The sequence below is a fragment of the Schistocerca serialis genome, chromosome 1 (assembly GCF_023864345.2).
Source record: "Schistocerca serialis cubense isolate TAMUIC-IGC-003099 chromosome 1, iqSchSeri2.2, whole genome shotgun sequence".
NCBI classification, from domain to species: Eukaryota; Metazoa; Arthropoda; class Insecta; order Orthoptera; family Acrididae; genus Schistocerca; species Schistocerca serialis.
In genome coordinates, this window is record NC_064638.1 from 1,270,441,993 (window position 1) to 1,271,018,708 (window position 576,716).

The window sequence follows — 576,716 nt, forward strand, 5'->3', positions numbered from 1 at the left end:
TACACCCAAAAACATAAACAAAATGCTCCAGATTGTGCATTGTGCCAAAAAAGGGGAAGCTAATAAATTTGTTAGAAGAAATAGAAATTTTCAGAAAGTCAGCCAAATACACTTTTTAATGAGCAGACAGATACTAGAACAAAAAATTCCTCACATCAATCACATTTTGCTGATGACCCATCACAAATCATCTATACAACAAAATAAAATTAAAAATATAATTCTGCCTCACCACATTTTTAATATTTACTTTTATCATTTATTTTATTTTTATACTATTTTATTACTTGCTATTTTGTTTAAGTTTTTCTTGAATACACACATAAATGTACAGTCACAGTATCTGAAATTATTATTCCATTTATTCCACGCTTGGCTTTACTCTTTGATCAATATAATACCTTTGAAAATGTCATGCCATCAACTGGTCACACCAAAAGTACAGTATTTATGAACCAACATGAATGCCGGCCGGGATGGCCTAGCAGTTCTAATCGCTACAGTCTGGAACCGCGCAACCGCTACGGTCGCAGGTTCGAATCCTGCCTTGGGGATGTGTGTGATGTCCTTAGGTTTAAGTAGTTCTAAGTTATAGGGGACTGATGACCTCAGATGTTAAAGTCCCATAGTGCTCAGAGCCATTTGAACCAACCAACATGAATAGGAAACATTAATTTAAAGGCACTGTTATTTCGATATGTGTAAGGCACAGTTTTTAAGGCAGTTAAAAGTATTTAAAATAAGTCTTCACTCAGTTCATTACATTTATGTTAGTGGGGATGATGTTATATATTCTAATTTACACAGAACCACGAAATAACTTGAGATTCGCCTAGTATACTGAAAATAGTTATGAAGAAATAAAATTATTACAGTAAAAGCAGAAAAGTGGCCTTCATTTAAAAAAGATATAACTAGGGAGTCAGGACATTATACAAACTGGACACCTTATCCGTACATACTGAAGCAACATAGATTCTATGGAGAAGCAAGTAAAGTGGATAGCTGTTCGCAGGTGTCAGTTAATATCAGCAGGGAGAGTGGGTCTACCCCTACCATTTATTCGTTCTGTGCACCTGAGGATGCGTTCACTGTGGTACCGACAACAGTCCATGGTCAACGAGGTCGACAGCTTTATCACAGTGCGTCCAACCTCCTTCGTCAGTTTTCATTGGGCTCAAGGAGGTTACAATCTTCTACAACCTATATCTGTCTCGAACAGAGTGTGTAGACTGCTGTACACTCTTTCCTTGGTTATTGGAATAGTTAGACAAGTTTCACTAATATATGAGATGAAAAGAGAAATGTTCTACTACGCACTCGACATGATTCGTACTTACGTTGTAAAGCACTCAGTACGACTTCAAATAAATTCAGTAAAACAGACGAACGTCAATTAACTTTCAGTGACTTTCATTCAGGACACACATGGAAGGCAAACATAAACTCTAAAGTACCTACAGCACTTAAAAGTGGAAACACACAAACCATATTTCCAAATCATCTCATATAATAGCAACACCGCCCTACTTGCATAAAAACAAAAACAGGGAACAATGAGGCTATCTATCACAATGCAAAAAAGATCTACTACTGAAATTTCAAAGGTGAAAATGGACATGCGCCAACTTTCTCACTTGAACCCACAATTTTTTGGGGCTATGATCTATACCTAAAATTCTATATACAGATTTTGTCTGTGTTGCAGATGACAAGCTGCATTAGATATAAACTTGTAGCTGAAATGACTAGACAGCCACAGAACATGCATATACAGAATAAAGGGATAGTTCACTAAATTACTATGAAATTTGTTAAATTGTTTGAAACTTATGTTTTCCACATGGAGGTTTCAGCACATACCCCTGAATTATCTTTCTCATCCTCAGGATATCACAAACTCCTCTCCTGTGAACATAAAAACTACTCACAATCCATATTTTGAGTATGGGAACGTAGGCCGATTCGACCGAGGAAAACAAACGATACGAATTCTACTGACTCTCGCACAGAATCTCTACTTTAGGGCACTGAGATCGATTGCGCTAATACTGCGTACATATTGGTGTGCTAGTATGAAAAGATCAGTCGGCAGTCGGTTTTCGCCGATGTCATTCATCAGCATAATTCCTTGATATCAGTGCCACTGTGACCTTACTTGAGACCTACTGTATGGGCGCGTAGCCATACGCTTCTGGAACAGGCTATGAAAATTGTTCGTAATTCAGAATCATGTATTGTTTTTGGTAATATTGTTCATAAACTTGTATAGATAATTAATCCACGGTTTTTACCTCCTCTGTTCAATAATATCTACAAACGTTGGTCATTTAAACAAATTTAATGTACACTGAAAACTGAAGCTTCAAAGCTTAAATTTTAATAACGTAAATAGTTAAGTGCAAAACCAATGTACAGAAGTTTCTGTGTAGTTGTGTTAAGGTGACACGTATCACAAAATACGTGGGTATTTATAAGTTAACGTAGCTTTTACTGTTTGAAAGATAATTGAACCATTTTTTGCGCATGTTGTGAATATATTATTGTATGTAATCTGGACTCCTTCAATTTTTTTTGTCAAATACAGTTTAATTTGGTCAAGAACGTTTCTGGACATTTTAAAACATAAATTCACGTGAGGCAAATTTTCTCAAAGGTTACTTTACTTATCATTTTGAAAAGTGGTAGGTTATTCTTAGTAATTAGATAAACAAATCTGTGCACAGTGTTTTGATACCGGTCTTAGAACTCTCGCATCAGTATCTCAGATTTATGTGTATGACACATGCAAATCAAAGCACCGTTCGAACATGTCTTGATGGCCCAACGGTATCGACCGCCGCCGTGTCATCCTCAGTCCTTAGGCATCATCAGAGTGCATGTGGTTAGCACACTCCTCTCCTGGTCTGACCGTCCCCACCATCTTGTTGTCCAGTGTTGAAGTTTGCAGTAAGTTAGTAATTTGAGCGGCTGGTCACATTTTCACAGCACTTGTCACACAGAGATAGTGACACACTGCAGAGAGTGACAGGGACAGTCGAATCTTAATAACCAGTTGTGCTAATAATAAAATACTCATCTTTATTGTTGCTCTTCTTTGTTCTATGTCGTTGGCTCGATGTTCCTTTCCTTTCTGTGATTCTTCTTTCTATAATTGTCTAGAGGATGATCGGGTTACTACTTCAATAACAATGCGAAGTCTGGTGGACTTTCTGCAGAATTATACATATGCCGGGTGATCAAAAAGTCAGTATAAATTTGAAAACTTAATAGACCACGGAATAATGTAGATAGAGAGGTAAAAATCGACAAACATGCTTGGAATGACATGGGGTTTTATTAGAACCAAAGAAAAAGTATTGCTAGACTCGTGAAAGATCTCTTGCACGCGTCGTTTGGTGATGACCGTGTGATCAGCCGCCACTTTCGTCATGCTTGGCCTCCCACGTCCCAAGACCTCAGTCCGTGCGATTATTGGCTTTAGGGTTACCTGAAGTCGCAAGTGTATCGTGATCGACCGACATCTCTTGGGATGCCGAAAGACAACATCCGACGCCAATGCCTCGCCATAACTCCGGACATGCTTGACAGTGCTGTTCACAACATTATTCCTCGACTACTGTTGAGGAATGATGGTGGGCATGTTGAGCATTTCCTGTAAAGAACATCATCTTTGCTTTGTCTTACTTTGTTATGCTAATTACTGCTATTCTGATCAGATGAAGCGCCATCTGTTGGACATTTTTGAACGTTTGTATTTTTTTGGTTCTAATAAAACCCCATGTCATTCCAAGGATGTGTGTCAATTTGTACCTCTCTATCTAAATTATTCCGTGATTTATTCAGTTTTCAAATTTATACTGACTTTTTGATCACCCAGTGTTTTCAGTAATTTCATTTCACAATACAGATCAATGAAACACACAAAACACGTTAACCATCCTCGCTCTTCCAACTCGTGCAACCAACTGCCCAAAAGTATAAATATATACCTCTAACAACATGTCGCAATGAAATTGCTATCATATATCGATCTATTTATGCAAAATAATCTTTGGGACACACATTTCATAAAAAAATAGAATAATTGTCTATCTTTTTTGAGAAGTCCATAATAATCGATGTAATTGCATTAAGTATTTATAAACTTTGACATTTAAACATTTTAACATAGCTTTGTAGTAGTGGATCTTTGGTTTTTACGTGTTCACAGCGGAATTATTCACGTCATATAATCCAAGATCGGGTAGTACATATATCTCATCATAACCAGTTTTATTACACTGGCCATTGCCAGTTTTCGTGACCGGTGCCGCTACTCTTCAGTCAAGAAACGCCTCCCCAGCACTCGGCAGACCATGACTGTGACCCATCCAAGGTCTAGCCACGCCCGACAGTGCTTAACTTCGGTGATCTGACGGGAACCGGCCACTGCGGCTAGGCCGTTGGTGTTCTAAATAAGACGAAACTATTAAAACAGGCTCTTCTGATGTTCGAACTAAACCTGAATCGTAGAAAAATTTCTCACGAAACCCTGCAGCATACACATTATTAATGCATGTCTCCATGTTCAATTACTCACCTTTGACGGTTGTTGTATATTGCTATCTGTTATTTCATGATGAATCCCCAATACTTTGACATTGTTGCCCATGTGTAGCGCTTCCTCGATGAGAGTGAGTGCTTCGTGTTTAAAGATGTAGCTTCTCTACCAGTCAAAGATGTGTATGCTACATAGCAATTTTTATTTTAGAAAAATTCTAATAAATTTAATAGTAACGCACTTTGAAAAAATTTGTACCACAGGAGCCTGCGTTAAAGTCGTACAACCTCTAACCAAATTTCACATTTTTGTCAGCAGTGGTTCAGCACAAAATGTTCTTTATTTACTAAACGCAAGTTGTGGGACATGCAACTGCATCCAATCCTAGTCTCATAACGGTCACGATGCTTCCAGTCTTCGCATCACTGAACAGAAGACAAGTATCATATGAGGAAATTTCAACACTAGTTGAGGAGCCAAATGTTTTCCTTGAGCGTCTTTTCTAAATCAGGTTGTTAAAGCTTTCGTTCGGGTTTTATGTTCCACCGTCTGAAAATGTCTTTAAAAATCGTTATTTAAATACGCTCACAGCCTTTTATTCTCTACTGGTGTCTTGTCTGATGACAGGAAATAATAATATATCGCAAATAAGGAGAGAGTCTTGCAGGAAAGTGCGTGTCCAACTGCGCATTCGTTGAAACAAGATGCCTTTTACATCATTCGTAACGCGAATTAAACTCTGGAAACTCTGAAATATCTCATACAGTGCCTCTTTCAGTGCCAGGGGACCGCTGCTTCAGCACTACCTACGGCTACTTTTCGAAGGTACGATGTATAAAGAAGAACAACTTACCAGATCGAAATTTCGCAATTCTGTTAATAAAGATATTGTTTAGTGTTGTAATGATACCAGTATCGATACACGAGGAAAATGTTCCAGACACGAAAGGGCCTTAAAGGGTGGCATCAGGGGCGTCTATGAAATCATTCCTTGCCTTGAAGCTTTGGTTCCCAAACATTTCGCGGTAGAAAACGACAGTTTGCACTACGATGAGCAACATGAGGACGTTTTCCATACTCTTTGACACTGCTGACTCCCCCGGACGATTCGACCGTTTCTAACGACATTGTGAGCCAGCAGTCCCCCACTGAACATGATGTCATCCCCCTGGAGAGCAGCACGATTGCGATCTTTGCTCTCGCGCAAAGTGGAACCACTATGAGCTGTAAAAAACCATGGGACGAAATCTAACGTGATCTGAAGGTGCAAAGGGTATTTGTGCTTTTTCAGCCATCCTATTCGAGCCCTCCTGCTGTGACATGATCATGGCGGTGTGTGACATGACTGACACATACATGAATAAAAAGGCAAAGGGTTCCTCTGCAATAAGGCACCTGGCACCTTAAAGTGTATCGAGTGGTCGCCTACCTGCAGGCACCTAGTACTGCTTCCAAGATTTCCTCTGTAAGAGCATATTTTTAAACTTCGCAGTAAATGGAGGCGGTTGCCACCGAGCTTATTGCCTTAAAGGGGATTCTTAGAAAGATTCTTTGCCATTTTATTCACGCATGTGTCAATATCGCACCCCTCCGTGATCGCACCACAGGATGGCGTGAAGCAGGAGCTAAAAAACCGTAAGAACCCATTGCTGCTTCAAATCACATTCAAATTGCGCCGAATGGTTTTGAGCAGTACCTTGCAGTTACACTCAGTACTCCACAGCGGTCGCACTGCACTCCGAAGGGGTGACGTCAGGTTCACTGGGTCTGGTACCGTGCGCTGCGGAATTTGAATCCCCGCCAGACGTCATGGACGTCGAAGACCCCTAGAGGTCTCTGCACCACCGCGCCGTAAGCTGTGGCGGCGCGCGCCTCCTGCCCTGCATTTAGTGTGAGGGCGCCACAGTGGAACACGTGGTTCCAGCAGCCAATAGCGGCGCCCCCGATAGAGTATTTAAGAGCCTGCCTCTCGCTCAGCCAGCCCGTCGCTCCGCTATTTTTGTTTCCCTTGATCTCCACAACGCCTATGAGCGTCTCTGGCATCCCGGGCTCCTCTTCAAACTCCAGACCTATGCTCTCCCCATCAACTTCGTCCATCTCGTTGCTTCCTTCCTCTCCCATCGTCCCTCCTATGTGACTATCCACAATTCCAACTCCCATACCTTCTATCCCTCTGCCGGCATACCCCAAGGCTCTGTCCTTTCCCCCCTCGTCTATCTCCTGTACACTGCTGATATGCCCCAACCTCCACCACCTGTTCATCTTCTCCATTTTGCTGATGACACCGCCTTCCTAGCCCATTATCCTACCCTTCAATGGTCCTAACGTACCCTCCAAACCCACCTTGACCAATTCACCACTTGGTGCAACGAGTGGTTACTCCGTATCAACCCCTCCGAGACCCAGGAGATCATCATAGGCCGCACTTCTCGCTCCTTCCGTCTCCATGATTTCTACCTCACCATTTATGGCCGTCCTATCCACCTCGACAGCCACCTCATCTGGACTCCCCATCTCCTTACCATCGTAAACAAAGCCCACAACAGACTCCACCTCCTCAAAGTCCTGTCCAGCCACACGTGGGGTCTGTATCCTTCCACCAACCTTCACACCTACAAATTCTTGATCCACCCCATCCTCTGTTATGCGAGTGTAGCTTGGATTTCCGCCCCTCCCCGGTTCTATAAAGCCCTCCAAATCCTCGAATGCCATGCACTCCGCCTCACCTTCCGCATCCGCCTTCCATCCCCACGTGCATCCTCTATGACCTCATCCCCTTCTCTCACCTTTCCTTTTCCTTGAACACATCCGCACAATATGTATTATCTGCCGCCTTGATCCCCCACACCACCTGGTGTCTCCCTTCCTCTCCACTCCCAGCCCATTGCCCCATCTCCACACCCTCCACCTCCTTTCCAAACGCAACTTCCACCATCTACCCCTCTCGGATGATGAGCTTCACCCTGACATCTACCCTTCCTACCAACTCTAACCCCATCTTCCTGCCTCCTCCTCAGGGCTCCCTCTCCTCCCCCTCCCTTTTCCCGAGCGGCTTCCCACTCCTACTCCCCCCCTCTCTTGTGCTCCCTTTCAATGTCTCTGCCCTCCCTCCTGCCTTGTCTTCCCTCTTCACCTCCTGCCCCACCAGTGTCCTGCCTCTTCGTGTACCTGCTGACGTCCCTGCTCTCTTCATCCCGCCCTCTCCCCTGCTGTCCCTTGCTCTCCCCTCCTTTCCCATCCTCTCAGACCTCTCCTCGGCTGGTCCCACCTGGCAGTTTTATACTTCACCATGTGTGCTCCAAGTGGGTTTTAAGTGTGTTGTTCTGGACTGTTTTTAATACTGTGGCCAACTTTTAACCTGTGCACGTGCATTCAGTGTCTTCTTTGTGTTTTAAGAATCGCCAACTGTGGTTTTTAACTTTATGGTGACCTTTTTAATTGTCCCCCCCCCCATGAACGTCTCCCTGTCAATGTATTTTTACCTCCATTATCTCCCCTTACTCTGTTTTATGTTCCCCTTTTTTATCGCCTTATACATGTAGCATTTTATTCTTGTTTTAGTTGTCGTGTCACTTGGCTGAAGAGCGGCGGATTGTGCCGCTGACAGCCCTCCCCTGCCCATATGGGACAGGGGAATGAAATCACAATAAAGAAGAAAAAAAAAAGCTCAGCCAGCCAGTCTAAACTTGCTTACGTCTCTGGACAAATCGCCTCGCGCTAGACAGCTTACTTACTTTCTTGTTCTGTGCAGGAGTGGACGTGGTTGTTAGGTTTTCTTGTGACTCCGTTGTTTCGATCTTGTTGTTGTTCGTTCTGTCCTTTGTTGGTCATGTGCGTCCTCTCTCGTTGTGTTGTTGTTCGCGGGTCGCTCCGCGTATCCCGCCGCGCTTTCCGTCACTTCAACCCCGCGACCGTTCGGGTCGCCGTTACAACACTGGGGTTGCTGGTTCATGATGTCCTTAGAGAAGTGTGGAAGTGTCAGGGAGATGTCAGCAGTATCAAATATTATCAAGAACATTTTCCTGTTGCTCGTCATGCAGCAAACTGTAGTTTTCGACCACGAATGTGAGGATACAAACGTTCAAAGAAAGGGAGGATTTCATTGACGCGTTTTATGCCAACCCCTGAGGGTTTTTCGTGTGTATACTACGCATTGGTGTGTCTGAAACGTTTTCCTCTGTGACCCACAAAAAACCGCGTGATTTCAATGCGGGGTGTCGTGCTTCTGATCCACATCTAAGAGACGTCAATAGAAGGGATGAAATATAGGTAAGAGGGGCTGTGGCGACTTTCTCATCGTCTCCACGATGGTTTTGGACAGCACTGTGGTGAAATTTGGTACCAATGTGAGGTCGTTAGAAGTGAGATAACCTGCACGTCACCCCACTGTCCTAGTACTGTGTACTAGGTCAGTTGGACTCTGGACCCCATGGCGACTACACTTCATGGTAGTACTGCCTCTAATTGTTTAAATAATGACTGGTGCATGATTTCAACAACTGACGATTAGCAAGCGTGTTTGCAGAGTATTTAGATGGATTACTATCTTGACAATTTATGAGTTGTTTGGCTCTCTCGACATAAATGTATTGCATTATTTACGAGTTGTTGGCAGGTCTGTAAGCTTTGTACTGAAATTATTTCGGTAATTTACGAATTGTTTGCAGTGCGTTATTTTGGTAATTTAGGAGTAGTTTACAGGTCTGTAGGCTGTGTGACGTGATCCCAAGCATGTCAGAGCGTGTGTTTTGTATCAATGTAACAAATATACTATCTCTCAAAATCCATCCCTAAATATATTGTTCCAAAATAAATAAAGTACACTCCTCCCTCTCTGCATCAGCCCAGTGCAGGCTGAGTCATTTTCCCGCTAATCCCTTGGAAGACGTGGTGGTGGGATGACTTAGGTTAGTGGAGCTAGCCCAAGTGCCCTTTGTTTCCCACCATTTTCTTAGGTTAGTAGAGATAGCACAAGTGGCTTTCCTTTACCACCAAAATTCAAATTTCCCTCCAATCCCTAGGAGGAGGTGGCGGTCGGATGACTTAGGTTAGAATTTGTGCGTCGAGTGGGAGAAAATTGCGAGGTTTCGAAAAAGTGAGCCTCGAATTCTACTGCGCTACTCACCCGATCCTGGACTGCTGGCCATTCACGTGTTTTCTTGTCCCTGTTAATACACGTCGCTAAACCGAACATCGCACTAGGCTCTTCGGGACCTCTCTAGTGACAGAGGTACATAAAACTCCACTTGTTAAAAAAATGATTGTAACAAATAACAGACACGCATTTCCTGTTTACATTGCGCATCATATGAAACACGTGAGGAGTATTGTTTGCTTGGATTGTGTCTCTGTCAGCAAATTTGGAAGAAAAAAATAATGACAGTTACTTCTCGAATCGCCTCAGAAAATGCAAAGCTTATACATTTAACCCAGAAGTAAATTCCATAAAGAGCGGTCACATTAGATTATCATTAATTATTGATGGTATACTTTACAGAAGAACTTCACTGTGGTTGCCTCTGTCGCTTAAAGCAGAATTTGGCTCGTTTAACATCCCTCAAATGTCTTCATCACGATGGGATATTCCGGGACACGAGTCTTTGAAAAAGGAAACAAACTCAAGTTAAGACGTATCTAAACACGAAATAAAAACTAAATGGAGGAGTGCGGAAATGTAGCCCGCAGGATGAGAGGAAGATTGATCAAGGGAATGTTTAGGCGGATTTCAAGAGTAAGAAAAGACCGGAAAAACGTTCCTATAGAAAGGAACCGGGAGTGATGCATAAAATATCCAGGAGTGCCATGAATGTGTGTAGCGTGTATGCATGCTATATCTGCCGAAGCCAAGCTCTTTCTTGATCTAGAGGGAGTCTCGGGTCACTGCAGTGACCACAATTCGTGGATTTTCATTCAAGAACGGACCCGATGTCAAACAGTCGGTGAATCACTTAATGTGGGTGGATAAGTCAGAATTTTGAATTGGTCGTGTGGAATGAAATCGAGAATATTAATTAGGAGCATGGGCAAAGAGAATATGATAGAGGCTGCTACAAGAGTAACGTTCTAAAAAGCTTGACATGATATTAAGTGGAGATAATTCCACGAGAGCGGAATTATTCTACCTGCGCGGCGAGGCCGCGTGATTTGAGGCACTATGCGCGAATTTCAGGGCCCATCCCGCCGGAAGTTGGAGTCCTCCTTCGGGCATGGGTGTGTGTGTTGTTATTTTTTTTTTTATTTATTTATTGTTCCGTGGGACCACATTTAGGAGAAGTCTCCATGGTCATGGAACGAGTCAATACATGAAATTATAACACGATTGTGGAAACAGATAAAATGAAATATAAGAAACATATTCAGGCGACAAGTCGTTAGTTTAAATAAAGAAAAACAAGAATGTAACACTGGAATTTGCTTAATTTTTTAGCTCTTCCAGGAGCTCCTCGACAGAATAGAAGGAGTGAGCCATGAGGAAACTCTTCAGTTTAGACTTAAAAGTGTTTGGGCTACTGTTAAGATTTTTGAGTTCTTGTGGTAGATTATTGAAAATGGATGCAGCAGAATACTGCACTCCTTTCTGCACAAGAGTCAAGGAAGTGCATTCCACATGCAGATTTGATTTCTGCGTAGTATTAACTGAGTGAAAGCTGCTAACTCTTGGGAATAAGCTAATATTGCTAACAACAAACGACATTAAAAAAATACATACTGTGAGGGCAATGTCAAAAATTCCCAGACTATTGAATAGGGGTCGACAAGAGGTTTTCGAACTTACACCATACATAGCTCGAACAGCCCGTTTTTGAGCCAAAAATACCCTTTTTGAATCAGAAGAATTACCCCAAAAAATAATACCATATGACATAAGCGTATGAAAATATGCAAAGTATACTACTTTTCGTGTTGAAATGTCACTTATTTCAGATACTGTTCTAATGGTAAATAAAGCGGCATTTAGTTTCTGAACAAGATCCTGAACATGGGCTTTCTACAACAGCTTACTATCTATCCGTACGCCTAGGAACTTGAACTGTTCCGTCTCGCTTATAACATGCCCATTCTGTCTGATTAAAATGTCAGTTCTTGTTGAATTGTGGGTTAGAAACTGTAAAAACTGAGTCTTACTGTGATTTAGCATCAAATTATTTTCCACAAGCCACGAACTTATATCATGAACTACATTATTTGATAATGTTTCAATATTACACACAAGATCCTTCACTACCAAGGTGGTGTCATCAGCAAACAGAAATATTTTTGAATCACCTGTAATACTAGAAGGCATATCATTTACATAAATAAGAAACAGCAGTGGCCCCAGCACCGACCCTTGGGGAACGCCCCATTTAACAGTGCCCCATTGGGACTGAACATCATTACCACTCTCAATATTGCGGAGGATTACCTTCTGCTTTCTGTTCTTAAAGTAGGAGGCGAACCAATTGTAAGCTACTCCCCTTACTCCATAATGTTCCAACTTCTGCAGTAATATTTTGTGGTCAACACGGTCAAAAGCCTTCGTTAAATCAAAGAAAACACCTAACGTTCGCAACCTTTTATTTAATCCGTCCAAAACCTCACAGAGAAAAGAGACTATAGCATTTTCAGTTGTTAAGCCATTTCTAAAACCAAACTGTACATTTGACAGCAAATTATGTGAATTTAAATGCTGTAGTAACCTTGTATATACAACCCTCACGATAACTTTAGCAAACACCGATGGCATAGAAATAGGTCTATAATTGTCAACATTATCCCTGTCTCCCTTTTTATAAAGTGGCTTCACTACCGAGTACTTTAATCGGTCAGGAAACCGACCACTCCTAAAGGAAAAGTTACAGATATGGCTAAGTACTGAGCTAACATACGTGGAACAATACTTCAGTATTCTGCTAGATACCCCGTCATATCCATGAGAGTTCTTGGTCTTTAGTGATTTAATTATTAACTCAGTCTCCCTCTTGTCAGTATCATGGAGGAGCATTTCAGGTAACAGTCTCGGAACACTTTTTTCTAAGAGCGCTATATGATTCCCTGTTGGGACTAGGTTTCTATTTAGTTCACCTGCTATATTCAGAAAGTGATTATTAAGTACTGTACATATTTGCGACTTATCAGTAACACGGACATCCCCACTACGCACTGATTCTATATTCTCGAGCTGTCTCTGCAGACCAGCCACTTCCTTTACGACTGACCATATGGTTTTAATTTTATCCTGAGACTTAGCTATTCTATCTGCATACCACATACTTTTTGCCTTCCTAATAACTTTTTAAGCACCTTACAATACTGTTTGTAATGGGCTGCTGCATTTAGATTTTGACTGTTTCTAACGTTTGATATAATTGCCACTTTGTTCTACAAGATATTCTTATCCCTTTAGTCAGCCACCCAGGCTGCCTGTTTGTGCTAGTACCCTGTTTTGAACGTTCTAACGGAAAGCAACTTTCAAAGAGCACGAGAAAAGTCTTGAGGAAAGCGTTATATTTATCGTCTACTGTATCAGCACTATAAACATCTTGCCACTCTTGTTCCTTGATAAGGTTTACAAAAGTCTGTACAGCAACTGGATCAGCTTTCCTAAAAAGTTGGTAACTATATTTAACATGTGTTACAGCACAAAAATCTTTTAGACTTAAAATTTGTGCATCATGATCTGAAAGGCCATTCACCTTTTTGCTAACAGAATGCCCTTCTAATAATGACGAATGAACAAAATTATTGTCTATGATTGTTCTACTGTTCCCTTGCACTCTCGTTGGAAAGAATACGGTTTGCATAAGATTATATGAATTAAGGAGGTCTACCAGCATCCTTTTCCTTGCACTATCACTTATACAATTAATATTGAAGTCACCACATATAACTAACTTTTTGTATTTCCTACAAAGTGAACCAAGAACCTCCTCTAGCTTTAGCAAAAATGTTGTGAAATCGGAGTCTGGGGATCTATAAATAAACACAGTAAGAAGTTTAGCTCCACTAAATTTAACCACACCTGCACAACATTCAAACACCTTTTCAGTGCAGTACTTTGAAACCTCAATTGACTCAAATGGGATACCGTTTTTCACATACATGGCTACTCCCCCACACCGCAAAGAGCTCCTAGAAAAGCTGCCAGCCAACCTGTATCCTGGTAAAGGAAGCCTCTGAATTATCTCCTTATTTAAGAAGTGTTCAGATATACCAATAATTTCAGAGTCAACATCTATAAGCAGTTCACTAACTTTATCTCTAATACCTTGTATATTTTGATGAAATATACTAATTCCCTCGTTAATCGGATACCCAAGCTTTGTAGAAAGTGGTTTCTTTGTTAGAGAGACTTCCCTTAAGCAGGAATACCTATCAGCTGACTTCAATCTAAAAAAGGTACAGCTCTAACACCCACAACTACCGGAATTTTCCCATGAGTGATCCCACCACCCCCACCTATGCTGTCACCTATAAGTTTTGCCAACCTCCCCTTCCCATACCTGTTGAGGTGCAGGCCATGTCTAGTGAAACCCGTCCTACTGATAGACTCCACCGACACCACTGAAATGTGACTCATGCCTTCTGTCATCAGCGAACCCCCAAGTCTCATGTTATTATGCCTGACGGCTGTATTAAGATGAGGCCGATCGTGATGCTGAAACAGTTCCACGAAATGCACATTCGTGTTGCCAGTCTGAGTGGCTATCTTTTCCAGGTCACCATCTATGTCATACTCCCCATCCCTATCAATACTATTACCAGCCCCACCCACAATCACTACCTGATCCTCTTTAGTAAAATCCCTACATAACCCCCCAATGTTAACAGTCACCTGAGCCAACCCTGCATTAGGCTTCACAATGCTGGTGACCTGGTACTCACTCCCCAAAACTTCCTGCAACTGCTGGCCTACACCTCTACCATGAGAACTACCTAACAGCAGAACCTTCTTCTTTCTCTTAGACTTTGCAACTGTCCTAGCCACCGTAACTGCTGAGGTCTGCTGCATACTTCCTACATCTACAGCTACTAGAGATTCCTCTCCACTAGACTCTGACAGTTGGTCATATCTATTACAAACACCAATAGTAAAACTATCTGAAAATCTCCTTCTCCTAGCAGATCTCTTGCCAACAGCCAGCTCCCATTCCCCAACCCCCTTCTCCCTCCTCATCCTATCTAGCTCCTCCTGTGCGTTTTTCAACTGCACCTGAAGGGCACAGATCTTACGCTCCTGCTCCTCTATCAACTTACTCTTGCTACATAACCTGCAGTTCCAGGAGAGGATCTCACCAGAATGCCCACTGGCTTCCCCACTGCATTCCCCCCAGTGAAAATACTTCGAACAAGTCTCACACCGCAATCCACTACTCACGAACTTACGGCAAAGCCCACACTTCTCACTCATGGTAAACGTTTACAATTATTGAAACAAGAAAACAACTTTATCTAAGTTCCGCTACTACAATAAGAAGATGTTAAAAACTGACTACAATTATCACAAACTTGCTCTACAAGGGAAGTAACTACTATTATTGACAGTATTAATCAACAACAAATGAGAATATAACAAAATACTAACACAGAAAGAAAATCAAACGTCTAATGACAGTAACGAAACTGGAAGCAGTTCGCAAAAATTTCTTCTGAAGTTATTTCACCGGAAAACACCAAGAACACCGGTTGAAGACTACTAAAGTTCCTAAACAAACTACTCTACACAAACAATTAATTAGTACTTAGCTTTCGATGCGCCGCTACAGCTGCAATTGGTCAGCGCGGAATGTAAACACGGGTAAGAGGTTAAGTTGCTCGATACGAAACACTCACAAATATCAGTCCACAACACAAGAAATGCAGAGGTGAATGAAGAAACCACTAATAAGTCACTTATATAGTAAATATTATCACAAAAACAGTTAAAATATATATCTGAAACCTAAAAATAGATGAAAACTTAAAGAGCGATCTCACACGCAGTCACGCGCATAAGTTAGTTTAAGTAGTTTAACCTCAGCAGTTTGGTCCCTTAGGAATTCATAGACAGTTTTGAATTATTATTCAATTATTTACTACAGTCTGTTGAAGATGGCACGCCTCTAACCAACCTAGAACTAGCTGATGATCGGTGTAGAACATACTGAAAGAAATTGTACATGCTTAAAAATGGAAAACTTGGTCGTGAAAACATTCCAGCACAGAAGGAACTTAACATCTTAAAAGAAGTAGTCCGAAAAGCTGTAGCGAAACTGAAATATACCAAAGCACCTGCATCTGACCATTTTACTGTTGAAATTATCAGAGTATCTGGAGATATTCGTTTGGATATCATGTATGAAATATGAGCAGCATAAAACATGGATGGAGGACTGAACCACGTCGGTAGTGATTCCGTTTCATAAGAAAGGAAACGCACAGCGTTGTGAGAACTAAAGAACCATTTCATTGATTCCACTTACCACCACGATTTTTCTAAGTGCCATCCATGAACGTCTGAAAAATAAACATCATTTCCGTCCTTTTTATTGCTCATGAAAACCACACATTGCATGTTGCACCACCACACAGCGACACCTTCAGAGCTGGTGGTCCAGATTCCTGTACACAACAGTACCTCTAATACCTTGTAGCACGTCCTCTTGCATTGATGCATGCCTGTATTCATCATGGCATACTATCCACAAGTTCATCAAAGCACTGTTGGTCCAGACTGTCCCACTCCTCAACGGCGATTCAGCGTAGATACCTCAGAGTGGTTGGTGAGTTCTTCGCCCATAAACAGCCGGCTTCAATCTATCCCAGGCATGTTCGATAGGGTTCATGTCTGCCGAACATGCTGGCCACTCCAGTCGAGCGATGTCGTTATCCTGAAGGAAGATGTGGACGATGCGCGAATTGTCGTCACGAAGACGAATGCCTCGCCAATATGCTGCCGATATGGTTGCACTATCGGTCGGAGGATGACATTCACGTATCGTACCGGCATTACAGCGCCTTTCGTGGCCACCAGCGGCGTACGTCGGCCCCACATAATGCCACCCCAACACAGCAGGGAACCTCCGCCTTTCTGCACTCGCTGGACAATGTGTCTAAGGCGTTCAGCCTGACCGAGTTGCCTCCAAACACGTCACCGCCGATTGTCTGGTTGAAGGCATATGCGACACTCATCGGTGAAGAGAACGTGATACCAATCCTGAGCGGTGCATTCGGCATGTTGTTGGGCCCATCTGTAACGCGCTGCATGGTGCCGTGGTTGCAAAGATGGACCTCGCCATGGACGTCGGGAGTGAAATTGCGCATCATGCAGCCCATTCGCACAGTTTGAGTAGTAACACGACGTCTTGTGGCTGCACGAAAAGCATTATTCAACATGGAAGCGTTGCTGCCAGGGTTTCTCCGAGCCATAATCCGTAGGTGGCAGTCATCCACTGCATTAGTAGCCTTGGGTGGCCGGAGCGAGGCATGTCATCGACAGTTCCTTTCTCTCTGTATCTCCTTCATGTCCGAACAACACCACTTTGGTTTACTCCGAGACAGCTGGACACTTCCCTTGTTGAGAGCTCTTCCTGGCACAAAGTAAAAATGCGGACGCGATCGAACCTTGGTATTGACGGTCTAGGCATGGTTGAACTACAGACAACACGAGCCGTGTACCTCCTTCCTTGTGGACTGACTGGAACTGATCAGCTGTCGGACCCCCTCCGTCTAATATCCGCTGCTCATGCATTGTTGTTTACATCTTTGGGCGGATTTAGTGTCATCTCTGAAAAGTCAAAGGGACAGTGTCTGTGATACAATGTCCAGAGTCAACGTCTGTCTTCAGGAATTCTGGGAGGCAGGGTGATGCAAAACTTTTTGTGATGTCCGTATTTTTCTGTATTTAAGGCATGTGAAGTTCAGAACCCAAATATCAGCCCCACAAAGCAGTTCTATGCAACTCTCAAAAATTCTCCAGAAAATCGATTTTTAAATTGTTCGCTCTTCTTCAATTCTCTATGTCAGGTTAGATTTTTTGCTATGGTAGTCGGCTCTGTAGCAGCATGCTTGCGTGCCACGTCGACGACCTAGTTTCGATTCCTGGCTGTAACAAATTTTTAAAATAAGGATACATGTTCTACAAGTAATTCCGTGAAGCGTAAAATACATAAACATACAAAAAGTTAGGTTGCATCTATGTTTTTAAATAAAACTTTATGAATAACCTTTTATAAATGATAGATAATTGAGAATTTATATTTGCAGCGAAAATTGAGTTTCTATAGACAACATTTAAGTAGACATAAGGAGACGAGTACTTTAGTAAAAAATTACAATTACATTTGTGGTAGCTAGCATGTATTTACTGAATTTTACGTTTCAGTGAGCAGAGATATTCAAACTGAAGAGGAAGAAAACGAAATAGAATTATGACCAGAACGAGAACTGAAGCAGCGATTACCAATCTTGAACGCTGCTGATATATTTTTTTTTTTTCCTTTTTTACATATTTCACGCCGTATGGAATGGCCGCGTGGTTTCAGGTGCCATGTCACGGATTGCGTGGCCCCTCCCGCTGGAGGTTCGCGTCCTTCCTCGGGCGTGGGTGTGTGTGCTGTTCTTAGCATAAGTTAGTTTTGTTGTGTGTAAGTGTAGGGACCGATGACCTCAGCAGTTTGGTCCCTTAGGAATACACAAACACACACACACATACACTCCTGGAAATTGAAATAAGAACATCGTGAATTCGTTGTCCCAGGAAGGGGAAACTTTATTGACACATTCCTGGGGTCAGATACATCACATGATCACACTGACGGAACCACAGGCACATAGACACAGGCAACAGAGCATGCACAATGTCGGCACTAGTACAGTGTATATCCACCTTTCGCAGCAATGCAGGCTGCTATTCTCCCATGGAGACGATCGTAGAGATGCTGGATGTAGTCCTGTGGAACGGCTTGCCATGCCATTTCCACCTGGCGCCTCAGTTGGACCAGCGTTCGTGCTGGACGTGCAGACCGCGTGAGACGACGTTTCATCCAGTCCCAAACATGCTCAATGGGGGACAGATCCGGAGATCTTGCTGGCCGGGGTAGTTGACTTACACCTTCTAGAGCACGTTGGGTGGCACGGGATACATGCGGACGTGCATTGTCCTGTTGGAACAGCAAGTTCCCTTGCCGGTCTAGGAATGGTAGAACGATGGGTTCGATGACGGTTTGGATGTACCGTGCACTATTCAGTGTCCCCTCGACGATCACCAGTGGTGTACGGCCAGTGTAGGAGATCGCTCCCCACACCATGATGCCGGGTGTTGGCCCTGTGTGCCTCGGTCGCATGCAGTCCTGATTGTGGCGCTCACCTGCACGGCGCCAAACACGCATACGACCATCATTGGCACCAAGGCAGAAGCGACTCTCATCGCTGAAGACGACACGTGTCCATTCGTTCCTCCATTCACGCCTGTCGCGACACCACTGGAGGCGGGCTGCACGATGTTGGGGCGTGAGCGGAAGACGGCCTAACGGTGTGCGGGACCGTAGCCCATAGCCCAGCTTCATGGAGACGGTTGCGAATGGTCCTCGCCGATACCCCAGGAGCAACAGTGTCCCTAATTTGCTGGGAAGTGGCGGTGCGGTCCCCTACGGCACTGCGTAGGATCCTACGGTCTTGGCGTGCATCCGTGCGTCGCTGCGGTCCGGTCCCAGGTCGACGGGCACGTGCACCTTCCGCCGACCACTGGCGACAACATCGATGTACTGTGGAGACCTCACGCCCCACGTGTTGAGCAATTCGGTGGTAGGTCCACCCGGCCTCCCGCATGCCCACTATACGCCCTCGCTGAAAGTCCGTCAACTGCACATACGATTCACGTCCACGCTGTCGCGGCATGCTACCAGTGTTAAAGATTGCGATGGAGCTCCGTATGCCACGGCAAACTGGCTGACACTGACGGCGGCGGTGCACAAATGCTGCGCAGCTAGCGCCATTCGACGGCCAACACCGCGGTTCCTGGTGTGTCCGCTGTGCCGTGCGTGTGATCATTGCTTGTACAGCCCTCTCGCAGTGTCCGGAGCAAGTATGGTGGGTCTGACACACCGGTGTCAATGTGTTCTTTTTTCCATTTCCAGGAGTGTATTTCACGCTACAGGGAATTGCTTGTAATGCAGGCACCTTCATTTAAATTTGTAACACAAATGTTTCTAATAGTTTGCAACTCCATCAAATAAAACGGAAAATAAGAATCTAGAGCGCTATGGTCTGCACCGTGCCTTTTTTTCCCCCAAGTCGAGGGCCGCCTTATAGGCCTGCGTTAGCGAAACTTTTTTAAAAAATTGAATTGGGAGGAAAGCATAAAAAATTGTTTATTATCGAGGTATGGAGGCAAGAAACATACGAGCGTTCGTAGACAAGGTACTCTGATAGTAAAACTAAGAGGTGTGGCGCCATTGCCAAAGAGGGGAGAAGAGAAGGAGGGACAGGAACTGGGTAATACTTGCAGGTATCGTCCTGCTGAGCGCACGGGGCGTGGTGGCAGAGTGGGCAGGGATCAACATGAGAGGCCTAGCCACGGTGTCTCCGGCACCACCACCGGGCAGGAGAACACCAAAGAAGGGAGGAAGCCAAGGAGGTGGGGACAGCAGAACTGGGGGACTGACCTGATGAAGCGCATAAAAAAAATGGGAGCGAATAGAAATGTAACGTGTGGAGTCTCAGAGTCGTCAACAGAGAGGGGGGGGGGGGGGGCTGCCGACCGCTTGTTGAAGATACTCCAGGTGAGCGGAGGAAACAAAGATTCTGCAGAGGTAATTGGCGAAGAATGTTCGGTAGCGGGAGGTGTTCGATTTCATTGCGGGCAGTTTATAAGTACTGCCAGACGTCAAGGAGTGATTTATCGCCTTTGGTACACAAGTAAGTGATCGTCGATCCCTTGAGTCATCCAACAGCACGGTTTTTGGTGGCGGAGAAATGAGTGTCTTCAGAATGGTTGGAAGTCCACAGATCAATGGGGACCGAAATGCGAAGATAGCAGGTAACGAACTGTCGACCCAGTCCAGAGTTCTCCAGTGGCAACCCAAGTCAGGTGATAGGCATCATCGTGCACGAGGTGGACAATCCATTTGCGTGAAAATGTTGACCTGTGGCGAGTTCTCCAAATTGGACATGGTACCACGTTGCCAAGATGTCTGAGTAAAAGAACGTCTGATGGACATGACGCCAAATCCATGGGCCACCATGTCAGTGGATGGTTGAAAAAAAATGGTTCAAAAATGGTTCAAGTGGCTCTGAGCACTATGGGACTTAACATCTATGGTCATCAGTCCCCTAGAACTTAGAACTACTTAAACCTAACTAACCTAAGGACATCACACACGTCCATGCCCGAGGCAGGATTCGAACCTGCGACCGTAGCGGCCACGCGGTTTCAGACTGTAGCGCCTAGAACCACTCGGTCACTCCGGCCGGCTGGATGGTTGAGTTGGACACTGTTGCGAGATGTGGGACTCAGTAGTGGAGTCTAGACATCTTTGCTTCGAGGTGGACGCGTGCTTGGTAAGTGAGTGTGAGCATAGCTGTTGCCGCAGATGAATCCAGAAATGTGCACCAGGTAGGATGTGATGTGGCCTATCAGCATGGGCAGGGATATGGACTTGGGCATAAGAATGTCCAGCAGGCTGAGCGTGAGCGAGGCACCACCGTTCAACCGGTTGTGCATGGTGGCCGCGTAGAAAGCCGCAGCTTAGAGTCGAACATTGGCTAGGCCGAGGGCCCCCGCCCACTGGAAAGGATAAGCGATTCGTAAAGGACCTTAAGAAGTGTACCACCTGTAAGGATGTGTCCGAACGCAACCTGGAGGCTGCATCCAGTGGGAGCACCCATGCGAGTGGACCGTCTCTGACACCACACGTTTATTGAGGCAGTTGATGCATTGTAAAGAATCGAATCGACGGAGGCGATTTAGCCGCATCGTCTTTGGATAAGATGGAGGGTACGTCGGAATCTGATGGCGACGGAGCGGCGCGCGGTGATCCAAAGGTATCAGAAGTTCTGTTCACATGGGGAGGGCACGAAGTAGTCATGTTAGAGACCGTGTGCAATAGGTGTCGCTGCGGATTTAGCCACGTTCATTCTACAGCGAGCTGCAGTTCCACACTTTGAGATGAAAACGAGTACCTCGTGCATTTTGGTCTGCGGAGTAAGGCGAGGTGGTCGTCCGCATACGCACAACAACCAGAAGAGTGTTCTCACACCATGAGGCCAGAAAGGTGGGTCGTCAGGCTCCGGTATTATAGGCAGCCTTTCCTTAGGGACTGGCTTATGGTCACCACTTCCACAACAGGGCCATTGCCCTGAATCAGGGATTCGCCACTGCTGTTAGAGCCGTCGGATGACAGCAGGAAAAGGGGGAGGGGGCAGGAATCCCATTCGTGCCGTGATGGAGAATAGAAAACGACGCCGCACCTTGTCGAGTGGCTATCAAATTCAATGGCAATCACCGCTGCGCGGAGTCTGCACGCAGTTCGCAGTGCGCTTAAATCGTGACATTTCCCTGTGCCATTTATATATTAATAGCGCAACGCGGGTTGTCTGTTCCCAAGGATAGAATGGGAGTACCTTCTGGCAACAAGTCGCAAGGAGCCGTCCAAAAATTTATTATCTGCGCTAAGTAGAGTTAGGTGGCTGTAATGTGGATTGGTATAATAGCTGCCGTGACAAACGCTGGTCATACAACACGGTCGGTACTCAACAGGTCATGACACACTGGCGTCCACCGCGACGCCGTTAGCGCAAGGAAGACGAGATGAAGTTTTATCGGCAATTCGCTCCAGCCGACTTACTCACAGCACCGTTGTTTATTGTGTTGTGGACCTTGTCGCACATAACCCTCGTCAACTCGTCTGCCTCGTCGCAAGCGAGGGCGCGGGAGACATGTGGTAACACAACTCCTCAGCACGGGTGTCTGTGAGCTCCATCCCGTACATTGTGCGGTAGTGGTCTAAAAGGCACTGATGATTACGGCCTGCCAAGTGACGCGCCAGATGCACCCTGTGTAGGCATTCATTATGAGTTATTGTCGTCGTCCTTTCCCGTTAGAGGCAATATGGTGTATGTTGTGGTGTTCCTGTTCCACCGAATCCTGAAGTCTGTTCCTTGCCCCGACTCCTTGCAGTGTACAACGTCCCAGTAGCAGGAGTTGTGCCGTTGTGCCTTAATCCTGCTGAAATCGCTCTGGGTTTTGGGGGGTGGGCAGCTGGGCGTCTGAATCGCGGAGAAATGCGTAGAAACAGTTCGTAGAATGCTGGCGCCATGCAGCTATTTCCTTGCTGTATAGAATCAAGGTATGTCGAAAAGCAGGTCCGCCACACTCCAGCCACCAAGTCAAGATTGTGCGCTAATTAGCCAAGCGCCGTTCACAGATGGTCCATGTCATGGTAACGCTTTGAAAGCAGTCAGCATCGTAGATGTAGGGCATGTTTAACTTCCGCAGCACACGACTCCGACAGACTTCTCATTGCACGAGGATAATGTTGCAAATCCTCGCAGAGTGACATATTTGGTAAATTTGTCCAGGAGCGTCGCTATGGGAATCTTTCCAAACGCCAGGTATCAGTACACCATGGACGACAAGGCACAGTTATTCAAAAAATGGCTCTGAGCACTATGGGACTCAACATCTTAGGTCATAAGTCCCCTAGAACTTAGAACTACTTAAACCTAACTAACCTAAGGACGTCACACACACCCATGCCCGAGGCAGGAGTCGAACCTGCGACCGTAGCAGTCCCGCGGTTCCGGACTGCAGCTCCAGAACCGCTAGACCACCGCGGCCGGCGGCACAGTTATTGAGAGGTGTTGTAGTGGGGTGCTCTGTGTTCAGGGTGCAGGTTACAATTATAATCACATTCGAGCAAATAAAGGTCACAGCACCCCAGAAATAAAGGACCCATTTCTTCTGCTTAGAAGCGTCATCTGTTGTGTCCGCGGATGGATCCTGATGCGGGGTAAAGGGTAATGATATGCGTCCCCATGAGAGTGATCACCACGCCTCTGGCGGACGGAAGGTCAACTACCGGGATACCCTAGCGGGTGTCCGATATGGTTGCCAGGGGAAGCATAAGTGATGTAGTCAGCAATGTCCGGAAGTGTGGTCAAGTGCACTTCCCGTGGTAGCGCGATGTCGCCGTCTGAAGCCCATATCATCTCCTGCAGCAGTTGAATTTTCTCACCCGGGAGCTGCTGATGTTAGTATTAAATGTTTCTATTCGGTATGTTTGGAGGCGAGCCCCGCTGTGGATGGCGATCCCATGAGCGGGGGTGAGAAGGGACTAGCCATCGGCACGCCGCGTCGTGCACCACCTGGCGGTGTTGCCATCGGCGTAACCAGGGGCCCTATTCTGTGTCGTTCATACCGATCGGTGTAGTAGGTTTGTCTAGGTAGTGACGTCATTTTCGGTTACTTATCGAAATATCCTATTCAGTAAGCTTCTGAGACCTGTTACTGAACGGTCCTCCCACCGATTTTACGACAGTTGTACCGAGAGGTTTTGGATTTCGGTGTGGCCTTGTCGATCGGTGAGCTGTGGTTTATGTACACCTATAATTTGTTATTTTAAACATATTTAGCGGTTTTAGCTTTGGATTTTGTGATTGTGTTACTAAGGAATCACCAGAGGACGCATCCAGTTGCGAAGTGAGTTCGTAATAGACTATTTTCCTTTGTTAGAAATATGGTTAGGTTAGGTTGTTACTGTGAATGATTACAAAAAAAGACGTTTTCGGTCAATATTCTCTCAAAATACGTGTTATTTTTATGCAAATAAGAGTTTAAAGATCATTAAGTATCAAGATATCGGCTGTGCTTACGTATATTATATGAGTGTGAACTAACGTTACTAGTGACTTTGTGCACTTTTTCCCACAAATGGTTTAGTTAGTAATTATCGAAACGTGTTTACAACTTTCAAGTAACAATGGAAAGCCATCATGTGAAGCCTGATATTGGAAAGCTTCGAAAGCTTCACTCGTTTATGACTTAACACCGTTTGGCAACAAAGCCAGCCTACGTTCCTCTCCGATATAGTGCAAAAATTGAGCGTGACTCACACATTGTTTGGCGTGGTGAAGTGGTTGGCGCACAGGAATGCGAAATGAAAGGACACGGGTTTGTGCACGGATGGGTGTAAGTATTTTTTTTTTTTCCTCTTCATATATGCAACACGTTCTGAGACATTGTTATTCGTGTAAGTTAAGATTTTTCTGCAATATTCGTTATTACTTACATGTTTCTAGAAACATCCCCCAGGCTGTGGCTAAGCCATGTCTCCGCATATCCTTTCTTTCAGGAGTGCTAGTTCTGCAAGGTTCGCGGGAGAGCTTCTGTAAAGTTTGGAAGGTAGGAGACGAGGTAATGGCAGATGTAAGGCTGTGAGGACGGGACGTGAGTCGTGCTTGTGTAGCTCAGTTGGTAGAGCACTTGCCCGCGAAAGGGAAAGGTCCCGAGTTCGTGTCTCGGTCCGGCACACAGTTTTAATCTGCCAGGAAGTTTCCGAACGGTATCGCTTCCGAAATGCATACTGGATAACGCAGGGGCTCTTATTCGACTACTAGACCGTTCGGTGCTCTTGAGTACCGAAACGATCGGCACAGTGGTGGAAGATACAGAATAGACACCCAGGTCTCCGTCTGGGGAACTCCGTCCTCACCGTGTGGTTCGGGTCATCTTCCGACGTCGTCACTCCACACCACTGAGAATGCTGTTGTTGTGGCGTCAGTACGTTCCTCCATCTCCGTAGGAGCGGAGAACGTCTCGGCAACAGTCGTAATGGTGGAGTCCTTTGCTAGCTGGCAGAGTATACACCGGCGCCATTAGATCCGGCATCGCGTTGTCGTTATTCTTGTCGTCGTGTAGGTTCTCGGAGAACTCGTCAGGCCGGACAGCCTCAGAAGAATCAGGGGGATGGAGTCAGCTGTCTCGTTCCAACACCGTACGATGCCTCTTCTCACACCGTTATGCGAACGTTGTTTGCGTGTCCGTCCCTCTGTGTCGCAAGACGGGAGGGAGTAGCGGCGGTCCAGGATGAAGGCCGTCACATGGACGATGAGTGACGGCCCGTCCATATCGGTGGCCGGCAGGGTATCAGCAGTCACCACTGTTGACAGTGGCGTCAAAGTAGTGTCAGGTTGTGTTGGCGCGTCGACCACTGTGTTCTCCGTGGCAACTAGAAGGAACACTGGTACGCGATTCGGCTGGCGACGGTCGGCGGGCAGAGAAGAGGGAGCCGATGCGTAGGTGATCGGTAAAACTGTCGTCGTAGGCACCACGGCAGTGGTTGGCAAATGCGTGATGCACCGCTGAAGACACTCAGACCTGAGTTGGTTTTCTTTACCGCATCCGGAACAGATCTTGCGTGGCTGCCTTGTATAAAGACCGCTGATGTCTATATAAGATGGCACGTGCCAACGGAAGTCAGTAGTGACCTGTCGCACACCGTTAAGAAAGGGGTGCGTTTTGAAGTGCGCCCAGCGTTGGGCAGTATGACAACGTACAATGCCACATGGGCGAAAAGCCGCGATAACGTCTTTCACTGGGAGCTAGAATGGTAGTTCGAAAACTCGTTCGGTGCGAATGCCCAAGCCTCCGTGATCGACAGTGATGGTGTTGAAGTCGTCGGAGTGGCAGAAGTGTTGTCCATGTTTGGACCCACGAAGTATTCGTTCTAACGCCGCGTCATTAACTACTTTTACGGCCACCGTGATGCCAAAATGTTCGGCAATGGGATCTTAGCTTCATCGCTTTGTAAGCGTTCCGTTTCCAATGCATTTGGTCGGGTGTAATCATTAACGGCAGGTGAATCGTAGTGTGCGTTTTCGGAAACGGTTGGCCATGGCTCTAGTACACGTACTTGAATGCCGCTGAAAGTGAGCGGACACGTTGCGTAGGCGGAAACACACAACAGGTCTGCATTGCACGGCTGCTAAAGCCGGACTGTTTAGCCATGTGGTCTTTCCAAATGTGTACCTTAATTTACGGATTTAAGACTCTCGGATAAGTTCAAATTCGATTTTCTCCAGAATGTTTTAGAGTTTCGCGGAGAAGTTTTGTACTACTGGTATTTGAGCTCTGAAATTCGCGTAGCATAAATGCAAAAAATTACAAAAAGCCAATTGCCTTGTGATCTCATTGTTACTGTGTTGCCGAATCATCGAAACCGACGCCTTGTAGTGAACTAATCTCAAATATAACCACACTAGAGGGTCTCTTGCACTGAGGTCTTAATTTTATATACTCACCATTTTTTTTGTATCTGTTTTGTTTTGACAGAGTGACTTTATCATTTTGATGTACCACACATACAGGTATCTACTCATCATATGATTACATACTGTCCTGCACAGTTCCTGACAACATTTTATGTAGCCTACATTAGTGACTTAGGGAGATTTTAGACACCATGTATCACTGCTTGGATGTTTTCCATCTATAGTGGGCATTGTCTACCTTGTTATATTTATCATTTGTGGTTTTCAGATTAGTTATGCAGGACAAAATGTAGTGTGTCTTGTACCTCTTTCAACAGATTTGAAGATGTTCAAAATATAAAACAAATGGGTTAACATTGTAAAGACAAATGTGAGAGTAGACTTTAACAAAAAGTATTATATTTAACGGTGTGAACTGTGTGATTAAAAGAGATACAAATGAGAAGCGTTAACACACGCCTGTAGGTAATAGGAAAAGATAACTGACTGTCATGTGGAAAGGTTCAACAAAATTTTCATACATTACATGGGGAAGCATCCACAATGACAGCGACAATAGTGAAAATGGTATTGGGACAATAGTCAGGAGAGCGGGAGCCAACTGCGTCTGCTGGGGCTGCAATGCTCGTCAAACAAACAGAGACTCAACTGACTTACACTACTGGCCATGAAAATTGCTACACCACGAAGATGACGTGCTACAGACGCGAAACTTAACCGACAGGAAGAAGATGCTGTGATATGCAAATGATTAGCTTTTCAGACCTTTCACAAAAGGTTGGCGCCGGTGGCGACACCTACAACGTGCTAACATGAGGAAAGTTTCCAACCGATTTCTCATACACAAACAGCAGTTGACCGGCGTTGCCTGGTGAAACGTTGTTTTGATGCCTCGTGCAGGGAGGAGAAATGCGTACCATCACGTTTCCGGTTTTGATAGAGGTCGGATTGTAGCCTATAGCGATTGCGGTTTATCGTATCGCGACATTGCTGCTCGCGTTGGTCGAGATCCAATGACTGTTAGCAGAATATGGAATCGGTGGGTTCAGGAGGGTAATACGGAACGCCGTGCTGCATCCCAACGGCCTCGTATCACCAGCAGTCGAGATGACAGGCATCTTATCCGCACGGCTGTAACGGATCGTGCAGCCACGTCTCGATCCTTGAGTCAACAGACGGGGACGCTTGCAAGACAACAACCATCTGCACGAACAGTTCGACGACGTTTGCAGCAGCATGGACTATCAGCTCGGACACCATGGCTGCGGTTACCCTTGACGCTGCATGACAGACAGGAGCGCCTGCGATGGTATACCCAACGACGAACCTGGGTGCACGAACGGCAAAACGTCATTTTTTTGGATGAATCCAGGTTCTGTTTACAGCATCACGATGGTTGCATCCGTGTTTGGCGACATCGCGGTGAACGCACATTGGAAGTGTGTATTCGTAATCGCCATACTGGCGTATCACCCGGCGTGATGGTATGGGGTGTCATTGGTTACACGTCTCGATCACCTCTTGTTCGCATTGACGGCACTTTGAACAGTGGACGTTACATCTCACCGTGGCTCTACTCTTGTAGCACGTTGTAGGCGTCGCCACCGGCTCTATCCCTGCGAAACCCTACATTTCAGCAGGATAATGCACGACCGCATGTTGCAGGTCCTGTACGGGCCTTTCTGGATACAGAAAATGTTCGACTGCTGCCCTGACCAACACATTCTCCAGATCTCTCACCAACTGAAATCGTGTGGTCTATGGTGGCCAAGCAACTGTCTCGTCACAATACGCCGGATGAATTGTGGTATCGTGTTGGAGTTGCGTGGGCAGCTGTACCTGTACACGCCATCCAAGCTCTGTTTGACTCGATGCCCAAGCATATCAAGGCCGTTATTACGGCCAGAGGTGGTTGTTCTGGGTACTGATTTCTCAGGATCTATGCACCTAAATTGCGTGAAAATGTAATCACATGTCAGTTCTAGTATAATATATTTGTCCAATGAATACCCGTTTAACATTTGCATTTCTTCTTGATGTAGCAATTTTAATGGACAGTAATGTATTTTGATCTTTCTGAATTACTGAACGTAGAACATTCTTATACAGCTGAGTATTTGAATGGAACTGAGTAGTAATCCAACTAATTTTAATTAGAAACTGTGAAATGCTATTGGTAGACGGTCACATCTCATAACCCCCACCGTCCATTACGAGTAATTCCTGTCGAGTCTAATTAAATTTGTTTTGAAATTTAGGACAGAGTGGTGTTCAAAGTTTACAAACTAAAGATTGTAATCCGCACAGAAACGTTCCAAGCAGATGCATGCAGCACAGTGACTGATTCTGCATTGCTTCAAACGGAAGTCGGACAAAACTGCAACGGAACGCGGCACTACCTAACTCACTGACTTAAAGGGTCACTCCAGAGGCGCGGCGACGCTGCGGCTGCAGATGTGGAGCCTCCAAGCAGCGGCCGCCCATTTGCATGTGTGTCCCCCTTCCGGCCGACGCGCGCGGCCGCCCCCGCACTCACACACGCCGCCGCTTCCGGCCGGCGGACAATGCGCGCTAAAACCTGCGCGTCGCCGCGACGCCGCATCTGCAATGTAAAATGCGGCGCCCTTCTTTGTCCGGCCTTCCGCCGGCCGGCCGGGCCTTTCTGGGGAAGGGCGGCGGCGAGAGCGTTCTGGGCCGAAGTCAGACGCTGTCGGCTGCGCCACGGCGGGGGCGGGCCGGATATTTAGAGCCGCCGCCAGGAATTACTGTCCGCGAGGCGGCGCTTCCCCGCTATCAGCTACGCTGGTCATGAATACTCATGAGGACAGCGGCCAGTAGAAAAATGTAGCGGCGTGGCTCGGCGGGCTGTGCGAGCCACGGTGCTTGGCCGCCTCGGAAGCTCTACACAAACCATCGACAGACTGCCGCCGCGTCCGAAGGACGGTCGGCACATCTGCGGCTCCCCGAGCTTATTTCGTAAGAACGCTTCACCTGAAACAGATAACACACACGCGAGCTGAGCATTTCACAGCAGCCACAGTGGCTACCCTCGGCAAACCGAGACAATAAGATAAACGGAAAACTTAATAACGAACCTGATCTACTGTGTTAATAGCATTTATAAAATTCCACTACACGTTTCAGAATCGCAGTTCCAATATCAAGGCTTTCTACTGGATAGGAACTTGGATACACTCCACGAACGCTTCCCCAGATACCATACACAAAAGGAACGAAGTTCAGAAATATGCGTTCATGACGTCTTGACATCGCAGTGAAGGTTCTTACATAACAGCAGAACGCATAGAGAATGGAGTTGTGACTTCGAAACGTTCGTTGGCATTATATAAGTGCTACTAACCTTTTCCCTGCAGCTTTGCCTGTCTACATGTAAGTCGCATACAATGCACACATCTCTTGGTCCATCTCCTCCCCCTCCCCCTTTTGCCTCCCTGCCTGCCCACATGCACCTCCAACCTGTCAGCCCATCTCGTCTTTGCTCCCCTCTTGTCTTTGCTCCCCCCTTTCTGCCCACCTTCTCCACCCCTATCCCCCTGTCCATCCCCTCCTCCTCCCCTATGTACATTCCCTCTACCCCCTCTCTCTCTCTATCCATCTCCTCCTGCCCCCTCTCTCCATCTCCTCTTCTGTCCATCGCTCGGTACCCCTATCTGCAGAAGTAGCCCGGCAAGCATCTGCAAGAGGTAGATAAAGCAAGACGGTACCACTCTCACAGCATGCCCCTTATGCAGCACAACCTAATATGTCAAAGGCTTGGAAACCCTTTTTCTCCCGCAGCTTGTAGGTTGCTATGCAAAGCAGGGTAATAACCGATACTACTTTTGACACAACATGGCTGTTGTGCTGGTCAGCCTACGCGTCAGGGGCTGGCAAAACCATTTCTTGCCCCAGATGTGTATACTGCACTGTAAAGCTGGTAGATAAGCCAGGTCGATAGTATTCCCATACAACACACCCATCTGCCTGGCAGCCTATACAACAGGGGTTTCAGAAACATGCATCTCTATATACACTCCTGGAAATGGAAAAAAGAACACATTGACACCGGTGTGTCAGACCCACCATACTTGCTCCGGACACTGCGAGAGGGCTGTACAAGCAATGATCACACGCACGGCACAGCGGACACACCAGGAACCGCGGTGTTGGCCGTCGAATGGCGCTAGCTGCGCAGCATTTGTGCACCGCCGCCGTCAGTGTCAGCCAGTTTGCCGTGGCATACGGAGCTCCATCGCACTCTTTAACACTGGTAGCATGCCGCGACAGCGTGGACGTGAACCGTATGTGCAGTTGACGGACTTTGAGCGAGGGCGTATAGTGGGCATGCGGGAGGCCGGGTGGACGTACCGCCGAATTGCTCAACACGTGGGGCGTGAGGTCTCCACAGTACATCGATGTTGTCGCCAGTGGTCGGCGGAAGGTGCACGTGCCCGTCGACCTGGGACCGGACCGCAGCGCCGCACGGATGCACGCCAAGACCGTAGGATCCTACGCAGTGCCGTAGGGGACCGCACCGCCACTTCCCAGCAAATTAGGGACACTGTTGCTCCTGGGGTATCGGCGAGGACCATTCGCAACCGTCTCCATGAAGCTGGGCTACGGTCCCGCACACCGTTAGGCCGTCTTCCGCTCACGCCCCAACATCGTGCAGCCCGCCTCCAGTGGTGTCGCGACAGGCGTGAATGGAGGGACGGATGGAGACGTGTCGTCTTCAGCGATGAGAGTCGCTTCTGCCTTGGTGCCAATGATGGTCGTATGCGTGTTTGGCGCCGTGCAGGTGAGCGCCACAATCAGGACTGCATACGACCGAGGCACACAGGGCCAACACCCGGCATCATGGTGTGGGGAGCGAACTCCTACACTGGCCGTACACCACTGGTGATCGTCGAGGGGACACTGAATAGTGCACGGTACATCCAAACCGTCATCGAACCCATCGTTCTACCATTCCTAGACCGGCAAGGGAACTTGCTGTTCCAACAGGACAATGCACGTCCGCATGTATCCCGTGCCACCCAACGTGCTCTAGAAGGTGTAAGTCAACTACCCTGGCCAGCAAGATCTCCGGATCTGTCCCCAATTGAGCATGTTTGGGACTGGATGAAGCGTCGTCTCCCGCGGTCTCCACGTCCAGCACGAACGCTGGTCCAACTGAGGCGCCAGGTGGAAATGGCATGGCAAGCCGTTCCACAGGACTACATCCAGCATCTCTACGATCGTCTCCATGGGAGAATAGCAGCCTGCATTGCTGCGAAAGGTGGATATACACTGTACTAGTGCCGACATTGTGCATGCTCTGTTGCCTGTGTCTATGTGCCTGTGGTTCTGTCAGTGTGATCATGTGATGTATCTGACCCCACGAATGTGTCAATAAAGTTTCCCCTTCCTGGGACAATGAATTCACAGTGTTCTTATTTCAATTTCCAGGAGTGTATAACAGAGCTGGAGTGTTATAAACCCCCCCTTCTCCCCGCACCCCCCTTATGTTGGTCTTCTCAAGACAAGGAGTTTGTGTATCAGATTTGGACCAATTTGATCCAGATGCTTGGGAGAAACTCTTATACATAACATCATATTCTCAGGAGTATTATTATAATTCTCAGTCATATGTATATTCAAAGATTTTGGAACTTTCTGGAAATATCCAGTCCAAAAGATATTTTCCAGAATATTCAAAAGACATCTCAGCCCCTCACTGACACCCACTCAAAACATATGAAACGCTATTCATAAACACAATGTGTGAGAAAACGATTTATACCACCCACACTCACCCACTTCCACCCACTGTGGCCAAACTCCATTACTAACAGTAGGAGACCAAAGGCTACCTACCACCACAATTTTGAATGGGTGGCAGTGATTGGTCATGGAGAAAAGTGTGTCTTTATAAACACACACTTTCATTTACATACATACGTGGACTTTGTCGTTAAGTTTTCTATGCCATGCGTTCACATTAATCAAGCTGACCGTTTGCCATTTCCATAAACACTGAAACATGGATTTCAGATCACTTTATATGCTTGGACTGCCATTCAAGAGTAATACAGTTATAATTTCTAGAATGAATTTTCACTCTGCAGTCGGGTATGACCTGTTTTAAAAATTGCTGTCAGATAAGAATTGTGTGACGGACAGGGAACCAAACATGAAAACCTCACCTTCACAGGGAAGTGCACAAACGATTTGTCCAGAAACAACTCATCACACATCTTCGCAGCATCTGCCCATGAATGTCAGAGGTTCGCCGGCCGTTGTGGCCGAGCGGTTCTAGGCGCTGCAGTCGGAACCGCGCTGCTGCCACGGTCGCAGGTTCGAATCCTGCCTCGTGCATGGATGTCTTTCATGACCTTAGGTTACTTAGGTTTAAGTAGTTTCGAGTCTAGGGGACTGATGACCTCAGATGCCTTAGAGCCATTTGAACCATTTGTCAGAGGTTCGAGCCGCGACTAGTACACGGTTTTATTCTGCCAGGAAGTTTCATACTGACAATAATTCAGACGATGTGGTCTTGAATTTAACAATTCATCATTAGACATTATTGGTCTACACTACACATTAACGACAATTTATCTACCGTTTCTTAAATTTGGCTGTGTCTCGCTGTTCTGACGATTTTCGTAGCAGCAAAGTGTTCCAGTGTAGGAGGGACTCAACTAAAGAGTTATGAAAAATTTGATATGCATGTGCCACCTATGTAACTGGCCAGCTCCTATTCTTGTACTGCTAATCAAATTATTTAGTAACAACTTTTTTGCTGTCTTTTCCCACGCTAAAAGTATTTCCTGTAATAAAAGAGACTCACACTGCAACAGTACGCATATGTAGGTGAGCTACTTGACCACCTACAATTGCTGCAAGGTGAGACGAATTTGTTCTAAGGCTAAACGCTACCAGGCCCAGGTCTCAGGGCACACTGCGGCAGTTCTGGCTTCTGGCTAGGTGATCGGTATGAGGCAGACCAGGTACAAAGACGAGCAGCATTGCCCGAAACAAGGAAAACCCCGAAGCTGTGAATTTGGATGGCTTTGCTCTCATGGCTTTTATGCAGGAGATACTTCATAAACTGATGGGTGTATGAGAATCTTAAAGATTGCTAAGTTACAGCTCTTAGAGATTCGAAAATACTCACAGCCAAATATTAGAGCAAATCTGAATACATCTGGGATCTCAGAAAAATGAGGTACCTCTAATTACACTACAATACCACACTATCTTTAAAACTGCGGAGCTTCATATCAAACTACGAATAAATATTCTGACAATTAAGCTCTGAATAAACAACTTTTAAATATGTCATGCGATTTCAACAAACGATGTCTCAAATGACAGCATTAACTGTATCTGTCATCCCTGAAACCTACGTAACTGTATCTGTTGTATTAATTGGTTTATTACGTCTTATATATATATATTTTTCATTACACAAATGTTTGTCAGATCATCGTCTTCTCCACGTTTACACAGCTAATGAAAACAGCATGAGTACACTGCGTATTGTCGTATTTGTGTAGTTATTTAATGAACAGTTTGCTATTTTTTCAGTAACTTTATTTAAATGTTGGTGGCAAAGGCCTGTAAGAAGGCATGTGTTAATGGACACTACAATTGTAAAGAGAACTAAAGGACGGTTCTGTCAAGTATAAATAACGGTTTAAACAGTACTGAAGAACAATCTGCCGGCCGCTGTGGCCGAGCGGTTCTAGGCGATTCAGTCCGGAGCCGCGGTGCTGCTACGGTCGCAGGTTCTAATCCTGCCTCGGGCATGGATGTGTGTGGTGTCCTTAGGTTAGTTAGGTTTAAGTAGTTCTAAGTTCTAAGGGACTGATGACCTCAGATGTTAAGTCCCATAGTGCTCAGAGCCATTTGAACCATTCTGAAGAACAATCTGTTATTTATCATGAGCACACTTGGACAAGAATGCTAGCTTATTTATTTACGAACCAACTAATACTTATACTATTATAAATGATCTGAGTGTAATGGAATGTTTATGACATTTCTTTATTTAAATATTGTTGTAAAATATCAGTTTAGCTGGGGAAGTGGTCATCTTGAATCAAATCATATCTGTACAACTTAAGGACTATGTATTTTTGGTGGAGATGCCTTCAGCTAATGTAAAAGCAGATATAACAGAACACTATGGCAGTCAAGTGGAGACTGGGACTTTCGGAGTAAAGAGCTCAAAGGAGCGGTTCTGGACAATTCTACATGAGTTCTGGAAGGAGGCAGAGCTGCCTGTGGTAATGAGTGGTATTCGATCATAGAGATGACTGAGCCTGGATGGTGAAAAGGCGGTACCGTACTTTAACTTCTGAAGGGACTTTGTATTTCCGGAGGTCTGAATGTGCTCCCATTTATTCCACTTGTATCACGGAACCGAGGAGAGACATAGTATGAGCTATTATTCCTTGAATTATAATGCATCATGTTGAGATATGGTTTTGAGCCAGATAAAATTTCGTATCTTGTGGTACAAAATGGACTTCGGTTTTGCATATCACTGATGACCATTTAGTTTAGGGATTTTGCTACCATTCTTGTAACGCTGTCAGAGTAACTTTACTGCATTTGATAAGGGTATTTTCTGTATGTAATTTAAATGAATATCGTAGGACCACTTTCCGTTTATGTGTGATGTCATTTTCTGAATAAAAATATTCAGTATAACTCTTTGTTGTGTACATCAATTACAGACCTTAGAATGGAGCACCTTTCAAAAGATTATTCATTTACATTTTATTTTATATTTCTGTGTATTTTATTAATTAGCAATTCTAACCAGTGCATAGACTGTTTGACTGCAGAATCACTGCTAGAGGTTATTATTTGCAGGGAATCAGCTTCAGGGCATGAAAGGAGACTGCGTGGCTCAACACTATGACTAAATCGAGCTATTGATTTAAAACAGAGCCATGCATATCCCAAGTACCTAAAGTACGAGTGACTACAGGTAAAGATGCAAACGGTTTGCTCATATGGACTGCTGTTTGGGATGATCAACTACCCAGCAGTAAACGTTAGGCACCATCAGAACTGCGGTCCCGCTTGGGGTATGAGTCTAATCCCTTTAGAGTTACAACTGTAATTATAACAGTTTGCAATATTCTGCATTGCATGATAGGCAGTCTGCGTGGTGGCTCCGGGCATAAGATTCTGAAGAAGTGTCCGGGATTTTACAGCAGTTGCGTGCATGAGAATAGGTAGAGAAAGCCACGTGTAGGGGATTTCGTCACAGAACTTCAAGAAAGAAGAAGAAGACCAGGCAGAGGCGTGTGAAGTTTGGGTCTGCAGTAGAGATGGGCAAACTCGTTCATCCTTGGGAACTAGTTCACTGCTGATCGTTCTTTTTTGGGAACCGTTCATTTTTACTCGTTCACCGTTCATTTGTGCTTGGTATATGGTTCTTATGACAAACTGAAAACTAGTAGTTAGGTGGCTGAAGGATGGAGGGCAGCAAGAAGGGGCACTTGCCTCCCCCCTGGAGTATAGAGATTTAATCATTACAGAATTCTTACACACTTTTAGAAGTAATTTCTGTGATTCTGCATTACCTCTCGTTGAGCCAACCGTAGCCTTGTGCGGCTGATCGAAGGGAAATAATATAGGGTGGCGCACGGAAAATCGGCCCCGAGTGCAGACTGCTCGCCAATTACGGACGATGTGTTGCCCGTTACGAGCAGATACAACATACAGACAAACATGCAACAATTAGGAAGTGAAGAAATAACAAGCCAATGCAAGCAACAATTGTGAAACAATCGATGATGATGTGTAGAGAGCTGGAGAAGAGAACATGAAAATCTCACGCGACACGAATGGGCTATAGCTCATGCAGTCTTGTAAACCTGTTGGTGACTGTTTTCGCCGGCCACGGCGGCCAAGCGGTTGTAGGCCTTTCAGTCCGGAACCGCGCGACTGCTACGGTCGCAGGTTCGAATCCTGCCTTGGGCATGGATGTGTGTGATGTCCTTTGGTCAGTTAGGTTTAAGTAGTTCTGAGTTCTAGGGGACTGATGACTCAGATGTTAAGTCCCTTAGTGCTCAGATCCATTTGACTGTATCCCAACTTAATAGACCACAAGTGTCTTGTATAAAATTCTTCGTTTCGACTTCCACTACATAGCTATAGTACGTTGTAAACAATAATCGTTTACACCCTATATATGCTTCACGTTGTCTCTGAGTTCGTAGAGGAAGTAGAGACTTTATGGAAGCATAAAATAAAATGTGATTTTCTCATACTTGCGTCAAACGCTTAGTAAAAATTAGGTTTATATGCTGCATTATTAAAGCTAATGCAGAAAAAATAATAATGATAAAGTTCGCAGTAATAAAGTTTTTGATTTGAAAGCTCCTTCTGAACAAATGTTTTTGAGATAATAAATAAATACGATTTTATGGCATTCTATGTCGTTTCAAATGGAGAGGCACCGCTTTTCCTACAGAGCCAAAATGACCCACAACCCACCTTCTTGATTTTTTTTTTTTTTTTCAAAGCAACCAAACTAGCAGGCAATGCAAATTGTAAACAACCAAACTTAAAAATAATTAGCGCCTTCCTAAATGTAATGTTTTATATATGAAAGATACACGAAAATCGTTTTATATGAATTTTCTTACACTAAAAATTAAGCAAATTATTGAAAGTTAGATGCTAAATCAAGTCGATGAAACCAAAAAATATACGAATAACAAAAAAAACTTGCCTTGTTATAAGTATGTCTTCTGCTGTTCATCGATATAAAGAAGTGAGCTGATATGCCCTTTTGTTACCTGAAAATACGTACCTATTACATACAACGTAATTATTATGTTATTTACGTAACTATAAAATACTTTTTGATTACCGGTCGTGGACGCTGAATAGCCAGACCCAAGTGCAAGAACAGTTTGGAACACATGTAAAATAGGCGAGCGCAGTGAACGAAACGAACAACTGGATACTGAACTAACTAGGAGCAGTCGGCAGTGGAACTGAGACAGGTAGTCATGCGAAGAACGAGTGCGGCCGAGGGAGACCGAGACCGAGACGAGCACGCGACCGAGGCTGGAACGAGAACTGCCGAAGTGACCGCCGCGCCCGAAGTGAACTAGTGAACTATGAATCGATCGTTCCTCGTTCCCGGGAACTATAAGTAGACCCTCGCGACCGAAGTGAACTATGAACCGATCGTTCCTTGGAATTCGTTCCTCGGTCCTTTCGTTCATGTTGGTGAACCGTTCCGTTGGACCCGTTCGTTCGCGAACTACCCATCTGTAGTCTGCAGCGGCCAGCAGCAGCGGAGACTTGGACCACAGCACAGGGGCAGCGGCGGCCACAGTACAGCGGGACACTGCGGCGACTTCGAGTTCATCAGCATCGACACTTCGGGCAGCAGCAGGGATAGAATGAAAATGTGTGAACCTGCAGCGACATCATCAGCGATGGAGCTTCAAACGATTAAGCACTCACCCAGTGTGTGTGCTTCAGATAATGCGAGTGGGGCCAGTTAGTCCAAAATCTGAACGTGATGGCGTTAATAGAGCCAGGCAGGTAGTCCAAGATCAGCGAAAGGAGATGTAATTCCGGATAATTCAGTGCCATAGTTAAGGAAAATTCTGGTAAATTCGAACTCTAAAATGGGGGTGTTGGGTACAGAGATAGGTTCAATAAAAACAAAGGTAGCTGCAGTAGACACAAGTGTAGCAGAAATTACATCTGATGTAGGAGGCATGATTGATTCAAAAGCTATAAGAGCGGAAGTAGACATAATTTCTGAGGAGGTTCGCGCGGTTAAATCCAGAGTTGACACAATGGATAAAGATTTCTAGGACATGTTGGGAAAGATATATCACGAACTGAGTGCCGAAGTGAAAATTTGTGTGCAGAGGCAAAATGCGCTTGAGGACGTGACCAATAAGTCTATTAACAGTTTGTGAGGAAGAGTAGCAGAATGTGGAAAGGAGGTGCTTAACAACGGAGAACATTTTGAATCTCGATTAAATAAAGAATCTGTGTAGTATGAATAGCAGTCTGAAGATTGTTGTTGTTGTGGTCTTCAGTCCTGAGACTGGTTTGATGCAGCTCTCCATGCTACTCTATCCTGTGCAAGCTTCTTCATCTCCCAGTACCTACTGCAACCTACATCCTTCTGAATCTGCTTGGTGTATTCATCTCTTGGTCTCCCCCTACGATTTTTACCCTCCACGCTGCCCTCCAATACTAAATTGGTGATCTCTTGATGCCTCAGAACATGTCCTACCTACCGATCCCTTCTTCTAGTCTATTTGTGCCACAAACTCCTCTTCTCCCCAATTCTATTCAATACCTCCTCATTAGTTATGTGATCTCCGCATCTAATCTTCAGCATTCTTCTGTAGCACACATTTCGAAAGCTTCTATTCTCCTCCTGTCCGAACTATTTATCGTCCCTGTTTCACTTCCATACATGGCTACACTCCATACAAATACTTTCAGAAACGACTTCCTGACACTTAAATCTATACTCAATGTTAACAAATTTCTCTTATTCAGAAACACTTTCCTTGCCATTGCCAGTCTACATTTTATATCCTCTCTACTTCGACCATCATCAGTTATTTTGCTCCCCAAATAGCAAAACTCCTTTACTACTTTAAGTGTCTCATTTCCTAATCTAATACCCTCAGCATCACCCGACTTGATCGACTACATTCCATTATCCTCGTTTTGCTTTTATTGATGTTCATCTTATATCCTCCTTTCAAGACACTATCCATTCCATTCAACTGCTCTTCCAAGTCCTTTGCTGTCTCTGACAGAATTACAATGTCATCGGCGAACCTCAAAGTTTTTATTTCTGCTCCGTGGATTTTAATACCTACTCCGAATTTTTCTTTCGTTTCCTTCACTGCTTGCTCAATATACAGATTGAATAACATTGAGGAGAGGCTACAACCCTGTCTCACTCCCATCTCAACCACTGCTTCCCTTTCATGCCCCTCAACTCTTATAAGTGCCATTTGGTTTCTATACAAATTGTAAATAGCCTTTCGCTCCCTATATTTTACCCATGCCACCTTCAGAATTTGATAAGGAGTATTCCAGTCAACATTGTCATAAGCTTTCTCTAAGTCTACAAATGCTAGAAACCTAGGTTTGCTTTTCCTTAATCTTTCTTCTATGATAAGTCGTATGGTCAGTATTGCCTCACGTGTTCCAATATTTCTACGAAATCCAAACTGATCTTCCCCGAGGTCGGCTTCTACTAGTTTTTCCATTCGTCTGTAAAGAATTCGCGTTAGTATTTTGCAGCGTAACTTATTAAACTGATAGTTCGGTAATTTTCACATCTGTCAACACCTGCTTTCTTTAGGATTGGAATTATTATATTCTTTTTGAAGTCTGAGGGTATTTCACCTGTCTCATACATCTTGCTCACCAGATGGTAGAGTTTTGTCAGGACTGTCTCTCCCAAAGCCGTCAGTAGTTCTAATGGAATGTTGTCTACTCCCGTGGTCTTGTTTCGACTCAGGTCTTTCAGTGCTCTGTCAAACTCTTCACGCAGTATCGTATCCCCCATTTCATCTTCATATACATCCTCTTCCATTCCATAATATTGTCAGCAAGTACATCGCCCTTGTATAGACCCTCTATATACTCCTTCCACCTTTCTGCTTTTACTTCTTTGCTTAGAAATGGGTTTCCATCTGAGCTGTTAATATTCATACAAGTGGTTCTCTTTTCTCTAAAAGTCTGTTTAATTTTCCTGTAGGCAGTATCTATCTTACCCCTCTTGAGATAAGCCTCTACATCCTTACATTTATCCTCTAGCCATCTCTGCTTAGCCATTTTGCACTTCCTGTCGATCTCATTTTTGAGACATTTGTATTCCTTTTTGCCTGCTTCATTTACTGCATTTTTATATTTTCTCCTTTCATCAATTAAATTCAATATTTCTTCTGTTACCCAAGGATTTCTACTAGCCCTCGTCTTTTTACCTACTTGATCCTCTGCTGCCTTCACTACTTCATCCCCCAAAGCTACCCATTCTTCTTCTACTGTATTTCTTTCCCCCATTCCTGCCATTTGTTCCCTTACGCTCTCCCTGAATCTCTGTACAACCTCTGATTCTTTCAGTTTATCCAGGTCGCATCTCCTTAAATTCCCACCTTTTTGCAGTTTCTTGTTTTAATCTACAGTTCATAACCAATAGATTGTGGTCAGAGTCCACATCTGCCCCTGGAAATGTCTTACAATTTAAAACTTGGTTCATAAATCTCTGTCTTACCATTATATAATCTATCTGAAATCTGTCAGTATCTCCAGGCTTCTTCCATGTACACAATCTTCTTTTATGATTCTTGAACCAAGTGTTAGCTATGATTAATTTATGCTCTGTGCAAAATTCTATCAGGCGGCTTCCTTTTTCATTTCTTAGCCCCAATCCATATTCAACTACTACGTTTCCTTCTCTCCCTTTTCCTACTACTGAATTCCAGTCACCCATGACTATTATATTTTCTTCTCCCTTCACTACTTGAATAATTTCTTTCATTACGTCATACATTTCTTCAATTTCTTCGTCATCTGCAGAGCCAGTTGGCATATAAACTTGTACTACTGTAGTAGGCGTGGGCTTCGTGTCTATCTTGGCCACAATAATGCGTTCACTATGCTGTTTTGTGGTAGCTTACCCGCATTCCTATTTTTTTATTCATTATTAAACCTACTCCTGCATTACCCCTGTTTGACTTTGTATTTATAACCCCGTATTCGCCTGACCAAAAGTCTTGTTCCTCCTGCCACCGAACGTCACTAATTCCCACTGTATCTAACTTCAACCTATCCATTTCCCTTTTTAAATTTTCTAACCTACCTGCCCGATTAAGGGATCTGACATTCCACGCTGCCCTTCTTCAGGAACCACGCGTTTGTCTGGCCTCTCAACAGATACCCCTCCGTTGTGGTTGCACCTACGGTGTATCGCTGAGGGACGCAAGCCTCTCCACCAACGGCTAGGTCCATGGTTCAATGGGGGGGATTTAAAGATTAGCGGTAGAATTAAATTCTTTAGCAGTGTTTTAGACTACTACATTAGTTGGTGTTCAGTGGTTTAATTCAGGAATGACAAAGTGTTATGCAACTAATGGAAATTACAGTCCGGTTAATTTTCTTGCCGCTTTTAGAGATCATTTTGTGAGAGGAATGTCGGAAGAGCAAAGATTTAGTGCTTCATTTACTAAGTATGAAGTGTTACAGAATTTTTTCCTGAACAAATTCTGTTTGTTTCCAAACCAAACGTGACTTCAAAATAGTTCTTAAACAGAAGATGTTTCAAACACAGAAGTGGGTCCACGCAGGATTTTTGTATGTGTGGACCAGCTAAGATGGCGCATATACACTGAAGCGTCAAAGAAACTGGTATAGCCGTGCGTATTCAAATGCAGAGATGTGTAAACAGGCAGAATATTGGCGCAGTTGTTAACTCGGTAACTCTGTTACTGCTGCTACAATGGCAGGTTATCAAAATTTAAGTGAGTTTGAACGAGAGTTACAATCGGCGCGCGAGGGATGCGACACAGCATCTCTGCTGTAGCGATGAAGTCGGGATTTCCATTTTACGAGTATACCGTGAATATCAGGAAACAGGTAAGACGTCAAATCTCCGACATAGCTGCGTCTGGAAAAAGATACTGGAAGAACAGAACCAACGCGACGACTGAAGAGAATCGTCCAACGTGACAGAAGTGCAACTCTTCCGCAAATTACTGCATATTCAATGCTAGGCCATCAGCAAGTGACAGCGTGCGAACCATTCAACGAAACATCGTCGATATGGGCTCTCGGAGCCGAAGGCCCACTCCTGTAACCTTGATGACTGCACGACTCAAAGCTTTACGCCTCGCCTGGGCCCTTCAACACCGACATTGGACTGCTGATGACTGGAAACATGTTGCCTGGTCGGACGAGTCTCGTTTCAAATTCTATCGAGAGGATGGACGGTTACGGGTATGGAGACAACCTCATGAATCCATGGACCCTGAATGTCAGCAGTGGACTTTTCAAGCTGCTGAAGGCCCTGTAATGGTGTGGTACGTGTGCAGTTGGAGTGATATGGGACCCCTGATACGTCTAGATACGACACTGACAGGTGGCACGTACATCAGCATTCTGTCTGATCACCTGCCTTCATTCATGTCCATTGTGCATTCCGACGGACTTGGGCAATTCCAGCAGAACAATGCGACACCCCACACGTCCAGAACTGCTACAGAGTGGCTCTAGGAGTACGCTTCTGAGTTTAAACACTTCCGCTGGCCACCAGACTCCCCAGACATGAACATTACTGAGTATATCTGGGATGCCTTGCAACGTGCTGTTCAGAAGAGATCTCCACCCCCTCGTACTCTTACCAATTTATGGACAGCCCTGCATGATTCATGGTTTCAGTTCCCTCCGGCACTACTTCAGACGTTAGTCAAGTGCGTGCCACGTTGTCTTGCGGCAGTTCTTCGTGCGTGCAGGGGCCCTACACGATATAAGGCAGGTGTACCAATTTATTTGGCTCTTCAGTGTAAATCGTCCGCTGGGAGTGTTGGTGGAGATTAAAAAGCTCCAGAGTCGACTAACTGAATATTTACAATTGGGTCTCGTCCACAGTACGACTAATTACGTTGATCAGTTTTTAGATTTTATTGAGAAATTTGAACAGGCTTTGAAATTCAAACCGCATTATTGGAACAGTAGACAGGAAGATGCGTACCACATGGAAATAATCACCTTAATAGTTATCACCGTAATAATAATTTCCACAGGAAAAATGGAAACGTAAGCTTTCACAGTAAAAATCTAAATCGGCAATGAAGATTCGAGGGGCAGCAGCCTCACAAAATGCAACGCCAGAATACGAGGTCAGGAAATTAGAAATCGCAGCATCTCAGATACGGAGATCGCGAAAAACACCGGCGTTGAAAAGGACACGTTATTTTAAAAATTCTGCGGGTCTCGAAAATTCGGCAAAGAAGCCACACACGTTGGCGATGGAGTGAGAATAAAATGAGGAATAATTGTAAGTAGTGCAATAGCAAATAGGGTGCAAGGAAGGTTTAGAATATGTAGAGAAATTTGACGATAAGGATATGGGACTGAAAATTTTATTTTGTGATGGGGAAGTGAACGCTGGAATGAATGTATGTTTGTTGCAAGCTTCTGTGATCAAAAGAGAAGCGGAGATGGATCTGAATTTGGAGGAGGAGAAATGTGTGACGAATTCTAATGAGGCACTAGTCAGTGACAACAATTATAGTAATGTAGGTGAAGGTAATGTAGACGATTTCGTATCAGAGAAAGTTGATGAAGATGTCTCCGAAGGCGGCGAAGCTATAGTCTCGCCAGCTGGCGATGAATTTTGTGGTACATCGATGGAAGAATGTGAAGATATTTGTGAAGTCGGCGTAGCAGTAGTCTCGTCAGGTGGTGTTGAATTTTATTTTGTATCGGCGGATTCGATGTGGAACACCGATCGTGTGCCGAGTTTCTGATACTGGTGTGCTACGGCGTGGTCAAAGCAAAAGGTGTTACCAAGTAAGTGCAAAAGCGTTAAAAACTTGTGAAAAGATAAAGCTGACTCGGGACCTCATTTAAATGTACGTATTTATTTTGGCATATAATTAATATGCCGTAATTTAAAAAATTTAAACTGATAATACTGAGCCGTTGCGCCTGATTTCATTACCGACAACTTTTAGCTGGCGTCTCACCAGGGACGCGGATCGCTCCATTGTGCGGTTGTTGCCGCCTCGCCTAGTCTTCAACAGCGGCCGATGGAGTCGTGTCTAGAGAGAGAGAGAGAGAGAGAGAGAGGGAGACCTCTGCAGAGAGCGGTGCAGGCAGTTGGCTGATAGTTTTCGTGCAGTATGGAGCCAGCGGGCAACAATAGTGCTTGAATCAAAGGACACGCGGTGTGGATAGGCACGACGTCTTTTCCAGGACTTCGTCCATTCTTCATCGCCAGGACTGGGCAGAAGGCAAAGGTCTGATTCGTTTACGTTGAGTGCAACTAGTTGTTCAGCTGCGCGCACCGATTTCCGCTCCGCAAGCTGTTTGAACACGTATTTATATTTATGTTAATTGAGCCGTCATGCACGCCTTGTTTATTGGGCTCTGTCATTTTAGCTCCGTGTGTTTCTGGATTAACTTGTCTTAATCTGCTGGCCAGCGTTCTTTCTCGAAAAAGTTGCCAAGGTCAATGTTTCTGTGGTTATGTAATGTGCCCAGTTGTCACGCGTAGCTATATCAGTCTTATCTAGTTTTTCTTTAACCAAGGGAACCACTCATTGTAACATTTAATGTTTGTTTTCACGATGTTTTAGAAGTTGGTGGGCTCTCTGGTATTACTGTTATCCAGACTTTCTAAGCATATTGTGGACTCCAGCTAATGGTAAGACTCTAGTGAGTTGTTTTTTACAGTTCTTCCTGGAAGAAATTACAGCTCCATTTCTGCAGTTCTGTTAGCGAAGCTTATTTACCAGGACGTATCATCTTAGTGAAAACGCTCTATAAAAGCAATCATTGTTAAACCATAACTTTACTTACAGTATTATCCAGTCAGACACTTATCTTTGTTGTTTGTTAACAACAGTTACTAAGTTGCTGGGAGAGAGTTCCGTGTCGGCAGCGTCTCGGCGTGTAGTCCTGGCTTACTTGCCGCTGCGTGCACGGCTCTCGAACATTTCCTAGCGCGACTTGCAGTCTGTGCTCAGGCTGAGCATCTTACCTCATCTGACTTGCACTGAAAACGAAATTTTGTTGTCTGCCAAAAGGCCTCTGATTAACTGCCTTCGCATAGGAAATTTTTGCTTTTTAGACTTTAATATATATTGTATTCTTGTTCTAAGTTTTATTGTAAATTTTTTTGTATAAACCCTTTGGGTAATCCCCACGATATCTTTGTTGACATTTATCATTTGGGGGTCTGCATAATGTCTTTGGCTTCAATTCACCTGAAGAAATTTAACTAGAACGTTTTAATTATTTTAATTGGCTGGTTTATTTAAAATTGTTCAATTTAAAAATTTTAAAAACGCCAGTTGTGTTAAAGTCTTATTTCTTCGTTGTTTGAGGTTATTGTTATTGTAATGTAACGTCTGTCTCACTCAAATGGTTCAAATGGCTCTGAGCACTATGGGACTTAACATCTGAGGTCATCAGTCCCCTAGAACTTAGAACTACTTAAACCTAACTAACCTAAGGACACCACACACATCAATGCCTGAGGCAGCATTCGAACCTGCGACCGTAACGGTCGTGCGGTTCCAGACTGAAGCGCCTAGAACCGCTCGGTCACACCGGCCGGCCTGTCTCACTCAATATTTTGTGCACCTGTAATGGCAAATTAACTTCAATTTTTCTACCTTTCTTCAAAGGGGATCCGTTGTTAACAAAGAAAATATATAAAAATAGATGTTGTTGTCCATGGATAAACGACGTTAGTAATTCTCTATTTCAAACATGACATATCCTAGGTGGTATACGCTGTTTCATATACCGCCACAAAAATAATTACTCTGTTGTTCTGAGATGCTAGTTGGGTATTCTATTTGTTATGTTATGTATGTATTTATTATGTCACATTTGGTGTGTGCCACAGAAAGTGGAGGTATGTTTGTAGGCGAGCTACTCTGCCACCTGGTACTAAACCAAGTAAGACGAATTTGTTGTACGGGTGAACGCTAGCAAGCCCAGGTGTCAGGGCGTAATGCGGCTGTTCCGGCATCTGGCTAGGTGATAGGAACGAGCGTGTCCAGGTACAAAGACTAGCAGCGTCGCCAGAAATGGGGAAAATCCCGAAGCTGTCACTCGCGTGGCCTTTGTGCAGGAGTTGCTCCAAAAATGGCTGAGTATCAGACAATCTTAAGGATGGCTCAGTTACAGCTCTTTGAGATTCGATAATAACTCATAGTCAAATATTAGAGCACATCCGAATACATCTGCGATCTCAGGAAAATGAGGCACACCAGTTACAAAACCATATCTGGATATTTTTAAAACTACAGAACTACATATTTCATAGTGAATAAACATTTTCACAATGAACCTGTGATTTAACAACTTTTATATCTATTTCATTTATTGATTTATTACGTCTTTTATTACGTAAATGTGTGTCAGAACATCATATTCTCCACATTTACGTAGCTACTAAATGCAGAATGAATACCTCACATAATGCAGTACTTTTTTAGCTACTTAATGAACAGTTTACTATTTTACTAGTAAGTTTATTTAAATGTTGATTTCAAGTGCTATTAGAAATTGCATGTGTTAATGGATACTACAATTGAAAAGAGAACCAAAAGGCATTTCTGTCAAGAAAGCATAAATAACTGTTTAAACAGTACTTAACGACAACCTGTTGTCATTTGTCGTGAGCATACTCGGCTAAGAATGCTGGTTTATTTATTTATGAAACAACTAATATTTATTGTAAATGATCTGAAACGAATGTTTATGACATTTCTTTGTTTAAATATTGTTCTAATACATTAGTTCAGTCCAGGAAGTGGTCAGCGTGAATCAGATCATGTCTATAGAGCTTAAGGACGATGTATTTTTGGTGGGAATGGCCTTAGCCAAGAGAAAAGCAGACAGTAGCAGAACACTACGCGAGTCAAGTTGAGACAGGGACTTCTGGAGTGAAGAGCTCAAGGGAGCATTCTGGACACTTCTGTGCGAGTTCTGGAAGGAGGCAGACCTGCCTGCGCTAGTGAATGGTATTCAATCATGGAGATGATTGATTCTGGGCGGTGAACAGGCGCTACCATACTTTAACACCTGAAGGGATTTTATACTTCGAGCGGTCTCACTGAGCTCCAAAACAGGACCCTTGAGTTACTCCGCTTGTATCACTGAACTGAGGAGAGACAGTGTGTCAGTTACTATCCTTTGTATCACATGTGATAATATGTAAATCATCTTGTTGAGCTCTGAACTGTTTTGAGCCAGTGAATATTTCATATACTGTAATCAGAAAATGGACTTAGTTTTTGTGCATCATCGATGACTATTTAGTCTGTGGTTTTGATATAAACGTACTTTACAGCATTTGATAAGATTATTTTCCGTCTGTAATTTAACTGAATATCGTAGGATACCTTTCCGTTTATTTGAGATGTCATTTCGTAAATAAACATTATTCAGTATAATTCTCTGTCGCCTACAACGTTTACAGACATTAGAATAGAATCCGTTTTATTGAATTAATCATTTAACTTTTATTTTATATTTCTGTGTATTCTCTTAATTCGGAATCGTAGCCAATGCTTACATTTTTTGAAAAAAATGGTTCAAATCGCTCTGAGCACTATGGGACTTAACATCTGTGGTCATCAGTCCCCTAGAACTTAGAACTACTTAAACCTAACTAACCTAAGGACATCACAAACATCCATGCCCGAGGCAGGATTCGAACCATCGACCGTAGCAGTCCCGCGGCACATTTTTTTTTTTTTTTTTTTTTTTTTTTTTTTTTTTTTTTTTTTTTTTTTTTTTTTTTACTGCAGGCTCACAGGTACAGATTATTTGCAGCAGTAAACGTTAGGTACCTTCGAAACACTCACCAAAAATGTTTTTCATTTGAAGCATTCTCAGTAATCTTGAATATTGTTTGCTTATTGTATGTGATGTGTGGGCTTCAGGATAATGACTGGTTTCATGCAGCTCTCCATGTTAATTATCCTGTGAAACTTTCTCTAACTCTACATAATAACTATAATCTGCATCCACATCATCCTGTAATCAAGCCTTGCTCTCCATCTATATAACCTCTGCTCCACTCAGTTTCCTCCATAATCAAATTAACTATTTCTTCATACTTAAGAATGTGTCTCCGGAGCATTCTTTTAATTGTGTTGCTCCACAAAACTCTTTTCCTCCCCAATTTGAAACAGTATGTCTTTATGAGCTACCTGATCTATCAATTTAATTTTCAACGTTTATCTGTAACACCACATTTGAAAAAGACATTTTAACCTGTTAGTTCACAAATACCTGGATAATTCAATGTCTCGTCCAGTGGTCAGTTTGTACCGTCACTTCGCCTGTCTCTCTCTGTGCAAATATCAGCTTTCCTGCGGCCGCCCAGTAACATGTGCTGCTCCACTGCCCCACCATCTAGACACCATGACAGCACTTGGGGCACTCTTCCTTGATATCTCTGTTCGCCCTGGCTGGCAGATCTTCACTGTGAATCTGCAAGTGCAGAGATTCATGTGAGATGGTAACGGAGAAACTCGGAATCATCAGTTTCGATCAGTGACCGTTCCAAGTCCCACTCCCCCACACAGCCCTTTTCTGTAAGTAGGACTGTTCTACAGAGTAATTATGCGTACGATTGCTTATATTGCCCATTAACGGTTTTGTTGTTGTGGAATGTTCAGTTTCGGCTTACCGAGACTTTACGCATATAGATAAGAGCAAAATTGTCATTTCAGTCGATATGATAGCCTATATGTATTTTATATTACTGAGTGTATCATTTTACATTGTCTGTTCCCTAGGTATCTACAATACAATCTGGAAACACACTTTTATGTCTATGTATAATGATAGTAAACATGTGTTCGTATCACCTACTGACCGCGGTCTAGGGGTGGCGTCTTTGGCCAACAATCAGAAAGTCCTGGATACCGGTTTTCAGCTATTGCTTGGATTTAGAAATGAAAATCATAACCAATGATGACGAAAGGCGTCCGTTATGAGTCACCCTCGTTCTGCCAGCGGCCTTGTCAAAGAGGACGGAAGAGAAGACAGAGATTCGGGGGACCCTCTTTCCCACGAGGTGGGAAACTATGCGTAAAAGGCGGAAGAATCAGCAATAGTCAAAGGCATGAGGACCCAAAAGACAATGGAAACCACTGCGTTAAAGATATGCACTACCATTCAAAAGTGTTCAGTCACCTATCACAACTGTGGACTTGTCCTTAAAACAGACATTTAGTTTTTAATATTCTATCATACCCATATTTTGGGAATAAAACAAGTATAAAAACGAAAAAAATAAGCGCCTCTGTGCATTTGTGTCGTTGTTCGCGAAGATGGTCACTGATGAGTTTCCATGACAACACTTAAGACGGTTCCATTCGAATAGGCCACAGTCGTTGAGTCGTCTGTGTCGCAGTCAGTTGGCCTTAATTTACAGTACATGATATGCATCTAGTAGTACGTTTGCGTACCTGATCAGATTCGTACCATGTTACTTCTAATGGGATGTAAGCACGACTCTGGAATAGATCGGCAGGATGTAATGTAGCTGTGCACCAGAAAGGTTATTCTAGTAGAACAATAGCGACAATAGTACTCATAGCCCAATCTACAGTGGTGTACACACTGCAGTGGTTCAAGCAAACTGGTGGCAACGCATGTGTTTCACGATCTGGAAGGCACCGAGTAACGTCATACACTTCACATGTACACACAGTGAACATCAGAGGACTCGTACTGATGCAGCACATTTACGAGTGATACAAGGCGACATCTTTCATTATTTTGTGATTTTCAATGTAATAACGATTTTCACATAATTTCGTAGAATATTTTTATTGTTTCTGGGGTTCTAGGAGTGCTCTGCAGGATCTTCATAAGTGCACCGGAATCGATGCCCTGGGTAAAGGCGTTTTTTATGTAACTCCAGTTTATACCTTTATACAACGCTACTTACAGGGGAACCTCCCCATCGCACCCCCCTCAGATTTAGTTATAAGTTGGCACAGTGGATAGGCCTTGAAAAACTGAACACACGTCAATCGAGAAAACAGGAAGAAGTTCTGTGGAACTATGAAAAAATAAGCAAAATATACAAACTGAGTAGTCCATGTCCAAGATAGGCAACAACAAGGATAGTGCGCACACAGCAGCGCCGTGGTCCCGTGGTTAGCGTGAGCAGCTGCGGAGCGAAAGATCCTTGGTTCAAGTCTTCCCTCGCGTGAAAATTTTACTTTCTTTATTTTCGCAAAGTTGTGATCTGTCCGTTCGTTCATTGACGTCTCTGTTCACTGTAATAAGCTTAGTGTGTCTGTTTTGCGACAGCACCGCAAAACCGTGCGATTAGTAGACGAAAGGACGTGCCTCTCCAATGGGAACCGAAAAGATTTGATCGCAAGGTCATAGGTCAACCGATTCCTCCACAGGAAAACACGTCTTATACAGGGTGTTTCAAAAATGACCGGTATATTTGAAACTGCAATACAAACTAAACGAGCAGCGATAGAAATACACCGTTTGTTGCAATATGCTTGGGACAACAGTACATTTTCAGGCAGACAAACTTTCGAAATTACAGTAGTTACAATTGTCAACAACAGATGGCGCTGCGGTCTGGGAAACTCTATAGTACGATATTTTCCACATATCCACCATGCGTAGCAACAATATGGCGTCTGGAACCGCAAGACCGCTACGGTCGCAGGTTCGAATCCTGCCTCGGGCATGGATGTTTGTAATGTCCTTAGGTTAGTTAGGTTTAACTAGTTCTAAGTTCTAGGGGACTAATGACCTCAGCAGTTGAGTCCCATAGTGCTCAGAGCCATTTGAACCATTTGAACAATATGGCGTAGTCTCTGAATGAAATTACCCGAAACCTTTGACAACGTGTCTGGCGGAATGGCTTCACATGCAGATGAGATGTACTGCTTCAGCTGTTCAATTGTTTCTGGATTCTGGCGGTACACCTGGTCTTTCACGTGTCCCCACAGAAAGAAGTCACAGGGGTTCATGTCTGGCGAATAGGGAGGCCAATCCACGCCGCCTCCTGTATGTTTCGGATAGCCCAAAGCAATCACACGATCATCGAAATATTCATTCAGGAAATTAAAGACGTCGGCCGTGCGATGTGGCCGGGCACCATCTTGCATAAACCACGAGGTGTTCGCAGTGTCGTCTAAGGCAGTTTATACCGCCACAAATTCACGAAGAATGTCCAGATAGCGAGATGCAGTAATCGTTTCGGATCTGAAGAATGGGCCAGTTCTGTTTATTGACGAAGCCGTCCAGGTAAAAATAAGCTTCGTCAGTAAACCAAATGCTGCCCACATGCATATCGCCGTCATCAGTCCTGTGCACTATATCGTTAGCGAATGTCTCTCGTGCTGCAATTGTAACGGCGCTGAGGGGTTGCCGCGTTTGAATTTTGTATGGATAGAGGTGTAAACTCTGGCGCATGAGACGATACGTGGACGTTGGCGTCATTTGGACCGCAGCTGCAACACGGCGAACGGAAACCCGAGGCCGCTGTTGGATCACCTGCTGCACTAGCTGCGCGTTGCCCTCTGTGGTTGCTGTACGCGGTCGCCCTACCTTTCCAGCACGTTCATCCGTCACGTTCCCAGTTCGTTGAAATTTTTCAAACAGATCCTTTATTGTATCGCTTTTCGGTCCTTTGGTTACATTAAACCTCCATTGAAAACTTCGTCTTGTTGCAACAACACTGTGTTCTAGGCGGTGGAATTCCAACACCAGAAAAATCCTCTGTTCTAAGGAATAAACCATGTTGTCTACAGCACACTTGCACGTTGTGAACAGCACACGCTTACAGCAGAAAGACGACGTACAGAATGGCGCACCCACAGACTGCGTTGTCTTCTACACTCCTGGAAATTGAAATAAGCACACCGTGAATTCATTGTCCCAGGAAGGGGAAACTTTATTGACACATTCCTGGGGTCCGATACATCACATGATCACACTGACAGACCCACAGGCACATAGACACAGGCAACAGAGCATGCACAATGTCGGCACTAGTACAGTGTATATCCACCTTTCGCAGCAATGCAGGCTGCTATTCTCCCATGGAGACGATCGTAGAGATGCTGGATGTAGTCCTGTGGAACGGCTTGCCATGCCATTTCCACCTGGCGCCTCAGTTGGACCAGCGTTCGTGCTGGACGTGCAGACCGCGTGAGACGACGCTTCATCCAGTCCCAAACATGCTCAATGGGGGACAGATCCGGAGATCTTGCTGGCCAGGGTAGTTGACTTACACCTTCTAGAGCACGTTGGGTGGCACGGGATACATGCGGACGTGCATTGTCCTGTTGGAACAGCAAGTTCCCTTGCCGGTCTAGGAATGGTAGAACGATGGGTTCGATGACGGTTTGGATGTACCGTGCACTATTCAGTGTCCCCTCGACGATCACCAGTGGCGTACGGCCAGTGTAGGAGATCGCTCCCCACACCATGATGCCGGGTGTTGGCCCTGTGTGCCTCGGTCGTATGCAGTCCTGATTGTGGCGCTCACCTGCACGGCGCCAAACACGCATACGACCATCATTGGCACCAAGGCAGAAGCGACTCTCATCGCTGAAGACGACACGTCTCCATTCGTCCCTCCATTCACGCCTGTCGCGACACCACTGGAGGCGGGCTGCACGATGTTGGGGCGTGAGCGGAAGACGGCCTAACGGTGTGCGGGACCGTAGCCCAGCTTCATGGAGACGGTTGCGAATGGTCCTCGCCGATACCCCAGGAGCAACAGTGTCCCTAATTTGCTGGGAAGTGGCGGTGCGGTCCCCTACGGCACTGCGTAGGATCCTACGGTCTTGGCGTGAATCCGTGCGTCGCTGCGGTCCGGTCCCAGGTCGACGAGTACGTTCACCTTCCGCCGACCACTGGTGACAACATCGATGTACTGTGGAGACCTCACGCCCCACGTGTTGAGCAATTCGGCGGTACGTCCACCCGGCCTCCCGCATGCCCACTATACGCCCTCGCTCAAAGTCCGTCAACTGCACGTACGGTTCACGTCCACGCTGTCGCGGCATGCTACCAGTGTTAAAGACTGCGATGGAGCTCCGTATGCCACGGCAAACTGGCTGACACTGACGGCGGCGGTGCACAAATGCTGCGCAGCTAGCGCCATTCGACGGCCAACAACGCGGTTCCTGGTGTGTCCGCTGTGCCGTGCGTGTGATCATTGCTTGTACAGCCCTCTCGCAGTGTCCGGAGCAAGTATGGTGGGTCTGACACACCGGTGTCAATGTGTTCTTTTTTCCATTTCCAGGAGTGTATATCTTTCACATCACTTGCAGCGCCATCTGTTGTTGAAAATTGTAACTACTGTAATTTCGAAAGTTTGTCCGCCTGAAAATGTACTGTTGTCCCAAGCATATTGCAACAAACGGTGTATTTCTATCGCTGCTCGTTTAGTTTTTATTGCCGTTTCAAATATACCGGTCATTTTTTAAACACCCTGTATATTCTATACAACACTGGTGACGGCATGTGCATCACATGGCAGGAATATGTGTCGACCCACCCCACTTGTACACTTGGCGAATGGGTAAAAAGATTCTTCTACCTTGCGCGATTTAGGTTTTCTTGTGGATGTGATAATCACTCCCAAAAACGTGATGAAAACGTAAGAGTTTGTCACATAAACTGAAAATAAAAAATTAAATTTTCCCCCCAGGGAAGGCTTGAACCAAGGACCTTTCTTTTCTTAGCAGCTGACGCTAACCACGAGACCACGGGGCTTCTAAGTTTACTCTAGCCTTGTTGTTGTATATCTTCCACATGGACTAATCAGTTTGTATATTTTGCTTATTTTTTCATAGTTCCCCACAATTTTTTCCTGTTTTCTCGGTTAATTTGTGTTACTTTTCAAGGCCTATCCACTGTGCCAACTTATAACTAAATCTGAGAGGGGTGCGATGGGGAGGTTCCCTTGTTAGTAGAAATTCCGCGCATCGGCTACACTGGTATGATGCCGTCACAGGCAAAATAAATACTGCGCAACAAACGTGTACAGACATGGATTACACGTTGTGGGTTGGATTAAAATTTTCGCATTATTAGTCTCTTAGTTATTAGCGATTCAAATCTGACGGTCTTTTGTGACACAGGAAAGGTCGATCGACGACCGAATAGGCACGCTCGCGAAAAAAGAAGAAGGAAAGACAGTAGAAAACGCTGAAAACTGATTAGGACAGCAAACGTGACTGAATGAGCACTGCTTTTATAAAGGGTGAACATTAATAAAACCGACGTACTGCAGGGGCGGATTTCTGACTGCAAATGGCGGAAAAAAGAACCTGTGAACTTGTGTCCGGAAGTGGATATTTGCCACGGTAGATGGCGCTGACGAATGAAAGTTCCTCTGACGGCGTGCCGTGTCTTCCTTGTGCCTTGCAGGCTGTGGGGTTGTCGCAGCGTACTGTAAGCAGCAGATTGGTCCGGTATTCATATAGGAACAAGCCGAGATGGTGTTTGTGTACGGTCAAAAATGGTTCAAATGGCTCTGAGCACTATGGGACTCAACTGCTGAGGTCATTAGTCCCCTATAACTTAGAACTACTTAAACCTAACTAACCTAAGGACATCACAAACATCCATGCCCGAGGCAGGATTCGAACCTGTGACCGTAGCGGTCACGCGGGTGTACGGTGAAATAGATGGAAACGGTCGAAAGGCAGCACGGCTGTACCAAATCAAGTACCCTCACAGACACAACATTTCAAGCCGCTTTTTTTTCTTTTTTTTTTTGCGTTTGGGTGATGGTGGGTCCTTTCAGACAGACGAACGTGCAGGAAGGCGGGGACTGCGCGTACACCAGATTTGGAGGGCCGGGTTCTACAGGATATTGAGACGAACTCTAAGTACAAGCTCCAGGCAAGTTGCTCACCAACGTGCTGTAAACCAAAACACGATTATGTATATCCTGCATGACAATCGCCATTACCCCTATCACCTGCAATCCCATGAAGGCTACTTTGAACATCTGTTGCGACGTGGATGCGATGCAGCTCTGTACTGTGTGCCGCGACGATTTGTTGTCGTCGGACGCACAGTGTCCATTTACAGACACATTTACATCGGACATTTTTCCTCCATTTCCAGTCAGGAATCCGTGCCTGCAGTTTGTCAGTTTTATTAATGTCAGCCCTGTCTACCGCCTCATACGTCAGCTATGTGAGTACACTATGTGATCAAAAGCATCCGAGCAAACGGCTGAAAATAACTTACAAGTTCGTTGCGCCCTCCATCGGTAATGCTGATTCAAATGGTTCAAATGGCTCTGAGCACTATGGGACTTAACATCTGTGTTCATCGGTCCCCTAGAACTTAGAACTACTTAAACATAACTAACCTAAGGACATCACACACATCCATGCCCGAGGCAGGATTCGAACCTGCGACCGCAGCGGTCACGCGGTTCCAGACTGAAGCGCCTAGAACCGCACGGCCACACCGGCCGGCCGGTAATGCTGGAATTCAATATGGTGTTGGCACACCCTTAGCCTTGAAGAAACCTTCCACTCTCGCAGACATACGCTCAATCAGGTGCTGGAACGTTTCTTGGGGAACGGCGTTCCCCAAGGAAGTGTTATAGGCCCTCTATTGTTCCTGATCTACATTAACGATATAGGAGACAATCTGAATAGCCGTCGTAGATTTTTTGCAGATGATGCTGTCATTTACCGTCTTGCAAAATCATCAGATGACCAAAAGGAATTGCAAAACGATTTAGATAAAATATCTGTATGGTGCGAAAAGTGTCAATTGACCCTGAATAAAGTAAAGTGTCAAATTATTCACATGAGTTATAAAAGAATTCGGCCAAATCTCGATTACGCGATAAGTAACACAAAGCTGAAGGCTGTAAATTCAACTAAATACTTAGGGATTACAATTACAAGTAGCCTAAACTGGAACCACATAGATAATGTTGTGGGTACAGCAAACCAGACTGCGATTCATTGGTAGAACACTTAGAAGGTGCAACAGGTCTACTAAAGAGACTGCTTACACCACCCTTGTCCGCCCCATTCTGGAGTACTGCTGTGCGGTGTGGAATCCGCGTCAGATGGGACTGACGGATGACATCGAAACAGTACAAATTAGGGCAGCTCGTTTTGTATTATCGCGAAGTAGGGGAGATAGTGTCACACACATGATACATGAATTGGAGTGGCAGCCATTAAAACAAAGGCGTTTTGCGCTGCGACGGGATATTCTCATGAAATTACAGTCACCAATTTTCTCCTCGCTTTGCGAAAACATTCTGTTGGCACACAACTACATAGGGAGAAATCATCATCACGATAAAATAAGAGAAATCGGGGCTCGCACAGGAAAATTTAAGTGCTTGTTCTTCTCGTGCGCCGTTCGAGAGTGGAACGGTAGAGAGACGGCTTGAAGGTGGTTCATTGAACCCTCTGCCAGGCACTTTATTGTGAATAGCAGAGTAATCACGTGGACGTAGAGATTGCTGATATAGAGTACTTGGCAGTAGGTGGCACCACAATGCACCTCATATGGAAAACGTATGTTTTCGGGGGTGTCCGGATACTTTTGATCACATAGTATATATACAAGACATAGGCTTAACGAAATAATGAATACAAGATTAGGGCCATTTATAATTCCAGTGAAAAGAGTGGCCAAGTACATAGGGCTTTACATTCATTGCAAGATAACATGGTTACATTACATTAAATGTGATCCAAAATTGTGAAAGTGCCCAAATATTCTTCGCTCTGTGAGAGGCGTTTGTTGAACAGCAGACATACAGCGTGAATGAGTTACCCCTAACAATGAGTTTTATGCAATCCGCAACTCCTTCAAAAATCATTTGCGAGATTTTCATATTCTCTCGCTCGCTGTGCAAAAAATATTAGACCTACAGAAAAAATGAACAGGACTTTTTGTAAGAAAGGTAACGTAGTTAAATTTTGTACTGCGATGCGTTTTTGATAGTGGGCTTAGTTTTCGAGTTATTCGAGAAACACGAACAAAAGTGACCTTCAATTCCTCTTCCACCCCCACACTCATCCCTCACCAGTCAGGATTTTCAGTATGTTGTTCGTGGTAATCCCTCCGACCATTGCATGAAAATTTCCGACTACACGAACTTTTCCCAATATTAGAGCTTTTTTGGTCTTTATTCATTGGACTATTACACCACCAGCGCAACCAGCTATCTCATTAATATTGTTAATTGAAACATATCCGTGAGGCTAATGAACGAAAAATGGCTTTTGTAAATGTTATACTACATCTGATTATGTTGACAGTTCTTATAAGCACAGTAGTTTCGTAGTCAGAAGGCTTGACGAATAGAACGATGTAATTGTTTATTTTATGCTCTTAAAATTCGAAAACTGTCTGATAAAATTTACACAAACGTCTATTTTACAATTTGTAAGTCCTCGGCTAAGCCGGTAGTGTAATAACTCCAGTCCATGAAGAACAAAGGTCGAATGTAGGAAATAATTCGTTCAGACAACATTAAGATGGAATGCCACGAACAACATAGTAAAAGTCCTGACCGTTAGGAGCTGAACGTGGGATTGAAGTGCGTTTGGAGGTCACATTTGTACGTTTTTCTTTAATAACTTGAAAACTACGGCCTCTAGCGAAAACGAAACCCAGTACAAAATTTAACTAATGCAAATCTCGAGCGTGGTTTATGAAGGCCATCTATAACATTACGGGTTACTTAAAGCGACAGCGGTAGGGGCAGCTAAATCAGCTTGTATGTCGCGTTCCTATAAGACCTTTCATGGACTACGAATGCATCTGCTATGGTTCAGAAACACAAAATAGACTAGAGAAACTAGATAAGTGGAAGTGTAAAGACATTCGATGTTGTAATGGAGCATTCAAATCAACTAAAACTAATGTTTTGCTGGTGGAAGATAATTAAATGCCACTAGAACTACGCAGCAAATATATCACTGCCAACTTCCTGTTGAAGCATTTGCGTTTCTGTCACACTACAGTGAACTAACAAAACGTTTTGCAAACAGGTATTGGTTAACGAGAAACTACAGACGTTAGCGGATCTTTACTTCGATGCTTTGCCTTTGCGTGAATACTCTGGCACTTCACTAAATTTTAGGTATTTCAGCACATCCTTCGTGAAGTTGGGAGCTAAGGAGCGCCTTCCATTCATTCAAGGTACAGTGAATGAGAAAATTTTAACTGACAATCTGGCAGCATGGCCGTCCTCGAGACAAATTTACACAGATGGGTCTAAAGAAAAAAATGGGGTAGGAACTGCATTCCTAAATGGCACCAATAATCGAGGAGTTAAATTCAAGCTCCATGAAGTAACGTCTATACTCCCAGCAGAACTTGTAACGATTTTAGAGGGACACAGAAATGCAAGAGAACTTCAAGAAGAAGCAATCATTATTTTATCAGGTTCATGGTCAACATTGATGCTCTTAAAGTGCTATGATATGAACAGCACCGAAGATTATTCAGTACACTGCTTTATAGAAGAAGTTCAAGAGCTTTTCGGCCTAACTAAGACGACCATCATATTTCGATTGAAGAAACAGAGCGGAATAAAGGGAAATGAAGAAGTAGACACCATGACCAAGGAAGCTGCATACACTGATTCAGTAAAATATGATACAGCGTCACATGAGATAACTCTCAACTAAAAGGACTAGAAACAGGGCGCAATGGACCAAACACCTCCATCAGTCTCACGAAATTAAATGGCGAGATTATGCCGCAGTGGTATTTGATCCGTCGTCACATCCTGGATAGCAAAAATGTAGATACAGAAGAAACTTTGTACTAAGAATGCCACGCCTTCGACTTAGTCACGCAAGATTCTGGCAACATATCTACCGCCTCCCCGTCAACCATGGACCTTGCCTTTGGTGGGGAGGCTAGCATGCCAATGGAGGGGTATATGTGGGAGGCTATAAAAACTTGCTATTCCTGAAGAGGGCAGAAACCTTTTCAGTAGTTGCAGGGACAGCAGTCTGGATGACTGATCTGGCTTCGTAACATCAACCAAAACGGCCTTGCTGAGCCAGTACTGCGAACGGCTGAAAGCAAGGGGAAACTATGGTCATAATTTTTCCAGGGGGCATGCAGCTCTACTGCCTGGTTAAATGATTATGGCGTCCTCTTGGGTAAAATAAAAAAAATGGTTCAAATGGCTCTGAGCTCTATGGGATTTAACATCTGAGGTCATCAGTCCCCTAGAACTCAGAACTACTTAAATGTAACTAACCTAACGACATCATACACATCGATGCCCGAAGCAGGATTCGAACCTACGAACGTAGCAGTCGTTCGGTTCCGGACTGAAGCGCCTAGATTCGAATCTCCAGTCGGAAGGCCCCTCAGGAGTATGGCGTCCACGGGAGAAACAAAACTGGCGACACAATTTAGTAGTTATGATCTCTAGATTAAAACTGAAGACACTGGATAAGGACAGGAAACTAAGGAGGTGGGACCTGGACAAGTTGAAAGAACCAGAGATTGTTGAGAGTGAGAAAGAGAGTGTTAGGCAGTGATTGACAAGAACAGGGAAAGGAATACAGTGTAAGTCGAATGCGTAACTCTGAGAGATGAAATAGCGAAGGCAGCAAAGGATCAGTTCAGTGAAATGACAAGGCCTAGTAGTAATCCTTTGATAGTACAGGAAACATTGATTTCAACTGATGAAAAAAGAAAATATATATATAAAACTGCAGTAAATGAATCAGGCGAAAGGGAATACAAGCGTCTCAAAACTGAGATCGACAGGAAGTGCAAAATGCCTAAGCAGGAAAGGCTGGACGACAAATGTAAGGATTTAGAAGCACATATCACTAGGAGAAAGATAGACACCGCCTGCAGGAAGATTAAAAAGGTCTTAGGAGAAAAGAGAAGTAGCTATGAATCAAGACTCAGATGGAAACCAGTCGTAAAGAAAGAAGGCTAAGCTGAAAGGTGGATGGACTATATAGAGGGGCTATACAAGGGATATGTACTTGAGGGCAATATTATAGAAATGAAAGAGGAAATACATGCAGATGAGATGGTAGATTTGATACTGCGAGAATAATTTGACAGAGAACCGATAGAGCTAAGTCGAAACAATGCGCTGGGAATAGACGACCTTCTGGCAGAACAACTGATAGCTGTGGAGGGAATAATCACGACAAAACTCCTCCATCTAGCATGAAAGATATATGATACAGGCGAAAAACCCTCAGAATTCAAGAAAAATACAATATTTCCAGTTCTAAGGAAAGCAGGTGCTGACAGGTGTGAATATTACCGAATTATCAGTTTATTAAGTCATGATTGCAAATACTAACAAGAATTCATTACAGAAGAATGGATAAACTGGTACAAGCCGACCTCGTGGAAGATCAGTTTCGATTGTGGAGAGATGTAGGAATACGCGAGGCAATACTGAGCCTGCGAATTCTCTTAGAAGTCAGGTGGAAACCTTTGTATATAGCATTTTTAGACTTAGATAAAGCGTTTGACAGTGTTGACTGGTATACTGTCTTTGAAATTCTGAAGGTAACAGAGGTAAAATACAGGGAGCAAACGACTATTTACAACTTGCGCAGAAACCAGCCGGCAGTTCAAGAGTAGAGGGGTATGAAAAGGAATCTGTAAAGGAAACAAAAGAAAAATTTCGAGTGGGAATTTAAGCTCAGGGAGAGAAATAAAAGCTTTGAGTTGTTCCGATGACATTGTAGTTGTATCAAGGACAGCAAGAGACTTGGAAGAACAGTTGAACTGAATGGACAATGTCTTGATAGGTGGATATAAGATGAACATCAACGAAACCAAAACAAAGATAACGAAATGTAATCCAATTAAATCAGATGACACTGAGGGAATTAGTTTAGGAAACGAAATACTTAAACTAGTAGATGAGCTCTGCTATATGGGCAGCAAAATAAGAGACGATGGCCGAAGTAGAGAGTGTATAAAACGTAGATTGACAACGGCAAGAATAGAGTTTCTGAAGGAGATAAATTTGGTAACGTCGAATATAGATTTCTGTGTTAGGAAGTCTTACCTGAAAGTATTTGTATGGAGTATGAGTTGGTGTGGAAGTGAAACAAGCATGAGAAACAATTTAGACAAAAAAAGAATAGAAGCTTTTGAAATGTGGTGCTACGAAACAATGCTGAAGATAATGGTTATAAAGAATCCGCGTCGACTGCAAATAGAAACGGGATGTTGACCTAGGTTTCGGCGCGGATAACCATGGCTTCTTCGGAACACACTAAAACCACAAACTGCCTAAAGAGACATGGTCCATCATCAATACAGAACGCCCAAAAGGGGAAAAGACTCGCATAAAATGTAAAACAAACGGTACATGTGTACCATGTCAAAGCTGTACTTAGCTCAAACGTCAGAAGCTAGACTGTAAGTTTGGTTGACAGGATACATTTTGAAACATCAAGCGATCACGATTTTGGTACTAGAAGTGTGAGGGGTAAAAATCGTAGAGACCAAGAGGTTAATACAGTAAGCAGATTCAGAAGGACGTAGGTTAAATAGTTGTTCGGAGATGAAAAGGCTTTCACACGATAGAGTAGCACGGAGAGCTGCAGCAAACCAGTCTTTGGACTGATGCCCACAAAAACAGCATCTGCCGCTCAATATGATCACATTTTTCTCGTGTGAATGCGGCAATGAGGATGATGTTAGTCAAATTTTCTTCGGGTGTGACAGAATGTATTAAGAAACTACGAAACTTTCGCATCGCCTGATGTCCTTTTCCAATGCTTTACCAACAAGCATTATATCTCTTTTAGCGGTGGAAGACATAAAAGTATATAAACTCTTGTACAATTTCATGGCAGAGGGACAAATAATATAGGAAAAGATTTTTTTTATATAGTAAAGGAACATATCGTAAGTTTTTCCTTAGAACATTAACTTCATTTTAAATGGAGGTAACAGGTAACTATTCTTTAATGGTTAAGGCTGACACGCAATTAAATTTTTTGAAAAGAATATTTAGAGGGTGACTCTACGGATACTGTCATAAATCTGGTACGAAATATTAATAAAAACTGTCCTACTGTCGAACGGTGGTAGCACAGCTGCTGGACACACACAGACTTGTGAATCCAGCAGCGACGACAAGGATGACACTGTGGTATTGCTTCAGAGCTTGCTAGCCATCAAAAAACTGAGACGTTCAGAAGGAGAGGAGGAAACGAAATTGAACTTCATAGTCTGAGAGTGGGATTCCATAACCGACCCAAATTTTCAAAGAACTTAGCTGTAAGAGCCCATTTATCAGTATGCCGTTGCACACCGTCTAGTCTGGGTGCACGCACAGATTCAGACGGGAAGGTTGTCATAAAGCCACTGTATCCTCTCGCAGGCAAGCTGGCACACAGCTGTTGTAACTGGTTCTAGATGTCCTCGAAACAGATAATGGGACAATGTTAAGTCCTAAATGGTCCAACTATTCTATCGGGGACAGATATGAAGATCTTGCTGGCCACGTGAGTACCTGAGCATCGTGCAGACAGTTCCTAGAGACGAGTGCCAAGTGTGGACGAGCAGTTTTCTGTTGAAAAATGGCACAAAGTACTGTCGCTTTGAGATATAACACACGAGGACGCAGGATGCCAGTAAAAAACCATTGTGTGCTGTCAAAGTTTCCTCAGTCACCATCAGCCGTGACTTGAAGTCACACTCCACGGATTGCCAACTGTAATGCAGGGGTAACACAGCTGTGCCCTGTAACATTACTGGCCCTTACCAAACTGGCAATCGCCGATAGTGTTAACCTTCTGTGAAGAGTTCAGTCTGACAGTGACAGTACTTAATGGCAAGGAATCGGACTGTAATTTCGTAATCGCGAAGCAAGTGAACCAGTAGCAACAGCAAAACAAAAGGGTTTTGAACTTAATTCTACTAATACGTAAATAAACTGTAATTATATGTACATGCGTTAGCCAGCCTAATTAGGCAATGTGGTATCACGTTTTATGGCGAAGCGTAAATAAATTTCACCTAAGGAACTAACTTCACTCGATACACAAACTGATCTCTTCCAACATAGTTATTTTCAATAGTACACTAACGTGCCCTAGCAAAAAACACAAAAGCTAACTCTTATGCAGAACATAGAATGGCCAATAAATGCAGCAGTAGACACTGTCTCACAAAAACACTTGTTATTACCGAAAACTACTGTGCAGTATAGTGAAGGACATGTGAAATTACTAACAAACTCTGACTGTCGGCAGCGTCAACTACTACTATTTTAATTAACTATCTCAAAAAAGATCATAATTTTGAAACAGTACTGATTACTACGGGTTACAGAAATATGCACATGAAGTTACTCTTTACAAATGGGAAGTGGAGTTATTATTCATAAGAGAAGTTTTGGTGCAGCATAAATGACTATACTGGTTGCTACATTAGCTCAGGAGCCTTTCCTTTCATTTATCAAAGAAGTCAATTAGCTTATGGGAGCCCTTACACTGCTATAGTTTGAAAAACCATAATCAGTTGTAAATAGTAACACACAAAATTAAGAAAATTGGAAATATCTTTAGTAACAACTTGAAGTATAATGAATAATGCAAAATTAGTTCAGCAGTTAACAGGAGCTAGCAACTAGTCTCTCATTGAACTCAAAGTCAAACTGACTTTGTGAATGACTACACAACTTAATAAACTACTTTAAAACAACATATCCAAAGAAGCAAACAATTACAGGTTTACAAACCTGTTCAAAATGAAACAATACTGCTGTCTTTTTATTTTACTTACAGGCAGCTATAAGAACTTTATATTTTTGTTATTGATTATCGTAATGGCAGCTTCTTACTTAATGAAAAACTTTAGGTAACTTTAAGATGAAAAATTATATGGAGTAAACCATTTACAGAAAACTAACCAAACTTCACACACAACAAAGTTAATAAAACCTGCAAGATGTTTTACTGCCAAATTTGTCAGTTTAATAAAAACAAGATACTCGGAATTAACTCACTTGGAAATGACCCTCTCTAGGAATGTGACTGAGGATAATCACGGGTGTGCACACGTAAGTTAGAAGTCCCACAAAAGGTTATTATCAATACATAATATCTGGTCCATTGGATGTACATATTTAGATAACAATTCTGCTGAAGGCGGCGCTTGTGGCATATTACGGTGGCTACAAAACTGGCGGTAAAGCAACCATGGTTCTTGATGTTAGCCGCTTCCTGATACAACTCTTCTTGGCGTCGTAAATTTAACCAAACAGGGCCAATAAGAATACCATGGTCAATAGGCCACTTTACATTCCATCCGAGGCTAATTTGCATGCTCGCAAGCTGTTCTTGGTTCAATTTATACATCCAAATTAACGCCAGTAGCTGATCAAGGCTGTCGCGGACCACTCAGTATCACAGTCAAACTCGAACTTCTGATCTCCTCCTTCCTTCCCTTCCTAATTCCAGTCATTGTCCACAATAAGCAAGGTCTTTTATGGAAAATTTGAGAGGAGCGAAGATTACAATAAGCTTTCTGGTTTACTTAGCTTTTCGTCAAAGAGTTCGTTCCACTTCTTCTTCTCTGGGGTTTGATTCTTGCAGGTGAAATTCTCACATTTTAGGTCCCCATGGATGAATTGAGCTAAATAGTTTTAAAGTTTGTTGTTGCAGAATTATTGTTGTTACCTTAATATATTTTGGCACGTTTTAGTATATCATACAGTCTTTGAATTTTCACATTAAGAAAGACGAAATTACGTTGTTCGCTCAAAATACAAACATACGTCCGATCACATCAGAGGCATGCTTACTACTGCTTCGCTCTGCGGTAAAAATCATTTTCCAAAGGGTTTACAGTTTTTCTTGACAGATGATGTTCTACTAATCTCTGTTATTATTTCATAAATGATTCCAGAAAAATACATAGTAAACAGTACTAGACTGTGTAGTTAATAATAGAAATTCTAAGTGTGCCAAATAATTCGTAATTTCATATGTTTCTAAAATATAATTATAACTATACATTCAGACCTAGTACTTATAGACTGTAACATCCAAAGTAAATTAATTGCTTTTCATAAATTTTAGCTTGAAATATAAGATATTGTGTATAAAATTATATGAAAGTTTTGAGAAAAGCAGCTGAGATACTACTGACTTGTACAAAATTCGAAAAATGATACTGGTCTCGACAACTACTGTTGAGGAACAGTAATGCTAGTGGTGGATGACCCGTTACAAACTGCTACTCGCCACAAGGAAATCAAGCACCTTGCGCGTCAAGTCCAGCTTTTCCAGTCCCGTCAAACTACTTCCGTTGCGGCGGAACTTTACTACAGGTTTCACATTTAGCTTCCCTACTTATGGACCAGTAAAATGTACAGAGCTTTTACATACTGTTACATTCACAGAGTATTACATATAAAACCAGAGGTACAGTTGCTATACAATTTCTTAAAACGGCAAAATTATTAGCGCAGTTGTTACATATGTACACAACCAAAGATCTTGACTATGCAGACACACTATAGTACAAAGTCAGCAGACAACGTATACGGAATATACGTAAATCTATCCATTATTGGTGTTACAGCATCTCCTAGACAATGGAAGAATGGGGCCTCTCCCCATCTCACTGCCACGCTCACTAATGATGGTCATCTCGGGTAGTGGATAACGGATAGTCATCGCTGGACACGATGGAATATTGTTCATCAGCAGTTCATGCGAGTCAGTCACAGCTCCATTCCAAATGCAGTAGTCTGCGATGTGGTTTTAAAGGCAGCCTATGAATCGGACGTTAATTCCCTAGTATGGCTACTGCCAGTTTTTGAAAATGGTGCGGGATGATTCAGAATATTGCAGGAAATCCAGTACTTATGAAGGGGTTACCATGTGCTTGGTGAATACTACGCTAGTGATCTCTTGTGGTCGACTGGAATTTTGACGGGTATGCCTGGTCGAACTTTCCCATGCAGTCCAACATCGGACCACTGTCGAACCAGGCTGCACCACAGAACTGGACGTGGAACGATTCGACGAGCCGGCCAAATGGTCGCGCACAACAAGTACCCTTCCAAACTCTGTCACCTGCTGATAACACGTCTCACACAAGTAGGCGGAATCTTCCCGTTCTACACAGTGATCACTCAACATCTGATATTCCAGAATGAGATTTTCACTCTGCAGCGGAGTGTGCGCTGATATGAAACTTCCTGGTGGATTAAAACTGTGTGCCGGATCGAGACTCGAATTAGGACCTTTGCCTTCCGGGGAAGTGCTCTACCATCTTTACGGGCAGAAGTAAAGCCGTGAGGAAGGGATTTGAGTCGTGTTTGGGTAGGTCAGATGGTAGAGCACTTACCAGCGAAAGGCAAAGGTCTCGAGTTCGAGTCTCGGTCGGGCACACAGTTTTAATCTGCGAGGATGTTTCATATCAGCGCACACTCCGCTGCAGAGTGAAAATCTCATTCTGGAAACATCCGCCAGGCTGTGGCTACGCCATGTCTCCGCAATATCCTTTCTTCCAGGAATGCTAGTTCTGCAAGGTTCGCAGGAGAGCTTCTGTGAAGTTTGCAAAGTAGGAGACGAGATACTGGCAGAAGTAAAGCTGTGAGGAGGGGGCGTGAGTCGTGCTTCGGTAGCTCAGAGGGTAGAGCACTTGCACGCGAAAGTGTGCACACAGTTTTGATCTGCCAGGAAGTGTCTCAACATCTGATATTGCCCACGCCCCTTGTATACCCTACCAGATCTCTTAACAACGCTAAAGACGAGAAACACTAGTGCTGTCTGGTGGTCGTTCTAACTGTCAGAGAGAGTTGCAACTCTAATCATTTACATACACGCTGATGGCGTGTACGTGTATGAAGTTCCACTGGTATCCCACCGTGTGTTGTGAGCGAGTCACTCTTCTGTCAAGCAGTGTTTCATTCACATTTCCAACTCGAGATAGATTGTGAACGATTTGAAAAGCTTTGTAGGTGATTCTGAGTAGAGATATTTCCTTTTTTCATAGAAATACGGCGTTAAATAGCTGCACGCTTGACTTCAGAGAATAGAGATTCCTTCCAATTTGAGGGTGGAGTTTTTACATGGGTACAATTTACCTTTCAGCAGTAAAAGGTCGTGATACGGTAGCTACGGTGAGATTGTTGTTTACGGTAGCAATAGGGTAGACACGCAAACGAACCGGACGAGGACTGCCACACGAGGCACCGGAGTCGCTGCACTTGCGCCGGCGCTCACAATGCGGCCAGCGTCAGGGCACGGGTGCGGGCGGGGGCGGAGCGGGGGTGGAGACGCCCCCGGCGCTGCAGCGATCCATATTCATGACGGCAAACAGGCTTTATTAGCCTTTGTTCAGCCGACCGCAGGCAACGGGCGCCATTACGGCGGCCCACTTAGCCAGTCTTTCGCCGCCCTCAAAGGGACGCCTTTTATAATAGAGCGCAAAGTGCCCGTAATGTATACACGGAATCGCGAATCAAAACGCCGCGCGGCCCGCTACCCGGCGCACCCGCCGCCCGCTACTCGCTACTCGCCGCCCGCTACTCGCTACTCCCGCGGGGAGTTTTGCTGTGGGTCGTCTCGCCTCCGCCAGACCAGACCGGCTGGACGGCAGGAAATGACAGCCGTCGCCTGCCTCTTCGCTGCACGAATCCATTTTCCTTGGCGTTTATCCACATCAACATCTATACTTCTCACGCCACCTTACGGTGCGTGTCAGTATCGCTTCAGATAAACGCTGCGTGTAGTAAACTGGCTGTGGCTGAAATATGAAAGCTAACTGTTGTGTTGACTGTTGGTATACTCTGCTTGCAAGTACCATGCAGTAGAAACAATAGGCTCCCATATTTTCCTGCATATACGAGTACGTTACAGGTTACTGACAGCGATGAGGCAATATCTGCTGTAGAGATTACAAGTAGGAAATTCACTGTGACTGACTCGGCTCACCTACGTGGCAAGCACATGGCCACAGTAGAAGTGAAGGATGCACAGACCAAGCGGGCCGTAGTAAACTTACAGATGCAGTAATCTCATCCCATCATACCCTATGTATATAAACAAAGGGCAGTATCTTTATATGGACGAGGTGTGTGTCTCCTTGTAGCAACATATGCGAATGCTAAATTCTCTCTGTGGCACTGCAGGCACGAGGTGAGATGCTAGAGGACGCAATACAGGAACTAAACCTCATTGTTTTAAATCTAGAAGGTCAGCGGAGTGGATTCGAGGGACGAGTCGGTGTAGCCACTAACATAGATTTAAATTTAGTAAACTGCATGGCAGCAGGTAAAATTAATAGTTGGCAAGTGCTCCAGTACCTAATATCCAGTGACCATAAAGCACTTCTCATGGGGGGGAGGGGAGTGGCAACAATAGAGGCAGATAAGCAGAGTAAAGCATGAGTGAGTTAGTCATCAGGAACACGGATTGGGATGACTTAGTTGCCTACATTGCAGCATTTCCCATGGAATCGCTTCCGGTAAGTGCAGACTTGGGTGTGCAGTTACTGACTGAACTCTTGTAAAGGTCACAGGATATTTATATCCAAGCAGGCTACAGCGCCTTGAGGCCCAAAACTTTCCACGCTGAGAGAGAAGGTAAGATCAAAAAAAAGAGCAACGTGGTTTAAGGCGTACATTGCGCCCTCCGAGGCTCCATGAATACTGGGCAATTAAAATGCGCTACAAAATATTGCTTCACGAAACTAAAACTAGAATTTTACATATAGGGAAGACAATATAAGTTATTGACTGAAAAGATTAAAGTACCTACTGTCATGTCCACAATTCGTAAAGAGAATGGCTCAATGATGGCTGGATGGAGGGAGTCAGCAGAATATCTACTAAGCGCCTTACTATATGGTGATAAGACAAACACAGATACTGAAATACACGCACAACTTAAAAGTGAAGTAGATAACAAATACGACGGTCAGATTTTGATGATAATCTTCGCTCAAGAAGCAGCTAGAGTATAGTAGGGAAAGCATAAACGGCCAGCATCACAGAAGAACTGTACCTACCTGCATATTAATCGACTTGGCTAAATCTCAGGAGCGTCTACTCTGTGATCGGTTCCAGGAGCACTGAAAACAGTTGGGTCTAAACCGGTGTCAATATGGTTTCAGAAAAGGAAAGTCTATAGATGATGGGGGTCAGGAGAGCTCTTCGATTGCAGAAACTTCGACAACGAAGTGTGCAATCGCCCTCATGATTGACATCGCAGGCGCATTCGGTAATCTTTGGTGGCCTGCGATAGTCGCTCGCCTCAGAGATCTCAGGGTCCACAGATGACTGTATGAGAGATCTGCGCATTCTTGTAGTGGATGCAGCGGCTTGCAGCGCACAGCAACGTAATCATAAAAGATTACCAGGCGCTGTCCTCAAGGCTCTATAAATAGTCTACTGTGATGCGATCTTAGTATTCAAAAATGGCTCTAGGCTCTATGGGACTTAACATCGGAGGTCATCAGTCCCCTAGACTTAGAACTACTTACACCTAAGGACATCACACACATCCATGCCCGAGGCAGGATTCGAACCTGCGACCGCAGCAGATCTTAGTATTGCACCACCATTAAATCTGTTATACGGGCAGATGCGACTCAAGGCGTTGTTGCATACGGAGATCATATGCTAGTAGTAGTGTCTGCAGACTCCAGGGCAAGAATTGAGGAAAAGAAGAATGATGTGCTTGCGGATATGCAGCATTGCCGCAAGGACAGCAAACTGACTACAGCTGTTCATAAAACCACAAACCCACTTCTGAAGGGAAGACTTTCTCTTCCCAGAAATTCTACCCCGAGGCTTGATGTAATCCTTAAAAAACACGCATAATTCTGTACGAGAAAAGAAAATTTCTAGAACATGTAGAATCTGTTACTCATGGAGGGGCTCAACTTATGTATACATCTACACCTGCATCCACATGGATACGCTGCTTCCATTTAAGTGTCAGGCAGAGGGTTCATCGAACCATTTTCACAATTCTCTGTCATTCCAATCGCGTATAGCGTACGGAAAGAACAAAGACCTATATCTTTCCGTAGGAGCTCTTATTTCCCTGATTATATCGCGGTGATCGTTTCTCCCTATGTAGGTCGGTGTTAACAATATATTTTCGCATTCGGAGGACAAAGTTGGTGATTGTAATTTCGTGAGAAGGTTCCGTCACAACGAAAAACGCCTTTCTTTTAATGACGTCCAGCCCAAATCCATTATATTTCAGTGACACTCTCTCCCATATTTTGCGATAGTACAAAGCTTGCTGCCCTTCTTTTAACTTTTTCGATGTACTCCATCAGTCCTACACAGTAAGGATCCCACACCGCGCAGCAGTATTCTAAAAGAGGACGGACAAGCGTAGTGTAGGCAGTCTCCTTAGTAGATCCGTCACATTTTGTAAGTGTCCTACTAATAAAACGTAGTCTTTGGTTCGCCTTCCCCACAACATTTTCTATCCGTATAGGATTGCCGGTGCTGGTAGTGCTGACTACAAGTTACCGATGCATGACTTACGGTCACATCACGAAGCTATCTTCGACGCCATCGACTGGGCGCATCGCCTTCGACGAGGCAACCACAAAACAACTCTGCGACAAACTGAGCGGAGCGTATTTCTGAGGCTCGCCATTGTATTTCGCACTATGCCTGTCGAGGGCCACTGTGCAAGTTGATTGTAAAATTTATTGTGTTTTTGTACAATATACACTACGTGATTAAAATTACATGGACACCAGGCTGAAAATGACTCACAAGTTCGTGCCGTCCTCCATCGGTAATGCTGGAATTCAGTATATTGCTGGCCCACCCCTAGCCTTGATGACAGATTCCACTCGTGCAGGCATACGCTCAATCATGTGCTGGAAGGTTTCTTGGGGAATGGCAGCCCATTCTTCACGGGGTGCTGCACTGAGGAGAGGTATCGATGTCGGTCGGTGAGGCCTGGCATGCAGTCGGCGTTGCAAAACATCCCAAAGGTGTTCTATAGGATTCAGGTCAGGTCTCAGTGCACACTAGTCCATTACAGGGATGTTACTGTCGTGCAACCACTCCGCCACAGGCACTGCACTATGAGCAGGTGGTCGATCGTGTTGAAAGATGCAGTCGCCATCCACGAATGGCTCTTCAACACAGAGAAGCAAGTAGGTGCTTAAAACATCAATGTAGGCCTGTGCTGTGATAGTTCCACGCAAAACAGCAACAGGTGCAAGCCGCTCCATGAAAAATACGACCACACCAAAACACCAACGCCTCCGAATTTTACTATTGCCATTACACATGCTGGCAGATGACGTTCATCGGGCATTAGCCATTTCCACACCCTGCCAGTGGATCGCCACATTGTGTACCGTGATTCGTCACTCCCTACAACGCTTTTCCACTATTTAATCGTTCAATGTTTAAGCTCCTTACACCAAGCGAGATGTCGTTTGGCATTTTACCGGCGTCATGTGTGGTTTATGAGCAGCCGCTCGACCGTGAAATCCAAGTTTTCTCACATCACGCCTAACAGTCATAGTACTTGCAGTGGATCCTGATGCAGTTTGGAGTTCCTGTGTGATGGTCTGGATAGATGTCTGCCTATTACACATTACGAACATCTTCAACTGTCGGCGGTGTCTGTCAGTCAACAGACGAGGTCGGCCCGTACGCTTTTGTGCTGTACATGTCCCTTCACGTTTCCACTTCACTAACACATTGGGAACAGTGGACCTAGGGTATTTTAGGAGTGTGGAAATCTCGCATACAGACGTATGAGACAAGTGACACCCAATCAACTGAGCACATTCCAAGTCCATGAGTTCCGCGGAGCACCCCATCTGCTCTCTCACGATGTCTAATGACTACTGAGATCGCTGAATGGAGTACCTGGCAGTAGGTGGCAGCACAAAGCACCTAATATAAAAAAACGTATGTTTTCGGGGGTGTCCGGATACTTAGTGTATTGCATAATTTTCTTTAAGTCTTCAATTTTGCTATTTTTCGTAGGTATTTCCCTCTGTGGTTTGACTTCTCGATTAGGTAAAGACACTTCATTAGTGTTCTTACAGGTAAAGGTACGCAGGCTTTGAAAACCACCTGATCGTATGTACTCTCTTGTTTATACAATATCGTTGTCTTCATGAGAATACTCAAAGTAATCATATTTGGAAATACTAAATTGGGCACTTTCATTTCGTGGAAGGCATCTGGTTTAAAGAGCAAGTAGAACACCAAATGAGCAAGACGGTATCGGCCGTCATAATTGACCCTCGATTTTTTTCTCAACATTAGCCCGTTTTTCTTGTACCTAAAACCAAATAATAAGATATTTACGTCTAGATAATTAATGAGATTGAAATGAGCAATGATTATTGTTCCCAGTAGTAATGTGTTTTTTCACATTTTTTTTGTGTTTAGTCACAAATATTTACCATTAGGGGCAATCTACTATCTACCTACTACCCCATTCATTCGGGTAAACCACATAGCCATATCTACAGCTATACCAGTAAGTTTCTCAAAACTACAGCAGTACGTTTTACAGCAATTACCTCCTTACCACCGAGCGAGGTGGCGCAGTGGTTAGACACTGGACTCGCATTCGGGAGGACGACGGTTCAATCCCGCGTCCGGCCATCCTGATTTAGGTTTTCCGTGATTTCCCTAAATCACTCCAGGCAAATGCCTTGATGGTATAACACTCCCGTCTGCTCCTAATGTACCATAACCTCAATGCTAGAAACAGGTTGTGACATGAAACTATTTTGTAAAAGCAACTATGGCACAAAGCAACAGAGCAGTGTTACCCTCTGAGAGGAATTTTGTTGTGTTGACCGTGTTGTACCTAACTGAGGTGGCTTATCGGAAATGAAAGTCAGAATTACGTAAATATTCGAACGGTAACAAACAAGATTTTTGCCTATCTGCACTGTTTAACGTATAAAGAAAACGGTCGCCAGCCTAACTAGGCAAGAGAATGATTAACATTCTCGTTTAAGAAAGTATGTATAAGTAACTATAACGGACAAACACAACCTAGACTTGGCCACACGCGAGTGCAATGAACTCTGACACACATATGTTTTAAGATTGAAGCTAACAACTGGAGCAGCACAAACTATTTGCAAAATTATAAGAGATACCGAAACACCCTATTACTTTCAGGCTTACATAAAGTGAATGGTCTTTATAACATTACTATTAATATGCACTTCTAATACACAAGATACACAAACACTTAGCAAGCATGAGTATATAACGTTTCACAACTGCAGCTTTCTCACTTTTACTACAGCGAAACACAATACTGACCAAATTGCAATAAACTGACTCACCTTTTAGAATTTACTACAGACAACAATGTGATCATTTGTTTTATAAGCCTCAGTCTTAAGAACTTTTAATTTTGAAGTTAGCAACAGCACTTTAAATAGCAGTTTTAATAGGAAAATTATTTTCAGCAAATAACATTTACTTTAACTCACTCCTCACTCTCTTGCCACATTAACTTTAACTTTCTTTTTACTAACTTCAAGAGGCGTTAGTTAGCAAAACTCTAGGCTTTAATTTCTTTTAGTAAGGACACTCGGATATCACTTTAATTCAAACGGGGAGGAACCTGAGAGGTGTTACGATAAGAAGAAAAATCAAGGTAGGTACATAAATTCAGATATAAATTACCTTATATTTGAGCACAATAACACTTCCATTAAGCTGATCCTTCACTGTACATCATTATAGTATTACGTTGCAATGATTGCGCAATGTGGTGGCAACTGCATGTTGGTAGGTGGAATTGCAGGCAGAATTACTGGACTCGGTCATTTCTTGGTGGCGATGATAGATACAAATTCCAGAATAGTTCCAGCTATTTATCCATCCATCCGAGGCCTTGGAAAGAAGCAGGAAAAGCCTCTCTCGGAATCAGCACAATATGCATCTTTTACATGGCAGTGCACGGACTCGTAGCTCGTCTCCAACCGGTGGCTCGTCCCCGACTCGTAGCTTGTCCACGACTGACTATCAGTTCCACCTTTTCTACACCTAGGCCAACCACAATTTGCGCGCGTTACACAGTTCCGTTCCCGAGGGAAACCACACTACCTTTTACATACAAACTAACTAAGAACCCTAAGTGAGGATCAGCAGTTTACATAACAGCATCCAAATACATTAAATAAAACAGAACATTTGCACATATTGACGTTTCTACCAAAAATTATTCACACAAAATTACAATCACATACAGTAAGTTTTGTTCCCTCCAAATGGGACAAAGAATATAAATTGCAGATACACTACTTTGCACTGAACCAAAACATGACGTCAAAGTTTGTGCAAAGAAAGAAATATACAGTTTTATGTTACCGATTCAATCACACACATTTACAGAAGCTCAGCGATGTAACATTAAATGAAACAAAAGCAAAATAAATCAGTAGAGCATTAGAGCTATGGTGTTACAATGCTTCCTCCGAAAGGGCACGGCCGACTTCCTTCCCCATCCTTCCTAATCCGATGAGACCGATGACCACGCTGTCTGGTCTCCTTCCTCAAACCAACCAACCTCCTTACCTGCAAAGTGAAAGAGTTGACGTAGAACGGTGCTGCTGTCCTCCATGTTCAATGTTTTCTTTGCCTTGTAATATCAACTTCTTAATACACTGCTGGCCATTCAAATTGCTACACCACGAAGATGACTTGCTACAGACGCGAAATTTAACCGACAGGAACAAGATGTTGCGATATGCAAATGATTAGTTTTTCAGAGCATTGACACAAGGTTGGCACCGGTGGCGACACCTACAACGTGCTGGCATGAGGAAAGTTTCCAACCGATTTCTCATACACAAACATCAGTTGACCGGCATTGCCTGGTGAAACGTTGTTGTGATGCCTCGTGTAAGGAGGCGTAATGCGTACTATCACGTTTTCGACTTTGATAAGGATCGGATTGTAGCCTATTGCGATTACGATTTATCGTATCGCGACATTGCTGCTCGCGTTGGTCGAGATCCAATGACTGTTAGCAAAATATGGAATCTGTGGGTTCAGGAGGGTAATACGGAACGCCGAGCTGGATCCCAACGGCCTCGTATCACTAGCAGTCGAGATGACAGGCATCTTATTCGCATGGCTGTAACGGATCGCGCAGCCACGTCTCGATCCCTGAGTCAAGATATGGGGACGTTTGCAAGACAACAACCATCTGCACGAACAGTTCGACGACGTTTGCAGCAGCATGGACTATCAACTCGGAGACCATGGCTGCCGTTACCCTTGACGCGACATCACAGACAGGAGCGCCTGCGATGGTGTACTCGACGACGAACCTGGGTGCATGAATGGCAAAACGTCATTTTTTTTCGGATGAATCCAGGTTCTGTTTACAGCATCATGATGGTCGCATCCGTGTTTGACGACATCGCGGTGAACGTACATTGGAAGCGTGTATTCGTCATCGCCATACTGGCGTATCACCCGGCGTGATGGTAGGGGGTGCCATTGGTTACACGTCTCGGTCACCTCTTGTTCGCATTGACGGCACTTTGAACAGTGGATGTTACATTTCAGATGTCTTACGACCCGTGGCTCTACCCTTCATTCGATCCCTGCGAAACCCTACATTTCAGCAGGATAATGCACGACCGCATGTTGCAGGTCCTGTACGGGCCTTTCTGGATACAGAAAATGTTCGACTACGGCCCTGGCCTGTACATTCTCCAGATCTCTCACCAACTCAAAACGTCTGGTATCGTACTGAAGCTGCACCTGTACACGGCATCCAAGCTCCGTTTGACTCAATGCTCAGGCGTATCAAGGCCGTTATTACGGCCAGAGGTGGTTGTTCTGGGTACTGATTTCTCAGGATCTAAGCACCCAAATTGCGTGAAAATGTAATCACATGTCAGTTCTAGTGTAATATATTTGTCCATTGAATACCTGTTTATCATCTGCATTTCTTCTTGGTGTAGCAATTTTAATGGCCAGTAGTGTAACATTCCTTTCGTAGGCTAGTGAATTTGGTTTCCTGTTTCCTCATTTTAATGAATTGTCATTTAAATCGCAAGATTCACTCATCTTGTAATAATTACCGTAAGTTACTAACACTAACATAACATCCACTATTTACCAATAAATATAATACATACTACACAACAAACAAAGAAAAGCAGAAAGAACTAGCTGCAGTAAACAATTTACAGTGTTACTAACTCTTAAGTGTTGAAAGGAACCGAGTCACTGACTTACGTATCTTTTGTCAATCACTACATAAAAGACACTGATTGCAAGACGTAGAAAGGAAGCTTGACTGAGGCACGTTTTCACTGTCAAACTTCTGCAAACCCTCTTTTTTTTTACAATCGTTAGGATCACGTTAACAACTTAGGTTCCTCTTCTTCCTTTGTTGTTGTTTCCTATTTTGTAAACCCTTACATATGGCGAAAATGCTGTTATCTCAAAAAGTAAAAAATATTGTGTAGGTACCTTTTAGCAGTCACCCATACATATGTATAGTTATTCCTCAAACCTCAACTTATTCCAAGGCTGCTGGTAATATAAAACTTTGTGTTCTGCCGTACGGCAGGTCTTCCCATGAGGGAAACATCGTCAGAGGAGGTCCACCACATGAGCGTCTAGGGGAGTGATGGTGGTGGTTTCCCGTTGCCTTCCACTGGTGATGATGAAATGATAATGAGGACAACACAACACGCAGTCCCTCAGCGGAGAAAATCTCCGAGCCACCCAAAAACACAACCCGGGCTCCTTGACGTGACAGACTGCCGCGCTGACCACTCAGCTATCGGGGCGGACTGGTAATATAAGCTGTAACTGCAAGTCTTTTTTCTTGCGGAACAATGAAATACGAAAAAAAGCTACACAATCTGTTTGCAACTCCTACAGCTTTAGCACACTTACGTTCAGGTCCGTACTCCTCACACCAGCTAAATCGAAAATAGAAAATGTAGTACAATAAGGCAATAATATTTTCCCAACTTCTCGTAATGTAGTGATTCACCATTTTAGGCTAGTGAGTATGGTAAACGAACTAACATTAGCGATGATGTGAGTATGTCCAACACCATGCACACGTAATGCAGTTGCCGGCACCACTAAACGAGAATTATGTTATGCTCGATCCCTCTTCACTGTGTGAACCTCTCTGATTGACCCATTTCCAAGGAAGAGACGTGGCTTAAAAAGGGACAGCGAACTGTGATTGGAAGAGCTGATATGGCAGTAAAATGCAGGGCTCTAGCTTGGCTAAAGATTGCGTTGTCTTGGAATGTCTCTTACTGGTCTGTTTCCAAAAAACGGTATGCCTTAGGCAAGAGAAAAGGATGGGAACAGACACAGCTTATGAAGTTGGAAGAGGATAAGGGTGGGAAGGTGAGAGGAAAAGGCAAGGGGAGGAATGTTGCTTGGGAGGGGACTGTGGCTCAGAAGTGGGGTGAGACTTGATGCCATCATGCAACTGTCCTTACCCCTGCAAGATGGCAACCCAACTGTCTAAGTTCATACCCATCGCATTCCTCTCATGGCCTGAAATGCCCATAGCACCCCTCCTATGACACAGAATTCCCACTGCCGACCTACTACAGAGTACAAACACAGATTTAGCTAAATCAGAAACCATAATCAGTTTATGAAAAGCACTTGTGGTCATTTTACTCTTCCATTTGTTTCTTTTGGATCTTGAATCCAAGCCCTAGTTTATCGTTCTATTGTTTTCTTGTGTCTAGTCGGTGTCTTCAACTTATATAAACATAAAAAGTCACCAACTGTTTCTATGACCTCTTTTTGTTAATCAGTATTATTTTCTTTTATATGTGGTTAATTACACATTATTTTACTCTTATTACTGTTAATTTTCAATTTACTCTGTGAAGTATGTACATTCATTGTTGAACCTTGTCTGCACTAGGGACAAGGATTAGACTATAGTTCTATCACGAAATCTAAGATATTTGCTACATTGAAATATTACTTCTTCATTTTCTTAGTTTGAAACTCGGAAGATTTCTTCTAGGACCAGCTAAGCGTACTTTTGGTGAAACGGAATCTCCTTGCCTGGCTCGACGTTCAATCTTGGAATTCTGACGACCCTAAAGAGTCTAATGAGAGCCGTAGGACTTAGTTGTAGTCGTATGTTCTGCATTTCACTGACATAGGTTGCAGTAGTGCTGGCTTCACATGGGCTGTTATCACAGATTTCGTTTTTTCAAAACCATCCCAGACAAAGTGGTAACAACTAATAACCTTGCAGAATTTTCAAAGTACTAGTAACTTTTCACTGTTAAATCCTACAGGCTGTCATTTAACGAATTTTTCAAAATGCGAGAGATTGTAGAGGGTGATATTTTGAACACTTTTCTGCAAGGAGGCTATGGCTAAAAAAACCAAACAGAGTTTCTGCCTCACTGTGAAATGATGTTTCTTTTCTTGTTCTTTTTTACGCATTCAGTAAATTAAATACAACACAATTTACTCTGAAAAAATCCACTGATAATTAAAATCAAATTAAACAGTCAAATATGTATCTTCACAGCTTCGAAGAACCGAAATGCTTTTAATAAACAATCAAAGCTGAAAAGAGAAAATTATTGAATGCAACAATTTATTTAAAAACAGCACACGAAATGATGAAGGAGGTGGACCAGTTTGAATATTTGAGGGACGTGATATAACCAAATGGAAAAGACAAAGAAGCTAATAAAAATATAAATTAGGAACATGAAATTTACTTAGATCACGCAACACATTTACAACAGGAAATCAATATATAACAAAGCTAGTAACGTGATAACGCCAAATCCGCTATTTCCGTCGGAATGTGTACTGGAGGTGACACTGAGCCCTAGAAAGTAGGATATCAGAAACCAGACACACACACACACACACACACACACACACACACACACACACATACACACACAAACACACACACAGAGAGAGAGAGAGAGAGAGAGAGAGAGAGAGGGAGAGGGAGAGAGGCTAATGAACTAGCGGATGAAATTAGGATAAGTCTGATGAAATTTACTGCACACATCTAGAATGAGTGGCAGGTGATCGCCCAGAAGAATTTGGAAGTACAGCAAGTAACACAAGACGATCACAGTAGAAATGCAAAGAGCGTTCTGGGCCAAGACAGTATGCCCAAATGTTCCTTGGATATTGTCAGGTGGAAGCGAGGAGAGCTGTGGAGTTCATGTCGCTGCATGATGTGCCTCCACATACACATATATATTGCTCTTCGAGTCACAACGAACTAAAAGTGAAACGGCCATCAGCATGAACACCATAACCGCCATCTTCATGTCGAAGTTCGAGCTGTGACCTCTGATCCACCACCTTTGTTCTTGTAGTTCATTATGTTGTACTCCAAAGGGCGTCAAAATACCCGAATTTCGACCCTCTGAGCCCTGTTCCATGTTCTCATATTTCATTGTGTATACCGCAGAGCCGCCATCTTACTCTGCTAGACTGATCTCTTATCTCAACTCCACCATCTCTGTTTTTGTAGTGCGTTCTACTTACTCCAGAGCCGCCATCTTGCTCTGATATTTTGATCTCCGACCCTGTACTCCACCATGTTCGTTCTCGTAGTTCGTTCTATGCCCCCATTGAGCTAACAGTGTAATAAATTGGTAAGTAACTGAGGGCTAGCTTTCGAGGCTCCACTAGGCTTTCACCTCACGCTATAGTGCTCACTTTGAGTATGAGATGTTTACCATCTTTTGTTATGTCAAATACATTGTCTTACTGTGGAAACTGTATGCAGGTTGGATCGAATTACACACTGAACAGCCGATTTAGTAACATCATTTCATATTTAGTCTGAAATTGCTAAATTACACAATCATTTTCTTAGCCTTCTTTTCGAGCTTGCCTGTAACTAGCTTCAGTTCGGTTAAGCAGGGTAACCTGCCACAGTTCTCTCTCAGATACAGGCCAAATCTGGCTGAGTGAAAGAAGGGTGAAAATAAATCGACAACTATTTTGTCTCAGGCGTCGACGCTCTAGTCTCCGACAAAATCACGGTCGAAGTTTTGACGCCACTTGAGCACTCCGCCCGCGCAGCACGTAACCAAGTGAGTTGGTAGCGCTCTGCCGAAGAGCACAGCTTCGAAAATTAACAGTCCGTCTTCAGAACCAGTCTTATGTTTTTTCCTCTCTCTCTCTTCTGTTGTCGCGGAACTATGTAACATAAATATTTTTCTGACATCGTGAAACACAGAATTACTGACAACAGAAATAATCATTTCGAATATTTTAAAATAGCTTTTTATTATAACAAGTGAACTGGTTTAACACTTCCCAGAAAACTGTTACCGACATTTTTTGTTTATCTCTAATATGCCAGTGACAGATTTGGTCCCAGATTTCAAAAATACGTAGACCAGTCGATTGAACGGAAACAGAATGTGTACGCAACACTGACAAAATCGAGAGATCTTACGAAAGCAACCTATCATCAGCTTCTGGACAACGTTTTGTGATCCTACGTGAAATTGGAGCCGTTTCTCTACATTGTTGACTCGTGGAGTGGGCAAAGCAATGACTCCATATACGGTGGGCTGTTTGTCTATGAAATAGGAATACCTATTTGTTCGTTAAAAGTAAATCCGCCAAAGTCTATGCCTCTATGTTGGACTTCCGACGTTTGCTTTTACTGACAGGTGAAGACTGCCATTCACCAATTACATTTTCATCCCACAGCAAAGGGAGATCATAAGTAGAAGAAATAGAGTTTAAACACACACCTTGATCCATACTCAGCTGCAGGCTCCAGCTTTCGAGAAAATATTTCGATATCCGTAGTTTGTTGCGAAATTATCGCCAGATCGCGAGTTATTTAGCTGCGTTAGCGAGGATGTGTTCCTAGTTATATTCGAACTAAAAATGTAGCTGAGGCATATGTCCCTATGCATGTCGCTGATGCTGCTCCAAATGTTTATACTTACAATGTTTTTGTGACAGGTATCGCCGTGGGGAACGCACTGGATCCCTTGAAGCGTGGAAGTAAAAATCAAACCAAAAAACGAAATATTAGAATTTATATGTTTCTAATTTTTAATTGCCGTTGATTGTGTAATTTCTGTCAGATCTGCGATGATAAAATCTATTTTTAATAGGATGTAAAATGTTCATTTATTTTATCATTAGTTCTATTGTACGCCCCTATGTCACAAAAAAATGTTGATGTCACATACTTCCGCGACAACAAAGGAGAAACTAAACTGCAAACAGGGCGCAAAAAATCGCAGCTGTGATCCTAGCCACTGCACCACCGTCTCTCCTAGATACACGCTGCACGAGCAACTGATGAAGTGTGTCGAAACTTTGAGCGTCATTTTCTCAGAAGCTACTGAGTGTTCGCAGCTAAGCCAAAATAGGTTGCAACGGATCGACTAAATGTTCGTCCTACAGAATAATGCCCACTCACCTACAGTCCTGTACACACGGCTGCCCTGTTAGAAAACGAACGACTGCAAAAGGTTTAGTGAAATCTGTCACACCGTACGTGTCTAGAGTGTGCAGAAAATAATTCTAGCTTCAGATTAACTGAGCTTTTAAATGGCAGTTTGTGAGTGAAGACTTCAATACTTTGTTACTTGTTTGATACACACACCCGCGCTAATCTTAAGCTACAGCTTCAGCACTCGCACGCAATCACACTCACCCATAATAGCCAGCTAACGGTAGTTAACTGATGTCTTTACCAAAATGAGTGCAAAACAGGTTGCATATGACAGAATGCTCACTCAAATACTCCACAACTCGATACCTACGAACGTTCAGTTCTCGTTCCCGACTTGCACAACATTCCACCTGGATTTTAGTTAGTTCAAAAATTACAGTTTACACATTAAAAACAGAATTCCGCTAGTTTGTCTTTCTCACACACAAAACATAAAAGACAGAATTACTCGAGTTTGTCTTTCTCAGATTAGATTAGATTAGATTAGATTAATACTAGTTTCATGGATCATGAATACGATATTTCGTAATGATGTGGAACGAGTCAAATTTTCCAATACATGACATATTTAGGTTAATTTAACAACATACTTAAGTTAATATAACAACTTTATTTTTTTGTGTTTTTTTATTTTTATTTTTTTATTTTTTTAATATTTTTTTTCTTAATTTATATCTAAAAATTCCTCTATGGAGTACAAGGAGTTGTCATTCAGAAATTCTTTTAATTTCTTCTTAAATACTTGTTGGTAAGTGACCAAAGACTTTAGTGCCAGTATAATTCACCCCTTTCTGTGCCAAAGTTAGATTTAATCTTGAATAGTGAAGATCGTCCTTTCTCCTAGTATTGTAGTTATGCACACTGCTATTACTTTTGAATTGGGTTTGGTTGTTAATAACAAATTTCATAAGAGAGTATATATACTGAGAAGCTACTGTGAATATCCCTAGATCCTTAAATAAATGTCTGCAGGATGATCTTGGGTGGACTCCAGCTATTATTCTGATTACACGCTTCTGTGCAATAAATACTTTATTCCTCAGTGATGAATTACCCCAAAATATGATGCCATATGAAAGCAATGAGTGAAAATAGGCGTAGTAAGCTAATTTACTAAGATGTTTATCACCAAAATTTGCAATGACCCTTATTGCATAAGTAGCTGAACTCAAACGTTTCAGCAGATCATCAATGTGTTTCTTCCAATTTAATCTCTCATCAATGGACATACCTAAAAATTTGGAATATTCTACCTTAGCTATATGCTTCTGATTAAGGTCTATATTTATTAATGGCGTCATACCATTCACTGTACGGAACTGTATGTACTGTGTCTTATCAAAATTCAGTGAGAGTCCGTTTACAAGGAACCACTTAGTAATTTTCTGAAAGACAGTATTGACAATTTCATCAGTTAATTCTTGTTTCTCAGGTGTGATTACTATACTTGTATCATCAGCAAAGAGAACTAACTTTGCCTCTTCATGAATATAGAATGGCAAGTCATTAATATATAATAAGAACAACAAAGGACCCAAGACTGACCCTTGTGGAACCCCATTCTTGATAGTTCCCCAGTTTGAGGAATGTGCTGATCTTTGCATGTTACAAGAACTACATATTTCAACTTTCTGCACTCTTCCAGTTAGGTACGAATTAAACCATTTGTGCACCGTCCCACTCATGCCACAATACTTGAGCTTGTCTAGCAGAATTTCATGATTTACACAATCAAAAGCCTTTGAGAGATCACAAAAAATCCCAATGGGAGGTGTTCGGTTATTCAGATCATTCAAAATTTGACTGGTGAAAGCATATATGGCATTTTCTGTTCGTCCGCAATTTCTTTGCGACAATCCACGATCAAGTTTTAGTCAATACTGTGCAAAATACAGGGTGTTTCAAAAAGAATATACGTATTTCGAATGCATATATTTATTAAACATAACTCCTCAGGGGACACCGCCTCAACGTAGCACTGTGCGTGCAGGCGAAGAGGTCTGCATGCTCTGGATCCGAAGGGCTATGCGTAGCTACCAACAGGCCGGACAGGCCAATGGGAAGGAACCAGACGAAGCGTGTCCCACAACGACCTATCTCCTGTCTCCTGTCCGATCCTATCCTAAGCCTACCCCTCTCCCTTGTCATTCTTAACATCCTACAACATAGGGCAGGGAGGGCTCTAGAGGCGTGGTGAAGCCAGTCTCCCTAAGGGAGTAAACCCAATACAAATCACCTGCTGCCTTGCAATTGGTAGAGGGATCTACAAAGGCTAAGGATACTCCACTGAACATGGAGCCAGCTACCCTGCGAGCTGTAAGGGGCAACCCCCCAAATGGTTGAGCGGAAGATTAACAATCTCCCCCAGTAAAACATTAATTGTTGCGAATGCTAGCAAAGTATGTATGTATATGTACGAATACGAAACTTTACACACATGTTTACGAACCTCTCAAGTTCAGGTTACAGATGTTCAATATGTCCTCCATCAGCGACACTGACAACATCACATCAATACTCAAATTTCTCCCATACTCGGGCAAGCATGTCCTTCGTCACTGATGTTATGGCAGTACGTACGGATCCGGTTCTTCAGCTCATCCAGGTTCTGTGGGAGTGGTGGTGCATAAACGTTGTCTTTAACGAAACCCCACACGAACAAGTCACGAGATTTCAAATCCGATGACCGTGGAGCCCAGCTGAGGCGTGCTAAATCGCCAGCTCCTTGACGAACAATCCAGCGGTTCGTCAGAGTTTCATTCAGATATTCACGCACTTGGCGACTCCATCAAATAAGAATGGACCGTAAACAGATGATCGGCCGAATCTCGTGCGTGTTCAGTGGCTGCATGTGGGTTCTGTAGGCCCCAAATTCTAACATTGTGCTTGTTCACCTGACCACTAACATGGAAAGTCGCTTCATCACTGAACACGATGCGTCCTGTGAAAGTATTATCATTGTCAATAGCATCAAGAATCTCGTTACAAAAGGTCACACATTTGCCTTTATTATCAGAACGCAGAGCTTTTAACAGCTGTAACTAGTACTGCTTCATAACCAACCGACGTCTCAAAACATGCCAAATTGCTTTTGTAGGCAGCTGTAACTCCCGATTGGCACGTGGAGTTGATTTTGAGGGACTACGTTGGAAATCAGTTTGAAATCGTGCAACATCTTCTTCAGGAACACGAGAGCGGTCAGGGCTCTTTCCTTTACATACATATCCTGTATCTAGAAACTGTCGATGCCATCTAAGAATATTCCACCCATTCGGAGGATCAATTTGGTACCTCAACTTGAAACGTATTTGCACTGTAATCACGGAACTGCACTGTGCAATCTCGAGTACAGAAAATGATTTCTGCTGCGGAGTAGCCATTTTAAACATGTGACGGCTACCAAGCAAAGCAGAAGACTACTGACATATAGCAGCTGTTAATATAAACTAGACTATGTATTCGTTTCTCCAGTAGCCGATCTGAGGCCCAGCGATCGACAGTTTGGACAAATTAATACTTTGTTATACGTATATTCTTTTTGAAACACCCCGCATTTCGTGTGTTCAGAGTTTCCTGTACCCCCATCCGAACTTAATTTTGAATTCACAAGGCAATTTTTAGCCCACAAAACACGCGTGAACATACTGTCCTCTGACCCTCTGTCATACGTCATATCAGTATTAAACTACACAATCACACATCATCTACTAGAAACCAATCACAGCTCGATAGCATCTATGAGCAATTATGAAAAGAACAAATTTATAAAACCCACAAATATAAAAAAAACTCCCTCTTTTCCCGGTATCATAAACCGGCTAGCTCTGTTTTATAAATTTCCCCTGAGAGTGTGATTCACTCTCTATGTACTGATACAATTCCCAAGCTACCATTCACTCACTTAATAGACGTAACAATATTCATTTATTATATTACTTTGCATTCGCACCATTATTAACACTAATAATTAAAATATGAAATCAAGAATAATTAACAGAAGATGTAATGTTCACAGGAGATACAGTTAAAAAGTCCCTAAGATGCTGACACCTTTCAGCCGCAGTCATAACTATTAGGAACTGATGCTTCGTAAGAGCATATCTGTGATGCTAGACCCACGACTCATGTACGAAGCTATCTGATCGCCAGTCCGTCTTACATTGGCGCGACACATCCTATACTTCCTATAGTTATCAAAAACTAAAATATGTAATTCTTACTTCAGACTTAAAGCTCTGAAACTAACCCTGACTATTGTCTTACGAGATTTTATTTTCCTCAGACACTCTTTATAAAATCTTAAAATATACAATTCCTTTTTCAAATAGCAATTTACTTCTTTTTTCAGAACGGTTCAGATTACTTACATCGTTTTTGTTGAAATTTTCCTATACTTTCCGCTTAATAGAGCGTCCATATATATTTGTGGAACCATCCTATCTAATGGTCGCCACAGTGTCTGCGTCCTCCTACAATATGACTAATTTTTTTGCATCGTCATGGCGTGTTATTTGTGTTAGTCCGTAACACTCAATCTTTAGTTAAAATAGTAGGCGATGCAGTTGTATAGTGATTTTTCTGAAAATATAATTTCGTCTAACAATACTATTTTATATACTATCGTCCTTATCAATAAACATTACTACATATCAGTACTTTAAACATAGCTGCGCTACAGCAACGGTTCCACGTAAATCAGACTAAGAGCAGCCGACCAGTTGCAAAGGATAAAGTAATCTTTACCTAGGTTTCAATAGATATAAATCTATCTTCTTCAGAAGACGGCCTGGGGACAATGAACATCGTAATATATATTAAGGTATGAAACATGAGTCAAGAATGAAGTTTAACATATATTAGGAAAATATTGTATTACAGGTTGTGAGAAAGGTTCTGGGTACTTACAGTATTATAACAACATGAAGTAATATGTCCTTATCGTTTAGGCAAACATCTGCATAGTTACATTAATCATATAAAATATAGCCCTGAAAACAGGGTTTGTCAGACAAATAAAATAGGTACATAGAAGTTGCAGAGCGCCTAAGCGACTGAGTAAAATCGGCCAGCGTAGTAGCACAGCGGCCAGGGCAGGTGGCGCTCATGTCGCGAACTATGTGCCGATAGGCGTACTGAAGTAACATTTGAAATATCAATATTAAATGCGTTCTTAAATAGAGTGATAATAAATAAAATGGCAAGCATTTAACACTCCCGTTATGACATTGTGGGAGGTATAGGAACAATAACGTAGATACATACATCAAAAAGACAGGTGGCGCTTCCGCCGTGAGTTACAAGCAGTGGTCTATATAGCCAAAATATAAAAGTTATATTATCATATTAGTGAAGCCCATAGAACATATATAAGTCAAAACATCAAGAACAATCAGTAATGGCTTTTAAGAAAATTATGAGACCTGGTCTACAATCCAGTTACTACGTAATATAGAATAAGAGAAAATTACATGAGGGCTCCTGTAGTGGCAGCCATACATCGTGAGAAGAACACATTATATGAACGGTAGTAAACTGAAAGATTTGAAAGTGCATTATAGCTTCCTGAGGAAATAGACTACTGAGGTTACTATCATTAATGTTATATATTAAACAGTACGGGTTTAAAGCCTTCGAAAAATTGTTTACAGGCAAGGTTCAACTGATCATTCAGTATATTGCCGTCTTTGAGCTCTAGATGTTTAAAAATAAATAGCTCTTCCCACAGATCTAGTCTCCGTCCTTTGACCTGTCTATGTAGGATAACCGTGTCTTCTAACTGTTTAGGCGTATGGCCGGTTATCAAGAGGTGTTCAGCAAAGGTAGAGTTGCGGATATTTGTTCCTTTTTTACCTAAAAGATGTTCTTTATATCGTGTTTTCACAGCTCTGCCGGTTTGACCAATATAATAAGAGGGGCAGTTGTTACAGGTTAGCTTGTAAACACCTGAATTAGAAAACCAATCGCTGGCAATCTCTACTGACTGTACAAGATTTCTTTTTAAACTGTTATCTGTAGAAAAGGAGACGTTACAGTTATATTTTTTATTTAGAAGACGTTTAATCCTATACGATAAGTTACCCAGGAAAGGGATGGAAATAAATTTTTTAGTTTCAGTGGTATCCGTGAGGAGAATATTTCTCAAAGTCGAACATTTTTGGGAGATTTTCTTATTGAGCAGGTGATCGATCATGTTCTGGTTATACCCATTATTAACCGCAATCGCTTTGATGACATTCAATTCCTTTCTTTGATCTGCAGGTGATAAAGGAGTGGTTACCATCCGGTGAATGGCGGAATGAAAAAATGCCAATTTATGAGCTTTTGGATGGGTTGAGTCAGCAGGAATGACATTATCTGAATATGTTTCCTTGCGGAAGATATTAAAATGGAAGGAATTATCTTCTATAGAAATTGTTAAATCGAGAAAATTAAGTTCACGTTTATCATTTTGAAGTTCTTTTGTGAAGGAAATTTTTTCATGTAAACCGTTGAAAATGTTAAAGAGATGCTCTAACTCATGATCAGTGCCATCAAAAGCAATGAAAATGTCATCAACATACCGTGCATAATAGCGGATTTTGTGGCGTAATTCTGAACTTGAATTGAAAAACGTTGTTTCCAGTGCGTTAATGAAAACCTCTGCTAGAATACCGGCGAGGGGGCTACCCATTGCTAGACCATCTGGCTGTACATACATTTTCCCATTAAATGTGAAGTAATTATATTTTAAAATGACCTTAAGCAAACCAATGAGTTCGGCAATCTGAGTTTCACTTAATTTTTTATGTTTCAGAAGATTCTCTTTTACAAGGTCTATGGTTTCATCAACCGGAACATTTGTGTAAAGGCTGACGATGTCAAAGGACACCAGTCTAGTGTCAGGTGTACAACTTATAGATTGAATATTGTTAATTAATTCCTTACTGTTTTTTACAGAAAAATTATTTTCAAATGTGAAAGCATCTTTAATTTTAAAATGGAGGCGCCTAGCAAGTGTGTGATGTGGACTACCTTTACCATTCACTATAGGGCGGATCGGGTGATTTTGTTTATGCAATTTAAACTGACTTCTGAGCACTGGTGGTTTAGGGTTCATATTTATAAGCCCTTTCTTTTGGAACTTATTAAACAAGCTGACGGAATTCGTTAAAGTACGCCGGATTTCATTTTGCAGTTCAGTAGTAGGATCTACAGTAACCTCAGTGATGTCGTTTTCCTCAAAAAACTTTACAGTCTTCTCTATATATTCATTTTTGTAAGCCACGACCACGGTGTTCCCTTTGTCACTCTTAGTGACTAAGGCGTCGTGCTCTCTAAGTTTATGATTAATGCTTTTTATTATACTATATTCGCCCGATTGCTTATTAGGAGATAATTTAATTTCTTTTTCTATTATGTTGTTACATTCGTAGGCACATTTGACTTGCTCCGTTTTCTCTAATTTCAGAGATTCTAAACCGATTTTTAGATCTACAATGAGATTACAAATAACTGGATCTTTATCGAGTTTAGCAGGCAAGTTATATTTAAGGCCTTTACACAACAAGTCATTTTCGGCCTGCGTAAAAGAAATATTGGTTTTATTTAGTACTCTATCGTAAAATAGGTGCTTAACACTGTTGTCTGCTGTATTATCACTTTTACTTGTGGTCCTATTACTAAACTTTAAAAGCTTTCTTTCATGTCTGGCCTTGATTATTTCTTTACGATTAGAGAGCCATTCATTAATACTATTCCACAGGTGGTCAATTTGAAAATTACAAAGATCTTTAAAGGCTTTAGTTAAAAATAGATGTATACAGTAGGCTTCACTATTAAGGACATCTTTTTTCTTGTACAAATTTACTGTGCTCTCGGAAATGACTAAATGCACTAGCTTCTTTTTAATAGAAGGCACTCTGTTACACTGTTTAAAATTTACGTACGCCTTCACATAATCAGGGATAATGTCTTTCTCTAGGCACTGGTGATTAAAGTCAATAGCCATACCTGCTTTCACAATTTTTAATTTGATGTCCATATACCTGGATGCAGCTTTTGATACCTCGGCAGGCAAGAATTTCAGTACTTTAAACATAGCTGCGCTACAGCAACGGTTCCACGTAAATCAGACTAAGAGCAGCCGACCAGTTGCAAAGGATAAAGTAATCTTTACCTAGGTTTCAATAGATATAAATCTATCTTCTTCAGAAGACGGCCTGGGGACAATGAACATCGTAATATATATTAAGGTATGAAACATGAGTCAAGAATGAAGTTTAACATATATTAGGAAAATATTGTATTACAGGTTGTGAGAAAGGTTCTGGGTACTTACAGTATTATAACAACATGAAGTAATATGTCCTTATCGTTTAGGCAAACATCTGCATAGTTACATTAATCATATAAAATATAGCCCTGAAAACAGGGTTTGTCAGACAAATAAAATAGGTACATAGAAGTTGCAGAGCGCCTAAGCGACTGAGTAAAATCGGCCAGCGTAGTAGCACAGCGGCCAGGGCAGGTGGCGCTCATGTCGCGAACTATGTGCCGATAGGCGTACTGAAGTAACATTTGAAATATCAATATTAAATGCGTTCTTAAATAGAGTGATAATAAATAAAATGGCAAGCATTTAACACTCCCGTTATGACATTGTGGGAGGTATAGGAACAATAACGTAGATACATACATCAAAAAGACAGGTGGCGCTTCCGCCGTGAGTTACAAGCAGTGGTCTATATAGCCAAAATATAAAAGTTATATTATCATATTAGTGAAGCCCATAGAACATATATAAGTCAAAACATCAAGAACAATCAGTAATGGCTTTTAAGAAAATTATGAGACCTGGTCTACAATCCAGTTACTACGTAATATAGAATAAGAGAAAATTACATGAGGGCTCCTGTAGTAATTTTCTCTTATTCTATATTACGTAGTAACTGGATTGTAGACCAGGTCTCATAATTTTCTTAAAAGCCATTACTGATTGTTCTTGATGTTTTGACTTATATATGTTCTATGGGCTTCACTAATATGATAATATAACTTTTATATTTTGGCTATATAGACCACTGCTTGTAACTCACGGCGGAAGCGCCACCTGTCTTTTTGATGTATGTATCTACGTTATTGTTCCTATACCTCCCACAATGTCATAACGGGAGTGTTAAATGCTTGCCATTTTATTTATTATCACTCTATTTAAGAACGCATTTAATATTGATGTTTCAAATGTTACTTCAGTACGCCTATCGGCACATAGTTCGCGACATGAGCGCCACCTGCCCTGGCCGCTGTGCTACTACGCTGGCCGATTTTACTCAGTCGCTTAGGCGCTCTGCAACTTCTATGTACCTATTTTATTTGTCTGACAAACCCTGTTTTCAGGGCTATATTTTATATGATTAATGTAACTATGCAGATGTTTGCCTAAACGATAAGGACATATTACTTCATGTTGTTATAATACTGTAAGTACCCAGAACCTTTCTCACAACCTGTAATACAATATTTTCCTAATATATGTTAAACTTCATTCTTGACTCATGTTTCATACCTTAATATATATTACGATGTTCATTGTCCCCAGGCCGTCTTCTGAAGAAGATAGATTTATATCTATTGAAACCTAGGTAAAGATTACTTTATCCTTTGCAACTGGTCGGCTGCTCTTAGTCTGAATTACTACATATGTTTTTTCTAACGTTATTCTTTTTCTTTACATAATGAACTGTATTTCAAATATTTTAATTATTCTTTTTCTTTACATAATGAACTGTATTTGAAATATTTTAATTATTCTCCTCGTAAATTCACAGCGAGTTTTCTTTAATAAGTGTACTTAAGTTTCACGAATTGAAATTTCTTGAAAAATAATTGCGAAGTTAGAATAAATCAAAGACTTTAGCAAAATATATTGCTAGCGGAAGTATTTTCTACACTTACTTAACTTATTCAGATATTTACTTTACAATATTTTCAAATTTATTCAGAAAAACTTGAAACTTGCACAAATCATTCTTTTACAAAGTTTACAACAGAACATGATTACCATTTTTTTGCCAGTTTCTCCCCCCTCTTTACGTATAATCACATGCATTGTAGGCAGGCCTTATTGCTTCCCAAAATCTTCGAACTAGTTTTGTTTATCAGCTTTAGCTGACTGTACCAGATGTGACTAGTTAGTGGTCGAAGAACTTTTAGCATTGTAGTCGATTATGGCATTAAAGCAGAAATGTAGACAGTACAGAAGAAAAATACAGTGAGGTACAGTCAAATGGCCGTTTATTCTTTCGGAAAATAATATAGAACGGATCATATCAAAAATATCATGAAATTATTTACAGGACCATCACTCTTTTCCACTCTTGTACTTTCACATTTGTGTTTGACCATGTCATTGTTAGGACAATTATTCCAAATCCCCCCTGAAGCTTCATCACCATACTACTTAGTTAATTTCAGGAAAGTCACGTCCTATAATTTTCCATGCTATTACTGAAAATTCCATTATCCATTTTTTCATTACAGCAATGCATCATTATGCAGTTAGTTATCTTTCCCATCATTAGTTTCCACACATTAATTAGTTTATCTTACCAGACACACCACTATTCCAAAAACTGTTACCCATGTTCAACACAGTAACACCCCCTTCTACTACAAGTCACATTATTCCTCCATTAATTTTCTTGTACTCTTTCCTTGCACTTTTTCTCTATTTTTCAACACTGTAAGACACTGCCCAGCAACAAGTCACTTTATTTCATCGTTAATTACTTCCTTCAACAATCAAACTCATTTTATGTACTCTCCAAAATCATTAATAACTTTCTTTCCCTCTGACTTTCATTTATATTCTCACTAGCTAACTTCAGCATGTTCACACTCCCTAATCCCTCAACATTTCGCAAGATTTGAACACATATGGAGATGACAGATAAAGTTCAGAATGACAGAAGAGGAAGACTGAGACTATGAAAGGAAAATGAAGTACTGTTGCCAATAACTAGAGTGCCTCATCACCTAGCATCACACGGAGTGCAATGCCACCTGATGTTTTTACCCTCAGCTCCTATTCAATACACGCAAATGTCCCACCTTTACCTTCATTTTATTATTATTATTATTTAACATTTTTGCCTCCAGCACAGTGGTTAACTTGAGTGATACGTGATTATTTAGTTTTTCTTCTTTCTTTCTTGTTTTTCTCTTCCCAAAATCTCTTCATTCTTTCTCTGTGTTCCTGTTTCCGTTTCTCTGTCCATATTTTGCCTGTTTCCTTCCTTCCTTCTTTTACTTCAGATTTCATGTTCATAATTTTATTTTTGAATTTGTCTTTTTCATTAGTCGCTTCAGTACTGATCCTTGCTTGTTTTAGGTCTTCTATTTCTTGAAACCAATTGGGTTTTTGATTGAACTGTGTATTACATCAAAAATCCTCTTTGTGAGCCCTGTTGTTCTTCATTTTATGCATGTATCCCTAGAATGCTAGTCGGTGTTTTCTAATAATGTTTGTGAGTCTGTCTGTGCTTTCGTATAATTCTTTGGTTGGTCTCTTCATCCATAAACCATCTCTGTGTATTGATTTAAAATTTTTTTGAGGTTTTGATGTTCTATTTTTTCTGTCTCTGTGATGCCTGATGCTCTGATTGTGGACATTTGTGATACGTAAAGTGCTTCTGGCAGTACGACTGTATTGTAGTGCCTCATTTTGGGCTGTCTTGAAATATTTCTTTTATGGTAGTGCGTCCATGTCAGTTTGTACGTTTTCTGAAGTTTTCTTTTATTTCTATGTCAGATTCTTTGTTTAATCCTCCAATTTGCATATATTCCAAAAAATATTTGAATTTTTCCACTCTGTTAAGTTTTCCATTTTTCATGTAAATGGCTTAGTTGTTGTTGTTCTTTCTTTCCATGTATTGTGTTTTCTCGCATGATTACATCTGGACACATGTTTTGGCAGAGACGTCTTGTACGTATTCCACTGGTTCTTGTGCTTCTTGCCTGCTGTTGCTGAGTATTTCCATGTCATCTGCAAATTCCAGGCATTTTATGATCTTCTTGTTTGCGTACGTTCTTCCTAACAGAATTCCTTTCACTTTTTCTTCCCATTTTTTATAATTTTGCCCAAGAGCATGTTGTGTGAAAATGGTGAGAGACGATCACCCTTTTCTGCTCCCTGTATGTATCTCGAATGGGCCTGAGATTTCTCCATACATTTTATTTTGGTTTTGGTTTCTGAAAGTGTCTGTTTTATGAGTGTCGCGGTTCTGTGTATTCCAGGCTTCTAGCAGTTGAGGAGTTATTAAAGTAGGTTTTCTTTCAGAATTTTACAGTTTCCTCGTTTTTCAGAATTTTACAGTTTCATTTACTATTTGTTTCCAGAGGTTCGTCTGTTCTTTTTCCGCAGATATTTAGAGGCTGATAACCCATTACATCTTCTGTGAATATTCTTTGGAAATTTCTCGTGGTATTCCTCTTTAAATTCCATTTTATTTAATCTATTTTTGCCGTAAGTTCTTCCACTCTTCTAATATCTATCGAAGACTGTTTCTGGACTTTGTGAAAAACCAGCCATGTCTCTGTTGTTCTGTTACTGATAAATTTCTTCCAGGCCTTGATTCTACGTTCAGTGGCCTGATCACAAGTTGGAGTCCACCATCTAGGTTTTCGTTTCCTAGGAGACTGGCCCAACTCATTGCATTCTGAACTGTCTTCACGAGAAGGCTGCCCAATTTTCTATTGAACTTTGATTAATTTTTTCAATAAGTTTGCCTTTGTTAATCTTCAAATATTCTGGGTACTATCTAATAATTTTGTTCTTTCTTGTATTTCTGTTTGTTGGTCTTGGCCTAATTTTTACTTGTAGCAACCGATGGTCGGACTCGAAGAATACTTTGCATGTTCTCACGTTTAGAATTTCTCTTATATTTTTGATGGTTATGGTGATCTGTTTGGAATTCTTCCCAAATGATTTTGCGCGTTTTCCATGTTAGTGAGTTTTCGTCTTGGGTTTTGAAACTGGGTTGACATAATTTTTAAGTTAAAATTTTGACTTTAAAGCTTATGTTTCCCATTCTTGTTGGTGGATTCGTGTGCTGTGTTGGGGCCTGTGATTTACTGGTACATCTTCTCTTGGTCTAGTTATGCACTGAAGTCTCCTAATACAATTTTAACATGTCTTTATGGTATTTTGTGTGTTATTTCTTCCATGTCTTCCTGAAAGTCTTCGACGTCTCTTGTGATCGTTTGTCGGTGATGTGCATTGATGATTGTGTATCTATTGTGTCCTGCTTTCAAGGTTATTGTAGGGATCCTCTCTGATTCTGAATTGAAATCTAGGATGTTGTGTATGACTGATTTGTGAACCGCAATTTTATGTGTTCTTTTACCTCTAGTTTCCTGTTGACCACTCCTAATTCCGGTGGATCCATCCCCATTTCTTCACCTTCGAGCCCCGTCCTTTCTTCTACAGTATCTTATACGAATATTGTCCCTTCCTCAGTTGTCTATTTATTTTTTCTAGAAAATGGTACAGTAACTTTCCTCTCTTTCCAATAAGAGCAAATCTTAATCAAAATGCAACTTCATTTTGAATTTATTAAAAAAGTCTACGCCAATCAGCAAGTAAATGCTCACACCAGGAATAATCAGAAAGATGTGATACAACTGGATGCCATGTTTGTCAACAGGTAACATAATATTTAATAGGCTTCTTTACTTCTCCAGTAGGTACAGTTAACTGAATACATAGTACGGGCCTTATTACTAGTTACTCCACATAAGGCAATGTTTCTAACCACTTGTAACGGCATGAAGATCACTGCCACTCTCAACTAACTGCTACATTTCTCCACGTTGTACACTCAGTATAATTACAGATCTATGACATCACGAAAACATCACTGCGTCGTCATACAAACTCATAAACGCCGCAGACTCCGCCCCACATTTTAGCGGAATTTGCCCATACAACCTTACGTTTACTACGTTAGTACACAAATGGTTGTGAAATACGCTTATTTAATAAGTTTTAAACCCTCCATATCGCTTTTTTTGTTCCGAGATGCACAATATTGAGACAACCACATTTAGACACAATGTAACCATCCTTTTTAGGGTTATCCAAGCTGGAATGTAGGTTAATAAATAGGTTTTTCATATATTCTCTAATATAGTAAATGTCCTTGGATCGAACATCTTCTGCGAGTACTCCGATGTACGATAGTTTACACCACACTGGATCAATTGACACAGAGTACGTCAGAGTACGTACTAAATACTGTTTGTTGACATTTAATATACTTAGACGGTCTTCCATAAGGTCAAACACAACACCCATTCTGTAGCTATAAATTTTAGCTTCCAATCTAGTAATACCTTGTTCTTTAGGTGAGGAAGACCTAAAACTTTCTCGTGGGCACATGTCAGTGCACTATGACGTCACATACTGCCTCCAGCCCCATCCCTCCTCTCTCCTCCACCACCCTCCTCGCCGCAAGCGTGAGACATCAGGGACGGTGCCAAGATGTTTATGCATGCTTAGCTAGCCAGGTCTCAGACAGATCATGGCTTGCTGATGTGTTCAAACTGGCATGTGTCTTATTTTTCATTTCATAGAGATGTAGGCACCACAAATCAGTTTGGTGCCAGAAAGAGCAGCTGTATACTAGTGGACTGCCAAGACCAACTAGAGAAGAAACTGTCTACAGTGTTATAGAAGGAAATGCATGGTGCATTTAACACTTATATACAGGGCGGTCGGAAATTTCCGTTACAAACTTCTAGGACATGTAGAGGGTAGTAAGTACAGAACATTTTGAATAGGAACCCATATCCGGAAATGTATCGTTTCCGTTCTACGGCAGTTTCAACGCAGATGATTATCTCATCCCCACCCAAGTGAGGAATGTACTTAGGCGTGACCCAGTACAATTGTTGCAATCGATTTGAAAAGAATACTGACTAGTTCCGTTTTTACTTAAGGATTTGCATTGCAACTTACACCTTGTTGTTGTTGTTGTTGTTGTTGTTGTGGTCTTCAGTCCTGAGACTGGTTTGATGCAGCTCTCCATGCTACTCTATCCTGTGCAAGCTTCTTTATCTCCCAGTAACTACTGCAACCTACATCCTTCTGAATCTGCTTAGTGTATTCATCTCTTGGTCTCCCTCTATGATTTTTACCCTCCACGCTGCCCTCCAATACTAAATTGGTGATCCCTTGATGCCTCAGAACATGTCCTACCAACCGATCCCTTCTTCTAGTCAAGTTGTTACACCTTATGGTTTACATTAGTCGACAACAACAAGAACCCAGCATCTACGGCACCAGCCGCAACGTACCGATGCATTACAACAGCGGCTCGATGTGGTGACCACCAATGTTGTTACACATATTGTACCTGCGAAGCATGTTCTGGTATACTCTCTCCATCCCACCTGGTGTCTCTTCAGTGTCTTGTGCAGTGGCCAGAACTCGTGCCAGCAGATCTTCCTCTCTCTCTACAGGTGTCTCATAAATTAGACTCTTCATACGACCCCACAAGAAGTAGTCCATGGAGGTTAAATCCGGCGATCGTGGCGGCCACGCGGTTGGACCCCCACAGTCTATCCATCTTTCACCATCTCGTCTGTTCAGATGTCTCCGGACAGCCAGTGAAAAGTGAGGTGGTGCTCCATCATGCTGAAACCACATTTCCTGACGGACATTCAATGGCACGGCTTCCAAGAACGGGTCCAGTACGTGTCGTAGGTAGACTAAGTATGCGGGACCCGTGAGCTTGGATGGAAGGAGGTACAGTCCAATCACATGACCAACCAGAATACCTGCCCACGCGTTAATTCCAAACCTGTCTTGAAGTCCCTGAACTTGCGTGGCATGAGGGTTTTCATTCGCCCAGACATGGCTATTTCGGGCATTCAGAACACAATCCCTTTTGAACCTACATTCACCTGTGAAGAGAACTCGGCGTGGAAACAGAGGTGCGTCGATGCAACGGTGCAGGAACCATGTGCTGAAGGCGACGCGTTGTGGAAAGTCTGCTGGACCCATAGCGTGTACTCTTTGTCAGTGGTACGGATGTAACTGTTGCTCATGCAGGACGTCCAAGACGATACTGTGACTATCAGCCATTGCACGCGCGATTGTTCGCGAACTCGTTGACGGGCTCTCTCCAGTGCGACGCAGTACACTTTCTTCAAATTCGGGAGTGCGGCGTCGCCGTGGAGCACCACAGTCCAACCTCCTCACGGTGAAGGTACCAGTTTCTCGTAGCCGATGTGTAACTTGGGCAAACAGTTTGTGCGATGGAGTGGGATGGTGTGGAAAACGTTCGTGATACAGCCGACTAGCAGCTCATCCGTTACCTCCAGCTTCTCCATACACAAGGAGCATGTCTGTGTATTCCACAAACGTGTGCTGCACCATGTTTCCTCTATTGGTGATGCACAGGTGTTGACTCGGTCTCACACCAAAGCGGACAATAAGTGGCATCTGGGGATCGCTTGACGTAGTACACGTCATCGTGTCTATCCTGTCGCATACCAGGACAGGGAACTCTGAGACGTTTCTCTTGCCCTAGGCAGACGTTGCCGAGGTACACATCTGAACTGAAACTGTCGTAGAGCGGAAACGATACGATTCCAGACATGGGTTGCTATTCAAAATGTTATGTACTCACTACCCTCCACATGCCCTAGAAGCTTGTAACGGGAATTTCCGACCACCCTGTAACCTCCCCACAATAAAATATTATAAATAATATTCACATTTAGTGTAACCTCCCAACAGAAAAGTTCGGAAACCTCCCAACAGTAAAAAATATAACTATAACATTGACATTTAGCGTAACCTACCAATAAATAAATTCCGTAACCTACCAATAATACAACGTGACTAACCTCTCAATAAAATTGTCGCTCACTTATAACCTTTCAGTAATGACTGTGTATTTAACCTGGTAAATTTTGGGCGTCAGCAGCGCTGCGTCATGGCCCTGAAAGATCATTCTGAATAAATTGAAAATTCTTACCTCAATAAGGTCGCCGGATAACGCGTATATATCTGCTCCTATAAGAAATTTTCCTGGCACAGCTCGGTGCAATACTGGCCGATAGATTTGTCATGTAAAAAAAGAAACAACTGATTTTTCTTTACAATAATCGGAGTGACCAGGGATTGGAGAAATTAGTAAGTTCTTTAAATTGAGTTGAATGATTGCCAAAACTTACTTTTTATAAGAAAGATTATTATTAAGAGATTTCTTTTTAAAAGCATTTACATGGGACTTGATATAACAATACTACATATGCGCAAGGCTGCTTTTACCTTATACTACATTGCTCAGGCACCGCCATCACTCCCCACGACCGGCCCAGCCAACTCCACACACCAGACTGCTCGCTAGCAACTACTTACTCCTACTGCTACACAGTTCCTACTGCTGACAACACTGCTCTCTGGTCTGAGACACTCTTATAGCTTACATATCGCAGGCAGCGCGTGAGCAATCCATCGAAATTACAAATGCTCGAATGCGCTAGCAACAAATTCCTTAATCATGGACCTCTTACAACCCTGTATGTCGCAAATTCTCCGCGTTCGTCCCTGCAAGACACAACATCAAGACGAAACTACGCAGGACAACGTCATATCAAGAGGAATACCAGAGAAAATCGCCAGGGAAGCATCAGAAACCACTTCATCATCATCATCATCATCATCATCATCATTTAAGACTAATTATGCCTTTCAGCGTTCAGTCTGGAGCATAGCCCCCCTTATAAAATTCCTCCATGATCCCCTATTCAGTGCTAACATTGGTGCCTCTTCTGATGTTAAACCTATTACTTCAAAATCATTCTTAACCGAATCCAGGTACCTTCTCCTTGGTCTGCCCCGACTCCTCCTACCCTCTACTGTTGAACCCATGAGTCTCTTGGGTAACCTTGCTTCTCCCATGCGTGTAACATGACCCCACCATCTAAGCCTGTTCGCCCTGATTGCTACATCTATAGAGTTCATTCCCAGTTTTTCTTTGATTTCCTCATTGTGGACACCCTCCTGCCATTGTTCCCATCTACTAGTACCTGCAATCATCCTAGCTACTTTCATATCCGTAACCTCAACCTTATTGATAAGGTAACCTGAATCCACCCAGCTTTCGCTCCCATACAACAAAGTTGGTCGAAAGATTGAACGGTGCACAGATAACTTAGTCTTGGTACTGACTTCCTTCTTGCAGAAGAGAGTAGATCGTAGCTGAGCGCTCACTGCATTAGCCTTGCTACACCTCGCTTCCAGTTCTTTCACTATGTTGCCATCCTGTGAGAATATGCATCCTAAGTACTTGAAACCGTCCACCTGTTCTAACTTTGTTCCTCCTATTTGGCACTCAATCCGTTTATATTTCTTTCCCACTGACATTACTTTCGTTTTGGAGATGCTAATCTTCATACCATAGTCCTTACATTTCTGATCTAGCTCTGAAATATTACTCTGCAAACTTTCAATCGAATCTGCCATCACAACTAAGTCATCCGCATATGCAAGACTGCTTATTTTGTGTTCACATATCTTAATCTCACCCAGCCAGTCTATTGTTTTCAACATATGATCCAAAAATAATATGAACAACAGTGGAGACAGGTTGCAGCTTTGTCTTACCCCTGAAACTACTCTGAACCATGAACTCAGTTTACTGTCAACTCTAACTGCTGCCTGACTATCCATGTAAAGACCTTTAATTGCTTGCAAAAGTTTGCCTCCTATTCCATAATCTCGTAGAACAGACAATAACTTCCTCCTAGGAACCCGGTCATATGCCTTTTCTAGATCTATAAAGCATAGATACAATTCCCTGTTCCACTCATAACACTTCTCCATTATTTGTCGTAAGCTAAAGATCTGGTCCTGACAACCTCTAAGAGGCCTAAACCCACACTGATTTTCATCCAATTGGTCCTCAACTAATACTCGCACTTTCCTTTCAACAATACCTGAGAAGATTTTACCCACAACGCTGATTAAAGAGATACCTCTATAGTTGTTACAATCTTTTCTGTTTCCATGTTTAAAGATTGGTGTGATTACTGCTTTTGTCCAGTCTGATGGAACCTGTCCCGACTCCCAGGCCATTTCAATTATCCTGTGTAGCCATTTAAGACCTGACATTCCACTGTACTTGATGAGTTCCGACTTAATTTCATCCACCCCAGCTGCTTTATTGCACTGCAATCTATTGACCATTTTCTCCACTTCCTCAAACGTGATCCTATTTCCATCATCATTCCTGTCCCATTCTACCTCGAAATCTGAAACATTACTGATCGTATTTTCACCTACATTGAGCAACTCTTCAAAATATTCCCTCCATCTGCCCAAGGCATCCACAGGATTCACCAGCAGTTTTCCTGACCTGTCCAGAATACTTGTCATTTCCTTCTTACCTCCTTTTCGAAGACTGCTAATTACACTCCAGAATGGTTTTCCAGCAGCTTGACCCAATGTCTCCAACCTGTTTCCAAAGTCTTCCCAAGATTTCTTCTTGGATGCTGCAATTATCTGTTTGGCTTTGTTTCTTTCTTCAACATAACTTTCTCTGTCTACCTGAGTTCTAGTATGTAGCCATTTTTGATACGCCTTCTTTTTCCTTTTACAGGCTGCCTTGACTGTGTCATTCCACCAAGCTGTTTGCTTCCTCCTACTTTTACACACTACTGTTCCAAGACATTCTTTAGCCACTTCTAGTACTGTGTCCCTGTACCTTGTCCATTCCTTTTCCAATGACTGTAATTGACTACATTCAACTAACTGGTACCTTTCTGAGATCGCTGTTATGTACTTGTGCCTGATTTCCTTATCCTGAAGTTTCTCCACTCTTATCCTCCTACATATGGACCTGACCTACTGCACTTTCGGCCTCGCAATCCCAATTTCACTGCAGATTAAATAATGATCAGTGTCATCAAAGAATCCCCTGAATACACGTGTGTCCCTCACAGCCTTCCTGAATTCCTGATCTGTTATTATATAGTCAATGACAGATCTGGTTCCCCTGCTTTCCCAAGTATACCGGTGAATGTTCTTATGTTTAAAAAAGGAGTTTGTGATTACTAAGCCCATACTGGCACAGAAATCCAAGAGTTGCTGCCCGTTCCTGTCAGTTAGAGGTGGGACTCCGTCACCTCCAAGGTCCGAGGCATTTTGCTCTGATTGTTGCCAGCATCATATTTAAAGTACCAGGGAAGCAGGTTGCTAGCCTTACTTGCCCCGAGTCCCATTGGGTTTTACCCCTAACGGCTGAGCATGGAAATTTAAATATCCTATTGCTGTACGATATAAACAGCGACGGGCTGGCGTCAAAAATGCTGTACTCAAGAACCTTATTTAACCATACCAGGTTTACCGAAAATATGGATAATCGAGAAATATTCTACTAAACACAAAAACTCTTATACGTATCATAATACAGATGCTTTTATTTTGGCACTAAAGAGAAACACTTTCTTGCCACTGAAACTCTAACATTATTGTAGTCGACTGAAACTTGTGTGTCGGTTGATAGGAGTACGATTGCGTACAAATTTCAGTAATAACAGTTCGGCTGATGATACAGACGGACCATTAGTTTTTCCAGCTTACCATTAGCTCCGTATTAAGCAATATTTCTTCCCCTGACGCCACTTGCGTTGTACAATTCGCCATCACTGTCGTTCTCTGCAGTACAATATGTTGCAATACAAATTTCGTGCCGCCCGGTGTGGCCGTGCGGTTAAAGGCGCTTCAGTCTGGAACCGCGTGACCGCTACGGTCGCAGGTTCGAATCCTGCCTCGGGCATGGATGTGTGTGATGTCCTTAGGTTAGTTAGGTTTAAGTAGTTCTAAGTTTTAGGGGACTGATGACCACAGATGTTAAGTCCCATAGTGCTCAGAGCCATTTGAACCATTTGAACAAATTTCGTCGTAACCAGCATACTGTTATTCGGCAAACAGGCTTCTGTGTCACTTCGTCTGTATCCAACCAACCAGGAATGCTTGCAAACATTTCAAGCAATTCAGAGGTGAAATAACGTCTTCAAATTCCTTTTTGAAGTCTGTAGCCACCGTATCTCCCGAAAAAAATCTACCCTATCACTGATAGTTGGCGTATGCCATGACGAGCTTTCCATTTTTCCAACTGACCTTGACAGACGGGATCGCCTTCAGATAGCTTGCTGTTTTAAGTTTAGCGCCTTCTCCTGCGGATTTGACGGGATATCCGGGCACCATGCTCTCTCTCTTCGTTGAACCAAACGAATAGTGCTTCATCCAGTGTTCCATTTCTTGCTTTCTTTGTTGTACCGCAGTCCTGCAATCCGTTTTTAGCCATCTTTTTTGAAGCAGAAGTCTTCCATTTATTTCGGTTCTTCTTCCAGTCTATCAGTTGATGTCCTTACGCGGTATTCTGCAGCTATGTTTTTCAGCAGTTCTCCTTTGTCTGTTCTCTTTAGTGCTTCCAAGCTTTTGTCCGCAAAATAACCACTTTCTTTCGCTTTGCAGTCGTTTCATTCACTCATACTCAAGACACAGGAACATAAGAACAATACCGGTACAGATTCTTAACTCTGTAAGGAAGATATCCACACTGACCTTTGTAATGGTAGCTGGAAGCGAAGCACTGGCAATGTCTATGCTACCTGTGCTGCCAACATAACAACTGTTCATTACCGTACCGTACCAGCTGCAATCGCACATTTTCGCGTTAAAAAATAATGGAAAACGTAACAAAAAAAAAATGAATCCGGCTAAACTAAAAATCTGGTTTAATGAGAGCCGGATAAACGAGGTTCTTGGGTGCAAGTGGATCAGTATGCTGGAGTATTGCAGAAAATCCATGTAAATGACAATTACATTACGGATCCGGATATAGTTCAACATTTTGTTGGAAATTTTATTACAAACGAAAATGTGTGATCACCTAACATCAACAAAACTAAGACGTGTGGTATTTTAACATGAAACCACGACTTATATGTGAAGAAGACTATCAATGAAACAGCAGTGTGATTGTGAACAAAGACAAGACAGTTGGAATAGATAATGTGGATCTGCTCAAATCCATACATATTATAAAAATGCGTGTATGTTCCATGTCTCCTCCTAAACCACTGGAGCGATTCTAACCAAACTTCGTACACATGTAACTTAGTTCCAGCAAAGAATCGCTGAGTTAATAACGACGAACCTATCTAAGGGGCGGAGGTGAATAGCAAAACAAGTGTAGCTCACTACACACGAATTCCCAGATTTTGTTTATCCACTAGCTGAAAAAAAAAGTGGTTCAAATGGCTCTGAGCACTATGGGAGTTAACTTCTGAGGTAATCAGTCCCATAGAGCTTAGAACTATTTAAACCTACCTAACCTAAGGACATCACACACATCCATGCCCGAGGCAGGACTCGAACCTGCGCCCTTAGCGGTCGCGCGGTTCCAGACTGAAGCGAGTAGAACCGCTCGGCCACATCGGCCGGCCTATCCACTAGCTGAGTACCTGGCGTTGCCCAGGTATGTATTTATTCCAGTCTTCTACTAATTCACTAATCCATCTTCTCCTTCCCTCCCCCTGTTGATCCCCACCACTCGCTCCCCCTGTTCATCTCCTCCACCCCCCACCCCCCGCCCCTATTTTTCTAGGTACGTTCAAGTGCAAATGTGGAAACCGTTTGCGAAAAGTGTTGCGAATCTAGTTAATAACAACGAATTAACAAATTCAAAAAGCTTGCATGGTGCGGTAGCTTTTGACGCATTCAGTGTTTGCCACATCATACTCCTGAGTTAAGCGTCGTACGAAGATGTAATTTTTCTCGTACATTCAGTGATATATGTGAAAACTGTCTGCAAAATGTGCCACGAAAACGTTTTGCAGTAAAGAAGTAATAAAGTCAAACGTCACTTTATCTACTCGTTCTAGACTCTGTTATGAGAAGAGTCACAGCAGACAGGAGACGAGGAATCCAGTGGGGTATCCACGAACGTCTGGAGGATTTGGATTTTGCAGACGACATAGTTTTACTAGCTCCAAGGCTGACTGATATGCAAGCTAAATTAAACTTGCTGAAAGAAGAAGCAGAGACTGCTGGCCTCAAGATAAATATAGGTAAAACAAAGGAAATGAGAGTAAATTCAGGGAACATGGAGGTGCCATTGTTAATAGGTGAGCAGCGGGTGGAGACTGTCCACTCATTCCTGTATCTGGGTAGTATAGTGGCGGAAGATGGTGGAGCTGGAGATGATGTGAAAAACTGCATTAAAAAGGCTAATGCTGCCTTCATACAATTGTATCCAACATGGAAAAATGGAAATATCACGTATAAAACAGAATTCCGTATCTTTAATACAAATGTGAAGTCTGTCCTTCTGTGCGCCAGTGAAAGCTGGAAAATGGATGAAAAGATAACATCCCAGTTACAAAGCTTCATAAATAGATGTCTTCGACGCATCATGAATATCTGGTGGGCAGAAAAAATATGTAATGAGGAGCTCTGGCGAATAACAAACCAGATACCTATAGAAATTTTGGTCTTATGTCAAAGCGGTAGGTGGATCAAAACAAAATGTCCAGACACTCTGTGACCAAAATGGTACTGAAACAGAGGATGAGAGACTAAAGGCCGAAATACTAAATGTCTTTTTCCAAAGTTGTTTCACAGAGGAAGACTGCACTGTAGTTCCTTCTCTAGATTGTCGCAGAGATGACAAAATGGTAGATATCGAAATAGACGACAGAGAGATAGAGAAACAATTAAAATCGCTCAAAAGAGGAAACGCCTCTGGACCTGATGGGATACCAGTTCAATTTTACACAGAGTACGCGAAGGAACTTGCCCCCCTTCTTGCAGCGGTGTACCGTAGGTCTCTAGAAGAGCGTAGCGTTCCAAAGGATTGGAAAAGGGCACAGGTCATCACCGTTTTCAAGAAGGGACGTCGAACAGATGTGCAGAACTATAGACCTATATCTCTAACGTCGATCAGTTGTAGAATTTTGGAACACGTATTGTGTTCGAGTATAATGACTTTTCTGGAGACTAGAAATCTACTCTGTAGGAATCAGCATGGGTTTCGAAAAAGACGGTCATGTGAAACCCAGCTCGCGCTATTCGTCCACGAGACTCAGAGGGCCATAGACATGGGTTCACAGGTAGATGCCGTGTTTCTTGACTTCCGCAAGGCGTTCGATACAGTTCCCCACAGTCGTTTAATGAACAAAGTAAGAGCATATGGACTATCAGACCAATTGTGTGATTGGATTGAGGAGTTCCTAGATAACAGGACGCAGCATGTCATTCTCAATGGAGAGAAATCTTCCGAAGTAAGAGTGATTTCAGGTGTGCCGCAGGGGAGTGTCATAGGACCGTTGCTATTCACAATATACATAAATGACCTTGTGGATGACATCGGAAGTTCACTGAGGCTTTTTGCAGATGATGCTGTGGTGTATCGAGAGGTTGTAACAATGGAAAATTGTACTGAAATGCAGGAAGATCTGCAGCGAATTGACGCATGGTGCAGGGAATGGCAATTGAATCTCAATGTAGATAAGTGTAATGTGCTGCGAATACACAGAAAGAAAGATCCCTTATCATTTAGCTACAAAATAGCAGGTCAGCAACTGGAAGCAGCTAATACCATGAATTATCTGGGAGCACGCATTAGGAGTGATTTAAAATGGAATGATCATATAATGTTGATCGTCGGTAAAGCAGATGCCAGACTGAGATTCATTGGAAGAATCCTAAGAAAATGCAATCCGAAAACAAAGGAAGTAGGTTACAGTACGCTTGTTCGCCCACTGCTTGAATACTGCTCAGCAGTGTGGGATCCATACCAGATAGGGTTGATAGAAGATATAGAGAAGATCCAACGGAGAGCAGCGCGCTTCGTTACAGGATCATTTAGTAATCGCGAAAGCGTTACGGAGATGATAGATAAACTCCAGTGGAAGACTCTGCAGGAGAGACGCTCAGTAGCTCGGTGCGGGCTTTTGTCAAAGTTTCGAGAACATACCTTCACCGAAGAGTCCAGCAGTATATTGCTCCCTCCTACGTATATCTCGCGAAGAGACCATGAGGATAAAATCAGAGAGATTAGAGCCCACACAGAGGCATACCGACAATCCTTCTTTCCACGAACAATACGAGACTGGAATAGAAGGGAGAACCGATAGAGGTACTCAAGGTACCCTCCGCCACACACCGTCAGGTGGCTTGCGGAGTATGGATGTAGATGTAGATGTAGATGTAGAAGACCAGATACGAGAGAGAAAGTGGGGACGGTTGGGGCACACCTAAAGAAAACCAGATGGAGCCATCGTGAAAAAAGCATTGGAATGGAAACCCCCGGGGAACAAGGAAGAGAGGAAGACCAAGGGGCACTTGGAAGAGGACAGTGGAAGGGGAAGCAAAAAGAGTTGGCAAGACCTGGGCAGGATTGAGGCAAATGGCCAAAGACAGAGACGGATGGCGAGTTCTCCTGGATGCCCTATGCCCCCATAGGGGCCAAAGCAATTAAGTCAAGTAAGTCAAGTCACGGAGTTTCCTGCACGAAGAGCATCATTCTGTGGTGGTCATCAGGTAGAAAAGGTTTAGTTAGAGTTTGAAATTATGTGTAAAGTTTGTTACAAGTATCTAAGCGCTCTCATTCTCAAATACTGGATAACTAAATTATAGGTATTCTCTCGTCTTTGGCTACACTGTTTTCTCACCCCCACCCACACTGCTTCGATAGGTGGGTGGTTCTCAGCCCCACAGCGATTCCTTTGAAACGTCCCCTTTGAAAAATTGTACATGACTGTGCTTAAACTGACACACAATATTTTGTTAGCGCAACGCAATCTGACTTTCAATAATCCCTACAAAAGAATGGGCCCTGACTAACATTAAACTATACCTTTCACAAATCACTTACCTCACAAAAATCTTCGCTACTCAAGCTACTGCAATACAGCGAGCGCCACTACTGCCAGCTAAATAAAAGATTCAAACTACTGAAGGCACTAACTACTGATAGGGATAGTTAGCAAATGAAAGATATTAATAGAGAACGAACAATGTATTTACCTTGATATCATCATATATAAATATAGCAGTTCATGACAAATTACAAACCTCCGCCACCTCTCTCCCCACATCCACCACTGCTGGCGGCTCACCTCCAACTGCGCAACGCTACGCGCTGTTCGCATCCAGCTGCCGCTGCCCAACACTACAATGGCAGACAACAATGCAAACCAGCCACAGACTGCACAAAGCACAGCCAGTGATTTTCAGAGCGCTACGTGGCGTTACCAATATAAGAACCAAAACAGCCAACTTACACCTTGCAGACATTAAATGATATGTGTAAAATGTCTGACTGATATCGGTCCAGTGTTTTAGGAGGAGATGTGGAACATAACGTTGATCAGAACATTACGACGACCGAACTACTGTCGATATAAACCCATGCAGGCGATAGCAGCGTCACCTCGCGAGGAATGACTGCTGGTCAGACCCACGCACGGTGCGTGTAGTACCAGTGAGTGTGCTATCCGTGTTAAAAGGGGGAAGTTAGACCGAGGGCAGATTGTTATGGCAGGGAAGCTGGGCACAAGCATTTCGGAAACTGCTAGGCTTGTCGGGTGTTCCAGGAGTGTTGGGGTGAGTGTCTTCAACGCGTGGCGAAACCGAGGTAAGACGACGCCCAGATTTCGTGGGGCTGGGCGGCCACCCCTCTTTACAGATGTCCGACGTCGTAGGCTGGGTAGAGGGGGAGAACAGGACAGGCGGCGAACTGTGGCGGGACTAGCATCAGACTTTAATGCTGCTCAGAGTACAAGTGCGTCCGAACACACAGTGCGCCGAAATCTCCTGACGATGGGCCTCCGCAAGCGACGACCCATGAGCGTGCCAATATCGACGCCGCGACATCGGCAACTACGAGTGAAATGGGTGCGTGACTATCGGCACTGGACGTTGGGGCAGTCGCAGAGCGTTGCGTTGGCTGATGTATTCCGATACCTTCTTCAAGATGACGACGAGAGGGTGTGAATCCGTCGTCTTGCAGGTGAACAGCTCCCTGATACCTGTACTGCGGGACCGAGACAAGCTGGCGTCGCCCCCCACTGTGCTTTGGGGAACATTTACGCTGGCATCGATGGGTCCAGCTGAGCCGGTGCAAGGCACCATTGCGGCCAAGGTGTGTCGACTACTGGTTGCAGACTACTTACACCTCTTCATGACGACCATGTTTCCCGACGGTACTGGCACTTTTCAGCGGAATGGTGCGCCATGGCACAAGGGCGGGAGTGTGACGGAGAGGTTCGAGGAACACCGTGTCGAGTTCCAGTTGACGTGATGGCTCTCCAAATCGCCATATTCGAACGCGATCGAACACATCTGGGCTGTGACTGAACGTGGCGTCAAAGCTCACCGCCCTCTTCCTCAGAATTTACGGGAATTATATGACCTGTTGTGCAGATGTGATGCCCTCCAGAGACCTGCCAGGGCCTCACTGCTTCCATGCCACGACGCTTCGCCGCTGTTATCCGTGCCAGAGGTGCACATACAGGCATTTAGGTAATGGTCGTCATAATTTTCTGGCTGATCAGTGTATACGATTAATTTAAGCACAATAACAAACACAAAATGAATTTATAAAAATTAATAGGAACTATATTACATGTGAACATAACAATTACTATTCTTTAATGTTCACTGTGTACTTCACAGGTTTTACTTAAATCGTTGTAAGGTTGTCGAAATGCGGCTTTGCAATACAGTTCTCTTTGGTCTTCAGTAGGCACCATGTGACGCGAATAGTTTTGGTTATGAGTCAGTCGTAATATCAGCTTTGGTGTAAAAGATTATTGTTTACTACTGATGAAACTATGTGAAAATTGTGTCAGAGATGAGATATATAATGTGTGAATCTTTTGTTTGTGATAAAGAACTTATTTACCGAAGTGGTATGCAAGTAAGCTTCCCATTAATAGATATGAAAACTGAAAAATGTGTTTCAGCTGAAAAAAAGCCCTGTCATAAATTTGAGAATGTTTGAAGGAAATTTTGCTGAGCCTAGACTGCTGCTGTAGGAGGAAGATAAGTAAATTAACATTACTTTCCACCACCGCTACTATGGAGCTACTTTTAATATTACACATTAAATTGCGGTTTCAAAGACAATTATTAACTTCACCAGCGAGCTTACGTTAGTCGGTGGTTAGAATTATTGACGTCAGGTGGGATCAGAAAATATTTTACTGTTATAATAATTATAAAATATTTGATTCCCAGTATGCCGGGTTAATAATAGGACAACAACTTGCATTAACCAGTTGGATGTAGAAAACAGCAAAAGTTGCGAAATTCCGTTCTTTTTATTTAATTGCTGACCGGTTTCGGGTACCAGAATCCATTCTCAGATCTTCCAAACGAAATCTTTGTCCTGCCAATGGCCAATGAAAAATTTGACTTAGACACAAGTGTGTACAATATTACCATGGTTTGTATGCTATCACGGAATACACCATCTTTTATTTGTTTGGGAATGGGATCTGATTCCTGAAACAGGTCATCAGTTAAATAAAAAGAACTGAAATTCGCAACTTTTGTGGTTTTCTACATGAAAAATTGTTATTGTGTTTGCCAGCGACATATATGATTACCGTCCACAGTGTACATAAAACATTGGATGCCAAATGCATAAGATTGACTGATTTTAACGTAATTAATTTATGGAAGAACTGAGAACAGGACGACACGGTCGAAAAACAATTTTGAACTGGACTGGAGCAAACTTTCCCAACCAGATCGAGAAGAAGAGTTACGCTGGTAAAGGAAATTATTTGAGAATGTAGGTAAGTAGACTCATTGTCCGCTGTCCGGATAACAGCCTCGCAATTTCTACTCCGTGACCTAGTTAAAATTAATTATTATAAGATCGGAAAATTTTATTCGAGCTTGTACGTCGGAGTTCGTAATGAAATAATAGCTGCGTCCTGTGAAAAAGTTTTCTACCATTAGTAGCGATATGCATGAGAATGGCTGATTATTGTCCGTCGACAACCCATTACTCCGGAAAGCGTCACAAGTAATTACAGAAACTGGAAACTTTGCTTGGTCTATGACAGTGAAGAACAACTTACAAAAATGCATGGATAATGTTTTGCTGATTTTTGTCGCAATTACTGACATATATTAAGTTTACCTACTCTGGTCATGTGTATAAAAGGTCATTTAATTACAGATTCCTAATATCATTTGTGATAAAAAAAATATATACCACTTCATGTATCGTTTCATTGCCCCCTCTAACTGAGGCTATGAATTTTCTTTATAATATTACTCGATGAAATCAGATGTTCCTCTCACTGCTAGGAGTGTCTTTGTAGGACATGTAATTCATACTTTAAGTCATTTTTTCGTGCGGTAGCGTTCTCGCTTCCCACGCCCGGGTTCCCGGGTTCGATTCCCAGCGGGGTCAGGGATTTTCTCTGCCTCGTGATGGCTGGGTGTTGTGTGCTGTCCTTAGGTTAGTTAGGTTTAAGTAGTTCTAAGTTCTATGGGACTTATGACCACAGCAGTTGAGTCCCATAGTGCTCAGAGGCAAGTCATTTTTGTACTGATCACACATCGGCTTCACACATTTTATTCGACTTTAGTCTTTCACTTAACATATAAAACAAAATTACAAAAAAATTCCTTCCAGTACTTTTCTAAAAAGAAGAAAAAGTTGTTAAATTATCACTTTATCATTTTTTGAGATAAACTGTAGTTCATTCATATTGGATTGAAGTGATGCTTGTGATAAACGTGAGATCAGAAACGACGAATCTCACTACAGTTCGGAACGACCAAGGACCGGTCGTCTGAACCAGGAAGCTCCAGGAAACTTTTTCAGGACAATAGAGTTGGGCAATTCCAGGTCGCTTTATGTGGGCCTGCAGGAAGTTGCATCGACGTCCAGAGCTAGTGGTTTTCATAGGCTGAAGTGGGACTAACCCAGTATTCAGCTAGAGGAATGTGGAAAACCGCCTAAAAACCACATCCAGGCCGGCTGGCAGACTGGAATCGATCCGGGGCTGGCGCGTTTACCCGAGACCAGGAAACAGCGCATTAGCACTGTCGACGGCCCTGGCGGGTTATGTGGTGATATTGTGTGTTCTACCGTTATTGGTAGTACTGTTAATTTTCTTCATAGTCTCACTCATCCCCACACGGTTAGCTAATTTTACTTAATAATCATTTAGGTATTACGCTTTCCTCATATCGTTTGACCATCTTGTAGCCATAAAAATCTTTACTACATGAATTTCATGAAAGCAAGGAAGTGAAATTATCTCCTTATCGTCCATTACAGAAACATTCCTTCGACATTTACTTCGATGGCAGCCATTTTGTCACTAGAAGTCTTCACTATCAAGGCTCGCTTGAGCATAATTATTGCTCACTTTAGATACTCATATTCCACACATCATACAATACTTATCACATTTTGCTCATCAAACTTAAAATCGCATGACAGAAAACTCGTTCTACAACGCAGACAGAGCACTCACTGACTCAGATTCAGGTACATGATGGTTAAATAAAATCCTTAAATTATACACTAACTCATTTACATTAGATCTTAGCTACAGATGGCAGATATGCTTGTACCGTCTTTAGCCTAAACTTTCTGATTACTAACACCTAGTCCTTTGGTTGATTATATTTTAAGGATGTAGCATTTGGCTGACTATCCGTATTGTGTGTGAAGATCTTACATATACTTGTTCAAATGTTATATAAAACATTTTCATGCCTTCTAGAGAACCATTAATTTTTCATCCTATCTTAACCAGTAGACTTATGAACAAAAGTGTTTTTAATTACATACTAAACTTGTCATGCCCATTACTCCAATGCCGTTAATCAATACTTAAGGTTGTAGTGGTCAACCTCTGACACATCAATTGCATGTTTTAATCAAATAATAAATTATCCGTCTATGTCCTAGCTACTGTTGCTACACCAATAACATTTGCATGAGAATTAGATATACATTCTGATATAGTTGCAACCAAGGCATTTTCTCTTCATAAACTAAAATTAATGAGTCATGGTAATTTATTTCTCAAATTCTTAACATTATTATTAACTAATATGAATACTATGCTCACTGTAAGTAGCGCAGGCGCATTACTGAAGCCTATGTGCATCTTAATTTATGGGCTCAGTCACTAAATTGATACACTTATTGAAAATAATTCTTCAATTCATGACGAGAGTAAAGACATTTATTTTTCTTCGTAGTCGGGTAGACGAATAGGCAGTATAAGCCAACATACATTTAACCCCTCCAATCCATCCTATGGTCAACATCGAAGGGATGAATGTGGTCAACGCTAGTTTGTTGAACTAGTCACTACAGGACGAGTCTCATGTATGACGTCGACAATATCACTGTGGGATTTTGACTACGCCAACGAGTGTCAACATCACGATTTACTTCAACATTTTGTTGCGGGTGAGTGTTACTGTTTGCATTAAATGATATTTGATTCTTCTGATTGGAATGCCACTGGTTGTTTGAATTACTTTGTGTTGTACTGAACTGTGGTGTGTTTCGAGCATTGGAATAGCACTGATAATGGTTGCCATCGGCCCTCCTCCTTCTCTTTTGATTTGGAGATTCAGTATTTACGTACTCACCACCATCTGAGGCGGTGGGACAACAAATCTGGCCGAGCGTAGCTGATCGGTCATGATTGTTGCCACACTGCTGACGCGCCGGTGTTGTCTTGTTCCATTTCATTCCCATTCCTAAGATCTTTTCCATTATTACTAGCCCTTGCATCTTCATTTGTTAAATCATTGGGGTCTAGTAGAGACAAAGAGTATCCCAAATTGGGTTCAGGTACCTGTACTAGCTTTTCCTTAACGCCAATCAGAAATTTTCCTTTCAGAATACGTAACACATCTTTATCTGATATAGGTTCATGCCAGAAGCGAGTCTTGTTCAACTAGTTTTCACGTTGCTTTCTTGTGTTTCCTTGACTAGTCTTGTATAGTACTGGATTAACGAGTTCCTTTCTCAACTTTTCTCAGTCGCATTTTGACCAATATTTTGTCAAAAAGGTAGTTTTAAAATTGTTCTAAAAGTGACAACGTCCTGCAGTCGCGATAGCCCGTAGGGTAGCATTGTCCTGAGCAAATCCTGCGATGAACTGAATCTTTTGTGGGTCAGACCACGTTTTAGGCAGTACATTTCTAAAAGATTTAATGAAAATAACAGAATTCACAGTTTTCTTTTCTGATATGAACAGCGGAAGTCATTCAAAATCTTAAAAAACCTTAAGTTGTCTGTGTTTGAAGAGATATTACTCCAACAAAACAGATGTGAAGATGGGTCCTTCCACAAAACTCCTACTGGTATAGTTTTGTGGCAATTATCTACCTGAGAATACGTCATCATTACGTTCATCGGTTTGCGATAGCGGACTATGATAGTGGTCACTGGTTCCATCTGCTTGAGTTTTGTGTGATGTGTTATCACCAATCTGACCTTTCACAGTATGTAATTCCTCCTCCAGACGATGACCTTGACTTGTTAATTTACCTAGAACCTCTTGTTGCCATTTTAGCAGATCGTGAGTCAACGTTTTCCTCACGACACCAAGATTGCTGTTGATATTTTGCCTGTGGTGCCCTGTTCAGCACCTGCCTCAGTGACAGTCTGAACTATCGCTATCCTTACCTCAGTTTAAAACTTTTCAGTAATTTAAGTAACCTTTTCTTTTAAAAATTTCTCTATTTTGCTTTCAGTCTCAGCACATAAATTTTCTATGCGCGACATTACTTGTTTCACTGTGAGCTCCAGGCTATTTAACACTAGTTGCAAAGTGTCAAAACTTTCGGACAAGTCTTTTACCTTTGCAATAAGGCCCTTGATGGTTTCCTGCGAACCTGATATTTCGGTATTTATGTGATCCAAGTCGCATCTTAACATTACTGTTACGTGTTTAGCCATTTTTAACAGTCCGGTTTGATTCTCAACTTGTTCACTGACTTGCTCCTCTTGTTGTTTAAAGGAGGAAAATCATTAGAATCGATGTCTTGCTTATAACTCATAGAGAATACGTTACTATTCACAGTTTGTTATTTTTGATTCATGGTCTCTTGTCGTGGTTTTAGTGTTGAAAAGTCATTGGAGATGCATTCTATTTTTTGCAAAATCAGTGCAGGAGAATTTTGTGCTGTAGTAACAGAGTTAGTCGTGAGGGCTAGTGTTATTTTGTCTACTCCGACAATGGGATTATAAATCTGCGTCTGGTCAATTACTGGATTAAAATTCATAGTATTAACTTCAGAAATAGCATCGGAGGTCATAATACTGGACTCTATACACACGTCAGTTCCACCTGGCCACCTTACAGTGCTCGCCTTGGCTGAGCCGGCTTTTGTGTTTACATCAACGGACCCGCCGTGAACCGTTACATTATTCTCATTTACAATATTAGTCTGTGCCATTTTCAGCAATAACATCATCACAAGGCGTAGCAACTTTCTAAAACGTTACCACTTTCACGTAATACAACGAAAAATATTAGAGAGGTAATGCCTGCCGCTCCTTAGTACACGTCGCAAAGTCGTCTACCTTTGGCAACAGAAGCCGATCACCGCTAAACAGCGACACACACTTCATTATGTGGATAAGCCATCTTGTGGAATCCTACATACTGTAATTTAATTACAACAAACCTAACTAAATGTATAAAAACAAGTCTGAAAGTCCAGGAAATTTGTTTCTACTGAAATGGATGTACCGAATTTAAAAGCAGTAAGTTGATTCTGTTCTCTTCACCTATTGGTGCAGCTATAGGTCAACCGTGATTAAGATAATAAATTTGTAACTCTTGTTCTTTTCTTTCCAGATTTTTTTGCTTTTTACAGAGTTCAATGCTCGTATTGAACAGAAAACAACGAAATAATTGCAACGTGTACAGCATGAAAATCAAGTCCTGCTTACGAAGTCGCCGGTACATCTTTCCCTCTCCAACCAAGAAGAGGAGCTACATTGGTAAAGGAAATTATTTGAGAATCTAGATATGTGGACTCATTGTTCGCTGCTGGGATAACAAGATCACAGTTTCTAATACGCGACCGAGTAAATATTGATTATTACAGACGCGTAATTTTTATTCGCTCTTAGACATCGGACTTCGTAATGAAATAATAGCAGCATAATCTGAATAATTTTGTTACCTTTAGTAGTGATCAGCATCAGATGTAGAAAATGGTTGATTATTGTCCGTCGAAAAGCCGTTATGCCGGAAAGCGTTAGATGTACTTACAGAAACTGGAAGCTGTGATTGGTCAATTGTGAGAATGATAATTATCACTTTTAAAAAAACACACACATACGCACCATTTTCTGTTAATGCAAATATTATTAGCTAAGAATCATAAATGCTTCCATAAGCAATGGCCAAGGCAGAAGAAAGTAAACTGACTGAAGCAGAAGACAAAAAAGAATGTCTCAAAACAAGTGATGAACAAGTCAGAATAATATTTTATTGATTTTTATCGGAATTACCGACGTAGATGAAGTTTTCCTTCTCTGGCCATGTGTACTAAAGGTCATTTAATTACAGGCTCCTAATATCCTTTATAATAAAAAAATTATACAGGTTGATGTATCGTTTCAAGCACGTGAAGTTTAGTACATGGTGTTTCATTTATATGTCTTTCAAACCACTTCAATATCCCAATAGCAGTAAAATTAATTTTGTACGAAACACTGATGGTGGTAGAACTGTTGAGACAGTTAAGTAAACAAGTAGGTAGGATAACTGAAAGTTGGGAACAGGCGTTATGAAAAATGCAAAGCTTTAAGATGAAATTATAGTGCAACAGTAATAGCAAAGACTATGGTGATTGCTTTGTTGTTGAAGGAGAAAATACATTTGATGACACCAATGAGGTTCTTGTTGGCACCAGTTATAGACTTATCTTTTGCCGAAAATACGAGACTGTTAAAGAAGATTCACAAACACGCTGCAACGAAAAGTTTTATACAAAAGTATGAAGAATTTGCAGAGCTTCATATCAAATGTATTCGTTATGAAAGTGATGGTAGTTTCAAGATGTTGACTAGATAGTACAACAAAAAGTCAATGAACAATTTAACTGATTTTGAGAATGCCTGTTTTGAGGTTGGCGACTTTTGTGTGGAGAGATGTGTGTGTAAGGACAAAGTTTCAAGTGATGTAGTTATCTGGAGTTTTACTCGGCAGTTTGTTAAGGGGAAACTATTTTGTTCCTCACTGGTGTGCTTTGCTAAAATTCTGTGTACTGGAGAGACAAAACAATCTTTTATACACAGAAAGGCGACAGTTGTTGAAGCGGGTATTGTAGAAAACAATGCTGAAGAGCATGTACACTAACATTTCAGTCACCAGAGGATCATGAATCCTGTTCATGATTTGGGTGTGGTGAACCCATGGTCTCGGACCAATGTGGCATTACTTTAGAAATTTTCACCCTCCCATGCTGCATGTATTCTCTTATTTATCCATCCCTAGTCACATGTTACCCTCCACAGCCAATCTCTCTTCTCTCCATTATTTAAGAATCATTTTATTAAAAATTAAGAATGGTTGGAAATAAAATGTAATGTCTCAGTAGAAGGAGAAAGCATTAACACTTTCTGTTCCCATCTTTTTGATTTGCAGCTCCTTGTATTTGCCGTGTTTGCAGTTAAAAATTTTTGGATATGAGGTCCGCCGCCGGCCGGAGTGGCCGTGCGGTTCTAGGCGCTACAGTCTGGAACTGCGCGACCGCTGCGGTCGCATGTTCGAATCCTGCCTCGGGCATGGATGTGTGTGATGTCCTTAGGTTAGTTAGGTTTAAGTAGTTCCAAGTTCTAGGGGACTGATGACCTCAGCAGTTAAGTCCCATAGTGCTTAGAGCCATTTTTTTTTAGGTCTGGCAGTTATGCAAAACACGGTTTTTCTCAGTACCCAAACATGTTTCGGCACCACTGTGCCATCGTCAGTGGGTTTTCGTTTTTATTTACTCTGTAGTGTGAACATTTTTGTTAAATGGTTATACAATTACGTGCATTTTTAGTTCAAACAACAGATCATTTCTTTTTGTAAATACGTTTACATTTGGTGTCCATGAATTTTCTCGACCACTTTTGTGTTAATTACTACAGGTAGTTTGTCATCTGCAACAAAACGATACTGATGAGAAAGTTTTTTACTGGGAGTTAACTTATCTTCTAGAATGTAATTTAGTTTTTCACGATGTTTTCGCACCTATTTTCGTATTTACATACGTTTTCGTGTGGCAAGCACTCCCAATGTCCACAACATGCTGAGATGTTGTGATGCATACGTAACTATAGCAAATTATTTTCCACAAATAACGTAGTAAAACACTTTTTCACTACACCAGAACACGGTGTGATTGTGGTTTGGTGTCTCCCAGCCCAGAGAGTTCGGCACCAAATTTGAATTTTGCTTGCATTTGATCTTTGTGTGCGTGTGTGTGCGTGTGTGTGTTCGGAACATCTCAGAGCTTTAAAAGGCAACAGCTCCCATAGAACATTTGCTGACCACCTTATAGCCAACAATCACCACCCAACCACAATGGAAGCAGACTTAAGAATACTAAAACCCAGCCACAGCCTATACAACAAACTGACCATTGAGGAAAACTTCCATATACAGGAAAAAAGGTCTTAAACGAAAACACTACACTCTGCAGGGGCACACTATTTAACATATTAAAGGAACTTTACCAATAAAAACAGCACAAACAGATAAAGTCTACACACCCACACACACACAAACACACACACACACGAAAAATAGATACATTAAAATCTGCAAAGACGCACCATTTACACACGAAAGGAATACCATATAAAAGACAACACACACAGCTAAGGAAGCACACAGCAAGCACACACACACACACACACACACACACACACACACACACACACACATACACACACAGAGATAAAATGTAAGCAAACTTCAAATTTGGCGCCGAACTCTCTGGTGAACAAACGAACACTGAGACTGGGACACAACAAACCACAATCACACTGTGTTCTGGTGTAGTGAAAAAGTGTTTTACTACGTTATTTGTGGAAAATACTTGTTACAGTTACGTATGCAAACCAACATCTCAGCATGATATGGAGATTGGAAGTGCTTGCCACACGAAAACGTAAGTAAATACGAAAATAGGCGCGAAAACATCGTGAAAAACTAAATTACATTCTAGAAGATAGGTTAACTCCCAGCAAAAAACTTTCTCATCAGTATCGTTTTGTTGCAGATGACAAGCTACCTGCAGTAATTAACACAAAAGTGATCCAGAAAATTCATGCACACCAAAAGTAAACGTATTTACAAAAAGAAATTATCTCTTGTTTGAACTAAAAATGCACAAAATTTTATAATCTTTTAACAAAAATGTTCACATTGCAGAATAAATAAATACGAAAATCCACTGATGATGGCACAGTGGTGCCGAAACATGTTTGGGTACTGAGAAAAATGGTGTTTTGCATAACTGGCGGACCTCACATCCAAAAATTTTCTTTTTCATTAATGAGAAATTTTCTGTTATTTTTGGAAATTAATATGTTTTTTGTTATGGTTGTTTGAAAATGTTGCTTCATGACATAAGAATTTTTATCCGTCTCTATCTTTTAATTATTTGAATTCAAGAAAAAAAAAGATTAAATATTTACCATATTTCAAAATCATTATGCTATCTCGATGAAATATCAGATAACCTAGAACATACACTCCTGGAAATGGAAAAAAGAACACATTGACACCGGTGTGTCAGACCCACCATACTTGCTCCGGACACTGCGAGAGGGCTGTACAAGCAATGATCACACGCACGGCACAGCGGACACACCAGGAACCGCGGTGTTGGCCGTCGAATGGCGCTAGCTGCGCAGCATTTGTGCACCGCCGCCGTCAGTGTCAGCCAGTTTACCGTGGCATACGGAGCTCCATCGCAGTCTTTAACACTGGTAGCATGCCGCGACAGCGTGGACGTGAACCGTATGTACAGTTGACGGACTTTGAGCGAGGGCGTATAGTGGGCAAGCGGGAGGCCGGGTGGACGTACCGCCGAATTGCTCAACACGTGGGGCGTGAGGTCTCCACAGTACATCGATGTTGTCGCCAGTGGTCGGCGGAAGGTGCACGTGCCCGTCGACCTGGGACCGGACCGCAGCGACGCACGGATGCACGCCAAGACCGTAGGATCCTACGCAGTGCCGTAGGGGACCGCACCGCCGCTTCCCAGCAAATTAAGGACACTGTTGCTCCTGGGGTATCGGCGAGGACCATTCGCAACCGTCCCCATGAAGCTGGGCTACGGTCCCGCACACCGTTAGGCCGTATTCCGCTCACGCCCCAACATCGTGCAGCCCGCCTCCAGTGGTGTCGCGACAGGCATGAATGGAGGGACGAATGGAGACGTGTCGTCTTCAGCGATGAGAGTCGCTTCTGCCTTGGTGCCAATGATGGTCGTATGCGTGTTTGGCGCCGTGCAGGTGAGCGCCACAATCAGGACTGCATACGACCGAGGCACACAGGGCCAACACCCGGCATCATAGTGTGGGGAGCGATCTCCTACACTGGCCGTACACCACTGGTGATCGTCGAGGGGACACTGAATAGTGCACGGTACATCCAAACCGTCATCGAACCCATCGTTCTACCATTCCTAGACCGGCAAGGGAACTTGCTGTTCCAACAGGACAATGCACGTCCGCATGTATCCCGTGCCACCCAACGTGCTCTAGAAGGTGTAAGTCAACTACCCTGGCCAGCAAGATCTCCGGATCTGTCCCCCATTGAGCATGTTTGGGACTGGATGAAGCGTCGTCTCACGCGGTCTGCACGTCCAGCACGAACGCTGGTCCAACTGAAGCGCCAGGTGGAAATGGCATGGCAAGCCGTTCCACAGGACTACATCCAGCATCTCTACGATCGTCTCCATGGGAGAATAGCAGCCTGCATTGCTGCGAAAGGTGGATATACACTGTACTAGTGCCGACATTGTGCATCCTCTGTTGCCTGTGTCTATGTGCCTGTGGTTCTGTCAGTGTGATCATGTGATGTATCTGACCCCAGGAATGTGTCAATAAAGTTTCCCCTTCCTGGGACAATGAATTCACGGTGTTCTTATTTCAATTTCCAGGAGTGTATTTACGCTCTTTTAAAGGAATGTGACTATTCTGAACAAATCGTATGAAGAGTGGGCATTTCATATTTTTAAAACTAGTTGAGTTCATAATGTAAATATACAGCAAATTTGCCCTTGATTAGGGAACTATTGTACATTTTAATGAAATCTGTTTGTCTAATGAACTACTTGCTAACAGATGGGACGTTAGACTCAGTGGTATTTTACTGTAACATTGTGGGTGCAGTCATCTGTAAATGAGATTGTTGTAGAAGCATCTAAAATTGTGACTGATAAACCTTGTTGAGAATGGAGATATTTCAGCTTTCAGATTGTGTCATTTTTTTTAATCACTGTGTCATCTTGCGATGAACATTCATTAGAGAAATGATTCCAATGATCAGACTACAACAGTAAACATATTATGAAAGCTGCATGTTATGCTGATATTTAGGTGAGAAATTTTTCTAGACGAGTTGATGTAGTCATTTGTAAAGTTATTTGTTTGGAGTATGTACTGTGGGGACGTAAGTGTGGTATGGAAGCTATGGTCAGAACAACGTTGTAACTTAGGCGTTGTGTTCAGGCCATCGTATGTGGGTATTGTATATGATTTTCGTCGATATGTATCATGAGGTTTGAAGTAATGGGTTCTAAAGATAATTCCAACAGATACGTTGATGTTAATGGTGGTGTTAAGCTGATGATGGGTTAGGGATTTCATGTGTTCTGAGTTATAATGTTTCATATTCATTATTTCATTGTTGTACATGTTTTGAACATAGATGAGGTTATTTTGTGCAATCAATTGTGATAATTTTATCTGTCAATGCAAAGATGATTCTGTGATGTTGTAAATTGCGAGCCTGATGGTTCAGAGTACTCGGAATTTCAGTTATCAGTTTTGTAATGATGATATGTTACCAGGATGAAGAAAGATAGCTTAATGTGTTGTATATTGGACAAATTAATGTTGTAGCTGACTGTAATTTATTACCATTTGATTGCAATTTTTCAAACAAATGGCTGACATACACACCAAGATTAAAAAAAGACGACGCACCACGAATGAGTTACAACTGGCCCTAAAACTGATATTCATGCAGGTATCGCCAGGAAATGCTAAACTGTAAACTTTGGCGGCTGATGGATGAGTGTGTGACACCGCAGCTCAATTTCACTGTACAGCTGTCAAGGATAGTGAACAGGGGGCATGTCAATACCAGGGCATATAGGCTTTGTGAATTTGATCTAGTGCACTCAGCTGGACAGCAACTATGCCTCGCAGACAGGCGCGTGAACAATATATGCAGATGTCAGTATTTGAGAGAAGACGTGTAGTTGGTCTCAGACAAGCCGACTGAAATAATCGATGAGTCGCTCCACATCTGAACAGGAGCGATGTCACTATTCAACAATGTTCGTAGGAGTGAGTGAACCGTTGCTGAACAGCGTCAAGGAGGAAACGGTCAAGCTAGATAGACGACAGAATGTGAAGACCAAGCAATAACCAGAGAGGCACTCAGAGTTCTGGATTCATAGTTATGATCGATAAGTGCAGCTGGTACTTCAGTGACCACAAGAATCGTTAATAGCAGACTCACAGGGCCCCTTGCGTCGACTACCATTGACCTCTGTACACCCAGCAAGCCCACCTGCACTGATGTCGGTCACATTCGGACTGGAATCTCATTGACTAGAGTAGAAATGTCTTCAGTGACGAGTCCCATTTAGAACAGAGTCCCAATGACCAGTGAAGGCGCCCGGAACGGCGGTGGAATATCAATTTGGCTGTCACCTGCCATACTGCCTGGCAGCCAGGAGTGAGGCTATGGAGTGCCATTTCTTTTCACAGCAGGACGCCTTTGGCAGTCATCTGCGGCCCTCTTACAGCACAGCAGTACATCGACGATATTCTACGCCCTGTATGTTGCCCTTCGTGGCAAACCACCCTGGGCTTGCATTCCAGCAAGATAATACCCGCAACTGCCTGTCTTCGTTCTTGCCAAACCCTACCTTGGCCAGAAAGGTCGCCAGATCTCTCCTTAATTGAGAACGTTTGGGGCATTATGGGCATGGTCCTTAACCAGCTGGGCATTTTGACCATCTAAAGCTCAAAGTGGACAGAATTTGGCACGATATCTCTCAGGAGGACTAACCGCTTGCATAAGAACTAGAGGTGGACCAACGCAATACTGGTGGCTTGCTCAATTTGAGAAACTTCTTCTCTTGAATAAATGATCCAGTTTTTCTGAAACTGAAACCATTTGTTTGTCTGAACATGTACATCACATGTACCGATTTTCGTCCCATTTGGATACTTTCTTCGTTGTGCGTCTTTTTTTGTCATACAATGTATTTCAGGTCAAATTAACATAAAATTGAACGTAAAAGGCCATGTGGGATTTATCAAAAGTAGAAAAGAGATCAAATGAAATGGAATTGTTAGCCGGCCGGCGGTGGCCGTGCCACTCTAGGCGCTTCAGTCCGGAACCGCGCGACTGCTACGGTCGCAGGTTCGAATCCTGCCTCGGGCATGGATGTGTGTGATGTCCTTAGGTTAGTTAGGTTTAAGTAGTTCTAAGTTCTAGGGGACTGATGACCTCAGATGTTAAGTCCCAAGTGCTCAGAGCCATTTGAACCATTTTTTTTTTTGGAATTGTTACTGTTATGGAAGTTAACTGTTGTAATGTGGATGAAGAGAGCATACCTTGTGAAACTTGGGTGTTAAATAAAATAATTTAAGATCAGACTTCTGGGAGTACTCTGATATTAGTTTTTAGTATTCTTTTACTTCCCCCACAAAAGGTTACAAGTAAGTGTCACAATTATTTTCTACTTTGCAGTTTTTTTCTTCTCTGAGCGATATTTCTCTGTAAGTTGTACATACTTCATTTATTTTAAAATTATTATCTTTTACGTTTCTAATAGAGTGAAACACCTCTGGCTGTTTCAGCACATTATTACTAGCTTCATCTGCTTTAACATAGGTAACTCTGATTTCCTGGTAGATTGAGAATCGTCTGCTAGTTTCAACACATCACTACTTGCATAAAATGATCTAGAATAGTAAAATTTGAATGAATGGGTAACATGTGCTTCATTACTCACAAGTATTTTGTTAGCGGTCATTCTTATGTCTGTTATTCAACTGTCTCCAATTTTGTCATATTCTGTCCTATGTACTTTGATCCAGATATTTTCAGGGATAACTGATTAGACTGCTTGTGTAGACTGAGGTTGAAAGAATTAATTAGAAGCTAGGAAGGAAGTTAGGGATTGACGAGACAAGTCAAGTTATAACACTACTGGCGTTGCATGCTACCTGTTTCTTTATAACCGATCTTCTAGTCCTGTCATAGGAAAGCCAAGTATAACGCAATTGCGTGATGTTGAATGCCAAATATGACGTTAACATGCATTAAGCGTTACCCTCTGGGACGAATTTATGAAAGTTTGACAGTGCATTAACCTAACGGATAGAGGGTATCGAACATGAACTTCGTATTGTGGTAATTAATAGAAAGAAAAAAGACTATAATTTTGAAAATAATGAAAGTAGTAAAAGTTTACGTAAATGAAATAAAAAAATGGTCGTCAGCCCAATTATCCAGAATAATGTACAAACATTATTCTCAATGTATTTGTATATTCTCTTGCAAAAGAAACTTTCATAAATTCTTTCTTAGTAAAGTGGAACGAACACCTACATCAGCCAGACGAACTACACAGTGAGTAGCTGTACATATCAGCAGCATAAATTATCGGTCACAGAAATATAAATGAGACTTTCCCCTTACTAATTACAGTCATCACCTCAACCTTTAACTAATTCAGCACAGAATTGTTCTCAAAGACAATACGAGACTAAGTGACACCTGACAAGATTTCAAATTTGACTAACACTCATATACACATCACAAATGCAATAATATGACACTGAAATAACACATTTCATATTCATTCCAGAGTGTTAATGTTTCAGATTATTGAGCAAAACATCCAGATTCAAATTAACTTTCTGCTGCTATTAAAGATTAAAGGGGCGTCCGTAAACTGTTCCTTTCTTTATCAGCAACTATGCACACCATACAGAAAAACTTTTCATTACAGTAATACTGGTTTCCAATCGCACTTGACATTAATTTACCATGGAGGTGGAAAGTGATGGAAAGCTTCCGTTTCTGGATGTTCTGGTGTACAGAAAGGATGATGGGACACTGGGACACAGTGTTTATCGAAAGCCTACGCACACGGACCGTTACCTGCATGCTTCTAGCTGTCATCCATCGTTCCAGCGTACGGGGTCCTGCGGACGTTGGCGAGAAGAGCTTATGCCATTTCAGATGGAGAAAGCTTGACACAAGAATTGGACCACCTTAAGGTTGTGTTCAAGCAGAATGGCTATACAGATAAACAGATCCGTCGTGCTTTCCAGTTTGGACCATCGCCTGAACCACCAGAAGATACCTGCAAATCGTTGGCTTTTCTGCCTTTTGCTGGGAGCATTTCCTCGAAGATAGGAAGAATTCTAAAAAGATATCATGTCAAAAGTATTTTTCGTCCGCCAGCCAAGATTAGAGCGCTTCTTGGCTCTGTTAAGGATGACTTGGGTTTGAGGAAGCCCGGTGTGTACAAGATCCCTTGCCACTGTGGGAAGGCTTATATTGGTCAGACAATCCGGACCATTGAGGACCGATGTGTTGAGCATCAGCGGCACACACGGCTGCTTCAACCAGAGAAATCCGCAGTGGCGGAGCACTGTCTCACCAAGGGACACAGAATGCTATATGATGCGACACAAATGGTTGCCCCTGCATCTCGCTATTGGGACTGTGTTTTAAAAGAATCGATAGAGATTCGTTTATCTGACAATCTTATTAATAGAGACAAGGGTTTTCTTTTAAGTAAGACTTGGGACCCGGTGTTATCTGACATTAAAAAACAACGGTCTGCGTTTCAATCGTCGGAATAAAAAATTTTTTAAATTTCTTTTATTTTTGACAGCGATATCTCGATTTCGCCTCTTTCCACCACTGGCGGCGCGGTATGTTTACTGCGCTAGAGGGCAGCTACGGCACCTTCTCGCGCACGCGTTGTGGGTCTTCTGCGGCCTATATAGGGGCTGCCGCTTGCGCTGGGAAGTCAGTTCCGCCGAGATTGTGCACCAGCGCTCTCACCTGAAGATGGCGGCCAGTTGGACCGCGGAAATATTGTGTCATGAAGAGGTTATGATCCGGTTGCATACCCGAGAAGAATATTATCACTTCTACAGCCGATGGACAAGGCCGTCCCGACGGAGGTTCGGGTCCTCCCTCGGGCATGGGTGTGTGTGTTTGTCCTTAGGATAATTTAGGTTAAGTAATTTGTAAGCTGAGGGACTGATGACCTTAGGAGCAAAGGCCCATAAGATTTCACACAAATTTGAACATTTTTGACAAGGGAGTACTGCAAACATTAAAACTGATTTACAGAAAACAATTTTGAGAATGCTGATCCAAGACGATAGCATTCCTTTAGTGGACTAAATAAAAAAGACCAATGTGAAGGATGTTGCTCATTGCCCCGCTCAGGCACGGCAGAATATTTCAGAAAATACTCTGAGAAAATCGTGCAGAAAACTGCGGACATCTCTTGAATTTCAGGACAACCTAGCTGACAATGAAGAGGAAAATCTATTACAAATGATACAAACAATCCCTGGATGTGAAGAAGCTAGTGAAGGAGACGTTGGTGAGTGGATGGCAGCGGATGGGGTATGTGCGGACAACCTTACTGAAGCTGATATAGTTGGTTCTGTGACTCAAGACCAGGAAGAAGTGGACAGCTCTGACGGAAGCGATAAAGGAGAACTGGTGCCACGCAGTGACCCAGCAGAAGCCCTTGACCTTCCGCTACGTTATTTGGAGCACAGCCCACTGCTACTCCTGCTGATTTGATGTTTATGAGACGATGGCGCAACTATGCGTCATACACCACTAGCCATTAAAATTGCTACACCAAGAAGAAATGCAGATGGTAAACGGGTATTCATTGGACAAATATATTATACTAGAACTGACATGTGATTACATTTTCACCCAATTTGGGTGCATAGGGCCTGATACATCAGCACTCAGAACAACCACCTCTGGCCGTAATAGCGGCCTTGGTACGACTGGGCATTCAATCAAACAGAGCTTGGATGGCGTGTACAGGTACAGCTGCCCATGCAGCTTCAACACGATACCACAGTTCATCAAGAGTACTGAGTGTCTTATTGTGACGAGCCAGTTGCTCGGCCACTATTGACCAGACGTTTTCAATTGGTGAGAGATCTGGAGAATATGCTGGCCAGGGCAGCAGTCGAACATTTTCTGTATCCAGAAAGGCCCGTACACGACCTGCAAGACGCGGTAGTGTATTATCCTGCTGAAATGTAGGGTTTCGCAGGGATCGAATGAAGGGTAGAGCCACGGGTCGTAACACATCTGAAATGTAACGTCCACTGTTCAAAGTGCCGTCAATGCGAACAAGAGGTGACCGAGACGTGTAACCAATGGCACCCCATGCCATCACGCCGGGCGATACGCCAGTATGGCGATGACGAATACACGCTTATAATGTGCGTTCACCGCAAACACGGATGGGACCATCATGATCCTGTAAACATAACCTGCATTCATCCGAAAAAATGACGTTTTGCCATTCGTGCACCCAGGTTCGTCCTTGAGTACACCATCGCAGGCGCTCCTGTCTGTGATGCAGCGTCAAGGGTAACTGCAGCCATGGTCTCCGAGCTGATAGTCCATGCTGCTGCAAACGTCGTCGAACTGTTCGTGCAGATGGTTGTTCTGTTGCAAACGTCCCCATCTGTTGACTCAGGGATCGAGACGTGGCTGCACGATCCGTTACAGCCATGCGGATAAGATGCCTATCATCTCGACTGCTAGTGATACGTGGCCGTTGGGATCCTGCACGGCGTTCCGTATTACCCTCCTGAATCCACCGATTCCATATTCTGCTAACAGTCATTGGATCTCGACGAGCGCGAGCAGCAATGTCGCGATACGACAAACCGCAATCGCGATCGGCTACTATCCGACCTTTATCAAAGTCGGAAACGTGATGGTACGCATTTCTCCTCCTTACACGAGGCGTCACAACAACGCTTCACCAGGCAACGCCGGTCAACTGCTGTTTGTGTATGAAAAATCGGTTGGAAACCTTCTTCATGTCAGCACGTTGTAGGTGTCGCCACCGGCGCCAACCTTGTGTGAATGCTCTGAAAAGCTAATCATTTGCATATCACAGCATCTTCTTCCTCTCGGTTAAATTTCGCGTCTGTAGCACGTCATCTTCGTGGTGTAGCAATTTTAATGGCCAGTAGTGTATAACAAACTCCTTTCATTATGCCAAAAAACAATGGCTGAGTGTTTGTCATCTAAAAAATAGGGATAAAATGTCCGCTGTATTTCAGTAAGTTTGCCAGCTTTTCTTTCGTTGTTACGCATTGTTTAAATCTAATGCTTTCTTGCCAATTAGGCGCTGTTCATTCATGGTGTTTTACATCTTTGGGCGGGTTTAGTGACATCTCTGAACAGTCAAAGGGAATGTGTCTGTGATACAATTTCCACAGTCAACGTCTATCTTCAGGAGTTCTGGGAACCGGGATGAAGTAAACCTTTTTTGGTGTGTGTATTATATTATGATATGTTATAGTCCTATGGATTGTTGTACATACATGTGCTTAGACAGTAGTAAAACACCAACATCTTTTTGACATTCTAATTGCGTAAGCTAATAAGAAGTTCATTGACTTTGTAGTTTAGTCCTCTAACAATCTGAAGCATCATGCTTATTCAAATGAATGTGTCGGATACTGCATTTGTCTGGACCTCTTTTAAGGAAGTCAGTCTGAACAAGGCATCCAGCCTAAAAGAGGTTTACACGTCGAATCAGTAACCACAGGAGTCCTACATTCGGTTAAATTGCCCCCGAACCCCACGCTCACCGCTACCTCAACCCCTGCCTTTCTACCCATCAGTTCAGCTAGTTTATCTTTCTTCTTCCTGATGTTTAGGCCGTGTCTTGTGACTCCCGCCTCTTAATAGCAGCAACTGGCACAGCACTAGTGTGGACCCCATCTCAAGTCAGCAGCAACCCAGTTACTTTCCGACAGGCTAACTCGCCTAACGGCTTAGTTCATTCAGGATTGATCGCATCGCCGGAGAATTTCCACAATTCGCATATTTCGTAAGAGGTTTCTACACCTGGTTTCTCCAGATGACTCTGATACGGTATTCTCTGTTCTTGGCCAGGCTTTTGCCTCCTCCCTCAACTATCGACGCCTGGTCCTTTTCACTCAGACCACTGCTCAGTGCCTCAGTATTCCCTATGACCTGCCCTGCGCCAGCACTGTATTATGATACTGGATGCGTCGTACCCTGTTCCTGGGTTTTCCTGCTGCTGTTGGCCTACACCACGACAATGACCGAAACCAGAAAACAAACAGCTATCTCCTCGTTATCAACTCAATTTTCGATCGTCTCTTAAATTATTTTTAATGGCCTGCTACTCCCCACTTTCATCTACAGCTGAATGGGGGCTCCTGTTCTTCAATACTTTACAGGCTATATCTGTTCTTCAGCTCAATAATAACAGAGCTGTCAAAACCACGCATTTTTCGTCCCTCTCCTGTAACCTTGTTCTACTTGTGCCCTCTCCCTTCAAAAAATGTAGGGACAGGCGATGTAAGGGGGGATCGCAGGCTTACTGTGCATACTTCCACTCATGAATACCATAAGCAACGACATAATTTAACATGTGGACACAAAGTATTCACTGTGCAGAAAAGTGTTGTGAAGATATACATGTTATTCATCCTCAAACGTACTGCAATAACACAGCATCTGTTCATGGAAGAGGAAATATCGAGGGGATAGAAAATCAAACACCTCATAGTATTTCGCATACTTTATGACACGTTTCACCTTACGGGTTACTGGAAGAAAAATGCTGAAAGCATTACTCTGAAAAACGCTCCCCCCACCCACCCCAAATTCTAAAAAACTCATTCAGAAACACTATAATGTCGTTCACAAGTTACGCATGGTCCATTGTGCTGTTATCCATGGTCTGAGAGTAGCTTGTTCCTGTACATAACTATAATGCAATGGTTTTTTTCTCTCTCTCTGAAAACAGCCATAGCCTTAGTGATGGCTGAACAGTACGGAAATGAGGCTGAGAGGTCTAAAGTTTTTTATGCCTTACCTGTCTCCTTCTTTGCGATGACCAATTACAGCGTGGTATCAGTCTTACCTCCGCCGACATTTCGTGCAGCTTCTCTATAACTTTAGGACCAGTTTTAACCATAGCTATTGAAAGACCTTAGTTTCAGGCGTCTTCAATGATTATGAACCTGCCATCTGGCATCATATCTTGAATGTCATTATTTTCATTATTACTTCATTCACCTATAAAGAAATGTTGGAACACTCGTATAATTTTTCTCCCTTTTTAGTTGCGATGCCGTCTGCCATATTAATTGAGGAAACGTGACGTCTATTTGAGATAACATTCTGCTTTATGTTCTAGATACTACTCTTATTTTTTAATTGTTTTCTTACAAAATTTTCATTGCATTTTCTCAAATTCTGCACAGGGTATTACTATGATTAAGTTTTCATTTTCTAATTCATCATTTTCCATCACGTTCCTATTGTCATGTGCTTTCTCTGTAATAGTTTCCCGTTCCTTTCCAGATTTTCATTTGTCTTCTTCATAGGTGTTTTTACTGTTTGCCAGCTTGAGTTTGTTAAACAACTACCACTTTTTGCCTACGCCTGTATATTTTTCAGTTTCCAAGATATTCAACTATCAGTTCCTTCATACCTGCAGGTCTTCCTGGATTCGACGCCATTATCCGACTTTACGATTTCCATCGACGCCCCCCGCAGCATCGAGAAGCATCCGACGTGGATGGCGACTACGGTTTCGACAGAACGCATGCTCAGCGTGCGCAAGGATGCCGGAAGAATCGACTGTATCATTCTCAGCGGGACCGTCATAGCATCTGTTGTCATCGATTTATGGAAACCACCGAAAAGCTGAATTCAGATGGGAAACTGAACCGACGACTTCCCGAAAGGCTGTGGTGAGATACATTAATTACACCTTAGTGTAGGGTAAGAGAAGCAGCTAGGTAAGATAGCACTCTCAGATACCTTCACGGCGTGCCGCTGCTAGTCCACGTAACGAAACACTGCTGATGGATCTCTGTATGGGAATCCAGTATGGATGCCCTGCTCATCAAGCCAAGCTCCAGACAGCGAGGAGAAGCGAAGTCTCCCAAGCTCTGAACCAAATGCATTTATTACTGGTGACGCAGGAACTGACTGACAGCTGGTTACGTTTTAATCCTTGGTTTACTTACTACACTCCGTGATCAAGTCAGCCGTCTGGAAACTTGCCAAGAGGTCGATGGAACGACGCCTGGCAAATATGTTTTGCGCGTAGCTCGCTAACTGTCAGAGGGGCGACCATTCTCTTCCTAAATATGTTTTTGAAATTTGATTACTGCGCCTACATCAGCAGTGATTTAAAATTATGGAAATGTAGGATCGGGCCAGAATTGATTTTACACCACTCACGTTTAATTAATCATCAATAAGATAACTTATTTCCGCTACAGCAACAGTAAACTGCTAGTGGATAGAGATTGCGACCGCTACGGTTGCAGGTTCGAATCCTGCCTCGGGCATGGATGTGTGTGATGTCCTTACGTTAGTTAGGTTTAATTAGTTCTAAGTTCTAGGCGACTGATGACCTCAGAAGTTAAGTCGCATAGTGCTCAGAGCCATTTGGATAGAGATTAACTGAGGGTTCACTGACTAAGAATTACAAGTTCGATTGAGTGGGAAGTCGTCAGGATTTTTCCCAGACACGGCTTAAAATGTCACAAGTTGCGAGTTAATGTTCAGCCCGACCTCATTTACAACTAAGTTTAACGCTGGAACTATATTACAATAGAGTTGCTGAAATATTTGGAGGTTCGAAGCTACTTTACGCAGTTCAAATTTTAAGTTCCCTGCAACTAAATCTCAATGTGGGCATACGAAAATTATTCAAACCTTACACGACAGCCTGTGCTGGAACTCACGCCATATACTATCGTCTTTCACAGTTTTACATGCAAATTTCCTAAGTAAAGAAATCATATTTCTGGAAAACGTCTTAACCATACACTCTGCAATCAGTTTGTGTTTCATTTGGAACGGACTACAACCTGATACATAACTATTCCACAACACAGATTCACGCCAAGTCCAGCCAACACATGAGGTTTTATCGTAGCCTCATCTTCTTTAAACTGCCTTGCCCATCTCCATGTATTCCTACATAGGCGCTACCCCCACCACACACCCGACCACTTAAACAATTCTTTAACAACAAGTAAACTGTACAAGCTGAAACATTTCATATCCTTAATTGGTATCGGTCAAGTGTAATAACGTAGGACTGTGAGTTGAGTGAATCTATATACATAGCCTTTAGTGTAGTAAAGTTGTTCCATATATGAACAGCTTGTGCAATATTTTTGCCTCTTGCGTGAGTGTAAATATATTTGAATAAAGCAGAAAATGTAGCACTATCTGACTGCGTAAGTTCAAGCTCACTCCACTATTTTTATATTTAAGAATACAGTATGTAAAAACTACTAACTGAAATTTGGCTGCATGTCCACCTGTGTGGGTCTATGTTTCAACACTTTCCAGTACTGATTACAGTCGTGTAACGTAACATTCAGAATCATGCTGTACGCAGTGACTGTTCATGGTTTTTAAAATCGCCTAAGTACATTTAGGTTACAGCAACTGAACGTGGTTTAAGGAAGTTTTACGTCGTTGTAGACTAATTACACTGCACGAAAGTGTTACTTTTTCATAGCAGAAAGATTGCATATGTCTGTGTGTTAAATGTTGCTGCTGTATGCTGCCATTCAGGAGAAGGACAGACATAATCAAAGCAAGGGTGAATAGCTCGAACGGCATTTAAAAAGTTTATTCTCTGCAGGTCATTAAAAATGTGGTACTGACAGAGCACGTGGCCATAAACTCTGTTACTATAACGTCACAAGCATTTGCACACATTCACAAAAGATTGCAATAAAATTCCACATTTGGATTGATTGTACAAAAAGTACTTGTAATATTGGGGAAATAAATCAACACAACGGAAAGATAATTACTTAAACAAAGAACTCATTCAGTAGGGAATCTGAAATGGATGCACATGCTCAGCGCTTGAGCCGGCCGGTGTGGCCGAGCGGTTCTAGGTGCTTCAGTCTGGAACCACTCGCCCGTTTACGGTCGCAGGTTCGAATCCTGCCTAGTGCATGGATGTGTGTGATGTCCTTAGGTTAGTTAGGTTTAGGTAGTTCTAATTCTAGGGGACTGATGACCTCAGATGTTAAGTCCCATAGTGCTCAGAGCCATTTGAACCATTTTTTTGCTCAGGGCTTGTTAGATTAAGACTTGGGGAACATCAGCACATTGCAGATTGCGTCGTGAAAAACATGGCCCACAAAGATTCCCATTCCCTCGTGCATATTTCAAAAGGATTATTTCAGAAAGCTACCATCAGAATCAGGAATGAATTGATCAGATTTGATTACCAATGTGCACAACCTGCTCAAGTAAACTATGAAGTTGAAATACCACAGTCATAAGCAAAAGCTAAATAATTACAAAACACAACTCTATGTCATTATGTACATGAAAATCATAGCCCTCCTTTTCCGTTGTGAATGAATTGAGAAGACCAGCATTACACTACTATCCTACACACACAGACATCTCGGGATCTCACCAAAAATGTGCAACTTGCTTCGCCAGAATCTTTGCATCACCCCACTCGACTTACTTGAAATGAATCACAAGGTGGTGTGGACTATAATGATACTACTATCAAACTACAGACAAAACTTTTGGCCACCTCTATGGTAGCTCAAAGATAGTCGTACCGTTAATAGTGAATCATAGACTCACTCCCTCTCTTTGGCGTTGTCTGGCAGATTCAGAAGGTGCGACTGTCATCCATGGAATTATGACATGAGACATCCTGAAGCAGCAGCCATGTTTAAAAGCTACATTAAATTTGAATACACTAAAATTCTTACGATATCAGGTATCGTACTAAATTCTTCATAACAAGTGCTTATCTACAATCACATACAAGTATGTACAATAAAAGAAACTTGTTTATAATTAAAAATAGACAGGAATAATAATATCATTCTCTGAAAAGGGTTTACATTACCTTACATTCCCTATTGTCCCACAAGTAAAATAATTATCAACAAAGTTTCCATATTCTGTAATTACGTCAGATACATATAAACGAAAAACTGTATTATTGCTACTGTGTGCTAATGATACTACATGCAATTAAAGAAGCTGATAAAAATCCTCTTAACGCCTTTTAAAGAGACAGTCTCCACTTCCTCCGATCTGATCGCTTAAGCGTAGAAAAGATGTGGAATGATTTCAAAGAAATAGTATAGACAGCAATTGAGAGATATAGACCAAATAAATTAATAATTGATGATACTGATCCTCCATGGTACTCAAAACGGGTCAGATCGCTGTTGCAGAAGCAACGAAAAAAGCATGCCAAATTTAAAAGAATTCAAAATCCCCAAGACTAGCAAAGTTTTGCAGAAGTTCGAAATATGACGAGTACTTCAATGCGAGATGCTTTTAATAATTTCCACTACGTAATTCTGTCTCGAAATCTGGTAGAAAACCCAAAGAGATTCTGGTCACACACAAAGCACACCAGTGGCAAGACGCAATTAATACCATCACTGCGCGATAACAACGGTGAAGTCACTGATGACAGCGCCACTAAAGCAGAGTTATTAAACACGGTTTTCCGAAACTCCTACACCAAAGAAAACGAAGTAAATATTCCCGAACTGCAATCAAGAACAACTGCGAAGATGAGAAACATAGAAGTAGATATCCTCGGTGTACCAAACCAGCTTACATCACTTAATAAAGGCAAGGCCTCCGGTCCAGATTGTATTCCAGTCAGGTTCCTTTCAGAGTATGCTGATGCTATAGCTCCATATTTAGCAATTATATACAAGCGCTCGCTCACAGAAAGATCCGTACCTAAAGACTGGAAAATTGCTCAAGTTACACCAATGCCCCAAAACGGAAGTAGGAGTAATCCGCTGAATTACACTCCCATATCACTAACGTCGATTTGCAGTAGCATTTTGGAACACACACTGTATTCGAACATTATGAAGTACCTCGAAGAAAACGATTTATTGACTCATAGTCATCATTGATTAATAAAATATCGTTCTTGCGAAACACAACTAGCTCTTTATACTCGTGAAGTAATGAGTGCTATCGACAGGGTATGTCAAATTAATCCCATATTTTTAGATTTCCAGAAGGCTTTCGACACCGTTCCTCACAAGAGTAGTAGACGGAAAGTCATCGAGTAAAACAGAAGTAATATCCGGCGTTCCCCAAGGAAGTGTTACAGGCCCTCTATTGTTCCTAATCTATATTAGCGATATAGGAGACAATCTTAATAGCCGTCTTAGATTGTTTGCAAATGATGCTGTCATTTCCCGTCTTGTAAAGTCATCAGATGACCAAAACGAATTGCAAAATGATTTAGATGAGGTATCTGTGTGGTGCGAAAAGTGGCAATGACCCTGAATAAAGAAAAGTGTGAAGTTATTCACGTGAGTACTAAAAGAAATCAGCTAAATTTCGATTACATAATAACAAACACAAATGTGAAGACTGTAAATTCAACGAAATACTTAGGGATTACAATTACAAATATCCTAAATTGGAAGCATCACATAGATAATGTTGTGGGTAGAACAAATCAAAGACTGCGATTCACTGTCAGAGCACTTAGAAGGTGCAACAGATCTACTAAAGAGATTGCTTATACTACACTAGTCTGCAATATTCTGGAGTGTTGCTGCTGTGCGAAGTGGGATCCATATCAGGTGGGACTGGCGGATGACATCGAAAAAGTTCAAAGAAAGGCGGCTCGTTTTATATTATCGCGAAATAGGGGAGATAGTGCCACACACGTGATACGTGAGTTGCCGTGGCAAGTCGGCCGCTGTGGCCGAGTGGTTCTAGGAGCTTCAGTCCGGAACCCCGCTGCTGCTACGGTCGCAGGTTCGAATCCTGCCTCGGGCATGGATGTGTGTGATGTCCTTAAGTTAGTTAGATTTAAGTAGTTCTAAGTCTAGGGGACTGATGAGCTCAGATGTTAAGTCCCATAGTGCTTACAGCCATTTGAACCCTTTGCAGTGGCAATCATTATAACAAAGGCGTTTTTCGTTGCGATGGGATCTTCTCATGAAATTTCAATCACCAGTTTTTTCCTCCGATTGCGAAAACATTCTGTTGGCACCCACCTACACAGGGAGGACTGATCATCACGATAAAATAAGAGAAATCAGGGCTCGCACAGAAAAATTTAAGTGCTCGTTTTTCCCGAGTGCCGTTCGAGAGTGGAACGGTAGAAAGACAGCTTGAAGGTGGTTCCTGAATCCTCTGCCAGGCACTTAATTATGAATAGCAGAGTAATCATGTAGATGAAGACATTGATGTAGATGCTGTTGCATTGCATTTGTTTGAGATTCTATTCTTAATTACTTGTGAATAAATTGCTGAAGTTCACAAATAGTGTAGACCTACTCCATATCATGGCCACTTAAGACAGTGAATCGCACATCTCTTGACAGTATTTAATCCGCAAAACACTGTTTCAAGATGCATCATTAATTTCAGGCAATGAGTTTATCAATATGTTTGTGTGATCAAACATGTGCACTCAATAATGTAACACTATTTCCTGTATTTCAACAATTTCTGGTTCTTGTATTTTATTGTTTGAGTAGATTACTTTTATAGCTTGTGGAGGTCTATGAGAAATAATGAATCTTGTAAAAATCAATTCATAGTCCAGAGATAATCTCATATATTTCGTTTGTTTCTATTTTAAGAAGAGGACTGGTACTTTTTATTCCTGTATTATCTGCAGAAAGAACATAATTTACATATCATGGCAATACAAATGCATGATCATTTTTGCATATCAGAAACAACGAAGGACCCATAATAGAACTCTGCAGTACACCCTGACTGACTGAAATTCTGAGCGTTTGATGCTGTGCAATCGACATGAAACTGATGATCTCTGCTTTGTGTCATGCAAATATGATGAAAATCATGAAACTTCTGTGGAAATAACTTCCATTTTACTAATTATGGTGAATCACCTGTCACAGTAAATACAGCCTGTTCAGTTGACTGTCACTTTTGAATTCATATGTTTTGCTACTTTGTTCCTCTATACCAGGGCCTTGTAAAGTCTATTTTATATGATCTTCTCGTAATTTTTTTGAAAATAATGAGATGCATTAGTGATTTTTATTAATGTTAGATCTCCTTTTCTGTAAACTGAGTTAACAATGACATGTTCAAGTCAGTTTCACAAAAAACCACAGTCAAACAATTCATTACATAACATAACATAGTAGAAAATTTCGCTGAAGAATATTAGATAAAGTTACTACTGATTTCATCATAATTATTTTAACATATATTTTTAAGACTGCTGATAAAGTTCAAACTTTTTTTTGAGATGTAGGATGGAGTCGAATTTTATAAAATGTGTTTTGGAATGCTTTTCTTGTAAATTGTAGGCTATCTGGAAAGGAACAGTTCAGACTTAAATTGTCTGATACTGAGAAAAGAGTTACTAACATTTACTACAATTATGAGATTGTCCTTTAACAGACCATTACACACTTGCAAGGAGGTTTTCTCATTTTCCTAATTTGTTTTTTCTCTCATTTTCTACTGAATTTCAAATAATTATTTCGTTGCTGTAAGTACTTAGTTGTTTTGAAAATACATACATACTAATGCTCAAATAACTTCACTTACAATTTTACAATACAATTTATAATATGGTTTGACTGTGTTGTAGTTTATGTCCCATAATGCTATGTAGAGTCTGTCTTAATACTGTATGATGTTCTGATTTAGGAACATATAATCTACTTCCAAATGTTAATTTCTTAAGACCACAACATCAAAGCAGCCAGTGACTATGTTAAGAATCATTGTATTTTTCATTGAAACTAGGTGTGCTGTATACTACTTTCCAGCCTCTATTTCACAAACACTTTTTGGATTCCTTAATTTAATTTAATTTATAGCCCATTTAATTTTTCAGTTTTTTCACTCATGTCACATACTCTTATACTGAAGATCACCATTTTAATATCATGATCTGAGAGATAGATAACTGTAACATTTATGCTGTATTAGTTCAGAGTGAAAATATTGTCAATAGCATTGCCACTGACACTCATAACTCCTGTTGCAGGTTCTACAAGAGGAGTTCAGGAACTCAAATTAACTAACTATACAGAAGGCATGTTCTAAAAAATATTAAAATCTCCATTTAGTATTATCTCATTCTGTTCAGAAGTTGAGAACATTTCATAACTTTTGTCTCAGGCTGCTTTTTGAATACCTTAAAAATGTAGACTGGAGCTCTGTATATGGCAGCTATTACTATCAACATTCCATAACTTTCTAATTCTGCAGCAAGAACTTCAAAATGCTGATCATTGCAAAATCATTCACATTTTTCTTCCTTCAGAATGTATCAGTAAACTCCTTTTTTCCATACTTGATTTGCAGAAACTGAATGCTAAGATACATCTAGCCTTATTCAACATATCTATTTCAGTTGTAATGTGATGTTCAAATATATGCCTTCTATATGATTTATGGACTGCAGTTCATCTAAACAAATCCATCAATATTAATTTTTAACCCTCTGATATGGTTATACAACATATTTGCTTTAGCTTTCCTCTTTTAACAACTTTCAAACTCTATATTTTCGGTTATATTTAATTTTTTTAAATAAATATAGCTGCAAATCTGAGTTTACTCAAAAACGTTGCTAGCTTTATATGGTTTACCCATAGCTGGCAGTTTATCACCTTAAATATTCTACTACCAGCACAGTCAGTTTCTCTTACTCTCTCCTATTGAGATGTGGGCTATGACTCATCATATCCCACCTGCCAATAGCATCAACAGAAACTAACCACTGCTCATCACTCTAACTGAAACCGTTGATCTAAGGCCATGATGACATAACTCACATATTTTGTCAATTACTATCAATCACAATAACTAAAAACCGAAACAAATTAAACATTTGTTAACTATTAGATTACTTTAGAGGTTTCTTAGTAACACTGCAATTTTCATTCCATGATTTCAATGGAACAAACATATCAAAGAAAACGATTCAGCTTTGCAACTGAAGTTGTCTGAATTGTAGATTTCTATAATTCTTGAATATGAGTAGGACAGTTTTAATAGAATGAACTGCTAAATTTGCAGAGGATCATCTTTAAAGGATTTTTTTACTCTGAAGTCACTTTTGCATGGCCTTAAAATAGTTGTCCAGTACATTATTTCCATATCTAACTGAATATGAATGAAATATTATAGTTAACATAGATGACCACTTCTCAAGTCTTCTCAAAATTCCTTGGGCAAAAATATGTACACCCCTTAACATAGTCTCACTATTTCATACTAACGACTCTCTGAAAGACCTAATATTGCATACATGTGATGTCTGTCAACTGCCACAAAGAGACTATCAACAGACTGCTTGTGTTACAAACTGTTTAAGCAGATGTGTGCAGATATTAACTCATATCTATATTGTTCTTGATTTTGCACAGTGAACTTCCAGTTCCCTAAATTATGATTTAATAAAAATACAGTACTATAAGATGTCAGTCAGCTGAAATATGTAGGATATTTTAAACATAATTTTTGTATGTACAGCCATCCCCAAAATGTTGTGTTAAAAGATTGTTGAATGTAATTGTTTTCTAAAACACACAATGTTCTTTCATAATTTTCAACAGCTATCACTATTTAACCACAGAAACTTAGAATATTCCTCCTATGTTAATGAATAGATAGCATAGCCACTAGATTTTAGTGTGATTTGCTACTATTCTATGAGAAAGTAAAATCATTGACAGAATTCAGCCTCATCATAAGATGTAGCTTTCCAGTCAGTAAATTTGTCTTAGAATCTATGTTACTTGTCTCCAAATGTACAAATTTCTCTCAAACCAAATTTTTGCTACAAATTAGATCCAAACAAGGGTTGCATAATGTACACTTTTATAAAATCATAATGGGTAATGAAGATAACTATACGCTGATTACGAGAATATGAAGAAAATGGACAAAAATGATGCATTAATGATATCTGAATTCACATATTGAAATGTCCGCCTAATGGAGAAAAGAAGCAAACCTAAATTCGTGATGGTGCTATGACAGGGGATCCGACAGGTGTCATCCAATGAAATGATATGTGGCTTTTGAGAACACTAGTAACTCTCCCAGTTTTACCCACAGACTATCAAAAGAACATGACTTAATTGGGATACGATTTTAAATGTATCTTTTCTGCTTGTATGATGGTGTACCAGCATTAATGACATTTCAAGTAACAAAAAAAGAGAAATTCCAATCTGTAAGTGGAACTAAAAACTGTATTTGATCGCAATTTTTTTCCTTTGTTTTATGACAGTTGATCTATGAGATCAACAGGTGCCTCTACAAAGGTAAAAAAAAAACATTTAGATTTATCAATGAAAGCATTCTACAACTACATCGATACTCCGCAAGGCACCGTATGGTGCGTGGCAGAGGGTACCCTATACCACTACTTGTCATTTCCTTTCCTGTTCCCCTCGCAAACAGAACGAGGGAAAAACGACCGCCTATATGCCTCCATATGAGCCCTGATTTCTCTTATCTTTTTAGACCTTATGGACAATGTGCGAGGGTGAGTCAAATGAAAACCTTAAATATTTTTTAAATGTTATTTATTATGCAGAAGTGGTACAAAACTGTATCACTTTTCAACATAATCTCCCCCACGCTCAATGCAAGTCCTCCAGCGCTTATAAAGTCCATAAATTCCTTAAGAAAAAAATTCTTTTGGTAGTCCGCGCAACCACTCATGCACTGCGTGGCATACCTCTTCATCAGAACGGAACTTCTTTCCTTCCATTGCATCTTTCAGTGGTCCAAACATGTGGAAATCACTTGGTGATGAGGAATGGCGCCATTTCTTGCTCTCTTCGTTTCCGGTTGGTGGAAGTGAACACAGATTTCGTCCCCAGTAACGGTTCTTGCAAGGAAGCCATCACCTTCTCGTTCAAAGCGCCGAAGAAGTTCTTCACAAGCATCAACACGTCGTTCTCTCATTTCAGGAGTCAGTTGCCATGGCACCCATCTTGTAGACACTTTGTGAAACTGGAGCACATCATGCACAATGTGGTGCGCTCACCCATGACTAATCTGTAAACATGCTGCAATGTCATTCAGTGTCACTCGGCGCTTTTCCTTCACTATGGCTTCTACTGCTGCAATGTTCTGTGGAGTCACAACTCGTTGTGCCTGACCAGGACGAGGAGCATGTTCCACGGAAGTCACACCATTTGCGAACTTCCTACTCCATTCGTAGACTTGCTGCTGTGACAAACATGCATCACTATACTGAACCTTCATTCGTCGATGAATTTCAATAGGTTTCGCACCTTCACTACGCAAAAACCGAATAACAGACCGCAGTTCTTCCCTGGTGCAAGTCGCAAGTGGGGCGGCCATCTTTATACTGATACAGTGACGCCATGTGTGCATCTGCACTATGCTACCGCCTACAGGCCATTCTGCACGCCGTTTGTAGCACGCTTACCAACTTACAGGATAACGGTGCGAAATTTCGATTTGTTATTACAAATTAAGGTTTTCATTTGACTCAGCCTCGTATGTACACTATGTGATCCAAAGTATCTGGACACCTGGCTGAAAATGACTTACATGTTCGTGGCGCCCTCCATCGGTAATTCTGAAATTCAATATGGTGCTGGCCCACCCTTAGTCTTCATGAGAGCTTCCACTCTCGCAGGCATACGCTCTATCAGATGCTGGAAGGCTTCTTGGGAAATGGCAGCCCATTCTTCACGGAGTGCTGCACTGAGGAGAGGTATCGATGGCGGTCGGTGAGGCCTAGCACGAAGTCGGCGTTCCAAAACATCCCAAAGGTGTTCTATAGGATTCAGGTCAGGACTCTGTGCACACTAGTCGATTACAGGGATGTTATTGTCGTGTAACCACTCCGCCACGGGCTGTACATTATGAACAGTTGCTCGATCGTGTTGAAAGATGCAATCGCCGTCCCCGAATTGCCCTACAACAGTGGGAAGCAAGAATGTGTTTAAAACTTCAATGTAGGCCTGTGCCGTGTTAGTGCCACGCAAAACAACAAACATAAAAAACACGACCACACCATAACACCGCCTCTGATTTTACTGTTGACACTATACACGCTGGCAGATGACGTTCACCGGACACTCGCCATATCCACACCCTGCCATCGTATCGCCACATTGTGTACCGTGATTCGTCACTCCACACAAAGTTTTGCCACTGTTCAGTCGTCCAATATTTACGGTCCTTACACGAAGCAAGGCGTTGTTTGGCATTTACCGGCGTGATGTGTGGCTTAAAGCAGCCGCTCGTCCATGATATCCAATTTTTCTCACCTCCCGCCTAACTGTCATAGTACTTACAGTGGATCCTGATGCAGTTTGGAATTCCTGTGAAATGGTCTGAATAGATGTCTGCATATTACCCATTATGACATTCTTCAGCTGTCGGTTGTTTCTGCCAGTCAACAGTCGAGGTCGGCCTGTATGCTTTTGTACTGTACGTGTCTCTTCAGGTCTCCACTTCACTATCACATCAGAAAGGAAATCTCGCGTACAGACGTATAACACAGATAACACCCAGTCACCTGTCTCACAATCTCAAATGACTACTGAGGTCGCTGATATGGAGTACCTGGCAGTAGGTGGCAGCACAATGCGCCCACTTTGAAAAACGTTTGTTTTTGGGATATCCGGATGCTCTTGATCGCATGAGTGTATGAGGTACTAAAATCATTTGACAGTCAGCTTGTAATGCCGTTTCTCTAAATTTTCTCTACAGTGTTTCTTGAAAAGAATGTCGCCCTTCCTCCAGGGATTTCCATTTGAGTTTACGAAGCATCTCCGAAACACATGTTGTTCAGACCTACTGGTAACAATCAAGCATTCCGCCTCTGAGTTGCTTCGATGTCTCCCTTCAATCCGACGTGGTAAAGATCCCAAACACTGGAGCAGTCCCCAAGAATAGGTCGCACCATCGTCCTACATTCAGTCTTATTTACAGGTGAACCACGCTTTCCTAACATTCTCCCAATAAACCAAAGTCGACCATTCTTCTTCCCTAACACAGTTCTCACATGCACATTCCATCTCATACTGCTTTGTAACGTTACGCCCAGGTATTCAAACGACTTAACTGTGTCAAGCAAATCGCTAGTAATGCGGTATCTGGACATTACAGGTTTGTTCTTCCTACTCGTCCGAATTGACTTACATTTTTCCACATTTAATACTAGCTGCCACTCAACACGCCAACTAGAAAGTTTGTTACGTTGTCTTGTATCTTCCTACAGTCACTCAACTTCGACCCCTTACCATACACCACAGCATCGTAAGCAAACAACCACAGATTGCTGCCCACCATGTCCACCAAATCATTTATGTGTACAGAGAACAAAAGCGGTCCTAGGACACTTTTCTGGGACATTCCTGACGATACCCTTGTCTATGATGAACGACTGTGATAGCATATACTACTACTGCTAATATCGTTAACAGACATGATCAGAGAAACAGCTAAAAGGGAACAGATATGTCTCGCTAAACTAGTAAACAAAACATAAAAAAACGTGCGGCTAAGATGGAAACATTAAATTGTGTAGAAACCTAATAAAACTGTGACAAAACACAGCTGACTTGTGTAACCTCACCTTCAGCAATATGCGCTTACACCTGCAGTGTAGCCAACTGAATAGGTTTGACTGCTAGATGACACTTCCTGAATGTTCAGTTTTCAATTGGTTTTTTTTACAAAAACACTGATGCTGGTATTAAAATCTCCATAACGGATTGTAGGATAAGGTAATAATACAATAAAAGTTGAGTTTGAACAATTCTACAAATTTTACGCAATGGGACTCTACACTTCCATGTGATTATGTCAGACTTCATTAGTATATTAGTGTCTTTTGTACACTATGTAACAGTTCAAACTCAAAACATCAACTCACGCGAGATACTGGTATATCAATAGTTGAATGGTACATGCAGAAAACACATTAATATGAAAATGAGTGGAACAAGCAATTTAGGGAGAAACTTCTTTATTTCTTTACAATAACTGTACGCTATGTAACCTAGTCTAAATGATACCAGATAAAGTGACTGATGCTCTTAGGAATTGGGAAGATGGGAGCAGGAAATTTTTGGAAACGAAGATCAACCGATCGTCGAGGAATATGAAAGGGGCAAAAGGAACTATCGCAATCTTAAAACATAATAACAATTCAATTAAGATTTTTCTCTTTCTCAGATATATAAAAATTAATTTTAAAGATATAGGTCACAATCTTAGTTTTTTATCAATAAAAATTTACTCGCATATTATGTGCAAGGGAATATTGCTAACATCTCTTTGGTAAAAATGAAAAATAAAATATTACACTTTGTTTTACTTATTAAGAAAATAAGCAATAAATAATGTATACATAGAGGCGTGTGTAAGAACCACTTGTCTTGCAGGCGCAACTGTATCTTGGGACAGACACTCTGACTAGGGATGTTAATTGCTTCAGTTTTTACTCAATGAAAGCCTAGTAAAAGTGTTTCTTTTGTCATTCCGCAACACTTCATGCATAACAGTTTTTACACTTAGCCTATTTTTGTTTGCTCAAATTAAAAACAAAAAATGTTGATAATTGCACGAACTTGCATCTCCACCTGCAAGGACCTTCTCAGTATACGTTTAGGGGCCTTAATTTTAATGTTATAATGATTCAGAAACCATTGAGTACCTGCTATGTACTATAATAGTTCAAAAAATACATCCTTAGAGGACATAAGTAAGTACTTGCAGGCAGTAGACTGTGTTCTGGTTTCATTTAACATTACTACAAAATTTTTGTAACATACATTTCTTGTGGGAGGAAAACTGAAATTTGTTGTTGATTCTCATTAATTTTTGCTCTTTCCTGTTGGAAGTAAGGTGATTACGATGGTTGCAGTTCTGTTATCACGATGAGCTCTACTGTCAAAATTTCTCAGCCCACAAATCAAACTAATTTCAAGAATTTTTCTTTGGTGTCCTACCTCCTGGGCTGTTTACATGTACCGGATTGTGTTTTTTCCCTGAAGTACCTCATACTGTGTTTAAACGAGAAGCTGCTGAGCTAATGAAGGTGGCTATTCTTTTTTTTTTCAGAAACATTTACCTAGAGGTTCTTCCAGGTGGGATGCAAGTAGGCCTTAACGACACAATTAAGGATTACTGTTTGTGCAAGTGCGAGATTTGTGAGGAATATTTATATATTATATAAAAAAGAAACATTCGTTAATATGTACATATAATGATATGGAAAAGAGGATTATGATGATAAGGGATATGATAAATCAAGTCTTTGGCTGTTCTGTATACAAAAAATAAAAATCATCTAACTTTCCTTTTAATATTTATATATGTATAAGATGGTCGCATAATTTTACTTCCGGTTGTATATAGGTATAGCTTCGTGGCCGTAGTCTTCACATCGACAGTGTATCCCAGTGGTGTACTCCACAGACACGAAAGGTCGCAGTTCAGAGTGTAACTGCCGTGCAGTCACCAAAGGTCCTATGCCTCCACACTCCGAACACCGACATCGTGGTAGCAGTGGGACGTACGTACAGCACCAGGCGACTCTCTCTTCCTCTCGTGCTGACTAGTCGTCCAGTAGTCAGCAAGTGCCGAGACAGCCTTTTCTCGCGTTCGGTAGAAAGACCGCAGCAGATGAGATCAGTGGCGCAGTCCGGTAGCGCGCAGAGTACGGGGCACTGTGGCAGGTGGTGGGGGAGACTGGTACGAGACCGTCAGCGGTGACGGTGACCGTGATGACGTGGGTCCTCCAGAAGCAGTGTGAGATCAGCGATCGGCCTCTGATGGACTAAGGCTCTGCAGTGTGAGGTCAGAGGCAGGGCGTCAGGCCCCGGGAGGTGGAGACCCCGCCTGGCGCTGGTGAGAGGCTCAGACCAGACCGGCTGGGAGTTCCCGCCTCAGCCCAGCAGGAGGTCCAGCCCCTGGGCCCTGGAGCAGGCGGCGCTGGCGCTGCCTGTGGGAGAGGCCGCGCTGGCGCCAGAGCTGGCCCTTGTGGCCGCCAGCGGCGACCGCGATTCGGAGTGGGCGCAGCTGGCGCGGCCCGCGGCCAGCAGGTGCGCCTGCAGCTGCAGCTGCGGAGGCTCGCAGCCGCCCCCGCCGCCCCCGCAGCCTCCACTGCCGCCCCCGCTGCCACTGCTGCTGCTGCTGCTGCAGCTGCTGCTGGTGCTGCCGGCTCCGCCGCAGCCACCGTACGGATAGTAGGGAGCGCCTGCTGTGGAAAGCACACACTGTCTCAGACACAGGTACCTACTGGCTTATTTTAGAACACGCCTAAGTTTATAACGAACTACAAACGGAAGCCTACGATGATGCAATATACAGAGGTGGGTTTCGCCTTTTGAAACACAGCTGTAATATTATTAGCACTGGATATTAGAAACGTATACTGTTTTTATATCGTCTCAAGTAAATGAGAAAAATCACACTGAAATTTTCACGTTGATTTGCTGTTTGTACAGGGAACAACACCTGTAAGCCTTGTAAGACTGTCTTTCGCTGAACATGTTACCAGAACTGGAGGGGAACCGTGCTAATAAAGCCATAACAGTGTGCTAGGAATGTGTTATTCAAGATGTCCTTGTTAGGGCTGAGGTCAGGTGACATCAGATGCTGCACTAGAAGTTTGCACCCATCAGGTGCACAACTAGTCATCATAATAAATTTCACGTGTGACACGGTTGTACATGCATTGGAGATCGTTCAAAGCTATAAAACGGTTCGTTCTCAAACAAAGAGGACACACATTGCAACCTTAGTAGGCAAGGAATTCTGATTCGTCTTGTCCCAAGGAATTATTCCACAATCTGAAAATAGCCAAAACCCTCCCCTGTCTTAGAAAGTAATTTCTGCCGCCTCGTGTTTGCTACGACTGCATCTTTCCAACGACTCCCCAGAAACACGTCTTCCATTCTCGGAGAATCCAGCGGCCATGGCCTCAGCTCTCCGCGACCTGCAGTTAGCAGAGGCCTCCTCTGGGGCCGTGGTTCCTCTATCCGACAGCTGCCGCTCTCGCCCTGGCTGGCTTATCTACTCACTGGCTACAGAGTTGGATCGAAGCGTCGGTTTTATCAACACCACTTTCGAAACATTTCTGCCACAATATTGTTGCCTACAAATTTATTAACTGTAGATCAAATCATGTGGCAATGAAAGCTGTACTTGTTCAGGATTAAAGCCTATACGTCCACTCAGTTGCAGGAGAACAGTGTTTTTAAAATACTTTGTCATCGTGTCATGTATGATAGTATTCTTTATCTTAAGTGCCAAAACAGGAAAAGATATGTGCATACACTTTGGACTAGTGACTGCCTCAGAACGGTGATACCCTACTACACCATAACGAAAAAAGAAGAAGGACATTTTTAATATTGAAGATGAAGAGCTTAAGGGGGGTAGGACGTCAAACGGGCCGACTTGGAGCAGGAGAGGCACCACAGGACATTTTAATTTCCACTGTCTATACCTTTACAAATAAATTCATAAAACTTTAACAGCATGAGCAGGAAGGATTCAGGATTCATACTCATAGCAGTGGAAGCTCAAAAACGTAACAAAACACTTTTTTTTTACATGTGAAATTTCATCATTTTTTCACTTATTACTGGCTGCATTTGTTGCTATAGGTACACTTTTCTTCTTAAGTAAGAGAGATTCTTCGATGACTTTTGCACAGCACACAAACCATAGTTACAGGCGTAATAAACTCTAGAATTTATTTAATTTATGAAAAAATTAATGAACTGTTACATTTTAAACTTCATGTTTAGAAAAAATTCAAGTTTTATAGTTAATTATCTCAATTTTTTCCACAGTTTTTTAATAGTTTAGTAAAATTCTAGAGTTTCATACACCTATAACTACTGTTTGTATGCTATGAAAAATTCATCGAAGAATCTCTCTTACTTAGGAAGAAAAGTGTACCTATAGCAACAAATGCAGCCAGTAATAAGTGAAAAAACGATGAAATTTCACATGTAAAAAAAAGGTATTTTGCTACGTTTTTGAACTTCCACTGCGATGAGTGAGAGTCCTCAATCCTTACTGGTCATGGTGACAAAGTTTTATGAATTTATTTGTAAAAGTATAGACAGTAGAAATTAAAATGTCCTGTGCTGACTCTCCTCCTCCAAGTCGGCCCGTTTGACGTCCTACCCCCCTTAAAGTAACCTAAACGTAGTAGTAGTTATAACATAAAGCAAACACAGGCAGTTCGTTGGCCGACCGAACTCCAGCATCCACGTGAATTCACGCAGGAATTTTCATCCGACATAGATTCACTGAACAACGAGTAAAATAAACAGAAGAAGTTTACGGGAAGAGAGGAAGTGTCTACAATAATTCTGAGAAGCTTTGGAATATAGATTATAATGGCTACAGATGATATCAGTCATTTCAGGAAACGAAACTTTTGCCACAAAATGTTCGATCCAGCCCTAACACGACAAAAGTACCAAGTGACATAGATCGTTCAATGCACGCGATTTCCTGTGCTGTGGTTGCAGTATGAGTAAATAAACGTGTAAGTGTCGCATTTCAGCTCCATAGGTTCTGTATTCAAATCTTATTCGGTCCAAGAATGTTTCTCTGTCATTTTTCTCTTCTTTCACCTTTGTATCGTATATGTAAAAATTGTTATGGTTAAATGTAATTTGGAGTCCTCCTTGAGCTACAAGTACAGGTTTCCCTGTAACTGGCTGGATAGGTGAACTGAAAGTTCGGAGGACGGCTAGGGGATGTCACTCCAATAGGATCATGCCTAACAAAGCAATGTGTGACGACTTTATGCCTCGGAAGGAGGTGAATGACGCCACTTTTAACAACTGTTCTGAATGTATTACAAATGTGTCTACTGTTATTTTCGTTTTCGTTATAAGACTAACGTAAACCTGAAATTTTCTCACTTTGGCTTATAGCGTGTGAGTCAACATTTCTGGACCTATTTTTTCTACCATCCCTGCAAGTGTGCATCATCTTCATGACGGAAACACCACGCATATTACCAGACCAGATGAAAGAAAGGAAGTCACATACAGTGAATGAGTCTCGTACGTGTGAAGAAGTTACCGTGAGAGAGTCGTGCTGGCAGAAAGGAGTGGTGCAGGCGAGAGTGCTGTGTGCGGAGTGCTGTGTGAGGCGCCGTCGACAAACTGAGAACCGCTGCCGCCGCTGCTGCCAGCGTGGAATACTCACTGTTTACTTACTGAGTAACCCGCCGGCGCCGTAGCCGTAGGAGCCGTACGTGGACGAGTACTGCGAGTATGGCGGCCCGTACGAGTAGTCGCTCACCGGGACGACGCCGGCGCCGCCGCCTGCGCCCACTGCCGACACAAAACACACAGGCTTCCGTCAGGCGACACACCGGGACTGGGGCTCCGCGGGGCTGCGTTCTGGGACCTGCACTACTTACTGCCCGCATCAACTAGCTCATTAAGCCCAGTTACCAGCAACTTGTTTATCCAAATCTTACATTACACAACTATAATAAGGAAATTGGCACATAAAATAAAAACACACTTTGTTTATTTACATGTTTTAAGCGCATAAACACACTATGAAATATTTTGCAAATTCACTGTAATATTGTTAAATACACAATATTGTAACATATAACATTTCTAATGTCCCCTCCAGGTGCAAGACTAAATAAATTTTTGAGTGAACCCATTCTTGAGGAAGCAACATACAATTGCTTGTGGAAGAAATATGGCGAACTCAGACCCACTTTACGGTACGTAATACACTGCCACTGTGATTCACTGATCGTGAAGGAGAAAGCACGTTTAATTGGACACTGCAATCTCATAAGGAGGTAACGAGTTACACGCAGCCTGCCTGTCACCAATTATGTGTATCCTACCTCTCATAGAATTGTTATTATTATTATCATTATTACTGTTATTATTAGACAGTAGACACTATGCGATAGGAGTTTTGTTGAGTTTCCTCCAGGTATGCCACAGCTATGCTTACATGTCACCCCCTTCCTTCCTAATTGCACTGTTCCGGGTACTAGGCATTTGTTATCCCATTAAATATATTTTTCCATATAGCGAGTCATATATTTGCTACGAACGGTGGAGATTGCTCCACGCGTTCCAGACCTTTTCTGGAAAACAAACACACACACACACACACACACACACACACACACACACACACACACACACACAGTCTCCTCGATAACAGGACTTTCTCGTTATTCCTTGAGCCTTGATTCAAGCTTTCAATGTCGCTGATATTGCTATGCATTTCTTCCGAACACCACATATTTTCATTTGTCAAAACATACTCATTTTATTTCAGTCCAGCGCCTCTCAGTAGGGTCACTGATAGCGTCTCACGTCACTGTATCTACAATGATTTGATGGGCAACGACCCACTCATTTCATTTCACTGCATTTAATTAAATGAATATATACATTCGTTGTGGCAGGGTAAGCCACGGATATTCATCAGATTAGTTCCCAATATGCTCCGATTCCCTGACACCCCGTGGGAGAACCTTTGGTTGCAGTGCAGTCCCCAAAAATCACAGGTGGAAATATAAGTCACGACGAGAGTTGGCGTCGGGCCCCGAGCCCGCTGAGACAGCGTAAGAGATTAGTGACAACTCGCGAAATGCAGAAATCCTCGTTTGAATCCCAATCGAGCACAAATTTTCAGCTGCCACGACGTACTGGAAGAGTCGACTGGGCAGGGACGACGAGCACAGAGCTACGAGCAACATGACTGTGGGCAGTCACCAGGTGAGTGCGTGAAAGTGAGTGCCTTGCCTGCGGAGTAGTGCGCGAAGCCCGGCAGGACGGCAGCGTAGGGCAGCGGCGGGGGCGGCGCGTGGTGCGCGTGGGCGGCGGCGGCGTGCGCGTGGGCGGCGCCGGCCGGCTGCAGCACCGTCAGGCCCGGCGACGCGGGCGGCGGGTCGGCGGGCAGCGACAGTGGCAGCCCGGGAGACGAACCCGCGCCCACCGGCTCGGAGCCCGCGCTCGCGCTCGCGCTGGAGCCGCCCCCGGGGCCCGGCGACGGGTACGAGCCCCCGCCTCCGCCTCCGCCTCCGCCTCCGCTCTCTGCGCCGCAGAGGACACGCGGTGAGCGGCCGTCCGCCGTCCCAGCGCCCCGCCGCGCCGCTACCAGCCGCCGCCTCCCTAGCCGCCCTACAGTCCTCTACACATCCTCCGTCTCACACGACGAGCCAGCGAGTGATCCACACACAGTCTACAACCGTAGCAGAATACTGTATCTGACGTCTACTTTTGTGGTCTTCAGTCCGAACAATGATTTGTTGCAACTGTGCACGCTTGTCTACGAGGCGCAAACTAAATTAATCATTCTCTCGCAACTCAGGATGTGTCCTACCAACCTGTCCCTTATTTTTATTTTAGTTGTGTCATAAAGCTGTTTTCTGTCCAACTCGATTCGCTAGTTAACCAACATATTCATCGGATCTTCTTAAATTCATATTTGTTTTTGTTTACTATTGCCAAATCAAAAAATATATCCTCCTTACTTTTGCCATCCTCATTCATCTTTTGCCCAAATAGCAAAACTGGTGCACTATTTGCAATGTATGTTTGAATCATGCAATCACTCAGCATCACCCGAATTAAGTCGACTTCGTGCCATTATCCTTCTCTTACATTTGTTGATGCACATACTTTAACCTGTTTTCAAGACACTATATATTCCGTTCAAACTGATCCATCAATTCCTTCGCCTCTCTGACAGACCTGCGATATCAGCAGCAGATCTTAATTTTTATTTCTTCTCCCTGATCTAAAATTCATTTTTCAATTTCCTACTTAATATTTTTTATCGCTCGCACAATGTACATATTGAATAACGTGGGATAGGCTACAAACCTGTCTCATTCTCTTCTCAATGACTGCCTCCCTTTCATGTTATTCGACTTATTAGTGCAGCCTGCTTTCACTCCTTGTATGGATGACGGTGTGAATACTGGTTAGTTTACACGGAGGGTTTACTACCAACAGCCTGGACGACGGTTCACTCGTTAGGTCGCTGTGTATCTACCGACTTATTTGGATGTAAGTATAAATCTATCCGAGACATTCGTGAATTTTAATAGAAACAAACCGATTACGTCTGACAAAATCGGGTGTTGTATGACGGGAAAGGGAAGAAATAGTGAATAGTTCCTATCGTATAACTACCATCAAAAGTTCGTGTGTGTGTGTGTGTGTGTGTGTGTGTGTGTGTGTGTGTGTGTGTGTGAGAGAGAGAGAGAGAGAGAGAGAGAGAGAGAGAGAGAGAGAGGTGGGAGGAAGAGAGGAAAAATTCAGAGACACAGTCAAAGTTTTAGTAACAAGCCCTTGAAAGGTCATAATCCAGAACACCTTTTCCTTATGGCTGTGATGGCAATTTGGCAGCTGCGCAACACTGCACTTACTTGGAAATCACTGAACAGCACTATTCCTCCAGGATTAGCAACAGATAGAGCGAAGTGACAAGAGACGAAGAGCTTCGTTTTCTGTTTTCTTCTCCTCCAAGTTCTCCACACATACAGAAGTAAAAGGTTGTGGCGCCAAGAAGGATTTGCTGACACTAACTAAAGTGAAAGCTTACCGCAAAGAAGAAGAAGTTAACTAAAACTTATAGGAGGACAACGACCAATTTTGCAAAGAATATTTTACCGCACCTTTGTCATTTAAATAAGATTAAATGTTGGAAGCATTGGTAGGGCCCAAGAGGAAACACGATTCGGCACAGCCAATTTTGTCGTTGACTACGTCACGTCAGGTCATCGCTGGTTTCGGCGGAGTTTATAGTGCAACAGTTTTCTGGTGAACATGAAGATACTGATTTATTGATTACACTGTATGGAGGTTGCGATGAATTTCTAAATGTTTAAGAAACTATCACCTCGTTGACACACTCGATATCCTTTCTATTGAAACATATGTGACAGCCAGTAAGGAGATACAGCATGCTTATCACAATTTGATGCCACATTTTAAATGTAGCTCAAATCAAATAAATAGTGCAGTCATGGAAGAACAAGTATCTGACAAAAAGTATCTATTGCGAGCGACGAACTGATCGTAAAGTTATTCTACGAAAGAAACCGTAGAATATTTATATGAGACCCCTTCACAAAATCGGAAAAACAAAAATTAGTCCCATCTCATAAGAGTAAGATTAGTGGCACTAGTGATGATACTCAGAAGTATTCAGAAGTGTCGAATGAAATTAATTAAGTACTCTATGCTCAAATACCCAGAGATATCTTTTAAAACAATAAAGTAAGCAGATGAACAAGCGTTTATTAGTGACTGGAAGTGTCAATGAAGAACGTGAGGCACACAGAAGGTTGATTTTGAAGGGGAAAAATATGATTTTGAGAGATACTGTACTTGCAATGTAAGACTTGAGTTCGTGAGTATTCCTTAGAACAGGTGCACTTAAAGCACCGAGATCGTTTTTTGCTTATGCTTTTACGTTTACAACTTTACAACTGAGATCAATAAGGCAGAAAATTTGTAAGCAATCGACCTGCACTTAATACCACAAATACATTTTGTTTGCTCGGGATGAGAGTCCAGAGCAATATTTAATTAAAGCCAAACATGCAATATCTACCTAGGTACGCACGGCCATGCTGAGGGAAAATAAAAAATTACATGCAGGGCACTGGTTTAATAAGAAGAATAGATCAAGTGATGTAAAGAGAAATTTAAGCGATAGTTTCCTGACGTGGGTTATCGACTCGTACTGAGATAACCTAGGAGGCCCACAAAATAAATGCAGCTAATATCAGCGCCCATAGTTAGTCTGTATGCTGCACCACAATGTATTAAAGCTACTCGTTTTAAAGCAATGACTGAGTTTCTGTCCAGATGGTTATCAGTCGGACTCTAGAGAAACTTAACCTGCGGCGCAGTCGGGTTGTGACTAAGCGTTAATTGCAATGGCGGCTGGTAGCGGACGGCACAAGGCATACACACACAATAACACAGAGCACAAGTAACACAAAAAACACAAGCATTGGTAGGATACACAAGCCTGCGAAAAGTACTACAAAACAAATCTGTTAATTCACATAGATCATTAACAAATAAGTAAAAGTATCAATTTGAATTTACTTACTTGTTGCACTGGTCAGCTGTTTCGTCCGAAGCTTCTGCAGATAAGGTGTGAAAATGTGAAGGACGAACACGAGTGTTATACTCTATACCACAACTGTGGAATCTCGAAGAGAGAAATTTTGTTTCTTGGTATAAAAGGGGAGGATGGGAGGATAACTGGAGAGGAAACACAAAAGAAAGGAATCAAAAAGTGCACTACGTGTGAGAAGTGACAAACAGTTCTACGGTGTGAAGGGCTTCCTCTACCCTACTCCTCCATAACAATGGAGTGAAGCGTTCGCCAATAAAATCATTCAATATGACAATCGTTAATAATAAAAAGCGTGGTCAAAACATGAGAAAAGTTGTTAAAGTGCTTTATTGTTGTAAAGCATCTGGCCTCCTACAGCCGATATTATTTTATTTCATATTTTCAGGAATCGATTATCTATACCACTTAACGACTGTTAACAGCACTGCTCCAGTGTTTATTTTAAAACATTCAGAAATACTCGGTACGTAATACTTTCTTGTTGATTTAATAACGAGACTTCTGCACACGTAATTTGTGGAAAACTGTTCTCCTGCATTTGTCCTCGAGTATCGATATGAGCGACCTCGAAGCGCGCAGAGTTGGAATGAAAGGGAAAGCAAAGAGTCACTGCAGGATATTTTTTTTTATGGAGAAAACAGTGCCTGAGTTACATTTCACATTCACATTCACATTCAATGCCTCCCTCAGTGGTTTCATGTGGGAAGTAGGAAAGGGCTTCACAAAAGTCTGCAACAAGACAGAGTTTAGTATCCTGGATGGCACAAGAACCAAAGGAAAGTCTACGTTATTAACCAGAAGAAACTTCAGGTGAATCCATTACCTCATCACAGCAGGTCTGAAGACGGATAAATTGTGGCAAAGTTGGAAGCATTTCTGAAACGGCAAATTGTCGTGAATTCAACGCTACGTTTTCAAAATTGTTTTCGTCACATCTGAGTTTACATTCCGTAACTACATATTATTGAACTTTACACAACCGCATTTTGAATATTCGAAATATTACTAAACTGCGAACTAAACATGTAACACCTATTTATGTCCATGTTACCAGCAGAAAACGAATCTGAATGTCGCTTCTGTCTTACTGCGGCCTTCTGTCCGAAGGTTTGATGCAGTTCTCACGCCAGTCTGTTCAATACGAGTCTCTTACACAACCACTGGAAGATACACCCATTTCAAGCAGCTTAGTGTAGCCAAGCCTTGGTGTCACTCTACAATTTTTACACCCCATTCTTCCCTACATCACAAAATTAACTACTACGTGATGACACAAATGTGTCTTTTCGAGAAATACTATTGAGAAAATTTAGACAACCGGCATTCGAAGCTGACTGCCGAACGATTCTACTGCCGCTAACATACATTGCACATAAGGGCACGAAGATAAGATACAGGAAACTAGGCTCATAGGGAGGCATATAGACGACCGTTTTCCCTCGGTCTGTTTGCGAATGGAACAGGAAAGGAAATGATCATTAATGGTACAGAGTATCCTCCGCCACGCGCCGTACAGTGACTTGCGGAGTATCGATGTAGATGTAGAGGTTCAGTCAACCAATCACTTCAGAAGTTTTTTTAGTCGTGTTGTACCTTAAGCTCATTTCTCCCCAATAAGATGCAGTACAAGTTGGTTAGTTATTCGATCTACGCATCTAATTTTCAGCGTTCTTCTGGAACACCAAGTTCCACAAGGTTCTAGTCTCCTCTTCCCTGCGTTGTTTATCGTCAAATATTTTGCTGGCCACTACTGCTAAGATTCCCAAATAGTAATCTATCTTACTCAGCATCGCCTCATTTTATTCGACTATACTGCATTACCCTTGTTTTAATTTTCTTGTTGTTCACCTTATTGTCTCTTTTGAAGACATTACCCATTCCGTGCAACTGATCTTCCAAGTCTTTTGCCATCTCTCACATCTGTCATCAGCTCGACTCAAATTTGTTACTTAGTCTCTCTGAACTTTAATTCCCTTTAAAGATTTCTTCTTGGTTCCTTTCGCTCCTTGCTCAATTTACATATTTTTTTAACATGGAGAATAGACTAAAATCCTGTCTCAGTTCCTCTCGTGTCCTTCGGCTCTTATAGCTGCAGTCTGGTATCTGTACAAGTTGAAGATAACCTTTCGCTCCTCTCTTTAACGCCAATAACTTCAGAATCTGAAAAAATGTGTTCCGATCAGAATTGTTAACAACTTTTTCTAAATTTGCAAATACAACAAAAAATACGAGAATCAAACCGTCGGCGTGGACTAGGCAAATCACTCGCGACAGGCAGGCTAATAGATACAGCGGCCTGGAGGTGAGCCGATGCGGCGTTCGGAACGCGCCTTCAAAAAAAGCCTCCGGGAGGGATGACAGCGCCGGATTGGTTTTCCGTGTTTTAATTCAGTTACGGAGCGCGAATGCGAGCGGAATAGAATTAGGCCGGACGACGGCGGCCAATCGCGGCGCCGCTGAATTTTTCAGCAGACAAACAATTTTTCGAGTGCGTTCTGGCCGTTCTCCGCGCGCGCTGCTCTTCGGGAAACTCCAGTTAGGCGATAAATAATGGAATTACTTAACGAGCAGGCACAAAGGGAACAGGGCAGCACATGAAACATGCACAGATCAAAAGGAATAAAAGTGCTGAATATTTCAGGCGGAGGACCGGGCATATGGAACGGCAATTGTTGGCCGCTTAACAAAACATGGCGGCCGAGCCGTGTATCTGCGAAACCGAATAAATCTGGCCGCCGGCGACTACATATATATCTGGCAGGAAATACGGGCGCGCGTATATATATCATGCAAATACGGCGCGCGCGCTAGAGAGAGAGGCTGGAAAACGCGGCGAGTGGCGCGGCTGGAGGGGGTGAATTTACATGCGACGGCGAATGGCGGCTTTTTGAGGCGGCGTGTGGGGCGGGTTATGGACGTGGCCGGCCACATATTGGGGCGGAGATGGACGGCGGCTCGGCGGACGTCCGGCGCGCTGCCGGCAGGAAGAAGGCGCACAATGCGGCCGTCCGCCCCGGCCCGGCCGGCTCTGGCGGGCGCTGCCGCCGCTCGCTGCCCGCCGCAGCCCGTTTTAATTCGTGCCACGCGCGGTTGCCTACCACCCAGGGGCCCGCGCGTACGCGGGTACCAAAGCCGATCCACTTTCAGCTCTTTTACTCGTACATACGAAACTGGCTCTCCTTACTGTACACGTAAAGAAATGGTTTTTAAGGGAATATGGGTCAGCTGTCTTCTGACTTGTTTGATGAGGCTTGACACGATTTACACTCCTGTGATAATTTCTTTATTTCAACGTACCACACAAACCGAGTTCCTCACTTATTTGTAGGATATATTCAATTTTCTGACTTTCCTTGCAATTTTTGCCATCAACGACTGTCTCTAACAACACAAATATTTCCAGGGGTTTTGAAACATGTCCTGCCACCCAGCCTTTGATTTTAGAGTAGCGTTTTCCAGAAATCACTTTTGAAAGCGATTCTGCAGCGAACCACCTGATTTTATTTTGTTATCAGTCTACTCTATTAGTCGTTCCGTGCAGTGTAGTGCTCCAGAGGCTATTGTCAAAAATTTCTATATTTAAAAAAATTATGTCCTACACTCGGTATAGCAAAGTTCGCTTGGAGAGGATGTCTCTCTTGGCTTGTGATAGTTTGCTTCTTATGTCATTCTTGTTTCGTCCGTCACGCATAATTTTGCCATCGCCATAGCTTTCACAGGGGATGCTAATGTCTTCTGTGAACCTTGTCACTGATAGCCTTTCAAATTGACTTTTAATTCTACTTCTGAATCCTTCCTTTAAACTCTTAATTGCTTCTTCGACATACAGTTTCGGCAGCAGACAGAAAGACTGCATCTCTGCCTTAAGCTCTTTTCAACCTGAACGTCTTCTCTCTTAGTCATCCATTCTTAGTAATTGCTCTTGATGTCCTTTACGACGCGACGAATAGTTCAACAGTAATGGAAGCACTTAGTCAATTTTTTTGCAGCCTTCTCGTAAAGATATAGAGGATATACTTAATGTACGAAAATATTCTTTATCGCAACTACGGTCGTAAATTTGCTCTTACTCACACACCCCACTGAGTTACAACGTTAGAACGCAATATGTCTACGTTGTTATGTGAAGTAATCGTCCTACAGTAGGCCAGTAACTGCTCATCGAATTCTGCTTTGTCCATTATTGTGATTTTGGAATGTGAAATAATAAACGTTGGAAGAGTCTTATGCAATATGAGGCTAGATTACTGTTGATGGAGTCGTGGCTGACTCACCTGTTTGGTGGGCGGCAAGTGCCGCGCCTGGTTGGTGTACACTAGCAGTTGCTACTGGCAGGCGAACTCACCTTGCTGGTACGGAGACATGGAGGGGTCGAGCACGGCGCTGGGGCACAGCTTCATCTCCTGCATCGTGATGGGCGCCAGTGGAGTGAGCGAGCCGCCTGTCGCACACACAACACGCCGGATGCACAACTACTGCCAGACAGACAGCTACCGCCAGCACACAAGCACAGCCCGTGCGCGACGCCCGCGCAGTGCACACGTCGCAGGCCTACCTGCCACCTACAGCCGTCTTCCTATTGTTCTCTTCCCGCAGCGCCTATGCCACTCAGGTACACGATCCGATTCGACTTTGATCGACAGCTGCCGTACTTATGCCCTGCTCACAATGTAGTATGTTCCCCCTTAACCTGTGTCAGCAAGCCTTTATAAGACGTGTCAGGTGTAAGGGTGCCCCAACCTGTCATTTGTGTATGCTTTTTCTGGACAAACAGCTTTCGACTTCTTTAAGATATTTATAATCTCGTTTCATTCGCACAGAGAGCGGCCAGACCCTCATGATAAAATACCAAGGCGTTTTCGGGATTTAATTAGTCACCGAGAGACCAGAATAGCAGATCTGTGTGGGAAAAATTCAGTAGGTATGACAGGAAATTGGGTAGTAAAATAAAACTGGCCCTGAGTATCTTTATGTCGTAGCTGTGGTCCCTCTAATGGCTGCCTCCCGGGAGTTTTCTACGCTCTCCACGGAAACTGGCGCTCCTGAAGCAAGCGATAAGTGCTGTTTATGCTACTTTCAAAGAAGTTGAGTGTTAAGTGGCGCAAACTTACAGACGGCGCGCCATTGGAAGCAGCACGGCACCAGCATAAAGATACCCATAATCAGTGTAGTTTTTCTTCGTAATTTCTCGTCAGACGTGAATTTGTTTCACACAGATCTGTTAGTCTGGGGGGAAGAAACCCCACGATGGTCCGATTAGGAAAAAACAGATTTCATTAATGTGGCTTGGTGATTAATCAAGTTGTGTAAGCGTACTGGTTTCTGGCTCGTTGTCCATGGTTACCATAAACCTAGGTCAGGTGAGATTACAGATATCTGTAAAGAGTCCAAAATGGTTTTGTAGTGAAAACATTCGGCGCTTCTCTTTCTGTGAGCAACCGAAGACCTGCATGACGCAATCCGGCTTATCCTCACATACTGGCCATTCGCATCTGGTGAACTACGCGAACTGGGGGAAGGCTGTTCGGCCAGACGTAACGTGAACTCGAACGCCTACGTCCTGCATTAGAGACTAATGCTTCGCTCACTTTACTGCAGCGCTCGATAGCGATTTGAAGCCACACTCTCAAACGTAAATTGGACGGTGTTCTTTCTCGACTGTGTTTGAACGAGTAGTCAACATCGAGATCATTACAGCTGGAACACTGTGCTCCAGCGGACAAGGATAGTCCTTTCCAGCAGCTACCTCGACACTTACCCCCAGTACACAAGACCTGGTGCTCGGACTGCCACGTGAACTCTAAAACCCTAGATCCTTCCTTAACGACCGAGCCCTTTTACCCGATGAAAAATGTTCTAAATGTCTCAGCAACAAAATGAAGGACTCGTACGAACGTCGCAGCACGCTAGGTATTAAGTGTAATGATTGCGATTAATGTTTTCAAAAATAATGTCGCTTTGAAATCTTCAACATCTCCATGACAGGTACCACTGCCGTTCCCTTGAGAACAAACAGTGCGAATCGCTTTAATGACGTCACACTAACTGCCTGCTCGGTTTTCCGAGAGCTCCACATAACGCGTTAATCTGTTCGTGGTTCATCTCCAAGTTTAATAAGCGGGTGCTGAGACCTTCATGTGGCTCATAGTAGCTCCAAACAAATGCATCAGGAAAGACCTACATATTATGGCGACAAGGACAAAGGCAATACACAGAAATGAAGCATCTGTGTTTATTTTCTTGCATACATTTCGTTGCAGTAATTCCGTACTCTCAGTCAAGAACACTGATTTACAGATACAGCCATGGCGCATTTCGTCATGCGTTATCAGCAAAAAATTGTCTGAGGAAATAGCCATCGACTTGTTTGTATGGCATTAAGATTCCAAAATAGAAGCTAACCAGGTAAATTCTTCGATAAATATGCCAACGTCTCAAACTCTGTGATGCACTGCGTGGGCGTCGAATAAAAAGTAAACAAATCAAATATAGTAAAATAATTATGCATTCCAGAAACAAAACTATTGCATCAGTCAGACAAAAAGAATGCCACCATGCTTACATGCAACATTTCTAATCTTCATTCACATCTATACTAAGGTGCACTAAAAAGAAGTTACCACAAAGTTTACAAATAAATTTTCAAATCAGCTATAATAAACTACGTTAAACAGAATGCATGAGTAACTAAATGTATAATGTACTTAGGTAGGAATCTGAGCGATAAGCTGAACAGTCGGTCCAGTTATGTAATACCATTGCAACTTTACAGGCTTCTTGAGGAGACACAGCAGGGAATGAAAATTGTTCTCTACATACGTATGAAAAAGTATCTGGGAATAACGTTGGTCAGTGACACAGCACGCTGAAGTAAAACACTCGTTTTCACGTAGGAAAGGTCACCTCTTGGTATGGAATGGCAGGTAGGCAGTTTGCGCTTACAAGGGGAAAGTACGGTTTCGCCTGGCGGCCATTACGTGAGCAGCTATTACTGCAAAACTACAGAATGTTCCGCTCTTTATGTGTAGTAGGACTCGTAAATGCGACATGATGTATTCTTTGACAATTACTCTCTCTCTACAACAGAGACGAGCGTGAGATGGTACAAACAAAGGGCTAATATACTAGACGAACGATAAACAAGTTAGAAACCGGTGAAAATGAATTACACTGCCCAGTATACACTAAGCTAAACATTTGGTTTACGTGTGCTTATTCAACTTCAAAATTCTAAATTCGTGCAGGAACCCAAATCGCTGCGGCGTAGACATTACCTGTATTACTAAACAACTAACCTGCTTCATGCTTCATCGGCCTCAGTTGTGAGTTGCCTATCAAACGGCTTCCAAGGCCAACAAATATTTGATAATCGATATTTCAGAGTAATTACTGCCGGAATCACAATTCAAAACGCTGCCATAGTCCATTCATTAAGGGGAATAATGTTATGATAAAGGTTTAACATAATAAGTATAACGGTGAGATATTGTGTGTATATTGTGAGGTAGCATTGCTCGCGCCCCGCAAACTATTCGGTTTTATATTCAGTCAGTATCTGAGGATTGCAGAACTCAGCGACTTCCAGGAGATTTTACATATAATCTCAAACTTTTACCAGAGCTTTTGTCGCTGACAGATCTCACAAAATGATGAAAGGAACAAAGTTTATCGCTTTCCGCTGTTCACACAGTAAAACTACAGCATCAGGCTTCTTTACTACTATCTCTGTTCGTGACAAATTTTGAAGGAAGTATTCACATGTTCCAATGAAGGTACCTGCAAAATTGTATCATTGTACGACGCACAATTTGGGTGATACGATGTCATACACACTGAGATGCGGCGTGAAAAACTAGGTTTTGCTTAAAACGGAGCACAAGTTACCCAGACGGTACTTATGCTGTGTTTGATAATGAGAGCACTTAGCGACTTCCAACGAACTTTATAAATAATTTCAAACCTTTTTTTTTAACTTTTCTCGCTTAGACGCATATATTAATTCATATTTGTGAAATAATAATAAATTTGAAGCTCTTTTATACATGGGAATTCAATTCCCTGCATAGTAGAGGATTTACTGGTGTAACAGAAGATATTATCAACCCACAGGACAGTGTTAGTCCTCTGAAGCTACCAGACGCTATTAATTTTGCCTTTCCCGCACCAAATAACGCCGCGCATCTAGATGGGAACTTGGTAAGGTGTGCAAGCAGACTACCTTACCTAAACCGTCTGTTGTCAGATGCGCGTTGTCGAAAAATAGCACAGAAGATCTGCACACCAACTATCAACTCTTACGACAATTAGTAAGATATCATTTATCAAGTTTTCTCGATGCGCCTGACAGGACGTAAATTTTCGAATATCGGGCGACAGTAATTATCCTATTTTAAAGCACGATGTTTCCGTTTGGGTGATGTCCAAACGAATATTGTTCACAGAATCTGACGGAGATACCTACGTCAGGAAGCTAAGGTTTGACGAGGAGGCCATCAAAGTTGGGGCATAAATTTGCATAAGATAAATACGTGGAAGGGAATCGACCGTCTCGATTTCAAAAGGACCACCCAGCTATTCGTCTCAATCGAATTAGGGAAAGTTCTGAATCCCAAACCTGAGTGGACCGATGGGGATGCAATCCCTTCTCTCCGACGTCTGAGTCCACTGCGTTAACCACTCGCTGTCCGTCGTTGTAATATTTGCGTAATGTACTTTCCGATGGTGAGGTGGTGAGAGAGTTTTGGAAGTCTCAGTCAGGGCAAACTGACATCGTTAATTAGTGACGACGACCTCAACCCAACCCGTCCGTGTACCGTGCACAGGTCAGGTAGCTTTAGAACCAGCAGGTGTCTGGCCCCTGCTGAGACCTGATACAGCAGGCTGGACGCCTGGACGTGTACTCACCGAGCGGGGAGGGCGTGTAGACGGGCGCCTGCTGCGTCATGGAGGCGATGCCGTCGTACAGGTCGGCCGCCGAGGCGGAAGACGTCGCGACAGCCGCGGCCGCCGCCGCGGCCGCCGCCGCAGCCGCCGCGGCGAAGCCCTGGCTGCCCTGGCCGCCCCCCGCGCCGCCCCCGCCGCCTCCGCCGCCCCCACCGTCGTAGTAGGGCGACCCCGCGCTGCTGCCCAGTTCCGACAGCAGCTTGTGCTCGTCCTTGATGCTCCACTTGCCCGGCCACAACTGCGGAGGATCAGACGGTCACGCACTGTCCGCTCGTACACGAGAAACACTACACGGCCGCAGTATTCACTAACAAGTATCCTTGAAGGTAAAATCTTCCGCGTGATCGAGCCTCGTCACACTGCTCTTCAACTCCTCCAGACTCGGCCTCTCGACATCTCCTCTGGGACCCTCCTCAGGGGCCTTCTAGTGTGTAAACAATCAGCCACCCAGGTACACGAGATCCAGTATGTACTTCTAATCACCTGGAAGATTTTACCTTCAGCGACAACTGCCATGAAAACCTGCAGATTTATATCAAGTATCCTCTCCAACTCTCCAATATGCAATATTTCCTGAAACAATTATTCACGAACAAGAACCAACAAGTCAACCTGGACGACAAGTATTCACAAGAATGATTAATAGAGTTGGCTGTTACTAAAGCGTGTCAGAACCGTATTTTGACTTAAGGTACACTAAGTGTATCTCACATAATGTGTGCATAAAGATATTTCACAAATGAGTTACATAAGAGGAGGAATATTTAGTGCATAATTAACAGTCGTAACTTTCGATATCTGCTCTTTCGTTGACGACAAAGTCATACCGTATTTAAGAAACGACAAGTGTTTCACCAATTTACTGTAAGAATACCGTGTTCAAATTTTTTCCCGCAATGTACTTCGTCAAACTAACCATTTTCAGATGGTCTTGATGTGACTTAGCGCGAACCATAGTCTATAGACGTACCATCTGACAGTGCCCATGGACCACGGCTAAAGATCATTTAGTGGAGTACGTGATGCACCCTCACTCGCAACCTTGCACAAAACGTTCTATCGCAAAAGTACTGCCGGATTCAAGAAAGTAGGAAAGATCTTTTTTTAAATTCGACAGCTCTTGAAAAGAGCTGTACTGTCATAAATACCTTGTGAATGTCTGTCCTTCCACCTTTCCCAAACGTGGTCAATAAATGTCACGACATAACTTTCAAAATTAGCGTAAGAGTGTAGGTTTATCCAGTCCATCTCTCTTTACCCGATTTTTGCACTCCATATGCTCTACACTACCAACCAATATCTACGTGTCGTTTTTCCGGATTATATTTGCGCAAAGATCCACAGCAATACTGATGAGGCACTCCGCTTTTGATGGGCTTCCTGATACCATTAAATACAGAACATCTCATTGCAAAGTTCTGTCAGTATCTCAGCAGACTGGTTTATTCCTATGAATAACACAGCAAACATTTGGCCCTTTTATGTACAGCCTATTGCCGAACAAGGGCCTTCGTCAATTGAATCATTTAGGAAACAAGATATTGAGTGATTAATTGCTCACAAATCAGCTATCAGATAGAGCGGGTAGCTCTGTAAAATTGTTAGATCACCAAAAAATGAGCTACACTGTTACAAAAAGCCAGATGTCATTGACAATACATTTGTATTTTTTGTCACGTAGACGTTCACATTATATGACTGTAGGACACAGACAACGTTGCGAGTGTTTTTCTTTTATTTCAAGATATATGCTGACCTACTTTAACTGAGTATAGGGGGTGCTGGAATCTTACACACCGTTACATTTTGACCGTCTCACACTTCTGTATGGATAACGAAGTACTAGTAACAGAAGGATGTAACGTATTTTCGTGAGAGGTTGCTCGACAATGAAATAAATGTTTGTTTCAAACGGCAACGGAACTCGATAGAAAAAAATTACTTGTTTCTAAAAATTTAACGCGGCTGTCGGGCACGGCGTAATATTGACTGTTGTGACATATTCGTGAAACATCCAGCAGCGAACTTTCGAAGTTGTAGAAGGGTAAGGAAAGCATTACTGTCGACAGTGATAATGGCGCCACCATATAATTCCGTATTTTGGAAGAATTTGTTGGCTAAGCTGACATATATACAAAATCGATTATGAGTACTACTGTGATAAAGTAATACCTACGAGATTATCTAGAACATATATCGAAAGAAACCTGCTGGCTCAATCAGGGCCGTTGCGTTACGTATATGGTACTGAAAATTACGGAAAAGAATCATTAGAAGAAAGAAGACGTTGCCTCTCGTGGAATCCTCCAGAGTAAATGTAGAAGGCAATTGTCGGCTGCAGATTTTAACACATAATTTACTGCCTGAAACATTTACATCTCGTAATAAATATAAGGCAGAGATTATATGGGCGCTGTTGAGTTCTCGGGTGCAGAGGAGCGCAGCAGTGTCTTCATATAAATGCGGGAGGTCCAAAAGGTGATGACGTCAAGACAGACAAGCAGAATTCCCTATCAATATGACGTGCTCGTCTGATGGCTGAATAACTACAAAAAAACACTTAGAACGAACTGTTTTACTTGATTTTATCCCAATTAAAGTGATACAGGAACACTCGGGAATTTTTTTGGTATTGCGTCTAGGAATATTAGTTGCGAGCTGCGAGCAAGAAATTGAGAAAATGTGAGTATGAGGAGGGGTGAAGCGCCAAGCGAACGTTTAATGTAGACTGGACAGTAGAGGAGGTGGTGTCCCGCCACTGCAGCAAGTGTTTGCGCGGCCAGAGGGTCGCACGGCACTCCCACCGTACCTGCGCCAGCGGCTGCACACTTTTTGGCAAGAAGCGCTGCATCCCGCGGCAGCGGCAGGCGGAGAGAGTTACGCCGGCAAACAATCGATTTCGCTTCTCGGCGCACGAAAAGAAGAGAAAAGCAAAGAAATAAGAAAAACCGTCCACCAGTCACGTCGCAGTCCTTGCTTGCGTAACACCTGACGGCTCAGATCAAGTCTCTCCCCTCTACAAACTTCTACCTGGCTACGTCCCGCTGTCTTCTCGGTTTTCAACAGTTTTCCCTAGCCGCTTCCAGATGCGTCGCCTTTTACTGAATTACATTTTTAAAAAAGTTTTTACATGCAGTGAGATGGTGAAATTAATGTTTGGCTCAGTGTAACCCTTCGTACTTGCTTGAACGACACCACGTATTACGACCATGTCATTCTCAATGGAGAGAAGTCTTCCGAAGTAAGAGTGATTTCAGGTGAGCCGCAGGGGAGCGTCGTAGGACCGTTGCTATTCAAAATATATTTAAATGACCTTGTGGATGACATCAGAAGTTCACTGAGGCTGTTTGCAGATGATGCTGTAGTACATCGAGAGGTTGTAACAATGGAAAATTGTACTGAAAAGCAGGAGTATCTGCAACGAATTGACTCATGATGCAGGGAATGGTAATTGAATCTCAATGTAGACACGTGTAATGTGCTGCGAATACAAAGAAAGAAAAATTATCTGGGAGTAGGCATTAGAAGTGATCTAAAATGGAATGACCATATAAAATTAATCGTCGGTAAAGCAGATGCCAGATTGAGATTCATTGGAAGAATCCTAAGGAGATGCAGTCCGAAAACAAAGGAATTAGGTTACAGTAGACTTGTTCGCCCACTGCTTGAATACTGCTCTCCGGTGTGGGATCCGTACCAGATAGGGTTGATAGAAAAGATAGAGAAGATCCAACGGAGAGCAGCGCGCTTCGTTACAGGATCATCTAGTAATCGCGAAAGCGTTACGGAGATGATAGATAGACTCCAGTGGAAGGCTCTGCAAGAGAGACTCTCAGTAGCTCGGTAAGGGGTTTAGTTGAAGTTTCGAGAACATAACTTCACCGAGGAGTCCAGCAATATAGTGCTCCCTCCTACATATATATCTCGCGAAGAGACCATGAGAATAAAATCAGAGAGATCAGCTCCCACACAGAGGCATACCGACAATCTTTCATTCCACAAACAATACGAGACTCGAATAAAAGGGAGAACCGATAGAGGTACTCAAAGTACCCTCCACCACATACCGTCAGGTGGCTTGCGGAGTATAGATGCAGATGTAGATGCTTTTTTAAAATATCGGTCCCTTACAAACACTTTTGCAATTGTTAGCACAATGAAATTAATAAACTGCACAGAGGAATCGATGCTAGAACATTTGGAGTTCTTTTCTCCTTGCGCTGCTAGTTTTTTATCTGTCTGAAATGGAATGGAATGCAGGAACAATAAAATATGTCACAACACTGTTTGACAGCAACTAGGATTGCTTCTCCACTCGTCTGCTTTAGCAAAGAGTAAAAAATTTAATGAGTAATTTATTCTTAGTGGATCAGAATCACCATCGATGTTTTGAAAGTTACGACAAAACGCAGCTAATGACAATCAATAAAACGAAACTAGCAATGTGATTAGTCGAATTTTACGTTATCACCGAAGAGTATCATGACACAAAATTTAACAAATCCTGAGTTAGCTGCTATAATTCTGTGTTACGATACTACTTTCGCCTTTGTCATACGGGCTAAAATGTTTCTCACTCGAACTTCTACTACGTCATGCTATGAAAGACGGCGATGCTTGTCAGGCGAGGCTGCTACGACCCAGGGACAAGGCCTGCTGGCCTTACTGCTAGCGCACAGCGCACGCCGTGTACTCACGTTGGAGTAGAGCTGCTCGCCGTTGTAGTGCGTCCTCTGCCTCTTGATGTCGTCATCTGGGTGTCCGTTGAGGTCGCGGTTCTCGTCTGAAACAAGAAAACGCCGTCAGCCTTCACCGGCACACACTTTGTGACCCGTGACAAAAAGTACAGCACAAACTGTCCCCTCCCAGTACGTGTTACCAGACGGGATAGCGTGTGCAATCTCCAATACACAATATCCGTAGTGCGTACGAGCTGTTTACTGACTGGGATCATAGCACCCAGATTGAAGTTCACCATTGACACCTTAAATCACTTCAGAATGGTACCTTCTTGGATACTGGGGGACCACATTAAATCACTTCAGAAGTTGGTTCCTTCTTGGACACTAGGGGGCCAAATTAAAGCACTTCAGAAAACGGTTCCTCGCTAGACACTGGGGAGCCACTGCAGCTGAGCTCAGGCCTTAGTGACGTCGTTGACCGCAGTGGACGTTCAAGTCTAGCAATCGGAAGACAGACCTTCAGTTGGAAGGTAACCAGCCTCAAATTCTTATTTTCTCCTTTCTCAGTACGCAAGGTTTGGACAGTTACTCATCCTGAGTGTAGCCTTTTATTTCATTTATAGGAGAGGATCTCGATCATGTCACCGCATTGTCACTTCACTCTAAGATAAGACGAATCGGAATGTTGTGTGTGCCATCCCTACGAGAACCATGTAAGGTTTTTTCTTCATATTTTCGCAGTTATCTTCATGTTCCGTACATCGAAATGACGTAAGTTCTTTTTGGTAAGTGTTGCTACTAACTAGCCACTGACATTTTATTAAATAGCACATTGGCATACAATTTAATAAGAATGAACATATTAGTCTTTAACACTACTACTGTCACTACTGATACACTTAAATTTACTGTTTTTTTTAACAACACTCACGAGTTTCAATTAAAAACTATTAAATACAATTATCTGTTGAGGATATATCATTTTAGGCTGCGTTTAAAATTTGCTTTGCTACCTTTCTGATATTTTATGTTATTCTTAAAATGATGAAACGTTTTTGTGGCTGAATATTCAAAACTTTATCAGTCGCTGACGAATTAGTTAAGAAAAATTTCAGTATCGAATATATATGTTGTGAAGGAGAGGTTGTAATTATCAAAGTCCTTGAAGGACGTATTCAGGGCGAAAGTATATTATTCTCGTTGCTTGCTTTTGTGGAATCAACGTCTCAAATGTCGTATCACAATTGTAGGTTGTATTTCTGAGGGGTTTGCATGGACTAACAGCTTTTTGCCTAGTCCGCTGTCAGTAACCGCCTAAAATCCACACTCTGGCTCACAGGTGTGCGACACCAAACAGTGTTAATCTCAGTCGATCCGCATACGACCAAGAACCCTATCTCACCAGTTGGCATGCTTCTATAACGTCATTTTATTGCCTATGAATCAGTGTTCACAACATTTTTTTTCAATGTTTCTAATAAAAAAGTGTTTATATAGAAAGGCGGCTGTGTGTCTTGCTTTCTCTAAACAAAGGACGGTTTATATCACATAATTTGTCGATGTGACCGCTTTCTCTTGAATTATTCCACCTTCAGATGTGAAATTTGCCGACTAGAATAGCTGTTACCAGTATCATCCGTTGTGCGTCGGTTTCTTTAATTATGTTCCGGTAACGTGGCGGTCTTTCAAAACAACCGAGGGGCCTGGTGGCTGCGCCAACGATGTCGCAGAAGCGGTCGTGACTCAACAGTGGTAGGGACAGGGCGCGCCGCCGGGGGGAGCAGGGGAACCCCCGACCAAGCCCGGCCTAATGGAGCCGTGCTGCGCTCTCGCGGGAGCATTGTGCGCTGTTTCACAACATGTGTTGCGCCGCCCTGATAGATTAAGTGTCCCAACTTGGCCCGCTCCGCCGCTGCGGCGTCCACTTATGCTAACACGGTGGCGCGGCGCAGCTTAACTGCACTTCCTGCAGGGGCACAAGCGCGAGCGCGTACGTTTTGTGTGTGTGTGTGTGTGTGAGAGAGAGAGAGAGAGAGAGAGAGAGAGAGAGAGAGAGAGTAGAGCCAGAGCAGTCTCAGAGGTGTGCACAGCCGCCTGCGCCAGACCGCGTCGTCACCCTAACGCAGAGGCGTTAAAGTGCTGGAGACGTTTCCCCGTCCTTCCGTTCTGAAGTCACTTTTCCTTCAGTCATCCTCACAGCCGGAGTATCCTGGTGACGTTACGTGCTGCAGCCTATTTACTGCAGCAACCTTAGTCTCTCCTGTGTTCGACCATTGTTTCTCCCCTACCGCGACCACTCTTTTTACTGTTTTCGCGTACAGTACGCCAAAAGGTGACAGGCCCTTTTGGCCCCTCCACTCTTGTTGGAAAGCCCGTTAGGTCCTTTCCCTTTCATCTGTTTTTTTTTTCTTTTTGTAGTTCAACTACAAATAAGTCATAATTCACACGTTGTCATCTTATTTCTGCTGTGGAATACTTGGCAGGAATCGGTGATCACAGTACCTGCATGTCTGAGGAATTTCATCGGTGAGGATGGATTTCTTTTCTTAATACTAAGTTTCACCCACTGTAAGCTTCTATGTCAAAATCCAAGTTTTAATTTTGTCATTGCGGAAATAAATCTGTTTGTTACAGCTTAGCACATTGTTTTCTAAGTTCGTGATTATAGATTAACTTCCTATCCCTGCTCACGTATTTTGGAGGCGTTGTCACATAATTTCGTTAGGAATTGTGTTTGTGAGAAATTTGGCACCTCATATACTGATATGCACGAGAATCAAAATAAATTAACATTCGGTTCCCTTTGCGCCACAGTATCAACGCGTATCCTCTTGATAATAGTGGATATCAAAATTGTTTCCTTTTGATACTGACGAATGTAAATCAGTCAGCCCTAATTAAGGCTCACCACAAGCTAACTTGCAACTTTACATTAAAATAATGCCTGAAGCATTATTCGAACAGCGCAGTGCGTTACTACGCACGCTCCTATAGCAGGTAACCCCATCTTCCTCCGACGTTTGAAGTGACTCACCCAGCCGGTTATGAAGAGACCTAGAGTCTAAGGTGGACACCGAACCACAGTGAATTCTTTGCACATCAAAAGTACTGTCAGCGGTGAAAGAAGTAAAAAGTGACACAAAAAAATAATAAACCGACGACAAACTGAAACCATGATCGTCGGGGTTGTAGTTTAACACTTACCCACTCCTTGATATCTTGTTTCTTTTCTGTAGAAACGGCTTCAGATTTTTCTTATGTTTCTTCCGCAAACAAGTTTTGTTCAGAGTTTCCCCAAGTACTTTACTCGAAAAGAATACTTCGATCTCGTTTAAGACGTTTTGCAGCGATGCACGTCAGACGTAAAGTGAAAACAGATCTAGCCAAATCACTAAGGAGAACGGTAAAATTGCCCTTGACTCTTTCTTACTGTCCACCAATACTTGAGCGCACAACTATAGAATGATTTAAACCGTTTACAAGAGGAAAGCGGATACCTGAACGTATTTCTCAGAAACAAATACTCGCTACGTGAGAACGATAAGACTTCACCGACTTGGACATTGAACTTATTGGAAGGGAGTAGCGAAGACAGGCTAGTTACTAAATAAAGGGAAATTATAGGTGGACATGTCAGTGGCGTCGAAAGACTGAGTCATACCCGGAGGCGTGCTCAGGTAGCCTGACGGTTAACGTGATTGCTCGATGAGCAGTATATACAGTTCACGGACTGGCATAAAAATGTTATTTGTTACTACAAGGTCTTTCATACACTACGAAATTTTTAAATTGAGTAGTGAAATTGTGTTATCGAGTTTACAGCACTGTCTTTATTACTTTTAATATCGAGTGTCATTCCTATTACTTGATCAATCGTTGTTTGTGTGTTTCAGGAAGGTTTCACAAAGGAGTAATGAGTTAACGTTGTGAAAACACATTACATAACCGGCGGCTACTATGCAGAGACTGTTCGTAGACTTCGCTGAATCTTCGAACATCATAATCTTCCTACACCATCAACAGTTGTACGGTAGACAAGGAAATTCGAGGAAACCGGGTCCACTGCAACTATAAAATCGCCTAGACGAAACCGTAAGGCTCGTATGGAATAAAACATTGCATTGGTGCAGGATAGTGTGGCTGTGAGGCCTCACACGTCGCTTCAACGTCGTTCTCAAAAACTGGGTATTACGAAGCCTCCTTGGAAAGAATTTTGAAAAAGGATCTACATAGGCATGCATACAAGATCCAGCTGACGCAATATCTTAAACCCACAGATCGTTTCAGACGGAGAAATTTCGCCGAGTGGATTCTCTAAAAACAAGAAGAGGATAACAATTTTGCAAAAAGAATATTCTTCAGTGACGAAGAACATTTTCATCTGTTTGGGTTCGTTAACCGACAAAACAGCCGTATTTGGGGTCAATAAACGCCTGGGGTAATCCAAGAGAGCCCCACGCATCCACTGCAAACCACAGTTCGGTGTGGCCTATGGGCAGGTGGTGTGATCGGCCCATTCTTTTTTGAAGTTTTCGACGGTAATGCAACGGTGCTGGCGGTGAGTGTTGTCGTGAAATGGTCAGAAAGAACTTCTAGCCTTCTCGGGCTGAAACGGATACAGCCAATATGTCGTCTCAGCAGCACCGGGCTACTTGTCACACATTCTGCAAGACAACAACCCTACACCATGAAAAAAATCACTCAGTCTGTCATCTCAGTTTGTGGCGACTTGGAATGGCATCCCAGAACTTGTGACCTTATTCCAGGTGACTTCTTTCTGTGGAGTTTTTTGAAGTCCAAAGTCTACAGAAAACAAGCCACAAACAGTTCTCAAATAAGGTAGAAATTCAACGTATCATCAACGACACCAACAGAGATGTTTGTGGAAGGGTCTTCACGAACTTCATAGACCGAGTAATTGGCTGCCGAGAGAAAGGAGGTGGGCATATGCCTGATGTAATTTTCTGCACTTACATGGGAGCGTCTGTGGAAGAAAATAAAAGAAAGAATTTTTTTATTTTGATGCATTTTGACGTAGTTCTTGCATTTTTAAAAACTGCGTAATACAGGTAAGACTTTAAACATATTCATTTCGAATATGTCTCTTCCAGATAAGACTACCTGTTAAACAGGTAAAATTTTACGTGTTGGCTACCATACTCTACTATGACGCCATCCCAGATAAGGTAATAAAAAAAACGGCACTGTTGAGACGCACAGGAGGCAGGGGAGGGCAGCAAAAATATTACGGTTCAAGAAGAAGGGCTGTCCGGCAGTGCAGACAGTGGCGGCCCGGGCGAGGCCGCGGCAGATGAGGTTTGCGATAGCCACGGCCGGCTTTCCGCGACCTACTTTGCGGCGTAATCCCGCGCTGCTATCGGCGTCGCCCAGGGTGCCGGCGCTCGAGCCGGCGTCGGCGTCGGCGTCGCGCCCACCCCCGGCTTATCGTCGTTTAATTAGAGAAGGTCACCCGGATGGACATCGGGCCGCGTCCTCGTTAATACTAAGATAATTAAAGCCGCGGCCTCGTCCGTGTGTCCGTGCGGCGGACAGAGGGCGGGCGCGCACGTGTGTGGGTGTCTCGACAAAACGACGAGACAAAGCGGGTGTTTTGCGGGGGTGTCCGGCCGGACACATCGCGGCGCCCAATCCCGGCCTCAATAGATTGCAATGCGTCCCAGCGGACGGCGATCCAATTAAAATAATGCGCCGAACAAGTGTGGGGAGCGGCACACACAATGCGCGCGCCCCTGCCCCCGCCGCCGCCGCCGCCGCCAGCCCGCCCCTCGCCACTCCCGCCCCCGCCTCCCACACGTTTCAATTGACCAGCGCTGCCGCCCCACTCGCCCGCCCCCCGCCTGCAAAATTGTGATTAGATTGTTGGCGGCCGCGCCGGCTGCGATGCCGGCTGGCTGCCTGCCGGCCCGGCTGGCGCGAGGGAGAAACCCCGATCCCCGAGCGGCGCGGAATTGGATTACGGGTGTTGAGCTAGTGTTATATGCGACGATGATGATGATCGAGTGGGATTTTATAGGGGGAAGGGGGGCGTTTCTGAAAAACAGGGGGGCGGCCGCTGGTCGCGTGTCACACGGGGTTATTAGATGGAATCGAGCTGACGCCGCAAAGGGTGCCTGGCTGCGTCCTCTGGAGCGGAGGTGCCCAGGCGACCGGCTGACAGCACACAGTGCTGCCCTGCTCCAGCAGAGTAGTAAGTGTGCCAGGAGGCAGTAATCGCACTACCGCTCAGGAGGCCGCACTCAGTCCGCCTACACGGTGCCCCTTCTCCATTAGTCTTGACGTCGTGCGTGAGCGTGCGTGTGGGGAAGGGGGTCGGGTGGTCAGAGGTAAGACTCGCCCCTTCTTCCTTGCCCGCTGTTTGGAATTAACGCTCCCTGACGCCTCGACTACGTATTAATTACCACTTCGTGCAAGTACAAAGAGGTCCGTTAACAGTGCGTCGGCTCTGTGTGGGTCTGTCAACGGGTGGGGCGTGTCCAACTTAACACAACAGCTCTCCAGGAATTGTTACATAGGGCAGAGCGTTAATATCATCAAGAGACGGCTGTGTAGCTGCAGTGTATCACAAGACAAACGCGATACCATCGCTCCTCCTAATGGTACATATTGAATAGGTGGATATTATTATATGTAACCTCTGTCGATCCGGCATATCAAGTCCAAGACGATGTAAGGTTAAGGCTAATCGTCCAGCTGAGAAAAAGGTCATTGTAGACGGAACGGAGAGAAATAGAGCGTGACCTTTCGTAATGAACCATACCGCCATTTCCCCTAAGCGGTTTAGGTAGACCGCATTTGAACCACCGTCCTCCCAAATGCAACTCTAGTGCATACTGATCGGCACAACGTCGATGACGCAAACTATGTTTGCGGAAGTGAGGGACAGGAAATGGAGCACAGTGATCTTTTAAAGAAACCATCCCTGTATGACACGGAAAAATATGTCAATCAAAGTGTTCTAGCAGTAGTGGACACCAAAAGATCCTGAGGAAGATCCCAGCAGAGGGGTCGAAACGTCGAACATTTTAGAAGAAACATGATGCAGCCTGATAACCCAGAAGATTTTAACGTCAGTGACAACGGCCACGAAAGCCTGCAGACTTACATAAAGCTCATCAAGTTTACCCCAAAAATTTATCGCGTTATGAAGAGTGTTGGGATATGAAATACCATGAAGATGTTGATCTGGTTGCGGGTAGGTAAAAGAGAAGGCCACTTTTCATTGGAATACGAACGAGAATGGAGCTACTCTACGACAGACAGTGGTTACAAAGGCCTAGTACAACCAATACTGAAATATTGCCAGTTCATGTACAACACGAAACAATCTGCATTAATGGTGGAATCGAGCGTATGGTATAAAATGCGCCACGGAATGCCAAACCACACAACTGTTTAAAAATTTAAACTAAGAGATTTTCGCAGAAACACGCTAGGTATTAGAGAAAATCTATTTTTAGAAGCAGCTTTCTGTGATAACTTTATGAATGTTCTGCAGCTGCCAAAGACATTGCGGAAGTAGAATTAGCTCAACTGCGTCTCATACTGAAGTACGCCAGCAATCGTCGTTGGCGAGTTCTTTCGGTACTTAGCCAGATTGTCAAATAGATTCGGATTCGATAGCATAGGATGTCAAACACCTGTCATTTCCCTCTATGTACTGCAACTTTTTTTCACTACACTTATTGCATTACATTTTTTCTTTGACATTCGCATTATATGAATTATAATCTCATAAACTAGGCAGAAACAAACTATATAGAACAACTTTAACAACTGTTAAGCATTCAGTTCTCTGTAGCCTTAGAGAAATCTTTATTTGTTATGTTCTTTATACCATTTTTAAAAACCATTAACAGTTGTATACCAGTAAGATTTAGAAGCATCCGACCCACCTTACATTTCAAGGCGTTGGATTACTCTGTACTGTTAATGAAATAAATAAATAAATAAATGTCCAGCCATTTAGGGTGAATGGGGAGGCGACTCCTTTGGGAAGGACAAGGTCCGTTTCCTGCACCGTGTCTGTCTGCAAATCCCTGCTCCGTCTCCAATGCCCTCCTCGTCAATGGGACGTTAAAACACTAACCTTGTTGTACCTGCAATGAGACGTCTAGATCACGCTTTCTTTATGCACAGCAACTGTAAATCACGCGTCGTCAGATTAGAGAAGATGTAAATAATCACATTTCGTGCACACTCGCACTATGTTTCATCTACATCTACATGACTACTCTGCAATTCACATTTAAGTGTTTGGCAGAGGGTTCATCGAACCACAATCATACTATCTCTCTACCATTCCACTCCCGAACAGCGCGTGGGAAAAACGAACACCTAAACCTTTCTGATCGAACTCTGATTTCTCTTATTTTATTTTGATGATCATTCCTACCTATGTAGGTTGGGCTCAACAAAATATTTTCGCATTCGGAAGAGGATGTTGGTGACTGAAATTTCGTAAATAGATCTCGGCGCGACGAAAAACGTCTTTGCTTTAATGACTTCTATCCCAATTCGCGTATCATATCTGCCACACTCTCTCCCCTATTACGTGATAATACAAAACGAGCTGCCCTTTTTTGCACCCTTTCGATGTCCTCCGTCAATCCCACCTGGTAAGGATCCCACACAGCGCAGCAATATTCTAACAGAGGACGAACGAGTGTAGTGTAAGCTGTCTCTTTAGTGGACTTGTTGCATCTTCTAAGTGTCCTGCCAATGAAACCCAACCTTTGGCTCGCCTTCCCCACAATATTATCTATGTGGTATTTCCAACTGAAGTTGTTCGTAATTTTAACACCCAGGTACTTAGTTGAATTGACAGCCTTGAGAATTGTACTATTTATCGAGTAATCGAACTCCAACGGATTTCTTTTGGAACTGTGTGGATCACACTTTTCGTTATTTAGCGTCAACTGCCACCTGCCACAGCATACAGCAATCTTTTCTAAATCGCTTTGCAACTGATATTGGTCTTCGGATGACCTTGCTTGACGGTAAATTACAGCATCATCTGCGAACAACCTAAGAGAACTGCTCAGATTGTCACCCAGGTCATTTATATAGATCAGGAACAGCAGAGGTCCCAGGACGCTTCCCTGGGGAACACCTGATATCACTTCAGTTTTACTCGATGATTTGCCGTCTATTACACTTCTTGAGCGATCTAGTCGGTCCCTTTGTCGAATAACTGCACCATGATCGCCCATCTATCTAAAGACTTTGTATCTTTTACGTTCAAAATACTAGTTTTGTTTCCTCCATGTCCTTTATCCGAATGAAATTGAAGGAACCGTTAATTTATGATACAAGCTGTTGCGCGCTTCTGTTTCTTGCATTGTGCACATGTAGCTATCGCGCATGCATGAAACTAACTAGTACAGTCAGTATTTCGTTTTTAACTCCTTGTGGAGTGGCAGGGGAATATCGCGTCTTACGCTGGCGACGTAGAACTACAAAGCCAGAAGTGACGGCTGCCTTCGTCGTGTCCTGGATCACGGAAGCGGCCGAGATCCGCTGGAGCGGAAACCGTGGGAATCCAGGCGTCACTCACAGGAGAAACAGACGTTCCTTGCGTTAGCGACGCTTCTTGCGCCGCGATCAAAATACATTCTGTTTCACAGCACATCCGAACCGAGACCAGAGCCATCGTACGGCTGGGTCTGACAGTATACAGAATTCATTAATGTAATCTCCTCATACTCAATTGTAGGCACAAAATGGAAATAGAGGAATGCGATTGACAGCAAGTGCCGCATTTGCTTTGGGATCGCAGAGCACCTGTGGAAGTACAGCAGCAGATACAGCAAATGTCTGGCCTGGAGCCGGGCCGCCCATCCAAACAAGAGACGTCACTCTTTTTCCCTGCGGATTTTTCAACACATAGAAGCAATCTTCGAGACTGGCCCAGGTAGGTCACCTACGCGGCACCCACTGATCAGCCAGTCGGTCTGCTATCGACTTAGACCCGTCCAGCCGACAGTAGCACCAACTGGAGAGGAATGACTGCTGGTCAGACACACGCACGGTGCCTGCAGTATCAGTGAACTGCCGGTCCGTGTGCACAATGCGGAAGGCGCGCGATGTATCTGAGTTTGACCGACGGTAGGTTTTGATGGCCCGGAGGCTTGGCACGAGCATTTCGGAAAGTACACGGCTTACCGGGTGTTCGACGAGTGCTGTGGTGAGAGTCTTCAACACGTGGCGAAACCAGGGTGAGACCACGTCCAGACGTCGTGGGGTTGGGCGACCAGCCCTCATTGCACACGACGGACGTCGCAGGCTGGGCAGACTGGTAATACAGGCCAGACGGCGAAGTGTAGCGGAACTAACATCTGGCTTTAATGCTGAGCGGAGTACAGGTGTGTCTGAACGCACAGTGCACCTAAAACTCCCAACGGTGTGCCTCCGCAGACGATGACCCACGCATGTGCCAATGTTAACACCACGACATCGGCAATTACGACTGAAATGGGCACGTGACTATCGGCACTGGACAGTAGGCGCAGTGGCTGAGCGTTTCATGGTCTGATGAATCCCATCATGCCGACGAGAGGCCGTGAATCCGTCGTCATCCAGGGGAAGATCTCCTTGACACTCGTACTGCGTGACGGAGACAAGCTGGCGGCGGCTCCGATATGCTCTGGGGAACATTCAAGTGGGCATCCGTGCGTCCAGTGGAGCTCGTGCAAGCCGCCATCACGGAGTATAGTGCACTGCCACCTGTGAAGGTCTCGCTGTATGGTGGTACAACATGCAATGTGTGGTTTTCATGAGCAATAAAAAGGGCGGAAATTATGTTTATGTTGATCTCTGTTCCAAATTTCTGTACAGGTTCCGCAACTCTCGGAACCGAGGTGATGCAAAACTTTTCTTGATGTGTGCATTTACAGGTGCCGGCGCCTTTAACTTTGCCGCTTTTTAGTGTCATTGGGCAAAGTTTCCGGATATAGGTTTCTATTCCAAATATTATGTATTCACTGCCCTCCATCGGTCCTAGAAATTTGTAATGAGAATTCCCGAGTGACTTCTACAGCGGCTGCGAGAAGACAGTGGACGGCAGGATTTTCACGGAGAACAGGGCGGCGCGTGATACCGGCGAAAAATGGGAGGCTTTTGGAACGTGTGAGAACCTGCGAGATGCGTTGCGCCCACTGAATAGCAACATACCGATTGGAAAAATTGCAGCGGGAAGTGACAGACAGTGTGTATACTGTATTGTTTTGTAAGCAGTTGTTGTTGTTGTTGTGGTCTTCAGTCCTGAGATTGGTTTGATGCAGCTCTCCATGCTACTCTACCCTGCGCAAGCTTCTTCATCTCCCAGTACCTGCTACAACCTACATCCTTCTCAATCTGCTTACTGTATTCATCTCTTGGTCTCCCTCTACGATTTTTACCCTCCACGCTGCCCTCCAATACTAAATTGGTAATCCCTTGATGCCCCAGAACATGTCCTACCAACCGATCCCTTCTTCTTGGCAAGTTGTGCCACATACTCCTCTTCTCCCCAATCCTATTCAATACCTCCTCATTAGTTATGTGATTTACCCATCTAATCTTCAGCTTTCTTCTGTAGCACAACATCTCGAAAACTTGTATTCTCTTCTTGTCCAAACTATTTATCGTCATGTTTCACTTCCATACATGGCTACACTCCATACTTTCAGAAACTACTTCCTGACACTTAAATCTATACTCGATGTTAACAAATTCCTCTTCTTCAGAAACGCTTTCCTTGCCATTGCCAGCCTACATTTTATATCCTCTCTACTTCGACCATCATCAGTTATTTTGCTCCCCAAATAGCAAAACTCCTTTACTACTTTAAGTGTCTCATTTCCTAATCTAATACCCTCAGCATCACCCGACTTGATCGACTACATTCCATTATCCTCGTTTTTCTTTTGTTGATGTTCATCTTATACCCTCCTTTCAAGACACTATCCATTCCGTTCAACTGCTCTTCCAAGTCCTTTGCTGTCTCTGACAGAATTACAATGTCATCGGCGAACCTCAAAGTTTTTATTTCTTCTCCGTGGATTTTAATACCTACTCCGAATTTTTCTTCTGTTTCCTTCACTGTTTGCTCAATATACAGACTGAATAAAATCGGGCAGAGGCTACAACCCTGTCTCACTCCCTTCCCAACCACTGCTTCCCTTTCATGTCCCTCGACTCTTATAACTGCCATCTGATTTCTGTACAAATTTTAAATAGCCTTTCGCTCCCTGTAAGCAGTTATCTGTTAGCAATTTTAAACCAGTTGGCCACATTAGCAAATCAAAATGTAGAGTTTCGTTAAGCTGGGCGTCGTAATGCGCACGGGTGTGACGGTGCGGCGCTCTCCCCCTTCGTGTGAGACGAGGGAGTTGAGGAGGAGGAGGAGGACGCTTCTGGAAGCGGCTTTGTCTGGCCGTCCCGGGCCGGCGCTGACCGGCGCCTGCCATCCATCAGCCAGATCTGGGCAGCCGCGTGTTGTCGGCCGCAAGAACAAGAGCGGCGCAAGGCTCTTCCGGAAAGCGGCGGCCATTAGGCACGGCCGCCTACCGCCTATTGTGCCCACAGCCAGCCACCCTGCTTGTTTGCCGCCCAAGGCTGCGCTTGCACTGCATCGGCGGCGGCCCAGGCGCTCAAGGAGAGACGATACTACACAGATGCGCAGCACTGGCCGGGCAGAGGAAGTGCGCTGAGGAAGAGGGGCCACTTGGAGCAGTTGGGAAAACGCGCGGTTCCATTACCGTTACCTCAGATCAAAACACGTGCCTCAGAATGCAACTCTCCGTTACACGCGTTTTCAGTCGCTTCGCAGTCTTCTTTATGTCCGCAATTTCTTTTCTCAGTTCGTACCTTTGTTTCAACTTATCAAATGGGACGAAGAAATGAGAATTTTGAAATCGGCCGATGACACTGTAAGACTGTCTGAGATGGCAAAGTACTCGGAACACCGATTGAATGGAATAGCATGTGTTATGTAAAGAGTTCATCAGATGAACTTCAACAAAAGGAAAACAAGGGTAATCGAATATGGCGGAATTGAATCAGGCGATGCTGAAAAAATTAGATTAGGTAAAGAGATATTACAAATAGTAGATGCTTTTCTGATTGAGCAGCAAAATAACTGATGATGCCAGAGTTCAAGAACATACAAAATGAAGACTGGCAATAGCAAGAAAGTCATAGCAGAAAGAATAAAAGAGTTAATATCTAATAATGAAATGGCAAAAAATGTAGTAAGAAAACGCATAAGGGATGAAATGAATTGCAAAAAATATGTCAGAAAGCAGAAAAGGAACAGTGTTGAAGAGTATATGAATGTCATAAACAGAGTGATCTGACGGAAAGAGCAGGGAAGTGGATGCCCTATGTAGCCAACGAGGTAAATGCAAGGTTAAAGTACCGTGCCAGTTTTCGAATCTTCATGACAAAAAAAAGTAGATTTTCTGACTTTCACAAAGTCGCGAATTACAATTTACAGAATGCATTTCTTGCAAGCCTTGTAGTTGAAGAAAAGTGTAAAACAGAGTACTCTTTCACGCTGCGTTAGGTAGACATGACAGTGATGAACACGATAGTGGGTGCATTTCCATGAAGTGTTGTAACATATCCTAGTTGTATGCGTTGCATTTAGTATCTGTTCTTTACGTTCTGATTCTAGTTTCCCGTTAAGTTAAAAACTTCACAGCTGTCAAAACAACACTATTGTGACTAGGCTATATTCGAAAATTTTGTGAATTAACATTAATAGTAATAATCCTAAATATTAATTAAAAACACATAATAAAAAGTCGGTACATTACTTTTTCAAATGAAGTATAGGATGTCGAGACTTGTTAAAAAAAAGTCAAACCTATGAGACTGGTGGTTTTCGTAGAAATATGATTTTCACAACTTTTTTTTAACTTAGTGTCGGTGCTTTGGGCACTTGCGGTTCCCAGTGTCTCATATTTAAGTGTTAGCATCTCGTTAGTGAAGGTAGCGTAGCCTTCTGCAGAAGTGAAACGCGGACAATAAACATTTCAGACAAGAAGAAAATAGAAGCTATTGATATTTGGTGCTGTAAAAGAATGCTAAAGATTAGATGGGAAAATTACTAATTAGGACGTACTGAATCGAATCACACAAAAAAGAGCTTTGTGATACTACTTGACTAGTTGATTAATTCTTGATGGAACTCATCCAGAAGCTTGAAGGAATAGTTAATTTAATAACAGAGGGAAGTGTGGAGAGCAAACATTGCGTAGATGGAGCCCAATGATTGACTAAAATTAGTTCAGATGAATGTACGTCGCAGTCGTTACGCGAAGATAAAGAAGCTCGCGCAGCATAGATTAGCATGGAAGTGCTGCGTCACACTGGGAGTGAAAACCACAGTGGCAAAGTCCCACAGACAATTACTTCAGCTGGCCTAAATGGAATCGTCTGCACCAGAACTTGCACGCGGCTTCTCTGAGGTCGGTTGTGTCACAAATATATGTGCTACGCTCTCTGGGAGTTGAGCCCGGAATGTCTCAGGAAAAATGCTCCTGCATGTTGTGACTATGCATTGCCTAACTGTTCGTAACTAGTATTCCAGGATTCTCATTAAGTACAAATGACTGAAAAACTCTGAAAAATTGAAGAAGGTTTCCGAATACATGATGGGTTTCCTTAAAACATTACAGTGATCCAAAACAACAACAATGAAGGACTCTACAGAAACTGCGTCGAGTGTCCTTCACTGCCTCGGCTCTTCGGAGGCACGAAGACATTAACTACGCCATCAGAAGCAGCTGGGCAAGACGTGCGCGTGATCGCTGCCACATTACTCGGAGGCACGGCTGTAGGCCTGTAAGAGCCCCAGTGGGGCCGCAGAAGCCAGAAGTTCGCACAGTGCGAGAGGAATTCCATCCGCCGGCGGGTCGGCCAGACAGCCAGTCAACGGGCGCTCCGACCAGTGTAAGGTGTCGGCCCGCGAATTTCACACAGCCTTCGCCGCCTGTATCGCGTGTCGGGCTTCCGTTTGTATCGGGTTGCTTCGCCGTCAGTTTTTAGTTTCACTTGCGAAATGTCCTTCTCTGAATGGGTATTGCGCTGGATTCTCGGTATGTTACGCAGGTTGCTGTCGCAAACAGTGAAGGGGCACAGTGTCTGGAAGTCACCGTGGAAATGTTCCGCAGCTACTTGCTTACTGAAAACAGCGTTATGTAAGGTGAACATGAGTAGCGGAAGGTACTGAGAAGCAGGGGACAGGCTTTGTCCGGCAGCAAAGAGTGCGAATCACAGCCTTTTTCTTTTCAGACCGTGAAAGAACTTACGACCTTCACTGCCTAGCATTATCTCTTACGACTTCTTTTATATATAGCGTGGCTCATCAAACTGCTTAATGTTCTTAATAAAGATTACTCAGTTTTGCGGAAATTTGACGAGTATTACACAGATGAATGGTATTGTTGATGCGAGTTTTATGCGGGGTCAACCAGAACTCCCATGACAAACTTTTAGAGGTTGTTCAGCGACGCCTCCAAAATATTTTGGTACAGTGGATCCAGAGTCTCTGGTGGCTCGTCAGGGAGTTATTGCATTTCATTCGGTTTCCTGTATCTGTAGTACTCTGAAAAATAGTGCACAACAGTGCAAATGTCGACGGTACGCGCTGCTGTTGACAACAGTAACGCTCGATTTACTCCTTTGCCCTCAAGTTTGCATTCTGTCCTGTCTAGGGTTTTGTTGTCCGTTATTGTTAGCTGTGCGTCAACAGTGATACACAGCAGAACGATGGCTGGGTTTAATGATGAAGAGTTGGCCGATAAGGGATTCACTGAATGCAACGAAAGAGGGCACAACTTTCTTATGCTGATGAGTTCCCGAACTGCTACAACCGCATCTCAGTACTTTTGTATCTGAGGGTTCTTGAATTACTTTACATCTACATGGATACTCTGCAAACAATACTTAAGTGTCTGGCAGACGGTTCATCGAACTACCTTCACAATTCTTTACTGTTCCAGTCTCGTATAGCGCGCGGAAACAACGAACACCTATATCTTTGCGTAAGAGCTCTGATTTCCCTTATTTTATCATGGTGATCGCGTCTCCCTTAGGAGGTCGGTGTCAATTGCATTGCGATTTCCTTTACAAGTGAACAGCCCTTGTCCAGACCTCTTTCAACGAAACTACGTCATCTATTCGCATTCACTAGTACCGATGTTACGTGCCCGTGCCATTCTCTACCATTTCTTTGCATGACACATAAATATTTGGAAGACATAATATGATCCAGACGTCTGTTACTAACACTGTAGTGGGAAATAATCGGGTTCCTTCTTCTGCTATCGTCAGTATGTTGTGTGTTTAAAGGAAGTTGTCCTTAATTTCACCAATTAGCAAGTCTTAAATCACTCTTGTCAGACACGTACGACCTGTCCGCCAGGATTTAAACCATACGATGTCCGCAGAACTACACTGTACGCCTTGGCGATGAGGGTTATTCTGCGCAACAATTACTACGTTTATTACATTGGGCTTCGAAAACCGGTTTACGTTAACTGACTGCCAATACTGTCTCGGATTGGTCATGTAAACGCTCCAATGCTGATGTTGGAAACGGTTCGAGCAGTCGCATTTCCTCTTACACAATAGATTTTCGCTCAACTACAAAAGCTCAACAATGTTTGCAACGTGCTGGAGGTGTCATCTTCCGTCTTATTTTTAAAAACATCACTAGCCAGTACGGAGTGACTTCTTGCGCAGTGAAGTAGAGGCATAAATACTAGAATGAGACATAAATTGCCCACCTCCCGTATTTGACTGAAAAGGAGTGGTCATTGTACTGATTAAACCGGAAACAAGTGAACCGTTCAACCGTTCCTTTCGTCCGTGTTTCGGAGCTTCAGTGGTGCTACGCGAAATCCATTTGAGGCCGCGCCAGAATCCACGCACCCTTGACCACGTACGGCACGTATGACACCTTACGCAACATACTGGAGAGTTAATCGCAGACCCAGATTAATTCTCTGCCCTGCTACAAACGTGAAATCAATCTAAACGGGGTCGGCAGTCTCGCTTTGCCCCGAGAGACAGGATTAAACTTTTCAATATTCCGAAGGTAATATTTAAAAATCCTGTAGCAATCTAACCACTCTGAGAAACATTCCGAGACCCGACCACTGGTCCGGCACACGTAGGCCGCTAGCAGTTCAAATACGCCTCCAACTGGCTCCTAACAACTTCTTTCCCTTGCAACCCTGGAACTAGCTCTAACAACCGCAATAGCGAGCGCAATTGGTACACAGTACCGGTCAGGAAATGGTATGTTATACCTCAACAGCTGATTTACAATCCATATAACAGAACTGACGATCGGAAAACAGATCTGAAAACTCAATTTTTTTTATTAAAATGTGCTTTGAGATGAGTACTTTATTACAGTGTTCATCCCAAGTTCACCAGAAACTCTTTTTTTCGTGTTACAAGGCGATTTGCGAAAAGTGTCTCACTCAGAACGGGGACAAAATAGGCGAAATCGCGGCCAATGTGGCAGCATGTAATTTCAGGACGGCCTAACAGGCGTAACGAACGTGCGCGAACTTGAAATGTGCCTAGCCTGTTTGAACTTCTGCACAAGGGAGGACGAAAAGTGTGTCGAGCGATCGGAGCAGCGGACAACAGAAGAGGCCTGCAGGACCAGCAAGGCCACGAAGAAGACAGAGGACCTCCTTTTCGATCTCGAAGGATTGCTGTGTGGGCCAGGGGTCGCTGACTAGAGACGGGTTTAATTTTACTACGAAAAATGTAACCAAAAACCTTAAACACGTTTTTCTCGAAACCGTGTTTTTCAAATTCTCTGGAAAGAAAACTTGAGAACGGTGCACATGATTTTGATCGAAATTTGGTGGTGGCATTATAAATTGTATTCCCTATCAGCTTACGTATCTGTTTTGCGATCTTCATAAAAATGGATTTTCGGAACAAGCTTTTTTCTCGATTTTTTGAGCAAAGAAAATTCAATATGTGTCAACACGTCACCATTGTCTTGGAACTCAATATTTTTCAATTAACCTATGTGTGTTAGCAGAAAATATAACGAAAATACCTAATACAAAATTGTTTTGTTGTTTTGTTGCAGGTCCAATAAGAGGACTTCCTTAATTCCCAGCTGCAAGGGGTCCTTCGACCTGGAACAGCGGTTCCTGGAGCGCCCGATGTGAGCACAAATATGATTTCTTGACAATAATAGCGTAAGGAATGAGACTATTTCGTCAGATTTAGAATTACTTTCTATTTTACTTGGAAAAGAAAATCTCGACGATCACCTGCTTTTCATGCGTTCAGAGAGGGCTAACTACGTAATACGAAAGCGAAAGACGGTGCCTGAAATTAGGTTTTCGCCGTCGGAAAGTTTTTCGGCGTGTAAACGCGGCACCTGCGAGCGATAAGCGGACGAGGCGAGCGCGCGGTTACAGCGCGTCGCCGTGGCCTGGCCTGGCCTGGCCTGTGCCGGGCCGGCTGGTCCGCTCCTGCGGTCCCCTGGGAGGACGCGTGGCTCGGCACGGAGCGGCCGCTATCTGGCGGGCACACGCGGCGGCCGGGGATCAGCGCCGCCGCCGGCTCCGGCGCTGTCAGCCCGCTGGCCGCTGCGGCCACGGCTGGCCCGGCCGCTATCAGCCGCGCGCCACGCCACACACTGGCGACTCCCAGTTGCACTCAGAGCCTCCCACCACGCCCGACGCTAGCGGGTAGACCGAGGCGGAGGGCGCTTTGCACGATACCGTCCACGTAATCCCTAGGATAGCAACTACCGTACAACTACCTTCACAGCTCACCGTCCATCCAAGTTGCTGACCACAACAATACGCAAAACAACGGCCTTTATTACATGATCATAAATTTTTATTGGAGGGACTTCCACAACTGCTCTGTACCATGTTCATGGGAAACGAATCCGCCTCAGTTTTCAAATACTTTACTGATCGAAGTCATGCACGACACAACGGTTTCGGGGGCTTAGCTCCATTATCAGGTGTATCTCAAATCTAGCAGTAGTAGGACGTCACGTCCATGCCCAAGCAAAGATCTGCCGTAGGTGGACTGACAAACATCCCAACTTGTTGCTGCAAAGAATCCCAAGTTACAACAATTTGCGATGTTGTTTGACGGTCCACCTACGGCAGATGTCTGCCTACAAGTTGTTTGAGCATAGACACGACGTCCTACTGCTGCTAGATTTCAGATACACCAGATGATGGGGCTCAGACTCTGAAACTGAGGTAAAATATAGCGACTTCTGTCGTGCATGATTTCGGTCAATTAAGTATTTTACAACTGTGGCGGTTTTGTTTACCGTGAACATAATAGAGACCTTCAGTTAACGATCGAGAAAGATAAAAGCAATGGAGAGGCAGTTCTTACATTTATATTGATGAAGAAATCTCGGCTCTAGAAAAATCAAGACCCATTCATAAGAATCTGTCTCCTGGAACAATAGTTCGAATACGTAAAATCGTGCAATACGTTCGAAAACTTGAGATAAATAGGTACAGGCTATAGCGAAATACGGAGAACAATCAATATTTACTGGAACCAAAAGGAATAATAGAAATGACAGAAAATGAGAGAAAGTTTCCAATTAAACAAGTCTGAAGACAAGGATTCAACATTTCTGCTCTATTTTCGAAGCTGTACATTAAAAACAGTACAGTCTGGAGCCGAGCGACCGCTACGGTCGCAGGTTCGAATCCTGCCTTGGGCATGGACGTGTGTGATGTCCTTAGGTTTAATTAGTTCTAAGTTCTAGGCGACTAATGACGTCAGCGGTTAAGTCGCATAGTGCTCAGAGTCATTAAAAACAGGAATGAAATCAATAAAAGAAGTGTTCGGAAGTGCAATAGAAATTCAGGGTTTATTTGAATATCAATGATAACAAATCTCCGCAAAAATGACGAAGATTTGTAAGATCTGCTGAATGTAACGAAATGTCTACTGTCAACTGAATATGTACTGACATGAAACTAAGGAAAGACGCAGCAAATGATTTAAAACTTGTGTTAGGACACAATGGAATAACTTCCATGTTACTAGAGAGACCTGTAGAGGACAAAAACTGTGTGAGAAGAGGGATATTAGAGCACATATAATAACTAATTGTGGAGGTTGGGTGAAAGTGCTACTCTGAGATGGAGCGATGAGAAGTGGAGAAGAAATCGTTACGGATCGCATAAAATCAGTCGGACTGCTGATGATCCACAAAAAAATAGGAGATCAACGTTTCAGTTTGCGACATACCACATTAGCGTCGCTTACCCAAGTAGGCGCATCACTTTGTGCTCCTGTTCCCTTTCCGCGTTTGTCTCCGGTCACTGCTTCAGAGCGTCCACACGCAGCTTTTATCCGATAAAGTGAAAAAAATCTGAGGAGGTAAAGTGGGGAGGAAAGCTGCCTTCGTTTACTGGCAACAACTGCTTCATTTCGGTTTCATTTTATTTTGTTTACGAACTTTAGCTTGTATTCTGATTTCTGCCTTGGTGTGTCTGTGTCTGAAGATGAAACTTGATGTCCCGAAACCTGCCAGTTTTACAACGATAAGATTTTTAAAGCGATTAACGTCCTAAGTGTGATAGCCGAATTACTGTCATAAACTTCAAATGACAACCACGAGCTAGTTTCCACTGCCACAGCGGAGATTCAAATTGGCGAGTAATAATCGTGAGCTGGAAGCGATCGATACTTCACTGGGAAAAAGTAACCAGGTAAGAATGAACACGGAAGACGAAAGTTGAGGGTTGCGTATGTATTCTCTGTCTCTCTCCCCCCTCCCCCCCCCCCCCTCTCTCTCTCCCTCGCACAAGTACGCGTACGCTCTCTCTCTCTCTCTCTCTCTCTCTCTCGCTCTCTCTCTCTCTCTCACACACACACACACACACACACACACACACACACCGTAATTTTCTTCCAGCGTTAGTAGAAACCTTGCACGTACCGACGGGTGAGGTAAGTCGTTGCCTCGGCCTCCTTGAGTGGGCTCTGTGCCTCTCGTGCCCTAGGATTCCGTGCGACATATCGTACCCTCAGAGAGCTGTTTCCTTCTCCTATCAAACTCTTTCCCCTGCAGAAGGTTAGCCCACATAGTGTGTAACGTCGTCGCTGCAGCGCCAGCTGGCGGTGGGGACTGGCAGAGAGCGAAGATATTAATACGAGAGAGGATCGGAAAGTAACGCACGACAATTATTTTCTTCTCTGGTCTTACAGCTGGGATGTTGAAATTTCACGACTAGTTTGATGTTTGCGCGACAGAGGGTACGTTGTTTACATGTGCAGCTCTTGCGAGAGAGCTCTGAACTACTAAACAAACATAGCACACATGTTACTGTCGCCAACTTGTGTAGCGCAACGAAGTGTTGTTCGATATTTGTGGGCTAAAAGGGATAAACCGAGTGAAATTCACAGCACAGAGGCATGCATGGGGACGACTGTATGGACCGTTGCGATGTCTCCAGGTGAGTGCCTTGTGGACCTTAGTGATTCACCACGCTCCGGATACGGGTAACAGTTGTGGACCTTAGTGATTCATCACGCTCCGGGTAGCAGTTGTGGACCATAGCGATTCACCACGCTCCGGATACGGGTAACAGCTGTGGACCTTAGTGATTCACCATACTCCGGATATGGGTAACAGTTGTGGACCTTAGTGATTCACCACGCTCCAGATACGGGTAACAGTTGTGGAACTTAGTGATTCACCACGCTCCGGATGTGGGTAACAGTTGTGGACCTTAGTGATTCACCACGCTCCGCATACAGGTAACAGTTGTGGACTTTAGTGATTCACCATGCTCCGGGTAGCAGATGTGGACCTTAGTGATTCACCACGCTGCAACCTTGCAGAATGCTGTAGCCACTGAGGCAGCAATTTTGAACGACCGGCGTGTGCAGCAGCTCAACATTTCCAATGGTGCGGCGTACGATATTGTTCACAACATTAATGCTGACGGCGTTAAACTTCTTCATGACAATGCTCGCCCTCAAGTTGCTGCTCCTGTTTGTGAGAAAATCGCCAAATTTCGGTGGGAGGTGCTCCAGTGTCCACCATACAGTCCGTACCTCGCAACGTCTGACCTTTCGTCAGTTTGGTCCCATGCAGAAATTCCTGCTTTGCAACAGATTCGTTTGTCAAATCAGCAATCCGCAGATGACTACTCCAATCATATGTACTTCTACGAACAGGGCATATTGAAATTGGTACCATGACAGGAGAAATGTGTTGAGAACGTTGTTGACTATGTAGAAAAGTAGATAAACATGTAAGTTCATTGGTGACTTTTTTGTTTTGTTACGTGTTAAACGTTTTTGGTAATCAAATTAGTGTGCGTTACTTTCCGATCTTCCCTCGTACAAGGTAGGTCAGCTGAGAGGGAGAGGAGAGGAGAGGAGAGGAGAGACTGTTGGACAGGCGGCCTCCCACCGTGCTCGCTGCTCGCGCTGTCATTGTGAGAGGGACAGTGGAGGAGGAGGACAGGTAGTGCAGGCCAGCGTAGCAGCAGCCGCGGGGGGCCAATTAAGAGGCGGGCCTTTGAGGCGGCGCCGCCCACCAATTAGCCGCGTGCTGGAGCCTCCAGCATCCAGCGCACAGGGCCCGGGCTCTAGCCGCGGCCGCGTCCCTCTGCCGCCAGTGCGCTTCGTCCATACTAGTGGCGATATCGCAGGAGAAGCCACGACTCACGGCGAGTTCCGAGTACTCCGCTGGCCGACGGCGTGACCCGTGCGAGTACGCCTATGCCCCATTTCAGTTGTGTTGGTCGCAGCACCCAGAACATACTTAAATAAAGGTGGTGCCGTCTTAATTACTGCTCTCATTTCAGATATCCCGCCAACGATCGAGATGGCGCCGTGTTTAGACACTGGACTCGCATTCGAGAATACGACGATTCAAACCCGCGTCCGGCCATCCTGATTTAGGTTTCCCTTGATTTCCCTAAATCGCTTCGCGCATATGCCGGGATTATTCCTTTGAAAGGGCGTTGCCGACTTCCTTCCCCCATCATTCCCTAATCCAATGGGACCGATGACCTCGCTGTTTGGTCCCCTCCCCCAAATCAACCAACCAACCAAACATCCCGCCTTGAACTAGTCCGGAACATCACTGCTGTTCATCTCCCGCGACAGTATCCCACGCCGCTCGGTGAAATGGCTGCAGCGATTCCTGGTTCTTGCTCTCAGTTCCGTGTGGAACGAACGGGTGACAGGTGACAATGCATTCGGTAGCAACTTTCTCGCAGTAACCTCTGCCCCAAGCGGCAGCGACTTTGTTTCAGCTGGAGACGTTATCGTGTAGTGAGTCACTGATTTCTGGACACGGGCAGTCTGGTCTGAGTCCTGAGATTAGAGATCGTGATGGCCCAATGTCGCACCCCTCGGGACTGACAACTCGATTAAGAAGTACCGCGTTTTTCCCGTCTGTTAGTACAACTGTTGTTGAAACTTGCTGGAAGATTAAAACTATGTGCTGCACCGAGACTCCAACTCTGGACTTTTGCCATTCGCTGTCAAGTGCTCTACCGACTGAGCTATCCAAGTACGATTCACGACCCGTCTTCACAGCTCTACTTCTACTACAACTGTTGTTACCGGCATATACATGCGACGAACGACTTTTTGGACGTTACTGTTATTATTATTATGTGTATCAATCACATGATATGTATAGATGGTTCCTCGTATTTTGTAAGAATTTACAGAACGTCATGATCATGAGGATAAGCTGCTGATTGAATAAAAACTTCTTGCTGACTACGAATTAGGATAACACAGATTACCAGGTCCATAAGAAAGTTGGGGCTATGTAGCTAAAATAGGTAATACTATGACGTTAATAACAATGTATAATTTCAGTGCGATATCATTTTCTATCGGTGAGAATTATTATAAAACAGCCACTCAGATAACATTTTGTTGTTGCCCCTGTGAAGAAAACTACAGTCGTCAATATACAACTCAAATCACCTATGTCTGAGACAGGCAAAGATTCTTTTGAACAGTTCCGTACGTCATTTGCACGATTTTTATCGAACTGGTAAGGTGTGAGTCAGTTTATGGGTAGTACATACATGATATGCTGCGAGTAGTGCTACATACGGCCAATTTACAGTTACTAAATACCACACTGGCTTAAACTGAACTGTAATTAACATTTATGTCACTAACACTACTCATTTTCTTAGTGAAACACTTAAATTTAGTTTTTTATTTATTCATTTTTTCAGCTACATGTGCTTCCAGTTTTAATTAAAAGTTGGTTTTTGGAACAGAACGAGCTGTTGAGAAGAAATAATTTATGCTACATGTTTCACTTTGCTTCTCTGCCTGTCAGATATTTTGTATTATTTGTCAAATGATTACACCGTTTTTGCGACTACACATCGAACTTCTTTCTGATCCACTGACAGCTTTACTATTGAGCAATAAAGGTTTTTTATTTTTTTATCGTTTAGTGTTGATGATGATGTGGTCATCGCTATTCTGATCAGATTGTAATAGACTACATTTAAGAAATATCATTAGCGAATGTACCCATAGTGAAGACGAGTCTACAAGCTGACAGTGAAATGTGGATGAACAACATTTCACCATTTCATGCAATCGGTACTCTCTCACCGATGAATTACCCCAAAAAATCACGCCGCAAGACGTTAATGAGTGGAAAAATGGAACATATTCTCCAATGTTTAGTGTTTTTCTTTCACAACTAGCTACGCAGCTTTAATCAATACATCGTCCCTGTTGAGTGGTTCCTGCGTCGGTCGTGTACGCTGGAGACTGCAGGCCTCGACAGCGCGCAGTGCAGGGGGCTCCACGGCTCCAGCTGCCGACCATTAGCTGCGCACACGGCGCGCTCATTAGCCGCGCACCGAAGCCGCCGCCAGCCAGCTCTGCCGCCTCCCACAGCCAGCGAGCACCTCCTCTGGTGCACCGGTCAAACTACACGGCGCACTACTGGCTCCCTTATCTCTGTTTCTGTTTAGTGGTACCACAGGTTCAGCTCTGAAGACAGAATCTGCCGCAACCCTGGTTCATGTCGAACTAGTCTGAGGCTAACTTTTACTCCACATTATCGATGTCCATCTCTACTCTTTAAGATGAGGCGGCCCGCTACGAATTCCTCTCCTATACCGACCTCTTCATCTCAGAGTAACACTTGCGACCAACGTCCTCAATTATTTCCTGGATGTATTCCAATCTCTGGCTTCCTCTACAGTTTTTACCCTCCACGGCTCCCTCCAGTACCATGGAAGCTATTCCCTGACGTCTTAACAGGCGTCCTACCGTCCTGTCCCTTCTTATTGTCAGTGTTTTCGCTGTATTTCTTTCCTCGACGATTCTCCGGAGAACCTCCTCATTCCTTACCCATCAGTCCACCTAATTTTCAATATTTTTCTGTAGCACCACATCTCATACGCTTCGATTCTCTTCTTTTCCAGTTTTCCCACTGTCCATGTTTCACTGCCATGCAATTATGTGCCCCAACAGCAATTTCTCAGACATTTCTTCCTCAAATTAACGCCTATGTTTGGTACTGCGGCAGTAGACTTCTCGTGGTCAAGCATGCTCTTTTTACCAGTACTAGTCCGCTTTTTATATCCTCAGCTTACAGAATTCCTTAACTTCATCTACTTGATAATTACCAATTCTGATGTTAACTTTCTCGTTGTTCTCGTTTCTGCTGCTTCTTATTACTTCACTCTTTCTTCTATTTACTCTCAATCCATATTCTTTACTCATTAGACTGTTCATTCCATTTAGCAGATCCTATTCCTTTCATTGAAGCCGGCCGGAGTGGCCGTGCGGTTCTGGGCGCTACAGTCTGGAGCCGCGTGACCGCTACGATCGCAGGTTCGAATCCTGCTTCGGGCATGGATGTGTGTGATGTCCTTAGGTTAGTTAGGTTTAAGTAGTTCTAAGTTCTAGGGGACTTATGTCCTCAGCAGTTGAGTCCCATAGTGCTCAGAGCCATTTGAACCATTTGAACCATCCTTTCATTGAGGATAGCAGTGTCATCAGCGTATCTGATCTCTGATATCCTTTCACCTTGAATTGCTTCTTCGATGTAAGATTGAACAGTAGCGACGAAAGACTACATCCTTGTCTTACATCCTTTTTAATTCGGGCACTTCTTTCTTGGCTTTCCACTCTTATTATCCCCTAGTGGGTTCTTGTACATAATGTATATTATCCGTTTTTCCGTATACCCTACACCTATTTCTCACAGAATTTCGAACGTCTTGCACCATTCGGCACTGTCGAACGCTTTCTCCAGGTCGACAAATCCTATTAACGTGTCCAATGGAATTATACGTTTTATAGAACGTATCTTGAGCAAGTTTAATGAAAAATCAAGAGACATTCTGTAAAACGTATAATTCTATTGGACGATGAACTTTCCACGTTCGAAACCAGCAGCTATTTGGAAAAAATTAAAGGTTCTGAGTTCGAGTCCTGATGCTGCACACAATATTAATCAGTGAATAAGTTCCAAAAGTATTTAGTTCTAGCAACTGAATTTCAGCCAGCCTCTAGAGCTGCCGTTACGAAACGTATTATGCCAGATACTGAAGTTGTTATCGTAAAGTCCCTGTTACCAACTTAGTGTAACAGAAAGCGAATGGATACCACCAGTGAACGAGATAAATAAATTTGACAAATGAGTTTGCGACCTATAAGACCAAATATATCATTGAGGCTCCCCCAGCATGATAGATAATTCACGCTTTTTCGGGCATGCGGTAGTTATGGTCTTCTTTCCCTTCAGAACGTTTAGATAACTACCTTAATAACCTTCTTTGCCTGTTACGAGACAGTATGTTGATTGTGCTCGCTGTATTCATATTATCCAAATTGTCTCAAGTCCTTTCCACTGAATGTGTGTAAACTTACAGGACATGTTAATGGAAAAGGCTGTTTTTTTGGACGAATGTTCGATTTAAAGATTAAGATAACGTAGAAACGTAGGCAGAAGCTGGTAAGTATCAGATTCGGAGAAAATTGGAAAGAGCGGGTTCTATTAAGCGGTCATATTAGAAGAGACATAAACGAAGACAGGAATGAGAAAGGAAGTTTTCTTCTAGAAAGTAAATCTGCTAGTCTCGCCACATTGTTCTAGAAGTGAATGAGAATACAAAGAGGAGAAAATATCGAGAAGAGGTGAAAAAGTTAAACTAGAAACGTTTAACTTTCAGGTGTTACGGAACCACAAAATATTAAACTGGAGACTAGGTGGTGCGATACGACGCGAAAGAAAACTATGGAACGCCATTATCAGAAGAAAAATAATTCAGAAGAACATTAGAACAGAAAAGCAGTAGAGACAACTAGCACCTTGAATGTCAACGAGGCAGGTGGTACAGGGAGCCAGAACGAATTCGTTGACATAGCAGACGTGTGGCTCAAGCGTAATGAGGAAGGAGGAGAAAGAAAGGACAGAGACACTTGTCATTGTTGTTGTGGTCTTCAGTCCTGAGACTGGTTAGATGCAGCTCTCCATGCTACTCTGTCCTGTGCAAGCTTCTTCATCTCCCAGTACTTACTGCAACCTACATCCTTCTGAATCTGCTTAGTGTATTCATCTCTTGGTCTCCCTCTACGATTTTTACCCTCCACGCTGCCCTCCAATACTAAATTTGTGATCCCTTGATGCCTCAAAACATGTCCTACCAACCGATCCCTTCTTCTAGTCAAGTCTTCTCCCCAATCCTATTCAATACCTCCTCATTAGTTACGTGATCTACCCACCTTATTTTCAGCATTCTTCTGTAGCACCACATTTCGAAAGCTTCTATTCTCTTCTTGTCCAAACTAGTTATCGTCCATGTTTCACTTCCATACATGGCTACACTCCATACAAATACTTTCAGAAACGACTTCCTGACACTTAAATCTATACTCGATGTTAACAAATTTCTCTTCTTCAGAAACGATTTCCTTGCCATTGCCAGTCTACAGTTTATGTCCTCTCTACTTCGACCATCATCAATTATTTTACTCCCTAAATAGCAAAACTCCTTTACTACTTTAAGTGTCTCATTTCCTAATCTAATTCCCTCACGATCACCCGATTTAATTTGACTACATTCCACTATCCTCGTTTTGCTTTTGTTGATGTTCATCTTATATCCTCCTTTCAAGACACTGTCTATTCCGTTCAACTGCTCTTCCAAGTCCTTTGCTGTCTCTGACAGAATTACAATGTCATCAGCGAACCTCAAAGTTTTTACTTCTTCTCCATGAATTTTAATACCTACTCCGAATTTTTCTTTTGTTTCCTTTACTGCTTGCTCAATATACAGATTGAACAACATCGGGGAGAGGCTACAACCCTGTCTCACTCCTTTCCCAACCACTGCTTCCCTTTCATGCCCCTGACTCTTATAACTGCCATTTGGTTTCTGTACAAATTGTAAATAGCCTTTCGCTCCCTGTATGTTACCCCTGCCACCTTTAGAATTTGAAAGAGAGTATTCCAGTCAACATTGTCAAAAGCTTTCTCTAAGTCTACAAATGCTAAAAACGTAGGTTTGCCTTTCCTTAATCTTTCTTCTAAGATAGGTCGTAAGGTCAGTATTGCCTCACGTATTCCAGTATTTCTACGGAATCCAAACTGATCTTCCCCGAGGTCGGTTTCTCCTAGTTTTTCCATTCGTCTCTAAAGAACTCGTGTTAGTATTTTGCAGCTGTATCTTATTAAACTGATTGTTCGGTAATTTTCACATCTGTCAACACCTGCTTTCTTTGGGATTGGAATTAGTATATTCTTCTTGAAGTCTGAGGATATTTCGCCTGTTGCATACATCTTGCTCACCAGATGGTAGAGTTTTGTCAGGACTGGCTCTCCCAAGGCCGTCAGTAGTTCTAGTGGAATGTTGTCTACTCCCGGGGCCTTGTTTCGACTCAGGTCTTTCAGTGCTCTGTCAAACTCTTCACGCAGTATCTTATCTCCCATTTCGTCTTCATCTACATCCTCTTCCATTTCCATAATATTGTCCTCAAGTACATCGCCCTTGTATAAACTCTCTTGTCATTAGGGTGTAAGAATGTCAACTTGACAGGAGTGTGACAATAGAGTGCACTGGATACCCCCAGCAGAAAATAACGGTGAGATGGTTGCTTGTCAATGAATGCGATCATACTTAGCGAACACCTTTGGAGTACGGTTTTTGTTGCAGGATGCCATCTTACAATTACATGGTTTTACTCCATTGCAGGCGTTATTATCAATACATCCTGTTTCGTCAAGATGAACTTCTTGAAAGACTTTGACAATTAATGACAAATATAGGACTTCTCGCTGTTATTGTACAGTTAAATAAACATAGCTGCGAGATGAGGTGACCAAGCTGATGTAGATTTCCTATGTATTTATTTTATAATGTCGAATGTTGAAAACGGAGACAACTTCAGTGTGAGAAATAAAAGCTTCTACGGGAACACCGACTATGTTTCCATTTAGGTAAATGTTACCGGGTTTTCGCACACATGACTTTCATCCAGTAGTCAGTAGTAGACGCTAAGCTTCCTGCAGTGTCAACGGCCGTGGGCTGTGCGACTGGCACACAGTGCTCCTTACAAGTGGCGACCGTGGCAGGACACGTACCTGCGTGGTGGTGGTCGGGACACGTACCTGCGTGGTGGTGGTCGCGCTTCCGCTTGGCGGTCGGCTGGTCGGCGTGCTGCGGGATGCCGAGGATGCCGTTGATGCTGTAGGCGCCGGGCCGCGACGCGTCGTGGTGCGCGTGCGCGTGGGCGGCGGCGGCGGCGGCGGCGGCGGCCGCGGCCGCGGAGGCGGAGGCGGAGGCCGACGCGGAGGCGGAGGGCGCGTGCGCGATCACCGACACGCCGGGGCCCGCGCCCGCGCCCGCCCCCGCGCCGCTGCCCGCCGGCGACGCCCCCGCCCCCGACTGCTGCTGTTGCTGCTGCTGCTGCTGCTGCTGCGACTGGTGCACGTGCTTCGCCTTCTCTGCCGCCTTGTTCCTCACAATTCTGCAACAGAAGACGAGACCTCTGTCAGCACTGTAGCCCGATCACCATTGGGGCAAAAACGTAGTATCAACACTTGTACAGTATACGTACAAAATACTTAATACAGGAGATGAAAACAGGCAAACTTTCAGACATTTCAGCACGTTAATATATCAGTTTTACAAGTCCAGATACCACATGCTATGCTAAAAGAAGCAGCCGACAACAACAACCCGTGCGTTGCGTCACCGTAATATGGGCTAAACAACTCTGCCTGCGAAAAGCAGGGATCCGAGTTCGAGTTACACTCCGGCCTACAGTTTCACATGTCGTTTTCATATCTTAGGGAATTTCTTTGGGATGTAGACTGGAACATTACTCAGAGACCTTCGGTGCGGGCCACTTGGGAGAATAATGACTAGGGATAGCGTTGTAAGACATCTGGCTGTAACGATTTCCCGCCATGCTCGCTCCTAGCAGTAAGAAGGCCACGTTCGATGTGCGCACTATAGTGTGGATGTACGTCAATTGTTGAAAAAGACGGGGAGCTGCTCTTCGAAAGATTAGTACTGTATGGAATGAACTCCTAATGAAAAAGAAAGGAATGAGCACGTTGTTGGTGAGTGCGGCCACTCGGCGCGGCGCGGCACGTGCAGCGCACGTGGCCCGCGGCACCTGTTGACTTCCGGCCGCGTGCGCAGGTAGCGCCGCCACGCGCCTGCCGCCTGCCGCACGCCCGCCCGCCACGCAATTTTCCTGGATAACTTGCTTCGGCGTCACCCTATCAAGGCAGGCTAACACGTGCAACGGCGGCACTCCAGTTCGTTTCTTGTCATCCAAAACGACAGTAGCGACGCCGAAGGACCAGCAAAGCTTAAACGCCGACTGAGGCATCTCGTGAATGCGGTTCGATTGGTTTAAAATGGTTTTTACGAACTGAAGTGCATGTACTCCAATAAATTGTAAAATCAGCAACAAGAACTGAATGGATTTATTATTTCTGTGTTTCCTGAGGACGCTGAAAGATCACCAGGGTTGGGAAACCGATGACGAAACGGTGATAAACGATGGCAGATGTAAACTGTGTGCCGCAGCGAGACACCAATCTCTGTCTTTCTCGGTAAGTACTCCACAGACTGAGTAGTCATCCAAGGACGATTCACGAAACGCCCTCACAATTTCACTTACGAACCTGTCCCTTACGAAGACTTCACCTTAATAGATAATACGTCAGTTTAGTTCAACACTTGCAAAGTGAATACATAAACAAAGACAGAATCTAGTTGCAGCCACATGAAACTTGAAGTAAATTGTATGGCAAACGACCTCTTCATCATTTTTTTATTTTATTTATTTTTATCTCCTGAGTCTTAACGCTAGTTTGATGCAGCATGCCATGTTTTCCTACCTTATGCCATTGGTTTCGTCTGCACCCAACTTCTGCACACGATCTCCCCTATAATCTGAGTTGGATATTGCAAATTTCAGTCTTTATTTGCAGCTGTTATTTTTCCACCTTCTGCTGATTCTTCCCACGTTAAGTCCACGGATTTCATAGGAGACGTCCGACTAACCCGTTCCTTTCTCCGGTAAAGGACGTCCAATCTCTTTAGTACTTCTTCATTTCTGACCTTACCTTTATTTGTAAGAATCTCTGTCAGCACTACATTTCAAACACTTGCCGTTTCTTCTTCTACACACTTCCGACGACCAAAGTTTCTCTTCCGTACAATGCTGTGCTCCAGACGTACACGTCCCTGATTTCTAGACTAATATCTGATACCAGTAGCATTCTTTTAAGAAATAAACCTTTCATCAGTGCGCCACTCTCCTACTCTTCATTTTTTCCATGTTTCCATCGTTTATTTTTAAGCAATGTCTTGTGCCAAGAATGTTACTCGATCCGTTCAACAAGACTTGTCGACATCCAGCAAGAGAGACCGTGTCACCTGCGAGCCTTCGCAACAGAACCAGTTTCCTTTGCACTTTTATCTGTCTTCTGAAATTTGCTTACACTTCCTCCATGACTTATTCGACGCACAAGTTGGATCACAAGCTGTCAGTTCTTTGATACAAAGACGTAATGAAGCTCAGCTCGTAAGAGATAGGGCCTAGGGGAGGGCGAGTAATTCTGCGGCCAGAGCGTGGCAGAGGGTGCTGTGGCGACGCCGGCGGGCGTGCGCGCCACGCGCCGCGCCGCACAAAACATTCGCCACGCCGCGGCGAGTGCGCATGCGCGCGGAGCGCCGGGGCGGTTGTCGGTCACGTGACCCGCGAGCGGGGAGCTGCCGCGGCGGCGCCTGCAACGCGACACCGCTGCAACCCTTCAATTAAGTAATGACGTGATTAATACGAGCGCCGCGCCTGCGCTGCGACCAATCCATCATCAATTTCCCTAATGAATATCAAAGCGGCCAGCAGGCAGCAGGCAGCAGCCAGCAGCTCGCAACTTGTTTGCCGGCGGCGCGGCCGCGTGTTTCGCTTTGGCGCCCGGCGTGTCGAGGCAGGACAGGGGGACAGCGGCGGTCAGCAGTGCAGTTCGCTCAGCCCATTGACGCTCGTGTGGGAAGGCACGTGCGTGTCGCCGAGGAAACTCTTCGAGCTTCCACTCGGACCTCGAGCTGAATCCAAATAAATACGAACCAGTAGCAGAAAGGTCCCTGTCTCGTACCTAGGATAATATGGTTCTCCTGCGCCAGGACTCTTCATTTGATATTTTCCTTTGAACTATTTGGAGTTTGTCTGTCGTTATCAGTGCATCTGCTGTTTGAGGTTCAAACGACAGTGGCCGAGCACTACACAAAGAGAAAAATCGAGCACTTAGAAGTCGCTTGTCTCTCTTTAGAACGAGACGTGACGCACAGAAACAGGAGGAGGACATGACAACAGTTAAATACCGCAGGTGTCGCAGCCCTGCTGGTTCTAGCACAGCTGTGAATCACACTGCTTGTGTTCTGTTCGCCGGCCGCGGTAGCCGAGCGGTTCTAGGCTCTTCAGTCCGGAACCGTGCGACTGCTACAGTCGCAGGTTCGAATCCTGCCTTGGGCATGGATGTGTGTGAAGTCCTTAGGTTAGTTAGGTTTAAGTAGTTCTAAGTTCTAGGGGACTGATGACCTCCGATGTTAAGTCCCATAGTGCTCAGAGCCATTTGAACCATTTTTTTGTTTCCTGTTCGTGGCGCAGGGTCTGGTATACTGAAACAGTTCTTAAACGGCCACACAAGCAAGAATGACGACTTGCGGGAATTAAAACAGCAAAACGTGGAAAGTGAAGAAAGACGCAACTTGTTTGTTTCTTCTTAATCGTTTCAGTGTACATCAACAGGAAAAATGAGTGACTGTAAGCCTCTGTACAGGCCGTACGTTCTCCTTTCATTGCTTACGTGAGGTGAGACGAACATTCGACGCTGTAGAATCGTTCTGCACTGTGTCGCAAATGCTTGTTCTCAAAGGTGCGAATACCGTTTAGCGATAAGGTCGCCTTCTTCCCTCCGAAGATCTCAACAGACCAGTGACAATTCTGGTAGTACGTCTCTCTGGTACCCTGCAGTCTCGCAGTCTCCTTAAAGTGCGATGCAAACCACGCCATCTGGCCATTACTTGGCGTAGCTGCCGGCCGAGGGTAACAAAGCAGGACTATCGCCTAAAATCTTCACGCATGAGCAGGTAGGGTATCGATACCGGTTACCTACGACTCTCCTTCGCTGCAGCGGTTAACCATTCGAGCATTCTTGCGTTTACGGGAGGAAGAGGAGAACAGATGAAAAACAAGCGAGTGCAACACAAAACAACTGACTTCAAAATTTCTAATCAAATAGAACAAAAATATTGAGAAGTTGTTCGGCTTTTAAGAGTTCTGTTAACCACAGAAGTTGGCTATTCCTGATCACGAATGCCAAACAAAAGGACGTCTGTGGTGAGGACTCTATAACAGATCAAGCAGATGTTTGGAGCATCGTGGTTTCCTTCCAGTTCATGAAAAGCTTCTCACTCTACGGCCTATCACGTTTCTGGAACGGATTCCCGTGAAAAACCGCGTAACTTCCTTTCTGAAGTCATGATGGTGGAGCCACTACCTAGTAGGACGAAAACCAATGGGCCGACAACCAAGAACGGTACACGCACTTTGTGTGTGTGTGTGTGTGTGTGTGTGTGTGTGTGTGTGTGTGTACGTGTGACTCTCTCTGTAGGAGAGTGTATTCCACGTGCCCTTGAACTCGAACGTTTGCAAAATCTTTCGAAGCTATATTTAGTTTTATATCAGCTACCATAAAACACTGTGTAAGTGCTGAGCTGAAATTCTATGTTTACCTGTACGGACACCTTACTTCATTAGGGCAATTAATCGACATTACGTAGATATTGATGTTAATTACATAAATACCGTTTAACGAAAACCATTACGTTGTCTCGTGAATATTGTATTGTTGGACCTAATATTATACTCGTATTTACATAAGGATGACTGAAGTGATAAGAACCCTAGGAAATAAACCATACACATACAGCACTGATAATGCGAATTTTGCCGAAACCACTTGTGTGAGCATATACCGGTAATCAAAGGGGGCCAGTTCTTTCTCACTGACAGACCTGAAGCACAGGTAACTGAAGAGAAGGCAGTCAGCAGAAATCCTTCCGACTAGGTGACTGGCGACGGCACAAATCCGGTCGGAGCGTTGGCTGTCTGAGCACTGTAGCGCTGGCTGCATCGCGGCTACCGCAGGGGTAAGCCTTCCAGGCCGCTGTCCAGTTTACAGCAGAGCAGCGGACGCGTAACGTCACGCAAATAATGCTGCAGACAGTCGACCAAAGAAGACAGAGAGAGAGTGAGAGAGAGAGAGAGAGAGAGAGAGAGAGAGAGAGAGAGAGAGAGAACTATCTTTATGACACAGGAAACGTCTGAAAAGTGAAGTGGCAGACCGAAGCAAGTGGTTCACAATTCTTAGTTATAACAACGCTTCACAACTTTCAGCATCTGAAACATGACGAACAGCTCAAAGTCCAACACATCTTTGTTATTTTTTATAATCACTATCCACCCAAGGGATTGTTAATATCCTAATGACATACAATTGTGGTGTTTTAGATTTTGTTGTATGTGACATCCACATCAGATCGGATTAACTGGGAATGTCCAGCATACATACGGAAGGACAACGCGAATGATCGCAGGCTTGTTTGAGTGGCGAGAAGGCGTCGAAAAATCTAAAATGGAGACACTAGAAAAATGAAGCAATAGATTTTGCAACCACCTACTTAGAAAATGTCAAAAACCATCTTGAGAGGGATAAATTTCGAATATTCTTCGGCTCCACACGTACTTTTCCCGCAGAAATCGTGCATACAAAGTTAAGATAACAGCTCGCAGAGAGGCTGTATTCATAAACGGAACAGGGAGAAATTTCAATACACGCTATTAACAGAAAAAAAAACACTGAGACACACTCATCAAAATGAAACGCGGAATATAGAATAAAATGTAGTTTAATTCAAGAGTAGCATTTTGACACCGATTAACCTGTAAATTTTACTGTTTCAGAAGATGATAATCAGGTAAGTAAATACAAAACATCACGTCTACTGTTATTGCACTTCTATCTACTTCGTCCTTCCTTCTCTCCGTGTGATTGCTCATTAGTTTCGATTTACTTATCGAACACAATCTATCACACCACAGTGACTGAACATTAGTAGAGTTTCTCGTGCATCAGTTGTGCAAGATGAGACGATTAGCACGATGAAGTTAGAGCCAGACGATACTATACTTGAGGTATCATTTTTCAGTGCTTGAACGTGTCGTTTATTGGCTTAGACAGTTGTTGCAAGAACTTATCGACGTCATGATCCATATTGATTGCAGCAAGAAACAAGTAGTTGTGAGACCATTGTATCGCTGAGAATATTTTCTTGCAGCCATGCTCTGTGATACACTATGCAACTGTCCCAACGCACGTATGACCAGACTGGTAAACACTATGACAAAGTAAGTATATTCAAGGAAAAAAAAACTATTCAAGGGGCAAAGCCCTAATTTTATGTGAGCAGAAAGACGAAGGAAATCAGGAGTAGCCTCCATTTAAAGAGAGAAATAAAAAAGTCAAAAGCACCTGAGTGGACGGCGATGTTGCTCTCATAGATCCAAACACAGTACCAACAACCGTAGCATCTCGTCCGAAATACGGGTTCACCGTCCAACCACTGCTCGGCAATGGCCGCAACGGCACCTTACGATGGCCAAAAAGGTGTCAAACGTGTGGTATTCATCCCATTCGTGTAGTATACTGAATTCAGTTCACTTGTCATCACTTATAAAATCGTCACGGACATTACGAAACGCCATTTCCATTATGGTGGCGATAAAGGAAATAAGCAACAGTAGTAGCGTGCGGGGCAGTGTTTCACCAGCATACATCGCGCCGAACGCTTCTGACGGAATTATTTACAATAACAATCGCGAAACGCGTTGGCCTGGATGCTCTGACAGTGCGACCGCCGGATGACAAACAGTGTTTGCGGCCGCATAGGAAGCGCCGCCATAAACACTTTGTTGTCGCGGGCAAACAGCGCATTAGGGAGCGCACAAAAACACCGCTTCCATTGCGACGCGACGCCAATGATCATAATTAATGCCGGCCGGCGTGACGCGCGCCCATTGTTGTGTTTCCAATAATTAAATATTCGGCGCCGAACTAAACGCGGGGTCCGTAATGAGAACGCCCCGATTGTGAAATGTGCGAATAAATTACGGACGAATGGCCGCGACGAGTGCGCGCTTTTATATTATTTAGCCGGGCGCGCGCCCGCCTGCCGTTCGGCGGGGAGAGTGGGGGCGGCAGCAGTTGTGTCGTTGTTGTTGTTTTTTGTCCCCGCTGTTGTTTGGGGCCAGCGGCGGAGAGGTGGGCAGGGCAGTTTTACTGTCGCCGCGTAATGAGATTCTAATATAAACGGGCGCGGGAGGCCCGAACAAACGGAAGCGGCGGTGGGCGCCGGTTTTTCATTAGTGTGGCGGCCTGGCCAGGCCATAGCAGGGCAGGACAGAGCGGCGCGGGCCCGCGAAATATGCGACGGCAGCGCGCAATGGCGCCTGAAATGCGCGCAGCCGGCTGGCGTCGGCGTCGGCGTCGCGACGCGCTCCACTGCGCGGCGGCCCGCACCTGACAGTCGCAGCGCTCCCCGGGGCCGCTTTGTGCTCCAAAAATGTTACGGCCGCGCAACCATCTCGTTTAGCGCCGCCTCCCCCGCGGTGCGCGAAAAACGCGCGCTGCAAACTTTGGTACAGTCGGGCCCGTGTGCGCACTCTGTTCACCGCTGCAGCGTGTGTCATCGCTTCAGTCCCCCCACCCCGCGTGTACAGAATCTAGTTCCCCGACGTTATTGTCTTCTCTGTCCCACGGTCTATTTCTATGTGAGGAAGAACAATTGTAGAGAAATGCGTGCATAGCCGTACGTGAACTTATGAGACAAAATCACACCTTAGTACAAAAATTCCCTACAGTAAATCCGTGGACGAGATATAAATAAATAACAGAAGCGTATTAGTGGTCTACGGGTAGTGTCTATGACTAGTAAGCAAAACTTCCTCGGCCCCGAATTTGAACCCAGCTACCCGTTAAATTTAGAATAAAAATCGTCTGTATTGGCGGCCGAAGGCATCCAGCATAAGAAGTCACTATCGTTCTGTCAACGGCCTTGTTAAAGAGGGCGGAAGAGAGGGTAGAGGTTCAGGGCACTCTCTTAACCCTTTCGGTGAGAAAGTGACCCTAAAGGCAGAAGAATCGGCACTGATCAACGTCATGAGCACGCAAAGGGAATGGAAAGTACAGCAATAAAGACACATAATTTATAACCGCAGGACACGTTGCCTGTAACTGAAAAAGCATCGTGATGACGTCTTCATTGCCAAAACAATCTAGAATAGTCCCCATTCGGATCTCCGAGAGGGGACTGCCAAGGGGGAGGTGACCATCAGAAAATGACTGAATAACCAACGAAAGGATAAAGCGCTACGAGTCGGGGTACGGAATGTCAGGCACTTGAACGTGGTAGGGAAGCTAGAAAATCTGAAAAGGGAATTGCAAGGGTTCAATGTAGATACGGTGGGGGGTTACAATAGTGAAATGGAAAGAAGAGAAGGATTTCTAGTCAGTTGAGTATAGGGTAATATCAACAGCAGCGGAAAATGGTTTGGTGGGAGTACGGTTCGTTATGAGCAGAAAGATAGGGCAGGCAGCGTGTTACTGTGAACAGTTCCGTAATAGGATTGTTCTCATCAGTATCGACAACAAAGCAACACCGACGACAACAGGTCAGGTATACATACCGACGTCTCAAGCCGAAGACAGGGAGATGGAAAACGTATATGAGGAGCTGAACGGGTAGTTCATTACATAAAGGGAGATGAAAATCTAATAGTCATGGGGGATTGGAATGCGGTTGTAGAGAGGGAGTCGAGGAAATAGTTACGGCAGAATATGGGTGCAGACAATAATTGTATTGTAATGTTTGGAGCCGCTGTATGTTCTGTATCTACACAATACTTTGGCTCCGGTCGTAGTGTACTGCCTGTTACGATACGTCGTAGTTCGCTACACGGCCACGTTGCCGCGTCGAGTAGTCCCCCGTTCGATATGTCGGAGGAATACAACGTTGCGAATGGGGTTTCCAATTAGAAGCGATGAAATACTGGCTTGTCGTACCGTGGCAGCATCGAGGTGGGGTCCCACGTGACACTGGATATTCGAAACCCACCGAGAAGCATGTCGTAAATTACGATTGTGTAGGCGTTTCTATTCCTACGATTCCAGCGCCATCTGTGGGGAAACGAAGAAAATGCTTCAGACAAAACTTATGTAGACTTCACCGAAGAATTAACTTGACAATGAACTGATGAGAACTCCCCTCCTTTATGTTTAACCGTTTTGGGACCAAAGAGGATTTTCAGTTAGCTTGAAACGGTACAGTAGTTTCCGCTCCATAAGCAGCGGGTTTTGCTGCTCGCTCGCACCGGGAAATACAAACAGAGGCGGCTCCGCCGCCAATTTTATAACACGACGCGGCCGGCCGCGAGTGCAACAGAACCCACGTGGTCGGGTGGAAAGAAATGTGTCAGGCTACATAATACGTATTTACATGTATCGTGTATTATGCATTTCTGGTACGTGAATGTGAATCTGCACATGAACTTTCCTTATCCTCCTCACACCTTTCCGTAAAGCGTGGCCAAATCTTAGTTGGGAAGTAGTTCTGTAGTATAGCAGTGCCAACCTCACTACTGGGTAGGGGATCAGAGAGACATCACAGGCAGGTAAAAGTCAAAGACTTTCCAGTGTCACAAGATTTGGGGTGGAGCGGTTGGTCACGGCCAAGTGGTTCGACCACCCCCTCCACTGGGGCCCAGGGAGACCTCCGGGTGCCCGCCATATTCAGGGAGTGTTACAGAAGACGGGTAAGTGAGCAGACGTGCCCTCAGTGCGTCTGTCTCAATGTTCACGCATGGAAGAGAGGTATTTGAATATTTTTACTAATTCTTTTATTTCTAACTTCGGATTGTGTAAGGAAATGAATGTTCTCGTTTAATTTCGGAAATTTGACCCCCTGTGTTAATGTATCTGGTCCCCAGTTTGCCCGTTATCCTACTCACATGGTGGATGTCCTATGTAAAATATTGGGGAGACTTTGGTGGTATACATTTGGCCAACGCAATTCCTTCTTGCCCGTAGAAATGTGCGTGCAGATTAGTATATAATATACCCGAGCTATAAGTTGTAAGATTGTAATATCTGTAAACTGGCACAATTGCTGCAATTGCTGTAAAATCGAGTGATAATGTTTAAAATAAATAGGTAATCAATTGTCATCAATCTTTAATATACCCTAAAAATCACAAAGAAGTCAAATTAAAGGAATTCATTTAAAGTAAAAGATATAGAATGCAGGGACCCAGATATCAGCGTGCGAGCCCTCCTGCCCCTTGCCTAGTATCGTACAGAATAGGGCACGCTCTCTAGATAGCGGTCTCAAGCTCCCCTCCCCAGTTATCCGTTGCGCAATTTTCATTCAGGGCTTGACCACATCAACTTTCATCTGGCGTCCCTAGGCAAGGAGGTTTGACGGTAATCTTTCAAGGTTGAGTAACAATTTGCTTTGCATATCCAAAAGAACACACACCACACATTCATACAATTTGATTCTCCGAGCTGGCCAATGAATCCACCTTCTTCAGTGCGGATGCACAAATACGTCCGACCTCCTGTGAGAATCTCTGAAGAGCGAATATGGTGGAAATGGGCAGGGGCTGCGGACGGGTGGCGCTCGATGGGAGAGTGGCGCGAGCCGAGGCAGCCCGTGCAGCGGCGATAACGCTGTGGCCTGGGTGGCGCAGTGGCTACCGCACCTGCCTAATAAGCACGAGATCCCGGGTTCGAGTCCCGGTGCGGAACACATTTTCACTCGTGGCCGCCGATCCCGCGTAATGTCCCAGTGCAGCTGACAGCAGTGATCCCTCCCCTTACCTCTCTTCCCCTCTCCACCTTCAGTTTACATGTGGTGTACATCAGCTGCGGACTGTGCACGGTGACACAGACCTGGCCGGAAGCGCGGCCGGCTCACGCCGCGCCACCGCAGCCAGCCTCCGGGCTCATTAGAGGCCGGGGCGCGCGCCCATCTGTCGCGGGCAGAGATAATCGGCATCTGCCGCCGATAAGGCGGCTCGAGTGCCGGCAGGCGGCTCTGCCGTGATTGCCGGCGGGACGCAGTTAATTTAGGCGCCCCGGACCGATCACGGCCGTAATTGAATGTTTTGCTCCGGCAGAGGTTTGCCGTTCAGCATCGAGTGGGGCCCTAATCTCGCAGCTAACTGCTCTCGTCCCGTCTCGTATCGCATCGTATCGGAAAACAAACCGGTAATGTTTACATCAAACAGGGGCAAATTACTTTCGAGGGAGCTATCAAAAGCGTTGCTACTCAAACGTACCTCACGAGTGTGGTTACAGAATCGATACGGTAGGAGAAAATGAAAAGCCCAGAAACCGACCACCCCTACATCTGGGTCCAGTCGAATCGAATGTGCGATCGTTCTTAATGCAGTAGGGTAAGTCGGGGAGGGCTAGACCACTCGCCGGCCGGAGTGTCCGAGCGGTTCCAGGCGCTACAGTCGGCAACCGCGCGACCGCTACGGTCGCAGGTTCGAATCCTGCCTCGGGCATGGATGTGTGTGATGTCCTTAGGTTAGTTAGGTTTAAGTAGTTCTAAGTTCTAGGAGACTGATGACCACAGCAGTTAAGTCCCATAGTGCTCAGACCCATTTGAACCATTTAGACCACTGGGTGAGACGGACCAGCGGCGTTATGTCACAAATGCGCCGCTAGAGAGTAGCTCACGCTACTTGTGAAGGAGCTCTTTTGTGAACGTAAAAGGATGCAAAAGTGTTGCTGTGGTTTTTGTGCTACTTCTCGAGCAAAATCACGTTCTCTGTTCTGGTAAGCCGAAAAGTCTTATTGTGTAGTTATGTAATTTTAATTTTAATTGTTAGTTAGCATAATATCGATATATCGAAGCAGTTTCTTTTTTTAAAAAAAACTGACATAAAATAGCCACCAAGTTCGCTACATTCAGACAGAAGTCAAGAGAGATGGACCATGTGTTTTTCATGTCGGAGAAATGGATCACAATTAAATTTAGTTTAGGTGCTAATGGAAGTTGAATTTATATTTTGAGGGAGTGCTAAATAATATGGGTTTTTTAATAACTGGTTCTGGTTAAAAACCCATTTCACGCCCAGGAAACCAGGTGGAAAAGTATTGCCTGTATATTGTGGACAAACTTCTCATACAAGCTGTTTGGAAACTTTAGAGTTAGCAGCGCAGCAAGGGACTATTTTAAAGAGTCTGCCTCTAGTTTGGTTGCAGCCCCTGGATCGCTCATTTTTCAAATAACTAAAGAGCTATTTTTACAACGCTTGCAGCACTTCCTTGATAAATAATTTAGCGAAGATAATTAACCGTTTTCAATTTCGAAGTGGTAGAAGCGACTTCAAGGCAAGTGGAATAATGCCACTGAATATTGCCGCAGTCCCGGACCAGGTTTATTTGTCGGAAGATGTGCATGTGCCAACAAATGGAAGAGCTCAATCTAACGAACAGGCCAACCAAAATACTTAGAAACTCATCAAAATTCCTAGTGAATTCCAGCACACGGAAAGAGCAGAGTTACCTGCACAACTCCAATTCCTTCACTGTCGCAACTTCGGACTCCACTCCCACTAAAACTTCCAAGATTACACTTCGAAACCGACTACTCTTAAGCCAACTCCTACAACTTTGAACAGAACCAACAATTCATTAGAAAAGCCCATGTTCAATCAAGATTTACAATAAACAAATAAAACTATTTCCGGCTAAAATATTTACTAGTATAATTCTATACTCATTACAGCATATTCCAAAAAGAAATATGTTATTTTCATTGACTCTTTTCTTCGTGCACAGCCGATTTTACATGGTCCGTCTCACCCAGTACTTCTCTCTGAACATTCGTGGGAGGAAAAAATAATGAGAATCTTGAAGAATTTACTGTGCACAATACAGGTAAGTCCCAGCATAAAACTGCGCGTCTTTAAACTTTGATTAACTTCTGACAGAATTTTCGTATAGTGTATCATATTAATTTAGTTACATTATGAGCCACTGCCACTTAAAATAAAAGAGATTTGATGAAATGAAAATAAGCATGAGTGGTCCATGTCGCCAAACACTTTTAGATATGTGACGCCGCGCGGGATTAGCCGAGCGGTCTTAGGCGCTGCAGTCATGGACTTTGCGGCTGGTCCCGGCGGAGGTTCGAGTCCTCCCTCGGGCATGGGTGTGTGTGTTTGTCCTTAGGATAATTTAGGTTAAGTAGTGTGTAAGCTTAGAGACTGATGACCTTAGCAGTTAAGTCCCATAAGATTTCACACACACACACATAAGATATGTGACGCAAGTAAAAATACTTCCATGTTGATAAGAATATCACTCTCACATTACGAGAGTGCTGTCTAGTACCTACACCCTCATGCGTCCAGCGTGTACACTAATACGAAAACATCGCAGTAAAGTATTGCAGCTCATTTGGGAGCTTCATCTGCACCGTCATGCGAGTTTTCATAATACCGATCGATCAAAAATTATTTAAGGCACTAAGTGAGTATAGCATTTTATCCTCGGCATAAAGTCATCAGTCTTCTGCTGCTTTGATGTGGCGCGCTGTAATTTCGGCTCCTGTGCTTTAACTATATTTGCCTTCTACAGCTTTCCATAGTATTCAGTTATCCCCCGATGTCCAATCACCGTCTGTCTTCTTCTAATTAGTGTTTCTTTCGGCCGGCCGGAGTGGCCGTGCGGTTCTAGGGACTACAGTGTGGAACCGAGCCACCGCTACGGTCGCAGGTTCGAATCCTGCCTCGGGCCTGGATGTGTGTGATGTCCTTATGTTAGTTAGGTTTAATTAGTTCTAGGTTCTAGGCGACTGATGACCTCAGAAGTTAAGTCGCACAGTGCTCAGAGCCATTTGAACCATTTGTTTCCTTCGCACTCTTCTCCCGGCCAGCTCTGAGGAGAAACGCTACACATCGTATTTCGTCAGTCCACTTACCTTCAAGTATCCTTCTGTGTAACACTTACGTTATTTTCTTTTCTCGTTTGCCCATATTGAGAACAACAATCGAATACCTGCTTCGCACATTGCCGCTGTGTACGAAATGTGTCAAAAGGTAGCGACAGGAGATACGTATAACGTGACCAAAAAGTATTAGGAGAACGTATTTCCGACAGAGCTGTAAGCTCTCGCCAGAACCTCTGCCACTCTCGGTTACCTCTGGTGGATGCAGACCGCATGTATCTGTCGTACGCACGGCCACCGTGTATTCTGTGCAGCCGCGGCCTCGTCGTTAGCCGCTGCGCACTGCCCACAGGCAACTGCCGCACACAGACTGCTGACTCGGTTTACTGCGGGCTCGTCACCAGACAGACACTCCGGCGATTCCCTCGGAAAACACAACGGCGCGGCGGCAAATCGCATTAGCGACGGAAATCGCCCACCGGAAATAAAGTTAATTTAAAATTTCCGCGGCCAGGGCGCGGTCCGCCGGAAGACGCACTCGCGTCTTCCGCTTCCGGTCTCCGCAGCCCACCTCGGGCGCCGGTCTAATTGATAGCGTAATACTAAATGGCAATTAATGTTAAGTGGCGTAGAATGAATGTCTCCGAAAAGTTTAAGACGGCGGCGGCACTAGCGGCGGAGATCGTAAAGAAAGGGGGAGGTAAAACTTGGCGGCGGAACAATCTGGCCCGGAGGGCCCCTCGGGGACACATTAGGGCGGCGCCGTGATTGGTGGGCCGCGGGTAAACAGCCGAGTTATGGCCGGCGGCGGCGGCGACGCCAACTTGCGCCGCCAGTTCCCGGCAGCGCCGGAAACAATCGCCGCTCGCTCCGCACTCGGGAAGCACCTGGGGGGAAGGAACTACGATGACGGCGGCCATACGGGGACTCTCCACTTGTGTCGTTGCCTAAATGTCCACGAATACATCTACGTCTACATTCGTACTTGGCAGGCTACCGTGCACTGCGTGGCGGAGGCTACACTACCGTCAGCATAAATTTCACCTCTTCCTATTCCATTCCCGGGTGGTACCCAGAAGGCATGGAGGGCGGGGGGCAGATAACGGTATATTTCACTACGAGAACGACTTTACCAAATTCTGGCGTCTTGATTAGCACGCGATATGTATGTTGGATGAAACAGTAACGTCATTAACTCTGTTTGAAACGTGTGCTCTCTGAATTTTGTGTGGAAGTTTGATCGCAATCTGCCTTCTTTCTCCCAGTGGCTTCCACTGCAGCTAGTCATCTACTTTCCATTCTCGAGCAGACTGAACAAAACCCTTCACAATGTGGGATTTTTCTTTGATTCTTTGCTATCGACTGTGATAATTCAACTTGGCAATGGTCCCTGACCAACGAATAATAATCCAGAATTGGACGAAGTTTTTTAAGCGATCTGTTGCTTGTGTACATCTATATCCACATGGATGCTCTGCAAATCACACTGAAGTGCCTCGCACAGGGCTCATCGAACTATCTTCACACTAATTCTCTATTATTCCACTCTCGAACAGCGTGCGGAAAAAACGAACACCTATAACAGTCTGTGCGAGCTCTGACTTCACTTATTTTCATTATGATGATCGTTTCTCCCTATGTGGGTCGGCGTTAAGAAAATATTTTTGTATTCGGGGCGGACAGTTGGTGATTAAAATTTCGTGAGAAGGTCTCGCCGCAACGAAAAACGTCTTTGTTTTAATGATGTCCATCCCAGATCCTCTCTCATGTCCGTGACACTCTCTCCTTTCTTTCTCAATAATACAAAACCGCTGCCCTTCTTCGAACTTTCTTGATGTACTCCGATAATCCCATCTGCTAAGGATCCCACACCGCGCAGCAGAACGCCAAAAGAGAACGGATAAGCGTAGCGTAGGCAATCTCCTTGGTAGTTCTGATGCAAATTATAAGTGTTCTGCCAATAAAACGAAGTCTTTTGTTCGCGTTCACCATAACATTTCCTGTGTGTTCCTTGCAATTTAAGTTGTTCGTAATCGTAATTTTTATATACTTAGTTGAATTTACGGCCTTTAGATTTGACTGATTTATCGTGTAACTTAAGTTTAACGAATTCCTTTTAGCACTCATGTGGATGACCTCACACTTTTCGTTATTAGGGTCAACTGTCAATTTTCGCACCATACAGATGCCTTTTCTAAATCGTTTTGCTACTTTTTTTAATCTTCTGATGACTTTGCTAGCCGGTGAACGACAGCGTTACCTGCAAACAACCTAAGACTGCTGCTTAGCTTATCTCCGAAATAGTTTATGTAGATAAGGAACAGCAGAGCGCTTATAAACTATCTTGCGGATCGCCAGAAATCACTGTTTTACTCGATGACTTTCCGTCAAAGACTACGAACTGTGAGCTCTCTGACAGGAAATCACGAACCCAGTCGCATAACTGAGGCCATATTCCATTATCACGCAGTTTGATTACAAGCCGCTTGTGAGGTACGGTGTCGAAAGCCTTCTGGAAATCTAGGAATACGAAATGAAGTTGAGACTCCCTATCGATAGCACTTAACACTACTTGTGAATAAAGAGGTAGTTGTGTTTCACAAATACGATGTTTTCTAAATCCGTGTGTCAATAGTGTCAATAGACCATTCTCTTCGAGGTAATTCATGAAATTCGAACATAATGTGTGTTCCCAAATCGACTTTAATAATGATATGGCCCATAATTTACTGGATTACTTCTGTTGCCTTTCTTGACTATTGGTGCGACCTGTACAACTTTCCAGTCTTAGTGCACGCGTCTTTCGTCGAGAGAGCGGCTGTATATGATTGTTAAGTGTAAGTTTAAAGCTATTGCATCAGCATACTCTGAAATGAACCTAATTGATATCGAGTCTGCACTGGAAGACTTGCTTTTATTAAGCGATTTCAGTTGCTTCACTATTCCTAGGATATGTAAGTCACTCAGGTTGGCAGCTTCTGTCGATTCGAATTCTGAAATATTTCCTCCATCTTCTTTGGTGAAGGAATTTCATAAGGCTGTGTTAAGTAACTCTGTCATCGATAGGGTATTTTCATTGCTATTGCGCAGAGAAGGCACTGATTGTGTCTTGCCGCTAGCATACTTTACATACGAGCAGAATCTCTTCGGATTTTCTGCCAGGTATCGAGACGAGGTTTCCTTGAGGAAATTATTATAAGCATCTCGCATTAAGTACGCGCTGAATTTCGAACTTCTGTAAGAGATCGCCAGTCTTTGAGATTTTGCGTTCGTTTCAATTTGGCATGCGTTTTCCGTTGTTTCTGGAACAGTGTTCTAACCTATTTTGCGCAACATAGGAGATCAGCTGACTACTTCGTATTTTGGACGCGTTCAGGGAGTTAAGAGAGTCATCAAAAGTGGCTTCAAAGATTAATTTCTTTCCACATGTTACGGAGTGCTGTTTAATATTTGGGAATATGAAAATCCCTAAAGCGTATGTGCTGCAGGCATTTTCCTTTTTTTGGATGACTAAGTACAGAAAGCCTGAGACTGTAAAAGAAAAAAAGAATGTTTCTACTAGTATGGACGTGTGGAGATAAATGATTCGCACTCTCAAGAGAGTTCCACTGAATGTGTAAAAGCATAAAAGGTGCACAGTGTCGGTCGTTAGTGGTCTGTCTTTGAGGAGTGCGTGCGGCGCACTGGTGATAAAAGCGAAGACGCGAAGCTAATGCGCCACGACGTACGAAATGTAGTTGTACGTGTAAAAATGAGACTAAGCTGAGAATTTTAAAATTTTCACGGCGAATAGGTTATTCCATAAATTTCGGGTGAACTGCCGACTTCTGGCAGCAAGTTATTGAGATCCGGCAATTCGACCGAAATTTCGTGGAACAGGACTTTAGTTTACAATCGCGGTATGTTGATTTTTTTTTTTAATATTCTTAGTTGGGTATGTCAGCTTTAGCTGGAAGGATGATGATGCTATTGTTTATCAAATAAACGTGTGTGAAACCGACAGTGTTTTTTTACATCGGCAGTATAACGTTCATTAACTAAGTAATTTTATAAACAGTGAAAGCGAGGACATTCAACCCTGGACAACACTATCCAGTAAAAGATAAGTAATTTCGTTAATGTGTAAATGAACGTTACAGCACTTGTCGTGTTCGCCAGTTTTATTAAGATCACGACACAAAAACCAGTCGGAATTGGGCAAGAGCGTCACAGACATATCCTTTGTGTGAGCTGCCGTGAAGTTGTTAGTAACATTTCTCGTAGAGAAAGTTGTGCCAGACGTAATAGACATGAAAGACGCTGTAGCTAGGGAATGGTGAGTACCCTGTGTGACGCAGCATGTTTACGGAGCAGGGACGAGGGTGTCGGCTGGAAGTGCGCAGCCCGCACAGGTAAAGGGCCCTCGCCGGCCGCCGGCTCCCCTATCGCTTACTGTTAGTCAACAAAGCGCTTTGTGCCGGCGCGGCGCGCCACCCTCGTGGGGTCGGGTCGCTGCTTTCAGAGCAGCCCGCAGCCGCAGCAGCAGCCGCGGCCTGCTCCAGGGCCGCCCGCCAGCCACTTGAGCTAAGCCTCGCCTCGTGGCGCGTAATCCCGTGATCCCATTACCGCGCTCTCTCCCGTAATGCGCGCACTTCACCCACTCTACACAGCGAGCTCGTAAACACCCCAAGCTGACTAGACTCAGCCGGGCGGAGTGGCCGAGCGGTTCTAGGCGCTACAGTCTGGACTACGGTCGCAGGTTCGAATCCTGCCTCGGGCATGGATGTGTGTGATGTCCGTACGTTAGTTAGATTTAAGTAGTTCTAAGTTCTATGGGACTGATGACCTCAGAAGTTAAGTCCCATAGTGCTCAGAGCCATTTTTTGACTAGACTCACAGTTTCTGCACCGGCATACAAGATCCAACGGTCACACAATGATGGACATATTATCCGTGAACTAGCCAACCAGTATGCTCTACGGCTGCAACACAGATGTGTTGTCGTATTTAGAGGTAATAGGTAATATCTTGAGAGAGCACTGAACAAAATTTCTGGTTGTAGTCGCAGGTCACCGAGAGATGTTAAGTGCCAATGCGTACAAAGGCTAACCATCACCCACACACGTTCACTGAAGGACGGATCCGCTGAGGTCGTCTTGGTACAACGTCGAGTAGAGCGACAAGTTGAATTTACTGGCGCAAACAGAATGGAACGGATTATCATCTTAAACCTTGTACTGCTAAGAGTGTCCGAGAAGACCCAGAGCCCTGCTAACATTTCAGACAGTGTCTCCCCATAGTAAGTCGTTCCTCCGTGTCGCTATCTCTAGTTGAAGCTCTCCTGTACTAAGCCACAGTCCTAAGCGAATATTTAAACGCCGAGGCACAGTCTGCGCTCTGCAAAAAACACCACTTTCCCCCACTCGTGTCTCCAGTAGCGTCATTCAGTATGCTGACGAGGAAATCAGGAGTGAATTTGTAAGCCAGTATGACCAGATTCAGGAAGAGGATCGCATTCATCTTGCTTCGGATACTGGCACCAACAGTGACAGCTCCACAACTGAGATATCGGGCGTTTCTTCAAAGGCCCGTCCGTTCCCTTCTCGTCTTTCCGTAAGCCCACTGTATGACATTCAGTTTTCTGCATGAACTGTACTTACTATACGCTAGAATGTGTACAATAACTACTGAGAGTATAGGGCTCCTGAAACAATCGACTTCTTTTCCAGCACGTCAAGCCGGCCGGTGTGACCGAGCGGTTCTAGGCGCGTCGATCTGGAACGGCGTGACCGCTACGGTCGCAGGTTCGAATCCTGCCTCGGGCATGGATGTGTGTCATGTCCTTAGGTTAGTTAGGTTTAAGTAATTCTAAGTTCTAGGGGACTGATGACCTCAGATGTTAAGTCCCATAGTGCTCAGAGCCATTTGAACCAGCACGTCAAACAACGTGCATTTTGTGCTCAGAGATTTAATCGTTACTTAATGCGTCTAAAGAATGGAGCTCTAAATCACTGCCTTATCCGTCAGGGTCTGTTGTAAATACGGTGCTCCTCCGTCACGTCTTTTTGGGTGTTCCTTCTCCATCTTTCACTTCTGGTAATATACCGGGTGATCAAAAAGTCAGTATAAATTTGAAAACTGAATAAATCACGGAATAATGTAGATTGAGAGGTACAAATTGACACACATGCTTGGAATGACATGGGCGTTTTATTAGAACCAAAAAAAAAAGTATTGCTAAACGTGTGAAAGATCTCTTGCACGCGTCGTTTGGTGATGATCGTGTGCTTAGCCGCCACTTTCGTCATGCTTGGCTTCCCAGGTCCCCAGACCTCTCAGTGCGTGCGATTACTGGCTTTGGGGTTACCTGAAGTCGCAAGTATATCGTGATCGACCGACGTCTCTAGGGATGCTGAAAGACAACATCCGACGCCAACGCCTCACCATAACTCCGGACATGCTTTATAGTGCTATTCACGACATTATTCCTCGATTACAGCTATTGTTGAGGAATGATGGTGGACATATTGAGCATTTCCTGTAAAGAACATTATCTTTGCTTTGCCTTACTTTGTTATGCTAATTATTGCTATTCTGATCAGATGAAGCGCCATCTGTCGGACATTTTTTGAACGTTTGTATTTTTTTTTAAATTCTAATAAAGCCCCATGTCATTCCAAGCATGTATGTCAATTTGTACCTATCTATCTACATTATTCAGTGATTTATTCAGCTTTCAAATTTATACTGACTTTTTTGATCACCCGGTATATCACTTACACCAGAGGAAATTACATGATAGTATTTTCTACTTTGTCCTACGTCAAACTTTCTCACCGCTACACTTACGATTGGAGTGATGGGAAAACGAGCGTTAACAGAGCTCAGTGGGTGGCGCTTTCTATCTTCACGGTGTGTACAGGAAACATTTATAGCGACCCCAAGTCTATGCGAAAAGATACGCGTCTTTCTCGAAATGCCTACCGATTCGGATGTTCCACCAGTGAAACAACATTGCCATCAAACAACCAATCACACAAGAACGACTTGCATTCAAATGGTTCAAATGGCTCTGAGCACTATGCGACTTAACTTCTGAGGTCATCAGTCGCCTAGAACTTAGAACTAATTAAACCTAACTAACATAAGGACATCACACACATCCATGTCCGAGGCAGGATTCGAACCTGCGACCGGAGGCGTCGCTCGGCTCCAGACTGTAGCGCCTAGAACCGCACGGCCACTTCGGCCGGCGACTTGCATTCGTCTGTTAGTCAATCCTGATATCGGTGTACCCACTGTAATACTACTGCCATTGGAGGTGATACAGTGTTTTATACGCTGTACCTCTCAAAATGTACTTAGCCTTCCTCGATGTGCATCGAGAGAAGACATGGGACCAGTTCAGAGGTTTCCTGCTACGTTAGTTACTGTGGGGCTCGATCAGCGAGAAAATCTCCGTGATCTTAGACAGAACACCTCGAAAGAAGGGTACCATCTTCTCGCGATACACTATTTGAAGGAGTTTGGTGAACGAGCATTTCCGACAGATTCCAGGACGATTTTACTGTCCCGTACTTTCACCGCGCCTAAGGACCGTCAGGAGAAAAGAAATGAGGCTAGCGCTTTTACAGCGGGAAATAGGAAGTCAGTTTCCCTCGCTCCACTTGCGAGTAGAACTGAGGCGGTATAAAGTACCCTGTGCCATGCACTGTACCTTACTGCGTACATACGCGGATGTAGGTGTAGGAAGAATGGCGTGTAACCGGACAGGAAGGTCGGGCCGTTATGAGGCCGCGGCATCTGCCCGCCACGGCGGCACAGGGCAGGGCTGGCTAGCTGGCTGGCTGGGGACCGTGGGGTAGCGTGGCGCACGCAGCCGGCAGCTGCGGCCGCATGAAGTGGCGGCACTCCATCAGGCCGCGGGGGGCCGCATTCACTGCCGCTCCCCCTGCCCCCAGGCAAACGCGTAAACACGGCCCGGGGCTGGCTTCTCACACTCTCGCCTCACTCGGGCCACGCGACTCTACGTTCAGTCTTCCTAGATACCCGAAGAGAGATCGACAAATAACCAAGATACGATCGTAAGTACTGTCTTCGCTGGTATGAGACTGGCTCGATGAAAACGGGGTCTAGAACGTTAGCCCGGAGGACGACAGTCCAACATCAATGAAAATAACATCGGGCGTGCTCCGAGTAAGTGTAATAACACCTCCAGCGTTCTCAATACGCGTATGCACCTGACAACGATCATAGAGGATAATCAACACTATGATGATTCCCTGACATTCTAGTTCTCTAAACGACAGTATGGTAGCTGGACACAAAAACAATTTCATAAAATTTCCACGTTGTGTAAGGAACAGCAGCTATCTCTGAAATTCGATAAACACAAGACAATTATAAGAAGGAGAAAAAACTTGGTAGTTTCAGATTAAAGTGGGTAGGACGTCTCCTGGAGCAGGAGAGGCACCACAGGACATTTTAATTTCCACTGTCTATACCTTTACTAATAAATTCATAAAAATTTGTCAGCATGACCAGGAAGGAATCAGGATTCACACTCATAGCAGTGGAAGTTCAAGAACATAACAAAACAAATTTTTTGTACATGTGAAATTTCATCAGTTTTTTCACTTACTCTTGGCTGCATTTGTTGCTATAGGTACACTTTTCTTCGTAAGTTAAGAGATATTCCTCGATGAATTTTGCACATCATACAAACAATACTTACAGGTGTGTGAGACTCTAGAATTCATTTAATTTATGAAAAAATGAATCAGCCGTTACATTTTAAACTTCATGTTTAGAAAAAACTGAAATTTTATACTTAATTATCTCAATTTTTAGCACAGTTTTTAATTGATTTGGAAAATTCTAGAGTTTCATACACCTCTAAGTATGACTTGTATGCTGTGGAAAATTCATCGAAGAATCTCTCTCGCTTATGAAGAAGTGTACCTATAGCAACAAATGCAGCCAATAGCAAGTGAGAAAATGATGAAATCGCACATGTAAAAAAAATTATTTTGTTATGTTTTTGAACTTCCACTGCTATGAATGTGAATCCTGAATCCTTCCTGGTCATGCTCACAAATTTTTATGAATTTATTTGTAAAAGTATAGACAGTAGGAATTAAAATGTCCTGTGGTGGCTCTCCTGCTCCAAGTCGGCCCGTTTGACGTCCTACCCCCCTTAAAAGACTATACACCTGAAACAGGTCAAAGCATTTAGGGGAGATACGAAGAACAAATATGAGATGAGGCGATCACATGCAGTATTTAATAGCGAAGACGAATGTAACTCTGATTTGTTGGAAGCATTCTGGTAAAGTGTGGTGCTTTTGCAAAGGAAGTCTCATAAAAAGACGCTTCTGAAACAAAAACGCATACAAGATGTTTGTGCATCCAATTCTGGAGTACTGCTTTAGCGTTTGGCATCCATATAATGCAGGCATCACAACACACTTCTAGAGAATCCAGAAAATCGCTGCTGATATCGTCATTGGTCTGGATAGGCCATGTAAGACTGTAACACGGGGGAACTTAAATTAGAATCTTTCGCACAAATACGACGTAGTGCTCGCGAAACCTATAGAACACACTTACAGAACCATATTCGAGGTACATTGTGCGGCAGTTCTACTGCTAACATCGCATATCTCGTATAGGAATCACGGAAGTACGATCGCAAAGATTGTGGCGCGCACGGAACAGGTCAGAAAATCGCTGCTACTGATAAGCTTCGTGACGCACGGTTCAGCGGTTTGCGCCGTACGTATGTACACGTAGATACTACAGGTACGTTTACACCGTCATGGTAGCCTCGCCATACAAATGGCTGCGGAGGTCGCATAATTGAAATGCAGCTTAACTCCTTTGTGCTGCATACACTGTGCGACTTTGGCCCTGCGCTTCGCCCTCTGATACTGTTGGAGGTGGCGCTGACCTCCGGTCACTAATGCTAGCTTCTTCTACTTGTGGTGGTTACCAATTTGTCCGCGGAGGCTGGGTGAACCATTGTCCTATCAGCTCAACAAGAGGAGATCTGTCGTGTGGCACGCTGACTGCTTCGTCCCGCAGATCGATTGATGTACGTGTTTATTCATTTTAAACTGAAAGCAAAAAAATAATGTGATTATTTCCTTTAACAGAGCCTAGTGTCATTCTTCAGAAGGTTACAGTTATCGCGTTATCTGTGACTTTGACACTCGCAAATAATGCCATAACTATAACTTCCTGAAAGGGGCAATAGAAGCCGGGAAACCGGTAAAGAAAATAAAATTTCTTTTGTGTAACTGGTTGCTGATTTTCTCAATAAACAGAAATAAAAATGAATAAAACACTAAATTTTTAATCGGGCAGCAGTGAGTACTTCACGTTCTCAAACCGATAACAGAAATAAATCGCCGCCCATTTGCCTTCATGCAAGCTTTTTTTAATCTAATCCTGCCTTCGCCTTTCCTGTGGAAACGTTACGTTTGAGCCTCCAAGACGTTCTTAGCCTCTTTCATGAAAACCTGTAGCTGAAATTTCACATGTACATTTTTGGAAACGCATGCTCATCTCCCACATTGACTATACGAAGCCATAGTGGACCGTATGATATCTCTGAACGGATGAACTATCGAAGGTCACCCTATGTGTCAGTACCCTCCACCGACGTCACATGCCTTCTTGCCCCATATAGCGTCATTACCGAAAGGGAAATTCCAGACGACAGCCACCTCTGTGAGAAGTAAGCTAGTCGAACTAACTAGACAACGACCAAATGACTCCGCGTAAAAGCCCACCTTTTCCGATTTCTAAACAATTCTCATTGTGGGACGCTGGCATATGATCCACAGCTTCAGTCGAGTCACAACTGCAAACAGATATTTCGACTGTCCAGTGGATAGCCAGTGTGTAAAGCTAACTCACTTCGCTCTGTTGCTCCATCAGACAGCAGACAGAAGCGGTGACATCGGATACACAGTGAAGGAAAGGAAAGGCGGACCCGGAAGGGGGTGTGAAGCAGACGAGAAGAGGAAGAAAAGCAGTGGAGTGGTGTAATGCGCCGCTTCCATTGTTCTGCGTACACAGTCACGACTCGACCACAGTAGACACTGGGCGAGCTCGCTCCTCTCCGGCTGGGCTGGGCCGAGGGACGCGGACAGCGGAGGTGAGGCGCCAGAAGCTCGCCGCCCCCGCTGCCGCCGCCGCCGCCGCCGGGTTTATGTCCCGATTTTACGAGCGGGCCGGCCGCCATCTTGGCCGGGACGCCGGAATGACGGCCATTGCCTCCCCCATCAAATGGACGGCTGGGAGCGGCGGTCGCCAGCTCCAGGGCCGGCAGTGCTGGACACGGCGCCACTCCACTCCACACTCCTCTCTCTCTCTCTCTCTCTCTCTCTCTCTCTCACACACACACACACACACACACACACAAAGAATCAGCCCTGATTCAAGGGTATTGTTACCTTTTTCCAAACAGGATTTCGGTTCATCAACAAATGCGATAGTACGCACCTCCATAGTTCACACAGTTTAAACATCTCAGTTGTCCAGGATAGTCCCATCGGTACAAACATAGCTAGTTCACAATCCATAGAAAACTAAAGGTGGAGGGTACTTCAAATGGTTCAAATGGCTCTGAGCACTATGGGGCTTAACGTCTGAGGTCACCAGTCCCCTAGAACTTAGAACTACTGAAACCTAACAAACCTAAGGACATCACACACATCCATGCCCGAGGGAGGATTCGAACCTGCGACCGTAGCGGTCGCGCGGTTCCAGAATGTAGCGCCTAGAACCGCTCGACCACAGCGGCCGGCGAGGGTACTTCAATCGAACATGGTGCCGGGAAAAACTCTTTGTATGTCTTCTTACGCACCATAATTCCTCTCATGTTATTCTCATGATGGTTACGCGAGAAAGTACGTTGGAGGCATTAGAAGTGTTTTCTCAAAGAGGTCTCCCTTAATTTACGCAACAGGGTTTCGTGAGAAAAATGTCACCTTTCTTCCGACGATTCTAAGTTAAATTTTCGAGGCAGGGTTAGTTTCTCTTACAAAGGCGTATCAGTGTAACTTTAGCTAGTCTCTTTGTAAGTAGGCTGTTTAGGTTTTTATGTTGGTAACGCCACGTAGCGCTCTATATGAAAATCACTGGCTGTGCTGTCTGCAGTCTGAGACTGGACGCTATTGTAGTGTTTGGCAGTTGGCTGTTGACAGCGCGTAGCGTTGCGCAGTTGGAGGTGAGCCGCCAGCAGTGGTGGATGTGGGGAGAGAGATGGCGGAGTTTTGAGAGCGGATGATCTGGACGTGTGTCCATCGGAGACAGTAAATTTGTAAGACTGGATGTCATGAACTGGTATATATATTATGACTTTTGAACACTATTAAGGTAAATACATTGTTTGTTCTCTATCAAAATCTTTCATTTGCTAACTATGCCTATCAGTAGTTAGTGCCTTCAGTAGTTTGAATCTTTTATTTAGCTGGCAGTAGTGGCGCTCGCTGTATTGCAGTAGTTCGAGTAACGAAGATTTTTGTGAGGTAAGTGATTCATGAGAGGTATAGGTTATTGTTAGTCAGGGCCATTCTTTTTTAGGGATTATTGAAAGTCAAATTGTGTTGCGCTAAAAATATTGTGTGTCAGTTTATTGTTGATCAGAATAAGTAAAGAGAAAACTGTCTGAGTACGTTCAGATTTGCTCAGCTGTTTGAAAAGCAAATAATGTAAGAGCTTTATCAGCACAGTCATTCATAAATTTTCCTAAGCGGACGTTTCATCTCCTTCAGTCATCTGGTTCTAAAGTTGTGGAGTGGATCTTCTATGAGTGCGATATCTGATTTCGTCGATGCACTCCATGGCCGATTGCGCTGAACAGCCTGAAGATGGAGATACAGCCCTTCTAAGTCGATATTATAATTCGAATATGAATACCAAAAATAAAGGCAGTTGTGTGGAATATTCCAAACATACGCGTGTATTCTTGGGCAAGAAAGGCTTCAGCAGTACTCTAATGCTGAGCAGTAGCTACAAACTGAGACATATGAGGATTTACGTGCGCGATTTCCGGTCTCAGACAGTCACCATCCTCGTTGGCAACGCGGGTAAAAACTGGTAACAGGGAGCTTTAGGAAGGCCACCCACGTGTGGCGGCGCTTCCGCCACGTGGCCGCGCTTTTACGAGCTGTCGGCGCGCAGCGCTCTGACAAACTCGCAGCGGTCGCGGCGGCTGCACACGGCAGCGCTAAGTCAGCCCGCTGACGCCCAGCTGCTGACACGCCCCCGGCGCGCCTCCCTCTCCGCGGCAGTGACAGGAACACTTTTGAGCAAACGGAATGTATTACCAGCCGCCAACAGAGAAGCTGCTGGAAAAAGCTTGTCGAGGGGTTGCACTACCGCCTAACGGGGGCCAGCCAGAAGAGTAAGTGTCGAACAGTTGCCGGCACGGTAACTCAGCGTGTTCGGTCAGAGGGTTAGCTGCCCTCTGTAATTAAAAAAAAAAAAAAAAAAAACTGAGTCAATGGATCAACGACGAACTGAAACGGGTGTCTTGCGACGTCCGCCACGAGCAGCTGCAACGAACGAAAACGAACAAAATGAGATTAAAAAAAAGATGAAAAAAAAAACAGTCTGGGTGCATTCTTTTATTGCGGGTCAGGGTGTACGTACACTGTTGCTACCTGGCGCCCTGAGGTGTGACATATAACTTTACCCAACACCATGTATTATTCCTTTTGTCTCTCTAGCCGTCTTTTTCTCTGTTAGGTAGTTCATTTCGGCCCTTCTACTGTGTGAGGAAATGTTCTCATTTTTATGCATGTATCATGGGTTGGGGATGGCCGCAGCGCATCTGGTTATGTATCGGCGATTTGCGGCACTTGATGGATGGATATTACTCCGTGTCGCTGACGTCCTGTCTCAGAAATACACTCCATACCATGAAATTCTAGAAAAGGGTGACAATCGGTACGACGTCACGCGAAAAGAAGAAGGCATTTTCTTGTATATCTCGAGCTAAAGAGGCTAAGTTCTATTCCAAAACGTTGTACCTTTCAAATCTGTAAGCAATGGTTAACTGGAATGTGCGAGTTGTAAATGAAAGCATAATATACGAAATTATGAGAAGCACTTGAGATTATTTTGTAGAAATTGTTTTTATGGGTAAATTTTCAGTGTGCCCAGACATCACATCTTCGGAGAAAAGGTCTTTCAATACAAGATCCTGGCCACAGTTAACATCGAACTATTCAAGGAGTAAGAGATCAAGATCGTTAAATAACGGCTACCTGCAGATTATATTGGGTTGGTGCACTGCACTGCACTGCACTGGAAGTGGGAATTTTACACTGCCTGTTGACCTTCATCTCTGGACATTCGGTGGGTGATCTTTCATTGCTTTTCTGACGTTTCGTCAGCATGAATAACTGATAGATTCACCCTCCGTTGCTAGCGAAATGTCTGAAAAATCGTTTAACGAAAGCCCGCCGAATATTCCACAACAAAACCCAACCGGCAATACATCAAGTGACAACGCATTTTCCTGTATTTGAGGTTACATATATTAAACTGAATATCATTTCCACATTTTTTTAGTTGGTTGATCATATGCGTATAGCAGTGTGTAACGATCTACACTGTTCACATTTTGCAGTGCGCGGTGAGCCGGTGACACAAACACACCTTTTTTTTATTTAATAACTGTCTCAGGCTCTCTAAGTGTGTATTATATCAGTTGTGTGGGCTTGTGGGATGGTAATAGCGACGCAGCTTGTTTGAGCAGTTTTCCGAATGCTTCACTGCAACGTATTTGGTCGGTCGCAATGTCTGATGCTAGTTGTAGTCCTCGACCGATATTCTCCATCGCAATTTAATGGTCATCCATTGCCTTCTTGGATAATCTTCGTGAATTTGTCCTTCCAGACCATTGTTGCTGCGCCTTCTTCCATTGCGTACAGAGACGGAATTGCGACAACGGACGTGTACGTCGTACACCGACGTATACACACAACACGGAGGCAGCGGCAACATTGCAACTATAACTACTGTGTTTGAGCCGTTGTATGGAAAAATATTCCACGCAGACAGGAGGCCGCGTATTACGCTGGTATGGCGGCAGAAATAGAGACTGTACGAAGAATGGTAACACGTTTTCTGCCCCTTTGACTCATGAAAACTCAGTTTCAAGACTTCAGAAACCAGTTTACGATCAGAAAACTAGAAGCATCTTGCAGCATCCGGAGTACCGCTTCATGTCATGACAAGATTTAATTTATTAGTTAACACAAGACTATCAAACTGGGCTTTTTTTGAACTTTGAAACTGTAAAATGTGTGAAAATAATTTTAATACTCTGGGTCCATTATACGCTCATAAAAGTTATCTATTATGTACGTTAAACTGGCACTTACGGAAATAAAATTAAAAGCGAAAATTAGCGTGTTTGTAACATTCTGTATGTCTGCATATTTCACGTAGTATTCTGTCCTTTATAGAAGACAAATTAAAAAATTATCTGTATTAGTCACTTTTATTTCCATCCACGATGCGTTTTTAGTGGATCAGTCTGCTATTCAGTGATACAAGTGTTCATTTGTGACCACCTCAGATCTCCTAAATAAAGCGTAGCCCAACCAGATAGCAGGGCGCGTTAACGCGCCGATTCCGGGATCCGGGGAACCGAGCCTGCCCCGGATCGAATTTGCCTTGCATATTAACGACGAGGGCTGGTGAGCCCAGACGCGCATTTTAGGCAGTTTCCCACAGCCACCTAGGTAAATATCAAACTGGTACTGACGTTCAGCATAAGGTACAAGCTATGCTAACATTTAGAAAACGTTCTCACAGCTGAACATCAGACTCACTCTAGACGCAGACAGATTGAGTAGACAAATTCCTCTGGAGGGTAGGGGGGAAGGGGGAAGGAGGGCTTCAGAAAGATATCACCAAAACCCATATGACAGTGCCGATCCCATAGAGAGATGGGAACAGGCTAGGGAGAAGAAGTAGAAGAAGAAGAAGAAGAAGAAGAAGAAAATCTCCGAAAAGAAAAGAAAGGCAGACAGCTGTCTAACCTATGAGAATAAATTCCCAAATAATCTACAGATCCACCTAGATGAGGGTGTAATTCTCCCAAGGCGTCATGAAAGAAAATAAAAGTGACTGATACAGATAATTGTTTTTAATTTGTCACTTGCGTCATAAACACTGGCAGTTTCCAAATCGCACGTTTACACAGACGAAATAAGATTATTCTGTCCGTTGGTCCACTGGTCGCTTATTACTTGAAATATGAGCAAAAACACCAATAAATTGGCCGGCCGGAGTGGCCGAGCGGTTCTAGGCACTACAGTCTGGAACCGCGCGACCGCTACGGTCGCAGGTTCGAATCCTGCCTCGGGCATGGATGTGTGTGGTGACCTTAGGTTAGTTAGGTTTAAGTAGTTCTAAGTTCTAGGGGGCTGATGACCACAGCAGTTAAGTCCCATAGTGCTCAGAGCCATTTGAACCATTTTTGAACCAATAAATTAAATAACTTTAACGGTGACGAATCAAATGTCTGGCTCCGTTTCAGTCTCAGTTTCACCTGTCTAAAGGACGAGAAGATATTGAATGTACAGGGAGGAAACTTAAGAAGAACATGAAACGTGGGGGCCTGGTGACAAACAAGGAAAAAAGAAAACGTTGCAAAGTTGGGGAGCTGCGAGAAATAGTGTTGACTCCATACTTCTGCAGTACGCGTGACCGTATGACGTCACAACGGGCACAGTGTGTACGCAGAGCGGGTGTCCTGTTGACAGCGCCGCCGGCCCGGAGTGCGCGGCCTGCCGTGGCGTCTTGCGGCCGCGCGACTTGCTCCGCTCCGCTCCGGCTGCTATTGATCTCAGCCGGCACACACACGCGCGCGCACACACACACAGCCACGCTCCTCCCGGCCAGACTTAAAGGGCGACCGCCAAGACGGCTCGCTAACGCCGCCGGATTAGCGCCCAGGCGAAGCAAGACGAAACGAGAAGTGCAGCAGCGCAGCGCCACGCAGGCCGGCCAGGTTACAACTCTCCCACAGCTGCCCCGCATCAGATTATCCACGTCAACAACACCGTCTCAACTTACCTTCAGTACACTGCACTCACACAACAGTAATATTTCTTCCTAGCGAAAGTAATGCCAGGTAACTTACGTTTTCGTCGCCACTATAACTGCAGGAAGATTTGTGTTACCACCGTCAATATGTTCCGAGATTTTAGCCGACATTTACAACTTTTAGAAGTAAGCAGAGCAGGCAAGTTAAGCGAAGTAAGTAGGAACGCTTCTGTGGAGTTTGGAAAGCAGGAGGCCAGAAGTGAATCTGTGAAGGCCTGTCATTGGCCGCGCCTGGATAGTTCCGTCGGTAAGGGCCCACCAATGGCAAGGTTCCAGGTTCGATTCTCGATTCGGGGCACAGTCTTAATTTCCCGGGCAGTTTCATTCTTCCAAATATATACCAGTAACAATGTCAAATTCTCCATACACCTGTATCACACAATTTACTTTGATGTTCAGTTCACGTCCAATCCATATCAAGACTCTTTTATTACGTAAATGTTTTGTTCGAAGTATTAGATCAAAATAGCCGCTGACCAGTACAAGAGCACTGGTTTCTCTTCCTTCAGTAATCTCAGAGAGGTACAAAGGAGTTGTAATTGAGGGCTGTGCAGAATCTAAACACGAGAGTCTCTGACTACTGGTGTAGTTAATGTTCAAATACGAGAATAACGACACTGAATTTTTTAAAGAAGCTTCTCCTGTGGTAGCGAGTTTATACGAATGTGAACGAACTGGTCCTGGTGCTGTGTGCGAGAGTAGCGTATTCCACTTGGAAAGGATGCGACATGCAAAAAAATGAACCGTCACTGAAGTTGGAATGAGGTATTTGAACACTTTCGCACGCGCGACTCTCCTCCTAATATCAAAATGTCATGTAGAAATGAAAGAAATTCTACAACTTCCTCAGTCGAATTCTCTTTCCGGCAAGCAATCATTCCGATGTATTCGCATCACCTAATGTCCTGCCTGCCGTATGGCCCATCTTCACTAGCGCTCAACCAAAACAGTACTAAACTTGTATAATAACGTTTCTGATTTCGCTCTATTAACAGATAAAATGCTCAAAGTCGGTCTTCAAGAAGATCTTCTTAATGACAAGTGATGATCACAACTGCTTCTGCATTTGAACGAATCAACCTCTACGCAGTTCGTTACCGCCAGAGATAACTTTGGACAGCCAAAAGAAGTCATTTTCGCCTGCCGATATGGCCGAGCGGTTCTAGGCGCTTCAGTCCGGAACCGCGCTGCTGCTATGGTCGCAGGTTCGAATCCTGCCTCAGGCATGGATGTGTGTGATGTACTCAAGTTAGTTAGGTTTAAGTAGTTCTAAGTTCTAGGGGACTGATGACCTCATCTGTTAAGTCCCATAGTGCTTAGAGCCATTTGAACCATTTTGAAGTCATTTTCAAATAGCAGAATATTTACCAGCCAGGCACAACTTGGACTGGACCACCTGGAGATCACTGAACAGGATACCAACGGACGTCGGGAAATCGAAGTACGACCCAATGAAACAGGGATACTTACAAGGGGCAACAATGACTGAATGTCGACAGGTGTCGACAACGAAACAGCTGAGTCAGTGTTTATGTTACACCGACTCTTGCGAACACGAGAGGTTGTCCAAGGAGCAAGAAGATGTTGTCGTAGTTGGTCATTTCCAGGCAGAAACTGATTTCGATTTCAATTTTGGATGTGTGAGTATATTTATAAATTCCTTATATTTTTCTTACCTGAAATTGTAATTTATGGAATCCGATTTATATGCTTCTGACTCGCTTCAAGTGACCCACATTTTTATACGCAACATTCAGCCTTTTTCTTGCTTTGAACATATGATAATTAGAGCAAACTCTAACACCATAATGGACCTTTTGCGCCAATGTGACGTTACGGATCTTTCCGAGGCATATAAGCGCACACGCAATAAATGAATAAAACGATCTGTCGTATTGTTGTTTCGCTCATCATAAACCATAAGGTTCGTTTGATGCAGTTCTCCACTCCTTCCGCTGGCCGGTATCCTCTTGATTTCCGCTTTAACTGTTACATCCAACGTCAAAAATGGTCTGCCTTATATCTAGAACTGTCCTTGTATCTCTTCCCTTCCAACATTCAGGACGCTATTTGCAGCAACGATTCACGTGCTCAACTACCCTCTGTCTCTTGAATTCGTTATGTTGTTTATTGGCATTTTTCCTGGTTGCCTCGCTTTCATTCCTTACCGGTTAATTCTTCTGATCTACGGTAACACCACATTTGAAAGGTCTCTATTTATTTAATTTCCGTCTTCCCATGCAGAGCTGTTTCGAAACATACACTTTATTGAAGCTTTTTCTTGTATCCAAGCTTGTATCTTTTAAAATTGGCAGTTCTTTCATTTGATAGAGGGCTCTTCTGCTTCGTGTAATCCTTGCTGTTATGTCTTTATTGTATCTTTTCTCTTTATCTGTCCTTCTTAAGAGATAGCAAAACCCATCTACCTCTTCAAGAGTCTACTCTTTGTCCACGTGCTATTAAAACCTGTAGCACACTTTTCTTTCGTTGTGTGCATATTGTACCCATCAGCTAGTACACGTTCCATTTCATAAATCACTCAACGCAATTCCTGATCACTTCCGGCGACCACTGATATAGTGCCATATCATGATGATCGTCTATCCATGACAAACAACTCCAACGTCCTTCTTTCGTTGGTTCTTCAGTCCTTCTTAGCTGAGAAGTCAGCGTGTCCGACTACCTTACAGCGGGCCCGGGTTCGATTCCTGGCCGGTTCGGAGACTTTCTCCTCTCGGGGAGTGGTTGTTGTCAAGTCCTTCTCATCATTTCATCATCATCGACACGCAAGTCAACCAATGCGGCACCTGAAAAGACTCGGAGGCTGAACTTCCTCAGGCGGGTACTCCTGGCCATCTATGCCATATGATCATTTCATTTCATAGTGCAACAGTACAAAATTAGTGTTGGCAATAAGCAGCCCTGACTCATACCTTGGCATCTCGTATCATTCCATTAGTGCTGATCGTGCCACTTGGTTCCGCATGAAAAAATATGCATTTCCCGTCTATCGCTGTAGCTGATACCATGTTCCTTAAGAGTAGTTGACGTGATACGAGTGACAGGTTACGCTGACGAAACGCATCGTGTTAATCTAGTCAGTAAATGATAACTGTCGTGGCCGAACATGTGGTTTCCACCTCACAGGGCTGCAGCGCTCCCTGTCAGTGGCGCATGCGGCAATTACGCGCCGCAGATTGGGCGCCCGGCGCACGTTCTCCGTGACCCCCGCAGTTATGCAACCCTTCCGGCGGCGCGGTCGCGCGCGGCTGCGTGCCTGGGACTGCGGGCAGCCACCAGAAAGATCGGCCGCGTTTGATCGCCGGCCAGTTCCCGCCACCGCCGCCAGATGGTTATCGGCCTGACACCGGCCGGCGCTGTGTGTGGGGGCACGCGCACTCCACCGCCGCTTTTGTGGCGAAAGTGATCTTTCGGGTAGCGCCGTGGCCGGCGGTTGCCAGATTGTGTGCAGTTGCGATAGGCGTTCCCGTTGGCAGCCGCGATCTCAAGACACATATCGGAACGAAGCGAGTGGAATACGCTGGCCCGAAAACTGTCGCTTATCACTATTACTGTTTCTCCCTGTTTCGCGATTTCCCTGCTGCTGTTCACTGTCGACAGACGTTTTCCTTGGCCAATGAGGTCAGCTTACTATGTCATGTACCGACGTGAAGCTACCTATAAATTACAGTTTTCAAAGTATGGCATCGTCATATTAAGAACCAAACTTTTCTCGTACACGGAAGTTTAATTCAAGTGCGTCCAGCTCAGCACACTAGTTTTTCTACAATTACAATGTGAATTTCCTTATCACGAGGTTGCCGAATGAGTGCATCGCGACGAGCTTGGGATCGTAGGAGTTTGGGCAGCCTCCATCTGACTCTTTCCTCCTGCCCCGCTGGCTGAGCGGTCAACATATGAAGCGGTGTCGGCGTTAGCCGTGCGCGTACAGAGCACGCCTCGGGGGAAAGGGAGCTCTCACGATGGTCGTGCCGACAGTTTGTGCTGTTTCTGTTCCCGAAACAGCGTCCTGCACTAGCCTCGCCACCGCTACACGGTGCAGCTGAATTTTCTCTCCGTTCCAACTCTTTCTGTGCAGCGCAAGATTTATTCTGTTTACTACGGCAGCCATTCTCGACAGGAGAACGGAAGGGCATTTTCAGAGATATGGGAGGAGGCTGTTGGCGCGAACCCGCAACGTCAACGAACATCAACATCAGTATCTATTATCAGACGCAAAGCAGCAGCTCCGATCATTTGACAATCCTCAAAGCAGGTTCTGTCATCAAATGACCATTACAGACCAACCAATGATCTGTGCGACACGATTTAGGTTTGTTTCGGTCGTAGCTAATAAGTTAGCGGTCCAAATAACTACAACAACATGCCAATTTCGCGAGACGCATATTGGAGGTACTGTGTTGACTGACTCTACCTGGATTGTTCGATCTTTGAATCTGAACACTACGTTCATCCGCGATGCGCAACATCTCTCCCGCAGCGTCTACCACTGCCACTGTAGTGCCATCTCCGTAATGCTCTCTCGCATACTGAACGATCCGACCGAAGAGCTGAAATGCTCCTTCTGTCTGTACAGCGGAGCTCCTTACAGTCACGCGAAATCACACCGTGGCCGAGGCGCCAATCCATGCATTCGCGGCCATGTGCGGCGTGCGAGACAAATTAAGTGACATACTGCTCCGCGTATGTCTCCTCAGAAGTGGTTATTAGCGGACCTGCATTGATTCTCTCCACTACTAGACAATCCCAGTAAGGGTCACCATCCTCCCTTTGACCCGCATGAAAGTTTTAAAGATCTCAGTGGCTCAAAAGTTACATAATTAAGAACCAGCTACCTTCAGAAATATTCCGAGATCTAACAAGCGGACCGGAATATGTACACCACTAACAATTCGCTCATAGCCTCTACTGGCTGCTAGCAAATCACGCCGTAATCTCCGCATAACAAAACTGAAATACCGCTTCATGTCAATAAACGAAAACGTCTCACAAAATACAACACTCAAGTTTCTACGGAACCAAATAGAATTTATTTCCTTTAGTTAAAGCTCACGAACTCCGTTTCGTTCAGTGAAACGCCACCGCCCAGCTACCACTGGTCTCACGATCTGATGTAAGGGCTCCGCCTATCGAGCACATTCACGCTCACTGAAAGGTAACGTTCGCCTAGAGAACCGGAAAGTGCCGGAGCGTAATTCCACTATGATCCATGGGAGCGCACTTTCTATTCTTGGAGGCTTTCCGTACTGGAAACAAAAACCTGATTGATGACTGAGGACCACGAAATACTGGCTTTTGAAACACACTTTAGAAAGACATTGTAAACGACTGCACTACGGGTACGAGAGGATACTCATATAGTGGTACCGAAGGCTGATAGAGGTAATGCAACCGTTTTGCTATCGCGTAGTGTGTATGGCGATGAGATGTATCGTCCGCTAAGTGACTTTACCTGTAGGAAGACTGATTTCGGCTCTACAGGACGTGTGCAACGCAAAGCTTCTGCACTACTGAATTCCTCTTCTTTACCTTATGAGATTATTAAGAGGGTAAGACCACATCGTTGTATACCACCAAAAATGTATGGCCCTCCAAAAATTCACAAGGAAAGTGTTCCATAACGTCCAATAGTGAGCAACACTGCGGCTCCTACATGTGATTTAGCCAAACATCTCGCTTCTCTTTGATGGGAAAATGCCAACATCACATTCGTAGCTCAGCTAACTTTATCAACAGGCTGGGGGCTCTATGTCCAAGCAGTTCTGATCATTTGGTTAGCTTTAGTATGGTAACACTTTTTACAAAGATCCCTCTCGTAGATTCTTTGGCAATAATCGGCAAGGCATTTCAGGTGGACAAAACTGCTTTATTTCGCATGCTCTATCCTCAACCTATTTTATGTTCAACCAAGAACATTTTAAACAGACTGACGGCGTCTTCATAGGCAGCCTTCTGTGTCCCTCGATGGCCGACCTTTTAATGGAAGATTGCGAGTAAAGAGCGCCTGAATCAACTGCCCTTAAGCCAACTGTATTTTGGAGGTACGTGGACGATACTTCCATAGTGTGGCCTCATGGAGAAGATAAATTGATAGCGTTTCTTCATCACATCAACTACATTCTTAATAATATTCGGTTCACTATGGAGACAGAGAAAAATGGTTGTCTGCCTTTCTTGGATACCTTGGTTAGACGAAAGAATGATGGTTCTCTGGGGATTTCCGTTTATCGTTAGCCCACTCATGATGGGCTGTATTTGTAAGGGTCAAGTTGTCATCACCCGTCACAAACTGTGAGCGTGCTTAAAACAACCATACACAGAGCTCACATTGTCTCAGACGTTGATATCTTGCCTAAAGAGATCGCCCACTTAAAGACAGTGTTCAGAAAAAATAGATATTCCACCCACCAGATGAACAAGGCACTGTCTTTTAAAACCGAGAATCATGAAGCGCGTAAAGAGGAGAACACGCCGGTAAAATCCTTAGCTTTTCTTCCTTTTGTGGGCAATATTTCATTTAAAATACAAGAACCCTCTTTAAATTTCAGGTGAAAGTGATTTTCCGCCCATCCTTCAAGATTGCAGACCTTCAGCTATCAGCGAACGACGACTTGTTATTACGGATGGCCAGAGTTTACAAAATAACTTGTCAGTGTGGTATGGCTTACATAGGATAGACCGCACGCACTGTCGAAGAAGGCTGCACTGAATATCCAAAGAAGGCTGCACTGAATATCAACGTTGCACTCGTCTTTTGCAACCAAGCAAGTCCACTGTCACCGAACTCTGTATTTCCAGTGGACATTCAATGGAGTATGACGGAACTATGATACTGACCACAGAAATATCTTTTTGGGACTCCAATGTTAAACAATCCGTGGAAACACGCCTGGCGGAAAATCTGATGAGATGCGATAGCGGCTAGCAGTTGGACAGTGCGTGGAACCCCATCATCTCCACCATTTGTTCCAATTGAATACAAGAGAGTACGCTAAAGGCCGCGGCGACCACTAACGCAGAGGACAGCTGAGTTGCGCGGTTCTACCAGCGAGGGCGCTGCCGCCGAGAAGCGTGGTCCATCTGTGAACTTGAATTTTGACGCATGCGCAGGGGATCTCAAGTTGATTCCGTATTTCTAGATTTCCGGAAAGCTTTTGACACCGTTCCTCACAAGCGACTTCAAATGAAGCTGCGGGCCTATGGGGTATCGTCTCAGTTGTGCGACTGGATTCGTGATTTCTTGTCGGGAAGGTCGCAGTTCGTAGTAATAGACGGCAAATCATCGAGTAAAACTGAAGTGATATCAGGTGTTCCTCAGGGAAGGGTCCTAGGACCTCTGCTGTTCCCGATCTATATAAATGACCTGGGTGACAATCTGAGCAGTTCTCTTAGGTTGTTCGCAGATGATGCTGTAATTTACCGTCTAGTAAGGTCATCCGAAGACCAGTATCAGTTGCAAAGCGATTTAGAAAAGATTTCTGTATGCTGTGGCAGGTGGCAGTTGACGCTAAATAACGAAAAGTGTGAGGTGATCCACATGAGTTCCAAAAGAAATCCGTTGGAATTCGATTACTCGATAAATAGTACAATTCTCAGGGCTGTCAATTCAACTAAGTATCTGGGTGTAAAAATTACGAACAACTTCAGTTGGAAAGATCACATAGATAATATTGTGGGGAAGGCGAGCCAAAGGTTGCGTTTCATTGGCAGGACACTTAGAAGATGAAACAAGTCCACTAAAGAGACAGCTTACACTACACTCGTTCGTCCTCTGTTAGAATATTGCCGCGCGGTGTGGAATCCTTACCAGGTGGGATTGACGGAGGACATCGAAAGGGTGCAAAAAGGGGCAGCTCGTTTTGTATTATCACGTAATAGGGGAGAGAGTGTGGCAGATATGATACGCGAGTTGGGATGGAAGTCATTAAAGCAAAGACGGTTTTCGTCGCGGCGAGATCTATTTACGAAATTTCAGTCACCAACTTTCTCTTCCGAATGCGAAAATATTTTGCTGAGCCCAACCTACATAGGTAGGAATGATCATCAAAATAAAATAAGAGAAATCAGAGCTCGAACAGAAAGGTTTAGGTGTTCGTTTTTCCCGCGCGCTGTTCGGGAGTGGAATGGTAGGGAGATAGTATGATTGTGGTTCGATGAACCCCCTGCCAAGCACTTAGATGTGAAACGCAGAGTAATCATGTAGATGTAGAATACACTTCTGTAAGGTGCTGCTTCCCGTCAGAACTTGCAGCGGTTTCTCTGCACGTACGTTGGAAGCACCGGCCGTCACGGCGAACACGTACGCCCTTGGCATCAGCCTAGCCGATTCCTGTCACCAACAATTTACGAGGATCAGAAGAAAGACAGGCCCATCATCTCCAGGAACAACAAGAGTCCCTTCCCCGTGCAACCGGAAACTGGCCCAGGTACCGCAGTATCGAACACGACTAGTCTATATGCGCGACCAGGAAACGATACAGTACACCGCACCCCTTTTATCTGTCCCCATTGTTAATACCAAACGGTATCCTGTGATCCTGAAAAGCTAACGCTATTTTCTGTAGCCCGAACAAGGGCACTAGCGAACTCGTGGAAAGGTTGCATCAGGTTGAAGCTGTTCCGAATTTGCTGTCGCATATTCCATACATTCCCGCGGCTGCGGGCTCTCGACTGCGAGATGCGTGGGCCGCCGGGGGCCGGGCGCCGTCGCCGGCTGGCACCGCAGCTCAGCTCGGCCGCTATCGCGCAGATGGGGGCGCGATCGGCAGGCCGGCCGGACACACGGGTTTTCTCCGGAGCGGTCCGTTTGTTAACGCGCCGCGCGGCGCCGTGCGCTTTCCCCGTGTTTATTTTGGGAGCAGCCGGCGCTATCTGAGATGGCAGCGTAACTAGCGTGTGCGAGCCCTTCTCCTCTTACCCGGCGGCCGCTATCTGACCTGCGCGCCTTCTCTGCTCGTGACAGCTCTTCTCGAATAGTATTTGCCACAGATCGACAGCAAGTGGTCAGTATACAGGGCGTTCGGAGATTCCTCGTTATAAACTTCTACGACTTGTAGAGGGGAATGAGTACATAATATTTTGAGTAGGAACCCATGGCCGGAAACGTCATCCAACGATGCTTACAGAGCATTTAAGATATAGTTATCGGCGCCTGTAAATATATGTGTCTAGAGGATAATTCCGTGACAATGTTACAAAGTTTCAAGGATGACGGAGAAGAATAAATGTACCAATTTGAGACAAGGAAACGAACGAGTCGAAAGTTACAAGCGAGGATCATTCTTACATACAGTGGAATACATGTATCGGTAATGTTGTTGTTAAGAACGTAGGGTATGCAACTTTTCAGGGGTGGTAGAATGGACCATAACAAGAAAAAATGCCTAGTAAACATTAGCTCTAAAATGCATACCTGAGGAGCAATGAGCTCTTGTTCATCTTCGCTAGTGTTAAATACAGCTCCTCTACTGACCAAGTACTGATAGCTCTTCGAGGCATCCATTTTAAAGCAAATGTTTACTAATCATTTTTTCTTGTTTTGGTCCGTACTACCACCTCTGAACGTAGCCTACCCTACAATATTAGCAACAACTGTACCGGCATATTTATTGCACTACCAAAAGTATCACAAGAATTTTCGCTTATAACTATCGACTCGTTCGTTCTCAGAACAGGGATCGTTACCTCAAACTGATATATTTATCCTTCTGTATCATCTTTCAAAATTTGTAACATCATCACGGAATGTAAGCCGGCCGCGGTGGTCTAGCGGTTCTGGCGCTGCAGTATGGAACCGCGGGACTGCTACAGTCGCAGGTTCGAATCCTGCCTCGGGCATGGGTGTGTGTGCTGTCCTGAGGTTAGTTAGGTTTAGGTAGTTCTAAGTTCTAGGGGACTTATGACCTAAGATGTTGAGTCCCATAGTGCTCAGAGCCATTTGAACGGAATGTAATACACTTGCAGACGCCGGCGCCTATATCTTTGACGCTCTGCAGCGTCTTTGGATGACGTTTCCGGACATGCGTTCCTCTTCAAAATATTGTGTACTCACTCACCTCCACGATTCCTAGACGTTTGTAAAGAGAATTTCTCAACACGCTGTATATACAAGGGTTGGAACTTTAATAGTGGCAACTATTTATTTACAGCTCTTACAAAATAGATCCGTGTTTCAGAGTCTTACTGACCTTCAAAGTTGTCACCAGCATTTTGTATAAGACGTTGCCGGCGATGTGGAAGTCGTAGGATACTCTTAGCAGTGCCAGTTGTGTTAACAGTTCGAGCGGCGCGGTCTATTGCCCGACGAATTTGTAGCAGTTCTGGAGTGAAAGCCGTGATTGCTTCCTTCAGTTTAGAAATCGAGTTGAACTCACGAGAGCTTAAGTCAGGGGAGTGCAGTAGGTGGTATAGCACTTAGCAGCCCCATCAGTCAAATAAATACTTGAGCATTGTCCTGCAAAACGATGGTCAGGTCCTGCAGAAAGTGTCATCACACCTGTCTCTAAGCTGGTCGTAGGTCGTGTTCCAAAAATGAACAGCAAGACCTGACCACCATTTTCCAGGACAATGCTCAAGCACGTACAGTGCAAGCTGCTACTGATTTGTTTGACTGATGGGACTGCTAAATGCTATACTACTTACTGCACTCCCCTGACTTAAGCGCTCGTGAGTTCAACCCGATTTCTAAACTGAAGGGAACACTTCACGGCGTTCGCTCCAGAACTGCTACAAATTCGTCGGGCAACAGACCGCGCCGCTCGAACTGTCAACAGAACTGGGACTGATAAGAGTATCCTACGACTTCCACATCGCTGGCAACGGTTTATACACAATGTTGATGACGACTTTGGAGGTTAGTAAAACTTTGAAACACGTATCTATTTTGTAGCAGCAGTAAATAAATAGTTGCTATTATTAAAGTTCTAGTCCTCGTAGTATGTACCGCAAGGTACACCGATTTTGTTTGTCAAGTACCAAGATGAAATCTAATATTGCTGACAGTAATGTGAAACTCTACAAAAAAAAACTCTACTTACATAACCGGCTGGACAAATCGTTATAATTAGCGGTGAAGCCACCACTTCGTTACAGATTTTACAACAGCCTTGCAATAAACGGGGAAGTATAGGTAAAATGTAGCACAAAACGTAGAACGTGCTTAAAGATATATCATATGCTGGCCAGACTAGAAGCAGCTTCAGCTTCAAACAGAACCAGTTAGAATTAACATAGGAGATACGACAGAAGAAGAAGGAGCGTTCCATCACAGTTTGGTCTGGTAGGAGCTAGTGCATTAAGGAAACGTTCGTCAAACAGTGGCAGAAGCCGTAAGAGAAACGTTGCGCATCACGGAAAACTCACAATTCCGAGAGCGTTCGTTCAACACACAGAGGACACGGAGGATGCTAAATCCGAAAAAATATATATATATATTATCCGTTTCGAAAACTTAAGAGACGATAGTAGAAGCATTCAGAATGGTTTCAGAGTTCTGCAGAGGGAATAATACAGTCGTTAGGGCAATTCTCAGGCGTACACTGCAGGGGAAAGGAAGATGCTCCTGCAGCGTTTTCGATGGGAAGTATGTGATTACGTGCCATAGAACCCGGACTTGGTTCCCTCTGATGTTAATCTATGCTCACATTGAGCCAATGGCTATGAAAACAACGTTTTGCAAGAGACAAGGAACTGCTGACTAGAGCAGGAATGTGGTGGAAAACACAGACGGCTGCCTTCTATGGGTGAGGGTGTTGGAACGTTGGTACAGCGCCACGACAAATGTCTAATTCGGGGCAGCGACTATGCAGTGGGGTAGTTGGAAGGTGTAGCAAACTGCTGCAAATAAACTGCTGCCTTTCATTGTGGTTTTCATTTTGCGACCGATCGGATCTTCCTTTTCGAGTAGCCTTCGTACATACTGTATACCCAGTAAAACGTCAAGAACTGTTTGCTGAAGGCATTGGTCTGGAATCCAGGCCTGTATGGATGTGAAGCATGGACGAAAAACAGTTCGTACAAGAAGAGAGTAGATTTTGACATGTGGTTCTATGGAAGAATGATGTATACGATGTATAGACAGGGTAACTAATGAAGAGGTACTCAACCGAACTGGTGAGAAAATAAATTTATGACACAGCTTGACTAAAAGAAAGTGTCAGTTGATAGGGCACATCCTGAGGGATCAAGCAATAGTCAATTTGGTAACGGAGGGAAGCGCAGAGGGCAAAAATAGTACAGGGAGACCAAGATTCAATTACAGTACTGAAACTCAAATGGATGGAGCTTACAGTAGGCATGCAGAAATGAAGACGCTTGGGCAGAATAGACTAACGTGGAGTCTTCGGACTGGAGACTACAACAAGTTAAATATTTGGTGCCAAAGGTGAAAAGCGCAGTCACTACTCAATGAACAGGATGGGTGGAAAACGAGTAGTTTTTATTCCATCTGTCTAAGTGTAGTGTAGCGAAACACAATGAGCAGGCCTTCAGGCGCAGAAAACAATCACCAGCCGCAAAAAGGAACGTCAGAGAAGCAACTCGCGAAGTGGAACACGGCGGACGCGCCGCTGCGATGTTTGAAGGCAGCTGTGGACGCAGCAGTCCAGTAAACCATAAATTTAGATACAGGTGTACACTAGAAATTTTCGTATTTCCTTGACGAAGTGGTGACTTCAGCACCAATTGTAGGAGTACTTTCGGAACCGCGTACAGAGGCGTAGAGACAGTCATTTTTCTCTCGCTCAATACTCGAATGGAATAGTACAGAATGTCGATAATACCGTCCGCCATGCACTTCGCAGTGACTTGCGAAATATACAGGGTGCTTCACAATTCATGTTACATACTTCTAGAGATTGTAGAGGGGATTTATTAGATCACGTTTTACATAGGAACCCAGGTCTGGAAACGTAACACTAGCGAAGATGAACAGGTTGCCATAGCGCCTTAGGTACGCATTTTAGAGCCCTTGTTTACTGTACATTTTTTCTTGCCTTGGTCCATACTACCACCTCCGGGGGTTGCAAACCCTAAATTCTTAGCAACAACAGTATCTCTACTTGTATTCCATTGTCAGAGGTATCATAATTATTTTTGCTTGTAACTTTCGACTCGTCCGTTTCCGAACGAGGATTCCGTGCGTCAAATTGATACATTTTTCCGTCTCCATCATCCTTGAAAGTTTGTAACATAACTCAATAACCTTAGTTTTTGTCTTCTTGTAGGAAATATAAAATGTATGCTTGACATCCAAACTGGTCATTAAAAAACTTCCACGATGCAGAATGGTTCAAATGGCTCTGAGCACTATGGGACTTAACATCTGAGGTCATCAGTCCCCTAGAATTTAGAACTACTTAAACCTAACTAACCTAAGGACATCACACACATCCATGCCCGAAGCAGGATTCGATCCTCCGACCGTAGCGGTCGCGCGGTTCCAGATTGAAGCGCCTACAACCGCTTGGCCATAGCGGCCGGCTCCACTGTGCAGACGTGACACTGTACCACATACAGCAGACGAATGCTGCTTACATTTTATGACATAACTTCAACCTTTTTTTAAAACTTTTTATCGCTGATAGGCTTAACATCGCTTATTTAACACATTAACTGATTTATAAAATAATCAGATGTTCGAAGCTGTTTAATACTCGGGAACTCGGTTCTTTTAGTGCTCAGCTCTCTGATAGTCGTGCCCCTTTGCCCCCCATCCATTGGCGAGCTGCAGCTGCGAGGTGCTTTATCAATATTATTGTTACCAGTAATAAAAATTCCGAAGCGTCTTGGCGCTTTCTAAATCCACGGATAAAGTACGAAACAACAAATTTTACGCAGATAATAAACTTGACTGCATTTTAAAGTAAGCAAATAGATGATACGGAGCGCACGAGAACTGACTTCTACCAGAGCACCAGAGAGGCGCGCGGGATAGTTGCAAAGTTATAATAACGGCTTTGATAAAATAATCATGTAATTAATTGTTTGTTTGCACTTACAATCTCTGCAATGCTCATGCACTTTGAAATCCGCACCCCACGGCGCTGTAGCACGCTGCTAGAAGAACCAGCCCACTGACAAACGCCGGCCGCGGTGGTCTCGTGGTTCTAGGCGCGTAGTCCGGAACCGCGCGACTGCTACGGTCGCAGGTTCGAATCCTGCCTCGGACATGGATGTGTGTGATGTCCTTAGGTTAGTTAGGTTTAAGTAGTTCTAAGTTCTAGGGGACTGATGACTACAGCTGTTAAGTCCCATAGTGCCCAGAGCCAACCACTGACAAACTGCAAATGATCTGCTCGTTCCTCTAGCAGCTTACTACACAGCTGTGGGGCGGAGATGTAGATGCCATCAGACAACTTCGTTTGTTCGAAGTGATTATTAAAACTTGATATCACCTCTCGTATGTCCATTCTTGTTAAATCCAAGAGAGTGTGTAATTTAGTAATCTGTACACGCGTACGCACAACGCCAAACTGAATAGTTACGTACCACGTCGACAGGAATCGTGCAAATGATGTAGTGGGGAACAAGCAAGAGACCAACAACAGTATGAGAAGGGCTGATGTCGTAACATCAGAGAATAGGACAAGTGAAGAACAGCCATTTGCTCCCCGGTGGAGGACAGCTCGGGCAGAGAGAGAGAGAGAGAGAGAGAGAGCAAGCAGCCACGGCCGTGGCAGAGAGCGGTAGAGTGGGTAGACGGGTGGGCGGGTTTTATCGCCACTCGTGGGGTTTTTGCCTGCGGCTCGGCGCGGCGCGGCGCGACGTCCGCTTCCTCCCCATCGCCTCGAGCGCCGCCCCCGCACTTCACTTCCCCAGGGGCCGGGCCGGCGTCTTATTGATCAACATGGCTGAGCACGGCTCGGCGTCTTGGTCTCGCCTGTTTATCGGCTCGGCCAGGGCGACCGAGACGCCGCGGCCATGGCTGTTCCCCTGCTTAACACAGTCTCCGGCGTTAAAGGGGAGGCGACCGAGTATCCTACCCACCACCACGATCCACAACAACACAACGCCAAAAGGCACCCTCTACTTGTCTGTGAACCACAATTCTCTCTTCTTCATTCCTCCCCCCCCCCCACCCCCCCCCACCCCACTCCCCCAACCCTCCCTCTCCCTCTCTGCCTGTTAACACACAATGCCTTTCCGCTTTCTCGGATAATCCAATAAATAGTCAGCCTTACGTTACAACACATTTATCAGTCGTCCTTCCGGGAGAGAGACACCTATTGGACTACGCACAACGGTGCTTTTACGCGGTTCTTTTTCAGTGTCCAGCACCGCCCGGACCTAGATCAACACCGCAGCAAAGTGTCAGTCGTGTAGCCGTAAACATTGTAAATGTAGTACAACAGAATTAAAAATTCGGTAGGTTTCAGTGAGACGCATATGCTAAATCGAAAGCTTATTTTCCACCGCTGGATGGAAACTATTTCTCTTGATAATTTTGTGGACCTTCGTGTTATCGGAAAGTATTAAAAGCCACATTGACACGGACATTGCACAAAATTTCAGACTGTTAGCTTCGATAACCTTACACAGAACCATCGGTCTGCTTTAAATTATGTAAATACACTTCAATGCAAGAAGATGTATTTTTTCCTTTAAGTCACAAGAAACTTACTAAACAATCAATTATCCTGCGATCTGCTCCACTAGCATACGTGTGTATGTCCTCCCCAAGCCTCAGGCTGACGTATGGCAAAAGCTCTCCCCCTCCCCTTACCCCTCCGCTCTCCTATTCAAACTCCATTCAGGAAGAACTGATTACGGGTCCACTAATAACTCTTATTTCATCAGTTCAGATTTTGTTCGGCAAGTGTATTGATGTGCGTTCTCTTTATTCAGCATTCTCCGATAAGAAAGGACTTCGTATTTTTTAAAGTCGATGTTCTGGTCGTACACGAAATCGTTCCGTTTGAGACGCAACCCGCTCTCAACCACTCGACCCCTGAAAATTTACAGGCCACATTTCAAGCATATTGTTTAGAAACAAGCATAACATGTAACGCATCTCCGAGCAAGGCAGTTCTCGAAATTCTCTTGTAAAAGAGAGAAAAGATATGCTGTGTCCTATTTTATCATCTAATAAACCCAATTTGTGAATTATCTTACTTTCTAAATATATACTTGTTCCTCGTTAAATAATAAGCCCACAGAACTTGCAAGCGCTTATCATGCTCCCATGTCAATAAGAATAAGGTTGTTTCTATTCGTGAATGGGGCTCTGGAATGTAAACTCCATAGGCTCAGCCGCTCCTCATTTCCATGCAATAACAGCAATTATTTGATACCAGTGTTGGTGACACAGACTCGTAAAATACTTTCAAGGACGTCGAACAAGTATTTTTATGTACAGTCTCTTTCGGACAGAAACTACAATTACGCAATATCCCAGTAACGACGTCAAAGCTGCACGATTGAACTTGTGTGATCGTTCCACTAAGTAAGTCACGTGCTGTCACTCCCAGGTACACTACGGCAGGTTGTTTCCAAGCAACCCTCTAACCCGAGGCGGCTACAGTTCTGTGTTTACAGTGGTGCGCGACTGACGCGGATGGCCGAACCGGGATCCAGTGGCGGTCCCGAAGCACGCGAGCAGGTACGCGGCGCCGCCGGTCACGTCCCGCGGTTCCCATGGCTACGGCGAGCGCGGGCCGTGTGGAAATAGGACGCGCGCCACTTTGAGGAGGAAGCAGGGCAGTCACTTCTTGTCCGGCGGCAGGAAGTGGCGATTACACAGCGGCGGGCAAAAAGGCGCTCTGCATGGCACGCAGCCGCTGCGTCATGCTGGCCGCCGGCCGCCGGCCGCCGCCGCCCGGGCCCTCAGTGGACGTCCCAACTCTGCCGGCGCCCCCACCCACTCCTCAGCCCTGGACTTGCACGAGAACTGTTCTCTCACTCGTGGAAACACATTCTTTTGTAGCTGCTCAGTAGAACAGTTTCATACTTAAGGGCGAAACAAAAGTTAATTGCGATTTATTCTGGTAATATTTGTTCGTTGTTAACTGGTATTCGAATTATTACCTCATCATGAGGTAACAGATAAGTATCGTCCACAAACAAACTAGTGAGCACGAAAGAAAAGAACATTTAAAGTGGAGATACTGACAGCCATGCAGAACATTTCGTCCTGACGTAACGGAGGAAACGCGATCTCAAGTACTCATCTCTCGTGTTAATAGTGAAATATCCTGCAAGCATATGGCAGCTTTACTATAGTGTGGTACAAGTATATGGGGAAATAAATTGAGGGTGGCCATAAAATGACAATGTAAATAATGGCTACCGTAAGAAGGACACATGTGATCTCTGTATTGAAAAATGTCGACCGTACGTTAAACATTATTTACATTGTAATTTCATGGCCTCTGCATTCTTATGTCCCTGTACACTGGTACCCGAATTCTTTTTCTTTGCCGTTTCCCGTTTGTCTACGGGGTCGGCATTGGTATATGGGTTTTGGCAATGCTAGTGACAGTAGTGGCAATTGGTGGGCGCATGTGATTCGTGACCCTACGTCGTGACGCAATCTGTGCAACTTGTCTTTTTGCATCTAGAGCAGTGGTCATCAAACGTTTTTGCCCAAGAGCCTATACTGACATCGTGGGGGACATCTCGAGACGCGTAAGAACCAGTCTTGTTATTAATTAGTAAGCTACATAAATTAGTATGTTATGAGCCCAGAGTTGCTATAGTACGCGATACGTTGGCCACTAGTCAAATACTGATCGTTAAAAATCGGCACCATTCGAAACACGTGGTGTAGACTCTTTTCTCTCATATTGCTCTCATATTGTTGTGTGAGCGGATGATTGATTAATAACAGTAATTGTACTTACATTTAGATGCATTACGAAGTACGGGACATGATCACAAATCTGTACCAAAAGTTTTGCATATCATTTTTTCTTCTACTTGTTGCGCTATATTGTAGCAGCCTCGATTAATTTCACGTTCCTTGCTAGAAACAAGTAGCACATTTTAAGATGACCACTTCCGTTATGCGCATTCACGAATCCATGTACTGCCGCGAAAAACTTATACCACGGCAGGTAACCAGTGGGAGCCGCCCTTGCTCGTGACTTGTCAGTACTGAAAAACAAACAATTAAACACTCCCCCTTCTCACATCCTCTGGCCGCGCTACTCATCCCTCTGCTCCTGAGGTGAGCAGCCAGCTTTACGTAGCTCATGGCCGAATTCACCGTCGCCAGTAAAAATTAAGCACATCTTAGAATATTGCTGTCTCTGCAAGAATTCTTGTTTGTTACTGAGAAGGAAAAGTACACTCTTAGAAGCTATTAACGTGAGTTGATGTTTTCGGATTCGGCTGTTGCTCGGTAGATGCACATTATAATACAACACGGCTAAGAGTCGCGGAGTGCACGAATATTTTATATGCGCCACACGAGGTCCGCGGGCTGCAGCTTCACGACCCCTGGTCTAGAGTAAAATCCCACGTTCAAGTGTGAGAACGTTGCCTAAAAGTTTGCGTAGTGTGTACCTGAGGCCGTATGTCGGTACCGCCCCGGTATGTATATAGTTGGACGTGGGAAGTCGCCTGAAGACCACATCCAGTGTGGCCGGCTCACCAGTGCTTTTCGCTAATCCACGAGACGGATTCGAGGCGGGGCAGGCTCATCTCTCCGAATCCCGGAAGCGGTGCGTTACCACGCTCGCCTACCCGAGCGGGTGCACTTCTAACGCAGTCTAGTAAATAAAAGCCACAGACTGGTTGCAGCATATTTCACGAATGATTGTAATGGTGATACACCGCATTTCCTGTTTACCTAATGAGCAAATATTCTGTGCGGTGGTTAATATTCTTACGTTTCAAGGCTTGATGTCACGGACACCTATTTCTTTGTGTGCACTATTTATTTCTTACGCGAAGACGGCGTAAGGTCAGAATACCTGTTAGTAATGGACAAATATTAGACAAACCGCAATTCTCTGTTTCTAATTTCCTATTCCTCCGGACAGTCAATTCGATTGTACCCTGTCTCTACGCATCACGAGAACCCTTCTTCCGAAAGAATTCAACAAATGTAGAAAATCGTCGTCACATAATGACGTTCAGGTTCCCGAGTCTGAATAACTGTGTCAGCTTTGCCCGTCGTTTGTGTGACATCTCGACTCAGGTGCTACATCGCCCTCAGCTATCAGAGCTGAGTACTTCAGCAGTTCCAGGAAGGAAACGCATAGTACCAGTATCCCGGTGCTTTTGGTGATCCTGTGCGTCCAACTTGATGGCTGTTACCAGATAGCAGCGCCCCCCACGAGTGACCGGTGTTTTCCACGGCTAGTGGGTGCACCCGACAGCGCATCCTCGAGGTAGGGAGCGCGGTGCACTGGCCGCCACTGCACTGCACACCAGCGTCGCTCCATGCCTTCCTTATCTCATAGCTCCGTCTCCGACTTTTTCCCACGGCCTGCTTGTTTCATCGTTCTCTAGTTACAACGTAGAGGTACGGAAACATTAGCAGAGAAGGCGTCGGGCCACGGTGCATGGGCAGGACAATAGGAAACTGCAAATAATTAACACGACATGGTAAAAGTAGTAGCGTTTCTTTGTTGTTTTTTTTTGTTTTTATTTCTTTTGTTATCTGTACAACAAGTGGTTTCTGAGGCAGTGCTACTCACAAGGTAATCGGAGTATATGTGACGCAAAATTTAGTGAGTTGTGACAGGGGTGGGCAACCCGCGACACGCCACGCCGCCTTCCGTGGGTCAGCGGTGAACAGCGAGCCCGGGCTGCCGGCTAGGTAAATACATGGCGGTGAAGCGCTTTTTGGAAGCGGCTGCAGGGATTTAAATGTCCGCCGATGACTGTACAAAGAGACCTTATGCCAGACACCGGCACTTCACCGGAAGAAAATGCCACGAAACAGTGTCCTTCCGAAACGCCGAAGGGTCACTGCGAAATGACGCGGCAGGAAACCGGAGAACCTTACGGCGCGGAGGAAACATTGTTACACCAAACGTAGCACCACTCGTCGCTAATTTTCCTGCATGCTCCCGCAAACTAACGTGTGAGGTAGATTGCACAGTGGACTAACTAGTCAGCTCGATCTCCACGACACACCTTCTCCCTTGCCGCGGTCAGTGGTCGTCTCCGCGGCCGGACCCGCGCCAGCATTGTTCACTGTACAGTTGACGCTCTCGCTGCGTTTCGCTGCAGCCGTGGACGAGTGCCGCGCGGCTGCCCTCCGGGCGCCGCGGCGCCGCTCCCGCTCCCCTTCCCCTTCCCCCTCCTCTGGCAGCCCCCTCCCTCCCCCACCGCCGCTCCCGCGGGAGAGGGGCGGCCGGAGAGTGGGGGGAGGGGACGGGCGGCCGCCTCCCGCCCCCACCGCCGGCCGCTCGACGCCGTCGCGCTCGTTTGCCTCCCCGCGACCACAAAATGGCGGCACGCCGCGACGCCGACGCCGACGCCACCAGGAGGCGCCGCGGGAACGGCGCCGGGAGTCGGCCACAGCGCCGCGCTGCCCGGCCGGCCGCGACCGCAGCACCTGCTGTTCCTCCTGCCACCGAGGCAGTGGGAGGGAGAATGACCCGCATCTGAAAGCCTCGATAAACGCTCTAACTCACTCGTCTTATCGATACATTTCTCTTCCGAAACACCCGTTGCCTAAATTCACCAAATACTTTCCTCAGAAAATCACCACCTAGGTTATCCACTATGGAAATGATGACGTTTTCTCAGTCGGGATGCCTGACTGACTGATTATCTTCTTTTATTTCCTTATGACGCAATCGCAAAAGCGATTTACAATTCCGTAATCGGTTCCTACCAGTCACTGATCATCATCGGACTAAAAGCACACGCTTGCAAGCGGTGCCAGAAAGTTCCCGTTGCTTTCTCAACATCAGTATGCATATACACATATACACACTCGATCCCAAAACTTCCAAGACTGATTTTATTCTTCGCGTTTAAGCCAAAAATGGTTCAAATGGCTCTGACCACTATGGGACTTAACATCTGAGGTCATCAGTCCCCTGAAGCGCCTAGAACGGCACGGCCACAGCGGCCGGCGCGTTTAAGCAACTTCAGCTCCAACATGCAACAGTAAACAATAGATGTGCATTCGACTAGTCAGTTGCGAGAGTGCAGTGTTACGTAGTGGACGTTCGGTTGTAGTATGTCAACCACGAAGTATATCTCTCCACTGCGGTTTGTAACACAAAGCTGACATAGTCCAGAATACTTTGAAGAAGACACGGACTGTGTGCAACGTGTGGTTCGTACACCATAAGTCCTGAATAATAACCGGCACTTACGTGATATGCGAAACGCGAACAATTCTTTTCTGAAAAAAATCATCGTGGCTGACGAGAGTTGGTGTTATCAATTCCAGCCAACCACAAAACGACACAGTTATAAAACTCACAGGAAGGGTCAACGCTTTGACGACATAAGTGACATTCAAGCCAGTTGAGACATTCCAGCTGGTTCAACAACATCCCAAAGGACTTTCCTGACAGTTTCACATGGTTGTATGAACGTTTTGATCGATGTACTCGACTGGGGGAGACTATGTAGAAACCTGATACACTTTTTTATGAATCGCGTTTCCAAACTTTCTGGACTAACGGGGTATATTTATTTCTTACGTTGACAAAGCGACGGTAACGTCCCCGTCACCTCTCCAGTGTAAGTGCTTTTAGTTTGATGATGACCACTGACTAGGAGGAACCGGTTATGGAATTGTGAAATACTTTCGCGATTGTCTCGTAAGAATATAAAACAATATGACGGTGCATCTAACATTACTTCCCACAGTGGACTAAATCTACCGGACTTAATATAACAACTTCCTTCACGGCCTCTCGGGAATTCTAAACATTCTCCGACTACTGCATGTTCGAGTAGTTTTCTGGCGTACAGCTGCATCGCACTTACGTATTGTACCAATAACTGACCGGCTGTTGTCACTGCGAGTCGACAACTGACGATAGGGCGTAATCCGCTCTTACTCACTTTCAGGGGCTGGATAGGGGGATTGAATGAGCGTATGACGTTATTTAAAAGTGTCTGCGTGCAGATGTAACAGTGTGTCTCTTAACCATACCCTTGTTCTCGGTCAAACTGCTGAAGTTTATTTATGGTGTATACGACCTTAAACAATATTAATTCCTCCAAGATGCGCACGAATTGAAACTCCAATATAGGAAAGCTGAAGTACAGAATGTTTCTTACTCTGACACGAGATTTAACAAAAAAAGCGCTGCTCTTTACAGAAGATGATGGAAGTCGTCACAGTTGACGTCAAAACTGTGTTGTGTGTGAGTTATCACTATTTTATCAATAAATCCGAAAACACTTTCCAGCAGAGTTCAAAAAAGTGGTTTTCCTAGATAATTATTAGGATCCCTGATTGGTTTCTAAATGAGTGGTTTCCAGCATTGTACAGTAATAAGTGTAAAGTAAGTAAAAATTTAAATAAAAATTTATCATCAACTACGTCATGTCTTAATCACGCAGAATGACGTCACGAAGAATAAATAAACTCGTTTCTCTCCGGGACGTGCGTGAACGACAATAGATGCACAGATTCCATCGAAATGTTGGTCCAAGAATCAATTATGAACATCCTAGCAGGAAGAATAGGTCGCACGATTATCGCGTTTGGATTTTCCTTTACAGATGCAGAATAGGTTACCGCTGTTTTAAAGGTTCGGTTTGCCCTCTCTCATGTGTGTTTAATATCGTTTGGGAAGACCGAGACGGAAGAGAATCGAAGCGTTTTCGGTGTGGTGCTACAAGAAGAATGTTGAAAATTAGGTGGACTGACGAGGCGAAAAAAGGAATTTACGGAAAATTCTGACAAGCGGAAGTGATAGGATGATAGGACATCTGTTATGACATCGGGGAATCATTTCCATGGTCCTAGAGGAAATTGTAGACGGTAAAAATTGTAGAGGAAGACAGAGACTGGAATACATCCTGCAAATAATTAAGGATGAAGGTTGCAGTTGCTATTCGACGTTCCAGTACGTATTTAACCGTTACGATGCGATCGGAACTCAGATCAGTAACACTGTTACTGGAATGATGGCAGGACTTACCTCACTTTATGTCCTCTACCTTACATTTGTCCACATTTGTACAGAGTGGAAGCGGTTTTCTGGTGACAGTATATTCAAGTGAAGAATCGACGATGTAGGCAAATTAACAGCAAGCGTGCGAAACTGCTGCCGCCGAGGAATGAACTGGTGGAAGCGTTTAGCAAACAGGACCACAGGTAATATGGTACTCTTCCTAGACCCTAGAAAACAAAACGAATTTAAAACAAACTAAGTCGCTGTTTTGACACTAGACTATTAGACTGGATAACGGGCTACAAGACGAACGCATGTGGGGGGATTATGTCGTCTCGGGTACCGGCATAATTTAACGGCTCTTCAGTGAACGGAACTTCTGTTACAACTGTCACTTTTAGCTTTTTCCGTAAAAATAATGTCTTTCATGTGTCATAGTCTGCAAAAAGATAATAAAATCATCGGTCAGACAATGCGATATAAAGCACCATGCAGGTAAGGAAACTCCATTTGTGTTCCCTAGGATTCATTTCTACGATATGGAGCGCCACTGTGGTATCATTCGGAAAAACGGACAGCATTATGAATACCTCCAGCTTCCTACTAGCTACTCATTTCTGTCTTGGAAGGTGAGTAGGCTGTTTGGTACAGAATAGGAATGGGAGAAACCGACCGGTTACCGGTATTTTAGTTCTGAATAAACGGTATTTTTCGGTATTTGTTTGATCTCGATTATAACAGCTTTTTTTATATTTTTTTCTAATGACCTGGTAAAATAACAGGCATGTCAGTTTGCCATAACAGCAGCGCTAAATTTTTGTTTTTCAGATAAATCTTTTTTACAATTAGTAATGCTTGTTCGCATAATTTCCATTGCTCTAAAATATTGGATTGTTGTTGTTGTTGTTGTCTTCAGTCCTGAGACTGGTTTGATGCAGCTCTCCATGCTACTCTATCCTGTGCAAGCTTCTTCATCTCCCGGTACCTACTGCAGCCTACATCCTTCTGAATCTGCTTAGTGTATTCATCTCTTGGTCTCCCTCTACGATTTTTACCCTCCACGCTGCCCTCCAATGCTAAATTTGTGATCCCTTGATGCCTCAGAACATGTCCTAGCAGCCGGTCCGTTCTTCTTATCAAGTTGTCCCACAAACTCCTCTTCTCCCCAATTCTATTCAATACCTCCTCATTAGTTATTGGATTATTTAAAACTAAACTCCGTCCGAATAGATCTCGGAAGGCCCAACGGTACCGATGGACGCCGATCGGCGACACTGGATGCGGATAGGGAAGGGCATAACGTGAACACACCACCTTCCCAGCCGTTCTCATATTCGTCACCTGGACCGCTATTTCTCAATCAAATAGTTCCTCAATTGGTCTCACAAGGTCTGAGTACACCCCACTTACTAACAGTGCTTGGCAGATGCGGAAGGTCACCCGTACAAGTTCTAGCCAAGGCAGACAGCGCTTAACTTTGGTGATCTGCTGGGAACCACTGTTACCACTGCGGCAAGGCCGTTGACACTGGATAATTTGAAAACTGGGAAAAGTGATCATAGAGCAATGCAGAGACAATAATGTACCTATTCCGTGCGCTGTAGTATGTGCACGGTGGAAGACTTGTTCAAATGAGTGTGAACTCCTAAGGCACCAAACTGCTGAAGTCATCGGTCCTTAAAATTATACACCACTTAAATTAACTTACACTAAGAACAACACACACACACATGCCCGAAGAAGGACTCGAACCTCCGGCGGGAGGGACCGTGTAATCCGTGACATAACGCCTCTAACCACCCGGGCACTCCGCGCGGCATGTGCTACACCTACCTGCACCTTGTCTATTCAGTAGCTTATCGTTGTCGTCCTTGCACATCAGTTGTATTGCAGAATAACACCATCCCTAGTTTGGAAGTATTGTACTAAGTGTGGTAGCAGTGAAGTACAATGCTCCGTTTGCTACAAAAGGTTAAAAACTGGAGGAGGCGCAAGAAACTCGTGACATCGCATAAAGAGAAAACAACCACAATGGTCCTTGGAAGAGAAGGTAAATTTGAATGACATACCTATATTTTATTGATGTGCAGTAGACTTGGGTCAATAACGGAACCCTTAACTTTTGGGTTGCTTCACTGTGAGAAATTGACACCATCCAAACGTGATGGTGCTGGGAAGTCATCAACTTGTGACCTTTCGCTCTCATTGTCGCCACGCCCATCTGCTTCATATTCGCAAAATCTGCTGAAGACCATAAGACTGATTTCTACTGCAGCCTCAATGCCATATCGAACGTGGTCTCCTACTCCTTAACCCATACTAGAATTTTTCGGTCTTTGTTGCAAGTCTGCGGTTTTTACTGGAAGTAATAGCAGTTGGAAAGCTACAATCGGTTCATTTTGAGCGGCTGTAACAGCCGAATTAAAATGAAGTCGAAGAGAACCAGTGTAACTGGAAAGCAATTGTTTTTATCCCTAGTAGAGAATGGCTGGTTTTAGGATCCACATCGCATGACGTTTGAGTTTCCGTGATGGATAACTACTCATGTAAAACAGCTTGAGGATTTATTCCCCGGCAGCTGCGAGAAGTAGCGAAAATGATTTTATGTTTTTGAACGTCTGTCCCTTACTTATTACGAAAGTACAAGCAACTGTTATCGTATCGGGTGACGTTTAACCCTTAAGTTGGCTGTTCAGGTTTTTATGTTGGTAACGTCACGTAGCGCTCTGTATGAAAATCACTGGCTGTGCTGTGTGCAGTCTGTGGCTGGTTGGCATTGTTGGAATATTCGCTATTGTAGTGTTGGGCAGTTGGATGTTAAGAGCGTGTAGCGTTGTGCAGTTGGAGGTGAGCCGCCAGCAGTGGTGGATGTGAGGAGAGAGATGGCAGAATTCTGAGAGCGGGCGATCTGGACGTGTGCCCATCAGAAAGAGTAAATTTGTAATACTGTATACCATAAACTGATATATACATGATGACATTTGAATATTATTAAGGTAAATACATTGTTTGCTCTGTATCAAAATCTTTCATTTACTAACTATGCCTATCAGTAGTTAGTACCTTCAGTAGTTAGTATCCTTTACTTAGCTGGCAGTATTGGCGCTCGCTGTATTGCAGTAGTTCGAGTAACGAAGATTTTTGTGAGGTAAGTAATTCATGAAAGGTTTAGGTTATTGTTAGTCAGGGCCATTCTTTTGTAGGGATTATTGAAAGTCAGATTGCGTTGCGCTAAAAATATTGTGGTCAGTTTAGTGATGATCAGAATAAGTAAAGAGAGAAATGTCTGAGTACGTTCAGTTTTGCTCAGCTGTTTTAACATCAAATAATGTAGAGGTTTTCCATCACAGTAAAACATAAATTTTCCTAAGGGGATGTTTCAACCCATCAACTGATTATGTATAGTTCGGATAAAAATTACTATTACGTTATTAAATCCCTCTTGGTGTTAATTTTCCGTATGCTACTTACATCCATAGGGTTCTAGTTGTCATCGAATCGTCAATCTAAAGAGAAATCAGTCTGGAATACAGTTCATTCTGAAATATTATTTTAGAGCCATGTTTGGTTCCATGATACCGTTGCATTCACAGAAGCCGATACAAATTAAATACGAAAAAAATTTAAAAAAAAAAACAGAGCGCTATAAAGTTCTCTCGGTTGACGACCCCGCACTTGCCGCTACAACACAACACATATGCGTCGAGCTTATTACGTCGCCAGAGTTATTTCCCCAGAGCGAGCGCAGGACAAACGGGCCCCTGGCGAGGGCCGCCGAGATTGCTGGGTGGGGGTGGAGGGTTGGCTTGCCCGTTCCCCCGGGGGGCGCCATCTGTCCGTGTTTTAATAATCGCGCCACTTGCTGCCCCTGCCCCTAATGGACAAGCGCCCGGGGGCCGATTGCCATCTCGGGGGTGCAGATAGCATCGCAGCCCACGGCTGGTCTCGCGCAGCCTAGCCTGTTACGTCTCCTCGTAGTCTGCCCGCGCCCTTGTACTCGACATTCAGTTTACATGCCGAGATTTGCATCTACATCCGTAGTCCCCCAGTCGCCGATGGTCTGTGAATCGCGGAGAAAAGACAGTGTGCATGTCCTAATTGGTGGCTCGTAAACTGCTCCCAGTTAAATTTGTGCCCAGAAAAGGTGGAGGAGAGGTCCACTAATCTCCCTGCCCCAGCTCCGCAACTTGCCTGTCAGGCAGGCGAGCCGAGGGCTCTTACGTGGGATTCTGACCTCAGTTCAACACAACGCTGCAACCACTAGGAACCCTGCATATTTTTAAAAGCTTAAATTAATTTAAAGTTATGATGCGGACAAACTGAAACCTCTTCCACGCCTGGAGTCAAATCCTTTATGTTACCTTTTATTACTGGCTCCTTATCGTGTTTTACCTCTACAAATGCTTGGACGCCCCCCAAATCGTCTTATTCTCTTTTTTTACGTTTTATTCTCTTCAATGAAGGGTGGAGTGAACAGTTCAAGACCCCAGCCATTGTAAGTACAGTTCTTGTAGCAAAATACCGGGTGAGCTGATAGTGAGTCAGAGGAAGTCACAACTGAAAATATTTCCGAGTGTAATTGTACTTCAGACATTTGTCTTACGACCATGAAACTTTCCGAATACAGCGGTCGGGAGGGAATGTTTTCTATGCCATTCTGCGTAAGTAGAACACAGTGTATGATCCGCCGCACTGGCAGTACCGCAGAGACCGGCAGAACGGCCAGTTCTTACCGTCGACGTCGGCGGAGTTCGAAAAGCGACCACTTAGCCAGAAGTAAAGTCCAGAGTGTAGCGACAGTCGTCCTAAGCGCGCTCAAAATAGTCCAGGCAGCGACTGGAGTCAAAAACGTAACCACAGGCAAGGTTAGTCACTTTACTATTAAATATTAAACGGCGTGTACCGAAGGCTTCAGAAAATAGCGAGGAACTGCGGGACAAGTGTCGGACCGCAGTATTTACCGTCACTCTCGTGTCAGTGGACGGGCCCACGTGGTGGCGGCGATACCTTACGCGGGCGCCCGAGTATCTCTGATCTTTCCTCAACACTGATGAGCTGGTTGCGAAATATGAACCACTGTCGGATAGCAAAGGGCGATTTGAGTTATTTTTAATTTATATAAATAAAGGTAAACGCACAAAATCCATGCACTTTCGAAGAAGAAAACTACAAGACCGAACTAGTATAAACAGACGGAAAAAGACCTGAAAGAATTAGGGCCTCCAAATCTACATGACAGAAATGAAATCAGAAAAATCACAAACACACGGGGTTTTGAGGAAGAAGACAGAAAAACTAACCGACACAAGTGGTCTACTTAACGAAAGCTAGCCCATTCGTTGCGTATGAAGGAATACTTGGCGAAAAGGAAGGCCAACGAATGTTGATTACGCGTGGTCCTAAGTGATCCATCCGTGAAGAAGAAGAAGAAGAAGAGGAAAGGTAAAGCTGCATGGCTTGAACACCTCAGTGCTTTACCAGGCACGGCCGCCGATATTTGAACCGACTTACTCAGTAATTTTAATTTATATCTGAGACAATGCGTCGCAGAGGGCTGTGTGAACGGTTAGTGCGAGTTTTATTGAAATACCGCTGAATTTTGTTTCACGAATTCTGAGTTTGGATCCGATGACGGCTCTAGGCAGAACACGTCAATAATGTAACAAGTAAAAAAAGATACATTACAAGATCCTGACACCATTACAAGCAAAAAATCTGTTTTGACTTCCCGCAGCATCTGTGTTTCACCTTTGTAACTGCTATAACGATATGTCACGATCCTAGCACAGCAAGTCTGAGGACTTGGAGAAGCAGTTGAACGGAATGGATAGTGTCTCGAAAACAGGTCATACGATGAACATCAACAAAATGAAAACAAGGGTAGTTGTATGTAATCGAAATAAATCAGGCGATGATTAGGGGACTAGATTAGGAAAAAGTAGTAGATGACGTTTGCTATAGGCAACGTAATAACTGATGATGTACTGCACAGACAAGAGGCTTTTGAAGTGTGGTGCTACACAAGAAAGTTGAAGATTGGGCAGAAAGAATAACAGATAAGGAGGTACTGAATCGAACAGGCGAGAACAGAAATTTACAGCGATTAACTAAAAGAAAAGATCCGTTGATAGGATATATTATGAGGCATCAAAGTATCGACAAATTCGGTAATGGGCACAAATGTGGGGGCGGGGGATGGAGACTAAGGTGTACTAGTATGCAGGTTGAAAGGGATGTAAGTTGCAGTAGTTACGCAGAGATGAAGAGACTCATACGGGAAAGTCTAAAAAAAATTGCTGTGAGCACTGTGGGACTTAACTTCTGAGGTCATTAGTCCCCTAGAACTTAGAACTACTTAAACCTAACTAACCTAAGGACATCACACACATCCATGCCGGAGGCATGGTTCGAACCTGCGACCGTAGCGGTCGCGCGATTCAAGACTGTAGCACCTAGAACCGCACGGCCACTCCGGCCGGCGGGAAAGTCTAGCGCAGAGGTAGCAACACGGCAGGCTTGACAGCGAAGACCACTACAACTGTTGTGTGGCCTAGTTGATAAGGGATCCAAAAACTGAAGCCGCAGCCTGGAGTGACAGGCTAAGTAAGGCGCCTGTGCTTCAAACTGTCCCGAGTGGAAGACGCGCTCCTCTCGCCGGCAGAGGACTCGGAACGGCCGGCGCTGCGCGGTGCGGCGCGGCGCGGCTGTGGCCCGGCAGACGAGATGGCCGATACGACGGCTGGCGGCAGCAGGCAGAGGCGCAGGGCTGGCCGATGCGAGCCGGGCCTCCGCCACACGCCAATTACGCGCGCGCCGCTGTTTGCCCGCCGCCTGCCGCCCGATCGGGTCCGGGCCGCGCGTTTGAAGTGCGCCGTGCCGCGCCTCAGCGGCCGGTTAACAGGATTAAGGGCTTATTCCCGTCCCGCCACCCTTTCCTCCTCCCCCCCCCCCCCCCACCAGCAGATAAGGGCGCCGGATTTCCATTTACGGAGCGACCGGCGCGTTCTGCAGGCGCCGCTATCTCCGCGGCAGCTCGGCTGTCGTGAGCCATGAAAATAAATCCCCTCGGTGCGATAGCGCAGACCAGAGAAGAGAGGTGTCACGTTTCCGCGACATGTGGTCCGGCCCGCACTTGTCACGGCCTCCCACTTCTCCACATCAAAACCTAACCAGGCTAATCCTCAAGCTATCGACCAACACGCAAAAAAGTTTCTGAATCAGCTACTCAATAACAGGCATTTCTCCACTCACATAGTTTAACACAGAGCACCGAAGTAACGCCGTAAGTATCTGTCCCCTGGCGCTTTGTTTCCCGCTATTCATCAACGGCCGACCATCGAACGAAATGCCCGCTTACATACATGTTTACTTCGCTGATGATACCAGTAAAATGATTTTATATCCGACTCCATAACAGTGCAAAAATTTTAAATTCAATTCCCTTTAAGCTTGATGGTTACTCGACACATTTGTCGATGTTCCGCGTTTCTGTGAAATGCCAAGTAACCGCGCTGCGGATTTCACGCTCAATTGCAGGCACACCTGCGGCTGAGTCAACACAGTGGCAGCAGGAAGGCAAGACTACGCCATGTTCAGCTGGGCCGAGACTGTAAAGTGCCGCGATAACATCAAGCGGTTTTCTGGTGGAGATCGACTTCGTGCTACGGGCAGCATAGCGGAAAGCATAAACACGTGGTTCATAAACGCCGACAGTGACTCCGACAAAACTTGGACTACACAGTTCCTTACACATGAACGTGTTGCAACAGGCACTCTCACGCCTTCTGCACTGGAAGGAAACTAATGGACTGCAATTATTTAAATTTGTGAAGTTAAGGGAAGACGAGAAACTTCTAGGAACATCTTACAGGTGGGTGCAAATTGGCTTTGTTAGAATAATGTCGCCTGTTACTCAATACTCTCATATAGTATATTCATGGTTTTTCTATTTCATTCCGTCGCGATCTATGAAATAAAATACCGGATGACATGCCTCATACATGTGCGATATGTGTACTTCAAAAATATGTCCCCTCTGAAACATTATTTCACCAATAATATGTTTTTGTAAAACTTGACTCAGCTGCCTTCATTTATGATGTTCGTATTCACATTATCTTATTATTTTCCGAGTTAAATATCTCCATCTTCAGCCGGCCATATTGTTGTGCAAATTAAATAGCTCCATCTTTAGCCGTCCGTAGGGCTACCCAAATTTACACTAAACAGAGTATACACAGAAGATTCACTATTAAGGCTAGCTTTAGAATCAGATGATTCAAGAAAATAGAGCAACTGTTATATTGACGTCGAGGCATATACTCCGCTCTATCAGAAACTGAACACGTCGAGCATTATGGCGCAGAGGACACATTCTGTCAATGTTTTGGAACATCACATCGGTGTCGCCCCTAGCGTCATTGCCGACCGGAGTGGCCGATCGGTTCTAGACGCTACAGTCTGGAACCGTGCGACCACTACGGTCGCAGGTTCGAATCCTGCCTCGGGCATGGATGTGCGTGATGTCCTTAGGTTAGTTAGGTTTAAGTAGTTCTAAGTTCTAGGGGACTGATGACCTCAGCGTTTAAGTCCCATAGTGCTCAGAGCCATTTGAACCCTAGCGTCATGGTGTAGCCAGTCATTGGGTATTAGTACTAGTCTGCGTCATATCCGGTAGTGATTGTAACTCTAACGAGACATACATCCGAAACATCTTAAGTCCTTATACGCTACCTCTGAAGATGCAGTATGCTGATACCATTTGTCAACGCGTCATCAGTTTTCCACACACGGCACGAGTCTCTATGAACTACCTGCATCGTTATCACGTACGCTCTTGGGCAACAAGATAGCGTCCAGTATATCATTGACAGAACATGTACTGGACAAGTTTGTGCGTCAACTTCACCTCAATGCTAATATCAAGAATTCCGAAGACCAGTTACAAGAGAAGAAGGCCAAGTAACTGTAGGACAGAATACGGCTGCTGTATGGTACCCTCAGTGATCGAATCGGTATATACATCCAAGCCCGAATGGGCACAACATCCTAATGCGAGGGGTCCAGCAGTGTGCTGGTCCTACCAGTTTCACTGTTCATTTAACCTGACTTTCGTCTAGTCAACACAAAGCCCCATTTAACTTCCCCCTCTCCTTCTGGACGCTTAATTTTATCAGACAGTGTACTATCACGGACAATTGCATTCACGGCAAGCGCTCGTCCAGCCGCGCAGTACTCACCGGTTGATGGAGGAGACGCTGGGAACGTTGTCCTGCGAGCAGATGCCCTCGGCGAGCAGCCGGTCGCGGATCTCCCAGGCGAACATGGTGGGGTTCTCGCGCTTGTAGTTGGCGATCGCGTCCACCACCAGCGGCGTCGCCACCTTGGGCTTGCTGCCGCCGATGACGCCCGCCTTGAAGCTGCCCGTCTCGTAGTACCTGCGCAACGAGCGACACCCGCATTTAAAACGTGCTGCTTTTCTTATTGGCTTCTTCCGTCAGGATGGTACCATGTTTCAGGAGCAACAGAGAAGGCAAAATGTGACCATTTGAGATCGAGAACCCTGAAGCACAAATGACTTGGCCGAAATCTGCGAATCCAACCGTCGTCTTGCTCGGGCTGGAAGATCTTGTTGGTATTATTTCCGTGTTTGCGAGTTAAATTTGAGATTTTTAAAGTCAGCCTTACAGAAAACATAACGTATTTCTTTTTTATTTATCCAGGAATGTTTGGTTCCTATGTGTCATCCTCTTAGGCTCTCGATTTATTTCTGTAAAAAGTCATACAAAGTTCGTGGTTTTTACCATCCTACTTCCGTAAACTACAACATTTTGTTTAATTTGTTTTGATTGCTCACCCGGAATTAAGGGCTTGTGAGAACTTATTTTTACTGGTCGTCTTTTTGTGTGCTTTTTTTATTGTTTTTGACTGCATGTCATCTGCAAAGTACTACTCACGAAGAAATTCGCTTGTTTTGGGAATACTTTTTCGTGAATAGTGTTTGTGTATGTGACTGTACCTACATCATCCGTCCAGCCGTGCACCTCTATTGGCTATCTCTTTTTATTGCTATTGCGCGCGCTGCATTCCACACCATTTCTTGTATTTCACTCTCATCTTTTTCATTCACACGTAGTTTTCGCAAAACTGTATTTGAATAAACGCTTCCGTCTCCATATTCATAGAGGCGCTACGTTATTGTCGCCGAGAGAGAGCTAGAAAATAAGATGGGAGGTGACTGAGAAGCAGGTATTTTTGTATATTTGAAGGTGTTTGATACTATCTTTTGTACAGGGAAGTGTCGCTGTAAAATCCATTGAGAAGATGTTGAAGAAGTGTACCTAACCCCAGCAGTGAGTGAAGAATATAGGAGGCAACATCGTCAAACTCGATGTCGACCTACACGGCTTGTCTGGCAGCGCCGTGAAGCATGGAGTAATATTGGACGGAATCAGTTTCTCAATACCGAGTTCTGTCGAACGTTGCAGAGGGTTAGCACAGAACTGCTGAGCTGAGGAGGCGCAGCTGATTTCCAAACCCAATCGCCACCTCGAGCGGCACGTTGCTGCAATCACACCCCGAGACGAGCTGCACCGCCAGACACGGTTGCAGCATCCAAACACCTGGTCACTGTCAGTATTCAGCAATTCAGCTTAATTAGTTCTTTCCTTCGGAAATTTCACTTCTGGTGTTGATCGTATGAGAACAGCATTTCCAAATTAGATACTAAATGAGATAAGAATACCAATAACAGTGGAAATTCGCGTGTTAGTAGCGTTATAGAGGTAACGCTGGAGCATCAATATAGATATAGGTCGACTTTCGATAGCTTGAGCGGAAAACTGAAAGATGTAATTATCCGTTCAAGGGCTGTGAGGACAACACACTGCCGCACCGTACACTAAGGTATGAAGAGTGATGTCGATAATAGTTCCCACGATAGCGAAGTGTGGGAAGCGAAACGCCTGATGCCCTGGTGGCGGCCGCAGAGCTTTTTGCCGCCGCCCTCTGGCTTCCTCGCTGTAATTATGTACGAGCTCTGGGTGCCATAGCCACAGAGGGGCGCCGCGCAAGTGGCGGCTGCTACGGCTCTGTAGCAACGGTTACAACTGCTAGGGAGCGATATTGCTCTGTCTGACCACCTATTGTAAGGTGACGACATGCCCCCCCCATCCAAATACGAGGACTCTCTTATAGAGTCACGCTGGTCCTATAGTCAGGTCGTCTGTGATCCTAGTTTGTTGACTGTTCCTATATACAGCAACATTGCTCAAACTAGGCGATAATGTGGGGTTGCCTGAGTAGGAGTGGTTCCGTTGCTAGCAGAAAATGTGTTACAAGTGGACGGTCGCATCGATTTGCTCACACCGGCCGCGGTAGAAAGATTCCACAAGAAACGTCCCTAATTAGCCGCAGCGTGCAGCTGATTATGGTTTGGAATATTTTTAGCAGTATCGCTTATCAGTATCATGAATGTATACTTCTTTCGTCATGAGAATTTGTTGAAATTTAAGTGAATTGTGTATTTGTCTTGCCACAAAATATTTTATTAATTTCATGATGCGTTTCGGCCACTGGCCATCTTCATGACGTTGTCGGTACAAATCACAAGTGTGAACTTATTTACGCATAAGGAAGTTTTCATTAATGACTTGTACCGTCCACACTGATTGGGATACACTGTATGAGTTTACTTGGTGTCGGTCTGAAGATGGCCAGTGGTCGAAATGCGTCAGGAAATTAATACAATATTAGTGCTCAAGATAAACATATCTGTAAGTGCAACCGATACCATTTCATTTCATTTTGCGTTCATGCAACATATTACTATTTGTACAAACACAAGCGAGCAGAAACCGTATTACGAAACATACGCCATTACTTCACAATGAGTACAGGTGCGAATGTCATCAACTTTGAACAGTTACTCAGAAGTTTGAAGAGTATTTCTACGCGTGACTGAGATTTTGTACGTCTCTATTATGCAAAAATAAACGCTTTCAAGTTACGGTAGTTTTGGATTTAAAAGTGGACAAGCTAAGATTCAGTTAATGAGTCATGGGCGACATTTAACCTGTTCTAAATAAAGTATTACAAACTCAAGTTCATTTCAAGTAACTGTATTATTTCAAGAGGCCACATGATTAGATTTTCTTTGTACCTTTGGGACACATGTGGTTTAGGGCGTACGGTTTAATCACACGGTGCAGGCTTCCATGGCCAATATTTGCGTTCTTCGTGACTTTGGTTTAATGGTAATTGGACCATGGTCCAAGGCATATTTACCTGCTCAACAAAAAAAATGGTTCAAATGGCTCTGAGCACTATGGGACTTAACATCTCAGGTCATCAGTCCCCTATAACTTAGAACTATTTAAACCTAACTAACCTAAGGACATCACACACATCCATGCCCGAGGCAGGATTCGAACCTGCGACCGTAGTGGTCGCGCGGTTCCAGACTGAAGCGCCTATAACCGCTCGGCCACCAGCGGCCGGCCCTGCTCAACATTTCGTTTTCCAATGCTAGTGTCATCATCAGAGGCTGTTAAGACGGAGATAGCAGTCTCAAACTTTTGTATTATCGCGAAGTATGGCAGAGAGTGTAACAGAAATGATACAGGATTTGGGCTGGAAACCATTAAAAGAAAGGCGTTTTTCGTTGCGACGGAATCTTCTCACGAAAATCCAATCCCCAACTTTCTCCTCCGAATGCGAAAATATTTTGTTGACGCCGACCTACATAGGGAGGAACGATCACCATGATAAAATAAGGGAAGTCAGAGATCGTACGGAAAGATATAGGTGCTCATTCTTTCCGCGCGCTATACGAGATTGGAATAATAGAGAATTGTGAAGGTGGTTCGATGAACCCTCTGCCAGGCACTTAAATGTAGATGTAGAAACTTAAAACGAGCTCAGCAACCCGAACTGTTTGTACGTAACCAAGCAACGGTCGGTTCCTGACGTCATCACAGCTCTCCCTGAGATCGCGCAGTCACACCGACGTGTGGTGTGCTAAGCACCTTACAGGTGGGAAGAGTTGATACTTTTGTATTTGAGTATTTTTTTTATGGGACTTAACATGTGAGGTCATCAGTCCCCAAGAGTTGATACTGTTTGGTTTATTTTACACTAAGATCCACGACTTGCGTAATTCATGTCCTTCTTTTCTGTTAATGATATTTTTGTGTTTGAGAGTTTCTACTGCCTTTCTGCAAATCTTAGCATAGTAATTATTGGATCCTGATGAAACAATAGCGTCGAAGAAATGAATTTGGCGGTTTGCTGGCGCCAATGCATGGTGTGCTACTGCCGATTCAACCGTGTTTTCCTGACGACAATTGCTCTTGTGTTTCTCAAGGCGGGTGTCAATGCTTCTTCTAGCACTTGGCAAGTATACTTGACCTGATGTCGTCTTAAAATCCTGCCGATGAGATGTATGAGAGCAAAGGTTTCCTTTTGTTAGTTCTTTTTACTTGAAGCTCCGGATCTCTTAGGGAGTACTGCGTCATTAATCTCTTCATCTGAGTAACCATTTCTTCTGGAAGCAGTTCTTAAATTATCGAGTTCGTCCTCCCAAGTACTGTGTTTCACAGCCTCTATTAGCCTGGTCCACCAATGTTAGAGCTCTCCTCTTTCCTGCTTGGGATGGTGACTGGACTGTCTGCGAAGGCATCTATCCCTTTGAGTGGGCTTTCTGCAGACTTTGTACCCTAAATTTCCGTCTGATTTTCTACGTGTCTGTATATCCAAAAATGACATTTGACTTCTTTCTCTTTTCCATAGTGAACTTTATAAAATAGTTACCATCGTTCAGAAAATTTACATCTTCTTTAGAGATCTTTTTCTCCATGAGGCTATATAAAGTGTACCGAAACGAACATGACGGTTGTTCTTCACCGCCTGAAGGGCTGTTTCTTCAATTATTTCCTTATAAAAACAACTGCGCTGAATTGGTTCCCCATAGTAACACCATCAGTTTGCTAATAAAATTTCTTGTCCTTTGTCTGAAATAAGGCAAAGACCGCCATCTCTTCCTCATTACAGCCTCCATAACACACGTCGGTGAAAATGTGCTATCCTTAGGTAGCACGGTGATGACGTCACGAACCGAACGTCACGTGGATACGTATGAACGTTTCGGCTGAACTTTTTTAAGTTTGAAACTGTACCATCTATAGCCTTTGGTGATGTCTCGAGCATTAGAATACAGAACTTTAGATAGAAAATATGACTTGAACCGTGGCCTAACGCCCATAAAACTAAAGTCACCAAGGACGCACGGTTTAAATTTAACAACCACAGATTCGAGAGATGACAATTAAAACTTTCTGACGGAGAGCCTTGAAAGGCACGGATAGTTCACAATCTTTGATAGGACCAAAGGACTGACTGAGGAAAGTGTGGACCAATCTCTGTGGAGAGATGGTGCAACCACTAACAAAAGCTACACGCTAGTAGTCCATTAGCCGCAGGAAACATTTCGCCTTCACTAATGTGCTCCAAACGAGCCAGCTTTTTTGCCTCTCACTACCTCGACGAGGTGTAGACCGCAGTGCCTTCCCTTGTAAGGCGTTATCGCTGTACAACCGCGGACGAGCTGGCTTCAGGTCCTTCGTAGGCGGCCTCCAGAATGCGCCCCTTGACTTGGCGGCTGCAGGCGGCTCGCCGCGGACGCAGCCGACGCTGATTGTGACGTCACGGCAGACAATGGCGGCCGCAGTTAGGACCACAAAGCCGGCTTAATCGGCGCGCGCGTCCGCTCTGCCATCTACCGCCCAATATCGAAAACGCCGCGAGAGCCCGCAGCCCGAAACCAACCGCATTACAACTTTACAAACCGTATTATTTTACACAAACTCCGAGCGCGGCGCCGATTTTCATAACAAAGGGCTGGCGTCCCGGAGGACGCGCCCGCCGGCAACCTCATTACGGGGCTTGTTAGTGCACTCCACTCCACTCCAGTCCTCTCCAGCCGAGGCAGAGAGCAGGAGCCGAGCCGGCTCTCGCGGCGGACGCGTGCCGCCTCAGTCGCGCCGACCTGTCACGGCAGCACCGTTCGCTCCGCCACGGTTCTGGTTTCCCGGCCGATATTCGGTAAGACCTGCAGGAAATTACTGCTTGGAGCAACAACCTGGTACTCGTTATGTCACCACTGATGTAACGAACACGCCTACGCATCTGACTATAACAAACCAACCAACACGAAGACTTAAACGCCAAGTTTTTGGCTTTGTTTAATTACGAGATTTTGGTCCTTTGGAAAACAACTCGGGTTGTTACACCGGTGTTTAGTCATAACGCAATAAAATAAACATTTACCGCAAACGAAACTTTATCCGTTATCCTAAAAATAACTTCTATAGAGACCACGATACACATTACGAGAGAAAATATAACAACGGACAACGCTGCAGAAAAATTAAATTAAAAATGTTCTGCAAAAAGTGACGCGACACCGACGGCTGGTATCGCAAACTGCTCTATAGCTCTCGAAGTTCGTCCTAAATGCTACTAAAAGCTGACAAAAGTTTCTGTGTGTTAGCTGAGCATTAACAGATTGCCGGCCGGGGTGGCCGTGCGGTTCTAGGCGCTACAGTCTGGAGCCGGGAGACCGCTACGGTCACAGGTTCGAATCCTGCCTCGGGCATGGATGTGTGTGATGTCCTTAGGTTAGTTAGGTTTAATTAGTTCTAAGTTCTAGGCGACCGATGACCTCAGAAGTTAAGTCGCATAGTGCTCAGAGCCATTTGAACCATTAACAGATTCAGTGGCCCCAATCAAACGCATCAGCACGTTTGGAGCGGAGAAGGATCAAGCGGCCATAATAGAAGTACTGCAGAGGGCTGACACTGTCCCTCAACAGTCATGCATCCATCTTCAGTAATACAACCTATTATGTCGTCCGCGACGGCGAGTGTTCATCAGAGAGCCGTGCGGTTAAAGGCGCTGCAATCTGGAACCGCAAGACCGCTACGGTCGCAGGTTCGAATCCTGCCTAGGGCATGGATGTTTGTGATGTCCTTAGGTAAGTTAAGTTTAACTAGTTCTAAGTTCTAGGGGACTAATGACCTCAGCAGTTGAGTCCCATAGTGCTCAGAGCCATTTGAACCATTTGTTCATCAGAGAGGTGTCCTAGGGAAGTGCAATAGGACCGCTGTTATTTTCTGTTTACATAAATGATCCGGGCAGGGGGGGGGGGAGGGGGAGGTGCACAAATCTGTTCTTTCCTGATGATGTGGTGGTGGACGAGAAGGTGCCTAAGATGAGTGACTATAGGGCGACGGAAACAACACAGTTTAGCCTCAATGTACACGTAACAGGTGGCGTGGTGGGGAGGTGGTGTCTCGAGCCGCCCCCGGGTTCACAAACAGTTCAGCGCACACAGAGGTGGCGTTCCGAAGTGACGCGCAGCGACGTCCAAGGAGCGCATTGCTGCTTCTACTCTCGGGTGAAGTGTGGTACCGCACGCTTTGAATGGATAATGATACTGAACTTAATGACAGCTACCACTTGTGAGAATTTGTAAAGTTTCAGACCTAACTGAAAGCATAAAACAGGTTCATCTGATAAAATCAATCATTATCAGAAACAATTTATTTCAGCGCTTGGCAACAGTTAAGCACCTAAACCATCATTTGGAACATTACTGCAAATAAAATTTTATACATATAAGTGTTTAAGGAATGCAGTAGCTATGTTGAAATGAAATGAGAGAGAACTTCCGGAACATGTCGAAAGACTTTCCTTAATAGATCTTGGAGATGGCTGTTGTGGTAGCAATTAATCGTTTGTTTTATTTCCTATTACGGTATTGCCTCATTGAAGTATTGAGAATGTCCCGTCACAAAGCGAAAAAACTTGGTGTAACATGTAAATAACTCGAAAGGTAAGATCAATTTTCCAAGGGTTGCAACACAGTTGTGAATTGATAGTTCTAATTTTTATGTTAACGTACCAAATACGCATTCTGCTGATTTTCGTCCTCTTAAAAATTAATATTGAGTATTCGCTCATTTGTAAATAGACATCACGAGACTGATTTCATTACGTTTCTGTGAAGGGTGAATGCCTCATGTACCACGGAACAGAAACGAATTTGTTATGAAGTAATGCTATGAAATTGTCGCCTATCGATGGTGAGGCCATGCTCACCTACAGGTACTAGACAAAAAAGTGGAAACACCGCAGAAATGTACGCTTGAACATAAATGCAGATGGTTAGCCAAACCTGCAGGCTGCGCTATTGCGCTTGCTCACGAATGACACCGTGCAGTGTCCTCAATACGTTACAAGTATCAGTCGTGATCTGAACAGCGTTCCTCGCAGCTGTGAGAGCATTACGTCGGAGTTACATCAATTCGATCTTGAGCAAATTGTTGGTGGTTTTATGGTGGTGCTTCTGTAACCAAGGCAGCCGACGTGTCCGTTGTTTCAAGAGTCACCGTATCGACGATTTATATCGCACACAGGGAAAGCGGAAAAACACCATCCGCTAAGTCACAACCCGAACAAAAATCTGTGTCGACTCACCGTGACGGGCGTTCACTGAAGAGGATTGTGACGAACGACAAGAGGACGACAGCTGCAAAATCACTGCAGAACTGAATGTCGTACTCGCGAACACTGTCGGCAACAAAGCGACACGAAGAGAGCTCTGTAAACAGAGAATTGAAGGGTGAGTTGCAATTCCAAAACCACTCATCAGTGATCCAAATGTCCGTAGCAGGAAAACGTCATGTCGAAGCCATAGAACTTGGGCTGTGGACCAATCTCAGAAAGTCATTTGGTCTCCTGACACTGTTTCCAACTTCTGGCAAGTTAACGTCCCAATAGTGAAACATAGTTTCAGTGATGATTCGGGCCGCCATAGGAGCCCATGGTTACTCTGCAAGATCGCATTACTGGCAAGTATTGTGCCACCGTTTTGGCTGATCAGATCCATCCCATGGTACACCGTTTGCTCCCTAGTGGTGGTACTGCTTTACAAGACGGCACGGCCCCTGTCCACACAGTTCGCATAGTCCAGGACTGGTTTCGTGCGGACTGTCACATCTCCCTTGGCCACCAGTCGCCAGATCTCAATATCACTGAGCCTTTGTGGTTTACTTTGAAGAGAAGGGTGCATGGTCGCTATCCACCTCCATCATCGTTACCTGGATATGCCGTTAGTTTGCAGGCAGAGTGGTATAAGATTCCCTTGAAAATCACACACAGGATCTCTGTTTATGCATCACGATACGACTGGAAGCTATTTTGAATGCCAACGGTTTTCCTACGGCGTGTGAGGCATGGTAATGCGTTTTGCTATTGGTGCTTCCAAATTATTGTCCACCCCTGTATCTCCGTTATGTTCACTATCTTCATCTATGAAGATGACAACGTATCTCGAAAAAATGCAATGTTAATTTAGGGTGTGACTGTAACTGACTTCATAAAACATATACGAAATAGAGACACTAGCCACAACGCAAAACACATATGAAATAGAAACACTGGACATAGCATGGTGTCTTAAAGTCCAACTACGGGCTACCACACACTGTCTATACATACAGCGTACTGACTCAAGACTGGAAAGAGGTATGGCTCTCCTTCCAGCTTTAGAAAACAATTTCGATATGTTAGTTACATTTTGTACACAGCAATATATGACCTAAAATGCATCAAATGTGAACTGGCCAGAGACTACATTATTCACTGCAAGATTTTTGAAGAATGTGCGGTCGGTTACTTAATTTCAGAGTATCTTAATAAATATTCATAAAAACGAAAAGAGAGCCTGTTAATTAGCAAGCTGTGAGGTAAGACTATAGGGAGTAATAGATTTAATTTTTTATTGAGTAGTTTCCTTAAGATCGAAAGTTTGCATATTGAATCACGGAACAGCGTTCTTTTTTTAAATTTTTTACGTGAAAAGTATGTTTTACAGAGAAAATAAGTACAGAGAAGGATGTAGCTACTTTCATTTACATAAAACGCAGAAGATCTTCAACGTCAAAAGAAGCCTAATATCAAATCATCTTTACTGTCGTCACACACACGTCACATCACAGCCGTGTGCTTGTCACACCACATGCCATATCACTTTCTCACACCACGTTGGTGGCTCCTGAGGTGACTCTAGGAAATCACAGGCAGCTTGTTATTTGCAGACCACTCCTTTCCAACATTAGTTGCGTATCTTACACGCTGAGTCACACAGCCAGATATTGAGGGCCCGACGATGCACTTTGTGTCGTTCTCAGAACATGCCATTCTGTTCCACAGCCACATCGGACAGAAACCAAGGTAATGAAATGAAAGTGATAATTCCTTGAAGAGGAATGTAACTACGGTCGTTACAGCCGCATAGCTTCCATGAACTGACAGGACTATCGTAAACTATATCGATGGCACAAAGTCTCTGCTACATAGGTAAAGAGTTTTGTGAAGCACAAATGCAGAGGTTCGGTTGTTCTCAACAAATCTCAAGAAAGGTTTTGCTGGTTAATGAATCAACTAGAATTTAGGGCGGACCTCAGCTTCTACCAGTCACAGCCATTTATTTGGTAAATTACGCTGGTGAAGTCTGTCATCGTACCAGTATGCTGTTCAGTGACTAATGTCCACTAGGTGGACCAATAATTCTTTCAACTCTTTCCCATCGTACATTTCTGGTGACGAATCTCTTTCTCCACAGCAACGTCGGACCTGCTAGCAGAACTGAATCAGTGCTCCCACACTGTTGCAGCGTCAGTGGTGCTGTACCTCACACACACTCATTACATGCCACGTAAATCACTCATGCGGCGTTGACCAGCAGGTCCTACCTATACGTCTAAATGGGTAAGTACAATACTTTCTCACCGTGTGAAAACTTCTGCCCGGGAAATTTTTTGCTCATGAGAGTGTATGTCGACATGTTTGTATGGACGTAGTGAATAAGACACGTGTTGCAGGAAACTAGGCTATTCCTCTGCTGGAACAGAACAAACAGTCTCTCTCGTAGCCCAACGATTATCTCGGGATTCTACCCTTACATGGAAGTTTTCTCCTTGACCTATAACTCAGTACAAGTAGTGGCTCTTCTTGTGGGCGTAGAGCACACAGTTCGCAGAACAAGATGCGATGTCTCGTCAAGTTGTTTATAAACAGTAAGGAGCATGGGCCGGCGAGAGAGCTGTGGGCTATAACTGGGGGCTGCGAGCGGCCTGCGCGCCGCTGCTCGCCGCCCCAGCAGCCATTTATGGGGTCCAGCCGGGCATCCGCAGTTCCGGCGCTTCCGCACAGTCATTGAGTCATCACCAGCCGGCAGCCCGCACTCTGATTCACCCGCTGCTCTCTCGGCCACTTCCTGGAGACCACACGCCGGCCAACCTCAGGCGCCGCTCTCACTTCACACTCGTCATCCCGACGTAACACTTTGTCGACAACGAATCAGTTTGATTCCTAGGCCGCAGTAAATAGCGAACAATCGTATCGGTTACCTGTCTTAAACCGCATTCAAAGCACTGTTTGCATATGGACAAAGTATAAATATGGTACAAAGGTATGGCAGCATCTATTCTTATACCTGCTAAGATTATTGGGTGTTAAGCAGGCTGTGCTGTCCACTGGTAAACTTCGACGTTCAGCAAAGCACAAGGAGCGTCAACTGTGTTCAGATAGAGATATGTGCGATAAGGAAGAGAGACAGCGAGAGAGAGAGAAAGAGAGAGAGAGACGGAGAGAGAGTGGCGGGTCATCTTAGACGTTTACCCAGTGAATCCAGAACACCATTCAAGCAATTCTATCCATTATGCCCTAAACTGGTTCGTTGCTTACGTAATCATTATTGGATGTGATAGAAGGGCTATTAGCTCTGAATAAAGTCTTAACATCCGCATGTGAGTTACTCCAGATTTCTGTGATTATTCATGCCATAAGGTTTTTCTGCACCTGCCCGTCAAACGCTGTGAACTCCACGATAGCTGTGAATATTTGCTACGCTCTTTTTCTAGGCTCACTCGCAGTACATGAGCCTATCCGACGATCACCTAAAATTTCTTATCCACGAGAATAAGAATTATAACATGTTCGCCAGAAGATGACGAGAAAGACATTCATTGAAACTTCGCGGAATTCCCACGCAGCCACTTGAAAGAAAGCAAGAGAAGATTTCATCGGCTCTTGTACTGGTTTCTAAGACTACGCTTATGATACTGAAGCACAAGGTATTCGTGGTGAAGAAGCACGTAAATAAAAAAGGGACACAAAACATGGAACTTCCTGCTTATCAGATATATATCAAGAGCAGATCAATGTCGACGGAAGAAAATGCTGGCAAAACACCGAGATCTCGGGCATTTATGAAATATTCAAGAGGCTGGCAAAAGAAACTTCGGGGAATCTGAGCGCGGAATCTTCTTGTTTGGTGTTTCTTTACAGCGCAAGACACAGGCTGACTTTTCCTTGTAAAGTGCACGGCGTTCGATCGAGCCAGAACTTACTGAATATTTCAGGAGATGATTCGGAGAACTTCCGACTTATCATGACTAGTGAACAGCCACAATAGACGCAACTTAAATTTTATTATTACTGCGTTTGACGCTCTCTTTGCTTATACAATTTTCGAAATGATGAGTTAAAGTTAAAGAGTGTTTACATCCAGGACAATATTCCTGAAGCTAAGTTCCGTCCGCTTTCCACTTGTAATATACACCACGCTAATTAGTTTGAACGTCGCACAAAGTCTACTTTCCGTACAGTTAACGTGATCCGAGAGTAGAAATCAGTAATTGAAATAATAACAGTCATTAACAGGACGTGCTAAGGAATAATCGACTCTTTCCACAAATAGGCCCTGATTAGAAATGTTTCCTTTATTACAAAAGAAGAAACAATTAAAGCCGAACTGCCGCATTATAACACAACCCTCGTGCATCGCTATAGTCGGAGTCAGAAACGATGGCGGTCGAGTTTAGGCTCGTTCTTGGCACTTCCATCTCCGGCAGCCAATGAACGTTCTGTATTGTTCTTAGCGCCCTGTCCAGTGCGAGCGTTAAACGTGATCGTGGCGAGTTATTTAGTGAATTTTTATTCCATTCGGAGCGAGCTATCACAGCTGATGGTGGCGGTCAGCGACAAATTTTACACAAGCAAGTGAGAGACGCAATTTGCGGGAGACACGCTTACATCAAAAGCAAAGCCGCGTTTAAGCACGAACCGCAACTGTCGCTCGGAAACGACAACATTGCAAGCCCCGTCCATTTGTCGACCTGAGCGAACCGGCATCGTTCGTGGGTTATAGGAAACAACACAAACAGAGCTTACAAAGGGCTGAAAAACCACACGGCACGGCACTAAATGTGATGATAATTTGCGGAGACCTATGCGGATACGTGATATGAACATACAGGGTGGCAATTTTTGAGCTATATGAAAAAAAAGTAAATTACTTCTAAACTACGGAGTGCACAAACTTTATTCAACATATAAACGCCACTACATATATTCGGATTTAAGTTATGACATGTTCGATATGCCTGCCATCATTGGCTATGATGTGGCGCAGATGAATAGCGAAATTCTGCATGACGCGCTGAAGTGTCGGAACATCGATGCTGTCGATCAACCTCCAGAACTGCTGGTTTCAGCTCAGCAATGGTTTTGTTTGGTTTTTCATCACCTGCAACGTGGAAGCTATTAGTCTTAGAGAAAAAAATTAATTATCTTTTTTTTTTGCAGGAAATTTAACGTAGTTTAATATCGTACTGAAAAACATTTTCACCAGAAGCCGCGGGTTTCGAGATGTACAAGCAAAACAAAAAAGTGACCTTTACATACTCCTCTACCCCCTATCCCCGCCCCAACGCTGACACCCCACCGATCAGGATTTTTAGTATTTTGTTCATGATACTCCAGCGACCCCTCTTCCCCTACCACTGTACACGAATTTTTCCCCCAAACGATATCATTTGGTCTTCGTGCACTGGGCTATATGAACGATTATTATCTGCGGCTATGAAGAATGCGCCAGGAATGCGATTACGAGTCGAGTGACGCTATCTAAACAGGATACTATGAACTACTATAAAAACATTTTTCATGATTGCAACTGAGTGAGAACTGTAATTGTGATTGACACGAAAAGGTTTGGCCGACGTAAGTATATTGAACCGTCTAACGTCTCCAGTGCGCTTCTATTTCCGAAATAATGTCGTTGTCCATTTGTGAACATGGTATCAGTAACTACAGTGTCAACAGTTTGTTAATAGTGGAACTCTTCAAGCAACTACTGGAATGTGTTTTTTGAATTTTATTCAGTCAAAACATCGCCACTGGTGCGATTTTCTCGCCCGTTTCTTGCTCATAACGTGGATGTTGTCTCTGCATTCATGTTTCACCAGAATTCTGCCTTTTGGGAGTGGAGCTGTAAAAAAGAAATAAAATGAACGAAACTGTGTGACGACAATCAGCAAAAAATGACACACAACAAGGCTGACAATCAAGATGACTGGCAAGGCAATATTTTTCAGACGGCCGTGGGCAGCCGCGGAGTGGAGAGAGTGAGGGGAGAATATTCCCCCCCCCCCCCTTTCCGTCCCATCCCATCCCTCGCAGCCATTCTTCTGAGCTGTCTACAGTAGCAACATCTGCCTTAAAAGAAACGACCCTAAATACTGTGATGTAAAACAAGCTGACAACTATGAGTGAACGGTCCATGGTAGTTAGTCATATTTGTTTGACTGAATTATTTTAAGGGATAATCAGTTCGAGATTTAAGACATCCGACTGTGTACCATTCACGTTCGATTCAGAATATGCTGATACAACAGCTCCATACTCAGCAATCAAATTGAAACGTTCGTTCGTAAAAGGATTCGTACCCAGAGACTGGAAAGTTGTACAGGTCACTCTAATACCCAAGAAAGGAAATAGGAGTAATCCGATAGATTACAGACCCATACCACTAACATCGATTTGCAGTAGGATTTTGTACTGTACGCTGTGCCCGAACATTACGAATCACCTCGAAGAAAATTATATATTGACAAATAGCCAACACGGAATTAGAAAATATCGTTCTTATGAAACACAACTAGCTGTTTGTAATCATGGCGTAATGAGTGCTATCGACAGGGGACCTCGAACTGACTCCATATTTTTAGATTTCCTGGAGACTCTTGATACCATTCCTCACAAGCGACTTCTAATTAAATAGGGTGCCTAAAGAGTGTCGTCACAGATGTGTGACTGCATTCACGATTTCCTGTCAGAAAGGTCACAGTTCGTAATAACTGACGGAAAGTCACCGATTGAAACTGAAGTATTTTCCAGCGTTACACAAGGAAATGTTATAGTACCTCTGTTGTTCCTGATCTACATAGACGATTTAGGAGACGATCTGAGCAACCCTCTTAGATCGTTTACAGATGATGCTGTCATTTACCGTCATGTAACGTCATCAGATGATCAAAACTAATTGCAAAATTAGTTAGACAATATATCGGTATGGCGCAAAAAGTGGCAGTTACTCTAAATCATGAAAAGTGTGGTCATCCACATGACCACAAAAACAATCCGCTAAATTTCAGTTACACGATAAATCACACAAATCTAAAGGCTGTAAAATCAACTACGTACTTACAGATTACAATTACGAATAACTTAAGTTGGAGTGATCACGTAGATAATGTTGTGAATAAAACAAACCAAAGACTGCGGTTTATTTGCAGAACACTTGGAAAATGTAACAGGCCTACTAAAGAGACTCCTTACACTACGCTTGTCCGTCCTCTTCTAGATTGTTGCCGTGCGGTTTGGATCCGCACCACATAGAATTGACAAGGGCATCGAAAAAGTCTAAAGAGGGACAGCTTGTTTTGTACCATCGCGAAATAAGGGAGAGAATGCCACAGATATGATACACGAAATGGGGTGGCAGCCATTAAAACAAAGACATTTTCCACTGGGGCACGACATCCCATGAAATTTCAATCACCAACTTTCTCCTCAGAGAGTGAAAATATTCTGTTAGCAACCACATACGTAGGGAGAAACGATCATCATGATAAGATAAATCAGAGCTCGCACGGAAAGATTTAACTTCATTTTTGCGGCGCGCTGTTCGAGAGTGGATCGGTAGAGAAGTAGCTCAAACGTGGTTCGGTGAACCCTCCGCCAGGCACTTAATTGCGAATTGCAGAGTAATCATGTAGATGTAGTTCTGTAACGTAATGAAATGTGGGCGGCCATTGTAGACTATTTTCACGTTGCTATCTCTTTTTTCATTTAATTTCGTCCATTCCGTCATTACTAAAACAAAAACTGAGAATTTGCTTGCCACTGTGTGATTATTTTTGGTATTGATTGACTTAGCCTGGCAGGATTGTAGCCACCAGACATTCTTTAAATTTTGTATTACTTAAATGACAACAGAGATATATCTTACTTTTAGCACTGAGTCCAACATTTGGAGTTAACTAGGACGTAAATAGTGTAAACAGTAGTAGCTACAACAGGATAAAACACACTAGCAGTCAGTAATATGAGGCCACAGTGGCCCCTTCGGTGTGGAAGTTAAAAAGACTGCCTACACCCCCCCCCCCCCCCAAAGCCCTTCTAACGCCGCCGGCCGAAGTGGCCGTGCGGTTCTAGGCACTGCAGTCTGGAACCACGAGACCGCTACGGTCGCAGGTTCGAATCCTGCCTCGGGCATGGATGTGTGTGATGTCCTTAGGGTAGTTAGGTTTATCCAGTTCTAAGTGACTAATGACCTCAGAAGTTGAGTCCCATAGTGCTCAGAACCATTTGAATCTTCTAATGCCCCACCTCTCCACCCCATCCCCCCTCCACCCCGCCAGTCCATCATCCGTTATGCCGTTATGTTTGTGAGATCAAGCAGCTTCTAACGGAAGAAAGTTGGCTCAGTTGCGGGTGCTCGTGATGCGATTCCATGCAGACTGGGGCCACCTGGAAGCGTAACAGGTATCAACAAAAGAACCGGCGCTGCGGCAGTCGGCTGCAGCAGGCTAGTGCGAAGGCCCCTGGACAGCGGGCGGCGGCGCCGGCCGCTGCATTATTAACGACGACCTCGTGGCTCAAACAAACCGTAGATTGTTGGCGCCTGCCATCTCGCCGATATCCACTCAGGCCGGGGCTCCGGCACTCTGGCAAAACACGGCCTTTGTGCGTCGCCGCCGCCGCTCCTACAATGGCCGCAAGCCAGTCCGTGTGCCGCGCTCCAAAAACTCCTCCACTCCACCCGACTCGGTTCGGCGGGAATGCACTTCTACCACCCAACCCCCCCCCCCCCAACTTGCCTCTGAAAGGAGGCTGCAGGCGGCGCTAAAGCCGACAAATACGGGGCTCGATCGCCACTTCGCTAAAAGAAAGTCTGCGATTTGCTAATCTATCGAGTATTCTCTATAGGGCACTGGAAGCAACACATAATCACATACGTTCCGTGTTCTCTGAACTTTGACGAACATTTGTAGTCTTGCGTGATATACTAATACAATGAGCGAAGATGTACTGCTGCAAATAAGGTCTACCTGGCTCGCTAGTCCGTGATACCAGTAGGATAGATTTCCGCGTTCCCTTCGGCATAAGTTATTTCCACATCATGACGTTCATTGTAGACGAATGTGGAACAGGAAATGTTAGTTGCAAGCATTGTGCGACAGGAACGATGGAAACGCTAAACAAAGGTTTAGGAAAGACAAAAAATTGTTTAAGGACATATGATGAGAAACTAGCCGTAGCCAGACTACTAGGCGAACTAGTCAAAAGTTTGGGAGATGCCAGAATGGAACTTGGAAAGCGTACAGGAAGCAGTTCACCATGCCACACATGGACAGTTAAGTACAACACCAGGATTTCGAACAGGGTTACGAACGTTCTACCTCTACTATGCCATTTTTCTATTGCGTTACTTCGGTTAAGATTTGTTCAGATCAGACTAGGATAAATATTAACATATTTTCCAGTGGCGGATTTAAACTCTCGATACCAGTGTCCCACAATTCATCCATATCCAGTCAAACAAAGCTTTTTAATAAGTGGCTCCAGTGTCACACTAGCAATGTATCATTTGTTTAAGAACAAAAGGATTCGCACGTTACTACGTCAATAAGAGATCTTAAAAATTCTACGAAGTGAGTCAATAAATAAGTCGCTAACGGATAGAGATATCAGAGCCGGGTGTACTAGCCTGAAATTTATTTTCCTTTTCAACTTACTCCCCTTGTAAGCTTAAACACTTCCCCCATCGTTCGACAAGGTGTTAAGAGTCTGCAGCAGAAAATTCTTGGGGCACCGTTCGCATCTAACGAATGAGTTCTCGGGGTGTAGCAGGTTTATTTGGTTCCTTAAATTGCTGCAACTCGCACGATCAATCTGTCTTGGTGGTAGCGAAATACCCCTATGGGATGAAAGAATGTGCCAGCACTGGATAACCAGGGCGGCCAGGCCGCTCCTTGTTTGTGACTATTTTTGTCCTTTCTGAATTCAATTGAACACAAATTTCAATGAAACAAAGTTCTAAGCACGTACAGGAAGAATTTCGCTATGGGCGTGCTCTGGGGACAAAAATCGCGTTGTTCTAGTCGGGTACATACTCGTAACACATCTTCCATCTTGGTCCGACCGCGGTATAGGTGTAACGGCTACTTTCCGCACTATATGTGCTGCTACCTTCTAGACACACATAGGCGCGAAATTTAAAACGATGTGCGGTATTCTGGCGTTTGCGACTTATGTATTAACTCACCCTAGTATCAAGGGGTCAGTCATCATTTGCCCAGCTCAGGTGGTGCGAACCGACAAGTTATGGTGTGAAATTCAGTAACTCCTGGGAAAAATCGAAACACCGGAATACAAAATGGTAGTACCAATGCCACAACCACACTTTTTCAAATTTCGTTAGATCAAATGTTCCAGCACGTACGATCAAGAGAAAATTAGACGGAATATCATTATGATCAGTGCATCAACGATTACTGTTATCGGAAGCTAGCTTTTCTTTGTATAGTTTACTTTTGTCTAAGGCTTTAAATCACTTATGCAAGAAGATCTCCATGGAATGGAATCGCACTAGCAACTAAGAGATTTTAGAGGATATAACGTACAAAGAAGCAGCTTCGAAAATAATATTAAACTACGGAAAGATTTCTGTTGTGAAGGATCTAAAGGTTCGGAATAAATGTAAATATGCAAGATAGTTAATCAGCGGACAAGGAAGGAACACAGTTTGGGACGAAGTTTATTAAAGTACAGGAGGGTGTTATTCATCAACTCAGTAAGGCCACGAGAGAGAGGAAATTTTTCTAAGTGCCTACAGCCCGGCATTCCTCAAGCACACTGAACTATTAACACGAACCAGCCGGTAGGCGTAAACATTTCGACACGGTTAGCCGGTCACTAGGAGTGGAGTGCGACAAATCACTTCTATGTGCAAGTGCGAACGAGCTCAACAGAAAAGTGTAAGCAAGTGCAGACCAACTTGCCTCCCTTACACTCGTAAAATTACGTAAGAAACACTAGGGAGGACGCAATAATACCGATCAATGATTTGACGAAGCAGTTATGATACTGAAACAAATTGACTACACCAATAGAGCAAAACTGAAGACCACTGGCGAGTCATAGTGAGCGAGACCTAATTGGTCATTACAAATGATGTCGTACAGCATAGCCGCTTCTCCGCGTTATAAATACTCCAACCCCCTGGCTGGTGAACAGTGAAACAGTGACAGTGACAGCTCAATAACACAGTGCAGAAGAGGAGGAAAACAGAAAACATGACAAACTGTGAAAGAAATCAGTCACTGTAAAGAATAACATCAGGCAAAAACCACACCGTGTGGTTAAAAAGCCATAAACTAAAAGCCCTCAGAGGATGCAGTGAAACATGTATGGGATAAGAAACAAAATTGTGTTTAGCTAAAGGCGGAAACCATCCACAAACATATGTATTGTTAAAGCAAACACAGACAAAAGAGCTTCGACTACAAGATAATTATTGGTTGTACCCTTGTCACCTGAAGCGATTACCACTAATCATAGCCACGTGTGACCACGAACCAACATCCAGTAAAGAAGCTGCCACTGGTGGACAGTCAACGAGTCTACAACACCGTTCCAGTTCGAGTCAGACGGCCTACCCAACAGCGGGCCAGGCATTCGACATCGCGGACAACACGGGCAGTGACCTGAGAAGGGCGGAGTACTCTCAACACAGCTTACGAGCCATATACTCACAAGCCGCAGTTATAACCTCATCTGTAGCACACGAAGAGACGAGACGCGTCTTCTCAACCAACGGGCGAGCAACCCACCACAATGCAAGCCACTGCTCTGCACTCTGGGCTCATGCAGCGACCTTCGGCAACACCAAGTTCGCTTCAGGATTCAGCAGATTCTGCTCTAGATTACGAAGCCACCAGCCGCCGCGGAAGACACAGTGACAAGATTTGTTCTGAGGAATAAGAGAAGTAATATTTAATCTCGTTTCATTGCATCTGACGTTGCCACACGTTTTCCTCGGCCTCCATTCTGACGAATAGTAGAGATTTGCAGCCTAGGAATGGGTTACACCTACGTAGCTTGTCTAAACCTTCTGGAATTCTTTTAACAACAGTTCAAATATATTATATCGACTTTTCGTAATTCGTTGTAGTATCAGACTTGGCGTGTCCTGTAGATTTATAACAACGTTTCGATGTTTTGTAGGAGCGTTTCTTATGCAACGCTTTTATCTATTCTAGAGAAGTGAAGAGAAGCGAACAGAAAGCACAAAGGCCACATCTACATTTACAAACATACTCCGCACATCATCCTACAGCATTACTGATAACCTGTCCTTCTCCATCTGCATACGCGCAGAGGAAAAATGACTGTTAACGTGCATCTGTAAGCGTTCTGCTCTCTCTTACCGTCGCGATATCTTCGGAAGATGTATGATAGATGCGGCAGAACTGACGCGCACTCTTCATCTCGAAGTTTCTCTTTAAAGAGAACGACGCCGCTGTCCTTCCACAGGTTCTCATTTAAGATATCCGAGAATTTCTGTTACACTGTCGCAAGAGTGATACCGACCTGTTCTCGTAATAGCGGTGCGCCTCTGAATTTGTTTTATGTCTCCTGTAATGACTACGCCTACGGACTCCAAACACTGGAATCATATTCTTACGTTGGAATTGCTGGGTCAAGTGTCGTATACGTGAGTTTTTGTTTACAGATGAACTACACTTTGAAAGGGACCTTCCAACAAATCAAAGTACCCATTCGGCTTCCCTGATAGTGAAATTATGTGATCGTCCCATCTGGTATGGGTTCTTACCCCTAAATACTTACACGATGTGGCGTGTTCCAAATATTCCACACGAAAATTGTAACCTTTTTCCACGAGGCTTCTAATCTTTGTCATGGGCATTACAATACGTTTCCCATTTTTACACAGAGCACCTAGTGGAAGCCGTGTCCGATCATTTCTGCCTTCTCGTCCGCTGGCGAACACAACAGCATCGTCGCCACACTCTCTGCTGAGGTTAAGCTACAGCGCCAGACGAGTAGAGCGACCCGGCGAGGGGCAGAGGAAGGAAAAAGGAAAAATACGGGCCGCGTGGTGGCCACAAGTGGCGCTCATTGTGGGAAGGCAAGGAGAGAGCGGGGGCCGGCGTTATGGGCAGCAGCAAGTGCACGCATTAAAATATGATTTACATGCGGTCGGCCGTGGGGTCGCCAAGATGCGCGGAGCGGCGCGCACTGCCGCTATAAAAATTAATTCGCGTTATTCAAATTGAGCAGCATAACGATAATGCGGGCGGCTTCCGGCCGTGTGCGGAGGCGGCGGGGGCGGACCCGGGGCGCCTGCCCCCAGCGGGGGTCCGCGCTCTCAGCGCCGCGGCCGGAATAAAAAGAGCATTACCGGCGCTGGCGCTGCCGCCGGCGCTGGTGATTGCGTTAGGAGCAGGAAGGAAGGCCGGCGGGGGGTGGCGGGGGCGGCGGCGGGGGCGGCGCCGGGTCCCGGCCGGCCGCCAGCCGCACAGCTCTTCTCCCGGCTGCGGCTTACGCTACAACTGACCCACCGCCACACGCCTTCCTGCCGCGTGATTGTCGAAACCGCGCCTTCTAGCCTGGGACTCTCTTTGCTTCAAATTCCTCTTAATAATTTAACCACACTGGCAAATGAGACGATTTATGCAGATAAACCTACATCTGCATTTCACCTTCCAAACGTTTCCCAATGCGTGGCAGAGGGTATTCTTAATGCACCTTACGTTAATAACCTCTCATTTGCCTAATTTTATCTGCCGGGCGCTGAAGACTATTCGTGGTTTCTGTCGTGAAAGATCAGTCTTGAAGCCTTCTAAAGATGACATCTCAATATCTACGCCATCTTCGAGTGCGTATTTCTCTAACACGATGTGGGCCGTCAAACAACGCTGTCAACATTCGCACAACCCTTCTGTACTTATGCTCGGTCTCCCGTGCCGTCTGCACATGACAGGTATCCCACACAAGAGAAGAATATTCATGCATGGGCCGCACAAGTGTTTTATGTCCAATCTCTTTTGTACACAAACCGGATAGCAGTTTCCCAACATCGTGCCAATGAATCACAGCTTGTGAATTCGCCTTATATACAAGTGACCTACGTAGTTCCACTCCATATCCGTATACAATGTTTCATATATTCTTCATTGATATGACCATCTCTATTTGTCACTCATTACTTCTATAGTCGCCGGCCGCATTGACCGAGCGATTCTAGGCGCTTCAGTCCGGAACCGCGCGACTGCTACGGTCGCAGGTTCGAATCCTGCCTCGGGCATGGATGTGTGTGCTGTCCTTCGGTTAGTTAGGTTTAAGTAGCTCTAAGTTCTAGGGGACTGATAACCTCAAATGTTAAGTCCCATAGTGCTGAGAGCCATTTGAACCATTTTTGAACTTCTGTAGTCAAATGATATCAACTTACGTGTTTTTCGAAATGAACAGCTATACATTTATGTTCGTGAAGAGGTAATTACAAGTTTACGCATCAGGTTGATATTATGTCGAAGTCTAACTGATTACTGCCAGAATTTGTACCAGATGCAATTTGCTCATGGCAGTAAATAAGCTGACGTACAACCGAAACCACCCGCAAAGTCACCAATGCGTAACACGAACAGCAACGGTCCTGACACTGTGCCTTGGGACACACCAGATACTGCTTCACTGCCTGCACACGACTCCGCCCTGCTCCTTGTCGCCTGTAGCGCCGCGCAGCCCAGAAGGTCGGGAAATCGAGCGGCGTTCCGTGTCCAGCGGGCCCTGAATCTCGAGCGCCGTAAGACGGCGGCCAAGTTTAGTGGTCTCGGAAGCGCGCGCCATTGTGGGCCCTGGCCTGCTGGGCTTCCTGCCGCTGCTGTCCCTGCCGGCCGGCCCCGCCGCAACTCGCGCCGCTGCCAGCTTCCGGAGCGCTCCGTGTCGCCACCAAACTGAGCAAACTGCCTGCGCAGCCACAGGGCTCCAGCTCCCCCCTAAACACAGCCTCTGGACTTAATTCCATTCTCGTGGTCTTACTAAGTGCACGTAACAGTCTCCTCACTTGGGCCGCGTCCACTTCTTAGAGGACTTATTTAGATCAATATATACCCATCAACATCTATCCAATCGGCTGCTACACAAGTATCGCGTCACTTGGCAGCTCACAATTGTATTAAATACCATTTCCATTTGGACAAATATGCTGCTCAATTGATAAAATGCTCGATCAGCATTTCAAAGATTCGGGATCGAAGCAGCTGGCTACCAGAAGGCCTAAAGGAAACTGGTATACATCAAGATATCTTTCGGTTCACTTCCTATCAAGGAACGAGTGGTCACCAGGCTTAAGGGTGGCACGGTCTCAAAGGTCCTGGCCATTGCTGGAGAGGTTAGGACACTGACCTGGAGATAAGTGCCTCTGCGATATTTCAATAGTTCTACTGGCAAATTCTACTTGCCTGTCCTCGAAGGTCCCTGGGCAACGTACCCTATATGACCTTTAGCAGACAGGAGACGGTGAAAAATGAAAGACGAGTCTCCAACACTCCAGCTGGCTGAGGCAAACCCGGCGGAAAGACAGTGGCGCGACAAGGAGGCGGACTCCTCAACATGAAGCCTCACGCGGCCTCGGACAGGACCGAAGAAACGTATAGCAATCGGTGAGTGACTAATCTTGAAAAACAATTAGTTCTAAAATGTTTCTCTGACACTCGTGGAGTCTTGCAGCCCTAGCCATTACGTTTACATGTTGCAAAAACCAAACGGTACCGTAGCTCTAGTTAGCAGTTAAACGCTACGGATGCACGTTCACGAAACTTGTTGCGCGAGCTGGTTTCCAAGTCAAGAAAACGCACAAGCATTTTCCCAGTGGGGCCACAAGGACTCGAGACGTGTAAACTAGTCTCTATTTTCCGTATTTTTCCCAATAGCGAAATAATTCTTTCAACGACGACTCGTTTGTTCCTAAGCGAGGTGCTCCACCTGACCCGCACTCGAAAGGACGGGTTCCAAATCCCTGCTGTTCGACCATCAACGCTTAGCTTTTCCGCGGATCCTCTAAACAGCTTAAATGAAATGCTGAGGTCCTTCCATTGCAGGACACGGTCGATTTCCTTCCCCACACCGAGCTTGCATGCTGACCCTAATGATCTCGTCGTCGACGAGACGTTAAATTCTAAGCTTTCTTTCTGTGTCAGAGGCAGTATGAAGCACTCACACGGTAACATTGCAGGACAAGTGTTTATGGTGTATGATCGTCGAGGAAAACATTGGATCGTAAGATAGGTTCTTTGTGAATTACTTGAGCCTTGTACTGGAGGCTGTTGCGTTGGCGTTTGCGTCCATTCCCCGGTCACGTGCTGAACTTTGGGATATGATTATCGTCCTATAGTCCATTAACAATCTCACTCTATATTATTCAATGCAAGCAGGAGATTTGACACTGCGGAGTAACTAGTCGTAATGTTCGCTACACTTTCATTCGTGGCAGAATATCCCGTTTTTCTCGCCTGTCTATCGCCGTTTAAGTGTGAATATCCTAACAGCTACAAGGTGAAAGACAGCCAAACCCCTAGTAGACAATGTGGCAAACCAAACTGCTCTGCACACATGTCACTCCTTTTATGGGGAACAAAACTTTAATGGCAATATCACAAATCAATAAGTGGTTCTGTTTTTACGCAAAAGAAACGCCTTTTTCTCATCGTACCTATATATACTCCCGACATAACGCAGATGATATCGTAATTACGCAGTGATTGAGCGATGCAGAACGGACAATACCCAGTGCGACTTGTGACGTTCATCTCTCAATTGCAACTAACTGTTGCAGGCTGTCGAACAACAAAGAATACGCCAGAACCGTTCAAGCAGTTTTTCGGTACCACTTAAAATTCCTTTATTCTCTCACTCTGTATGTCTTACGACAGTTTTTCGTACAACTGTTACATTAGTAATGTGCATGCTTTCATAATGTGTCGTACAATTTCGTGAGTACAGTGTCGGTTAGGGAAGAAGCAGAGTGTTTCGAGATAAAGAGTCAAGTGATGTAATGAAGAGAGTGATAAACTCAGATTGTGTGAAGAGGAAGCGCGGCGGTGCGTATGTTTGATGATTCACGTGGCGGTCGGGACGCTGTCGGCGGGTCGCAAAATTGATGACAAGGGATGATGACACGAGGCCATCAGCGGCGGGTTTCACGGCTCGGCGCGCTCCATCATTAAGCCATCAGACGCTGCAGCTCCCGGGGCCGACTCCAGACAAAACGCTGGACACGGGGACGCGCCGCAATAGCAGCTGCTACAACTTTGAGCTGCCGCCTCCCACACAGCCTCCCAGGCAGAGAGGGGGAGAGGGAGAGAGAGAATGAGAGAGAGAGCGGAGGGGGCTGAGAGGAGGGGGGCGACGTACACTACGTAGCGGGAGGAAGAAATCTGTCTTTACAGCGTAGTAGCAGACTGATGTTGCGAGCACACTTTGCGAGCCGTGCCGTGCAGCCACACTCATCTTGTTGGCGCCTCTTCGAGGAGTTATGCATTCCGACTGCACCTTCGCGTTTAGTTCAGGAACAGCTGCGTAACGCTGAAGGCTCTTTTATTTCGTGGACAAGTTCATACGGTTTCCGGCTACTGAAACTAGTACGCAGAGGAGCACGTAATTTTCTTATCTCGGTATCTACTGTATCAGCCGAGATACTGAGACACTGCATGTTTTTAAGCGTATCATTCTATCATCTTTCGGGCGTGCATCCAGCACAGCAACGTTTCTTCTTCAAGCAACACATGATTTTAAAAAGGACTTTTTAATGTAGTTTTTAACATTCGAAAGCTCTCAGACTGGAAATGTTCCAACGCTCACGTTAACAAGCGGCACATCAACAGCTATATTAAAAAAGGTGTACGACAGGATGTGGTCTTTCGCCCCTATCGTTCAATCTATACATCGACAGAAACAATTACGGAAATAAAAGAAAGGTTCAAGAGTGTAATTAAAATTCAAGGTGAAATGATATCAATGATAACGATACGCTGATGATATACCTATCCTCAGTGAAAGTAAAGAAGAATTACAGAATGGAACGATCAGTCTAATGAGTACAGAATGTGGACTGGGAGTAAATCGAAGTGTAAGTAATGAGAAGTAGCAGAAATGAGAACATACGGATTGTGATCTTGAAGTAGATGAAGTTAAGGAATTCTGCTACCTAGGCAGCATAATAACCAATAACAGACGGAGTAAGGGGGACATAAAAAGCAGACTAGCACTGGCAAAAAGAGTATTTCTCGTCAATAGCTGTCTACTAGTATCAAACATAAGCCTTAATTTGAGGAAGAAAATCTTGAGAATGTACATTTGGAGCACTGTTTTTTTATGCTCAAGACTGCGGCAAAACTGAAAAAGAGGAGAATCGAAGCACCTGAGATGTGGTGCTACAGAAGAATGTTGAAAATTAGGTAGACTGACAAGGTATGTAATGAGGACGTTCTACTCAGAATCGTCGAGGAAAGGAATATACGGAAAACAGCGACAAGAAGAAGAGATAGGATGGCAGGACATCTGTAAAGGAATCACGGAATAACTTCCATGGTACTACAGGGAGCAGTAGAGGGTGAAAACTGTAGAGGAAAACAGGGACTGGAATACATCCAGCAAATAACCGAGGTCGTAGGTTGCAAGTGCTACTCTGAGATGGAGGGCTCGGCACACGAGAGGACTCGTGGGGGTCGCATCAAACCAGTCAGAAGTCAGATGACCCAACAAAGAAGAAATCTGTGTACTCGTTCTCGACAGGTTTCGATATCTGGAATTGTCCACGGAATAAAAAGTGTATTTTGTTTTACGCGACTAATCCTGTATATTCGCTGATGAAATGCGTCTTTATCAAAGCGTTACGGTTATAGATGAATAGCAGCGTCTACAGATAACAGACTGGAAGAAAAACCAATCGTCATTACACACTATTTAAAAATATCGGCGGCTGCTCGAAAGCCACTAAAAGTCCTTGATAATTTACCCAGCAATGTCTGATAGAACCCTAGTCTCAGATCTCTATTAATTAATATGGGTAATATGGAGTATATAAGAGTAAATTATTTATTTTATTATTAAGTTTGAATTAATACCCGAAGACTACAGCCGGGTGACTGAGTGACGAACAAGACTAGATAATGAGATGCAGGATTCAGCAGCAGCTGTAACAAAGACAGGTGATGATGATGATGATGATGATGATGATGATATGTGTGTTTCGCTAGAAACACGAATACCGTCAGAGGCTAATAGTGGTGTTTTATAAATTTAAGCCGTTTTGTTATTTAATGTTGTTATAACGACAAACAAATCACAAACACGAAAACCTGTAAACCGACACGTTCCGCATAATTACCGTAGATTTCGTGCAAGCGGTATATGGAACATCTGGTTAACAAATTAGTATTTCTTTCTCGTGGCGCTTACACAGACAGATCTCGAGGTGTGTAAAGCAGATACGCTATGAAGTTCGGAGTCTCCCCGTATTCATATTTTTTTACTGGCGTCGTAATAAAAGGAAGCTGTTTGATGTGGTTACCTAAAGACTGGCTCATCAGCTTTCGGGATAAGGGGCACAGAAAACATGAAACCGCGAACTCTGCAGTGTAGTGCGAGTGAACCAACAGCGGAAATCTGTCGTGGAAATTTTCCAGCCCGGCCTTAGCTGACTACGACTGAGCGAGTGTCGGTTGCAGCCGTTGTGGGGTCGTCGGCAGAAGAGTTGCGGATGGGCACAACAGCTCATCGTGCGAGTGAGGTGGCGGATGTGCGCCGGAGCAGTCGGGCCGACTCCTTTCACGATGCCCTTTAATGACTGGCGGGTAAAGGCTACAGGACTATGAGTCTGATCGCAGAAGACGCAGTTATAAACAGGGAGGTGACGCCGTTACAAACTTGTTCCAGAATGCAGAGAGATTTGCAAATGATACACACATTAACAGCTGACCTTGAAGATAAAGAAACGCCGGCGATCGGTCGCTGGACAGACCGAAGAGTCCTAAAGAGTAATTTACGCACTATAAACGTCGCTTATAAATACCCGCCAGGGTAGCCGAGAGCGCTAACGCGCTGCTTCCTGGACTCGGGTAGGCGCGCCGGCCCCGGAGCGAATCCGCCCGGCGGATTAACGACGAGGGCCGGTGTGCCGGCCAGCCTAGATGTGGTTTTTAGGCGGTTTTCCACATCCCGCTAGGTGAATACCGGGCTGGTCCCCACGTTCCGACTCAGTTACACGCGTCGCAGACATTTGAAACACGTTCGCACTATTTCACGATTTACTCTAGATGCAGACAGCTGGGGTACACTGATTCCATCCCTGGGGGGTACAGGGTGGTGGCAGGAAGGGCATCCGGCCACCTCTAAAACTAACCTTGCCAAATCCTTTCTAACCACGCCGCCCCTGCGCTCGCTGCGGGTCTATGGCGTAAGTGGAAGAAGAAGAAGAAACGTCGGTTATAAATGCCTCGCTCGAACAATTCCTGTGTTTTATTCGCCAGTGTGGGATCAGTAAGAAGTTTGACTGACGAAATAGATAAGGCCGGCCGGAGTGGCCGAGCGGTTCTAGGCGCTACAGCTGGAACCGCGCGACCGCTATGGTAGCAGGTTCGAATCCTGCCTGGGGCATGGATGTGTGTGATGTCCTTAGGTTAGTTAGGTTTAAGTAGTTCAAAGTTCTGGGGGACTGATGACCTGAGATGTTAAGTCCCATAGTGCTCAGAGCCATTTGAACCATTTTGAAATAGATAAACAAGATACTAAAAATGGCTACACGGTTCGGCTGGTTCAAATGGCTCTGAGCACTATGGGACTTAACATCTGTGGTCATCAGTCCACTAGAACTTAGAACTAATTGAACCTAACTAACCTAAGGACACCACACACACCCATGCCCGAGGCAGGATTCGAACCTGCGACGTAGAGGTCACGCGGTTCGAGACTGTAGCGCTTAGAACCGCACGGCCACACCGGCCGGCGCTACACGGTTCGTCACGAGTTGTTTTGTCAATAGAAGAGAGTGTCGGATACACTCAACAAGCTAGTGTGGGGCACGTTAGAAGGGCAACGTTGTGCATCGCGGAGACGAAACAGCGAGACTCTCCACATACTAGAACGGGCCACATTACTTCTTCTAACAAGTACCTCGCGTAATGAGCTCGATGCTAAAATTGGACAGTAGGTACAGCTCTGTATGAGCCCGAGTTCGTCCTTCCCACTTAACGCGAATGGAACAGGAAGGGGAAAAAGATACTGTAGAACTGTGAACCCCCTGCGACGCAGCGTGACGTGGCCCGCCGAGCGTAGTACGAGGCAGACTGCGTCCGCTGTTTGAGTGAGCTCGTGGAACGCGACGCCCGGAGTGGCTCGCCGCACGCCTGCAGTGGAGCGGGCAGGGGGAGGGTGGGTGGGTGGCGGCCGCGTGGCCCACAATGGCCGATCCATCATCGCGGCTAAAAAGAGGCGCCCGGGAGCGGCGGCGGCAGCGGCGAGCGGCGCGTGGCGCGACACACAATTCGCATCAGCCGCCGCCACCGCCCTTTGTGGCCGGCCGCGCATTTACATCTGGAGCGAAGACGGCCACGCGCTTTCTTCATTTGCCGCACCACACTGGCTGACACTCCACTTTATCCCCGAGGAGGAGAACTGATGCGGGTGGTGTGTCACGGTGGCCCCAAATCGCCCTCGTAGAAAAACAATAGCGTAGTTCCTCGGGGGGCAGTTCTCGGACCACCCCCACTTGCTGTTCGTACAAGTAGCGAGCGAGGTGATGCATTGGTCAAAGGCAGGAGGAATATGAGACGTCTCCACGACTTTGTACTGCCTTTGCAATACTTGTGAATCTCTATTTTCGCTTAGGTGGAAACTGTGTGAGGTCAGCTCCTCTCTGTGTGTCGTTCACTGGTAATTCGATAAATACTGAATGAAATACAGTGTAAAGTGTTGGACTAAAGAAAGGGCGTGTGACAGAGATAGTAACATCACAGAACGTCGAAAGTAATATAATGTGTTAACTTTTGTTCGCTCTGATTCGGCTGCTGGGCGAGAGAGAGAGAGAGAGAGAGAGAGAGAGAGAGAGAGAGAGAGAGAGAGAGAGCATCACTGTACTAGCGTATCTCATTAAACGAAGCAGTATCTGTCATGTAAGCGTGTTCGGATAATACGTCAACTGTTAATTTCAAGTTGTCATGGTTTCCTTTACCTTCACTTCCCTCCTGTGATATGGAATTGAATAATAAGAATTTTTCTAGCTTTGCAAAGCTTTGCCCCAAAAGCATTGTTGGTTAGCGACCATCAGCCGCCATTACGCCACAACAACTTAACTGCAAATATTACGGGCTTTATCCAATAAATAAAGAAGCACTATCTATGTTATTTAAGAGAGAAAGCTATACCGATCGGTTTTTGACAGAATATTAACTGAAATAATTTCTTAGATGAGAATACGTAATGCTCCGATCTGGTTACTCTTACTACGAAATAAATTTGTAAAAATGCCTCTGAAAGAACCTATATGATAAACTAATGGGTTAATGACCCATTTGAAAGCATAAAGTATTATTTTCAGTCAAATGTCAGCCTATGTTCCCTACAAATTTCTTTAGTTACGTATCTGTGTTGTACTGGTGGCTTCTCCCATAGAGCGAATGGTTATGTCGTGCAAAGCATAGCGCTTATTACGCGCAGCGAGTAATAGCATTGGCCACGCGATTTACTTGCAAACAATGTCGCACATATTAACAACTTTTCGCCTGCGTAACGAATGATTATCATTCTTGGCTGTTGCTAACTCCCCGTAGCTACGTATACTTTTATCGTAACTTGACGCACCTAATATTATCACGACCAGCACTGGCTGAGTGTATGAAAAAGGAGGAGAAACGGGAAGCGGCCAGTGCAGCTGCTACCGAAGCAACCTTTTGCCATTGATATCCTCACAGCAGAACGTGTTGCTGCATCTGCCCTTAACAACGTGACTTGAGATGGGAGATCGACTCACCATTATGAATCCTAAACGAAACGCAAGTTCACGGAGCATCAACACACATATTCGCTACACAATTTTTTAAACATCAAAATACAACCTTTAGCACAGTGAAATCCGCGACAATTACGCACCCACTTCACAGTGAAGATTGGGATGCTCTGTGGTTTTCATGTGATTCGTAAAATAAAGCAAGGCGTCCGAGGACCATCATTACGAAAAAAAATTGTTCAAATGGCTCTGAGCACTATGGGACTTAACTTCTGAGGTCATCAGTCCCCTAGAACTTAAAACTACTTATACCTAACTAACCTAAGGACATCACACACATCCATGCCCGAGGCAGGATTCGAACTTGCGACCGTAGCAGTCGCGCGGTTCCAGACTGAAGCGTCTAGAACCGCTCGCCCTCCGCGGCCCGCCGGACCATCATTACGGCTCCGGTGTAAAAATCTAGACGATGGTGAGGACTTGGCTGCCTCCGTGACGGCTCCATGAAACTTGTTCATACAGTGCCCACGTACCAAGTGACTATATCGAAAAATGAGGAAAAGAAGAAATTGCACGATAGCTTTCTGTGCTTCGTTTACGAAAATATTCCAGTTCAGTAACGTACTGCCCATGGAGGCACAACTACGCTGGGTCAGGCTTCGATCCCTTGACAGCCTAGCACCTGAACGATTTCCATCCAAGTTGTTTTGTCTATGGGAACAATGAGATGCAGTATCGTGGTTCCAATTACATCTCATACGTTACGTCCCTCATCCCCAGCTCGGGACGAAGTCGTCCTTGGCAGATTACCTGAGACTGATGAGCGCTCAAGCAGAAAGAGCGTCCTCGGCGTCCAGGTGTCCAGAAGCGCAGTGGCCGCGGGGGAGCGTCCAGCGTCCAGAAGGCGGCCGAGGCCGCTTTTGTGCCGGCCGGCCGGCCCAGCACAATACATCGGGGCCAGGTGCGGCCGCTGCCTTATGGACTCCTCCCGACTCACTCCATTCGCACCCTCGCGCCGCCCTCACAATGGGCCAACCCCCCCGTCCTCTCGCTGCCCCGTCTGACTTCTGCCGCCGGACTCTACACTTGGAGTGGCTGTCCGGATCCCAGAATGCGAGCCGTAATCTACCGCCTCTGGAATCAAACCAATTCCAGGGCAGCACACTCGCTAACCGGATACAGGCGGAGAAGCGTATCGTGTCTGCTTAGGCCTCTGACACGTACCACCAGTCCCATTCCAGGTGCGGGATACCTCACCACTCTTTTGTGGCCAGATACAATCCTCTGCAGAAAAACCCTAGTGCCTCTTTAAAGTATACCATTCGTAAATCTACAGCGTAAAACAGTGTAGAAACAAGACTGTACGCTTTAACCATTCACAGTTTATTTCATAAAGACTCCTTTCGAGTTATAGGAAACATGTACCTGAAGAGGCTTCACACGATATTAAACTGCCACTGGTTACAGTGTACTGTCTGCTTTTCTATAGTGTTCTCCCACACAATCCTGCTATGTGTACTCCCAAAATCACTGCCTGCAGTAAACAGAATGTCATTCGAAGAGATTCGCAGAAGCTGATTTCGTTTCCACGGTTGCAATATCGTTTCTTGCGCAAGTAACATATGCGATATCTACTAACGCCCTAGTGTAAATATAATTCTCTCAGTGACAAGTCCTTCTACAGGAAGAGCAGAATAGCAGTCAGAAGATGCATTTACAACAAAACTATGCCGAAATTTTCAGTTGTACTGTATACGATGAAGTAAATTCAACGAAGAACCAAACAATCACAAGTGGTCAAATGCATCAAGCGGAAATGTTACAACTGAAAGTATCTGTTCGACGCGCGTTTTCGCATTGGTACCATCACCACAACGTCTCTAGGTATAGATCTGCTTACATTTCCGAACCGTAATTACCGTCTGCAATGTGGAGTCAGTAGCGCCAGTCAGCCGTTCACCTCAGTAATTGTTTCTTTCGACAGCTCCAGTCGCGAAGAATGAGCTTCAGTAACGCCCAACACAGTTGTATCTGGTAAACGCGCTCCCTTATGGACATAGGGAGCAAAGTGTAAAATGCTGAAGGTCCTTGTATTAAAGATAGAAATATGCAGGAATAATGGAGATTCTGATGGATTTTCGCATACCTTATCGCTCACGCTATAGTAAAAGCCATGACGAACAGCTGAGTTACACGTGTATCTTTGTCTTACATCAACAGCACGACAGACGGACAGAGGAGATAAATCACAAGACAGACTTGCATTCAACAAGAGACATAACTTCTTCCTCCTTTTCACGCTCATATTAACATATCATACGTTGGTGGCGCCGAACTTCACATCAGCGCAGCGTGGTGTCTCCACTCTGCTCCTATCACAACGAATGTTACGGAGAGCGTCACTTACAGCTCCGAAATACGATGAGCAAGAGTTTATACTTGAGATTCATGATAAGTTTCACTATCTCACGTTAGTCAATGTATCCTCAGATCTTTAGGATTCTTCGGTTCTTGATTTAGACAAACAGTCACTACAATCGTCATATAGTCAGATTACAATACATTTCAGAGAAGATAAATTATTAAACTACTCCAACTCGTCGAATAACTTTGACAACTGGTAGTCTTAGCTTTGCAATTCTCACCGGAAAGTATGCCTTCGTAACGCTGATACTTTCACAATTGTTTAGCATGCACAATTCAAATTCATTAACGACTATAAGAGTGGGTGCCCTGTAAGACATACACTATGTGATCAAAAGTATCCGTAAACCTGGCTCAAAATGACTCACAACTTCGTGGCGCCCTCCATCGGTAACGCTGGAATTCAGTATGGTATTGGCCCACCCTTAGCCTTACTAACAGCTTCCACTCTCGAAGGCATACGTTCATTCAGGTGCTGAAAGGTTTCTTGGGGAATGGCAGACCATTCTTCACGGAGTGCTGCACAGAGGAGAGGTATCGATGTCGGTTGGTGAGGCCTGGCACGACGTCGGCGTTCCAAAACATCCGAAAAGTGTTCTATAGGGTTTAGGTCAAGGCTCTGTGCAGGCCAGTCCATTACAGGGATGTTATTGTCGTGTAACCACTCCGCCACAGGCCGTGCATTATGAACAGGTGCTCGATCGTGTTGAAAGACGCAATCGGCATCTCCGAATGGCTCTTCAACAGTGGGAAGCAAGAAGGTGCTTAAAACATCAATGTAGGTCTGTGCTGTGAGAGTGCCACGCAAACCAACAACTGCTGCAAGCCCCCTCCATGAAAAACATGACCACACCATAACACCACCGCCTCCGATTTTTACTGTTGGCACTGCACACGCTGTCAGATGACGTTCACCGGGCATTCGCCATACCCAAATCCTGCCATCGGATCACCACATTGTGTACCGTGATTCGCCACTTCAAACAATGTTTTTCCACTGTTCAATCGTCCAACGTTTACGCTCCTTACACCAAGCGAGGCGTCGTTTGGCATTTACCGGCGTGATGTGTGGCTTGTGAGTAACCGCTCGACCATGAAATCCATGTTTTCTCACCTCCTGCCTAACTGTCATGGTACTTGCAGTGGATCCTGATGCAGTTTGGAGTGCCTGTGTGATGGTCCGGATAGATGCCTGCCTATTACATATTACTACACTCTTCAACTATCGCCGGTCTGTGTCAGTCAACAGACGAGGTCGGCCTGAACGCTTTTGTGCTGTACGTGTCCCATCACGTTTCCACTGCGATACCACATCGGAAACAGTGGACCTAGGGATGCTTAGGAGTGTGGAAATCTCGCTTACAGATGTATGACGCAGTGACACCCAATCACCTGACCACGTGCAAAGTTCACCTGACCACGTGCAAAGTTCACCTGACCACGTGCGAAGTTCGTGAGTTCCGCAGAGCGTCCCATTCTGCCCTCTCGCGGAGCGTCCCATTCTGCCCTCTCACGAAGTCTAATGAGTACTGAGGCCGCTGATATGGAGTACCTGGCAGTAGGTCGCAGCAAAGTGCACCTAATATGAAAAACGTATGTTTTTGGGACTGTCCGAATGGTTCTGATCACATAGTGTAGATTAGAATGGTGTGCACTAATCTAAAAGTATCCTGCTTTTAACTATGTGGTCGTCAAACGTTGTATCTTCTGGGGGTATTATACACGTGCTAATTTCAAAGATTTTTGATTTGCTGTTTCCTATTCCTCCAACATTCTGTGTTTCTTTATTTTCATCATATCATTCCAGACCTCTGTATCGAATTTGCCTTGATCACCTAATTTTACGGCTTTCCTTCTGAAAACTTTTTTTCTATGGCTTCTTCTTCTTCTTCTGTAATGTGCTATATCTGTAAATCGTTTTTAACTTTTAAGATCCAGCTAGTTGCTAATATTTACTGCGGGAGACACTCGAATGTCGAAAAAAAAAATCAGTCTTCTTTATCTTATGATTTCAGTACGAATATTTCATCAATGCTGCTTATTTTCCAGGCTCCTGTGCATCTTATTAAACTAAAATGTCCCTCATAACTCCTCTCTTCAAGACTTCTAGTTTGTCCTATTTACTACACAGTGCTAGACAAGCGTATATCGAGCGAGGTGGCGCAGTGGGTAAAACACTGGACTCGCATTCGGGAGGACGACGGTTCAATCCCGCGTCCGGCCATCCTGATTTAGGTTTTCCGTGATTTCCCTAAATCGCTCCAGGCAAATGACGGGATGGTTCCTTTCAAATGGCACGGCCGACTTCCTTCCCCGTCCTTCCATAATCCGACGAGACCGATGACCTCGCTGTCTGGTCTCCTTCCCCAAAACAACCAACGCAACAAGCGTATGCGAAGAGTCGTTCCAGTTCCACTTTGTAAATATTCTTCGTTATTCCCCATGCTCTTTCCAGTTTACGTCTTCTTACACCTAGGGCAGGACTTTCCATTCAGTTTTCTTCAATTATCTCACGTAAATATTTGACCAGTACAAGGACTTTTGCGTTCATAGCAGATGGCGTTGGTGAAATGTACGCTCAACGTGCAACCGCAGCGCTCGGCGTGGTGCCGTCAACTGTTCTCACTCTCGAGCACACGCCTACTGCCAGCCGGTAAGCGGAGTGTTGCCGCGGCTGGCAGCAGACGGGGCAACAGGCCAGAGCCAGAGGGACAGGTATCGGCAGCGGAATCAATCAGCCGCGGCCCTCCTAATTGCCGTCCTCCAGCGGCAGGTATTTAGCGCTGGGCGGGCCGCTCTATCAACACGGCATTCGTCTCGGGCGGGCGGTGAGGCGCTCGCAGCGCATCATTAAAATATTGCCCGCGTACGCCGGCCTGTGTACACTCGGCGGGTACCGCTCGTTCCGGACAACGAGGCGGCGCGCCCGTCTCTCTCTCTTTTTCCTGGAGGTGTTCCTTTCCCGTGCCCGATTCGCCACGGTTGTTTATGCCGGGGTACGCTCCCTGCGCTGTCGCAACTGGCCCACCGCTCGGCTCCGCTGTGGGCTGACCACGAGTAACCGACCCTCCAGCGCGTTAAGCGAGGCGCTCCAAGTTTCCAATATTAACAGGGAAAAGCCGGCCGGTGTGGCCGAACGGTTCTAGGCGCTTCAGTCCGGAACCGCGCGACTGCTACTGTCGCACGTTCGAATTCTGCCTCGGGCATGGATGTGTGTGATGTCCTTAGGTTAGTTAGGTTTAAGTACTTCTAAGTTCTAGGGGACTAATGACCTCAGCAGTTGAGTCCCATAGTGCTCAGAGCCATTTGAACCATTTTTATTAACAGGGAAATCTGCCTCGGTTAGTCACCGTTGTTTTTGCCAGACGCTGTTTTATCTTCAAATAACTCTTACTCCCTGGAATTATGAAGTTATTAGAGATAAAATACAGTGAACGAAACGGCATCTGCGATTTGTACAGAAGACAGACTGCAGTTAGGCCCAAATGAGTCGTTGGTTGGTTGGGTGATTTCGGGGTCATCGATCCGCTCGGATTAGTGAAGGATGGGGGAAGGAAGTCGGCCATGCCTTTACAAAGGAACCATCCCGGCATTTAAGAAAATCACGGAAAAACTAAATCAGGATGGCCGGACGCAGGCACTGAGTCGATGGAATTGAATTGGAGGCAGTTAATCAGCAAGCAAGAGACAGAACTATAAGATACCCCCCCCCCCCTCCCCTCATTTCACCCAATCTCTACGCAGAGCTAGTCGTAAAGGAAATGAAGGAGGAATCGGGAAGCGAATTAAAGTTCACGTAAAAGAAATAAAAACTTTTATGTTAATCGGAATTATGAAGTTATTAGGGATAAAATACAGTGAACGAAACGGCATCTGCGATTTGTACAGAAGACAGACTGCAGTTAGGCCCAAATGAGTCGTTGGTTGGTTGGCTGATTTCGGGGTCATCGATCCGCTCGGATTAGTGAACGATGGGGGAAAGAAGTCGGCCATGCCTTTACAAAGGAACCATCCCGGCATTTAAGAAAATCACGGAAAAACTAAATCAGGATGGCCGGACGCAGGCACTGAGTCGATGGAATTGAATTGGAGGCAGTTAATCAGCAAGCAAGAGACAGAACTATAAGATGCCCCCCCCCCTCCCCTCATTTCACTCAGTCTCTACGCAGAGCTAGTAGTAAAGGAAATGAAGGAGGAATCGGGAAGCGAATTAAAGTTCACGTAGAAGAAATAAAAACTTTTATGTTAATCGGTGTCGTAATTCTGTCAGAGATGGAAAAGGAGTTGGAAGACCAATTGAAGGAAAAGAATAGTCTTGAAAAGAGGTAGTACGATGAATTTTAATTAAATAAAGCTATGGTAACGGAATGTTGTCGAATTGCGTCCGGCAACGCTGAGACAATTAGATTAGAAAATGAGACCTTAAAAGTATTACTTGAATTTTGCTGTTTGTTAAGAAAAATAACTGATTAAGGCAGAAGCAAAGAGGATACGAACAGAAAGAAAAACTTTTCTAAAAAACAGAAAAATGATAAACCCTATGCAAATTAAACTGCTAAGAAGCCTTTTCTGAAAGTATTTGACTCGAGTGTCGCCTTCTTGTAAGTGACAGATGAACGTAAAAGTACATTCGAGAAGTGAATAATAACTTTTGAAAAGTGGTACTATACACGACTGCAGATTCTAGATGGGCAGGTCGGATAAGTAATGAGGAGGTCCTGAATTGAATGGAGGAATAAATAGCTTCAAATAGCTTTATAGCTTACTGATTACTAGTAGGACACACTGTGACCGCAAAGAGTTTGTATGTTAACTGAGGGGATTTTAAGCGGTACAAGTAGTAGAGGGAGACCAAGGCTTCATTGTAGTAAGCAGTTTCGTACGGGTACAGGTTGCAGCAGTTACGCAGAGATGAAGAGACTTGTGCAGAATAGACTACCGTAGACAGCTGCTTTAAAGCAGGCTTTGCTCTGAGGTTTAGAACATCAGCGGCGAGACTGTTACCCTCACCACGTCCTTCCAGGTGTCTCCTTGTCAAGTGAATCAGACGCATTGACACACAGGAATCCTGCAGACACGGGGCCGCTGTGAGGCGGCCGGAGGAGCGCCAAACCCTCCCTGTACGGCTACCGGTTCTTCAGTTCGCTTCGGCCCGCCGCTCGCTTTCCGCGGCCACGGCGGAGAGACTGTACCGCTGCGGCCAGCGCGTGCCTCTCACGGCTAGTATCGGATGGGATGGGATGGGATGGGATGGGACGGGATAGGTGTTAATCTGGCGAGCCATTAATTTAGCCGCGCCGTAATCAGCATCTGGAATAATACGGCGGCGCAGATGGCCGCTCTGAGATACTCGATGTTCGCAGATTCTAAATTACGAGAGGCACGAACTGAATAGCCATTCCTCTTTGTTCTTGTCGATTAATGTGATACAGCGATAGCGGCTCCCCCGGGCCTCTACACGGGCCGGGCTATTTTCGGACTTGTGTAGTAGGCACCGCAGCTGCGTCGGTTTTCCTGAGAACAGGCTGCTGCGACTTCCAACCTCAGCGTAGGGGGCCCTATGAGAATAGCACGGCCCCGTCTCACCGCGGAGAAACCGTCCTGCCAAGCAAACGATTACGTGTCTTTTCTTTTTCCCTCGTCTGTCAGGGAATAGCGCAACTTATGAAGAGGAATCGCCTTTCTTTTATGGGAAGGAAAGGAATCGCTCACTGCCACCGTGGATGAAAAATCTATACTTTCGTCTGTAGTGAAACGTGACAATCACGAAACAGCAAAATTATGGGATGAGTCTATAGGTTTTCCAAGTCAGTATGGTAAAAAAAGAAAATCGTATACGCTCAGGTTGAACTTTTCCTTATCAGCAGCGTGTTATTCTACTTTTTGCGAGAGATATATTGAAAGAACTGCAGTGACCACATAATCGTACATAGCATACTTACACTTTTGGGTATATTACATATTTGTTCATAAAAAACACTAATAATTACACAACAATACCGACACTTTTTTAAGTAAGAGGAAAATATAAGAAACAATATTTTCATGATTGTGGAAACATTAAGCATTTAGGAGTAGCAGCAGTACATTTGGTCCTAGGACACGGGAAGGAATCACCACCATTCTTATTGAATGAAATACCCCCGGATTCTCTTCATATAATCGAGTGAAAATTCTCAACGTGCAGATTGCGACAGGGATTTGAAACCCGCTGTTCCGGAGAGCGGGAGAAGATCCTTAACCCTCGCGATCCCAAAGGGGGGTTACATTATGCCCATGTTAAATGAAACAACAAGTTCACTGTTACCAGTCACCGTTTTATTTATTTCCACGACGCGTTTCGAAGGTTTAAACCTCCATCATCGAGTGTATTTACATTAGTTAGTATTACATATGTGTGTGTGTTGTGTTACGGCTTTGGAGGAACTTGTGGCACTGCCTCCAGTGGTCACAGGTTCCTTTTTCTGTCGTAACACTTCACATGTATACGACCAATGCCTTGACACGACGGGGTGTTGTCCCGTCGAAACATGGGCGATTGCTGAGAACGTTACCCAACTGCGTTCCCTAACTTACTGCAAATTCCCAAATACAGATTTACAAAACTAAGGAACTGCATTCGTAAAAAAATGGTTCAAATGGCTCTGAGCACTATGGGACTCAACTGCTGAGGTCATTAGTCCCCTAGAACTTACAACTAGTTAAACCTAACTAACCTAAGGACATCACAAACATCCATGCCCGAGGCAGGATTCGAACCTGCGACCGTAGCGGTCCTGCGGTTCCAGACTGCAGCGCCTTTAACCGCACGGCCACTTCGGCCGGCTGAACTTCATTAGTATCCATAAAAGTTGTGTTTATGGAGGAAAAGAAGATATTGGATAGGTTCCATGAAATTATGCCTTCTGAAGACATTGACAAAGTGTTAACAGAATGGTGAGTAGAAAACTACAGGAGCGGTAGGCCCAGCACACCACGATGCCATCATTCTACAGCACTTCTAGATTCACGCGCAGGTATGCACTTTCATTTTTATGTATACATGTTTGTTTTGCTGGGATGAATTCAAACATATTTTTCGAATACAACAATCCTGATGACGGTATCAGTAGAAGTTTTCTTTACTTTTTTTTCTTTTCTTTTTATGTGTCTTGCTCTCGGTCTGATGTAAAACTATGTGAAACGATGAGTTATTTCAAACAGTTTCCATAGAAACTTACGCTTTCCTGAAGCAGTAGCATAGGTCTCGATACCAGAAAAACCTGACATTTTTTCTATGCTATTTTGTCAAAAACTGACATTTTGAGGCCGTGGCTGTGTACAAAATACAGGTTGGCTCTTACAGAAAAAAAGTGCATTATACAGTTTTCGTTGCTGCAAGATAACAAGCAACCTGCACTGGAGCATAATGGCGCGAATTCTTCATTGACGGTGACCGAAACATCTTCTATTAGATAATAATAATAATTTGTTTACACCACTTAAAATCATCGTGAGGCAGAATTAGAATTACAAAGACGTTGTCTCACATCTTGTTTTGGTTGTAGGGCATCACCACCCCAAGGAAGTTTCGGCAGGTGGGGAAACAAAACACGAAATGTAATGAAACTTCCTGGCAGATTAAAACTGTGTGCCCGACCGAGACTCGAACTCGGGACCTTTGCCTTTCGCGGGCAAGTGCTCTACCAACTGAGCTACCGAAGCACGACTCACGTCCGGTACTCACAGCTTTACTTCTGCCAGTACCTCGTCTCGTGCTTCGGTAGCTCAGTTGGTAGAGCACTTGCCCGCGAAAGGCAAAGGTCCCGAGTTCGAGTCTCGGTCGGGCACACAGTTTTAATCTGCCAGGAAGTTTCATATCAGCGCACACTCCGCTGCAGAGTGAAAATCTCATTCACGAAATGTAATGTAAAACGTGAACTAGCCGTCTGAAGATGAACCTATCGGTTCGAAACGGGTAACAGCCCTATTTAAATAAATAAATGACATTGTAAAAAGTGGCTGCTTGCTGTAATCTTCTGTGTAAGAGTCAACTTGACATTTGTTAACAGTCTCTGTCTACTGCAATAAAAAACGAGAGCGAGTAATACTGTGTCACGGACACAAGGTAAAAGTGAGCATGAGATGGGAACTGGTGACTGCACTGTGCGGTCGACGTGAATGTCTGAGGCGTGAGGCAGGGCAGGGAGCGAGCGTACACACACTTCTTCCCCCCTCCTCGCTCTCTTTACGCCACGTGGCAGCCCACGGTCTGTGTTACTGGCCGTCAGAAGAATACTGACCCTCCAGCGGACCTCTTTATCGGCCTTGCTGCGCTTCACTATTCACCGATGATAGTCTCCCGTTTTATGTTACTTTCTGCGTAGGTACTAGGGTCAAAGAGAAAAAATTTAGTGAAACCTACATACAGACATTATACCCGTATCTTAAGCAGGAAACGGACGAGACAACCGTACGACTGGCGATGTTTTAACTGACGAAACCGAAACGTTCCTCGTCAAGAAAGAATGTATTTGAGTATACAGTACCAGTACCGATTCACTAGTACTATATACACATAAACGGAGAATTTGACAGGTAGTATTGGAGAAGTGTCAGTGCACTGGAGAGGTGAGACAATGTCGTAAATTTGCTTCGCTCCAACACGATCACATCAATCACAGTTATAATGTATAGATGTTTCGGAATGGCGTGTACTTTTCTGCTCTACAGCACTCGCAATACTCCTGCCGCACGCATTTTTCTCAGCAGCCGACAGTAATTTATCCAAGCGCTGCTTATCAGACTCGATTTATAAACGTTATGCTTCTTACCATTATAATGCAGTTTGGCTTTAGGAACGGTAAAGGCACCAAAGAGGCAGTTCTGACGTACCCGCCGATAGTGGGAGCAAGAGTAAAGAAAAATCAAGACACGTTCGTAGGATCTGTATACCTGTAAAAAGTGCTCGTCAGTGTAAAATGGTGCAAGATGTTCGAAATTCTGAGAAAAATAGGGGAAAGCTATAGGGTAATGAACAGTATGCACAAGAACCAAGAGGAAACAATAAAGAGTGGAAGACCAAAAACGAAGTGATTGGATTAAAAAGGGTGTTCAATATACACACAGAAAGGTTCAAGAATGGAATTAAAATTCACGATGAAAGGATATCAGTGTTAATATTAGCTAATGACACTGCTATCCTCAGTGAAAGTTAGGAAGAATTACAGAATCTTTTGAATGGAATGAACAGTCTAATAAGTACAGAATATGGACTGAGAATTAATCGAAGAAACGGGAAAGTTACCGGAAGTACCAGAAATGAGAACGGCAGAAACTAAACATCAGAATTGGTGATCACGACGTAGATGAAGTTAAGGAACTCTGCTCTCTAGGCAGCAAAATAACCAATGACGGACGGGGCAAGGAGGACGTCAAATGCAAACTAAGACTGGCAAATAGTGCTTTCCAGACCAACAGAAGTCTATTAGTATCAAAAATAGGCCCTAATTTGAGGAATAAATTTCTGAGGATGCACATCTGAAGCACAGTAGTGTATGGACTGTGGGAAAACCGGAAAAGAGAAGGCTCGAAGCATGTGTTACTACAGAAAAATGTTGAAAATTACGTGGACTGACAAGGTAAGGAATGAGGTGGTTTTCCGCAGAATCGGCGAGGAAAGGAATATTTGGAAAACACTGACAGGAACAAAGGACAGGATGAAAGTACATCTGTTAAGACATCAGGGAGTAACTTCCATGGTACTACAGGGAGCTGCAGACGTTAAAAACTGTAGAGGAAGACAAAAAAAAGTCCAGTATATAACTGAGGACGTAGGTTGCAAGTGCTACCCTGACGCGAAGAGTTGGGTACAGGAGAGAAATTGGTGGCGGGCCGAATCAAACCAGTCAGAAGAGTATTACGCTTACACGAATGTGCATTTCTGAGTAAGGCAGGAAGTTACTCAATAAAAGTCGCAAAACACTTTGTCAGCGAGGCGCCTCCGCGCTCAGCAGCAGCGGGGCAGCGCCGCTAGAGCGGACGCGAAGGTACCCACCCGCCCGTCCGGCTGGGCTCGGCTTGGCGCGGCGCGGCCTTATCAATTTGCACGGCGCTCTGTGTGTGCCGCGATTCGGCACGCGGGAGGCGTGGGCGGCGCCCAATTAGGGGATTTTACGCCTCCTCTCGCCCACGAAAACCCGCCGGCCGCGGGCGCCCGCGCTAGCTCACGCCGCAGATTCCCGTCCGTCCTAATGGCGGCGCAGACCCAAAGGCCGACTCATCTGCGCCGGCCATCTGGGCGTATCGTGGCAGCCGCGGCCGACCTGCCAAAGCAAACAGGCAGAGGCGCAGCCGCCGTCTACGTGCCGACACACTTTAGCTCGCACGTGTGCACTAACCACCAGCGAGGGGCCAGATATCCACAGTTGCACCTACAACTCCCACTCAAAGTTCTTTCCTAATATCAACGTCCCTCTTCTGTAAGATGCAGCACACCGAGGTTACAAAAATCGTGGAATACCGAAATGGACACACACAGAGGGCGGTATTATCGCGTTCGCAGTGCACTGGCGGGGACCTGTCACTTGTACTCAGGTGATTCACGTGAAAAGGTTTCCGGTGCAATTATGGCCGCACAACGTGAATTAACACACTTTCAGCGCGGAATGGTAGTTGAAGCTACGCGCATGGAACGTTCGATTTCGGAAATCGTTAGGGAATTCAATACTCCGAGATCCACAGTGTCAAGAGCGTGCCGAGAATACCAAATTTCAGGCATTACCTCTCACGACGGGTAACGCAGTGCCCGACGGTCTTCACTTAACGACCGAGACCACAGGCGTTTCCGCAGAGTTGTCGGTGCTAACAGACAAGCGACACTGCGCGAAGTAACCGCAGAACTCAGTGTACGACGAACGCATCCGTTATGAAAGTGCCGCAAAATTTGGCGTTGATGGGCTATGGCAGCGTAAGACCGACGCGAGCCCCTCTGGCAACAGCACGACATCGCCTGCAGTGCCCCTCCTGCGCGTGTGACCGTATCGGTTGGACCCCAGACGACTGAAAACCCGTGGACTGATCACATGAGTGCCCATTCCAGCTAGTCAGAGCTGATGGTAGGGTTCGAGTGTGGCGCAGACCGCAAAAAGCCAAGGACCCAAGTTGTCAACAAGCTACTGTGCAAGATGGTGGTGTTTACATGGAATGGTCTGGGTCCTGTCCTGAAATTGAACCGATCATTGACTGAAAATGATTATACTCGGCCGCCTGGAGACCATTTGCAACCACTCGTGGACTTCATTTTTATGGACGACAATGCGCCGCGTCGCTGGGCCACAATTGTTCTCTACTGGTTTGAAGAACATTGTGGACGATTCGAGCGCATGATCTGGCCACCCAGGCAGCCAAACATGAATCACATCGAACCCTCGTGGGACATAATCGAGAGCTCAGATCGTGGACAAAATCCTGCATCGGGAACATTTCGCAATTACGGACCGCTACAGAGACCGCAGGAGACTTCCAGCGGCCTGTCAAGTCCAGGCCACACCGAGCTGCTGCATCACGGCGGGCAAAAGGAGGTCCCATGCGGTATTAGGAGGTATCCCATGGCTTTGGTCCCATGCGGTATTAGGAGGTATCCCATGACTTTTGTCACCGCAGTGTAAAGTCCCGTGCCGCCGTTTATCTCTGTATGTTCGGACTAACCTACCTTCTGACAAGTCGGCAGTAGAAGAGCATTTTTTTCCAGACTGAAACCACGAAACAAAATTCAATGAGACGAGCGTTTATAGCAAAGACAACGCATTGTCACGCGTGCATATGTACCGAGGACGTACAGATTCACAAACACCACAATAATTTTAACAGAGAACGAAAAAGTGTAAAGTTAGATAAGATACGGATCTCGAATTTGCGCCAGCAGAATGATGATCGATTACTTTTAATCAATGACGATGGCGACAGCCAGAGATATCATGCTATCGACATCACGTGACGGTCTGTGGTATCCTGTATGCAGCTACGTAAATCTGGCAGTCCTACCAAAATGCCTCCCGGTGTTGGATACGAAACATCGACAAACAGTGTTATGGAACGAACACTGTCTCTTAGCCTTAAATTTTGTCTCAAGATTCGTCTTCTTGTTTAGCGAAATATAGCCACTTCGTTTTTGCTACCCGTATTGGTGTCTTATCCTTTCCTATGTATTCTGCTCCACTATGGTAACTCTACTTTCCCCTACTCTAGCTTCACTTTTATACACAAGCATTGGATGTTTATGGCCCATTCTTACGTGTAGTTAAATGTAATCAGTCGTAGATGGAGGAGTTCCAAAGAATACGTCCTCATACAGCACCTTCAAGCTGACATGAGCCATCAGCACCTTTGAATTCAATAGCGTCTTATATACATAGCAATTTGAAGGGAATAAGGAATGTTTATCCAGATTTCGTTCCTAACACCGAAAAATTTCATGATCGTACAGAAAACTGTCACCAACGAATGCCAAAAACATCTGAAGCTTTTGAAATAGCGCATAATTCCACAAGAAAAAGATTTTCTACGTGCATTAAAGTTGGTTTTAGATTCTTTTTCATTTTTTGCAAATTTTACTCCCTGTATTGATAAAATTAATGAATGACATCTTAAGAACCGCCAAAATTTGCTGCCTTAGATAACTGTTTTATTTCTGGGACCAATATTACTGAATGAGAAGCATCAGACACACAATTTCTAAAATAGCATATTGTACTTGCACAAAAGATTTTATGGTTTACTTTGAGTCAGAGCTGTTATTTTAGATTTTCACTTACCACACTGGTACCGAAAATAAAATTATGATCTAAAATGGGAGATTTTGATGGTTCTGAAGTTCTCAAACATTGCTTATGTGAAAATTTCAAGCGTCTTATGTAATCATAAAACTGGGAAGAAGAAGAAGAAGGAAGAGGAAGAGGAGGAGGAGAAGGGATACAAGCTAATGAGACTTGCTTGAAACACCTACGTTTTGCTGAATGCATTGTATTGTTTGCATGTAGTGCAAGTGAACTGTAACAGGATCTTGACAGAACCAGTCTTTGTGAGAATCAGTTATAATACGACCTAAATAAGGTATCTTCGGCACACCGAAAATAAAACTGAACAAAATGACAGTAAGTCATGTAACCAGTTACTGAATGCTTTTATTTAGAGCAGCTGAAGACAACAATGGTCTGACGGCAGAAGGAGTAAACAGAAGATTATTAATATTTATTTGTAGGACGTCCACAACTGTTCTGCAACATGTTTATGGTAAATAAATCCGGCCTGAGGCATTTTTGGTGAAATTGTTTTAATTTTCAGCAGTGGTACATGCATTTAAAACGCTGAAGGTTATTAACCCTTCTAATACCGTGGGGTCTTTAATGACTCCAGGCCATGTATTTCTGTAAAATATTCCTTATTTGCTATTCCTAAAAATTATGAAAAATTTGGACTTTTCCTGAATTAAGTAATGGGTTCGTAATATATTAATATAACGTTTTGAAAATATTTAGTTTTGCCGAAAATCAAGAGAGAACCACTGAATACCATTGGGGTTAAATGCGATCCCATTTCTCTCTCGTGGTATAATTACCCAATAATGCTGCATTGAATCCATAACTGTTTCTGTATTTCCTTCGTTTTATTCTTGTAAATATTGTTATAACGTGTGATTGTTGCCAATACCTTATAAGCCGACAGTTATTTGTTCCATACAAGTGGATACTACTACTGTGTGTGTTGCATTTAGTGCCAAATGTCTCATCACCTCTCCGAAGACGAAGTGCTTGAAATATTACTGCAGGATAATCCTCTATCTGGAGAATTAAATAGTGATATCAGCGATATAGTTTCTGATGTCTCATGCAGCGATGGAGAAATTGACGTCTTAGAAGAGAATATTCCTCAATCAGACGGAAGTTCAGAAGAAGATTTGGACAGCCCAGATGTCCAGCCTGAACAGGAAGTAACACATATTTCTGACTGTTATATGTTAGTACACATCGTATTTTTGTAAATGTGCGTTAGGGTCTAGCGCCAAGGTACACCCTTTGTATTTTTTTTCTTTTGTGTAGGTCTAAAAACAAAGAATTGTGGCACAAACACGAGTTGAGAAAAGCATGTGGAAGAGAAGAGAGATGGAACGTAATGAGAGTAAAGCCAGGTCCAACAAAATTCGCAGTGAAAAATGTAGACACCATAGAATCAGCTTTTCATTTGTTTCTTAGGAGAAACATTGTTGATGTAATTATAGAGTGGACTAACAAAGAGGGTACTCTTGTTTATAGCAGTAAATGGAAACCAGTAGATGCCATTGAACTGAAGTGCTCTATCGGTGTCTATATGCTAGTAGGTGCTTACAAGGCCCATAATGAAGCAGTTACATATCTGTGGAACAAAGAGGATGGTAGACCCATTTTTAGTGAAGCAATAGCTAGAAATCGCTTTACGCAAATTTCAAGGTGCATCTGATTTGATGACGCAGATGTGAGACGTCACAACTGTGCTCCTGACAAGCTGGCTCCCATTAGAGAAGTATTTGAAGTGTGGCTACACACATTTCAAGAAGCGTATCTTCCTCACAGCAACGCAACAATTGATGAACAGCTTGTGTCATTTCGTGGCAGATGTCCATTTCGGCAATATATTCCTTCAAAACCAGGGAAATATGGGTTGAAATGATGGGCAGTATGTGATAGTGCAACGTCTTACATTCTCAATCTCCAAGTTTACACTGGTCGACAAGAAAATCAATCTCGTGAAGTTTGTCAAGGCAAGAGAGTTGCTTTAGGTATGGTGAAAGGCTTAGAAAACAGTGGCAGAAATGTAACAACTGACAATTTTTTCACTAGCCTTAGGAACAATTAGAAAAAATAAAGGAGAACTACCACAAGCTTTCACTCAGACCAAAGGTCGAGTCAAATATTCATCTATTTTTGGGTTCCAATTGTTTCATATTGTCTGAAAAAGGGAAAAGTTGTAACTTTGCTCAGTACAATGAATTCAAGGAAGGAAGTGGAAGATCGTGAAGAATGCAAGCCAGTAATGATTCCGGATTATAATAAAACAAAATCAGGAGCAGATACTATGGACAAGCTGGTTAGAACGTACACTACAAAGAGGATGAGTAGAAGGTGGCCAGTGGTATTATTTTACAAAACGATTGATATCAGTGCACTGAATGCATTTATCATATGGCTACATCTTACACCAGACTGGGCAGAAAGTACCAACTACAAGAGACGGGCATTTCTCATAGAATTAGGAAAGCAGCTCGTTGGAAGAAAGCCAGATCAAATTATTTCCCCACTACTTCCATCAACAGTACAGACAAAAAAAGAAGAAGGTGTCCGTTTTGCAAAAGGTCTGAGGATAGAAAATTCACCGATAAATGTTCAAAATGTGTGTAAAAACCACTCTGCAATTTATTGCTGTAAGTGTAATGCGTCATAAATGTCAAATCGGAATTTAATCAAAAATGTTTGTAGTTTCATGAGAATCGTTTGTAAATTATACGGAAATAAATAATTTTAAAAATATGCATTTTAATTTAATGCAATGTCATTGACATCATGTTTTAGATTGCGGAAAAAATAAGGAATGTCATTTTATCCCACCATTATTAAAACTATCCTTAATAAAAATTAAATTCCGTTGGGGTCGCTAAAGACCCCAATGGTACTCAGTGTAACAAAAAATACTCGGTATTAGAAGGGTGAAGGGAGCGATGGAGACACTGGAAAGGGAACTGATTTGCTGGGCTGCAAGAGATGACGACACTAGACAGGAACGGGCGGCAGGTGGCGGTGCGGGCGCAGAGGCGGGCTCGCTCGGCTTACCTGGACAGTATCTTGGAGACGCAGCCGTGGGAGACCCGCAGCTGGCGCGAGATGTCGCAGGGCCGCACGCCGTTGTGGGCCAGCTCGACGATGCGCTGGCGCACGACGTCGGGCAGCGGCCGGCCGTTCACGAAGACGCCGCCCAGCTGGTTCACCCCGCCGTGACCTGCCGACACACACGGCGCACAGTCAGTCCGGCTGTCGGCGGGTAGGCCGGCGAGTAACCAACACAAAATATACATAAATGACCTAGTAGATAGTGTCGCAAGTTCCGTGCGGCTTTTCGCGGATGATGCTGTAGTATACAGAGAAGTTGCAGCATTAGAAAATTGTAGCGAAATGCAGGAAGATCTGCAGCGGTTAGGCACTGGGTGCAGGGTGTGGCAACTGACCCTTAACATAGACAAATGTAATGTATTGCGAATACATAGAAAGAAGGATCCTTTATTGTATGATTATATGATAGCGGAACAAACACCGGTAGCAGTTACTTCTGTAAAATATCTGGGAGTATGCGTGCGGAACGATTTGAAGTGGAATGATCATATAAAATTAATTGTTGGTAAGGCGGGTGCCAGGTTGAGATTCATTGGGAGAGTGCTTAGAAAATGTAGTCCATCAACAAAGGAGGTGGCTTACAAAACACTCGTTCGACCTATACTTGAGTATTGCTCATCAGTGTGGGATCCGTACCAGATCGGGTTGACGGAGGAGATAGAGAAGTTCCAAAGAAGAGCGGCGCGTTTCGTCACAGGGTTATTTGGTAACCGTGATAGCGTTACGGAGATGTTAAGCAAACTCAAGTGGCAGACTATGAAAGAGAGGCGCTCTGCATCGCGGTGCAGCTTGCTCGCCAGGTTTCGAGAGGGTGCGTTTCTGGATGAGGTATCGAATATACAGTATTGCTTCCCCCTACTTATACCTCCCGAGGAGATCACGAATGTAAAATTAGAGAGATTAGAGCGCGCACGGAGGCTTTCAGACAGTCGTTCTTCCCGCGAACCATACGCGAGTGGAACAGGAAAGGGAGGTAATGACAGTGGCACGTAAAGTGCCCTCCGCCACACACCGTTGGGTGGCTTGCGGAGTATAAATGTAGATGTAGAACTGACACCGATAACACGCTTCTGTCCGAGGCGGACATCTCAGCGCTGTGTGACCGTCAGGCCAAACGAGTTCTCTGACTGGCTGAAACGAACTGTGTCCTGTCGACTGCGAGCTTATAGAGGTGTCATTCCATTTCTGAGTGCTCGGAAATTGAAACCAGCATAAATGTGCAGCCAAGTACAGGAAGTGTACGATGATACGGTAATGCACGACAGAGTAGTGAGGAAGTGAGCTGAAAAAAGTTCAACAGAGGATGAACAAATGTAGATGAAGAAACTCTAATTGGACATTCGCCACACATCACAGAAGGTTTAAAAAGTAACCGAAAAGCTACAAGGGGCCCTTTCACGAAGCTCAAAAGACTGTCTGGCCGGGAACCATTCTGGGAGTTATGCCGGGGTTAAGAATCTGTGAACAACTCCCTTAATGGACTGGCGACACCGAATTGTAATGCCCGTGGATACATACGAAAAATGCTCAAATAACGGAGAAGACTTCTGTACAGAAATAAAATAAAATTCAATATATGTTTTTCATTATAAAAATCCTTAGCCGGCCGAAGTGGCCGTGCGGTTAAAGGCGCTACAGTCTGGAACCGCAAGACCGCTACGGTCGCAGGTTCGAATCCTGCCTCGGGCGTGGATGTTTGTGATGTCCTTAGGTTACTTAGGTTTAACTAGTTCTAAGTTCTAGGGGACTAATGACCTCAGCAGTTGAGTCCCATAGTGCTCAGAGCCAAAAATCCTTATTCAATTTACTGAATCCAGACGGTCGTTACTTCCTCGTACTGAAGGAGCTAGCAGAAGAGGTGAATAAATTGGCACTGCTAAAGCAGCATAAGTTAGACAAGCTTCCAGTTTGTTTCATGTGGTGGGTGGGAAACTTCTGGTGTGTACAAACGACTCCGAGCAGTGAAGATATCGAATGAGGTGACAGGTGAAGACTGTAATTTGACGCGTGTCCACGACTATCACTTCTGAAAACTGTCTAGCAAAGAAAAACCATATGGTCAGCATCCATGAAAGAGGGTGCAGGAAAATATCTGTTAATACTCCAGGGAGCAAATCGATGTTAGACCCGCAAGCTCGAACGTGAGACAAGGAAGGCGCGGAAATCTGGAGCGGAGGTTTGCGCCTCCTGAAGAGTGTTATGCAAAACTTGGGGGAGGAGGGGGGGGGGGGGCAAGTGACAGCGCTACAGGCTCTCTCCTTTACTTAATTTAATTAAATTATGTTTCACGTAATATAATGGTTCGCTAACATAGAATGGAGCAGAATACATGCCTTATTACATAATTTATCAGTGCTGACCTTTTGTAAGTCGCCTGACTGGCCTTATTTCATTATTCTGAACAGTTTTTCTCCTGAGTCCAGAGAGTTTCGGTTTATCTTAATCTCAGCATGTGAGTTATTTATGATATTTTATGTGCAATTAACATAAACAAAACGACGAAAGAGAGTTTTTGCGCTCAGGGAGCAGAAGCAAATAGCCTCTGGAGCTACGAGAGCGCAGTGAAAGACGTGAGTTTCCCGTCCAAAGTCGCCTCTTGTCAGCCGCCACCCATGGTTCACCATCCGCACTTCCGGTCCACCCAGTACAGAATGTTTGGCACGGCATTCAACCCAACCAGAGTATTTATTTGCTAAAATCTGCCTAGAGACTTTTACAACTTTATGTTTACGCTACTCATTCGTTGCACAGGGTGACCAAAAAGTTCGTTAACACTTGAAAATGCATTAATTCACAGAATAAAGTAAGTAAAGGTAGAACTTGACACACATGCCTGGAATGTAAAACCAAAAACGGCGGCAAAAACCGACCCACAGACGGCACTGGACAGCAGCACGTCAGTGACGCCGCATGAGAATTTTGTACAGAATCAGCTGTAGTGAGAGGAGGAGTCTGTACTGGTAGCAGAGCTTTAGTTGAGAATGAAGGATCTGCTAAAGCATCTTTACGATCTCATCGCCATAAAAAGTGTTGTAACAAACTAGTGTCAATTAGCCGAAGCAGTATTTCCAAATCTTCTACGTCCGATGATATTTTATTGTCAGACATTCTCTTTGCCACATGAAGTAATTTTAATTAATGACAATGAAAACTAAATTTTAAGTATTGAACCTACGGTACTGGTTCCCCATGTATCATGGCATTAGTGCCCTCTACTGGCCTCAGTTGGTTGTACATATACTGTACGCTTCCAGACCATCACCGACACTTACTACGCACCTATATATGGTTTCCATTTGGAACAAATATGAACATGGCCGAAACTCGTAATTGTGAATTGTAGAATTTATGGATCAAGAGGAACCTATACAAATAAAGAACATATTTTTTGTTAAAAATCAACTGCTATGCTAATTATTATTTTCGTACCAGATGAAGCGCCATTTGTCGGCCATTTTGTTCAGTTTTTTTTTTTTTTTTTTTTTTTTTTTTTTTTTGTTTCAAAATAAATCCTATGTCATTTCACGCACGTATGTCAACTTTTACCTAACTCCATTATTCCGTTAAGTATTGAATTTTCAAATGTTAACAGACTATTGGGTCACCCTATATATACTCTGACAACCAACAATATGTTCCTTATAGCCAATATTATGTGTGGAACAAAATAGTCCGCTTTTGACAGTAAACGTAAATTCGCATGGCGTCACTGGCTATACGTCCCTCAAGAGGGATGTTCAGCTGGCTGTTCGCAAGTTCTTTCAATTGGACGCCACTTCGGCGACTCGCACGCCTTAACCAACCCCGGGGAAAAGGGACCTACAGTTTCACGTGGAACCCCCACCACCTGTCGTTCTTGGCACGACTTCACATCACTGAGAGGCGGAAGCCAGCGTAAAAGTGGACAGAAAAATTCCAGTGTCCGACCAGGATTCGAGCTCGCGATCTTACGCCCTCGAAGCTCGCGCCTTATCACTAGACCGCCAAGTCATCCAAGTATTAATACTCAAGACGCCCTGAAAATACAACAAAACAACTGAAATATTTTAATAACATGACATGTTTTTGCACTACGAGACAACACTCATATATTTTTGCGGAATGGCCAGTCCTCATTCAGTTTGTTTTTTTTCTCTCGTACAACCCAGTTTGTGTACAAACGCGCCATCTTCGCACACGACAGTGCTGTCACTCAGAAGCACTTTCCCCGTAAGTGACAGGTTAATTGAGGTCTCGATCAGCGTAAACACTATGTCGCTAGTCCTTATCAAATTCGCAACATTGTTTCCATTCTTAACAGGACACCATAACAGTAACCGTATTACGCTTCAACGGACAACCATGTAAACTTAAAAATGGTGTTCTCATATCTGAGATTTTACTTTGTTTCTACGGCAAGGAAGAATACGAAGGCGGAGATATAATAAAGAACGATAATTTTATAAAGTGAATAAGATAACCCTTGCGCGCACACTTGCGAAAGACGTCGACTTTCGCCAAAGTATAACAGAGCAGCGGCTTACCATACATTACACAGATTCTCAGACGAAGTGCCAGGAGAGTCCGAGGAACGAATCTGGAAGAGAATCAGTATCTTCGGGACACCAGATTACGAGCTGCTGCCAGCTGGAGGAGGCCCGGGGACGAGCAGTACTTGGTCTTGCGGGAAGAGAAACAGAGTCGTTTAGCAATAAGAGTTCTGAAGTCGTATGAATAAAAGTGGAACGCGTTGTTGGCCGTCATGGACATCCTCCACACGCTCCACCACTTGATGCTGTTCGATGTTTATAGAGATGGTCTAGCCTAGAGGAATACGCTCTCGTGCTGCGGTTACTGGAGCTGAGAGCAGCAATTACTGTCTGCAGGCCGGCTTAAGGCATTAAGGGCACGCGGATGAAGCTCTCCAGCTAACGACTAGGCTCGTTATGGCTCCAGCCAGAAGGGCCCGCGCATCTGCAATGTGAACTTTTTTTTAAACGATCTTCTGGAGAGGCAGCGGAAAAGTACAACAATTTTTATGTAGGTGTTGACCTGTGCTTGTAAAAAAATTTAAAGAACGCAGTACAGGCTGCTGCCTGAATAAATAGTTTTCACTGACCACCAGCTGCCATCACATAAATTATCATCGAGTCTTCAAAAATTCGAGGTAATGGACTAATCATAAGCTACGACGTGAATAATAAAATATAATCCCAGTGGTTGTTTTATTATCATTTTCTCTGATAGAGAATCACTTGATGCCGTAATCTAAACCTTCAAAATATGTCAGAATAAGCTTAACCGTTTGACATAAATACGTCGGCATGAACTTAACCGTTTGACATTTGTGGTCGACTTGTTTTGACCATTATAGCTACGTGTTGACACTCGTTCATCTTCCACTGTACAGAGAACAGTTTATCACTAAACTAGTGGAGCCATCTTTCTTCACAAGCTCGTATTTGGAAATAATGAAGAAGACGGCTCGATGTGTAAGATGTAAACACCAGCAGTGAGACGCGGTTTCCTCGGCAGGAGACGGGCCCACGCGCGCCTCGTCTGAGCTGGGAGGTCGCCCGGGCCTGCAGACGGCTGCCGCGTGGCAGGTGCCTCGGAGGAGAGCGAGCCTGCTCCAGAAACGGAATTAAAAATTGCGCCCGCCTCGAGCAGGCGGCCACCTCCAGCTCCGGCTCCGGCGGCGCGCATTTTTTGCATGCTAATCACCGCTGCTCTCAGAGAGCGCCGTCTCCATCTCGGGGGAAAAGAGCGGCCATTATGTGGTGCGGCGCTGCGCAGCGCGGCTCGGCTCGGCTGAAATATGCGCCGCGCCCCGTGTCTCGCCCGTGGCACTCTGCCGAGCGCTCGTCTCGAATACTATGGCTGTGAGGAGCCGTCGCTTTTGCACAGAGGGGTCGCCGCCTCCATACTGCGAAGATACAGGCAACATTTCAAGTATTCTGCGGCTTTGCATTTCCATCTGTGTTACCGTGCGAAACTAGTTTGCTGCCGCAACAACGGCGCCACGTCACTGGCCTCTGAAGAAAGGCTCTAGGATTTTAGAAACTAGCCCATTACGAGGTGCGTGATGAAATGCCCCTGTCACAGAGTCTCCCATTCGAATTTGCTGAATATCACTCAAACTCATTCTCTTTGACACGAATCACGCGTCATCTGAGCCTTTTCAATTTCCTTGATGATTCCTAAGTGATAATCATCTACAGATATACTACGCAGTGCAAGGGCGTCCATACCCAACGAGAAGGGGAGGGGGGGGGCGCCCCCTGCCCCCTAGCTCTCTGAGAAATGAAACAAAAAATAGTGTAATCAGGTCCTTTTCTTGCAAAAAAAAAATGATTTAAAAGACGGTATTACGCAGGTTTTTAATCGAGTCGGAACTGGAACATTTTTATGGCAACTTACAAGTCGCCACTCGTCTTCCAAAATCTTCAAAATTTTCCATACTCCCAGGTCTAGCTCTTTCTCTCCCCCCCCCCCCCCCCCTTCAAAATGGTTCAAATGGCTCTAAACATTATGGGACTTGACTGCTGAGGTCATCAGTCCCCTAGACTTAGAACTACTTAAACCTAACTAACCTAAGGACATCACACACATCCATGCCCGAGGCAGGATTCGAACCTGCGACCATAGCAGCAGTGCGGTGCCGGACTGAAGCGCCTAGAGCACTGTCACCCCCCCCCCCCCCAACCCACCCCTTCGACACATAGCTATCGCATGGACGTTCTTATCGCAGTGACGTGACTACTTCCTACCAATATTGGTGATTTTATGTGCTGTTCCATCAGCGCACTGATCGAAGGGAATAGTGATTCAAAATTTTGAAAAACACAGCCCTCAGTCGCGAACACAATTAATTTGTAACCTAGGTTTCGGTGTCATAAGGGACACCTTCTTCGGACAAAATTAAAACTAAATGTTATAGCATAACGTGCCAAAAAATACGAAAGCTGCGGTCATACCTGACAGCGTCAGATAGTCAGAATTAAAATAAAATGCAACAGAGGTGCAAGCCACTAGGGGCTGCCGTGTGTCCACTGCTGCAGTGTTCGCGACTGAGGGCTGTGTTTTTCAAAATTTTGTAATTCTATCTTTCTTTCGAACATACCCCATTCAGTTCCCTAAACATGTCTCTTACACTTGTGTGCGGTATTTTGCAGAGAACTTTCACTGTGAGACCGTCCCTGAATAAAATTATGGGTTTCTTCTTTGTAAGAATCACCTTTTATTTCCGTATGGACTACACCATTAATTATGATCCTAGTGGCACGTCTCTGAGTTCGTTCGTTGTCCGTGACTGTCTGGTAAGGTCTCAAGGATGCTGCTATAATCGGTCACGATACGCTCTTTTGTGCCATTTCTTTACGTCTGCAATGCACTTTCGAAGAACTCTTCCAATAAATCTAAAACATTTTACGTTATCGATCCATTTCATGTAATTCATTAGTGTTGCCCCTAAACGTTTATACGATGTGACGTGCTCCAAATGTTCGCCAGAATTGTTATAATTGAGTACCACCGGGTTCCTTTTCCTTGCGTTTATCCGCATTAAAGTAGAGCTGCCATTCATAACACCAAGTGAAAAACAACATTACTGAACAACACTTTCAATCTACATAAGAACAGAGGGTTTCCAGAAACTTTCAAAATCAGCACAGATGGCATTTCCCTCCTCCACTGCAATATTAAGTTATTTTCTTCATCTCATGTTGTTGCGAAAGGTCATACGGTCGTGTCCGATATATGATGCCACGGTTAGAGGAAATCTTGCTCCAGTATATCGCGCCTTGCACATCAGAAAATAAGGAATCATTTAAATGTTGGCGACATTTACAGATTCCCTTCACTAAACGTGTTGTAACGTATAAGAAACTCAGCCAATCCAAAACGACTGAAAGACACTGTCTACTTTCTTTTACTCTTTTTCTCCAAGTCCCGAGAAACTCCAGCATTGTCTTCAGAGAAGCGCGACCACCAGGTCGCTTTCCTCCGTTAACAAGATTTACAACTTTCCTGATTTTCTTAAAGGGGTGAATTCGTAAGCAGCTCCTGTGCAGTTTTATGATAGGTGTCGGGTGGGTCATTTAATTTCCCTGCTGTAAGCGGTAAATGGGTGCAATAGTGTATGATTGGAAACATGTTCGCAGTTAAGTAACTTTAGGAAAAAATAAAACAAACACAGCTTTAGCTACACATCCCAGGTCCTCCGTTCCTTTCTGTTTGTTAAGCTTCCACTCCTATGTTCATCGTCGTACAGTCGTATTTAATTACACCCAATTCGTGCGTAATACTAGCGCTGAGCCGTTGTTCAGCATATTTCTCTACATCGCCATCTTAACTGTATTTCTGGTTTGAGTTGTTGGGCATTTGACTACATCAACTTGACTGCATGAACATCTTCACCCATTTATTTGTTTCTTGTCGGAACACATATGTATACAAGAAACCTGAAAGTGCCACTCAGCTGGTCCTTTACATACGGCAGCTTTTGACGCCCCCTTCCTCAGACTCTCCCCCAGCGCTCAGAGATTAACTGCCCCCGGGAGCCCTGCTGCGCTTGCTGGTAGCTGTTAGATCGCACCCCGAGCGAAATAAACATCTGCGACAGATTCTGGCTGCTGAGGTCTGTAGCCTGGGCGCTTATCCTCTCCTCTGCGGGCTTAGGGCAGTGCTTTAACGGTGTAACAGCACAGCTACCATAAAACGACTGCACTCGGCGCGGTTAATGAATGGAGAAAAAATTCAGGGGGGCGCAGCACCGAGGGGTAGGCGAGGCCAGGGTAGGGCAGGGTAGGGAATGATAAAGTGATGATCATTTTCCGTCCGCTCGCGAGCGAGTGGCGGCGCAGGGGGCGGGCGACAAGAAAGGGCCAGCCAGCCCTCTGAAAGCGACCCGCCGTATGGTAATGTGGCTGCCTGCAGCCTGCAGCCGTAGCCGGGGGCTGGGACCGAGGGGCGCAACTCGCACTCCGTCACAATCCGCACTCACTGGGTATCCGACTTCGCGTACTGCGCCGCGTCATTTAATAACACTAAAAGCAACTATAAGCAAAAACACGTTTCGAGTATCTGTGGGCTGTCAAGTCTGGTGAAGGTCTCTCCTGTATATTGTCCTATTGAAGTAGGCACTCGACGACCGATATCACCATAGTGGTACAACACTGGACACTCCAAAGTCAAGATGCCGATGGAGAGATGGTCGCACGTAAGGCAGTTTTGTCGCCCTGAAGAGACCCACTGCAAAGACGGTCGAAACATCAGTTTTGTTTGACAGTTGTTTTTGGTGTTCTGAAAGGATTCTAATGTGAAAGCAGGTCTGCAAATCAGTTATAAATTAATACATAAACAACGCAACGAAAAGAAAATAGTGCAGGTTGATGAGTTTTTATATTTAGAACGACAGGGTGTATGGCGAACGAATTGAGCTGAGTGGCCGGCCGGAGTGGCCGAGCGGTTCTAGGAGCTACAGTCTGGAACCGCGCGACCGCTACGGTCGCAGGTTCGAATCCTGCCTCGGGCATGGATGTGTGTGACGTCCTTAGGTTAGTTAGGTCTAAGTAGATCTAAGTTCTAGGAGACATGATCTCAGAAATTAGGTCTCATAGTGCTCAGAGCCATTTGAACCCCCCCTCCCCCTTTTTTTTGAGCTTAGTGCTCCTGGTAAACGAAATATAGTTTTCTAAAGTAAGCTTGTGATGACCCTCAAAAGGAAAGCTTCTAATAAGTGAGTAAAACAACTATTGTCTTATGACAATAGTTGTCTTATGACAATGAGACACGGACTTTTAATGCGATAATCATTTAAAAACTGAGGGCTGCTGAAAGAGCTGCCAGAAGAGACAGGAAGAAAGACAAATGCATTAGCTGGCAGACTGCAGGCGGCCGGCCGAAGTGGCCGTGCGGTTAAAGGCGCTGCAGTCTGGAACCGCAAGACCGCTGCGGTCGCAGGTTCGAATCCTGCCTCGGGCATGGATGTTTGTGATGTCCTTAGGTTAGTTAGGTTTAACTAGTTCTAAGTTCTAGGGGACTAATGACCTCAGCAGTTGAGTCCCATAGTGCTCAGAGCCATTTGAACCATTAAAAAAAAAAAAAAAAAAAAAAAAAAAAAAACTGCAGGCGGAGACTCAACTGTGGCAGTAGTGAAAGTAAATGGAAGTGAGCGTGCGAATAGATGGATTCCAAGAGAAGGCATCCGAGACGACGATGTAACAGATGATATGAAGAAGACCCCAGAAAAAAAATGAAATAATGGTGCGGCTTTGTTGGCCGAAAGACTCCGTCTGGTGTTGTTCGAACACCAGATGCAAGTCTCACTTCGTCGAGTTGCGCGTCGGAAGAAGATGAGGCGAACGCTTACAGCCAGTCCCCAGTGGAGAAAATCCCCAATCGGACCGAGAATCGAGCCCAGGTTCCCTGTCTAGAGGCAGCTGCACTAACCTACTAGACCAAAAGCTAGAAAACAGGTGTAAGATGCAGCAGAAAAGCTTAGGGAGGCGTTCAGCAAGCGTGGAAGTGGAAGTGTAGCGGACCAGCGGGGGTGTTTCCGACGTCACGAGTGTTGCTCTGCTGTGGCGCTCCCCCGCGCGCGGCCGGCTCTGACCTTTACGTAGTGAGCCGTGTCGAGGAGCGGCGTTGCCACCTCCGTCGCGAGCGCTCCACTCTAGACGACGCGGACAGTCCATCGGCTCACTGACGGTACAGTCCGCAGTCCGCAGCCGCCGCCCGCTCCGTGCCGGCGAGCGCACAGGGCCTGCGTTTCCTGGCCGGCTTTTGCGGCGCGGTAGCCGGCAGGTGTTTTTGCGGCGGTCGTGGCCGACCGCAAGAAGAAGAAGAAGAGGAGGAGGAGGCGGAGGGGGAGGAGCAGGCGGGGGCGGCATTCCTGCGGCGGCAGTCAATGGCGCTCCATTCACACGGAGGATCGATTCGCTCGCGCGGCGGCCGTGGGAGTAGAGAACCGGCGCGGAGTCTGCCGGGCCGGCTGCCGCAGGAGGGCAGGCCGCTGTGTCAACTGCACGCGCCGCACATTATGCAAGAGGAGACCGGCGCTGCGGCTGCGGCTGCGGTGTCCCAGACACGCCGCACCACACGGCACCAGCTGATCCCTGCCGTCGCGTCCCGCCAAGGCCGCAGTGTGCACGGGTTCCACTGTCCTTGGGTTGCACGTCAATATACAATAGCATCAGTGAGGGTTACGTGCACAGATGAGTGTGAGAAACTGGTCGAATGTACCTGTGTCTGAAACGCATCCGTAGGAACTGTTGAGAAAGGAAACGCGTTCGACTGCTCAATGTGGTGCAAGATGATCGAAATCCTTAGAACATCTATAGGCTATAGGGAAGAATGGAAGACCGAGAGACAAGCGCTCGGATTAAAAGGGCGTAAGGCGGGGATACACCCTGTCTCCTTTGTCGGTCAACAGGTAGACAGAAAATATGACATAAAAGGGGGGTTCCGGAATCGTTTTGAAACTCCGGGTGAAAGGATATCACAGAGCAAGGCTGTAGCCGTTGTGAGCGATGTATTCTGTTTAAAGACAGGGGCAAAAATTGAAACTCCATAAAAACTATGGCGCCCTTCCTCGTTAGTTAGAACCACTGGGCTGCGCATTCACTTTAAATCTCTCGTACCGAGTTGAGAGAGAAATAACACACACACACACACACACACACACACACACACACACACACACACACACACACACATCTAAGACAACATTGTTATTCCTTTTTGTGTGCAAAATGGAAATTCATATTTCACTTTTTTTCTTGCAGAGAATTCCGGTCACACTGTAGTGTTGAACTTTCAGTTACACGTTGCGTTCACTGCGGCATTGGCCGTTTCGTTCAACTGTATAGTAGATTCAAAGCCGCACTGAACTTGGGAATAAAAACGTACCCGTTACGCTGCTCAAAAAGAGTTTGTTGCATAGCTGACATGTGTCAATAAGTATGATATTCCAAGGTATGTGCAGAAGGATACATCACACAGACTGAAAGATGTACGCAGGCATAGTAGACGGATAGCTGTAACCGTTACGCAGCGATTAATTCGGAATCACCAGGGTAACATACCACGAACACAACTATGCAACCCAGATTCGAACGTGTAGCCTGTAACAATTCTCCTGTTTGGATTGCTTCTTCAAGACGCATAGATTCGTTATCGCACAGTTTATCTACTTTCATTTTTTTTTTTATTTTTTTTTTTTTTTTTTGTAATTCTTATCTAGAATCTGATTTAAAATTTTGATCAGGATGACAGTAGGTCTTCTTCAAAAATACTTGATCTTTGAAATTTGTTATGAGGTTCTCATATTACAATGAACTACATGTCAAGTTATGAAAACTGGACCCAGAATGCAGGACGTATGGGCCTCTTACGTTAAGGTTTGATAGTTGTGAATTGTAAATATGACGCCACTGTCGCAGCACGAGCCCAAATACATGCTGTGTTTACTTTTTTTGTGTAAATTGAAGTTGGAGGGGGGAGAACGGAAAGGAAAGAGAGGTCAGATGCGTCGGGACTTCAGCGGAATCAGCAGCGACGCGTGAAAATGTGTGCCGGACCGTGATTGGAACCCGGGATCTCCTGTTTCACAGTGTTTATCGGAAATGCGCGGACCGCCTCGTTGAAGGTGGCGGATTCATTGCCCATCGAGCTGAATCAGTTATATGAATGAGTAGTACCTGCTCTCTCAGGAATGAATCCGCCTCTCAAACATTCACATCATTTACTTTTTTTCCTTTTTTCTACACTATCAGTCCTTCCACTGGTTCAACAGTTTCCATCTTTTCCTATTACGCATCAGTTTTCTTTCCCTATAAGTGCTTCTGACTGCACCCGAAAACTGTAGCAAGTGTGAAATTGGCCGCCAATCGCCGAAATGTTCGCAACTATATTACAAAGCAGATGCGGAGCTCTGATTTACTGCATCTAGTACCCCTTTCGTTCGTAGCATATGTTCGTTTCATTTTTAGCATTTCCGATTAGTATATTAGCGCTGCCGCGCAAACCACAGCGGCGCCTTGGGCAGACACGCCGCCCAGCAGTGCTCTCCCCGCGGCTGCGGCTCGCGGCTCCCCCGGCAGAAGGCAGCTGCCGACACAGGGCCGGGCTCGCGCCGCATAGTTGGGCAGTCGGAAATAAGCGAGCGCGGCGGCGGCGGCGGCGGCGGCGACATGAAAGCGCGCGCTGCACAGTGGCCCTCTGTGGCGCGCCGTCATTAAGCGCGTCGCGGCGCGTCGCGAGGCGTGTGGTCCGGCGCGCGCCATTGCGCCGCTTCATGGGCTGCGACGCGACGCCCCTCATTACGGCGCCACGCCCACGCAGCAGGTGCGTGCCTCCCCGAGGTCGCTTTGTTGTGCGCCGCGCGGCCTGCGGGCGTCGGTATCCGACGCTGGCAAGCGGCAGGAAGAAACGGGCAGTCGGAAGGCTGCACGCCAAAAAAGAAAAGGGAAAATTCCACGGCGGGTAAAATGTGCTCCATTGTGCTCGTCTCTGTGCTCCTGAATTTCTCCGCAGCAAGTTGAGATCCGCGCAGGTCGCCACATTTGTTACTGCTCCGCATGCGAGAATGAGTGAATAGCGAGTTCCTGTTCTGTTCTATACTGCCCGTGGCCAGAAATGCTATATTACATTAAGAAAAGGACTAGGCGACGATGTCTGAACAAAACGAAAGTCCAAGTTGTATTTCATTATTATCAACAGACTACTGGCTACTGACAGGAATCAGGAGTTTAGAAACTGTCACCAGCATTCGAATGCCCAATTCCTGTAGCTAACGTCGAACTGTGAAGGTTCGAGGCGATGGCTGAATTCTGCTCTCATTTGATAGGTAATACCTCTACAACAGTCACCCCAATGTTGAATGATCACTTACTTGAAACCGATTCTCGTCCCTGTATTGACAAAGTGTTGACGCGAGCAAAGTACACACACCAAAAAACCTTTCGCATCACCTCGGTGTCGAGAGTTCCGGAACTTGTACAGAAAATTCGAATATAGATCAACATAAACATCATTTCAGCCCTTTTTATTGCTCATGAAAACCACACATTGCATGTTGTACCACCATACAACGAACGTTCAGATGTGGTGGTCCAGATTGCTGTACATTCCGGTACCCCTAATACCCAGTAGCACGTCCTCTTGCATTGATGCATGCCCGTATCCGTCGTGGCATACTCTTCACAAGTTCATCAAGGCACTCTTGGTCCAGATTTCCCACTAAAAATGGTTCAAATAGCTCTGAGCACTATGCGACTGAACTTCTGAGGTCATCAGTCGCCTAGAACTTAGAACTAATTAAACCTAACTAACCTAAGGACATCACACACATCCATGCCCGAGGCAGGATTCGAACCTGCGACGCAGCGGTCACGTGGTTCCAGACTGAAGCGCCTTTAACCGCACGGCCACACCGGCCGGCAGATTTCCCACTCCTCAACGGAGATTCGGCATAGATCCCTCAGACTGGTTGGCCGTTTTCAATCTATCCCAGGCGTGTTCGATAGGTTTCATGTCTGGAGAGGATGCTGGCCACTCTTCTCGGGCGATGCCGTTATCCTGGAGGAAGTTATTCACAAGATGTGTACGATGGGGGCGCGAACTGTCGTCCATGAAGACGAATGCCTCGCCAATATGCTACCTATATGGTTACACTATCGATCGGAGGAGGGCATTTACGTATCGTACAGCCGATACGGCACCTTCCATGACCACCAGCGGCGTACGTCGGCCACCCAAAACAGCAGGAAACCCCCACCTTGCTGCACCCGCTGGACAGTGTGTCTACGGCGTTCAGCCTGACCGGGTTGCCTCCAAACACGTCTCCGACGACTGTGTGGTTGAAAGCATATGCGACACTCATCGGTGAAGAGAACGTGATGCCAATCCTGAGCCGTCCATTCGGCATGTTCTTGGGCGCATCTGTAACGCGCTGCATGGTGTCGTGGACCTCGCCATGGGCGTCGGGAGTGAAGCTGCGCATCACGCAGCCTATTGCGCACAGTTTGAGTCGTAACACGACGTCCTGTGCCTGCACGAAAAGCATTACCCAACATGATGTCGCTGCTGTCAGGCTTCCTCCGAGCCACAATATGTAGCTAGCGGTCATCCACTGCAGTAGTAGCCCTTGGGCGACCTGAGCGAGGAATGTCATCGGCAGTTCATGTCTCTCTGTATCTCCTCCATGTCCCAACAACATCGCTTTGGTTCACTTCGAGACTCCTGGACACTTCCCTTGTTGAGAGCCCTTCCTGGCACAAAGTAACAATGCCGACGCGATCGAACTGCGGTACTGACGGTCTAGGCATGGCTGAACCACGGACAACACGAGCCGTGTACCTCCTTCCTGATGCAATGACTGGAACTGGTCGGCTGTCGGACCCCCTCCGTCTAATAGGCGCTGCTCATGCATGGTTGTTTACATCTCTGGGCGGGTTTAGTGACATCTCTGAGCAGTCAAAAGGACTGTGTCTGTGATACAATATCCACAGTCAACGTGTATCTTCAGGAGTTCTGGGAACTGGGGTGATGCAAAACTTTTTTGATGTGGGTATTTGCTTGCCTTAAAAATACTAATTTCGTTGTAAGACACTTTACCAATGTTTGAGATTACTGGCCCTCGTGTTTCACTTCAGTATTATGAAGTACACGGAAGATTACGTAACGCATCGTCCAAATCTTCCTGTTCGCCGCTGTAACAAACGACGGAATCAGCGCACCACTTGAGAGCTCTGCGTTCCACATCACGAGCTACTTCTCTGAGGAACTCGTTTTGTCAGGATACACTCCCTAGTGGACATTTGCGAGAGAGTGTTTCAGCAGTCGCCGCCCGGTAGCACTCGGCAGTCAGAGACGCGCCAGCAGCTGAAGCAGTGGCTGTGTGGCGGGCAAAAACGCCGGCCACCGCCGCCGCCGCCGTCCTGCAATATGGGGCCGGGGCCGGCGCTGGCGGCCAGTAATGAACGCGTCACGGGCCGTGCGTCATGCCGCGATTTGTGGGTGGGCGGGGCGGCGAGGCCGGCGCGACGCAAAAACGCGCCGTGGGAGGGGCCGACGCCGACGCCGCCGCGGCGCGGCGCGCCGCGACGCTTCACAAATGTCACGGCGCTGCCCTTTGTCAGGCTCACACTCTCTGTGCCGCTCGCGTCTTCTGTGGACCAAGTAACCTCGGTAGCACGATGCACTCCAATAAGCGAACAGCTCGGTTCGGTCATGTCGGTTTTCGTTTTCCGTCTTTCGCCTCCAGCTATTACCAGTATAAATGCTCCTAAGCATCGGTCTCTCGACCTAAGTACAGTAATATTTGAAATTTAAATGAAATTGCACAATTTTAGAAGATACTTTGGTTATAATAACACAGTGGTCAAAATAAACGTTGCATATTGTCGAAGCATTAATACTGAACGTAGCGATTCGAAAACACGTTATGATGTCAATACAATGGTAATTCTAGCCGAAACAGTCCATATCCCTGCCGTGAGGGAGCAGTAAGTGCAGTCTATGCAATGCGTCACCTGCAAACATTGCAGTACTTGTGCCATGTGTCATTAAGAGAGTTCTGTTCCTTCACGATGGCGCAGCAATAACTTGCGATCAGGAGCTACGTATAGTTAGTCTATGGGTGCAGGGAATGAGACAGGTGCATGTCGCAGCGAATGTTGGTGTGAGTTGGAGTGATCTCTCTAGAAACGGATATAATTTTCTAGCGATAGGATGAGTTCATGATCATCTCATCTCAGAAGCGGCGCGGGAGAAGAACAACAGGTGTGCTGGACCGACATTCGCGTATAACTGCAAGCAGAAATCCTTTAGAAAGTGCTACATATCTGCGGCAGCAGCTCCAGGAGTGCAGGCGTCAACACAAACGATACGAAATGGGCTTCATCAACAGGGATTATTGCCAGAAGACTTCTCAAAAGGCTCCTCCTCTGAATCGGGTTTGAAGAGGGGCTCTTGTCACATGAACAAGAAACGCACATGAACAAGGAACCACTCTTTCTGGACTAGGCAGCGGTGAGACAATGCGATCTTTTCTGATGAAACCCCGACAACACTCGTATGCGTGTGTGGAGTCAACGAGGACAAAGTTTAAACTTTAATTGTACCGCAGGCCGCCACCCTTATCAAGATGATTACGTCATGTTTTGGTGTGGAGTCGTGTACGCCCATAGGACACGCCTCGTACCACTAGATATGGGGGGGGGGGGGGGGGGTTGACTGTTGTTCTGTTGTCCTGATCATCATCGAAGCGTCTGTTGGCAAAGTAGATCAAATAAAAAAAAATGCACTAGGAGGCTGGAAAACCTCCGGACGGGGTCACCCGATCAATAACACCATACGATCGTTCCGTCTGTGCCACACACTCTGATCACAGCCACAGTCACGTTGTACCGAATGAGATACTGATGGTGCCGTTTGTAGGTCTATCTCTTAAAAAAGTAATAATAATAAACGAGCTGTCTTTTTAAACACAAGTGAGGCAAATTTGTCACTATGTCTCACGTAAGCTTTTTGTGTTTCATTTACATTTATTTCATTACGCGGAATCTTTATTTGGATTCTCATTCGTTGCATTTTAGTTCTTTGAAGTTATCTAATTGTATCTCCATGGATAGGATACTGAACTCAGGTAATGTTTAACTAAACCATATCCAACTGAGTGAGTGCTCTGAGGTTGATGATAGTGCTATCGAGGGAAACTAAACCCCAAAAGTGGGCCACTGAAGGTAGTAGTAGCGGCCCCTAATGTTCGCCGTTGATGAACATCGCAACATCGGTAACGCAGTGCAAGTACTTCTGGTATGTAAACTACCAAGCGACTCTCATCTGTTAGGAGTAATCTGGCCTTGGTCATCGAATTGACTATGTGATAAAGGACATAATAGGGGACAAAACTGATTTTGTTCTATCAGATACAGTCATAAAAAAAAATAAGGGAGAGAAACAAAAAAGTTACTCCGTGATAAATGAAAATTTTACTTGAATGAGAATTTGGGACGCTAACACTACTAAGCTTTATACACAATGTATTCAAATATTTGCAAGTTAGTTACTCCCTGGGGTCGACCAAGGTACATCACATGAGCTGAAGTACACTGAAAAGTGATGTAGTGAACATAATTGGCGACCGGACAACAATACTTTATCGCCTCCCCACGCCCCCTCAACAATAGGCGCCTTATTGCCCTCCCTCCTATCCCTCCTTCTCCTCCACGGCTCCAGGTGTACGACACTACATTTCATTGTCGCCCCATCCCCCAAACCTCAGAAACACAAATATATAATTTTCTCTAATGACAACATATTTTACGAAAAATCCTGTTTGTCTTGGAGATTATTTGGCGCCCCTCTACAAGCGGCGCCCGGGGTATCATAGATCCCCTTGCCCCCTCCCCCTATCCTCGGTACGCCACTGACGCTGTCTGAAATGGATGCACTTAGTGGCCACAATACAAACACGTAGATTTACAAAGTGTCGTGGAGGAAGGTACGGGGAATCAAACGAGAAGTAGTTTTGTACTCTATAGATGCCTTTCCTTTCGTAGAATTTCTCGTTTCATTCTGCATCAACACATACTCGGACGTCACTGTACAGTGCACATTAGAGAGTGCTTTGCGCCACTGGTAGTTATTCCCTTTGCTGTTGTATTTGCGAAGAAAATGAGGGAAAAATAATCGCCCTTATGCCTCTTTATGAGCCCTAATATCATTTTATTTGTCAAATGGTTCAAATGGCTCTGAGCACGATGGGACTTAACATCTGAGGTCATCAGTCCCCTAGAGCTTAGAACTACTTAAATCTAACTAACCTAAGGACATCACACACATCCATGCCCGAGGCAGGATTCGAACCTGCGATCGTAGCGGGCACGCGGTTCCTGACTGTAGCGCCTAGAACCGCTCGGCCACTACGGCCGGCTTTTATTTGTCATTACGGTGCTTATGCGAAACAATCGTTCGAAACAGTAGAAATGTTCCCCAGTCACACACAGTGCAAACTTCTTCAGTAGCGTTTCGCGGAAAGATCGTCGTCGTCCCTCCAAGGATTCCCATGTTAGTTCTGGGAGTATTTTCGTTGCTCTCTCGCACCGATCCAAAAGACCATGATCAAAGCTAGCAGAAAGCTTATGAACTGCATGGATGTCTTCCTTTAATGCCACCAGTCTGGAATTCAAAACAATCCAACAGTACTGCCCGTGCAGTGTCCAAAACACTGCGTTGACGATCAACAGCCGCATTCAATTAACGATGAACTCGCAAACTAATATTTTGGTGCCACATTCGATGTAGAATAATATTAAAAAAAAAAAAAATGAAAATCTGTGCCGGACCGGCCCTTGAACCCGTATTTTCTGCTGGTCGCTGGCGGTTACCTGAACTTCGGCTAGGTGAGCACGCATCTTCCAAATTGTCATTTGTTCCAACATATTCTACAGCTGATGCGGAAACGTGATCGCAGTTTGCGAGTTCACTGTTAATTCCAACAGTACTTGTACTGGAACTGATCGAACAAGCGTTCTATACACGTTGTCCCTTATAGGGGCGCCATGCTGTAAGTAGGCTGTTTAGGTTTATATGTTGGTAACGTCACGTAGCGCTCTGTTTCAAAATCACTGGCTGTGCTGTGTGCCGTCTGTGGCTGGTTGGCATTGTTGGAATATTTGCTATTGTTGTGTTGGGCAGTTCGATGTGAACAGCGCGTAGCGTTGCACAGTTGGAGGTGAGCCGCCAGCAGTGGTGGAGGTGGGGAGTGAGATGGCGGAGTTTTGAGAGCGGACGATCTGGACGTGTGTCCATCAGAGTAAATTTGTAATACTGGATATCAGAACTGATGTATATATATGATGACTTTGGAACACTATTAAGGTAAATACAATGTTTGTTCTCTATCAAAATCTTTCATTTGCTAACTATGCCTATCAGCAGTTAGTGCCTTCAGTAGTTAGAATCTTTTATTTAACTGGCAGGTATTGGCGCTCGCTGTGTTGCAGTAGTTCGAGTAACGAAGATTTTTGTGAGATAAGTGATTCATGAAAGGTATAGGTTTGTCAGTTTAGTGATGATCAGAATAAGTAAAGAGAGAAATGTCTGAGTACGTTCAGTTTTGCTCAACTGTTTCAAAATCAAATAACGTAGAGGTTTACGAGCACAGTAATTCACTAATTTTTCTAAGGGGATGTTTCAATGCTTCCCTAGAATCATCTCCTAAAACTGTAGTGGGCACAACTGACCTTATGTGTTCGTCAATTTCATGTAGTTTCTAACGTTATCCCTATATGTTTAACCGTTAACAGGGGGATCATTAGAGGCTGAGGACAACGATGTATCTAGAGAAAGACAGGCAGTGACGATGTTGAAGAAATGGGGCCAGTATGTGCTAGACGAGACGAGAAACCTAGCTGAGGGTGGACGGAAGGCGATTCGACCTCCGTACGTCCTCAAACTCTCCGCCGCAGCGCCACCTCGCCTCGTACAGTGACGCCTAGTACGTGGGAACAACACGCCAGGCTGGACGCCCCAAGCAGCCCAGCTCGGGGCTTAGATCGCAGTTGCACTGCAGTCGGAACGGCCCCTGACCCCGCGTCCTCGCTCCCGTTGTTCACGTGTTACAATAACTATTTAGCTCGCGCGGGAATGACCGAATTCGCACTCGGTCGGCGTAAAACAAAACGCCGAGCCATTGCCGTAATTTAACGGCCCTTTCTAATTATTTGGTAGAGATAATCGCCGACGAGTAACGAGCGGCCATTTGGAAAACAATTGCGTCGACCGGCGGCGGCCGGTCCCGCTTCCCCCGTTTATAAATAGGACCGCAGATAGCATCGCCTGCGCTCTGATATATTCCGCTAATGAAAAACTTTCACTCGCGCCAAAAATTGAAATATTTTCCCGAGTCGTGTCCGATATATCGAGAGCGGGGCAACTGAACGTCTGTGGCAATATCGGGCCGCGACAGATAAAGGCTCCGTTTGCTTTCACAATGTTCACATCTCTCACACCATCTAGCGACATCGACGAGGCGTGCGCGTTTTTTTGCGCGGCGCTGCACGAGGCCTTCGCATTCGCAGCATTATTCGGCGTTTCACCCGAGCGACATAACCATTACACCTCTAGAGACACGAGCCCACACTCGGTGTGTGGGAACCTCGACTCGCAGCTGGGTCACACGGTGAGTTCAGAACACGCGGGAAGCACTTCAACTGGTTACTTTCAAAAAGCATTTACTCGTTTGCCTTTTTCTATTCACTTGTAATTATGTGTTGCTGTGTCCCGCGTTGACAGTATTTAACATACATTAGTGTACTATAATACTAAAAGAATATTTTAAGGTACGTTCATTATTTTCAGACACATTTAAAAGCACTAAATTCCAGCTGACGACAAATATTGTAAGCGCTTCACATAATGTGCAATACAATAATTGCTATATTTTGACTAAAGTTCAGTCTTGATCACACCCTCAACTTCGTAGCAGCTGATGAGAGCTCCGCCTACCATCCTAAGGGAGCCATGGGTCTGATGATGGTTATGTAAAAATAACCGAAACCGGTTACCTATGTCATGCAAACATAAATGGTGTGATCAAGACTGAACTTCAGTCAAAATATAATAATCTATTGATCACTGTATTCCAAAAATGTTTACCAAAATTGTACAATAATTGCTGTTTCGCACATCAGTGACAACGAACATGCTGTTTAAAAACAGTAGTTTATAGCAAAGCCTCGGTGTCCTACGGATCTCCATGTAATATCCACTAAGCATAAAATGAAACTTTTCTATAATATTGTGAAGCGTCCGTCTACGATCGTATTAGTAGTGACATCGTACGAGCTCCTTGGCACGTGCCTTCCAAGGAACACTGTCCGTATTGGCCACGGAGTAGCTACAATGCCGACGACAGACGGATGATTGGAATCTATATCCCCATCCCCCCACCCCGACCTCATTCCCCACTTCTCAGGCAGCAACTCAATGTGTCCATCATCCGCCATCTCATGGAAGCATTTCACTGCTGTTTCAGCTACACACCGTCTTTTTGTGTACGTACTGTCTCTGCTTATTCATTGAACTTCGCTGTAGTTTCCTCGTTAAAGAGTTCCGCGCATTGTAGCATATTTAGAATGACAGCAACTCTTACAGACTTTTATTGTCGGTTACTCGCAGTTAAATGTTCCACAGAAATCACCAAACCTAAGGCTGGTTTCATCAGCTTAGCTCACCATCCTCCCACACTCCTCGGTGGTCCCACCGCCACACCCTCACCTGCCTATGGTGGGCAATATTTTTCTGCCTGACTCATGTAGCACTATCACCGTCAGAGGGTGGTACGGGACTAGAAGTCCCACCGCCACACCTCCAAAGTGAATTGCAGTGACGCAGTCACTGCCCTGTGGAAATTTACTGCCTCACCAACACAGTTAGACCGCAATAGACCGGTGATGCTGTATTGTAACATATCACCCCGGAGTACAAGTCCATTTAAAAAAAAAAAAAAAAAAAAAAAATCAGCTTAGCTATTTCTTTGCAGTAGCTGTAATAAAGGTTGCAGGTCCTTCGCTTTACACAACTAGAGGGTAAGGCATTTTAATGTGCAAACCAAACAACGATGCAGCTCTGCATCTACCGTACACAAAGCCGTCAAATGCGCGTTGAATACTTTAAAGAAAAATACAATTCAGGTAGATTAATTAGGCCATATCCTTTATTGTGATTCCCAAATTTAATCGTTCTAGTAACCGAGCGACGCTACTTTACGTGACCTGGTGCGATAAGATTAAAATATGCGTATCTACATATATTTACAACAAACGTTGATTCTAACTCACGTTTTAATATCCATATTTAATTTGGAGATAGGCGTTTCGGCAGCATGCTACCATCACCATCTGCCTATGTTGAGATTATTCATCACTATCTAATCCGGCAATGCTTCGCAATTACTAAATAGTCTGGCTACAAAGTAATGGGATTATTGCTGGGAAGCATTTTACCTCAAAAACATACTTGTTTAGATATACTCGTCTCCTCTATGCCTACAATGCTCCATAGGAATATTCCACTGATGGAAGCAGTGCTGGAAGCCTTCTCATGCGAACTCCTTGATGACACATGCAGCGTTTTTTTTTTTTTTCACTGCTTCAACGCATTGAAATCTTGTTTCTTTTACTGTAGATTTGACCATGGGGAATAGACAAAAGTAACGTGGTGCTAGTTCAGGCGAATAAGGTGGGCGGTCTAACAGTGAGATGGTGCACTTTGCTAGAAACCTCTTAACAGACAATGCGGCATGTGCCGGCGCGTTGTCTTGATGCTCAGCCCACGACTTCTTCTTTCACAAATTTAACTGAGGACAATCCTTCGGGCGTGCAATCTAAAGATAAATACACTGAATGAACGTTCTTCAGTGGTCGTTTCTCTGAAGACTAATATAGAAAAATCCTTGGGCTTGCGAATAATGTTATTATTATTTTAGACATTACCTGTTCTTATACTGTTCGAGATTGTTTTCTTGACTGTCCCGTGTTAGGATACAATTGCTATTTCGATTCAGATTGACTTGTTTGTGTTCTATTCAAATTTATGTGTATTGAGTGTTAAGTAGCACCAATTCAATACTATGTTTGCCGATGACGCTGTAGTGTACGGGAAAGTAGTATCACACGAAATTTGTGAACAAATCAACGAGGATTTGCAGAAAATAAATGCGTGGTGTAATGACTGGCAGTTATCTCTCAATGTTAGTAAGTGTAACTTACTGCGTATAACAAAGCGCAAATCCCCATTAATGTACGACTACAAAATAAATGCCCAGTCTTTGGAAGCGGTAACACTCGTCAAGTATCTGGGTGTGACTATTCGAAATGATCTCAAATGGAACGATCAGATTACACAAGTAACGGGTAAGGCGAGCTCTAGATTGCGGTTTATTGGTAGAATCCTGAAGCGATGCAGTCCTCCAACAAAGGAAACTGCTTACAATATTTTAGTTCTTCCAGTCTTAGAGTATTACTCGTCAGTATGAGACCCTTACCAGCTGGGTCTGATTCAAGAGATTGAGAAGGTCCAAAGAAGAGCGGCAAGATTAGTGAGTGGTACATTTAGCTATCGCGAGAGTGTTACAAATCTCATAGGAAGTTTGAAGTGGGCCACACTTGCAGATGTACGACTCGCTAAACGGAAGGGTCTGCTCACTAAATTCCAAAATCCGATCTTCGCCGAGGATGCACAGCATATATTATTACCACCAATTTTCATATCGCGCAATGATGACCATTCAAAGATATGGGAAATTAGAGCTCGTACTGACGCGTTCGGACAGTCGTTTTCCCCTCGCTCGATCTGCCACACACCGCTTGGTGGCTAGCGGAGTATATATGTAAATGTAGATGTAAAACTTAAAATACAATGAATTTACGTTGATTTAGATACGTAGGTTGGAACATAAATAGTGGCAACACTGCTGTGGAGACACTATGCAATGGAATCTACTATTGTCGCTGATAGTACACTTTGGCCGCGGGCCGCGCGGTCTAGGGCGTCTTGTCACGCCCCCCCCCCCCCCCCCGACTGAGGTTCGAGTACTCCCTCGGGCATGGGTGTGTGTGTTGTCCATCATAGCGTACGTTAGATTACGCAGTGTGTAAGCTTAGAGAGCGATGACCTAAGCAGTTTGGTCCCGTAAGATCTTACCACAAATTTATAAAAAATGAAATTTTATACGAGGGCAGTTCAATAAGTAATGCAACACATTTTTTTCTGAAACAGGGGTTGTTTTATTCAGCACTGAAATACACCAGGTTATTCCCCAATCTTTTAGCTACACAACACTATTTTTCAACGTAATCTCCATTCAATGCTACGGCCTTACGCCACCTTGAAATGAGGGCCTGTATGCCTGCACGGTACCATTCCACTGGTCGATGTCGGAGCCAACGTCGTACTGCATCAATAACTTCATCATCATCCGCGTAGTGCCTCCCACGGATTGCGTCCTTCATTGGGCCAAACATATGGAAATCCGACGGTGCGAAATCGGGGCTGTAGGGTGCATGAGGAAGAACAATCCACTGAAGTTTTGTGAGCTCCTCTCGGGTGCGAAGACTTGTGTGAGGTCTTGCGTTGTCATGAAGAAGGAGAAGTTCGTTCAGATTTTTGTGCCTACGAACACGCTGAAGTCGTTTCTTCAAATTCTGAAGATTAGCACAATACACTTCAGAGTTGATCGTTTGACCATGGGGAAGGACATCGAACAGAATAACCCCTTCAGCGTCCCAGAAGACTGTAACCATGACTTTACCGGCTGAGGGTATGGCTTTAAACTTTTTCTTGGTAGGGGAGTGGGTGTGGCGCCACTCCATTGATTGCCGTTTTGTTTTAGGTTCGAAGTAACGAACCCATGTTTCATCGCCTGTAACAATCTTTGACAAGAAATTGTCACCCTCAGCCACATGACGAGCAAGCAATTCCGCACAGATGGTTCTCCTTTGCTCTTTATGGTGTTCGGTTAGACAACGAGGGACCCAGCGGGAACAAACCTTTGAATATCCCAACTGGTGAACAATTGTGACAGCACTACCAACAGATATGTCAAGTTGAGCACTGAGTTCTTTGATGGTGATCCATCGATCATCTCGAACGAGTGTGTTCGCACGCTCCGCCATTGCAGGAGTCACAGCTGTGCACGGCCGGCCCGCACGCGGGAGATCAGACAGTCTGGCTTGACCTTGCGGCGATGATGACACACGCTTTGCCCAACGACTCACCGTGCTTTTGTCCACTGCCAGGTCACCGTAAACATTCTGCAAGCGCCTATGAATATCTGAGATGCCCTGGTTTTCCGCCAAAAGAAACTCGATCACTGCCCGTTGTTTGCAACGAACATCCGTTACAGACGCCATTTTAACAGCTCCGTACAGCGCTGCCACCTGTCGGAAGTCAATGAAACTATACGAGACGAAGCGGGAATGTTTGAAAATATTCCACAAGAAATTTCCGGTTTTTTCAACCAAAATTGGCCGAGAAAAAAAATGTGTTGTATTACTTATTGAACTGCCCTCGTATAATAAGCACACGTTGTTGACATACCTACCTTACCTCCGAGCAAATGGACTCGCCCGTCCCACGTCACCGGCGTGCGCACAATCGAGGGAAACGCAATCACTTGTGAGCGAGCGGTCTAGCGTAGCGGTGTCACTATGTTTCCGAACAGGAACAACGGAGTTGGATCAAGATTGAATGTGCCAGAAGTCGTACAGCACGACAGTGTCATTATGCTTTGCGAAAGAAGGGACGACACTTTCTGCACAGCCCACCCATCATTTTGCATGACACTGCGCGGTCGCATACGCGCAAGCTGGAGCTGCTCTGTTCGGTCGATGGGACTGGGCAGTACTGTACTATTCACCATACTCCCCAGACGTAAGTCCTTGTGACTTTGATTTGATTCCGAAGATGAAGGAACCACTTCGTGGTATTCGCTTCAGATCTGCTCCAGAGACTGACAGGCAGCAGACCGCTCCATTCGCACCATCAACAGAACAGGCTCTGCAAACGGTATACTGCGCCTTCCACATCGCTGGCAACGGGTTCTACACAACGCCGGTGACTACTTTGAAGGACAGTAACAGGTGCAAACATGTAACTCTTTTGTATCTGCTGTGAATAAACAGTTGCCACTATTTAAGTTCCAACCCTCGTAGAATGAGGACCACCCTTCACTGGCAATTATTGCCTGCCTCGTCTGACGGAGTATGGAGGCAGTCAACTTCTGTAGATATGTCTCGTCGTCCGTGAAAGTCTCCCATGTGTCCAATAAAAAAAAAAAAAAAAAAAATGGCTCTAAGCACTATGGGACTTAACATCTGAGGTCATCAGTCCCCTAGATTTAGAACTATTTAAACCTAACTAACCTAAGGACATCACACACACCCATGCCTGGGGCAGGATTCGAATCAGCGACCGTAGCAGCAGCGCGGTTTCGGACTGAAGCGCCTAGAGCCGCTCCGGCCACATGGGCCGGCTGTATCCAACACTAGGTTCCAAAGTGGGCCAGGTGTTCGTGGGGTAGGTGTCTTCCTGTGTAAGTTTATGCGTCGCTTTACTTTAGCCCGCAAATTTTCAATGAAATTCGTGTGCGGCGCTCGAAAGGTCGGTCGATCAGGTCGACATCAGCCTGTTGCGACAATCACTGCTGAGCAACTCGATTCCTGTGAACCTGTGAGTGCTCCTGCTAGAAGTGGATCACTCCATAGGATAGTACGTCCCTACACTGTACCATTGTCTGTTTCATCATGTGCACAGACTGATCCGCGGCGAGAATTACCATAAACTCGATAACGTATCCTTGCCCCATTTTATGACATCCACCCCTAACAAGAGACTGTGCTGCATTAACAAGCCAATGGTGGGCCGCATTAACAAGCCAATGGTGGGCCACGTACTTTGGACGTAAGGTGTTCCACGTGGCCTGTGATCCATCACTGGATCCTCACTCACTGAGTTACGTTCCTGGCCCGACCTGCGTCCACTGACATGCCGGCTGACAGTTCAAGCTCCGACAGTGTCACAGTCTGATTCAATTATTCTTGCATGTACATAAACTAATGGAAAACTCTGTAGGCAATATTCCAGCGACGAGGACCCTCGGTCTTCGGTGCGACCACACCATCTCCGTAGTGTACACCCAGAAAAGATCTTACGACGGCATCTAAACCAAAGGCAAACAACGTTGCCTGACCCAGTACCTGGAGTTTTAGCTTACCTCATTGTGTTGCACTCAGTGATGGGTACTAACCTTTCTTCGGCGCGAGCCCTACATACTTATATCCCCCAGCGTACTTTGGAATTGCTATCTGCGTGAAACATGTAATTTTTCCCCTCACGAGAGACCAAAGCATGGCCTGCAGCGAGAATGTCAGACCCGTGACGTACGCTCAGCTTGCCAGTGTTTGAGAGACTGAGCCAGTAACTGCATCGCTAGGACGTGACAGCCCTTTGAGGACGGCCCTGCCGGGAGGCGACCGTAACCAACACTACCGCAGCTGCGCTGTAATTACCCGCGGAGAAGGGATTTGTTTGCCCCTGCCCTCGCCCCCGCCTCCTCCTCCTCCTCCTCTCCATTTTCGCCTACGACGGCGCCACCCCTGCAGGAGCCGGCCTCCTGGAGTGGATTAGCTGGCTGAGACGCCAGCTGTGGGCCGCCCTGTCATCCAAACTGCACTTCCGTTTCCAGTTAGCGCAATCACTAGTGTGCATGCTTGTTCGGAAAGTTTCATTTCATGTATTTTGGTTTACCCGTGCTAGAATTAGAAAATAACCCACATTTCGCGTTTCTATATAGCGTGTAGTTCGAGCGCAACGACCCGTTTCAGGCTAATCAGTCGCCGTCAAATCACATGCTTTCCAAAAGCTTTTCATAAGTTTCGGGTTCACATCGCTATGTGCCCAATACTGAAATGCTGATTATGTTAGACACTGCAAGTTTTGCAAACTGCTCATGGGTGTTTTTAAACCGTTTAAACAATCGTCTTCAAATGTATTTTATTTCCAAACGGTAAACTTCCGGATATGGCTTGATTACCAAAGCTCTATTCGCTAAGTCCCCGCTACAAACCCTACAAGCTTGTAATAAGAATTGTGAAACACCCTGTAAATGTCGTGACTGGACTAGCAGTGAGGTTTAAGGGAAGCAGGTAGGTTAAATCTTGATGTTCAATATAGACGTTCACGCCATGGAACTATTGGTACTCGTAAATAAATAATATTCACGGATGGCTGTATAGGGTAACAAATATGGATGCATTGAACACCAACCCGCGCTGGAGACAGCGTGGTTAGTCGAAGACTTCCAAGTTCTTAATTAAATGTATTACAGGTGGCGCACAGACTGATTGTTAGGTGACGATATCGATTGCAGACATCAGGATTCTGCTGGCACGTGTTCAGCATGCGACGTGGTCAGCTGGATCCCTGATTCTGATATTCAGAAGCTACTCTGCCTAGGATTATCTCTACTCACGCCAAACTCTCGGAGCCCAGGATGGTTAGCGCTGTTGGAGGCCGTGTTGCCCTAGCGTGTTGCATCTTTCGGAGGTCAACGTGCGAGGGCAGCAGTAGTACAGTGGCGGCAGATGTCGGCGCCGCGCTCCACTGACGTGCATCAGCGACGCCAGAGCTGGCTGGCAGTTGTTGCGCGCCTAATGCGATCAGGCGCCGCCTTCCGGACCAGCGCGCCCTGTGTGTCGCCGTCTGTCCACGCGTTCAGCAGCCGGTGACGTTTGCAGCCGAGTCCTCTACCCTCAGCACCGGCGCCAGCTAACCATTTCAGGGGCGTCTTATGCTCAACATACATTACACGTACAGAAATTGATAAGAACTGTGGCCGAGCGGTTCTAGGCGCTGCAGTCCGGAACCGCGCTGCTGATACGGTCGCAGGTTCGAATCCTGCCTCGGGCATGGATGTGTGTGAGGTCCTTAGGTTAGTTAGGTTTAAGTAGTTCTAAGTCTAGGGGACTGATTACCTCAGATGTTAAGTCCCATAGTGCTTAGAGCCATTTGAACTATTTAAGAACTGTGACTGTCTTACAGACTTGTTAACAACACGGTTTCCTGATTCAGTCACATTCTAATAGCAAAATTTCATTTGGAACTACGTGTTTCGGCTGCTTATTGCCGTCGACAGGTGCCCGTCTATTCATTATACAGTGTTATGTGTGACTATATCTGTAGTATAAGTACGATGTTTCTATTGCACTTACAGGAAACGTACTCAAACAAGACCTATACTACTATACAATCACAAGTCGTTGTTTAACGTTGTTACCAAAAATCTCCAACAGTTGTTGAATGATTCTATTCAGAGTTTTACGCGATACTGTAATAAACGATCGGACGGACGAAAGCGACATATTTTTAATATACAAATAAGAGTATAAATATATAAATTAGCTTCAAATTTTTACACGATAATCTACTAAATATCTGGACGGTAACAGGCTATCTTCGAGGGTTGGAACTTTAATAGTGGTAACTATTTATTTACAGCTCGTACAAAATAGATCCGTGTATCAAAGTCTTATTGACCTTCAAAGTAGTCACCAGCATTGTTTATAACCCGTTGCCAGCGATGTGAAAGCCGTAGGGTACTCTTAGCAGTGTGAGTTGTGTTGACAGTTCGAGCGGCGCGGTCTATTGCCCGACGAATTTGTAGCAGTTCTGGAGCGAATGTCGTGAAGTGTTTCCTTCAGTTTAGAAATCGTGTTGAACTCACGATGGCTTAAGTCAGGGGAGTGCAGTAGGTGGTATAGCAGTTAGCAGCCCCATCAGTCAGACAAATCAATAACATCTTGCATTGTACGTACTTGAGCATTGTCCTACAAAACTATGGTCAGGTCCTGGAGAATGTGTCATCACACCTGTCTTTATGCTGTTCAGTTTTGGAACACAACCTACGACCAGCTTCGAGACCCTTTAATAGGGAATGCTCACAGCCAGAAGACTCAGTGTGGCGCAGCAACCAGGGAACGACGTCAACAGCCAACTGAGCCAGTCTTAAAACGGGTGGTGGCTCTCGGTGCGGCCTGCTGATTGTGGGGCCTGGTCGAATACCAATCGACTCACATTTACTCCGTTGTTTGCACCTTGTATGTCCAACTCCTGATGTATTGCAACGCCATTGTCTTTTAAGTGTATGCCTGTTACATGGGAAGAGCCCCTTCCTTCAGAGGCCGTTTCAAACATATTCCATTGTTACTGTCCTCAAGAAGGCAGCTCGAAATAACCTCGTTATCAAAAACGATGTAACTACTTGGAAAACGATGTAACTACTTGGCCTGAGTGTATTCCCTCAAGGTTTCTATTCCTTGGAGATAAAGCGTTTTAAACGGTCCCATGAAATGCACACGGGAGGCTGCATTTTATACAGTTTCATACCCGTAGGCAACCGAAATCAGTGACTTCTATTTTACTTGAAAAGTGGGGAGAAACGATCCATAATTTTCGTTCAAAAACCATATTGTACGCCTGTCTTGTCAACTGTAAGGTCGTCCAATTTATTACTTGCTTATCTCTTATCGGATCGCTATATGCGTCGAACCGGATTTTAATAATTACAGTCTGACAGAATTTAAACGTCTTACTACGACCCATTACGCCGAACAGTTGAACTTATTTTCCCAAGCATATTACTAATTTTACTTCGATATCAAAATTCATGAGCTCATCGTTAAACATTTATTCACACCCAATTTCATCGTAATCCTTTTTTCTGATGCACCTGCTTCCCCGTTCTATCTTCTGCTTCCGTGAATAGTTTTAGACTTTGAAAGAAAATTTTGTCTTCGGCAACTTAATTTGGACCTGACTGTTTTCGAAATTCTAAGCGATGGAGAAATTTCGTGTTTCCCAATAAAAGGACAAAGTGGTTGCTGTTGAGCCTGGCGCTTGCATTTGAGGACGTAAGTCGGAAAGAGGTGTATCATTACTAGTTAATTTGTGTCAAACAACTGAACAATCATTCGAGTAGTTACTTTCTATCCCAAATTTGAAACATGAACTTGGAAAAATGATACATTTTTGCTGGAACTCCGCTTCGATTAGAATCACTTACTCCTCAAAACGCTAATATTCTCTCACTCCTACAAAAGGAATTCTCTTAAAATAACTTTGATGAGTTTTGTTTATAAATTTGTGAGTTTTGTGATTCAGTTTTTGTTGTCTCGTATTACAACAGTGCTCTTAAAGACTTCAAATAATATGCACCAGTATCGAACGCGTCAAAACAAAAGAAGGTACACCATAGAAAGGCCGTTGGCACCTACCACGACGGGGACAGTACATTATATATTGGCCACATGGCGAAACCGAACTTCGATTCAGCGAGTCATGACCACGCACTTCGACCGTGAGATAATGTAGGAGCGTGGCTAACACCTCCTTCGGACCTCATACAGCGCTGCCGGTCAAATCAGATCCTAAATCGCGGCCGGTCAAATCACATCCTAAATTCCGTGTATAATGTTTACTTGTTCCTAATTTCCAGTGTAGTTTATAGTACGTCTCACTGGTACGATAATGTTACCGCTATTGCCCAAGATGAGCGAAAGTGTCGCCAATTTGACACGTGGCTGTACTCGACGAGAATTCCCGATCTGGAACATAGCCATTTCCCACGCGAACAGTTTTGTTTTGTGGACTGTACATTGAACAAGCAGTAAACGAAATCACGGAAAATTTGGAAACAGAATTTAAGTACAGGGAGAAGAAATGAAAACTCTTGAGTTTTAGCGATGACATTGTAATTCCGTCGTAGACAGCTGAGAACTTGGAAGAACAGTTGAGCGCAGTGTTTTGAAAGAAAGATTAGAAGATAATATCAAGAAAAGTAAACCAAGGATAACGGAATGTGGTCAAATCAAATCAAGCGATGCTACGTGTATTATACTATGAAATGACACAGTAAAAGCAGTAACTGAGTTTTGGTATTTGGGCAACAAAATAACTGATGACAGCCGAAATAGAGAGGGTATGAAATGCAGATTGGCTATAGAGCGGAAACCATACCTGAGAAAGAGGCGTTTGTTAACATGTAATATGAATTTAAAAGTTAGAAGAGAATTTCTGAAGGAATTGGTGTTAAGTGTAGCCTTTCGTGGAAGTGAAACGTTGGCGATAAGCAGTTCATACAATAAGAGGATAGAAGCTTTAAACAGAATTGGGAAAAAAAGAAATTTATGTTAGAACTTCACTAACAGGAGGGATCGGATGGGGGAACGCACACTGCGGCATGAAGGAATCGTCATTTAGATAATGGAGGGAAGTGCAGGTGTGGGGGGGACTAAAAATTGTAGAGGGAGAGCAAGTGATGATTACAGTAAGCAGGTTCATACAGATGTAGGTTGCAGTAGTTACTCGAAGATGAACAGCCTTGCAGAGGATAGGCCAACATGAAGAGCCTTCCCACTAAAGAACACAACAATAGTGAATTTTTAGGTTGTCACTTAGCAATTGGCAACTCTGCTGTGAAATTCTCACGAAAGCAACGCTATAAGAACAACTGATGAGAACAGAGGGATTCAGTTTCAGAACATGAAGGCAGCGTATGATGTAAATAAAGTCTATTCAGCTGTATTTATGAAGAAAAGAATCTGAAAAGTATTATGTCGTAGTCATACAGAGAGGCTCCTGCTGCAACCTGCACGTGAAAGAGCAGCACAGTTCTAACAAAACGCTACTCCACCGCAGTTCTGGTGCCACTGCTTTACTGTTCCTCACCTCAGACAGTTAGGGAATGTGGTTCGCGCTACCCGCAGTAGCTTCACATCGGAGGCTTTTCGCGTCGCCTGCACACACAGTGATCGCGACTGACCTGTCCCAGCGGCCCCTGGTTGCGCGCGGCTCTACTTTACTGCAACCAGCCGTTGCCGCCGCGCCTCACGGGCTGCTGGTTTCAGACGGCAGCCAGCCACGTCTTCGCCGCTGCGCGCGCCGGTATATTTAGCTCAAACAGGTGGCAGCAGTGGCTGCGCGGCTGGCCGCAGTAAATCGGATGCGCGTACGTGGCCGCCGCTCATTTGTCACCAGGTCTGCCAACCAGCGCGGAACGCCAAAGACAGCCTGCCGCCGGTTTGACAAGTTGCGCTGCAAACGGCCGACAGCCAATATCGCACACTCGCGAAGACTGCGCTCAAATAAAATACGTGGGACGTTTTCCTGTGGCCGCGTCATATACTTGCAGAGCTCGACGTCTGGTTAAAATTAACAAGCCTACTGTACGTGTTACCTGTCACTGAGCTGTATTTCTGTTAGTAAGAAACATTACTTCGTTCTCTCTTAAGCTTCTAGTGCCAAAAATGCAACTGAAAAAGCTTAAGTAGCTTTTTGCGGTTCAACAAGCAAATATTCGAAGAAAACGGGACGCGATGATTTTCCGCAAACACAAAACATCTCAGAGTTAACCGAACTTTGAGGATGACTGAATGTGCAATATATGGTAGCCGTATATTTTGCTTTTCAAAGAGCTTCGCTTTCGAGGCCGTAGACCAGTTTAGTGCAATTTTCCTCAGTGCGTGAGCGCTTTTAGCAAGGCACCGTACAAAAAGAGTGACTGCAGTCTACGGACAGTTCTAAAAGAGGGAAATTTACAGAGTAAAATTAAGCAGTCGTTGGAAAGCACAAACAGATTGCCAACTATCACTTCTGAAGATCAAGTGCGCTCTGAATATCAGTCAAACACTGCTGGGTCTGAAGAACTAATTTAAAGGAGACAAGCAACAAGTATTACTTGTCGGAATTCTAAATACAAATGAATACTATACAGAAAGGAAATTACGGTGTGGCCGAGCGGTTCTAGGCGCTTCAGTCTGGAACCGCGCGACCGCTACGGTCGCAGGTTCGCATCCTGCCTCGGGCATGGATGTGTGTGATGTCCTTAGGTTAGTTCAAGTGGCTCTGAGCACTAATGGGACTTAACATCTGTGGTCATGAGTCCTCTAGAACTTAGAACTACTTAAACCTAACTAACCTAAGGACATCACACACATCCATGCCCGAGGCAGGATTCGAACCTGCGACCGTAGCGGTCGCTCGGATCCAGACTGTAGCGCCTAGAACCGCACGGCCACTCCGGCTGGCTTTTGGTCAGTTACCAAGTTATGTGCAGAACCGAGTTTATTCTCAGTAACAGCCAAAGTACGTCATGTAAGATTACTCAGAAATACGTGAACACGAGAAGTGCACTGTGAGTGCCTAACGAGGCCCTCCGCGAATTCTCAGAGGATGAAGATTACGAAGTCTGAGATATTGTCTGAAACTAGCGATTTCTTTTTAGTTTATTTGCTGGACATGTTGTCATGTTTTTTTCCCGATGATAAAAGGGTGGCATTCCCGCAATTCCTGCAGGCAGTACAATAATCTATCAGATTATGGAAAATAATAGATGGGTAACCAAACCAAAGGCTGCTGTTTCCGCTTCTTCCCACTGAGGTAACGTATGAGTATGTATGAAATTTGGGTTGTGTAAGGCTACAGGAAATCACCTGGAACTCTAATGACACAAGTTGCGAAGCTCAGCGGTGGACAGTGAACTGTGTTCAAGCTGTGTGACGCGGTGGCGCAACACAAGGGCGGCCGTTGGAGGCGGGTGCGCAGGAAACAGGAGAGCAAATTACGGCGCACACTGCCAGTCTCCGTGCTGCCGTAAAAGCTGAGATTAACGGGCCGCGTCAAAATCCCGCTCAGACGTTCACCGACCGACTGTCTTTGCAAGTTAACTCAGGCGAAATACACAATAACGGATTAAACAGCTGCGTAAGTCTTACAGATCAGGGTGCAGGACTTCATTTAACATGACGCAAATATTAGCACATCACTCTACGTGTGGAGAAATCAGGAAACGTAGTCACTGAGTCATTAGAGTCCGTATATATGTGATATTAGCTTAGCGGCCGCTGATGGCTCGCGTAGATTATGTAGTCTCCAGAGACTACTTTTTGTTGTCCTTTAATCGAATTTGCGTATTGCCATTGGTCATGTGTAAATCTACACACTATAAAAGAGTTAGTGTTCCCTTAGGTGGCTGGCAGTCTCTGCATAATTAAAGCGTTCCAGTGGGTTTAGTTTAATTTCATAGAGTGAGTTAAAAAAGAGAGAGACAAACGGGGTAAGTGGTTCTGTAGTTATCAGCGCCAGTCTTAAACTTGGTACCGAATTCTCTCCACTCTGATATACATTGACATCTTTACGCATTTAAGCGTGGTACCTGTTTTGTCACCAGTGATGATTAGTTGGCGTCGTAACTACTGTACAACGAAAATAAATTTAAAAACATATGTTAGGCCTAATTGAAAAATTAAAGCATTAATGATACATTTCTTTTTCTATGCAATTCTGACGTCTGTCTGTTGAATAGCTTTCTTTGATTTAGTGGACAAATTGCAACACCTTCTACACTTATCACGCTATTTAAGGCCATAGAAGCACGGTCTTTTCCGAACGTATTTCTGACCAAAAAGCGATTATGCTTTCATATTGGAACACTTTCATAAAACTTTCCTCTATTTCACGTTGTATTTTTTTATATTTTCAACCGAGATGTCAAATACCGATTTTCATAGATGTAGCTTATAAAGTGCTGTAGTAGTTCTTTAATAATGATATATTTCAAAAATACACCCACTATATCATCCACTTAACGTTTGAATTTCCAAAAATGCTGAATCATGTTTTTTTTTTTATTTCTGACCGAGAAACCAAATACTAATTTTGGTGGTTCTAGCTTCAAAATTGCTTTAATAGCGACATATTTTCAAAAGATACCTTTCATCCCATATTTAACCGCCTTAGTAGTGCAATTTCGAAACATTCCTTCTTAAACGATGTCGACAGTATAAGCTCAACACCCCCTCCAAATGTCGTAGTTTCTATCCATAGCAGTTTAGCGTGGCCGATGATTAGTCAGAACATTTCCTGTTATATACACAGATGGTACGCTCACACAGAGTAAAAATGTGGCAGACAACTGAGAAATTCCATGTTCCTCAAATACGTCTGGATGATACACGTTGGGACAAATTACTTATGCGTATCGTCTCAAACTAAATGTACAAAGAGGAACATAAAAAAAATGGCTCTAAGCACTATGGGACTTAACATCTGTGGTCATCAGTCCCCTAGAATTTAGAACTACTTAAACCTAACTAACCTAAGGACACCACACACACCCATGCCCGAGGCAGGATTCGAACCTGCGACCGTAGCGGCCGGGCGGTTCCAGACTAAAGAGCCTAGAACCGCTCGGCCACTCCGGCTGGCAAAAGAGGAACATCACGAATGATACAAACTCTAAGGCGCGAAAAACGTCGGAGAAATGTCACATGCCTGAACAGACAGATTAACTGGTAATTTTCAAGAAAATATTTCCGGGAAGGGATGGAGGAGCATCCTTATAAATTCTGCAACATACCATTTCTACAACGATATTAAGATAAGGTTCGGCAAACCGCACAGCGCGCAAATCCAGCAATTCATTTTCCCATTCACTTTTCCCGTGAAAGACACAGGAGGAGGCATAACTAGCAGGCCGAAAAGTACCCTCTTACATATACCTTACCGTGATTTACAATGCGCGGGTACACATCTGCGAAACTTACTGTTTCGTTTTTATAGGCTACGACGAGCGGTGACCGTGGGCGGTTAATGACGAAGACTAAATGGCTCTTCCGTTTATGAAAGGTTAACTGTGTGTCAAGCTAATTACCATTAACTGTAGCGCCTAGTACAATCTATCTAACACGGAGAAGGGGAAGAAATTATCTGTATACCGGATCTGGCATATCTTAGGAGCGCATGCACTTTCCACTCAAATTGAAGAAAAAGTGCTGGCAGAAAGTTTCATTGTGTGGAAGCTGTACTCGCTGAGCTGCTGGGAGGCGTGTCGTAGGCCACACGTGGGGTGCGCGGCACTCGCAAAAAGATCGTCCTTCCCCTCTGTTCCTCCGCATCCACCACCCCGCCCGTGTCCGTAGCGCCCGCCGGCCATAAAAGCGGGCCCAGGCCGTGTTAACAGGCATAAATAGTTCGCCGATCGTGCCAGCTTCCGGCGCCTGCCCAGGGCGCACAGAAAAACGGCGCGCCGCCGCGCGACCAGCCATAAACCGCTTCCTCTGGACAGACGTGTCTCCCCACGCCATGTCTCGTCGTAACGCATGCGGCACACACGTACTGTGTCGCCGTGCCACCACTCCCAGGGTGCATCCGTTCCCTATATTCGACTCACTACTCACGCGTCCGCCCCAGTAGCTGGGTGGTCAGCGTGACGGATTGCCGTCCTCTGGGCCCGGGTTCGATTCCCGGCTGGGTCGGAGATTTTCTCCGCTCAGGGACTGGGTGTTGTGTTGTGTTCATCATCATTTCATCCCCATCCGGCGTGCAGGTCGCCCAATGTGGCGCCGACTGTAATAAGACCTGCGATATGGCGGCCGGACCTGCCCCGCGAGGGGCCTCCCGGCCAATGACGCCAAACGCTCATTTCCACTACTCACGCAGTGTTTTAACTGGCAGTTCAACACGTGCCGCTCCTCTTGGTCGTGTAGCAACTTGTTCCTGTGCTGCGGCGTTACTCGCAGGATAGGACCTGTACTGTTGATCTCGATACAGAATACATCTCACACAGCAGCTGGTTATATCGATAATAGTTTGTCTCTTATCTGGAACCGGTTGTTAATGTTGGAAACATTTTACACCTCAAGTAAAATCATTTTGGGCATTAACATTGGTTTCAGTTTCAAAGTGGCGTAACGTATGCATTAATTGGCGCCAGCCGATGAATCTTTCACGCTTACGTTACATTACATTTTTTCTAAAATTTAGTTTAAAAGCCATTTGTTACAATACGCTCCTCTAGTACCTGCATCTACATCTACATCTACATCCATACTCCGCAAGCCACGTGACGGTGTGTGGCCGACGGTACCTTGAGTACGTCTATCGGTTCTCCCTTCTATTCCAGAGTCTCGCATTGTCCGTGGAAAGAAGGACTGTCGATATGCCTCTGTGTGGGCTCTAGTCTCTCTGATTTTATTCTCATGGTCTCGTCGCGAGATATACGTATGAGGGAGCAATATACTGCTTGACTCCTCGGTCAAGGTATGTTCTCTAAACTTCAACAAAAGCCCGTACCGAGCTACTGAGCGTCTCTCCTGCAGAGTCTTCCACTGGAGTCTATCATCTCCGTAACGCTTTCGCGATTACTAAATGATCCTGTAACGAAGCGCGCTGCTCTCCGTTGGATCTTCTCTACCTCTTCTATCAACCCTATCTGGTACGGATCCCACACTGCTGAGCAGTATTCAAGCAGTGGGCGAACAAGCGTACTGTAACCTACTTCCTTTGTTTTCGGATTGCATTTCCTTAGGATTCTTCCAATGAATCTCAGTCTGGCATCTGCTTTACCGACGATCAACTTCATATGATTATTCCATTTTAAATCACTCCTAATGCATACTCCCAGATAATTTATGGAATTAACTGCTTCCAGTTGCTGACCTGCTATATTGTAGCTAAATGATACCACTTCCTACAGCCATTTAATTTTGCTATTTTTTTGTCGATTTATGCTTCGATGATAGGTTGTGTCAAATTTTATACTAATGTAATCAAGAGCACTTTTAAGAATAGTTTACTTAGTAATTGTTATAATAATTGGATAAAATATGCCTCGATTTTCAATCAAGAAAATGCTAAGTATTACAGCACTAGTTGCATATACTACGAGGATACCTTTAGAATATATTATATTATAAAACAATATGATACCATGTAACTTTTTTAAGACTCACGCTGTTCATTCAGTTTGTTTCATATCGATAGATTTTTAGTAGGCTTTTGTTTCAGTGTCAACAAAATCTGCGCAAATAATTTTTGTGAAACAAGGTACTGATTCAACCCAAGTCGGTATACTCAGCTATATATACCTCACCGCTACAGCTTCCATTAGAGTTCATCAACCAGTACGAAATTCAGATCTGAAAGCGGAGTCAGGCAAGGTGATACCACGTCACCAAATTTTTCTCAGTAACTGTAGATAAAGTACGCCGCTCATGGTCTCGTGGTAGCGTTCTCGCTTCCCGAACACGGGGCCCGGGTTTCGATTCCCGGAGGGGTCAGGGATTTTCACCTGCCCCGAGATGACTGGGTGTTGTTGTGTCGTCTTCATCGTCATCATTCATCCCCATTACGGTCGGAGGAAATTAAAGGCAAACCAACTGCATTAGGACCTTGCCTAGTACGGTGGTGCGGGTTTCCCACGTCGTTCCCCTATGCTCTGACAAGAAGCATGGGACTTCATTTCCAACTATAGATGAAGTTTTGAATGCTTTGGCTGGGAAAATGAAAAAAGACTACGTGTTGATGGAACACCAACAACTAATGGAAACAACTTAAGAGAGCAAATTTAAAGTTAAGCATATAGTCGTTAGGAACGCTTAGTTCAAATGGCTCTGAGCACTATGGGACTCAACATCTTAGGTCATAAGTCCCCTAGAACTTAGAACTACTTAAACCTAACTAACCTAAGAACATCACACACACCCATGCCCGAGGCAGGATTCGAACCTGCGACCGTAGCAGAACGCTTAGTGATCAATGTTGTGAGTGCACAAGCAACACACAGGGCAGACAATGAGACAGATTATGGGAGCATTCCAGGAAATATTTAATAAGGCTGCACCACGAAAGGCAACACCTTTGCATTGGGAAAGGCGTGTTTTTGCATTTAGCAGTATTAACAAGAGGCCGCAGAGTGGAAGAAAGAAGATAAGAGAAGAAATATATCCCGGAGTCTCTGCTTCGATGCCTATGAAGTCGACATGCAAACGTGCTCCGCGAATCGGTACACCGAGGACAACAATGTGAGATCACATGAACAAAGACTTTAAGGCCAGACCTTTTCGAACGAGACCGGTACGAGTGCGTTTTAGCATGACGTGCTTTGTTAACTCAGTTTCCAAATGCGGTGAACCGTGCCGATGTTATGTTTTGAGATGAATGTCCGATTTATCGCAGCTCACGTGCTGCAAATATTGTCGTTTGGACCAATGAGAATCCTCATTGCACAGTCGTGTTTGAAAGGAAACCGTCTCACGTAATAATACGGGAAGCGATGACATCACAATATCTATTGAGACCGCACTTTTTTGAAGGGACTGTGAACGGCGCAAATTACACAAGTTACAAACATGGTTAGTGCCACAACTTGAGGAAAGAGGCCTCACAGAACGCACATGGCTGCAGCAAGATGGAGAACCTCCTTACTACGCTCTTGCAGCGTGCGAGTTCCCGAATGAACACTTGTCAGCTGATCAGGAACACCAGCTCCCTCGAAACGGCCACCAGCAAGTCCTGACCTGACCACGCCTGACAGCTCGTTACGGGGAGTCACTACCTGCCAGTCTCTATGCTACAAACGAAGAACTGAGCAGTGCTGCTGAAGATGCATTACGGAATATAACATCACACATGCTCAAAAATATCTCAAGAAGAATATGAAGGCGTATGAAAATGTGTTTACAGCATGATGGGGAACGTTCTTATATGTTGGACACTTAATTCGTAAGTACGTACATGTTCTAAAACAAATCAAATCAATTAATATTCGATACAGGGAGGTAGGGGGACTTGTCGCGCACACTGTACATTAACACTTCACAAGCCACCTGATGGTGTGTAGCGGAGCGTACTTCTGGCACCCTTCTGTTCACCCCTTCCCTGCTTCATTCGCGAATGGCGCGTGGCAAGAACATTGTCGGCAAGGCTCTGTATTAGTTCTTTTTTCAGGAATGTTCTCCTTATGATCACTTCGCGAGACGTACGTGGGAGGTAGTAATATGTTGTCCGATCCTTCTCGTAAAGTACTCACTCGAAATTTGAATAGTAAACCTCCCCGTGATGCAAAATGCCTCTCTTGTAGCGTCTGCCACTGGGTTTTGTTGCGCATCTCTGCAACGTTCTAGTGCGGACTAAACGATTCCGTGACGAAAGGCGCCGCTCTTCGTTGGATCTTCTCTATCTCTCTCTTTCTCTCTCTCTCTCTCTCTCTCTCTCTCTCTCTCTCTCTCTCTCTTCTATGAGTCCTTCATAGTAGGGATCCCAGACTCATGAACAGTTCTCCAGAATGGGTCAAACAAGCGCCTTGGTTCAAATGGTTCAAATGGCTCTGAGCACTATGGGACTCAACTGCTGTGGTCATTAGTTCCCTAGAACTTAGAACTAGTTAAACCTAACTAACCTAAGGACATCACAAACATCCATGCCCGAGGCAGGATTCGAACCTGCGACCGTAGCGGTCTTGCGGTTCCAGACTGCAGCGCCTTTAACCGCACGGCCACACCGGCCGGCACTGATTTAGTGGATTAATTGCATTTCCTTAAGGTTCTTCTTGTGAATCCCATTTTAGCGTCTGCTCTATCTACTGTTACTTTTAATGTGGTCATTCCACTTAAGATTGCTCCGGATAGATACTCCTAGATATTTTACTGTAGTTGCTGTTTCCAGTAATTTTCCAACAATAGCGTAGTTGCACAATAGTGGCTTTCTTTTCGTATCTAAGCGCAGTTTGTTACATTTATTGGCGTATTTACGCATGTCAACTGACAACCAACGCACATCTCATCAGTTCCCTGAAGGTCATTCTCCAAATCTTTACCGTCTTCTGGTGTTGCTACTTTCTTACAGACAACCACATCATCTGCAAACAGCCTTAAAGATCTTCCGACGCATTGTATTAGATCATTCGTATAACTGCACACAGTAACGGCCCTATCACACTTCCTTGGGGTACTCCCGAAATAACCTTTACATCCGTAGACTTTGTTCCGTTTAGAGCACCTCTCGTGCGTTTGACGGCCACCAGCGCAATGTGCATTGCACAGAAGCAATGCGTTATGGTGAACTAATTCAGAATCAAACAAACTTGACCCTACCTATCACGACAGTTAATCATCTATTTGAACACGTTTACAAGTTCCCATTGTTATGCCGGTGCTAGAGTATCGTAAGTCGCTGGTAATTTCAGAGGAGGGTAGGAAAACAGAGAAATGGAGCGGTGATCAGTTTGGAAATGACGACGTAATAATGGTGGGAAACAGGTAGGCAGGCGAATGGTTCTTCGATGGACCAGAGAAGTCCTGCGCTGGAGTGCAAAAATACAAGAAAATACAGAATCGATGATCTAGTCTGAGGCGGATAGATGACAGGAGGAACTCGCACGAGATAGACGGATGCGTAAAGCTGAAGAGCGCTGTGTACGCAGAAGTGGAGGCCACTGTTCAGCAGCGGATATCAAATTGCTGCTGCTGATGATGATGATGTCGGAGATGCACGGTCGTATCACCAGAAGCGAGTAACGGCAACGGCGAAGCAGTGTGGGGGCAGCGCGGCCGGCAGCAATTAGCGGCTGCGCCGGGCCGCCTCCTCTGGGGGCGGCGCGGCCATTACGCCGAGATTACCTGCCCGCCCCCACGAGCCGCAACAAGCGTCCGTCTCCTCGCAATTACTGCCCGGCAAACGTCACCGAGACGTCGCTCTCGTCTCCGAATTAAATCGAGGCCACGCCGGCGCGGTATGACAACCTCCTCCAACAGCACGCAGCTGACACCTATAGACCGATTAAAATTACTCGGTAGCTGACGTCTGTCACTTGCCACTACAGTGTTGTCAAATGGCCGCTCGGTTAGAGATGATACACAAATACGGCGGGTCACTCCACAAATGATGTTTATGTGTAACGCGGAGCAACGCCGGTAGCCGCCGACGCGAGGTAAGTCGGAAATGCGACATGCTCTGTCGACTGTTGATTTTAAAGCACCAGTGACTGGACTACGGCAGACGACGCTTTCTGTAGAAATGGATTTAAATTCGTGTCGTAACTTGACCATAATCTCGTGATACGCAATGTATCCGAGAATACAGTGGTCAACAATGCGCGGCATAACTAAAATCACGATCGCTTTGTTCACGGCGATTAAAGCTAACCTCTACGACAACACTCAAGACTCTACATACTCGTTCTCATTGATTATCTGAAACTATCCTCTCAATGACTACACGAGCTGGCGCCTTAACAAACTATCAGCAGTCCTCGCTTGCACTTGGTTGCAGATTGTAGGCGACACAGGCAGATATCAAACGAAAAAAGAACGATAGAAATAAAAAAGTCTATGTCCGTCTATATGGCAGGTTTCTATGCTAACTGTTGCGCTACGAGACTACATGAACTATGTAGTTACATTTACGAGAGTAGTGATCCAGTTGCAACGATGAATTGCACCCTTTAAAAATTTGGCTTCACGCAGTGTCATGCGAAGCTTATCTAATGTAAGCCGCCCTGTGTGATTATGATAGCTGTAGTATATGTACCACTGAATCGCGTCTTGTGCGGAAATATCTAGCGGTGTTTGGTTAGTGCTGAGTGTATGAAACGTGCATATTCCTTTAGCATCGTTTTGTGTGTGTGTGTGTGTGTGTGTGTGTGTGGTGTTATCATGTGATGAAATACGAAATGAAAGTTCCAGACCCGTTATTAGGGATCCAAATACATCAAGAAAGAATGACGGACAAGGAACTGGAAGTGAACCGACAAACTGTTATGGCAGTTTGGCAACGGCGAACGTTTCGGGTGTGACACCGAGTGCTCTGATTGGAGCTAATCAGCTCCAGCGCATGAATTGTAAACAGTGAAGTAATTTTAATCGGACTACAGACCGGTGAGCGCTCATGTGATCCAGTCGTGCAACGGCGACAAACTGCGTGATACAGTGGGGGGCGCAGGGTTGGTGGCTGTGGGTTTGAGGCGGTTTGCCACACTGGTTCAGGCAAACCCGATCGCTTGATGCGTAATTACCTTGACTAGATACAAATGCAATGCTTGTCAAACAAAACTGTTGGGAACAGGGCAGACTTGACACCCAAACACATATAAACAGAGCTCAAGTCAAGGGATCGCTGGACCCACCGAACTAGATCGGCCCGGCAGGCACTTCGGCCAGCGCGGTGACGACTTCATTAGCTTTCAGAGTGCGTGGGAAAACAGTTGCAGAAGGCGAGTGGCGGTGTCGATAAGGGCGCCGGTGCTGCCGGAATTACGCGCAGTCACACCGCAGCAGGGGGCCGCTGGAGAGGCAATAAGCTGCTATCTGAGCGACAGATGGCGCTCTGATAGCGCTGCAGTGGAGGGCCGCACCTGCACGAGGCTGGCCGAGGGGCAGAGCGACACGAGATCGCTGCCCGGCACTGCAGGCGAGGGGAGGGGAGGGGCGGGCGCGTCAGTCAACAGGCACAGCGCGAATCAGCAACTGTCTTGCTAATACAGGTGCCACTGGTGCAGCTTCAGTGCTCGTATTATATGGCGATGGACTCCCAAGAAAGACATAAAAACAGGAGAACGTTATGTGTAAAAGTCTACTTCTCGCTCCATTAACAGCTTGCAGCATGTAGTGCAAAAAGAAAAAGAAAATCATTTAGACACGCAATATTACACAGAAAACAGGTCACCGATGTACAGTATGACTCCACGTTGCTACTTGTTCACTATTTTCCTGCAGCACATGTAGTGATAGGCCTTACGCCTCTACTTGTAGCTGTCCTTCACATTAACGTGGCTAATTACACGGCTGCAGTCATAGCACACAATGAAATGCTCGAGTGCCAGCAAGTGAACAGATCGTAATAAGACTCAGCACCAACTAATCGATATACAACGTCCAAGACGAAACGAATGTTAATTAAAAAGCTGTTTTTTTTACTTGTAGTGGCTTCTATTTGTGGCAGGAAGGCAAGTAATGCTTTAAGAACACGAACACTATCCTAGAACCCAAACCCACAAAAAAGTACCAAGAACTGAGATGGCTTTGTGGGACCATCCTAAAAAGTTGACAAAGATTCTCTGCATTTTCAGTTTCTAAGCACAAACTACTGCAACCAAAGAAACTTATAGGCATAGGTGATACAGTTATTTAGAATACTAAAGCTGATACAACTAATTAATTAATAACGCTGCAGTGTCAAAAAAGAGAGGGACGGGAATGCGAGAGGTACGTGCAGCGAGTAACGAAAAATTTAGGACGATGTGAAAATTGCGGAAAATTGGCAATAACACTGCATGAGAGCTGACAGGTCAGACAACTTGGAAGAAGAGGGGAAGCACCGCGAATCGATGGGTCGCAGAAAACGCAGAGAGTATCAACAAAGCTCTTACTGAAAGACCTTTTATCCTTTCAACACCGTCTCGGAAAAGGCTAAACACGATGTGAACGACACGGAAAGTGGAACGAAACAACGTAGGAACAGTTGGCACGATAAGGAACGTTGTTCGGTATCGTAAGGAAGATAACGAATGGGAGAGATTTATAGCTGTGTAGAATGCATCTACATTATGAACAGCATGAAGAAATTTATGTATGATGATGACACAGAAACATTAAATTTCGGAAATAAGAAAAGAAAGTGTAAAAGTACACTTTATAAGTGAGGGAGCAACATATTTTATTGTTGGAGAGTGAACTATAGTTTCCATAGATGTGCATGGCTATAAATGGCAGAACATTATAACTTTCAGTTATGTTATTTAAAATCAGTTCTTGTAAATGAGGAAGCAAAAAGCAGAAAGAATCTGCATAAACTATGAAGAGACCGTGAAAGTAAAAAGAACAACAGCACGCAGTACGCTCTTTCATTTAGCCCAGAGATTCACAAATATTTGGATCTGCATGCCTCCCCCAGTGTCATGACATAAAAATCATCATTCTCACTCCCTCAAACACCCTCACGTCGTTTTAAAATTAATATTTTACATTTATTTGCTAGCAAGTGGTTTTTGTGTTTCACACTTTTAATCATATTTATTTCGGCTTCTTCTAGCCGACAACATTTCTGTTTGTGCGCTTGCGAGAAATTAATAAGAGTGGATAATGTACTTTTGTAACACATAAACGTAAGCTGCGAAACAGTGAATGAAATCAATATATTCGTTTACAACGAAATATTGTAACACTGTATGAAATTACTGACAGTATAATACTTGCATACGACATTTAAGACGCAAAACGCTGGGCGAAATCTAATATTTCCTGTACAGTCTTATTCTGGATTTATACAATTCGCAAATTTCCGAGCATCTCAAGATACCTTCTTTTAAAGTCTGTCCTAAAGAACTTGAGATTTTCTTTTTCCATAATTACAGTTAAAATAAATAAATAGAATACTAACTGAAGAACTAATAACAATATTACAAACGTTTTTTGAAGATCACAGACGTTTTTAGTTCTAACCAGAACTTAGGCCTATACAAGATTTGTGTGAATCTCAACCACAGAAAATGCGTTCATTTTATCGTGACATCATACTCAAATTTTAATACGATGGATTCGCCTGAATTTAGAGAAACATAGTGTCATACTTCAAGTGGCTACTTTCGCTGGAGAGCTGTTCGTTCTTAAATCACAGAGGTTTTTGGAGAAAAAATTATGAGTATCTGAAGAGGAATTGCATTTCGGACTTAGATCGACGTCTCCCCTCCTTCGTGGAAAACCATGTCCTCTCTTCTCCACTTAATTCTCAGTCACGAGTGTCCCATAGTTTGAGAACCTCTGCAACGGACGAATATGGGAGCCTTCTGCTCGCCAAGGATAGGAGGTACCTTAGACATGTTAAGTACAGGTAGCTGTGAGCCGTGTAAATCACAAAGATTTTAAAAGGGTAGCCTACACCTACTTGTTCCTCAGCTCCAATCGTCCTTTTGAAATCATAGCTGGAATACTTGATCCAACAGACAGACGTGAGACAGTATTAGGACGAGCTGAAACGAACCCAGAAGGAGGGAAACCACGCACATTGGTCGACGGCGGCCGTGGCCGGCACGGGAGTCACGAAGTGAACCCGAGGCAGGACGGAGCGCCGTCGTTTCGGCCGCTCTGTAAATAGGGCTAATGGTGGCCGCTCGGCGCGCCTAATGGCGGCGGCCCTAAGTAATTGCAGCGCGCTGCCTGTAATGCTCCGCGCCTCTTCTCCCGCCGTCCCAGCCGGCCTAATAAGAGCGGCAGGAGGCAGCTATGCGCTCCTGCGTGTTGACGTGCCCCAGATGTCGGAGCGGGATAAAGTCTACAGCAGTCTGCGCGGTACGCAGTTTAAGACACTATCTCAACGTAATGCAGCCCTGCGTCTGTCCTTATGGCAGTCCATGCGGAGGGGCGAATGTACCTTTCCTAGATTACATGGTCAAGTTTCATCGGGAAATAGATTTTTGTGAAGAACTTTAATGATGGCTTGCCTTTTTCGTTTCTCTTTGACAGTTACTAAAAAAAAAAAAAAAAAAAAAAAAAAAAAAAAAAAAAAAAGAGGCGGAAAGGGAAGTTGTTGCTTAACCAACGTCCACTACATGTTGTGGAGGCCTCGGACATCCTCCGTGTATTCAGTTAGTCTAAACTAATCTCAATGCGAATCAAACAATGTCTTGTGGAATAAGGAAAAGTGTTGCAGCAATGTCTTGGAACTCCTGTCACTCCACGCAGAACAGTCTTAAGAGTATTCACAATGACACGAAATTTCATTTACCTATGAGCCGCTCGTAGAACGTGTCTAGAATGTACCTCATTGACCGTTTTACCGAGAGCATATTAAAAATATCTCTTAGGCCATAAAATACACCAAACACTGTCCCCTCGTAAAAGTCAAAACTCAAATGAACAATATGAAATGACGTGAGATTAACAGAAAACGCCTACTCTTGATTAATACAATGGAGAGAAACAATTCACTTGTTTTGATGAAGTTAAAAAATGTTATTTCGAACACTCCTTAGACGAATTGTTTCATAGTTCATTAAGTTCATCACTCGAACAGTACTAATTTTCACAGAACGATAGAGAAAAGTATATTCACTGCACATTTGAAGCAATAACTGAAGGAATTTTTTTTCAAACGTGATCCCGACGGACGTTCTAATGTCCACTGTTCCTCGAATACGAGATTATTGCACAAGAAACTCGGAAATATGATGCTAAATTTTCTGCCGGAAGATTTGAGACAGTTAGGAGAAACTTATGACAATTAACGCCCCAGTAGTGGAACCAGACATTATTTTCCCCGTTATGCCAAAATTTACTGGTGATGTGAGCGGTTAGAGCATCGAAATTCTCCACATAAGCGTATCACATATCCGTCACCACTGCAGTATTGTTTTTATTTTATATTGGTAAATGTTGATTGAGACCTTAAGGAATGGATTTCGGAAGACTTGGACAGGTGATGAGCTGTAACTTTGGCTCTGAGCACTATGGGACTTAACATCTATGGTCATCAGTCCCCTAGAACTTAGAACTACTTAAACCTAACTAACCTAAGGACATTACACAACACCCAGTGTTCACGAGGCAGAGAAAATCCCTGACCCCGCCGGGAATCGAACCCGGGAACCCGGGCGCGGGAAGCGATAACGCTACCGCACGACCACGAGCTGCAGACGGGCTGTAACTTTCTCGGAGCGTGAGGAGTGTTCGACTAGCTCAGTTGGTAAACCATTATAGCCGTATGCCGTCTTATAAGATTGTCTTTCATATTAGTCATCACAGGTCGGTTGAACGGATGGTTCAACATGTCATAACAGACTGCATAAGCAAGAGCTATATTTGGAGCGAGATGATAATAACTTTTCATTTCTGGCTCTCAACACGGGGTTATAAGCGCCCGTGAGAATTTATTTCATACCCACTGTGACACCATCCGCTTAGAGGGAAATATGATTGATACAGAATTGTAGTAATTAGCGTTTTATGTCAATCTGAGTCGCATGCGAACAACTCGATTTTACGTTTCATCCACTTCGATGACCATGTTTCGACACGATCAAAATCTGTGTAGCCTCGGGAAAAAGACTTGCAGCAGTGTTTGGGGCAGTGGGAGGTACGAATACAGATTTATGTGAAATCATATAATTCCTACATTGAAGACGAATATCACTAATTGAACTCATTGCGGAAATGGGCCGAGGTGCAGCACTTTCTTTTCTCAGATCTCGTACACAACATTTTCTGGTGAAGCACAAGAACACGACTGTAGCAGGTCGCTCGCTGAAAAGGAACCGCTTGAGCGGCTCTGAGCACTATGGAACTTAACTTCTGAGGTCATCAGTCCCCTAGAACTTAGAACTACTTAAACCTAACTAACCTAAGGACATCACACACATCCATGCCCGAGGCAGGATTCGAACCTGCGACCGTAGCAGTAGCGCGGTTCCGGACTGAAGCGCCTAGAACCGCTCGGCCACCGAGGCCGGAATGACTCAGTGGTATTTATGGTGTCGTATACGCTCGACTGTGCGGGAAATATACACGAGGAGTATTAACAAATGAAAGTGATACTGAAAGAGATATCGAGGCATGTAGTTGCATCATCCTTGTCGGACAGGGAGCCACAAATCCTATTTCTAGTCAAACGCAGTAAAGGACAGTCGTTGTCCAAGGAGCGGGTAGTAAACATAGTTACATACATAGATCATCCGCAGCACAGTTAAAAAGCAATTATGAACACATTTCGAGTAAGTCCGCAGCAATATGACCGCGTAGTGCATAAGAAAATTTACGTGTATTCAACGGAGGACAAAACGTACTTGTTTAAAAAATTGGTGGTTGCGCGTTTCAAGGATGCTCGATGCAATTTACAGGATGTGCATGATAATGACCTACTACGCTATGCACATCAAATTGCGCGCGATATAGATTACAGTGATTTAAGAGAAGCATAAGTTCAGTGTTACAGAACTGGAACACGCAAAGCTACAGTCGCAGGTTCGAATCCTGCCTTGGGCATGGATGTGTGTGATGTCCTTAGGTTAGTTAGGTTTAAGTAGTTCTAAGTTCTAGGGGACTTATGACCACAGCAGTTGAGTCCCATAGTGCTCAGAGCCTGGAACACGCAAGGAAATATTTACGTCACAGCAAGCAAGAGTGGGAAAATGGGCGTAAGCTGTGAGGACTGCTTTTGGCCAATAGGTGGTCAAAATAACTTGCCTTCGCTTGATTTCTGCCCTTCGTATAAATATCACACTCCTTTAGAGAATACTGTCTTTTCTGAAAAGTGTTTGATATGGCAGTTCGAAAACGTTCAAATGTGTGTGAAATCTTATGGGACTTAACTGCTAAGGTCATCAGTCCCTAATCTTAGACACTACTTAACCTAAAAAATCCTGAGGACAAACACACACACCCATGCCCGAGGGAGGACTCGAACCTCTGCCGGTACCAGCCAACAGTCCATGACTGCAGCGCCCTAGACCGCTCGGCTAATCCCCGGCTGAAAGGGCAGTTCATAGCGCCTGGAACGATTGGATAAATTGAGTCTTCCGATTTTTGTTTTTTCCGAGCCTATAAAACATATTAACGCACTATCTGCAGCTACACATTAAAGGACAGCTAGTTTCACGAATCTTTCCACGACAGAGAGTTTCGCATTCTGTTGCATGACCTTACATTCCACCAGTTGTCATCACCCTCTTACGCCAATGTCACACTATATGCGTTCTTTAACAGTGGACACCTAGCTGAAGGTCCTGCACGGTTTGTAACTCCCAGGGAGTTCGCCTTCGATCTCGATTGTGCGAACTTTTGTGATCACTGTGGCGTGCTATTTTTTATTCGGTGTTCATAGTGCAAGTTCTGAATATTTCTTGAATGTCGGCGATGTCCATTTTGTGAAGTGTAGTACATATATCCCGTAGAAGCTTGATCTCAGCACCTTGCGGACACTCATTTTCTGTCGTCCTGACGCACGTGGTGAATCATAAGCAGCTAACATTTTTCCTCTCATAATTGTTAACGCAGCACTCTCAAAATAGTCTTACTGAAGATTGAAGGCCGGCTAATGTGGCCTAGCGGTTCTAGGCGCTTCAGCCTGGAACCGCGCTGCTGCTACGGTCGCAGGTTCGAATCCTGCCTCGGGCATGGATGTGTGTGGTGTCCTTAGGTTAGTTAGGTTTAAGTAGTTCTAAGTTCTAGGGGACTGATGACCTCAGATGTTAAGTCGCATAGTGCTCAGAGCCATTTGAACCATTTTTGAAGAGTGAACTTGCGACCTCGCACTCGAGTGGTTCCTCGTAAGACGATACAACAGACAGCTGGTCAGAAATGACAGCACCTGGGATTCCTTTGTGTAATGACAGCAAACGGCAACCAGCTACGGGCAGCGCCAACGGACGTGCCTTTTCCTCGTTTACGCGCTGCGAGCCACGCGTGCACGGCACACCGAGAACTCGCCGGCGGCGGTGGCGGTAGTGTTAGTGTTAGCTTTAACGTCAGCATCCGGAGGCCGGCCGTGTCAAAGCGAGGCGGCGGCCGCTGCGGTGTCATCTCGCACTGCAGACGTGTCACGGAGTTAATTAGTCCAATTAGTAGGGCGCCGCCCGGCGACACTAAATTACGCGCAGTCCGGGCCGGCGGCGCGGCCGTCCGGCTTTTACGGGCGGCGTGATTGCCTCGGCCGGCCAGCAGCAATCAGACACGGCCGCGGCGGCGGCGGCTGCAGCGCACGGCACGGCACGGCACGGCGCGGCAGCAGGGCTTTTGAATTATCTGGCGCCCCGGCCATCTATCTATCATGCGGCAGCGGCAGCGGCAGCGCACAGGCAGCCGACTTAGCGGCGGATAATTGCCGCGCCGTATCGCGCCATCGCTGCCGCGTCATCTTAATTAAGGCTCTGCCGCGCCGCGCCGTTTCCCAAATTCCGAATCGAGCCCAGCTTCGCAGAGCGCGCGTCACATGCGGCCGCGGCCGGCCGCGGCTCTCCGCTAATCCCGCCCTCTGCGAGCTACCAGCTGTCTGCTGCTCTCCCGTCATACTCTCTGGCGAGTGTTACGCGATTTACTCTTCACGTCTTTGACGTCCGACTTCCAGCGGAAACATATGCGCAGAACGAAATTCTGTCACAAACACTTTTGAACCGATAACATGAAGGGAACGGCTATGTGAAATCCGAGTGCACGAATTTTTTATCTTTTTGTGTGTGGATGTACAGAGTGAAACTAGACTCCGTCTACAATATTTCGGACGCTGTTCAGTGATATTTTCAGAGTATTTTGGTACCAAAATGAAAAATTCTACTATCACAGCACAAAAAGGCGCATATATTCTGGACAGAGTTTGGAATGTAAAAGAAGAGAACTAGCTTTTCGATTTACATGGCAGCTTCAAAGACATTAAAATCACATCTCCACATATTCGCGCATTTTTTGCTTGTTAGTATTAGTAACCAATAATGCATCGTGTCAAGTAAAGTAACATGAAACCAAATCCACCCTGTGAAATATTATCCCCCCCCTCCCCTCAGCCCGCCCCCCTACACAGAAAAACTTTTTTTAACTATTATATGGCTGGCCGGAGTGGCCGAGCGGTTCTAGGCGCTACAGTCTGGAACCGCGCGACCCCTACGATCTACCGGACTGATGACCTCAGAAAAGTCCCATAGTGCTCAGAACCATTTGAATTATTATATGTATGCCCTTCAGCCGTCCGATATTATACAGGGTGAACAAAATATGCCGCACTTCGAGGTAGGCATTCGATTCCTCATTCCAATTATATTGTTTGCGACGGCTGCCGTTTTGGACACAGGACCAGGAAATGTACCTTATAAATTGCAAGATGCAGGTGCACGAAACCTTGCAGCTAAGACAGCTCACTGCGCTGGGTAAGTAGGGTTAACTCGTAAAAAAGCGTGAATAGGTCAAGTTGTTATGATTTAAATACCTTCCAAGCTGCCAGATATGTCGAAAAGCTATCTGCCTTCTTTTACAACCCTAACTCTGCCCAGGACATACTCGTCTTTTTTGTGCTATTCTGGTTCACAACATCTACGACCGAAATTTTGACATTAGTCGCCATACTTGGCAACCGATGTACTCGTAGATTTTTGTTGACCCGGTCAACGACTGGTCCGGTATAGGTTTTTTTAATGCCTTTCAAACATGTTGCTTATGTCGTGGCAAAGGAAAACGCTTTCACAAAACAACATGACGACCGTTAAATATGTGTATTTGTATACCTTCGTACGAAATTTGAACCGATTCGCAAAAGTCTGAAACACAGAATTGGCGCGGGTAAAATATTCTCTTTAGGTCGTAAAATCCGGATGAAGCTAGATGTCTGAAAGCGAATTTTCAGTTTTATCGTAATAACCAACTTTTTATTTACCTGATTCACTTTAAACTGTTTCCGCGCAATCAAGTCACTTGCGACATTTGGCTTCGATTTTAAATCATCGTACCTCGACAACGGATAAGGATTAGTGGTTAAAAATAATTTCATTTTCACTTTATCCATTCATCTACGTTCGTGCAAAGTTTGAACCGATTCGTACCAGTTTAAAGTACAGAAGTGGCGCGCTTCAGAAACCTCCTTAGAAAAACATGTTTTCTGCACTTAAAATCCCGACTAATAAAGATTATTGGATATACAAGAATCTTTTTAACTTTATTCATTAACCTACCTTCATGGAGAACTTGAACCCATTCGTACAAGTATAGAAGCGGCGCGCTTCAGAAACGTCCCAGAATAACGTTTTATTTTTTATTTTTATTTATTTATTTATTTTTGAACGTAAAATCCACACGAGGTAAGGTTTTTTCAAACGGTTGAAACTTATCTTAGAACAAGATCCGATACACTGACGGACCAAATTTGAGCCATAAGTCTTGCCCCCGTCCTAAGTTATTTAACGCTGAGTTTGCACGTAAAATCCGAAAGGCACACTTTCAAATCACGCCGTCAGATGAGCAGTAATTTCAGCCCAATTAAAATCTTCTGGAAAAGGAATTAATCGATTCGCACAATTTCTCTGGGAGCCAGTTCCGGTTTTTCGTACAAACCCTGCTTAACATACTGTAACAGCAAGACATGTGTTCGAATGGCTACACAAACGGCCGATGATCCGGGCTAAAAGAAACAACAACCTTTTATCCCTTGCTCCTAGGTCGAATAGGAACCGAGCACCAAAGAAGCCCCCACCCCTCTCCCCCAAACCGTGGCTATGCGCGCGGATTTTTCGTACGTATTTGTTACAGAATCGCTGTAACGATAACGGATGTGTGATCTCTGGTGGCAGTGTAATTCCAATTTATTTGATTTCCTACAGCATTCTCCCCCCCCCCCCCCCCTTCCTCAATTTTTTTTTTTTTTTCGTGGTAGAATTGCATTATTACTCCATTACGAGCCTCCTGAAACCAGGGTCGCTCATACCAACATACTCAGAAAATATCCCCAGGAGATTTCCGATCTATACTGTAGACTTCTGAAGATGCAGAGCTGTGCAGCGAACTGGCCAGACATTAGCAGCATTGGGCAATACAGCAGGAGCGGGTTGGGAGCGGTGCTCTCGTGATGCCAGAGCCACACTTTCACCCGCCTTTGGGAGTAGCGAGGCGCAAGAGGCGCGCTGCCATTAGAAAAGCGATACGTATCGGCGCCTCACGTGACGCTGGCACACCTCGTTAACGCTTTCCCACGTCCCATCCTCCATACGCTCTCCACAGATTGGGTGGGATCACTGCAGTGAGCGACTGGACACTGAGTCGGGACATCAGAATGACGCATGTCCAGCCCGCAACACTCGGTAGCGTTCGTCGATACACCAGCCAGCGGTGCGCCAGCTGAGACACTCGACCTGTACCCAGAGGGCCGCGGTTAAAAGTGACCGACTCGCCACGCTGATGCAGTTTCCCCACTCAAACGTAGGAGAGAGGAGCATCTGCACTGAATCAGGGATCTCTCCTAGAGCAAATAAACGCTCTTCCTGTCCTTTATGCAATTTACGGACAAAAACTAACTAGTAAATAAAAAATTACTTCTTGGGCTATGCTTTCAAAATTCTCTTTAATCAGATGGTAATATTTGTTTTTGTGACTACTGCGCTGCATTTGACTGAGGGTCTTTATTTCAGAGAAAGATTTGCTATTAACAAGTTCACAGTACCTTGTGCATTAAGACTTTGGATTATGTTGCAAATACTTCTTTGTAACTTTGACCTATACTGATTTACAGCAGTATACCCCCTGAGTAAACAAATGTGTTTGATTTTACCTAATATACCATAATTTCAACTTATTTTAACTGTAAGACTTCATTTTTTGTATAACAGTGTAAGAATGAAGCAAGTTTAAATTATGCTCCAAAAATTAGGAAATGATTAATTATTATTCACAAAAGCGTATGAGTTACTAAGAGATAGAGAAACTGTGCGTTAATATTGTTATTAACTAAAAGTAGCATACACTGTATGAAATATTGTTATGTATACACTGCAGGAACTTGTATTGTCAAGTAGCGTTTTGGACAATGAAGAGCGTTTGTCAGCCAGTGAACTTTGAATTCATAAGGCTTCCTAAAAGCTTTTTTGATGTATGTGGCCAGAATGCAGCAAATGCATCGCGTGGCGGAAAATTAGCCTTTCTATATGAAAAATAACTTTTTCATTGTGATAGGTGAAGGAGTCCGCCTCCATAGCCAAGTGGACAGTGCAGACTGCCATGCCGAAGGCACATGTTCGACTCCAGGCACTGTCTTTGGTGGGAGAGGAAGTGTCGTGACCTCACGCTCTTCCATACCGCATCCCCTTAACGCCATTGGCTGAAGGATGACAGGGCGGTCGATCAGACCCAACTGGCTCGTCTGTGGCCAAAACAGCGCTCTCTTAGCTGTAGGAGGATCGATAACCGATACGCTCGTTATTGCGTTTATCCCAGTAAAAGGCAAACCACTAGTTCAACAGTGAATTTTAGAACATTAACAAGTCGCAAATTCACACTTTTCAGCGAAACTTTACATTCTGGTGAATGTGTCATTGCGGCACGGAAATGAAGGCGCCATTTACAGAACCTGAGATTGTAACACTGGTAGTCTGGGTGGGCACAGTACAGAGTGCTCTAGCTCAGTTGGACAAGAAAATCCGCCGAGATTTTGTCGACGGAGCTGAAGTAAGGTGGCTGGCCGAAGATTTGAAAGTGTAAAACGTCTAACACGAATGGGAAGGAACAAGTGATCATCTACGTATACGGCTACTTGTTGAACTGGTACCGTACTCGAATCGAAACCGTTTGAACGGTGAATTACGGGCTCATAAAAGTGCGGTTCCAGTACGGTGACAGGCCGACACAAGCTGCGCGGGCCGCGTGGGATTAGCCGAGCGGTGTGGGTAGGGCGCTACAGTCATAGACTGTGTGGCTGGTCCCGGCGGAGGTTCGCGTCCTCCCTCAGGCATGGGTGTGTGTGTTTGTCCTTAGGATAATTTAGGTTAAGTAGTGTGTACGCTTAGGGACTGATGACCTTAGCAGTTAAGTCCCATAAGATTTCACACAGATTTCTTCACAAGCTGCGCGACAGTATCTGTGCGCCCACCCGGTGGCAATCCTTCAACGTAACAATGGACAACTCTCCATTCACGCACGCCTATAATCGCGCGGCATCAGACACTCGAAAGCGGCGTATGACATCACCGCTCTGCCGAAAAGATAAGTCGCGCGCTGCTTTCGAATCACACTTCAGCTCCTTTACTTACTGTTTCCTTCCGAGCGTTCTTTCAATACCGTCAAGATGGGATCGTGGAATATCTGTGCACCGTGTGCTGTGGCCTCGTCCGATACGGCCAGTGCTAATACCGACGGGGTCGGTGAGATTCACCACTGGCGGCAGGGTGTTGCTCTTTGCAGTAACTACAGGTTTTTAGGGACTGTGCGCCTAGCAGCTACAGAGCCCTCCCTCAACGCATGTCCTCTCCACAAAGGTGACGCCTACCACCCTACCGCTCTATCCCTGATTTTCAGCCCTGGTATTCTGTCCCGCTTGTACCGATACATCCAGCCAACATTTGCCTTCCCCTTATGCTTTTAAAAAGAAACATTTAACTTAAAAGTGAAATGTCCAACCGATTGTTTTTATAATTTTAAAAACCTGTGCATATATATTATACAAGAAACGTATGCCAATATTTCTCACAAATGCTCTACATCTATACACCACAAACCGCCTTACGGTGTGTGGCGGAGCATACTTTGAGTACCAGTGCCACTGCCCTTTTTCTGCTGCAGTCGCCATCCGCTCGCCGGAAGAACGATTGCTGGTAGGATTTCGTGTGGGCTACAATCTCTCTCTAAATAATAATGTACCGCTGTCAGACGCCACTCTTCCTTTTTTTTCCTTTTTTCTTTGAGTCATCTGACTGGTTTGACACGGACCGCCACGAATTCCTCTCTTGTGCCAGCTTCTTCATCTCAGAGTATTTATTTATTTAACCTGATCAGATTGTAGCACCTACAGCCAACGTCCTCAATTATTTGCTGGATGTATTCCAATCTATGTCTTCCTCTACGACTTTTACCCTCTACAGCTCCGTCTAGTACCATGAAAGTCATTCCCTGATGTCTTAGCAGATGTCCTTTCATCCTTCTCCACGTCAGTGTTTTCCACATATTCCTTTTCTAATGCAGTACTCTCCAGACGTACATTCTCAGAAATTTCTTCCTAAAATTAAGTTACATGCTTGATACCAATAGACTTCTCTTGAGCAGCAATGACCTTTTTGCCAGTGCCAGTTGTTTTTTATGCCCTCCTTTCTCTGTCCGTCATGAGTTACTGTGCTGCCTAGGCAGCAGAGTTCCTTAACTTCATCTACTTCGTGATGACCAATCCCGATGATTAGTTTCTGACTGTTCTCATTTCTGATACTTCTCATTACTTCCGTCTTTCTTCGATTTACCCTCAATCCATGTTCTGTACTCACTAGACTGTTCATTCCATTCAGTAGATTCTGTAATTCTCCTTCACTTTCACTGAGGATAGCAGTGTCATCAGCCAATCTTATCACTGACATCCTTTCACCTTTAATTGTAATTCAACTCTTGAACCTTTCTTTTATTTCGGTCATGGCTTCTTCGACGTATAGACTGAACAGAAGGGGTGAAACACTACATCTCCGTCTTACACCTTTCTTAATCCGAGCGCTTCGTTCTTGGTCGTCCACTCTTAGTTATTCAATCTTCTTCTCATGATCACCTCCCCTTTAGCATTCCCCTCCCGGAGGTCCGAATGGGGGACTAGTCCGGAATAATTTGCCAAGGGAGAGACCATCACGACATTTTTCAGTTATCGATCACATGTCCCGTATATACACATTATGTGCCTTTAATGCAGTGGTTTCCATTGCCTTCTGCATCCTCATAACGTTGATCATTGCCGATTCTTCCGCCTTCTCCTACCCCAAGGGTAACAGAGTGTTCCGAATCTGTGCCCGTTCCCCCGCCGTCTCTGACAAGGTCGTTGGCTGAATCAGGCGTGACTTCTTATGCCGGACGTCTTCGGGCGCAACTGCTGATGATATTTATTCAGAATGTAAGCGGTGGCAAGATTCGAATCCGGGACCGAGAACGTTTTGATTACTAATCAAAGACGCTACCCCTACACCACACATGATATCCTCTTGCCCTAGAAAGCAAAAATAAATAAATAAGGATTCTCGCTGGCCAGGTTTTTGTCTTTTGTATTGACTTAACTATACTTCGGCAATCCGTGATATACGTGATATACTTTTACTAGCGGTTCAAGAGAATTTTGTGTTACATTCAACAGTGCCCATTCGTAAAAAGGAGTGTTTGTATGAGAGTTACGCAAAAAGAACGGAACGGAGTAGTCGCGGCTAACTGTTATGGCGGGACGACAGCTGGAGACCGCTTGGCACGGCGACGGCAGACACTTGCCGGAGGCATTCTTTTGTGGAAAGCGGCGACAGATAATCGCCGGCGCGTCGCGTCGCCCCGCCTGCCGCCAGAATTACAAGCCGGCCCCCGTCGGCACAAGAGCCTCCTCACGCCCATCGCAGGCCACCCTCTGCGATCCGCGACTCGTGATGTGCCCCTGTCGCTGCCTGATCCGAGTTACCCAGTCTTGGCGCGCTCCACTCTTCCGCCCAGTTCAGCTCCGTTTAGTACTGTTCTTCACAATGCTACTTAGCTATTCTTCGTCGCTTTCCATTATTTCCATCTGCTTCACCCAACGACCTCTATGGCCATGTTATGTCTTCCAACCTTTGCCTTTATCCAAAAGTTGCAAACGTTCTTTCGCCGCCACTGTTCCTTCAGTGGTGAGCTACAAAGTCATCAGTGTACTGCCGCTGTCCGCCAACCAATGTAAGCAATATTTCTCCCGGTACCTCACATCTGTCTAATACATCACTCCCATCCACGCTTAACTTTTAACTCCAGTTTACTGCTTTGTATTTCCCAAATGCTCCTGTTTCTTCCTTTCTATTTTTCCCGACTTCACACGTTTGATTGCTGTACTTTTCTCCTTTTCAAACGTGTTGCTGCCATTACGCTTTTCAGTCCGAGGTTTGTTTTAACGCAGCTCTTGATGCTAGATCATCCTGTGCGAGCCTCTGCAGCCACTGCCACCTGCGTTCTTTTGAACCTGCTTACTGGAGTCAAGTTTTGGCTTCCCTTTACTATTTTTACCCCCCCCCCCCTCAACACTACTCTCCTTTACCATACTGAGGATTCAATCATGTCTCAGGATACGTTCTGTCAAGGGATCCTTACATTTAGTCAACTTGTCGCATAAATTTTTCTCCACAGATCCATTCCGGCGATCATTTGTTATCCGAACTACTATCAAATCTACAGTATTCTTCTGTAGCACCACATTTCAAAAATTTCTCTATTCCTCTTATCTGAAATATCCAGAGAGGCTATCCTACACAAAAATACCTCCAGAAAAGACCCCAACACTAAAATGTATATTAGACGTTAATAAATTCCTCTTTGTCAAAAATTTTTTCGTACTGTATCCAGTCTGCATTTCATATCCTCTCTACTTTGGCCATCATCAGTTATTTTGTTGCCCAAATACGGAAACTGAGCCACTACTTTTAGTGTTTCATTACCTAATCTGATTCATTCGACATCGCCTGATATAATTCGACTAGGCCTATATTCTACTACCATTGTTTTACTTTCGTTGATGTTGATCTTGCCGGCCGAAGTGGCCGTGCGGTTAAAGGCGCTGCAGTCTGGAACCGCAAGACCGCTACGGTCGCAGGTTCGAATCCTGCCTCGGGCATGGATGTGTGTGATGTCTTTAGGTTAGTTAGGTTTAATTAGTTCTAAGTCCTAGGCCACTGATGACCTCAGAAGTTAAGTCGCATAGTGCTCAGAGCCATTTGAACCATTTGATGTTGATCTTATATTCTACTTTCAAGACATTCTCCGTTCCGTTCAAATGCTATCCAAGTCCTTAGACATCTCTGACGGCATTATGATGCCACCGACAAACCTAACGATTTTCTATGCATTTTCCTGAAATTTGAGTTCCGTTTCAAAATTTCTGGCAAATTTCTTGCCAACTCGCTCAACGTACTCTTGGAATACCTTCGGGAATAGACTGGAAGCCCGTCTTACTCCCTTCTCAACTACTGCTTCCCTTTCATGTCCTTCCACTCTTACAACTGCAATGTGTAGATAACTTTTCGCTCCCTGTATTTTATCCCTGCTATCTTCAGAATTTCAAACAATAGTCCAAAGGAGTAGTTCAATAGATATGTTCCTCTATTTGAGGGCCATATATGTTGGAGAAGACGTCCTTCGTCGAGTAAAGCTTTCGCCGGCCGGTGTGGCCGAGCGGTTCTAGACGCTTCAGTCTGGAACCGCGCGACCGCTACGGTCGCAGGTTCGAATCCTGCCTCGGGATTGGATGTGTGTGATGTCCTTAGGTTAGTTAGGTTTAAGTAGTTCTAAGTTCTAGGGGACTGATGATCTCAGACGTTAAGACCCAAAGTGGTCAGAGCCATTTGAACCATTTTTGAGTAACACTTTCCTTGCGAACGCCCGAATATTCATCATATCTTTCTTGCTCAGTTCGTCTTTTCCGATCTTGGCTCAAAGACACTGTCATTTCTTCAGTTGTATCTTCTGCGAAATGGATGTTCAGCTACTTGTTAAATTGGTTTGTACTAATCTTTATTAATAGGAAACAGTTTTATGATGTTCTGTTACTACAGGAAAGTGCTGTCGGAGGAATCAGATAACATTGATCTTTATTACTTTGGTTATTGCTTATCTATCTGCAATCCGGATTTTATGCGTAGTCCCTACTCCATGTGTCGAGTCTTCCTTATGTGCAGTCACAAAAAGACGTTGACGCAGCGCTAAGATACATGTGCTTCCTTCCTGTTCAGGTCTGCCCGTGTTTTTGCAAAAAATGATTAAAGCTCAAGAGATTCCGTATCTCCTTCGCGACTTCTCGTTGTAAAGCAAATAAAGGTCTTTGGTACGTAGGGGCCTATCTCATAAGGAGGATGACGAACCTTGCGCAGCATTATGGGACGGATGCTTTGGGCTTGCCGCTTGGTACAGTGTAGAGCATCTTTTACGTGCAGACAGTTGGCAGAGAGTAATACTGGCCCCAGAGCGGTGCCGCGAGGAGCGCGCTGCCGCCAGGCCCCTGTGTGGACGCCGCCGAGTTAGCGCCGCGCCGCCAGCCGGCATAATCGCATCGCGCGCGCCACTGGCGCCACAGTAACGCGATTTGCGCTGCTGCCTCCCTCCAAAAAGCGGGCGTGGCGCCCCGCAGCTTCTCGCAGTAATTCTCGCCATTAGCGGCTAATAAGCCGCACATGTGAGGGGAGCCAGCCAGACACTCGCTGGTCTCGAGCCCTCATCAGGCTACGCGCCACTCGGAAGGCGATCACTATCTCTCCGCCTAACGCGCCACTTTGCGGCTAATGGCGGGACTGGACCAGTGTACGTAGGCCACACGTCTCCACGCCACACGCTCTTCTGTTATTTTCTGCGTCCGATCAATCTGCTGCTGGCTACCCTTGTGGTAAGCTTCACCCCTCCAGTCGAAAATAACAGGGCAACTGACCATTATCTATCTTCCAGATTTAATAACGGAAAGAATTTTTATACATTAAGGCCCACATTGAGAAAAACAGGCTACAAAGGGGGCTGATTACTCCAAACAGTTTGTTTTGTATACAGCTTTATAGCCAACAGGGGAGAAAGACCACTTTCCGTTCAAAAGAAACGTAGGAACAAACGGGGCAACAGTGGCCTTACAATTTATTTAAGGAGATTTTAAGCCATTGCTTAGTGGTACCTAAAATTTCAGAATTACACATACGAAACATTCGTTTATAAAATAACATGAATTGTGACGTCATGAGAAAAAATATTGGGGGCATAAATAAATTTCACGCTATGTCATTAAAATTTAGATGCATATAGATCCAACGTTTCATTATGGCAGATATATATATCAACAGACAGTTTAGCAAGTGAATACAATGAACCTCAGATGTTTAATTAATTTGTCAGCTACTACTTTATAGACTGTCAATGCAGACGTTACTTCTAGACCCTCATGTTAACCAACATACATGTCAGTATAACTGCGCGACGACACAACAAGCATTTGTGTTTCGCTGAGTAGCAAATGGATTACGATGAGCCAACATACTTGCGGAAGCACACAATACCCGTCTCCACGATAAAGTGTCTCGTAGCCTTAGAACTGCGAATTCGATCGCAAAAAGACAAAGAAACCATTGCGCACAGTTGATCTGAGACAAAATACGGGAGTAAATACTTGTAAATTTTTTCTTCGCTGTAAGGTATACTGTACATTACGTCGTCAGTTCTTCTATCGCTATGGAAGAACAAGACAGAGAAAAGAACTTCAATTCACTGAGGCGTCTAGAACTACCTGTTTGAGTTTCTGTGGTCACCTTTCTTCAATGTCTCAAAATTCGGCGACTGCACTCAAAGACTCAATTAAGTTCTCGCGAGATTCGGTTGGAAAAATCTTGACAGCAAACATGAGGAGGTTAAGCAAGCGAGAAGGACACCGGTTTTCTCTGAGCTCCTGGCTGGCATTGTCTGCCTCGCTTCTGACGCAACGTCGCTTCCTGCCTACTTGTGGTGGCCTTGGGCCCGCTGCAGACTGGTACGAAAATTATAACGAGCGACGCCGACCACAGCCATTCAGCCGCGACCGAAGGGTGTCTCTCCACAGGTAAAGCTGGACAACTGGTCGAGCACTGCAAACTTGATGTTATACACAGTGCTCGAAGCAGATACCTCCAGTTGGAAAAATTACTTTGAAATACTCTGCTGTCGGCACTCGTAAGTGTCCACGTCAAACCACGAAATGTTTACTTCCATTCTGACTGAGTGGTACATTACAGGAAAATGAATGACAACTCAGAAAATTAAACATCTAAAGTAAACGAAAATAGGTTTGCATACAAACGATGTACCTCGTACTTAATATATACAGGGCATTGATGAACGAGAATCCATCAATGCAAGCGTGATTCGGTATCGGTTTTAGTGATTAGGTCTTAAAATCGCATCGCATTAGTGCATTATTGCCAAAGCAGTTTTGTCATATTGAAAGAACAACAGGAAAATGAAAAACGTTGACGTCGAGAATAACGAAATATGTTGCTTAGAAATACGCAATAAGAGCGGAAAACTAAACGCTTATCAATATACATACAATGGCAAGAAAATAAAAGTGAAATAACACTAAAAAAATCATTACCGTGGAGTTTCTAGTTGCTCCTTTCATGCCTCACACTGTTACATCCAATATTGTTTAAGCCTACATCTTCGCTTGCCAGGTACAGAAGAGTAACCGTTCCACAGTGGATTGAAGATAGATAGAAAGAGAGAGAGGGGGGGGGGGGAGAGGGAGAGGTGAGAGGTGAGAGAGAGAGAGAGGGGCAAGGAGGATGGGAACAAGGATGATACGGGGGAGGAGGGGGAAGGACAACCATTCTACTCGAGAAGTCTATAATGAATAAATAGGGCTAGCGTCTTGTGGTACAACTACATTGATATAATTACTGAGAATATCACGTACGGTAGGCTCGGTGTACATGTTGTCCCGAAACTATCAAACTATAAATCATGCAATATACCAGATAAATATCTCCGCCACCTTTACGTTATACCCTACAAAATACTTGGCCGGCACAATGCACAACAAACTATTTCAAGGTCTGTGCTCAGCGCTTTGAATTCTGACTTCGATTTCTCAGGCACAGCCACTTTTTTTTAATAAAAGTTCTCCGTAATATCGAGTTGAAAGGCATAATTTTTTTCTACAGGTGTCGATATTATCTAGATTGGAAACAGAAACAAAGTTCCAGGATCAAACATACGTAAACCGTACCACGTGTTAGATTATACAGCGGTAAAAAGAATCAGAATTGTTTTCCCAAATTCTATGAAATATCTCTATTACAATATTGCATTATTTTAATCGTTGTCGTGCTTCGCATTTATATTTCGATCGCTTTAATCGTACGTAAAGTTTAATCAAACTAAACCGAATTCATAATGATACACAAACTTTAGAAGCAAGAGTTGGTGTTATGGTCGAATAAAAAAGAGCAGTGGAGAAGGATTTTTGCAAATGTTAATTTCTTTGTTTTCTTTACATGAGAACAGTCAGTTTGTATCATAATTAATAGCTAACATTGAAACTATTCTGATGCAGTAATGATGTCAATGGATGTGCTAGCGCTGTTCTCTTGACGGAACATGATTGGACTTTAAAAAAATTAATTCCCCAAATAATAATATTAGACTACAAATGTTTATCAGGTGCTGCTTCAGTCCCAAATCTAAATGATCGGGGATCATGCGAACGGAATCTTTGCACTTCATGCAGTAATAATAATTTCTCCAGTTACCAAATAGAAAGGAATTACGGAAAAATAAGTTATGCTTGATATCTGTAGTACAGTTTTGTTATTCACTCTATGACACATAACAAATAATAATCGCAATATTTTTAAAATTATTACTTTTTATGTTTACAAGTAATAACTTTTTCCAATGGCGCGTGAGTCTTTGCCTGTGGGAATGTGTGAGTTTGGGTGCATTTGCCTGTAGGCCTGCCAAAACCAGCTAATTCCGTCGCAAGGAGAGTGGCCAACATTATAATCGACGGCACGAGTATGAAACTAAAATGTTTATGACTGGTAGTGAGAGTTATAGATCCTCTTAGAATATTATTAAACACTTATACCACAGAATGAACACTAAAATAGGTGGGTAGTTAATCACTTTTTTCGATAATAGGGTTTAAGAGGTAACCAGCCTGCTAAACACAAGGAGCCGAGTGGAGTACATTTTTTAAAAGAGTCGGGAAAGCTGACATAACTTCAGATTTTACTTTATAGCCCATAACCAAAGAAAATAAGCAAGTAATGGAAATCTGTGACCACCAAGCTACTGTGGTTCCAATTAAGGGGACAGACACGGAAATTAAGTAAAATGAATTTTACACAAGTGTTAGAAATATTCTGGAAGCCAATAATGATCTCCTCCTCAAATATTCTTCCATTTTGTGAAGCGAGACGGTAGGGTGTGGCGTTAGAAAGAAACAACGTTGATAAAACCCATCTGCCCACCATAAATACTTTTTTGCTGTTGTGCTGATCCACTTCTGACGAACTGCACGGTAGATAGAATGACAACGCGCGATCGATACACACCTTCGTGCACGTGAGCATGTGCTTCGCCTCTTGATTCACACGCCGACAGCACGCAAAAATTTCCTCTTTGCTGCACATACGCAGCTATGTCACAATGCTTTGTCGCAGCATTCTGGGAACCTGAGACTCCGCCCTTTGAGCCGCACGGCAGTGCAACCTCTGATACAAGTTACTACTGCTATGGACCATCTGCGACGGTGCTTGGGTACGGCGCGCTTCGAGAATCCCATAATGCGATCGCTGACGCTTTGTCGGGAGGCGGATCACATAGGCTTTTTACGTCACAGGCACTCTCGTGGCTCGAAATAGTATCACCGATAAAATGAACAGTCGTTCTGCAAAAAGTTTAGCGATTCCTAAAAGCGAAGCGGCAATCAGTGGCGCGACTGTTTCTCATGCAAGTAAGCGCAGACGTACAGCAAGAACGTAAAGTTGCTGAACGAGCCTCAGTACTGAACTGAACGCGGATAATCGCATAATCGAGTGCAAAGTAATGCTACAACTTTTGTCCTTCTAGTTTAAAGTCGGATTTAAAGCAGGCTATGCTAACAAATGTTTCATGAAGATACTACTACTGATCTGGTTTACAGAAAACACGAAACTGGAAGAAAACATAGATAAATTTCCCCAAGAATGCAGAGAATGACATCTAGCAAAGATAATAGGGAGCTGGAAATGTGTGGGTGTAACACGGACTCACTGACAAAAACATTAGTAGTTAAGGAAGATATCGGGATGAAGAGGGGCTAACAGTGGCGCCAGCAGTAATGCTACAGACGGCGTACAAGACGAGGAAGAAGAAGTAGGAAAATGGTTCAAATGGCTCTGAGCACTATGGGACTTAACATCTATGGTCATCAGTCCCCTAGAACTTAGAACTACTTAAACCTAACTAACCTAAGGACATCACACAACACCCAGTCATCACGAGGCAGAGAAAAAAGAAGTAGGAAGAGGGAGAAAAGCAGAAGCGGTAGTAGTAGTAGTAGTAGTAGTAGTAGAAGCAGAAGAAGAAAATAGAATAGCGGATGAGGTTGACAAAACCAAAAGAAGAAGAGGCAGAGCGGAGTACCTATCTTGAGGAGGGCGAGCAGGTAGCCGACGTAGTGGCTGTGGTCCATGCGGCGGCGGCGGCGACGGCGCGCGGAGACTGGCGGGGGCGGCCGCTGCGGCGGTTTCTTCCGGCGCTGACCGCCTGCGCCTCCGCCTCCGCCTCCGCCTCCGCCTCGGCAGCAGGTGGCCGCTCCGGGGGACACGCGTTAATGATCGACGGCGACGCGACAGTCTTCCTGCCCTCCCCCGCTGACCAAAGCGTCAGCCCGGCTCAGCCGAAGGCGCGCGCGACGAGTCTAGGCGGGGCGGAGACGGGGTTGGTGGCGGGGCGGGACCTTCTGCCACAAGCACGGGGGGAAACGTCGACTCGGGTCGATGCCGCACTCTCGCGGTCTGTGGCTGTTTTCTCAGATTCCCCAAGATGAGTATTACTGCCGCGAAATCCGTCAGTGACGCATCCGCCGACACCTAGCAAAGACTGCTTTAGTGTTTCTTTCTAATACTTCAAACACTCTACCAACTACCTACAGCTGTCAAAATTCCACTCAACTTTCTTATTATTACACGAAGCAATCGAATGCGTGCAGCATTCAGTAGCCACTGTAATTATGTGAACCACCTACTAGGATTCTGGGAATATGCGGCTTACAAACGAGAGCGCTACCAATCCTAGAATATTGTTTTAATATATGAGGCCAATACCCATTGTCCGCCCCCGGTAGCTGAGTGGTCAGCGCGACAGAATGTCAATCCTAAGGGCCCGGTTTCGATTCCCGGCTGGGTCGGAGATTTTCTTCGCTCAGGGACTGGGTGTTGTGTTGTCTTGATCATCATCATTTCTTCCCCATCGACGCGCAAGTCGCCGAAGTGGCGTTACATCGGAAGAACGGTCTACCCGACGGGAGGCCCTAGTCACACGACATTTAATACCCATTAGGAAAGGTATACTAAACTTGCACAAAGACGGGGAGTACGAATGGTGACAGGTTTGTTTAACTCAAGGAGAGTGGCACGGAAATACTGAAAAATTTGAAATGGCAGAAGCTTATAGAAAGACGTCAACCATCCCGCTGAAATCTACTTACACAGTAACAAAAAGGAGAAGTAATTAAGTAAAGAAACTAGACATTTTCTTCATCCTGGTACGTATTGCAACCACAGAGACGGTGAAGACAATAACAGACTAGTTACAACGCGCACGGATGCATTTCAGCAGTCAGTAGACGCGAACGGAACAAGTAGAAGCTCTAATATTCGATGTAATGTGAAATGCCCTCTTCTCTACACGCCACAGTGGCTTGCAGCTTAAATGCATGTCGATTATATTTTATACGATATGACAAAATATATTAATAGGGCGGTCACATGGGCTCGCGAATACTGTTTGGGCTTAGCACTCTTTGTAAATCGATTTCCCCAATACTGTTTGCGGTTGGTGCTGTAAAATGATGTCGATTACGGAAATACGAGTTTGGCTGCCGCATTGCAGATCTCACAATCGATTTTTGCTCCACGGAAAACACTCTGCCGTATGTGAGTCGTGACTGGCTTGTTGAGTTCACACTTTCGTTTTAACGTGCTGGTTGATGCGGAGGGGTGATAAGTGTAGAAAATAAAAAAGTATAGGACTTATCATAAAGTTATTCGTTGTACTGAAGAGAAGACCATTTTATTATTTTATTAGATGAGAAGAGATTAATGCACATATATTCAGCCTGTTAACAAGCTTATATCCTGCACAGCTGGATAATACACAGTAGTGCGCTAGTCTCAAAACTTATTTCTATGGATAATAACAGAATCCATCTTTACTCACTTGGACATCTAGCCACTTTAACTACAATACCGTTCGCACTAATTCCCACGATGCGCCTGATCTAAACAGGTGTAGTAAAACAGTTTCAAATGCATTATTTGGCTTGCATAAATTTTTTATCATCTCTTCTTGAATGATCTTCTAGTTCTCTTCCTTGTGAGTTAACAGACACGCTTAGGTAAACGTACTATCTCTTTATTAAAAATAAATTATGAAGGTACAGATGACATCAGTTCAAAGTGTCTATGAAATCGGTATAGCTGATTTAGACACCATTGCTGTAAAATAAGTGACGCTCAGAAAATCCATATTTGGTGTGGCCTAACATGTAAGTGTGACAGCGAAAATCGGTTGCCGAAATTTTTTTTTCATCAAGCGTCAGTGTGCAGCATTTAAACGAGGTGACCGTTCCACATTGGGGACATTCCTCCCCTGTGTCAACTCGTTTTCTTTCTTTCTTTTTTTCCCTCCTTTGCTTTTCTGAGTCAACGTCTTTAAATTTTTCAAACGGCCTGGAACTTAGCCCCGATCAGAACACAGATATGGTAGAATCAGTCGGAATCGCACTTGAGATTACCTCGAAAACACAGTTTCCACAGTGGACGACAGCAGCTGTTGTGTGTTCATGGGGAAGCTTTGGTAAAGGAGAAGACGCGACTTGTATTGTACTGTCTTTTTGTTCCGTTCCTTCTTAAGAGTTTGTTAAAGTCGGAATCGTTTTTTATACAAATTTCGGGGACTCCGCTGCAATCGAGTGAACGAGTGACGACGCAGTTTCAGCCGTCTGTTGACGACGAACGTTTCTGAGCGCCGTTCTCGCTGTGACGACGTAGCATCGTGTCATTAAGTGGATTTTGGATCTACGACGAGGATCCATGTGTTAACAACGATTAGCAATAGCAGAACGACGCAATTAGAAATTTTACTTGGACGAAAGGAGGAGTCTCAGACGAAACGAAAACTGTTAGACGAAACAAGTTATAATGTGAAAACGAGATGGAACTCGCAACGACGGGTTTAAGTACGGCACTAGAGATTTTATTACAAATATGCTTGAGCTGTTTTGGAACGTTGGGAAGAGTGAAAGGAGCTGATAAAATATCTAGAAACAGAGACGTTAGACGAAATCGATAAAATAGATGAAAATATAACCTCTGCGTCGGTTAAAGCCGTTTTTGTTTATTTATTTATATTAGCTTTAGTTATCGTTCTAACAGTACAGAGCTAATATAAAATTTTAACTTAAAGCAAAATGAAAAGCAAGCTTTGCGTTGGGAATGGCCTTTTCGAAGCAATTACCCATTACAGAAAAAATCGGAAATGCTTGAGACTTTTCTGGCTTTATTTTTAAATCAAAAGCTAACCATCTTAAAGATGAAAAGTCATTTAAATTGAGCAGTCATTTTGAGAACCGGGATTGGAAGCAATATGCAATATATTGTTTAGAGATAGTGGGATAAAAAACGAAATTATTGCAGAAATTTGTTGTTAGTTATTCCACACTTGGGTTGAAAATTAGTGACAACATAGAATGTGATGGGGTGTTGATGGCGTCTACGATGAAGAACATGATGCAAACCAAATGGGTAGTGATAAAAGAGTGAGTCTACTGGAAAATAAATCGAAGGAAGATTCCGATGCAGAAAGGGCCTGTAGAAGCGTAGCACATTTCTTACGCATCCACAGAATCAATATAAATTTTCTCTGTCGTTTCGTGACGTTGAGGTGCTCTTGAGTCATTTAACGGCAGCGATGGATATCCATTTAAAAATGGATCTTGGACTTCGAGAAAAAGGGTTTTTAATGGTTTGGAATCAACTACAGTCGTTTGTTTTCACAAAAAATTGCTTTCCGGCTAGGCTGAGCTTTTTATTCGGGACGCGAAGGGCATTACATTGTGCGCTGCACTGAAGAAAGCTTTGCAAGAGGATTTCGCCGTTAAGACAAGTGGTGCAGTGATCCACAAACTGCTGTTCTGACGAAAGAAGGAATGGAATAAGTCTCTCCAAGAATTTTCTCGTAATGCTGATAGAGATAAAGAATCGATATTCCAGACGAATCAGACTTCATGGTGCCGGAAATATGAAAGCGTTTAAGGAGGAGTGGGGGGGGGGGGGGGGGGGTTACTGTTAACTCATTGCTGGAAAGAAATAACAAAAATTATAACAAAGATGCAAAAGACTCAAGGAACAGAAACACTAAAAGCACGGCTTGGAAACTAAACTGGAAGTGTTTCAACTACTGTGGCAGCGGCCACAGCTCCAGTCATTGCAACCACAAGAACAGTTGCAAGTAGCTAGACCATATCTCATCTAAATCCACGAAGGAGAAGAATAAAAAACGGCTACAATCAATGCAAACGCTGTTACGAAGAGCATTAACAACTTCGCATTGAAAAATGTTCAAGTAAATAACGACCTGTGAGGACGCTAATTGGCTATGTCTGTCAGACAATGGATGCTCCGAGATTGCAAGATACCTACGTAGTTTTGACAGGATTTGGGAAAAGGGTATTTTACAAGCAACAGACAGACTTAGATAATCAGTTCTATTTCAACTATGACCATCGTTAAGCTTAGTGTTGACAGTCCTACCGAATGGCACAAAGTGCTACCGTTAGTTCAACGTGTCATGAATTTAATATTGGGGAAACACCAATTGAACTTTTCACAGGAATTAAGATGCAAACACAGGCTAATCATTGCATCACGAAATTATTAGAAGAGAAATTATTAAATCATGCTGTGAACTGAGGAAATTGCTAAACTACAAACGAATAAGGGGCAAGAAGAAAACTGAGCTAGCTTCAACCGATGACAGAAGAAAGGCTTCAAGTACAAGGTTAGTGATTTTGTTGCGATAAGCACTAACTGGACAAAAATCAAAGATGAAAGCCAGAAACCTTGGTCCCTACAAAGTTACAAAATTTAAAACAAATAATACTTTGCCCAAATTCAGTAATAGAGAATTGATTGGTAGTTTCATGTGCCGTGAATCATTTGTAGGATTAATCGGAATGACGTGGAACTAGTCGTTTTACATTCGCATTCACATTCAGATGTAAATATGGCTACATTTAAAAGTATTTTCTTTCATATTTAGAACAGCTGTAATGTAATCAATATTTGTTCTTTGTGGAGACCGCCAAACGCTGTCTGCATTTGTTTTGACAAGATGGAGACATCTGATAACGTTTGCAAGTGCCGCCAAGTAGTTCAAACACATGGAACGGTACGACTTCATAATGTACACTAAGTCATTACTTACAGCAATCAGCAGAGGTATAACAATCATGTAATTATCAGTAATTCTATACATCGGTAAAATTCAAAATTAAGCCAGTTCTATTAACCCTTTAAGTTTTTTCCCCACATTGTATTTTACATTCTTGTAACACCTTATTCTTGACAACAAACTCTCTTAATGCTATCAGAAATTTAAGACACGATAACTGAAGTCACTTCACAAGTATATAAAGTGCATACCACATAATTTTAAGCCTCGGGCAGTCAACCTACTTTCCCCGCTGACAACACCTCTAGCACATTTGCTATGACACAGGCAAATGCGCGTAAATTCCTTGATCATGTTTCCGGATATGCAGTATCCGCATGCTGCGCCAACATACACAATACAAAAGGAACAGTAACAGTACTCAAACTGTGAAAAACCTAAACTCAGGAACAGCTTTGATTTTCCAAGAAAGTGTTATCAAGCTGCGGCGCACCGTGTGAAAGCACTCAAATTACTGCTCCTTTCTCCGTTTAAGCCTGGATGTCTTCTTTTACACTTGTCCTTTAATAAAATATTATTTTTCGTGAGGTACTCAACGTTTAAGGTATGTAAACACTACTAGAGGTGATTTATGGTTGTTTCACATCTCAGTATCTATTATCTAGTAACTCTTTATAAAGTCTTGCACCCCAGTCGTCTTACGAACTTGTCCAAACGTAGAGCAAATCTATAAATGCTTTCAATTTTTCCCTACACTGCATTTTACATTCTTGTAATACATTAATAAAAAAATTAAATATTGAAAAGTGTACAGTTTTGAAACAAGAAGTCGTAAAGAAAATTTAAACATGCACATTTTACAAAATTAAAGATCGTGAATTACTAAAAAAACATACTTCTTCCTCCGATAATACCAACACATGCTAAAAAAAAAGATGCTTGATACTTCAAAACCTTACGAAGATTTTTCACGCATGAAAGTAAAGTCAATGTGGTTTTGATTCTATAGCGCTACCTAAGTCGATGTAGAAATTCGTTGTCGATTTTATAAATCCATCTATCAATGCCAAAGTTAAGCGACGCTAAAATTAAATTTAAATAATCGGACTTAATGTCTGGACATCTAGCACTATAGTATAAAAAGTGTAAGATTAACAGAAACTACTTCAAATGCAAATGATTTAAAACAGAGTCAACAGCAGAGCATCAGCTGTTGTATACAGAGCGTGAGAAGAGGTATCTGTGTCAAAAAGTCACATTCAATCAAACAAATCAGCTTAATATCTCTATAGCCCACCGACCCACTTTCTTCTTCTCCATTTTCCATCCTCTCTGCCAAGGATAAGCACAAAACCGACTAAGCTTCTGGAGCTCTACTGCAGACAGCATTTTGTACAACTTGCATAGGAATGGTATGGAGCACTCGTTTCATATTTGGCTACAAGTTTTGAGTTTACAGTTATATTGGGAAGCCACAGATACAGAGAGAGAGATCGGGGCCAGATATTATTCTCAACTAATAAAAACAGACTGCAGATGCCGCAGCCAACAAACCGCAAGTATCCGTTGATTGTGGTCTCTAATTTGCAACTGACTTTGAGATGCGCTGCTCCTTTTTGAGCTGTTACATATGTATACGAATATGTGAAAGCTCAGCAATCAGTTCATCAATCAACGTCTCAGACGTTACGGCCCGCGCTAACATCTTTGTCCTCGATTTGGGTTACCTCCTTGAATCATATGATCACCATATCGTTCTTCTAATATTTTAGCTTTCCATTAAAGTGCAATTTTTTTTCGACTGCCTGATTACATTAAAACATTATTCGGTTTAGTGTACACGTAATTTATTTTTTTCCGAAAAATGCCTTCTTATCGTGGGTCACAGTCTGTTGGTCTTAACTCTGTGGGGTAAGTTCTGGTTACTTACAGTCCATCCATTATTCTCCTAGCTTCATCTAGTTTCTTAATTTATTTATACACCTCAACATTGATTCTTTTGTTGTATTCATAGCCTATCACAGAGATAGCCAAAATTAATTTTTCATGTACTACTACTGAAGTTGTTACTGGTAATGGTTGGCAGCCGCACAAAGCACACAGCCATGCCTTACAGGAGGAGACGATATGGAAGAAGAGAGATAGGCTATGAATAGGAGAATGTGCATCTCTGTTTATAGGCACGTTTGCTTAAGTGTAATGTTATTTTCATGTGGGTTGGCCTATGTTAATGGCTCCCGAGGCATAGCCAATTTCCAGTAGGCCAACTATGTCAAACATTTAAATTTATTTATTCTTCCCAATTTTTTGAAAATATTTATTGGCGTGGCGATTTTCTGCAGCAGCAACATAAAAATTGGTTTCTTACTGGACGGCTTTTTCTCGCGTCAGTAGCGATATTTAACATATGTGGATGTTAAGCTGTTTTTTTTGCCTGTACTGACTGACGTCTTCTGTGTTTTCTGTCATGTGGTCGTAGGGTAAAAGATGTACTTCGGCTTCATCTAACGAATATACGCCAGGTACTCGTGCGGGAATGTTCGGCTTTATTAATTTTCCAGACTTCTTTCTGCGTTTGCTATATGATGTGAATACTTCATTGGTGATCTGGCCATGAGTTCCGATACGAAACACGAGAACTGTAATGATTATTTAATGATTGTTGCAAACCACTTAAGCTGCATTATTACGGATTTATTGTGCTATGACCGGTTTCGTTCTTAAAACGTCTTCAAGTTTCTGAGTTCTGCTAAAGTCATGATATAAATGATTTGGTTGACATAATTAATGCCAAAGACCAAATCCAGAAACATTGCATACGACAACCAGACCGTTTATATCATGTCTTTAGCATAGATCACCAACCAGAAGATGTTCTAAGAACGTCACCGGTCTTAACACAATAAATGTACACTCCTGGAAATGGAAAAAAGAACACATTGACACCGGTGTGTCAGACCCACCATACTTGCTCCGGACACTGCGAGAGGGCTGTACAAGCAATGATCACACGCACGGCACAGCGGACACACCAGGAACCGCGGTGTTGGCCGTCGAATGGCGCTAGCTGCGCAGCATTTGTGCACCGCCGCCGTCAGTGTCAGCCAGTTTGCCGTGGCACACGGAGCTCCATCGCAGTCTTTAACACTGGTAGCATGCCGCGACAGCGTGGACGTGAACCGTATGTGCAGTTGACGGACTTTGAGCGAGGGCGCATAGTGGGCATGCGGGAGGCCGGGTGGACGTACCGCCGAATTGCTCAACACGTGGGGCGTGAGGTCTCCACAGTACATCGATGTTGTCGCCAGTGGTCGGCGGAAGGTGCCCGTCGACCTGGGACCGGACCGCAGCGACGCACGGATGCACGCCAAGACCGTAGGATCCTACGCAGTGCCGTAGGGGACCGCACCGCCACTTCCCAGCAAATTAGGGACACTGCTGCTCCTGGGGTATCGGCGAGGACCATTCGCAACCGTCTCCATGAAGCTGGGCTACGGTCCCGCACACCGTTAGGCCGTCTTCCGCTCACGCCCCAACATCGTGCAGCCCGCCTCCAGTGGTGTCGCGACAGGCGTGAATGGAGGGACGAATGGAGACGTGTCGTCTTCAGCGATGAGAGTCGCTTCTGCCTTGGTGCCAATGATGGTCGTATGCGTGTTTGGCGCCGTGCAGGTGAGCGCCACAATCAGGACTGCATACGACCGAGGCACACAGGGCCAACACCCGGCATCATGGTGTGGGGAGCGATCTCCTACACTGGCCGTACACCACTGGTGATCGTCGAGGGGACACTGAATAGTGCACGGTACATCCAAACCGTCATCGAACCCATCGTTCTACCATTCCTAGACCGGCAAGGGAACTTGCTGTTCCAACAGGACAATGCACGTCCGCATGTATCCCGTGCCACCCAACGTGCTCTAGAAGGTGTAAGTCAACTACCCTGGCCAGCAAGATCTTCGGATCTGTCCCCCATTGAGCATGTTTGGGACTGGATGAAGCGTCGTCTCACGCGGTCTGCACGTCCAGCACGAACGCTGGTCCAACTGAGGCGCCAGGTGGAAATGGCATGGCAAGCCGTTCCACAGGACTACATCCAGCATCTCTACGATCGTCTCCATGGGAGAATAGCAGCCTGCATTGCTGCGAAAGGTGGATATACACTGTACTAGTGCCGACATTGTGCATGCTCTGTTGCCTGTGTCTATGTGCCTGTGGTTCTGTCAGTGTGATCATGTGATGTATCTGACCCCAGGAATGTGTCAATAAAGTTTCCCCTTCCTGGGACAACGAATTCACGGTGTTCTTATTTCAATTTCCAGGAGTGTATATCGATGCACCTGAGATATTTTTCATTAATCACCAAAATTAGTGTCAGCTGTGGTACTCAACCTGATAAAGATTAAGTAGTGATTTCTCTGCAAGAACTTGTGTTTACCTCATATGTGAAGTAGAAGTGAATATTTCAAGCTGCGACTACATGATAGATAACATAGACCTCGTCAGGACAGGCAAAAATAGCTAACGTCCACTTAAGATATCTTTCATATACAAGGCGAAACGCTTCAGAGAAATTGAATACCGATAATGCAGCAACAAACAGGCGTTTGGCTTACAAATATATAACTATTCGTGAATATTGGTTCCTTATCTAGTACATGATATAAATATAGCTAACTATCTACTAAGGCCGGTATTACACTATCAAATTTCTTTGTCAAAGATTTGATGGAAGATGTGATCAAATATTCCGTCAAATATATTTGACAAAAATCTTTGACGTAGCGCTAGAAGGGGTATTACACTGTCATCAAATTTTTCGTCAAAGTTCAAGATGGCTGACAACAACTTGTTATTAACCGCAGCAGTTCCACGTACAGCAATTGCATTGTGTGCACATGCGGAAAAGAAGTGAGGAAAAAAAAGGAAACATACCTACGAGGTTGACAGTCTTAAATCCCTGGGATTACAACTTGATAATAAATTCAGTTGGGAGGAGCACGCCACAGAACTGCAGAAACGCCTTAACAAATCTGTATTTGCAATTCGAGTGTTTGCAGACATATGAGACATAAAAATGAAAAAGCTTGCATACTTTGCCAACTTTCATTTCATAATGTCATATGGTATAATATTTTGGGGTAACTCTTCAAGTCAAACAAAAGTTTTCAGAGTCCAAAAGCGTGTAATACGTATTATTTGTGGAGTAAATACATGGACGTCCTGCAGAAACCTCTTCAAAGAACTGGGTATACTAACTACTGCCTCTCAGTATATTTACTCCTTAATGAAACAGTATATTTACTCCTTAATGAAATTTGTCCTAAATAATATATCTCTTTTTCCAACAAACAACTCAGTTCATACATACAATACCAGGAACAAAAATGATCTGCACAAGGACTTAAAAGCACTTACTGCAGTTCAAAAAGGTGTCCACTACTCAGGAACACTCATCTTCAATAGTTTGCCAGCAAACATAAAAAATTTAGTTACAAATAAATATCAGTTTAAAAGGAGCCTGAAAGACTTACTAGTGGCCAACTCCTACGCCATTGACGAAATTTTTAATAGAAACAAATGATGTATTGTATTTATTCATACTATTAGTATTGTTATTTCAGCTTAAAAAAGATTGGCATGTTCCACATCCACGAGGATCTCCTCAGCATGGATCTATGGAACGAAAAACTAATCTAATCTGGATGAAGCCGTGGGTTTTATGACGACACGATAAAAGCATTCGACAAAACTTGTTACGTGAGCTTACAGTGGAAGACGTCAAGTCGTACATCAATTACTTAAGAACGGATGAGCATACATTTCTGTATGGGCTCAGTGAAGTGTATCCTCATATCACAAAGCACAATATTCACTTAAGAACTGCTACATCTGCAGAAGACAGGCTCACTGTCACACTCCGATTCCTTGCTACAGGAGAGGGTTATGTTAGGTTAGGTTAGGTCAGGTCAGGTCTCCAATCTTCTAAATCTATTTTTGTATTCAGGGTGCCTAACTTTGCAAAGCGCCTCATCAGCTTCATACAGCTCTATTAATTTTGTAGCTGTCGGCACAGACCAACTGTATTTACTGGCAATGTTTATAAAAACACTACAGACGACAGAACGCTGCAGCGATGCTAGCGCTCCATGTGGTAACATGTCACATTGGAGTGAACAGAAGACAAGCGACTTCTTTGATCAAAACTACCGCGAGGCCCTAGATTTGATCAAATATTGGACGACATTTGACAAAGTTCCTATTACACCATCAAATATCTTTGACAAAGAAATTTGATAGTGTAATACCGGCCTAACGGGAACGAACTGTGAGCCGGCCGGTGTGGCTGACCGGTTCTAGGCGCTTCAGTCTGGAACCGCGCGACCGCTGCGGTCGCAGGGTCGAATCCTGCCTCAGGGATGGATGTGTGTGCTGTCCTTAGGTTAGTTAGGTTTACGTAGTTCTAAGTTCTAGGGGACTGATGACCTCAGCTGGTAGGTCCCATAGTGCTCAGAGCCACTTGAACCATCCGAACGAGCTGTGAGCACGCGCACTCAAAAGCCTGGCAAGAGTCTTCGCGCTCGTCGTGTGACCCCGGAGAAGTGGGCCGCTCCGCCGCCTTCACCAGCGGCAGCTGCCTGCTGCCGCTGCACCATCGCCACCACTCCATTACCGGGGTGCCGGCGCCGCCTGCTGCAGAATACCAATAGGCGCCGCGCTACGGCGGGCTGGGGCTGGTGTTCCAGTAAATTAGATCTGCCGCGGCTGGTTTTCTTTATGTCGGCAGAGTCGATGTCGTGGACGAGGGAAGGGGGGGGGGGGGAGGGAGGGAGGAGGCTGCGGGGTTGCCACGTCGCCGGCCGGCCGCGGCTCTCTGCGACGCCATTTACATTTTCTTCCTTCCTCTTTAATCCGGCACCGAGATTCGCTCCCTGATTCCTGCCTTCCGGTCGCTCGCAACCTTCGGGTCGGCGGGGCTCCTCCGTCGGAGAGCCAACTGAGGCTGCGCCAACAACCTTGCCCCACTGAAAGCTTCCCTTCCGAGAGACGCGCTTTTATTTGCTTCATTCCGACAGGGATTTTCATTTTTTTCTTCGTTTTCCACTGTGTACATACTTCTTTCCGTCTGGAAATAACAAATTTCATCCCTACAATTTTATCACTCCCGAAATACTGCACTATTTCTCACGTCAGCGTAATTTCGTACACGGTAATGGCACTCGAGCACCGAAGCCACTGATTAAATCGTTTCAAGAAATAGAGCAACGAGCAACATTTCTGAACTGGCCAACAAGGCAGAACGATAAATCTCCCAGGAGAATGTTCTTGCGTACATACGCAAATGCACACATCCTCAGTGATCGAATAGAGCTGTTCCATGAAAAGTTCCTAATTTAATTTTTCGTTATTCGCCCGTAAAAGCTAGTCATCTATAACAGTTCTGTCAACTTTAGATCACGTTTCGTCCCCAACCTGTTTTAGTCTTCGGTTGACCTGTGTAATGAGCCAATCCTATGTAAAATATGTCATCCGGCCTTTTCTATAACGGTCCCAAAGTCATCAAAGTATATGTAAAATTTCATTTACTGCTCAAGTAATAACTGTGGTGGAATCGCTGTGCTGGTAACATTAGCTTCAGTTCTCCCTTTATGATAGCTCACACATAACTGTAACACAAATCAAATGTTAGAGTATGATTAAATATAGCTTCATGTCGTATTATCTACACATATGCTTGGTGTAAGTATGACCACCTTAAGTATTAATTTCTATGCGCAACTGAATTCGTCTGTAATCTATGGACAGAAACAAAATTATAAATTGCATCAGATGCAGTTTCGTAACAAATTAAACGTGTAAGTCGGCCACTTAAGCTGTTAACATTTGGTATACGAATGTGCGTGCTCACGTTAGTCCACCTGATGATGGCGACATGTCTGATCGAAATAATGAACCCGCTGGACACTAGGAACCGGAAGTAAGCCGTTGACTTTTCGATCAACTAACACGCCGGACGAAACTAAAGACTTAAATGACTAAAAGGTTGTTGACTGCATTACGGAAATAAGCATCTACTCGTGCAGGCAAACTAGACGTTAATATGCGAATAGGAAACGGGGAAACTAGGGGAACGGTAATTTCGCATAGTGCAGCCATCGAATTCAAAATGCAGTCTACAAAATGATGATAAATAACTGCATTAACCCAAGGCAAGAAGAACGAATGTCTAAAATTTGCTTTGTCATCAACAAAAATGAAAAAAAAAACCTTGTTGCTGTATTTCTTCAAGTTACTTTCTCCCGATGCCCTGTAATGTATGTTTCCTTGGTATACAAGTCTTCTGACGACTACTCTATTATAGATGTACTGGGCTGGCCCTCGCATTTCATCCTGCCATTAACGAGACTTCGCTCTCTGTCAGTACTTGTGTGTACGTGTATCTAAAGCAGTTCAAGACCCTTTGTTCTTCTAATTCTGTTTTTAAACGTAGATACTCGCAAAAATGTCCAATTGACTCGCTTTTCTAGTCGAATGCTGGTAAGGATATGGAGATATTCCTTCGATGATCGTGGATTAAATATCGTGATTTGGAAAAGTAAAGTAACAGCTGTGAAACGTACCAGTTCGTAGGCTTCCGCGGCCAGAATCTGTTAATACAAAACTTTTTTGGGCGTGGTGCCGCGTCTTACTGTAAAATAACTCTTACTGAATACAACTGATGTTTCAGCCAATTGACTTTCCCTCTGGGCCTAATGGAGAGTCTATCAGTAGACAGATAGTACATAAACGCGATGAGAAAGAGGTTTATTTCTGTCAAACATTATACTTGGAATCAGAAATATATATTTGGAAACACAGCAGGCGGATGTAAAGAAACGGAATATCTATAAACTTCGTTCTAAAAGAAATTTCCTCTTCGAGATTAAGATAGTTTGAAGGAGCACGAAGTGAGAAGGTCTTCGAAAGAACGAAAGAACAAAGTAATGCTGAAAAATATTGCGCTTCATGATGATCATGATATTTCATTCAAGCAGGTAGTTTTTCAATGACATATTATTAAGAATACAGTGATGGTTCAAATATTTCAGCCAGTAAAAACCATAAGACGAAATCCTAAATTGTCCACCACTACGTACATACGGACAGCAATGTAGGTAACTTAAGTCAAACTAGAGATGTAAGTAATTAAATCCCTGTAAGTATTCATTAGTTACCTTTTCATTATTTTTTCTTTGTTAATAAGCTGGTATAGCCTATCTAATATTATTAAGAAAATTATTACTGTATAAATAAACTATTACTTTCAATTCCAGATGAAGGCCGAGATGATTCAAACAAGGTAGGGTGTGGTTCAACCAACGCTGCCTCAGCAACAATTCTTTACAAGTGATTGACTGTGATTAGCCATGGGAAAGCACTGTTTCCTGGTAAACGAATTGCAGAATATGTGCGGATAGTTAATGCGCTTTTGTACAGATACAGATGTAGTCGTGATATTTCTGAGTTGCCTGTACGACCTGACCCTGTGAGGTATATCGACTTCTGTCTGCTAAACACAGCAAAATATTGAGAAAAAGGACGCGCCACAGTAATTTTATCACAGGCTGTGGATTCTAGTTCGAAGAGATTATTAAAACTGTTTACTATATATTAGGTAGCAAAAAACGGAATTAGGTGAAGTACAAGCGCCAAAAGAAACGCAGTCACTGTTCATTAATTTTGACAATTGAAAGCGGCGCTCTTGTTCATGAATAACAGGAACCTTGATAACAGGACACCTTTGTACGCCCCTGGGGAGCTATGTCAGTTCCACCAGTGCACTAACCTTAAGTGTTTTCATACATAATTTCCATAAGTTATCGCAAAGTACTGCCAAAAATTGGGGAATTTATTTTGTTTTGAAGAACGAGTAAGTTCATTTGTGTATGATACCTATTTTCCCTGCTTTACTTTCTCACCAATCAATGATCTGCACGGTAGTAGGTAACCAAACGCAGGAGCCTGATATAAATCGTACGTCATTTCATATATTACAACATACCTGTTGTCGAGGTAGCGTGACATTTCAATGTTTGTGGCATGTGGGACACCGTTGTACAGTTATCGCTACAAGTAATTTACCATTTATAATTACCAATAACTGTAGTAAGACTACAAAATAACCTCGAATAACGTCATATTATTCAGTTGGTATACAAAATATTACACTGAGTATTTGCTGTATTTACAGTTCGAAACAAAGTCAAAAGTATATGGGTGGGAGAATACTGTATCTGGAGGGTGGTGTAACTGGGAACACGTGATGTTTCTTGGTCGGTACTTCAGTCTAGTGACCGATTTTAGAATCAAATGAACGAATTCACAATGGTGACCTCCATAAGCAGTTTCCGCCATTTTCCACAGTTTCTGTTGTTGTCACACATGAAGTTCTGTTTTCTGTAGCATTTGAAAACACTGTGAGTTCTACACGTTTGAGTATTGTATTACTTATTAAAGCTACTGGAATATACTGTTAATTATGCAGTTACAGATTTTAATGGCAAGTAAATTCTATTTATTTTTGAAAGTAGTTACATGTCGTGTGAACGGCTAAGCCATACTTCGTCGGACGTGAACAATATTGAAACAGAAGGTCTTTTGCCATGGTACATTTGATATTTGAAAATTAACTGAGTTTCAACTATATATGACGGTAGTATCTGTTCCCGAAAGAACAGTTACCGTCGATGACCATGCAGCTTTGCTAGAAATGAAATGATAATTAAATTGACACCCTAGCTGCAAGCAGGCGTTGATACACTTCACTGGGGACATGTTGAAAATGTGTGCCCCGACCGGGACTCGAACCCGGGATCTCCTGCTTACATGGCAGATGGATAGAGCGTCTGCCATGTAAGCAGGAGATCCCGGGTTCGAGTCCCGGTCGGGGCACACATTTTCAACATGTCCCCAATGAAGTGTATCAACGCCTGCTTGCAGCTAGGGTGTCAATTTAATTATCATTTCATAACTGAGTTTCGTTAATGTATTACCAACTTTACCCGTCTTGGAAATGGAAATTTGTGTTATTTTTCAGTGACTTCAGAATCAAAATGTAGTTAACTTCTGCTTAATTTCGTTTCACTTACTGACCATGGTGTGTAGTAGACAGACGACGAAATGCAGTACTGATAGGATTTTCCCGATTGCAACGCTTTTACATTTCGATAGAACATTTGCTTCGAAGTAAATGACCATGTCGTCCCTTACAACAATTTTTCACATTTAGTCAAACCTTTCTTTTCCGGAGCATTTTTTTTTTTAATTTTAGGAAAAGCCTGCAGCACGTAAAACGTGAAAGCCATTATTTAAAAAAAAAAGAAAAAAAGAAAGAATAAGAACGGACTGGACACCACCAGGCAATATACCAGTAGGAAGACATAGGAAGAGATTGGTGGATAGATTAAGAAAAGACAAGCTGTAGGCAAGAGTCGTGGAGAACTGGAGGGAAGTAGCAGAGGACAGAAACAGATGGAGAGCCTTAACTGTGAAGTCGCGCGGTCCTCTGCCGATCGCGCAAGTAAACAGAACTAGGTATGTCATGGTACGACATATGTTGAAACTTGTGCTATGGGCTAGATGATGTAAGGCCATACTCCATGTCCACTTACATTCATAGCACTAAAAAGATATATAACATATTTTAAATTTATAAACGTGATAGATACATCATTTTGAGATTTTAATCTTTGCCATGCGATGAAATACAGTCGAAACTAGTTGCAGAGCAATACAGATTTCAACAGCTTTGTGGTAGCTATACAGAGAAAGTGTTTCTATGAAAGTTGTGGAGCGCGATTTAGAGAAGATTTTTATTAGTAATGACCTCGAATATCACAACTGAAGAGACTATACCAAATGGTTTACTGTGCAAGAATGCAATATCAAATCTCAGGAAATATCAATCTGCAGTTCCCTCTACGATGTCATTCATTCGCAGATTATTCCATACTAAAGAGGCTCACAAGATATGCTGCATAAGGAAGCAAAACAAAAGTGTTTGCATCATAAATATTAAATGATAGTAACGATTTGCAGATCAAGTTCGTGATTAAGCCTTATAATGTTTCGAATGCAAAGAATAACTTGGCAACTGACACCTTTAGCTGCTGCTTAATTTGATGCGTTAGTTTTATCCTAGAAGAACAATGTTCGCTTGAATAGATTTCGAAACTCTTGTACTTATTCATACGAGACTGGATTAGCAGACATTCCAGGGTGTGCGTAATGCAGACAGTTCTCTGAAAGTTCGCTGTTAGAAATAGTCTGTCCACCGACGGTCACAAAAATAGGCGAATTTTCAGCTTCATTTAGAAAAAAAAAACACGTATAATATTTTTTGATACTTGAAACCAACTCGTGCAACAAATATGAAGATATTATACCGTCCGTTTTTAGCGTAACACCGATCTCTTCCGTTATTTATTGCTGCGGAAACGTAATTCACCGTAGTCACTGTTTCATAAAATTACTGCTTTGACTTATGGCAATTTTCATATTTTTGTAACTCTCGGCGATCAGTGAAATAAATCACCTACCGACGTTGCCACGTCGTAAAACAACTTGCCGACTGAGTGATAAATTTATGATTTTGCAACATTTCGTGAGCTAACTCCAAATCCGATTTAATGCAGCGTAAATGAGCGATGGAAAATAAACAGAAAACGATTTCCGTAACTAACTATTTTTCACCGCACAAACAATATTTTGGAAGGTGCGTACTATGTCAGGCATAAAGTACACGTAGTCACAGTTTCAGTAGGTAGAATTTTGGTAGGAAAGAAGCAATGTGGCTACGAGTGCTCTGTAAGGCAATTAAAAAAAACCACTTGCTCATCACTGCGGCGTTGTATATAGTGCAACTACCGCCAGCATCTAGGACTGTTATGCCGGCCGGTGTGGCCGAGCGGTTCTAGGCGCTACAGTCTGGAACCGCGTGGCTACTACGGTGCCAGGTTCGAATCCTGCCTCGGGCATGGATGTGTGTGATGTCCTTAGGTTAGTTAGGTTTAAGTAGTTCTAAGTTCTAGGGGACTGATGACCACAGATGTTAAGTCCCATAGTGCTCAGAGCCCCATACAGTTTTCCAACTGGTGTGAAATAGAAAATACGTGTATCACTAGTTTTATGCTGTACCTATTCCGCGTGAGCGCAGCAAAAACTATGCATTTCGACATCAATCTGTGATGATGTATCCATAATAATTTCGCAAATGAGTGGCGGATGGCACTAAATTTTTTATAGAATGCTTGTTCTGAAGCCCCGCAGGAAAAAGATATACATCACAAGCACTCTATTACTGTAATGTTTCAGTACTGTACTTGAGAAATATTTTTGTCCTTTGTTGACAGGATTAACAGACTACTCTAACAATTAACTGATTTACAAAAATCTTCTCCTGCAGCGTTTTACAGCAAGAACCTGTCAAAAGTTTTCGCAACTTTCTCAATCTGCTCAAAAAATTTTGGTTTGTATCACTACTGATGCTTGAATGCAATACACTTTCAGAAATGTTTTGCCGGGAAGGGAAAAGAAATTTTCATTTGCACTTTGGCACAAAATAATGCTCAATAAAGCAACCACGAAGCTAAAAGTCTTGGCATTCGCTCACATCCATTCTCACACTTGAAGATGAGGCGACGGGTTTGCGTGTAGCTGAGCTCTCGCACAAATAAACGAAGCGACTCCGCGGTTTTGCCAGTGACCGCAAACCCGCCACGTAATTAAGTGTCTACGGCCGTGGAGCGTCGGGTAGCCACCACACGTATGCGTTGTTCCAACTTGTTTCATTGCCGTGACTGGATATGGTTGCGTGGAATCAAGACTAACATCCAGACTACTCTGTCCTTCGCACAGTTCACAGCGTCCTGCTGCGGTGAGCCGCCGTACAGGGCCCAGCTGTCTGCGTCGCAGAGAAACCGTCGCAGATTCTCTGAACAGAGTACTGCTCGCGAATGCTGTGTGGTATGTGTCTTCTTACGCAGACAAGTAACCGTGAACAGTGCCAGGAGATTCTTTTTACAGCAATGAGTTTCCACGTGGTGGTTTCTAGAATATGGACTGCAAGATAAGCACGAATTACTAGCTCGTCAATCTGAGAACAGGCGTAATGTGTTTCCGTTGTGAGATGGCTGTGTTTCTGGAATACCGACTTTACATTTCGTATCTCCGGTTTCTTCCCCCCCCCCCCCCCCCCACCCACCCCCACCCACCCCCACCCAACGACCTCTATTATTTGTTGGAGACGTTTAAATGATTCAAATGGCTCTGAGCACTATGGGACTTAACTTCTGAGGCCATCAGTCCCCTAGAACTTGAAACTACTTAAACCTAACTAACCTAAGGACATCACACAACACCCAGTCCCCTAGGACTTAGAACTGCTTAAACCTAACTGACCTAAGGACATCACAAACATCCTTGCCCGAGGCAGTATTCGAACCTGCGACCGTAGCAGTCGCGCGGTTCCAGACTCAAGCGCCTAGAACCGCTCGGCCACCGCGCCCGGCCTGAGACGTTCACATCTATGTCTTCCTCTACAGTTTTTGCCCTTTACGACTGCCTCTAGTGCCACGGAAGTTACTTCTTGAGGATCTTAAAATAGATCATATCATTCTGTCCTTTCTTCTAATCGGTGTTTTCCATGTAATGCTTTCCTTGTTAATTCTGCGGAGAATCTCCTCATTTCTCATCTTATTCGACTTCTCAATTTTCACAATCTGCTGCAACACATCTAAAGCGGTTCGATTCTCTTCTTTTCCGGTTTTCCAACACTGCACGATACTCTTTCATCGAACTGCTTTGCTTCTGCTATACATTCTCGGATATGTTTGTTGCTGCTAGACTTGATTTAATCAGGAATACTCTCTTCCCCTGTGATATCCTACTTTCTTCATCTACCATATGTCATTTTGCTTAGCAAAATTCATTCGTTTTGTTTACAACAAGGTTCCCAATTATTTTTCACGTTAAACTCATTTCTGCTACTCCTCGCTAGTTCCGTCTTTTTCGTATTTACACCCAGCCCACATTCTATTAACATTAGGCTGTTTATTCCATTCGGTAGGTCCTGTAATTCACCCTCACTTCCAGCGAGGACAACAACATCATCAGCGAATCGTTTCATTGATACATTTTCACCCTGAATTTTGTTCCCACTTCCGAATCTTCCTTCTATTTCAGTCACTGTTTCTTGGAGGTACACGTTGAATAGTAGGAGAGAAAAAGAAATTGCATCCCTGCCTCACGCTCTTTCTTAATTTAAATTTATTACAGAACGAATTTTGCATTTTTTGGTCTCCTGTTCCTAATGGATTAACTGTAATCATCCGAGAGTCTTGTCCCATCGTTGTCTTTCTGCTCTTCCACTCCTCCCTCGTGTAAGTCGGTGGCTCAGTAGTAAAGAGTCAAACTACAAATCCAAGAGTCTCGGTTTGGATCGCCCGCCAGCCCTAGAACTTTGATCTGCCACTTATTAGTTTTATCGTCTTAGGGAATGTTTGCTAATGTGAAAATATCGAGTTGCACCCTGAAAGTTAAACTGTAGATTCCCGTATAACTGGCTGCGTAGGACAGTTCAAAGTTCGGAGGAAGGGAAAAGCGTGCCTAGCAAAGCGCTGCGGCCATCAGACCTAGCTTCACGTTGTTGACACCCCCTTTTTCATTACCCCGTAACGCGGCAGCTGGGCGCGGTCAGGCTCCTCCAGTGAGTGACGGCGGCCGGCGCGCCGGATGGAGCCGTCTGCGGCGGCGGGCGAGCGGCGTCTCCCGCTGCCCCTGCAGCCAGGCAGCCAGGCAGGCAGGCAGACACACACACGTGCGACGCGAGGCGACGCGCCGCACCGCTCCGGCCCGGGCCGGCTTTTTCCCAGCGGGCGGCCATTGGCGAGTGCGGGCACGTAGCGCATCGGGGCTTTATTTTCGTCAATGAGCCTGCCGCCGCGCGCGGTCAGCCTTCCTGCCGTCTTCTTGCTGCTCCCTTTGTCTCGGATTTATCGCCGCCGCTCGCGAGGGCACCGTTTGTCGGGCCAGCGATGTCTCAAGGGCACCCACTGCCCACCAGCTGGCGAATCGGCGGAGCCCATTCACAGTCGCGTGCAAGTACTGCCTCCTCAGACGTCGCCACAGCTTATAAAGGAGGTGCTGTGCCAGCACAATGAAAGGAGACGAATTCGGGAGACTAGCAATATAGGCGATCGTTCGAGACAGTGCTTTCATCGCCAGGAGCAGCAAGCATACTCTGACCTTACGGAATGGATGAGCCGACCTAGTGGGCGGGCGACAGTGTTGTAACTTGCCACACCATTCATACATTCAGCTCTGGCTAGCCCTAAAATACAAGTTTAATACATTTTTTGTATTTAAATGATAGGGTTCACTTTTTATGTGCTGCTGTCTTTTCCTCAAAACAAAAAAATTGACTCGAAAACTAGGGTTTCACCAAACCTGCAACGGTATTGAAACACACTAAATGCTCACGTACTAGGCACAAATATTGTTTTTAAATTCACGTACGTTGCTATCGAGAAAATCTTGTCAATACTGTATCTGAAAGGACATATAAGATGAACAACAATAAAAGTGAAACGGAGGTAACAGAGAGTAGTCAGTCCAAGGCAAGTGGTGCTGAAGGAATCATATTACGAACTAAAAGTACGAGAAGAGTTTTGCTATTTCCGCATTTAATAACTGAAGGTACCAAAAGTAGACAGATACTGTATACAATGCAGACAACAAACGGAAAAAATGAGGAAAAAAAGATATGTGTTAATAACAAATATAAACTGAAGCGTCGGAAGTATTTTCCGAAAACATCAGTACGGCGTATAGCCTTCAATGGAACGGAAACGTGGCCGATGAACATTTGCGACAAGACAACAGAAGAAACGTGGCGCTACAGGAAAATGCTGAAGATCAGATGGGTACACCGAGTTACTAATGAAGGAGTAGACCAGTGAGCTGGGTTTAAAAGAACTTTATGACAAGCAAAAGTTATCTAAAATAAGAAACACGTTAACAATACACTTCCTGAAGCATCAAAGAATAATCAGTTTGATACTATACGGAGACCAAAGTTTGACTTTAATTAGCAAGCTAAGGTGGATGTAGGCTGCAGTAGTTACTTGCAGACGAGGAGGCTTGCACAGCATAGACTTGCATGGAAAACTGCATCAAACCACTCTTCGGACTGAAGACCATAACAATATTATATTATCATTTTGTGTAACTTGGTAACTGCTAATCCAACTGTTTCTCTTTCGCAGTATTTTATGTACGTTCAAGGGTCACATCTCACTGTGATTCTGTCTCTTGTCAAATGGCGAGTTCCCCACAACAGGCTTGAAAAGGGGGAGATGGAGGACTTCTCCAAACACAAGAATTCCATACCTGCTACAGATCTACGGTGACCAGGGTCAGCCTTCACTCTCTGCTCCTTTTTCCCAGCATGCATCTCTCGTCAACAGTCTAGTTCTACACAGTTTTTCCCCTGTTTCATTTCTGGGTAGGCAGTTTCGAAGTATTGTTTAACAGTGTTAATTTTCATAACATCATTAAGTATCTTTAGCAAGAGCAATAATAACATCCTAGAATTTTACAATACGCTATTGCAACCAATATCGTGATCACACAGCACAAATAAAAGAAATCCTAATTTATCCACTGTTATAATTATTATGACAGAATTTGTTGCAAACATTAACCGTCGTTTACACATAAGCAATGATTGGGCTAGGACATCGCTTTCCAAGGAAGCCTAAAAAATTTACTGGTGTTGGTAGTTTGACTTAACCAGCACAGCGTGGGCAGATGGAGGTGGATGAAAATTTTATTTCGATTCCGGAACTCGTATTCCATTCGTGAAATGGTTATAGATATGATGACGATAATCGCGTAGCAAGAAGTAACTGAGGAGAAACTATGACTCCAGTTCTTCTAACGTGAAGTATCAGTGCTAACAAATCAATCGTCACTCGCTGAATAATCAGGACGGTTGAATCTGCAGAGAACTAAATACGCTTTGAGAGATGGAAACGGCCGTCCATTAGTAGAAAACCTATTACTCCTCAACTAAAAGTTCTCGTTTAGCGTTTTCAGGAAGAGTTGACGACATCTTCTGGGTACAGTCTACTCTGGTTTTATGGTATCTTCTCTTGTAGAGTATTAGACATAAGGTTAAGCAAAATGCAAAGAATCCTGGAACCGTATCAGCGAAATCCAAGTGGTACTATTTCCAGGGAAATCATACAAAAGGGATAGTACTTACCGTATTAACGTTAGTTGACATAGGGACTTTCTTAACTTTTCTTCATTTCGGCGGCAGAAGAGAGACATAATATTGAGCAATAGTAACCGATTCATTCTAACATATTAAGCACATTTTTGAAAATACCAATTACAAAGGGGAATTTTTGTAGGGTTTCCTTGAGAAAAAAAAACCTTAGCAACTCACATGACGCTTATATGAAAAAATACTCATTTGTCAACGTAAAGGCTAATAGCATCTTTCTGGCTGAGGATTACTCGGTCTGCAAAGCCGTATTAACTTTTACAGTTAAAAAAAAAAGTGGCAGAGTATTCGAGTAATCAGTGCAACATCGAGAAGGAAGTGGGATAATCTGTTTCTTTCATTGCTCAGTAATTTCAATAAACTATCATTTTCCATGAGCCGGACTGCATTCAGCATACATTATACTTCAAATACAAACCCTTTAGCGGGCATCAGTACTTTATATTCTTTTAACAATGTATCGTCCAAAAAAGGTACCAATACATCAATATTTCTCTGCCATAAATAAGCTCGTAAGATATAGTGTTTACAGGAATGCAGATGTTTATACACACAAAGTGAGGCACGATTAGAGACATGAACGGTGAGAAAGCAGTGGCACACATACCAAACAATAAATTCCATAAATTTGTCGTTTGAAACGAAACTTAAGACAAAGCACTACCAGGGAAACAAGAGAAATGGAAAACATATGTACTGGCATCAGACAGTTACATCTCAAGCGCATTTCTCTCTCCGTAAAGATGGACATTCCGCGAAATTGCCGAGATAACATAGTTATCACATGGGATTATTTTCAAGCTGTTTAAATCGAAAAGGTATAGCATGATTTATTACGTATTTGTATGTAAATACCTCCCAGTAAATTATACTTTAATACAAACTCTTCAAACGACAGCTGATAGCAGTTTTGAGGTAAACGACGGCACTTTACCTGCAGTTCAGAATGGCAGTAGTAAACAGTACTGCATCTTACAGCTGCTCAACGGAAGTGCTGTTTTGTAGTTGGCGACAAGACACTCGACAATCATTGTCAACCGTGAAAACCTATTACCAATTTTTCTGATTAAATTCAAAAGACATACTTTTTTGACATTTCCTCGTACCTTAAGGTGCTCAAAACCTCGTTGCACTACTAGGGCCGTTTGAAGCACGTTTTATAGTCTCACGGATTAGATTTCTTCAACCACTGCTTATCAGAAAAAGTAGTACGTTAACACAGCATCAAAGCTCTGTAACTGAGCACAATAGTGATTTGCGTTGTAAAGACAATAAAATTGTGTGCCAAGTTGTGTGGGCAAACGTATTATTTATCATTTGATATTGATACGTTTCACTGGCATGTGTTCGCTTGACCATTCTCTAGTCCTTCTAAAGCGGCACCTCAGTTTTTGGATGTCGCAATAAAAATCCTTTTTAATCTAGTCTTAACAAATCCTGTAGAAATCGTAGCATCGGGCAGTCTACTATATTCTCTCAACTTCTATAAGCGTCTTCATAGCACATCTGTTTTACTGTACTGGTTTCATGTCATTTTTTCATTTTATTTTTCTTCCTGTCCTCTCTAATTTAATGTTAAATGTAAAAAGTATTTTCAGTAGAACGTTACTCGGACAATTTTGGATACCTCGAGGTATATTTCTTGCTACAAAGATCCTTTGCTAAGCTACACTGTCCGTTTTACTAATCAGCGCATCTAACATAAATGATCTGATTCGTTCTCTTTTATGATTTCTCCGAGATATTGGAACCTTTTCAGTCCTCCTGTTGTGCTTATATGTGTGTACATCTGTAAAAAAAATTGTGCCTTCAGTTAGTATTTTGAGTCCCGATATGTTGGCTATTCCATCTACTAGAAGTACCTGCCTGATCGCATCATCAGTAGAACTTCCTAGCAGCAAATATGAAGCAAGTGTCTGCAGACGCTACAGCGTTTGGTTTCATCCGTTTCTGCGGCGAGTGGTTTAAATTTGCAATTCTCTGTTTCTGAGTTTCAGATGCTTAAAACTTTTGTCTAAAACGAAAGTGGGCAGCAAAGATAATAAGACTATCAAACGTGCCTTACATTAATTTTTGTTTCGAACAATCCAGTAACCAGGAAATTCTATTACTTACAGGTTTGTCGTGTTTAGGATGGTAGAAATTATAACGAGTTTTAGAAAAATTACAGTGCTTCTTCCTTGGGATTGTAATACACGGCCTATCATGTGCGGTTGTCTTAAAGAAACTCGGTCACCACAACTAATGCCACACGTTTCGAGTTTTCGTACGTGCTGTGAAAATTATTTAACCGGAACTGGAAATAGAATAAAAATGGAAGAAAACATACCGTTACTTAGCGTTCTGCTTGTGTGTATGAGACACAATATCTATATATAAACCAAATGCTACCTTTCAGTCACTCGAAGGGCAACGTCACATCTCCGACTGGACAAAGATGCGTCCGGAAGCAATGCCCGGGTTGCTGGCTGAAAACGGCGGCGGCGCGACGGCCGGCTGTCGGCACAAGACGTCGGCCAAGATTGATTAGGCCGGCGCTAATGAGTGACGCGATTACAGGCGCGCCCGGAGCCGCCGCAAGATTAATCGCCCATTATTCTGTTTGCAAAGCGGCCGCCCTCCGTGGTGCTTACCGCCAGGACGGGCCTAGCACGGCCTTGCCTCACTTCGCCTCGCCTAGCCTAGCCGCTAATTTCATTAGCTATCCCTGCAGCTAACAAATCGCTCCGAAATTTGGCAACCATTGTAATCACTGTCTCGGGTTCATCCATTTCGCTTCTCACTCGTTTGAGTGCGCGCGGGTCGTAGACTAAAGCACCCCCGTCCGCATAAACTGGTGCTCGATCCGCATCGAAGAATGTTCCTGTACAGTGTCTCCAGTGCTTCTACTTTGTAATGACGGGTATGCGACAATGATTCGTGATACAAAATTCAACAGACACATCCATCTAATTATATTAACTGTCAAACTATAGGCTTCGGTTTGTCGAAAGTATACTCGAAAGTTACCTGCAACATGATTCTATAGGAGGGATTTACGTGTCATTCAGTTATTAGCATCCATCAAACACATACACTTAGTTATGGTTGTGAAATTTGTCTGAATCGTGAGAGATTATAGCAGAAATGTTTAAAAAAATCTTCATTGGGAACCTCACGAAGAGTCACCGATTATAAGTAAAAAAATTAATTACGGCATTTCAAAATTTCGGAATATCCTCGAAGTGTCCTATTCTACACGGATCGTACAGTGTTAGAACAATAACCGCTTAACGGAGGACGCTAAGTGCCGCACCCTCCAATTGTAAATGTACGGCTAAGAGTCTTTAATCCACGCTAAATACCGCACACTTTAAACTCGGCTGCAGAGAATAGCTATAGCAAAAATCTACAAGGCCAGTACTGCTGGCCCCTGTTTTGATGACAACCGAGGTAGAACCTTCCTACACGTCGGTCAGGGACCTGAAGATGGCGCAATAAAAACGCTGAAACTGCTTGCTAAATAAAATAAGATAGGAAACTAGACGGCTGAAATGTGTTTAATCTGACATGCTGAGGATGGGATTAGTTTTTAACGCCCCGTCGACAATTACAGACGGAGCACAAGCTCGGTCTGTGTCAAGGAGGCGGAAGGAAATCGGCCGTGTCGTTCCAAAGGAATCATCCCGGCATTGGCCTTAAGCGATTTAGCAAAATGGCGGATAACCTAAATCATAATGGCCACAAACGGGTTTGTCTAGGGTGCTAACAACTGCGCTACATGCCTCGTTGATGTATTCTAACGAGCATTGTCGTAAACTGTCTCAATATTTTACAAGTGTAGTACATGCATGAGCACTATATATTTTGGCACATGGAACACCGCCAGTCGGTGTCACCGAGAGTAAACAAACTTACAAGTCCACAAATTCACGCAAGTTTTATTTGCCCGTTCCAGTGCGAATTAACAATAAACTTTGTCGAATTTAAAAGCTATCAGTATGTAGGAGAGCTGAGCAGTCGACCACGTTATGTGATATATTTTCATTTCACTGTTCGATGACAACTATATCGATGCAGTCTACACGTTGACGTCGGTACTGGAACCTCAATCCAATTTCATGACAATCTCGTAGCGGTATTTCTTTTTATTAATGGTCGTTTTGATTGATTTAGTGTCGTATGTATCCTGTGAAACTTCCTATCTCTCTGATGCAATACATCCAGCGTCCACTACAAACAGTGCAACGTTTGTTGTCCCATGACATATTTTCCCCGTTCTGTGCTAGCTGGTTACCCGCTTGCTAGCCACAGAATAGCTCTTTACCATTTCTCCATCAGAAATCCCTCACCGACTACTTTTTCGTTTTGCCTAACACATCCTCATTTCATTGAGTTATCTTCCCACTTATTTTTTGGCCTATGTATCACCGCCACACATTGCTGCAATTTCACGTGTACAAGTTCAGAAATTTCTTCCTCCTTTTTAAACCATAAAATTACTTCCAGAAAGTTCATTAAATCTGACGCGTAACAGCTGAAGACACAATCCATAAGTTCGTTATCCGAACATTTTCTTGACCTTTCAACAAAGAGACGTGACACAAGAAAAGTAATCATTTTGTGAAGACAGAATACATACTCATAACTAACAAGTTCAATTTTCGCGTCTGCCCTACTTACGTATCTGGTTCCAGAAAACATTAAAAAAGATTTCTGGGAAATATATATTCAGATACAGAAATTTTAAACCATCAGTCAGTAACCGGAAGGGTTGAAACAAATATTTGTATTTACAACTGTAGGCCTATTTCAGAACGCTTACGCAATAATTATATTCCCTTTCCAGGTCCAATTTCTGCTGAATGCCGCATAGCATATGCAATAACGAACCTTTAAACCATCATTTCCCTTGAAGAGCAGCTATAAACTCTTGAAAAACAGCATTGATTAAGAGATTGACAGCTACTTAAAGACTGTTCAAACGGCATCGTACACAAGGGACACGGCGGGTTACAGCTACGCCGAAATTACTCTAGCGCAACTTATATGTAATGCTGTTCACCGTAAAACCAGTGTTTCAAAGCACGTCATCTTCTCCAGCCGCCTCTACTGGTTAGTTCTCTTTTCCACATATGCGGAATACTTCTAAGTTAGTACTGCAATTGTAGGCACTGTTGCTGATATGGCAGCGTTACCAGGTTAGTGAAATTGAGCACGCGTCACAGGCGCTCAACGTCCCGTTAAGAAGCACTGTCGGTGCAAGTATATTGCAGTAAGGTTCTGATAAACGGCCGGGTGGTGCTACTAGTGTTAAATTCACTTTGCAAGAACACAAAATGCTTTTATATTTTACAAGCACCATAGCAAAATTCCCATAACGTGGAAATAAATAAAGCATGGAAACGTCAACCGTTCTAACCACCATTTTTTCAGTACTCTGTTGCAACTTCCTAGACTTGTTCCAAGTATCAAATGACGGGGAAAACGTTTAAAACATTGACTATTAGAGGGCACTTGGTATTCGTGCCGAGCCGTGGTTCCCTCTTAAGTGAGACTCGTCATGGTCTCCTCTATTTAGGTGACGCACAATTGTCTGATAAGCAGAGCGCGTGCAAGCTTTCCTTTGTGGAAATAAATACATATTAGTAATCGAAAGAGACAATTTGGAATTCAGGAATAGTACATAAAGTTAGAAAAGTGAACACACAAAATAGGTGTGTGTCTGGAAACTGATATGAAAATCCATTTCTTCCTCAACACCGCACGGAGCTCTACAGTAATCATTCGAATATCTTATCCCAAGAATGGAATTGTGTAAGAAACAGAACTCAATACTCAAAGATTTTTCTTTTAATTTTGTTATTCTCCTGAAAATTTTTTAAAGGTATGACAATTAGTTATTGTCGACTACAGTTCTGTAAGTTAAAACATTACTGCTATATTTCCCCACTTTTATTACACAAATGAACGTTAGTGCTTCGGTATTAAAGGCAGATGAAACAAAAACTTTCTGAGACTTGTCAGAACCAGTCAGTTCCTAGGTATGGCACACAGAACATTCTTAATAAATGATTAGTTTTCCTAATTTGTTTCCTTATTTTTTCCAGTGATGAGGCGAGCAGAATAATTCTGCGATATGAGAATATCTTCTCCATTTTTTGGTGTAAATAAGTTATGTACAAAAAGAGATTATTTATTTATTGACTTTTCTCGCAGATTTGAATTTGGCAGTTTGAAGGTTTCATATTTTCACTCTTCACATGTCGCAAGAAAGTCTACCGAGACGAATTGTAATAGGAGCCGCTGGATTGATGTAATGTTGTACGAATAGATGAAAAAAGATCTTGAGCCTAGCACATGGTTCATCATATTTTCCAAATAAACTCATAAAAGGATATACAAATAAAATGATAAACAATGACTAACAAAAACCATTGTGCTCCACTTCACTGAAGATGTAGCAAAAATAAATAAATAAATACAAGGCGAAGTACTGCGTTAAGTAGGGCCTCGCTTACTCTTGAAAGCGTCTAAAGACGTCTAAGGTACGGGACAGTAATTTCTCTTCTTATCTCACTGTCTTCCTTATGAGATCTGGGATTCAATATTTATTTCTCTGTCGAGAAAGTGTTGAGAACGAATTTGAATTCACAAGAAAGTTTTCATTCGCGCAAGAATTACGGAATCTCACCTTACATGAAGCAGTGCGGTTTGGACGCTTTATAAATGAAATATGTACGGAAACAGTCGATTCGGGCATCAGAAGTAAATTTGTGGCACATCTAAAATTAAAGTAATTCAGTCAGGATTGTGATTGGGGGGGGGGGGGGGGGGGGCTGGCAAATAACAGGAACGAAATTGTGGGCCTGCCGCCGGAGGTTCGAGTCCTCCCTCGGAAATGAGTGTGCCTGTTGTTCTTAGCATAAGTTGGTTTAAGTAGTGTGTAAGTCTAGGGACCGATGACCTCAGCAGTTTGGTCCCTTAGGAATTCATACACATTTGAAATCATAGGAGGGTGCTGACGACTAGCAAGTGTTCCGCCACGCTGCAGAAGTAATTTGACTGACAAGCGAATAGACAGTGGCGCGTTCAGCTTCGCCGGAGGAGGAGGGGCTACGTTTCAGGAAGGAGAGGCCAGGAAAGAGACGTACGGCGAACGCGCACGACCTGCAGCTGCGCCTAGTCGTCCCATGACGACTCTCGCATCGCTTCCAGGGTAGGCTATCAATGCGTGGTCCTACTCCTGAACTATGGCTTCGATTCGCGGAAAATAATCCACTATGTAGTGTTTTCACACGCGATTCTACTGCCCCTCACCTTGCAGATAGTAATCGAAAAAATTATATGATCATCCGTTGCAAGGAAAAGCCCTTCTTACTGCTGGCATTCAATTATCACACATCAACGTCAGGCATAGGCAGTTCCCTAGTTACGGTACAGTACCGGTCTGGACATGCACATGACGTTCAACCGTACTCCACAGAACGACAAAAAAGGAAACTGAGCATCGCAATGTGGTAAATAAAATTTAAACATATTGGAACAAATAAGCCCTCGGTCACAAATATTACGTCAAAATTGACCTGGTTTCGACGCTTCTATGAGCGTCGTCTTCAGAATTAGACTAACTGTTCTAAAACGTATTAGGTATATAGTACATTAATAAAATTAAAGTTTGTACTGACTGGAAAAGATGCAGTACTTACAAGTCACATATTAAAAAAGATGTGAGCCGGAAAGGCGACGTCATGAACAGTTGTGAGATGGCGAGCCGCTATGTCACATATTAAAAAAGATCTGAGCCGGAAAGGCGACGTCATGGACAGTTGTGAGATGGCGAGCCTTGCCGGATCAGATCTTTTTTAATACGTGACTTGTAAGTACTGCATCTTTTCCAGTCAGTACAGTACAAACTTTAATTTTATTAATGTACTGTATACCTAATATGTTTTAGAACAGTTAGTCTAATTCTGAAGACGACGCTCATAGAAGCGTCAAACCCAGGTCAATTTTGACGTAATATTTGTGACCGAGGGCTTATTTGTTCCAATATAATTCTGACACGGTCACTGAACCTTAGCAGCTATGTTCAAAGTTTTGAAATTTAAACATTTTTCGGAAGATCCAGTGTCGTCAATTCATCTTCTGAAGAATGTTTAGAGCTTACGTATCACATTGTGGTTTTTGGCGTATTGCAGACCGTGCCACGTCCGTATCCACACCCGACGCTGGTGTGAGAGCGCGGCCTGTGCTAGCGTGCTTACAGGTGTAGTACTCCATCATGTTCTGGTTGTAGCGGTAGGCGGTGGTGAGGTCCATGGCGGGCCCGCGCAGCGCGAACAGGCTGCCGAGGCCGGGTTCCAGGGCGGCGGGCAGCAGGTCTGCCGTGGCTGGGCGCGCCGCGGCGCGGGGCCGCGGTCGCCGGCGTCGCACTGGCTGCTGGCGCTGCCGCTGGCGCTGGCTGCTGGCGCTGCTCGCGGCCCGACGACCGGCACGTGGCGGCGGCGGCGTTCGCACTTTGCCACTTGACGGGGTGGCATTCAGTTCGCGACTCTCGAGAGGCCCAGGCGCGCCCCTCCAAGCGCGGAAGCCGGCCGGCCCGAGCGAGAGGACCGCAGAGCGAGCGAGCGAGCGAGACGGACAGAGAGAGAGAGAAGGGAAGGGGCGCGGGGGGAGCGCGACACAGAGAGAGAGAGAGAGAGGGCGAGTGTGTGGTGGGGGCGGCAGCAGCGGGAGCGGCGGAACGGGCGACACGACACGCAGCCAGATAATAATAAAAGCCAAGCGCCGGTCCCGGACCCCCGCGCCGCGCCGCGCCGCACAGCACAGATTCCCCGGGCCCGTCTCCTTCCTCTCCGTCTCACCGCTTGACTCACACATTCACAGCGGCCGACGAAAAAACGCCGCCCGCGGCCGCGGCAGATATTTCCTCCTCCTTCGTTCTTTTCCCTTTTTAGCCGCCCTCGCCACCGTGAGCGTAATCTCCTCGCGGTGTCACCCGCTCTCGCATTCCCTCGCCCCCTCTCTGTCTCGTCTCTCTCCCTCTCTTTCTAAACCCCGCCCTGGCGCCCCCCGCGCTGGGGTGGCTCTGCTAGGGTGGGGTGGGGTGCGCGCCGTCACACGGCACGGCCGGGGGTTGCGGCGACGCCATTGGCCCGCCGCCGGCCAAAGATCGCGTCACGTGGCACGCCGCGCTGGGTGGGGGGGCGCCCCGCCCCCCACCCCCCCACGCCGTACGTCCCTCGGCAGACACAGGGTTGTCATGGCGACGGCCCCGCTTCGACCCCCGCGCGTGTTGCGACACCTAACTGCTCGCTCCTGTCAAACGCGGCTTGCGTCCTCCGTATGGGAAACGTCGCATCACCTTTCGATCCTGTCCGCTTGTCACACAATTAGAAGCTTTTCAATTCGGAGAATCTCTCAAAAACTGTTTTCCAGTAATCAATGTAGCCATCGCGAGGACAAAATAAGCGCGCTTATGGCCCGTACAGACGCATACAGGCAATAATGTTTACTTTACCTGCTTGAGAGTGCAACAGAAAAGGAAAAACTAGTAGTGCTACAAAGTACCCTCTACCATACATTCTACAGTCGTTTGCGATGTACGTACAAGCTATTTCGTCCTGTCGGCCGGAGTGGCCGTGCGGTTCTAGGCGCTACAGTCTGGAACCGCCCGACCGCTACGGTCGCAGGTTCGAATCCTGCCTCGGGCATGGATGTGTGTGAAGTGCTTAGCTTAGTTAGGTTTAAGTAGTTATAAGTTCTAGGGGACTGATGACCACAGGAGTTTAGTCGCATAGTGCCCAGAGCCATTTGAACCATTTATTTCGTCCTTTCCAGCATGCACTTAGGGTAGTATAATATTTTCTTCGCTTATTTCGGCTGATAGCAGGTCAACCGTCCAGCTTAGTCACCGGTAGAGGACTGTGTTTGTGGCACCAGGGTATAATATGTGCATACTGAGCGGTTGTAACGATAATGATTTACTTATCACGGTGATCGGCGATCAGTTGGCACTCAGGAGGCCTGTCTGTGCACCCTCCGTTTTGACTCTGTAGACGTTAAAGGTGAACAGCGCTTCCAACATTCATTCTAGGGTACAAACGTGCTCCACCGATGAGTAGCAAGTCCTGCGTAACAGCTTCGGCCATTTGAACGGCATCGCATTGTGGGCCTGCAGGAAGCTAGATGAACGTATCGATTCATTAATGCTGAACTTGTTGGGCAGAATGTATCGGTGGTGAGACGCTGCATTCAAAAGAGGTCTGTGGAACACTTCGATACCTGTAGAGCAGCTTTTGCCACGTTCCGGACCTGCTGCGTCGTCAAGGATCACTGGGAAGCGTTTGTTTGCAGCAAGATTAAGATCACTCGTGCCTCTGGCCACGCTACGACTGACAGACACCACGACACCACCAAGCAGGGCTACTCTCGTCTTGTGAATGAGTTCAGCGGAGATTGCAATGGCGCTCTGTGGTCTTCAGTGATGAGAGTGGGCTCTGTCTGTATGCGAATGATGGACATAAACGTGTGTGGCACAGACTTATTGAGCTGCCTATTCCAGAGTGTATTCGCCCACAACACACAGGTCCCATCTCAGGCTTTATGGTGTGGGGGGCCGTGAGTTACGACTCGCGGTCACATTTGATGTTGCTTCAGGGTAAAGGAACCAGCGCCCACTACATTGCGCAGGCTTTATTCCCATGCTACTGCCTTTCTTCGACAAAATTATGTGCTTTTTCAGCAGGACAATGCACGTCCACATACGGCTGATGTGACGTTACGTGCTCTTGGGAGCATACATCAGCTGCCCTGACCACCAAGATCATCAGATCTCTCGCCAATTGAACACGTATGGGACATGATGAAGTGGGAACTTACTCGCTCTCCCGAGCTTGCAAGAATCGTGTTTGGGACAATTTAGTGCTGGATGCCATTCCACACCTTCAACAGCGTTTACACGCGAGAATATACACGCCTGCGTTGCCGCCAGAGGTAGGTACACTGTGCACTAATGTACCTGTTTGGCCACCCTTTACTGTGACGTGTGTTTCATTGGGTCTGAATTTATTGTTATATACTCCTACAAAGATAAAATACCTACCATCTCACTTGTCGATAAAATGACCGTGTCCTTGAAGTTGTTGCACTTTATCCCGCCAGTGTATTTGCGAGTTGTAGTTATAAATATAGAATGTCTCCTAATTTCTTTTTCTGGTGGCTTCCTCCTGCTTTCTCATTTTTCGCAAGTATGAGTATTCAAATGTTTCAAATGGCTCTGAGCACTATGGGACTTAACATCTGAGGTCATCAGTCCCCAGCCGGCCGAAGTGGCCGTGCGGTTAAAGGCGCTGCAGTCTGAAACCGCAAGACCGCTACGGTCGCAGGTTCGAATCCTGCCTCGGGCATGGATGTTTGTGGTGTCCTTAGGTTAGTTAGGTTTAACTAGTTCTAAGTTCTAGGGGACTAATGACCTCAGCAGTTGAGTCCCATAGTGCTCAGAGCCATTTGAACCATCAGTCCCCTACACTTAGAACTACTTAAACCTAACAAACCTAAGGACACCACACATATCCATGCCCGAGGCAGGATTCGAACCTGCGACCGTAGCAACAGCGCGGTTCCGGGCTGAAGCGCCTAGAACCGCTCGGCCACAACGGTCGGCCCGTTTATATCGCTAGGAAACATTTCTGCCGGACTTGAACAATTGCCTCCCCACTAGTAACGAAGTAGAAGTTGAGCTTCATGTTCCCTTCTAACGGTGTTATTGGGACATGCCGAAGTAAGACGTACGGTTGTTCTTCTCTGCAATATGAGTACGTTCAACCATGTTATCTTCGTCGCCTCAGTGACTGCGATCATTATCTGTGTAGTGTGTAATGTATGTGATATTTACGACAAAAGTCAGGTATGAAAGCTGCTACGGGTGCATAGTCTGCCTCTCTTCAAAAGCACGAAGAGTTCGTCTATCTTAATGTATCCATCCGGCAGACGAATCACGACAGCGTCACAGGCCCTAACCTTGGGACAAAACCTTAGACACTTATGCAGAGTATGTCTTAACAGGAAATGTAGCCTAAGCAATCATCTCTCCTGGCCCTAATGAGGCAAATTCTGGAGATATGAATTTCTTCCACTATCACTACTTACACAGGGATCTACAGCTTGCACAGTGGCGGCTGAAGAGGCGAGTTGATGTATAAACAGGTGCTCGCAAAGGATACCTGATCAGGATACCTTCTTGCAAGGGCTGTTGGAAGCTAAGTGTCGGCGTCGACACGGTGGCTGCCGGGAGCGGCGGGGGCGGCTTAGTACCAGGGGGGCACTTGTTGAGTCGTGGCGGTGATCAATAAGCGGCCCGCAGTTGCACGCACACCTGCGCCGTCAATCACGCGCAATTCTCGCCGCTTACTTCGCGCTTATCAACATCCGCCACCGCTGGCGTTACAAAACTTCATTCAGAACACGGCTGCCTCCTTCAACACAGATACGGAAAGTACGAAAATCAGAGGGCATTTCGAGCAGTTCGCAAGATTCCCACATGCGCCACTGTCAGTTTCACAAACCGTACGATTAACTATAAAATGAGGTTGTTAACGTTAAAAATAAGGACTTATTTTTCAAAATAATCGGACGCATCTTTTTAAGCAGATTAATAAGTGTCTTTACGGATTTCGTGCCGCCTTCCACTTCTAAGGTCCACCAGTCTACTCACCTTTGCCAACCTGCTTCTCAGTAACTTGGAGTATCTGAGTTAAGCCTCTGTGTGTGTTGCAGCATTCCGTCCCGCTCACTTGGGTTGGTTTCAGTAGTGCTGGCCCTAGACTTTCCTTCCCAATATCCTTCTGTTTAACACTTAGTCTGATCAATGTACTTTTTATTACATCCACCTAAAAGCAACCCAAATATGCTTTGGTTTGGTTAGCATATCGAGCTGTCGAAATTATTACGGACAACGCAGAGTTTGACGACTTATTTCGAAGTTCATAGACATTTACGGAAACAACAAAAACTATGCACCACTTTCCCCAGATGAAGCTCTACTTACTGTAGAATACGGATTCGGAGCCTTAATTAGAGAGACAATATTTGTGACAAAGGATGTAATTAACTTATTCGTCGGCCGGCCGCGGTGGTCTAGCGGTTCTAGGCGCCCAGTCCGGAACCGCGCGACTGCTACGGTCGCGGGTTCGAATCCTGCCTCGGGCATGGATGTGTGTGATGTCATTAGGTTAGTTAGGTTTAAGTAGTTCTAAGTTCTAGGGGACTGATGACCACAGATGTTAAGTCCCATAGTGCTCAGAGCCATTTGAACTTATTCGTCGTATCACCTCTGACAGAATCTACTAGCGAATAGTAAATCAAGTAAAGATGTTATAAACCTGTTTACTGGTCGTCAATAACGACGGAACGTTATGCTTTGTAGCCGAAGCTAGCAGACAGGAACGTTTCTCGAGTCAGGTCCATTGATGCTTCGTGAAGTAAGCCTGATCGGAGCAACACACAGAGACGTCATGCCGCTCCATATTGTGAAAATATTCCTATTCGTTAATAACGGCGTGTTCCCTGTTACTTATAGTTTAGTGCTAAATTAATACACGCGCGCCACAGATCTGCGCAGTGCTAAAACACGAGTCCTCCATAGCGATATAAATTATTCGTTCACGGTCTGTTTCTGGCCTACAAGTGCACAATCGCGAATGTGATGGCAGGGGGACTCTATTGTTGCTACTTTGGATGACTTAAACACAAACGCTTGGGATGATAAAAAAGAAATCCATAAACGAATACGTATACTTTGACCCAGTATCATCAGTTATGAAGTTGTATCTTTCGCGGGGTAATTACGAAGCGTTATATTCGTCTGTCGTTACCACAGTTTCTAGGCTTTTAACTGATCAGTCGTTTCGAAGATGTTATGATGAATGCGACTGCTACATTGGAATATTCTTGTCGTTCGGATACCATGTGACGTGAATGAAAACACAAAATTGATCGTAAGGGCGATGACGACAAAAAGTAGTTTAGTGCTGGGAATTCTCAGAACTAACAATCAAAAAATTGCCAACAGAAACTATGCTGCTTTTGGAAACAATTTATCGTTTTTTATTTTTCTATTTGTTATAATTTTTATAATAATTTAAATAGTTACTGAGTGTTGAGGGTTTTGTAGTGCTATTCACAGTGTCTCTGACCTGTGGTTGCCCTCTCAAATAGGTGTATGTAATTTTCAGAAACTATGGAAAACACGAAACATACGATGCATTTCAGAGCTCTCCTGGACTATTATATGCTGACTCTGTGCCGCGTCTAAAACAAAAGCAGTTTGAATGGTGTACCTCTCCCACTGCACGGAAAGGAAGCTTACCATGAAAGGCTGCGAATGTAAATGAACCACGTCCAAGATCTGATCGCAGCAGCTTATCTCTCGACCAGATTAACAACCGAAAATTGCTACACCTTCGTCTACACCCCGCGAAAGACACTATGTGGTGGAGGATGGATTTGGTAAAAATCTCACTTCCACAACTTCCTGGTTCGTGGGTAAAACGACTGTCGATAAAACTCGTATGAGCACTGATTCCCTCGAATGTCCATTCACGATCGTGGGAGGCAGTAATACGTCGCCTGCGTCTTCCTGGAACTCACGCTCTCAGAATTTTAACAGTAAAACTCTTCGTGATCTACAATGTCTCTCTTTTAACTTCAGCCACTACAGTATGATAGCGCATACTAAACTAATCCGTAAAGAAACGCGCTGCTCTTCATCGGACGTTCCGTATCTCCTCCATTAATCCTACCTGGTAAGAGTAACAGACTGACGGCCAATACTCAAGAACCGGACGCACAGCGAGTCACTTCTTTCGAGAATGAATTACATTTTCTTTTTAGTAATGTATCGTCAACAGCGCCATCGAACAGTAATGGGTCTATCAGCCTCTGCCGGCCGGAGTGGCCGGCGGTTCTAGGCGCTACAGTCTGGAACCGCGCGACCACTGCGTCGCAGGTTCGAATCCTGCCTCGGGCATGGTTGTGTGTGATGTCCTTAGGTACGTTAGGTTTAAGTAGTTCTAAGTTCTAGGGGACTGATGACCTCAGCAGTTAAGTCCCATAGTGCTCCAAGCCATTTTTGATATCAGCCTCTTCATGCGCTGTGCGTTACATTTATTTACGTTGAGGGTCAAGTGTCAGACCCTGCAGCACGCACTGGTCCTTTGCAGGTCTTCCTGACTCTGCAACAGTTTACTGGAGTTGTTATCTTGATATATATACTGAAGGATCGTCAATAAAATAGTCACGAAGTTCGCGACGTTATCCACCAGGTCGTTTGTACGTACAGTGAACAGTAATGGCGCTACAACAGTGCCATGGGGTACTAGCGAAGTTCCTTTTATATCTGCCGAGTTCGGCCCGTTAAGCGTGAAGCGCTGAGCCGTTCCTGGCTACAACACTGGTCCGACACTGGGCGGGCTCGGTAAGCGGGCAGCACGGGGAAGCTGTAAGGAGGAGCAGGTGCGGCCGCGGCCGCGGCTGTCGCGGAGGCGGAGGCGGCCGTGAGAGCGCGAGCGCGGGCGCGCTGTAAGGCACACCACTGTGATCGGCGGCGCGCCGGCGATCTCACACGGACACTCTTACCGGGCGGTCTGCAACCCGAGACCGCGGCAGGCCAGCCGACGGCTGCCCGGTCACTCCGAGGCCGGCGCTCAGCTGTTCCGCCGCACGCGACCGCTGCCGCTGCCCGCGGTAATCGCGCATCGCCGACACCGTTCCAGTTGGCTCTGTCGACAGCTCGCAGCTACTTGCTGCACCGCGCACTAGTCAGACAGTGGAACCGTTTCGTCCTCGGCAGTTGCGGAGGATAATCCGATTCCGATGCGAAATAGACACTGCACTGCTCTGCACGGTGCAGGCGATGCCTCGTATAGTGTTTCCGTTTTAGCCCTACGGGCACTGTACACAGCACTATCCACGCTGTCCCAAGCACTACGACGGTATGGGGTAACGTCAACAGGTCCACAACATGCAAAACTGTTTACTGCAGCCGGACCACCTTCATCGGTACTTTTCCTTTCTGTAAAGTGCCCGGAATGCTACAAATGGCCTCTTTACTCCTCCTTTCGCTTCGAAAGCTACAATCGAAAATACATAGGTCAGGAAGAGGCGATTACCTGACAAACTGCAATATTTTCACCAGCACAGACATGTGTATTTCTTTAAGACGCTATGGAATACTATGCTGATACTGCCGCTTTTCAGAGCTTCACATCTGTGTTTAATTAAGTGTCTCATAGCATGCTAAACACAGCAGAAATATATCTGTAAGCATTTGCAACACTTCGCGAGCCCATTAGCACCAACGTCTTTACTTTGCCGTTTCGGTTTAGCTTTCCCGAGGTTCCCTTAAATCATATCAGGTACAGCTCGGGATGCGTTCCTAAAAAAGAGGCTCTGGTCGATTTCCTTCTCCATCCTCATCCAACTTTCTGCCTCTAATGATCTCACTGTCATAACAATACTGCCAGGCGAGATGGTGAGCTGGTAGGGTCGTAGTTCAGATCCACTGCCATTCAGATCCCTGTACGGCAATCAACATTTAGCTTTTCCGATGTTTCCTAGTTCCCTTAAGGCAGGTGCCGGCTGTGTTTTTCAGAAGTACAATGCAATATTCCCACAGACATGCATTCCCGCGATAAGAAGGAAATCTGGGTTCGAGTCTCGGCCCGGCAAAAATTTTCATTTTCGTCATTCCATTATGCAGCAGATGGTTGTCCACATTCGCAAATGTGACTACATTTCACGCCTTCTTCTTTCTTCAAGCACGGGGAGATATACCTTGTAGCTTTTACATTGTTAGATGTAGCTTGTTCCCCTGACGCTTTGGATCTTGGTTCCTCCATTTGGCAATGGATCACAACAAGGCGCCAATTCAGTTGCAGCCAGACGCTGTATCTACTTTTCTTCCAAAGCTTCTGTTCCATAAATCTGAAACTACGGTATAAGTATGTGGCGCAAGGCTATGCTTGGCCTGGAGACAGACAGTACAACAGGATGGCCGCTGCTTCAGTCAAGTCAGTCTTGGAGTTGACAGCTACTCGGTTTGACGGGCCAGGTCGCAGCGAGTTGCCGGCCCCAGCGGTTGTCGGGCTTCGAGCTGCGGACAGTGGGTCCAGGCAGCCTACGACAGAGGGCGGTTTGCCGCCACATCCGTCAGCCGCGGGCAGGTAGGCCGCCTTTGTCCGCTTATTTACGGCCCACACCCACAGCCACAGCCGCATTCTTCCCGCGAGAGCAAGCCGTACGGAGGGACGGACAGCGGCTGCGGCCGCGGCCGGGACCCATTCAGCGGCTGCTTTTCAGGCCGGCGGGCGAATGGAGTCGCCGATTGTAACAGACTCCTGCACACACAGGTGTCCCAGTCTCGGGCTAGGGTACGGCTTTAGCAAGCCACGGGGCGAACGCTCCGCTCCCGGCATCATTCCTGTAATAGCCCCGGGGACACAGTTCAAACTGCAGCCGTTTTCCAGGGATGTCGGTCTCAACTGGCCCCAGCTCTGATTCCTGTGTCGCTCTTGGATGACCCAAGCTCGATATCTCGACCCGACGCACCGTATTAGCTTGTTACAAATTTTGTACCTGCCGAACGCACTCATCAAGAGTAATGATGATTGAATGACAAAGTTCTGCCTACCATTCTGGCAGCTCTTTTGTCAAAACAAACTAGAGTTTCAATTTGGCCCCGTGTAACACCGTGCGACTGGATCCAGGAGCCAGCTCCCATTACACCAGCGGCCTCAGAACCACACCAGTCCTCATCAAAATCTAGCGTGGCTGCCTCACTTCAAATCGGCTTATGTGGTTTTCCAACTACGGTGTGACTAGCGCTACGAAACTGACTGCGCTGATAAAACGAGTGCACAGTGATGCAGAATATTTGGAGTTTCACCTCCCACATGTTATTGATCCGGCTTGGCATCGTGAGCAATTTGGAAAAGAGGATGCGTGTTACTCACTGCCCTTGGCACCGAGTATCTCATACCTGAACTGTGTCGAAAAGTTACATTTCAGCTAAACATTAGCCGTTCTGGCCATAGACTGAATGTCAAGAAACAACGAAAGCTGTTATAATACGTTGGAACATCAATCGGATCGTGGCAAGCCTCACTACTTGTTGACACTGCTGCAGAAGATGGGAAAGCGAGTGGGCAGCGGGATGTTACTTCAGCGTTTAGGAGAGTAAGCGTCCTTGCAGCGCGAGTGGAGTGTGCAGCAGCGGTTGGTCTGGGGAGCACCAGGCCGGCAGTGGTAGGGGGCGCCGGTTCGATTCCGCGCGCGTGCCATTACGGCGCTGATGGGATGACAGGAGACTGGCTCCCAGGGGACGGCTGCAGCCGCCGCAGCACAGCCCACTGGGGTATGGGACGGGGTTGAGGAGGGACTGGAGCGCGGCAGCAGGCCGAGCACCAGGGGCCTGGATGCCAGCAGGGCGCTGGTCTGGCATCTTTGTCGAACATGCTTAAAGGTGACGCTACGCTTGCTGAAGTCTCTGTACACATCACGACTTGTGTTCCTCTAGAATGAGCCAATACAATTTCCCAGAACATGCATAAAGGTGACGCTATGCTTACTAAAGCCTGTCATGAGACACACTGTTTCACGACTTGTGTTCCTCCAGAGTGAGCCAACACAACTGAGCAGCATAGTTTGTATGACTACACAACTTCGGCCGTTGTGTCAACGGGAAAGGCAGGGAAAAGTTAAACTGACAGGGCCGTAAGGCGCAAACGCAGAGCATCTTCAGCTGTTGCAGTGCTCTGTGATACAGAGGCCAGTGAAGTCCTGATCCGTTCATAGGCCCTACAGTGCTTCATGGCGCAGTGTAGAAGGGCTTTATGGAAAGGTATCTGAATCAGATGAGAGTGTCTACACTTGTACGGTGCCTGGTATGATATAATTCCACTTATATGTTGACTCACAAAATTAAAGATTAATTAAACGTACCAGTTCGATAACTAACACCTCCAGACTAGCACATCTTTCGTAAATTACGCAGTGTTTCAGTTAAACTTCGATTGTACACATGAAATAGTTAAATGGTGTCAGAGTGTGTTCAGCGACGAATCACAGCCTGTTTGCGGCGACCTGGGGAGTGGTTCGATTCTGCCGATGTTCTGAGAGGCACGGTGATGTTACTCCTGGCATTGTGGTATGGGGAGCCATCAGATCACGCCTGATAATGACTGATGGAGCTCTGAAGGTACCTACGTTAAGGACGTCCTTCGTCCTCACGTGTAACCTCTCATGCTACAGTATCGCGGTGCAATTTTTCAACAGAAAAATGCTCGTCCACAAGTGGCACGTGTCTCTATCAAGTCCACGTGATAACGAGACAACGACTTTGAGGCAGCCTTCCCAATCTAAACAGTGGAAGCATGACGCCAGAGTGAGTGCAACTCCCAAGTTCTTTGTAAATTTAACTCGATTTTCTAATCGCTGAAATAACACTGCATACCCTCTCAACGTGTGAAGCTTATTTTGTTTCCTCCTTCCATTTGGGTGCCTGACTGTAGTATTCACACAGGGTGGTCAGAAACAATGTGGAAAGCTTATGAGAGCGTTGCAAGGTAGGTTGCGTTATGAAATATTGTTAAGAATATTCGAGCAGCCTGTCAGAGATTGTGTTGCCAAATGTTTCCTTCGTTCGGTTTTCTCCAGCCGAGGAAATATAGCTTTTGCTCATCTAGCTTGAATTTATCACTTCCGAAAAGGGCATATTTTAGCTGGTAATGAGCATTTGAACAAGTGGTAACTCCGTGCATTAAAGCATTTTGGCACGTGCAATTGCTTAAATTTACGCGCGCAACTACCTGATCGCCTAACGGCAATTAAATCGGAAGCGGCGCGGCGCATCGAATTTTTTTGTAACAATTATTTCTTGGTATAAAATATCCTGCAATATCCTTACAAGCTTTTCAGACTGCTTCTGACCACCCTGTACATTCCTATTCATGAGAGAGTGTATCCCAAATGTAATGTTGTCCATTGTCTCAGATAAAAATAAGAATTCTCCATGTGCGCGCGTGTGTTCAAATGGCTCTGAGCACTATGGGACTCAACTGCTGTGGTCATAAGTCCCCTAGAACTTAGAACTACTTAAACCTAACTAACCTAAGGACATCACACACATCCATGCCCATGGCAGGATTCGAACCTGCGACCCTAGCGGTCGCGCGGTTCCAGACTGAAGCGCCTGGAACCGCTCGGCCACACCGGCCGGCGCGCGCATGTGTGTGCGTGTGTGTGTGTGTGTGTGTGTGTGTGTGTGCGTGTGCGTGCGCGTGTGCGTGTGCGTGCGCGTGTGCGTGTGCGTGTGCGTGTGTGTGTGTGTGTGTGTGTGTGCTCGCGCGCGAGCGTGTTTGTTTTTTTGTACAGTGCATGGAGGGTCATGAAGCCCACAGGCTGTTCTCCCAGCCGTCGTCGCCTTTCGGAAGCACTTTTACACTCGAGCAGTTCCTCAATTGGCCTCCCAACGCCGAATGCATCCTAGTCTCCAGTAATTTCGAGAATCGGAGTTGGGCCCTCCACATGGCAATTAGATATACCAATCTCTCAGTTTCAGAGGCTTCTTCATAAACTAAAAAGTAATAAATGACCCCAAGTTCGCGCACTATAGTTCTAGCTCAACCAACTGCGCCGCACTTATATAAGCCACTCCCAGTAATACTGCGCAGGACACGAGTGTCGCACGAGATGCTTTTCGGAGTATCAAGGCAACGGCGCCGGTATATAGATTTCGTCGCAACCTAGTGGACACCAGTCAGAGACTTCCAGGTGGTCCAACTTTTCTTGAATCGAGGCTGAGCTCTTCTGATGGCGAGATCCAGTGGCACGATCCCTCCAGTTAGGAAGAGCTGTGGGTTGAACTTGTGCAGCTGACACGTACCAGATCACTTATCCGGCGAAACCTCTTCGCCACGCTCCAAGCAGAATAGGTGAAGACTTCCCCCTCGAGTGAGTCAGAGCGCTGCAGCGCGCTGCCCGCCAGTGCCTTTGCCTTCGCCGGCGACCGCAGGCGGCTGCTCCGGTTTTCCGCGCGCCCACCCCTCGCCGGAGCATTAAGGAGCGCCGCGCCCAGAAAGCCACTTAGGGGCGCCGGCTGCCGGCTGCGCCGCTAATCCTCCCACTCTGAGGGCCCGCCCTTTATTGCCTCCCCCGCGCTCACAAACATCCCCACTTTTGAATGAGCGCCGCCGCCGCCGTACATTACGGCGGCCCCGCCACACCAGACGTCATTATGTTGCGGGCCCGGCCGCGGCCCGCGCCGCTCCCCGCGGACTTTGAAGTCTCGGCGCCGCGCATCGAGCCAGACATTGAATAAAACAGGTGGAGCTACCGCGTTCCGCCGCTTTTCCGGCCGAACCTGGCGGAAAAGTCCCGCCTTCGGTCCGAGACGACACACTCTCCATATCCCCCGAGAACTTCCGCCTTCCGCAAACCACCGTACTGTCAGCGGCGGAAGGTGCTGCGTGTCGCCGATAAAAACTCCTTTTCGTGTCCCACTCGCAGATGGAGCGAAGGGTAAGCGACTGCAGGTCCTCGGACGAGCTCTTAACTCCCATACTTTGTCCTTTCGGCGTTAACGAGAGCTGAACTTTGGAAATAGTAGAATCGTACTGCACTATGTCGGAAGTGCTGTTTCTCTGAACTTTCTCAATAACTTTTCGTGAAAAGATCTTCTCCTTCCCCCCCAATAGTTTTCACATAAGCACACGGAGCACTTCCGTACTGATCGAAACGACAGGTAACAAATATAAAGGCATAATTTCCCCAAATTTTGATGCAACTGCTGACTTCGACTCTCTGCACTTTAGTAAGTGCCCATTCAGCCGTGTTATACAAATCTAGCATTTGTTAAACTTAGCAGCACTACCAGATTGTCCGCTAACGATGGTGTTTATACGGAAGTATCGTCGCCTACCCATCTAAGGAAACGCAGAAAGATTCGGTACAAAATTTCCATTTCGTTTAGTGACTGGCAGCTTTCTTTAAATCTGGATAAATGTAATGCAGTGTTCACAGACAGAGAAAGGACCTGCTAATATCCTATTACAAGATCGGTGGCGAACATCTTTAGCAGCTAACACTATACACGTATCGGGGGCTGAACTGAGAAGCGATGTGAAGTAGGAGCAACAATTAAACTCTGTAATAGGGAAGCCGAATGGTACGCTTAGATTCATTGGAAAGTTCTAGCAAAGTGCGGTACATCTGTAATAAAAATCGTACACAACAGCTGCGTCGAACAGTTACAGAGTAGGCCCTATTACTCGAGCATCTGGCGTGGGTATCAAATTCTAATGACAGCGGACGTCGAATTCAGAGGTACGCCGCTAGGATTGCAACAACACGGATTGTATGTATTTATTTTTCCCGTTTTACGGTTTTCAGTCCAAAGATTGGTTTGACACAGCTTTGGAAGCTAGTGTAACCTGTGCAAGCGCCATTGTCTCTGAGTAACTACTACACATCACATATACAAGAGCCTCCATGCTATATTCCAGCCTTGGTCTCCCTCTACAATTTCTACCTGCCACACTTCCCACCACTCCCAAATTAACGATTCCTCCATCAATTTATGCCTTCATTTAGTCAAGTTTTGCGATAAATCTATATTTCTTCTCCAATCTGACGGAGTGACTCTTCATTAGTCACCCAATCTTCTCACGTAACCTTAACACACTACTGTACCACCATACTTCGAAAACTTCTATTCTTCCCTTGCCTTCCCCTTGATCGTCAGTTATTTTGCAACCCAAACTGCAAAACTCATCTACAACTTTTAGAGAATCATTTCCTACTCTACTTCGCTCAGCGTCGCCAGGTTTAATTTGGCTGCACTCCATTAATCTATTTTTACTTTTATTGGTGCTCATCTTACAACGTCTATACAAGCCACTAACAATTCCATCTGCCAAGATCTTTGCCGTCTCTGCCTACAGTGCCTTCGGCGAACTCAAAAGTGTTTATTTCTTCTCCTTGAACTTGAACTGTTTGTCTAAATTCTTCCTTGGTTTCTTTTTCCACTTGCTGTATGTACAGGTTGAATGACTTGAGGATAGGCTACCTCACTTTATACAGCCCTTTAACAATAAGACACATTTGAAAGTTTGACAGTGATGCTCGGCGAACGTAGAATGAGGATCTTTGGAAGAAAGGAGATATTGTTCCCAAACAACCCTATCGCGTAAATTTTGGATACCATTATTCGAGAAAGACTGCGTAATATTTACGCTGCAACAATTATATGTCTCACGTGGGGAAAGCTGAGGCATTTATAGACAACCATCTTCCCCTCATTTCACGAATGGAACAGGACATAAAAGTGCTAATATCAGTACGAAGTACCCTCGACCCCGCAATGTTGAGAGGCTGTGGAGCATACGTAGATATAGATGTAGTGCTCCAATCGGTCATTTGGTTAGCGAGAAACTAGACATTAATAAACGCATTTTACAGTGCTAAATCATAGCATCACAATGGAAACCCGATGTTTTAATGGATCCATAAAAAAGGTCCATTAACTGATTTTTCTTTTTATTCGCAACAAATCACCTGGAAAACAAATTGCATTGACAGAACTTGCCATCAGCTATATGGCGCGCGCATAATGCAGACGTTGTTGTATTAGATTAGCTAGGAATACCCGCCCATTTACAATGATTTGTCAGGTATAGGAGTAGTGACAGATGTTAATAAGAACGAGTAAAAACTAAAGGGTCGTAGCGTTTGTTCCACACATAACATCAGCAAACATTTGGGCTATTCACGAACTGGCGAACTCATAGGCTGGTGTGAATTTCACATTCAGCTGAGGGTGTGAGAACACCCGCGCTATGGAGCGCAGCAGTCGACCAACAAAAGTGACTGAATAATATGAGGAAAATTATGATGCTGTGATTGGAGAAAACAGAATCTTATTATGATGGCAGTTCCTGACAGCGATCAAGTGAAACAAATTGTTACCAACTGATTATGGCTACAGGCAGGCAATTTCTCCCGCGTGCAAAATGCCGATTACATGCTACAATTAATCCCTCGACGGTGTAGGTGATTATTTGGAAAAGTAATGAAATGTAGGTCTTTGCATCAACAGTAAACACATTTATTGTTCGCATTTTTCTGTCTTTGCTGCCTATCGCATAGGGCTTGCTTCCCAAATGACATTTGTGTTCATTAATATGAAATGTTTGTAGAACAAATTGCTGTGAAAAGTATGGCGCAATAGGACTCTCACAACATGCGACGCCCCCCCCCCCCCCTCCCCCCACGCCTCCACCCGATGGTCCCCTTCTGTACAGTTTCAATCGCTTTGGCATTTGCTGTCAAGATCAACAGAAGAGATGTCCAGAAACGCTTTCCGCTCCAGACAGATAAGTTGCGTTTTCGCCTTGACTGACGACGAGCCGTTATTACGAAACACTCGTCATTCGGCGACACTCGCCGCCGTCAGGCTCCGCTGGAGCGCGGACACTGTTGACACAGCGGCCGGCGGCGCCTGAAAATGACCGCGCTTTTATTCGTCTAGAGGGTAGCCCCAGTCTAGCGCGCCCCGGAAATGGAATCGAATGGAATATTTATTCACTGAATTATTAATTCGGAAAGGAAAATTCTAGAACTGACTGCTCCCAACTGCGTATTTGCACCTTCGTCGATGCTTCAGCTTACCAGTGAGTCGTGTCGACCCGTAAGTAATTCCTTTTCGACCGCTTCGCATTCTGGTCAGCACTGGGTCCGATTATACTACGAAGCCTGCTAATGCTGTAATTTCCTCGACAGCCGAGGGACCAGTAATTATCTCGTATTATTTTCGCACACCGGTGGCAGTTTTCCCTGCTGCCTTAGTGAGTCGTGTCGTCACTGAGTCAACAAAACAAAACGAATAAATTCTATATAATACGCAATTATGTAAAAAGTTCAAGACCTAGAAATGCTTGACCAGGACGACATAAACGAGGCGTTTCGAATGTAGGAAAGAGGTTCTGTCTTGTGGAACGCTGGTAGATGAAACGTACTAGAATGCCTCGGACGGTCCGGTTCGATAGGAAGTTTTTTATTACGAAGTTTATTTCATAGCAAATTCCGTGAACAGTGCCAAAAGTTCCATTTTGCATTTCAGACAACTGTCGCGCCTTATTAAAAAAAAAAAAAAAATGGCTCTGAGCACTATGCGAGTTAACTTCTGAGGTCATCAGTCGCCTAGAACTTAGAACTAATTAAACCTAACTAACCTAAGGAAATCACCCACATCCAGGCCCGAGACAGGATTCGAACCTGCGACCGTAGCAGTCGCTCGGTTCCAGACTGTAGCGCCTAGAACCGCACGGCCACTCCGGGCGGCGCGCCTCATTCAGTTTGACAGCTATTCGTAGAAAAAAAAAAGAAAAAAGAAAAATTTGGGTGTAACTTCCCGCCAACAATTATTTTATTAGAGACTGAGCATAAGCTCGAAAGAGGGAAGAATGACAATCTTACGCCAAAATATCATTGGCTGGAAAGATTTTTCAAGAAAATATTTTAGTGGCGGAAATTTCTGTGGAGGAAACAAGAGGTAGAATACATATGGGCGAAAGAGCTTTTGAAAAGGTTACAGGTTTTTTGACAGCAAAACGGATACCCACTGAAGCTAGAACGAGATTCGTCAAGTGTATGGTCTGGGAAGTAATACCGTATGGCAGTGAATCACAGACAGTCAATAATTAAAAGGAGAAAACACTACTACGTGAAGACTGACAGAATGGGGAAGGAAGTCGCGCCGGATTAGCCGAGCGGTCTATGGCGCTGCAGTCATGGACTTTGCGGCTGGTCCCGGCGGACGTTCGAGTCCTCCCTCGGGCATGAGTGTGTGTGTTTGTTCTTAGGTTAATTTAGGTTAAGTAGTGTGTAAGCTTAGCGACGGATGACCTTATCAGTTAAGTCCCGCAAGATTCCACGCGCATTTGAACATTTTTTGGGGAAGGAAGATGTACTTCTATGAGGAGCTGAGGAAAGAAAGTTAGTGGAAATGATCAGAATAAATAAAACGGCTGGGTAATGTGATGCGTAGAGTTAGTTGCAACGAAGAGCCATCGGAAGAAAGATTGCGAGGAAAAGGAGTGGAAGGAAGAAGTGGACGACATTAAAAGTCGACGGTTTGCTGCACATCAACGAAGAGGCACAGGATAGAGCAAACCGCACAGTCGTAACCGCAAGTGTGGTTTACGCAGGTAACGGGGTCTTCGTGGAAATGTAGCAGGCCGAAACGGTAACCGTGGGTCGGCAAGACCACCTTCGCGTCTGGGGAGGGTTGAGGTACAAGTTTCTTGATTGCTTTTGTTTAAAAACCCTCAGGAGACGACAATGGCCTCCTCGTTTTGCACTCGGTCGGAGCCCGCTAGGACTGTGGTCTCGGGTGCAGGCGCCCTCCGCAGCGGCCGGGGCAGCCACGGGGCAGCAGGTGTCGCGGGCTGGCGAGTGTCCGTGCCACTGGCCAGTTTAGCACTTCATCGGCGGCGGCGGCGGCGACACAGATCAATACGCGGCGCGGCGCGGCGCTCGGCCCAGGCGGCGTCGGCGTCGGCGTCGCGACGGCTATGACGGCCGGCGCCGTATTAATCACGCGACAAACCCGCGGCCCGGGCTCGTTAATCACGGCGCAAGGAGGGCGCCGCTGCAAACACCGGGCGCGCCCGCCCACGCCACCGAGCCAGCGGCTGGGCAGCGGCCGCGCACTTCCGAGGCGACTTACAGTACCACCGAAAACCGCAGTTTTATTTGAGAGTCAACAAGTGCAGAATAAGGTTTAAAATGGTTCAAACGGCTCTGAGCACTATGCGACTTAACTTCTGAGGTCATCAGTCGCCTAGAACTTAGAACTACTTAAACCCAACTAACCTAAGGACATCCATGCCCGAGGCAGGATTCGAACCTGCGACCGTAGCGGTCGCTCGGTTCCAGACTGTAGCGCCTAGAACCGCACGGCCACTCCGGCCGCCGCAGAATAAGGACATGAGTGTGTATCGCAACGTTTTTAAGGAAAAGCAACCAAACAGCTTGTACGTGGGCTGCTTGACGGGAACACAGGGCGTTGTGTGTTGAGGCGAAACAAGCGCTGTAACACTGTAGGAGGTAGAGAGGCGAGCGGGCCTATCGGGGCTTACCCCGGTTCACTACTACCAGCGCCCCGTCATCATAACGCGCCTGTGCTTAACATACGAAGGACTGCACCACAATTTATGAGTGAAATTAAAAATTATAACTATTCTAAACTTGGTCGGTGTATGCTTGAGTATATTAATGTTAGTATTGTAAAGTCTCAGAATCACGAAATTAATATGTTAGGCAAGCCATACAATCTTAAGAGAAAAAAGTGACGCTTAGTATTAAAACTAGAAACCTAAAACTGCTCAGAATACGCAAATGTATGTCACAATTAAAATTGACAGATCTCAACTTGATCAGAGGGTTGTTTAAAATCGGCGTTTTCATGAAAAATCGGGCTGCGTGAGGTAGCCGTCCGGTCTCAGGCGTCTTGTCACGGTCCGCGCGCCTCCCCCCGTCGGATCTTCGAGTCCTCCCTCGGGCGTAATCCTTCTTTAGCGTAAGTTAGTTTAAGTTACATTAAGTAGTGTGTAGGCTTAGGGACCAATGACCTCAGCAGTTTGGTCCCTTAAGATCTTACCACAACTTTCCAAATTTTACGAAAAATCGAAACCGCTAAATATTAAATTCAGAAAACTTAAAATGCGTATGTAGCCTTAGTTTCATGTAAAACTATTAAATATGTGACACCAATAAGCTACCTCTATTAGTTTTGAAGTTACTTACGAAAAAAAATTTAGAACAAAAAAAAACTTATTCATGGCAGATCATTTGTATTTGTAATAGAAAGTTCTAATTAGAGTACATAGTTACATTCATGAAATAAAAAAAAATGTACCAAGTTGCAAGATTTTATTGTAAATAACAATAATTACAAGGAATATTAAAGAGACACTTGAGACCATGATGTGCTGTCCATTTCTTTCTAAAAATTCTAGCCGACAATATTTAAATGCAGTCGATCTAAAACTTTTTCAGTAACTAGAGCAAGCTTAACTCTATTTATATAAAAATTAAGAAGATTGTAAATTGTTAAACGACCGAGCTATTACTTAATACATGTCCGAGATAAGGGTCATTTAGATACTGCTACGTGTGCCTAGGGCGGTTGACAGCAGACGTTCGGTTGGCGGTCCCTGCGCCCCAATGTAGTAAATACAGCCAGAGAGGCAGTGGCAGCACACGCTTCCCACACAGATTATCTGCCTGCGTCACTCAAACGCCCGCGTGCTTTGCTCCATTGACGACATCAGAGCTGGGCAGACTTAATGCGTTTTCGGTAAAAGTAGGAAGTGAGCTCGCGAGGACTGCCCACCGTCCTGGATCGCTTACATTTCCGCCTGTTTTGCTGACAGAGCCGCGTGGCAAGTGGCGAGATTATTTTCCACTTTTGATGATTAGAAGTCACGGCGATAGGCCATTTCATTGGAACTTCCCGTAGAGGTCGCCTCCGAAGTGTTAATAGTTTTGTTTGCGATATGGATATTTGTTACAATACTAGGACATATTTTTTGCACGTGAACTTGTACAGAAGATATCAATCAGTTAAAACTCAAAACTTTTATTTAAAGTCATAGTTCCTGATCCCGGTGAGTTAGTAGCAAGTAAGTGAGCACAAAGAGTAATGTGACTGCACACTGGAAATTGTGGTCACTATGGTCTCCAGCGCTTCCTGGCGGACAGCAAAACTAATTTTCAGGCACCTGCCTTAGACGGCGAAGGTATGTGGAAAGTACACACAGACAATTTAAGAATATTCTCATAACGAAGTAACGACCATTTGATTATTACCCGCGGCCCCACAGTGTGCTCACGATTTCCATTCAGGCAAGCAATGTTTCCGGAGAAACTCTACCGGGATGATTTAAATTCTGTAAATACTCTCGGTTACCTGTGTAAATAACCTGCAATGTAGCCTACGTCAAATATGTGGTGTCCTTTGAGCGACGTCGTCCACGTGTTCCTACCGGACGATTTGTAGAATTTTCATCCAGAACTCAGCTGGATGCAACACTGTACGCTTGGAAAAGGACGCTATTCTGCTGCCAGTTTCCACAAACCACACCATCACAAGATTCAGCACTCCTTACGGCAACGCATTACGGCACGCATTGCTAAGATGGAATAATGATTACTACATCAACAGCAAGTAGCTCTGGCTTCAAATGAGGAACAAGTGGTTCGGGAGTTTACATCATTTCAGTTTAGATGAAAGGAACTGGCGGTTCATATTGCTCCGTGCATGAGCAAGACAAAAACACATTCTCACATAGATGGTGCAGTAGGTGTGGTAATGGAGTGCGAGGAACATATCGACTGCCTAATTAAAACATATCTACGAAATTCCGACGTTCAGTTTCAATCGAGAAACACAACGTAATTACGTAAAATATACTGTCGTCGATTATTTCGTGACGCAGGCCTACGAGTATTATGGTCCATCAGTCCTTGCTCTTCCCAAACATCTTTTTTCCTGTCGATCGATATTCAATAGACTTTTTAAGATACGAGTCCACACCCGCTGTAAATTTCTCAGAAGTTGTTATTTTCCTGAGAAGGCTGCTTTTCTATGTGAAATAATCACTTTATTTCTTGATTTGCGATTAGCTATTTTCACCTTATGGGCGTTAACTAGTTACGTGATGCTAATATCAAAAACAAAAGTTACGGGTCGCTTCCCGTAAAACAAGAAACAATAAAAACAAAAACATAAGAAAGCATAAAAAGATATTCCCCTTGTTCAACAATTACGCTGAAGTGCTTTAATATGTTACATAGGCTGGTACGGTGACAAAACTGCCATACGGGTTGCATCTTTTTAAAATTTTACACATGAAGTTCACATCTGCAATAGTAAGTTATTACGCTATTTGACGGTAATACTATACGAGACTTACATATATTCAGCTTTTTCAGTGGGAATCATGTACTTACTTCAGTTCTGCTGCACTCCTGTTTGGGACGCTATCACATGATTTTGTTCCCCCAAACTGCAAGAATAAATAGTTTATTGTGTGATGTACTTGACACATGTACTTAAATACTGTCTTATATTTGTACTATTTCTTGTTTTACTTGAAGTCTTTACTACCAAATAATTTGAAAATGTGCAGGGGGCGAACAAAGGTAGTCGTCAGTAATGAGGTGTTTAAAAAAATAAACAAGTAATAAAATAAAGAAACAGCCCACTCGGAAAAACAACTTCTTTTAAAGGTATTCAGTAGTATATTTACGCAACCGCTCGTTGCCCATTCGGAGAACATGGTTGTGCCATTTTTCGCTTTTATATCCCGATTATATCTGTAACTGAGAAGCTCTTCAGTTCTCATACGATGTCTACATTTATATTTTGTGGCTCCAGTATAAACACGAAAAACAACAATTTAATTAAGAGTGAGTTATGTTTGTAACCGGTCAGTTTCTAGAACCATCCCACGGGCAAACCAATGACGACATTAGAAACTTGAACAGAAAAAAACATACACAGTCTTCGTTGAATAACTCATTGTATCCGTTCAATTCCCAACAGGCACGTAGTAGCTGCACTAAATGTCTTACACTGGCAGCTACTATTCCAATTGCTTCATATTAACTGTAGTGTATTACATAGCTAAGTCATTATTGAAGGTTTTTTCCACTTTGAATGCACGCAGTGTTTGATAGGCAGCTACGCACAGCACAAAATTAGTCGGAGCAACCACTATTAGTGTTAGATGCTTCACGAATAAATTCGTTTACGTTATTTACACAGAAGCTCAAGGCAGACTTCGGAACTAATGTTTCATTTGCCAGTTTTGGCAGTCGACTGAAGTTGTACATATAGCAATTATCAACGTGACGATTAGTTTGAGCTCCGAAGTTCCGTAACAGGAATGATACCACTACAGGTGGTAAGACCTTGCTTTGCTCCGACGTGTGTATTGTTTTAAGCAGTCGGCAGGAGAGGGAAGCTAAATTTGTGCTCCGGAAGAAGAAGAAGCAGCTTTACGTTTTTCCCTTGAGCAAAGCCCTGCCAGAAGTGAAAATCGTCTTCACTTCCAGAAAATATAATAGGGGCAGACCGCTAGATACCCATTAGGACGGCTGCTGCAGACGCTAGTATAGGAATGCCTGCGCCGCGAGTCCAACCGACACTTCCACTCGCATCTGGGCTTACGTCCTTGTTTCCCCGAACACCGATGCCGGCGGTAATGAATTTGCCGGGGACGGCCGGAAACGAGCAGAAAGTGGCTTCGGTGGAATTTGAGTGGCGCGCGCCCGCTGTACACACGGACGTGAGCGGCGGCTGACAGCCGGGCACACCGGCGGGGCGGGGCGGGGGTGGTTTTAATTCGGCTAATGCCCGCTGAAACTCGATGTTGGCGGCCGCTTGTTTATTGCTGATAATCGATGCACTCCGCCCTAGTGGCGGCCACAAAAGGCGTTCGTTACTGGCGCCAGGGGCGCTGCCATCGGCGGCAGCGGGCGTGTGGATCACTAACCAGAGGACAGCAGCTGTGTGGAACTGAATAGCGCGACTCACCAGTACATAATGGAGAGACCTGGCGGAGCGGTTAAGACTCTGATCTGGGAAGGGCCGAGCTGGATCAGCCTGTAATTTCAGTAAATAACAATGGGGTGGGTCCTGCGATACGTGTCTGTACAACGTAGGCTCTGATGACATCCGTGCGGGCTGGACATCGAACTACAGTACTGTGTCTCGCTCTCACTCAACAAGGATCCTAAATGGTTGCAACCATGACAATTCTTTGTCAGGAATGTGTCAGTAAACGTTAGAGAAATAACGCGACATGACGAGTCATAAAACAACACGTGGAAATAATATTTATCAACTGTCTTCGTACAATTGATAGATATCTGCAATTAACAAGGATGTGCTGAAGAATTACGAAAATCTAAGTGCAAAACCTCCATTTCTCGCTTAAAACTAAACTGAAAAGGTAAAAATTTTAGTTGTGAGACGGTATCGAGTTACGGATTATAATCTGGAACGTCTGTAGCAAACACTGCAGAAAGAAGCTGAGCACAAAAAAAAGCAATCTTGAGAATGTTACTGGTAACGAAACTTAGATCATGCACGTCTGTCCCAAAAGAGGGAATCACTGCTGAACATTCAATTTACTGCGCCACGCGTCGTATACAATTGACTTCGTGCCTGTGCAAATACTCTTTGTACAGGAATGTTAACAGCTAACTGATATATTTGTAAATAAGCGTTGGATCGATTCCTCTTTACGTTGCAACTTCCTACCCATGTGAGAAGCTTTTCAGCCAAACATCGTAACAAGCTGGTAGTGCATTAAGCGGGTTCCAGCCCCTAATATTTGGTACGGAATTTCCATTCTGCCATTCGCCTGACAACTAAGGTAAATCTCCCGAAAACATTGCTAGGAACCTGCGGATTCGAACTACTTTTAATACATTTCTGAGGTAATTGCTCCAGGTAGAATTTAAAAAGTTGACAATGTTTAGGACGGAATTTGTAATTCCAACATTCATCTGAAAACCAAACGAAACCTCCTGAAAAGCTCAACCGTAAATTGGGGTTTGAACTATTTTAAAATTGTTTCTGGAACAATGTTGGTGATTGCCCGAACAAAATTTAAGAATGTGTGTGTGTGTGTGTGTGTGTGTGTGTGTGTGTGTGTGTGTGTGTCAGAGTGTAAACAAAAGATTTCTCACTGCAAGGGAAAGGCGAAGTAGACGTCTCAGACAAGATTGCAGCATCTGTTGTAACGGGCTGTTCTTTAAACGCGTGTGTCTCTTACAGAGTTTCAAAGGCAAAGACTCTCGCGAGAGTTCCAAGAACGACCGACACGAGTCGCCATGGTCGTTTTTAGCAACCAAAACGGATACGCCGAGCGTCTTCAATGGAAGAGACCACGGAAAGGTGAGGTGCAACGCCACAAAGAAGAAAAAGGAAAATCGTACTTAAATGCCTTGCTGCCACCAAAGAGGAACTGGACCGGCCACGCCGGCAATGAATAACGGTTTTTACACACGCCAGCAATGAATGGAGCACAGCGTAAAGCAAATGTATATGAATCAGAATGTTTTGCGACATGTCGCAAGAGATAACAGATGTTCGAAATGCCCTCCCACTAGCGGAGTCCTATACGATTGAAGGTGTTGCTTCTTTATTTATTGCACAGTTATCGGCATTTCTTTCAATCTAACACCTTCACGAAGGGAAGCTGAGTCTCTAGAATATTACTGATATGTTGCTCAAAGCAATGAGGTTGTTAGAAGTGTTGTGTACAGTTGTCGGTAACATATGGGAAGAAAGGAAAGAAGAATGGAGAGATTGAGTTTCTGTCACGTCAATGTCATTATATCTTGAGGCGGAGCACTATTTTAACTGGACTCGGATGGTGTTCCAAATCGACGGTGGAGGAACCATCGTGAATTCTCACAAAGTAACGCACAGTCCGTCCCACAGAAAAGGTGAATGACATGAAAATACAAGACGTTGGCTGTTTGTGGTGTACGTGCCTTTTTTATTCAAAATAGTCTCCTTGTGAGTCGATACACAAATGGAAGCGTTGGAAAAGTTGTTCAAAACAATTCTGATACTCAACAATTGGAATCGCCTTCAGGGCCGTTGTAGTACCCCTCCAAATAGGAAATCGTGTCGAAACGACGTCCTTTCATCGCCATTTTCAGTTTGGGAAATAGCCAGAAGCTGCACGTAGTCAAATCAGGCGAATAAGAATGGTGGTCAAGCGCAACGATAACTTTTTAAGCCAAGAAATGGCGTACGATGACGCTTTTGTGCGCCGGAGCATTGTCGTGCAACAAACACCATCTTCTTGGTTGCGGTGTTCGGGTCTCACCCGAACAATCATCGTCCATAAACGAGTTAGAACATCCATGTAATAATGTGCATTCACGATTTGACCGTCTGGAGCAAATTCTCTATGAATGATGCCTTTGGAATGAAAGGAAACTGTGAGCAATGTCTTGACACGACTTTTCTGCATTCGCACTTTTTTCGGTTTCGGAGGTTCTGGACCTTTCCATTCCGAGCTCTGGCGCTTTGTGAGTGGCTCGTACTGAAAACACCATGTTTCATACACTGTTACAATGCTTGACAAGAGATCTGGGTCCCCATCGACCGATTGTTTCATGTCTTTGCAGTGTTCCACTCTGCAATGTTTTTGACCTCCGTGAGTGAGTGAAGCACAAAGCGACAACAGATCTTTTTGCTCAAATTTTCCGTCACGTTGTGATGCACAGTTGTTTCTAGAATGCCAGTGAGCTCCTCAATTAAACCGGTAGATGCACAACAGTCATTTCGGAGAATTTCAACCACTTTTCGAACATTTTCATCAACTCGAATTGTAGCTGCTGCTCCTGGACGTCGATCGTCTTTAATGTTCTCTCTGCCATCACGAAATCTTGTACTCCACTTAAAAAGGTTTTTACGTCTCATTTCGTCACTACCATAAACACACTGTATCATTTCAAGCTTTTCTGTGACACTCTTACCCACTTTAAAACAAAACTCAATGTTCGCATGCTGCTCCATTGCTCTTTACACGACCGAAGTCAAAACATACTGTTACAGTCTTGTTTACTACTAGCAGTCTGTAATGCCAGCGCTCCTCCTTTTAAAACGGCAGGTAGTCGAAGCATCACGCTACTTAATTCCTGCAACAGATCTTATATGGCAATAGTGATTCCGCAAATATAAAATCAGTCACCTTTTCTGTGGGAGGAACTGTTTATAAGGACTAACTTTGATCCTCCCTACTACTAGTCCACTGTCCTAATCATTACGCCACCGTAATGAGTCACGGCAAGCAATGCTACGTCCTCCACGATTTTTCTTACAGAACGATGCGGGATTCACGCATTCCCATCGCCTTCTGTTTTCGGCACCGACGATTTACGTTACAAGACTTTAGTTACTGGCACCTTTACCGAAATCCTAAGCCTTATGAAAAGTATGAGAATGGAATTGAGCTGTTACTCCAGTACTGCACTGTGCCATCTCCTTCCAACTGCGTTGGGGCCTTGTAACATTACTTGTGGACCACACAAGCGTTGGTCAACTGTCGAAGCATGTTGACAGAGACAGAAATAACAGCTGCCGGTAGGCGTGTTTCTAGCCTCAGGAAGGATGACGGCAAGAACTGGACGCTGGAGAGTACCGCACTCGCACGGTGGGCACAGCACTCGCCACTCACCAGGGGGGCCGCCCGCTCCGGCTTGGAGCTGACATTTGCCGGTTAATGGCAGGCGAGCAGACCAGTCGCCTGGGACTCCCCTTACCTGTTCTGCTCTTTCCAGTCAGTCCTGACTTGCAAAGGTTTCACTCTTCGCAGGAAAGTCAGAGCAATTTTTACAGTAGATTCTTGTATATCTCTGACCATAGCGCTAAGCTATACCGCCCGCTTCTTGTTACTTTTCACCGTTTCTGGTTAAAATTCAGCATTGCTTCGACAACGAGACCTGTCACGGATATGGATGCAGAGTCTACCTGGGTCGACAGCTCTTGAAAGGAGTCGTTTCCCTGTGTGAAGTTGTTTTTTATTTGAAACTTCCTGGCAGATTAAAACTGTGTGCCGGACCGAGACTCGAACTCGTGAACTTTGCCTTTCGCGGGCAAATGCTCTACCAACCACGACTCACACCCCGTCCTCACAGCTTTACTCCTGCCAGTACCTCGTCTCCTACCTTCCAAACTTTACAGAAGCTCTTCTGCGAACCCTGCAGAACTAGCACTCCTGAAAGAAAGGATATTGCAGAGACATGGCTTAGCCACAGCCTGGGGGAGGTTTCCAGAATGAGATTTTCACTCTGCAGCGGAGTGTGCGCTGAAATGAAACTTCCTGGCAGATTAAAGCTGTGTGCCGTACCGAGACTCTAACTCGGGACCTTTGCCTTTCGCGGGCAAGTGCTCATGGTAGAGCACTTGCCCGCGAAAGGCAAAGGTCCCGAGTTCGAGTCTCGGTCCGGCACACAGTTTTAATCTGCCAGGAAGTTTCATTTCAGCGCACAGTCCGCTGCAGAGAGAAAATCTCATTCTGTTTTTTATTTCATTGTTGATTACTTAATTTCGCTCCCTTAGTCACTATCAAGATTCCTTTGTCGACCTAGCGGTTCTAGGCGCTCCAGTCCAGAACCGCGCTGCTGATATGGTCGCAGGTTCGAATCCTGCCCCGGGAATGGATGTGTGTGATGTCCTCAGGTTAGTTAGGTTTAAGTAGTTCTAAGTCTAGGGGACTGATGACCTCAGATGTTAAGTCCCATAGTGCTTAGAGCCATTTGAACCTTTGTCGACATGTCACGATCCACACAGCAGTGACGTTCTATATCTGCTGCCTTATCTCGATTTAGCCACCGTACCATCATAAACAGCACATTAAGATAAGTCACTGTATGTCTTGAGATAAAAATTCATGTGGAATAGTCAAATAGGCATAAATACATGGTGTTACTTTTGGATGATACTTTGGGTGATAAAGCGCTGGACACGGTAACGCTTGTAAAATACTTAGCAGTAACCGTCCAGAGCGACCTAAAGATCAGTGGTCATGCCACGTTAGTTGTAAGTGAAATATTGAGTTGGTGCATAAGTTTGCGAGGCTTTTCTGAAAGTTTAATAAACACAACAGATACACATAAACAGGGACCTAAGTCATCAATAATATATTCACTATTTACAACAGCCTGCCAACACCGGGTAACTTTCAATTCTGCGACTGTAGAAATCACGTGGTTTTGAGGCGAAGAGCTCGTCCAGCAATGTTCGGAGCGCATTTTCATCCGAAAAGGACATTCCTTGAAGGTTGTTCGATACAGGGCGGAAAAGGTGAAAATCTGAGGGCTCAAGATCAGGCGAGCAAGGTGGGTGCAGAATGACTTCCCAACCCACTTCCTGCATAATATTTGTTGTTAGTCTAGCTTTAGTAGAATGCGGGCGGGAGATACCGCGGAGCAGCATTGCTTCACGCCGTCTTCCTGGTCGTTGTTCTGGGACTGCGTAGTACACCAGACTGACGCTGTTCCGCCAGATCTTTGATGGATGCACGCATGTCTTTCTACTGGCAGTTGCTGCTTTGCTTGTGCTCAGCCATTCCTTTCTTTTGCTTATGTTAGCATATAGACGCCATTTCGTCACCAGTAACAACACAGGATATCATTCGTCGGTGTCGTTCACAAGTCAATTGATGACAAGCAAGCACATATGCACATATGGCCAACCACTGATTTTTGTGATTTTGCGTTAGGGCATACAACCGATTTTTGGACCTTCCCCATTGCACAGAAATGTCGCACGACGGTGGGTTGATCACGGTTAACCACATCTGTCAGTTCTCGAGTACGCTGATGCGTATCATTGTGGATTAATGCCTTTAAACGACCTTCATCAAACCTCGAAGGTCTTCCTGAACCAGGAGAGTCACTGATGACAAAACGATCCTCCTTAACACGAGAAACCATTTTCTTGCTGTGCTCCGTCCAGTGGCATTATCTCCAGACACGGCGTAAATGTTTTTGGCTGCCTCTGCTGCTGTCACCCCTCTATTGAACTCAAACAGAACAATATGTCCGAAATGTTCCGATTTTTCCACTTGACACTCCATTTTCTAGCGTCCACAGCTCCACCCACTATCTCCAAATGACAGAATGACAACACAGTCGAGGTATGAATTAAAAAACGCCTTCAGTCACAACTTTCCTTGTTTTATTCAGTACACGATGCATTTCGGGCCCTGTGGGTCCATCTTCAGGTGTAATTCCTCTTAATACATGCTAACATCAAACCTTCAAATGGTTCAAATGGCTCTGAGCACTATGAGACTTAACTTCTGAGGTCATTCGTCCCCTAGAACTTAGAACTACTAAAACCTAACACACATCCATGCCCGAAGCAAGATTCGAACCTGCGGCCGTAGCGGTCGCGCGGTTCCAGACTGCAGCGCCTAGAACCGCTCGGCCACCCCGGCCGGCATTTCATCTCATTCAAAAGAAAAAATAAAGCATTTATTATGACGAATTACACCTGAAATTGGACCCATAGGGTCCGAAACGCTCGTGTACTGAATAAAACAAGAAAAGTTATGACTGAAGGCGTTTTTTAATTCATACCTCGAGTGTATTGAGTACAGTCACGTTTGAAGCTGCAAAATATGATAAAATTAAAGAAATGACAATATGTAAACTCAAATAGCAACAGTGAACTGCAAATAAAAAAATGACAATCGATAAATACACCCACAGCAAGCGGAATACAGACATACAAAACAAAAGCGCTGCCAACTTATGCACCAACCTAATATATGAGAGGCTGTTATTTATTAGGAAAATCTAAGGAAATGCAATTGATCCATGAAAGAAGTGGCATGTAGAACACGCGCTCTGGGGGCTCTCGAGTATTGCTCATCAGTTTGGAATCCTTAAGAGGTAAGATTAGTAGGGGAGATAGAGACGATCCAAAGAAGAGCGGCGCATCCCATCACGGGTTCATCTAGTAAGCGCGAGACCGTTATACACCACGAAGAGGTGTTAAATTTCGAGAGTGTACTTTCTAAAAGGAGTCGGGCAACATATTACCTCCTCCACATCTCGTGAAATGACCGTGACGGTTGCTTATCGGCGGTCTTCCTTATTACGCAACATTCGCGAATGGGATAGGATGGCGGCAAAGTGATAGTGGTGTCAGAAGTACTCCCTGCCGCCCACCGCAAGGGGACTTGCTGAGTGCAGATGTGATGCAACAGAATGGAGGGGATATTGAGATGAAGTATCGTTCGCAGTCAGATCAACGAAACGCGCCGTGGCGCAGTCCTCCGGGCGAAGCATAGCTCGCAACTGGTGATGTCACAAATGTGGCGGCAGTGCTGACTGATGGTGGCGGTGTTGACGGCCGACAGCAGCCGCTACGCCTGGGCAGGCGGCGTGCAGACAGCGGCCGCTCCCATGGCGAGGGTGTCGCGCGAGTAAGCGTGAAACAGCGCACAGCACAGCACAGCAGATAAGCTTCCTGTGGCTGCACGGGCCGATGACTCCAGGGGAGGTGCATGACCAATTAGCCGGCGGCTGCCAGTCTAGGGGGACCACATCGAGCTTACTGTCAGACTGGAGATCACGCACAGAAAGCGGCTCCTCCTAGTTAAAAAGTGAAATGCATTCTGAACATTGCCGGCCGCGGTGGTCTCGCGGTTCTAGGCGCGCAGTCCGGATCCGTGCGACTGCTGCGGTCGCAGGTTCGAATCCTGCCTCGGGCATGGATGTGTGTGATGTCCTTAGGTTAGTTAGGTTTACGTAGTTCTAAGTTCTAGGGGACTGATGACCACAGCAGTTGAGTCCCATAGTGCTCAGAGCCATTTGAACCATTTTGAACCATTCTGAACATTGCAGTAAGGTGTCGCTCTCATAGCAGGTGGACGTCGGAGACTGGGAAACAAACGCAGAGATGTTACATCTGCACCTGTCAGTCGTCTAGATCGGAAGTTCCCAGCCCTTATGCATTTTAAGTACGATTACGACACTTTCAGGTCTTTCTCCTATCAGTAGAATCGAATACAGTATCACGTTTAATTAAAGAGAATTTAAAATTTAAAAAGTTGTGGTTAATTTTAGAACGGTAGGGTGTGACAGTTACTGTGTTTTGGAAGGAAACTACTCTCAGTATTGTTACTTTGACGCAAGCAGCGCGATTTTGGAGAGGACACGGGCACAATTCCCGAGGTTCCTCCACTGGGGACCCTGCTGGAGTGCAGTTCTCATATTAATAACATGAAACTGAGAGTGGGTTTTTAACGGAGAATTCTTTTCATAGAAAAAGCTCCATAAACATTAAAACGTATTATCCAACGCAGCAACCGGCAAAGTCCAACGGTAAAGTACGAAACGTTAGATCATCATATGGACGACGTTAATTTTCACTTCGTGAACCGAGAACAGTGACGGTTGTTTTTGAAAAATGGTTCAAATGGCTCTGAGAATTATGGGACTTAACTTCTGAGGTCATCAGTCCGCTAGAACTTAGAATTACTTAAACCTAACTATCCTAAGTACATCACACATATCCAAGGCCGAGGCAGGATTCGAACCTGGGACCGTAGCGGTCGGGCGGTTCCAGACTATACCGCCTAGAACCGCTCGGCCACTCCGGCCGGCTGGTTATTTTGCTGCAAATATTTTGTAGCGCGCGTGTGCCAGGTAGCGTATATAGCTACTAGCAAGTACAAGAAACTCCTCGGAATGCATAAGCATGATTTGCATCGTTTATTGAGGTTCGTAGTTATCCCTTCTGATACCAAGTTGTAATTTTTTCGAATACGGGCGCTTTCCGCGTTTTTATTACTGTTTCTTGTAATTTTCCATGATGGACTACTGTTGGAAACAAGGTGGTAGGGCTAACTGTTATAATAACTTGCCCATTATCATATTAGTTTAAGAGAAACAAATTTAAAGTACGAAATGTCTGCACATCGTCTTCTCACTGAAATCGAGTAAGAAAATACAGAGGTCTTTAGAAGGAGAAAGGAAAGAAGATAGGGTCCCGCCGACGTAATTAGACACACAGCACAAGTTGGGAGGAACCACCCCGTTTGCCTTAAAAGACTTACGAAAACGACGGAAGAAACATATTTTGGCGGCCGCACGGCGATTTGAACCGCCGTCCTCCTAGATGCAACTGTAGTGTGTTACCCAGCCGGCCGGGGTGGCCGAGCGGCTCTAGGCCCTACAGTCTGGAACCGCGCGGCTGCTACGGTCGCAGGTTCGAATCCTGCCTCGGGCGTGGATGTGTGTGATGTCCTTAGATTAGTTAGGTTTACGTACTTCTAAGTTATACGGGACTGATGACCTCAGAAGTTAAGTCCCATAGTGCTCAGAGCCATTTGAACCACTTTTTTTTGTGTTACCCACTGCCCACCTCGTTCGGTAGAAATATCGTGTTTAATACCGCGTTAGAAAAAGATGTGAATTAGCGTGAAGAGCGCTGTCGCCTCAGAAGGCTGAGCTTGCTGGAAATCTCGCTCGTTACTCTGGAAGCGCCCGCTCGCCGTCGCGTAAGTAGTGTGAAGCCTGGACAGAGCGCGCGATGTAGATCTCGGAGCGGCGCGGCGAGCCGCTAACGTTGAGGGAACGAAACGAAGCGCGAGGCGGGCCCGCCCCCTGTCACCGGCGCGGCGGCCGGGCACCGCCGCGCCGGCAGAGCGAGGCCCTAATAACAGGCGCGCCTATCGCCGCCCACCATCGGTGTAAGCCGCTCTATAAACACTAATCGATGTGTATTTACGAACGGCTGTTAAGCCGGAAAATAATGGATGTGTTTATCATTACGACTGCATCTCGCGCGCCGGCCCGTGCGGGGCGGAGCGTCTGCTCCACAAGTGAATTGTGGGCCCGCGGCCGTGGCCGTCTGCACGACTGTCCAGACTGCAGGGGCTGCGGGGCTCTGGAGGGAGGCAGGCACCGCGATAACACAGGCAGCGGACTGGTCCCCCCGTAACAGGCTGGCCAAGCTGAAGCGCTTCACGTCCAATAAAACCGCCGTGGTGTTTGGAGATTGCTTCATGTTCCCGTGATCACTATTGAAACTTTGTACAGAGAGTCCTTGGCGCAGCGGTCTCGTTCTCAGGAAGAGCCAGCTTCAAACAACCGTCCTGCAAGATCCAGTTCTGACGTGATCCAGACACGCAGTGTCTTTTATTAAATCTCGCCATTTTGCTTCCGAATTAGCCTCGTCGCGTCGATCTGGTTCTCGACGCTCGTAACTCTGCTCCACAGAAAGTTTCGTCGAGATAATTCGTCGACGAGTTAACCAAGGTTCAGTGAAACCCCATAAAAATGACTTTTGTTGCCTCGGCGAACTCTTTACAATAGTTAAGTAACGATTATGACGTGCTTAGAAAAATCACGGAAACTTTTACGACGTGCTTCGAAAAATTACGGAAACTGACCTAGGCAATTACGGTGTCGTTGTAGATATGACATCTGTATTTCAGAGGAGCAGTTGTAAAAACCCTGTACTACCGTAGACTGTGTGGTTTCAATGACACACGTTACTCCAAAGCCGGAATGTATGGATCTTCTTCGTTAATCAATCTTCCTGCACTCTCTCTAGATGGCTAAACTGTCTTTTCGTGATATCATGTGTTATTTTAGGGCAGAATGAGTATATTTCCTTATTTGTCTCCAGATCTAATTCCCATCTTTGTTCTTGGTTGTACCTAACATTTTCGCGAGATTCTTCTTTCTATTGTATCTACACTGCTGGCCACCGTAAATGCAACACCCTGAAGGAAGCATCCGAATCAAGTGAAATTTACACCATGGGTTTGCAGCGATGAGATATGCAACTGATTAGAATTTCAGCGCAGACGCACATCACGCGCGCCTGTGGCGCCACCTCATAGCGCCATTTAAGGCTTGGCGATTTCGACGAGTGTACGTTCGGCACGTGTGTTTACCCTGTGGTTGTTTCACAAGACGATCAGTTATGCCTCGTAGACAACAGCGAACATCGTTTGATCAAGTATCCGAGTTCGACAGAGGAAGGATAGTGGCTTACCGAGATTGTGGATTATCATACAGAGAAATCGCTAGTCGTGTTGGACGAAACCAAACAACTGTAATGCGGATATGTGACCGTTGGATGCAGGAGGGTACGACGGACCGACGTGGTCGATCACGTTCACCTCGGTGCACCACTGCACGTGCTGATAGGCAAATTGTGCGCATGGCAGTGACGGATCGCTCAGTGACATCCCGAACCATAGCACAGCACATTGCGTCTGTAACGCATCATCCAGTGTCTGCGCGTACCATTCGACGCCGTTTACAGCAGAGTGGTCTGTCCGCAAGACGTCCATTGCTTCGTCTACCATTGACGCAGAACCACAGACGTCTCCGTCGCCAATGGTGTGATGACAGACGGATGTGGACGGCAGAATGGAATGACGTTGTCTTTACTGACGAGGCACGCTTCTGTCTGCAGCACCACGATGGTCGGATTCGAGTGTGGAGACACCGTGGAGAGACGATGCTGGACAGCTGCATTATGCACCGCCACACTGGTCTTGCACCGGGTATTATGGTATGGGGCGGTATTGGATATTACACTCGCACGCCTCTAGTACGCATTGCCGGTACTTTAAGTAGCCGGCGCTACATATCCGAGGTGCTGGAGCCAGTTGTCCTTCCTTACCTTCAGGGCTCGGCCACAGCCATATTTCAACAGGATAATGCGCGACCACACGTGGCACGCATTGTCCAAAGGTTCTTCGTCAATAACCAGATTGAATTGCTTCCCTGGCCGGCTCGCTCTCCGGATCTTTCACCGATAGAAAACATGTGGTCCATGGTTGCTCAACGAGTGACCCAGATTACATCCCCAGCTGCCACACCAGATGATCTTTGGCAACGTGTGGACGCTGCTTGGGCTGCTGTACCCCAGGAACACATCCAACGTCTCTTTGACTCAATGCCGAGACGTGTGGCAGCGGTGATCTCCAACAATGGCGGCTACTCTGGCTACTGATTATTTCAGGAACCACATGTCACAGACGTCAGTAAACGTAGTCATTTGATACTTGGTCAACATGTTATCTACAAAATAAATTTTGTTGTGCTACCTCTTGTCTTTCTTGGTGTTGCATTTACGGTGGCCAGCAGTGTATTTCATATTTCCTAATGCCATTTTCCATCGAAATAAAAGTAGTGTTTTCAACCATGGAGGACTTCTGGTTTTACACCTAGGCTATATTATAATGCTTTAATTTAACATCTTGCGGAAAACCTTTTTACAGCAGAAATTTTTCACTTTCCTGTATACTTTTTTCGCTTTTTCACTTATGATCTTAACTGCTTCTTTTTCACTTTTTATGTTTATATTTTCACTTGAATATCTTATGTCGCCTGTTTTCTTGATACTGACATACTTGACTTTTAACATTGTTGGTGGTCATGTATTCTGTCTTTTCAAACAATATTTGCAGATGTGCCATTTTAGCTGTCTCCTTCAGAAGACCTAGTCTTTTCTTCGCATTCTCTAAGGTTCCATCTAATATTACGAGATCGTCTGCAAACGCCAAAAAATGTATTGCTTCTTTTCATCTACACAGCTTTATGTAGTTATCTATTTTCTCTTGTTCTATCTTTCGTTCTCATATAACGTTTTTCAGTAGACAGTTGAACTAAAGAGGTGACAAACTGTCGCATTGTTTTGACTTCTGATAGAATCTGGAAGGGACTAGAGGTTGTTCCAAGGGCTTTAACTTCAGATTATATTCTTAAAAGACTTTTCCTATGTACTGCAAATTCCTTCAAAGTGATGGTGAGGGGAGTCTCTGTCTACGACCCATAAGATTTTTTTAAAATCAACAAATACTAGTATTAAGTTTTTATTTGGTGTTTTCATGTACCTAATTATTTGTTTAACGTTTAGAATTCGCTCTGGAAAGGGTCTGTTACCCCTAAAAATCCAGCTTGATAATCTTCAGTTTGTTTATCTAATTCAAGATTTAACATGTTCAGAAGAGCTTTCGATAAGATTTTGTATTCTAAGGATGGTAATGAAATTCCTTTGTAATTATAGATATCTGTTATGTCACCTTATTTATGACGTGGAAGAACTAATGCAATCTTCTAGTTGTCTGGAATTGTTTCAGTGTCCAACACCTTCTCTACCTTTTCTTTTACGATTGTGACATCTATATCACCACTAGGCCATCGTCAACAATCTTACACTGGCATTAACCACATCCGAGTTGGCATCACGTATACTGCCCACCAACTGTCACCGCTGCTTTTTTCGCGGGGAAAACTTGGAAAATATAAACACGTAAATATCTATCAACCTTATTAAATTTTTCAAGTTTCGCCCTAACAAAAGTACCGCTGACATTCGCTAAGCTGCATGTCGTGAATATGGGTGCGGTTAGTGCCCGCATAAAATTCCTGATAATGGGTTGCTCCCGACGATGTTAGAACAACCAGTAATTTGTAGACATCTTACAAAGGTGTTGTTTTCAAAATAACAATAATGTTGTCTTTCGTTAAATACCGCTAAACTACTATGTGACACAGAAGAGAAGGAAAGAAAAATAATCAGGAAAGTCTTGGGACCCAAATATGAGTATGAAAAATACGAATTAAGAAGTACTGAAACAATAGAACCAATATCAAGCACAATAGGGAAGAGAGGAATTGGATTCTATGTACATCTAAAACGGCTAGATGAAAAGAGGATAGACAAAAGAATATTTAATTTTTTTAACAGGAACTCGAAAACATCAACGACAAGGATAAAAAAGAGGTTAAAGCAGGCCTAAAAGAAACAGAAACAACGAAGGAAGAAAGGGGAGAAAGAAAAAAGGCCAGAACAAAAGTAAAAAGTTTCAATAGCATCTAGGGGAAAAGAAAGGAAAAGGCGCAGCGTGGGGAGAAGAAAGAAGAGAAAAACATAGGGGAAGAGTGAACAACTACTGGAAAGAAAGAAATGATAGAAACTGAAGACGTAATTTATTTCATGTGGTGCTTAGTAGGCCAAAGCAATAGGAAAGTAATAATAACTGTGGCTTGTCAAGTGTACGGGAGCTGCGGAGTGCCATGCAGCCAAAACGTTCACTCTATAATGGCTCTGACTTGGAATGTTAATACTACACTCCCAGGCCCCTTGCCCTTCAAGTTATCCTCAGTAGGACGAATATGAGGGAAGAGACTGTTTCGTGTGTCGAAACCTTCCGTAAAGTTTTGGTACTGTTCGGCTTTGTGCCTCTCTGGTGGAATCGCTGGTGGTGCAGAATCTCTTTACCAGGGAGGCAGTAGCGAAGAGCTAAGTATTCTTGAGTTAGCAGCGATACGAAGAAGGTGGCGAGAGGGGTCCGGAAAACGACTTGGCCGCACTTGGAGTGATAGCGCGGCCTAGTGGTGGTTGCGAGCCGTTGTTTGGAAAGCTGTAATTTGGAAAGGAGCTCCCCTTTCGCATGCAAGACCGCTTCGGTTGCGTAACCCTAGTCTTGCCCGAAGGAGATCGGCTGGAGGTCTGTACAGCCATCGCTATACTGTCGCTGCGCCCTGCTTGCATTTACACGTGGGTACCCGATAACTGCACGTGAAACTGAGTAACTTTGTTATTGAGTACTTGCCCCTCTATGTGTTTTAGTTGTTCGTCTTATGAAACTGTAATCGAGTCTAGTGGGGCGTCATTAGTTGCACTATTTATGTTTGTTTTAACTGTTCGTGTTACAAGGTTGTCAGTGACTTTTCCCTGGTGGGGCCATTATTTTGTATGCATGTGCGTGACCAGTGGTAACTCATTTATGTTTCAGATCGTATCACGCCAATTTGATGATTTCTTTAATGTATTGCCAGATAGCGTGCGCAAGATTGGCGTGTGAAATAAAATAAGATTGCAATAATACGGCTTTTTAAACCCACGGAGGCAGCAGCGTATGAATTCTAATGCTGTAGATTTGTTCTTGAGTTAAGTAATTAATTTTTTTAATTGAACAGTTCACGTCTCCTAATTTGGCGATCATCTGAAGACGTTTTGCACCTAAGCTTGTTTTGAAATTGTTCGGTACTCCTGCACAGTAAATGAGCAAATTTTAAATTGCGGCTCGAGAAAAACTGGTGACTACAAAACTTGTGATAAGAGGGTCCCGCTATAATTCATTGTTGCGTATTTTAAGTGCTTCTGCTAACTTGGATTTATCTGAATACTATTTTTAGGTTTGAATTGCTGTCAGTTTGTTATTATAAATTTGCGCAAGGGTTACTACACACATTTTAAGATAGCATTCGTGATTTTAAACGTTTTAATCACAAGTAGTTCCCGAGCTTGAGGTGAGACTTTTAATTGTTGTTATAATTGCTTTGGGCTCAAATTTGATACTACTGTAACACCCGTATTTGATCAGTTACAAGTAAGACTTGCAATGGCTTCCCTTTAAAAGAAGAAAAAAATAAAAGGGGTAGGACAATATGTATTTAATAACTTTTGACTAACAATTGTTTGTTAATAAATTTGTTTTAAAGGGTGTCTAAATGTTAGCCCGCCACCTTACCACTACTACATAGCTCCTACCACACCAGAGATGTTGATGACAGATAATGTTCAAATGGCTCTGAGCACTATGGGACTTAACATCTATGGTCATCAGTCCCCTAGAACTTAGAACTACTTAAACTTAAGTAACCTAAGGACATCACACAACACCCAGTCATCACGAGGCGATAATGTCAAAAAGGGGGAGTGCAGGAGTGGGGGGGCTGGGTGTCGACACACGTGAGGAGGATATACTGGAGGCAGAATGCTGTTGGCCTCTGTCTCCAAAGTCACAGATGTATCACTGCTGTTTACTGTTTCAAGCGCCGGCGACGTTTTTTCGGTAAGCCCTGTCCCGGGATCTGAATGCGTAAGCCGGCGCGGACACCTGCGGCAGCCAGAAGAAGCGCGCCGCTTCATGTGTAAACATGGCGCGACACGGCGTCCTCATAACGGCGATTATTTAAGTGGCTCGTTAGGGCGCGCCATTGTGAGCGCCGCTTGCTTGGTATGGGCGGTCGGGTCGGGCGGCGCGTTTTTCGGCAGCCGCCCGTGCGCCTCGCCACACTACACCTCCACTCCACTCCACTCCACTCCAGTCCCCGACAGCCGCTACCCGACAGGTTTACGGCGGCGGGGTCCAGCTATCAAAGCGCTGCTCCCTGTCCGGCAGGCGTCACACGAATCCCGATGCGGCAAACTCTGCGTGGCCACGCGAAAACGGGCCGCACCTTTTCAGAACTGACTGCTGCTGACACACGGTATCTGTTGAGAGCAGTGTCGCCGCTACGAACACTGCCTACTGATGGCAAAGGAAGGAAAATGTAACTTCTTGTTCACAAGGAAATACAGTAACCGACGACAACGTATCAATCAAACTTCGTTTCTCCTACGGTACAACATTTCTGCGTTACGTCTTAGGATGTGTGGCGGACAGTACTTGTGGAACCCACAACGATGAAACAAAAGTCATGGGATACCAAATGCACGTGTCCAAATAGCGTACACTAGGTAGGAAGTGGCAGTACATTGGCGGAGCTGTCATTTCTGGTGCTGAAAGGTTTCCGACGTGATTATAGCCGCGCGACGGGAATTAGCAGACTTTCAACGCAGAATGGTAGCTGCTACTAGACGCATGGGACATTCCATTTCGGAAATTGTTTGGGAATTCGATATTCGGAGATCCCGCTGTCAAGAGTGCGCCGAGAATACCATATTTCAGTCATTACCTCTCACCAACAACAACGCAATGGGCACACCGAGAGCAGCGACGTTTGCATAGAGTTGTCAGTGCTAACAGACAAGCAACACTGCGTGAAATAATCGCAGAAATCAATGTAGGACGTACGACGAACATATCCGTTAGGATAGTGCGGCGAAATTTGGCTTTAATGTGCTCTGGCAGCACACGACTGAAGCGAATGCCTTTGCTAACAGCGTGAAATCGCCTTCAGCGCCTTTCTCATGCTCATGATCATACTGGTTGAACCGCAGCCGACTGGAAAACCGCAATCTGGTCAGAAGAGTCCCAATTTCAGTTACTATTAGCTGATGGTAGCGTTCGATTGACCGAGCGAGGTGGCGCAGTGGTTAGACACTGAACTCGCATTCCGAAGGACGACGGTTCAATCCCGCGTCCGGCCATCCTGATTTAGGTTTTCCGTGATTTCCCCAAATCGCTCCAGGCAAATGCCGGGATGGTTCCTTTCAAAGGGCACGGCCGACTTCCTTCCCCGTCCTTCCCTAATCCGATGAGACCGATGATCTCGCTGTCTGGTCTCCTTCCCTAAAACAACCAACAACAACAACCGTTCGATTGATGGCGCAGGCCACACGAAGCCGTCAACCTAAGTCTTCAACAAGGCACTGTGCAAGCTTGTGGTGGCTCCATAATGGTGTGGGCTACGTTTATATAGAATGGACTGGGTCCTCTGGTCTAACTGGACCAATCATATACTGGAAATGGCTATGTCCGGCTACCTGAAGACTACCTGCAGCCATTCGTGGACTTTATGTTTCCAAACAACGATGGAATTCTCATGGTTGACAATGCGCAATGTCACCAGACCCCACCTGTTCACGATTGGTTTGAAGAACATTCTGGACAGTTTGAGCGATTTGGCCACACATATCGCACGACATTAACATAAAGTGACATTTATGGAAAGTAATCGAGAGGTCAGTCCGAGTACAACATCTCGCACCGGCAAGACTTCTGCAATTATGGACGGCTAATGAGGCAGCATGGCTTGGTATTTCTGCATCGTACTTCGAATAACTTGTTGAGACCATGCCACGTCGAGATGTACTGCACCGGGCAAAAGGTGGTCCGATTCGGTATTAGGAGGCATCCCATGATTTTTGTCACGGTAAGTCTCTGTATGCGCTGTAAGTTACCTAATTTCGGTGTCGTGCTCATTTCGCGAGAAGCATGTCGTAGGAAGTAATAAGGTGCCAGACATTCCTTGGGACGTACGCTGTCGATGTAAAGAGCCTCTCTCTCGCATTCAATGAACATTTCCGCAACGTCCTCGCGCTTCCTAAACAATAATCAGTGACGAAACGTGCCACTTCGCATATGATCTGATGCTCCAGATCTCCAGTCGATTGAAGTAATCACGCTAACGCAATGCGTGATACTTCTAACAGCACTTCCGCATTATGTAATGTAGAAAACAGAAACCGTTATTCGTACCTATGTATACCATTAACAACACACTGCTGGTACAAGCGCCTCCAAGGAAAACACGTGCCTTGAAGGACGATGTCGCGATTTGGAACTACATGAATTCACAGTACATTTAAATCACGTCTGTCACCTCCTCGGCCGTATTCCTCGTGAGTAAAGGAGAATAAACAATCTAGTAAAATATTATACGTGGTATACAGTACCGTTCTTCACTTTTTTGACCTTGCGAATAGCTCTAGTAGTTTTCTAAGGAAGATAAAGGCACTCCACTGCCCTCGTCAACAGGCCCATTTTGGGTCGCGAGACATCTACCAGCCAATATGTCAGTACTGGGAACATATCGTCGCGATGTAAGAAAGATAAAAGGTGTGATGAATTTCAAATGAAGTTAGGCGTTTAACGCAACTACATTCTGGATTAAAAATTAGTGGACGTACTGAATGGAACGATCACATAAGCTCAGTCTGGGGTACAGCAAAGCTTATGGTTCAAATGGTTCAAATGGCTCTGAGCACTATGGGACTCAACTGCTGAGGTCATTAGTCCCCTAGAACTTAGAACTAGTTAAACCTAACTAACCTAAGGACATCACAAACATCCATGCCCGAGGCAGGATTCGAACCTGCGACCGTAGCGGTCTTGCGGTTCCAGACTGCAGCGCCTTTAACCGCACGGCCACTTCGGCCGGCTAGCAAAGCTTATGAACTGCAATTTTTGTGGGTGCGTATAAACACGGCCAATATGATCAGCACTTAAAATCCCAATTATAAATTCCAAGAACAAATAAATGGCCAAAGCGATATAAAGGAATATCGTACAGAGCGGCATGCGTCGACCGTGAAAATTAAATCAGCATGTGGCAATGAGACATACACATAGACAACAGTGGCAAGTGAATGGAAGAAAATTACAGTTAAAATTTCCTTGCGACAAAGAGAAGGGGGGTAACGCGGGTTCAGAGGCATTTGACGATGGAGAAATACGAGGATGGTTATACAGTCTAAAGGAACGAATCCTGATGCCACCCTTTAGGTTTTTGCTGCATTTTTGTCTTATTGTGGTTTTACAACCCCAAGGGATTATGGAGGACACCACAGGACTTTACATCCTTGCACCACTTTTTCTTGTATGTGACAAAGCTTCCTGAAAATTTACATTGGATGTAACAAGTTTACGATCCTTTTCACACCAAGCACACTTAGCTGGTCAATTTTAATTCAAAACTCATGCCATATGCATACTTGCGAGGCACAGTCCATGGCAATAAAGAAACTGCTTATCCCCGAACACATGTGGATAACGGAGAGGTAAGCGAACCCAGGCCCTCCGGCTTCTTCGGTGGGTGTACAGATACGAGGCAATATAGCTGATTCTTATTTTGCCAAGCAGCGGATTTCATATTTCATTAGGTGACTTTAAGGAGAAACTACACAAACAAGTCCGACAAAAGTTGGCTTATGAAACAGTCTCCCGTCGCTGGAGCTTGAAACAAATGCCAGGCTTCTACCGTACTAGCCTTCGACATAATCACGGAATGATGCGTAAGCAGTACTGTACCTCTTAAATCAGCGCCAAGTCCGGACAACGTACTCCATACCAGGCGAGAGGCGACGACTTACCGAAAATACAGTGTAGCAGTCACTAATCAGCATACTTACCTGAAAACGGAGAAAATAACCATTATTAGAGACAGTGGTGTTGCTTTCTCACAAAACGTGCACGGTCAACAACTGACTAGATATGAACTTTAGTAAATATTAGAAACGTAACTAGCCTTTCCATTAACCACTTGCAGCGAAATGTCTGCAGTTAACGGATGTGTTAATCACGTCACAACCGTTTCGAAATGTCGACCACTCGCAGTACGGAAGCGTTGCAAACGAACAGTGAAATCTGTAATCACATCCTGTAGTGTCTCACCATAAACGCATTCAGATGCCGCATAGGTCGCCGCTTCAAACATGTACAGCGTGGTGGAATGATTCCTGTAGAGTGTAGAGAGTGTGTTTTAACGTACCCGACAGAAAATAGTCACAAGGAGTCAGATCGGGCGAACATGGAGGCCAATCCATCCCTGCACCCGTAAATTTGTAATAATCCAACGCAGTGAATCTATTCCCAAAGCGTTCATCAGAAAAGTGACGCACCTGTTCGGTGCGGTGTGGTCTGGCCCTATCTTGCATGAACCACTCGGTGTCATGTCGATCACACAATCTTAGTTATTTGGCGACAAACTGGTCCAAAATTGCAACTCAACATTCGCTAGTGATCATTTCTCGCATGAAAAAAGGCTAATAGTGCCTCTGCAGCATATCGCAGCCCAAACAGTAATTGTGGGAGAATACAGTGGTTTCGCTTCAAACAAATGGGGATTTCCGGGATCCCAAAATCGCCAGTTTTGTTTATTCACAAAACTATTCAAGTTGAAGTATGCTTCATCTGTGAAGAACACTACTCTTAGTTTTCGAGATACATAATCTTGAAATCGCAGGGTTCTTCGTTGCATTCCCTGTATGTGGTCCATTTCTGGATTTCTTAGAAACGCCGTACAAGTACGAAATACAGCATATCAGAATTAAGGAGACTACGAGACCGTAAATGAAAGTAGATGGTCGAATATAGCGTGGGGAAGGATTGCTGCATAGAGGGAAGAATGAAGAGATACACCTACAAGCCGGTGGGAACACGTCCGTCACGCGAACACTGTAAGAGGTCTCCAAGAAGGCCGTCGTCGAGGTACGAGCCGCTGCAACTTGGAAAAAACCAGCGACAGGTGTTAAACATTCTCGCTTAAAAATATAAAAACAAAGAATGATGTGAAAGCAGGACACGAGGTTTGTTAGTACGTACAGGCTTCATCTACGAGGACTCAAGAAGTTAAATTGTGTTCAAACCGTCGGGAGGTGATTACTCGGGGACGTGTGAGCGGAAGAATTGGATAGCAAATTGCTATAGCTTTCGAGGGTACATTTTCTGATGCAAATTTTGCAGCTACAAATATTCTTTTTGCACAAGAACAACACAGGATTATCGTTTTTGTTACAGAAACTGTCAACATGGATTCTGGACAGTCATAACTTTGACCACAAAAATTTTTCCTTTTTTTCCTTCATCAATACTTTATTGAAATTATAAAGTTCAACCTACAAATACAATTCCCAATTTACAAAAATTTTGGTAAATATACAATATTTCGTTTTCTACTATTTAATGTCGAAAACACAGTCTTATCTTTTACATTGCTTTGTGTCATGGTCGTTATATAGAATTAAGGATGTATTCTCACTGTTACTTTATGGCTGATATTACATTTCTTAAAGATACCGAAACATGGAAATGAATGGTTGCAATGCTGAGTACAAGAATACAATGCCACTGCATAGTTAGCGAAAATCTCAGTACATGATTGTTTCTTCCGCAGATCATCATGCAGTGTTGCGAGCTATCGTTTTCCACGTTCATTACATAATGGACAAATTGACCAGATAACCATAATAGTCATCCTTATAACTGATGTGCCTACTGCAAATACATAAATGTACAGAGAACACTACCACAAATGCTGTAACCAAATACGTTTTTTTTATTGTCGTGTACGTAATGAAGATAAAAAATTAAAATAAAGCGAAGAGAAAGGATGGGTACTGACAGTTGCGAAGGAAACATCAAGTGCAAAATTTTCGTTTCATTCATAAGCAAGCAGATGACAGCAGGTAAGCTGTGGACTGGGTTTTACTTTATATCGCGGGATAAGATTCTTTACAAATAAAGTGCTTGTTACTCACTTAAAACGAAAAGACTGGTGTGTCTCGTGACGTCACGGCGATCTGTATTCTGACGCGGGTATTACCAGTGGGGTAGAAACAGAACGGCAAGCTGTGATCCCAAACACAAAGCACGACAGGCATGGCCAACGTCGCAAAGGAAATAATAAACAAGTGGCATCTCATTCTGCATACAGCCCTGAAATGTGTTTATCTGTCTACCATCTGATACATTCTGGTGAGAGAGACAATTCGAAAGCAACCGTACAGTATCGAATAATAGTAAAAGCCACCTTGCAGTTTGGAAGCCACTCGTCAGAAATGAAGAAACGGGAAGGTGCGCTATTTCTGCGAAGAGAGAACTCCGATATAAACAAGGCTGCCGACGTCGCGTGCTAAGTGGAGCGCGGCGCGGCGCGGCTAAAGTTAGCGCGCCTGGCACCGCGTGTGCGGTCCTTGGTTCGACTCCAAGCGGCTCCAACAGCTCGGAACCAATTTTCTGCTCGTTTTATGGATGCTTTCTCCCGCTGGCGGCGCGACGCCGGGGGCGACGCGGGCCCAGGAATAGCGCGGCGCCGGTGCGTGGTTCCGCGCGCGGCCGCCAGCTGGCAGCACTAACCGCCACTCTGCGGGAATTTACTGCGCCCTCCGCGCCTGGGGCCGAGGTGTCGGCTGCGGGCCGTGTTCCGAGGGGTGCTACGCTGACAGGCGAGCCTCACCCGTGGCAAGCGACTGAATAACGCCCAGCGAGCCCTGAAGCGGGCGGTGCCAGTGCGGGAGGCGCGACATAAGGCGAAAGCGAGGCAGGAGCCCAAGTATTTGCGCTTCGATTTCCGTCTAGTCTCTGTAATATCTCATTCATCAAGTCGATTATGTTGCAAACAGTTTAGTGGATGGGTCATCCAGTTGTAACATAGCGATCACCCTGCCTCCTGCCGCTGTTCTCTTTATCTCTCGGCAGCGAATGAACGGCGAGCTGTGTGCTTCTGTTTACAGCCCGTGTACTTTATTATGAATTGCTCGAGACGAACTGGAAGAGACTCTATTATGTAATTTTATGAGCTACTGACTTCCATTTTGGTCTGATTGGCCTTCCTCCACCCCCCCCCCCCCCCCCCCCACACACACACACCTCAAACGACGCTCTTTAATATATAGAAACACGTTCCTTCTGCTGATAGTACAGCTTACTTATTTAGGGGGAGAATAAGAACAGCGAACGTTATGAAATTAGAAGTGGTTGCTCTCTGTCGAGTCATAAAATGCTGTTCAAACGCGAGACGTCATGGTAGACCAGCAAACGTAGTAATTTTTGCCAAGGCAATAATCTGAGTGCGTATATTACGTTAGAAAAGGAAGCAGGTATGATGCACCCTTCAGAGATGCTTTTCAAGTGATGCCACGTAATCTCCATTTTGATCAGGGAAGATATACAGGGTAGTCAGAAACAGATTGAATATCTTGTAAGGGTCTTGCCGGGTAGGCCATGTTGAGAAATAATTTTTAAGGAAAAAATTCGATACGTTCTGCCGTGTCCGAGTTAACTAGCGTTGAATTAATCAATCAGGGCGTTGCACGCGCTAATTGAAGCGGTCCGCCAGAGACAGTGCCTCCAAACGATCTTTGTTTGACTTCCTAAAACCGAACAAGAAAGCGAAGAAGAAATTGGACATGAGACAGTAGTAAAGATAGAACTCGAATCGAAGGCTGAGCAGCCTCAAGCGCCATCATCTACGCAATGAGAACAGCTGATAACAACTGTATTTGGCGGGTCGCTTGAATTTGCAAGCGCAACAACTTCAATGCTAATTAACTCGGAAAGGGCGCAACGTATCGAATTTTTTTCTTCACAGTTATTTCTCAGTGCAACCTGTCCTGCAGCACGGTTACAAGCTATTTTCTGGCCACACCCAACACCGCTGATAATATGTGTTACAAATTATTATCTATGCCGCTAGTGCACTGTTCGTCCACACAAAGTGCTCCTCTTAAATGCCTCAGTTTTCCGTAGACTTCATCCCCCATTTACACGCTCTACCACAGACATTACCGATATCTGTGCACAACCTGTGCAGAGGTACTTGCTGTTCCTCTCTTTCCGGTTTTATCATGAGTCGCACTCGGCACGCTGTCCCCTACAAAATGGTTCAAATGGCTCTGAGCACTATGGGACTTAACTGCTGAGGTCATCAGTCCCCTAGAACTTAGAACTACTTAAACCTAACTAATCTAAGGACATCACACACATCCCTGCCGGTGGTAGCATTCGAAACTGCGATCGTAGCGGTCGCGTGGTACCAGACTGAAGCGCCTAGAACCGCTCGGCCACAGCGGCCGGCGCTGTCCCCTACAGAGCACAGTTCCAGAACATATCCCTTAACCCTTTGAGCCCCAGTTGTTTCTGCCACAGCCCACCATTTTATTCAGTTTGTTTTCAATTCGGGGCTTTCGTAGCATCGGTTGTTTCGTGCTGAAAGCACTGGTACTTCGAAACAAAATTACTTGGGTTGTGGCAGGAACCACTGAGGCTGAAGGGGTTAATCCCATAGGAGTTTTCAGAACAAGTCTGTGTGCGGTCCCGAAAAAACGGCTGTCTCTCGTTCTCACACCTACCATGGTGAGTTCCTCTAGTGTAATTTTGCATCCCACGTAGTTTTCTCTTCTAATGCTTCTTGCCAAATTTTTATGTGCAGTACGTACGTATTCTGCCTTATATTAATCGGCGTCATTTTTATATTTGTTGTGTTCAGAAGCTCTTCTGTGTCCTAATACTTAATCTGAGTCCGCAGCTCGATGTCGTGCGGTAGCGTTCTCGCTTCCCGCGCCCGTGTTCCCGGGTTCGATTCCCGGCGGGGTCAGGGATTTTCTCTGCCTCGTGATGACTGGGTGTTGAACTGTACCATTGCTACACGGGAATGCAGGCTCTCGCAGCGAATGTCGATGATTAAGTTTTCTCGGGTTATCAGCCGATTCAAGGCGTCGTTCTGCGGCAGCGTTTCGACAACTTTCCTATTCGTCATCTTCAAACGATTTTAATCCAGGTTTGCGAAATAAATTTACCTTCTGTAATGCAGTTCGTGTACAAAGGAAAAACGTATTTCTCCGTTAGCGACGCCACGCCACCTGTGCCTACCCCCCGGAACCCCCTGCTCGGGGCTGCGCTGTCGGCGGCCCGGAGCCGCGGCTGATGCATGCGGCGCGCGCCGCCCGTGAAATGCGGGCCTTGTTTTAATTCCGCACAACACTGTGCCGCCATCCGTCAGCGTCGGCGTCGGCGTCGGCGCCGGCGCCGGCGTCTAATCTGTGGCGGCCCGCGCGAGATGGGAAAACTTGGCGGCCGCCCTCTGGGACGCTGGTGACGTAGTCCGCCTCCGCACTCTCCCTGCAGCCTGTGGGGGCGGGACGGGGCGGGACGGCGCGCCCTCGCACCTTCCACACTGCGACTCGTGTCATTTCTCTCTGTTGCAGCACCGCCCCGCTTCCATTATCTCGTGATGCATTACGTAATCCTGCAAAGGAAGTTGCTTTTGACAGAGTCTTGTGGCACTTCGTATTTAACGTAGGCACTTGTAAATTTATATGGTGCATTTGTTATTTCAAACCACTCCAAGTGTTCAGTTAAGATACTATAAAGTTATTCCCATTTTCCCTAATTTGAATGCCCGGTAAGATTACTGGCAACATAAAAAGCCTAGCACACTCAAACTGAACAAGGTTAACTCCTGTTACACACTGCCTATACCAGTAGTTCGCAACCTTTCTAAGACCATTTCCCATGAGACAATTAGAAGCTAATTTTTACTACCACATCCTGTCCCCGTCAAAATTAGCGCCTAATTAAACATTAGAGTGAAAAATAATTTTCTTTGCACGCTTTTATTTTTAAATTTATGAAACGACATTTAGTTTTTACAAGTTTTCTTAAGTAAACCACGAACTAAAGAGCCGAAGAGACAATTTGTACTCCATATTTCTAACAAGCCTTTTTTTTTAGGATGACGAAGCAATTATCAGTGCATTGTAAGAGCTACCTACAACTCATTCCCAGAAAAGAAACTAACTATCCACTTCGAGGGAAGACACCTCCTGCACCAGTCGCCGGCCTAGCGATACTTTCTTCACTCACACCCTGCCCCAATCAAAACAACCAAGTTGAAGTTGTGCACTACATCTATCGTATGTAAACCAGTTGGTTGCCGGACTCCTCACTTCTGAAGTGGCAGAAATTGGAACACTTTAGGCTGCTGAGTATTGTGTTTGACCACTGTCGCTAGGAACAACAAACAGTTGTAATAATAATGATAAAATAAAACTGTTAGATCCTACAGCGATGTAGTAGCCATTACACAGTTGCCGTTGTGTTGTGCCGTCAATAAGTTCGTTTATTACTGCGAGGCATTTTCATGGTCTATTTAAGCATATATGATGCATATGTGTCAGCTTTACTGTCATAGACTGATGACCTCAGAAGTGAAGTCGCATAGTGCTGAGAGCCCTTTTACTGTCATAGACGCACGGCGTACAAAGTATATGCGTAGTGGGTAGACTATGTTAGGAATATGTTCATACCATGTGAGGAGTACGTTCATACTTTCCTTTCGTAGGCCATAGCCTCCACCACATCTTGTCACGCGTTAATGATGGTATTTGGAAAAAAAATATGTAATCATTGATAACTTATGTACTCAGTTTTACAGTCTTACGAAATAGTGATAATGGTAATGATTTTTTGAAAATAATTTAATTTCGTGACCGAAACACAATTGAACACTTTTGTTTTTAGCCCTCAGAAATCGCCATTTTACCTATCAGAGGGGTAGTTAGTACCCCCAGGTTGGGACCCACTGGCCTACACACAAATCACAACAGCTGACATTGTCGTGAAGCCGTTGATTGGTACCTAAGCTCCGCTATAGGAGCAGAACGTCATCAGGTACTCACGCTTTTCGCAAATGAGGCTTTAAAAGACTTTGAGTTCTTACTCTCACTCCCTGTACATTTACTCCTTACTGGTTTTCGTTGCTGACGATACAAATCAGTTTCACGTAAACCTGGAGTTGTACAACTACAATACAAAAGACAAATTGTTCTCAGATAGACTATGGTTCCCCTCCTAGGTTTCAGAGTAGAATGTTCAGCAGCCTCCCATCTAACATAAAGTAACAATTTAGGAATCCGTATCAACGAAATAATATTAAAAAGTACTTCATTAATCACTGGTTCTAAAAGTTACTTGATTATCTCAATTGAAGAATTTAGATTTACTGCTAGCTAAACGGCAAGTAACAGTCTTCATCGTCAAGTTGCATGGCTTGCACCAGTGTACTATGAACAGGTCTCGGCTGTTACACACGCAGATAAGCTAATCACTTCATTTACGTAACACACCTCCTCGCTTCTTCTCAGACTCGTCCGTTTCTGTCCGCTCACCGAGAATAAACCCTCAGCCGTGGGTCCTCTGCGAGCTGTCACACCACGCTGACACTTCAGTAACGATGTTCTAATTTCCATAGCAAGTAACCTATCCCACAACGTCTGTAACGGCTGCTAAAGTTATAATCAGTTAAATGTGATCGTACTCGAACTGGGCAACATTTCGTCCCATCACCCTGCCCTAGATCCTCCACTTAGCCGAATGTCAGGGTTGTTGCCATAACCATATCAGACCCGATTTCCTCCCACATCTTTGCCAAAGCGAGATACTCCTTTTTTGTCTTTATACCTTTCACAACAAGCAGTCTCTAAACTGCATTGCTTTCAGAAACGCTTGGTCCATGGTGAATCACCACCTGAAAAAGAAGCACTGTTTTCCCTTTTGCTGATCACAATTCTGATTTTCATACCCTTCACATCAATATATTTACTGCGGCCTATTTGTAGCCCCCTGCTACCGTTTCATATCAAACACTACGCACGCGTGTATAATTAAAAGGCGATCGCCTAATTTCACAGTTCTGAGTATAAGGATCGGTTTAATTGGCCGCTACACTCTGGCACGTCTGTCTCAGCCACGCAGCCTCTGACATTTCGAAGAAACACCCGGAAAGCACACTAATGCGCGCTGATCCTGAAACGCCAAGGGAGGGTTCTTCTTTGCGCTGCAGGAACTTATTAGGAAGCGAATATCGCTGATGAATTCACAATAGAGCCCTAGCTGCTCAATTAATTCATTCATTGCCGGTAATTCAGCAGCAGAAAACTTTTTAAAGGGGTTATGTCAACTAGATATCATTAATCAGTTACTTTGCGCTTCTGCATGCTTTTATCTCGCATTTTATGCGAGCTCTCGACAGTTTTTAGCCCCTCCCTTTTTCCATTCAGCGGCAGCGAGCCCTGTTTATTATTAATAGCCCGGCAGAGCACCCGGCGCACGGAAATTAATAGTCTGTCATTGTGCGACACAGTCGGCCTAAAGCTCAGTCGTAGCCGCTCTTCAGGTCAAGTGTGGAGGCGTGCGAGTTCACACGCCGCCCGCTAGATGACACTCTACGCCCCCCAAAGCGATCCTGGTGGCCGCAGGCGGAACTAAGTAGTCGTTGCGACGAGCGCGCCACGCCCGAACGGCACGTACGGCAGATACGCACACTCCGGAAAAATTATCTGCGCCGCACCGCGATTAATTCTCCACCAGTTTGATCGCAGTTCAAATATGTTATCTGCGCGATCGAACCAGTCAACTGCCGTGCACTTGGCGCACAAAAGGTATAAATCAGCGGGAATAGAAATGAGGCGTGACTAAACGCACGCGCGAGGAAATGATAGTGTAGCCAACGGCGGAGTAATTGCCGACTGGGCTGTAATATCCGCGCTTCTGGGAAACTCGGCGCTACGGCACCGCCGACCCCCGCTGCAAAGGCACGCAGTGATTAATCAGTTTTAAATGGTTTGCGGATGATTGCAAGTGTAGCGATAATTTTCTATCAGATGTAATTGCCTAACTACTTGGGTGATAATCACAACTGTTGGCGCTGAAGACCGGCCTAAACACAGAGGTAAACCAATTTTGCCAATTATGTTGTTTCAGTTTTTCGACATTCTTGCACGAAATCAGCAGTAATTAATGATGCTGTTTCTCCAGACGGAGATTCCGGATGACCCGTACAAATGGTGCTCTATCTGCCTCCGTTGCAGCATCGTTATTCTCTGTACAGATGGACGTATTATTTTTCAATTAGTACTAGGATCCAGCACACCAAAGAAAAGAACCACTGGAGTGGATATTTTTTAACGTAACCGCAAGGATCAACAGAGACTTTAACCGCTTATTTACGTTTATTTTAAATTGTTCTTTTTTCGTACGAGACGCTTACTTCACTGAGTTCTCACTGGTATCTCTGTAACGACAGTAATTTCTCCAGCGAGACGGAGGGGAAACGTTAACACATTGGCTTCTTATCTGGTGCCCGGCAGAGTCAAACAAAAGAATTTCCGTGGCTTCTCTAAATTCATTTAGGCAACTGTTCAATACAACTACAATAGGTTCATTTCCTCCACTGTCCACTTCTCACACCGTCGACCTGGATTGGAAGTATAAATAACTACACCTTTTCTCACACGGGAAGCACCACTTGAGAAGAAAGCACAATAACTTGACATACTCCAGAAAAAGATGTAAGCAAGACAGAAAACAGAACCGTCTACACTGATCTGATACTGTTAAATAGGCAATATATTTTCAGGGAAACAAATGTGTCTCTCGACGGAATAATAACTACGGCTGATTTTCGTATGATTTGTTCAAACGATTTGGGGCGAACGTCGACAAACCTGTGATGAATTACACCCCTCCTAGATGAAGTCAACACTCGTTCACCAGCTGACGCAGCAGTTTTGCCATTGTCCAATCCGTGCTTTTGCTAAACGACACCGGTGTAGGTGAGACGTTAAAGAGCCCTATATTACAAAAAAAATAAGTTTAATGTTTGGGCTTTTATACAGTCAGAAGAAAACTGCTGCAGCGAAGCAGAAACTCCCCTGCAGGAACATTAAATGTCAAACTCGGACAGAAGGATACTGAAGAGGTCGATGAATTTTGCTAAGAAGCAGAACAGATAAAAGAGAGAAGATCCAAGACGGACGTAACGGCAAAGGTAATGGGTTTTCTGTGAAACAAACTGCTGCATACACCAAAACATATGGTGTATACCTGAAGAACAGAAGAAGACACGCGAAAAGCTAAGCTTTGAGTGTACATGTGCTAGTGTGCGAAACGCGGACAATCGGTGAAAACTTTGAAATGAGGTGCTGCAGAAGACTGTCGAAGATGAAAGAGATTCGAATTCTGCCTCGGACATGGATGTGTGTGATGTCCTTAGGTTAGTCAGGTTTAAGTGGTTCTAAGTTCTAGAGGACTGATGACCTCAGAACTTAAGTCCCATAGTGCTCAGAGCCATTTGAACCACTTTTTTGAAAGAGATTCACCGAGTAAGGAGTGAAACGTCTTGCAACGAGACAACGGAACAACAATGAAAAACGTAGCTGAAGGGAAGGTGTAAGAGAATAGTCGCAAAGGCAGGCCTGCCTATATGTGGATACCACTGGTAGGAATAAAATTTTCGTTATCAACTCGAAAAAATAAAGCCACGTAACTAATTTTTTGCTTGTTTGCAGGTACATGTCTGCAGCCATCTCACATGGTGGAGTAGTCTGCACCACAGTACAGTAGCACAGTGCTAGAGCAGCCAAAACAAAACGGCTAGCACACTGGCAAACTGGAGAATCGTGCGGTAAATCGCATTCAGCACCAGTGGATTTGCTTGTCAATCTGGACTGTCCTGACACAGTTGCAATAGAGGGTGTCTCAAAAACAATATTCGTATTATAAAGTATTGTGTTGTCAAAAGTTTGCGCCGCAGCTCTGTCACTGGAGGGACGAATACATTGTTCAGTTTACATCCACTGCCACTCGATATGAGTTGCCTTCTGATTGCTTGGTTACCGTCACGTGTTGCAAACTGGCTACTCCGCGGCCGGAATCATTGCGCGTTCTCGATTTTGCGAAGTGTAATTCCGTGACTACAGAACAACGACGTTTCACGTTGAGGTACGAAACCCTTTGAATGGATGAAACATTCGCAGATGGTATCGATAATTTGTGCACACAGGACGTGTATGATAAGGAAACGGTCCTGGCCGTCCTGTTATTTCTGACAAAAATGTCGCAGGAATTCCAGCAGCGTCCCAAAGTAATCCTACCAAATCAATTGGTCGTGCCAATCGGGAGTTACAACTGTCTGAAACAACAGTCTGGCGTGTTCTGAGACGACGGTTGGTTATGAAGCCACACATGACGACAAACGCAAACTTGTGGCATTTTCTGACGAGCACAACGCATCGTGTTCAGTGATTAAGCGACTTTGCACCTTAGTGGAGAAGTAAACAAATTCAATGTTCGAACTTGTGGCTTTCAGAAGCCACATGCGCACACTGAACATGTACGAGATTCATCCAAAGTTCATCTGTTTTTCTTTGATGGAAACACGGTTAATAGTGGGCAGTATCTTACCATACTACAAATCTGGTTGTCTCCGAGGGCGAACGAGGAACTCTTCACATCTCAACAAGACAGGGCACCCCCACACTGGATTCGCCAAGGGTGTGAATATCTGAATGAAACTCTACCGAGCCGTTGAGTTGGTCGTCAAAAAGCCGACGACTTCTCAGCTGGCCGCCACAGTCACCATGTGAGGCTACTGGTGTGTAGTATTTGTAAGTGGTTGTTCTTTGGAGGGCGACAATGCCCAGTGGCGCAGAGAGTCGCAAGCAGATGCAGTTGTTGAGAGGCTGTGGAAGGTGTAGGCTGCGTGAGCCAAAGGCGGGTGCGTAGCGATGGATTTATCTCTATGTTTAATAGTAGTGGCACACAGTTTGAGTTATAGAGTGTTTATGTTTGTGCAGTGTGATAAAGGAAATAAATTAAATTTTACCTGTTCTTAATGCGTCTCCATCAGTTAGTACCACACTATTGCATTTAACAATGAACGAAGTCTCGATGTACACAGTCAACTAAAACGAGAGGAATGTAACATAATAATCATTAATTAACCCATATAATCCCCAAGGGGACGGGAGCTTATAACCAGATTTGACGCCCTGTGGGGTTTCATTAAGGACGACGTTTACGCACCAACACTACCAGAGAACCTAGAAGAGTTGAAGAACCGGATCCGCAATGCGATTAACACCAGTGACGATGGTCTTCTTACCCGAGTACGGGAGGTATTCGAGTATCGATGTGATGGGGCGGGGGGGGGGGGGGAGGACATATTGAACATATGTAATCTAAACTTGAGGAATTCGTAAATATGTATGCCTAGTTAAATAGCTGTATATCTTTATAGTTTAATGAATATATTCTTTTTGAAACGCCCTGTAATTTCGGCTGCTGCTGAAAAGGAATTACCGCATTTCGCTGCACTGGAGGACAACGTCATTTTACTTTCTCTCCTGCAGCGGCGTGCAGTGCTACTGCGACTGCAGCCATCACCTGTAAACAGAAACACAACATAACGTACCTCTGTATGTTGGAGGCGATGACTGAAACTTTTATGGCCAGTCCTCGTTTACAAGGGAGAGTGGAGGTGGCTTTCGAGGCTCGGTGTGGCGGGTGGCCGTTGCCTTCCCTTGCCTTCCCGCCTCGTCCAGCTGGCTCGCTGTGAGCGCCGTGGGAGGCCCGCGGTGCCATTGTTCGCTGGGAACTGACAGATTAGGCGCCAGACCTGTGGGAACGCCTGCCCCTGCCGCTGCCACTGCCGTAATCCCGGGACGCCGCTTGCGTCACTTCCGGCGCGCTCTTTACCTCCTCCGTCCGCCTACTTCTGTGTCCGAGCCGCCGCCTAGTGAAACAGAAACCGCAGGGATGCTGGCTGGCTAGTTGTAGATTACAACGTCACCACAGTGATTGCCAGAAATGACGTCCAGTATTCGTATACCACATCCCAGAACAAGATCTCCCATTCCACGTTGCGGATCGACTCTCGTCGGCTCCACTCGTGACCACAACGACACTAAGTCTGGCAGTCCATCTAGGACAGTGGGACAGCAGCCAGACAAGAGAACTTGAATGATGAAAATTGAAATCAACAGTTACATTGTAATTCAAACATCGCTTATTCAAAACACACTACCAGTTTCGACGCGACAAAGCATTATCTTCAGGTCCCAAGCGTAATCTGCGACCAACGTACGACACAGAATGACAAAAAACAAAGGGGTCTTCAAATGAAAACAGTACAACTTATTAAGCATGTTGTCGTGTCGTCACTGTTGGGCTCGTTACTGGAAATTACGGAATCCAGTTATTTTGACCCCGCTCCACTCGACTTTCCGGGTTGCACGTGCTGGCGTAACATGCTTCGTAAGTTGTACTGTTTCCACTTGAAGACTCCGTTGGTCTTTGTCATTGTGGTTCATACGTTGATGGCAGATTACCCTTGGTGCTGAAGATTACACTTTTTCGTGCCGAAACTGGTGGCATCTTTTGGATAAACGACGTTTGAACTACAATACAGCTGTTCGTTTCAATTTTCACTATTCAATTACATCAACCATAGATGTTGGTTCACCTCGTACAAGTTCCACATTCCCGGATTTGTATCTTTTGCAGGTACTTCTTACGTATCACTCGCTCACATGTAACACAAACAGGTAGTTGCGTTACAAGATTTGTTTAAAAGAAGCAATGCAATTCGAGTCTGGCGCAGACCCCAGGAAACCAGTCACCCAGTCTGTCAACAATGGACTGTGTGCGTTGTGTTTACATGAAACTGACTGGGTTCTTTGGTCCCACTGTACCGATCACTGACTAGAAATAATTATGTTCGGCTACTTGTTACCAAACACCGATCGACTTTTTAAGGTGTTCGATTGGTTAGAAGACCATTCTAGACAATTCGATGGAATAATTTGCTCACCCAGATCGCCCGAGATGAATCCCACAGAACATTTACGGGACGTATTCGAGAGATCTGTTCGTGCACAAAATCCTGCACCGGCAATCTTTCGCTAGTATGGACTGCTACAGAGGCAGCAAATATTTCTACAGCGGACTTTCAACGACTTTTGGAGTCCATGTCACGTCGAGTTGTCGCACTACGACGAGCAAAACAAGGTACGACACGATATTTTGAGGTATCTCGTGGCTTCCATCACTTCAGTGTACGGTTGCTGCTGTTGACAGTCATGCGTCGTAAATAGTGTACTCGATCAGGAATAGCTGTGTCCGTTTATTTTTAACAATAAATTACATTTCTTTGTGCTCAAGGTCAACTGCTAATGCCTTCAGCATCATCTATCCCCTCCTGGCGTCTGCGCGTAAATAACAAAATGACGCCGGCCAGGGTGGCCGAGCGGTTCTAGGCACTTCAGTCTGGAACCGCGCGACCGCTACGGTCGCAGGTTCGAATCCTGCCTCGGGCATGGATGTGTGTGATGTCCTTAGGTTAGTTAGGTTTAAGTAGTTCTAAGTTCTAGGGGACTGATGACCACAGCAGTTAAGTCCCATAGTGATCAGAGTCATTTGAACAAAATGACAATTGGCCATATAACAATTATAAAGGCAGTGTCTGTCACCTCACAGTGTTACGTGTGCAGACGAGAGAAGAAGCCTTCATTCAGAAGAGACGGATCGCACACGTTCGCAGATGATGCACATAGGGAGAAAATAGAAGGAAACTGAAGCAAAGCGAGGACTTTTGTTAAGTAATACAGGAAAGGAAGTTGAAGATTTTACCTGATTAAAGGGCTCGGCTGGAGAGAAGTTTGCTCCGAGCACTAGCACTAGCTCGCCGGTTCATCGCGCCGCCGCGCCAGCCAGACAACAGCCGCTCGGCTCGCACTGCAAGTGTCGGCAGTGTGCTCTAGCCAGGCGGGGCGGGGCTGGGCCGAGCCGTGGAAAGGAAAGCGGCCCACATAAAATTCGTGCGCTGCGAGTAAAATATCATTTACTAATTGCGCGGCGGATGGCGTGCCGTTGCGAAAGCCGGCGGTGGGTTCGTGCGGGCCGGCCTTAGGAGCAGGAGCAGGCACAGCCGCGGCCGCGGCCGCAGTCGCAGCTCTTGTTTGGATACGCCTGTAATTAGAGACAAAGCTGGCAGCGCCGCGGGCCGCGGGCCTCGCTCGCTCCGGATGCTCACCGGGCAGCCGGGCAGTCGTGACCTGCCCCGGCCGCGGCCCGCTCTCGCCCAGTCCCCCGGCAGCCCAGCACGTGTCTCGGCTTGCCACAAATCCCCACAGCCTCGCGTCTCTTCTCCACTGGGCACACGAATAAACATTTCGCGCGCGCGCAGACGTATCCGCAGTGTCGGTGACCGCCGCTCCGAGCACTTAGCGAGGACGACGAGACCAGTCGGCGAAACACTGTGCGTGTGGAATTCTCAACCTGGTCGCACATGCGTAAATAAAACTTCTCACGTGTTTCTCGAAATTTTCCCAGCGGACAGTATATTCCGCCTTTCAGGTATGCATCCGGTACAGCAATATTTCTTCTTCCGGTGTTCCACCTCTGATGACCGTATAGCCGTCTTCAAAATGAGTGTGTGACAATACTGTGGAGTAAATGCGCGGAGATTTGTCTGACAAGATAAGATTACTACAATGGGCCAGTTCTCTTACAGTCCGACCCAACTCAGCCTAATTCTCTCTCTTGCCTAAGAAGTCTCACAAATACTTGGTTCAAATGGCTCTGAGCAATGTGGGAATTAACACCTGAGGTCATCAGTCCCCTAGAACTTGGAACTACTTAAACCTAAGGACAACACACACATCCATGCCCGAGGCAGGATTCGAACCTGCGACCGTTAGTGGTCGCGCGGTTCCAGACTGGAGCGCACAGAACCGCTCGGCCACACCGGCCAGCTCTCACAAATACTGTTACGCTTTGTACCAAACGAGGGTTACATATAATGAAATTCGCCGTGTTTCGTGATAAATCCACAGCACTTAGAAACATACGATTCAGTTGTTACTAACATTCCCACAACCGCCACGTGCGAGACTCACACGTGGGCAGTCGCACGATGCTGTAAACAAAGAAGGAGCCGCGTAAGAATTAATGTGCAATCAATCAGAACTCAGTACCCTACGCATCCTTAATTTCCCAGTAAATCTAAGTTCGAGATTTACTTGAGGATTCAACCACAATTTGAAACATTAACGAAATTATCCCCTGCCGCTAGTTTGAGAGGAAATGATAAGTCACTCAAAATGGTGGCAATAGCTACAAATTACTCTAGTTTAAAAACGGCGTTTTCTTCCTCGTGGAAAGCGTATTAATATTTATCGTCACCACAATCTGGGGCAAGCTTCTTTCATTTCGCCGCCTGGGAGTTCAAGAGCCGTGGAAGACAACTGGACGAGGTAGCACAATTTTACAGAAACCTTTAGCGTTAAAGTCGACTCGCCATGCCTGCAGTGGAAGAATAGCGATATTTGTATCTTAAGTTCGCACGTATCTCTGATAATTTGTTTGTGATAGATATCCAAAGAGCGCCTTCCCTTCACAGCACGTCTTTCGTTTCTTCAACGGCGTTATTACATGGTTATTACACACATTAAATAAAATTTTGCATCACCCCGGTTCCCAGAACTCCTGAAGATAGACGTTGACTGTAGATATCTATCACAAAATGGTTCAAATGGCTCTGAGCACTATGGGACTTAACATTTGAGGTCACTAGTCCCCTAGAACTTAGAACTACTTAAACCTAACTAACCTAAGGACAGCACACACATCCATGCCCTAGGCAGGAGTAGAACCTGCGACCGTAGCGGTCGCGCGGTTCCAGACTAAAGCGCCTAGAACCGGTCTGTCACAGCGGCAGGCTTCTATCTAAGACACAGTCCCTTTGACTGTTCAAAGATGTCACTAAACCCGCCCAAAGATGTAAACAACCAGGTATGAGCAGCGCCTGTTAGACGGAGGGGGCCCGACAGCCGATCAGTTCCAGTCATTCCACCAGGAAGCAGGTGCACGGCTCGTGTTGTCTGTAGTTCAACCGTGCCTAGACGTTCAATACGGCGGTTCGGTCGCGTCCGCATTGTTCTGTGTGCCAGGAAGGGCTATCAATAAGGGAAGTGCCCAGGCGTCTCGGAGTGAACCAAAGCGATGTTTTTCGGACATGGAGGAGATACAGAGAGACAGGAACTGTCGATGACATGCCTCGCTCAGGCCGCCCAAGGGCTACTACTGCAGTGGATGACCGCTAACTACGGATTATGGCCCGGAGGAACCCTGACACCAACGCCACTATGTTGAATAATGCTTTTCGTGCAGCCACGGGATGTCGTGTTACGATTCAACCTCTGCGCAATAGGCTGCATGATGCCCAGCTTCACTCCCGACATCCTTGGCAGGTCCATCTTTGCAACCACGACACCAAGCAGCGCGATACAGGTGGACCCAACAACATGCTGAATCTTCCACTCAGGATTGGCATCACGTTCTCTTCACCGATGATGTCGCATATGCCTTCAACCAGACAATCGTCGGAAACGTGCTTGGAGGCAACCCGGTGAAGCTGAACACCTGAGACACACTGTGCAGCGAGTGCAGCAGGGTGGAGGCTCCCTGCTGTTTTGGGGTGGCATTATGTGGGGCCGACGTACGCCACTGGTGACGACTGTACGATACGTGGATGCCGTCCTCCGACCGATAGTGCAACCATATCGGAAGCATATTGGTGAGGCATTCGTCTTCACGGACGACAATTCGCGCCCCCATCGTGCACATCTTGTGAATGACTTCCTTCAGGATAACGACATCGCTCGACAAGAGTGGCCAGCATGTTCTCCTGACATGAACCCTATCGAACATGCCTGGGATAGATTGAAAAGGGCTGTTTATGGACGACGTGATCCACCAACCACTCTGAGCCATCTACGCCGAATCGCCGTTGAGAAGTGGGACAATCTGGACCAACAGTGCCTTGATGAACTTGTGGATAGTATGACACGACGAATGCAGGCATGCATCAATGCAAGAGGACGTGATACTGGGTATTACAGGTACCGGTGTGTACGCGTGGTTTTCATGAGCAATAAAAAGGGCGGAAATCATGTTTATGTTGGTCTCTGTTCCAGTGTTCTGTACAGGTTCCGGAACTCTCGGAACTGAGGTGATGCAAAACTTTTTTTGATGTGTGTATGTTTGCTTTGCGACGGAGTTTCAATCTGTCCCTCCCACGTTAGTGATTTCGTTTCCACTGCGCTACTTGTTGTCATGGTAACATCATCATCTTACTAATTAGCCTTTTGTACGTACCGTTGCTACGATTCTACTACGCTACCGTTCACACAAAAGACTGCGCCTACTTTGTTTTATAGTGCAGAGTAGCCTCTGAGCTCTGCGCTCTTGGATGAGCCAGGAAGTTCCAGCGGTTTTAAGTCTACTTAACCGCCGCACCGTAACTGGAGCATTTAGGACAAATCTCTGCGCCGTCAGCAGAGAACAGTTCTACTAACATCCTGCCTCAACTGTCCAGTCACCGAAGCCTCCCATTCACCAAAAATTATTTAATCATTAGCGGTCGCCTTCCTCTGCACGCCTACTCCACTGACATCATTTCCCTGCGCGGTGTCCACGCAGGCAGTTTCCTCGTCCTGCGAGATTCGTCAGCCTCTTCAACTTGTATATTCTAAAGCTACTCTCGTCTGGTTTCCGCGTTTCCACAGCAGTTGCTGAATTCCTGCATTGCTGCGCACCCTGACCTGCACGTGACCTGGGCGTGCTCCTTCTGGCGGTGAATGGCCGCTCACAATATTATGTTGACCGGTAAACACGCGAAGCTGGGCGCGCCTGCAGATATCTACCAGCAGCATTAGCGCGCACAGCTGGAATTCGTCTCAGTTGTGCGCGGCTGTGGTGGCTCCGCTTTAGAAAGCGGACCGTCCGCCGATCAGCCCGGGAGAGCCGCGGCTCGCCGATCCACCCCGGCGCGCGCGTGTCCAATGCGACGGCGGCGTCGCCTAGCAGCTTCACTGTTTCGCGCAGAAACTCGTGAAATGTCGGCACGGGTCAGCCAGGGGTCGGTGCTTGTCATACATTCTCTTCCGGCGGGAAGGGAAAACAGCGCAGCGGGCAAGTGTTTCTTACCACGCTAAATAACGGACGGAGCGGATCTGATCGCGATTAAATACAGCCCACCTCATTCATTCTTGAACCGTTTATAATTTCCAGCTCATGCTAATGTCCAATGATACACTTCGTTATTCTGAGCTGACCGAACGTTGACATTTACGAGCTGAGCAGTTTCATTTGTAACGTAACCACCAACTAACAGCGTCCCGTAAAGCAAGAGTTACAGTCTTCATTTGTACTGCCATCCTGTCTGTATTTGCTTTACAGTTATCTGAAAGATTTAAGGCGTTCGCATTCGGGATCTACAGAAAGCTAGACTACAATGAGTAATTTTAGTTAGATCGATAACATGTTTCTTCTTGTTTTCTTTTAAAAAAATTGAACCAACGCCACATAGACGGTTTGTCGCCATCAGGAAGTGCTTTTATCTTCATACGCTGTTCTAATGAGGGTGGACATGCCTTTGAAGTCGAAACCACTTTCGGAGATTCTGCGATCGTGAAACTAATCTCCGGCTAGTTTTACATTTCCATTCTACTTTTCCTTCGGCAATAAGTATAACGAAACTGTACTTCTTGCTTCGGAAAATACGCTGTTGTTTTATGTTTTATGATGATTAGGACTTCACAATCATCACTTCGTCATTAGTCACACGATGTAACCACGAGATTTGAAACTTTCGACGATAAAGCTACGTTCCAAACAAGTCCGACCTCTCCACACATCAGGTCTTGAGAGTTAGTTCTTTGACTCAGTACCAATGCTCTGAAAATCAGATTTGCAGAACCCAGCACTGCTGTGTAGTGGATAGCACGCTGGGCAAGCATTCGGCAGGACAGTGCTTTCAATCGCCGTCCACCCGTCAGCATTTACGTTTTCATATGAATTTTTTCGAGGTGGTTCTTGGAGGAGGGCACACGTTTGATTTCCTTCCTCATTCTGCTTCTCGTTAGTTAATGACGCTGTAGTCGACGGAACATAACATCGTAAATTTCTTCCTCACTTCATTATTTCAACTGCTATACCACAGGCTGACGTACTTGTTGACAGAATAACGTATACGCTCCTGATTGGTTAACACTGTCTCAGGCTCCGCCATTGCTATTTAATATCACACGAAATACACTCAAACTCGCTGCGTTGCACGAACTTGGTTCACGAAGTTCTCACAGTTCACAGTTCGTTGCCCGCGTCAGCGACGGTAGTCTTAGTGACGTGGTATTTAGTGCGAACAGTATGTCTGAGGGCAGAGGTTACTAAGTCCAGATTTCCCAATAAGGGCAATCTCTTGTCCCCAAAGCGTTTAGGGATTGAAAAATGCGAAGGAACAGCAGAAAAAAGACAAAATAAAGGGCAGGATGTGGTGTGAAATGCGGTGGAACGCCGGACGCAAATGAGATTCTTTTGTTTTGTGCGGGGGAGGTTTGGTGGAGGAGGACGGGGAGAGGAAAAAGCGGCGGTCGCGGTGAGCTAGCGGTTTCCGCGGCTGCGGCTGCCGCCGCACTGCGCATGCGCGGCGCAGCTGTAGTGCCCAGGTCCGGCGGCCGCGCGACGCCTTCTGTAGTCTGGTCTATACAGTGCGTAGCCGGCCGTAGTGGCCGTGCGGTTCTCGGCGCTACAGTCTGGAACCGAGCGAACGCTACGGTCGCGGGTTCGAATCCTGCCTCGGGCGTGGGTGTGTGTGATGTGCTTAGGTTAGTTAGGTTTAATTAGTTCTAAGTTCTAGGCGACTGATGACCTCAGAAGTTAAGTCGCATAGTGCTGAGAGCCATTTGAGCAGTGCATAGAAGGCAGCTCCCTGGAAGTCTGCGCATAAGGACAGGACGATCTTCGCGTTGTGCCCAGCGAATGTTGAGCACAGAAGACGCAGCAGTCGTGCCCATTTATTACTTTGTATCACAGATACTAGTACAGCAACAAAAAATTTTTGAGTGTCAATCAACACAGCACATTTTTCCGCAGCTTATTCTGATCTACGTCATACTGATATACTGGCCAGAGTTACTTTTACTATCGTAGGCTACAGAGAAAAACTTTGATTCTTTCCAAAACCCTCAAAATTGTTATAATGGAGCTTTATGGGCTTGCACGAAAAGTTGTCAGGCGGCCGAGTATCAGACTGGATATCGAGCCATCCTGCAGTGGAAGTTTATTCGTTAGATGGTGTCAGGAAATTTCTGGCTTCTATTTGGTACCTCCCGTCTGGGGAACGCATTCAAATGGCGTCCTGGTGCAAATCGAGACAAGAGAAGGCAACAGACCATGACTGTGCCGAGACAGAGCCTAGGAAAGACGGATGAGCCATATGAGCGAGTTGAAGGCAAGTCAGAGATCCCGAACCACGGACTCGCAGATATATAAAGGTCTGGCCGCGAAGGAAACATGTTTTTAGCGTTAGGAGAGCCTACGTAATCCAGTAATCAATGATTGTTACTTCAGTGTTGTGGCATACTACGGAAATACCGGGTGATTCAAAAAGAAAGAACAAAAAAATGGCTCTGAGCACTGTGGTCATCAGTCCCCTAGAACTTAGAACTACTTAAACCTAACTAATTTAAGGACATCACACACATCCATGCCCGAGGCAGGACTCGAACCTGCGACCGTAGTAGTCGCGCGGTTCCGGACTGAGCGCCTGAACCGCTAGACCACCGCGGCCGGCAAAGAAAGAACAGATTTCAGTTGTATCACAGACAAACTGCAGAAGGCAGAAACACGTTGCGCGTGTCATTGGATACAGGAAGTTTCAAAGTTCTGACACAACATGGAAACTACACCAATTTAGTGTGCTGGAACTGCGTGAAGTCAGCCACCCATTGTTCAAATGCAACGTGTGTTCCGCCTCGATTCAGCAAGAGGCAGCCTCTGCACGAGGAGATTTATGACCGGCGTGCAAAATTCTTGCAAATTGGTTGCTTATGCAAAGGGGAGAGCACTGGTCGGCCACGCCCATCTAATGAAAGTGTTGAGCGTATCTGAGATGCGTTCACACGGAGCCCTCGGAAGTCCACAAGGCGGGAAGGCCAAAACTTCTTAAAAACACCATCTCACAACATTGGACTGGAAGAGGTAGGCAACGATATCTTGTTCACTCCTTTTGGCTACGAAGATGACTGGACCCCACAACCCGTGATTTTTTTTTCTGTGGGGTGTATAAATGACAGAGTCTTTGTCCCATCTACGGCAGTTACTCTTTAATGGCTGAGAAATCGAATGTTAAAGCAGTCGAGTCAATAAACATCGACCTGTTGATTCGAATGTGGAATGATATGGACTACCGTCTCGATGTTTCAAGAGCAACACACGGTGCTTATGTCGAGTGTATGGTGTAGTGTCTGTGCGAACTCTGAATTTTGCTCTGTCCAGTGACATGCGAAATGTGTTTCTGCTTCCCATAGTTTCCCTGTAATAAATAACTGTAATCTGTTCTTTCGTTTAGAATCACCCTGTTCTTTAGCATAGCATACTGTCTACTATATGACAGATTTGACCGTACATACAAGTGCAGTCTGGGGTTGTATTCCCCGTGAGTACTTAAGTTTATCCCGACATCAGTTTCACCTCTGGCAGTGGTTTTGTGTGGGTGCAAGATCTCACGCCGCACCGTTCACTTTCGACACTGGCTGTAGATGCTCCACTGACTGCCAGGGTGGGTTGGTTTCACGGTCGAAGAAGCCGAGGGCGCGTCACTTCTAAATAGGCCGTGTCTACTAGGCAGCGTGATGGTGTTAATGGCGGGACTAAGCACTACGAAGAGAGGAACACAAGAGCAGATGCGAGCCGTATGACGTACATTACTTTTTACACAGTGAGAATAGCTGCCAGTTCCGCTCAGTAACTTGAAAATTTGGAAGTGTAATATAAAGTAGGGAGTTGGCGGCATTTTACTCGACGGTCAACGTCTTGCCAAAAACTTGGTGAAATGATGAAACTGAATACTTAAAATGTTTCAAAAAGAGCTTTTGATAAGAGGCCTCCATTCCATAGCTAGCCTGAAGTTTGTAGGGCGTACCTTGGCCACAGGAATGTGATGTTTTGCTTTGCTTCCCAAGCAGTAAAAAAAAAAAAAAAACGTCAGCAGTAACTGGACCACAATAAAAGTGCCTGTGGATTCTCAGCGACTGTCAATTTACATTGTTCTACAGATGGGTTCTTTTATTTGTTGCTGGTTACAGTTTCGGACGTTACGTCATAGTGAAACACGTAATCCACGATGGAGGCGTTGCCCATTACGGCGTTATTTGCCGCTTGAATTCCGAGAGCGTACGTTCCCAGAAGAGTCACCTGATATACGTGTAGCTCGCGGGAAGACTGTACAGGTAAAGTTAGGAAGACTCGAGCGCACACAGAGGCTTAACAGCAATCGTTCTTACCGCGGACGACTCGTGACTGGAACAGGAAGGGGGAGAACTGACAATGGTGTACAAAGTACCCTATGCGACACACCATAAGAAGACTTGCGTGGTGCAGATGTAGATTCAGAACTTGCCTGCTCGTACTTAATGTTTTTTGATAATGCCCTAACGGCCGAAAGTGTCAGTAAAAACAGCTGAAAGGGCATTAAAAAATTAACCAGTTGTGTAACAGCGCGAGCGAGCTATGAGGGAACATTGTGGGGTGTGCAGAAGGCAGCGTGGCGTCGCGGTCGAGCGGCCGCCCCCGTGGGACCGTTCGAGCCCCACCTGCCGCCCCTTCCGCCGGACGTCCGCACCGCCCCCACGTGCAACACCCTCACCCGTCAGCCGTCAGGTGCCGCTAGTTCACCGCGTCTCTTTCGCCCAGTTATAACGGAGGAATCTTCGCGAATCCTATCTACCATGTCAGCAAACGCGAACTATGGTACGTACTCCTCATTAAACGTGACTGTATTCAGCTAAATGGCTCTGAGCACTATGGGATTTAATTTCTCAGGTCATCAGTCCCCTAGAACTTAGAACTACTGACACCTAACTGACCTAAGGACATCACACACATCCGTAACGGTCGCGCGGTTCCAGACTGTAGAGCCTAGAACCGCTCGGCCACCCCGGCCGGCTGTATTCAGCTAAATTAATGTCAATAACAACGTGCAGAAATATTAAACAGTAGCATAAGTACATCATTAGACGGATCCTCAGATGGTGCAATTTGTGCACAAAAGACGTCGCTTAAAAGATTCTCGATCGACCAGACCTTGAGAATCGCTCGAGTGTCTGGAACTCTTACCAAGACATATGAGCAGAAAACAATGATAAAAGATGCAGTGAAGAAATGCATTTTTTGTCACGGTAGTCACTATCACTATAATGAATTGGACCACAAACTGTAGTGGGAGACTTTACAAGGAAGACGATGCGCATCGCGGACAACCTTACTCAAAAAATTCCCAGTGCTTACATTCCAGATAAGTCAATAAAAATATTGCCTCCTTCAACATACATCCCGCGTTAATATCAAAGAAATCCGAGCCCATACAGAGGAGCACTTTCTTCCTGCGTATTTTCCTTGAGCGGAGTAGGGTGGAGAATAGGGGGAGGGGGGTGGGGGGAGTGAATGAGAGTGGCAAACTACGTAACGTTCGCCATACGCAGCACGGTAATTTCCATGGTGCAGATATATCTGTACATAGAGCGAGTGCGAAGCAGAACACTACACTATCTGATCAAAAGTATCCGGACACCTATGTACAACACAACCGACCACTATATGTCACGAGAGCGGAACCCGCAAGCATCAGAAGAGGTGGGAAGTATTGGGTTGTCGGGAACAGCAGAATGGGTCGAGCTCACAGCTCAATGACATCGAGCGTGGATTACTCACTGGATATCACCCGAGTGACGAATTCGTGAGGGGCGTTCCAATGCTTTTAAAGCTGCCTAAGTCGACTATTGGACTGAGTGGAAAGGCGAAGAAACAGCCACGTTTAAACTGAGACCACGCAGGTCTGATGTACTGGCGGACAGGGACCGCCGAGTGTTGCGGACGGTGCTTGCAACTAATCGCATGAAACGGGCGGCAGGAATCACTCGCGAGTCCAAAGTGCTACTACGTAACCAGTCCAGCTAGCACAGTTGCTGTGCGCAGCGAGTTAAAAACAATGGCGTACAGTCATCGAACAGTCACACATTTCTGTAGTCAGTGCTATGCGACAGTGGATGACTGGAAATGTGTGATCTGGAGTGATGAATCACGCGGCCATCCTCTGCAACAGTTTGGATTGGGCGATAGGATGCAGAACGTTATTTGTTACCGTGTCTAGTGCCAACAGTGAAGTATGGAGGAAGTGGTTTTAGAGTTTTCGGGTCTTCTTACTGGTTACCTTCACAAAACACTAAATGCGGATGGATATGAACACATTGTACAGCATTCTGTTCTTGGGTACTTTAATGCGACAGACCGGAGATGATGGCTGCATCAGCATGACAAAGCACTGCTCCATAAAGCAGCATGTGTTAGGCAATGGTCGGTGGACAATAACATTTCTGAAATGGATTGGCCTGCCCAGAATTCTGACCTGAACCCAATGGAACACCTTTGTAATATAAGAAAATGAAACGCCCACCGCCGACCTTATGATCTTATTTATTATGTAGCTACCAGTTTCGGCTGTGTTTCTACCAGTTCCAGCACTACAATGCGCCATCTTCAGACCGTAGTTGATGCTTAACGGGTTACCACGATCCGTATCAGTGGCCAAAATAACTGGTTTACGCAGACTATCTGTAATTGTGGTGTCAGCAATACAACCATCAACTGGCAGTTGATGGCGTTTCATTTTCTTACAATAGTGAACGACCGCGTCCGCAAGACCTGCTGTCAAAAGGATGGACATACGGAAACCTCTGGGATGAATTTAAACCTCCACTGCGCTCGAGACCCCCAGCGCCCAACATCACTACCTTCTCTCGATACGGTTCTTCGAGGAAGAGTGTACTGTCATTCCTGCACAGATATTCAGACATCTCACTGAAAGTGTTTCCAACAGAGTTCAAGCTGTCATAACGGCGAAGGAAGGACTCACCCATTATTTGTATCAAGTAATAGGTGTCTGGATACCTTTGCTCAGATATTGTAGAAACAGCACAGATAAAATACGGGAATCTCAAACGTAGTCATCAGAAGGAGCGCTCCATTAATTATGTGGTTAGATCGCGTACAGATTGAAGAAGTTTTGAAAAAAAAGAAGAAAAACAGATTAACAAACATCCGAAAAGTGACTACGCAACTCGAAGAAATCTCGTGGTGCCGCAGCCTACTGGAAAAAAATGGAGTACCGCATCGGCAGAGGTGGTCAACAGCCACAGCTACTGGAGCACACATTACAGAGGCCCAACTTTCCTCTAGAAAGCCAACGACACAACAGAGGCTGACCAGACGTCCTGCCACCAACAGAGCAAGGTGCACCATCGGCTACTCAAGCGATGGTTTCAGGTCGATGGCCGATCGTCAAGATATACGTTTCCTATATCGCCTGGAGTCCATTTAGACGAATGGCTGTCCGGTGGCTTCGAATAAGCCACAGCCGATTACTTTTCCAGTCTGTAGCGATGTCGCTGCGCACGGGAAAATGAGCTCTAGCCTAGTTGCCTTTCATTCGCGACGTAGGAATGCTAGTAGGTTGACCTGAGAACCTCTTTCCGTAAAGAGGATTAAGGCCATGGGGGGCAACAACGAGCTTGAAATCTGAGGCACTTTTCGCCCAAAACTTTTGGTGACCGAGAAATGAAAGAACGCTGCAAGTCAGAAGGAAACTGAGGACGTCATCGAGCGAGGCGAAGACACCCTCAGAGGGCAGCTGCTAGACTACCCTGTCCGGCTGGTTATGAGGAGAATAATTCGCCGCCGCGTGACGTAGCAGCTGAGGTTTCTTGCGCCGCCACCACAACCGCCGCCGCCGCTGCGACGTCAGCAAGAACACTTAACGCCTGATCGATTCAAACATCTTTCACAGCCACTTCTTTGGGTCGCACCTCCAGCTCCACTTATTTTACTTTTTTTTCCTGCCGAGTTACAATCAGTAACAGAACGTTTCTACTTTTTCTGCCCTACTGCACGGCGGGTTTGACTTTGACAGTTTCTCGTAAGAAAACACTCCGAATGATTTATGGTGCTATTTTGTCCAGTCACCAGGAAAACTTCCTCTTATTGCGAGAGTCGTAGGTCGGAATGACCTTCTGCTGCGACGCCAAACGGTTTGTTTAGCAGCCATGACAGTGAGCTCCTCAGATTTGTAACTCGAATCACTTTGCAGTTTTGGAACGCGGAGTCTAAAGCGATGACCGCCAAGTAACGAGCTCATTCAGAAGTTCGTTATCAGCAGTTCGAGCGTAGCGCTGGCGACAGCAGAAATTGACCGAGGGTACGGAAGTGAAAGTATCCAGTCACCGTTATACGGTCTATGCCGTCAAGTTTGATCAGCCCATACGGTTAAATACGGTTCGTCGATCCACTTTAAGCTGTCGTACGAAAGACGTAACTCTCAAGACACTCCCACGACACACAGATCAACTGTGAGCAACAAAGCGGAGCCGGTGTGGAGTCGGAATGACACAAGAAACTGTAGAAGATCAAGGGGTATCCGCGCGTTGTGAGAGGGTCCATTCGAAGGGTAGTAATGCGCTACCCACACAATTGACAAATTCCAGCGAAAGGCCTTGTGAGAAAATTCGCCATGTATCACACAGATGCTCTTCAATTCATTTTTCTTCCCCCAGGTCCGTGTATTTCATGCATCATCAAAGTAATAGAAACGAATCAACTGTAATGCACCTCCAGACAGTTGTTGTTCTAGCATGGCATACACTCATGGCGTAGAACAGGATGTATAACAATGCAGTACAAGCCGCCACATCCTATTCCGATCATATTCCGCTTGGGAGGCATATAAATGTATTTAAATGGAAATATTCCCCGAAGCCAAACAGAGAAATAGGAAACACGAATGTCGAACTCCATCATTCTCAAGGAAAAATATTTTTCTAGTCTTTTTTTAGTTTCAGTTGCTCTGGCGTTTTTTACTGGGCCCAGTCAGCAGAGAAGTAAAGTAAAAAATCGCAGTCAGCGCCTGAGAACGAATACAACTCATCAACGCTACAGGTTACACTACGGGTACGGAAAGTTCCTTCGGCGACGAAAACCCATGAGAGGACACAATGGCAATTGTGACAGAGTACAGCGAGGTGCATGCTGCAGTCCAGCTACTCGCTCGGTGTGGGAAGCAGTTTGTGTACTCGAGGCAAATGAGAAACGTGGAGCTAAACAGAATCTTTTGCTATACGTATTATTGTTTTCGAAAGCAAATGATACGCAAACGTGAACGGCGTGCAAAAGTTGTGTCGTTGTATTCCAGCTACACACGTCTCTTGACCTATCTGTGGTGCATTATTCCGGGTTCTTGTTGTCAGAGTGAGCAGCACAAGCAAACATCTACATTTGTTAAGGACGGTAACGTGCGCCAATAGCGCCTACTAAAGTTAGCTGTTCGTGTTTAAGATCCCAGCAGGTCGCATTGTTTTCTGCGCCATGAAACAATGCTGTATTTAATAATCTATGTGTTGCTTCGGTACTCTACTACACACCAGGAATCAGTAAGGGAAATCAAATTAAGAAGATGTATTATGTTCAAAACATTTTTAAATAGAAGCTACTGGCAATTAATACAAATTTCCCTTTCCAAGACAGGGAATAGTGGTACGACGTTAAAGATACTCAGTTCAATACGTACATACCAAGTATTCCATGGCAGAAGACCTTCATACGTTTCAAGGTACAAGATGACTTTCGGAAAAGCATCATCCACACAATTCCTAAGACGGCAAGAGCTGACAAGTGCGATAATTATCGCACAATCAGCTTAACAGCTCATGCATCGAAGCTGCTTAAAAGAATAATATACAGAAGAATGGAAAAGAAAATTGAGAATGCGCTAGGTGACGATCAGTTTGGCTTTAGGAAAAGTAAAGGGACGAGAGAGGCAATTCTGACGTTACGGCTAATAATGGAAGCAAGGCTAAAGAAAAATCAAGACACTTCCATAGGATTTGTCGACCTGGAAAAAGCGTTCGAAAATATAAAATGGTGCAAGCTGTTCGAGATTCTGAAAAAAGTAGGGGTAAGCTATAGGGAGAGACGGGTCATATACAATATGTACAACAACCAAGAGGGAATAATAAGAGTGGACGATCAAGAACGAAGTGCTCGTATTAAGAAGGGTGTAAGACAAGGCTGTAGCCTTTCGCCCCTACTCTTCAATCTGTACATCGAGGAAGCAATGATGGAAATAAAAGAAAGGTTCAGGAGTGGAATTAAAATACAAGGTGAAAGGATAACAATGATACGATTCGCTGATGACATTGCTATCCTGAGTGAAAGTGAAGAAGAATTAAATGATCTGCTGAACGGAATGAACAGTCTAATGAGTACACAGTATGGTTTGAGAGTAAATCGGAAAAAGACGAAGGTAATGAGAAGTAATAGAAATGAGAACAGCGAGAAACTTAACATCAGGATTGATGATCACGAAGTAAATGAAGTTAAGGAATTCTGCTACCTAGGCAGTAAAATAACCAATGACGGACGGAGCAAGGAGGACATCAAAAGCAGACTCGCTATGGCAAAAAAGGCATTTCTGGCCAAGAGAAGTCTACTAATATCAAATACCGGCCTTAATTTGAGGAAGAAATTTCTGAGGATGTACGTCTGGAGTACAGCATTGTATGGTAGTGAAACATGGACTGTGGGAAAACCGGAACAGAAGAGAATCGAAGCATTTGAGATGTGGTGCTATAGACGAATGTTGAAAATTAGGTGGACTGATAAGGTAAGGGATGAGGAGGTTCTACGCAGAATCGGAGAGGAAAGGAATATATGGAAAAAACTGATAAGGAGAAGGGACAGGATGATAGGACATCTGCTAAGACATGAGGGAATGACTTCCATGGTACTAGAGGGAGCTGTAGAGGACAAAATCTGTAGAGGAAGACAGAGATTGGAATACGTCAAGCAAATAATTGAGGACGTAGGTTTCAAGTGCTACTCTGAGATGAAGAGGTTAGCACAGGAAAGGAATTCATGGCGGGCCGCATCAAACCAGTCAGTAGACCGATGGCAAAAAAAAAAAAAAAAAAAAAAAAAAAGATGCTGCACCGCCGGCGAAGTATGACTTAATCGTCCACTTGTTATGCATCCAGTTTTAAAAATACACGGAGTTTTTTACTCATAATGAAAATCTGTTGCTGAAGAATTAATTATGATTGCTGCTACAACTGACGTTGGTATTTCTGTCCTTGGCACTTACAAGACAAGCAGGCACTGGTCCACTCCCAAGAACGGATGTTCCACATGGCAGGTACAAGTAAGGAGCTAGTTTTCAGTGAGCCTGGGGATTGAGAGAACGCTGGCAGAGGCGCGGCCACAGTGTGGGCCGCGGTGTCAGGAGCGGCCCGGCACGCTAACAAGCTCACGAGGCGCGCCGTATGGCCCCGCGCCCGGGCTCGAACTGGGCCGCTATCGCGCGATGCCGCCAGCGATAAGACCCACTCCCTCTCGCACCGCAGCGGCGCCTTTCCCCTCCCGGCCATCCTCTCGCGAAGCACACATTCCCATTACCAGCTCTCGACAGTCTCCGCAGTCAACCCATTACGTCACCGCTCTGTCTTTGCACCTTCTTGACTCGACTTGCAAGAGCCTTCTCATATCCTCCGTACGTATCTAAACATCTCAGCCCTGTCAATGCGGCGCCAGTTTAAAGACCAAGTCATATCGCATTTTCTCGCTTAAATTAAACTTTACTTTCAATTCTGTCACTCTCCGTAATAGTCTTTCTCCTTAGAAACGATAGTCGAGCACTGTTTTTGGAACACCACTCGTCGAGTTGCGAAGAAAAAGCTACACTTTACAGTATGGTAGCCTTCAGCTGCCCGCTGTGTTGGGAATACTGGTTTGAACGTCCGGAATTTACACGACAAGCTTTCGCGAGAGTGAATCGCATTTCTTCCAAAGATTCCCAAGCATCCCTATTGTACACTTGCGACGAACTATTCCACATGTTACACTTGCAGTTCGTCTTTGAATCCTCTTCATGACTAATGTCACATCTGGCTGATACGAAGTACAAAAGCTGCAGAAGTACTCTGCCATTAGCAACATTAGCTTACTGAATGCTATTTTCTTCGCAGATTCCCCGCTTTTTCCCAGAACCCTTTCAACAAGTCTAAATCTTCGATTCGTTTTCCATAACACTCATTTTTCGTGTTCGTTCCGTTTCGTACCGCTGGCTGGTATAAGCTTCGAATATTTAAACGCTATGACACGGTCAAGATGATCACTAATTTTGTAATCGGATACTATCTACATCTACAAAGATACTCTGCAAGTCACCGTACGGTGCGTAGCGGAGGGTACCTTGTACCATTACTACTCATTTCCTTTCCTGCTCCACTCGCAAATAGAGCGAGGGAAAAAAGACTCTCTATATGCCTCCTTATGAGCCTTAATTTCTCGTATCTTATCTTGGTGGTCCTTAGGCGCAAATCTGTTGGCGGCAGTAGAATCGTTCAGCAGTCAGCTTCAAATGCCGGTTCTCTAAATTTTCTCATAGTGTTTCTCGAACAGAACGTCGCCTTCCCTCCAAGGATTCCCTTTTGAGTTCCCGAAGCATCTCCGTAGCACTTACGTTGTTCGACCCTATTAGTAACAAATCTTGCAGCCCGCCTCTGAATTGCTTCGATGTCGTCCTTCAATCCGACTTGGTGCAGATCCCAGTACTCAAGAACAGGTTGCATCAGCGTCCTATATGTGGTCTCCTTTACATGTGAACCACTCTTTCCTAAAGTTCTCCTAAGAAACAGTAATCGATCGTTCGCCTTCCCTACCACGTGCTCGTTCCATCTCATATCGTTTTGCAACGTTACGCACTGATATTTAAACGACTTGACCGTGTCGAGCGGGACACTAGCAATACAGTATCCGAACGTTACACGTTTGATCTTGCTACTCACCAGTATTAACTTACATTTTTCCACATTTAGGGCTAGCTGCTTGTCCTAGACATGATCTTGGATTTACACACATTTGAAGAGAGCCACTATTTGCTGTATCAAGTGACAGCACCGTGCAAGTCTTCCCGCACGGCGGGAAGGTCGCCCGCCGCTCGCCGCTTGTCGAAGCGAGCTGCAGGCGGGCGGAGTGCCGGCTCTGCGATTGGTTCCGCGAGCCTCTTTGGTCGCCATGCGATCCGATCCGTTCCACTCCCGGAAAGCTCTCCCCCCCCCCCCCTCCCCCCTCTCGTACAGCAAACTGGCGCGTTTCCCGCGCGCCGCGGTTCATTCAGGCATTCCGCAGTCGCTTCTTTTACGGGACTTTCTCTTCTTACCGAGTAAGACGCCAGCCGCAGGTCAAGCTGTCGCAACAGTTGAACGGAGTCCGGCCATCCGAATCTGGTTCTCCAGTGTCTCCACAAATCATTTCGTTGCATGCCTAGACGGTCTCCTTTGCAATACCAGTTCGATCCCTACTGCAGTCTTCCCAGCTGCGTTAGTTGGAAGGAAGATTAGGGTTTAACGTCCCGTCGACATCGAGGTCAACAGAGACGGAGCACGAAATCGGAATCTTCCGGGATGGAGACAGAAAACGGCGTGCACTTTCAAAGGAACCACCCTGAACTTGCATGGAAGGATTTCGATAAGTCACGTAAAATCTAAATCTGGATGGTTGGACGCGGATTTGAACCGTCATCACGAATTTGAGTCGAGAGTGCAAACCACCAAGCCACCTCGCTCGATAGCTGCGTTTAGTGCACTGTGTCACTGACAAGACATTAAACTCTAATCTTCACTCTTTCTCTTCTTTTACAGATGGCTTTTACTTTGTTGCTTCTCATCTTTACCTTGATCCAGCATCACTATATCTTACAGACGAAACAATGACGTTTCTCTTTGCTAACATCGAGTGCGTATCTTTCTTACTGCTCTTGCTACTTTGCTATCTTTATTCGAATAGCACAGGCACGAAAGGAAAATTTGCTTCCATTGAAGACTCAGCTTTCAATTAGCAGTCTGTTTAGTAAGAAGTTAAAGATCAAGACAAGAGTCAATCGATTGGTCGACTATCACACAAAAGATGCAGAAAACGTTACGAGAGACTGACGGTGCCTGGGGCGTGAAACGGGAGACCTCTGCCCATGGGAAGCGAACACCTCTGTCCATCACATAAGTCTGAGGTTTTATTTATACCTGACGAACAGAGGCGTATTCTCGGATGCTGTCAATAAATACATCCTAAACAAGACATAGCTAAATCGAGCTACTAATTAAGTTTGCACTTCCCTCCTTATCCTTTTACCACAATATCCCTGCTTTATGAGGGACCGTCTGTATGGAGCTCTGACGCCCCGAGACTATTGCCATCACATTTCTGTGGCCAAACGCCATTCCAGTCTTCTCAAAGTCACGTTGACGTCAAATTAGCCCAAATTCATGTACGCACCTCTCGAGGAATCGTTTCAACTCCGTTCTGTATTTCTTTCTCATTCTAGCAGTTTTCGGGTTTTATTTCAGTAAACGGAGAAGCCTGTAGGTGCGATGTTTGGCTAGACGGGCACCGCAAACCGCTCTCAGTAACCAAATACGGCAAAAGACAAACCGGACATACAAAGTGCAGTGTGTGCACTTAAGTTATAAAAAAAGGATACTCCTTTTGCTATGGCTGAATTTATCTTTTGTATATCGCTAAGAGTAGTTTACACGTACAAATTTTATAAAAATTTTCTCTCTTCCGTTATAAACGAATTTAAATTCTGTACACGGATTATAGTCAAAATTGAAAATTTTTACTTTCTTTCTTTCTTTGGCTTACGCCATAGTCCCACAGTGATCGCAGGGTCGGCGAGGTTACAACGGATTTGGTAAGGTTAGTCGTATGGGTGGCCGGGCACCCCGTACCCCCCTGGGATGGAATCAGTGCACCCCAGCTGTCTGAATCCAGTGTAAATAGTGAATTAGTGCGATCTCGTTATTTTTTTTCAGATGTAACTGAGGCGGAACGTGGGGACCAGCCCGGTATTCAGCTAGCGGGAAGTGGAAAACCGCCTAAAAACCACATCCAGGCTGGCCGGCACACCGGCCCTCGTCGTTAATCCGCCGGGCGGATTCGACCCGGGGCCGGCGCGCCTACCCGAGTCCAGGAAGCAGCGCGTTAGCGCTCTCGGCTACCCTGGCGGGTCCAAAATTGACAATTTTTACTAACATGCATAAATTATAATTGGCTGCATGGCCCTGAAATCAAAAACCTATAAATTTAATAAACAAAAAAGACTGCAAATCGCCTAAAATCTACTCAGATGCTGGCTGGAATACCGGGCCAACAGACGTTACGCCAGCCATACACTGCGTCTTGCCTAGGGTAGAATCTGTTCTGCGATACTGTGAAATGTCAGTCCGTCCACTTGCAAAGAACGTCCTAAAGCCAGCTACTAAAACTGGTGCGCTGGTCCGGCCACTCGAGCGCCTCCCGCAGGGACCAGCAGTGGGCAGTTGCCGGCACCGCCCCCCGGCCAGCCGTTGGCTCGCAAGGTGACAGAGCCGTGACGAGGAAAGGCTGGTGGCTGGTGCGGCCACGGCAGCCACGGCGATTTCATGCACGGCCGGCTCCCCTGATTACTATTAGCCACCGACTCGTTTCCCAACTCCCACTGCATGCGCCACGATAACCATCTCTGGCGGGGGCGAAAAATGATTCGGCGCCATTTCGAAACGAAACAAATTCCGGGGGAAGTTGCGTCCCGGGATCTAGGGCGCCAACGGCCCACAGCCGCTCCCCTGCTGTCGCGTCGTGTCTGGCAGCGCGGCCGTTCCTTACTTTGCTTTCTCCAGCCAACTTCGAGTCGTACCAAATGTTAACAGCGCCACGCTTATTCCTGTCTGAGGCAATGCTTGGGCACGAACGCTGCATCTTTGTATAGAGTGGCCTGTCATATAAAGCTGGACTCCAAGCGTCGATTAGAAAGAAAGGCACAACAATGAGTTTGGCACTCTGCAATGCAATGTGCGACTTAATGAGGACTACGTACAGATTAAATCTGTGTTCAGATCGGGACTCAAGCGAGGTCTTTTAGCTTTGGGTGCAAAACACAGACACATAGGTACGTCACTGGTCCTGCGAATTTAAGGGTCACACAGTTTACCTGCCATAAGGTTTCAAAGAAAAAGACGATTAAATGTGGTAGGATCTTTATCTGTTCAGCTGATGACGCCTACTGGGTGCAACTGTCACTAAGAAACTAAGCAAAACTTAACTAGTTAAACTATATAGGGTGATTCAAAAGTAACTATGCAACAAAATAAGACTGAAATGTTAAATAAAGATTTGTCTGAAATTACTTTATTTCTGAGTTATGATGCATAGTGTCATTCGTGGTAGGCATTACATCATGGGTGTTGAGAAGATCCTGGAAATGGTAGATGAAGATCCGACCATAACTGTCGGCCGTGTAAGTGCCACTGTACGGCTCCCCCAATCAACTGTATGGCGCCTGTTACGGAGACGGCAATTACCATCTTTTCGCCTGCAGAAGGTACAGGAGCTGACTCCTGCTGGCTACTCTAGACGTCAGAATATCAGTCACTGGTCACGCGAGCGCGATGCTACTGACCCACTCTTAGGTCGTCGGGTACTTTTTACGGATGAGAGCCTCTTGACCCGTGCGTGTACCATCAACGATCGTAGCATGCACCTGAGAATCCTCATTTAACTACAGCAGCAGGACACTAATACCGTGTTGCAGTGAACATTTGTTGTGGTACAGTGGACGATCTGTTACTAGGATTGCATGTCGTTCCGTAGCGCTTGACTCGCAGAGTACATCGACAGTTTTTTGGAACGTAAATTGGGTGTCTGCTTCATGATGTCCAACTCGCTAAACGAATCAATGTATGGCTTACGCACGACGACGCCCCTGCACACTTCAGGCGGGAGACAAGAGAGTATCTCAATGTTGCTTACCCCGATCAGTGGATAGGTCGAGTGGAACCAGTTGCCCGGCCCGCCAGATCTCCGAATCTTAACCCCGAGGGACTGTCTCAAGGAGCTCGTGTACGGTGTTGCAGTTGAGAACATAGCACAACTACAGCACCGAACTGAAAATGGCTTTGCAGCTGTGCAGAATGAGATGAACAGGGCCTACAACATTCCGACAGCGATAACATGTTGAGAACGTCACTTTCTTCGTCTACGTGGACATCATTCTCAACATGTTCTGATGTACATTTATAGTACATAGTTGTGAAGAATTTCGGGCCCCTTCCGTGTCGTTGCTATATGAGAAGACTTAATTTCGTATTGTTCGTGATGCGCTTGTCATTCCTGCTCTGCTGCATATCTCGGATATAAAACACTTTCAGCAAAAACTGTACTTAGCATTTTATTTATTTTGATAGATATATTACACTCATGAAGCTTGTAAGTTACTTTTGAATCACCAAGAAGTACTTTTGTGTTGTTTGTGCGCCACTTGTGATCCATACTCTGCCACCTATCTCGGTGATAAAGCAATTGCAGACAAATCTTTACGTAATATTCTAGTCTTATTTTGGTGCCTATGTCACACACACCAAGTGTGTGCAGTTACTTTTGAATCACCCTCTATATTCAGTTGGTGTAAGAAACAGAAACTTCACCAAATGCATAATATTAGGACGGAGTTTTAGAGTCATGTCGTCTCGTTTCTGACGATGAGCGCGCGCCTGAGAGAGAACGAGAGAAAGAGATCCTGTGGCAGCACAAAACCTAGTCCTCTTGAACATAACGAAGGGGGCGGCCGAGCTTAATGTTCCCACCATTCAATGGATGAACTGACACACACAGACACACCAAAACTCCGTGATAGTATGCGGTGATCTTTAGAGTTTAATCCACGACATTGACGCAAATGCTTCACGCCTACACTGTAGCTCCCCTTGCTCCCCAATAAAAATTCCTTCCACAGCCGGGATTCGAAGCGGACGATACTCCTTAAGTCTGTATGAGTGAAGACCTGAGATAATCTCAACCGCCCACTTTAATTGATAAAAAGGTGTTTCGAGGGTAGAATAGTGGGAATCTCTGGAAGAAGAACGAACTTGCTCCCTCAGAACTATTCAGTGTGTTAAGAGGAGGAAAAATACTTAGTGGCTTTAGTGTATTTTTCGCGTAATGCACACAGCCAACACGAAATGTATATGGAAATATTCTGGGCGGAGGAAACAGTAACCTTTCCCTGGACTTCTCGAATGGATGTGGGACCGCACAGGAACGGCTGTTTACCCTGTACAGAGACCTGCGATGTTGCCTGTGTCGGTCCCTCAGACGCCAGCGCCTGACGTGCCGAGTACACAGCAGTCGCTCGCCCCCCGAGTGACAACGCAATCAGATGACTGCGCGCCCGGCGTGCAGCGCAGCGCGGCACGGCACGGCACGGCAGGTAATTGCTGCGGCCTGCTCTTCGCCAATAGCTGAGGATACATCAGCCGGTTTCCGCCGGCCGCCCTAATTGGTCGCGTTTCCGGCGGCGCGCCGCCAGCCCAGGCACGGGACCTCTTCTGCCCGCTGCCTGTTGTTTGCTCCTCCTGCGTAGCCTGCTTCACACAGCTCTTTTCTGTTTGCCCCCTTCTAGATAGTGCAGACCTTCGCTTCGAAATACAACTGACAACATTCTGTTAATTGAGACCAGTTAAACAATAGTTACAAAACTATACGACATAAAAAAACAATTAGTGTCCACCACTATCGTATATATGTCAGCCTAAATATAACGAGTGCTGCCGATATCTACACAGTGGATCTTTGTGTTTACATGTCTATTATCTGCAGATCTAGTCGAGTTCGCGTCTGCTACTTTCTTGCCGGCCGGGGTGGCCGAGAGGTTCTAGGCGCTACAGTCCGGAAACGCGCAACTACTACGGTCGCAGGTTCGAATCCTGCCTCAGGCATGGATGTGTGCGATGTCCTTAGGGTAGTTAGATTTAAGTAGTTCTAAGTTCTAGGGGACTGATGACCTCAGAAGTTGAGTCCCATAGTGCTCAGAGCCATTTGAACCATTTTTTGCTACTTTCTTCTGCTACACATTCTTTCAAAAAGTGAGAAGATGCTGCAATAATGAGGTGTCAACAGAACTGCAGATTTACGCTAGTAAATAATTTCATCTCGGCTATACTATTATCTTTTGTGGTTCCTCTGCGCTCGGTGCGCTTCGAGCTTCACGCTCATATTCCAACACAGGAGAGCGGCAATAACGCGTTGGTCAGTCACTGTTCTCGTGTTCCTGCAGAACGTCACACGTGCAGGACCATAGGCCATACAGCAACCCAGCAGCGAGTTCAACGGCTATAATATCGCGTTGGCAAACTCGAACTCGTGGGCCCCGGTTTCGCGTCAGCGATGTCACATCACACCGAGACGGAGCACTCGTCGTGCAGAAACACATAGTGGCGTCCCCTCACAAAGTACGGAACGGCGACTGCTGGGTGCTTTCCTCTCCCCGCGTTGTTCTAGCTAACCTCCTGACACATCCCACGTAACGGAACGGCCTCTGCCCCCTCTCCCGCATTCCGAGACTCGTTTTTCTGCACCACCAGCGAAGGCCGGATCTCGCGTACTCACAAAGGCAAACACCGACCCGTGGATTGAGGACGGCCGAAAGGATAGACGAAGACCGAGCTTCGTGAATAGACTACACAATCCCTTTCTGTGCTCTCAGATAATTATATTAGAGCCAGGTGTTTTTATAACACCGAAATGGAGCAGTTAACTTACACAAGGAGAGAATCGTGAAAGGAAAAGAGGTCTTGTCGAAAGAGAGCACTTGATTCAGCATTCGATTCAAGGGCACTATCCTTGACTTAATGCAGGGGACTAGCACTCAGTTCTTGTGCCATGTATAAACACCCATATGATATCCCTTTAACTATATTTACTCTCCGTAAATCGCTCCACGCATTGTATATCGTAGGGGAAAAATTTTCACCGTGCATATAATATTGCCATTTCACTGACACGATTACGAGCAAATACATGGCCCTGGTTTTTTGTCAATGTTTTAGTTTTTTATAGATCTACGCGTATAAAATGGGATGACAATGTCGTCACATTAGTATTTCAAAAGTCGTAGCAAGCAAGTTACATAGAAAATTAAACTACTGAAAAGTACAACGATAGTAAAAAAAGGTGGAGAACAAACTGGCTTAGGCATTCTTTGAGATAGAGGTCGGTAATGAGTAACAGCAAATATTCCCCAGTAAAATTCTAGAAAAAATCCGGATACATGAACGAAGTAGAAAAATTTAAGTACCCAGAGGCGAACTTGATAATAAAAGGTACGGGCACGGCAGCACTTTTGGAAAGATTCCAAAAGCTAAAGTAGGCTGTCACACATAGCGAGCAATCTACAACTAAAAATAATGTTCATTACTCCAGGCTACGTTATTACAGAACTGTTCGAAAACCACTGGTTTCGTATGCAGTCGGAACCATGTTCCTGAGGAAACGCTAACAACCGATTATGGGGACTGTATTCGCAAAAAGAAACAGCAAAAGAATTTACAGCAAAGTAGAAAAACATGCAATCGATTCACGTAAGATGGGCAGGATTCTAAGATTACTTCAAAGGAATTGAAGACTTTGGCATACATCTCTTCTTCTTCTTCTTCTTCTTCTTCTTCTTCTTCTTCTTCTTTTAAAAAGATTATAATAGAGAGAGAGAGAGAGAGATACGAACGGGATAAATTGATGAGTAATTAGCCAAAAGTAAGACAGGGGTGGCCCGTTAAGCGCAAGAAAAGCCCACTCAAGAGTAACGGATCAACTTTGAGTGCATAAGAGTGCGAAGATCACTGTCAAAAGCTATGAAGCTTGACGCGGTCCACAGTGAGCCTCAGTGTAGAGGAGCCGGCCGGGCGTCGCTGTGGGGTGGTCCGCTGCCCGCGGGCCGGGCCGGGCCGGGCCACGCCCCCGACACCCCGCAGCCTGCTGCCTGCTGGCTGTCTCGTACCCGATGCCCCGGAATTAACCGCTCTGCAGCGCTGCCGCGTGCCACCCGCGTAGCTGACTCCCCGTACGACCGACTAATTTCCCCACTCACTCGCCGCATCTCACTCCCGGAAAGCTTACTGGGATGGAATCATTGCGTTATCCGCCGGACAGCCAATTTGCACACTGCTCTCTTTCTACCTATCCTGCAAGACTCACAAAAACAAAGCGAAGGAGAAAACGGGTAAGGGGTCAACTCGCTTCACTAAGGACGTGCCGGTCTTCCAGCAGTTATTACGCGTCTGCTTTCCGAACGTGTAATGCGCCCTTGCGCTGTAGCCACTATCATCGAGACCTGCGACTTCAGTGGCAGTGGACGAGCAGGTGCCTGAGACGCGTTCTGGATTTCCACCAGAAAACATCGAGTACAACGTCTGAAAAGAAACAAATATGTGCTGAGATATGTTTACACTTCTGTTATTTCTCCAGGCTCCTTCAGTTAACAAGTTACTCTGTAGTCTAAACCGATAATGATACCATTTGTGAGGTCTAAGACTGAAAATGAGCCGTTCGGGTGCTCGTATCGAAACCTTTGTTTGTGAAAAGTCTTCTTACCTAGTTAGCGTTTCTCTGGCCCCTCGGGAGGTGCGGGACTTAAGCGCGCGTGCAGCTCGTACGAGTTGCGGTATTCCTGGGGTCGACTGTCTGAGGAGGAGCCTCTGAGCTTGCTGGACGTGGTGGTCGCCTCGCCGCGTTTGGATGGCGGAAGTTCACTCTGAGGAGCGTGCCTAAACCCACTGGTGAGTCGCCGCTTGTGCGATAGCGGGCCATACTCTGAAGCTCGACAAGGCCTGTTTCCTCCTGCTTTGGTTGGTAGACATGGCCACATAAACTGTCCTCCATTCTCCCAGGCCTGACGCCGGAATAAGAGTGACAACCATTTCTTGTGGGCGGTAAAACGTCCGACGCGGTTCGTGAAAATTCCTCTGCTCCTGCTACTGATGTTCTTGTCCTAATCTGTTATGGATCTTAGAGCTGGCCTTGTTTTCGCCGAAGCCATTAACGTGGATCAGCTTACCCGTAATAACAACGTACCCTAGTTAAACATTTATACGATTGTAAGAGGACTTCTATTTTACATTATTCTGCTTGTGAGTACGAGGTCCAGAACAACTTACTTTTACCTGCACTACTGATGCGTCCATTTTCTAGATTTAGGCATCTTTAAAATTTTTGATTGTCAGTTAACTATGATTAAGAAACATTTGCCTTTAACTGCACAATTGATGCGTTTACTCTCCGGGTTTAGGTATCTTTAACGTTTTTCGTTGTTAGTTAAAGGGCCAACGTGTGTGTACTAATGTATTTAGCTACGACAATTCTACTCTGGTAACCCTCCTATTTGCAGGACAATCGTACTCCGTAGCCTGCCCTCATCTTCTCTGTTATGGTTGGAGGCCAGTGTGCTATTTGCCATTTTGTTTCTTCACGTACATTTATTGTATTTTATTTGTGTGTGTTTTAGAGTCAGTACTGAATCGAGCAAGGTTCGGGCCGCGGACCGAGCTCAAGCCAGTTACCGTACATTGGTGAATTCATGAGTTTCAGCCCCTTCATTTGTCGTTGGTTGCTCTTGTGAATAATTTCTTATGCTTGTTAATTTGCTAATGCACACTTCTTTTATTTCAAAGCCTGTATAGAAGTACATGTTTTCTGAGAGACCCAGTAAGTGTCTCTGAAGCGATTTTCTAATGTTACAGAGCTCAAAGAGCATTTGGTTTTAAAATTATCTATACTATTGTAGAAACTGTAATTTAAATTTTGGCCTCTGTGGTGAGCAAGTGTAACTCATCCTTGTTGATGTTAAATTTGGTCTCAGTGGTAAATAAATACGTTGAAAGGATAATTTTCTTTATGCTCAGCATCTTACCATTCCCAGATCCTAGCTCCCTACCATTTCGGAAATATCTGATGAAAACAACTTTACAAGACACTCACTGTGTATCCCTAAGACAGCCAGCATAGTAAGTACCGTGTGTTTCTGTCCAGTAGGATCACTCGAGACAGTTGGTGGAGAGGTCCACACTGAATATTTGAAGTAGCAAACCAAGGTCACATTGTACGGTTTGGACGGATTGTGGTTGGATCTGTAGTAAACTGGAAATTTATGGTAAGGACTATAGGACCAAACTGCTGAGGTCATCGGTACCTAGGCTTACGCACCACTTAATTTAAATTAAACCAACTTACGCTAAGAACAACACACACGCTCATGCCCGAGGGAGGATTCGAACCTCCGACGGGATCTGTAGTGCAGACTGCTAGGGACTAAACCGATCGTGCAGGTAAATCCTTTTATAGCCACGGCAAGCACATCGTCTCTCGAAAGTCATATCTGCCGACAAACGTCTTGGACGGAACTCGTCTGCTGGGATCTTCCCGGTGTTCCCGGTTGGCTGACCACTCGCGACGCGCACACAGCTGGCCGTCTGGAGGCTCCAGCGCGGTCACGCTCTGGAACATCGGCCTTCACAGAGCTGCGCCATTCACGGGCGGCCGCCGCTTCCAGCGACCGCCCGCCCCAGTACGGCTGCTCGCGAGAGACGCGCCACGTCATCCCCCACACACTCAGCTGTTCTTGCGTGCAGCACCCATGCCTCGCCAGTCTCGTGCTGATGGCTGCGACCTCGGTGACCGCATAAGCCGCACTTGGGTGGCGCATGGTGTGAACTTCGATGGCGCGTTGAAACTGTTCACAGTCACAGCGATACTGAGGCAGGATGACACTCATATGGTGTTACATACGGCAGCTAGTTGGTGGAAAACTATGTCCAGTTGTCACACACACTTATTTCGATGAACGGAGGGCAGCTCTACGTTATGCTGTTGGTACTTGCCATACAATAGCTGCCGATATTAATGTGAAATCCGTGCCGTGTGTCAAGATGCAACAGAAGAACAAAATCTACTTGTAAGTAGGACGCTCGACTACATAAACAGGATGGTTGTAATTAAACTTTCGCCACTTGAGCCAGCGCAGACTGAAAACTAGCCGGCCGCGGTGGGCAGACGGTTCTAGGCGCTTCAGTCCGGAACCGCGCGACCGCTACGTCGCAGGTTCGAATCTTGCCTCGGGCACGGATGTGTGTGATGTCCTTAGGTTAGTTAGGTTTAAGTAGTTCTAAGTTCTAGGGGGGCTGATGACCTCAGATGTTAAGCCCCAAAGTGCTCAGAGCCATTTGAATTTGTGGTTAATTCGAAGCTTTGCGTTTTGGTCATTTTAAATCACGTTGCACACCACTAAGGACCGGATCTGGCTTCTGAAAGATGCTCGTTTTGCAGTCGAAACATTTTCTATCTGAGCTCGTCCTGCAATTCTCCCACGATGTCATGGACTACTTGTACAATTTTGGCCTCCATGCTGGCTCATTTTGGAACTAGGTCTTCTAATGTAACAGTGCGTTGCACCAGTTGTTCTGCCGCTCGCCGTTTCAGAACCGCCTCGCCCAAGCGACGTGACTGTGAGGTTACAGCCGAGGACAGACCTCTCGCCACCAGCAGTATTTGTCTGCACCGCCAGCTTGTTTGCTCCAGGAGCTTCGTTTTTAAACGCAGACACAGAGCTAAGGCTTTTGTAGAGCTTACTACGTCTTTCCGTTATTAGTAGCAGAAATAACTATTGATTCCCCCACTAGATAGTTCTTAGTGGTTAACAGTCAAATTCTTAGTTACTAATCGAACTGTCTTAAAACGCTGAAAGTTCGCGTTAGAGACGGCCCAGAACCTCTAGCCACAATAGCTGTAAACAGCCGCTGGTAAGCCACACTCACGAAGCGCAGTAATCGGCGTGTGCTGAGTCGCCGCTGCTGCCCCAGCTCGGCTGACGATGCGCGGCGCGTGACGCAGCGCGACGCGGCTCCCGCTGAACGCCGCAGAGGCGGCCGATTGCAATTCAGAACTTTGGTCACTCTAGCCGCCTTATTTGAACCTTGGACCTCCTCGAAATACCGCGTCCTACGTCAAATGTCACTTCTGCCACACGTGAGAATAAATACCAGCTGTTAAACAAAACTTGTACCACACGGAAACGACGTCTCAGCGCAGAGCCGACATCAAGCCACTGACGAGCCGCCGGCCATCTTCTAAGGCCGGGTACTAAACTTTTATAGGAATAATGTTCAGGCTGTCCGCTGCAGGACTTGCGTTGTTAGTATGTCAGTTTCATGACTTGCCGTTTGGCGCCGGGACTGACACAGCAGCGTAGGATTGAAACACGTGCTCACTGTGTCAACATGGATCTGGACAAGGTGGGCAGTGCTTTACTCGTAAAGATGTTTCATCAAAACAACGTCAACAGTGCTCCTGCTCTTCGCGAATATCGACGCATTAAAGTAATACGGAGAGGTCCTCTTTCCGCACCGAGCTTGAAGAACATGATTCGGAAGTTCGAATAAGCTGGCGGCTTGGGAATTGTTCCTGGGAGAGGCTGACGGCCAATTGCACCACAAACTGTTCAAAAAGTTACTGTTGCCATAACTCAGAATACTGGGCGCAATGTGCGAACTTCAAGCAGTGAACATGGTTTCGAGCAGCAGTACAGCAATCTCTAGTACGGTGCCAGGCTTCCATCCATTCACATGGTTGTCAGAATGAACAACGTTTGTAACCTGGAATGCATACAAGGTACGCAGTTAACAAATGTTACCCCCTCGTGTGGAAATTAATATGTGGTTTATTCTTTATTTCTCTTCCGTATGTCCATACAAATGTTTCCACGAGGTTTCTTTCTTCTACAATCACTCATTTTCCATGGGGCCCGTCTCAAGTAGCGAAGGTTCAACTGTAACTACCCTGTGTATCACAATAGAGCAGTTTAATTTACTAGCACAGACGTAAGTCTGGCGATCAGATCGGTCTACGAGAGAATCAGTGACCGTACTGTAAACCAGAACGAGAGCAAAGCCATAATACTTCAGCTAGGGATTCCACAAACTGACAGAGTTGAGCAAACATCCATGGTAACTGTTTTCAACCCGGAACGTGCCGATTTGGTTGTCTTGCAACATACGCGTTGCAAACATTTTTGGAATGTGACTGGGGTTGGGTTGGGTTGGGTTGTTATTGGGGAGCCGGCCGAAGTGGCCGTGCGGTTCTGGCGCTGCAGTCTGGAACCGCGAGACCGCTACGGTCGCAGGTTCGAATCCTGCCTCGGGCATGGATGTGTGTGATGTCCTTAGGTTAGTTAGGTTTAACTAGTTCTAAGTTCTAGGGGATTAATGACCTCAGAAGTTGAGTCCCATAGCGCTCAGAGCCATTTGAACCATTTTGTTTTTGGATAAGAAGACCCGACAGCGAGGTCATCGGTCTCATCAAATTAGGGACGGACGGGGAAAAAAGTCGGCCGTGCCCTTTGAAAGGAACCATCCCGGCATTTGCCTGGAGCGATTTAGGGAAATCACGGAAAACCTAAATCAGGATGGCCGGACGCGCGATTGAACCGTCGTCCTCCCGAATGCGAGTCCACTGTCTACCCACTGCGCCACCTCGTTCGGTAATGTGAGTGGCAACAGACGTCAAGTATAAAATGAATGTTTGACCATCAGCTGTTTTTATTTTTAACCCGAGTGTCATCCGGTTTCACTCATGGACCATCTTCGCGGATACGGGTTAAAATGCTTTAGGCCACCACACTATATTTGTCATTGCTTTGTACATGCTCTACACATTATTTAAGTAATGACAGATGCAATGTGGTAGCTTAAAATATTTTACACCTTACCCATGAAGATGGTCCATGACTGAAACCGGTTAATATTTGGGTTTAAAATAAAAACAGCCGATAGTCAGACATGCATTTTATACATAGGCATTTCAGATGCACTATGATCAAGCCAGGCCCGATTACACACCACACAGACTAACAGATAAGTACGAAGTTTTCATAGTTTCCCTTGCTAAAAGTCTTTACAGTAAGCAAACGTTAGTGAAAAACTACGATGTGAAAGTACAGAGCTAGAAACCTTCAATACTTCGTGAGGCAAAGATATCTTTCATAGTTTCTTTGCACCGGACGCAAATTAAGTTTTAGGTCTGACAAAGAGACGGCAATATGACTACGGTGCAGTCGCTGCAGAAAATGACGTACAGAATCATAAAAAATGTTGATGATAGTTTGTCATTCATCATCCTCACCTCACGAAAAGAGTACACTGTCAAGCAAACAAGTGGTACGAAACCTGTTGATACTTGCATCGTGGATTAGCGCGTCACAAAAAAAGAAAATAGTCATAGATTTTTGGAGAAAGCTGAGGTTTCACTTACTGAAAAATAGCAGTATAGTATTTAAAGGACAAAAGTAGCGTTGCAGGAGAGAGGAGCAGTGTGACTGTAACTCAGATTCTGCCCCGTCACAACTTGACAAGAAATGGCTGCCAGTCAGCAACGAGAGACAGTAGGAATTTCCCAATCTCGTCGCAGTTTCGACCGTCTTTCGGTTTGTAATCCAAAGAAACTCTGCCGTTTTTGCTCTCGCTGGCTGACGTCGAAAGTAGACACACCGTAAATGAGACAGTAGCCGTGCAATTCGACGAAACACGACGTCGTCGCGGCATGCACAGGAAATATTGAAACGATATGCTAACAAGAGTTTTATTCAGTTATTTGGTTCAGTAGCCAGGTAGGGTCTACAGCCAAGTCTTAGCACTCGAGTGAGTTGTGGATTTTACCTGGCGTTTAACGTTTGTTTCAGCGGTGGCAATACTGAATGTTGTGAAAACTGGAAAGACGTTGCGTCGCCCATATTTCGTGACAAATTGCTTCTCGCAACTAACCAAGTGGATGAGTTCGCTTCATGTTGCTGATAACTGTACTTCAATTGTTTAAACACACCTGTAGAAGTGTGCTTGGCTATCTTGTGTCCCAATTTCTACTTTCTCAGCACAAATTCAGCATTGTAGGAGAGAAACAGTGAAAGATGCCACAGAATGTACAAGCATTTTGTCAATGTTTCTTTAGAGAACGAAAGCCAGGAACACAAATGAACAGATAACGATTCGAGGTTTTCTATCACGAGCCGAAGATGTGCTGTTTGAAGCCTTAAATAAGCTATGTGTCTATAACCATTAAACAATAGGATGAGTCACGCGCTAAATGAAGACCACACCGCTAACGTTCACCACGGAGAGCCAGCTGCGACAGGAACTGGGTGTAATTAAGCGGCTCTGATTTGATTTCACGGTTAAGTAGCGCTTTAAATCTATACACGTGCACGACAGTGCTTAATTGCATCCACGAGCTGAAATCTGGACTACACGATGTATGGCCAGACTCGTTAGTTAGTTACATGTCCCACACATCACTTGAATGACTTTTTAAAGCAAAATGGTGTGGAATAAGTCAGCTTACATGTTATCTACCATGATTAGTTCTACTCATGCAACTACACTTAAAAACAATGTTTGTTTCCACGGTACCAGTTTTTAAACAAAAAGTGGCTTCCAATACAGTTCGAGAGACTTTGTAACGCTTTTAGAGTTTAGTGGGAACACCGCGTGAGCTAAGACGTGAACAGAAATTTGGATTGGTGAGGGAGGCGAGCTAGGGTAGACCGCACAGTTATGCGAAGCCACGGTGCCAGAGCGGCCTTGTGGTTCGCCCATCTGTTTAGTGAGCAGGAGATCCTGGGTCAAATCCTGGCCGTGGTACAAAAGAAATGTCACTCTTCGCTTCAGTCTGCTTGTATACATCATAGTTTGAATTGTTCGTTACAACTTTTTGCAGTCTGTTTGTTAAGTATGATTCAAACCAATTGTGTAAAGCTATCAATTACATAAAACTCAGTTTTTCTAAGCGTTTAACACGACCTACACGACCAAATGCCTTGGAAGTTCATAAAAAATACCAACTGACGATATTTTAATATTAAAGGCTCATAACATTTGGTGGGTGATTGTATAAATAGCATTCTCTGTCGAGTGCCCTTCTAGAATGCGAACTGAGATACGCTAAGTAAATTATTTTTTTCTTAAATGTGAGCCTACTCTTGAATACATTGCTTTTTCGAATATTTTGGGAAAAAATATTTGTAGGGAAATTGGGCGGTAATTACTTTTAAGTCTTTGTCACCTTTCTTGTAAAGAGGTTTATCAATTGCTTATTTTAATATGTCTGGAAAAGTTCCCTGCGCTTCTGATACATCACTAACGACGTTGCTTATTAAGTTAAAACAACTTTTCGGAATACTGTTTGAAATTCCCTCCACCCCATGCGAGCTTTCGTGTTCTTTTTTTTTTTTTTTTTAACTTCTGTAATTCCATTATTTTCAGTGAAGGATACTAGTATTACTTCCAGTTGCTTGAAGTTTCGTGGAATGACATTTTTAATTTTTTTCTTGCTTCTTCAAATGAACCACTTAATCCCATTTTTTGCTGCTACATTTAGAAACAACTTATGGATTGTTAGTCACAACACAGTCATTTAGTTTAGTTGTTACGGTTGCCCACTGACTGGCTGTCCCTGTCTCCCGTCCGACTACATCCCATATAGTTTTAATCTTATTATCTTATTTATTTATTTCTGTCAGGACGTGCATACTTCTGAACATTTTAATGACTTTCCTCAAAACACTATAGTATTTTTTATATTATGTAGGTAACGTCGTATCTTTACTTTTTCTGGCCGTTATATAAATTTCCCTCTTTCTCTCGAGCGAGAAATTTCCCTCTTCCTCTTACACGAGATTTTAATTCCGTCAGTTATCTATGGCTTACTGGATTTTTCATGGTAATGGCTTTTCTGAATAACTTTTTAGGAAAGCTATTTTCAAATATTGATACACACACACATCTTTCTAGTTCTAACCCTATGTACCTTTCGCAAGATGTATATAGGGAGCAATGCAAATGCTGCCTGATCCCTGTTGGAATGCACGCTCTCAGAAATTTAACAGTAAACCACACCGTCATCCACAACGCCAGCTGGATTTAGGCTGGTAACTCCGTGGTGCTTTGGCGCTTACTACACTGCTCTTCTCTGTATCTCCTTTAACAGCTCCACAGACGTGAGACCACTATAGTACTCTCTACTTTTGACAAAGTGCGGGAATAGGTGGCACTGGCGTAAACAGTCGGTAAACAGCGAGTTTACATGTGATTCGTCAGCTCCTCCCGGCGTACTTCACGTCGAAAGAGTTCACGGGTGAACTGCCGTTCGTCCGTGTCCAACGGGCACAATAGTTCGGCAAACGACCACGTTGGGCTCTCCTATCACTCCTTGCAGCCATTCTACCGGAAAACCGCTGTCAGACGTTCATTTTCGTGGTTGATACTTCCGTTGTGAGGAAGGGTCCAACTCTGTGGATTTTGTGAGACGCCTTAACATCTCTAAGCTTAAAGAAGTCTACATCCTTGTGAGTTTCGATATTGTCTCTCTTTTTACCAGAGTGCCTTTGTGAGAATCCTCAGAACTTAGTGGCCAGAAATTTGACGCAGAGACGACCATTCTTTGTACTCGCGTCTTAATACCGACATACTTTCTTTCCGAAGAGGGCTACTACGAGCAGGCAGGAGGAGTACCCGGGGGGAATCTACTTTGACCAGTCGTCCGCAATACGTATATGGAATATTTCACGGGGAAGCCCTGGAATCCTTCGTCATATGACCGCATGGAAGAGAGAATCTGAGCGACTTCCTTACACACAACAATTCGATACATCAGAATATCAGTTTCAGCATGGGGTCGAAGTGGATAGAGTGCTCCCCTTTCTAGTCGTGCTGGTTAAAAGAAGAGCGGGCGGCACTTTGGGCCACAGCGTGTACCTAAAGAAGACATGGCCCTGCACTTACATTCCAGTAGCTGCCACCGTCCACTCAAGAGGAACAGCGTGCTCAAAACTTTGGTACATAGGGCTCGCACCCTCTCTGACAACGGAAGCATCAATCAAGAAATTGTTCATCCGAGAGCGGTACTCCGGAAGGATGGCTACAGAGAGTGGTAAATTCGGAGAGCCCTACGTCCTGTACCCTCTATACAATCGCCGGAATGAGGAGAAGATACTCAGGAGAACGCGGCCATTGCATTTATACCTTCTTGTGGCTCGTTATCTGGGAAGATGGGACGCATTCTCCGGAAACACCCAGTGTAGAAGGTCTTCCACCCACCAGCAAAAACGGGTACACTTCGTGATAGACGACCTTGGAGTACGGAAATTCGAGGTTTATCATATACCGTGTCAGACGACTTGTACTGTAGGTCATTGGCGAGAACGCCAATGGCACACCAGATTGCAACAACTTAAACAACAGAGTCGCCAAAGGCAGAGCGTTGCCTGACGGAACTGCACGGAATGGATTATGACCCCACCAAGGTTCTGACACATACGTCCAACTTCTGGAACTGTGCCACGAAGGAATCAATTGAGATTCGAGTAAGGGAACTGCTGATAAATCGTGATGGCGGGTACATCCTCAGTAAGGCCTGGGACTCCGCTATTAGAATGGTCAAGAAGAGTAATGAGATACCAAACAACGAACAGGTGGGAGAACAGCAGAGGTGTCACCAGCACGCGAACCTCGGACGCAACACTACGTCGACGGGTGGAGTGGGGCAGGGATGCTGGCGCAGACAGCCGATGGAGCGGCCGATCAGAGGGAGAAGGCGAGGGAAAAAAGCGCACGCTGACGCCATATTGTAAATGATGATGGCAACATATTGTGCCCCGGTGCACACGGACACTCGGCAGTTTAACCGTGAACTACTTCGACAACGAGCTTACAGCTTCACGCACGTCAGTTGGAGAGTACTCCCACGAAGGGGACGTGGTCAGCTGGAGGCGGCAGCGGCGCCGCATTCCCTCATGCTCGGCGCTGCGAGCACAGCGCAGCTAGGCACGGGACGGGGGGGACAGCATAGAATGGCGCGCCGTACAGTTAGGCGGCCGCCGCACGCTCTCGCCGCTCGCAAAAAGCCTCCGCGGCTCGTTATTTAAAGCGGCGTGAGTCACGCCCTTTTTGCGGCCGCATATCTGTGGGCTGGCCCCTGCACATACCTCGGACGTGTCTTCATTTGCAGCAGGGACGACCGTCTTCTGGGTCACCTTCCTAGGTACGCAAAGCGCTCCTGAAAGGGGACAAAAGTAAATTTTTAACAGGACGTTCTTATCGCATATACAGCTTCAGTCCACCTCGGATATTTTGGTGGTTTGTTTGTGTTACAACTGAATGGGTTAAGCAGCCGTCAGAATAGAGCGGACATTTCCACTGTGGTGCCGGTTAAGAAGCCCTTGGAAAATAAGAATATCAACAGCTGAGGAGTTTAAGACCTGAGGAGTGGAAGACACCGCCTTGTTTGAACACTTCCTTATCGCTGCACCGTGTGTATAGATCATGGCTGAGAAACCTGTTAACACGTGAGATTAGCTTGCAATAAACGAATGTGACAGCAGATCTGTCTGGGCAACAGGCGATAGGTGATCAGTCACTGGCATCGGGCACGACCACCAGTTATTTTGGTTGCAATATTTTAGTTGAAACACGGTCCACGTCCGCAATAAAGTTACTGAATGACAGAAATCTGCTGCACAGGCTGTCATAACTTCGAATATCCTTTTACTTTGTCTTTTCCACTAGAGCACAGTTTCGGCTGAATAATTGTTTCCAAGTGTAGCCATTAACCCCTTCAGGATCATCTGGCCTACAAATTTAAAACTGGACAGATCATACAAATCTGGCCATCGGCAAGGCTGCCGGCCGGAGTGGCAGTGCGGTTCTACGCGCTACAGTCTGGACCCGAGCGACCGCTCCGGTCGCAGGTTCGAATCCCGCCTCGGGCGTGGATGTTTGTGATGTCCTTAGGTTAGTTAGGTTAAATTAGTTTTAAGTTCTAGGCGACTGAAGACCTCAGAAGTTAAGTCCCATAGTGCTCAGAGCCATCGGCAAGGCTGGAACCAGGCTGATTTATCGCACGTATTTGTAAGCGGACGATGGGCGACTTATGGCTTTGTTCGTTGTCTCCTCTTTTCAATGGCGACTGAAATCCTGTATTTGGCCACAACTCTCTGCATATACTTATGCCCTAGCCTACCGGTAAGGCTCGTAAATGGTGCGACAGTTCCCAAAATCATTCACCTGTAAGTTTTTGCACCACGTCGCTCACAAATTTAAGATTTAATGTTAATTGCTGTCTAGCATTTCTGTTCACGTAAATTCGAAAACAAAAAAAAAGTAACCCATACACATTGTACTGTCAACGACGTAAACACCTACCTGAACCTCATTATCCGGCATCCGACTACGCACAGCACTCCCCTATACTGTGCCACCCCGAAGGATGTTCTTGCGAGCTCTCGCCTCGCTAGGGGTGGAAGTATGAAGGATGCTTATAAATTCTACGAAAAGTATTTACCTACGAGTGAGGTGCCCTTGTTCAACCGATTCTGGAAAATTTTTCGTCGGTTTGGGGCACTTATTAAATAGTATTAGTGGGGGAGATAAAGAGTATTTAAACTTAAGATGCGCCCTTTGTTGTAAGTTTCTTTTGTCCGTTCAGAATGTCTCAGACATTCTCAGCAAATTCTTGTCGGGAATACTAAAATATATGCATTCTGGGTTGGGTTGTTTGGGGGAGGAGACCAGACAGCGAGGTCATCGGTCTCATCGGCTTAGGGAAGGATGGGGAAGGATGTCGCCCGTGCCCTTTCAAAGGAACCATCCTGGCATTTGCCTGGAGGGATTTATGGAAATCACGGAAAACCTAAATCAGGATGGCCGGACGTTATGCATTCTGCATCGTGTATTACTTCCAGAACTCGGGAAGCCAACGTGCCAGTACAAGGCATGTATCATCACGTTCAACTTGTACCTCGAGTAATGACCTCCAGGGCAAAATAAGGAATTTTTTTATCTCGCACTTTCTGATTTTGATCCACCATTTACGGCAACGAACGGGGTAGATGGAGATGTAGATATTTCCCGTGCTTGATCTCCCGTCACCATTACCACTGCACAGCTATGAATACCAAAGATTCGTCTAAGATCACACTCACGATTAGTTGTTCATCAAATTTTTTTCCGGCTCCAACGATACGGGTCAGTAGAATCAGCAGCTCTTTGACGTTATTGCGTCAGGAATGAAGGTTGGACGGACACAACAGATATCAAATATGCCACCAGACTACGCGCAGCAGTAAACACCGTGCTATTCATTTCTTCACAGCTGCAATTCTTCACGTGGTCCGTCCTCAGCCTTCTCTGGCTCTCGCACAATTTGCCCTCAGATGCAGGATGGACGATTCAGCGAGCTGCCACCCCGTACGTTACCTAGAGGCTTCCCATTTCTGTCTAGGACGCTTTATTTCTGTGTGGCAGTTTTGTTACTCTCGCGTACCCTCTTCATGACTGCGAAGAACTTCAAACGACCCTAGAAACATTCCGACAGAAAGATATTCTGCTTGAAATGTGAGAAAAATAATGGCCTCATGAAAATAAGGAGTGTAGGAAACCGCGTGGTAGGCAGTCGTACGATATGTTGCTAATTACTGATCGACTCCTTAGAATCCTCAGTAAATCTTCCTCGAGTAAGGCATCGAAAGGATTCTGTCGTAAGCTCATTGACCCGTTCCGACGATTCCAGAGACAGGCGCAGCCAACTTGCACGGGGACGATGTTGGTCTCGCGGAAGGCGGCTTAAGAAATTTACAAAATCACAGTGGGGGGGGGGGGGGGGGGGAGGCTGGGCTGACATGTGCAGCGTGGCTTATGGCCGGCGGCCGCCCCGAGGTCCTCTCGTAGCGGGCGCCGCGGCCACCCGCGCATTACGGAAGAAGAGAGCAGGCCCGGCCCGAGATTAGGGGCGCTGAGCGGCGCGCGTGGCCGCGATTTATGGTCGCGGATTACACGGTGCCTCGCAGCTGATTTATACGGGCCGGGTACCATCAGCGGCGGCGATACCATCTCATCTGGCGGCGGGGACCCGGCCGCCGGCGCTGGCGCGGGGTCGCGGAACCGCAGCGCAAGCGCAGCACTGCGCGGCACAGCCCGCTATCAAAATTTATTAGCGGCCATCGGCGGGCATTAGCGGCGAGATGCGCCCGCACCGATACCCGCGAACGTCGCTCCGCCCGCCTCCAGCCAGGCTCCAGCGGTCACCGGCGACTGCCTCCAATAAATACGTCAGGCGGCGTTTCAGTTCTGTACGACACACTCTGCGACACTGCGCCGTCATCTAACAGGTCTCTCCGGGCCGCCCAGCAACACAAGCGATTTATCGCTCATCACACTGAGGGCGGTTGATGCCAGCACTACATACAGTTTTCTGTAACTTGCGCACATCCCGTTTGTCTCACATTCCAGATCATCAGCTCAAAAAGAGTGTAGGGCCTCGTAACTATATAGCAAAAATCTCTCCAAACACATAAGACTGCGTATGGAGGTTCAGATAATTGGTATGTCGGAGTAGAAAGTTACACGACAGGGTGCGTATTGGACCTCAACAACAGAAAATTGTGCTAAAGACATACGAACAGGGCAGTGAGGATATTCTTCCTGTCTGCCCTTGACACAAAAGGAGGCCCCAGGAACACCCTCTGGAATGAGACAATGTTCAGAATATATTCCTATATCATATAATGTTCAGAATTGTTGGGCTTTCTACCGAGTGGGGTGATAGGATCACATGTCTTCAGTACACAGTGGCATCAAGCGCTGCCATCTGTAGGTCTTCGTACATTTTAAAAGTATCTTGTACCATCACGGTGCTCTGGCAACGTATTTGGACGAAGGATACGGATTGTTGCAAAGGCTTTGCTAGTAATCACCCAGCTGCAATTGTTTCATGAAATCTTGTTTTTACATGGGCTCGTCGGAGAGTATTACTTGCAATATCAACAAGATGACTGTGGGAGGAATGGATTTCTGTAGCTGTACTATGAAGCGTATCATACAAGAGACAGCAGCTAAATGCTTCAGTTGGGCATGATTACGAACGAGAAGGTAACTTACAGTTTAATACCAAGCTGGCCCTACCCAAGTACTCTTGCGTATTTACTAGTGGAAGCGATTGCGGAATAGGCAGACTCTTAGGTAACTTGCTCTGTGTTCGTTCCTCGGCTATGCCGACTTCCACCGCGAGACACTGCCCACAGCCATCGACTCGCCGAAATCTGTCCAGCCTGATGACTTCCCCCACGATGCGAATTCGCGACGCTAGTGCGTTCTTATCCAGGCTTTCCGCTCGCTATATTTCCCGCGGTGTGTGTTATTTATTTTCACCTGGCCGCCACTCTGACTCCACTTCGTATCGTTTCCGCGGCCTGCACTTCCGTCACAAAGAGCACACTGATGGTTCTCTGCGACCACCAGCCTTGGCATTCCCTTCTCATCTGAGAACTATGACGAAGCGATCATACACGTCGCGCGTTCTGTAGCCATACGCATTATAAGAACTGATGTACGTCTATGTATGTATCCGCATCTCCTCCTAAACCATTGGGCCGATTTCAATCAGACTTGGCACACATATCAGTTTCTGTCTGGTAATTATCGCTGCGTCGGTAAGAACCCGAATAACAGTATTTCAGTCATCCAGCATTTCAGAATAAAAGCGCTTACAGATTTGCAACAAATTTTACACAATTTCAAATCTTTACGAAAGTTTTTCTCGCTGACGACCCCCACAAAATGGCGAAAGGAAAAAAGTTTATCGCTTATTGCATTTTTGCTGTTCAAGTAGTAAAACTAGCCATATGAAGCAAGGCTTTTAATTTATTAATTCTGTACTACTAATATATTCGCGAGACAGTTTTCAGACAGTATTCACATATACCACTGAATGCAACAAAAATTTATGTCATTGTACGACACTTAGTTCAGGAGATATAATGTCCTAAACAAACATACACGAAAATTTGTCGCATCATGTAAGACGTTTAAATTTATTATTTCGTTGTTACCAACCATAATTCGCAACACCTTTCGTAGAGACTATCCACATCTGCCACTGCTGAATGTACCTACAAAAATTATTTATATATACGTAGTTTAGGAGACGTGACGCCGCAAACACTGGAGATTCATGAGAAACTGTCGCATCATGCAAAACGTCTTAATTTTTCACTTCTTTACTACTCACTCTATTTACAACACATTCCACAGATAGTAGCCACATATACCACTGTATGCACCCGCAAAATTATATTATTGTACAGCACATAGCTTAGGAGATATTTCATAAACATTCAGCTGCGTGAAAATGAAACTGCAGGGCGAAATTCGCTGGAGATACGGGTTGGCTCTGAGCACTATGGGACTCAACTGCTGAGGTCATTAGTCCCCTAGAACTTAGAACTAGTTAAACCTAACTAACCTAAGGACATCACAAACATCCATGCCGGGATTCGAACCTGCGACCGTAGCGGTCTTGCGGTTCCAGGCTGCAGCGCCTTTAACCGCACGGCCACTTCGGAGATACGGGTGAAATATGTGTACACATACGTGTGAAATATGTTAAATATAAGTGAAACATATTCGACATGTGCGTACGTGGGTAAAACCACGGGTAAAAAGCGAATCCCAAACCCCTGGGACAATTTCAACCAAGTTTGGCATATATATCAGTTACAGTCTGGAAAGAAATAGTGTGGGGGTAAGAAATAATGGAGAGAGAAGGGGAAGCAGGAGATGGTTAGGCAGCGACATGTGAGGAGAAGAGCGAAATGAACGAGACGGACTAACAGAAGGTATGCCCAGGCAACGCCTGGTTCCCAGCTGTTGTTGTTGTTGTTGTTGTTGTGGTCTTCAGTCCTGAGACTGGTTTGATGCAGCTCTCCATGCTACTCTATCCTGTGCAAGCTTTTTCATCTCCCAGTACCTACTGCAACCTACATCCTTCTGAATCTGCTTAGTGTATTCATCTCTTGGTCTCCCTCTACGATTTTTACCCTCCACGCTGCCCTCCAATACTAAATTGGTGATCCCTTGATGCCTCAGAACATGTCCTACCAACCGATCCCTTCTTCTGGTCAAGTTGTGCCACAAACTTCTCTTCTCCCCAATCCTATTCAATACTTCCTCATTAGTTATGTGATCTACCCATCTAATCTTCAGCATTCTTCTGTAGCACCACATTTCGAAAGCTTCTATTCTCTTCTTGTCCAAACTATTTATCGTCCATGTTTCACTTCCATACATGGCTACACTCCATACGAATACTTTCAGAAATGACTTCCTGACACTTAAATCAATACTGGATGTTAACAAATTTCTCTTCTTCAGAAACGCTTTCCTTGCCATTGCCAGTCTACATTTTATATCCTCTCTACTTCGACCATTATCAGTTATTTTGCTCCCCAAATAGCAAAACTCCTTTACTACTTTAAGTGCCTCATTTCCTAATCTAATTCCCTCAGCATCACCCGACTTAATTAGGCTACATTCCATTATCCTTGTTTTGCTTTTGTTGATGTTCATCTTATACCCTCCTTTCAAGACACTGTCCATTCCATTCAACTGCTCTTCCAAGTCCTTTGCTGTCTCGGACAGAATTACAATGTCATCGGCGAACCTCAAAGTTTTTATTTCTTCTCCATGAATTTTAATACCTACTCCGAATTTTTCTTTTGTTTCCTTTACTGCTTGCTCAATATACAGATTGAACAACATCGGGGAGAGGCTACAACCCTGTCTTACTCCCTTCCCAACTACTGCTTCCCTTTCATGTCCCTCGACTCTTATAACTGCCATCTGGTTTCTGTACAAATTGTAAATAGCCTTTCGCTCCCTGTATTTTACCCCTGCCACCTTTAGAATTTGAAAGAGAGTATTCCAGTCAACATTGTCAAAAGCTTTCTCTAAGTCTACAAATGCTAGAAACGTAGGTTTGCCTTTCCTTAATCTTTCTTCTAAGATAAGTCGTAAGGTCAGTATTGCCTCACGTGTTCCAGTGTTTCTACGGAATCCAAACTGATCTTCCCCGAGGTTGGCTTCTACTAGTTTTTCCATTCGTCTGTAAAGAATTCGTGTTAGTATTTTGCAGCTGTGACTTATTAAGCTGATAGTTCGGTAATTTTCACATCTGTCAACACCTGCTTTCTTTGGGATTGGAATTATTATATTCTTCTTGAAGTCTGAGGGTATTTCGCCTGTCTCATACATCTTCCTCACCAGATGGTAGAGTTTTGTCAGGACTGGCTCTCCCATGGCCGTCAGTAGTTCCAATGGAATATTGTCTACTCCGGGGGCTTTGTTTCGACTCAGGTCTTTCAGTGCTCTGTCAAACTCTTCACGCAGTATCATATCTCCCATTTCATCTTCATCTACATCCTCTTCCATTTCCATAATATTGTCCTCAAGTACATCGCCCTTGTATAGACCCTCTATATACTCCTTCCACCTTTCTGCTTTCCCTTCTTTGCTTAGAACTGGGTTTCCATCTGAGCTCTTGATATTCATACAAGTCGTTCTCTTATCTCCAAAGGTCTCTTTAATTTTCCTGTAGGCGGTATCTATATTACCCCTAGTTAGATAGGCCTCTACATCCTTACATTTGTCCTCTAGCCATCCCTGCTTAGCCATTTTGCACTTCCTGTCGATCTCATTTTTGAGACGTTTGTATTCCTTTTTGCCTGTTTCACTTACTGCATTTTTATATTTTCTCCTTTCATCAATTAAATTCAATATTTCTTCTGTTACCCAAGGATTTCTACTAGCCCTCGTCTTTTTACCTACTTGATCCTCTGCTGCCTTCACTACTTCATCCCTCAAAGCTACCCATTCTTCTTCTACTGTATTTCTTTCCCCCATTCCTGTCAATTGCTCCCTTATGCTCTCCCTGAATCTCTGTACCACCTCTGGTTCTTTCAGTTTATCCAGGTCCCATCTCCTTAAATTCCCACCTTTTTGCAGTTTCTTCAGTTTTAATCTACAGGTCATAACCAATAGATTGTGGTCAGAGTCCACATCTGCCCCTGGAAATGTCTTACAATTTAAAACCTGGTTCCTAAATCTCTGTCTTACCATTATATAATCTATCTGATACCTTTTAGTATCTCCAGGGTTCTTCCATGTATACAACCTTCTTTCATGATTCTTAAACCAAGTGTTAGTTATGATTATGTTGTGCTCTGTGCAAAATTCTACCAGGCGGCTTCCTCTTTCATTTCTGTCCCCCAATCCATATTCACCTACTATGTTTCCTTCTCTCCCTTTTCCTACACTCGAATTCCAGTCACCCATGACTATTAAATTTTCGTCTCCCTTCACAATCTGAATAATTTCTTTTATTTCATCATACATTTCTTCAATGTCTTCGTCATCTGCAGAGCTGATACCACATAAATGCTGAAGTCGTACTTTGTAGTACTTGCCTCATAATGTGCGCATGTGTTGCTTCTTTCAATATTGTCCTTTTCTGCCTCAATAATAATACAACACACGGAGCGCTACGTTACGCAATATTACATAATTATAAGGGAAATTACAACAAAAAGAAAGGAACCTTAGGGTTTAACATCCCATTTACGATGAGGTTAATTGGCCTATAGGGAAACATCTCTGCAATTGCCCTAAACGGTTACAGGGAAGTGTAAAAGTGGACGATCACACGAGGATTTGAAACGCCGTCCTCCGGTGTCTTACCAATGCGCAGCCACGGTCCATGTAGGTGCTTCTGTCTAGTTAACGATAGCATACATGCAAAGAAGGCATAGCAGCTGTAACTGTACGATATTATCAGACGTCCCGGTTAGCCTCAGCCCATAGGGCGGTGGACTTCTGTCTGCGCAATTGCTGTTCATGATGTGTAGCACCGGAGGTCCCAGCTGTTTTGATACAGTATCTGTTGTTATTTAAGAGGTCCTCTAGTGGGATATGTCAAGTTGCACTAAAAGTTACTCAATAAGTAGTGCGGCCTCTTAAAACTAGTAAAAGAAAAAGCAGATAGCTACTTGGCTTAGATTTATTGGAAGAACTGATGACGAAAGAAGTGGCTCACGAAGCATTCATTCGACCGATTCTTGGGTACTGTTCGTCGGTCTCGGAACCTTTCCAGTAGTATTCATTGATCAAATAGAGAAAACCGTTAGAAGAGGAACGCGTTTCGTCACGGGATCGCTTACTCGGCGTGAGACCGTTGGGGAGATGCTGATCGTCTCCAGCAGCAGACGCTACAAGGGAGGCGCTGTGCATCAGCGGAAAGATTATTAACAAAATTCCGAGTGCGTGCATTCCAAGAAGGGAAGGCCGACATATCACTTCCTTCTACACACGTCTCTATGACGAGAAAATCGAGAAATCAGACCTGATACGGATGCTTTCCTCCTCCACACGAGTGGCGAATAGAATTGGAAAGGGAGCAAAATTATAGTGGTGCCAGAAATACCCTTCGTCAAACACAGTAAGGTGACTTCCTGAGCGTAGATGCAGACACAGAACACACGAAATTTTTCCGCTGGATAAGTATGAGGTGCGACTGCACAATTTCAATCCACTCAGAACTATTCTGACGAGAGATCAGTCTCTTAAGTAATTAGAGTAACTTAACACGCACGTCCACGCTTGAAAGAGAAGTGATTTCAGTGCACTGACTGCTTTCAGTGCATTCATTTCACGATCTATCTTCCCTGGCAGCAATTGGTAGAAAACATTTTATATGATCAGATTAAAAACTTTAATGCTGCCTGTGTAGCAGTGTGTAACGTTTTTGGTGCGCCTGAGAATCGGGACGTTTATTCTGAAGACGGGAAGTGAAATGCAGAGCAAACACAGCTCTCTGCTACCACGTCACCCTCCTCTGTCATTCTAGTCTTGGCCACAGGCTGCGTGATGAAGCGTCAGCCAAACAGACACCGGCGTCGCTACAGCTAGGCCAACCGCACAGCGCCTCCTTCGCGGAACCGACCGGCATCTGACAGGCCGGGCACTTTTTCTGCACATTCGCAATTTTTCAGCCCACTTTCTTTGCGACAGAGAGGCTTCAGCGACGCTGCAGGAGCAATGCACGCTCGAGGTTTCCGATCTCATTGTGCGGCTAATACCGTGAAAGTAGGAAGCGGCTCACAGAATCGGAAGAGGTCGTCGACCTGCCGCCGGCCAGGGAGGCCCAGTTATGCCTAATTATGGCGGCTGCTCGTAAAAAGCGCGCCGCTAACATAATCTGTGTAATTGCCCACAACGGCCGTGCTCCGCAGCCGATGCCCAAGTCGCCGCTAACGCTGAAAAGGACGTTTCCGGCCATTCTTCCCCCTGTCCGAGCAGTCGCGGGACCATTACTGCTCGTTTCTGAACAGCCACGGCTTTCACGGAATGTTCACAAGTTCGCTGCAACTGTCGAAAACCAAAGTGAAAAAGTCGATAAACTTTGGATTCAGAATGGTGAGTATCACGCATGCGCGTCTGACGAGCAAAAAGAGTGTTACAGCCGAATCACGAACCACCAGTCGGTACGGCGCCTTGCTAGCCCAGCTGCGAAATAAATTCGGGATGATTGACGCTGGTCTTTTGTAACTATTATAGCGCCGTTCGCCAGCAGTGGTGCACGAAAAGCAGGTTAGTCCCACATATGAGTGACTAGATACGAGAACAGCGCCTTACCCAATGCCAGTCTTCATCTCACCGGAGTAAACATACAAAACGTACGCATCACATACCTGTAGGAAACAATATTGGATTACACACCATCTGGGAATGTGAAATAAGCTCCTTCCGAGGCTGCTGCTACGTGCATAAAACTGTTCTTAGATTGTTGCACATTGGAAAGCGAGTGATATCGCACGAAGATCAGCTGAGTAACAACGCTTAGAAAAACCAAATGGCTCTGAGCACTATGGGACTTAACATCTGAGGTCATCAGTCCCCTAGAACTTAGAACTACTTAAACCTAACTAACCGAGGGACATCACTCACATCCATGCCCGCGGCAGGATTCGAACCTGCGACCGTAGCAGTCGTGTGGTTCCGGGCTGTAGCGCCTAGAACCGCTTGGCCACCGTGGCCGGCAACAACGCTTAGAGCTCGATATGTCTGGAAGAGATACAATAGCGGATGTGTAACGGCTGGTGATGGTGAAACGAACAAGGGCACAAAACGGAAGGGTCTGTGTAAGTATTTGTTTTCTAACGTTGTAAGGCCAGTTAAAAGAACTTGTCAGAAATACTGGGAGAGTTACAGTGAATAGGCGTCATTGCAATTCGGCCGTTTACCTCTGAACGGATAACGAATGTGCTCGAAACTAAGATGAAGATACGCGGTATTCAATGTATTTATCAAAGACCAAGACTCGAATCCAAGTACCAGCTTGTCCCAGCAAGTTTCAGGGCTGATGCAAATGTCCAGATGTCGACACTTCAAGAAGAAGTTCCTTCCACCTCGAGATCATTAGAGACAGAGAGCAATCTGTGATTGTCAAGGAAATGGGCCGTGTCCTTTTCCACATGAGCTATCCCGACTCGAAACTTCGCGGCAGTCCGTACGGCGTAGAGCACTGTCCGGGAAAGTAGGTAAGCAGGTTCGAGTCACGGTCTTGCACGCAGTTTTGTCACACACAGCGCAAACTTAGCCAGTCGCACGGCAGCTATTGGGAGCACGCGCGGCGGCGGGCGGATGGGGTGACGTCACGGCGCATCAACTGCCATTAAGCGGGCGCGGCTTCCGCTTGGCCCAGGTTCGGGCGGCCTCGCTGCTCGCCGGCCTGCAGCTCACGGCTGCCTCCTCCTCTCCAGAAAACCACCGCGCTTGCTGTATCTGACGTCGCTACTGTGTAGTCACAGCCATAGGAGTGAGAGGGAACCTACGTCCCGCTAGCACACGTACCGAAGGACAAGAACGCAATATTTCGGTTTAAGATCGTCAGAGACGGAGCACAACCTCGAATTGGACAGAGATCGAGGAGGAAATCAGTCGCGTGCTGTTGTCAAAGGAACGGTACCACTATTTGGCTTACACGATGGAGGGGAACCGTAGAACACTTGGATCTGAGTGACTCGACCAGTGCACCCCTGAACGCGGCTCGTGTGTGTCACCACTACGTCGGCTCTGTCGTTATGTATCGTACGTTGCAGACAAGCTTTCGTGGCCGTAGATGTCAACGCACGCCGAGTGCGAGAGACTCGATCTGTAGGAAGCTGGTTCGAATCCTGGTGGCGGAAGTAATTTTATCAGCAGTATCCAGTCGGCAAGGCGAAGGACTCAGTTTGGTGCAGTTCGCGATCGCCAGACTTTGCGCAAGGGTTCTGGTGTAGGTCTGGAACCTCTGCGCGGTGTCTCATGGGGTCAGGGCGTCTAACAAGTTTTCCTTTCCTTTTATGTCTCAGATATTCAAGTCACACTTAACTGATTGGTCAGAGGAAGGCATCAGCAAACCATCTTACAGTAGGCCTACCCAGAAGATATTATTGAGTACAATGATTCAGCCACTTATTCGAACTGCAGAAAATTTTGGACCTGAGTTATTATACACCGGCATATTTCGTAAAACGTTTTCACGTAACTAGTCAGTCTAATAAAATGAGTTATTTTGTTGTCCGGCCAACAGGCCATAGCTATTCGGTTCATCTCAAGCTGAACGAGACGAGTCTCAGATGTTCCTCTCAAACGGTGGTTGAGGCTGCAAGCTGCTCACGACTGAACGCACTCTAAAGCCTACCAGTATTCATAGACCCACTACCAGATTCTTTACTGCCCTCATTATTTACGTTACTTGAGGAACTGGATTATGATTTTCTATAGGATAACTACGTAAGTGGTGAACACAAAATCTCACTCAGCAACTCTTCACCTATCGTATAACGACTTCTACAGAACTGCGAAATGGTGCCGCGCTGGATTAGCCGAGCGGTCTGAGGCGCTGCAGTCATGATGGACTGTGCGGCTGGTCCCGGCGGAGGTTCGAGTCCTCCCTCGGGCTTGGATGTGTGTGTTTGTCCTTAGGATAATTTAGGCTAAGTAGTGTGTAAGCTTAGGGACTGATGACCTTAGCAGTTAAGTCCCATAAGATTTCACACACATTTGAACATTTGGTGTTAATCATTCCTGATACAGCTGAGATTCTCTCCTGAGATAATACAACTTGCGTGGCTCGAAATGGTCATATGAAAGAGAGATGACCGAGTTAAACTTTCAGTCAATGACGAGAACACATCTTATATCGAAGAGACTCAGCCGCTTCCTTTTAAAGGAACAATTTCGTCATTCGCCTCAACAGATGGAGGGGAAACAACAGGAACCAAAATGTGGATTCTGAACCGGCTTCCTCCCATCGCCAGCCGCTGGCGCTACATTTCGTCGCGCAGTGCGTGGCGCAGGCCGCTCCAGTGCGCATGCGCTGCGCCGGCACTCGGCTCTTAATGCGCCATTGTGTTATGCGGCGGCGGCGGCGGGTGGCGCAACAGCAGAGCACAGCCGGCCGGCTGTCAACGCGGCTCATTGTCTACCTGCGGTGCCTGCCGCGCGCTGCTCTGGTCTCCGGAGCGGCCGCGCCGGCCTTGACACGGCTAATGAGCGGGGGAACTGCGCCACTCGGTCTGCGGCAGCCGTGAGAATGGGCCCACCGAACGCATCTCCCTCGCGCGACACAACACTCTAACTCTGCCAACACTCTCGCCTGCGTTTGTGCAGCCGCCAGTGCTAAGCGTGAACACCTGCCACGTGGATGGATTCAACAACAGCGCCAGAGGAACCGTTGGCGATTCTCTGCGCAAGTTTCAGCCGCTGTTTCTGAAACGCCTCAGCGAGTGGTGGTATGCATGTCACGAACGTTGCAGTGTGATCGGCAGTTAAGTGCTAAAAGGCCAGGCACGTACTACCCATAAGTTGAAAGGCGTAGCTTGCAACACAGATTCTGTCCAAGATTCGTGCGTATTTGGCATACGAAACGTTTAAGAAGAACGAACTACAAACACAGGATCGTTATAGGAGGTGCTTAGATCTTCTGCCCACCACTTGCAAAAAGCAAGAATGTTTCCGAAACATACGTAGTGTAATATCTCAGACTTTATTACAAAGTAAAGTGGCACACGTAGGTGATGCATTCTCCAAGCAATTTACCTTGGATAAACACTTAATCGAGAATTCTGTGGGGCGAAGAAAATCACAAAAATATATTTCGTTTAAGATTGTTATCTGCGATTGCTATTTCTTTCCCACCTGGCAATGTTTGTTAATGAGTAGGCAAAATCAAGCTTCTATACTGGACAAATCCAGCTTTGTCAACATCTTGCCCAGCACAATCATTCTGCAAACAGCATTGAACAGAACTTCTAAATACTTCATCACACTAACAAAGGTATGACACCGGACCATGAAGAAACTGAAATCTTTATCAATAAAAATAGAGCATCTGGCTACATATTAAATAAAGAAACTGAATTGAGAAGCAATTTTTTTTTTCAGAATTTCGAAGACTGACCAGTTCAAAACAGCTAATGAGTCAACCAACGCCGGCAAGTGTGGCCGAGTGGTTCTAGGCGCTACAGTCCGGAACAGCGCGACCGCTACGGTCGCAGGTTCGAATCCTGCCTCGGGCATGGATGAGTGTGATGTCCTTAGGTTAGTTAGGTTTAAGTAGTTCTAAGTTCTAGGGGACTGATGACCTCAGATGTTAAGTGCCATACTGCTCAGAGCCATTTGAACCAAGTCAACCAACCCCCACCTCATCAATGCACCCTCCCCCCCCCCCCTCTATCACCCTCATTCATAACTAAATTGATGTCAATGTAAATATTCTACCGCAGCTTAAATCCTGTACCATACGTCTAAATGTTCAAGCCTTCTACTGTTAAAATAAATCAATACCTCTATACATATTTCCTGCAATAAGCAGAATCTGCTTTAAGTAACATTCCACATCGAGTTAATGGAAGAAAAGAAAAAATCAGCTGTTCATTTTAATTTATTTTCTTGTTGTTTTTAACTGTAAAGCTCATGACCATACAGACAGATGCAGTTCTCTGCGAACACTATAATTTATTTTATTTCACTTCTGGGCATTCATTTTAATGGCAGTTTTCATTAAAAGTATTTGCCCGTGCAATGGCTGTATTATGTGTTAACGTGAAATTGAAGTAAGACACTGGATCATTTTAACTTTATGCTTGTAGTATTTTGTTCACTTATTTCATTTTTGGGCATTCATGTTAACACCACTTTTGTCTAAAGCATCTGCCCATACATCGACTTAATCCCATGCAAAACAAAAACAAACAAAGTCTCTGAGCAAATTATGTAATATCTTCATATGACGATCATTGTAACAAGCAACAGTTGTACAGCACATGCTGGATGCTGGCGAGATTTTGTATCTACAGTATATATACACGGTAGGCAATGAAAACCTCGTAACTCCATCTGTCTGTGAAAACTCGTAACCAGTAACCGATACTCGATAATTAAAGACAGATTTGAAAGTGAAACGATTTCGCTAATCTGCCGGTAATTAGGCTTCCACTACACAGTTACAGCAACTTTCTGTATAACTTTATATTATTTCTAAGAAAAAATTTGCTTCACCTGGAAAATTTAACAAAATAGAGTTACGAGGTTTTCGTTGCCTACGCAGTGGAAACTGATGGATAGATATTAACAACAAAGCCACCCACACTGTAGAAATCCAGACATTTAGCTGCTCTCAGGCGTTGATAAATATCAACGGGGGCAATTGAAAACGTGTGCCCCGACCGGGACTCGAACCCAGGATCTCCTGCTTGCACGGCAGACGCTCTACCGAATGAGCCATCGAGGAGACAGAGGAAAGTGCGACTGCAGGGACTTATTTCTGACACGCTCCCCGTGAGACCCGCATTTCCAACTTGCTGTCCACACACTACATTTGCAGTGCCACTGCCCACTATACTCATTACTCGCGGCAGCCAATCTACCGATTACCGTAAGAGTCTTCACATATTGCGTAGTGCGTCGCGGCGTTGCGCCAGTCACAGCGTCTTCACTGCCCAAGTTCTAACAAACAAAGAGGCCCTACGTTATGGGGTAAATCAAATCGACGACACCTCACTGTCACAGATTCGAGGAGTGCCCTGGGAAACCTAGAAAAGCAGCAGTGGGGACTCCAATACTAACTGCCAGTTAATCGGCCAGAGTGAAAGTCAACATGTCCACTTATTAAGGACCAAGGACGCTCCGGTATTACATGTAACGAGCTGGCGGACCACCTGTCGAAACAAAGTGTGATTGATGGCCAACCTTACTACGGTTGTCTTCCACATACAGATTTTATTGTCGGCGTAAAGAAACACGTTCTTCAAGAATGACGTGACAGATCTCACAACAGTCCAGAGGAAGACATTAAGCTACATTCAGCAAAAAGTCTAGTTCTCGCAAATCAATTTCTTTCGACGTCATAGAACTACTATAAAGCGCACCCGCTGAGTCACGGCTTCTATCCTTCACATCTTCATAGCATGAAAGTTAAGTCACCTCTGTACTGCGAAGTCCACCCATCTGAGATGCAGACCTCAACCACATGATGGGGTGCTAGTGCCGCAAGTTTCTCAGGGCCTTGATCAGAGATGGAATTCCCCACCCTACATCGAAGTCGGACCTGTTTCGGCAGATGTTCGCAACGAACTATGTCACTATTGTCATGTTTCTACAAGAAGCGGACATTCATTTATAAGTCAGATACAAAGGATCCGACGTGAGATGTTATATCCGAACTGTGTTGGATGTATGAGTGTACAAAGTGTACCATGAATTTTAACTGGTCTTAATGTAATTTCCAATGTCTATGTTGTAAACACGAAATATTATACCAAATCTGTAATTTGTCACTTCTCTAGTTAAACGATTAACACCAAATGGCAATAGAAAAAAATTTTTAGAAGTTGAAAAAGACAAACGCCTCGGTGGTTATTCAGAAAAGAACAACGGAAGGATTACTCCCCCAACAAGAGTACGCGATGCGCCTCTGATCTACATCTCTGCGAGTCACCTCACTCTGTGTGGCGGAGGACAGTCTGCGTACCAGTGCCAGTTACCACTTTTTCTGTTCCACCAGCGTATGGTTCGCTGGAAGAACGATTCTGGTAAGCGTCTGTGTGGGCTCGGAACTCTCTAATTTTATGTTGGTGGTCTTTTCGCTATATGCGCGGAGACTCTTCTAGGAAGGCCACTGGAGTTGGCTGGGCACCTCCGTAACGCTCTGCGGTTACTTAATGAACCTGTAATAAAACGTGCCGCTCTTCCTTCAGCTTACACGCATAATCGTAATTTTATACTCGTATAATATCTATCGGCAAATAGAAGATGTCTCAATCGTGTCTCATCTTGTTCGAACAGAAGTTATGTAGCTTTAACATCATCCAATACATTCGAATTTTGGAATATTTTAAAATGCCACAGCTGGTCGCACTTGACAGCGATAAGTAACTGAAGTGGCTTTAGTAGTTCGACAACCTATATTTACAATACAATCTAAAATTGCACTGTCCCAGCTTATGTTTATGGCGCTACGCCTTCTCAGCGAGGAAGGCAGAATAGCTTGAAGGTTGGGCCAGTGTGTTAACTTCTTCCTTTTGAACATCGCAGAACAAGACATTTCGTCTTACGGGATAGGCTCCACATGCCCTAACCTGCAGCACACCTAGTCTGCCCGCAGTAGACGGTAATTGGCGGCGGCTGAGCACGCTACGCGCTACACGCTACAAGGTACACAGCACGCGCGCTGCAAATGACGCCGGCGCATGTTCCGACAAGCGAGCGCGCGCCCTTCTTAATCCCTCGGCCAACAGCGGCGACGCGCTCTGCATAAATTATCCGCTCCCGGCAGACATTATCGTATTCGGCATTCACACTCTGTTGTAATGGCCAGCCTGGGACGAGAATTTATAACGAGACTTGCCGCTCGGATGCGCCCTGGCGCATCGCCCATTCGTGAAAGCTCTGCGCCAGAATTCCTAAGTCAGTTACCGGCGGAAGCCTGGGAAGGCAGCGAACACGCGGCCCGTCGTGGCGACAGGCGACTACTCCTAATCGCGCCCATCACCAGCGCCTCGGCGGCGACCACACGTCCCGTCCATCACATCGCAGCTACTGCTGACCCGCAGGCTGTTAACGCTCAGCGAGCGCCCAGGTAATATCAAATGTTTGCTTTTGAACCAGAAGGCTAGCATAAAATCTGACCGGCATACTCGAAAACCGTGTTCCGCCATCACATCTTTTGACTTACGGGCGGTCCTTGCATTCAAGCGGCTAATACTCCGAGGAAATTCGTTTGCCTCAACGTTCACATGCAAATGGCTAAGGCTGTCGACGTCCGATGCATTTGCTTACCGACACTTGTTAGCCTTAGAAATTTTCTTGTGACGACCAGAAGTGTCTGTTCAGAACAAACCACATCAGCAGAGTAACTGGCTACAGAATAATAATGTACCCGGCTCATAAGTCACAAAAGCACTACAATGTCCCACTACCTCTTCCCCTCACCACGGTATTAGTATGACCCAGGTCAGCCAAACATCCTCGGCTAGTAGTGAGCAGCGATTAGCGTGATGTCGTCACGGTCTTCCAGTCGCACCGCGTTTTGGCTTTGTTGCTCAGCGAGCAGTGGTCCTCTAACAGCAATAAGTATTCCTCTTAACGTGCTCCACCGAGCTTATCCCCGCACCTTTCATCAATTTCTCGATGTACCTTTTGGCAATGTAGAACTCATTCTCCTTGTTTTACTGCCCGATATACTGTAATGCTTTAGTCCAGGTAACGGTCGATTCACTAAGTCTTGTGGTCTTTTTGTCGAGCACCGAGTCACTAGTTACTGGGTATCGATGTCTTCAGTTGACATTTTTACGCTCTAATTTAACAAATAACACTTACAACTGAAATGATAATGTTCTGTACACTGCTTCCGGTAACTATTCTTACTTAATATAATAACATTCATCTTATATTCCCTCAGTTAGCAATGTTTGTTGGCATAACAGTATTACTGCCATGTTTAAAAATACCCAATAATCCAAAACTAACAGATTAGGGCGCAGTTTAAATCACAATGGCACTCACTCTAGTCTGATCATTACCGAAACTCGTAAATGACGATCTAAATTACACACATTAGAAATGGAAAGCAAACTGACGAAATATCGAATCTGCAGAGTTACTTTTTACAAAAAGTAATTACCTTTATAATAATTATATCTCGTGAGGAAACTCAGGAGACGGAATATCGGGAATACATTTCACATTTTTTCAAATTTGTTGGACTGAGTTAACATTGAAACACAAACAATTAAAATGCATGGTTATTCTAACTTACAAAACATATTTCAGCTGTTAAGTTGTTAACACCACTACTCCTTTTGTATTATTGCACAAATAACAGAATGCCCGACGTTCAAAAAACCTCTTCCAGAGGAAAACATAGTCTGAAATATTTATCTACTTAGCAAACTGTTAGAACAGCTTCCGAGTTCAAATTACCAGTACTTGCAAACGCAAAAACAACGATAATGTTTCCATATAAAAACGATGATTATATAAGTATTGAATTAGTTCGTAGGAAATACCGCCGTCTGATACGTTTTATCATAAATATTGTACCTTTCAGTTAGCTTAGCCGGCCTGAGTGGCCGAGCGGTTCTAGGCGCTACAGTCGGGAACCGCAGGACCGCTACGGTCGCAGGTTCGAATCCTGCGTCGGGCATGGATGTGTGTGATGTCCTTAGGTTAGTTAGGTTTAAGTAGTTCTAAGTTCTAGGGGACTGATGACCTCAGATGTGAAGTCCCATAGTGCTCAGAGGCATTTGAACCAATTCGCTTACGTACGGACGTCAAAATATAAGCATCTAGCTGATACCTGTGGTTTTCTGCGATGGTGTGACGTGTAATCTTAACAAGACAGAAGCTTTTTGGGTGTGTTAATGAACAGACGTGAATGTAATGTACCCTGTATATCGAAGCATTGTGAAACTCTCCGGATTATGCAGTGTATGAGCACACCGTGTAGTAGTTAGACTGCCAGTAAATTACTGAAGATCTGCAACAGGATTTTACGGCCAGTGTTTTTATTTCACATAAAGCTGAATCTACTAAACATTATCTACACAGAATTGTTGATCCTATGAAAATTCACAATTCTGTTTCAAAGTGGAAAATATCAACAAAACACGTAATAAGTGAAGTTTCATTTGAAACCTTTAGTCATTCGCGTTCAGTTTCTCATGTATAATGTGAAGGCATGTACACACTCTAGGCGAGGATGTCGAATGTCGTTTCAAAACTCGATGGCCAGAAACTGGCACAGACAGTTTTCCGAACTCTGCGTCTGTCACAATCATTTTATGATGTCTGTAGGTCACCGTCTTCTTAGATCAGGGAGCTCCTTGAAACAATTGCTGGAATCAAAATTAACGGCAGGCTGCTGTACTCTCGAATAATTCGAAAGGTGTGTAATGGAGTTTGAAAGGAGTCTATTTAATTTATTTTTCTCGTGTTTCATTTGGTATCATCATTCACGTCATTTCACTACAAATGTATAAAATATTGGTTTGGTTAATTCTGCCTTTCTGGACTTGTAAAGATATCGACCAGTGTCTAGTTAATATTTTGTGAAAGTTAATCACTCGGAATGTAGATACCCAGAAACGAAGATCGACCACCTCGAGAACAGTAACCGGAGAGGCTCGTGTGGTAAGGAGGATTTTCATAAAGACTCCGGACATGCGCAGGGTCTTCTCATTTGCGCAGTGTTTGCGAGGGTACTGTCCACAGGAGCGGCAGTGAGCAGCGCAGCTCGCGGACAGCGGCTGGCCCGCCAGTATGAGCGGACCCAGCGCGCAGCCGCTCGGACACAACGCGGCGCTGAACGTTCCGGCTGACCCCGCGACGCGGGAGAAACGCGGGTAGCGCACGCCGGCCGTGTGCGGACACGCGGAGCGCGCGCCGCTTATTGAAACAAATGGCCCGTGAAATCGCCTCCCTGTTTATACAGGCGACCTCCCGCCCGCCCGGACAGGTTTCGGCACCCGGCGCGTTCCAGCCACGCGCGACTCCAGGAATAGAACAGATCCCGGCCAGATCTGGAGTGCGACAGGCCGGCACTCCCTCTCTCCGCGGAAAGTGCGGCCGCCCCAAACATCGCAGCAGACACCGAACACAAAAGTCTTCGTATTACGTCAGCACATACTTCAAAACCAGCACTGCTTCATACGCAGTGCGCCGCACATTGCATTATGTAGTGTAATTAGTCACTTACCATCGAATTCTCTCTGAGATACGATACCGTTTCAGAACACGGTTAAAATCCTTTAAGTAGAAAAGTGTGAGTTCACGTAACGACTTTTGTTCGCAACAAACTTTCATCCTTCGCCGGCCGCGGTGGCCGTGCGGTTCTGGCGCTGCAGTCCGGAACCGCGGGACTGCTACGGTCGCAGTTTCGAATCCTGCCTCGGGCATGGGTCTGTGTGATGTCCTTAGGTTAGTCAGGTTTAAGTAGTTCTAAGTTCTAGGGGACTTATGACCTAAGATGCTGAGTCCCATAGTGCTCAGAGCCATTTGAACCATTTCATCCTTCCTTTTACAAATGAGTTATTGAAGGTGAAATGAAATCGTCGAAAACTGTCGCTTTTGGGCGCAGTTACTTCAGAGCATTACCAAGGACAGTGTCAAGATAAAATGTCAGTGTTTAATGAAAAGCATACTACTTCCATAATTAAGAGAGTAAATTTTAACTACACGCTTGTACCACAAAAAACACGAAGACGAACAAGGGTGAAGGTATATACAGAAGCAAAAGCGTCTTAGTATAGCTAGTATAGTGTACATGCTTTCTCAAAAGAACTCTCTGAGAGATAATTGTGAATGTGTGATTACGAATCGGATTCAAGAACGAAATATTATCCCAGTAAGTACAAATGTATTTTTAACATTAACTTTTCGATTGATTTCCCATCTTACTGAGCTCAAATGTCACCCATCATCCAGGGCTAGAAAATATGACACATATATACTTAGATACCGGCACATTTTGCTGATGTATATCAACTTTTAAAACACCAATATCCGCCGTAATTGATGGTTGAGGCAGGATTGGAACCTTGGCCTCCACGATCACCTGCTCTCAATTCTCTGCATCTTTCTGCTGGAGAAACGTACTGCAGAGAAGAGTGCAGCGTCGCATCCAAATGTGAGGGCGACACATGGAACGCCTCCTTTAACAGGTACGAGACTGGTGAAATTTGAGCCCAATCAGAAGGGAACTATAACGGAAAGTATACGTTTCAGGTACGTCTGTACTGATAGGACAATCATATCTATTTTGATAGGACAATCATATCTATTTAAGTCAGTACCGGCTCGTAACCAAATATTCGCTCGTTTATGTACACACATTTACTGAAACGTTTTTGCTTTTATTGTTGTACACTTTCACTCAATTTTCGGTATTAATTACGATACAATCTCTAAGGTCCCAGCCAAGCGTTTAACGTCTCACTGACGCTACATAGTTGGCACCGAGGCAATACATCGGTGGTTCCAGGAGGGCTAAACGTTTTATTAAGAGAAGAAAAATAAATCTTCTAGCTAAACTTCCTGTCAGCAACACTAAATAGAGATGTAGCACAACGCGGATGGATGGGGAAGGTATTTGACACTACCATTTTCAAAGGAACGATCCCGACACTTGCCTTACGTGATTTGGAAACCACGGACTGTCGGAATGGGACCTGAACTACCATCCTCCAGGATACGAGTCCAGTGTGCTAACACTGCAACAACCTTCCCGGTTATCGGAAGGGCGGTGTTAGGAGTCACAAGCCGCCGTCCGGCTTAAAATATTTATAGAAACGGTCCTGAGTCAGCGGGTTAAGAATGAGGTTGCTAATTCAAAAGTACGGGGCTCGATTTCTAATAGAGCCCCGAGTCTTCTCTACCAGTCAATACGACAATGTTTTGTGTAACAAAAACTGCCAAGCTACGCCGTTGAAACCAGCTCGCCAGCGGATGATTGCCAGAAGCCGCTAATCGCAGCCAGAGACGGGCCCGGCGACTACCTGGCGGCGAGCGGCGATGACGCGCCGATAGCAGGCCAGAGACAATGGCGGCGCTTAATTAGCCGGCCTGCACCGCCGTCATTAAATATAATAACCGCTGCGCCCTCCCGCCCCGTCCCGTGCCCTCCCGATAATTAAGTTACAAGTCCCAGTCTGACACCGGCACAAACATTCCATTATGTTCCGCGCAGACGCGGCACGACCGCGCGCCGTATGTAGATGGACCGCCGGCCAATTACGTCCGATGGCCGCCCTGCCCCTGCCTAATGCCACCTGCGATATTGAATCGGCGCAATACCGCTTACACTTTTAATTACGAGCGTGTATCTTTTACAGCATCATTAGAGGGCGGTGTCGTTCTCGACAAGAAAATACTACGCCACTGTCAGCCCCTCGACAGTTATGACCGCCGCGGTAATGCTGAAGCGAACATTATGAGCGCCGGCGTACCTTGTACCAGTCATTACGACCACTTCTCTGTAAGTGGAATACTGCATTTACCGCCCAGGCCTCTTGTGCGGATATTAATTTTGTTGCTAGCGTTATATTAAACACTTGAGCCGAGGTAAAGTACTATTGGAAACTTCCAGTTGACGCAATAAATGACGTAGAATGTTGACGTCAAACATATAAGGGATGAACTGTGTGAGTGAGAGAATCTCTTGTAGAACGCTGATATACATAATTAGAATCGCAGCAAGTGATGGAGCACCAAGGGAATGTCCTCTTCGAGAAAGGCGCCTTCGTCCTAGCCGTCCATTACACCCAGGGACTTGCGTCGTAGTGTACCTCTGCTGTAGCACACTAACGTCCTTCGCTACAATCGTAAACGACAGGCGTAGCTTGGGAGTGACAGGTTGTAACAGCTTACAAGAAAGCTATGTATAGAACAAAGAACTTTCACAAGCTTTACTGTTTCCTGTACAAATATCGCAAATACTACATACACCGTAGGTTTCAACGTTCTGCGGAGTGCTTCCAGTGTTAACTGTTTGGTATTGCTGTCTACTGACGCAGACGTCTTGGGTTCGACTCCGTGTGACCACCTTGTATATTTCTGCCGTAGAAAGCCTGGAACCAGTGCCGCGCTATTTCATCAGTCCGAATGAAAAGATAGTTGAGTAAACAAGCACTTAAATTGATGTACAACCCGTTGAAACGGCGTGAAATCGAAAGGCATCAGTGTGCAAGCCACACGCCAGCTGTTTATTGTTTACCAACACATAACATTAGGTCAGGCACTTGTAGCTTGTGCTCTTCATCATTATCTTTCAGCCAGACCGCTTGCAACGTACTGGAAGATTAAAACCGTGTACCGGGCCAACGCTCGGACCCAGAACTTTGCCTTTCGCTGTCGATGTTCTTAGCGCTGGAGGTATCCAGACACGACCCACGACCTGTCCTGCCTTTCAATATTCACAGAAGCTCTCGCATACCTGCTTACTTACTTGACACTGTATTGATGTTTTTAAAAGTTGCGACTGGCTGCAGGCAATTTTACTGCTGCTGTATTTCATGTTTACAAAAAATTCCGAACCATAGATAACAAGACTGAAATATCGCTTTACAACAAATATAATTAAAAATCTCAAAACGAACCAGTGTAATCAAACGTACAGAATTGATCGAATTTCACATTTTCTGTGCATAAAAAAAAAGACCAGCATAGTAAAGCGATGCTTGCAGTGCTTCAGAATGATCTCGACATTGGGTATGCGTGCAGTGCGGCTTCCTTCTAGAAGTATGTAAGGAGTTTTCAAATGCAAAGGCACTTAACGTCGTACCAAGCAAACCGGTTGAAATCTGCAAATGCCGCTTTGGGGGAACATCTAGACATGCGAGATTAGTGACCGGTGTCGTCACTTCCCCCTCCGAAGTTCAAAGCTGTGCCCTCAGCAAGCAAGGTAATGCTCACCGTCTTTTTCGACGTCCGAGGTCCGATACTCATCAACTTCCTCGAACACGGAAAAACCATTAACATGACGTGTACTGTGAGACACTCCACAGCCTACGCAAGTCCATCAAGAGCAAACGGCCTGGGCTGCTCGCGGAGGGAATGATTCTGCTACGCGATAACGCGCGTCGGCACACGTCCGAGGCAACACCAAGTGTTCAAGTGGAGGGAGCTTGAGCATCCGTTCCACAGTCCCGCCACGACCGTGTTTGGCTCGCTAAAAGAAGATGTCAAGGGGAAACGCTTCAACTCGTGCGACGAACTAAAGGACACAGGAATTCTGGAAAAAGGGAATCCTTCGACTCGTGAAACAGTAACATAGTTGGATTCAGGATTCTGGTGATTACTTTTGAATAAAGACTTCAATTATTCTCACAGTGTTCCTTCGCACCTTTTCTTTTGAACATGGTGTCCCTAATACTTCATACACTCTTCGAGACGTCGAAGAAAGCTGTTTAGTTAGTGACTGCAAGCAAACTGCAAGTATTTTTCTGAACGGACAACAAGCGAGATACAAAATCAAACGATCTACGTTAATTTTTTTAGAGGAATTCTAGAGACCTTGGGAAGAGCAATACAGTGATGTGATATTTATTATAGCTTGTAATAAAACTTGTCGCAGAAGTGTCAAGGAATATGCTTAATGCCAAGGTACTGTGTAGGCTCGCCCGGCCTGTCAGCAGACATCTGGTAACGGTCCGGCACCTGTGCCGCGATGGTGGTCTCCACTTTCGTGGCTCTGAGCACTATGGGACTTAACATCTACGGTCATCAGTCCCCTAGAACTTAGAACTACTTAAACCTAACTAAGCTAATGACATCACAGAATACCCAGTCATCATGAGGCACAGAAAATCCCCGACCCCGCCGGGAATCGAACCTGGGAACCCGGGCGCGGGAAGCGAGAACGCTACCACACGACCACGAGCTGCGGACCCACTTTCGTTTATACCATTTTTTGCCAAAACATTCACTGGAAGTGGAAAAGGAGCCATATCACTGTGCAATCCTTTTTCAGTGTTCTCGAATTCCATCAAAATTCAATAATTCCATTAAAATAGGTTTATAGTACGAGGGTTGCCCAGAAAGAAATGCACTGTAGCATTTTTTTCTTCAACAATTCTGTACTGAACATGATGAGAATTACACACACGAAGGCATGGTGTTTTATCTATGCACCCTATTTTTCCACGTAATCTCCATCCCGTCCTTTGGCTTTCCTCCACTGCGAAACCAGGGCGTCTGGTGCCCCGTCAGTACCAATCCTAGTCCTGCTGGAGGAGCCAGTGCTTCACTACGTGAATCACCTCCTCATTGTCCTCAAAAAGTCTTCCACGAATGGCATCCTTTAATGGCCCAAACGAGTGGAAGTCAGCGGGAGGTGTGTCAGGTGTGAGGGCCGTGGTTGGTCTCCCCGACCGCTGCAGATCGTGGAGCTCCGCCGTACCGCCTGCTGATGACCTCGCCCTCCGTGCCCAGCGACTGACTGTGCTTCTTCTGTTGACAGCAGATGTTCCGTAGACTTTGCACAAGCGTTAGTCAATGTTCCCCAGTCGGCCGGTGTGGCCGTGCGGTTCTAGGCGCGTCAGTCTGGAACCGCGTGCCCGCTACGGTCGCAGGTTCGAATCCTGCCTCGGGCATGGATGTGTGTGATGTCCTTAGGTTAGTTAGGTTTAAGTAGTTCTAAGTTCTAGGGGACTGATGACCACAGATGTTGAGCCCCATAGTGCTCAGAGCCATTTGAACCATTTTTTGAATGTGCCCCACAGTTTCTTTCTCTGCAGCGAGAAATTCAATGATGCCACGTGGCTTGTAACGTACATCACATTGTAGAAACTGTCCTGCAGCTACGCTATTGCCGGAAGTGACGGAAACTTGGTGCGCTCACTCAGGAGACCTAAATAATACATAAATAACGTTTCGCATTAGTAGCATTGTTTTCGGCTGACAAAAAAAATGAGGTGCGTTGCTTTAAGGGCGAGCCTCGTACATTAGAACAAAAAAAGAAGAAGAAGTTAAAATTTTGGCCCTCTCAGCGTACCATCACAAATGGAGTGCCCCTTTTCGAGATCTGCGAGCGCTTACAAACGGACAAGAGCGTCCAGGTTATGCGAGACACTCAACGTACATGGTCGGACGAAAAACGTGTGCCTCATGCGCAAGGCACTCAACTCGAAATGTGGGAGCCGGAGGCGATTTCCAGCTGGAGCGCGCGAGTTGTTCGGGTGTTGGCGGGATGTATCGACACATTGGACAGGGCCGCCACGCCCTGCAGGAAGACAATGGGCCGCGGCCCGGTTTCTGCAGCGGCAGCGGCACTGCTGGGAAGGGAAGGCTAGGAAGAGCAGACCGGTGCACGCAGCGCCAATCACGCGCCGCTATCCGGCCGCCATCGCGTGCCGTGCGAGGCCGGCGATTTTCCGGCAGCGTCCGGCCGGCCGTATAATACCGATGGGCCGCCTGCCTCTCCCATTGTCCGCACACACGGCCGCTCTCGTCTGCTGTCAAGGAACCCCGTACTACGCGGAGAGCTTGCGGCCAAATTTTGACCGGAAGTTTGCTTCGTATCAGTGGCTGCCACTTCCACAAGGTCCCTGATACACTTACACTCACACAGTAAGAATATCTATGGATCGAGCATTTAGATATGCAGAGCACCATCTCTGTCGTCGACGTACACTGCCTTCCAGCTCAGTTGACTACGTGATGCTTTAACCTATGAGAACTAAATGTTCCTGTTTCAGGTACTCAGATTTCCGTCCGTGGCAGCAACAATTATTCGACAATCCTGCTACATGTAAATATGAGTGTATAAACTGTACAAACACATCAAATACTAATGTTTCGTACATAGTTCAAAAAGGTAAATAGCGTTATAATAAAATCACGTGACAATTCTGGACGACCAGCCGGCCGCTGGTGGCCGAGCGGTTCTGGCGCTACAGTCTGGAACCGCGCGACCGCTACGGTCGCAGGTTCGAATCCTGCCTCGGGCATGGATGTGTGTGTTGTCCTTAGGTTAGTTAGGTTTAAGTAGTTCTAAGTTCTAGGGGACTTATGACCTCAGCAGTTGAGTCCCATAGTGCTCAGAGCCATTTGAACCATTTGACAATTCCGGTCTGATGTTTGCGACGTGAGCAATAGGTCATGCGCACTCCATAGGTATTCCTACTTGGTGCCTGTACAGTGTAATCGAAACAAAAATTGGCCTGACAGCTCCCACACAAACAATCTGTTGCTGTCACGTGTCTATGCATCCTATCACATTCAGCCGTGTCCGTCCCGATTTCCAGTGATCTCTCTGCTGCTTAAGTTACGGTGTCACAAAGTGACGAAATCACTTCTCCGGCCAGTTTTACTTCGGCCGCCCTATAACTGGTTATGAACTAAGATATCTGTTAGACCCCAGATCGCACTACGGTCGCAGGTTCGAATCCTGCCTCGGGCATGGAAGTTTGTGATGTCCTTAGGTTAGTTAGGTTTAAGTAGTTCTAAGTTCTAGGGGACTGATGACCTCAGATGTTAAATCCCATAGTGCTCAGAGCCATTTGAAGCCAGATCGCAATACGCTTCGACCCGACGGGTTACAGGACGTGCTATACTTAATGATATGGAAAGGGCGTTGGGCGCGGGGGGTACCACGAAAAGAAAAGTTTGGCACAAGAGGAGATCGTTGCGGGACGCGTGATACTAGTCATACGACTAATGACGCCGCTCTCCTCCACACACACACACACACACACACACACACACACACACACACACACGCGCGCGCGTCAGAAAAGGAGGGGGGGGGGGGGGCGAGAGGCGGAGAAGGTAAAACCGCTGAGCACTCCACACAGCTGCCGTGTTGAGATGCTGAAACTTCATTTCAGAATAGACCACTTAGTTCTAAATATGTCATTCGCGAAATGTCTGCGGCTAAGGAGGTGACATTACGAGTACATTTTCTGTCGATAATCCTGAGTTTCTATCCATTTCTTCCCAGTAACCGCTCTATGATATAGTCCTTTCAGTTTCTTTAAAACAGAAAAAATCCTCCACTAAATAGGAAATATGGAAGGATATTCAGCGACAACGTGTTTTCTGTATTTTATAGTTCGTGTGAAAGCTGTGAATTTTTAGAACTCCACAACTAAGCATTAACTCTAATTAAACAAGATATCAACTTAAAAAGTGGTCTGAACACCAAATCCATGGTCTAGTAACAGTGATGGGAAGGAATAAGTGTACCTGACTTCTTTCGACCTGATAACTGTTCCATTTAGTTTTTTTACAGAGCGCCGCTGGTGCAGCTAGAAACACAAGGTAGTGCCAGAGGTGACGCTTACAGAAGAATCCGAAGACAGACTGACGATAGCCACCTCGATTTGTGTTGTGACACGTGTGGGCAGACCCACCATGCGACATAAGTGTCAAAAATTAGAGTAATAACGCGTAGCTTAAGTAATTTACATTTGGACATAAATCTTAGCGAAAGTATACACTGACCTTCGTAAACCTTCCATTTCTTTATTTACAAATTGTTGGCGTTGTCATTCTCTTCTCCGATAGTTGTAACTTTAACAGTCACCACGTTCACATGCGATAAACTTCCGGTAGTCGGAAATGGAATTTCGGAGCCATTTACTCTACCCTTTTCACATGTTGGCCCAGAATCAATTTTAATGCCTCCATAAAATATCGGATTTTCGGTATCAGTTGCTTCACTTGAATAGTGTCTATAAAGCAGTCGGCAAGATGATGTGAGGCTGTCAGTACCTTCGTAAAATTTTTAATCAAAAGAAACAGCGATTTACTTACAAGAGAAACAACGATTCCCTTACGAGTGTCAATTAACTGGTAAGTAGTGAGAGGAGGACGAGGATGAGATTGTTCAAGGACAGATATTTTAAAATATCTGTCCGTCCAAAACTGTTTTATTACACACCTTCACATGTAAGATCATGTGCAGTGTTCGAAAAAGTGAGACACGATTATTGCTGGAGCATTATTGTACTCCGTGAACGAACTAACTGCCTGATCAGTCCAGTACTTCATTTCCTTAAAAGAAAATCACTTTCCTCATTTTAGCCAAAGTTCTCAAAAGCAAACTGCAAGCTGACACCACACTAAACACTGAAATGCGGCAGAGAGTTTAGGTGGACCGTACACTGGCAGAGTCGTTCCCGCAGCAGTGTTTACACGGACAGGAGGGAGACGCCGCTTCCGCGGCTGCGGCCGGGCCCTGTCTGGCTGGCTGGCTGGCCGAGGCACGCAAGGCCGCTCTCACATTAAGTCTGGCTCCGCTTCCCCACAGTACATTGGGCAAGCCGCGCCGCGCCTCGCCTCTCCCACGGCCGAGGCGCATCCTGCCTGCCTGCCTGCCTGCGTCTGCTCGCCGCCTGTCTGTCCGGCCGGCCGGAACAAAGGAGCTCCCAAAACACTCACACCTCCATTCCCTGTAAACACCCAAGGGCGCGTCAGCAAAACTGCGAGCGGGGGCCGCCACTGTGCCCTGACACGTTCGGGAAAATACGAGAAAAGTCATCTTCGGAAATATATTGGTTCTAGACAGGCCGCGCGACATATTTAATGATGTAACAATGAGGGGGAAACTGCGACTGTCTCAGCCAGAGGTATTCCCGAAAATGAGCCAGTAACAACAACAGCGTTGTGGCTCGCTTCACATTCTTCCAAAAATACGTCCACAGTTATAGCTTTTAATTGGCTGTCTTCTTTTAAATCACAAAATGCAGAGTCGTGTAGCTTTAAAATATTGTCTTTTCTTTAGCAGGAGGTAAAACAGAAAAAATTTGCTTTGGTAGTTCTGTTTCAAACAAAGTGACAGAAGATCTAGAAATTTAAAATATCCCGCTTTCAAAACTGAGTTTTATTTTCTCTGCAGATTTGATGTTAATACTTAAGTAATACAGCCATAACTCTATAATTCGTGCTGCCAGGTAAGGCGTAGGGTCTGGCCTTACTGACAGCCCCTGTAAGGGGTGGGGGTGGGGGTGGGGGGACACCACTGGTTGACGTACAGGCAGGACCTCGAAGGGACCTAATTTTTTTACGCCCACATAGTTCTTTAAGAGCCTCCGGTGCTAAAAGCTGCCTGTTACTGGGCCAAAGTATTTTCAAATCGATGCTGGCGAAAAATCGACCGAACGAGACCTATCATGTTGCACGGTATGATGTGAGTCTCCTCCCTGCCATTTGTTTTTAAGACACTCAAAATATCTCTCTCCATACGTATTTCCAAACTAACAAACAGCTCCACACTTACCTCGCGAAGAGAAGCAAACTGTATGGCACTTACCTGAAAAGAAAAAGAAATTAATTAGATGAAGTTATATGTTTCAGAGACATAATAATGAATACAGGATGAAGGTTCAAATGGTTCAAATGGCTCTGAGCACTATGGGACTCAACTGCTGAGGTCATTAGTCCCCTAGAACTTAGAACTAGTTAAACCTAACTAACCTAAGGACATCACAAACAGCCGTGCCCGAGGCAGGATTCGAACCTGCGACCGTAGCGGTCTTGCGGTTCCAGACTGCAGCGCCTTTAACCGCACGGCCACTTCGGCCGGCCAGGATGAAGGTACAGGCAGGGTTATCCTCATTTCTTTCAATGCTAAGGTGCTATTTCAATACTGCACAGTATATTTCAGCGGAGAGGAGCAGCCGAATATCAGTGTACTACGTTGCGCACGCTAGTACATTACACACGTCAGTGATAGAACTTGTCACACTGTGACTTACTGCTATATGGACTGCGCCTTTTGTACAGAGAAAATAGTATTCACAGACGGCACATAACAGATCTTTGCTCATTGCACAGAAAGAGAATGAGTGCTTCTATTCGTCGTCACAGGGAACGGGCACCGAGTAACAAAGAGCCAGCACGCCTGGGATTGACCTGTCGCAGCAATGAGCCGGCCGGAGCCGCGGGCCGGGCCGGTGGGCTGCGCTGCTGCTGTCGCCCGCCCGTAATGAGGGCTCGTGTAGCCTCGGTCGGCCGTCCATCACGCGGGCCCCTGCCGCGTAGGCTGCCCGCCCGCCCAATGAACGTCTCACAAGACACAACTCTTGTCTCACACGGACTCGCAGCCAAACCAGTCGCGTCCCGGTGTAGCTGCGCACATGCGCTGCACAGACAACTTCACTCCAATTCTGAACACGGCTTCGACTGAAGCAGACGTGGTGGCTGAGCAGACTAATTACTTGCTTTAAAAACCCGAAACAAACTCTACAGCATAAACGCTAGAAGTGCTGTAAAAAGTGGCTTCTGAAAAGCAGACACTACGCCTACATCAACCTGTTAAATAACATCAGTAGAGAGCCAAAGGGTTGTAAATGTTTCTGAGTATGGATGAGAGAGGGTGTACTTAAAGTTATTGTCTACTGTAATCCGCGCAGCCTAAGAAAAGGATACTGTGACGAGAAAATCCACATCCGCTCACGAGAGACTGACAGCAACACTGAAATTCCTCGCAACTGGGTGTTTACACAATCCATGGGAGGCATCATGATCAAACTAATTAAAAAGTGGAAATATTTTTAAAAATTTTAAAAACTAAATCTTCTAAAAAACGTTTGGCAGTCCGATTAGCTGTTTCTATCAGGTATCTAAACTGAGGATGCCCAGGCCGTAAAATCATATGTAACTAAAAACTTAACCTCAGTCGACAGGTTTCGGAAGACCCAACGGTACTGCCCAACCGCCATCCCATACTCAACCTACTGACGACATTGGATGCGGATACTGAGGGGCGTCGATTCGGCACACCGTTCTCCCGAGCGTTGTCAGTTTTCGTGATCCTGCCAAGCAACTCCTCAGTTGGCATCAGGAGGCTCCGTGCACCCCTGCAAGTCAACAGCACCTGGAGGCCCTGATTGTCACCATCCAAGTGCCAGTCACGTCTGACGATGTTCAACTTCGGCGATCTGACGGGAGCCGGTGTGTCCACCGCGGCACGGCCATTGAGCCATCACGATCGAAGAGATGACAATGATTTTTGAATCTGCGAACTGAAAGGTCTATGCCTGACAACCCCTTAACGTTCTCGACTAGTACTGGCCATAGAAGTCAAGAGGAAAATATTATGGGCAGCTTTTGTGCCCGCCAGGTTGTAATGGCTGAGGCGAGGTCTTCCGTTGCCAGACGAACGTGTGCCGGTGACTGATTGAGGGCGGCGCAGCTGACTGGCGCCAGCTTTGTGACGGAACTCGCTAAATGGAGCGGACTCGGTCGCAGCTGCCGCGCCATCTGCTAGCACTCCAGCCGCTCTCCTGTCTCATCGCATCGACTCTGCTGGAGTGGCACTTTTATATCGTCACGTTTCTTCAAACCACGTCGCACTTTAAAATGTGCGATGTGCGCCACCTGGCGCGACGGCTGTTACTTATGTCCCAGTATACCTTCCCCCGCAAACTAGCAGTAACTTTCAGCGAGTAGCACATGACGACGCTAGAGAAGACAAAGCGACTTGCTAAAATCCTGTAGAGTGTACTGTTCCTAAACAGGCCTCGTCGATCGTTTTATCATCTTTATTAGAGGAAATCGGCTAACTTATGCAGCTCTGCCCGTCTAAGTAAAGTCAAGTTGAAGAACGATACTGTACGTAATTTTTTGCCGATGACCAAGTTGCCGACGGTCAATATCGAACAAACACATAACGTATGGAAGAATATGCAGCATGAGACTGTAAATAAATATCGATACCACGTACCACATGGCAGCGAAAGGCGCATCACAAAATATGGAAACAGAATTCGATAACTAAACTTTTCGGACAACAATAGTACTTGGTAGTCGCTAAATTCGATGACGGAAAAGACGAAGACAATGTGGGGAAGTGATGAAAAGGAGCCTGGAACCGCGCGACCACTACGGTCGCAGGTTCGAATCCTGCCTCCGGCATGGATGTGTGTGTTGTTCTTAGGTTGGTTAGGTTTAAGTAGTTCTAAGTTCTAGGGGACTGATGACCTCTGTTAATTTGGTGGTGGTTCAAATGGTTCTGAGCACTATGGGACTCAACTGCTGTGGTCATAAGTCCCCTAGAACTTAGAACTACTTAAACCTAACTAACCTAAGGACATCACACACATCCATGCCCGAGGCAGGATTCGAACCTGCGACCGTAGCGGTCGTGCGGTTCCAGACTGTAGCGCCTTTAACCGCTCGGCCACTCCGGCCGGCCTGTTAATTTGGTAGTGAGGAACGTGTGGCAGGATAAATTCACTTCGTTTTGTGGGACAGTGACAGTCGCAGTTCTGAGCCACTAATTGAAACCAGAGTTGCCTATCGATCACCGTAATCAGTAATACACACTGCGTTGGCTCTGAGCACTATGGGACTTAACATCTGAGGTCATGAGTCCCCTAGAACTTAGAACTACTTAAACCTAACTAACCTAAGAACAACACACACATCCATGCCGGAGGCAGGATTCGAACCTGCGACCGTAACGGTCACGTGGTTCCAGACCGAAGCGCCTAGAACCGCACGGCCACACCGGCCGGCCGTAAACTAGGAATTCAGCCCCCCATAATATTTTTTCCTGTCCATTTCAGGTTTGCAAGCGTCACATGGACTTTCAACAATGTCCGTTAGAAGGGTGTGTTAAGAAGATATCGAACACCGCGTGAACAACTACTTCAGAAATTCTGAAAAATCTGTGTTTATAGAACAATTTACAAGGTTACTTTTCTCCACTATGTACGCATCGCGTAAACATTACGTTAGTGATACGAAATACCTCGAGACCCATTTAGAAGTCTGGAATAGGAGTGAGGGCAGGGAGTAATCACAGGTAGCATTTAGCCTCCTCGAGATTACAAAACGGTTTCAAAGAGCAGGACGAGATACGTGAGACGACAACTTCAGTGTGGGAGGGATTGTGGCAGCTCAGCTGTGCGAGCCCTGCCTTACGGCCGCTGTTCTCGGCGATGGTATCGAGCGAGGGCCGACGCGTTTCTCCGCAGCCGCCGGCGGCGGCGCAGCTGGCGCGGTGCCGGACCCCTGCCTGACGCCTGACGCGGGCGCGATCGGCCGGGGCGTCGACAAATATCGTGTAAATTACGTCAGGGCGAGCTGTCGGGCGGCGTGAAGGCCGGTAATGGGCGGCGCTTCCACACTCCACACAGCCCGCGGCCCGCACCGCGCTATGCATTTCGTGACCGGCGAGAGCCGCGGCCGGGGCAGACGCTGTAATTGAAAGCGGCCTGCCCCGCCGCCACCGGCTTACACGCGACTGCGGGCGCGCCGCGTGTCGGACTCTCCACCCGTGCGGCGTCACTGCAGCACCCACTCCAGACCTTTCAGCAACAGTAAACAGTAATTATCCACCGCGCTGTAGCCGTGTCTCGCTCGATTGGGCACTTGTCTAGAAATAAAGGAGCCGACAGTCACACAGCCGCGTTAAAATCAGGAAATACTGCCACTGAAATGAAAAATCTGTTAGCTGTACTTGTTCCAAAGCAGAGAAGAAGAAGAAGCAGCCATTTACATTGCTAAAACCTGCAAGGACTACAGCTCGAACCATTAAAATGCCTAGGACTGCGTAAGTAATACTACTTAAATTCTCTGATAGTCTGACTGCAAAAGTGATATCTCATGCCACTTGTTTTCCGTACGCCGATAAAATTTTGACATTTGTAGCTAAATACCCATTACGAAGGAGATGATGCCTCGTCCGTTTTGGCAATCGATATGTCCAGTCTAATTAATGTACCTCGCAACCGATTGCATTCGGACTGTAATGTGAAATATAAATTAGCCAGCAGTAAAGGACTGAAAACATGAAAAAAGGACTGCTGCTCTTGCAAATTAACACAGAACACGCATATTCCTCGTGCGGCTCTTCTCTGTCAACATGGTACAGCTTTGGACGCGCCACCGTTCACTCTGTCTCGTTAGCGTGCTGAGAACGTGAGGCTACTACAAATACGACACGATTTAAAAACTGCGTCAAAGTCATTTATTGTCCCAATAAGCGTTTCGATAATTCAGGCAGAGAAATGTGTTTTTACAATTCTGTTTTTAGTGCAGAGCACAGACGATGATTGTGTGAACTGTCGAAACGCGTAATAGGACAATTGACAAATGACTGACGCATTAAACTGTTCTATTTATCAGCAGTCACAGCCCTCACGATGCGGTTACTTATGGAACGAAATACTCAAATAGTTATTACTGTGCTATACTGCACGCTTGAACTTCGCGTTACGTTCTTGCTCAGGCGTATTACTGTTGAACTGCAAACAGAAGACACAGAAACAGATAAATTCAGTGTCAACATAATGAAAGACATCCGACAAATGTATTAAAAGTTCTTGAAAGTGTTAACAGCTAGCTGCTGACAAACAAACCACTAGGTCGTTGCCTAAGCGCCATGGATGAGAGAATTGCACGGGCGAGTCGTCACCACTCTCATGTATCCTCTCCCCGAGCAAATCGAGACACAACTGTATGAAACCCCTGGCGCCGACAAACAGTTGAGGCGCTCGACGCAATGGCAGTAACTACACAGCATTCCAGTGAGCTGGACCGAGTCTCAGATGACCGTCCCGACGTTCCAAAGTGCCTTCAATACGAACACTGCGACTCCTGTATCCATGAATAATCAAATGTTCAAATGTGTGTGAATTCCTAAGGGACCAAACTGCTGAGTTCACCGTTCCCTAGACTTACACACTACTAAAAAGTAACTTATGCTAAGGACAACACCCACACCCGAGGGACGAACCTCTGGTAGGAGAAGCTGCGCAATTCGTGACATGGCGCCTTCAACCACGCGGCCTTTCCGCGCGGCGCGAATGATCACCCGAGTAATATATATGTAATAAAAATTAAAAAAAAAAAAACTTTTGCATCACCTCGGTTCCGAAAGTTCCGGAGCCTGTACAGAAAATTGGAATAGAGATCAACATGAACATCATTTCCGCCATTTCTATTGATCATGAAAGCCACACATTGCGTGTTGTACCACCATACAGCGAGACCTTCACAGGTGGTGGTCCACATTGCTGTACACACCAGTACTTCCAATACTCAGTAGCACGTCCTCTTGCATTGGTGCACGACTGTATTCGTCGTGGCATACTATCCACAAGTTCATCAAAGTACTGCTGGTCCAGATTGTCCCACTACTCAACGGCGATTCGGCGTAGATACCTCAGAGTGGTTGGTGGGTCATGTGGTCCATAAACAGCCCTGTTCAGTCTATACCAAGAATGTTCAATAGGGTCCATATCTGGAGAACATGCTGGCCATCCTAGTCGAGTGATGTCGTTATCCTGAAGGAAGTCATTCACAAGATGTGCACGATGAACGCGTAAATTATCGTCAGTGATGACGAATGCCTCGCCAATATGCTGCCGATATGGTTGCACTATTGGTCGGAGGATGGCTTTCATTTATCGCACTGCCATTACGGTGCCATGACCACCAGCGGCGTACGTCGGCCTCGCATAATGCCACCCCAAACACAGCAGGGAACCTCCACCGTGCTCCACTCGCTGGACAGTATGTCTAAGGCGTTCAGCCCAGCCGGATTGCCTCCAAACACGTCTTCGACGATTGTCTGATTGAAGGCATGTGCGACACTCATCGGTGAGGAGTATGTGATGCCAATTCTGAGCGGTCCATTTGGCATGTTGTTGGGCCTATCTGTACCGCGCTGCATGGTGTCATGGTTGCAGAGATGGACCACGCCATGGACGTCGGGAGTGAAGCTGCGCATCATGCAACCTACGTAGCCCTTGGGCGGCCTGAGCGAGGCATGTCATCAACAGTTCCTGTCTCTCTGTATCTCCTCCACGCGCGAAGAAAATCGCTTTGGTTCACTCCGATACGCCTAGACACTTGCCTTGTTGACAGCCCTTCCTGGCACAAAGTAACAATGCGGACGCGATGGAACCGCTGTATTGACCGTTTAGGTATGGTTGAACTACAGACAACAACACGAGCCGTGTACCTCCTTCCTGGTGGAATGAGTGAAAATGATCAGGTGTCAAACCCCGTCTAATAGGCGCTGCTCATGCATGGTTGTTTACATCTTTGGGCGCGTTTTAGTGACATCTTCGAACTGTGTCTGTGATACAATATCGACAGTCAACGTCTATCTTCAGGAGTTCTGGGAACCGGTGTGTTGCAAAACGTTTTGTGATATATAGTAAAATTACAGATGGAAATTGTAATCTCCGTTTTTAAGGATGTTAATATACATATCTAATGTGTGTAACAGGTTACTTATACCAATTCAATTGATCTGTATTGTAAGTAAGCGTGGGTTTTGGCAGGGGAGGTATTTATAATATACGTATATCGTGAACTTATGAAGAATAAATTTCAATTCGCATTGAACTTTCATGCTTTAACAAGAAGGCAAATAGTAAAAAAATAAAATAGAATAAAATTGTAACTGCCGCCTTCACAGGCGTTGATGCGGGAAGATACTAATAGCAGTCTTGGCAGCACTGAGAAAATCATAACCGTCATTCTTTTCAATGATATCAGATCTGATTCACTATTATTAGCTCGAGGTGGTGGTTATATACAAGCTGGAATAATTTGTTCCCATTATGATACAGTGCAGCACAATGCTTATTAAACATCAAATAATGTCAGCGTGTAAACATAGATGACATGCGACAAATACAGTGCGTTGTATACTATTTACAAACAAACGATATATGCGAAGAACATTCATCAGACAGACAAGAGTAATAAGCACACAATTAATCGTACATGTATATGGGTATAAAAGGAGGCAGTTAAAAGTTATTCACTGTGAAATGATGGGTAATATTCATTCCGGGGCGGACGGTGTATGTATAATAGTTACAGCACTACAGCGTTAGCTAATGAGTAGGTGAGAACCGCTTTTCTATAATACATCATCGAACAACCGTTAAACTCGTTTTGATCGCTGAACAAATTGTGTGGGTTCCTCTTCGTTTCTATGAAGATTTCTAATTTTTCCAATACATTCAACGTTGAGTCCTAATCTGCGGTGAGAATAACTGATGCTATCTTGAATCTCACCTAAAATATGGTCGTCTGCATTCCAACCGTAAAGCACTGGAAGATTACAATGTCCTTCATAACGCAGCTGAAAAAGCGACGACTCTTGACCATATTTATGACGTCCGCACTGCTAAGACGGTCGTACTATTTGCCGTCTTGCTTAAATATGAAAGTTTCTTGCAATTTGAAATTTATTACGTTCGTAGGTAGACGAAAATTTCTTTACGTGGCAAATAAATAACGTATGTTTTAAATCTCTTTCTTTCTATATATTGCGCTCTAATTTTAATGGCATTAATAACGTGTTGCACACATGACATATGTATACATTAACGCCCGTAATAGCGGGGGTTATAATATCAGTTTATAATTTTACTCTGTCGTTTTAAATTTGTTTTAGTTACCTGTTATGAATTTTGGACTTGTGTCTGTTAATGTCCATAAAAATGGCGTATATCTGTCTCAATTTATTGCTCTTATTGTGTTTTCGTATTACAACAGGCTGTTTTATTTTAGACTGGAAAGTTACCTCTTGTGGCTGCTCTGTAATTTTCATTTCTAACGGTCGCTGTCCCTCTGCAGGTGGTGCCTGCTTTTGTGCTAACCGGGGCAATACTTCGTGGTTAAGTCAGTGGCAGTTTGTAACCTCACACAGGCTATTGCATCGTTGGAACGTGTATGTTCCTGCCTGTTTTGACTGACGCCACAGTCAGCACTTGGGCATTCCGCAGCGAGGGCCACGGTGGAGCCGCAGCTGAGCAGCAGGTGCCGGCCAGAGCATCCCGGGCACTGGGCAGTCAATGGGCAGAATGAGGGAGGGAGGGAGGGAGGGAGGCAAGGCGAGGCGCGGCCTCCCTGAATCGGCGATGGGAACGGCCGGCGGCCGGCGCCGCTCAATGCGGCCGTGACTGGCCACTTCCCTTCCGTTCCGTGAAAAGCGAGGAAAGTCTGCCGAGGGCACGGCGTGGACGGCGCGTTTCACGCTCCGCGGACCTCCCGTTGCAGTCGTCAGTCACCGGCCGCGCTGTGAATCTCGGCTGCTCAAGAGTCCCAGGCAGCTGTCCCAGCTCTCTGCCATTCCACGTGCTAATCAAGATACAGTCAGTAATGTCGTCCGTAGGAGCAGCGTTCACGATTATCTCACCTTCTGGATGCATCGGCTGCACGTTATGTACTCGGCGAGCTGCCTTACTCTGTCTCCCTGCGGGTGCTTCTAGCACCGCTATCATTCTCCCACTTCCCTATTCTGTTCGCGAATACTGTTGGGAAGGACGATTCTGCTTTTCACCTCTAATTTGTCTCATCTTTCAGACGTGTTCATTTGTCAAAGTGTATATAGGCGAAATTAATATATTGTCTGATGATTCTTGCGAAATACGTTCTCGAATTTTAACAGCAAACAACAGCTTGATGCGCAAATCTCTCTTGCAGCGTCTGCCACAGGACTTTCATGCGCACCATCGTAATGCTCTGACGACTGCTGCCGGAGCCAGGCAAGAAAGACACCAATCTTTTCCGATCTTCCTATATGCTCTGTTTATCTTAACTGCTAACGTTCCGCCAATGACGAGCAATGCTGAAGAATCGATCTAACGACTATTTTGTAAGCCACGTCTTTTGTGGATCAGTTACTTTTTCTTACCATCCCTCCAATAAATATCTGCCTAGTATCAGCTTTCCCTACAATTAGTTTCTTGTGCTCGTTCCACATTAGGTCACACTGGACGTTGATTCCTCGATATTTTACGGTTGTTACCGTTTTATTTATTTATCACCAATAGTGTCATTGCATAGTAACAGGTCTCTCTGCCTATTTATACGCAATGTATTACATTCATTAACGTTCAGGTCAACAGCCACTCCATGCACCATTAATCAGTCCTCTGCAGGTGTATTTGCATTTCGATACAGTTTTCTCGCGCTGCAGTTTTACTATGTATAACGTCATATCCCCTGAAGCGCCCGATGCTGCTTCCCATGCTGAACCTATATATATATATATATATATATATATATATATATATATATATATATATATATATCCAATCATAATGGTAAAAAGGAAGACGTGTTGCATTCTTTCTGAGTAGAAATACTAAATCGTCACAAATCTGGTCCTATACACCGGACGCTCCTTTTTTCACTAAGAGTTCCGTTTCACCTAACTTGTACTTTGCACTCAGTTATTCCATTCTAAATCTGTAAGTTATCCCTCAAAAGTACTTTCTCCCGCATCGTGCCACAACTTTCTATACGTTTGTGTGTGACACTCACTGCGTGGTCTATGAAGAATACGAACCGCTATTTCCTTAGAGCGTGCGATTTCCCTATTTCGTGGATTAGTGACAACATGGAACTCGCGTAGCCGCTGGTTGCAGCAGCGCTACAAATTGCTCGCTGCTCTGCAGGAATGCGGCACCAGCGGCGGCAGGAGCCGTTCTGCAGGGTGGGGGCGGCTGATTTGGCGTGACCCTGTGTCTGGGTTCCCGTGAGAATGGTCTGTGGGAGTCGGGCCGGCGGGCAGCAGGTGTGCCGCCCGTCAGCCGATAGCTGTCCCTGTCCAGTCCTCTGCTGCTGCAATTAGCAGCGCCGTCCCACCTGAGGCCACTCACTGGCGACGGCGAGCCTGCTCTGCAGCCACGAGTGGCAGCGGCGACCAACAGGTGCCGCCAGGCCGCCCACTGGGCGGAAACAGCGCCAGTGGAACAGCAACAAATGTAAATGCGATAGAAGGGAAATCGAATCCCGATACATGCCGAAAGGTGGAAACAACATCGCTGAATTTTTTACAGTACTTGTATCACACCACACATCCAAAATGGAGCCATTATGGTTATACCCTGTCTCTGTGTATCGGAAAAAATTAAAATACTGAATGTGAAACCATATATTTAAAACTACGAAAAGCAAAATAAAAATTACACAAAAGGAAGAGGGCAAAGGGGCACAGACATTCACTGTTGTCATATCATAAAACGGAAATTAAAACTTTAAATGAAACCACAAACACTCGACAAATTTTAATTTAATTCTACAGAGGTAGGAGAAAGGAGATACGTAGATGGTGAAATGGATTATCGACAGCCGAGCGGAGTGGCCGCGTGGTTTGAGGCGCAATGTTACAGATTGCGCGGCCCCTCCCGACGAAGGTTCGAGTCCTCCCTCGGGCATGGGTGTGTGTTTTGTTCTTAGCATAAGTTAGTTTAAGTAGTGTGCAAGTTTAGGGACCGATGACCACAGCAGTTTGGTACCTTAGGAATTCACACACATTTCAACATTAGATTAGTCTACCGATATAAAAAAGTATCTATGATAAAATAGTCTTTCGAAAAACATACTGAATCTGCAGTTGTTTCGACGAATCACTTTAGTTGTGCAACTAGTTTCAGTCTAACAGACATTCCTCTGCCACCAATAACATTCATTAAGCACCATTTGTGTATGAATACACTCATCACGACTTGAATGCAGCACAAACGTTCATGCTATAAAACATTTTCGTTTCCAATGATGACCTGACATAACTGAAACAGGCCTGGTTATACAATGGGATTCACCATAGCAGTTGGTGGTAGATCAGTGTGAGTTTCAATAAATAATTAGAAGCCATCAGACACTACCTATTAAAAAACTAAATCATTTCAAACTAAGAGAGATAAGAAAAAAAAAACTAAAGCAAATTTTTTCGGGTAAATGTTCAGCAGCCATAAGCTAACTGGAGAAAGACGGGAAATATTCTATTCTAAGCGAGGAAAAAGACTTGCAGTAGGTGAATGAGAGAAAATAGGAGACGTTTCGTTGTATGAAAGAAGAAATTATCCGCTAATGGCAAGCCTACTCTTCACGAAACTGTGGACAACTAGCGAAAACCAATGTGGAAATCATCTTATGAATTTTTCTGCAAAATTTTCTCCGAGAGGAGATAATTATGGCAGAAAAATGTCGTCTATGTTAGCTGTAGGTTCCATACATCATACCAACGATTCTTTTATCGAAATGATGTGGGACTACTCAGTTTACAGGATATGTAGACCTATATACAGGGCTATTACAAATGATTGAAGCGATTTCATAAATTCACTATAGCTCCATTCATTGACATATGGTCACGACACACTACAGAAACGTAGAAAAACTCATAAAGTTTTGTTCGGCTGAAGCCGCACTTCAGGTTTCTGCCGCCAGAGCGCTCGAGACCGCAGTGAGACAAAATGGCGACAGGAGCCGAGAAAGCGTATGTCGTGCTTGAAATGCACTCACTTCAGTCAGTCATAACAGTGCAACGACACTTCAGGACGAAGTTCAACAAAGATCCACCAACTGCTAACTCCATTCGGCGATGGTATGCGCAGTTTAAAGTTTCTGGATGCCTCTGTAAGGGGAAATCAACGGGTCGGCCTGCAGTGAGCGAAGAAACGGTTGAACGCGTGAGGGCAAGTTTCACGCATAGTGATGTGAAAGATTCAGTGTTTAAACCTCCTCTACCAAGAAACGTGCCAGAACTGCGAGCTCGCATCAACAATGCTTTCGAACTCATTGATGGGGTCATGCTGCGCCGAGTGTGGGAGGAACTTGATTATCGGCTTGATGTCTGCCGAATCACTAAAGGGGCACATATCGAACATTTGTGAATGCCTAAAAAAACTTTTTGAGTTTTTGTATGTGTGTGAAAAGCATTGTGAAAATATCTCAAATAATAAAGTTATTGTAGACCTGTGAAATCGCTTCAATCATTTGTAATAACCCTGTATATGATTAGTGTTAACATCAATGAATACATTTTTAGTTCTGTTCATGCAACTACATTTTTTTACAGAGTGCCATAAACTACATCACGTTTTTCAAAGGGATAAATTTAAATAACTAGGCGAAACACGATGTTTTACAACGACAAGTACCATGAAGAATTTTTACGTCCTTGAAACAGCTCTGTATTCAATGCAAAGTTATTGACGGTAAGGACCAAAATTAGTAAACAATAGCTTGTGGGGAAGACAAATGAGGAGCCGTGTGTGAATCTAGGAAACAGATTGCTCAAGTGAGCCCACTAAGAATAATTATGACCCTATTAAGATAGAGAAAAATACAAGATCTTTCCAGTAACGTTCCAAAAATACCATAAACACTACCAACTGTTTCCAGCTAGTTCACAGAAAGCCTATTCGGCTGCCTCTGACAAATAGAAAATATACGGAGATATTCGAATTAATGCACGAGACTTGTAACAGTGATCGTATCTTGAAAAGTACACCTTTAAATATTTTTAGGGGAAAAGAAACACGATTACTGGAATATTATTTACTTTGTAAATGGGTGGAACTCTGGAAGTAAGTGGAAAGATGTTAGAGCGAAATTAAAAAAAAAAAAAAATATAGGTCACATTGATTTAAATGTCTACAGGATTTCATGATCGTTGTCAACGAAAGCGAAATCTCCCTCTGAATAACTACTTCAACCACTTGAATCTCATTTATGCAGTCGAACGTTGGCCTCCCTCTTCAGTTTTCATACCCTCCACCACCTCACGAAGTGCCCGACGAACCTATCCCTTCTTACTACAAATCGTATCATTAAGCTCTTTTTATTAAGGTCCATTCAGTATACCTCCTGAAGTTACTCGATGTGCACACCAAATATTCGTCAGCCTTTGAAGCACCACGTATCAAAATCTGTGTTCTCTGCTGTTTATCGTGCACGATTAACTTCCATTTACGACTACGTGTACTGATCTTACCCAGATAGTTTCAGTATTTGAAAAAGGATATTCGAGCCAAGAGGAAAATGGCGGAGGCCAGCCGAGCCAGTGTCGGTGGCAGCGGCCCCAGCACAGGCAGGGCGCCAGCTCCAGGTGTGGGCCGGCCGGCCTCAGCGCAGCGCAGCGCCTCGGCCGATGAAGACGCAGCCAGATGGCTGCCGCAGATAGCGGCCTGCCGGCCGGCCGATCGGCCCGGCTCGCCGGCCGCCGCCGATAGCATCGCGACAGAGAGCGCGACTGCGACGGCGGCCGCGCCTTTGTGCGCGTAATGGCCGCATTGTGCCGCGAAACAAGCCGCATCTATCCGCGCGCGGCCAGTGACAGCCGGCCTGTCGCCGAAAGGCGAGGCCAGAGTCCTCCCCGGCCACAAAGGGCGAGGCCGGCCGCGGGCGCCCCGGGGGCGTGACCGCCGCTCACGACCACCTGCAGCCGGCTAACGAGCCAGGACACACGGTGCTTGCGCGTCGCCGACAAGGTGTCAGCACGACAGCTCTTGTTGCTAGTGGTGCACGCCTGTTGATTCTAAGCGTTGTTCCGATCTCTCGTAAGTTACGTCACACGGGTTGCCAATCGGGGAATGCGGATTAAACGATTCGACCAGCCAGGATTAGGAATATTATCACTGTCAGCAGTTAAACTCTTGTCTACTACAGTCGTGTAATAAGAGAACCAGCGGATTCTCATGAGAAGTGAGAAACGAATCGGAAGCGAAAACCGACACACTTCCCACGCCATGCTGATCGACTAGGAACCTGAGCTTCGCTCTGGCCAATCAGGCTCTAATCGCGATCCTTCCACCAACAAGTTGTCAGCTGATCATATCCAAGTCACCTGTTCTCAACAAACGAACACATCCTGCAAGACACACCGTCAAGCTCGCGATTGCTCCTAATGTCTACGTCTCGACAAAAGGGCAGACATATGCCACCACGTTCAAATGGTTCAAATGGCTCTGAGCACAATGGGACTTAACATCTAAGGTCATCAGTCCCCTAGAACTTAGAACTACTTAAACCTAACCTAACCTAAGACATCACACACATCCATGCCCGAGGCAGGATTCGAACCTGCGACCGTAGCGGTCGCGCAGTTCCAGACGGTAGCGCCCTGAACCGCTCGGCCATTCCGGCCGGCTACCACCACGTTCAATATAAAACTTGAAAAAACAAACACTCCTTCATTTTGGTCGAATCACATCCGAAATTCACCCTTAATTCATCAACAGCAATCATGGCGAAATACGGTCAAATAACGTGAAAGTTTAGTAAGTATGGTACCGCGTCATACTATGAATAACCTATCACTGTTGAAACCAACGTTTCTTCTGGATGTACTTACTTAATACACCACAGTTCGGACTCCAGAAGCGTTGCTTGACTGAGAACGTTATTTATATATTCACTCACCAAATATTGCAAGCCTTAAATATTTAAATCTCGCCAGCTGGTTTCTTTGTGATCTCTCCAAGACATCTGATTGCGTAATCATGATAATCTGTTAGAATGTTTTATGAAATTGATGACTTTACGTATCTTCTTTGAAACATACTTAACAAACAGAATGGAAAAATTCAATCTTGGAAAGAGAGAAAATTTTGTACTCGGGAGAAATCACAAAGAAAGTCCCACAAGGTTCAATTTTGCGCCCACTCCTATTTCTTGTATGGTATGAGAATTACAATCCAAGTAACACTCAACAAGCAGAATTAGTGCTTTCTGCAGACGAAATTATTGTGACAATAAATTTCATTAGAGGGAAAGCAACAGCTGAGACTGTCAAAAATATTTTTCAAAGAATTTTAAGTGGTTCTCCGAAGATGGACTCTCCCTTAATTTTGAGAAAACACACCATGTTCAATTCTGTACAAAAAAACAGACCTACTAACAACTGACGTAGCACATGAACACAGTAGAATGCTCCAAATTTTTGGGTGTACCTGTGGACGAAAACTTGAACTGGGAGAAGCATATTACTGAGCTGCGCAAACTGTCACTTTCAGCTACTTTTCCTCTACGTATAATTGCTATTCTTGGAAACAATCGAATCAACCTCCTGATGTATTTTGCATATTTCCACTAAATAATGTTCTATGGAGTAGTTTTCGGGAGTAACTCATCACTTAGAAAGAAATTACTCGTTGCACAAAAGCGAACAATAGGAATAGTATGTGGTGTTGACCCTTCAAGGAGTTAGACATTTTAACTGCACTATCACATACATAATTTTAAGTTACATAGCAGCAAAAAGACAACCACTTACAAAGATATTATCCGATCTCAGAACAGACCAGTATCGCTTTATAATACCAGTTTTCCACTCCTTTATGAGTTCTTGCAAGACTAGCTCTCAGTTTCCGCTCTGTTGCTTCCGTTCTCTGTAAACGTGATACTAGAAGTCGCATTTACGAAACGCTACTTGAGAAGGCTGCTTGCATAACAGTTGCACACACCTCGCACCATGCACCATTTGTTTTTAACTTTATCTGGACCCTTTACAGTTTACTTCCAGCAAGATGGCGTAATCCATTGTTCAGATCGGTACAACAGATCTGGAGCTAGGTGAAAAAAATAACATCATACAAAACAAGTAATATAAGTTAATTTCATAATTTAGAAAGAAAGGCCGACGATCTACGCAGTATTCTGTTTATAAATACGCCAGATTTCGAAGAACACATACTTAGAGACGCAGCAAACCATTTGCTGCCGTCGGGAGAAAAAAATGGTTCAAATGGCTCTGAAACACTATGCGACTTAACTTCTGAGGTCATCAGTCGCCTAGAACTTAGAACTACTTAAACCGAATTAACCTGAGGATATTACACACATCCATGCCCGAGGCAGGATTCGAACCTGCGACCGTAGCGGTCGCTCGGCTCCAGACTGCAGCGCCTAGAACCGCACGGCCACTCCGGCCGGCCATCATGAGAAAGACAGAGAATGGGAGGAAGGGAGGAAGAACGAAAAGGAAGGAAAAAAGATTAGAGCTTAACGTCCCGTCGACAACGAGCTCGGGCAGGGGAAGGATGGGGAAGGCAATCGATCAAGCTCTTTACAACCGAACCACCTGAGCATTTGACTTAAGCGATTTGGGGAAATCACGGAAAACCTAAATCTGGTTGACCGGATTGGGATTTAAGCCATCGACCTCCCTAATGCCAATCAAGTGTACTGACCACTGCCTCACGTCGCTGGCTGAGGGATAAGGAGGAAGACAGGAACGGAGGAAGACGGGGATGCAGGAAGGCACTAGGCGCCATGTGTGTGTGTGTGTGTGTGTGTGTGTGTGTGTCCAGTAAGAACTAAATTCTAAATAACGCTATAAATAAGGCGACGAAGAGTGCAAATCCTACGGTGCCTATCTAGGAAATGTTATGTTAGATGTGGTGGTTATATTCATTCAACCAGACATTACAGAGGAGGGCACCAGGGAAACGACTTAAGACGTTTCATACACACACGCTTTGTCTGCCGAAGGTGACACACTCAGGTTAATTTGCAGCAGGGATGTTACACAAGTGGACTTCAAGATAGACTCATAGACTGTCCCAGACAACAGTCTGAAAGCCTCCAGACGGATTACGTGGGACACAATTTTTACGAGGATCTTAATTCCCTGCTTCGGCTACTTGAGAAGTCTCGTTAGTTGTGGGTGCAGTCTGGCCTAAACGAATTCATGGCGAGTACTGTTTTGCAGACCAGTTGTTAATAGCGAGCATCAGTATTTGGAACGATAGAGGGTAGCTAACGGGGAACAGGCGGCCACTCACAATGGAGTCCTAAATCTCGCGGACCGCCTGAGGGTTTCGCAGACAGAAACAAAGCGGGGCGGTGCGGGGCTGGCTGCTATTACGAGACCCCACAGCACAGCTCACGTTCACATCTCTGTTTACTGCTCATCTCTGCGCCACATACAGAGAAAGGATTTTCGTACCGCAGGGAAAGTACTTGTCCTAACGGAAGTATTATTTAATATCTACACACACATTTATACTGCTCAAGACAGCTGTCAGTGTGTGGCGGTGAGCATCTCGTTTAACATTATCAACCACCACCCCCGCCCACCTCCAGATTTGCTAATAATACAGGAGAGGTGTTGCTACCCATAGCCCTCTGTGCAAGCTCAAATTTGACCTTCGTGATCATTGAGGGAAATGTACGTGGGACTAAGCGTAAGATGTTTTCTGACTCTCCTGCACAGCGCCTCTCTTGCAGTGTGTGCCACTACGTTTTACTTAGCACCTTCGTAACGTTCTGGCGATCACTAAGCTAACCTGTCACAAAACACTCCGTTTTTTTTTCTCGATTTCCCCTCTTAATTCTGCGCAGTAAGAGACACACATTGTACAGCAGTATTCAACATACGGTCATACAAGTGTTTGTAAATCACTTCTTTCAAGGATGAATTACATTTCCGTAAGATTTTTCGGATGAATCTCAGTACTCCCAACTGCCCTTACTGCAATTAACTCCTTTAACCCTTCCGGGCGTACAATCGAACACGTTTGACGGTTGTTGCTGTTTACATTGACTGTCAAATACGTGACCATTCAATAGAGTGTCTTGCCTTCGGTTTAGGCTCCACACTTCCGTCCGCGGAAAGACTCGTGAGGCTTCCGGCATCACAGAAGGTCCGTTACACACACCCCAAACGGTACTCATCTTGTAGTACTCACTTGCCGGCCGCGGTGGTCTCGCGGTTCTAGGCGCGCAGTCCGGAACCGTACGACTGCTACGGTCACAGGTTCGAATCCTGCCTCGGGCATGGATGTGTGTGATGTCCTTAGGTTAGTCAGGTTTAAGTAGTTCTAAGTTCTAGGGGACTGATGACCACGGCAGTTGAGTCCCATAGTGCTCAGAGCCAGTACTCACTTGATGTGCTCTCCACTGCGTTACTCCAAAGGAAAACGACTAATTTTGATAGGTTCAGGAATATACGTTGTCATCGAACGCTTTCAATACCAGATAGACACTGCCAAAGTAGGAAATCATCGGTGAAAATACATCTCCCCGAAATAGAAACAAAGTCATAACATCTTCTCCACTTGTAGAAACTTCTCTAGAGAGTCCAAATTCGCTATTTGCGTGTTCTACCCGATGACAAGATGGTATCTGCAAAGTCTACATTCGATCAAAGGATAAAAAGACTGGAGCTTATTTTGCCTTTCTAATTAATGCACTGACTACAAGCATAAAGTTTCGATTTCACGAAACGACCTAACGTCGATTATAATTTACAAATGCCCATGAAGGAGTCCAGGTTTTAATATGGTAAAAGAGCATGGTGACATTGATAATATATGGAGGAGAATGAGAGGGAAAAGGATATGGTGGAGCTGTAGGGCATAGAGGCAGCACGTCGCATCTACACTGGTGCATACTTTACTCTTTTTTTGAATGATTAATACCTTTTCGGCTCTTTGCAGATCTTGTAAAGGTTTCATGCCGAAAAATAGCGTCCTTCCACGAATCCAACGTAAAATCAGAACTCTGAGAACTAGGTACTACGGCAGAGAAAGTGATAAATTCGCAATGGCTTTGTGGAAGAAATTGTGGGTAATAACAGAGAAAAAGAACGAATGATTGATTAACTTTTTTCTGCATTAGAAAGTAATGCGAATTCTGGGAGTTACAACAACATAAAATAACTGCCAGTTAAGCGTACTGAGACGGCTCATTTAGAAGAACGAACCGTTTGGAAAGCAAAGATTCGGTGTGCATCGCCAACTCATCGCTGAAATTTGATGTACCATTATGTTTCGTGCAGCAGAGAATCCTTGACGGAATGAGCACGGCTTCTTGTGAAGTACAGTCAATCGAAACAACTTGGTACCACTTTTTTCCATTTTTTGAAAATACTAGACACAAAATAAGTTTCACATTATGACAGAAATTTAAACATTTTACACCTATATATACTGAGAGCTTGAGAAAGTGAATATTTATACTAACTACGCCCTGTAAAAGTAAAATTTCTATTTTAGTAAAGGTATAATGTTAGCTGTCGTTTAGGATAATTTTAGAGCACTGTTACAGAACAAAGTATTTATCTTATATCTAATGCTCTGGGTAAATTTAGATCATGCTGGAAGAAAACCGGTGTTAATAGTAAAAACAAACAGTGTTAATTCAGTATTGCAGGTGTACTTTGACATTATCAAGACATTTGTACAGACCTCGTATTGTTCAATTTAAAACACTGTCGTCAGAAGCTCTCTTCATAGCCAACGCCATTAAAAGATACTCACAAGCTTTAGAGGGTGTAAGAATGTGGAAAGAAAACTGAAATATTAGCTGGAAACCACAGAGTTAATAAAACTGTTACTTTTAGAACAAAATAGTGCAAGTAGCCATTTGAAACAAAATTAGTAAGTGGTACAAAGACACTCTGACCGTGATCGACTGCACCGTGTTTACTGCTCAGTGTGCTACTGATACGCTCCTTCCCCGTCCCACTGTGGAAGCTGCACGGGGCCTAGGCCTGCGGGCGCGCCCGGCCGGGAGGTGTACGTAGCCTGCCCATGTGGCGGAGTAATTACGCGTCAGTGAACAGTGTGTCTACATGCCGGCGGCCCTGGTTCCGACTCGCAAATGAATGCCGAGTGCAAATAGCCGCTATCTGGCATCGGCAGCCCGCATTATTTAGGCGTCACCGCCAGCTTGTTAGGCGGGCCGTGCGAATGTGAGGTCGCCGCGAGGTGCTTTAACGAGGCTGAGGAATGTCTGGCGAGATGCGGCGCACACTACGAGCATACCACGTTATGGGGCAAAAGTAGTACATACACGTGGTGTATGAGTGCCACCTCTTCGACGATGTAGCCGCGCAACTTCGTCAGCAATTACCAAACCATGACACGTATCACCTGCTCAGGCATGAGGACCACTTTACAATCTTGAATAAATTATCCAACGAAATATCACTCAAAGTGATAAGGGACTATTTAAGGAACAACAATTAAGATCTAACTATTCCCAAATTAGACTCCGCGCACCTGACCTGTTCCGCCGAGGCGAGGACTTGGCCAGCCGCTTTACGGCTGGAATCCGCCATGCCTAGGATTAGGAGGTGGGGTGCGCCCAACTACCGATTTGAGACACTCACTAACTTTGACACTAGGTTAAGATAGAGTAGACGTAGGATAAGCTAGGATAGAAACCATTAGTATAGTACTGCAGCGTATCGTAACTCCGGCCAGCCCGGTGCCAGGGGCACGTTCACCGGGATTAGCTCGGTGAACAGGGCCAACAATGTAGGTTTATACTATTCTGGCACAAATGTAAACGCTGCAGGTAGAAGTAGCTTAGCATAAGTAGAATAAAACAATGCAGGAAGATAGACAGAAGTGCCCATAGTGTGAGCAACAGAAAAGTAACAAATTGTGTTAGCTGTAGTACTAATATAAAGTACAAATGTATCAAATAGGACCCACTAATTGTATAAGGTGGTGGGTTGTTTGTATGATATAAGAATATTGAGAATAAAGAATTTTTTTTTAAAAAAAAAAGAAAAAAGAAAAAAGACCCCGCGACGTAACGCCTTGATCTTTCATTCGCTACAGCGTTCACACAAGCTAGCGAGGAATCAGACGCGCGGTCCGCACGTCAGCTACTTTGTACATTACTCGATATCGTTAGTACACTGAGGTGACAAAAGTCACCAGATAAGCGATATGCATATATACAGGTGGCGGTAACACCGCGTACACAGTATGGGAAAGGGCAGTGCATTGGCAGAGCTGTCATTTGCACTCAGGAACTGTAGTTGGAGATGGACCCATAGGACATTCAGTTTCTGGAATCGTTAGTTTGGTATTCAGAGATCCACCGTGTCAAAAGCGTGCCGTGAATTCCAAACTTCGGGTGTCACTTCTCACCACTGACAACACAGTGGACGACGGCCTTCACCATCGACCGAGACTCGCGGCGTTCGCGTAGACCTGTCAGTGCTAACAGACAAGTAACGCAGCGCGAAATAACCACCGAAGTTAATGAGGGGCGTGCGACAAGCGTATCCGTTAGGACAGTGCAGCGAAGTTTGGCGTTGATGGACTAGGGCAGCAGTGCCTTTGCTAACAGCTCGACATCGCCCGCAGCGCCTCTGCTGGGCTCACGACCGTAGACGACAGGAAAACCGTCACCTGGCCAGACGAATCCCGATTTCACTTGATAAGAGCTGACGGTACAGTTCGAGTGTAGCGCAGACCCCGCCAAGCCATGGGCCCAAGTTGTCAAGGCTCCGTAATGTTGTGGACTGTGTTTGCACTGAACAGACTGGGTCCTCTGATCAGCTGAACTGATCATTGACTGAAAATGGTTATGTGGAGACCATTTGCAGCCATTCATGGACTTCATTTCCCAAAAAATGGCTCAAATGGCTCTGAGCACTATGGGACATAACATTTTAGGTCATCAGTCCCCTAGAACTTAGAACTACTTAAACCTAACTAACCTAAGGATATCACACACATCCATGCCCGAGGCAGGATTCGAACCTGCGACCGTAGCGGTCTCGCGGTTCCAGACTGTAGCGCCTAGAACCGCTCGGCCACATCGGCCGGCTCATTTCCCAAACAACGACGGGTCACAACAGTCCGCGGTTGGTTTGAAGAACATTCTGGACGATTCGAGCGAATTATCTGATCACCCAATTGGCTGACAAGAATCCCATCGAACATTTATGGGACATAACCGAGATGACAGTTCACAAAATGCTGCACCGGTTACAATTTCGCAATTATGGACGGCTACAGAGGTAGTGTGGCTCAGAATTTCTGCAGCGGACTTCCGACGATTTGTTGAGTCGACACCACGTCGAGTACTGCTGTACTCTGAGCAAAAGAATGACCGACACTACGTTAGGAGGTATCCCATGACTTATCAGCTCAGAGTAAATACAATGCTTTCGCGCAGAAGACAGTGGTACAGTAAGAAATTTGATACCACCCCTCTACACATGAAACAGTTGGTGGATTTAGAATTACAGATTTTTTAAACACTTTATCTACTGCCGTTTCGAAAGAAGTCAGCGTGTTTATTGTACTGGCGTGAGTGAAAATTGTCCTTCGCAACAGCGCAACTTTTCTTTCACTCAGAGAATGCACATTACTGTACTGATCGCATACAGCTCTTTTGGCACAAACAACATAACACTGACACACAAATGTATAATTGAAGTAATTGTTTCACTCTTTTAACGTCAGCAGAATCGAGGCCATTATCGATGTAGCAATGTGTCGGGTGGTCATTTATAGAAGCTTGGGACCTTTCTACAGAAAGCGTCCAGCCGCTGGTCTCACAAGATTCGGAGAAAATATAAAACATCGTGTTGGCTGGACGACTATTCAAAGTTCGATAGTGCCATCTGTACACTTAGTGTGTCAACCTTTGCTCTATGACGGTCCCCTTTGAGAACAACGGTATGTTATACTAGCTGCGTTTTTACGATCCCAGAAGTATGTGAGATGCTGCAAAAGATATCAACTAGAGGAACGCATGAGTTGCAATGTAATGTAACGTAAGTAACTTTGAAGAAACGTGAACCTACACGTAGCGAGACGCCACTAGAGCATCGCATTAGCTCCGTCTGTGCCATTGTTCCCAGCTTACAATAATCTGAAACTTTTCTTTCCTACAAAGAAAAAACAAAGCTCGAGCGTATAAAAATATCTACTGCGCTCGGTAAAAGATGCAAACTGAGTTTGAAGAAGGAGCCCTAGTTAGTGAGGCTAAAGCTGAAAGGAAAGAAACAAAGAGTGTTGATGGTGCCTGCTTCAAGCCTCACACCTGCCTACTGCAGACTGAGGCGCTAGTTGGTGGACGCCCGCCGCAGCGCCGACATTTCCACACATGCTACCACCACGTTCTCGTCGGACTCTGCTCCGGGCCCTCGTGTTTCCGACGCTGCCGCCGCCAGAGCTCCCACGGGCAGCCACCACGCGTCCCGGCGCCGCACGGGGATTCAGAACCGCCGGCTCTGCGCGCAGCTGGGCCGGCCGCGCGGAGCTCTCTCCCATTTACCGCAGCCTTCGATTTCTCCGTCCGCCTGACGTACGGCCGCACTCATCATCGCTGTCGGAGTCGCCGTCCCGCTTCCCGCGGACGCAGCTCCGCGCCTGGCCACACTCAGGGGACGGCTCCCCGACGTCGACACTCGGCCACCTCAAACGTCAGTCTCTACATCTACATCTACATCTACATTGATACTCCGCAAGCCACCCAACGGTGTGTGGCGGAGGGCACTTTACGTGCCACTGTCATTACCTCCCTTTCCTGTTCCAGTCGCGTATGGTTCGCGGGAAGAACGACTGTCTGAAAGCCTCCGTGCGCGCTCTAATCTCTCTAATTTTACATTCGTGATCTCCTCGGGAAGTATAAGTAGGGGGAAGCAATATATTCGATACCTCATCCAGAAACGCACCCTCTCGAAACCTGGCGAGCAAGCTACACCGCGATGCAGAGCGCCTCTCTTGCAGAGTCTGCCACTTGAGTTTATTAAACATCTCCGTAACGCTATCACGGTTACCAAATAACCCAGTGACGAAACGCGCCGCTCTTCTTTGGATCTTCTCTATCTCCTCCGTCAACCCGACCTGGTACGGATCCCACACTGATGAGCAATACTCAAGTATAGGTCGAACGAGTGTTTTGTAAGCCACCTCCTTTGTTGATGGACTACATTTTCTAAGCACTCTCCCAATGAATCTCAACCTGGTACCCGCCTTACCAACAATTAGTTTTATATGATCATTCCACTTCAAATCGTTCCGTACGCATACTCCCAGATATTTTACAGAAGTAACTGCTACCAGTGTTTGTTCCGCTATCATATAATCATACAATAAAGGATCCAAGGAGCGTTCAAGTGTTACGGCATGTAACTTCCGATGTTGTGGGAAAAAACGTTGCCGACCGCAGAATTAGGCCGTCCTACTACTTTTGTGCATAATTGTCTCTATAACGGGTTGTTTATAGACACTACAGTACGAAGACAGTCTACATACTTTGTCTCGTGTACACACCTGAATGCCTTGTTCCTCGATAATTGCTGAATTCGGCTGACCCTGTGATGATAATGGATCAAAAGAGAAGACTGTTTGTAGAGGGGTCTCGTTTCGGCTGTAATTTTTCAACATCAACATCTTTATATTTTTTGGCCAGCTCTCCGATTGCCAACTCCTTCTTGCGATTTTTGTATTCGGAATTTTACTAACTAACTTCCCATAAACATGATGTCGCGTCAAAATCTTCAGTCAGCTGTAGCTGTAGCGTTTAGCTACCTGCCAGTGTCGAATCGAGAAGAGATGTAAAAATACATACCACTGGCGAGGCACCAGTGTGGGAGAAGAAGCAGCTGACATACAAGCACGGAGCAGGCCTCTCACATTCGCCTGATTTACGGGCAGCCGCGCCACTCGGCCTGGGAGGCGGCAGAGCCCCCGTCCTGCCCTGGGCCGGCACGCTCGCCGCTAACGAAGGCGTGCCCCCGCGCCCGCCGCCCCCGCCAGCTCGCCACCATTAGGACGTCCCGCGCGCCGGTGGCCCCCGGCGTCCGCCTGCCCGCGCCGCCACACACGCCGAGGCACGCTACACACTACACACTACATACTAGGCTGCCAGCTGCGGCCTCTCCGCCGCTACCAGCCTCAAGTCGAGCGAAATCTGTGACTGGATGGAGCATTTTTTGGTAGTGAGGATGCAGCATGTTATCTTGGCTGGAGAGTCACTGCAGATGTAGAAGAAACTTCACGTGTGGCCAGGGATGTGTGTTGGGAGCCCTTGTTGTTCGTGTCGTATATTAATGAGTTTGCAAAAAATATTAACAGTAACCTCAGACTTTCCGCAGATGGTGCAGATCTCTGTGACGAAGTACTGTCTGAAAAATGCTGCACAAATATTCAGCAAGGTCTTTGTAAGATTTCGAAGTAATGCAAGGATTGGCAACTTAATTTCATGTTCAAAAACGTAAAAGTGTGCATTTCGAGAAAAGAAAAACTGTAATGTTCTGTACTACATCATCAACGAGTCACAAACGGAATCGCACAACTCATACAAATACTGGGTGTAACACAACGTAGAAATATGAAACAGAAGGATCACAAAGATTCAGTCGTAGGTAAAGCAGATGGCAGACTTTGGTTTATTGGTAGAATAATAGGGAAATGCACTCAATCTACAAAGAAAAGTTTTGCAAATCACTCGTGCGATCCAGCCTAAAATATTGCTCAAGTGTGTGGGACCCACACTAAATAGGATTAAAATGGGAAGTTGAAGGGCTGCACGAGTGGTCACACATTTGTTTGACTCGTGGGACGGTGTCGCAGCGATGCTGCAGGAACCGAACTGGCACACGCTTGCAGATAGCCGCAAAGTATACCATGAAAGCATTCTTACGCAGTTTCAAGAACTAGCTTTAAATGATGATTCTTAGAAATGTACGTACCGCTGCCGTACGGATTCTGAGGACAAGCTTAGGGTAGTTACAGCGCTCACAGTCACATTTAAACAGTCACTCTTCTTGCTCTTCACACGTAAACGGAACGAGAAGAAGTCCTAAGAACTGGTGCAGTGGGAAGTACACTACGCCGTGCACTTCACAGTGGTTTGCAGAGAACTGATACAGACGTAGATTTGAATGGTTCAAATGGTTCAAATGGCTCTGAGCACTATGGGACTTAACTTCTGAAGTCATCAGTCCCCTAGAACTTAGAACTACTTAAACCTAACTAACCTAAGGACATCACACACATCCATGCCCGAGGCAGGATTCGAACCTGCGACCGTAGCAGTCGCGCGGTTCCGGACTGAAGTGCCTAGAACCGCTAGACCACCGCGGCCGGCGTAGATTTGAGTGAAGCCACTAGCTGGAAGCGAGGGATACGTCGTTATCTATCATAGTGCCCTCTCTTTCTCCTGTGTCTCCAGCTCCTCCACGTTTTCCAGCCTGGTGCTAGTGCCGATACGTGAAAACTGGAAAGTAGTCAATACACCGAACGTTACTTGAAACGTCGCATTGTTTTGCCTTAGATCCTCTTCCATGCCTCAGGACACAAACATTCGATCTGGATGTTACCTCTTAGCTACGGTTGCAGGTTCGAATCCTGCCTCGGGCACGGATGTGTGTGATGTCCTTAGGTTAGTTAGGTTTAAGTAGTTCTAAGTTCTAGGGGACTGATGGCCTCAGATGTGAAGTCCCATAGTGCTCAGAGCCATTTCAACCACTTTGTTACCTGTTACCTGTGCATTAGCAGTGCTCGGTCATCAAGGGTAGGACAAGTCCCTGTTTGCCGTTTATGATCGCCAGGCTGTGTGATAAGTAGTAGAGTGAATGGCTGTGACAGAGCTCACGTGCTCCTTTCGCCGGACAGGGGCTTAGGGCCGACAGCTTGCTGGGTAAAAACAAGTAAAAGGAAGATTAGATTTTAACGACCTGTCTTTGACGACGTCACGGAGAGAGAGCACAAGCATCAAGCGAGAATTTGGCTGTATGCTCTTAAAAGAAACAATATTGGTGTTTGCTTTAACCGAAAACCTGGATGGCCGGGTCCGATTTGAATCTTGCTCCTCCAGGAACCCTAATATGCCGTCACTGGACTAGACTTTCTCCCTTAATTTAATTTCATACTAAGCTACAGCGACACGAACGTACCATTACTCTCCCAAGTGCTCACCATCGTCAGCCACTTCGTATATGATGCGTAAGTAACACAGGGCAAGGCATGGTAAGCCACTGCGCCAGGATTTCATTTATGTTCGGTGGGGTTTATAGTTGATCACGCTGTGGCTTGCAACTTTTGCATTTGACTATGCTGACGATCCTGGAGCAGCAGAGAAAGGAGAAATTGCTGAATGCATCGAAGAAGTACAAGATCTACCGAGTATCAACGCGAGTTCGTTTGGATTGTGGGAAGACAAAATTTCACGCTTTACTTGTAATTTTTTTACTTTTGAGACTTACACATCCGGAAACGAAAAAATTCGAAATGTTATAAGCCTAAACACAAATCACTAAGGGTTGAATTCAAAGTATAAACTCAGTCACTAACACAGCATTAGTTTCGGGAAAAATCTGCCAGTTTCCTCATTACATGGCACATACAACTTCTCTTCCCTCTCAAGACATGCTCAACTAGCAGTCGACGCAATGAAAAAAGAAGACCGCAAGAAAGTGAGACGTACAAACATAGAATAGAAATTTCCCTTTTTTTTACGATGGGAAGACTTGTCCGCTGTGCTGTGCCTAACGTGGGTTCTAAGAACAAGGATGAAAAAAAAATAGTCACCAACATTTACAATATCCTTCCACTACACATATTGGTCTCATGTCTCGTCTGCCAAATCTTGTCCTCACTAAAATACAGATCTTATGAGTGCTTACGCCGCTGAAAGCACCTGCACAAGCCAGCTGCCTCCGCCTCCTCCGCCTTCTGGCGACTACAGAGAACACGTGCAGCCTTCGCAGCCCGCCCGCGCTCGTACAGAGGTCGTTACGGAAGATCGCGTGCGCTCGCACTCGCCGTCGCTGTCGCGCCGCGCCACGCCGCGTCGGTTGCCGACAGATGGCGTCCCTCGCCGAAACACTTCCGGCCGGCCGGCAGGCGCAACGGACAAATTCCTGGCGAATGAAACAAGGCGGCCGTTTTAACGCTCCCCGGCTCGCCAACGACTCCCTTTAAACCCCTCGGATGTTGCCCCCGAGGCGCGTGAACCTGTCTTCCGCGCGGCCATTAACATCGAACATCACGCAACAGCTATTGTTTCCTTAACGGAAATCGCCACAAGGAAACGCAAACTACACGAGCAGGGAATGGCTTTCTCAGACGATCGCACTCCACTTTACTGATTCAGAACGGCTGATGGAAACGCGCTTATGTCAGGCCATGTACTCGTGGCGGTTCGAGACACTTTTTTTAGCCCACCATCCCTTTCCTCGGTTCGTAGTCCTTCCAGCTACATTCTAGAAGCAGGCACATCTTTACTGCCAACGACGAATGTTTATCACGAGCAGTGTCTTACTGGTAAAATTCGTGTCCACAACTAACAGATTTCGTCACTGTTCAATGTTTGCCTAAATTAATTGTACGGTTATAGGTACACTGAGTTCTTCCCAGCGCCGTGGCAATCAATAGCACTCGAACTGAAAACTGAGATCATTTGACTTGATTACATGTTATGGAGGTCAAATTCTGGATAATAATTATAATTATCGTAATTGGAATACGTTTTCACGCTTGTGATGTAGTTATGGTTAAATCGTGTGCGTTAACATGTACGAAAGTGAACTAGATGTAGGCTGCTGATCTTAAAACTACCAAATATCAAGCCACTGTAACTCTCTCTTCCCCCTAATACCCTAATAACCTCTAAAATTCATCAGTATTGTCTTCCACTATTTCGTGTAGTAAGGTACTTGATGCATGAACAATCAAGATTTTGCTAATCGAATTCGTCTGCCTCTCTACAACAGCTGGAGACCTTAGAATGTTAAAATAAATTGTTCTCCCTGCGTTCAAAACAAGAAAGTTATTTAGCAAGTGAGGGAAGTGGTCAAAGACCAGCGTTTAAAGTCGCTTCAACCATGAGGTCTTTACAGACGAAGAACAAGTTCGCATTGAGGAAGGAAATCGGTCGTATTCTATTGAATGGGACTACCCCGCCATTTGCTTTAAGCAGTTTACAGAAACGATGTCAAGTTTAAGTGTGGGGCGGCCAGACTGGAATTTGAACCGCCGCCCTCCTAAATTAGCGAGAGGTGTCTCACCAGCTCGCCACGAAGCTTAATCACAAAAGTGTTTGTAGTGGTATTGTTTCTCACCATTCTGACGTTAATACGTATAGTGTTCCATGCCTAACAATTCGAGGACGGTTCAAGTTTGAGATACAATCTGTCAGACTAGCTCTACTACTTTCAGGGATACCACGCATTCCTCTACAACAGTGTTGTCTAACTTCCTTATTTGCTCGGGCAGACACCAGAGTTACATAATTATTGTGAGGTTTGGCATTGCAAGTTTGCTGGAAACTCTGGTGTGTAACTCGTACAAGCTGTTCTTAATGCCGGCCGCTGTGGCCGAGCGGTTCTAGGCGCTTCAGTCTGGAACCGCGCTGTTGCTACGGTCGCAGGTTCAAATCCTGCCTCGGACATGGATGTGTGTGATGTCTTTAGGTTAGTTAGGTTTAAGTAGTTCTAAGTCTAGGGGACTGATGACCTCAGATGTTAAGTTCCATAGTGCTTAGAGTGATTTGAACCATTTATTAATAATAATCGTTGACACGCACGACGCGTAACTGAACTTTGACTCAGAAGTTCTCAAGGTATAACAGACTGAGCCAAAAAACTGCACAGCAAGAAGCTATGGATACAAATAACAGTGTTCAAAAAGAGCGAACTTATTGCAAGCATCGAAGTTTTGTTGGGATTAAAGTGGCTGCCTACAATTCCCAACAATTAATATCTTACATTTGTTCAGGGAAATAATGAGTACCGCTTTCTGTGTACAAAACAGCTTTGTTCTAAATTTTATTTAATATTAGAAATCGTCGGCATAGAAATTTACGTTTGAATGGCTGCAGCAGAACATTTTACAGGGACTATGGTGCCTGGGGGAATCGCGTTGGATAGCCCTGCTCTAAAATTTCTGGGGCATGGGTCCTTGGAGAACTTCCTCATCTCTTATCTCATGAGTGTACTTTATTTTCGGCATTGTCCTGTGAATCTACATCTCAAACGCTTCGTTTCCCTTCTTTAGCGAGAATATAGGAAGTGGAATATGGGTTGGTGCTACCATTTCACGTCTCGTCTTTATGGCGAGACGTGTATCAGTATATGTGTACCACAGACGTCACCGCCGAGATTACTGCTCTGTGTCGTCAGCTGTCACTCCCAACGGGACAGGCCTTTACAGCAAGTGTAGTGCCCTGCTGGCGGAGAGTGCATCGTACGGCGGCGGGCCTCGCGGCGGTCCGCAGCTGTTGCGGCCAACGGCAGCCGCGCCCGATAACCATCTCCGGCGCCGACGATGCGATGGCCGCGGCCCATCCACACGTGCGGCCTGCTGCCGTCTCAGAAATACGGCCAGTTCTGCGTCCCACCGCCGTTCAGCACAGCATGTCTCCAGGGAAAAACGCTGATATCGGTGAAGCCCTCTATTAGCTCTAATTTCTCGAGTTTTCTAGTCGTTGTCATTTCGCGAGACGTGTGGAGGGGTAAGATAGATTTTGTCCGACTCTTCCCTATTCATATTTTCTCGAAATTTCAACAGTAAATCGCTCCGTGATGCACGACGCCTCACTTGAAGAGCCTGTCATTTGAGATGCTCACCATAGTTCAGTGGCAGGCGTTACAAGAGGAGTGATTTACTACTGAAACCCCAGAGAATGCTTTCCCGAAAAAACATAACTTCTTCCCACAAACGCCTCGCGTAGTGACCACAGAAGGAAAACTCGAGAAATTAGAGCCAATACAGAGGTTTACCGTGAATTATTTTTCCCACGCAATTGGAATTGGTAGGTGGAATGAGTGGTGCCACAAGTACTCTCTGCCATTCACTTCACTTGGCTTGCGGAGTACTGACCTCGATGTAGATGATATTATTTCACAGTCTTTCCTGTCGGATGTATCTGAATATAGTACTGGTGTTCGAAAACATGTTGTGTGTAGTCTCAGCTGTCTAGGCGTAATATTGCCTTTTCTGCACGAATACTCGGTTATGAAATATCACTCCAATCTCAGCGCAGCGTTATACAGTGAGCGGAGCAAAGGGACGAATATGTTGCTCCAACAGACCGGGAGGAAGCGCTAAGTCGGTCAGCAACGCTTTTTGCTGGGAAAAGCCACCTTAGTGCCACTCACAATAAATCGCAGTAGTCCCTTATTCTTGAGCGGCAGCGCCCAAGTGAGCAACGGCCAGTGGATTACGGAATCGTTCCACGGAGTCGGAAGGCCTGCCCACACGCGAGGCAATCAAAATGAAACAGTTATTTGCGAAGCAAATACGTCTGCAGAGGAGTGGACACATCCTGCAGTATTGGTTCTTTTGTCATACTATTGATTCTGTTATGGCAGCAAACAGTACAAAGCATCCCGATTCGCCAGACCCCAAGTACGTGTGCCATCTTCCACAATGGCCATTGTCAGGGCTGCTTCATGGCGTTATTTAACAAGACTGTTTGACTCTCTAACTGTCTGGAATCAATTACCAACCCCAGCGATCTCTGTGGCCACGACTATAAGTAAGTGCAGTCAAGTTGACTGGATGCGACACTTGCCTGCCCATCGTACTAACCTGAATAACAGATTGATCGCTCTTACAGTTTTAAAGAGTGGTTAACTACTGCAATTAAGTAATGACATTACGTTTTGTATGCTAATTATGGAAATAATTGTCTAGCTCCTTATTTCTAAGATTTTGTCTCCCACCACAGAAATATTAAATATGGATAGCGGGAGGGGCTTTCGAATAGCGCTGCTCCTGACTTCCAGGGTCCAGTGAGCTAACCACTCCTGCGTCTCGTTGGGTGCCCCGGGAGGAAGCAGCACATTAACAACAGATCGTTCAGAGATACTGATCGCAACAGTCGTCGTCTCAGTGCTGCATGACGTCCTACAGCGAGTGTGGTCGAGCGGTAAGGGCCATCGGTTGGAGGCGTGCATCCGGAACGCTGCATCCATTGCTCCACATTTCACAAATTTTACGAAGGCACGTTACTGCCGATGAGTACGAGAAATATACCTGTAATGTTCGAGCGCAATATCTGATTAAATCTAGGTTCCTAAACACTCGTAAAATTTACCATTGAGCAGGGTATAAAATAGGATATTTGGTATGTAACGTACCACTGGGCATCTAATAATTGTAATTAACTAATGCATAACCTACAAATTAATTCTTCCTCTGAAGAAAATTTGGAGTAGTAATATTTACCATGGTGTAGTAGCAATGTAACGTTTCCCCCCTTCGGTGTTATACGATTAAGTATATAGGCGTATCGCTGCGAAATGATGTGGAATGGAACGAGCACATGAGATTAGCTGTAGGGAAAGCGAATGGTCGGCTACGGTTTACTGGGAAACGCCTGGGCAAGAGTAGCGCCCGTAAAGCAAACTACGTACAAAACGGTTGTGTGACCCATTCCCAAGTACTGTTTTGAGTGTTTGGGATCCCTAGCAGGTGGTATTAAAGGTAGACATCGGAGTAATCCAGAGTCGTACTGCTAAATTCTTTACCGGTTGTTTCCATCAGGGAGAGGCCATCCGACGTTGGCGCGACAGGTAGGCCTACGTATAATCTTCAGCAAGGGTCTCGACTGTGTTCCACCACCAGCAACATAGGCTGAATCTTTGATAGTGCGAGCCACTCGTGCTGACGAAACGTCACGAAAATCGCCAAAAAAAGGTTGGCCGAAGATCCGGAGACAGAAGCTAACAGCCACGAAACCCTCAACAGTTTTGTTGTACAAGGGTGTTACGGAAAAGATCCGGGGGCATAGATGGGAGTATTTGGAGGGAAGAAGGCAATATGTTTGAAAAACGCTATTGAGGCTCTTAAGCAAACAAGTATTTGTTGCAGACTATAGAGAATTCTGCTGCCTTCGACGTTCGTGTCGCGTTAGGACTGGCAGATTAGGGCCAGTACAGAGGCATACAGCGGACCAGGAAAGGGAATGCGTCGCTAGTGCGCAGATGCGTGTTGTGGGCAGGAGGCGGCCGTGGCCTTGGTTTTGAGGGCGCGCTGAATCACCGCATTCCGCGGCCGCGGCCAGACTGCCTGGCTGCAGCGGCAGCGGCAGCGGCGGGCAGCGCTATTATTAGCCGTGTTTTGCGCCGCGCCGCCCGCTCCACCTGGAATGTTGCGGCCGGCAGGTCCGCCGCGCTCTGCAAACAGCCGGATCTGCCGCACCGAGGCCCTCGTGTCGCTCAAACACAGCTGCTCTGCCTACTGGAGAGCCAGCCGTCGCCGTGGGAAGCTAGCGTCTCCACCGAGCGGAGCCACGCAGGTTGAGGACGCTTCAGAAGGGCAAAGTCGCACACTTTACCGCTACAGACTCTGTTCCTGCATTATTAACGAGCCGTGACCAGCTTCAGTTCACGACAAAGCGTTCACATATTTGTCCATCAATAAGCTACGACATGTCACCTCATTTCTCACCCCCCTCTCATTCAAAAACAATCTGTAGTTTTAAATGTTGTCTCATGTGCGTTCTTTGTAACTTGGCCATTCTAACCACTAGATTTTCTACACATTTCTCCTTCTGGAGGACCACAGTGACGCAGAATTTTTTCAAAGAAATTTACGCCATTTGACTATAGATTTCACTCAATCATAATTTCAGCTTGATAGCCATTCCCAAGTGCAATTTGATACCTCAAATTACATATCATCGTTTATGAGACCAGATAAATGTTATTTCGATGCTGACGTGTCATTTAGGCAGGTCGGGCATCTTTTGAGGATACAAATTGCACTTGAGAATTGCTACAAAGCCGAAATCATTACTGAAATACAAATCTAAGTCAAACGGCGGAAATTTCTTTCGAAAACTGAATTTCTACTGCGCTCCGGCCCCTCTTGTCGGCCTATTGAAGGATGGAATCCACAGCCATGAAGTACCAATCTACGTACTCTCTACCAAGCACTTCACAGTTCTTTGAAATCTGTAAGAGGTAGATGTAGAATTAACTGGTTAATTTTGCGCACAAGCGTTCCGGAAATGCTCAGAAAATTTGCACAACAGTAATTAGTATAATAGCCGCGCGGGATTAGCCCAGTGGTCTGCCGGCGGGAGTGGCCGAGCGGTTATAGGCGTTACAGTCTGGAACCGCGCGACCGTTACGATCGCAGGTCCGTATCCTGCCTGGGGCACGGATCTGTGTGATGTCTTTAGGTTAGCTAGGTTTAAGTAGTTCTAAGTTCTAGGGGACTGATGACCTCAGAAGTTAAGTCCTATAGTGCTCAGAACCATTTGAACCATTTGAAGAGAGTGGTCTAAGGCGCTGCAGTCATGTACTGTGCGGCTGGTTGCGGCGGAGGTGCGAGTCCTCCCTCGGGCATGGGCGTGTGTGTTTGTCCTTAGAATTTAAGTAGTGTGTAAGCTTAACGGCTGATGACCTTAGCAGTTAAGTCCCATAAGATTTCACACACATTTGAACATTAGAATAATATGGCGTTATTCTTGCAGATGGCTGATGGGTAAATCTAATGAACAAGTATTCCAGACAGACCGTAAAACAGTTTGCCTGACTGTATAATATTTATGAACACTTTTCGGATCACCGTATTTTGTGAATGAGATGGCTAGCAGAAGAATATCTTTCGAGAGAAAAATGTTTCTTGTAGCTTGAGAGAGTCTAAGGAATAGCAGACTGCGAAAGGTATGAGATAGCCGGCGCATGAGAATCATGAAACTGCTCAAGTATACTGGACGGTCAGCGACGGTGAACAAAAACTGACGAAATTCCGTCATATCCTGTCAGAGAACTGTGAAAACAACTCCGCTCTGAAATCAATTGAAAGAGTAGGCCCCGAAATGAGATTTTTAATAGGCGATAATACCGAGATCGTTATGTGGTGGCAGAGCAGGTGTCACGCGCGGACAGTAACTTTGCGCTTGATACGAGACGAGATGTGAAGGACGGCGAGTGCAGCAGCCGGCTGCGTTTGCAGAGGCAAAAAAGCTGCAGCGGAGGCGGGCAGCGGCGGCGCGGGCGATGCATCACCGGCGGGCAGCCGGCGGACAAGCGGACAGTGATGAACACGGCGCCCGGCCCCGTCAGCGGCCCCGGCCGCCGCCGCGATTAACCGATTTATAAGCCGAGAGGCGCGGGCGGTGGCGGCCGCCGCCTTTTTACCGGCCGCGCTCGTGGGCTATGCGACGCGACGGCAGGAAGCGGCCGTCACAGCGCGCGACCGCCCACACCGCACCCACCCCGCGACGGACTCGCGGCGACTGCTCCGAGAGAGAGGTACTCACTTAACTTCCAGCCTCCTGACTGTGTGGCCTGTTACACGGGAACAAGTACCTGTCTAAACCTAATCCATCCTGCAGATGTTGCGACGGGTGGTAATTTTTATGTTTTGCCATAACCAAGGAGGCTATCTATGCGACTTGTCATTCAGTTTGTTTTTACTTGAGGTGCGTTTCCTTACATCGAAGTATGAATTGTACAAGCATTTCGCAATCAACGTCTGCCACTGTGCGATTTCCTTCACTTCTGATTGCGCAGACAACACATGGACTAGAACATCGAGTCGTTTGTACTGAGACTTGGTTCGCAATTTGTCTTACCACTAGCACGAACTCCGCTCCGCTGGCAAGGATCATTTTCGTTCTTTCCACCTATACTTTTCCCCAATCCCTGTCACTGCATCGGAAAATGACACTTCACAAAAAGATAGTCAGTAAGAGAAATAATCGGAATAATTAAAGAGCAGTTGGCGATTGACAGATACTTTGGACATACATATATCTGAAAAAAATGAAAATTATGACAGAACATTAGTTTTAAGAAAATGTAACATTCCGCTTTATCTTCGATCCGGAACGGCTTCCAAATCTTTCACAAAACATAAATGGCCTACCACCGCCTGTAAGCAATGTTGTCACTTACTGTCGTACAGGCGCTCACTTAGCCAAACACTCCACTCACCTACACCTACTACTACTGACTGTCAATTACTCGTCCTCCTCCCCCCCCCCCCTCTCCCCTCCCTCTTGGATGCTGCGGGACTCAACAGGAGACGGCCGAGGACACTGGTGGAGAGCAACAGCAGGGCATCAAGAGCTACACGTGTCCGAACCGCGATTAGGCATTTCGGGAGCGAAAGAGTTACATTTCAAGTGGTTTTGTCTTGAGAAAATTTAAATATTCTCGTTCCTCGATACGTTCACGGACTCCTTGCTAAGACAGAGTTAATTACGTGTTTCATAGGTATTGGTACGTGACTGAATGTAAGCCAACGTGTCAACAATTGGTAGCTGCTGTAAAACCTGGGTGAGATATGTCAGTAACTTTCAGCAGTTAATTTGTTCACACACATTACACGGTGAATATAGACCAGCTGAAAGGCAGTACTTAACAAAACTAACGGACCCGACAGGAACTTATTACTTATTAATCTTTTTCCAATTAATGATTTAGTAATACGGGTAGCAAAAGGTCCTACTACTTGCACAAAAATCAGACTCCCATACTAGGAGACTTACGACACAAAAAGGAGTCACGGTTGTAGTCTATACCCCACGTTATTCAATCCAGCCACTGACTAAAAAGTACAAGAAGCTAAGGAGACATTTTTAAAGTGAGAAGAAGTAAAAACTTTTAAGTTTTGCCGATGGCATTGTAAAACTGTCGTAGACCCCAAACGGCATGACAAATAAGTTGAATATCGCCAAAAGTTAAACAAAGGTAATGGGGATGCCGTCGAATACAAGCAGGTGAAGCCGACAGAATTAGATTAGGAAGTGACACACTAAAGGCTGAAAACGGAGTACCCAAAATAATCATAAATTAGAGACAAATAGGGGAAACGTGAATATATAGACCAAGTTACACCCGAAGTGGTAGGCTAGTTTTCTTGTTTTGGCAGCACAATAACTGACAGCGAGAAAAGTAAAGAAGATATAATTTTAATTCTGGCAATAACAGATAAATATCTGGAGTGCAGCCTTGTACGGAAGTGAAATGTGACGATAAGCAGTTCAGGGAGGAAGAGAACAGAAGCTTGTAAAATGAGGTACCACAGAGAAATGCTCTTAGATCGAACAACTAATGAGGAGGTACTGAGTCGTATTGGGGAGAAGCGAACTTTATGGAAAAACTTGTTAAAAGAATGGATAGGTTAATGCAGCACATCCTGAACCATGGATGGAAGTATCAGGAGTAGAAACTGTGTAAGAAATGAGGACTTCAATACAGTAAGCATTTGAAAAAGGTCTCGGGTGCAGTAGTTACGGTGAGAGGAAGAGTTTTCCAAATAACGTCACTCATCCACCTACTTTTTGGTAGCTGCAAGTTGTGAACGTTGGTGTGTTCAGTTTGGAGTTGTGTAACTAGAACGGACTGTAAGATTAGTTAGGTGACGTTTAGGTTGTTTCTTTTTCTGTGGGCATCAGTTGACACTAACATAAAAATTTATACAAAAGGAAAGTGTTTAAAACGCCAGAGCTGAGCCCTGTTCCCACGTAGAGAGGGTTTACAGTACTTAGCCTCACGTGGCACCTGACTGCGGGTGAGTCCACCGGCTGGCGTGCGTGGGGCAGGTGACGCGCCGCGCGGCGGCAGAGTGGCAGTCCGTGTCGCGGACAGGGAAACACTTGCCGCTTCCGGCGGCCGCACAGCCTTCGGCCCGGCCACTGCTCCGGCCGCTTCCTCCGCCCACAGCGCAAACCTGATCCGCCGCGGCTGCGCTTCGAAAAACCCACCGCGGCCGGCGCGCCGTCGGCTCGGCTCCCTGCCCCCAGGTGGCGTATGCCTCCACCGGACACCGCGCGCAGCGTGCCCGCCTGTTTTTTGCGTTTCAGGCGCGCTTCGGTTTTCGGCTTCCGAACAACGAGCACCTTCAGACGCTACGACCTGGACCCAGATGATCAGTGCTCAGCCTCATGGAGGTTTAATTTTATAGACACCGATTTATCCTTTGGTGACTGTTTTGCGAAACATACAAACGTCATATGCCAATAGAACAGATCTGAACAAAAGTAGAGTGGCACAATCAAGCATAAAATGCTTACAAGCGTGTACGTTCCAACTGTCTATCGTCCATTACATAGAGAGATTACACTGATATCATCACCTACAGAAGTTATACCGGCTCCAGCAGTTCATTCAGTTTTGTTTTTACTAAAACCATTAAGTAACCGAATAGACAATTTAGAGCCAGCTTATTCAATGGAGTGATTTTCCAACTTCCCTGGGAGACACAGGGGAGAGATTCTTCGAAGCTAATACATTTCGGCGGAGTTGAAAGACGACTCAAAGAAGAACATGTCTGGCGGTGAATTCACAGAACTATGATATTATAAGACGAGGATTCCAATTTGAATTCATAATAGACGATAAACAATGCTTTATGCGACTATCCATATCCGCCTCAAACGCAAAACATAAAAACATAATAAAAAATATATCATTCGCAGATAGGGTACGTCTCATAATCTCATAACTAATTACAACCGCACCTCTGGTGACAATAATCCGGCCGCGGTGGCCGAGCGGTTCTAGGCGCTTCAGTCCGGAACCACGCGGCTGCTACAGTCGCAGGTTCGAATCCTGCCTCGGGCATGGATGTGTGTGATGTCCTTACGTTAGTTGGGTTTAAGTAGTTCTAAGTCTAGGGGACTGATGACCTCAGATGTTAAGACCCATAGTGCTTAGAGCCATTTGAATCATTATTGGCTACAATAATGGTTCCTGATCAGAGAAGCAGAACCAATTGAAACTGAGCAATAATTTTCCAGATTCTGTCCCAGCGGTACCAAAATGCAGGCTTTCCTCAGAAAATGCCATTTCAGTTTCTTCAAGATTTTTGTAGAATGTGTGAGTGTGAATTCCTCCCTAGACTTACACATTATTTAAACTAATTTATGATAAGTTAGGACTAGTGGGAGGACCCGAACCTCCGGCGGGAGAGGCCATGTAATCCGTGACATGGTGCCTCAAACCACGCGGCTACTTCACGCCGCAAGATTTTTGTATTTCTTTCGAATGAAGCAAGAGCGTTAATCCCCTCACTGCCCCCGACTGCCAAGTATTCCACACACATCGGTTAGAAATAAATTCGGGGCAATGCATTTGAAAAAAAAAGTCTGATTTATAGTCGAACCGATTATCTCGCTGGTCACTAAAACAAGCGCTAGTAATGAAACGCCAAGGAGTTTGTTCAATGCAGTTTTTGTTTGGATCCTTCGACAGTCTGACAAATATTCCTAGTTTACTTCATAATAATACTGGCAGCGATGGAAAGATACAGTAGCCGCCACGCTTCTCTTCGGCGCCTCCACTCTGACGTCATGAGTCATCTCGGTGTTTATTACCAGTATGCTTTGGTCGTCCTGGGCGCACCATGGTGGCGTATTTGCAGCCGCAGCCCACGGACACGAACCACACAGATGCCTATTCTTAACTCCAGTTTCGCTGTTCCACAGAACGGATACATACGCGTTTCTACAATAATTTCGAAAGTTCCCCGACCACAGTTCACAGTTTTAAATTAGAGATTTTATTAACTCGTACTTAGATATTTCTTCAATTTACACTGCTTCACAGTTGCTAAGTAACAAATGACAGTTGCTAGGGAACAACAGCCAATTGCTCCGGAACACCCGACCAACAGTACTAAAAGGAATGTAGATGGCGGGACGTGTTGACTCCAGCGAAGCCTGTGTACGAACGCTCTGCATGCATTCGGCAGTTCACGCAGTACGATGTTTGACGAACGTGGTTGTGGATCCGATTAGTGCAATATTCCGCGTAATACGGTAACATGTCCGCAAGACATCATTTGAGTGCTTTCGTTCGTGGAAGAGCAGTTGGACGGCTCAAGCTGGTCAAAGTGTCATTACTGCTGGTGATAGCAATGGTTGTGTCCAAAAGTGTCCTCTCGTAATTAAAAAAGGCCACTGATGATAGAAATGCTATACGGAAGTATACGGTTGGACGTAGACGGACCATCTCGCCGCCAGAGGATCGGTACGTAGCCATAGTGACGAAAAGGACCAATCATCTGATGCCTAGGCAGGTCGCTGTGAACGCTGAAGCCACTGCCGGCCGGTACACGTGTCTCTTCCAGAACCATTTCGCGACGACTCAGTCAGACTGGTCTGTATGCTCGGAAGCCTGTCAAATGCATCGCACTCAACCACGTCGTCGAACAGAAAGTGATCGTGGGTTCAGCTACAGTCATCCAAAATTATGTTCTTGACGAATCCCCCGTCACAGTGGCGCGTTAATGCGGAGAGAGTGGAGAACACGCTACACATCGCAAATTGTGCGCGAACGTCATCGGTACGGCCTAGGCACTATGGGAAGGCACTGTGCACAGTGGAATGTTGCTGCATATCTTAGCGCGAGGTACCATTACAACACAGCAGTATTGCAGGGACATTAGTCTTGACCAAGTCCGTCTGTTTAGGGGTGCGATAGGTCCCGACCTTCTGTTAACGGACGACAATGCCCGTCGTTGCAGGACTGCTGAGTTATCGGATACACTGGAAAGCGAAGATATTGAACGTATGGAACGGCCTGCGTAATCATCGGCGCTAAACACTTTGGAGCGTGCCTGAGATGCTCTTGGCAGACATCTTTCTCAACGAATACCCCTTCCTGGAACGTACATGAACTGAAAACCAACTTACGAGAGGAGTGGCACAATATGCCTCAATGACTCCTCAACAGTTTTGTAGGCAGCATGAATAACAGGTGCAAAATGTGCATTAGTGGAAGTCCGATATTGACCTCTACGTTGGGACCCAGACCAGAGTCAAACAAGGACTTTTTTTTCACATCTGTTATCCTGGTTTCCCATGTCGTGAAATCCGTACCGTTTTCCGTTAAAAATACACCATTCACTTCTATTACGTATGCATGCCGTACATCATTGCTTGTGATTATTCTTGTCCAACAACGTCGAGCAATCTACATTCAGCCTCATTTCGTCGGTGATATGTAGACTGCCAGAGCACGGTTACCGAAAAAGTCGTGTTCAGTGTTTGGTACCCGTACGGGGGAAAAGTTCACCCTTGCTTCGAAGTATGGCAGGCACTGACGACTTCCGATCTCAACTTATTTGTGACCTGTGTCCAGACTAATACTGCCGGCACGGTAGCTCAGCGTGTTCGGTCAGAGGGTTAGCTGCGCTCTGTAATAAAA

At 44.9% G+C, this 576,716-nt stretch overlaps 1 protein-coding gene and 1 non-coding gene across 5 annotated transcripts; both read right to left on the minus strand.

Annotated features, from left to right (window-relative positions):
* Window positions 1-145,655: 145,655 nt before the first annotated feature.
* LOC126419484 (paired box protein Pax-5-like) lies at window positions 145,656-409,938 on the minus strand. Of its 4 annotated transcripts, none has more exons than XM_050086676.1 (9): window positions 409,764-409,938; window positions 310,945-311,110; window positions 261,420-261,617; window positions 198,073-198,431; window positions 168,426-168,511; window positions 163,690-163,966; window positions 159,131-159,226; window positions 149,856-149,972; window positions 145,656-146,866 (listed from the first exon to the last, which is right to left on the minus strand). In XM_050086676.1, exons 1-9 carry the CDS (start codon window positions 409,816-409,818, stop codon window positions 146,553-146,555), a joined length of 1,668 nt encoding a protein of 555 aa, XP_049942633.1. In that variant the 5' UTR covers window positions 409,819-409,938; the 3' UTR covers window positions 145,656-146,552. The 4 variants fall into 4 exon arrangements, with proteins under 4 accessions (XP_049942633.1, XP_049942641.1, XP_049942648.1 ...); XM_050086691.1 differs by having other exon boundaries at window positions 146,733-146,866; window positions 149,845-149,972; XM_050086697.1 differs by having other exon boundaries at window positions 146,811-146,863; window positions 149,845-149,972.
* Window positions 409,939-519,796: 109,858 nt separating this feature from the next.
* Window positions 519,797-519,869, minus strand: Trnaa-ugc (transfer RNA alanine (anticodon UGC)). Its single transcript has one exon. It is a non-coding gene; the product is annotated as a tRNA-Ala (tRNA).
* Between the last annotated feature and the right edge of the window lie 56,847 nt (window positions 519,870-576,716).

What these genes read in the sequence shown, in the direction of transcription:
- LOC126419484 (XM_050086676.1), bottom strand. Translation starts at nt 409,818, where the DNA reads ATGGACCTCACCACCGCCTACCGCTACAACCAGAACATGATGGAGTAC. An exon ending in CATGATGGAGTACTACACCT is followed by an intron (nt 311,111 to 409,763) that starts GTAAGCACGCTA and finishes GTGTGTCGGCAG; the next exon opens with GTCACGGCGGGGTGAACCAG. An exon ending in CTACACGCCCTCCCCGCTCG is followed by an intron (nt 159,227 to 163,689) that starts GTGAGTACACGT and finishes TGTGTGCGACAG; the next exon opens with GCGGCTCGCTCACTCCACTG.